Raw genomic sequence first — 437,500 nt, 5'->3', positions numbered from 1 at the left:
AAACTTTTTCCCTTAGTCGTTTCTGTGGACTTGTAGTCAAGATACTCAAATGTTTACAATGGAAAGTGTAGCTACTTGGTAGCATAGTGGTTAACTCACCTGTCTCTCGTCTAGGAGACCCGGGTTCGATTCCCGGTTGGGGAAACATTTTCCCTTAGTCGTTTCTTTGGACTTGTAGTCAAGATACTCAAATGTTTACAATGGAAAGTGTAGCTACTTGATAGCATAGTGGTTAACTCACCTGTCTCTCGTCTGGGAGACCTGGGTTCGATTCCCGGTTGAGACACTTTTTCACTTAGTCATTTCTGTGGACTTCTTGGAAAGACACTCAAATGATTACAAGGAAAAGTGTAGTCACTTGGTTGGTGCAGAGGTTAGTTCACAGGACTCCCATCTGGGAGACCTGGGTTCGATTCCCGCTGCCGTCGTTTGGCTGATCACCGAACCAAGTAGTCTGGAAATGGAACAAGAAAAAAAAAAGAAAAACTTTTGAATTTTTATTAAACACTTAGTCATACTTTTCAGCAAAAGGTTATATTCCGAACTGCCTTCGGCAGTTCGGAAGACACTTGATGGACCTGTATGTGCGAAAGGCGTTCTCGGGTCGGCCTTCGGCCGACCCTCGACCGCTTGCTTGGTCAGTGAACCGCCGACACCGGGAAGCGAACTCACGTTCTCTCGGTGCAAAGGCGAGTGTGCAACCCACAACACCAACTCGTGCCCCACTTATACATAGGTGTTGAAACGTTTTATCCAAGGAAATGGGGTGAAACACTTAGTCATTTTTTGGACAAAATGCTTCATACACCACTGAATACTTATACACTTAAACACTTATTCAGTTAAACACTTAGGCAATTGTACTTATTGTTTTACCTGAACAATTGTGGGAAAATCTTTGCCTGCACTGGGAATTGAACCCAGGACCACAGATGGGGGAGACTGATGACTTAACCACTGGGCCACCACCAGGTGAGAGTAAGCAGTAGTACTTGTACTTTTATCTCATTCATTTACCTGAATAATATTGGGAAAATCTTTGCCTGCACTGGGATTTGAACCCAGGACCACAGAGGTGGAAGACTGGTGACTTATCCATTGGGCCAACACTCTACAGGATCTAGCAGTAGTATTTGTTGTTTTGTCTCTTCACTCCCAGATAATACTTAGTACTGTATTGTATTGTGAGGCCTTTCCCCCCTAAAAAAACGACATAGTATAGTATGCCTTTTTTCGTTCAAAAAAACGACGTAGTATAGTATGGCATTTTTCGTTAAAAACAACGAAATAGTATAGTGTTTTTTTCTTAGAAAAACGACATAGTATAGTAAGGCTTTTTCCTTAGAAAAACGACATAGTATAGTAAGGCTTTTTTCTTCAAAAAAACGACATAGTATAGTAAGGCTTTTTTCTTCAAAAAAACGACAGTATAGTAAGGCTTTTTTCTTCAAAAAAACGACATAGTATAGTAAGGCTTTTTTCTTCAAAAAACGACATAGTATAGTAAGGCTTTTTATCTGTCAAAAACGACATAGTATAGTAAGGCTTTTTTCTTCGAAAAAACGACATAGTATAGTAAGGCTTTTTTCTTCGAAAAAACGACATAGTATAGTAAGGCTTTTTTCTTCAAAAAAACGACATAGTATAGTAAGGCTTTTTTCTTTAAAAAAACGACATAGTATAGTAAGGCTTTTTTCTTCATAAAAACGACATAGTATAGTAAGGCTTTTTTTTCATAAAAACGACATAGTATAATAAGGCTTTTTATCTGTCAAAAACGACATAGTATAGTAAGGCTTTTTTCTTAAAAAAAACGACATAGTATAGTAAGGCTTATTTCTTCAAAAAAAACGACATAGTATAGTAAGGCTTTTTATCTGTCAAAAATGACATAGTATAGTAAGGCTTTTTTCTTCGAAAAAACGACATAGTATAGTAAGGCTTTTTTCTTCGAAAAAACAACATAGTATAGTAAGGCTTTTTTCTTCAAAAAAACGACATAGTATAGTAAGGCTTTTTTCTTCAAAAAAACGACATAGTATAGTAAGGCTTTTTTCTTCAAAAAATTGACATAGTATAGTAAGGCTTTTTTCTTCGAAAAAACGACATAGTATAGTAAGGCTTTTTATCTGTGAAAAACGACATAGTATAGTAAGGCTTTTTTCTTCGAAAAAACGACATAGTATAGTCAGGCTTTTTTCTTCGAAAAAACGACATAGTATAGTAAGGCTTTTTTCTTCAAAAAAACGACATAGTATAGTAAGGCTTTTTTCTTCAAAAAAACAACATAGTATAGTAAGGCTTTTTTCTTCAAAAAAAACGACATAGTATAGTAAGGCTTTTTTCTTCGAAAAAACGACATAGTATAGTAAGGCTTTTTTCTTCAAAAAAACGACATAGTATAGTAAGGCTTTTTTCTTCAAAAAAAACGACATAGTATAGTAAGGCTTTTTTCTTCAAAAAAACGACATAGTATAGTAAGGCTTTTTTCTTCAAAAAAACGACATAGTATAGTAAGGCTTTTTTCTTCAAAAAACGACATAGTATAGTAAGGCTTTTTATCTGTCAAAAACGACATAGTATAGTAAGGCTTTTTTCTTCGAAAAAACGACATAGTATAGTAAGGCTTTTTTCTTCGAAAAAACGACATAGTATAGTAAGGCTTTTTTCTTCAAAAAAACGACATAGTATAGTAAGGCTTTTTTCTTTAAAAAAACGACATAGTATAGTAAGGCTTTTTTCTTCATAAAAACGACAGTGTAGTAAGGCTTTTTTTTTCATAAAAACGACATAGTATAGTAAGGCTTTTTATCTGTCAAAAACGACATAGTATAGTAAGGCTTTTTTCTTCAAAAAAACGACATAGTATAGTAAGGCTTTTTTCTTCAAAAAACGACATAGTATAGTAAGGCTTTTTATCTGTCAAAAACGACATAGTATAGTAAGGCTTTTTTCTTCGAAAAAACGACATAGTATAGTAAGGCTTTTTTCTTCGAAAAAACGACATAGTATAGTAAGGCTTTTTTCTTCAAAAAAACGACATAGTATAGTAAGGCTTTTTTCTTTAAAAAAACGACATAGTATAGTAAGGCTTTTTTCTTCATAAAAACGACAGTGTAGTAAGGCTTTTTTTTTCATAAAAACGACATAGTATAGTAAGGCTTTTTATCTGTCAAAAACGACATAGTATAGTAAGGCTTTTTTCTTCAAAAAAACGACATAGTATAGTAAGGCTTTTTTCTTCAAAAAACGACATAGTATAGTAAGGCTTTTTATCTGTCAAAAACGACATAGTATAGTAAGGCTTTTTTCTTCGAAAAAACGACATAGTATAGTAAGGCTTTTTTCTTCGAAAAAACGACATAGTATAGTAAGGCTTTTTTCTTCAAAAAAACGACATAGTATAGTAAGGCTTTTTTCTTTAAAAAAACGACATAGTATAGTAAGGCTTTTTTCTTCATAAAAACGACATAGTATAGTAAGGCTTTTTTTTCATAAAAACGACATAGTATAGTAAGGCTTTTTATCTGTCAAAAACGACATAGTATAGTAAGGCGTTTTTCTTCGAAAAAACGACATAGTATAGTAAGGCTTTTTTCTTCAAAAAAACGACATAGTATAGTAAGGCTTTTTTCTTCAAAAAAACGACATAGTATAGTAAGGCTTTTTTCTTCAAAAAAACGACATAGTATAGTAAGGCTTTTTATCTGTCAAAAACGACATAGTATAGTAAGGCTTTTTATCTGTCAAAAACGACATAGTATAGTAAGGCTTTTTTCTTCGAAAAAACGACATAGTATAGTCAGGCTTTTTTCTTCGAAAAAACGACATAGTATAGTAAGGCTTTTTTCTTCAAAAAAACGACATAGTATAGTAAGGCTTTTTTCTTCAAAAAAACGACATAGTATAGTAAGGCTTTTTTCTTCAAAAAAACGACATAGTATAGTAAGGCTTTTTTTCATAAAAAACGACATAGTATAGTAAGGCTTTTTATCTGTCAAAAACGACATAGTATAGTAAGGCTTTTTTCTTCGAAAAAACGACATAGTATAGTAAGGCTTTTTTCTTCGAAAAAACGACATAGTATAGTAAGGCTCTTTTCTTCAAAAAAAACGACATAGTATAGTAAGGCTTTTTTCTTCAAAAAAACGACATAGTATAGTAAGGCTTTTTTCTTCAAAAAACGACATAGTATAGTAAGGCTTTTTATCTGTCAAAAACGACATAGTATAGTAAGGCTTTTTTCTTTGAAAAAACGACATAGTATAGTAAGGCTTTTTTCTTCAAAAAAACGACATAGTATAGTAAGGCTTTTTTCTTCAAAAAAACGACATAGTATAGTAAGGCTTTTTTCTTCGAAAAAACGACTTAGTATAGTAAGGCTTTTTTCTTCGAAAAAACGACATAGTATAGTAAGGCTTTTTTCTTCAAAAAAACGACATAGTATAGTAAGGCTTTTTTCTTCAAAAAAACGACATAGTATAGTAAGGCTTTTTTCTTCAAAAAAACGACATAGTATAGTAAGGCTTTTTTTCATAAAAAACGACATAGTATAGTAAGGCTTTTTATCTGTCAAAAACGACATAGTATAGTAAGGCTTTTTTCTTCGAAAAAACGACAGTATAGTAAGGCTTTTTTCTTCAAAAAAACGACATAGTATAGTAAGGCTTTTTTTCATAAAAAACGACATAGTATAGTAAGGCTTTTTTCTTCGAAAAAACGACATAGTATAGTAAGGCTTTTTTCTTCAAAAAAAACGACATAGTATAGTAAGGCTTTTTTCTTCAAAAAAAACGACATAGTATAGTAAGGCTTTTTTCTTCAAAAAAACGACATAGTATAGTAAGGCTTTTTATCTGTCAAAAACGACATAGTATAGTAAGGCTTTTTATCTGTCAAAAACGACATAGTATAGTAAGGCTTTTTTCTTCGAAAAAACGACATAGTATAGTCAGGCTTTTTTCTTCGAAAAAACGACATAGTATAGTAAGGCTTTTTTCTTCGAAAAAACGACATAGTATAGTAAGGCTTTTTTCTTCGAAAAAACGACAGTATAGTAAGGCTTTTTTCTTAAAAAAAACGACATAGTATAGTAAGGCTTTTTTCTTCAAAAAAACGACATAGTATAGTAAGGCTTTTTTCTTCAAAAAAACGACATAGTATAGTAAGGCTTTTTATCTGTCAAAAACGACATAGTATAGTAAGGCTTTTTATCTGTCAAAAACGACATAGTATAGTAAGGCTTTTTTCTTCGAAAAAACGACATAGTATAGTCAGGCTTTTTTCTTCGAAAAAACGACATAGTATAGTAAGGCTTTTTTCTTCGAAAAAACGACATAGTATAGTAAGGCTTTTTTCTTCGAAAAAACGACATAGTATAGTAAGGCTTTTTTCTTAAAAAAAACGACATAGTATAGTAAGGCTTTTTTCTTCAAAAAAACGACATAGTATAGTAAGGCTTTTTTCTTCAAAAAAACGACATAGTATAGTAAGGCTTTTTATCTGTCAAAAACGACATAGTATAGTAAGGCTTTTTATCTGTCAAAAACGACATAGTATAGTAAGGCTTTTTTCTTCGAAAAAACGACATAGTATAGTCAGGCTTTTTTCTTCGAAAAAACGACATAGTATAGTAAGGCTTTTTTCTTCAAAAAAACGACATAGTATAGTAAGGCTTTTTATCTGTCAAAAACGGCATAGTAGAGTAAGGCTTTTTTTTCATAAAAAAAATGACATAGTATAGTAAGGCTTTTTTCTTCAAAAAAACGACATAGTATAGTAAGGCTTTTTATCTGTCAAAAACGACATAGTATAGTAAGGCTTTTTATCTGTCAAAAACGACATAGTATAGTAAGGCTTTTTTCTTCGAAAAAATGACATAGTATAGTAAGGCTTTTTTCTTCGAAAAAACGACATAGTATAGTTAGGCTTTTTCCTTCGAAAAAACGACATAGTATAGTAAGGCTTTTTTCTTCAAAAAACGACATAGTATAGTAAGGCTTTTTATCTGTCAAAAACGACATAGTATAGTAAGGCTTTTTTTCGTTAAAAAAACGACATAGTATAGTAATGGGGTGAAACATCATTTTTTGGACAAAATGCTTCATCCACCACTGAAGACTTATACACTTAAACACTTAGGCATTAGAACTTATTCTTTTAACTGAATAATATTGGGAAAATCTCTGCCTGCACTGGGATTTGAACCAACAACCACAGATGTGGGAGACTGATGACTTATCCACTGGGCCACCACTCTGCAAGAATAAGTAGTGGTATTTGTTATTTTGTCTCTTTTCACTCCCAGATCACACTTAGTACTTTATTGTACCTTTAAGTGGGAAAAGTTAGGTAAGCTTACTAAGCAGAGCAAACCAGGATTTTTACCAAAAATAGCCTAACTATACTATGTCGTTTTTAAAGAAAAGCCTTACTATAGTATGCCGTTTAAGAAAAAAAGGCTTAGTATAATTTGCCTTTAAAAACAATCAAAAAAGAAAACTAGTCTTACTAATTTCAATTTTTTAACAACCAAAAGTTTTGCAATACAAGGTAATCATTAGGAAAAAGAAGCCTTACTATTTTAGGGAGGAGTCTCCGTAGGTTCTGTCGGGTGAGGGAGCCCCCTGTCGGAGAAAACCATGGTCAACAATGTTTATAGTAAAAAATTGAGCACCCCCCAGAAAAATCTGAAATAAACAGACACCGGCTTATAACTTTTACACTGATTTTGCAGATACACGCAACTGTTATAAGCAACCAAGAGATTTTCATGCTATTTGAACGTTTACACGATTAAAATAAAATACAAACACACAAGATTTGTCAAACAAACTTGTCACACGTGGAAAGCGGCGTTCTGCTTGCTTAACTGAATATTCCAATCCGTTGTGGTAAAGCGCGCTTGCTTTTGTGCACCAACAATATCTACGAACTAGAGATCATTTCTACCAACATTGACGAATACTTACTTTATTCATAAATTATTCGAAGTTATTCCCCATTGCATCGTCTTCAATGGCTGCAGAGACGCACATTGTTACTGCACACAATCAGACGCACGCTGCCAGCTGCAGGCAAGGCTGCAACAAAAACATGGATCAGAATTTTAGCTCACGTAGAAAGACACCAGATGGTCAAGTGGAATGGACTAAGTACAGGCAAGGTTGCAAAAAAAAAAAACATGGAGCAGAAGTTCAATGACGTAGACGGACACTATATCTTTGAGTGGAATGGACTGCGTACAAGGAAAGTTGCAAAGAAAACATGGAACAAAAGGTATTTGTTTACGTGGAATGGACTACGTACAAGCAAGGTCGCATAAAACATGGAACGGAGTTACAATCATGTCACGGACACTAAGTGGTCGAGTGGAATGGACTACACCAGAAAATGACCAATAAAAATAGAAATGCAGTTAACAGTTGATCGACAAAATTGTCCAGCGATATAAAAAAAAAACACAAAATAGGATATTTTATATATGCAATTAATATTAATATGCAATTAACATTTTGCACTTTTTTTTGGCAAGATGAGAAGGAAAGTGTGCTAAATTGTCCCTGGACTCTTTTACTAGAAGCTTTTCTATGAGGCATTTTACTTGCTTCTCGCTCACCGACGTGTTTCTGCAATAAAGAAAAGCGCATGGAGATATGAGACGTTAGAAATTGATTTTGTGTGTGTGTGTGTGTGTGTGTGTGTGTTTGCGTGCGTGTGCGTGAGTGTGAACATTGTGCACATTGCATCATGGTGGAATTTAGCTTTGAGGTGGGGAGGGGGTCATTCTGTGTGATATGGGCCATTGACTGCTTTTCCATAGCCAAAGAACAATAATGAGTTTTTTTTTCCTTGACAAATATCTGCGCCTCCATTCGGTTCACTGATTGCATTCGCCAAATTGTGCGTACATCTGTAAATGTGCGGCAAGGGAGAGCACCGTCATTGGACAAACATGAGCAAATTGTTTTGCGCCACGCTACGTGGACTGATAAGCTCATGTTGTCACAAATGCGTACAAACACACAAACCATGAAAGGGGAGATATGAGAAGCACTTTAAAAAAATGGAAAGAAAAGAAACAATATGCGGCAAAGCACGCCGTGTTCGTTACCGTGTCGCCGTCGTAGAGGTGAATTAGCGCTGTGGACTGATGTCACAGTTGACCTTGAGCGTATCCTCGCTGGAGAAATGAGATTGCTTGGCCACTGTACTTTACACCAGCACATATTGTGACAAATGACCTGATAGCTCACACAAATGACCTTTAATTTGATATGAAGTGACACCAGCTTCAACCATGCGTGCGGCAAGGTCACCAGATTCGCTGGGCCTTTTTACTTTGAGAGTCTAGTCACATCAAAAATAATAAAAGATATTCATATCAATTCCTAATACTGAAAAGTGACATCTTGTGTTTATATTAGCCATTTAAAATTTGAAACTTTTTAGAAAAGATATATGTTGATAAAAACTCAACAGAACGTTCCTACATGTCAAACTATATAGAAAAAATAAACAGGTATCTTAACGCTATCATACAATGGGAAACACCATAGACTGGCTAAGAATTAGCATTCATTGTTTCAAATCACTTGAAGTAATAGACTGTAATGCAAAGTGTCAAATGTTCTATTACGGCTCACTTTCTGGAGTTTTCTAAACAAACGAATCCCATTTGTTTACCTCTACTTTCCTCTTTTTTTGAGTGGCGCCTCGGTGAAACTCTCCCTATTGGCACAAGGTCATGTGGTTAATGCACATTGGAGTTGTCATGGACTCTAAAGTGGTTTTTAATCAGCAATTATTAGCCAACGGAGTGCCCGCGTGAGAGAGCGCCCGTCAATGTCACGTCAATTTGCATGCCAGCCTCCATATTAGAGGTGCATTCTGGGAGGCCGCCACCACCTGAGTGCCTCATCTCCACGCAAACACACGCCTGTCAAAAAAATGTTACGCTGCCAATGAGGAGAAACCATTACATTTCTGCCGGGGGAGATAATTTGGCCCGAGGATTCAACATTGCTCATTTTACGGCAAGCTTTTACAATGGTGGTCTTGTGTGGACGCGTGGTGAATGTTTTTTTTTTTTTTTTTTTACATTATAATAATGTCTTATACAAATAGCTGTCATTTTTATCCATAGCTGTAATCGCCAATTAGGCACGCCAGCGTCTCGGAGCAGCTTTTAATTAACGTTAATAACTCTGGCGGTCATAAATATGCATTGCCAAAGCATCCCCTTGAGGGTGTTTGACATATTCGCCATTGACGGAGATGGAAGTCCGGGAGTTAGGGTTAAAGGGTCAGAAATGATAATTAGCAAAGGATTTGATGCTGTTGTTTTGGTTCGTGAAAACTCACATTGAAGTGTGTCGCAAATTTTATGGGTGCTCGGACGTTTGGTCGCCGGTCAAATGGTGACAGAGTGTGTACTGTTGAAAGCAGCTCTCGAAATTATATTCATGAGAGAGTTAAATAAATAGGAGAGAAGTTTAATACCTAAGTACTGTTTAATATCTAAATACTGTTTAATATCTAAGTACTGTTTGATATCTAAGTACTGTTTGATATCTAAGTACTGTTTAATATCTAAGTACTGTTTAATATCTAAGTACTGTTTGATATCTAAGTACCTTTGACCGGCGACCAAACGTCCGGTCACGATTGTATTTGGCTATTTAAAGAAGCTCCTCACCTCGAATTTATAATTACCATGCAACAGTGCCACTAGTTTTTGTTGTTGTTGCTTCACGATACTTTGTTGTGGACTCCAGGGGGTCCGGAAAGAACCGATGACTACTGGCTGTGCGACTCGGGAGTTGGGCCCATCGATCGCCTTGTCAGGATGACAGATGGAGTTAGCATCTTTGTAAGTTGATGTAGTGCCTTGAAATGAGAGAGAATGCAATGTAAGTCATGATGTAAAACTTCAAAAATAAAATGGGTCAATTTCAACCTTTATTTGGCATCTTTCTCTTAATTCCATGGAGTCAGTCAGCCTCAAAATATTGATGCTGATGAGAGGAAAAATAGTCCTTGATTGGCTTCTTTTTACATCTACTCAGTCCCAAGAACAGCCACTAGGGGGAAGCAGAACTACGCAGCATCAGCACCATTTACCACTGCAGTAATAACCATAACTTGTCGATTTACATAGTGCCTTTCATTGCTACTTAAATGTGAATTGACGTCATGTGCGCGAGCTCGATACCCAACATTATTTGTCACACACACAAAAAAAACACGTTAAAGGGTATTTACGATCAGATAAGTGGCGACTAAAGTGCATCCATAAAAAACCTCAAACAAGTCATATAACAATTCAGTTTATTGTATTTATTTTCCAGACAGACACATCAATTTCTGGACCACAGTAGAGGATGGAAACCTTTCACAGACAACTTTTTTTTTTGGTCAATATTATTATTCGAAAATACAAATATAAAATTAGACTTTCCACATTTGATATGTGAGAGACCCCCATCCATCCATCCGTTATTATTTTCCATATATTTTACAACAGGGCTTGTGAAAGCCTATATGGTAACCTGAAAGATGCTTTCAGATCAGGTCGGTCGAGTCTGTCGGTCCGTCTCTCGCCATAAAAAGTCGGTTGAACGGAATAAAAAACGAAAAAAGGGGGGCAAGTGTTAGGAATGGCCCGAGAGCCATGTGAGACATACGTCCCACAATGCACCTGGGGTGGACTAACAAGGGAACGGTGGCTTTTACTACGTCAGACGTCTCCTTTCTAACAAAGACACGCTTCTAGATGTCTATTGCATGGGAGGTGGTGATGTTTTTTTCCCCCGCTGGAAATTGGCTCTAGAAACGCATTTCTTTGCCGCTATCTTCTATGTTGACAGCGTGAAAACAAAAAAAATAGACAAGTCTAAACTTCGCCATCACTATGAGAGTCCAATTCAAGATGGAGAACATTCAAGATGAGAGAAAAGTAGTTGTGAGATAAGTGAACAGTGGCCATTGCCTAGCACTTGCCTCCAGATTCAAGTTTCGATGGATACGGTAGTACACAAAGGTCAACACCTACCAGGTGGACGTCTTGTTTTTTTTTTTGTTAAAGATTTTCTTGTTTTTTTTTCTTAAACCAAGTCCCCCTCTCCTCTCCCCGAACAGAGAAGCCAAGTCGACTAAAATGCGTAACATTCATCAAAGCGCCGTCAGTTTGCCGTCAAATGAAATGAGAAGCACAGAGCCATGCTACCTTAAAGTCCAAGCTACTGCATGACTATAGTACTACGGAGGCCATCGTCGGCGAGGAAAAGTTCAAGTTTTTGTTGGCTTCGGGTGGCTTTACTACGAGACTACGTCAAAACTAGACTAGCGCCAAGGAACACTTTCTTTTACCCTGTTGGATAGAAGGCTAAATAGCATAAAAAAGCTTGACATGTCTTGACTTTACTCGGTGTCAAATCGTTCGAACCACGTTAAATGTTGGACATTGCGGTAATTTGGCGGTCGAGGGGTTTCGTCTTTGGCTGTCTTGAGGTTTTGACGGGTGTTTATTTGTTGAATTGTGTTTCCTCAAATAACGGCTTTCGTCTGGAAAATAAATATGCTTTTAGTGGCATTTGGTAAAAAGAGGGTTGAAATTGTGAGGAGGAATTGAAATTTTGGGGAAAATATGTTTTCAATTGTTAAAAAGAAGATTGAAATTAGGGAGGAAAACATGTTTTCAATTGTTAAAAAGAGGAAAGAAATTTGGGGGAACTCTGTGTTTTCAATTATTAGAAAGAGAGTTGAAATTAGGGGTTTTCAATTTATCGTCTTCTAAGTAAATCAACCCAAGCCTGTCTAGTGTTAAAACAGAGAAGTTCGACAGAACGTAGGCTGAATTTAAGCTTCTTGCATGTTCAATTATATAATCATCAATTGCTGCAGGCCAATAAAAAGTGGGGAATTGAGCTTGGAATTTGGACAGAGGTTCAAATGGAGTGGAAGTGGCTAAACGTGGGCACGGCCACGTTGATCCAGATCGATCGGTTGGGCAACGATTCCGATCGATCGGATGGAAAAGCTTAAAGTCAATCAACACCACCATCTTTTAGACAGACAATTTTCTAAGTGTGAAAGCAAAAAAGAAGAAAAAATACAAAGCCTTTTCCATCAGTGGCCTTTCAAATACTTAAACGTCCGTCCGTCTCTCCAAAATCGGACACCCCGCCGTCGCTATTTGAGGAATTACGGTACAACAATTTTCTATTCGCCTTGACCTAAAAAGCCGCTAAAAACCTTTTCAAAAAGCTTCAATGGTCAAACACTCTTCAACAACAAGATTTCATCTTCCAATTCCTTTCCAAATCTCTGCATTAGAATCAAAAAACAGCCTTTCCACTTGAACGTTTGCAATGTCTCCGACAAAGTGAAGAAAAGAAGCTTTTGCATATCTAGCATTAGCATTTAAGGTAGTATGGCACACCCCTTTAAAAACATTCAAGGGTGAAGAATAGATAGCCAAATGTCCACTTTCCACCTCCCAGCAAGCGTTTTTTTTTTTCCCTCTCGTTCTGGCGTTCACACGAGAGCTTTGGTTTGCCGAAAAGCGCCCGCCACGCCACGGAGGGTGCGACGCCGGCGGAAGAAAGGGAGCGAGAAGAACAACGGAAAAAAAGGTCCAAGGTTGAAGGTGCCAGACTAACCATGGTCACCTAGAAAATAGTCTGGCCTGTGTGTGTGTGTGTGTGTGTATTTGTGTATTTGTGTGTGTATACGTGTCTCCACTGGTCTGCTACGGTCTACTACAGTCCACTACATCTAGCATATTAATGAGGACTACAAAACATCTACTTGTACTTGGAGGAGAGGTAGAGCAGAAGGAGAAAGAACAACAATGAAGCACTAGACGGGGAGCAAAGACAGCACTGTGTTTACAAGATATTTCTTTACACACCCATGAAATACATGAAGGAGAAACCAAAAGATCTTCGGAGGATGGAAAGAGAGAAAAAGCAAGAGATGCACAATACATTTTAATAGTAGAGTACAATTATTAGTCATATAGAAACCACAACAAAATTCAACTGGAAATCAGCAAAGAAGCTTCTTTTCTCTTTTTTTTGTTTTGTTTTTCTTTTTTAAAGTTTTTTTTTGGAGGGGGGTACTTTTGTATTTTTTGTTTTTTTACAGGTGAACATTACAAGTTTTTTTTCGGAATTATTACGGCATCACAACTTCCATACCCTTTTTTTTTAAGTATCCAGCATATTTCTTTACCTGGTTGCTTGGAGATGCAAGCGGGTGGAAGGAAATATTCATATTTTTTTTAACAAAAGAGGACGAAATATAAACAAAAAAAAGCAGTCAAAAAATGACGATATCGTTGTTATTAGCCGGATTTTTTTGCGGCTTGCTACGGCGAATAATTCAGTGTACGACCCCGAATAAATACCTTCAAATGAGTCATGGGTCCAATAAAAGTAAAACAGAGGTCGAATATGTCAACTGGTATTTTTTGTCTAGTTTCAAATACAAGAATCCAAAAAATCCTGCACACTAAATCCCAAAGCACAAAGGCCGCTTTTGAGAAAAAGCCAACATTTACATGTGCAAATAGGAAATGGCCTGTACTTTACTCTACTCACAGTGCAAAGATTTTGTCGTTTTCCTTCAAATAACTCATTTTCAATCCATTCAGTGTATTCATTGACGTGAGAATAAATTAAAAACCTGCCATTGATTCCACAACAGAATTCAATAGGCTGAGGTATGCCACAAAAAACAAAACAAATAATAATTAAAAATTCTGAACAAGTACATTGTTTTTTTTTTGTCCCAAAAACGAATTTGGGAATTAGCAGGATGAAACAAAACAAAAAAGGAGGAAAAAATTGAGAAGAGTAGAAAAGTGTTTGCGTATATGCACAAAAATGCAATCGAAAAGTACAGTGTGCTTTGGATTTAAATCAACTTTTTTTGTGTTTTTTTTCTTCCTTCATCTTGTCTTAACAGCTTCATAAAAGATACCAATTTGTATACTTTTAATGTTATTTTTCTTTGTTGTTTTTTTGTGTTTTTTTGTTGAAATTCCATAAAACGTGACGCTGGGTTTTGCTGGTTTGGTACTTTGTATACGATTTAGTTTTGACTATTTACAGAGTGCGTGTTGGTCTCGGGCTGTTACGGTTTTTCAGCAGGGTAAAAAGTATCATCAGAATCCGAATCGAATCCAAATCCGAATCCAGATCCGAATCCAAATCCAAACCCGAATCCAAATCCGAATCGAATCCGGATCCAAATCCGAATCCAAAGTGTTTTACTTCTATTCACACACACTATAACATGTTCTTTGACACACCATCACAAAAATATGCTATTCGCTCACTGAGTGGGTTATATGCAGTGACGTGAATAATATTTACAGCTACATTTCTTTTTTTTTTCTCTCCGCAAGTTTCAATTCACAATGTTGTTATATGAAATTTGTTATAGCATATATATATATATATATATTTATATCATATTTGTATATTTCTAAACAACAAAAAACAACACTTATAAAAAAAAGGACCATAAAAATATTGAAGTCCTCTTTGTATTGCCCAAAAATAGGTTATCATGGTTAACAATGAGACGTCACGAGAAATTAAAAGCGCTACTAAAATTTATTATTACTTTGATACCCTCGTATCCGATTTGCCATAAAATTGATTTTTTTTCCTTTAAAAACCTGCACAGCAATTTTTCTTGCTTTCTGCAAACGTATATGTGTGTGTGTGGGTGGGTGTGTGGATATGTTAAGCCCAAATACTTCGTTTTTCCTCCAAGCTACCAAAAACGAAGACATTACGGGCTGCTTTCTTTTTGTTGTTGTTGTTTTTTTGCCGTGTCGCCCGTAGTTTAAAGGGCGGGGAGGTTTTTAGGAGGCTGTAGTGGGGGGAACACACAGAAATGACACCAAAGTCGTGTGAAACTAAACTGACAGAGCAACCAAAGCACAGGAAAGAAAAGAGGCGGGTGAAAAGAGATGCCAAACATCAAAACCAAACCAGACGCCGTCGTTATAAGAGGTTTGGAATATAGTACAGCAGTCGTCGTTTTTTTTTCCGAGATGACTCGACAGTTTCTTTCATTCTTCTTCTCGTGGTTACCACTTGCCGGCTTTTTGAGCCTGTCCGTTGTGCCTCAGTAGCGCCACCTGTACACAGATTCCATTAGAATGTGGGTCGATTTGTGTTTTTTGAAGGTTGCCAAACACAAAAGGAAGCGGCATGACATGCGTGACGGGTTGTGACACACCAAGACAAGACGTTTAGTATATACATTTTTCATATTCTTCCAGAGTCTATTTTAGTCATGGAGGTGAGATGGGGCTATGTCCTTGAAAAGCACAGATCGGGAAATGTCTTTCTCGTAAATGGTCGCAATCGGGCCAAGACGATAACTGGGTTAGTACGTCAATCACGATATCAACGTTATCGGTACACGAAAACCAGATCTAAGCATGACGACGTTATGAAAATATGCTGAAATGTTGACATTAGGTGGAAAATGATTACATTTCACTGCACAAAGGGGGCATGGCATCGCATAAGGGGACGTTTCGTGGACATGTGTAGGTCATTGCATTAAAAATATGGTGATTCCCAAACTGGAGTTGTTATTAAAATCGATATGAGAGGTTTAAAAATAATAATAAATGTCTAAAGTTGAACTGAAGTTTAAATCTGGGTCCTCCCGAGGCTATTTTTGGGCTACACACAGAAAGGATGGATGTGATGGACACAAAGTCAATAGAAGATGGATGAAATGCACAGTAAATAAAATGCAATACCTCTGATGAGATAGCAAGCGGGCCACCTGTTCAATGGTATCCATTTGTAAAAGCTGTGGCAATCAAGGGGCCCTAAAAGTGTACAGTTAGTACCGTGGTCAGTATGCATTTCAAGGAAACAAAAGTGAGTATCATCTTTTAACAACTACCAGGCTTCAACTCAATTGGAAACTAACATCAGCTACTTAATATACAGGGTGATCCCAAAAAAAATGGCCTTGCACTTTATCATACTACACAAATTTCATAAACCTATGACATAAAATATTGACTGATTAACTAGTTTAAAAGTCCCCAAATTGATATTTACTCCACTTCAACGTGAAGACTGCTATCTGCCTTTTCAATAAAAAATGACACAAATCCTCGCTTACTGAACTTTTTACCCAAATCCATCTTTCCAGCTCATGTTATTATTAGACAATACAAAGCCTTTTTTTGAGAACACCCTGCATTTTTCATGTTACTTGGCTACTAAAAGCACTCAAACAAAGCACGTTACATTAACACCGTGATCAAAAACAGTGCATACATTATGCAAACTCTCCACACACACATAAAACACACAAAGTGTTAAGATGCAGATGCCAAAAAATCCCAGAACGAGATGATGGCGGCGTTCGGCTAATCAGGCTGGCGTCAGAGTGGTTACTGACAGGTTGGTGGAAATCACAGGCAAAAGAAAAAGAAAGGAACGGCGTCGGCGGGCCTTTGGGCTGTGATTAGCCGCTCTTATCGCCTCAATCTACTAATTGCGTTCTAATTGTCTCGCATATAAAAACAGTTGAAATCATTACGGCTTCTTCGCAGACGCTATTTTGATAGTGGCTAAAGGGATTAACCAAAGCAGCCGAGCGAGACGCCGCCGCCGCCGCCGACGACGAGGGCCCGTCGGCGTTCTGCTTTGCCGCCCGATTGTGACGAGATGATTTAATAACGCTGCCGGATTGGAACGATCTGACGGAAGGCTCAAATCGGGGGGTTCACGACATAGAAATGCTGGAAGGCGCCATATTTTGGAGGAGGATTTTAACCTAAGGATATTCGTAGGGAAATATAAATAAGTCAAAAGTTGTCGAAAAATTCTGTGTGCAATAAGTGTGAGTTTGTGAGTCATTTCAAGTTACTAGTCTTAGCCAATCAGGAGTTGGGATGCAAGTCAAATTGGGTCAAATTTGGATTAAGGAATTATACCTAGAAACTATTGAGGGACAGAGTTGGCCCACGACCCACAGATTGAACACAGTAACCAAATATGTACAGTATTTTCTTGCATGTAAGCTGTATTTGTAAAAAAATAGGTAACATATTTGTGCTCCCCTGTTAAAACCATCAATACAGACCTTAAAATTGGTCGTCTCATACGATAAAAATGGTAAAATTCAACGATTTGAAGTCAATTTTAAAAGGTAATGCTTATATGTGAGAAAATACATACTATTCCTATTTTTTCTGGTAAGCTGGATGCACAGCGACACCATTTGTTGGTTATCAAGGCATCCAATGGGTGCATGAGTTCCAGCAGCACTTAGCGTGCCTGCGTTTAATGGGGTGTACTATAAAAGTTGCTTGACTCTGTAGTCCTGCAGTACTAATGGGCTCTTCATTATCCCACTTCAAGCCTTATGCTAATCACCTTTTATTCTCCCGCAAAGCAGGTGTTATTTGCATAGCCTCTTCTCCGTTTAATTGTGTAGAACTATTAAAAACATGCCCCAACAAGCACCAGTGCCAGTCCAGCAGCTCCGCCACGCGTCACCGTTCTAAGGCCGTAAAACCCACATGAAATATTCAGCCAGGTCCAAGAGAAGGGAAGCGCCAAGCAAACAAAGAGTTGGCATGGACTGCCAGGTTTGTACAAGAGTTTAACAGGGGGCGGAACTCAATAGGATCGAGTCAATAACTTAAAAGGGCCTTTTTTTTAAACTCTGGCTGAAACGGGATCGTTCTTATATTTACGAGTTAACAGGTCAGCGATACGGTAATGCCGACTGAGATGAACCCGAGTGTAAGGACAGCTGGGTTGCTAAAAATAGCGTCCATTTTTTTTTTACTGCAAAGGAAGGTGACGCAGGGCGAAGAGAGGTAATTGCTGCCACTGCTGTGGGAAATAAACAGAAGCATTGGACGCAAATAACTGGCAAAGTTAAAATTAGCTTTTCCCCGTTGTGCACAAAGGCTACTTAATTATTGTCGGGGTGGAATTAAGTAAAAAAAATGAAATTAAGTCAATCGCAGATGGAAAAAGATGGAAAATTTATCGACGCGTAATAGAATTTTTCATGATTTTGTTTTTTTTTAGTTTTTATGTTAGGTTTTAATGGGCATCTACAGTAGATTTTTAGAGTTTTTATTTTTAGTAATTCTTTCTTTTTATGGAAATGGTTTGTAGTTTTTAAAAAAAATATTATTTTGACATTTTCAGGCAAGGTTTTTTTATTTTTTAAAGCAGGTTTCATCTATTTTGATGTGTAAATATGGCTTCTATTGATAAAAATATATTCAAAGGGTTAACTAGATTACAGATGACCTAGTTTACAAATCTCAAATTTGCAGGCCAGGTGACGAAGTCAAAGGTCACAAAGGTCAGAAATCTAGTGATGCTTTGATTTTGGCTTCTTAGGCCCTCTCAAAAATTGCGCAATAAAGTTACTTCATATTATTTTTCCTCAATAAGACAAACAAGTGCCAACGCTGTGTACTCACGGCGATGCTGGGTCCGAAGCCAGATCCGGGTTGAGGACTGGCGGTGCTGATGTAGTTGCCCACCGCCGAATCTTGGCTGCCGGGCCCGTAAAGGTCAGCCACGGGGCCCGGACTGTTGGCGCCGTGGAAAGCCGGGGGCCTCGACGGGTTGGCGCCTGTACGCAAACACAAGGTGGAGCAAAACAGCTGTGGTGATACGCCTCAGGACAACAACACAAAAACTCTCTGACTTTCCGTTCCGCTAAAAATCGTTCATGACTAGATTCATTTCAAAAGAAGGGAGAAAGAATCCAGTATGATACTCATGCTGTGTTGTTGGTAGCATTCATGCACAACACAAAGCAAGCAGACGACTCGTAATACTCCCAGCATGCTTTGCAACTCCACATATGGTTGCCGTGTAAATGCTAACATGCACCATGAGAAGGAATACAAGGATATTTGTCCCCACTTTTGACAAAAAACGCGAGCATTTGACTTCCTAAAGCACTTTAAGCAGCGCGTCCACTCGTAACATGGCCGTAAAAAAACGTGCTAGACAAGAGATGGAAAAGCCTCGGGGGAAATACGAATAAAAGCATTCGTTTGAGGGTCCCGGCTCAGAGACAAAAAAAATAATAAAATAGAAAGACTATGCATGACTTGCAACCTTTGCCCTGCCAGTAAAAGCATGTCAGACTAATGAAACATCTTTCCCACATTTCAGGCGAATATTGAAGGCTGACAACTGATAAAAAAAACTGTGATATCCTCTACTGCCGACTCTCGCATGCCCTTTTGTCTGGCCCTTATTCTTAGATGGGGAAAAAAGCTGTTATCACCAAAAAACAAATAGAAAATCTCATGTTTAGTAGCACTATTGAATCTATAGGATATGATGGTGATGTTAAATCTCTATTTTCTGTGCAAGCAACATTCCATAAATACACATTTTACTACAAATTGCTTCTGATTAACTGTATAAAAGGCTAGAACAGCAAATGCTCTTATCTTGTCTGCAAACACGCCATTTTAGATTGTTAATACATATTAGTCATGCAAAGATTGCACCTTCTTTGTACACGGCAAACAGTACTCATCATCATTATTATTATATATAATGCACTCTTATTGAAAATAAAAACATATACCACACTATCTATTCAAGAATATGAATTAGTACTCTAATGGAATACTCACTGAGTGAATATCAAACCTAAAACAGTCAATATTTTACATGTACAACCCCAAAAAAATCCACAAAGTCATTCCATAGTTCTCATGCAGGTTAGAACATGCAAGTATTAAAAGCAGAAAATGTCAAAACAATCATTTTAACTTCATTCCATGAAAGTAGTACTGATTATTTCTTCATTTTCCTTTTTTTTTAAAACACACAAACGACATTACTCCCTATTAAAAAAGTCTTTCTTTGCCCTTACCAACTCAAAAATCTGCCGCATATCCCAACGAGTTTAAATATATATATATATTTGACATAGTGGAGGTAATATGCAGTTGAGAGAATAGTTGACGCGCCTTAAAAAGGTCTACCGGGAGCAAAAAAAAGATGCTCTGATAATGCCTGTTCTGTATTATGTGAAGGAGGACAGGATTAGAAGTCCCATCACATCTGCGGAGTTGACTCTACGCGGCCCGTCGCTGCGTTTTTGCCGTTTGCTGAGCTCCATTTTGTACTGAACGGCTGGAGTAAATGCCAACAGCTGCCCGAGGCAGCTGGCCAACGTGCTATTTATTAAAAGGAAGGTTTCAACTCGTCCTCTAGCCCACGAAGGCCACACGCTATTCCCTCTCCTCCTTCTCCTCCTCGGCTCGGTCCAAACTCGGAGGAACGGGACAGAAAGTTTACAAGAGTCTCCAGAGACGTCGTGGTGTAGGTCAACACTGTCAGTGACAATGAAATGCGGCAGAACAGAACGGTAAGAAGCTTAAGTTATTTGACGTCACTAGGGGAATCGTACTACACGTACATAGCTGGTCTTCAGATATATATTTAACATTATTATGCAGGATTTTCTAAAAAGATCCAAGTGATGACCAATAATGACGCACAACATTGTTCAATCTGAAGTTGGGTCGATGGACACTTGGTCCCCGGACGTTTGGTGGAACGGACGTTTGGTCGACTTTCTGTTTTATGTTCAAATTCTAATTAAAAGTATAGATGTATATTAAATTTCCCCCCTTTTAAATCAATAATTGTCATTTTTTTCTAAAATTTATTTTCTAATCTAAAAATATATAAAAAAAAGCTAAAATAAACACTGTTTTAGATCTATAAAAACGGAATATCCAGTTCTTTTAATCCATTCCTTAATAAAAACAACAAAATATTATATCTCTAATGGTCCTGCCCACGTGAAATCAAGTTGACATTAAAGCAGCCCACAAACCAACCCTTGGACACCCTTGGCTTACATGCATACAGGGGTGAGTGTCACTTTCATTTTTCAGGCCCTTGTGTGCAAGCACAGGCTGCAAAGAAACAGTAGAAAGAAATAAAGAAAAAGAGGGAAACATGCATTCTCTCAGCAAGACACTTTCCCCAACCATTAAAAAAATAAGGATTCAGTGGCATTTTTTTATCGACAAGCGCAGGGGAGGCAAAAAAATAAAGGGAAGGAAAAAGTGGTAAAAAAAAAAATCTGCCAAAATGTCATGAATCAAAGTGCAAAGGCCCCCAAAAAAGTGCGGTAATATAGATACGCAGATACAAACCTGGGTTCTTAAACTGATCCGGGCTGTGTAGGTGCTGGAGGGGGGAGTTGCAGGCGGAGGTGGCATGCTCACTGTGCAGCATCTGAGCCGCCTGGGGACCCAGGGAGCCATAGTCAGCAAAGGAGCAGGGCCCCCCCCTTTGGTCACCGGGCGAAGAGTAAAACCCATAATCGGGGAGGCCTGGGAGATAACAGTAAAGGTGGGGAGGGGGGAGGGACTCTATCATTGTGGAAAACCAACTCTGGCAATTTCAAAGTCAATGTCCAGCGGTTCCTCCTTGCATTTCATCAAATCCCCCCTCCCTCACCACCCCGACACGCTCGGCCGCATCCAAAACGCCTCTGCAATTATTCCTCTGGCTATTTTTGTGTTTTTTATGTATATATATATTTTGTTGTTGTTGTTGTTGTTGCTGTCTTTTTTGCGGGCAGAATTGAGCAACGTGGCGTGTTTTGGCGCAATCATTACCGAGTGAGATGAAACGGAGCAATCATTAAAAGACAAGTCAATACATTCTCATTTCAAAAAAGGGACAATTCTCCGTCCACGTACCCGAAGGAAGCGCCCATGAAAGGAACACAAAGCGTGCCGATCGATAATTAATTTAATGGCTCCTCTTTGACCGGCGGGCCAGAGATGATAAGGCGTGTATGCCAAGGAGATACAAATACGTCGGCGTGGAGCCACGCCATCCCAACACGCCCTCCTTCCTAATAACGCTCCCCTCGGACCCAGATGGTGGATTATCAACAGTTTAGAAAATGTCATTCACCAGTAAGTCACGCTGACATTTATTGCGTGTCCTCTTAATCGGAGACGAGGCGCCGGTAGAAAGAGGGCAATTAAAGCAAACGTCCTCCTCACGCCTCTTTTCAGATAGCGTTCTTAATCCACTCAGGAGGGACTTGGCCCAAACACGGGAATTTCTGTTTTGATTCGGCCGAAGAGCTAACCTAGCCGTTTCGGAGCCACTTCACCTCTGCCCTTGACTGGATGTTTGGTCGCCGGTCTTTTGGTCGCCAGTCAAATGTACTTAGATATCAAACAGTACTTAGATATCAAACAGTACTTAGATATCAAACGGTACTTAGATATCAAACAGTACTTAGATATTAAACAGTACTTAGATATTAAACAGTACTTAGATGTCAAACAGTACTTAGACATTAAACAGTACTTAGATATTAAACAGTACTTAGATATTAACAGTACCTAGATATCAAACAGTACTTAGATATTAAACAGTACTTCGATATGAAACACTACTTAGGTCTGAAACAGTACCTAGATATTAAACAGTACATAGATATTAAACAGTACTTAGATATTAAACAGTACATAGATATTAAACTGTCTCTCATGAATATCATTTTGAGAGCTGGTTTTAACCGTAAACTCTCTGTTACCATTTGACCGGCGACCAAACGTCCAAGAACCCGCCTCTGCCTACTCGGTCGGGGTGATAAAGTCCACTCGTCAAATGACGTGATCGGAATCGGGCAGGCTTGCCACGTACGTCGCCCGACAAGTTGAACAAAGCTGGAGAGCCAATCGTTACATTGAGTTCACTTAGAAAAAATGTCAGAGAAAATGGATTGGCCTTGCAAATGAGGGGGAACCGAATCAATGGCCTCACTTTAACCGAGGCTGGAAATATTTGACCGGACCGCTAACCGCGTTAGTGGCGAGAGAGGAGGACCAACGCCTACCAAGAGTTCCCCTTCGTACATTTTTCGTGGTGGCTAACGCGTGAATCAAATCCAACTTGCATCGATTCCAATCACCGATAACAGGAGTCCAATTATCGACGGCGGGCGGTAAATCTCCGTAAGCGGGAAATCGAAAAGGCCGGACGGGCGTCGGGCGCCAATAACCAAAAACGCACGCCGTTGGAGAAATCCTGTCCTGTCCTGTTCCTTGTTACGTCAAAAGGAAGGCCGTGAAAATGGCAATAAGCTCACACTTGTGCTCTGAGCATACGTGTATAGGCATGAAGCTTCACTTCGCTCCTCGCCGCTGGAACCAAGCCCCCCCGCCACTGGCATGAATATTTAAAGGCGATCAGACAATTTTAGACCATGAGCAACATTTTCTCCATCCTCTCCAAGCCCAGCCACACAGACGCTGAAAATGTCACTACTGTAAAATCGGTGAAAAACTGTTATTAATCGACTTTTAACTTGAAACATGGTCAACCTATCTGTTCAACAAACTTATAGATATAGTCAAATGTCTTGTCCACATAAATTTCCTTTAAAAACAAATTTTCTGCAGTATGGCCTATCATGCAAATGGGTATTTTGGGTATCAAAAACTAAGTTTTAGCTTTAAAACTCCAAAGAAAGCAAAGTATTTGAATCCTACATTTGATGTATAGTCACTCACATACAAAATAATACTAACCTGGAAACTTGCATATTTTTTTTAACCCTAATCATAACAACAGATTGGTGTTTACATCGCTTAAACAATTTGCTTCTTGTCGAGTTCCTTCTTTCTTTGGAAAAAGTCCAGAAATGGTTCTGCTTTCAAGAAACAGACAAAGAACAATATAAAAGATGCTTCTATTATCTTAACTGGTTATCTAAGTGCAAAGTAGAGATGTAAAAAACAGCAACTTCCTCACTATTTCCAATCATGTACAATCAATTGTTAACATTACGTCAATAGTGGGACTCGAACACTAACCAACTCAAAAACAGGCCTAAATTTTTTCCCATGTTTCTCCGGACAAAAGCGCTAGGTGCGCAAACATTCTCCCACTCATATATTTTCATCAACGGCTATCTGATGGGTTCCGCGGGACCATAGCGGGCAGATTGCGCCCACAGCTGCACAAGTATCAGCGATCATATCAGCGAACCGCGGACCGTCCCGTTATTAATATTCACGCAATCTATCCAGAACAATGGGCCTTTCTTGGGCTGCTTTTTTCCCACTGGCCACTAATTGGATGTAATTACTCATCTCCAAAACAAATGAGCGTGCTGAGGTTGCCGTGGAGACTAGATCAGGCGACCCAGCACACGCCAAGCATCGGTGGGGCTTCATTTATACTGATAATTATCTCGCCTCCCCCCTCCGCCATCTTTTCAGGACGGCGACAAGGGCCAGGACGGCGAGGGGGAGGGTCCCGGCGCTCATCTGTTTCTGACACGGTGGGGCCGGCGGTGGATAAATGTCCTGCTCTGTTCGCCACTTTGCCAGGTGACTGCCTTTAAGGAGAAATCAGCAACCTTGAAAGCACTGCGGCGCTTTTTTGTCCCACGCTTGTTGGAACAGCAAACTCATCACGCCGACCATAAAACAGAACACGATATGCGACTTCCTTTTCAACGACTCTGGCAACTTTTTGCCAGGGTTCTTTCTCATCATCAGCAGCAGCAGCAGACTGCGGCGGCGGCGAGCTGATTGACGGCCTTCTTGACACGGCCACCGTAACCTGCACTCGTGATTTGATGGCGTACGCTACCTCGGCAATCAGTGCTGATTGCCAAGTATTCATAAAGTTACTGATTGAAGGAATATTATGATGCTTTTGGCCCGGGGACTATTTAAATTTGGACGGGGGAAAAAATGGCTTGCACAATGAGATCTAAACCGAGAAAGGCTTTAAACCTTTCTCCCGTACAACGTTATCTCCTCGACGACCAATCTATTTGGAGTGGGAAATGATTATCTGAAATAGGATCATCCCTGCCAACAAATGACGAATCACAACTATGTGCCATTTAGCATTTCTATCATTTCTTTCAATGTGAATGTACAGCGTCCAGTCATTCTTTAGAGTTCCAGGTCAAAAGGATTGGACGGACATTGCCCATTAAAGACATTTTCAAAACAGGGATGTTCTTGATCTTGGGTTTTAGATAGTTTCGATTTGGAGGAATGGCTTCTGATGAGAAAGAACTCTTGCAGGGGTTGCCAGATTTGTTGAAAGGAAGTCGGACATCGTGTTCTGTTTTATGGTCACCGAGATGAGTTTGCTGTTCCAAAGACATTTTTAAAACAGAAGCGTTCTCGATCTCAGGTTTTAGACAGTTTGGATCTGGAGGAGCGGCATATACTGGAAAGAAAATTGAAATGTTATTTTACTTCTCGAAAAATGTTAGCTCTACAAATCGTTAACTACTAAAAGTTAGCCTAAACGCAATCTTTGCTTGGCCTGTCAATTTTAGCTCGTAATTATCTAAGATTGCAGAATGATCCAAAATTTTGCCAAATTTATGCTCATTTTCGACAAAATCAGTCTTTCTCGCAGCGCCAGTCAAATTCCTCAACACCCATCAAAGCACGTCGCCCCACAGAAGACGCCAATAAAGCAGACACGGCCATTCCCAAATCAGCATTGTATGGTGTGGCTCCCTTAATGAGCTTTTCCATTTTCCAGCAATGTCATTGAAAAACGTGGTGATATAAACTAACAGCTCTTTTTTTGCCGCCTGGCCTTGCTTTCACTTTCCATTTGAAATCCTCTTTTCTGAACCAACGGCTGAGTAATTAACAGCACTAGACAGCCTTTTCGGAGAGCGCAGGCATTTCATAAATAATACATATTTAATGTCTCGTCATTTGGTGTTCAGAGAAGCTTGGCTAATGAATTTTAACACATGATTTCTTTTCGCATTTACTCACTTAGACTCGTGCCTGTCTTTTGTTACTATCCGTTTTATACCTTTCCTCTTTTCTTAGCGTTAGTTCCACTCGTGAGTAAATTCAACGGAGCTTTCAGACTCATATTTTGGTGGACGGGGGGAGGGAAATGTCGGAAAGTCGCTGCACATTATCGGTTAAAGGGATCGTAATGAACGGTGAAGTTGTCTCCGGTTTGGGAAGGAGGAAGTCAACTTTAACGTCTGCCTCAGAATAGTTTCAACGTTGTTACTCAAGTTGAAAAAAGGAACTCGTTAGATATGTAATTTCCTATTCTTACAGGCTTAATGGATGTAGATTTGGAGGTAAGACAATGTGCTCAAATCTTAGAAATGTCGGTTTTAGAAATTTCCTAGGAAATTATTATTATTATTCATCATTGACCACCAAAAAATGACATTGGATATCCATTTCGGTCAAAGTATGCCGATGAGAGCATTTCTTGGCCGGAGAATCAGAATTTTCGTCAAATATTGTACATATTTCCACCTAAACCAATAGAAAAATAAGACAACATATTGAAGTACAAAAGTACAATTTGCACTTTGCCGGATGATCAGAATTTTTGCCAAATATTGTGCATATTTCCAACTCAACAAAGACAACATATCGAAGAACAAAAGTTCACTTTGCACTGTTAGGGATAATCAGAATTTTCGCCAAATATTGTCCATATTTCCAACTCAACTAAAAAAAGAATAAGACAACATAGAGAACAAAAGTTCACTTAGCACTCTGCCGCATGATCAGAATTCTTGTCAAATATTGTGCCTATTTCCAACTCAACGAATATAAAAATAAGACAACATATCGAAGTACAAAAGTTCCCTTTACACTTAGTCGGATGATCAGAATTTTCGCCAAATATCGTGCATATTTCCACCTCAACAAAGACAACCTATAAAACAACAAAACTTCACTTTGCACTAAAACATCTGTTCCACATAGCAAGCTTCATCACTGTAGGGATAGTCAGCAATTAGATAACCAATCACTTCTGTCCTGACCATGGCATGAGTCCACCAAGAATGCTTTTTCCTATGAAAAGAAGTACTATTATATATGCACACCCTGGAGGGCAAAAAGCGCAATGTCCCCAAAGGAATACGAGCCTAACCTCTGAGCATCTGCTCCCCACAGCTGCCGGAAACCAACACGCAGTAGCAAAAAAAAAAGGGACATTTTGCCCTCTCCTTGTGCGTGGTAACTTTTCCCAAAACCCAAGCGAGATGGTCTTAGCACGCCTGTTTCCCGTTAAACCCCGCGGCAAATACACGTCGAGGGCTTCTGGCGACGAGGGTTGAGCTGGGCGGATTAACACACGGGACAAATGGACCCCAGATTGATTGAGGCCAGGACATGCAGTGGATCTCGGTGTCCTCTCCGGCGCCCCTGGCGATCGCTAAATAATTTGGGAGGAAATTGATAAAGCCGTTTGGAAACAAGCGCCACGACAAGAACGAAGAGAGCAAACCAATCAACATTGCGGGTTTCTAACATTGCACTATTTGCGTACTAGCCACAAGTTTACCGCAAAGTGGCTGAAATGTGATTGGTTAAATGCTTCAATATGAAAAACATATCTGGAAGAAGGGCAACTAGGGGGGAAAAGCAATGAAAGGAAGCTAACAGTAAATTTGGATTTACTTAATATTATATATACTATAATTAGATATTTCTTAGGCCAGCAGAGAAGGCCTTGAAAGCCCTAACGGGACACCACTGCAAAATCTACATGGCAGCTTCTTTAATGCAACGCCATGCAATGATAACAGAAAATTAGGAATGACTTAAAAAGTATGGATGAAGAAAATATAGTTAACATTAGTTTGGGATTCAGATATTTCTTAGGCCTGCAGAGAAGACATTGAAGGCTCTGACGGCACACCACTGTTTTGAAAACACGAGAGGGACTGAACATTTCCTAGCGTAACCTGTATTAAAATAACCTTTTGATTTGTATGCGTGCCCACGCCGGGCGTATCCCAACGACATCACACGTGGGAGTCCACGTCTTGAGTTACAATTAAAAGTGATTTTCCGCCATGGGCTTCTTAGGGTACAGTATGTGTGATTAAGAGAGGCGCTACTACTGGCAAGTCTACAGGCGGCGGCGTGTTCATTGGGGGGAGCGGCTATTGACAGCTATTGAATGATCTACGCTTGTAAGGGTGGAAAAAGCAAGCGCTCTAAATGAAGCCGACAACACAATCGATGGCGTGTTTAACACACACACACACACACACACACACACACACACACACACACGGAAACTCTCTTACAGATCCAGACAAACTTGCATCTACTATTTTTCCGCAGTAAATCTTCTGAAGTTCACTAGCAGTCAGAAAAAAATAAAAATGCTACCCGTGTTATTGATTCCAAGCACACCAAGGGATGACAATGGTAGTCTCACAGAAACAAAAAGCGGATTTTTCATTGGACCTGCTATGGCTGGTCTTGACTGCAACGTTATGGCCTTATTTCAGTTACTGTATCTACCTTTTACATCAATTACGGGGCCAGGTTAATGACCACAAATAGTGATCATACTGCCAATGAGTGGGGTTCAATTTAAAAGACGTTAAATACATTTTTAGGGGCTCTTAAAGGGATACACACACGTTCACCTTGCATGGCGCAAACACACAAAAACAAACAAAAGCTCAAAGCTCATCATGCATGACGTCACGTGAGACCCAAGCCAAGTCGCAAAATATAGAAACAAGTGGACAACAATAGGAAAATGATGGGAATTAGCAAATTCCAAGTATACACTTGTCACTTTCAGTATTATTACTTTCAAGGTCACAAAACACTTGTATTCATTTCTACTTTAAACTACAGCTTCTCGTCGCAATCCTCAGCTTAAACTTCATTTTTCTACTTTAAAATATTCAAACGCTGTAACTTTTCAACGAATTTCCGCATCTTTCGGTCATAATTTTTTGTTTTTGAGGTCAAAGACATCATTAGTACGCCATTTTCTTTTCAAAAAACTAATTCTCGATTATGTCTCGGTCCCGTAAAGTCACCTCGAGCCTCCCCTCCCCATCCCACGACTACATTATTCTCGAACTAAACGTCTACTAGAAGTAACGTAATCGGGCTAAAGAAATCGTCTTATCTTCGGACCTTGGATATCTAACAAAAGCTTGTGATAGAGAGCGCATGGGAGCTTGGGTGACTGCGTCTATGGGCCAAAGCAGAGCGGGAAGAAGTCGGTCGGAGAGAGCGGCAGCCACACAGAACATGGACAGAGCGTTTACCTGGCCCAGTGCTCTGTGGGTACGCCAAGTAGCCGCCTCTTCCACGGGCCCCCCTACCTGAGCCACGCGCCGCTACGACCGCCGCCGCCGCCACCGGTCCGTACGCCGTCGCTGGAAAGCCTGCAGACACACACAAAATCACAAATTCACGTCAAATGATGGGCCAAAGTTGACAGATTGACGTCGGCAGATTTCCAGACACATTGCAAAAGAACGCTAGGATATAATTGGATTTAATCGGAATGAATCACTTCCAAATAAGTTCTCTTTTTATCTATTGATGCTAGACGTATAACAGGCAGAAAAATGGAAGACTGGTGGGCGCAATTAACCTGTGTGCGCACTTGTTGCCGTTGACGCAACAGATTGATTCATGGCTTCTTGTGAATAGAGCAGCTTTTATCCTCAAATAAATACCCACATATTTTACAGAAGTAAATTGGCGTGCTCCATTACACTTGTACATTTTTCCAATATATACTTGGAAGCAACATAGCTGGGTTCAATAACGAATTGGCCCGAATATAAGACGATCCTGATTATAAGACGACCCCCATTTTTTAAGACTTTTTGAACACCAAATTCAATTTTCATACAGACAATAACTACATAATAATACCAAAATATTTGAGTGAAAAAGCCTCATTCAAATCATGCAAAAACAGTCTATCACATCTTAATATATGGACATTTAAATATGTAAACTAAAGTGCAGTACAATTATAAATGAATAGCTCTGTTTTTTAAAATATAAATAAACCAATCTACGGTAATAAAACAATAAAATTGCAATTGTGAATGGTTATAATGTCTTGACCCTGAATTTAAGACGACTGACACGTTTTCAATGCAAAAAAACACTGTCTTATATTCAGTATTCGCAGGGAAAAGAATAACATCAATATAATTAACTGCAACACAATTTAGAATCTTTACCAAACCTTGTGATGCATCGCCACCGGCAAAGAAACTGTTTTTTTTTTTTTTTTTTTGACAAAGCTACAAAAAAATACATTTGATGAAGTACAAATGTTCCTCATTGACGTCCACGAGAAATGAATGACAGAAATGTCCAGCGGGGGAATTGCATTGATTAAGATTTGTCGTTGGATAAGCGTCTCTCTCGCTCGTCTTACTCGCTCGTCGTCGATCTCCATCAAGGCGAAAGGCTTCCAATTCTTATTAAAAGGAGCAATCTGCGAATAAACTGGCTCAAGGTGGCTTTCCAAATTGCACGTGCTTGATTAGATGAATAAAATATTGTTGCTCTTGGGGCTGTTTATGTCACAAGCGTGTATGAAAGATTACAAGCACCTCTGAGTTGCGGGAAACAAAGCTTTACCTCTGGGTACGGCCTGGTTTTTGTGTTGTTATGGCGTGCCGTTTTCCACCCAATTAGTACTTTGAATCAAACGCCATAATTGACAGGCAAAACTATGGGCTTTTTTTTAAAAATGTAGTTTTGGAGGAGTTTGGATGCCTCTTGTATTTTGAGATTCGTCATTAGAAGTACTTTGCGATTTGGTTTTTAACTCATTTGTTGCTAAAAAAAAAGTTTTTTGGGTTAACATATTATATATTTTAGGTTGGTCACATTAATGTTGATAGACATCTAATTTGTTGGTTTTAGAGTTGATATTTATACTGTTTTGTTTTTCTTTGTCTTTATATATGAACAATCCTATATCAGTCCCTTTAATGACAATAATTAAAGCATTAAAACACAGAAAAATTGATTAAAAATGTCAATTATTGATTTAAAACAGGGAAAATTAGGGCATTTACTATACATCTATACTCTTCATTTGAATTTGATCCTAAAACAGAAAGTTGGCACTCATGATTTACTTTCCCGGGCCACAAAAAATGATGCGCCGGCCCAGATTTGGCCCCCGGGCCGCCACTTTGACACATGTCCACTAATATAAATCCTACAATGGCTACATCTCCCGTTGAAAATGGACATTAAGTTTGAAAAGCAGCCTATTGTCAGAATGCTTAGAATGCTGTAATGAAGTAAAGACATCAATAGGGTGCGAGTATGAATGCCATTCTAATTATTCCCAACAAATATCAGCCTACTAATCAGACTGTAATTAATCCAAAGCAGTATCAGCGAATTGTAATTACAATGTTGGGACTTAATGAAGAGAGTGGCAAGAGGTGTGTGACAGAAGCCGGTCGGTTGGTGGGTGGGTGGGTGGGTGGGTCCGTACGTTTGCGTGCCCAGGGCCCGCCGGCTCTCTTCTTTCAAACGGCGGAATGGCGAGAACGTCATTAGCCGCCGTGATGAGATTCCTCACTCTGGGCTGCGCGCTGTCGACGCCTAATCAGCCTCCGAAAATTATCTCCACGGGATATGCTGGCGTCTCGCAAAGAAATGAGCTTCAAATACGCTCAATTGGACTTGATTTCTAAGGCATGACGTGTCTCGGACGTTGGAGGGTTTTTGGGGAAAAACTGCTGAGGTGAGGAGACGGGCGGAAGGTGAAATATTTCTGAAACGGTCTATGAGGGCTTTTCCAAGAAGAAAGAAGGATGAAAAGGAAGAGGGGGTGATAGAGCGGGGTCAGATGAGACCCTAAAAAAAAAGTTTTTCATTAGAAAACCATAAAAAAAGGTCATTGACATTTCAGTCAATGGGTTGCCAGATTCCTCCACCAAGATGGCCAATAAAAACATGGAAATGCAATTTACACAGTGAGTAAAGGCATAAAAGAATCCTAAAAAGACAGAAAAAGAACACTATCGAAAGACCTCCAACTAGGTCGTCCATTCTCTTTTCCACAAACATGGCATCCCGGCAAATATTTGTCACTTTCCCCCTCCGCCCGCCGCGTTCACGGCACCCTCGACGGACCCAGTGTCTTGGAAGTTAGTTGCGAGCAAAGTTGTGGTGAGAGATTAACTTTGCAGGATTAGGTGGGTTAATTAATAGATGGCTGCTGCTCATTGTTTTTGCGCCGGCGCTGTGCGAAGCCACCCAAGAGAAGCGCCGCGGCATTAAATCAATTTCATGGCCCTTTTATTACTGAGGAGATAAAGCCAATATTTAGCTTTCAATTCTTCACCATTATTGGGCCCCCGCTTTGCCACTTGAGCGGCTGCACTTGGCTGGGGACAAGGACACATCTGTTTATGAGATGTGCCGGGCCCGCCTGGGGGCCTTGGTGGCCGCGCTCGGGGGAGCTGTCCTCGGTCCTGTTTGCCTCTGTCGCACCGCGCAAATACAGCAATCGTCGGGAGTGTTACGCCAATGAACAAAATGCACGGGAAATCATGGCAATGACAGAAATATACTACTCTGACAAAAGAAACTTGGGGAAAAGCAAGCACAGATGTATATAAACATTGCTAAAACTAGGATTAGAGGGGAAGTCATGTAAATAGTATACATTACTATAGTCATTTTTTTATCTCTGTCTTTATACATAGTTCTTATGTATAATATGGCAAGTTGAGTGCAAATAATAACAACATCTAAGGAAAAAGTGCATTTTAGTGTTACCCACTAATACAAGGGACCATTTTAAATATAATGTATAGATTTTACTTAAATTATAAATGGATTAAAAGAACTGGATTAAATACCCTGAATATTCAGTTTTTTTATAGATCTAAAACTGTTTATTTTAACTTTTTTTATATGTATTTTTAGATTTTACAAAATATTTTTGAACTAAAAACACTGAAATTGGTAAAAAATGACAACTATTGAGTTAAAAGGGGGAAAATCAGGACATCTAATATACATCTATACTCTTCATTTCAATTTGATCCTAAAACAGAAAGTTGGCACTCATGATTTTACTTTCCCGGGCCAGACTTGGCCCCCGGGCCGCCACTTTGACACATCTGCACTAATACAAATCCTACAATGGATTGGATGCCCACAAGTGTCCATGGCGGCCAATGAGTGATTCAAAATGAGGAGTTTCGCCAATTACATGTGCAGTCTGAGCCGGTTTGCCAGCAGAATAATGTTTGAACTGTAACGACGCGTTTTGCAATCAGGAATTTTGTTAATAATCAGAATCACACAAATGGTAAATATGCATAAAGTAGCACTACGAGCTAATTAGAATGCACTCATCCCTAAATAGTAAGTGTATGTATACAAAGCAAGCGCACAAGAACACAGCACCATTAGTCACGCCTGTCACTGTTCACCAACTGCTTCACATGACGAGGTAAACAATACATTTTCTCTTTTCTGCCACAAAACATAGCACATAAAATGCCGCCCATATCTATAACTCGCTTCATAATTCTCATCCTTTCTAAAAACAGTACGAAATCCGATTAAAATCATCACCCAAACAGGAGGGCATCATGTAAGCCGATAAATGGGTAGCTAAACGTAATTGTGTTTTATTATTGGTGACATCACGAGTGTGACTAGGCGCAAGAGTGTTTGGGGTGCTACACTAAAAGCTTTATTGAAGAACAACTCATTTTTATTGTGTGAAAAAGACAGTGATGGAGAGGCCGTGTCAAACCCTCTCTTGACTTTCTTATGAACAACATACACACACACACACTCACAACAGTCCACGTTACATGAACATCACTCAGCGTGTTGACAGAGGACAAAGGAGAAGCTTATTGATGCAGAAGGGAGTGAGAACAAGGAGGACAAGGAGGACAAGGCCAATTAAAATAAAGCTCATAGGATAGGGTGGAATAGGCCACATGTGGCTCCTGAGCCATAGGTTCTGTACCCCTGTTCTAGGAGAATTGCCAGGGATTGAATCTATAATTAACAAATATTATAGTAGTGTTTTGATATTTTATTACTGCTAGATGTTTTTGCTTTTGCTGTAATCCTGTTTGCTAACAGAGAGCGACTACGATACGTGACCCGGTTTTGTCACCCGTTGTAAAGATTTGTTGTTCTCTACTTCTACTTTTCATCTCCCAAAGATGACGTGAAATGCTGACACTGAGCTATTTGTCAGCAATGACATATTTTACACTTTTTAAGCCACCCAAAAAAAGGCTTTTTAAAACAAAGCATTCTACGCAAAGTGCGTAGGAAGCCGGCAAAACATCCGGCTAGTCTTGACACCAGAAACCATTTGATCACCGTTTCTACGAACGGCCTGGCAAATGTGTACGTTTGCAAAAAAAAGACGCAACATGCCCAGAAGCGAAACGTCTTGGCCGTAATGCCCCTGCCAATGTTACAAATCCAAAAGCTGTATGCGCACTGAGTGTGCAGAACATTGTGCTCTTTCAGCACACTGCTGGGAATGACCTTTAACTGCTTTGCCAAATGAATTTTCACTTGGGCTTAAGGCTTTTAACAGGTAAGGAGGGAATACTATGGATATACTGTACTACACTTTCTTCACATTTCTTAGTGACTTACAGGAGATATTGAGTGCAGGCTCCAGTTTCATTTTTGAGAGAGAGTTTAATATCTAAGTACTGTTTAAAATCTAAGTACATTTGACCGGCAGCCAAAAGACTGGCGACCAAACGTCCGGTCAGGCACATAGACAACGGGACACCCAGGAAGAGTTCCAAGTTTTGGCCAAGGGGAGGGCGGACGTTTATGAGCGCCGTCTCCGAGCTTCTGCCACATTTAGCAATGTCTTGGGAGTGCAGTGAACCACTACGAGCTTGCTGTCTAAAGGCTCATATATCCGGCTTGAATTGACGCTGGCTGGCTCGCTCGGGGGCTGGGGTTGCTTGTTAAGCACCACCCGTATAACGCTGGCTTTTTTTTCGGGAAAAGTTGGAAGCCATGCAGAACAAAAGGTTAAAGATATGACCTGGCGCATCGCATAGCGCCTTCACCTAGCATCTTTTGTTGTGTAATTGGCCGGTTCTTGCAAGAAGGCTGAATTAGTCGAACCTATTTTGGAGCAGTGGCTGACTCAAAGTGCACGAAAAAATATAGAAGGTAAAAAGCTAAGCCGAACAACAAATACATATCGGAATATTAGTCCTAAAATAACTATATGTGAAGCTTATTCAACTTATATAAGAAAATACTTGTAGTTTTACCACACTGCAAATTACAAACACGGTAAACACGTCTCTACGCTCTTGTTTATGCAACTCAAAACAGAATCATATTTTTATAATGTATGCCACCTTATCTTAGAACATTTTCCAACACTAAGCTCCCCCTCTATGGCAAGATTTTGTACCAAAAAATCCAACATTCAAACCATGGCTGGCTCTAGAGGTGACTGTGTAGTTCCCTTCCAAAAGACTGTCGAAAACATGTCTAATATGTGTCATCGTTTATCTTCAACTTAGACAAAGGCCTAAAAATGGAAAATAGCCCTCAGCTATAATCTTCCATATTTACATATACAGGTTAATTAACATGAATATAAATATGTTCATTAATATATCCTATCCCTTGCTAAATAAATCAAACTCAAATTCAATTAGTTTAGATGACTTGCTATGACTATATTTTCCATTTGAACTAAATCACGTGCGCCTGGGGTGCCGAACCACATTTGGATTTGACCTGTTCTCTTGGTGAAGACTTTTTAACATGTTCACAATGTACCTGTTCACTCCCAAGTGAATAGATATTAATGTGAAATAAGCGGAGATGACACCCCAGGTGTGAAAAACGGTGACGTGTCTACAACGGGAACAAAATTCCCAAAATAAGTCCCGTGCTCATCTCTTCTTTTTAAGCTCGAGCTGCTAAATATCGCTTTAAAAAAGATCTTTATTAAGGTTTACTGTCAAGAATATCATATATACAAGAAGGCCTATGTGACAAACATCGATTGGGGAGGACAATCGATGACAAAAAGCCAAACATAAGTATATAAATCCGCTAAATTACAGTGAACAAGGAATAGAGTTTGAGATTCGAGGCTAGTGTTTAACGAAACAAGTCTTTCAAGCGTGCCAGTCCAAAGATGGAGTGAGACAGATGAACTGTGAGGAGTAGACATGAGGAGAACAGATGAACGAAGGAGGGGAGGCAAGGAGGGATGGAGGAGGGATGGAGGGATGGAGGGGAGGGCAACAGCCATATCAGTAGCAAAGGAAGACAAAGAGAGGAAATGGCACACAATGAGAAATTTAGAGAGAAATAAGGCCAGAGCGACAGTGTCCAATTCACTCTGCTGGAATTCTCCAAGGCGATGGATAAAAATAGCACCAGCACCATTAGACCACAGTCTAATGCACCATTAAATACACGCATGTGTTTCACGGTATGACAACATAGAGAAAGGTCATCTACACTGAAATAAATGCTCAGCTGAGATAGGAAATACAGGCTGGAAAGTCATTGGGTGTCTTTAATTATAGACTAGATGAGATAAGAATGGAATTTTAACAAATACTTGACACTTTTGATGTCAAAAAGATGGTGCGAGACATGCAAATATGTTGCAAAAATTAGTTATCATCATATTTTAGGGGGAAAAGAGGTCAAGAAGTACTAGAAAACCTCCAGTGAGAAGAAATAAATGTCAATTAGTTCAAGTTGAACTAAGATGTACTTGGTAAATGTGCTTTATTTGATTAAAGCTGCAGGGATTACTATTTTTTTCATATCACTCTGCAACACTTAAAAATTATGACTCCAAAAAAATGGTTCTGACTTGTCAAACCTGTAATTATGAGAGATATCAAGCAACCATAAGTCAATATTTGCACACGTGTCTCTCTCGCTACAATATGATTGGAGTATTATTGACAGGATCTTTTCTTCGATGCTTCGGGGGTGCTTTATTATCTGGACATTTTTATCAGTTTACTACTTCACAGTATGCCTACAGACGACATATCAAAATACAGGAATTTCTGCTCTATAAAATGCATTTAATAAATCAAAAGGAAGATAGTATAAGCATGGAATTGAGTCATACTTTTGTGTACAACTAGAGGGAGCTCACACAACACCGCTAATACTCGTATCCCACTTTTAAAAGCACATCTCTAGCCGGGAATGTAGCTATCAAATGAATCTCAGGCCCGATTGTGACAGTGGGGTGTTTTTTTGTCAGTAGTATTTTGATTCTGAATAAATACAGCGTATTACTGTAGCGTATTTCAGCCAGAAGCTTCATCTATTTGCCGTCAGCATATGACAGTAAGAGGGAGAAGGCGGCGGAAATAATTCTGTTGATAAGTCACAGCACAGGCGTCGGAGGGAGGAAGAGGAAGAGGAGGAGGAAGAGGAAGAGGAGGAGGAGGGTAGACTGTCACAGAGGGGAAAGCATGACACCACTTCACATCGCCTCCTATTTCAACCCCCCGATCAGTCGGAGAGAGAAACAAACACGGACACATTAACAAAACAAAAGAACAATTACTTTCTCGGGAATAAAAAAAAAGCTCAACCACAGAGCAAGACATCTTTTCATCTTCAGACCGACAAGTATTCCATTGTCGTCATCTCTCCACGCGAGACTTTGTTGTCGTGCTTGAAAGCATCTCGGTCGGCTTTGCCGTTATCAAAGACATAAATCACAGAGGCGAGCAGAGCCAGGTGGCTTTCATATGAACTGCCGCACAGATGCTCCGCTTTCACCTTTCCGACGAGTGTACGGCACCCCCAGCGCCCGCCAAACACGCCAAAACTCCGATACGGACAGCCGGGGAAGAGAAAGCACATTTCCACGCCGCCATCTCATAATTCAATTAGAGGCAGGCTAATCCAATGTGTATATTATTGCAAATCTGGTGTAAACACCTTCAGCGGGTTATCTTTCTCGCATTCAAGTCGTAATCGGAGGGAGCAGAACTTGATTAAGATAGCCCGAGTGCTTGTCGATCATTGAAATTAACCTTGGTCTGTGTTTGTCCGCTTTACGCCCGCTTTGGATTCTACGCACGGAGTCCAACGGGAGGGCACGCTAAGGATAAATCAAGTCTTAAAAGAACAAATAAAACCTTCTCAATCTAATGAGAGCTAACAAAATAGATGTTTCTGCCACACAATACCGCCACTAAATATATGGTGCTCAGACGTTTGGTCGCCGGATGTTTGGTCGCTGGTCTTTTGGTCGCCTGTCAAATGTTAACAGAGAGTTTACTTTTGAGAGCTTTTTTCAACAGTACTTAAATATTAAACAGTACTTAGGTATTAAACAGTACTTATATATTAAACAGTACTTATATATTAAACAGTACTTATATATTAAACAGCACTTAGATATTAAACTCTCTCTCATGAATATAGTTTTGAGAGCTGGTTTCAACAGTACTTAGATATTAAACAGTACTTAGATATTACACAGTACATAGATATTAAACAGTACCTAGATGTTAAACAGTACTTGGATATTAAACAGTACTTAGACATTAAACAGTACTTAGAAATCAAACAGTACTTAGAAATCAAACAGTACTTAGATATTAAACAGTACTTAGATATCAAACAGTACTTGGATATTAACCAGTACTTAGATATTAAACTCTCTCTCATGAATATAATTTTGAGAGCTGGTTTCAACAGTAAACTCTCGACAAAAAGACCGGCGACCAAACGTCCAATCACGCTAAATATACACATGCCACATACTACTCTTGTTTACCGTTTTTATCTCTCTCTCTCTACCGGAGGAGAAGAGACTGGGATGGACAGCTGAACGAAACAAAGAAAATCCCAACAACAAAAGCAAATACGCCTTCAAGCAAGGCTTCCATTTCACATCAACATATACTTCATTCCCAAAATGTGATTACGAGCAGCACTGTGGCCCAGTCAGGTGTCGATTAGCTTGCTGGATGTGGCCGTTGAAAGACCCGTTAAAATGCACATTGGAACCATCTGCAGGATTGAAGTGGAACAAAAGTGCATGTTTCCTTTCCCCTTGGCTGGCGTCTGCCGACTACCGAGAGTCATTCGGGTATCTGTGTAATGGCTTTTGACACACACTTGTTATTTTCTTACTCACCCATCTGCTTGGCTACTATTCAAGCACAATAAAACGACTTTATTTTTACCAGCCCACAGCTTTAATCGCCCGATATTGCAGCCATATAACACATCTATGTCGGTTACAGTTATAGTGTTGGCTTCAAAAATGGAAAGGTACAAACTACTTGGCGAGTAATGACTTTAAAGTCAAGACAATCAGAAAAACCATACCAGCAATTTTAAGATGCAGTTCACTCAAATACTACACGTTCATTTTGCTTAATAGTGTAGTACAAGCACTAACTTATTCGCCGAAAAACAATGAATAACACAATTTTTCTAGTCAAAACGCCATCAATGGCAGTCAATCAGATAATGAAATAACAGGCAAACACTTCGAAAAGAAGATTGTCGATTTGTTCCTTACTTTTTGGGGTTTTAGTGATAAAATGCCAAGGGTAGTGCGCATTAATAAATGTAAAAGTCATTTATTTTTAGAGGGTATCTGGTTCATCTATCACTATTAATAGCAGAAAATGAGCTAACTGACCTGTTCCAGTCTCAGTTTGTCCGTTTTCTGGGCTTTTACGGCAAAGTAAAATGCCTTTTGTTGTAAATAAAAGCATTTTGGCAGACTGATCCATTTCTATCAAGACTTTAAAGTCTCTGATTGGAAATAGAAAAGGTCATTTAAAGAGGTGGGTGGGAGACACAGCTTGGCTTTATGTCAGTAATTGTACCAGAAATGAAATATCGCTAGCTGTGGAAAAACGGAGTACAAAAACAACAAAAAAAACTAGATGCGTTCAATATATACAGGGAAATTCCAACAAAGGGTTCATCGGAAGTACAAAACTACGCTACAGGGGAACTACTTGCCACTTTGAAAATGCATGAAAATGCGCTTATAGGCATTTTTGGGGGCTACATTATCTTATTAACCGCAAACCTTGACAAGCTTGGATGGAGATTCCATCGCATGCCGAATCTCTGCCCTGAACAATCCGGTGTGTGTGTTTGTTTTACACACGACCAACACTTGTGGAACTCGAGAAGAAAAACTGGATTCTATGCAAGGTCAAATCGGAGGCCAGGGTCAAGTACAGCGCATGTTTTCGACAGCTTGGAGGGTTCCAACGCATGGCTCAAGCACCCTTCAACATGTGGCTGAGAGGAGAGGCTTGACCTGAGACGGTTTAAGTGACGGTCAATCCTCAAGAGACGTAAAATGTTGGGATGGCAGATCAGTTTAACATTATACTATGATTCAATCATATCAAAAGTTATGACTTTTAGTGTCTGTCAACGTAAGGCAAATATTTACTTAATACAACAGTATTAATATCCTAGATTGTTATTACCAAGAAAATGATTTTAAACTATTTACATCTCTAAACTGCTGTTTACATCCTAAACCAAACATACATAACATTTTCAACCTACCCAGATTATTTACTCAATGAGCAATATATTACATTTGGCATTTCAGAGCGCTGTAGAGTACAAATAAAGAAATAAACCAACCAACTACAGAAAAACAAAACAATAGCAATTAGGCCAGTGTCCACCACAAACCAAACAACTTCATGTACCTTAATTTACTCTGGCTATTCTCATTTAAGGTGAACAAGACGGGAAACAAACCACTCCACTACCACAACCACCATCTAGTTCCAAAGCTCAGTAACCAATCTTCACTTTGTACAGCCGTGCACAGCCAGAGTGCGATTTTTTTTGTCTGGTAAGCACAAGTGTAGAGCGCTGCTGTCTGTTCCGGGACTTGTAAGTGACAAGAGCATGGCTTCTTTGTAGCCCAGTTGCAAGGCAGCATCAAAGAGGACAAACTAGGCTCTTTATTGAAGTGGAGCTGCACTTTGGACCTCGCCTTTGTACTCCTTCCCACGCACTTAGGTAAGAAAGAATTTTTTTCCCCGTGCCGTAGAACACGGCGACGACGCATCTGCTTCGACGCAATAATCAATATTAGGTGTACTCTCGCTTACTTTCCAACAGCTGTTCAAGATGAAAGGATGGGTAGAGGGGGGGCTATACTTCCTACAGACCACCGAGAAGTGCAAAGTGTATTACGGAACAGATAGGGAGGGACAAATTCGTTTTGATTGTGCCAACGCCGACACTGTGAAGAGGATGTGGTTTTGGTTCATAACCCTTTAAGCTAACCAGAGGGGTGCTTTATTAGGAGGGATTTAATAGGTTAAGACAGATAAGGAGAACAAAGATGTCCCGACCTTGCAGTGGTTCTTATGTAACGCTCTGCTTAAGTGCATTGGACTGTACAGCTAGCTCTAAAAAAGCAGCACGTTGTCGCTTCAATCCACTTTCCTCGGACATCCCTGGCGATACTTTGGGTTTGAAAGGGCCTGGCGAGCTCTCAGCGAATCAGCTGTGTGATCCCAACGGAGACAATCTAACTAATTAAAGAGGACTACTTAAGCCTCCTCTCATTAGCGTTCGAGTAAACAGCCTTAATTTTATATGCATTTTAATGGCCATTGCTCGGCAAAGGGGAGAGGCGGCGAGAGGCGACAGATGAATGATGAAGGGCTAGTCATTTTCTGGTCGCAAGTGTATTAAATGTCATTTGCGCTGGAGAAAATGTGGCTTTGTGGATTTATGTTGATCAGCCAAATCACAAACACCGTAAGTCAAACGTGCTTTAGCGAGGGGATGATTGATGGGTATTCTACGGTTTTATTCCGCTGCCGCCAGGCACGGGTTGACGCCGAAAGGGTTAAAACGTAGCACGGCGTGTAACATGAGCTCCCAGATGAACGCAAAAGACGTACATGTAGAAGGTTGTGAGCTATTGGCGTGAACATTTGCATAGGTGGGACTTTGTCTCTGCAAATGTCTGGTCACCAGGGACATGAGCGATGGGAGCAACTGGAGAGCTATTAGCACTGTCAGCAGGAGGGAGGGCTGGGAGGCCATGGGAGGCACTGGGAGGCAAGATGGAAAGGATGGGCCAACTGGGGAGAGATCTCACAAGTACAAAACTCCCTGGGCCTGGAGCTCTGGAACAATGGGTGGCTTCAAAACAACAGTGGCGCACACTGTCTATTTCCACGCTTTCCCCCATTTTCCACATTCATCTGATCTCCAGCAGCTTCCACTGGGAGAGGTTATTGAGTAGGCAAGCCACCTCAAGGCTTAGTTCAATATTTAACATATAATGATTGGCATTCTTCCTCTTATGAGAGCAAACTCTTGGCAGACGGTTGCTCAGATGTTGTCTTTATTTTGTTCTCCTTTGGCTTGACAAAAAAGACAAATTTGATTCTCTGCTGCCAAAGCAAACAAACTCATGTTCGATTGCCGACAATGTCTGGAACTATGATGGAGTTTGATGATGCAGCTATCTGATAAATGAGGATTTTAATTGACGTTACAGGGGGAATAGATGACGGAATGACCGTCTTCTAAGGTACTGTGATCTTTTGAGTCTGGCATGATGGGTCCTGAGGGTTGCATGTCCCTTTAAACTGGGGCAGAAGCAACGGAGCATATGATAAATGCACAACAGGTCACTGCAAAGCATTGGCCTGAAACACCACGCAGCCTCCCAGGGTTCTGCACCTGTCTGCTTCGCTGAGAGATGGAAAGGTGCTGACATGGACTATATACAGCTTTCAAATTTTCAAGCAAAGGTTGCCCATGTAATGTTAATAGACTCCGACATAGATGGTTTTGTGATAGAACACAAGCATCCTGGTTCCCAAGTCATTCCATATGACAAAATCAAGTCTTGCCTGATGACGCCAACACAACAAAATGCTATCAATATCATTTAGACAACAGAAACACCCTTTTTAAAAGGTTTTGGAATCTGCTTCATTAATTCCAGTGTGCACAGTGTTGTAATTTAGGACACCATGTGCAGTCATCACCAGCCTGTCCAGAGTATTTTCCTCAATACTCAGGCAACCTCTGTCGCCTTGTCGGTACAATAACTGCCCAGTTTCTTGGCATCTATGCGGGAACAGGTGGGCAAAGTCAGCGATCTGGAGCTGATGAGAAGGTTGCCGGTGTCACGGACACGTACAACAATGCGCTCTACGCAAAACTGATCCCTCTGCGAGGGAGTTTGGGTTGAACTTGAGCTAAGCAGCAGATTGTTCTTTGAAACCTGTGAGCATCTCGCTACAAGCTGGGCGAGCTGTGACCCTAGCAAGTGGTCCCATAGGCCAGAATAAGTGCTACTGGGCTGGAAGCAGATGGCCCTCCTGATGCCACTCTGACTCACAGATAGCTTTTAATTGCCAAGGTTGATCATTAGCCCAATAGCTCTGTAGAGGCCGGAGCTCTTTGCGAGTTGTAAGGCTTAAACTAGAGTCTGAAAACAAGCGTGGTGAACACCGAAGGGTCCCGTGGATCTCGTTGTTATGCACGCATGGACCCTATCAAATGCTCGTCAATGCCAGCAAGCGATACATTTTAGGAAGAGCCACTCTGCTTTTTTGCTGGGCTGACTCACTGTCTGAAAAAGCAATGCTGCCAGCATGGACACATATTTTAGTTAAGGCGGAAATCCTAGGCTATGACTCCTTCCCCAGCGGTCACTGACTCAATGGGTGAAGACATGTTAGGTGTCTATCGAGGCTATAGAGCTGGGTTCATAGAAAGCCACTTCAGATTAGTTATTTTCACTTAATTTTTGAAAGACAGACTAAATTAAGACCAAACAGTTAATCATGAGTGCCGACTTACTGTTTTAGGATCAAATTCAATTGGCATGCTTAATATGTACAAAAACTATAAATTATTGTGAGAGAACGCAAAAAGATAGAACATATTTGTACAAACACACCTACTTTTAACAAAGTTTCTTAACATCAATTTAGCTTTTGGCACAAAGTCAACTTTCCTCTCAAAACGACCTGCACTTATCCTTCTCCATCATCATTTCCATCATTTTTAAAGTCCAACAACTTTAAAGGCTGACTCGGGGGACCGAATGTTTCTGTTTGTCTATCATGACATCTGGATTGGCTGAATGACTGATTGTAATGCGCCTCTCTCTCTTACACAGGCTGTCTCTCTCTCTCTCTCTCTTTCTCTCTGGCCTGATGGGAGCTTAGTAACGTCTTCATCCCTGCTTTTTCAGAGTGGCATAATGACCTCCAAGTAGCAGGCCTAATGGAAGCATAATGGTCATTTATGCAGGGGGAGGCTCCGAGGGGCACAGCTGTGCTAGGGCGAGCAAGTTCCACAAGAAGACGGACGGGAGGGCGCACTGAAGCTCCTGGTTTAGTTCTTCCACTTCCACCTCTCCTCAATCTCATTTTTTCCTCATGAATGTGGCCTTTATGTGCGTGTCGTGTGAGCGCAATTAACTACGTATTCATGTGTGTGGCGTGGAAAGCAGTCGATGCGCGGCTTGTTAACAATGGAAGCGTTTCATAAATACAGCTCGGCGCCTCGCCTTCTTGTCTTTGCATTGGCAGATAAAATGCATGGTTAATTATCATCATTATCATTAGTGTCTTATTCATCATACAATGCCATTCGCACAATAGATGGTGCAAAGTGGCGAACAATACATTTGCGTGCGCCGTCTTCGCTACGCTTCCTGCAGCATTTATGTGATGCTATTGCTAATACACGCCTCAACTCGAGTCATAATGTAGTAGTGGTTATGCATGTTGGCTATGATTGCTTGGCACTGGAAGGACATCATTCATGCAGGGGCAAATGGAACGATGGCAGCAGCGAGCCAGTTAAGACATTCACACATTGGAGGAGAGTACTCTCTAGAGTGCTGCAAGCTGAAAAATGCAATGGCACATTTAAATAATTCTAATGAGAGCGTTGCGTGGAAACGCCAATGTACAGCATGAAGTATGCTTTGGGATCTTCTACTTGCTCCATTTGCTGCATTATATACTCCCACACATTAGGAAAGAAAATGGAGCGATCGGGAGGATGCATTAGAGTACATTGTATACATCTATACGGCGAAAAACTACAGAGACGGTGGTTATACGGTTTGTTGTCATAGACTAAGTGTGTCAGACTACTGTTTTGTGGGTCGGACTATTTTAGATATAATATTTAGATGTTTTTGGATCAAAAGTCCTGAATAATCTGTTCTAAATAAGTCTTTATTTTAGCTCAGTTTTTCTCAGTAAGGGGAAATCTCAATTAATCATGATATTCTTTATAAAAGAGGAACATTGAAAATATTTTTCTATATTTTTAGATTATATAAAATTATTTTTGAACGTAAAACACAGAAAAAATGATTACAAAATTACAAATATTGATTTAAAGGGGTGAAAATCAGTAAATATAATATACATCTATACTCTTCATTTTAATTTGATCCTAAAACACAAAGTCAACACATGATTTACATGATCCGGTCCACACAAAATGATAAAGCAGGCCAGATTTGGCTCCCGGGCCGCCACTTTGACACCAGAGTCATAAACACCTGCATTCACAATTGACTACAATAGGAATGTCTTGATGAAATAATAGTAATACTAATTGTACCTTAAAAATCTAGGCCCATTGGTCATCATTACTGCTAAACAAGGAATTGAACTTGAATGCTATCCGCCAAATCTCCCATGTCAAAACGAATTGGACGTCGAAACACTATTCAATGCCAACTGCGCTGATAAATTGCCTCTTTGTGATATCTTACTCACTTCAGTGTTTCATCACTGATCTATCTCGACAACTGAACAATTGCCTAAACACGTGTTTCTAGTGACAGTAGACCCACTGGGTGCTTTGCAGGGTGTAACAACAAACAAAAAACCAAACAACAACTTTGGACCACTGCCCAGAATTTATGCTTCTTAGATTTGGCCTGCTAATTATTTCTACGAGTCATTCATCGAGTTATGTACAGTGAGAATAAAAAACAGACTGGAAAAACAAGGATATTTTGACCAGTTTAGCAATGAACAACACCTGCCTGTCAATATTTGTCTGGAGGTTATCTCATTTATACAAAAGGTTTATTTATACATAAAAAAAAAAATTCCAATTACTCCATCAAGTCCAGAGGACAACGTTTTAATCATCCGGCTTTATCAAACTCTTTAAATTGAGTTTAACACGGGAAAAAGGATAATGTATTCTGCCTCGGGGAAGGTGATATCACTTAATTTGCCCCAAACAGCAAAACATTTTAAAAAATCCATGTTTTACTACATTCATTAAATAAACACACTTCCTACACCATCTCTCTGGTGATTACCTTTTTTTTTTTTTTAAAGATTGCTTTTCCAATACAAATGAATGATGGCCGCCGCCTTCTGAATTAGACCATGCTATTTTCCACACCAAAACAAATGTTATTTTTTTATGATTGACATTTGATTTCAAGGGGTCAGTGCCATTCATGAAGAAAATATGAAGGCATGGTGCCATACATTTTTTTTGTCAGCCACAAATCTTGTAGACATGGGCTCTGCAGGTGGACCCAGCTGGACTTGTGCTGGTACCATTCCTGGATCCATTTCACAACAATATTAGAGCTAACGTCAGACTTTTCCCCATTCCGTCTTATCAGTGGCAGAAGGGATGTCTGGCACAGCAAACAAAGTATGTGTAAAGTCCTTAAATAAAGCATGAAATGGAAGGGATCCCTGCGAGGATTGTCGTAGTGGTTCGCTACACCTGCTCGCCCCACCCAATCTACCGCTTGGACTCCCATTAAAGCGCCTTTCCGCTCCAACTGGAGACTTTTAATGTCTAAATTTATTCTTCGGGCGGGCTAAAAGCACATTCCTTCCGTCTTGACTGAGGAATTTGCATACTTTGCCTGGTGGAAAATGAAGAACGGATCTGGTTTTTTGTCCTTTGGTCATGCTCGTGTTCAAGTAAAGCGGGCTATAATTGACTTTGCTATTTGTCAGTGCACAATGGCTGCTTAAGCAATCTGGACAGGTCACATTCTTATAATGTGGTGGCTGCTATCTAGCGGATATTCTAGAGGACAACACGGTAAGGCACGTTATGTTATATTAAAGATCCTTGTTAAGAATACTATGCGATATTTTGTTATTACTACGATGTATAATGCCTATTATTGAAGTCTGATAAAGAAAACTTTACTTGTATATAGTCCAATATGACCAGCTTAATCTCATGCAACAAATACCAACACAAACAATGCTTCCATCTTAATACTTCATACCAATCAACCACAATCAATGACTCCACTTATTAATGACAGCAATTCCCCTTGTTAAGCAATTAAAAAAGCATAAAAATGCAACATATGGCACATATTTACTCACATAAGGCGCACTTAAAAGTCAAAAGTATTCTCCAAAGTGGACAGACTGCCTAAATATTATGCACAAAATTCAACATACTGTATAGACGCTGTTTGGGTACATTGCTTGCTGACACACTATATTTATAGAGTGAAAAGGGCGATAAATGGGAAAGGGGAATGGGCTTGGGCATATCATGCTTAAAGCATGACAATCTATCAATAATGTATCCTATTTATACGGCATAGACAGTTTGAAATGATGGAAAAAATGTATGAAATACGGGAAATACGGTATAAGTTGACAAGAATGATGGTTGGGACTCACCAGGGAACTGATAGCTGTAGCTTGGTGTGAATCCAGTGTATCCGCGCCCATATGTTGCCACAATATTCGGGTAACCTTTAAAAAGAAAGATTGGAAGATCTAAGAAGAGAGCCGTGACACCCATTCATGAATAAAATGGAGTTTAAAATAATACATGAAACAGAAGGATTCATTTTCTGAACACCCAAGCAGAAACAGATTGGCACCACATTTGAAAAGCATTTTTTATCTCATAATAATGGATCACATATTTCTCTCTTTTACTGTATTTGAAAATGAAAAGGTACAAGTCGTCATTTATTTAGAAAAATCTATAAAAAAACATCTTAATGATATTAACGACTAATTTTACTGGATTTTATTTTGTTGTTTTCTCAGAAACAACAACAAAAATCTATCTCATATAAGATGAACAGTTGAAAATTCCTTCTTTGCTTCTCAATTATTTTTATTGAGCAAAAAAAAAATGTTGAGGCATTTTTATCCGAGCAGAGTAATAACATTGACGGCACTTTTGGGAGCGCGGTTGAACGCCCACTTGAGACAATGTTGCTGCATTTTATTTTCTGTGTACTACATTCATACCAAATTGTTGCTAAGGCTATTCAACGATATTGATGGAGTTCCTAGAATTGAACTTGGAGAGGCAATTCTAACTAAACTTGTACAATCGATGACATAAAACATACCTAGTTATTGCCAGAACTTTAAATTAACACTAATATTGTTGATCGTGCACAGAGGATAAAGAATATACCCCAAAATTTGTGTTCAATCCGCTGCATGGAAGGTTGTAGTAGCTAATTACATTACCATTATTATCATGGGTCAAGTTAGTTTTTTTGGGTGAAGTATGGCATTAAAATTGAGTAAAAAAATCTTGACTGCTTTTTTTGGATAAAGTGGTCGAAGACAGGTTGAAGACGAAGCAGATGTAGGTGACATATGATGAAAAAGAAGCAAGATGGCGGTGAGGAAGGATAGAAGAGAAGAAAAAGGGAAATTCAAATGTAACATGATGTTTGTGGGTGGATGAGAGAGTGGGCCAACATGACTGAGTGAGAATTTAAGTGCCATCGAGGGCAATATAAACAGAATTAACCCTTTAGTTCAGTGTTTTACAACCACAAGGTTCAAATCAAAACATGATGAATGTTACATTATAGATTACATGATTTAAATTGTGATACAGTCATTTTCTTGCTTATTTTTTATCTAAACTGAACTGGGAGTTGTTTGGTTTCTAGTGCATTGACTTTTGTCATCTTAATGTCTGCATGAAAATATTTTTTTGCTTAATATTAGGAGATTTATGGAATATTTAAACAATAGTCATAAGATTATGGGATTAAAAACATGACTTTACTACTAATTTTTGCATTACTCCAATAGAAAGTTTTTGTCACATTACCTAAGTCAGTGAAAATTACATTTTGGACTAATTTGGTAGATTTATGTAATTCCTGCAATAAAACTTTGAGGAGAATGACAATTATTAATATGAGCGACAATGTTTTCAATGCAAAGATGTCCCTTAAGATTTTTTAAAAGAAAAAATTGTGCCACATCTCTAAAAAGTTCTAATAATACTGTAAATCTCAGTCTTCCTCTATATTTTTTAAAACATATTTTAACCTAACCACCATAACTCTCAACTAAACGACCTCATAAGAGCGAAACCTTTAAGCCAAGACAAAGAAAAATGTCATAACAGCAGCCAAACTGGCGGTACAAAATCAAATTAGAATTATGTAGGGTCGAAAGCAATACAATTTGTTCAATCAATACAAGTGCCTATTAGCCATTTTAAAGCAAACGCAAATCAAACGCAGACGGACATTTCCGTCATATGTCAGAATCCACGACATTTTGCATGCAAGCGTGTCGCTTTTGGACTGGCTATGCCTCAGAGATGGCGTCAGTCGGAATCAGAAAGGTTGACCTTGGTCATAAATATCTAATCAGTGTTTGCTGTCCATGAAAAAGATCAATTTATTCCCTAGCCAATAGGAGAAGGCGACAACCCCCCCCCACTGGCTCGTAGATACCTCACTAGGATTGCCACTTGGCGTTAACCCGGCGTGGACGAATTGCGAGGGGGAGAAAAAAAAAATCTTCATTAGCCTCTGATGAAAAGTCATCACCTGGAAGCCACAGATGGATAGCTCTCTCTCACCCAAGCTGTTTGTTTGGGCTGAAAAGAAGTGCGACTGCGTACAATGAAAAGCCATTACGGGGCACCCAAAATTGGACATTACGTGTTTGATATTGTCAAACAGAAGAAACCGTGAGACAAAATTGCCGGCTTAAATGACGGGGGTCGCTCTAAAAGATAAAAATATATATATTTCAGGTATTTTGGGGTGATAGGCACACCTGGAAAAGACCCTATTGTCTTATTTGGCTGATTAATATGCATGTTAATGTAGTTATTTTATGGCCCAATGGTTCTGATTCACTTTGAAATCAATTATCCATCTGGCTCACCTATATCTCGCTCAGCTCAAATGTCTATTTATTTCAACAAACATACATCGGGCACAGCACAATAAAGATAAATGCCTCGATTAGAGGCGGTAAACAAAAGGAGCCAGGGAAGGCTTTAATGAGATTTGGCACAAAAGAAGCTTAGACTTTTTTTTTTTTTTAAATAATGAGCCAAGGGTCTTGTCTCAGGTTTTTTTTTTTTTTTTGTAAATGCAAATTCTATAAAGCAATGTTTGGCTGTCCTTGTTCCAATTTCATTTAGATAAGAGTGTCTCTAAACAAGTTGGCTGTTAATATTCTTACATGAGCACATGACTGCCTTTTCTGTCGACTCGGTCCCGAGAGCGTTCGTTCGTTCGTTCTTCTTCTTCTCTACGGAGACGTTAGTGCGTGACAAGAGCGAGTGACAAAGCTCTCGCCGGCTTTTTAAAAAGATGCCAAAATGAGAGGATGGAAAATGATTGACGGGAGGGAAACTGGCAAAGTTAAATGAGTAACAGGGCTTTTTAAAAAGGACCATGGTCAATTTGAGGAGGACTTCAATTAATTTTGACGACTATAGATGTCTAATCCGTTTACATTAGGCAAAGGCTGGAACTAAATTGAATTTTTTTTTAGATGATTTAGAAGAAATTTCAGGCTATGCTGGGATAGTTTCATTTAGTTTGGATGTTTTTTTACTTTAATTTTGGTTATTTTAATGGGTTTTTAGAAGGGGGATTGGCATTTTCTATTAGTTTTGACTAAAATAATGAGTTTACTTATCACAGTCTCTTTAATTTTAATGTTGTGGTCAAAAACCATTTATCTCTTTTAATTATATTTTTTTTCCTAGACCAAATTTATTTTTTGTTTAAGTTTTTTTGTACACAAAACCTACTAAAAGACTGCAGTAACTTCAGTCTAAGTCTACAGAATGTCCCAACCTTGTGGACTTTCTATGTGTAGCTCCAGTTTATTTAACTAGGTCTACAATGTCTTCTGTGTCTTTTCCAACCCCAAAAAATCCCAAACACGAGATAAAATACATTTCTTACCTAACAATAATACAAATACAACCCCATTAAAAAAACAACTAAACTTTTTTCACCACTCTAACACACATGTACCCCTATTTAAATATAAAAAAATCTATATTTTTGCCTCTAAACATTTAATCTGACCGCAATCAACATCCTCCGATAGGCGTTACCTAAAAATGCATGAATATAACGTGGTGCGCACCTGCTCTACTCGCCGAGCAAAAACGAGTCTCGTGCAATCAGCGGCATGTTTCTTTTGCTTTTGAATGAAAAATAAATCTTTTATGTGAGGGCAAATCCATTTGGGTGGGTCGCACATACAAATTATATGCATGGGAAAGGAAAGAGGGGGAGAGAAAGGAGAGAGAGATGGGAGGAGGTGATGGAAGTAGTGAAATAGTATTAAATAAAAAGGGCCAGAGGCATGGGCAGGATGGTAATGAAGAGGGGTAGACCAGCAGCTGAGGTCCCTGTAGATGAGATCTCTCACTGACATGTGTGTCCCCTTCATTACCCATTAAGGGGGGCACAGTGATGAATCCTTAATATGACATTACACCAATTTTCCTCTTCATTTAGCCTGCTAATGTGCTGGTCTGCTCCTATATGGCCAGGAGCTGTCTGTACCAGACTTCACCAGAAATAGACCACGCCGGCCGGGCCACTGGTGGCCCACCTTCAAGTCGCCTAATTAGGGCCAGCGTTCAACTAATGGGGCTTTCTTGACAAGACTTTGCTCGGCTTTTTCTTTTTACAAATTCAGGGTGGCTTTTTTATCCTAAAGATACATTTGTTTGAATTTCCAGGATGCTGGGACATTTGAGTTAGTTAAAAAAATGACAAACTATTTTCCAGAGACCACCAAAAATAGTCGCCGGGCAGAAAACGTCCTATTCTCCAATCCAAAAATCTATCGGGTCATAATTAGAAATGGCTCAGCCTGTTATGGGATATTATTGCCACCTAAATTCTCATCAAAACTGACCACAGTTATTAACGACGCAAAAAAACATTATAGAGTAACATTTGACGATATTTAAGCCTTTTGATGCCTTTTGTACAATTTGCTTTTTAGTTTTTTTCTCCACAAAAAGAAAAATCATATCCTATAGTGTTTTTTTTCCTTGGCTATGTAATGGTGCCAAGTACAATAATGTGTACCATATTTTCCTGACTATAAGACCCACTTAAAAGTCTGAAATTGTCTCCTAAATAGACAGGGCACCTTATAATCCAGTGTGCATTATATATGTAAAAATGAATGTATGACTCACTCAGCATGCCCATCCCTAACATGAAGGCATCCATGGTGTAGGGCAGACCCCTGGCTCGCCCCCGTGTTCCGGGTGGGAACATCACCTCCTTGGGTTGAGCTTTCTTACATTCTACCTATGGGAGAAAGACCAAAACACACAGAGAGAGAAAGAGAAAGAGGCAAAGCATTAGACTGTGCAGCCATACACGCAGACAGATCTGACAGGGCTGTCTAAGCTCTTTAAGGTAGTTTTCTATTTGACTTGCAGAGCCCACCCTGTGTTCCAGCGTGCAAAAACAAGACCGAGTCAATCCCAGCACCTCACATTTTTTCCCAGCGGAAAACTCCCGCTTCAAACCTATAGCTTATTGTTCGTAGTAATGCTTCGGGGAAATACAAGCTAAACACTTTTAAAGACTTTGGGAGGATACGACGTGGACATGGCTATGTTTTTTGCACATTTTTCTGTCTTTTTTCCAGCAGAACGATTAATGTAGTGTTGTGTACACACGTGGGTTAGTCATTCCCTAGCGTGTCTTTGTCCAATTTGCTCCATTTCTAACACGTTTCTTCATTTCCCATCTCGCCTGAATGACATTCCCCTCCTCCAACATATCACACATATCAAATGAGGTTTGTAACAAGGGCAGATGAGAAGAAAAATAGATGAGACTCGTCCATCCCCATAACCATGAATTATGCAGAGGAGGGAGGAGTGGCCGACCAGTGTCGGTTAACGCTCGCCCTTTTGGGGTAGGCACAACTCCGTCTATTTGCTCCATTGCCTACTTGGCGTGGGCCGGTCCGTATGTTTTTTCAGTTTGTCTATTTGCCTCCGGGCTTTTTTCCCCACCACTTCTGCTTAAAGAGGACTTCCTAAGATGCCGGAGTTCATGTAGAGCGCCGTGTACGCCTCAACTAAGAAACAGCATGGCATCCATATGAATAAGCGGACTGTTCTTGACAAGTTGGCGCATTGCTATTTTCACATAAACTTATTTGCACATGAAAAAGTACAGCGTAGCCAACAAGCAGAAGGCAGGGAATTACATTTTTTTTAAAAAGTGTACCGTATTTTCACGACTATAAGGCGCACACACAATAAATGACAATTAATTATTTCCATATATAAGGCGCACTGGATTATAAAACGCCCTGCCTATATTGGAGATAATTTAACACATTTAAGTGCGCCTTATAGTCTATATAGGAATATGAAGATGTGACTATGACCACTTGTGATTAATCAAAAATTAAAAATCAACAGAATAAAACACTAAACGAGGTCTTATACGAGAGAAATTGTCAAATTTACGGGTAAGGCTTTAACGTGGAGGTGGCTAATATGCGAGAAAATACAGTAGTTGAGCTTTTATACATGGTGACATATTATAAGATGGCTTTAACTTCCACCTAGTTTGATATGACACATCCTTGAATGACTGCGATTCCAGTTCAGATGAAAATGATAGGGTTCGATGGGGTATATGTTAAAGAAGCGCCCCTAGGCTGGAGGCTTTTGTCACCTTTGCAAGAGCCCCTCTTGATAATTCCTAAGATAAATGTCCTCGTATGCAGGAAATAAGCTCGCTCCTCACATCTACAAAGCGCTGACAAGTGGGAATGCGTGCAAAAAAAAGAAAAAGAAAAAATCCAAAAGGATGTGGAGAGCGTCGAGTGCATTTTTCAAAAAGACCCTTCGGTGTTGCCGTGGTTGCAAATAGTGGCAGAGAGGAGTGCTGCTATTTTTTTTTCCATTTTTTATACTTTCTTCAAGCACCAGGACATAAAGTAAAAAAAGGACGCCTTCCTGTCTTCATCTTTATGAAGTACGATACAGAAATAGACCTCATCCATCTTTCCTGTGAGTCTTATCTAAGATGGTGCTTGAATAATTGATGGTGACAGAAATTCACCCAAGTCGTCAAGGCCGGCGCCGACTTGCCTTCCTCGGTTCTCTTGGGTCACGGCAACGTGGAAAGTCTACGTTTAAGTTGGGATGTTGAACCTGGGTGGTCAAAAACCCCGACTTTAACTCTCTCCATGGTCGTGTCGTCATTTATAATTCAAATGTAGGCGTGGCTTGGTACTGATGTCCACTTAAATCCCGCCTCTCTGTGGAACGGCCCTTCATCATTTGCCACTCACCACGGGGAGAGAGGAATTGTGTGGTTGTCATCACTTTACGGCTCTTTTTCCTCTCCTGGCACCGTCAGCCAATTACTTGCTCCGAGGAGACAAACGAGATGATGCATCTCGAGGGGTTATCCTAATAAAAATGCACTTACTTACAAATAAGTAAGTCGGCCTTGCCTCGGACTGGGGAAACCTGATGACGACGTTGTCAGGTGATGGAAGGTGGTTTGGGGGAAATGCTATTGTTTGTTTGGGCAAAATTAGCGTGTTTAGGATGGAAATGTGGAGGGAGGGGCTTTTAATAAAAATGGGAGTTAAAGACAGTTTTGTTTGTTTTTCTGTGCTGATGATCCTAGGAAGGGCCGCAGGGGGTGCTGGGGGTTATCCAAGGTAACTATGGGCCTACAGGTGGAATTGGTGGGCAGCCAGTTATGGGGAACAAGAATAATAATATTTAGGGTTTTTTTAAATTGTAGATGGATTAAAAGAACTGGATTAAAAGCCCTGAATAGTCCGTTTTTTTAATAGATCTAAAACAATGTTTATGTTAGCTTTTTTTAATATATTTTTAGATTTTGCATAATTATTTTTGACCTAAAAACAGAAAAAGATGATTAAAAAATGACAATTATGGATTTAAAAGGGGAAATCAGGTAATTTAATATAAATCTATACTCTTCATTTGAATTTGATCCTAAAACAGAAAGTCGGCACTCATGATTTACTTTCTCAGGCCGCGTAAAATGATGCGGCGGGCTAGATTTGGCCCCCGGGCCGCTACTTTGACACATATCCGATAGCAGTTTTGACGAGAGTTAAAGGCTGTTTTTTTTTTTGACTGGAGCAGTGGGACGTAACGTGCTTAGAGTGATGTGGCGTACTAATAGTCTAATTTTAAATACGTTAATATTTGAAGAAAAGAAAAAAAATGCCTTTAGTGTTTGGATTCTCACTGGAGTCATTAGATGGCCATGTTTGTTCCGTGCGCTCTTTATCAAGCGGAGGAATACGAGGTCATTTTAAGGAGCGTGCGCTCCCCGTGGTGATTCCATATTCCAAGATGATAATGTCTGTGCGCACACAGAGACACTTTCAAGTCATGCCATCCAAAAAATGGCTTTCATCGCTTGGATATTTTTGCAAAGTGCCTCAAATTTAAGACATTTGAGCTCCACATTGAACTTTACTACCTAATAGTCCATCTTCTTACACATCCCATTGCTTACAGGGCAGATTTTGCAAGGTCCAAAAACTATAGCATTCCATTAAAGTGATGTTCTATTTCCCCCAAAATATAATTCTTGTTTTTAAAAAGGCATTTACAAGAATGATTCACTAAAAAAATGGAGTAATATCACAGCGAGTTTCTGATTTAGCTCAATAAGCCATTTTTTAACAATATATTAAGGATTGGAAGATCCAGCCAACGGATTCATGATGTGTACTTTAAATGCTTCTTATCTATAATGTTCAGCGGCAGCGTGACTGATTGGTTTGCAGGGTTCACAAGCAATTGCACATCCAGTCCAGCTGGCAATTGAGAATTCAGAGCATGCGGCTAATTAAAAGCAATTACGTCCGCCTAGTAGACAAACAACTGCTTTTTTAGGATTTGTTAAGGAGCTTGACAAAAAAAAATGGCGGCTTGCTCGCTTGCTTGCTTGCTTCTGATGGCCGTTGTCTTTTGTTTATCAAAGCGCCGCGGAACGCCAGCCAATTTCAAACGTGAAATTGTATTTTGATGTTACGCCATGACAAAAATCTTACCAGGATGGTACGAGCCAATCATAGGGACTTTTTCTTGTAAAGTATGTTCGCTAAAATTAAGGACACAATGTCATTGTCATCATATCAAATGGACAACATTTAATAGTAGATAATGGGTTTAAAACTAGATTAGTGAGTTCACATGTGTCAAAGTGAATCATGAGTGCCTATTTTCAGTTTTAGGATCAAATTCAAATGAAGAGTATAGATGTATATTATATTTCTGGATTTCCCCCTTTTAAATCAATAATTGGTAATTTTTAATCATTTTTTTCTGTTTTTAGTTCAATAATCATTTTCTAAAATCTAAAAATATATTTAAAAAAAGCTTAAATAAACATTGTTTTAGATTTATAAAAAAAAGGAATATTCAGGGATTTTAATCCAGTTATTTTAATCCATTTATAAGAATAAAAAATGGAAATATAATATCTAAAATGGTCCGACTGACACAAGTCCTTTCTTTCAACCTGGCACTCACTCTCATGACGGATGATTTCCCTACTGTTCGCCGAGACCTCTCCGGCGCCCCCTCCGCACGCGCAAAACAACACATCCGCCATACTTGTCCCTGAAGGACAGTCATTTCCAGTCCAGCTCGCCCCCGCACCTTTGCATTTTACATTCAAGGTTAATATGTATGAAAGATGTATCGCAACGGTCATAACACCAGTCTTTTTGCTCTCCTCCTTTTCATTCCACCAATAAAAACATATTGGTATATCTAGGCAAATAATGCATACCTTTTATAGCAAGAAATGACAATTATTGATTTAAAAGAGGGAAAATCAGGAAATTTAATGTACATCTATACTAAAACAGAAAGTCAGCACATGATTTACTTTCTAGGGCCACGAAAAATGATGTGGTGGGCTGGATTTGGCCCCTGGACCGCCACTTTGACACCTGTATTCTACGGCCTCTTGAGAAAAGTATTTTATGTATTTATTTTTTAGACCTAAGGAGTTGGGAGTAACAGGAATTTGATTTATGTTGAACATATTCAAGGAAAACTGTATATTGACGAATTCTAGCATATTTTTACGGACAAATGTGGTCATTTTGGGACTCTTAAACTTTCTTTTTTTACTGTAAATGAAGAAATTAGTTCACCAAAAACAGCATAAAATGATTTCTCTTATACAGCTCGCTTTAAACCGCCTCATTAGATCAATGGTTGTACCGAGATGAATAAAAGTCATGAAATAAAACTGCATTTAAAACCATGACTTAATTTAAAATGGTGTTCTTAAACTACGATTGAGCTTTAATTACAACTTGGTCACTATTTGCTGAATGAAATTGGTAGTGGAGAAAAATGTCTTTGTTATCTCTTAATGACTCGCTATGAACGTCGTTAAGGGAATTGTTAAATTATTTGCTATAACAGGTTTTTCCCCTTAAAAAAATAGTGCAAAAGATGCATTTTTAAGTGTAATTTTCATTATTGTTCAGTTATGGCTAATCTCATAACAAGATAGTGCTTTAAACCGACTATAATTAAGCTTCAAAATAACTTTAGTAGATATTTCCACTGCTAAACAATAACTATATTCATAATAAAGCATTTTTTTCCCATTCTTAATCTTGCATGAAGCAAAGCTAAGTTTGCTTATTATCTGAAGGGGCCGATAAAAAACAATCTTGGCCATTTATATTCCATCTTTGAGTGCGGAGGTATAAAAATGTCAACCGTGTGCTCCAACTAAATGTCACGAGATGTGACAGAATATCTTTTATGCAATAATTTCAGGAGCACTTTGGATATACGCCTCAGCGCAGAATGGGAACGTGGCGCTCGAGCGTGGAGGGAGCGCACGCCGGGGGTCACGTGTGACACCCGACCCGGCTGGTCCCTGGTGAACAAGGTTCTACTACACCGCTCCCGTCTTTCACAGAGAGAGACGGTCGGTTGGTTGGTCTGTCAGCGTGGCGGAAAAAAATATAAAAAATAAAAAGGCCAGGTGGGGGAAAAAAAGGAAGGCATAAAAGTCCCGTAGGAGTAAAAAAATCAAAGATTTTTAGGAGAAACGAAGAAATCTAAGACAATAGTTAACATTATCAAGGTAGTATACTAACAAACTTATTTTGCCTAAATATTTACATATGTTCAAACTATTTCATTTACAAATTTCAGATTGAACGAAGACATGATTTTAAGTCAAATTCTACTATGGTGGTGTCAAAGTGGTGGCCCAGGGGCCAAATCTGGCCCGCCGCATCATTTTGTGCGGCCCAAAATAGTAAATTATGAGTGCTGACTTTCTGTTTTAGGTTCAAATTAAAATGAAGAGTATAGATGTATATTACATTTCCTGATTTTCCTCCTTTTAAATCAATCATTGCCATTTTAAAACCATTTTTTCTGTGTTTTTAGTTCAAAAATCATTTTGTAAACTAAAAATATTTTAAAAAGCTAAAATAATCATTGTTTTAGATCTATAAAAAACTGAATATTCAAGAAATACCCACATGAAATCATCTTTTTATATCAATCCATTTGGCACTGGCAGCTTGAAAAAAATGAATTTTAAACTCAAACAGCAGCACTTTACTGGAATTAAGTGATTACACTTGTAAGAAACCAGATTGGACTGCTTGGAATGGAAGAAACCAGATTAGTTAGCTCAACCCTAGTTTAAGTTCAACTCAACTCCCAATATACATAATATAATCTAAAATGATATTCAATGGCTAATTTCAACTGACCTGCTAAGAAAATACTTTTCTTCCCCCCCAAATCTGGCTACACTCCAATTTCCCAATTTCTCCAAATAACATTTTACGGTAGGAAGTTAAGTTTAAGTGGACGAAATCGCAAAGGATGGCTTACACTATGTCATCATTTGAGGACTGGAGAAGTACGCTTGAGTGAGCACCGAGTGTCAATAAAACAAGAACCCAAAAGGAGCCTTTGGAAAGTGTTAATCCCAAACTAATGAACTCTGCGGTCATCATCCCTGGACACATTCACATTTGTGTGTTTTTTTTTGGGAATCCGGAAGACGGAGTCCTGCCTCTCAGTCACACAATTTCACGCTTTATGGCCAGTACACACCACTACTTTTCCTTCCCCCCCTTAAAAAACCCACAGAACTACAGGGGGTGCCTAAATGTGAATGGTTCTCTCTAACTCACACATATGTGCTCCACTATTACATTTTTTTGGGTTAAAGAAAATCAAATATTAATCCCTCAATGCCTACGCTTAAAAAAAATAAGAAAAGTGTGACCTACCATTTTATTATTGATTTCATGAAAATGAATTTCGCAGACTTTCTCAACGATGTCTTCGCTCTCAAAGGTTATGAAACCAAATCCTGTACAAAAAAAAGAAGATGGGAGGGGGAGGGACACAGGGGGATGGAGGGGTTAGTAGCCATTTTCAGATAAAATGCATAATAAGGTACATTTTCATAGCATATGTACGGTAAAAGGCAATTGTTTTTTTTAGATTTTAATCCATTTTGAATGGGCGATCTGTTGCTGATTATTTCTGCATCTGGTCATTTTAATAATGCATATCTTGTGAATAACATTGATGTAGATAAGATGCAAATCAAGGAGTGAAATATTGAGAGTTAAAGATGCAAAAAGTAGACATAATGCAAGCTTGGTCGTCATCTATAGCGTTTTATAGACTCAATGCTCATCTGTGTGTTCTCACAAAGCAAAAACTCGTGTCCTATTACTTTTGCAAAGAATCCCGCGCCACAAAAAGGGAAAAAATGTTAGTGAATAAAGCAGCCATAAAGCAACTGAAAGGAGATGAGTTTCTTTTCAAGGAGCCCAAGGCCGGGCCGGGCCGGGCCGGGGCGATGAAATCAAACCGACCGACTCTGCTGGAGTTTTCGCAGGCTAACATAACAACGGTAGGTCTATCTGGCACACTCGGCGGGAAACGCCATCAAATTATGTCCGTGGGATGTCGGATGGGGTAATAGCAGGCAAAAAAAATGTACTGAGTGTGAAAATGATAGCTTGGGAACTTACTGGGATAGCTCAAACAATCAGAGAGTGGTCATATGCACAAGATGGTGGAGCTTTTTTTTGTTGGACAATTGAAGATGGCTAAAGTTGAAATATTTATATGGTGATAAAGTCAATGAAATTGCAAACAGTCGGGTTAAAAATAAGAGGTGGGGCTGCAGATTGGAGGACCCTGATTGGATTGTAAATCGCACTAAAAGTCCCCCAAAAGAGATCTGAGATTTCTGAAAGAAAATGAAGGAATCAATGAAAATTTTGTATTTCAGCAAAATAACGGTTACTTCTCTAATCAATATTTTGCTGTTTTATCCAAAAATGGTACTTAAATTTCCTCAATTGGACCTAAAAAAAACTACAACAATGTGGTCTATTTTTCTAATAGGTACTCATTGTATTATACGCATACTATTTAAATTAGGGGCATATGGAGTTGTTTGAAAACGTCTCTGGGTGTTGTTGCCGGCATGCTAAAAACTCGATGGAAAATAGCTTCGTCAAAAGTATAATTGGGAAGCCAACGCGCCAGCTGATTAACACGGACAACATTTAATTTAATGAGATCTTAAGAGACCCAAAGTCATTTTCCACTGAGGAACCTGCACATTTATAGAAGGGATGCGGAGGGGGGGTTTGGAGGGGGTGAGGATGACGGTGACGACAGGCAGGAACGGGAGGAAGATTCTTCTCCCGCTCACCACCCCACCTTCATGCCAGCGCGCCGAGCACTTTTGACAACCAACAAATCAACCGCCAGGAGTAATTTGTCACACGGGCTCGCGGGAGGGAGGGATGGGGAGGGAGGAGAGAGAGAGGAGAGGAGAGTCTGGGGAGGAGGGGAAGTGTATCTGAGGGCAACGGGAAAGAGAAAAAGGTGCAAATGAAAAGGAGGGGGAGAAGAAAAAGAGCTCGAAAAAAGTGACAGGGCTGAGGTTAGCGTACACCACGGCACCCTCGTCTCCACGCTCTTTCCTTCCTTGCAGCTACAGGCAGCTCCTCCATCAAATGACAGGACATTTTCTAGCACGCTATTATATCCAGTCGGGTCAGCCCCGGAGCCACATCAACACGGCTAACGGCGTGCGGGTCCTTCAACGTAAGAGCCAGACCCCATGGCTTATTTAAAAGAACAATGACACACTTTCCCCTCTCATTTTCTTGCCTTCACTAAAGTTCTTAGCACAGCCATCCCATTTTTCACACTCGCCGGTCACTGGGCCCCGCCCATATCCACATGTGACCTGGAGATGACCTCCAGAAGACTATTAAAGAGTGTCAACGCCGGTAGAGAGAGGTGCCGTGGCGCCCACTAAGAAGCCTCCTCCTTACAGCTTAAACAGTAGTAAATGGAAAGACGCAGTAGTCTGACACTGTGGGTAATAATGGGTGTTGTGGAGGTGCCCGACGCACTCGCTCGCACTTATTAGCCGGGGTGGGGCGGGGCTTGGCCTGTTCTTCGCTTGGCGCTCTGTGGGCAGGTTGTTTTCATATCATTTTACAGACTATATCTTCGTTCGGGGTCCTACTGAGACTGTCTAAAATGGCCCACCTTAAGTTCTAGACTAGTAGTTCACTGTATAATAGGGCGGTTCGAGGTAAAATACATTTTTTTAACATTTGAGGTGCAAAAATGGAACAAAATGCATTTGATTTGCTAAAAGTGCTTTCCTAGAATGACAATAAAGCGACTAGAATAGAATTGGGCAAGTAAATATCATCTGTGGTACACATTGATACCTATAATCAGTAATTCCATGCACAATTAATACAGATTTAAAACCCCAAAAATTAATTTAATAGGGTTCATTCCAATAACTGTCCAAGACAAAATACATCACAACAACTACAATCGAGGCCTAGTTTATGTTTACCATGTAAATATTTACTTCAACTACACAATATCGATCCATTTCTTGACTAGCTTTCCTCCTCAAATATCACAAATATTACAAACAAAATCATCCAACATATCACTATCAAAGTCCACTCCAATCATGAAACAACCTACAAATATAAGACTTCATCCTCACCCTACTTTCAAAAACAGTGAAATACAATTTAAAGATAAGCATTCTTTCTTTAGGTTAAAAAAAAATAAGATCTCAGGTGATATATTTACTGGAAACAGTCATAAAAAGTCCTGCATTTCAGCACAGCTCAACACACGAGTCAGTGGCAACTAGCAATTTCAAACAAACATGCTTTTTCTGCATTTGGTAATTGACTGGCTCAAGTGATGAGATGTAGTAGCTTTCTATTAAAGTCCAATATGTATGTGTGCCCTGCTTGCATTTGCTCAGCACGCTTGCTGCTGAGGAAACTAGTTTTTCTGCTCCTGTAAGTAGGTCACATTTCAAGAGTTGGCCATCAATTTTCAAGTGTCCTACTTTAAAAAAAGGTGCCCCGCCCGCCTCCATCTCCACACAAACACATTTGTATTATATTTAAAGAACTCTAACCCTGACTTGGCACATTGCCTTTATTTATCATGTTGCTGATGATATTTCTATCGGTGCTAATGGGACGGGTGACGCCAAATAGCCGACACATTTAGGCCGGACATATTTTTATAGCTGCGCACCAATAGGAAAAAGTCAATTCTCTGTATATTTTTAAAATAAATTCCCTACCTAAAACATAGCCGGAAATCCAGCACTGCACTATTGTTGCCTTGAAATGTTTTCTAAGAAATTAAAAGCACTTCTGGCTAATTTGACCATTATCCTTTTCTGAGAATCCGTCAAAATATATCTATCTCTATATCTATATTATTTTTTACAAGCTGTACGGCTTTATATCACATTATTATTCTTCCCAAACTGAAGGTCAAGATGAAAAGACATCAAAACAAGAGGAAAAAACGTCAGCCTCTTTTGTGCCAAGCAATAATTCCGCCCTAATAGATGTCTCCATTTCTGTGGCATAAAATAAGGACCAATGAAAGGGCACGATTTCAGCACCAGGTCAGGTGAGTAGGTGGGCGACGCCCCCTCCTCCTTCTCCTCTGGATGAATTTAATTTGAGACGTGGCACCGCGATTAAAACGCTACACAAAAGGACCTTTTGTGCTTTCTGGCCATTTGATATACAATAGATACTGAAGCGCTTTCATTTAGCTTAATTATCATGAAAGTTGGAAATCAAAGCGCCGCCAATATAAGGAAGGACGGAATAGTAAAGGGGAAAAAAATGGCGGCAACAATGATGGATAACGTAGGTCCCTAAAACTTAAATAAAGTACTATAGTTCATCCAAATGGAATAACATAATCTAGCCACTTAAAGACCAAATCAAATGATGACATCATTAGCCCCCTTCAGCATGGCGATGATGTCACAAGTGACCCCCACAATCGAGGTCAGCGTCTCAACGACTGCGGCTAGTCCAAAACGCAGGCAATTTCCATGACGAATCCGCCGTGAAAAGCAAGACGGCAAAAGCAAGCTGGAGGAAGCGGCCATTAACGGCATCTAGTTTCCCTTAATAGCCTTTTAAATAAACGAGTTATTGTGAAAAGAGAAGTGCATGGTGGTACTTTCATCTGTGCTCTTTTGGAGGTAATTAAAGAAAGAAGAAAGCATGGCGGACAACCAGAATGAACTCAAAAGACTTATAAAAAAGAAATAGTCTGGCCCATATGAGGTTCAAGATTTCACCAATCTAAGGGTTTAAATCAAAAAAACGCTGGCATGTGCAAGAGTGAGAGTACATTTGGTAGATCAGGACATGTAAGCAGGTTAAACTAATGGCTGACTAAATGGCGTACCTCACACACACCCTCCTGCTTCAATTAGGAAACGTACACACAAACACACGCCAAAACGTCCCACCGGGTTCCCCACTTTAAAGCGCCCAAATGACATTGCGTGGCTGTTTAGTTCTCCTCTGAAGTTTCCCTTTTCAAGTTTCCAGCTCCTTTGCAGAGACGTGGGAGCTCATTTCAATCTCAAAGATGAAATCTAGAGAAGCAAAGCCGTCTCTAAACCAGTAGATTTAATCCGACGCAACAAGGAATTTTGGAGCCACAAGCAAAAGACTGCAAAGGAAGCCAAAGCAATTGCTACGTTGGCATCTGCCGACGACAATGGCCCAAAAAACGCGGCGGGATTGGAGAGGGCTTCAAAACCAGAGGACGCGTGGCCTTCTCTTCTGGCTAAACTTCTGTCGCTGGCCTTTTGACGAAGGGGCGGATCAATCCCGCCGCCGCCACACGCCGCCAGACTCCGGACCCCCGCTATCCGGAAGATGCTCTTTGAACAATCCGGCCAGGGTCACTCTCCCCGCTCTCCCAGGGCTTCCTGCGCTTAAAGGTCAGGCGGTTACAAATATGTGTTCCAGCATGGCCATAAAGCCATGGCTCTCTTAGCTGGAAATGCCTCCACAGCAGGCCTATTTTGCCACTGTCTCCGTCAAACTGTTTTTTACACACTAATTGACATTGAATCATGCCAAAAGCTATTCAGCACTCAATTATCGAGACTTGGTAGCTATCTAAATTAAGAAAGAAGAATTTTAGAACCTGATATTGTTGTGGTTTGTTCCTGCATAGTTGAAACCAAACAGAAGGAGGGGACGGGGCATATAAGATCCAACAGATGACCCTATGTTAACAATAATTGACCTGTAATGATCTAAAATTCAATGCAAAAAAACCTAGTGATGACTGGAGAAATACAACAGGCAACAAAACCCTAAAAGTACTTCAAAAGAGGAAGAAAAATCCTGATAAAAATGGCAAACTGCAAATTTTTGTGCTCAAAAACACAAAAAAACTACCAAAACCAAGAGGAAATGTCAAAAATGTACAATCCTAATTGAAGTGAATCCATACAACAACTTCTGTTCACCTAAATTTCCTATTTAAAAATGCATGAGTAAATTAAATGGATTAAACAAAGAGGAAAGGCCATTTGTAAATGATTGAAAATATCAATGCCGCAAGTGTAAACATTAGAGAGAACCAGCGTCGCATTGATTTTTTTTTTGGAAGCCGGAATGGTGTAAACCGGATAAAGCGTGTATGCCAAATAAGTGAACAACAACAAAAAAGTAGATATATTAAACGTGGTGGAGCTTTACTTTGCAAAGCATCCCCACAATTATTCCATATATGAAAGGATCATATTAAAAGCAATCATTCCCTTTTTACAGATTGTCGCATATAAATGTCAGAAACTAATAGGGTTCTTTTAGTACTTCAAAACATCTGTGGATAGGATGAAAAGCTCGATTTATGTGATTACTAGACCTGCACCTGCACTTTTACACAAGGACACATGCTTCAAATGACTAAATACTCAAGAGTTGGGAAGAAAAAAACATGGCGTGCACCTGATCTGAGCTCAGGTGCACCTCAAAATGTTGAAAAAAAAACTCCACCGTGATGATACATTCAAAAATGCTCCTCCCAGATGCAACTAAAAACGCCAAGTAATATTTTTAGATTATATTAGATCAGATTAGAACTTTATACTATCCTCTATTTGGGAAATTTCCTTGTAGTAGCAAGCACAGACACAGAAGACAATGTAGACCTAGTTTAAAATAACTAGAGCCACAGAAGACATTGTAGACCTAGGTAATAAAAACTAGAGCCACACACAAGATGTCCACAAGGTGGATACTTTCTGCAGACTGTTAAATATGCAGGAAAAACAAATTGTGCGACTTGACAACACATTTAACAATATATAGTCCCCCTTCCTCCCTAAAACAGGCCTTACGATGTTTAATTTAGCCATTCGGCCTGAAATGTTTACCCAGGGAAAGCCCCCACGGGGGATATTTCCATTTTATTACCACTTTCTATCAAGCGTCTGATTCATTTGGACCAAAATAATAATAAAAAATAAAACATCCTGTAACCAAATGCCGAGTCAATAGAATAAACACATTCCCAGTCAAATATCATTTTCTCTCGTCCTGCCTGTCTAGAATATTCAACAGGAGTGAATATAGCCTGACTATAAAAAGCCATAAAGAAAGTATTATGGATAAATATAGTGGCAGTTTATCAAAAGTCGGTGAAAGTACAAGCCCGTGGCTGTAAAAAGTCTCATTTTGTCTGCTGCCAAGGGTGAGAGCATATTGGCAGCGGGACTTGATGAGCTTTGACAACTTGGGCCATCCAGTAGAGATGCGTGCTGATTATTTGGATTGGCTCTCTCTTTCTGGCTCTGGCTTGCACCATGCATGCATCGTGCCAAAAATATTGCCGCCTTCCTGTCCGAGTAAGTCTTAAAAATGCACTCGTCTGCTGCAATCCGATTTGACCATTGACGTGGTATTCATCATACAATTAGGTCAATCTGACATTTAAAATGGTTATTCGAGAAGGATTTGAACCAGCAAACTAACAAGGGGAGAACTACACACATCCATGTTAGAATTTGGGTTAAAGTGGTCCTGTTAAAACTACTAAACTTCCAGTTATTTCAAGCCAGCAATTTAAAATGCAGTATTACTAATACTTTTGCATTTTAGGGCAGTTATAAAAATATATAGTTGAGTGATTAAATCTATTTTTCTATATCATACACCTCATAAACAGGCCAAAATACAGAACAACTGAAAGCAATACTACAACTGATAAAAACTACACTCAAACTAATCATTTCAAGAAAATGACAATGAATACAAACCACCAAATCCACTGTAGAAAACTATTAAACCTAACAAAATTAAAGGTGAAAAAATGCTGCGACAAAGAATGCTGTGACACAAAAAATGCTGTGACAAAAAAAAAATGCTGTGACATTTTTCCATTAAACCGGTTGAAATAGAATGGTTGTCTATCAGCCTCCATTGAAGCCAATGAGTTGAACTTTGATTGACTTCTCGCCACCACCACACAGACTTTTTAAGCAACCTCTGTTTTTCTATGTTATGTTTAACCTTCACAGTTATCAGACACTCGGAAAGCCGCCAAGTTCCGTTCTGGATAACCACTTTTCAATTTCTTGGCCAAAGTTTCCTTTGAATTGAATTTTGTGATCTCAAAAAAGGCTTCCAGCAAAGACGTTTTTCTTCAGTCAACCTAATTAAGATTTCCTGCGTAAAACTAATTCTTTCATGGGCATGAAAGAAAACAAAGTAGAAGTCACAAGAGTGTCATTTTAGGTGATTTTCTTACATTTTCACAAACCACAGTGGGGAAATAAAATGGCTAAACCCAGCCAGTAAACTTTGTCCAAAACTAAAACACACAAACACACACACACAATGCGGCTATTGAGATACGCCTCCTGTCATCATCCATCATAATCTAGCCGGCCTGTCAAAACTCTTCACCACAATTCACTTAGACATTGTTAGCCCAACTCTAATAGTTTAGCAGCCATTTTTAGCAAACATTTGTCAATCCAATACAACGCCATGCACTGTTTACATCAAAATATAGCAAAAAATATATAAAAAACAGTTCAGGTAAAAATGGAAAATCATAATGAACGTCATTTACACCTGTTTCCATTGACTAAAACGATCCGGATTAGATCTGGATTAAACGAAAGAGCAGTTTTACAAAAAAAAGTACTTTAAAAAATCCTTTACACAATTTAAAATGATTAAAAAAATGTCTAAAATACGGGAAAACACGTATAAATCGACAGGTATGATGTAAACAAGTCAGCCTGAACTATGTGTGTGTGTTTTTGTTTGTTGTGTCCACACTAAGCGCCACATTATCGGCATTAACTTGGAGGACAAAGCAGGGCACGCAAAGGCATCGCCATGAGACAAAGACCCCAAAATAGAGCGAGTCGAGACACGGCGTTTTAATCATCCCCTTGTCTAACCTGCCCTCCAATTACAAATAAGAATGTATAATAATCCCTCTATTGATGCATGAAAGACAGGACAATAACACGGCAGTTGAATGAGAAGTAGCACAAAAAAAACAAACTGAGTGAGAGAGGCTAAAGTGAGCTGAATCCAGTTAATATGCTCAACTTGGTTCACTTTCAAAAGCTCAACTTATCATTTCTTCATCGATTCATAACGCTGCGTTTATGGATACTCTACGAGAGTGGGGAGATGCAACGGCGCCATCAGAGACTTCAAGACAGAACCCATGATTATGTTTATGATAGTGCAGTTAAACGATAAAGAGACTGCAGAGATAGGCATAATGAATACGCGCTCGCTAATTTATGAGCACTAATTTAAAACATCTTTCCTCGGCAAATAAAAACTTGGCTCCGTCTAGAGCCAAGAGAGATCCTGCATTTTACTCATACACGTATTTTTAACCCGGGATTTTATCCGTAGGGTCAAAAGGATTTCCTACTGGACCAAAACATATTTTCCCATTGAGGGGTTTTGGTTTTAAAAGCATAACATAATGCCTGTTTTTTGTTGTTGTTGTGGTGGTTGCTCAGGTGTCTTGAATGATTGTGTAGTCATACGTCATGTGGCTTGTCTGTGCCAATCCTATTCCCTGTACATTGGAGCCCTCCAGCCGTGACAACAGCTTACAAAATGCGACAGTGCGGCGTGAAAGCATCCTCTTACAGCAGCACAGCACAGTGATGGAGAGTCAGCTTCCATGTTATGTCCAACGGTCGGTCAGATAAGCTCCGGAGGCACTCGGGACAAATCGACTCCTTCTGGGCCGTCGGATGCCCGACGCCGCAACGCCGGGAGGGTTTCGGATAGAAAAGTACTTTGGAGCATCACCTCAAGATTTCAGCGCTGGCTAAAAAGATGGGCCGATACAGTCATTTGCAAGATATATGAACGCCTATGTATTTAATGCTGTGCTATTCAGTTTACATACTGTATTGTCCGGAATATAAGACGACCCTGATTATAAGATGACGCCCTATTTTGCAAGACTCAAGTTTGACAAAAGACCAAATTCAATTTCTGTACTCAAAGTATTTTGAAACAAACTATTATAACAATATAGGAGAAAAAGCATGTTATTTTGCCTCATTCAAATCATGCAAAAACTATAATATCTGATTATCTGAAGATCTAAATATGTAAAATAACATGCAACTGAATTTGTAAATAACTACTTATTTATGCAGACTAATTATTGATTCATGGTGAAGTTTTCAATCTATTTATACTTGTATAATGACAATAAAGGCATTCAATTCAATTCAATTCAATTCAGTTAGCTAACAAAGAATACATAAGTACAATGTCTATACGCCTATTTTAAGACAACCAAAACTTTTTCCATTTCATTCCAATGCAAAAAACATCATTTTATATTCAGGCCAAGGCATTAGATCCTATAATTTCTGGCAAAATTACACCGGGATGTTTACGGCTCACAATTTTTAATCACTTGCTATTATGAGAATGTTCCACTATTAGTTATATTTATCCACAGAAAAGCCACACTGAAATATTCAACACATCTTTTGACAGAAGGTTATTTTTCCATTTAGAAAACAGCTTGTTTTGCCTCTTTAACACTCGTACACTCAAAAATCCAGAATATATTTCCCCACCGCCGTACTGCGAGATCACCATCGTATCACAAACGCTATCGCCCGTCCCGCCCCCCTAGCTGTGAAAGTCAAAAGTGTCCCTCTCCATCCCTGCTGTCTGGAACGACGAGTTAATAAGATGGAGCGGTCCCTGAAGGCATCAGCCGGTGAGAATTATCCATTTGAAAGCAGCCAGAAAAACCCCAAAGAGCCCAAAGAGGACCTATTCATTATCCTCTCTCATTGCTACAGAAAAAAAAGTTAATTTGACCATTTGGAAGAGAGAGAAAGTGTTTAAAAATGAGGGATTTTCCTGCACTGTGACTGACATTTTTTGCACTTTTCCATCTTTTCAGAATTCCACTCTCGACTCCGTAAAACACATGTATGATGACGCAATCATCTCAAGCGGAGGCACGGGCAACATATTAGCATCTCTTCCTTCCCTAGACGTGTGGCGTGATGAATAAATCATGGCGTATGAGACCAAGGGGAGACAAGTCCCTCCCTCCCTCCCTCCTCCAGGGTGAGTAGTATTCACTTAGCATTCATCCCATTTATCCAAATGAGCCGACTAAAGCAAATAGCAACGTAAATGTCTGCCCGAAACATTGATCATGACACTATTTGGGCCTTTTTTTATTACGGCAATTGCAATTAAAAATAATTGACGACTGCCGTGGCCAGGTGCAGCTACCGACGGAATTTGGCAATAAGTAACAACGACATCGTAATGTTGAGATGTCGTAGAAAAATAATATTTGCATTTGGATGGGACACAGGGAAAAGTAATGGAGACTTCTTTTTAAAGAAGAGAAATATGCTTAATAATATGGATAAAAGAAGATAATTAACCCAGTTCAATTCAAAAAAATATATGCTTCTATTTGTTAATAAATACAGAGGCTATCCTAAATATTTTGCGGAAATAAAATGTATCAGATTTTTCCTTATACCCTCTATTTTTTCTATTTTTTCAGTCTAATATCCAACTGCAATATTCATATTTACAACTTCTTTGAACACAACACTATTACAACAATTCCAGCATTACCCAAAAATGTTTTTCTAGATGTATAGCAATTCAATTAAAATTTCAACATTATTTGTTAATGGCAGAATAAAATAATGTGGTCACTTTGTTAGATTTGTTTAAAAAATACTGCAAAATTCAATTAAAATGACTGAAATGTTTGTTGATGGCAGAATAAAATAACGCGGTCACCATGATAACCAAAATAAAAATGAATAAATATGCAAAAATGAACCCCATATAACGCCTCCAAACACAATTGCACATAATCAAAGTTAGCAAGGGACTTTTAAACAATGTCTCCAAAGGACACCAAGCAAAAAATAGACCACCAAACAAAGATCCTTCCATATTTATGCCGTCCTTCTTTTGTGAAATGATTATAATGTGAACATTATGGAAAATTCATGCTAGGTTGGCATTTGGAAAAAATTGACAGCCGCCAAAAAGATGTGAAAGTCTGGGATGGAAAAGAAAAGAAGAGAAGGACGACAAAGACAGAGAGAAAAAGTGACGAGAGAGAGAGAGATCAGAAGGGGCCGGTGACATGGGAACGACGGACCATAAACCAATTCCCAAGTGAAAAGGAGGGACATGGAGAAATTACAGAACAAAAAGACAAGACAGAAATGACATTTCTTAAGGGACTGCTGGGTGGCATGTGTGGGAAGAAAAATGAAATGTGAGGCCCAAAGAGAGATGGAAAGGTCCTGCCGACAATGGAATGACTAGCAGCCCCCACCCCAAATAAAATAAAAAATAAATGTCTGACAGGTAAGACTAATTCATAAGAAATGACAGGTTGGACTGGGATTTTTTTTTAAACTGGTTTAGCTTTCCACTTTCAAGAAATGGCCAATGACTAGAATCTGGTAAATAAATGAAAAAAAAATAGATCTTGGTGAGAAGGAGACAAAGGTGAGTCAGAGATTGGCTGGGAAGGAAAAAAAATGGAAAATAGTCATGCATATGAGGGAAGGTGGAGAAGAAAAAATGTGTGAAGTGACAGAGAAAGGCAGGAAAAGATGAGAAATGGCGATAAAAGCACAAGAGCGACAAGTGACTTTGATGCGGGGGTTCTTCACCTGTGGAGGCGGGCTCTGATTGGAACTCGTGTGTCGGCCATGATGAAGTTCATGCAAGCGTGAAAAGACGGGATTGATAAGGTGGACGCTCAAGAAGGTGTACACGGAGAACTTCCGTAAAGATACTAAAGACAAGTCAAGACCCGAGAGTGCTCGGCCAATCAGAAGAGATTTACAGTGAAAACTTATGCAGCTAATACAGCAAAATGACATTTTAATATTTCTTAATACATTCATTTTTATTTGACTTTGTACTTTATACTTTTTACTTGATGAGTGATGAGTATGTTAACACTTTACTCCTTTTTTACTGTTTATGTTTCATATGTACTGTTAACGGATGCACTTTTTTATATGTATCCTATCTTCTGTTTTGACCCGGCCAAAATCTGTCACATTTTTAAAGTTAATGTGAGCCCCCGGGCCCAAAAGTTTGCCCACCCCTGAGCTAATAAACCGAAAGCACTTTGGTTCTGGATAGGTTACTTTAGTCGGAGTATCCTAAGTGGTCATTTGTCATAGTTTGAGTGTGCGCTTAATGTAAAAACAGCTCGTTGTCAACTGCAGATCCGCTTGGTTTATCGCCAATGAGATAATGACTTTCAGCTATTCTTCAGTGGTTCTTTACTGTTGGGGATCAAAATCTGGTCACTAAAACTTCTACTTCTGTTTTTTTTTTATTTAATTTGAGTTATCTGGCGTGAAAAAATGATCCTGTGTAAACGACCCAAAAGAACGACAAGCTGGCGTTGGCGATAAAGGGACGGTCTCCAAAGTGGACATGGTCCCGCATGGCACGCCGTCTTTTAAGTTTAAACTCTTTAAACGGCAGCCAGTGGAGATCACAAAGCGCGTTTGTATAGTTTCTGGCTGGCGTTAGCTATTCTATGCAGATGCAAGCCAAAAAAAGGCCAGCACAACCCACGGCTTATTAATCATCCTTAATCACGCCACAAGAATTCCTGGAATAACCTCATGAACTATTGATGAGCTGCCATATCAAGGTACCCTATAGCTCCGAGGCATTTGCGTGGGCCAAAAAAAAAAAAAAAAAAAACAAGAGCGTGACGGCGACAGACGCCATTCGTGACCCCGATGGAGCGAATTCACATGTAATCTAGATTTCTAGAAACTAACTACTTATTGGGATTAAAAAAAAACACTTAGTATGGTTTCTATAGCAACTCGTTGACTCATTTCATTGTGACTTCCATGACGCACATTCACCGACCTCCCAAGTCAAAACGGTTAATATCCAAGTACTGTTTAATATCCAAGTACTGTTTAATATCCAAGTACTGTTTAATATCTGAGTAGTGTTTAATGTCGAAGTACAATTGACCGGCGACCAAAATACAGGCGACTGGACCTCCATGTCTGTCAATCAACAGAAATTGACCTGTACGTCCCAATATGAACAAAAACTGACCCGAAAAATGCCACAAAATGAATAGAAAGCCCCTAAAAATCAACAAGAAATGACATAAGATGCCCCCATTCAAACACATTGGCTGCCATTGACAAAGATGGACACCTTACCTAATGTATAGAACAACTCCTTTGACTTATCATAAACATAACACACAGTTTTAGCATTTCAATTCGACGCGGAATACTTGATACCAATTCATATTTTTAGTTGCGGGTCTTCGACGGCTCACCCGACGATTTTTCCGCGCTCGTCATAAGTTGAAGCCTCGGGTGTTGTATGCAAAAATTTGAGAAGAAAAGCAACACGCTCACCCCCCCACAAAAAAACAAGAAAATAATCCCAGCACACCTCCGCAGAGACACACGTTGAAACACACAAAGGCTGACTCGGAAGCTGTCAAGTGCGACAAACCCATGACAAGACGCCGACAGACGGAGCCACCGAGGAGAGACGGGCCACGCATTCAACTCAATTAGCGACGTGGCGCCGCGTGACGCTGATGGGATGGCGAATCTTCACCATGACTAGCGACCTGTCAATCCGGGAAGAGATGCGGCAAACAAGCGGGTGGCGCCACGTCAAAATGCCGCCAATTAAAACTAATAAACCGATAAATAAATCAATCTATGAATTAATCAGGTAAATCCAATGAGCTCCACTCTACCAAACAAGGCACACAGTGTGACCCGGGTGCACCGACGTCAAAAGAAACGGCATGGAAGCCAAAGAACAATGGCGGCTTGCCTATTTTTCTTGCTCACTCCATCTCTTCCCTTTTACCTGTGGGCACATTTAAGAATTGGGTTCATACATTATCCTGCCATGGTAGCTAATGAACCAGGCGTCTCCACCCTGACACTCACGCTTGGGTAGGTAACCCTGATTATGGTAGAGCGGTGGCAAACACGCCCTCGTATAATCGCATCAAATAAAAAAAAAATGTGCTTCTTATTTTGTTGCTTCCTAGAAATTGCCATAGAAACTTTCAAGACAAACTAGTTTATCTCTTAAGTAGTTACTTATTCGTTCTTTTTGCTAACACCAGGGTGCTAGAGCCTATCCCAGCTGGTTTCGGCCATCAACTGGTAAACGTTAGCCAACCAATGGCAAGCCACGAGGAAACAAACCCAATCCCTCCAAGTTAGGGGTGATTTGGAGAGTTCAACTACCCTAGAATGCAAGTTTTTGGGAAATTTCTTGGTTGCACAAGACACAGAAGACATTGTAGACCTAGTTAAAAAAAACTGGAGCCACACACAGGACATCGACAAGGTGGGGACCTTTTGCAGACTAAGACTAAGGTTACAGCACAGTCCTTCAGTAGTCTGGAGGTTTTAAAGATCATCTTTCTTGCCTAGATCAACCTGAACTAAACCCATATAAGCCCAGGGAAAACATGCAAACTCCACAAAGGAGGACCAATCTGGGATCGAACCCAGGACCTCAGAACTGTGACACCGTTGCTATAACAACTCATCTACCCACCCTATTCGGTTATGATATTTTTTTATTATTCCAGAATTGATGAAACTGTATTTTTCAGACTATGTGTTCCACTATTTTTAATGTAATTTAGCTGGGCAAAGTTATGTTGTGTTCTCACACATATTTTAGCCTGCTTATTCCCTATGTTATGCTTATTATTCTAATATATGATTAGCTGTAGGTTATTCTTACTCTCCGGAGGAAGAAAAAAAAATGCGACTAATTTATGGATTTTCTTCTTTTCTTTGCACATATTTTACCCGCTAAGGCTGATTTGGGGAAACGTACTTTATGCTCTTTTTTTGCGTGTTTTCTACTACCGCGGAGAGCTTTTGTTTCCTCCAAAAAAGCACAAACAAGTCTCCACGGAACAGCAACACGCCGAGATGTATCCTGCGGTGTGATGATTGTTTGGCCTTAAAAATGTTTACTAGGGAATACATTTTTTTTTTTTTTTTATAAAAAGAGAAAAGGTTCCTACAAGTGTTGAAGTGGTAAACCAGCAGGACGGTGGGATGCCAATCAGTTGCCTGTTGGGGCAACAATGGCAGTTGGCCCAGTAAACATCCAATGGCAGTGCGAGAATTGGGGGAACTCGTTTCCAATGCGCTTGATTAAATTGTGTGGGTTGTCATTGGAAAACAGACACTTTGAAGTTCAGCATGGGAACAAAAATTGCGGGGAAAAAAACATGGAAGGGAGTCCAAATTGCTTTGCCTCATTTCTTAAAATGAAGGATTGGATTGGTGGACGAATGGTGATATAATCTGTTTTTTTTTTGAGAAGTGATTGCTATGACTCAGTAGCCAATTTGGATTTTTAGATATTTTGAAAACAACTCAATGTGAAGGTCTAAGGTTGACGATGGTCTAAAATAAATTCGACGTCTATCGCTGTCAATGCCATGGAAAAAAGATTATCTATGTCTAGTCCAAACTAAGCTTTTTAATCCTCTATTTTTTTAAATGACATTAATATTTCTTAATACATTCCTTTTTACTTTACTTTGTACTTTATAGTATTTACTTGAATGATGACTGATGAGTATGTTAATACTTTAGTCATTTTCTTCTCTTTATGTTTCATATGTACTGTTAACGGATGCACTTTTTTATATGTATCGAATCTTGTGCTGACTCGGGCCAAAATCTGTCAAATTTTTAAAGTCAATGTGGCCCCCGGGCCCTAAAGTTTGCCCACTCCTGCTCTAGTACGTCTCAGAGATCTTAAACTCACTATACGAACCACATTTTCGACATCAACGCGACTCTAAAAATCATCTAAAGTAAACACTTCAAAATGAAACGACCCACACCAATTTTTACATTATTAAATTGCACAGGTACAATTTATCTAGCAACCAACCCTGAAAAACACTCAAATTTCATCATAACATCAAACATTGACGTGATTGTTAAAGTACCCGAAAGAATACGAGCCATTACCGCATTCTTCCTGCCTGACAAAGCCGTTATTTTGAAGAAAAACAGACGCAAACAAAAATCACATTGCTATTATTACAAGCTATATGCAAGGTTTTTAAATTATTCATCAATCTGGAAGAAGGACTTCTCCAAAAGAGGACTCCTCCGAGAGTTAAAAATGGTATTACTAATGGAGTGCCTTTGTTGGTGTGATCAGCATGTTTGAAAAATGTTACAAAGGCAACAGATTTTACGGATGCGGCGTGGAAGACATTTAGCCAATTCCCATATGTGCTGCACTCAGCTGGAAGACGCCTGGCTAAGCACCAATCAGGGCTGTAAATACAGACTAGAACATCCACACAAAAAAAATGTACCACTTCATGAACAATCTTCTCCAAATAATGACATCCACCATCTTGACTTTGTCAAAAAACAACACCATGAATCCCTTTTCTTAATGTAATGCTATTTAAAAAAAATGTTAACCAAGCTTATCTCATGTTTGTGAGGCAGTAGATTTAAACTTGAGTATTCTAGGTCAATCTCACAGGAGGTTTAACCTTGGTAAATCCACTATTAGCTGTAGCGAGAATGATGATGTGAGCAGTAGATCCTCCCCGATGCTTTGGCTTTCTAAGAGAATCCGGCTGGTCACAAATAGACAAGCTAGGGGGGGCATCACAAGGTCAAAGGCTGGATAACTCTCAATACCATGTCCATTTCAAGACGCCATTTCCATTTGCTAAAGACAACCAATCCCCGGGACTCATGAGGAAAATATTCTCCATCTTTCTTAACCTTTGCTTAAGATCACCACAAACAAAAGGCATTCCGATATCTATCTAATCAATATCGGCACCCAACATCCGCATCAAACTAGGCCAAAAATGTGGCTTTCTGGGCTTTTTTTTTTTCTATTTTGTCCTTCAAACGTCTTCTGGGGTTCAGCTGTGTGACCAAGCAGTGGGAGCAGCTGATGTTTTTAATGGCACATGGTTTGTCTCCTGGTGGCGAGATAAACACGGGGAAGAGATTAAAACCCCAGGCTTTTTTTCCCTCCTCTACCGTCTCCTGCCTCTATTCTCCTTCCCGTAGCTCAATACAATTCAAAAAAAGGGACGCATTCGGACTATGAGGCTGCTAGTAAAAGGTCCAAACTGATTTTTGAAAGAAATATTGTCCTACTTGTATATTACAATACACAAAGGTTGAATATCTACAACAAGGATGGAAAAAACTTGTAATGTAATGCAATTCTACCATATTTTCTTCTTAAAAATTGTTGAATTTTACAATTTCTCTCGTATAATATTCACAATTTTCACCTCCATATTCCCAGTTTTAATAGGGACTGGAAAATGTATTACTTTAAAGGGAAAATCTTAAGAAAAAAAAGGCACAAGTGAGTGAGTTTTTCTCGTTTTATGCAAGATACATTATTTTTTCTTTCTTTAAATTCATTCATAGACGTAAAAATACATTTTATTTACCATTTTATCTATTTATCTTTACTCTATTTTGAAATAAACTATGGAAATGCCTTTTATAATTTTTGTGCATATCAAGTATAAATTGTGCACATATAAGTCGTACCTTTGATTTGGTTATCATTTTTTTAGTTAAAAATACCGTTTACATGCAAGAAAATACAGTAAATGTTATAATTAAACTTAAGATTGGTGTTTAGACTAGAAAATTTACAGGGAATTTCCTCCTTGCATAAAGGAGAAGCATCCTTTTCAAGTATAATGCTCATTTGTGGATAACACATCCCAACAGTAAATATTAATCGAAAGGAGGTTTCCATGGTTATTGGAGGATATAAAAATATATCCATCCTTTATTTAATTGGATGGATTCCTCTCTAGCTCTCACTTGGAAATGCTTCTGGATGAGTGGCCGGGGAAAGAAGGACCTTGGAGAGCAGAAAAGTGTTCCCTAAAGGCATTCCAGGTCTGGTGACTTGTGAATTTGGACACCTCGCAAACTAGAGGTCCAGAAAGTGATGAGCCGAAGCAGTTATTAAGAGTGGCTAAGCACATCATTTCCTTTGCCACTGTGATTAGGCCGTGGCAGGAGGCCCCCAGGTGGAGGTAGAGCCATAGCCAACGATTAGCTCTGCCATTTATATGACATTCACACTAAATGCTAAGACTGCCTGCGTGAAGGTGATTCATTTCTGCAAAAAAGAGCCAGTGAAGAAAAGCTGCACAGATCTCACATTTTCCTTCCTACACTAACAAATCTTTACCGTTGAGCAATACTATCTTCTTTATCGTTTACTTTGTGGTATAATTGCAATGGGTAAAAGTATTCCCAAGGTTTTTGGATTGATTTAAGAGGATGTTTTGGCAGTAAATTTGGAAACAAAGCCATGTTTTTTTTTGTTTATGTTTGGATGACACGAGGAGTTTTAAAGTTGTAAGTAATCAGAATGCAGCACTCACTTGTGGGCAAGACTACGAATGATATTGACAATGTTATGAGGGTATTTCATATTATATGGGCCGTTTTAACCTTAGAAGACCTTCTGGGCAATGTATTAGTGGATTTATAGATTTGGAGTTTTTTAAAGGAGCTACTGGGAAAATTGGAGAGGAAACAAAGAAGAAGTAACGGGAGAAGATTGGATATTTCAGAGGTTTTCAGTTCCTCTGATAGTTTTTTGATACACATTTACATTAAAAACGATAAATTGAGAGACACATTAGGTTAAAAAAAAAGCCCAATGCATTTAAACTATGGCCAGTTGAGACTGAAACTGAAATTAGCAATTCCGTACAAAGTTGACACAATACACACTGCTTTCCAGATACTACTTTGTCCATGTCAAACATGGCGCCCGATCGTTTACTCTCAATGGACGAAGCCCTGACAGTACTCAGAGCAAAGACCAGCGCCGATGTGCAAACACGACAACTCCGAGACGGGAATCGACGGGGATCTAGTTTGTTTAAAAAAGGATTTGCCGGCAGAGGACATTCTCAATGAAAGTATGCCTCTAGGACACACTATTGAGAGAAAAAAATGCGTTGCAGCCAAACAGGTTTGGCGCCCCCCTGTAACATTGACGGGCGGTTACTTTGAGGAGAATCGCTCAAGTCGAATACGCCGTGTGGAGAACGGAGACGAGCCTTGGCTGTCTCTTGCCCCAAGCAAAAAGAAGGCATTATCAAAGCTCCTTCTAACCACGGCGAGATCCATTTGGTAAACAGCCCGTGTCCTGCGGCAGTAATCAGAGGGTATTTTGGAGGGATTTGCAGGCTGGCCAGGAGGCATCCGCTGGACTGATCTCTAATTGCTAGAAGCGCCAGGCCCAGGTCGCCCGGCGCTTTTTTTCGAAGCCACGGCCGCTACTTTTCTTGCCACGGGAGTAAGCGGGGGAGGCTCCCCATCGAGGCACTTGCCTTTTTCTTTCTATCCGCCATCGCTCCCGCCTCACCATGACATCATTACGGCTCTCCTTGTTCGCCCTTTTCTGCTTTTTCCATTTTGTTTTTTTCTTCCTTTTGGAACAGCAAGTGTTCTCAGTCCGCACTTTGCCCGACGCGGCCAATGAGCCAGCAATCACTTTGCGACCAGACATCCTCTGCTCAGTCGGCCATGTTCAATCCCCAACACCGGTGGCTGATGAGGCGTCGGGGGTGACGTCAAACGCTGAGCTTTTTCTGAGAACAACACTGCTGTTTTCTGACCAAGACTGCGACTGCCTTTGTAGAATGACTGGAGCTAATGAAACCCATCATATTTTTCTTCTAATTCTGCAGGGCCAGAGCTAAATGTCCTTGTCCAATAGGAATGTACAGTGACAAACAGCCCAAGAAATGGTTTGGACATGATGGAAATGATTCTTTTAACAGATATCAAAACCTATTCCACCCTAAAATGCATTTGAAGTTAAAAAAAAGTGACTCCAAGGCTCATTACCGTATGTTGCTGTTAAATATAACTCCCCATTTAATATACCTGGGTATATTAAACTCCAGGGGTACATTAAATGGCGCAAAAACGGGAAGGTACAATCCACTACGCACTCTTTATACCATGACTGGTTGCATCAACGTTTTTCAGACTAAAACTACTTACTACTCAGATTAAAACTACTTACTGCTGGATAAAGTCTGACTTGGAATTTTAACAAACTTAAGTATCTATAATTATACCCCCATGAATACTATACAAATCTTACCAAAAAAACGTAGTTACCATCTAATATACCTGGTATACTAAACGGGAGGGATATATTAAATGGTACACGAAGGGCAGACTAAAAAAACAAAAATCATAGTACAAAATACACCATGCAGTATGCTCAGATTTGTCGGTTATGCATCGTAAAGTTAGTAAACGGCAAAATACATGACCCTGATTGGTCAGTTATGCATCCTAAAGTTAGTCTATACTGTATTATGTCAATTTACCAGATGGTGGACACTACAAGACTGAATTTCTCCACTCAAATACATTCAATAAAAGAGTAAGACTAGTTGAAAAGCGGACATAAACTTGAGATACTTCTAACCTGACGGCCACAATCTCTTGGAAAATACTGGCCATCAAACATTTTGGGATTGTTTGGAAAGCAAGTGGCTCCGTGTGACATTGACTTGTCGCTGCCAAGTCTTCACTGAAAGCTGCACTTGCAAGCTTTTCTGCCAATTCAGGTAAAGGGATTACAGACAAGCACCAAGCGCTCCTGTCTTCCAGTGCCAGGTGGAAAAACAGCCTTGACGACCAGCGCAAACCCAAAAAAGAAAATGGCCGTACACCAATTATTTTCCTTCTCGTACAATGCCACCACCGACCAATCCTTTTTTTCTCCAAGAACATGAATTGTAATACGCACGACACTAATAAACAAACATTTAGCCTGATCCCTAAATGTGTGGCGCATTTCTAACACTTGCATCATTGAAAGCCAAGTAAGAATTTGGCTTGTAATCAGTCACACAATTAAGGCGCTACTAATTGCCTTAACTTTTTTTTTACGGAGCAATATTTAGGAAACTTACACGTGCATTGCATCATATTTGTTAACGGTGGAAGTAAAATAAGACGGGAGACAATGTGTGAAGGTGCCGACACTAATATTAGCTTGTGCTTAAATATATTCAAGAAGTTAAGAATGTAGCTTCCAACTTGTAAAAACTCTTTTTAATTTGGCACCACTTATACAATACAGGTGTCAAAGTGGCAGGCCGGGGGCCAAATCTGGCCCGCCATATCATTTTGTGCGGTCCGAGACTTTAAGATTTAGGATCAATTTAAAATATAGACTATAGATGTATATTATATTTCATAATTTTGCCCTTTTTTAAATCAAAAATTGCATATTTTTTAATTAAATGTTTTTATTTTTGTGTTTTTAGTTCAAAAAGCGTTTTGTAAAATCTAAAAATACATATATAACTATTTTTTGTTTTCCACTTTAATATTGAGCATAAAATATAAATATAAAACTATTTTTGGTTTTTCACATTAATATTAAACATAAAAATATATTGTTTTCCTTTGATATAAAAAACAAATGATTAAAAGACATTTTCCATTACTAAAATAAGCTCTAATAAACATTCTTTTAGATCTATAAAAAAATGAATATTTAGTATACATTACTTTTAATCTAATTTAAAAAAATATACTTATATATGTAACTGTCTGGCGAACCAACACACGTTTGACACCCATTCTAAACAACATCCACTTCCAGTACATATGCAAAAACATGTCTCAAATATCCAAAGTACTCCCAAAACCCTCGAAAAATGCCCTCCAAAAACTCTCCTTCCCAATGTACACATCCTCCTCTATCATGTCTCCCGACAAAATGAGTTTCATTCGAAACGGGGAAGGTTGAATGGAGGTGGACCATCTAGCTAAAACATGGAACAATAGCTGCCCTCTGCCATCCGACGTCGGACGGTCCAAGCCGCTCACCAAAAAGACATTCAAGTCGTCCACAATGGAAGCCCCGGCTAAAGCGTGAACGGCTTGGGAGAGTTCAATTTCCAACACAATCGACAGTATTCTAGTCCTTTAAATGCCAAGGAGATGGTGCTCTACACACGTCTTTGTTGGGGGCTTTGCTTATGGCTATTGTCCCCCCTCAGCCAAAGACACGACGGGAGAAAGGCGAGAGGTGGCGAAGACGGCCCGGGAAAAAGAGAGAGACAAATAAGACTGCGGGATAAGAAAGAGAAAAAAAGATGGTGAAAATGGGAAATGTAGAAAACGTCCCTGACATTGGGTTGTTTGGGGCTCGCGGGGACGGAATCGGACAATACGCCAGCTATTGGAGTGTGACGGTTGTCCCCTAACCAATTCAGCACAGCCCCAAAGAAATCACACTCGCAATCAGGTGTCAATCAAGCATCTTCTACTCACTTTAAACTCCATCACATTAAACTCAAGGTTAAAAAGTAATAAGCAACTACACTTTTTTTTTTTTTTGTCCCCCGCTGCCAAGACCTTTGCAGGTTTCCCTTTCCTCTAATAGCTTTCACGGTATAATATTACACCAATAATGATATGATAATGATAAGCCGGGAGAAAATACTATATTTACCGAGATATGAGTGGGGGGGAAAAAAAGATATTGATAAGCGGGAGGACGTTATAAGTCGACATAATGGATTCGGATGGAGATAAAAATGATCTTTTTTTTTTTTTTAATACGACAGGAAAAGATGGAATTATTATTTTTTCATGACTTAATCTGTAGTATAAAAATCCACACAGGTGGGAAATTGATTAGGACTGGAGGGCAGTGGACCAAGACACTGGTTTGACTTAATAATATATTTAATCTTCTTTCGGTTGTGGTCAGTTGAGTCATTAATACTACACCACCACACTAGTGCTAGATATGAATTATTAAAAAGGTTCTCACTCAACATCTTTCATCTGGGAGACCTGTTGTCTCCACGTAAAAGCGCTAAATGTCTAGCGTTTCAAATTCCCGCTGGAACGACGTATCAAAAAATGCTATTAAGCCAAGAAACTGGCGAAGAAAGTCAACGGAAAAGGCGGCTGTTGTCATAAAAAAAAATAAAAAATGGAAGCTTTTTTTTCCTGAGGCGCTGTCTTGGATTGAAGGGCATTTTGCAAACGTCTGCAAAGTCCCAGAGCGCCATGTCCACGCTCTCTTAGGGAGTTCTCCTCCCCGTGTAGTAGACGGTAGAGAAAGTAAAGAAGAAGAAAAGAAAAGGCCCTCATCTCCAAGACCCCACGCTAGGTCCTGTCACCACACATTAAAATCCCCTCCCAAGGCAAAGATCACGTTTCCACGCCTGGAAACGGTTTACTGGGCTCAAAGAATTTAGAGCCACAACATATTAACACAGATATGGAGAAGCTGACATTGTTTTTATGCCTTATTTTACGAATGTTGCCATCACAAACAACGACGTAACTACTCATAAATATAATTGAGGATCAAAATATGGTCGGCGTTTGATGGTTAAATTCAGATTGGAGATTACTAGTTGTCATGGTAATGGAAAATAACATTTGGATTTGGAAAAATAATAAATTGGAGTAGTATTATTGAACAAAAGACACTATAATTTACAGTACACATTCACCTGAATGCATTTGGTCATACTAAATCACAATATTACATACATTGCACTGTATAGTAGCTCTACCAACATCCCTATAAATCATAATTTCAAATAAATGAATAATAAAAAAAGCACACTTTAATCATCAATATCAAAGTGCCATCTTAACATGCCTAAATTCCACACAAAACCCATCAAAAATGGACAAACTCGAACTCAAAACAAAAATCCAGCCAACTGAATCAGGCACTCATGCTCAATGTACACTTTAAACAACCCCAAAAAGACTCAAAAAAAGAATCCTCTGACCTCAAAAGATTCCCCCCAAATATCCCGCCAAAGAACTAACGAGAAATCTGACTGATGTGACAGAAAAGCCTGCATCCTTCTCTTGTGGAAATACCTGTCACTGCCTGTTGACTACTCTCAGATGCAATAATGGAGACAGAAAGCAAAGGACACCAAGAGACACACACACACACAAAAAAAAAGCACACACAAACACGCACACACACAGCAAAAGAAGCAGACATTTCTGTTACTTTCATGTTCTTTTCCAACCAATAGAAACAGCCCAGATAAATGGCAGCCCTATGTGTGGTAACCAGTGGTTAAATCCTGCCTTTGAGTGTGCCGTTTTGGCTTAAACACACAGTGCTGGCTTACGGCACGAGAAGGAAACCTGTCTTTGGAAAGTCCTCTGCTTGAAAGAGAGAGAGAGAAATGGCGAATAAGAGAAAGAGAGAGAGAGAGATGCTCTCTCATCGAAAGATAAGACTCCGATGAGCGTGCGATAAAGTGACTGCTTCTCCAAGGCGTTATCTGACACTGTTATCTGACTGCACAGCAGCCACCACCATCGTCCAATCTTCTAGCCTTTAAGCACATCTGTATAACACGCAAACACTACGGCACGCACATGCAAGCAGACGGGACAACATTTGTGGCATCTTATTGATCAATTTGACAGCTAATATCACGTGATAAAGAACGCTTTGGTGTTATCGCCAAAAGGAAAGGACAGAAAATGGGCATTTTAAAAAAAGAAAAAGCTCAGTTTGCAGTGCACTTACCTCGATGTCGGTTCGTAGCCTTATCGAACATAAGTAGTGCATCGTCAACCTGGAAGAGAGAAAAGAGGGACATTTTTAGTGTCTTGTGTCAACTTCATCTTTTTGATTTAGGCATTAAATGATCATCGTTGAAAGGCCACCAATCAGAAGAGATTGGACGCTTAGGGTCGGGAAATAACTTCACTTCTATTTACTTAGTTTCTGTATTATTGGATTGGATTGGATAACTTTTTTTAACCCGTATTTGGGACATTTTGTTGTCATAGTAGCAAGAGGGTGAGAATACAGAATACATTTTTGACATAAATAGATAGGTAATAAGTAAGTTAATAAATAAATACACGACACATACATACACGTACATATACATATATATATATATATATATATATATATATATATATATATATATATATATATATATATATATATATATATATATATATATATATATATATATATATATATATATATATATATATATATATATATATATATATATATGCATATACATACACATATATAGACATTACAAACAGTAACACGTCAAAACTACTGTTCTTTTTTAATTTTTTCAAATGTTCATGACCTGAAGTCGTTGTTTTAAAGACAGCATTTCCCTTTTTTCTGATCATGCATCTAAAACAGTCCAGTCAAAAAAAAGTCCTAGCAAATGACAATAAGGACAAGCACGGAGGAAAATAGAGAGCGGTTTTGGACAATTTGTTTGGCGAACACCATTGTCCATTCTTGGGAAAGGAGACGGATAAATGCATTACACTAAGCCAAAGTGAGATAAATGGCCATCCATCCTCATTTGAGCAGCGCGGCGGCAGCAGGAGCATCCACCATAATATCATCCCTCATCATGTCCAATAAAGCCACACACAGATAGGCAGCCTGCATTTTTCCTTCACGCGTGCGTCTCTCCTTTCCACAGACAACCTGGGATTGTTTTATTTTCATTTTTTTTCTTTCAAGAACTACTTTAAAAAAAAACAGAGCCAGGCATGCTCATTCACTTCATAATTTCGTCTTTGGGGGAATATAAAAAAAAAAGGACGGACGCTCTGGTTTTTAGGTAAACGTAACAACCAATGTACGACCTCCAAAAAGCTTGATGGCGTGCCGGGAAAACGCCAACGTGCGGGTCTGTGCTTTTCATGGGAGGCTGGAAAAGCTTTGGGAAAAGATGGCAACAGACAAGAATAGGGGTCTCACTCAAGCAGAACTGTCTGATTGGATAAAAAGTAGTCTCTGGCAGCTCGGCAGACGCTGGCTGGCACGCCGCTGCCGCCACGCCGCCGCCACACTCTCGCTCACAACGTTTGGCACAGATGTTGACGTTGCCGGGCGGCAAACAAGACGTTGGCACGCCGCGTGTGGAAGGAAACCTGCTTATTTTCTCTACAGCTCACCAATCGCATGCAATTCTTTAGGCTTTTGTAAGCAACTCTAGAAAAACAAGAATCTCCAGATAATGCAGTTGTTTTTTTTGTCTCTTGTCACAATGCCGGTGGCATTGTCGACAGAAAATCACATCTACATCCAATTTTAGTCGATGCAGGGGTTAGATTAAGTTTCAGACTGTAGCTGTATCTGATTCAAATCGGTTTGCTTCTTAAATTCACGTTGGTAAGACTGTTCACACTAGTTTTAAGTGTCCAAATCGGACCTGGTCCACACTAATATATGAAGATATCCAGAACAAAGTGACGTTACTAACAATTAGAATCAATCATCTCATCTACATTCAGATTTCTGTACTCTGTGACTGTTCAGACTATAAAAAATAAACCCAGCTTCAATCTGGATTGCCACAAAATCAGATTTCGACTGCCAGTCTTAAAGCCCAATAAAGAAAAAAGCATTAGTCGAACTAAAGTGTCATTAAATGAAATGTGAGAAAATATGACATATATATTTCTCAGTCCTTAACACCAGACACAATGTAAGGTGTAAAATAGACCCTACATTAAACAATGTAATGCTATTTTAAAAGTCATCGCCGATATAAAGTGCAAATATATACACGACGGATTGATCTACACCGCATAAAAACCCTCCGCAATTTATGACCTCATTTATGGTTTGGCCGCAATCCCACCGTCTGCTCGATTCGCGCAACCATCAACCAGCAGGCGCCATTCTTCTTCTTCTTCATCTACCATGAAAACGACACCATACTACATACTGAAAGCATCTTTGAGCCGGAGGCAAAAAAAGCGAGGAGGGCAGATCTGTTATAGGAAGTGTATTATACCCAATGCATGATGCTCTGACATCATTTGAAGCGAAGCATCCTGTCAGCCAAGAAACACTGATTCATAGCGAGAGTACTGATGGGCATTTTAACAGGGGACGCGGGGGTCGCACTCTAGCGGGTGTCGGCGCTACGTCGCCTCGCTCCGGCTAGCTCCGGCGAGGGCGGCAGACTCTATAGAAGCATCTCCTCTGCTTGAGGGCTTTTCAATGTACTTATTCAAGCAGAACACAACTGTGTGCCTCCATCTGATAGAAGGTTAAGGACCTCTTCACTGCTCACAAAAAAAAAGGGAAAAAAAAGACCCGCCACGCAGAGGTGAGGCTCGGCCGGCCTCACCTCGGGGAGGAAATCTTTCTCCGTCCTCCTCCTTCTTTCACGCTCTCCTTTACTCCTGGCTGGGTGAAAAGAAAGGTTCAAAGGATAATGGATGTCTTATCACTATGTAAAAAGGGGAAAGGGAACTCCAGCGAAGTGGCTGGCCTTTTGTCACAATGAAGAAAAGAGCAAAAGTCTATTTGGCCTTGGTATATGCACTGGAACCAGCCGTGACCACTTAAAAATTGGAGAGTGCTGCGTGGCAATCGAGGAGGCCATCGGGGTAAATAGCCCTTTAACTAAAAGGGAGGAAAATATCAAGTACAAACAAGAGCGAAAACGGAAGATAGAGGCGGGGAAACTTGACTTAGAATTGAACATGAGGGTGAGGAAGGCTGGGAAATTCTTTTTTTTTTTTTAAACCGAAGCTGGGTGGTGTTACCATGAGAAAATACAGCAGTTACATGAAGTGTAGTAGTAGTCGTAATTCAAATTTAGCATGAAAATTGAATTCTAGAATCATAATTTGAGGAAAAATGGTGTTTTCAATTGAGTCTAATAAAGTATAAACACAAGGGGAACCCTTTTGGCCACATATTGTTCCAAATCAGTTAAATTTAGATTCATAGGAACTTTAAAACCATGTTATGCTGAAATCTGACACATTTTTAAGCCTTAATGTATTTCTTTACCATCATTCCCAGCTATTTGCCTCACTGGTTGGTTTACTTCTACTAACTCACAATTTTACAAAATCCTAAATATTGATAGAGTACATAGTAGCAAAAAAAAACAAAAGTTAATTACAAATGATTTTCTCACAGACACTAATCCATAACATAGGACAAATACGCAATGATTGTAGAAAAAAAAGAAAAGAAGCAAAGGTCCACGAGTGATGAATTATGTATCAAAGGACAAAGGCATCAATATGGGCTAATGTGCTATGTTTGGATGGGAAAACAGCAGACCTGCCAAGTGACAGCCACAGATTTAAAAGCTCTGGAAATGAATTATGACAGTGATTTCCATAAACGTCAACTGTGCATTCATATTCAGATCGTGACGGGAAAAACTAGCAGATTGTACAATTTGGGGTGAAACCCCTACACACCATATCTGATGACAAATAAAGTCAGGTCGGAACCACCCAAGTGGAACTTTCAGTGACATTTACTGCATAGAAAGTATGGTTTCTATCATTAACTGACTCAAAAAATTACCACAATTTGGCAGAACCAGCCTAAAAAAATATGACAATACCTGACAATGTAAATACATATCAAATAAAGACTATTTTCTACTTCGTGACTTCCAAAAAGTTGCCATTTCTTTGCCTAATGACCGTCTAAAAACAAACAAGGAATAAATAGCAGTCCAAAGAATCTGTGGGGCGTCTGTGTTCACCATCACAGCCAATCAACAGAATGTCGAAAAATAAAACTCCCTAAAGTGCTCAATGAAGCATCACATCATTAAGATACTTATGAAAAATAAGGGTCACGGTCAAAGAGAAAACTCAGCGACAATTGCCCCTTCATCAACGATCCCTTTTGCAGAGGAGGCCATTTTATATTGTATTTCAGTAATCATAATTAAAAGAGAAATGATAGCAACTCTGGCAACAACGGGGGGAATTATAACAAGGTTTTAAGTTGTTCTTTACGAGAAGAAACCTATAATGTCGGGGGCGGGGCTAGCGTTCGTATTGGTCACATGACAAAGAAGCTGGAGAGATAAATATTGTCATTCAGGAATAAAAAATATGACTATGTCAGGCGGAATAGGATTTTTAAGCATGTTTTGTGGATGTATGGGCTACATATTATCTCCCATTAAAAAAAGAACCCAAACAAAACCTTTGCTAGATTGCATAATTATGAATTCTATAGAGCGAAGGCTAAACATCAACAAGTTTCTCTCATGTTGACATTAACAAAATAGCTTGAGAGAAACAGTGGCGGAAGGCGATTTCTCAAATGTGTCAGCGCTCCATATTTATGAGCTTTGCTGTTCTGCATACGAGGAGGTCGCTATGGTGATACAAAGTGATGTTCTGGCGGAGAGCTTCTGCAGATTCCAGCGGCTCACAGACCAGCAAATGCACAATTAAAAAGGCAGTCACGCTGAGGGCACATTTGCCACTACACTGCTATCAAAGAAATGTTATGAAAGGGAAGATGCCCTCAGGAGACTTCTCCATTTTTTAACAACTTATTGTCCGGCTCCAACATTATTTCATTAGAAGAAACCCTTCAGAAAATAAAAACAAAACAGTTGGGAAAAAAATAATCTGTTTTCCTATGTTATGGGTGCTCTAGCACTTAAGTAATCCCAATTGCGTATTGAAATATCTATTCTTATTCCCCAGGGGATTGTCTTTTATTATTATGTTTTTTATGGTGGTATATAATGTTGGAATTGCCATTGTTGTTTTCATATGTGCTATGTTTATATTTTGTATAGGCTGAATTAGTTAGAAACAAAGGAATAGACACTTATTTATTCATTACTTATTTTTTAATCATTTATTTATAGTTTTTAAATATTGATCATTCATTTATTATGACTATTTATTGTCTATTTATCTGTTCATTTGTTTGTTGTTGTTATTTCTGCACTTCCATACCTATTTAAGTTATTTTACCTATGTTTATTTATTTATACTTTATTTATTAGTTATTATTTATCTACTATTTAGTTGCCTTTTGGTTTATTGTTGTTATTTGTGCACTTGAAGCTTTAAATCTCATTATAATGGTATAAATGACAGTAAAATCATTTATTAAAAGCATTCGGATTATATATGAAAGTACTACCTCGGATATTTAATAAAAAAATAATATATAATACATATTATTATTTTTTTTACATATTTTTCTAAAAATGACTGACAATCCGGCCTCATATCGGTCTGCATTGTGGTCCCACGTGAGACTTCCCCCTTATCCAATCCTCTTCTACGTACTTGAACTTCATATGCTCAAGGATGCGGGCCTTGGCCTCGTCCATCAATTTCCTTGTCTTCCTTTGCCAAGCTCAAAGAAGTGGCCATTAAGGAGTCATTTTATTAATAGCCCACCCCCCCCTTTTGACTCTCTGCCCCTCTCTTGATGTCAGAAGAGAGTAGTATATAGTATGCCCGCGAGTCATGCGGTTGCCGGGCGGTTACCGGGGCTTTCCCTGGTGCTCCCGTGTGAAAGCTCAGCCGGGGAAATATTTTGCTTTCAAGCTAAAATAGTATTTGGAGAGGTGAGCAATCCTTAAGCCCCAGAGCAAACAGTTTAACACAGAGGACCTATTTAAAATGATTTTCTTCCTCCCCTTCCCGCGAAAGCCAATCTGATTTTTCTTTTGTGCAACCCTCACATTCATGTGCACAACACAAAAGATTTGACAAAAATGATGCACCTTTTCACTCCTCTTTGTTAATGGGAAAATAGCTACAGGGAGAAATAAGGAGGGTGCAAAAAAAAAGGGTCAAAAGAGACAATAAGTAAGAAAAAAGAAATGAAAATACAATTTAGCAAAAGCAATAAATAGCCAAATGAGCTTCACCACAAAGGCAAATAGTCAGAAGAGAATTTGGTCATCTATTATGGACCAAAAAAGCCATTTTACTCAATTATTAAGTGCTTTTTCTCTTATGGTTCTGGGTTCGAATCCGGCAAATGTGTTAAACTGGCTTTCCTCCAGCTCCACATTCCAAAAACATGCATTAACTCGACTTCATTTGTCCCAAAGTGTTTTTCAATAGCAGCAGTATAAAAAAATGGACAAATGAATAAACTTAATTACTCTTTATACAAGCCAATGACAATTCACCATCCATTCATACCTATCCAACTCCCTTTAGTAACTAAAAGAGACGTACATAATGCCCAACAGATCGATTCATCGATTCTAGAAAATTGTAATCACTGTATAAGAGCTGAGATAGTTAAACAAGGATTTAAAAAAAGGATATTTTCTTCCACAGAAAGGAACAATTAGCTCAAAACTAGCCTGGAAAAGCGCATTCAATCCATTCAGGTTTGAACATCATGAATCAAAACATGGCCTTGAATCCGTTGCTCACTTCGAGCCTACTCGAGAACAGAAATGCCATGTATTGTGCTTTATTTATTTCACTTCCCGACAAGTTCAAAGCGCAATCCACGAGTTATTCACCGTACCATCAAAAAAAAAGAAAAAATGGAAGCTACCATTCTCTGAAGACGACTAAACGTTATTCGCCAAAGCGCCAGGTTTATAAGAATTACGTCAAATAATCCGCCGTTTGACAATCGACTTGCCGCACAATGGCCACTGGTGCTAATAATATCTTAGATTATCCGTAAAGTTGAAGGACATTCTGACAATTTGTCATTTCTCCCAAGATTTGAAGAGAATGAGCGTTGATAGAAAACTTTGCCATGCAAAAGACTTTCATCTGTTCTTTGGCGATAGCCTGTCTTTCTTTGTCAGTGCAAACATGGGAGGCCCCATTTGAATAGGGTTACACATCCCTCTATTTATTAAAGCTCGGATTAACATGACAGGAAGTTTTGTCTGGGGGCTCTTTAAGATGGCTCAGAGAGGCAATCTGGTGACAGTAATAGGATCCAGCTAATATACTTGACTGATGCTCCTTTCCTAGTGTTAGAAAAGCAGAACAATGGCGGCACCATTCTGGGAGCCAATACATTGTGTTTAGTAATCGGGTGTCTACCCACGTGTTATCCGCACAACTCCGACTAATCGGCCCCGAATATCGTCACTTGGCAAAAAACATACGGTCGGAGGAAATAAAAATACTAAAAAGGTCAGCCGGACCACATCTAGCCCACAATTAACCCAATGGACAAAGGATATGACATTAGAGAGTGTAAAAGGATGATTTTTAACGCCGTGTTGCAGAGTTTGTAGAGATTTGTTAAAGGTTGACTTTGAATATATGGAAATCCCTTTAATTGTATTTCTTTTTCGAAGGTAGTCACAAAGGAAATTTATTAATAGGGATATTTAAATGAATAGCACAACTTTGCTCTAAAATGGCTTGAGTTAAGACAACAAGAAAAAACTATACTGGATATCATATAAATTAGACTTCATTATTATTATCTTTGCATTTAAAAATTCAGAAGGTCAAAAATGTAGATTATGGGGACTAAAAAAGAATAAAATGACTGCAATAGCGATATAGTAGTAGATATACAAGCTCATACTTTATGTCTAATAACCAATAAATCAGGAATATGTGCAGATTTGAGTCTTATGGTGAACCAAATGATAACTACCAAACCTCTCATTTCAAATAAACTGGGGTAATCACTGTAAATTTGCAACAAAAAAATAAAACAAACTATATCACCTAGTTACATCATAATCATGAATGCAGTATGAATAGATTGGTGCAAAATTTCACATGAATTCAATTCACCATCCCTCAAAAAACCCACAGAATATACATGCGGGGTTATGGGATCAAACTCACATCTGTTTTGGAGCTAGAAGAGAATCTGTGCCTCTCACCCAAAGCTCTCAATACTAATTAACAATCTACTGATAGCGGCCAAATGCCAAGCGTCATTAGCGCCCAACAGTAAGCAAGTACACAGATGTAGATTTGCATACACTCGCACCAAGATCATACGCCGCCGTACCAAAGCACCACAAAACCATCTGCGGGGAAGATATACTAGTATTCCATCACAAAATATCTATGTCCAACCTCACCGGGTAACACTGGGGTGGGCTACCATGCCATCACATCCCTCTTGTACGGTGCTCGGACGTTTGGTCGCCGGTCTTTTGGTCAAATGCACTTAAATATGAAACAGTACTTGGATATGAAACAGTACTGAGATATTAAACAGTACTGAGATATTAAACAGTACTTAGATATTAAACAGTACTTAGATATTAAATAGTACTTAGATATTAAACAGTACTTAGATATTAAACAGTACTTAGATATTAAACAGTAAACTGTCTGTCACCATTTGACCGGCGACCAAAAGACCGGCGACCAAACATCCAGTCACGCACTTGTACATTGTAGAATTGGCGGCGTTGGTTAAACACGAGGCTGGCACTTAAGCTTGAAGAAATAAATGACAAGTTGAATTCCGGAATGGCGTTGGCCCCTCTGTGACTGGCTCACTGATGGCGCCATTTGCATGCACTCGAGCGGCGTGCGCGGTAAACGCATCTGACAGTTATCTTTGATTTTATTTAGAAAGGATTTGAGCGGCGTCTGCGTCTGAAGAGATCCGCCAAATGCTCTTTCGCTCGCCGCCGCCGCCGCCGCCGCTATTTCGCTCTCCGCCAACGCGTCACTCGGCGCCTCGCTGACAGGGTCAGATAGAGAGAGCAAAGTGGTGAGAGGTGTGACGCCGTGAGCAGATGAGGGTCTCTCCACGTGGAGGCCCCCCGCGTGACACCCATCAAGGCTACCCAGACAGACGCCAGTTGGTACCAATAATGCCACCCACCGACACACACAAAAAACCCTGGGAGGGAGCCCGGGAACCATATGGAGACCAGAAGCCCATAGACCGCCACACATCAGACCACGGAGAACTCTGTCTGCCTATTGTTAATCAAACTGAGCAGTTGTTAATGTCCATTAAGCGCATATTTAACGATTTTACCACAGAGTACATCACCATAAGTACTGTCAATGAATTACTGATTCTGGAGAATGGGGTTGTCATCCTATACTTTTATGTCGGTCACTGATTATTTTTGACCCATCAAACAATCACGTTTGTTACGTTTAAGTTGCTTCGGGTTGGACATGTTTTCCTGGAAATATGCATATAGGAAGGAAAAAATGAACAGGAGCATAAATATGACGTGACTATGCAACTGTGTTGGATAATACTTCATTAAGAAAAAATATTTTGCTCTTTGGTTCCATGCAAAATGTTTAGTTTTATTTTTTAAATACAGACAAATCTTCCTATGAGCAAAGCCAATAGCCTAATTATTTTACCGTATTTTCACGACTATAATGCGCACCCTCAATGAATGACACTTTTTTTCATATATAATGCACACTGGATTATAAGGCACCCTTTAGAGAAAATGTAAGACTTTTAAGTACGCCTTATAGTCCTAAAAATACAGTATACATTATTATACTGTATTTTTTCAATTGACAAAATGAGGATAAATATTTTTCCTCCCTTTTCAATACAAACAAAACCAAAATAAATCCAACAAAATTTCCTACAAGTACCTCAACACATTTCTGGGTCGACCACATCCCTAAAAGATAACCACCTATCAAAAAACCTGTTCCATTTGATCACCAACTGCTTAGTTATCGTCAATAATCTGAATACACCACACTCTAAAGTGACACCCAGCGCCCGCAGTGCTCCCAAAAATTGCCTTCCCGCCTCCATCTTACATCAGTGCCAGTCATTTTTCCGAGCCGCTGATCTCAACGTCAACGGCAATGTAGCCCATCTGCAAGGCACATTGGGTACAAAAGAGTTCACCTGACAAGGTAACACCCCATAAGGCGTCTTCCCGGAGCCGCTACCCCGCCATTATCCCGGGTTGAGAGACGGCAGAATTCACCGGCAGATCAAAGCGGGCGCTGACAGACTTGGCAAACGCAAAGATTTATTCAGGTCGTCGCCGCGGCTTTACGTCTAAGGGTGAGGCCGCGGAAATGATAGGGGTTTATTAGTCGTCGTGGAAAAAACGGAGACCCCGCGGTCGGAGGATTCAAAGTTTTGGCGGACGCCGCGATGACAGGATAGCAAGCACTCTGCGGTGACTCCCTGGAATTCGAATGTCAATCGCCCTTCCCAATGCCATCTCCCCCTCTCATCCCTCTCGCTCCCCCTTTCTCGCTCTGGTTTGTCATCTCTCCTCCCTCCTCTCTCTCTCCTCTCTCCTCTTCTCTCTGCCTGGTGTTTGTCAGGGCTGGTGATTAGCTGTCACCCTCTGCAGAAGCAGATAACACCCCACACAGCCTGTTTCCCCTCCGGGAAGCGTGCACACACGTGAATTGCACAAAAAAAAAATGGAAGTGTGTGTGTGAGTGAGTGTATACATGCATGCAAACTAAAGATATTTGATCATGGAAAATAACCGTGTTCATTGGACGAAGCCAAGGGGTCGGGAACCTTTTTTGACAAAGAGAGCCATAAACAATTGATATTTTCAAATATTATATTCCTTGAGAGTCATACTAAGAATTTAAAAGTCAAAATGCATGAAAATGTGTGCATTTATTAATTATTTCACTACTTTGAAAGTTAAAAAAAGTCTGAATTCTTTTGAGAACATTATTTCACTGTTACTAATCAATGAGTATCAATGAGAGGATGCATACAAAATAGTCTAATGAAGAAAAATTATATTTTTACCTCACAGTTTAGCCATAGGTTGAAATGTCCAAAGAATTCAGACTTTCTGTACCTTAAAATAGGTGAAATGAATAATAAATGCTCAAATGTTCATGTATTTTTACTTCTACTTAATTCTCAGTATGGCTCTCAATGAATAACATTTGAAAATATGATTTGTTTATGGCTCTCTCTCTGTCAAAAAGGTTCCCGACCACTGGGCTAACGACGCCTTTTCGATCTGAGCGACGTTGACGGTGATTAATGTTCTATGTGTCGATTACAATTGCGATTTCTTTTCAGTCTTGGAAGAATCTAAGCGGCCAAAACAGTTTGTTGGCAAGGGTAGTGCGCGTTTCTTTCCAAGCACAATTTGAGTTGGCTGGGAGAGCTGATTTTCAGACATTATGACTTGGCATCTTGGCATTCTCCAAGCAAGCCAGTTGCAGCTGTTCAATTGCAACGGGGTGGCAGAATTCTTGCTTAACATTTTCCTGCTGTTTCAACTTGAAAGAATACTTCAACACTTTCACACTCGTGACTAATCTGCATTCAACACAAAGATATTTTTGTACTAATTTGTGTCAGGACACAGCAGTCTATATCTGTATATTCAAAAACTAGATTTGCTGTAAACAAAAGAACAGTTAAAGAAAATAGTCATTGGAAATAAAGAGCTTTCTTATCATTATAACGTCCTTAATCTTAAATTCAATGCTTTTCTTATATTGATGTCAATTATTTTTAAAAAGATATTTTAATTAGATAAATAACATCAGATCACCTCACTGAATATGTGTCAAGTTAGTCAATAAACCACTAAATCTAAGGGTTCTATTTTCCTTATACTGCACAAAATAATAACAAAAATAGATACATCTTGTATACATTATATGCTATTTTCTATTTAAAAGGGACTATCAATGTATTTAAAACAAAATAACAGCTGAATATTCCTAAATCAGCCTTAACTGCACAAAATTTGATTAAAAGGTTGGAAAATCCATTGCCATCAATTCCTCGAAATAATATAAAAACACCACTTAAGCTCCGCCCTTGAACGAGCGCCACAATAGTACGAATTGAAAGAGAAGCGATAAATACATAGCACAGATTTATCTTTTTGCCCCGAAATAGCTTTTGTTCTGAGAACTCTTGATAAATGTCGGCTAATCACAGCTTTGGAAACATTTCAATGTGTCATCTTGCCATCGTGGAGAAGGAGCGCTCGTTTCTTTATTACGTGACAAGCCAGTCATGGGGCTGAAGCGCCAATATGAAAGACAAAAAAACATTGATCTAAAGCAGTTAAACGTCCAATTCGTTTGAGCGAGGAGAACAGGCAGCGATGTGGAAACGGGATTTTTCTACCTTACATTTTTCCGCATATTTTCTGGCATTTTTACACAAGCCTGACATTGCGGGCTAAAATTAATGATTGCAGTGTTTGCCTTCCTTGACCTTGAATAAGGTCCAAATGGCCGCTTTAGTAGAAAAAAAATGCCTCAAAGCAAGATGCAGCCACCATTTTTTTTTCTGGTGATCACTTTTGTCTATTATTATGCCAAAAATAGTCGAGCCAGAAAAGTTCTACCTTGGTTTCATCTGCTTGGAACACATTTTTGCCCTTTTTATATCCACCAAAAAATGTAATACACTAAAACAGGAGTATTGGAACAATGCCTGATTTACCTCCTAATTAAATAAATAGGCAAATTATTAAGTTTTTCAAACTAGAACATGCACTTACTATTCATTTTTCTATTTTTTAACCATGACCACAAAGTGAAAACGAGATCAGTTTTACAAAAAAATCACTTAAAAAACGGTATAAACGACATACATCATTTGAAATGATCCAAAAAATGCATAAAATACAGGGAAGTTGCCAAGTATGCTTTTGAAAAATACTACCTGTCAAAATGCAATGTGAAATTTGAACCCTTGTCCCTAACTGCAAAAAAAAGAAGCTCAAGGGCGATTCGCTTTTTATTTGACCAAAAAATGGACACGGAAAACAACACGAAGAAAACCATCAACACAAGTTTGTCCCGGAGCGACAACAGTGCGAGACCACGACACGAAACCGCCATTTGAACGTGCGCTTCATTTCCACAGATACATATTTCATGAGTGGTATTTCGGACTGGCTATTAACAATCGTGCTATCATCAAACCTGGATCCCATAATGAATAGCTTTCTCATGTGAAAAGAAGAAAGCAAAAAAAAAAAGGGCCAATCCACAAAGTAGAAATAGAATTAATGAGCGCTCAAATCATCTACGGGACCATTTCCCCCCGTTCCCTATCTCACCTTTGTCTAAGGTCAAAGTTCTCCATTCATGAATGGCGGCAGCGGAGGAGAGAGAGAGAGCTCCCATCGTCTTTTTTTTCTCCCTCGATTGTACATTTCAAAGATGTGTAAATGATGTTATGCGAGGCGCGCCTGGAGAAGCTTTGATCTGCTATTCCACAAACGGCGTACACAACAAAAAGGAGAGGAAATCCTCAGCTCATGCCAGCCTTGTATCATGCATAGAAGAAAAAAAATATGGCGTCCATCTCTGTGATCCGAGTTACCCCCAAACCGCCATCTCAGATGTGAAATATTCGGACGGAAACAATGAAAGCGGAGACTTGAAAAGGTAATATAGACTTTGGTGATGGTCAATAAGTAACTCTACGGTTGCCGTCGACGACCAGAGAAGGACCAGATCGGTTAACAAAAGCCAAACGTTGAAACCTGATCCACAAAATTGATGCTGCTTTAACTGGATCCCAATCTAATTCTAATCAATCTATTTATTGGCTGGAATAACAATGGGTTAGATGTCTATCAATATGGCCTTAAAAAATGTGGAACGAAACTATGTCAAGAGGAAAAAATGTAACGGTGAGAGTCAAAGAGTATGAAATAAATCTAATTTGTCAAATTATATTTTAAGTATAGTAATTTATGACTTGTTTTTAATATTCCCTTAATTAGAGTGAGTTTAAAGAGAGAGCAAGATTAAGATCAACATGAAACTAAGCCTAGTTTACGCAAAATATGATGAGAAGCAAAAAGATGGATTTTTTTTGGGTGAGGAGCAGCATGAGGCTTGAGAGCCGCATGTTTGCTTACCCTGCTCTAAGTCCTTTGTATTACAATCTATAAAACGCAAAATAAAACAACATCATAATTAAAATGTTTTTGTAAAGTGACCCATTAAACAAAACCCTCAATGCTTTCAATAAAACAAATTTTCCAAAAACAATTAAACCCAAAACAATGCGCTATGAATAAATTCAGTATTACTGCATTTTAAAATGACATTATCACACTAAAAAAACATGTTTTTTTGGAGTAGTTTGAAGCATCTTTCCCTCTCGCTGACCTTCGGAATGCTACTGGAATCAAGATATGACATTCCTAGTAGAGAAAGCAAGCCATTTTGTTGCCAATTGGCGCCAATAAACTTGAGTTTAACTCTAATGCCAAGTGGATCAAAGTGTGGAGAAATGAGTGCATTTTCCACAAAACAGCGTGCGCAACGTCCAGCGTGATTGACTGCCCGATTGATGTTAAGCGCCGGCTTTTTGGGGGGGCTAAATCAATGGGAAATCATTTGTCTCACGCTGTCCCTTTCTTAGCAGGGGTTTTGGCGCCTGTGCGACAGGCTTTTGTTTACACATTTTTTAATCTTTGCGGCAGACTGTGTTTGGGCCCATTTTGGTGACAATGAAACCTGGAAACATTCCAAAACGCTGACAAAACGCCGCCTCATTAATACACTCGCTCTTCTACGGACGTCCAAAACGACGCTATTTTGTTGGATGATTGAATTAAATACAAAAGTGAGATGTTGATTTTTCATTTGCTTCCAGATTCAAAAGGTGTGCAATTGTTAGTTATAAAAAAAGCTGACCTGAAGCTTTGGTAGATGATTGGACGGAGGGAATTTGATTAGAATCGTCAGAGAAAGTGAAAATCTATGGTAGGAGTCGCATTTTTTATTCATTGGATTCATAGGACAACATTGCTGGATATTTATTTTTCTCAATTATTAATGGGGGTCAAATTAGTCAAAGGGTTATATGGCTCGGAATGCAAATGATTGGAGGGAACTTGCCTTACCACAAATGGTTATTCTATGTCGACTAATCGCTACTATATATAATACATGTTATAGGTATGCTATATTATTTAAATAAGTTGGACTATGATTACTTTAATGTAATTGTGGCAGACGTTTACAAATATTTCAATTCGATTAATGCCACAATCCGCTGAAATTGAGCACCAAAAATTCATTTTTTAAATTATAAATTAAAAATAAGCATGAAAACATTTGAAAAACATGATAAAATATTTACAATATTTACTGTGAAGGCTAAAAATGTAACAAAAGTTACTCTGAAGGCTAAAAAAAGTACAGTATTTACGTTGAAGGATAAAAAATGTACAATATTTACTGTGAAGGCTAAAAAATTTACAATATTATTTACAATAAACGTTGAATCGACTATCCTACAAGTTGTCGGACGTTTAAATATAGATATAATATTTTAGAACAGAGTTTTACGATAGTATATTTAACTTATTTTGTATAACAAACCTAGTTCTGGTGCCACCATATCTAAAAACACAAAAACATAGTCATCTATGTGTAGCTCATTAGCTGCAGGTCAGTTTTCTGACCAATGACAATCGTCCCTCGCCACAGCGCCCACCATTTGCCACATCCCACATCACTTCAGTCTCAAATTACCTTTGCTTCAATAAACAAAGTTGCAAGTTCAGTCAGGTGTCAGATTGTAATATGATACAATTCCACCACATTTGTCTGTTCTGACATTTAAATGGCACGGACGAGAACGGTGTGGGGAGATCCAGTTTTCCCAATGGCTCACAAAAAAACGAGGCGACCGATCTACTAGCATTGCCTTATCAGTATTTGGAGCCCTCCAGTAGAAGGCATCGGCATGGTCATATACACCGACTAATTTTCCAAAGGGTTTGATGCGGACCATCTATCTGAATGTTCTGCTTGGACGCACGGCCTGATAGGATGGCACCCCATTAGCCGGGTCCGACGGCAAGGGCCCCACTGTTAACATTACAATGTCTAGCGGAGCAGAACAAAGTGGAGTCGCGCTTTAATCTGGGCTATATCCCTCTTCTTTACCGCCTTATTCTGCTCAAAGTGATGATAACATTGGCCATCACCATTGCAAAAAACAAAAAAGCCTGGCAATTAAAGCCAAAGGGGGGTATTTGTATTTCCATAACACCCCCTTATTATCAATGGCGTTCTTTATCAGAATTGGCAATCAGCTGTCTCAAAGCGTTTAATTACACTTAGCCAATGACTACTTAATTTGATTAGACGGCGCTACCTTATTGTGGCATCAATGGCTAACACGGAGGAGGCATTTTTTTTTCTTCAAGAGGTGGCGCCACCGCTACCACCGCTACCACCACCGCCGCCATAACGACACGGGGGTTGAGTGACAGCGACTTCTTCAGGACTTAATTCGACATATACACTAATGAATAGCAGCGAGTGCACAGCACGCCGAGCCACGTCGCGAGCTGTGAGCTCTTTTGCATAATTGCAATAAAAACGTGTATCGGTCTGACTGATTGAATTCGGGCCTGGTAATTGCGGCATAAACAATGTGCTCGAGTGTCACGGCCACTGCGCCACCAGGCTGTCAACAATACACATACTTTTTTTTTTTTGCCAGAGTCTACTATCATATTAAGCCTATCCGCGGACTGCAGAGTAATCACTGTAATTATGCGGCGAGTGCCTTACCTGTGGGCAAGTTCACGCAAAACCGGGCATGACCTGTCACTCAAAATATTACACAGGTGGTGCTTGGCGGATTTTTTGTTCTTTTAAAAAGGATGGATTTGAATGGCTTATCAAAAGGTAGTATTTTTGGCTAAAATTGAAAAACAAACTGGTATGTTTAAGGAACAAATTCAAATTTTCCATTTGAAATTAAAACATGATTTAAAGACATGTGCCATTACTAAGAAAAAAACGGTCAAATAAACATCGCTTTGGATCTATAAAAACGGACTATTTACGGCTTTTGATCCAGTTCTTTTAATCCAATGTAATTTCAAATTTATTAGATAAATTTGACACCCTTGGCCTAATCTCTCTAACCAAAGTTATGTTGATTTTTTGGATAAATATTCCATGGTAAAGCTTTAGTTTACAAATGTCAAGTCCACAAAAAGGCAGAAATTGCTTATATATAAATAAAATGCACATTACGGCCACCTAAATGAATAAGAATAAGAAACAACAACAGGCACATTCAACTCAATCTGTCAATCATTCTGCACAGTTCAAGTCATTTCCTTTAAAAATGTCCCCTTGCCAATAACGTTGATCACTCTGACACATGTCCATTTACTAAAGCGTGCACTACAATATTCCAAGAAGTTGTATTGTAAGCCCACAGTCTTCTATTGACAACCCCCCCTTCTCTACAACAGCAGCACCTTCCACTTTCGAGTCTTTCTTTCTCGCTTGGCTTCCTCCTCCTCTCAAGCAGGAAAAGTGCCACATGCTACCGGAGAGCAAGTCGATGCGCATCTCCCTTCCGTCTCCCCCCAGCGCGACCCATATCAAACATGGCGCTGGCGTCCCTGGGCGAGTTGTAAATAGAGAAGAGTTTAAATGACGACAGTCATTCTTCCGGCGGGAGGAAAAGGCTTGTGCCAAAGACGCACTGGCAGAGATAAAATGTTGGGCTTTGGATCTAAATTCCACACCCCGGTGCCTTTTTTTCTCCTTCCCTTTAGTGTGCATTATGACGCCAATGGACCATATCATAGTATTTGTTTTGCTTTGGAGCTGTCCCTGCTGATTTATGTTCCCCGGGGACAAATATATCATGTCACTATACAAGCAATGTTTCTGTCACGGACCACGCGGGGGGGCTTAATGCCAGAGATTTGTGTACATCTGCGAGCGAGTGTGTGGTGGTTGGTTGGCTGGCTGGGGGATGATGATGATGACACACTTGTGGCAGTGCCAGTGTGTGACCGCTGGCCCCCCGACTAGGGAGCGCCGCCTGGAAAGGTTACCCAGCAGAACGGCTTTTGTATGCTAATGTGACCTCCAGCTCCCGAAGGAGCCCCGACACCTGCCCGTCGCACCCCCCACCGAGCTCCCATCCCTCACACCTAAGCTTGACTGTTTTCGCCGATAACGACTCTGCCATAGCGACGATGTTGTCATTTACAAGGGAAATTTGAAGTGGTAAAGTGGTGGTTCGTGGGGCCAAATCTGGACATCGCAACATTTTAGTGTGGCCCGGGAAAGTAAATTATAAGTGCCGATTTCTGTTTTAGGATCATATTAAAATGAAGAGTATAGATACATATTATATGTGCTGATTTTCCCCCTTGTAAATCAATAATTGTAATTTTTTAATCTATTTTTTCTGTTTTTAGTTCAAAAATCATTTTGTAAAATCTAAAAATATATAAAATAAACATTGTTTTAGATGTATAATAAACGGAATATGCAGGGCTTTTAATCCAGTTATTTTAATCCATTTATAACCCAAAAAAATCGAAATATTCTATCTAAAATGGTGCGGCCCACATGAAATCGAGTTAACGCGGCCCGCAAACCGGGTCTACCGTATCGGGTATCACGGACGAGATTGTAGCTTGGGTTCAAGGTCTGACTCGGGCAATGCCCGGGGCCGGCGACGTAGTACGTACACCGTCCGTCGAGTAATTCGAGCAGCAGCTTCCCGTCCGTCCCCGAGGCGGCCCACCTAGTGAACTAATTTGCGGTGGTCCGCCTTCACGCTGAGCATCACTAACCCGGCCCTCTCATGCGCTTGTGTTTTATGCATTAGCTTCACAGCGACTATAGTTTTCCCCTCATTAACGTCACCCTTCACTTGTGTCATTAAATATGACTCCCAGTCCTTTCCGTAGCAGTCCTTTGCTACAATTCTGTGTATTTATTTATCCATTAAAAGTTAATTATGAATGAATGTCACTTTGAATAATTCATGTGCACCCCAGTGGTATGAATAAATGGCTAATACACCTCTGCTTCCTCCCCTTTCGTGTTCTTCAAACCCTTTTAGGAGTACAATGCACTACTGTAGGTTATTGGTCTTTCTCTCTCTCTCTCTCCCCTGAGGCTTCTTGTGCACTTAGTCCTTATTAAAATTCCTATAGCACATAAACACACAATGACATGAGCACGCACGCACGCACGCACGCAGGAAAACGCACGGAAACGTACGCACCCACCAAACACGGGCCAAGGACCGTCTGTTGGTACAAACCATTTATTAAAGCTCCTATGAAGGTCCTGGCAGTCAGCCAGAGGGAGACATGCCTTTGGATCTCATTCATGGCCACATCAGCAGAGTGAAATATTCGACGCTGTTGATCCATGGCGGCCATTACTGCCGCAATTCGCTTTGATCGTTGGCAACTTTTACAAAAGCCAAAAGGAGATATTTTTCTCCTGCCTTTTCGTCAATGTTGTTCAACCCAAATTGAAATATTCAAGTCCTCAAGACGTATTTTTGGGCATTGCAATGAAGCGACAAGAGGATCACAAGATCTCTCAATGGAGAATAGTGCAAAATGCAAGTACGTACAGTTCATCTAATACACTCTTGACCAATGGGTCTAGATTCAAATTCCAATGCTGACATCCCAATACTATATCTGCATCTAAGGTTTAGTATTCCAAGCAAGCAAAAAACTAAGTCGAGAGAGTCCTCAAAAATCACATTAATCTACACCATTACAATGCTTTATAGCAGAGGTCGGGTACTTTTTTTGATGGAAAGAGCCGTAAACAATCCATATTTTTTAAATGTTAATCCTTGAAAGCCTTGCTCCGAATTTAAAAGTCAACATACATGAAAACGGGTGCCTTTTTTAATCAATTCACCACTTTTAAAGTACAAAAAGTCTCTGAATTCTTTTAACAACATTGATATATTATTTCTAGTCAATAAGTATCAATGAGAAAATCCATGCAAAAGAATGTAATGATAAAAAATATAATTATAAGGCGCTGAGGGTAGTGTCAATGCCATAATACCAAAGTATCGACCCCTTTGCCGTAGCTGACCATATATCGGCCCAAAATCTGCTCAAATATTAGTAAATAAGTCCTGAAAAGAACCTTACACCAACACATCAGTCCCATTTAAGTACCTCCGTCGCACTCTGTGGAAAAATATGCAAGCTCGGCCGTTGCCCACACGGCAGTCGGCAAAGAAGCTAAGTGGTTCTGAATTCCGCACAGTCATCATCATATATTATTACAGTGGCTGACATCAGGTAATACCATCCATCAAATCTCCATTAACTGACAGTGACATATTGCCTTTAATTTCACATAAAAGGCAACCAATATGAAGCCAAAGAGTTCAACAATCATTAGCCAGAAAGAAAAAAGGGACAATCCCAATTTACAAATGAGCTCCTCTTAAGAGTGAAGGGAATAATATACAACGAGGGTGCCGTGTGTTTCGGCTAAAGTCAAAAGAGATCTAACACATTTAGTCCAGGCTGACAATGGTGCTTCACTTTCACAGCGACCACTCACAGGGAATTACAGGGCTGCGCTAAAGAGAATATCTCAATGCTTTGGTTAAACCAGGGCTAAAATGATATGGTACTCCTTGATTTGAGGGTTCAGAGGGCGTCTGATTAACTCAAAGCTTGGCCTATATCTACATTTCCCATTGACACAGTCATTTACTCTATTATATATTCTGCTTCACAATCAATCAATCCTTTACTAACAGTGTACTGGTCTCCATCCCAGGCTAAGTGATAGAGCAATCAAAAAGATTGGACGCCTAAAAAAAACTGAAATAAAAGATAACAGTCAGAGAGAGCTATATACAATTCATATTTTCAATTGTTATTCATTGAGAGCCATACTCAGAATTTACTAGAAGTAAAAATACATAAAAATGCATGTATTTTTAGTTATTTCACTGCCTTTAAAGTAGAAAAAGTCTTAGAATTATGTTGACAAAATTGTTACCCTGATGTGAATCAATGGGATGCATGCATGTATGCAAGGTTTAATTAATCACATTTTATTTTTCATAGTTTGGTTAGGCATCCATCATACCTTGTACTACGGTATAGTCAGAAAAAGTACTATCAGTCAAACAAGGATTTAAACTATAGTTTTTGTTGTTGTTGTTGTTGTTGTTTTCCACAAAAAACCCTAACCTTGCCAAAGACAAGAGAAAAGACACCTTGACCAATCATTTCCCCACTTGACAGTGACAAGTCCAAAGTAAAGCAAAGCGAAAGGCAGCCAGTTTCCAACTGTCAGCATAGCAGCGACTCAGCCAATGCTGTTCATCACCCTCACATCGAAGGCTAAATTTGAGCACAAAATATGAATATATGAATAACTGAACAAGCGGTTATTGTTATTCACCTGCGCCGACGCCGGTGCTGCCAAGCCCGCTACGTCTTTTGTCTCCAGCTAGCAGTTGTGCTGAGCACGGCTTTTTCTGACAGTACCTCTTAAGTGGGGCAGAGGGGAGTGGGCACAGGTGCTTGCGACTGCCTCTTTAACTGGGAGAGAATGACCTGTGTCGAAATATGTCCCCTCTGTCTGTCTTCGGGGAGTCCCGCTATGCCCCCGCGCCCTCTTTCCTCACTGGTGACTATGCTGGCATTAAAATACAAAAAAAAAATATATATATATAAAGAAAAGTTCCAGTTGCCCAGATGGTAGACAGCAGGGGGTTTCTAACGCTCGCTTTGTCACTGAAGACTCGGTCCCTTGACTTTGTCCATGGAAAAGCAATTGCCCTTAATATAAGCAATGTTTCAGAAATATTTCAGATATATGAATCAAAAGTATCCTTTAAAAACACAACTGCGATGTATCATTGATATACTGCAGATTAGTCAATTTGATTTGAACATTTCTGAATCATAACAAAGGAGCTGGCTCTCGAGGTGAATGTGTAGTTTCCTACAAAAAGAGTGTATATTTGTCCCTGGGACTCAATACCAATATATGTAAATCTCTTGGCCTATCATCTTAAAGAATGGCTGTTAGATGAACAAAATTGTGATCACAATGCTGTCTAAAAATGTGATATGCGTCTAGTATATTTTAAATTGTTTATCAAGGGACTAAAGATGAATGAATCAAACTCAATCGATGGCGTCAGAACTAGACATACAAGTCCAGCCACTTGAACTAAATGTTGAATGTTTAACCAACAAGAGACGGGCATAATATTAAATACCAGGCACGGATCCATTTCTACCATTAGCACTAGATTTAGTCAACAGCAGTGACCAAGAATATGGCACGGAGCCCACTGGTAGACATTAAGCTCTTTAGGTTCAAAATGTCACAGTGACATCGGGAGACAGGCAACGCCAAGGGTGATGCCCAGGAGTGGGGAGAAGGTCAGTGAAGATTCACAGTGCCTGGCTCAAGTACTTGGCGTTGCATCTTAACAACAAAATGTGACATTATTAGAAGCTGTCAAATTACAGTCTAAAAAGCAGGCCTGACTGGGGACTGGGGACGGAGCCAGAGCGCCGCTACCGCCACCACCGCCACCGCCACCACCGCCACCACCACCGCCGCCACCGCCGCGGGGCTTTCAATCTGCCCGTAATGGGAAAGATGGAAGAAGATAAGATTCCAATTCAGCCATTTCGGCACAGTCCAATGTAATCACACGGCAATCCGAGCAGGCATTGGGGGAGTCCAAAGAATTCTTAAAAAGACAGAAAATCTTCAAGTGTGGTTTCATACGCAAATCCCACCGCCGACGCCACCGCTAATTGTTCTACTCATTCAAAGCAAGATGGAACAAAGTAAGATGTAATCTAGCGCTTTAAAGGATTCTTTCCGCTATCAAAGATCATACGGTCTACGTGGAATACAAGGAAAGCAAAAGCACGGTGGGTTTACATATCAAAATTAACTATTGGACCCATCTAAACACAGAATGGTCACAGCACTGACCTCTACCAGAGCATAATTAAAAAACTAAACGTATGGTTTCATCTTGCAATATGAATGGAGTTGAGTATGAAGTCGTTAGCGACCATTTCATCGCAAAAGAAGGCCCAGCAAGACTCCAATCAAAATAGATTGGACATCCAATACCGTTTATGGCAGGCAGTAAAGTTGCTTATGGCAAATATATACATTCCTTAAACCATTTACATTATCAATTGTTTACTGGAATCGCTTTTTTTGGTGGTCAGCAAAGGCGGATGATCATTATTTATGTACTATAATTATAGCTTCACCATATTTTCTGGAATTAATCTAAGCCTATTCAACATAACTACCCAGGTTTTAAAAAAACAACACTACAATTCATGACATTTCTGCAAAAAAATAGTCCAAAATAACATGACAAGTCCTAGATAAATAAACTAAAGAGCCTTGTTTCCAGTCTCTCTTAACACATCAACATCAGAGTATCATTTTTCCAACATATGCAGATGGCAGTGCTTTGTACCCGATGGCGATATATTGGTAATCCCAACACGAGGGTCTCTGGGGTCCGTACGTGGGCAACACGGCTGTCTGCTCTTTCCAAAGAGCGATTGACGCTCCGATTAGTACATTTTCAATGAGAGAGCGGCGCCTGGCTTGACAGGCGCCGCTAACCTGCTGCCCCTTCTGCTCTACTTAAAGACACTCTCTCTTCTTTCCACGTAAACAATGGCGGCCACCATTGTGACGGAACCCCTACCACTGCCATTTTCTATATAATATCCATATATTAGGAAGCATTTGCAAGAGAGCTTATTAAAGTTGACAGCTTTTACAATCCCCGTTTCAATCAGTAAAGTCATTCACTCGAAATACGACTGTCTTTTTTATCACACACAAAAATAGTGCATCTTTTCCACTCGGCAAACATGTCACACCCTATTGGATTTAAGTACAAAGTCTCAGTTAAAGGCTTTTGTCTTTATGTTTTTTTTTTGTGTGTTCCTTGGAGAATGTTTTTTTTTTTCAAAGACCAAGCAAAGAAATTAAGAGGAATTTCTGCTCCAGGCTACTTTAATTGGACTATATTTAACGTGTCGCAAATTAGGACAAGCCAGAGGATGGGAGCAAAAAAAAAAAAATCTTCTTCTCCCTTCTCGAAGTAATTCTCTTTGACAATATCAAGTAGAAATTAACATCAGTGAGGCTTTGTCGCTCTATTTAATTCATCTCATTCTGTTTGAGTACAATTCTGATTCAAGGCCCAATTGTTTTCTCTTCCGGTCAAATGTACTTGGATATTAAACAGTACTTGGATATTAAACAGTACTTGGATATTAAACAGTACTTGGATATTAAACAGTACTTAGATATTAAACAGTACTTTCTCTCTTGTATATTAAACTCTCTCATGAATCTAATTTTGAGAGCTGGTTTCAACAGTAAACTCTCTCGGACCAAAAGACCGGCAACCAAACGTCCGAGCACCCAAATCCAGGCATCTCCATATCCATCTAGAAATAAAATATGCAAAGAACATACAAGATGCTTCCTCTACCGACTCGATACACGACAAGCATTGGCGCAACGTGATACGATGAGCCTGGTAGCAGTAACATTTAGTAATACGAGCCGAATAGGAGAGAATAAATTGCTATTTATATGTGGCAGCAGCCTTTTGTCAACACTGACTACCAAAGGATTTGCTTCCACGTCCTCTCAGCCCCTGTCAAAGTGTCACTGAACCTTTCTGGGAAAATCAAAGCAACTTTCCCCCGTTCCCGTTACCACATCAACTCTCTCAATACCACAGGCAGAGAGAGAGAGATATAGAGAGAGAAAGAGAGAGAGAAAGAGAGGGAGGGTTCATCTTGAAAGACGGAAAACGGAAAAAGGAAAGTCCTCGGAGATTCCAAAGGGAAGAAAAGAAGAAAAAAATGGATCTGCTTTCATTTTCCTGAAGCTTCTACACGAGGAAATCCCATTATTGTGCTCTTTAGCTTTGTGAATTACAGAGCCGTGCTGACTAGTCCAATAAATAGCATCCATTTCACTGTCTCATTTATCTCTTCAAGTGTTGCTCAACCATTGCTCAAGTAATGATGTGAGGGATAGGTCTATAAAAGTCAGCCTCCACAAAAGATCACATCCTCCTCTAATCTTCCTCTGACAGGACTGAGTTCAATGTTGCATTTGGCTGCTTTTTTTTTGTGTCGGGAGCTCAAGATCAGACAAGAACTTGGTGGGGAAAAGTGGAACTATGCTAAGATTTGGGATAAAAACAATGTCAAAAAGAGAAAGAACATTTGGCAGTTGAACTTTTGTCCACAAACAGTCTTGTTTGAAACAACAATGGATGTGTAAATGGATGAAATCCTACTTGAGAGCACCGGGGAGATTGCATCCAGCGGCAAAACATGCCTCGCTGGAAATGGGAAGTTATTTACAGGTGTGAAGGAAATGTGAGAACACGGTGAAGTCATCAGAGGAAGGTGTGTGTGATGTGGGATAGGACAGAAAAAAACAGGGGAAAAAAACACCTACTGAAGATGTTTTGGTGTTACTCACCACGGACAACAATCACTCTGGGGAGTACACAATCGCTATTGGTTCTGACCGTAAAAACATTATTTGCCGAAACAGATTTTTTACTAGCTAGAGAGTGAAAATGACCTCTGGTTAAGTGGGCCGTCAACTTGAATGTTGTTTTATACAGCAATCAGGTGAGTTTTTCTTAACTTGTTTACTACCACTGAAGGTGAAAGCTGGCCAGTACACTTGGAAGGCTTTTTAGAGTGCGCCCAATTTTCCCAGTTGAAGGAATTGGGCACTGATTTTTTTTAAAGATGTTGGCATTCATCTATACTGAGCCACTATATTTAAAGTGAGGAATCAAAAGTAGGAATACAGTCGGAAATTGCTCACATTTTTTTAACTAGCTCTACAATGCCTTCTGTGTCTTATGTATGTCTTGCTACTGCAAACAAGAAAAACAAGAAATACAGTTCTAACTTAACCTAACCAGAGAAGGAATTACATTACTAGGAATGTTAAAAAACTCAACAAAAGCAAGCAAAATAGTTTTTACTCCTTATAATATCAAAATAATTAGACTGTAAAGATTGCTGCAACCACAATGTATTCTGTTTCAAGTAAATGAATCAAATAGCTAAAAAAAAAACAAGTCCATTTCCTTCCCCATATTATTTTTGACCAATCTTAAGTGTTTTTGTTTCTGAGAAACGACAGTTTTTTGCAATACCACTCCATCGCACACAATCGAAAAAGGTTGAAAACGCGGCGAACCAGAATCGCCCAAAGGTCTTTTTCAAGACCAGATTGAGGGGAGACGCCATTCCGCACCCGTCTTGGGTTCTCTCGCTATCCGACAGCCCTCGCAGGGGGACGCAACGCGGCGTTGTGTGGCGTTCCCTCCCCCACAGATGCCAGTACCAATGCATGCGGCGGCGGCGTTGCAAGTCTGTTACAGAAGTGAAATTATTTCATCTCTCGGGGGTCCTGTTAAGCTCTTACAAAGGCTCACTGCGTTCAGCAGGTAGATTGATTGTGACTTATTAACTGTGAGCGAGCCTAACAGAGTGCATTAAAACAAAAGGAAATGCCATATCCCCCCACCATCAAGTGCTTGTTAAAGCTTTAATCAAAGCCTTGGACAATCTGCATACGGAATTCTACTCATGAATTCCAAAAGGCAACTTTATCAGACTGGAGGAACTCGCCAAAAAAATGGAAATACGAGTGTGTTGTCGATAATTAACGCTTTGGTTTTCGTTGTGATTTCAAATCAAGTTTCTTCGCTCAATGGCTACAAGTGAGGAGATCATTATGATAAGCACAAATACCAAAAAAAACGTTGTCAAGTAGCGTAAAATGATAATCGGGCACATCGTGAGCGAAAATACCAATAAGTAATTCATGCTTGAGTGGCGGAAATCAGCAAGTGACCTCGACGGATCGGCGCTGACCACTACTCCGCTTGACAGTCGTTTGCAATCAGGGAAAGCGCCACTGATGGAGCCACTTGGACTTTTTGCAACGAGAATAAGTCTCAGAGTCATTTCGGCAAGGCAAGACGTGAGGAAAATGACCAAACCATTCAAAGCCGGAAAAAAAAATCCAAAATCTAAATACTTTTGGTTAAAATTTGCATAAACTGAGCGATTGTATTGCAATTACTGCAAACGAATACTTTACATTTGATAAAAACGCCTATGTATCAGAACAGAAAAGTCCTTTTTATCGTATTTGAGTTCCATCTGGCCTACGCGACAAACCATAAGTAGAAATCAATGGAGAGTGATAAAAATTAGATTGAGGAGAATTATTTACTTGCGGAAAAGCAGCAAAATGAATCTGGCTTTTCTAAAAGCAAGCACCAAAGCTTCAGTGGATATCTAATTGGATTAACCAAAACAGAGGACAGCGTTTCTTTGGTGTTTTGTTGCTCTGATGACTTGACCTCTAATGAGGGTTGCTTTTTTCTTTTAAATTTCTTCAGATCTCCAATCAGACGGAGACTAATGACCAGTGGCACATGCTGGATTTAACAAAAGGAGTGATTTTTTTGGTCAAGGTCACTGACAAGACAACTGTTCACTTTGACAAGCAGAAACAGACACTGGGCTTTTGGGAATATCTACGATAGTAACCTTTTCGCCCCTCCAAAAAAAACACTGTCACCTGAAAATCGACACATTGGAAATAGGATGTGTTAGCATCCAGTTCCCTGTAAAAAGTCCAGACCTAAACCAGAGATACGGCTTAAAACTCTCCGAGGACGATGTCAATCAAGCCAAGTCTAAGCTGGTATGACCACCTCAACTGAAGCCCTCCTTTGCCCTTGTCATCCAAAGTTCAAATTTTGAGTGATTAAGCCTTAACCCTTTTTTTGCACAGTTTCATACCTACGCCAAATGCCCGTAGACGCCATAATGGCGACCGGTGGTGGATCAATTAACGAGGCGGGGGCATCTGTCAGTGTTTGCGGGTCACTTTTTCAACTGCTGCTTATCATTTCATAGGCTGGGAGCCATCAATGACTAATGTGACGGTCTGTCACAGTCAAGTAGCAGCCATATGGTGCCACGGCACCCCCCCACTTCCATTTGGACTGCGTACGTGTGGGTGGCTTGTGAGAAATGACAACACTCCTGTCACTGCTACTCTTCTCCATTATCAAGAAATGCCAGGGTTAGCCAGTTTTCCACACAAACACAGAACAACTGATTAACTTAAAGTATAAATCTCAATAGACTACCATTCAATTGGTTTTAGTACTCAAGAATAAAACTACAAAACCATATCAGGACAAAAGGGAAGGTTTTTTTTGGGATAAATATTCCGATACGGTCAAACAAGGCGAACTGCAATGTTTCTAGTAAGAATACAGATAGAAAAATGTATATAGAAAGTAGATATACATACGTTTTAGTCAGGATGAGAGGTATATAAATGTGACCTAACCTTGCCTCAGTACTGCAATGGCCAAGCCGACTGTCCTTGCATTCATGTTGATGAGACGCCGCTTATGGCGGTCAATCAGTTCCATGTGCATTGCTTTTTTCCCACAAATCAGTCTACCCTTCAAACTACAAATAATCATATAACATAGTTCCTGTAAAGCACATTGGTCCGATTCAAAACAAACAACTGGTTCTATGTTGACAGAAAAAAAGATCATGATAGAGTGGAACCTTCACAATCACATGTCCATTACATTACTTAACAAAAAATCTGCTATGCATCATGTATACACAACAAATGCATATTCTAGTCTATTTCCATTAGTGGTGTTATAAAAGATAATGTGATGACAGCCATCCTTTGAAAAGATAAACTACATTTTTTTGTGTGTGGGGCGTAAGGGAAGCTTTTGTTTTTTAATAAAGAAAGCTAGTAGTATACACGCAATGTGTTGTTTTGGCAACGGAGGCCATGTCTGTATATCAAGCAGGTGTGCCATCCATGCAAAATGGATAAGAGATGTGCTATATGGCCACGGTAATATAGTCGTAGGTTGCCTCCATTGCACCTGATGATTCCCAGCCAATAGGGGCATTTGTCAAAGGCAATCAGCTGTGATGGCAAGGGAAGAGCAAGGATGGCGACAAGGGCGGGAGAGGCGGCAGAAGCGGGAAGGGGGGGGGGGCTCCATGAAGGCGTGCCAAAGTCTTCCACTGTGTGGAGCACAAAGACCAAAACACGGGGCCCGGTCCCGCATCGACTCCAAATGACAAGGCCAGCTCTGATCCCAGTGGAGTGAAACTACTTTAGTCACAAAAAGGGGACACGGAGGATGATTTACAGGGTCCGCGGAACAAGAAATTCAAAAATATAGTCGCTGCCAAACATGGTCAAACGTGGTGAATGCAACGGGGTCAGATTGAACGAGGACTGGCGTTATCTAGTGTTTTTTTTAGACATAAATCCAGTCTGGTTCAGTTCCATGAGTTGGGCACAAATTCTGAACCGGATTTTGAGTGTATTTATGGTATATGTCGAGAGAGAATGACAGTATTGTTTGCTCAAAGCTACAGAATGGCCAAATAGAAGCGCCAATTTGTTGCAAATGAAGGTTATGCCTATTTATAGAGAATGTCGTCACACAATGGAATTAGAATGGATGTGACAGTCGGCGTGAGGACAAATAAAAGTTTCCCTTCCCGTCGAGGATGAAGCGTGAGGGCTTTTGGTGTCTGGCTCAACTTTAACAGTGTCACGAATGGGGAGAATTAAACCCACAACCTCTGAGCGAGGGAATGTCGACTATTGTGCTGCTTTTTAAAATTTGAGAATACTTTAAAGAATACAATAAAAGTGAGTAATTTGTGCCTGGGTTGCATGTGGTTTATGTGCAAGCCAGATGGTAATGGGGCAATTTAGTTAAATTATTTGTAATTAAGAGGAACACCACTGGTTGAGCACGAGCAATTAAGCAAAAAGCCATTTCACTCATATTGTTTTGCTTTTATAAAGCGGAAAAAGATTCACAATCTATTAAAACACGATTGCTTTACTTAAATTAAAGCATTCCACCTCAGTTTGGCATAATCATAATGGAAAGAAATGACATCAAGGCATGTCAGATATCTCACTATCGGCGCCTTATTGGCTGTTTGGGAGGTAAAAATAATAATAATAATGGAAATAAAGTGCCTATTTGAAATGTATGCTTATTTACACGTCTTTTCTGAAATTTTCCTCTCGTAAAATTCAAAATAAACAAGTTTCTTCCATGTTTTAACCCATTTACCCATCAACAAAATGCCTGAAACCGTCGATATGCAAAACTAGTGTTTGACCAATTGTAAAAGATTGGACTTGAGAGGTCGCCCCGACTGTTTTCCTATCGACGACAACCTTTGGCGCTCGATATCATGTCATTGAACACTGCGTGGCGGCAGCTGGAAGACTTGCGGCGGATGATTAAACGTAATCAACCTGTCACTGGAGCATGATACCGCCTGTCCGTTTGGGCGCCTGGTGTACCAATCCCAATTTAACTCATTCACCGCGAGCTTTCAGAGTATACGCCGTCATCATTAGCAAAAAAAAACGGAAAAACAAAAAAATCCAATGGACGTCGCGGATCGTAAAACTCAATTGAGTCTCACTCGGTTGTTTGTTTAATCCGTATCTGAATTAATATTCCGTTTCCATCGTGTTACTTTAGCGGATAATTCATCTTCAAAGGGAATGAAGTGCTCCTTGGTGGCTTTTACAATGTGTGCTGAGCTGGAAGAGAGGATGCTGGGCAGGCAGTGGGGCTCAAAAAACAACTTGAGCAAAGCCTCCAGGTGGCAAGTCTGGAAAATGGATAACATCCATGCTTCTGCTCAACTAACCATCAAACCTAATTACCTGCGGATAGGACTTATGGGCCACATGTCGGGTTCAAAGCATCCGATCGGGAAGCGACTGGAGCGTACGTGCGTGCGTGCGTGCGTGCGTTGGCCTGCCTGCGTTGGCGTGGGTGCCCAACCCCCGTGTGCGCCTGACCCAAAGATTAGACTGCGGCGCCGCTCTTTCAATCAAAACGACTTATATTTAGATTGGAGATGATTCCAATGAGAGAATGGCGCTCGGCCTGTTGTAGCGGGCCGGCAGCTGATGCATTATTCTTCTCTGCGGGGGAAGCGGAGCTTGGAGGACTTAGTGGTGAAGGGTGAAATCATAAAATACACACTATAATTGAATTGTAAATAGTGACGTTGTATACTGTGGCGGGATGCTATGACCTAAGTCCAAAAAAAACATCGCAAATGCTACTCTCTCTTAACAAACTATAAAAATAATTATAGACAACATTTCCCCACGTTCAGTTAACCTTTGTATGGTTCAGTTCAGAGTGCAATTTTACAACTTCAAATGCCACTAATTGGGTTAACATTATATTTTGACATACTAACTACAATGCAGTAGTAAGCACAGTGATACATATATCTATGTTTTTCTCACTGTACGATAAAAAATATTTACTTTGCTATAAAAAGGGGGAAAAATATTCATTTCAAACCTGTTATTTTATCAGGCCAGAAAAGGAAAACACTGCAAACTATATTCACAAGTTCATGACTCACTCTGCCAGCCATGTTTCAAAAGACTGTTGAACATGTGGCTTAATTACTCTCGAATAATAATAACAGTATTTAAGCCATTTTAGCATGATCTGAAAAGCAGTTTTCCATCAAAGTGTTCATACTGCAACCTTTGCCCGAGTTAGACATCATCTATATATAACCCTTACATACATTTTCCATTAATATCAGCAATAATGCAAGATATGCTTCACAAAATTATGACCAAAAAGCACGAGTAGAGGCAAAAAAACATGAACAACTGACTTAAATTTGGCCTCTCTCTTTTCTCCCAGCTAAATATGTCTACATGCGATAAGCCTGTCACTGCCAATGTTGTTCTCCCTCCGTTGCTGCAAATAAAACCTAACAAGCACTTACAAACAACTGGATTCATCATAGTGGATTTCTTCAAGACTAACACACTTTTTTGCCAGACCTGAGGCGAAAAAGACGGGCACTCGTCCTGGTCCTGGCCCTCCAAAGCGGGCGCCAACCATTCAGATTGGTTAAACCTTGGCAAGATCCTCAGCCCTTCAAATCAAACTGTAGCACACGCTACGGCATATTTCCACGCCAGAGCATTTAAGCGGTGATTTGGCTAATGGCGTGTGTGGGAGGCATTCAGAGTTGTTGTCGCCTATGGATGGGGTCAGACAGATGTAGGTGACGCAAAAATGTTCAAAACGCTACTGATTAAGATTATATCATGGATGAATAGCCTTTTTTTATACAGAAAAATCTTGCAAATAGTGCAAACTTTACATTTTTTCCTGGTAAAAGTCCAGGACATTACATTTTCTGATCAATGTATATCTTTCACAGAGAGAGAAAACTGTGGCTATTATTCGTGGCTACTCTGAGGTCAATCTATCCACAAGAATAAAGAATTTTTCCAGAAAATGTGGCATTTTACAACGGTATGTGCGATTCTGATCAAAAAGTGTTGCCTGGACTGAAAAGCAGATTCCGCATTGTCCCCCCCCGTGAAAGCCTATCAGATAAGATTTCCTTTGGTTTTAAATCTGACACCAGTGTGTTGTTTCTCATTTGGCTGTGACACGCAAAGACAAAAGTTATGCCACTCACACGGCGTTATCGTTGGCTGCGCATCTCGACTAAAATATGCATGTCTAAGCAACTCTTACCTCGTACATATTCTCTTTCCTCATTCATCATTTATGGCGATTCAGCTATTGTCATTTATTTTTTTGCGTGAAACAAATCCCAGTCCATCGAATTCTATCATAAAAATTCACCACGAAACGGACAGAAAAACTAAACAAATACGACGTAAATGATCTTCCCATTATAGTAACTTTAGTGGAATATTCTCTAGGCTCCCCTTTTTGAAATTCTCCGCCGATCATGCCATTGGGCGTCCGTCAATGCTTGTATTCATCATCAAAAAATAAGCCTTTTTTTGCAAGCGTTTTCCCTGGTGGTATTTATTGCCAAGGTGGAAACGAAGGAGGACGCCATGGCGCTAATCTGATGTTAAGACTGCTGCAGATGAGTCATGACACTTCCTCTAATGACATTTTTTCAACTGCTTGGCTGTTAAATGGCGTCCGCGGCGCCCGCTAAGCATGGGTCTACCGCCCCTGGAAAATAGAGCCCAACCTGGGGCCGACGCTTGTGGTCACAATGGCGCCGCCAGCATCCCGCCATTCACCTGATTGACCCTTTTGAGCAGGTGCTGAATCTGATCCAATCACAGTCAATCTTCTTGAAACATTTCATTCTTTAAACAGCGGGCTCAAAACTTCATCATTCAATCACCCGATCGGTCGCCGATAACACAATCGAGCCAATCGGGGCTTATCCGATGGGAGCGGATTCGGGAAAAGACAGCCGGGGGATGAGAGGGAAGGGGAGAACCTATAGAAAGGTGTCAATCTTCTCATCTTAAGCGCTCTTTGTGAGCCTCACGCCAAGCACAATGTTGGCTAACAGGACGGCGCCTAAACGGCAACAATGTTTCAGATCGGTGCAAAATAATAGCCCAGTTATCTAAATAAAATAGAGAGAGGAGGGTGCTCGGACTTTTGGTCGCCAGTCATGAGAGAGAGTTTAATATCCAAGTACTGTTCAATATCCAAGTACTGTTTAATATCTAAGTACTGTTGGAAAAAGTAGATATTTTTGGCGACCAATAGACCGACGACCAAACGTCCGGTCACGAGAGACTAGTAACCTATTTTCTGGACTAAAACTCACTTGTTTGGCTTGGCCTGCGACTTATACATGGACCCGAGTTCCATTTTCTTATTGTTGTTTTCCATATTGACAGCTACAAAAGGTCATGTAAAGCAAAAGGGTTAAACTTTTGTCACTGTTATTAAAAAATCCAGCATCTGACAAGACAAATGAAATCAAAACACACTGCTATGGATTCCTCCGTTCAATTCTTCAACGGCCATTTAAAAATCCGTTGCTGGGCCAATGGGCAAATAAAGGTCAACGTGGGTATAAAACGCTTTGTCTAAGCAGCCCAGCGTTTGTTTCAGTGGTCCCTCCCCCTGCAGCAGCACTAGGCAAAGCCACCTTCATAGCCAATTCATTTATATTGCTGTGCCCTTCTCCCCCGTAAGTCTTAGTCACTAACTACAAGTGACTGCGATGAGATTGAAGCCTTTGGCATAAACGGGGATGAGAGGCGCAAGCTCCATCATGGCCGCTCTGATCGCTGCTTATAATCACTGGAACCAGACAATATCCCCCCCAGACTGATTAGGTCAGTTGCCGCGCCGGGGAAAACAATCACGGGACGTCAGCTGGTGATGGACATCCAAAATGGCCGAGTGGCACGAGTGGTCAACTGTGAGCCGCCATGTAAATGGCATGCAAATGTGCACCTGCAACAGCTACGGAAGTGGGGATGAAGGACTGTGGCCTTTTGATTAGCTTCCTTTGCCTTTTTTTTTAATAAAAGTGTCATTTTCTCCATCATTGTTTTTCTGCCTCCACATGGAAAACCGGCAAGAGCTCGTCTAGTCCATCAAGATGCACTTTTGGAAGAAAACGACGCCGAAAAACAAAGTATTTTTGCAACTCAAGCCAACCAAGCAATCATTTGGACTCTGTTCAATTTTGCCAAACTAGTAAAGCCATCTCCAAAGCGTAGGAGGTGGTTTCAGTCAACACCTGCGGGCTGACAATAACAATGACATGACAGCTAAGAGAAAATAAAATCCATCTTCTTCCGACTAGAATTTACCTCGAAAAAAACTACTCGTTACGTCGGGACGAGTTATGGCCAGGCAATGGCGGTCTTCACAGATGGTTTGGCAGTTATTTTGGTGCCATTTGCAAACACTAAAACCATGCAAAATGTCAGCCGTGTTATTAGATTACCGAAGCTCCAGAACAAATGTCACGCACGGAAACTGCCGAATCGGTTTCTGATGCCGCTATCATTTTGGTTCATTGTCCTCTTAGAGAATGAGAGTTGAAATTGGGCCTTTTTTCTCTATTTCCTGTTCTTGTTTGTCATCTCTCTTACAAACAGGCTCTTAAAACTTAATAGCTACAGAGCCTATTTGTCAGAATTGGGGCAGATTATGTGTGCATGGTAACACAGAAAATTGTACTTTAATAATAATAGGACATAGGCTTTGTCATCATTATTGACTTGACAATCAAATGACAAAAAAAACGCGCATTTTCATTCATTTGAACTTTTAAATTCCAAGTATAGCTCCCTCAAGGAATAACATTTAAAAATATAATTTGTTTCTGACTCTGTGGCAACTAAATTCCCTAAAAACTGAAATCTGATCCGACAAAAACAAACATCCACAAGTCAAAAACAGGAAAAAATCAAGACCAAATGCCATCACGCCATCCCTCTCAGTCCAAATAAGTTAGACAACAACAGCCATTGAGCAATTGCAATGAACCCAGGTGTACGAGTCCCAGCATTGCATAAACTGACATTTATTTAACTTCGATCACACGGGTCCTGGCGCCGCCGCTCTACTCGTCCGACTCGCCGCTGACCTTTGAATCTGCCTTTATCCCTCATAAGCCCGGAGTCGGTGAACCGCATAAGCCCCTCCTCTTCCTCCACCCATTCACTTACACCTCCGAAAAGTGGCTGTAGACCAACGGAGCATGAGAACCCGGACATTCGCGGACATAAAGAAAGGATTGTCGGAGGCCAAACACATGGAAGCCAGAGAGAGTCAAAGTCGAGTTGGCTAAAGCTGAGTAGCAGTGTGGGATGCACTCAATGCTGATCAAAATAAACCAATGAGGACCAAAGCATTAGTCACCCTATCTAATTGTGCCTGGAGCCATGTGTGGAAAGCTCATTTGGTGCCAGGGCAGGGCTCAGCTGCTACGTCACATCCAAATTTACAAGGTGTCTTCACACCAAAGTCCAACTCTAATGGAGTGCTTGCCTCAGTGGAACTTTTAGGTTAAGGCTTGCCAATGGGCTGAGGCAGGGGGGATCCACCATAGGGATTTAAGCCATTTAAGCCAGTAGAAATACCAGATTTTTTAGAAAAATTTAGCATAATGTTCCTTTGTGTAGGCAACATTCATTCTGGAATGAGTCTAAGTCTTATTAATATTTTTTTGGGGAATCTATATTTAATTCTAGATTCCTTTCTATGAGAAAAAATTCATTATCAAAGTATTTATTTCGCACGGTTGGATTTGACGCCGCCCCCAAAAAAAAGCAATGGCTTCGATCGTCAGCTACTGATTGTTCAACATCAAATTGCTGTAAACGAACTAATCTTGTCACAAAATCGAATCGGCAATCATAAATTATTCCCCCGATGGAATTGTTGTTAATACGAATTGTTGCAGCCGGCGCCTTTATTTGTACATCATTTGGCCAAGACATTGGCGCTGTTGTGCTTCTTCGCATGGCTGACTTTTTTATTTATTTCTTTTTCTTTTTTTTCTTTTCCCGTGGCTGACATGGGATCAATACCCACTCAATGAGCTCTTCACAACTATACGCTGATCAACTGGCCACCATTATATGGCATTGTTTGGCCTTGAATCAGTTTGAATAGGTGGCGCTAACACATAAGAAGGGATAGAGAATATAGATAGATTTTTGCTGGGATAGGAGGATCGAACCGAGGCTCTTCAATCACAGTTCACATTCTAAACCACTTGACTAGCTCCCTGAAAATAAGCCTATAAGAGAAGTCAACAGGAATGTCCCCAATTAGAAATCGTACCAGAATTTATGGGAAATCGGGGCCATTTGCATCATTTTCAATGGATCAGCATCGGGTAAAGTAGATAAAAATATGTATTTCAGTACAGTTTTAAGTATGTTTAAGTATTTTTAACTAGGGCAGGTAAAATTACAATAAAACGATTGCCAAGTATAATGAAAAAATTACAAGTATACAGCATATTGTATCATTTCTGCATTAATATTGACACTACTAAAATAAATCAATATTAACTGTATTCGTTTATGTAAAATATATTGTAGAAACAATGCCTTATGGCCTTAAATTGGTGCTGCACAACTGAAAAAAAGGATTTGTTGACATTTATATCATTATAATGTTGCAAAATCTCTATTCCACATTGAATGGACAAAATATATTTGCATATAGCAGTACTTATTTCGCCTACTTAAACATTTCCTGCATACCAAATCGTACAAATATGTGATGAAGACATCCCTATTAGCAAATAACGTTAAAATAGACTATCCTTCAATGGCATATCAGATTAAGAGCCTGATTAAGAGTTCTATCCACATACAGAAACAAGAAGTTTCTCAAGTTGCACACCGACTTCCCTTTCCAGCAAAAAAAAAAAAAGGCCACAGTGTTAACTATTATCCGGGTAATGGGATCCGTCAGAGAAACATTATAATCAGTCAAACACAAGTGCACTTCCACTTTAGTGTCGTGCACGCAGCAATCACTGGCGGCCCATCCACGCCTCCCTTCCGAGCGGGACCAAAGCAACAAAGAAACCGCACGGGTGGCCAAAGTATGCCACGCTTGTGTTTCCTCCCCAAAGGTGACAGCTGGGGAGATTGATGTGGAGGGGAGATGTCAACCTCAGATGGCGCGAAAGGGGGGGGACGGAGGGGACGGAGGTGGGCGCCGCCGAGGGGAGACGCCGGGGTTACCGACAGAACCTGTGACCCACTTGCGGCCACACAAGCTGTTTGCCCTCTACCGCTTCCCAACCCTCGACACCTCTGCAGACCACATCCTGCTAATTGGCTTGTGTTGCCATACACACACACACACACACACACACACACACACACACACACACACTCTTACACACACTCTTATACACACACTGGCGGACGTCACATCGAAGGGAATAACCGTGTTTTCTGTGAAGAGAACGATCCCTGCTACAAGTGTGATGTGTGAACACCATGACAATAACGACCACCGACGTGTCAAAAATGCAATTTGTTATGATAACGTTATTTGGAGGAGTATTAATATGGTATTATATTTTTGCTTTGGAGCTTTTAGCTCACAAAAGTGCCTCAAATAGGAATATACATCCTGTTTCATTACATTTCCCTACAAATTATGTATATTTGTAAAGATAGAGAGAAAATATATGACTAAAAATTAAATAATCAAATAGTGAAGACAATTGTTGGATGATACAGCAGTAATTTTTCATCTCTTGTGGTGATATTTGATATAAATGTAATTTCCAACAACAACAAAAATAATCCTACACAAATACAAATTCATCATTAACTAAAAATATGGTCAAGATTCAAAATATCTTCAAATAAACTACAAATCCGGTCAAAATTAACTTATTTGGACCTAAACACAACCAAATGTCAAGCCATCGTATTAAATTAGCTACAAGTGCACCAAATATGCAATACTATGTCAATAAAATAGTTTTCAGTTCTACAGAATGTATAAAAAACACAAAGCATCTATAACAAACATATATATTTAGGTATTGATTTTTTAAAAGGCTCATTGAGATTCCCGAAGACGCACAACTAATCACACCACCACCATAAAAATCCACTCCACCACTGGAACACTCCAGCAAGTCGCGAGTCAAAGTACAGCCGCGAAACCGAGGTGAGCACGAATGAGTAGCCAATAAAAGCAGACCAAAAAAAACATGTAGCAGATCTTGCTCAATCAGTCTGATTTGTTTGTTTCCGCCTAAGCGTTTGAGAATTCCTCGAGGAGGGCAAAAAACTCTGCATAATCAAGTCAATTATGTCATTCAATCAAGTCGAAAATCATTTTGAGTCCTTTCCAAAATGCTTTGATTGCAAAGTCGTGCGCCATATTTGCTTGCTGCCTTCCATCATCTTGCAAATAAACTATCCAAAATCATGCAAAGGGGGACGACGCCTGCCCTTAACCGGAGGACGTCTGACATTTTGCACTTTGCTACATTTATTTGCATCTTTTACAACTTGTCCGGCTTCCTAAAACGTCAAAAAAGCCCCAAATCGTGGAAAAAAAGTAAAGAGTTCCACACAGAAATAGCACAGACGCTTCTACATAATAAACCAATGGAACTATTTTCTCATTGACAGCCATTGACAAAAATAGAGGTGCATTCCATTTTGATTTCAGGAAAATTTCAGCCACCATACGACTGATAAATAAAGATCCCTACGCCAAAGAATCTAGATCCATCTGGACAATTTAAGCACTTTTTCAATACATTATGGTCATAATCTTACTCGCTACACTTTACTTTCAAAGTTCATCTCCAATATTCAATCAAAACTCCTTCCAGCATCGAAAAAAGGTTGCAAGTTGCATTCCCTGCCGCATAAACCAAACCAAACGAAACAACAACCGCCTCTGAAGGAAGGGGAAAGCACGCTTGGAACCAAAAATAACAGTTTCCATTATTTCATAACAGCTCTTTTGTCTCCTTGAGGACACGAGCGTATTATGCGTCCATGAAAAAAAGAAAAATCCATCCTGGTGGAAAGCGTTTCAAGTCAAGGTCAAGCGCTAATGTTACAGAGAGCGTATCATCTGAAGGTGACCTTGACTGACGCGGAATATGACATGAGGGGAAATGGATCTCCACTCCGGGTGAGGAAATTATCTGTGAAATGCTGCCACTGTATCAAAGCCTGTTGTGTGCATGTGCGGGGGTGCGGGGGCGAGTGGGGGGGGGGGGGGTTGCCATGCATGTCCTTGTAATAAAGGGCGCCAAAATATGCCTCACTCAGCTTGCTTGCTCCGAGAGCCAACGGATCCACGGCGCCGCCGTACCACAAAACTATCTTTTCAGACTACCCTCACACAAACTGAGCTCAAACAAATAACTTATTCTACTAGTATCCTGGCAATAAAAGGTATTTGATTCTATTCAGAACCAAAAGAATTTAGCACGCAAACCATCACTAGGAATTCATCTACGAGCTGCTATTGAGCCAGTCTATAGTAGTTCAATTATTAACACTCCTAATCTGCCATTATAGTTAGCGTTTCATTTTTTCTAACATATTCATATGTATATGTATATACATATACTACAGCAACATGCATATTTATTGTATTTATTTATTAACTTACTTATTACCCATCTATTTATGTCTAAAATGTATTTTACTCTGTCTGTATTCTCACCCTCTTGCTACAAAAATTTCCCGAATACAGGATGAATAAAGTTATCCAATCCAATCCAATATTCAAAGGCTAAACGGCTGGTATTTACAAGTAGAACCCAAAAAAAACCCAACTAAATGTCAACATCACAGTACAATAGTTCAAAAATAAGAATGGTCTTACCTTTCCGAACTGTTCAAAATACTGTTTGACATCTTCCAATACTGTATTGGCTGAAAGGCCACCCACAAATATTTTCTTCGTTCTTGTGACCATCTAAACAAAACACAGAAAAGAAGACAATGGTTATTAAAAGTATATAAAAAAACAACATTGGGCAGAACATAGTCAAAATAGGACTTTGGCAAACTTCATTACTGAAGTTCACAATACTATTTAAAATTGTGTACTCATAGTATGCAAGGTCACAACGTTTTGACACGATAACAAAGTACATCTGACCCCACCCCCAAAAAGTTGGAAGCTGGGATGTGTATTTTCTTTTTTTGTGTTGTTACACTCAAGTATTTGGACGGGATAGTCATCACAAAGCGATAGCAATTTGTAATATATCGGCAATAAACTGGCTAGTCGCGAGTTGTTACGGGACGCAAGTATAAAAGGTGGGTGGTCTTATTCCGCAGCATCCATCCTCCTCCCCTTCTCTCCTTGCCAACATCATCCCACAAAACCTGGGAGGTTATCAGTACTTGGATGCCAGCGCCGGCAACCCCGGGCCAGACAGCTGCTGATAAGCCGGCTGCGCGGCTATTTATCATCGTCACTCACTTTTATCGCCGCAAATCAAGGTAAAATAAAGAAATGGATAAATACACGCCCCAACGCTCATGTCGCCCCGGATCATCGTCCTATTTCACTTCCTGTTGGTGGCTATTTTGCGGGTATTCATTTGGCATTTCGGGCCTGTTAACTTTTGGTGAAAATGCTACTTTAGTACCGTATTTTTTCAGACGAAATGTCACATTTAATTGATAAATCATTTCAGAAAATCTTATATGCTGACTGATATCACATAGTAGTAAACATTAGCTACAATGGTATCTATAATATGTTACACATGTACCCGAATAAACAAATAGCTTATGATACAGCTTGACATAAATTTACAATATCAAATGTCCACTCATAAGAGATTTATAGTCTGAAAAATACTTAAGATTTTTGATGTAAACTGTACTAGTTTGCCTTTTAACCAATGTACAATCTATTTGAATGGTCATCTTACAGTGCTTTTTTTATCTATTTTTTCTCCCCCAATTAAAAAAAACAGTCTCTAAACATAAAGCTTGAATAAAAACTGTACCAACTGCTGTATTTGTCTTTTGCCCTATTTACGTTCCCAGTGAATAATGCACAATATTTTACATCCTCGGAATATTGAGCTGCTTGTTTGACTGCGCTGTTTAATAACAGTGAGGTAAACGTACCGAGGGTGCCGGAGAAGGATGAAACGGATAAGCCGGCAGCTGATATTGCAACATGCTAGTTTATTACTATTTGTAGAAATTTGCTACCTCGTCTGGTAGCAGCAAACAAAATTCAAAAAGCCTTCATGATCCAGCAACAAAAAGCTATTAATGTTTCCAACGTGGAACACAAAGCGCAAAGGGAAGCTGTGAATGTTATTAACTTGCCAAAGAAGAAGATGATTTTTGTGAAATAAAATCAAATCGAAGACGAAATGCTACACAGACGGACGGAGAGAGAAAAATCCGGCGGCATATTTCAGCAAATCTTGAAGAATTTTACACTCAAGCGCCGGCAGTATGTTATCTTTTAAACTCTATTCAGGGCCACATGCTTGACGGGCAGATGGTGATAAAGACATTCAGCATTTTTCCCGGAAAAAGTGTAAGCTGACACCATTAATGGAGAAGATAGAAGAGCTTCAGACTGACAGTGCTTAATTAGAGATTTTCTTTTTAATCGTATTCCTTCCGATTAACGACTGTTGTGGAAAATCTAGAAACGTGACGTTGTGTAAAAAGAGCATTTTGCCATTCAAAGCATTTAAAAAAAATGCTTTCCAATGGGAAAGAACTGTTCCGATGTTAGCGTTTGTTATAAAAAGAGTTCCAAAAACCAAACTATTTTCTCCTGAAAGAGTATTGCGACTTGCACTAGTGTCGTCTTTTGTTGACACTCGAAGAAAAACGACTGTGCGGGCTTGAAAAGATCAAAATGCGCCACAAATCCGCAGTCAATAAATGTTATCTTTTCTGAAAATGCCTAAAATTGAGCAAGTTCAAGAGTAGGATTATTCCATCTTTGCAAAACACAACATGTCGAAAGGACGTGCACTGAGTTAAACAGCGACTCCAGACCCAGCCAGCACTATTACTCTAACGACAATTTAATTTGCTTTAGAAAAGCTGCATGTATTAACGTCTTCTCCAAAAGTGACTTGTTCGTTGCAATTAGTCAAACGTGCCGTCTCCGAGGCGCCGCCGGGCGGGGTGGCTCGACGCCAATTTAAAACGTTTCACTTGTGTGACCAAGAACATTGTAGATAACATGATTTTGTCAAGTCGTCGTACATTAGCGTACCTGAGATCTCCTTTGCCGTCCTTACCGAGTCGCCAGTCCCTGACGCTAATCCGTTATTAGATCTTTCAACCCAAGCTCTGCCCTGACGGACCGCCGTTGTTTGAGGTCGGTCATCCCGCCATGATTACAAGGTGACTTGTATTACGACCCTCCATCGCCTCTCTCGCACGTGCCGGGTCACACACGGCGGTAAACACAAAAGCCCAGACGGGCTAGGGGGATTTCCATGTCGTTTCTCATATGGGAAACTAATGGGACAAAGCCGTGGCGCCATTGTTACGGTTCCAGCGCCGAGATATAATTACTGGCGTTCAGATCCCGTCTGTCGCCTGGCTGGTGAGCGAACAGAAAGGACCGGAGAGCGTCTGTCGAAGCCGTACGCCGTGATCAAAGGCGGAGGAGACGCCGTGCGGGTAAAACACGGCCAGGTAAACACTGCCATTGCTCATTTGCATCAGCGGAAAAGGCCCACCAAGAGAAAAGACAGACCGTAAATGACAAACACTGGTGCAATCGTGTCTGTTTTGGAGGACAAACAGAAGGTAAGAATTGGGCGAGACGAAGAAGAAAAACCTCAACCGGTCTTGAGTTAAGCACCAAGGTTCGGGCCACGGCCCGGCCTGCTTTTCAAGTGTCCCAATCGCAGCTCGGGCGTGCAAAAATAGATCTGTAATTGCTTATTACAATACAATTAGAGCAAAGGAGATGAGGGAAGGAAAGATGCTTAGTGCAAATATGGAGTGACAGGCCCAAGCAACCCCGACAGGATTACAGTAGCCGATGGCACAAGGGAAGAATACCAGAGCCGGGAGAGTAAGACACAATGACGACAGAAAGGAGGGAAGAGAAAGAGAGAGAGAGTGTGTAAACCAGAGAACATGATTGGGGGAAGGGTGACGCTGTGGAGCACGGGGCAGAAGCTAATGACAACCCTGGCTTGGACGAGCAAAGACATCTTTAAAGCGCCGGTCTGATCAGAGATGTGATTGCCACCGCCGTAGGGCCACCACTGCTAAATTAACCTACACCAGAAGCCACTCAGGGAAAGTCACGGGCTCGTTCTCGCAGGTAACGGCCACCTGCCGACCCAACGCCACTACCAGACCAACGAGGGCGTTTACGTACCGCCCAGTCAGTTTGAATGTGGGGCTAGTTAGTCGTGATTAACTATAATTTTCCTATTTTCCCTGCCGCTGTTATGAAGATGGATAGAAGTAGCTCAAAGTCGATGATGTGGCCCCGGAGATGTACGGGGCCCGGACCCTGGCGCCGGGCATTATGCAAACGTTACGGCAAATGTGAACCGGACCGTGCCAGGAGTGCTCTTAAGAGCTCTACCCGAACGGGAATATTATGGTAATTAGATGCTAGCTTCTGGCCAGATCAGAGTAGGCATGCTATGACCATTTAATGACATTTCAAATATATATTATGAACAAGAGTGAATATGGGAAATTCCCAAGAAGGGTGATGAGGCTCACCACCACCACCAACGACTTCATGATACTGAGATTCATTTAACATAATGGAGAGTGAAATAAACCTTATTGTGACTCTGGCCTGACACGATGGAAATGGGAAAATGAATGTTTAGCAGCATGAACGTACGTTGATTTGGAGCTACAAGTATTTCATTGAATTCAAAGGCATTAGATTCATCATTTATTTGCATGTTGAATCACATTACCACAACAAAAGAGGAGCATATTTTGATGGTGCTTTGTTGTGAGGATTATGGGAAATCCAATTAACAGATGTTGGAGGGAAATATTGGAGGACAAAGGCTTTTCTTTTAAATGAGATGAAAAATCAGAAATGTAGGATTTTTCAGGACAAAACTTGGACAAGTGCACGACTGCAAGTTTATTTGCATGCATTTTAAATGCAGTGGCAAGTCTGGCAGACCATTGTATGGATTGCATGCTCTATTTTGCCATTTGACTCATAAAAATCATATATTTTTATTTTAGAACGCGAAGAAATGTAAAGGAGCAATACATTGAAGGCATTGTATGTTGAGGCATTCACATGCAAACTACATCTTCATTTTATGAAAGCAACTATATGATATCAAGCCAAACATTTTCAACTCTGTGCATTAGTTCTCGAGGTAGTTCCTCCTCTAAGTTCACAAGGTCACATCAGAAAGTCCAAAGCCGAACCATGTCAAAATTAGACCAAAAAAGTATAGTCATAGCCTCAATGAATTGTTGTCAAAATTATTTCAAATGGAAAGAACTGTCCATTTAAATCCCAACTTTTTTAATGCCAGCTATTGTCCAAAAAGACTCTCTAGATTACCATCTGATACTTTTTCAACACACCAATCAAAAACAATCAGTTTCTTTATCCATTTTTTACATCAATGAAGTACTAAATGATGACCTTATAGTCCCGATCTTAACCACTACATCATCAACCCTACCTTTCCAAATGAATCAGACGTGTATTGTCGTCAACATGTGAGCCAGGAATACTAAAAAAAAAGAAATCTCACTGCAGCGGTGGTGCTTAACACAAAAAAAAACAACATTTGGCAAGCCTCTCCTGGCTGAGCAAGAGCATTTGAGTGGCAGCATTTTCAATAAGACGAAGCTCTCTTCCATGACGCCTGATATTGATAACAAAAGTTGATTTTCAACACACAAGTCTGAGACTTTTGTACTGACAATAAGCACTGGAGGGGAAAACAAATGGGATTTTAACTTCCAATTACATTAATGGCTTTTTGACAGGCACTCCAACAATGCACCTTACACATAAACCCCGACAAAACACACACAAAAACACACTCAAACACTAAAGAACAATACGACTAATGTCGGTGGGTCTTCAATCATTCCAATTGTGGTCATCTGAGTGACAAAATGAGGGAGATAAACAGGCTAGAGATATACTAAAGAGAAGGGGAAGGTCACATATACAAAAAAAAACAAAGGCTTTTCTTCTTTATGTCTACTAGGAAAAGGGTGGCGCTCTAAATATGAGGCCGTCCGTCACGGTTATGCCGTTGCACCTCTGGCTAAACGCAAGGTCGCTCCTTAAAAAGGACATTTCAATCATGACAGGGTAAGCGTACACATTCCCAAATGTGGAAATTCGGCCCTCAAGCTCAACACTAGCTTGCTTAAAGTGAACACATTTCTAATAATAACTCTAATTTCATCAATCTGGTTGTCTGAATTCATCATCTACTCCTAGATTATTCAATTCCCTTCTTTATTTCCGTACGTTGAATGCCAAGCAAAACACAAAAGTCAAACTAAACATCCCATATACGACGAGCAGGTCTAAACCTTGTTAATCATTTACAAGTAAAACAAACTTCAGGCAAGTGTCAGGATGATGGAAGCAGAATTTATGGTACTAGCAAGTTAATTACGTGCATCATTGTGTTCCAAAAATAAACGGTTAAGTGTGCATCATTATGCATGGCGGCCAAGGTCATCAATCATTCAGCATCCTGACAAAACAGGATTTCATGGCGCCTTCCGCTAGCTTGGATGGATGCTGGGCTTTTTACGCACTTATTCCTTTAACAGGTAACCTTTAAGGCCAGATTGCCCGGTGAATAATGGAAAGCCCACCAAGGATTTTGATAAAAAAAATAGGACAAAAAAATCTTTCGTTTACTGCAACAGTTCCGACTCTAAAACGCAAACTCGACGGCTCCATTCTGAGCAGTAAAAAAGTGCCCTGATAGAGTTTTAATAGCGTCGTTTTTTTACTCAAAAGAAGAGCCATCCTACCTTTTTAGAAGCAAAGTTCTAGTTGGTTTTAATTAATGTTGAAAGCCAAAGCTTTTACCAGCGTGAGTGTTTTGTTCTGCAATCGGCAGGTTTAAAGTTTATCTTAATTATGATTATCATTGTATCCCGCTGATAAAAGCAATCAAAATGTTTTAGCTCATTGTATTAAAAGGGTTAGGTTCATGTCTATGTTTTCCTCCAATTGGGACTTTGGTGGCAATCAATGGCCCAAAAAAAATAAAAACAAAGCTGAAAATTACCGTGTTTTGCTGTTTAATATACCCCCTATTTAATTTATACCTGGATATATTAAAGTACTTACTGCTCAGGTTAAAACTACTTACTGTTGAATAATATCTGACTTGGAATTTTAATGTTGGCAAAATAATCTAATCAATAATATAATCGCTAATAGTCAATAAATCTTCGTTGCCATGGAGTTATCCACTATGACATCACGTATAAAAGTTTCTAGTAATGCCTTTTTGGTGAAATATACACTCTAAACAGCCCTAAAAAGTATTTTAACGTATATTCCCTTTCTATATTATCCACATGAAAGTATTTAAACCTGTAATTGAAATTCTACAAGGTCTATATTGACTCATTTTGACATGGTGCTAAAACTTCAGCGTCACAGCCATGCTTTTACATCTTATTCTAGCAGCAAGGTCTTTTTTTTAAGAAGTGTTTTTATTCACCTCAGACAATAGACGGGGTGGACTTAATTGCCAGTAATTAATGCTCATCAAGTTGAGTGTTTGCTGAGCAACTTTTAAAGCCAAAGTCTCTTGGCTTCTTTTTCTGAGGAGGGGAACTGTGAGAGCATGAAGCACTTGAGTTTTCCTTTTTTTTTTTTGTCATGCTTCACAGGCACCCAGAAATGAGTGGAATAATTCACAGCTCTTCAGCTGGCTCAGAATAGCTCAGCGGCAAAGGCTCAACTTTGTGTGTGTTTCTTTTTCCCAACCCCAGCTAGCGGGCAATCGTATCTAAAAAAGACCGTTTGTCCGGTTGAGAAGGACAGCGCAAAAAAAAAATCATTTAGTAGCAGGTGAGGCGTACTAGAGCGAGAACAATCTTCCTGACTAGATGTCATGTAAAAGTAGCTGTTTACACTAGCCACGCCGGCCTGTCCTGTCCTGTACTTGACACGCCGAGTTGGAGCTGTCAGTAGGGTGATCGCGGTAAAACGAAAGAGAGCAAAAACTCAAATTTTAAGGTATTCTAGACATTTTTTCGCTCTATTCTTTTTGGAGAATCCAATAAACTCCCGATGGCGAGCAAAGGCCACAGCTGGGAAGCCAACCGGCCGGCGGAATGCCTCTCTTCCAAAAAAACAATCTCCACCCTATCTCCAAATCTTCCATCTCTGCCCCCCCGGCCAGGCGGTGACGAGACCGACAAAATCCTCTCTCTCTCTCTTTCTCTCTCTCTCTTTCTTTCTCTATTTGTTGTGCAACTTTCATTTCCTCCCAGGAAGAGGAATGGCTTTGAATATTCAGTCATTTCAAAGCAGAGCATAAGACACTAGGCGCATATTCTTTGATGAGCTTTCTTGGTAATCCTTCAAGGATACGCCGCCCAAATGTGAGATCACCCGAGACTACACGATACATACCTTATTGGTCGAGGAATAAAAAATTAAATAAACATTAAAATCGAACATTTTCACTATCGGTTTGCATTGAACCATCAACCATTGGCATATCAATGTCTAGATTGACCTATTTTGTTCAATATTTACCATAAAACTCCACAAAAAACGAACACTATTGGCCTTTGACTTATGGAATACGTTCAGCTTGGCTTATTTAATAAAAGAGTACAAGCGTTCCATAAATATGGCCTCTACACAGTGTGCATTATACGGCTATATTAGATATTAGAAGCAGACAGATAGTCTCCGCTGAGTACTTTCATCATTAAAGCAATGGCCACCACAGAGCTCTTTTTATCCGTGGACTTAACATCCAGTAATATTAAAACAAATGAGAATCAAGCCCCAGTTTTTTATAGAATCGTAAAAGCTTATCGGCACAGCCCTCGTCTGATTTTTTGTTTTATTTTCCTCACCTTTACTTCTATCGGTAGAGTGGAAGAAGAAAAAAAAGGAAAAAAGCATTTTGTCCGGTAAATATGTTGACCTTTAACAGAACGGAGTTTTGGAGGCTTTCCAGTTTTAGTTATGAATTCACTGCTTTTATACTTTCCTCTTGGCCAAGCTGGCTAAACTGGGCAGGACGACATTATTTAGGTAAAAGGTATGTTTTGGAATTGACTGGTGTGCAAAAATATCTACGATTCGAGGCATGAGAAATAGGAAATGCGGGAAAAAAACGGTGTCAAGCGAGAGAGTCTATTGCACAAATCTTCTACTCAGTGTGGGAGATTTGGCTTGGGGCCATGTTCCAGATTTGGGGGAGTTCCAGGTGTTACTCAGCACAGTTATACTTCCTTATCAAATTTTGACTTCACAAGTCATGCCTCCATTTTTTTTTTTGTGGCTTTCCTGATAGCAAGCAAACAAATTTGAACACAACTACACTAGCAAAGCTGAAATTTTTCAGAGAAAAAGACATCCAGAGAGAGCGAAAAATATTCAACCCCCCCAAAAATAGCTGTCAAGCGAGGAAAAGGGGAACGTGGCGAGGTGGTGCATATACGCCGGGTTATTTTGCATCTCCTCGGGGCTAATTGTTCACTTGCAAAAAAAAGCGTCTTGATGATATTAATTTTCTCCTGCATAGAAAATGTGATCATTGCAATAGTAGGGCACGGGAGATGTTCAATTCTATTCTCTTTAGCTTATTCTGGATTAAAAAGTATTTCATCATCGTGCACACCTTGCAATTGTAACTTAAAGTTTTATGCAAAGGAGAAACGTGTCGATTTTTACTTTTTTTTAGTAGGAATGGCATTTAAAGACACTTTTCGGAATATCGTTATCATTCATTCATTCACAAGGATGGCGTTTTTTACGAAATGTTTCCTTAATAATGATACTAACAGTATAGGATAGGGTGGGCAAACTTTTGGGCCTGGGGGGGCCACATTGACTTAAAAAAAATTGACAGATTTTGGCCGGGTCAGCACAAGATATGATACATCTAAAAAGTGCCTCCGTTAACAGTACATATGAAACATAAAGAGAAAAAAAGGCTTAAGTATTAACATACTCATTACTCATCATTCAAGTATAAAGTACAAAGTCAAGTCAAAAGGAATGTATGAAGAAATATGGTATAGAATATATAGTCAAAGAATTCCAGCTCGTGTGTGTGTGAGACGTGTTGCCAACCGTAGGCAGTGCAGATCTGTAGAAAACAGGCTTAGACACACAGTTCTGCACGAAAACCCTTCTTTTCCGTGAGCTGATCCTTCTTTGTTCTGCATAAATGCCAATTACATAATTCTCTCTGGCATGCAAATCAGATTAGATGAGGCCATGGCAGATCACCTATACCGCTCAGTCTAGAGCTGCCTTCAAATCCCCGACACCACAAATTTGGGGGACTCTACAAATGGAGGACTTTTACACATGTCAATATTCTACGCCGCAATTACGTAAAGACGTAATCGGTCTGGAGGACACTAATATCTTTGATTAAAAGGTGCGTTCCAGTGGTATTTTGTGAGAGGGGGGACTTTATTCCCCACCTTTGTTACATAGGCGAATATCAAGAGGATTGTCAAATGTTAGAAAATGTCCGAGAGTATACATGACATACAATATCAAGAAGAAATTTGTATTCTAGGAGGAGACTTTGACATTCAGCTGGCGGCCACGGAAGGCCAGAATCAGTCTCGAGAAGGGAACTCATGCAAATTAGCAAATGGAAGGAAAAGGGACACGTTGCTGCCGGCTGGAAGGAGAGAGACGCCATCATGAAAGAATACAAAAAAAATACAAATGTTGCAAAGTGGAGTTGCGGGGGAAGAAAAAAACGGAACAATTGTCACTTGTAAGGTTGTTGTTTTTGACCGAGCCAAGGGAAGAAAAGCCCGATGACACCAGAAACCTTCTCACTCTCAACTTTGAGGATTCAAGGGTGAAACGTAATACCCTAAAAAGTTCCTCAAAGTCAGACTATCTTATATCCTTGTGTAAATATCAAGAGGCTGACTATGTATGTGTTAAGGAATTTTCACCCATGCATTAATAGCAAATTGTTAATTAAGGGAATATTAAGCTGGCAGCAAATTTCTGACATTTCAGAGTACAAAGGCCACATTTTGTGTTATGAGATGCGTGGACACATTCCTCCAAGCTTTTTTGTTGTTAATAGATGAACGTGCACACAAGACCACTGACATGAGCTCAATAGTTCACTGCTATTATTAAAATAATCATTTACTAGTCTTTAAAAGAAGAAAACATGTAAAAATTTAAAAGGTTTGGACTCAAAACTATGTTCTTGACCTCTGACCTTCACTTTCAATGACAATAATCTTAAAATAAGCATCTAATAGTGGTATTAAAAGTATGAATTTGACTTCCTAGATCAATCTCTAGCAGCAAGTCATTAATATTCACTTCCAAGCAAACTCCCAGTCTCCTCATTAAGGTCATTAATTTGCCAAATGACGTCAATTCCATTTTTTTGCTGCTTCCCACAATACATTTCCTTTCTAAAAAAGGCAAAAATGCACACACGATATCAACACAAGTGTCACCTTCTCGACACCGCATGGTTAAACTGAGACACCTCAGCTATACCTTGGTGTCAAAGCACTCTGGCTGCATCCAGCCTGGCACAATTAGACTAATTATGCGTGTAAAAGTAGTTGAGAAGCCGCGGCGTGGCTCTGCTGACAACGAGCTGAGCCACCTCCACCAAAATAAATGATTCGATTGGTCGCTCAGCACCGTATGACCATTTCACTTCCAAAAATAAACGACAAATGCGCGGAGAAAGGAGGGCGACGAGGTCGTGCCGGCCGGCTTTGTGGCGTGCCGCAGAATAGCCTCGGTGTAAATCTAGTGAGCTTGATTACATGGAAAAGCAAGCCTACTGTCACCTTACCACAATAGCAAACATTTTTCCACCCCCAACCCACTCTTTCATTTCTGTCTAAAGCAAGACTGTGTCAATAACGGAGGGGGGAGGGACCAAGTCAATTTTACACCTTGGAAACAACAGTTGCAGGATGCCGCCCGTGTCTCAGAGGATTCCCGGTACTACGCTCGGAAATTTAACACTTGCATGACCTTTCAAAGTTAACATTGCGGCTCAATTTTTCAGCGTACCGGATCTTGTCGATAACATTGTCATCTATCTGATCATTGAATGATTATTTGGTGTGTCTTATGCATACCTGTAAAACTTGGCCAATTGCAAGAAAAGACGGATATTTATAGGGTCAAAAGATGGATATTTATAAAGTGAAAAGACAGATAGGTGAAAGGGGAATTTGCATATCATTATTAAAGCATGACAATACTGTTGGCGGTCCACAATGATGTTTACATCTGCTACCAGTGATCAAGATGGTCTTAATTAGAGTTCAAATATCTAAAACAAGATCAGTTTTACAAAAAACGCACTTTAAAAAAATCCTGTGCAAGAGTTGCAATCATTAATAAGAGGAGCAATTGGCCAAGTATTGCAGGTATGCATTAAAAACACCAAATAATCATCAAATAATCAGATGAATGAAAATGTTAGACAAGATAGTCAAGGTACTTAATTTGAAATGATGAAAGAACGTATAAAGGTATCCATATGTTGCATTGGAATGGGAGGAGAGAAAAATGCAATTCAACTGACTTACAGTAGCCTTTTTTAACTTCATCAATGAGCAAAAAGCTGATTTAAAAAATGACAAAAAAAAATCAGAAACCCAGATGTCTCTCCTAGCATCATAACCCAACATCTGAAACCCAGATGTTTCTCACGGCGTTGCTTTCCTCGCCATGAGCGGTCTCTCTTTGATTCATATGCTAATGCACAATCAAGCTCGCCATCCCAAAGCATTTCCCAAGCACATTCCCCATTTTTTCCAAGCAATCAATTTACCTCAGATGGAGATAAAAGTTAAAAGAAGCCCATATAAGAGGCACATCGACTGAGGAAAAGAAAAAGGTGAAATGAAGACCAAAAGCGACAAAACGGCGGTTTGCGGAATAGCGAAATAATTCTGGAATAAACACGGCGTTTGGTTGGCCTTGACCGAAGCGTATTCCCATCTAAACGGAGTTTCCCCGCCACTGCGGGAGGGACTTCCGACACCTTCGGCTGCAATATAAATGTTAATAGAGTTCAGGGTAAGAAAAGGAGACATAAACAAACAAATGTCATATTCCCTGCTTTGGGGCCGCGGGGGGGCCCCCTCGTTCGGTCAATCCCGGCGCTCTAACGGCGCGTCTTCATTGCGCGCCCGCGTATGCACGCCTACGCCGGGGAATAAAATAGGCCTTCTCCTACAATCGGCGACACCGGACCTCCAGCGGCGGAGACTCCAAAGCCATTTTCCACACGCCATAAAAATAAGAAGAAAAAAAAGGGCTTGGAGGTTGAGCGCCACTTCAAATAAAAATGCCCAAAGCGCAAAAACGCACACGCGGCAAATGAAGGGAAAGTCGAGTGGGCTCTCCAAAATGTTTAAATATAGCTAAACCTACATTGTGTGTGTGTGTGTCCGTGGACTACAAAGGTAGTGGATGGCGCCAGCTGCTGAGGTTGAAGTGTCTTTGTGCATTAGCGCGGTTGAGGGGAAAAAAATAAAGGAAAAAATAGGGAATACGCGTGGAAAACACACACACAAATACACACAAATCTTCATTCTGAGGCAGGTTTGCTCGCAACTCAAAGAGCTGGCAACCTTCAGACCAATTAGACATCACAGGGCAGCCCACACGGCATCCACTTTTCATATCAACGCCTTTCTATGAATTTTTAATCAGATATAATTCAGGGATTTAACCAAAGATCAAGTTCTTCCGGCGTCTGGCGTCAGTGCATTTGCACTCTATTGCTACACCTGGAGTAAAAGATTAGAATGCATATGTGTTCTATTCCCCTTATTAATGACTACAATTCCCCTGAATAAGCCATACATATGCAACAAGGCACATATTTACTCACATAGGGCACACTTAAAGCTCTAAAAATGGCAAAAACGTACAAGTTGACAGGTATGAGAACGAGAAGTGATGTTTTTGTATTTCAATCGATTGCATTAACCCATCAACGATTGGTAGAGACCGTCCCGAGGCATCTTTTTCTGGCTCGGTCCATCTTCTCTTATCCCCCCCTCCTCCCCTACATCCTCCCCTCCCCACCGCATCTCCCCACCTGCCAGCATTAGGGGGCAGATGCCCGGCAGGTTGTCTAACCCCGGGCGTGGAATTTCCTGACTGACTGGTTGGCTGGCTGAGTGGCAGCATGTGAAGAGCAAGAGACAGATCTGCAGGGAATCACTGACAGATGTAATTAATGAGGTCATACTCGGAGCCGGCAGTCCCCTTCATATCCAATTTCTGACGATCACAACTGAACACACCTGCACCTCGCACAAGCAGAATATTCCATTCCCCAGACAAAGACAAAAAGAAAGAAAAAGAAAAAGATAGATGTAAGGGGTATTTTTAGAATACAATATCCCTCAGACGGAATCCTACCATTTTGTACAAATTCCCCTATGATAAAAAACGTCATGTTCTCCTGGTACTACAAGTGAAAGTTTTTAATATGACTAAAGATGCAAAAGTAGATACTCCATTGAAATTGCAATTGAAATAAGTGACGCCGTCTCCTTAAATAGTTAGTATTCCCAAATATCCCAACATTTAACTTGACCAGGTTGTATTATTTCCTTCACTAATGCACCATTGGGATGCATCCATTATCTCCACAAGCAGACAAACAGCCCTTGTCACGTTTCAGTGGGGCTCCCTTGCTCCCAGCTAATAGGCAAAAATATGTATTGAGGTCAGAGATTTTGAGGCCTCCCTCAAGATCCCGACAGTCTTCGCTCTTGCTCTGTCTGAGCAAACATGAAAACAAACACACAGTGCAAGGGCACGCCGGGGCGTCACGTCGCTACATACCACTCGTTCGATGAAAACACATGAAAAATAATTCATAGACGACATTGGCTGTTTTTCACAGGTATGTGCGTGCATTTAACACCGACTGGACGTCCTTTTTTCTGCAGCCGACCAATCAATACGCCTCCATTGGAAGAGACGGCGGGCAAACAAAAGACAGCCTCGGTCGGTAGCGCTCTTGTTATCCATCACCTCTTCAGTCTTGCATAAATAACTCTTAATAAATAGCATCCTCATGTCAGAGAGCTCTCAGCCGCACAGCCTCCCCTGCAGCTGCCACCTTTTTTTCTTTTTTTTCCCCCCTCCTCAACACTTTTAGCCGTACTTGTTTAGCATTTTCGCCTGGCTTAACATTAGGGGACACAAAATGTTTGGAAAAGTTGGTGCGGCGACGCTTGGAGGGGGCGAAAATGGCGGATTTTTGCAGGGGGGTGAATTTAAAAGCACCGGTCGGTGGGTCTGTGTGTCCGTTTTGAGCAACCTGATTAGAGTGCTCTATTTTGGGATGACAACAGCTTCTACATGGCACAGTGGATGAGCGCACGGTTGGTTGAGCAAGCAAACAATGCGGCGGCCCTGTTTCCGTGACAGCTCGGGTCCACGTCGTAATTGAAATGAACGCTCGCAGCAGATTTAATTATTGCATAATTCTATTTATTTATAGCAGCTAGGAATGCAGCTGACAAGAGTGTTTTGTGGGCTGCAGACATTAATTCACAATTAATCCCTGATCAAATTGATCGAAAAACTGTTTTTGGTCAATGAATGCTTTTACAGGCATTCAAAAATGGTCCGAACTTGTCTTTTTTTAAGGCTTACAATTGTAAATTAGTTAATATTTTGGAAATAAACAAACTAAAAAGCAAAAGATTTGATCAAAAAACATTTTTTAATCAATGAATCCTTTTACAGGCATTCAAAAATGGTCTTTTTTAAGCCTTAAATTTGTAAATCTGTTAACATTTTGAGAGTAAAACATTTTAAAAGTGAAAAACAGGACAGTTATTCACTCCAAAAAAAGAATTATCGATTAAAAAATAACAAAAAGGATTATATTGTGCTTAAAAGGCAGCTCTTCCAAACACATCTACATCAGTTTGTTCCAATTCTGGCAGGAGTGAATATGTTGCTGTTATTTGTAAGCGAGTGGGCGCTCTTTTCAAAGATGGACAGAAATGCTGACTTCCTAAACGTTCAATTTACATTCCATCACTCACCTATGCTCATGAGCTTTGCTTGAAATGAGATTGGTGGCTGCTCTAGAAGAAACCTACAGTACAGTAGCTCCAAAAAAATCTAAACACATCCATCCATCTGCTAAAGCTGCCTCTCCTCCACATTGCACTGACTCAATATCACCTTGAGAGGGAAACCAAATTAATAGAGCACGGCTGACTGAAGCCACCAAATCATTTCTCCATAAATTGTCCCTACAAGGCGTATTTAAAAGGTGTACATTTTCAGATCCGAGCGCAAAACCAGTTCTCATGACGATTTCTGGTACACACTAGGGGTCATTTTTTGACCATCATTTTAAAAAGACCTCCAAATGAACTACAAACACCCGGTCAGGAACAATAATAGCAAAATTAAAGAGTGTCCCTGCCCTCTACCGGTGACGATAAATCTGTCATTAATTAATAAAATGAATTAAGCGAACGCCAAAAGAAAAAATTGGGGATCAATGCATACAATTGAGCTAATTTCATCACAATCCATCCCTGGATAACGGATTTTAATCCCGTTATTATACACAAAAACACCAAATTTAACTGAGACCTATCAATAAAAACCATAATAACAACTTAAGTGAACATCCTCACCTATAAAGAAGAAAAACAACAACAAGGTGGACCCAAAACGTCCCTCGACGTGGTCTTAAATGCACTTAAAGACGCCTTACTAATGGCGACGTTCGACTTTAATAGAATTCTACGCCATCCCACCGTGAACAGGCTTAAAGATTAAGATTTTGCGGCAAACAACGATAAGCGTAAACCCTCCTAAATACCCGCGTATTACATCCACATTTCAACCACCACAAGACTTATACCAAATACGACATTCAATATAGTTTTTTAGCTTTTCCGTTTAAATCTCCATTAGACAAAACAATCCACATCTGAGGTGTCTTAACAGCCATGTTTGGCATTCCTATTTTTTTCGGATCACATTCCACCCTGGGAGAGCAGTGTCACGTTTTATCTGACTAGCGAGCACAAACATAGATCTCATTTATCCCAGCGCATTTCCCTTTTCCGCCCGTGCATGTTTCCTGTCAGCGGCTAGACGGCAAAGCCAGAATGGAGGGGGATTCTACGGGAAAATATGTTGCCTGTGAAATATATATAAAGGGAGAGTGTGTCGAAGGAGAAGGTGGTCAACAAGGAAAAGGTTATCTTAAAACACACTTTGGAATCAATACTCCAGACAAATGAGATCAAATGACATCAGAAAGCAACACACGTAGCGAGAAAACGTGTCGCCCAAAGAGTGGAGACGGCTCCATTTTCAACACAATATGCTCATTTCTTCTTCTATCCTTCTTCCCTTATAATTCACGTTTCAAAGTGGAGGCCGGGGGCCAAATAAGGCCCAGCACATCATTTTGTGTGGCCCAGGAAAGTCAATAATGAGTGCTGACTTTGTATTTTAACATCAAATTGAAATTAAGAGTATAGGTTCAAATTAAATTTCCTGATTTTCCCACTTTTAAATAAATAAATGTCATTTTTAATGCATTTTTTTCTGTGTTTTTAGTTCAAAAATCATTGTGTAAAATCCCCCAAAAAGCTAAAATAAACATTGTTTTAGATCTATAAAAAACGGAATATTCTGGGTTTTTAATCTAGTTCTTTTAATCCATTTATATAAAAAAAATCTAAATATTATATCTAATATGGTCCGGCCCACATGAACATTAACGCGGCCCATGAACCAACCCGAGTCTGACACCCTTGCCTTATATAGAACTATTTGAGTGCAAAAAAAGTCCACTTCAGACCCAAGTTAATTTTAGAAAGAGGACTACCACAAAGAGATATCCATTGTCCAAAATTGGGGCGAAAAATAAAGACAGTGGTAACAGGTCATTAAAAAAAAACCAAGCAAAAGAAGCAAGGTGAAGCTTGACAATAACAAAATACGCTCACTTAGTGTCCGAGCCCCATAGGTCGCAACACCTCTTAAATGTTGCAAAAAGGTGTACAACGAGACTATATTAAATGGCGGGGAACGGTCTTTTTAAAGTGCCATGAATCCCGCAGGATGAGCTTGAGTTAGAGCCTGCGTCGGATTCTGTCCATTGCTCTGTGATGAATGATGTTACCCCATGTATTAGCTAGGAGGGCTTACAGTCCCATTAGACGCTAACTACAGAGAAAGGGTCAAAGAAAACTGCTTTTCCCAGGAAGAAAAGAAGAAAAAAAAAGAGAATAAGCTGGCTACATAGGCTAGAAAACTTCATTTATCTAACATGATGAGTCTTGGATGGTATAATTAGGCCTCCTGACACAGAAAAGCGCTGTACAGTGCACTAGAAGCCCTTTATGGCAACAAAAGAATCTCCGCCATGTGCTTGTTTTGATCCAAAAACAAAAGTTAGGAATGAGAGCCACTGTGAGAGTTGTTGTTAAGAAGAATAAGAAGCAGAAGCAGGTGGCTTTTAGACAGAAACCCGGCCAGCCATACTGGCAGAAGCAGAGCTAGAAGCCAGCCCCACTCACACTTTCTATTTATAGCTCTTTTTCCATGGCAAGGCCATTTGTGGGGCAGAGTTCAGGAGAGTTCTAGCCCGAGGAGCTTTCTATTCTAAACGTTGGCCCGAGCGTCATGGCCAACAACCTCTAAACTATGCAGAAACAGAAAACATTCCAGCCAACAACTTGCAAAATGCCCCTGAAATGAGAGTTCATCATCCTCGCCATTTCGCCCCGAGGATGAGTCAGTCAGCTTTTTTCAAGGAGGAAAAAATAATACACAACATGGACTAGTGTCCAATTAGTAAGAAAAGAGCTCTATTATGTAACTTTGGCATAAATAAAAGAAGTCTATAAGGTCGACATTGGGAGAAGGGACTGACAAAAACAAGTATGACAGTAAAAATAAAAGTGTTATTGCATAGAAAGAGCCTCAAGCAAACAAAAAAAATGGAGAAAAAAATACTGCAAGGCTGTTGTGCCGTAGACAACCAACTCTCGCTCAAACATGCAAATTAAAATGCTCTTTTTCAGACATTTTGTAGTACTGTGAAGACATTGTCTGTTTCTATACCACAACTATATTCAGATACACTATAAACATGGCCAGAATTAAACATTTTTGATCAAGGAACAACGAATGAAACTAATCTAAATACTTGTCAGGTTCACTAATACTACTATGACCCTATAATCTACAAAAAATAACCCAATTTTGGCCAAATTAGCACAAGAAAGGATACATATAAAAAAGTGCATCCGTTAACAGTACATATGAAACAAACAGAAAAAAGGACTCGAGTATTAACATAACGGGCCGTAGTTTGCCCATTTCTGCATTAGACTGTACATTTTCCAACGGAATGCAACTCGATCCGTTTTAATAGCGAGAGCAAAAACAATTGAAAAATATATGCTGTAAAAGAATAGCTGTGTAAAAATGCTAAGACTTAAGCAGCAGTTGCCCCCATTGGCCTTGATGCTTTCCAAGTTAAAAGCTTTGAGTCAATATTTATAGTCATCAAAAATCATCGAAAAGTTAAGTGCTGACGTGGAAAGTGCTGACTCCCCCGAAAAAGTAAGTCTGCGAGAAGCGAAAGGGAGAAAAAAAAATGAAAATGCATTCCCTGGGCTGGCTAAAAAATGCAAACACTATGTCCTCCAAAATGACTGTTATCTCGCTAGCGTCTTGGTGCCCCACTTGTGGGTAAATAAACACTGAAAGCAGAGGAAGTGGGGAAAGATAACATATGGCAGGAATTCCATCAAGAGGCAGAATGGGATGACTCATGAAGTTAAGTGACTTTGAGGTTATGCGGCCAAGGACAATAAGGAGCCTTGAAGCGGCCAGATTACCCAAACGCGGCAGCGAAGACGGCGAAGACGGAGGCTGATGGAGCAGACCGGGGAGCGCCGGCTAATGTGGCTCGCGCTCCGCCACGGCTCCGGTGCTCCATCACTCGGAAATACGCGTAGGGCGCCGATTGGTGGGCTCCCCGTGGGGATGCGACCGTTACGTTAACAGCTCACCTGGCGGCAAAAGAACGACCGTGTCTTGGGTTCATCTGACTACATTAATCCTTGGACTAGATCACAGGAGTCGGAATAGCAGTATATTTGTTTTAAATATCTAAAATGTTACTATATCCCATTTTACTACGTTCTAGGTGTACGAGTATCTTCAATTGTGATGAAAACAAGTGTCATTTCTTATTTGTTTACAATTGAAGTTGGCCATAAAGTTGCTGATTTATGTCCGCCTCACCTTGGAGGGCCTAACTAACATCTGGGAAGATAGTGTTATTTATTCATTCTAAGCTGGCTCAGCAAACTTCATAGACAGCAAAAATAAGTAGCCAAGAAATACATCAGCTCTTTTTGATGAAACACAAAGTTGTCCTTGTATAAAAGACTTTTCATTTTCAATGTATAATGATAATCCTAATAAATATATTGCAGCATTTTTTCTAGGGTGGGGTAGATGTCATCTTGACAGGCAAATATCCGGCCTAAAAAGTCAACTTTATTCATAATAAGCCATACAAAGGCATTGCAAAGTTGCAAAATTATTAAAAAAAATACACTTTAAGTCAGCAATTTCCTCCAAAAGTGTTTATCTTGGCACAATATCTAACATGAGATAACTCTCAATTTGTGCTTGATTTACTTCAAGATTGATAAAGAAAAAGATTGACTTAAAAATACAGTCAAAGCAATTTAATTTCAAGCTTAAATACATTTTTCCCTTTAACGACTGCAGTGTTTAGTGCGCAATTTGAAGGCATTGCATTATTGCTGACAATCATCACAAAAAAAGATGGCGGGTGGGTGGGGGTAGTAGCCAACATAAGCAGTTATCTCAGATGTCAAACAAAAAAGAACTGCAGGGATCAAGGCCCTTTTAGCATGAAAGCAATTAACAATCTTCAAAACTGTTGCAAAGCGCCTATCTTCGTCACATCCCCACCCCCGAAAAAAAGCCAACGTTTTTCTGACGGAAGGAACAAAAAGCACTCCAAGTCATTTTGCTCCTGTTTATATGCAAACAATGCAAAGAGCTGCAGAGAGACAAGCTGGCTGAGTAAACAAAGACAACATCGCATTTTCTCATTACCAAGATGCATGAGGGAGGCCGAGGAAGAGAAATTAGCGTGCAGGAAAAGTGCAAGGAAAGCAAAGCAAGCAGGTCATCTGCCTTCTTTGCTTGGCACCCACTGCTTTAGATTTTGGCGCCAGGTATTAACGCTCCAAACATCCCGAGAGGAGGAGGAGGAGGAGGATTACCGAGCCTATGTACTGACAACAAATAATATGGCATGTTTATGAGGGTTTCCTCTAAAGCTTGCATACAATGTCCGGTCAAGGTTGACACATAATCATGAGGGGGACAAAAAAGAAGAAAAAATGACCTAGAGAAGCTACACCTGTAAATATATGTTTACAGTATACATATTTTGGACATTCTTAGTCAATTTGGTGTATGATTGCACCTCCAAAATGCATCAATTGAAGGATTTTATGGTCATTATACAAGTATAATGAGATTTAAAGCTACACTACAAAGTCCACAAATGACAATAAATAATGAATCAATAAATAATCAATATTTTGAACATTCTGAATCAATTTGGCATTTGATTGCACCTCCAAAATACATCAACTTAATACTTTTATGGTTGTTATACAAGTATAATGAGATTTAAAGCGTCACCACAGTCCAAAAATCAATCAATAATCAATAAAACAAGTATAATGAGATTTAACAAAGTCCACAAATAACAACACACAAATAATCAATCAATAAATAATTAGCCACATAAGTAGTCAACAACAACAAGTAGGGAAGTCCACCAATAACAATAAACAAACCAACAGATAATCAATAAATGACCAAAAAATGTACCAAATCCCACCAACCAAGGTACCACCATTAAAGGCCTTAAAGAAGATAAAATATCAAGATTTTTTTGTGCTTTTAAAAAGGTCAAAATTCTCACTACATTGACTCATTTTGAGAAAAAAAACACAGTATTAAGGTATTCAATCCTAAACATGTTGTGGCATAACGTCCACGTGCATTGTGGTATCGGTTATGACACGACGCTATTAATTTCTCTCCCCTTTTGCATAAATGCCAGCATGTTTGAGAGGAGCTAAAAGTCACATCAGATCTTCTAAGGTAAGCCAGGCTGACATTTATCCCCGTCACATATCAGCGTATAAACTACAGCTGAGCCAAAGTGAGGTGTGCGAAGACCCTCGCTATTACACAGGCGGTATGGCGGGCTGGCGCTACGGCGGTACGGCGGGCAGACACCCACTGCATCATTTATCCCGGCCATAAATCAGCCCTCTGCTCGACCGTGCTACTTTTTTTTTTCTCTCCCTCCTTTCGTCCCAGCGCAGAGCTGGCCGACGTCTCATTATATCTTATGGCGACAGTAAAAATTACCCTTGGTCTGAGAGCGCAGCTTTTACTCAAAGGGAGGACTTCCACGGCTTTGCATTGTGGTAATTACACCTGCGCCCGTGTTTTATTGTTTTGCTTTTTTGCTGGCAAAGTAAGGATGAGTAATGCCAGACTACAAGCGCCATGATATATAATCACGAGAGAGAGTATCTGTAAAATGAGGACAGTCTGTAACGATAATTGAATGGTTGAGATGACACGGGCATACATATTTTGCTTTTGATGCTTATTTACGCTATGTTTTTTCCCATAAGTCAACACTCTTGACTTTGTTACCATTAATTTTGTCATTTTTTCTATTTTCTCCTTTGCTTCATGCATTGTAGCCTAATTAGACACTCTAAATTGCCCCTATCTATAATTGGTTCTCCATTTATCTCCTTCTGGCCTGCAATTGGCTGGCTACCAAATCAGGGTGTCACCCTCCTCTACCCTAAAGTCAACTATGATAGGCTCCAGCACCCCCAATACAACCCTAGTGAGGATAAAGCCTTTCAGAAAATGAAATTTAACATATTTCTCCTTTTTAGTCAAACAAATTGTCTGAATACATATATGATTAAACCGCGTATATACATAACAAAAGTGGCATGCTATCCTAAATAAATCGTATTTATATTTTAAAATGAAATGGAGTGTTGTGTGGGTTAGAATTAGCAGTGTAGCAACACATATATACACACACATACACGCCTGTCTAGTGGAGACATGTGGTGGACCTCCATTACTTAGTGGGAATGAGAAGGAGAAAGCGTGATGAAGCAGCAGAGAAGGTAAAAAGCCTGTCAACATTGGAGTGAAAGCGGGGAAAACAGCCATTTTAGTCAAGGCGAAAAAACAAAACGGGGCCAATCTATTTCCTAAACTATATGTGAAAAGCAAAAGAAAAAATGTAAACACAACTCCTACAAATCAAAAGCTTGAAATAGAGTCTTTTCCCCTCTTTTTCCTCCTTTCCACTGCCAATGAATTCCCGTGTTTCCCCTCACTCTCATCTCCCATAAAAAAAAAATAGCGGCACCGTCTTTCTATTTCTATTTTTTTCCGTCTCTTGCATCACACCTGTTTGTTTAAACGGCAAAAATGTCACCAGAGACAAAAAAGCGTGCCCGTCCCGACGGACCGCCGGGATCGAGCCTACGGTTGCCAACGACACGGAGCAATCCACAACGGCTTAGTCGCAAAGTACAACCCGAATCAAAACACTACAAATGGAACTACTGGCCGCTGTTAAACTTTAACTAAAGCTGAAGTCAAGGTTGGGTTCGCGGTGCGTTTTTTTGAGCCAAAAAACCTGCAAGCTACGAGTAAATAACATTTAAAGCGCTGTGAAAAATGGTGGAGAGAGAAACGGAGTCTTTCCCGGCGTTGAAATTGGATGCGGGCGGGCGAGAGGGCGGCAAAAGTAAATTCGGTTAGGAAAGCATTAGCCAAAGAAATGCCTAGCGTGTGTGATTTTACACTTCCAGAAGGTTATGGCTCAAAGGCCTGTTATCAGCAGTCAGCATTATTCTCTCAAAGCCAGCTGAAAAGGATCCTCTGCTGTGCATCCAATTCTCCCCCGTGAGGAATCGGCCATAAGCAAATTTCGCAGTGGCGTGCAAACCTCACCTGAATAATCAAAGGAAAAGGCCTGAATTGTTTTTATTCATCAAGTTAGAGGGTGAAAGGGCAGCTTGGCAAGGCCAGAGTGCAAATACTTTTATAATAATTTAACGTTCCTGCTCAGAGAGAATTTTTAAATGTATTCAAATTGTTATTTAGAATATTTATTTTATGTCTTTTCTTGGGGTCAAATTGTTAAAAAGTACATTTTTGTATTAAAATACATTAATTCTGAGCACTTTTTATAGTACTACACATACTGAGCAGCAAAATACTGCATTTACAGTACTTTTTTGACATTTTTTTTCTTTTTGCAGAGATTTCAAATACACTGCTCTTGAGCCACATCCGGCTCCTGGCCAAAATGAATGCACCTCTTCACTTCTTATCATATATTGTATAAACTATGGCTCTTTGACTCTCATTTTAAAATTGTGGCTCTAACTCATTTGGCTCTTTTTAACGAAGCACTACTTTCCCCTTTGTTTCGTTTTCCAAGAAAAGCTAAACGATCGGATGTCTTATTTCTCCTCAAAAGGATGATTTAAGTCTTGGTAAAACACGCCGTCCCGTTCTGGGTACCGCAAGGCAAACATGTTGATTTCCCGTTAATATTCACATCTGCAGAATTTGTTCTGTCGGTGTTCCCTGCCACTCGTGTAAATAAACTATTTACAGGTTAAACATTTGTAAAGCTCAACTTGCTCCCCTGCTGTCTGACATTTAGAAATTTGGCAAGTCAATATTTAAGAAAAAAAAATAACACACACTAAGATTTCACCACGGAAGGAGAATGCCATGTTTATACACTCAAAGCAACGTACAACCCTTGAAACCTAATCCTACATTGTTTATAGTGAATAGCGATTAAGACCATCACGATAGAGTATTAACTGCTTAATTGCCATCGACGACCATACGTGGCGGTGCATTTTAAACGCTCAGCTGTTGCCGTGGACGACCCCCCGAAACGGGAACATTCAATTAAGTTAATTAACTTTACACTAGATTACAAAAAAACGTTTACAGTACGCGCAATGTCACGTCATGGCGGCTATAATTGCTACATTTCAACCAAGCAATTACGGATATATGGAATTATTTAATGGCTTTAAGTTCATTACGATTTCCAGTTTGAGATGGCAACTACCAATCCAATTACGGCTGGAGATGCCTCCATTTTTTGGAAATAAAGTATTTACATTCCTGACAAGTATACGCCATGATTTGGAAGAAAATTATTCTTTTACCATTACAAATTGTCATATATTATGATACTAACCATGTCTCTAATAACAATAAACGATGGCTTAATGTTACAAATACAAACGTTTGGCTGAGTCTTGGGTTTGTTTGTGGCAAAAAAAACTACAAAAAAAATAGGAAATGGTTGAATAAATAGGGATTCCATGAAATTCTAATCTGAATGCTAAAATATTTCCATTTCTGCTTCCGAGTAAATGTCTTCCCCACATTTCTGCAGCATCGGAAATCGGAGAAGCGCCATTCCTGTGCACTTCCTGTAGCTTGATCTCCATATCTGTGCAGTATTCCCAGATGCGAGCGCACCCTTTCAAAAAGCGCGCTCCATTGTGGAAACGCATTTTAAGTTGAAACAAAGGGAACAATGGCCTGCCTTTTCAAAAGCTTATCTCCATTATGAAATGCTTCGACGCTGCTAACATTGGCTGCCTTCAAGCACCGGGGAAAGAACACTTGGAGAAGTATTGGGTACGCTAGACCTGCTTTCAAATCGCTCCAATATAATTGACTAAATAAAAAAAACAACCAAAAAATATGGTAGGAGACCCTTAGGGGTGGATTCCTTCCTCCTTTTCTACCTTCTCAGGTCCTCCCTAGTCTCCATTTGTAAGCCTGGGGGAGAGGATACCTGTGACCAAAGGCCAGTAACATGGCAACCGAGTGGAAAGGGCTTCATGCCTGGTGCGCCGCGGGGTGCTGGCATTTACTCTCCCCCCCCGTTTCATCCTCAAGGCCCCCCAAGCCCCACACGGGAGGGTAAAAGAAATCATCTTTGCTTTTTCAGCTGCCTCCCTCTTCTCATCTCGGGGAAACAATATTGCACATAAAAAGAGCAAGACTTCAACTTCCTCGCTCTTTGTCTATTGTGCAGAGCAAAGTTAATGTTTATTGCTCTTCACTGCGAGGTTCCGGACAGAAAAGCCAAGGCTTTTTTTGGATGGCGACTACAGTCAAAAGCAACAATATTACATAGTACATTATATACATTTAGATACGAGTTCCTAGTGAATTATAGTCTCTGAGATTAATGCCATAATTACTGTTGGTCTGTAAAACCTTATATTTTTCTATTTGAAAATCATTGTAATACTTAGAATTGTATTCTTGTTAAATGTACTAAGTTTAATATGGGATTCATATGCAAAATTCGTAAAATAACAATGCTTAGTGTGTCAGTTTCACAATTAAGTCCAACATTTTTAATAATTGTGCAATAAATCTATATTCATTTGATATTTTTTGCCCCAACCTCATAAAAAAATCAATTCCTGGCGTTAAAAAAGTAAAGCGTAGAGAAATTGGGATTACTATATTATCACGTTTTATAACAGCAGGCGCTTTGGCCCAAGTACAGTAATTTTACAGTACTCCATTGGCAATAAAAAATGTATGTCGGTAATATGCTTTCAAGTGATGAATACATCAATTATGATGATGATGAGGGATTGAATCCTTTACTCTTGACCCACGCGGTGTCTCGTTTCGAATTCCCTGCTTTGCATTAAGCCTGTGGGGATTCGTAAAGTATCTCGAGCAAAAAGTTGGCACTAACTCCACCATCTTTTCTAGAGTCGGTCGGCAGTGACAGCGAGAAGGAGCCGGCCGGCGGAAAGCTCATCGATCAAGCGCAGGGAAATGCCAAACGTCAAGTACAAGGCGAGTTTTCAACGCGGCCTTCACGGACGCCAGAACGCCGCCGCTGCCGCTATGATTCACAAAGCATTCATTGTCACTTGTCCAATTAGGCCAACGCTAGAAAACAAACAGGCGCTCATTTGGCAACGCCAAAATTCGACCTAGCTCAAACACACGTCAAAGTTAGGAGAAATGTTTAGGATTTGTTTTGGATTCGTTTGAATCGGGGCAATCGGGATCAGATAATCACTTTTCAGGGATATGATGGAAAATAAGGTCAATCTTTAGCTGATTTTGCCTGTTAAAATAACGTTAAAGCAATGATAGGAAGCTGGTTGAACTGTTCTGGTCAGGTTTTAAGAGGTAGAAGGCAATATGGATGAATGTAAAAACAGTTAAGTGATAAAAATGTTCTAGTTTGTCAATAAAATGAAAGAACAATTTCAGAATCAGTCACCAAAAACCGTCAAACTGATTCCAGTCTCTCTCGCCAACTTGTTTATTCTAACAACGAGCGGGCCAAGTTGAGCTGGTCTCTAATGTTTGAAAAGGGATTTAACAGCAGGATTTCCAAGCCGGCAAATGAAGATTGTCAAAGATTTTTCTTCCTCTGCCTCCCTTCCTCCCTCCACCAAGCCAACTCTAGAATATGAGCCGTCGATGCACAATGCTGATAAACAAAATTGCTTTGTACACAGCACAAAGGCTTTTCTATCATTTTTTTTAGGCAGGAGGGGGGGGGACAACTATCAGAAGAAGACAACCACGGCTACTCGGTGAATCCTCGCGGCGAGCTGGCTAATTACCCCCTCCCCATTTCGGGAAAAAAAAATGTGCAGCGTAAAAGTAGAGGGTCTCTGCTGGATGCCACTTCACAATTCCACCCCTTCGTATTGGACGTAAGCGTGAGGCAAATGAGGGGCTGGAGAGGATGAATGAGCGCTATTGCTGGCAACCGACAGATAAGACAAGAGAGCCAGAGAAGAAGGCTTGGCATTCTGTCCGAGCCATTAAACTCGTCGCCGAAGCCGCCGCCATTGCGTAGGGAGAATTGATCCGTCAATATATTGCGGGTGGAGAAACTGCAACGCAATTAGAAACTGGGGTTTTACACTCAACGTGGCTTCAACCACTCCAAATCACAATCTTCTACAAATATGGATGGATATATAGAGTGAATAAGGTGTTTTAGGGTCAATATACTGCAGAGAGAAACTATATCGCAATTAGAAAGTCGGTTTTACACAAGGTATGTCATTTCTACTCCAATTTTCAACAAATATGGTCAATTTTGCGTCAATATCAGGTCTTAAATACCATATCTAGGCACAAGAGACTATTTTATTGCATTCACAACAAACTCCGTTAAACTGCGACTCCTGTAAAGTAAAAAGAATACGAGAAATACAAGACTTTTCTATTTTTTTGGCCCCCTACATTTTGCCTGTTTAAAAAATGACTCCATCTCCAGAGTAAAGAACGTGACCACTGACATTTAATGGATAATAGAACTGAGAACCGGAATAGTTATGCCAGTCAAAAAGACAAAGAGGAGACGGGAAATTCTCAGACGACCTACCGTTTTTCAAGGAAAGTGGGGGGGGGGGCTAAATAAAAGATGATAAATATGGATTGTGGCGGGCAACGGCCCGGTCTTTTTTTTTTCTTTTTTTTTCTTACCAGTGCCAGAAAAGCGTCTCTAAATTTAGCATCAGATTTATCAGACAGCTGCAATCCAGGGAAGGGGAGAAAGAAAATACAGAGTAAAGGTTGAAAGCTATCTAAAAGACAGGTGCGGCGGACAAAAAGATTGAGAGGCGGAGAAAGGTGGCATTGTCCGTGGGATTCTGTCCATCACTTGCCACTTTTAGAATGAAAATACATCTCAACTAATATCCGCCAGTCAAACGTACGTACGCCCAGACGCCGCCGCCACACGCCAGGAGCAAAAAAAAACGAGGTGAATTTCAATTAAGGCGAGGATATTAAACAACTGCCACAGTTAGAGAAATCAACCAACCAGATAAAGACTCAATACCTTTCCATTCATTTCAACCATTGTGGAAAATACAAGTTAAAAATCCAATAGAACTGAAGGGGGGGGGGGGGGGGGAGTCAGTAATAGGAATCTTTTCAAAAGTATTTTTCCATATTTTCAAGTCTTTTAAATTATTCTCAACTAAAAAAAAATGGATCAAACTGGATTAAATTGTGCCAGTTCAAAAGATTTGGCAGACTATAATGTGACAAAGTCATTTAAATTCAGAGGAAGAAATATGACAAGATCTTAATAGGAGTTTGTCATCAACAATATTGCACTTATACTCAATATTCATTTTTATATTCTCTAACAAAATGAAGTGACATATAGTCCAAGTTCATTCTAACCCATATGTGAATTAGAAAAATAATAATAATGAGGGTGAAAAAGGTGAAAATCATTTGGACCAATGCAAATGCAAAGAAGCCTTTAAGGTCAAAGTTGGACTAATTAAAAGCGCTATAAAAAATGGCTGCATGTAGCGTCCAATTAGAAGTCAGGAGATGTTGCCGGGAAATTAATCTGTCAACACATTTCATTTCTTAATGTCGGATAACACTGGGAAAATGAGGAGACTAAATAGTTGTTATAAGATAGGCTTAACTTGGTTATTTTAGCTTTTACGCTTTCAGGAGTTAAAGAGAGAAATGAGGCTCTTTACCACTTTGTCAATTGGAGCAAATTACAAGACATTTTGTGCTAACGAGTCTAAGGGAAAGACGACTTTTGGAATGTGGAAATAGCAACATTGTACCACATTTTTGTCAATTTTGCAGCTGCAGCGAACCTGTAGTGCAAAAAAAATGAAAAAAGTTGATTAAATGGAATCCATTGAGCCCGGTGTCAATTAAAGTCAATTAAATGTTATCATTTCACTTTAAAAGCAATGATTTTTTTGCCTTGTGGCACAGACAAAACCAGTAAAATAACTAAATGTCTTTTTTAAAGTGACCAGTTCTGAACAGATAAAACGAGATGCTAAAAATATACTAGTAAGTAAAAAGATACCTAATTTCTACTACTAAAACATCCAAATACGAATGCATAATGTGCCGTAATTACTTTAATTACAAATTTGCTCCAACTAAATTGTGTTGCATTCCCACACAGTCCCTAAAAAAATATAAAAAAAATAACATTGTGCCTGCCATTTAGAATAAATACTCATTGATTGTAATTACCACTGCATTCTACATTTACTAGGATAGAAAACATCATTTATCCGTTTATGACAAACACTGTTAATTCAGTAATTAAACATCACCTATCGCATGTTGATTTTACAGCTAAAATGGTTAAAACTAATGCATTTTTTAAAAATAAAAACACAATAATGTGGTCCATGTTATTTCATGTTGTGTAAAAGTTTAAAGGATGAAAAACATTAAAGAGCATCCTTCAATTTTCCATCAATTTAAACCGAAAAAAGGCTATTCCAAATACATTTTTTCCTCCCCCTCCAGTTAAATTAAATCCAAAAAGTCCATCTCCGGGACAAGTCGACACATCCAAATTACGTCGGGCCGACGACCCAACATGACATAAATGTATACAGATGATAAAATATGATGTGTATGACATTGCTTGCGATGAAAAATTATTGGCATGAGCCAACATGTCAGCAGTAAAATGGTGAATGATGCGTGGAAGATAAAGGTCACAGATGAGGACCGCAACATTATGGCAGGAAACAGCCAGGCTCTTTAGCCAGCCAGACTTTATCCCGTAATATATTAGAAAGTCTCGTAGATCATGTTTTATCGGAGAATGACATGTAACACGTGTTTGGGGAAAGGTGATTTTGCCTGCCATTTTTTTCTAGAAGTGGAATAACGAAAAAAATAAAAGCCACAAAGCACTCTGAAGGATTTTTTAGCCATGAGAGCGTCTTTCTCAAAAGTTAAGCGAGGTCAGAATGTAGCCTTACTTTGTTACATCTACTTATTACTAAGAAAAAGTCAACGAGGATAGCGAGTGGAAGCCATTAAATCATGCCTGACTGCGCAGAGCTTTCACATATGCGGCACCCGCTTAAACTATAATGATATCGTTATTCATATTAATTGTTGAAATGGGTAAAGGGGACGGAAAAGTCAGTCGAATGTACAAGTACGACCCTCTTTTGGCCGACAAAATTTCCCCAAAACGGGATGAATAAAGTTATCCAATCCAATATTTACACGCATGCATGTGCACTATGAACTGTAAAAACAATGTAGCAAGTGTGTAGCAATATTTCACAACACAAATATCTCAAATGCCTAAAAGGTCTGCTAACATTGGCCCACATACAAATGCCTTCCTTTTGCCTCTAAAATCCAAACTAGATGCAACCTAAAAGACCAAAAGCAAACTTCTAGGACCAGATTTGATCCTAAAGGTCTCCGTCAATATGTTTTATCTTATCCCTTACGGCGACCTATTGTGGGAATAGCAAAAAAAAGGGCTTTTGAAAAGGAGGTCCGTCAAGACCTTGTCCTCTAGTGTCGCGCTCAGCCCTCCGTCCCGGCTGGATCACTGTCCTCATTACTGTCAGTCAGCATCGGGTTTAGTGGTGGCTGGCTCCTTGCAAAAACCCCACCGCCCCTCCATCCCCCTGTCCTTTCTGCCCCGCCATTGGGAAGCATTGTAAGAACCCCCCACCCCCCCTACCATTCCCCGAGAAAACCTAATTACTCCCCAGCAGCAACCAAGGAGACCGAAACAGATTGTAGTCGGCCAAAGAGGAATCGCACAAATGCGCACTCCACTTGACAAGAGATCTGGCAATTATTCACACAAGAAACGGTAACTACCGTTCACAATTTGCACCTCATTTATCCCTCAATAGAGAAATAAATGCAGAACGAGCAAAGGCAATCAACTTTTGGAAAAGACACAGAAAAAAATAAGCAAAATACATGAATCAAATGCTTTGACTAGCCCCTTAACTGGGTCACTCTACTGGCAATTGTGTTTGACCAGCAAACAGTCGTTCATTTGTTTGCGCTTTGGCCTCTTTTTTTTCTTTTTTTTTCTTTCATCTGGAGCAGTTCCACTGTGGCAAATGAACACAAGAGAGCTGACAGGTCAGGCACTTAAAGGCAACACTTTGACAGGTGCTAAAATGGCAGGAGCAGGTAGCTGGCCTACAACATAATATACAACATACAACTAGACCATATGGTAACATCCTATAGAAAAGCACCATCGGGCATTTTCAAATGGTGTACTGCAAAAAAAACTAAACTAAACATGGCAAGTCAACAAAGTAACTATAGATACGGTTCAGTGGCTCAGACTGGAAGGCTTCAGGTTTAAGAAAAAAATATAAAAAGTGCAACTAGCTCTTGGAGAGATACTTGAACACTACCAAAGATGACCTTGACGCTAAATCCTCAACTGCTGTCGCAGCCAAACGTTCCTAAGTACTACAGATAAACTGTGTGGTGGTACTACTACTACTACAGTACTTTCTGTGCTAGTGGGGAAAAAAAGGGAAACGAAATATGGACCTTTCAAGTCATTTTTGAATGCTTACTAATCATTACAAATCATTGCTTGTAATCTGCAAAATTGCCTGAAACATAATCTGGAGTCTGCATAAAACATGGCTAAAACAGAATGTCAAGTTTGTCTAAAACATGCCTGAAACTGGATGTCAAATTTGTCCAAAACATGGCATCTCCTTCATTTTGCGTTAAATGAGCAGCCCCGAAATACAGAGGATCTAATTAAAAATATCCAGCTTCACATGACAAATATCTGGGAGGGCTCATTGTGGAGCTGAACAAAAGCTACTGATCTAGCACTCTGTTCTTCATTGAGGACTTTTGTCCTTGATTATTCCTTCAGACTCATGCCGCCCGCCCGCTGAAGAGAATGGAAAGAGGGAAGCCGCTGCTTTTAATAAACTCCCGAGACATTGGGAGGAGGAGGGCCTGTGCCAGCCATCCAGCCAGCCAGCCAGCTCAGCACCCGGCAGTGAGCTGTGTCATTTAAAATAAGGATCACTCAGAGACGGCGTGGAATATCATAATGCTAAATCTAGATCAAATAAGCCAGCTAGGTGTACCAGCGGATTTACAAGGTAGGGTAATCCTAATACAAGTGCCAAAGAGTGCAATAGACAGTAGCAGAGAAGCTATTGAGAGATCAAGTGAGGCTGGAATAATAAAGTGTCAGATGAAATATACGTGGATTTGCGCCTGACAAAAATCCCAGGGGATACGTTGACTTCTAGCCGCCATTGTTATTGAAATTTATCAACATGTAGCGCTTGGATTTCTTCAAGCGCAATATACAAGTCTTGAAAAATGTCCGAATCAGTCATAAAGCAAACTGCTATTCGTAGAAAATGGCTGCAATACAGAGAGGAAATGAAATGGATAAAAAAAAGAGCTAAAAAATGGAAACTGAGACTAAGTAAAATATAGGACAGCGATATGAGCTTCTAAGGTTATATTTCCTCAATTAATGTACAAGCATGCTTAGCCAATATAACTAACGTTAAAAAACACAAAGGGTGAGGCGAATAAATATATAAAATACATTTTGGCGTATGTTGTGAGACCTGTCCTGACCTATTTGTGCAATGTGTTAAATTGCGCATGGCAAATTCAACCAGGCTCCACAACAGGAGGAACAGCAAAGCAAATATAAAATAATAATAAATGAGAAGAAAGATAGCCCTACGTCCTTTCCATTCACACATGACCGTAAAATAATATGGGGATTACTAGAGGCGCACATCACGGAATAAGTGATAACACATCCAGTAGGTACGACGACTACTGCATAAAGTACTAAAGAAAAGGGCGTGCATGTATTTATGGAAAGGGATATTATTATAAAGGCATGCTATAAATCACACGTGCTTCTTGTCACTTAGCCTGAGGTGCGAGCAGCTTGTCCTTAAGCATTTGCAGCTAGCAAACGGATACATAAAAATGTTGCAAAACATTAGGCAAACTACAAAATACGCATGACCTTCTTGTCTAAATTCTCCTCATGAATCAAACAACATAATAACATCAAACTCCCAGGCGGCACATTAAAATTGTTCAGTTATTGTCTGTTTACAAACAGCAGAATATAACTAGGTATTTAAAAATAATATAAAAAAATACTGTACTGTATTTTTGTTGGATTAAAACGCACTATACTACACACCATGAACAATTTACACTAAAGTACACTAGATTTGTATTATTGTTTCATTCCAACCACAATTCGACAAGTATAATGTACTGCAATTTACGTATTTTAAACGAGTAGTAATGAGTACAAGAACTTAGACATATAATGTTACCACCACTAGGTTATTCAATAACGTATGAATAAATAATATTTACAAATATTCCACTTAGATGACACAATTAATGCGGAAAAGTATGTAAACTGCCATTCTATAGGAAGCATGTTAGCCTTTTGTAACCCTTTGATTTTATCCTGCCCTTCAAACTTTTTATGACTAACTGTTTTTATTCCATTCTTGCAGTATTTGCTTCTTAATTGCTGCCACTATAAGCTTTTTTTTTCCTCCCCTGTTTTGTTTCTTTCCCAGAGTGCAAGCGTCCATGTGTTTGGCCACAGGGAGTAATGGCGTCTGAAGTTGTTTTTGCCGTGATCCTGTCATCCCGGTGCAAACCCCTTCACTTGTTTACAGCCAAATGTCCTCTGTGTTCACCTTCGCTTCCTGTCTGTTTCAGGATTTAGTCTACGTGCTGTACATAATGCAGCATTTTAGCGAGGCTGCAGCATTCGGCAGAGAAAGGGTCATTATCGGGGTTACCCGTGAGGTCATTTCTAGCCGTGAGAACATCAACACTGATTGGTCTCGTCACCATTTGATTGCTGAAGCATGGCTTCCAATTCCAAACAGAGAACCCTATCTAAAATTCTTCTTATTTTACTTTTGTTTTCTCTAATCTAGTCTCTTCTATCTTTAGCCATTGCTTCTCTCATTTTAGAGATTCAAGTTTTGACCTGAACTTCCATTTAAGACAGAGAGTGAAAGAGTAAATCTTCCTAGTAGGCATTTCTAACTGAATTCGGAGTCAATAGTAAAAAGCACTCAGTCCACGACACTTAGGCGTGGGTACAGCCCTCACGTTAAATGCTAAAGGGAGGCGGTGTTAGAGGGCATGTCAACAAAGCCCTTGACTGTGCTGCGGCACCATCTGCACACGCTGCATATTTAATTGTTATATAGAGATGCTCAAGACCCGCAATCGAAAGATAGCACTCATCACTTGTGGTTGGAGTTGCGTCTTTGTGCTAATTGTGACGCGCAGCCGCCTCCAAATCAAAACAATTCACTTTCTATGTACTTTCTATCCGTTTTGACTCTGCGTCATGCAGAAAAACACAGAACCAAGTCCTTCTTATTTCTATCTTATCAAATGCATCAACCAAAGGCAAACATACACGGAATTAGAGTGATGCGTCACAACAAAACAAGTCTCTAATTTATGTATCTTCAGCAATTCCTATTGTCAGTTTTGGTCAATTCTAGTAAAATGGCAATATTCTCAATTCTACATTACAAAAATGACATTTACAACTGCACCTATACCAACAAACATGGGATGTGATCAATCACTAAATGATAAGAAACAGTCTATTAATAAAAGAAATTGTTAACTGTTAAGGCTGATTGTGAAGAATCACGTTTCAGCACCACGGACAGCGACAAACGCCCAATCTGATTGAATTGGGTGCCCCTACCCATCAAAATGGATTGGACAGCTAACGAATTACAGACTCGCATAATACAGACATTGACATTTCCTATATTGGACTTCACACGGCCCCGGGATTTGACGTTTCCGAGTTTGGCGTCACCAAATTAGACGACGCTTCTACGCTATTCTCTCAATGCAGATACAGAAAAATCAATTTGCCCAAACGGTTTAGCGTCATACAAAAGGATGAGCGGGAACATGAAAATAGCGGCGATAAAGAGATATTTTTAAATGCGCGGCGAGCAGAAACAATGTGTGAACAATGGAGTATTTCTCTAAAGCAAACAGACTAGCTCCGCCTCTTCAAAATTAGCTATGGTGCTGACACAAGACATACTACTAATCATTTTCTTAGAGGAGACTCAGTAAGAAATGTATTCCTACCTTAGGCTGGGCGCGACGTGGAAAGGCAACCTTAGGATCAATCTGTGGAAAGAATGAAAAAAAAAGAGCAGGATGTCAGGATATTAAGAAAGAATTGCGTTGAATATTCTCAGAGGTCGTTCGGTCAAAAGAACCAATGCGGTTACTCCAAGAATTAAAAAAAAAGTGGCATTTTCAGTCAAATCAATAATTCAGTAGGTTTAAATGTGACTTTCTACCGGCTGTGATAACTAATCAAAGCATTTAAAGGTTGGGGAATAATGCATAATCAACTAGTGTCGGCTTTTAAAAAGGAGAAATAAACTAAATACACATTCAAAATAAAATTGTCCAAATTAAGAGCTCGTGAAGGACGAAAAACAACAGAAAACATGACATTTTTTATACAAAAACAGCATATGGAAAAGCCTGATCTGCTCAAGGAAAGGCTTCATTAAATTAGGCGAAAGTAGATTCATCAATGTTGTATGCCGTTCTGAATAAATGGATTAAAAATCTGCCGCAAGACTTGAAAAACCAAACACATCCTGCTTCAATTTTTAATTTGAGTGAAAGACGTCAAATCACTTTTGCCTGGGAGGGCTGAAAGACATTTTTTCCCCATCGCCAGTTAAAAAATGGACTCAATTGCAGTCCATAGTAAACAATGACTCACATAATACTGAAAATCACGATACTAAAAGATAGAAATGAGCCCTCAGCTACAATCAGACATATTTACATATGTTCATTAACATGAATATAAATATGTTCATTAATATGTGCTGTCCTTCATTAAATAAATCAAACTCCAACTGGCAATTTGCTGTCTAAATCCGCCTTATTACAATTAATCAATGCACAAAGTTCACGTTGACACATTTCAATGTTCAAATCTATGAATTGGCAACACTGACATTGAAAATATGAGATTAGAGTGATAACAAATTGTTTGCTAATATCTTTGTGGACAACAACTGGGAGAATTTATTGAATTATAAATGTCAACGTGACAATTCCTAGTCCCGGAATGACAAAGTCAATGTCATTACCGGTGGAATGTTGGATTCTTTAATCCCATTTAAACAAAAAATTAAAAAACAGTTGACGTAAGCAGACAAAAAAAACAAAAAGAAAAATGGAGGACGTACATAGCAGCCTCCTAGTTTGACTGGCCATAGTCATTAGAGTGGAGAGTCGCTCTCACTCTTGGCCAAGAATCACTGATTGAATATGACAGGGAGAAAATGAGAATCCCAGGCCGGTGACGCCTCCAAATAACAAGCAGGATGCATCAGATGAGCATGTTTGCCCGTCGTGTGCTTGTTATGTTATTAGCCTAATTTTCCCCATTAATTTCACTGGTATGATGGTATGTCACACTGAGGTTTGCCGGGGCGGGCGGGGGGTGCTCTAATCAACCTTGCACTTGGAATAAACCACAAAGCAATGTCAAATGGAAAAAAAAACACAGCAATGGATCTAGCAAAAAAAAATATGTTTGCCTGACGTACGTATGTAGTTTTTTCCCCTTTCTGAAAGCCAATTGTAAGCGTTCGTAAAAGTTATTCCTTTTTAAGAAATGCGTACCCTGCAGGGGGAAAATGGGCGAGAAAGAAAATGAAGGCGAGAAGCATCTGCACGGCGGCTCAATTAAGCCAACGAGACTGACTAGGTTTTAATGTGTTTGAAGAGAAAGCATGATGTGCTTTGTCATTGCCATCATTTCTGCCAGGCCGGGTTATTACCGTTATCTCTCTAAATCAGGTCAAAATGAGAAATGAATTCAATAACACCTGAGTATGAAAACTCTGCTTGTAATGAATTTCATTTAAAGATTTGTTTCAGCACTCAGCCTCGGGCTTAACCGGTTGAAACTCAATTACTACGGACGCCTTATTTGCGCCAAGACAACACGGCATGCCAAAAATCACTTATTTCAACTCTTTTGGACCAAACAGCATACATGCACACTATATGATCATCATGACTAAAATCTCAGTGTACTTGTATAATGATAATAAAACCATTCAATTCAAAATGTTATTGTTTTAAGACTTATTTCACTTATTTTTGACCAACCAGCCATATATACTATATGATCATCATTATTAAAGCTCATTATACTTGTATAACGACAATAAAAACATTCAATTCAATTCAAAATACTAATTTAAAACAAGCCGCCACCAAGATTATACTCAAAACTATATATACAACTTTGCTCTTTATACCAAAAGAAAGAAAAACGAAGTTGTGAGAATGAGCCAAGGAGAAGCCATGATCCAAACCTTTAGAGAAATGCTGCCGCACTCGCACTTGCCTTTTTAGGTCACAATTTATGATGAATGACTCCTTTGAGGAATACCAAATCAAGGGCAGGTGAGGTGTACGTACGTAAGTATGCAAGTACGTACCGACGGACTATTTCGCCACCATGTTTTTTACATATTCATGCATATGTGATTTTCCTAGTTGCAAACTGTCAGCCGCCTCGGGCTGACCAGCAAAAATACAAAAATATGCACCGGACAAGTGGAGTGCCCCAAATGACGGCATTTCTCTTTCACCTGTATAATAGGCATTATTATGAACATCATAATATTTCACTTTTATTTTGGCTCTCTGCCTTTTTTCCCCCTGTTAGAACAACAGAAATTGACAATGATTCTCGTCGAATCATCCCTAAAAAGTAAGCAACATAGCGAACATGAACTAAATTGTAAGCCCCTATCGTATTTGGAGGCCACTTTAGCAACAATTTCCTGCCAACGTGATCGTGGCTTCACCTTGGAACATTAGGTTTTATCGGTTACAGGATTAGCGGCACAAATGCGGGCAAGTAGTGCTATTAAGAAGCTTAACACCTGGCATTTACCTTTTGTTTATTGTTTTCAACTGGTGCAAGTGTGAAGGTCACCGGGTTGTTGTTATGTTACTTGGGATATGAGGAGAAGGAAACTGCCACTTCATTGACATGTAGTGTATCTCAAAGTTATTGTTGTGGATACATTGTATCAAACTATGACAAGACGGAATTTGCTCTTATCGTAAAAAACAAAAAAAGGCACGCACTGTAAGTTACATCCAATAAAAGAGCTAAATCGGACTTAATTCCTACTCGTAAATGATGCCATAGACGGAAGAAAAGTGGGTCCGCTGGAGACCTCATCGCAACCCGCAGTGTCAAAGTAATAAAAATGAGAAGAGAGCAAGGGGTGACGACCTCACCACAGCCAGCATTTTTATCTTCCGCAGCCTTTTACAACAAGGTCTCTACAGGCTACCGCCAAGTGAGGTCAGCCAGAGAAATGGCACGTATCGGAGAAATCTTACAGGTACAAAAAAGAGAACATCAAATATATATATTTTTTAAAAAGGAGGTACATGGAGACAGCTCTTGGGTAAACTACTGAATCTGCCCTAGTACAATGGCACATTGTTTAAGCTTGAAGGGAAGGGCTTATCAAAGTATGCAGCTTCACCCAATTTAAGGCTGGGAGGAGTTCTACAGGTGTTTGCGTCTGATAGCAAACAGAATGGACATGAACATTAAAGCGGGAATGATTTATATCGGGGCTGTCAATCTTTGATGATCTTTGCCGCCGAATAATGCCTGTCAGAGGCCGGGTGGGTTGCTTTGCTGCTACTGGGCTTCACAAACCAAAGCGTTTAAGCGCATTAGAATTTTTATTTTTATTTTTTTAGTGAAATATTGCTGCATTTTCTATTGACAAACCTTTAATTTGTACAACTGGCTAATTGGGGAGGATATTTACAACTCTGTGCTCACACAAAAACTAAAAAAATATACACACATTGACCCCTTAACCGAAATAACCAACAATATATATAATAATGATCATAATATATCTCCATAATATCCCAAAATGTGATATAAAAATGTCTCATATTCTGTCATTGAGGGGACGAAATGATTTAGGAAGAGAAATCAAGGAATGAGCTGAAAGATAAATAGTCATTATATGTACACCCCCCCCCCCCCCCCAAACCCCTCCTCAACAGTACACAGAAAAAGCCAGAAGCCGCATGAGCTAATCATACTTTCAGCCATAATTAACTGCAAGACGGCGCCCCTGCTAATGCAAGGGCACATCTGAGTTCAAATAATTGATTTGGCTTTCTTTCCAAATTCTACCTGATAAATATGGGCTGTCATTTTTCTTTATTTGTTGCTATTTTCAGGTAGACCTCCCAGCCTGTCGGAATTGTTCACTTGGAGCCACTTTAACTTTTTTTTGCCAGTTTTGTTGGACAAAATTAAAATACCTTTCATTACATTAGCTCGTTGGCTGGCATTTCTGGTGAAAAAATCCACTATAAAACACTGGAATTTTAGCATATTACCAAAACTGATCAACAATCATCCAACAGCAATTTCTGCTTTAATATTATTTCATAAATGAACTCGACCAATCAGTACAATCGATTACAAGTGAGAGGAATCATTACAATTCCTCCCATTAAAACAGCAATAACAATAACATCAATAGCATTGAGTGCATCAAATATTCTAACTTCCATTGCTATGACATAAAAACAAATGTCCCATTAATCTCCACACAATGAATCTGCCACCTCATCAAGTGCCCCATCTTCAAACGTTGATGCCCGCCAAACATATTTTGAACAAAGCAATGGGGAAAATGAAAAAATATGTTGCGAATTACCAGCATGTGTGTCGCGGGGCCCGAGGCTGTGCTTCCCCATATGTCTCCTTCATATCTCCATCCAAGTGTTTTCATAACCGGTCGGGGGAAAACCAGAAACCAGGGAAAACAATATACTGCAAGAATAACATGAACGTGATAGGGAAAGCTATATTTATCCTTTAAGAATGAATCTATAGCACCAGACAAAAAAGCTGAAGGTTCATAAGAGATCTGATTCCATCTCTAAGCAAACGAGGTATGATTAGCACCTGGCTTGGAATATGACTCAGCCCGTTCAGAGTCGCGGCACCCCCGCGGCCTCTGACGGACAGGTCGCTCAAGGTGAGCGGTGACAGATAGGACGCCCCCATTAAAGTCATTGGCCAATGGCGAAGGTTGGCCCTTTTGCGTGGCGCCGAGTAACCGGGCGGAGACGGGCGAGCTAACGAGAAAGTAGAGAGAGCCGGCCGGCCGGGCAATGACTAATGGGGAGGAAGAAGATGCAGACAGCTGCCTCGGGTTTGATCTGTTCCGCCACACGTTTGGACAGCACATTAGCAGCTGGAAAATATCCATTCCTCAAAGGGTTCCTAGTCATCATTACCTACACTCGCATGTCAATCAACACAATCAAAAAGTCTGCCTGAATCATAATTCAGATAAGCTTAATAAATTGATAAATACATACTACGTTGCTTAAACACTATATAAGCCATTTTTTAACCCAAAATCAAGATCTACCAGGATAACCACTTGCAAATTGTCTAACACTAACATCATACATTATGGTAATGTATTATTATATAACAAAACTTTGTTTTTACAGACATATTCTTTAGCTTCACCATTGAAAAATGTTCGGAATATCAACTTTCTGTTTCCTTTTGCCGAGTAGTATCAGATTTCAAATATAATTAACAATAAATAACAATTAAAATAGTTATTGTAACGTGAGAAATAATTTTCTCTAAATTACCACAGAAATCAATGATCTTTTTACAAGTGGCATAAAATACAGACTATTTTGAATGCTTTACTACCCACAAGTTACATTTTATTTTCTTTAAATACCAAATCTATTTTTTTTAAGTCCGCAAAAAGGGAAGGGTGACAATGGTCATTTGAAACAATTAATTTAAAGCTTCCCAGTGGAATATCAGTTTAATACGTGGAGCGTGTAATCACAATGTTTCCCCTTTTTGAGTCAAGCCGAGTTGCTCTCTCTCATTCTCCAAATGTCCTTTCTCACAAGGACAATGTGACTTTTTCATTTTTTATTTTACAATGACTATATTTCATTCTTTAGCATGATTTCAATAATAACTAGGACTGGAGAATAACAGAGGCACAGGTTTGAAAATACACTGTGCGCATATGACACTTCAATGGTGCCATTAATCATGTGGCTGTCAAATCTTTAGGCTATAAAATGGGCCAGCGGAAAAAAAAAACGGGATCCAAAAGCATGCAGTCAGGACCAAACATCAAATAGTAGTTATTATCATTCTTACTTTTGCATAGCAATTAGCAACTAAAAAGAGCAAAAGACAATCGGGTTTGATTTACATTCATGCTATTGACATGTATTCTTAATCATTGACTTTCATTTATACTGTTATACTATTGCATTTTTGCTTCATGGATAAAAATATAACTAAATATAATTAATTTTGCGTGCAATGGGTTTAGTAAAAATTCCAAAAGTCGATCCTAAAGGGTTGAAAATTATAGATTTTTTTGTAGGCAATACATATGCATATTTGTACTCCTTTAATAGCATCTTCTGAATTTTAGTTTACGCTAATGTTCCCTTAATTTAAGATTAGAATATGAATATATGATATGCATAGAAAGAGCAACAAGGATGTCCTCCAACTTTACATCCCGTTTTCAAATGTTTAGTCTATGGTTGTCATAACATGGCAGTAAAACACAACAAACTCCAAGTGACGCTCTTTTCTAGTCTTTTCTACAAACAGCCTGTGAAGATCAGAAAACCCTAAAGAATGTCTGATTTCTTCTAACAAAAGCAAACTACTTGACATGAGAACAGAATAAAGTCCTTGTGCAGGTTTATTACATTAAGCCAGAGTGTTAAGGAGAATATTTCAAAATTCCTTTCTGGCAATCACAGATTTAAGTCTACGGTCCAAGCAGAAAGCACCAAATCTGCTGTATTTTCTACTTTAGCATGAGTGGTGGTGACCTACTCGTCATTCAAGAAGTTGCGTCTTCTCACGATGGCTACTAATTGGAAACATATGCAACAACAACAACGTGTGATCTTATCACCCTCATCCTCAATGGCACATAAATAGAGCTTAAGGCAATTTAGTGGCATGTCATGACAAGAGCCAAGTCGTGTGAGAAAGCGGCTAATCCCAAGGCAAAGTGAAGAGCTGATACTGTACTTTTTAAGACTTTAAATTGCATTTTTATAAACGCTCTTTCTGTTCTCCTCAGGTGCGCTTTGAATGCATAGAAAAATATCATGACTACTATTTTGCACTGACCAAAAATTAAGTATTACTTACGCCAATATGCTATGGATTGTTGTTTATCCTTAGTGTAATTAAATAGTAAAATGACTTACATATTAATTCATCTGTTTTATCAGGACTTTTCATGCTCTTTTTATGTTTTATTTTTTATGTTTTTATAAAAACATCCCCCAAATGTATAGAAACAAAATATCTCAATGCGTACATTTAAAATTATGTAAATTATTTGTCAACTGGCATTAATCGAATGACATGATTGGTTTAAACGTCTAAGTGAGTCTAACACTAACGACACATTTCGTCTATCCCAATGGTTGAGAGAAACTGACGTGTACAAATAATATTGCAGAACGGACTTGCGTGGAAAAGCCCGCCATTCATTTTGCCCCTTACTGGTGACCTTGAGCAGAGCGTGCTTTCCCATGAGGCATCGAGCAACCAAAACAAACACACTCTCCGTTCAAAGAGAAAAAAAACGTCAAAGAAATGAACTCACCGTCTTTGAGTCTAATTCGTGGTGTTGCTGAGCTAGGACTTTTTCTACGCTGGCAGCGTCCGTAAATGTGACAAAGCCAAATCCTCTGCAAAGCAAAACACACAAACAAACGGCAAGGGGGGTCAAATAGCTGACAAAAAAACAACAACAACAACAACAATGACAAAAAGTGCAAATTGTGATTGTTTCCCTGGCGGAACATAAACACGGCTCGCAGGGGTGGTTTTTGGGCTTGGACCTCCTTTATCTTGACATGATTGTTACAGTGCGTGTATGTGAGTGTGTTTGTCATGCAGATTGCGGACGTCCTGTGGCACAAAGTGAAAGCGAGCACGCTATTCGCCACACTGCTGCAGTCCCAAAGTCAATGTCAAATTGCATTCGCTCGCAGCTTTACAGCAGTGAGCATTTCAGCTTATCTGGCTCGCTGTGAAACCACACACGCTCTCTCTCCTCTCTCTCTCATGCACGCGCACTCTCTCACTCACTCTCTCACTCACTCACTCTCACACTTTCTCTCTCTCTCAGTGTGTGTGTGTCACATTCACATTGGAACACAGTGGCTTCAAGACGAGAGAGGAAAAGTCAAACCACAATCGAGTGAACCAACATTAGATGATTTATTTACCTTGAGCGTTTAGTCGTGGGGTCTCGCATCACCATACATTCTCTTATTTCTCCAAATTTACTAAAATAGTCTCTAAGGCTTTCTGTGGAGAGAGGAAAGACATGCGGTTATTAGAACAGATGCTGTCATTCTTTTTTTTAAAGCAAACACACTTATACGCCCCCAACCCACACGCCCACCCACCCACACACGCACGCACTTTCACACACGCGCACATAACAACCGCTCCATAAGCGACGCTGAGATGCGCATAGGGGTCGAATAGAGGACTTGAGATGATCGGAAGATCGAAAATAAGGTGGCACGCGCACGTCAGACAGACCCAAAACATCCCACGGCCGGTCCCCATGCACGGACGGACGCACTAACGCACCCACACACACGCACGCACGCACGCAGACACACGCACTGACACCGCGACGAGGACGACGCGTCCGCCACCGAAAGCGACACGCATGCAACAAACAACAATGACAAGAGCAGCAAATACAAGGACAGGCAAGCATGCACCGGTCGGAGAGCATATCGGTCTCACCTGGTGAGGTTTGCCAGCTGAGGCCACCGATAAACATTTTACTGAAAGAGGGAAACACAACACAAGTGAGTCCAGATGTCAGTTCGGCCATTTTGACGACTAAGTATACTTCTAAAAGCGACATTAAAAGCATAAACGGAGTGTGTCGGCGTGGCTGACACTCAATAGTCTCGCATTCGGGGGAAGGAAGGCATGAGAATTGCAGGCGGGCGGGCGGACGGACGGACGGAGCTCTCCGCACGCCAGTCGCGACTCTTCCCCGGCCAGTCGCTCGCTCGATCGGTCGGTCCCCCGCTCGATCGGACCGCTCGCTCGCTCGCTTGAGACGCCGGGGGAAAAGAAACATGCAGGAAAAGCCGGAGATCGGGCTCAAATTAAGCTCCCAGATCCTTACCCCGGGTCATGCTGCGAGTCATTTAGGCTTCCGGATGTGGCTTGACTCCCGTCTCCTTCCATAGCTATTCCCGAACTATCGGCTGGGACTACAGTAACGGTGACGCTGACGTTGACGCTGACGGACACGGACACACACCACACACACACACCACACACACCACACACACACAGACGGGAGATATGCAGAGCCCCGCTATGAGAATATTACTGAGCCGGGAACGACAGCGTCACACGTGGGATCGGATCAGCTCAGCCCCCTTGCTCTCCCTCCTCCCTCCTCTCACCTCTCCGCTTCCCTCCCTCCACGCGCTACCTTGCTCGACAGGGGGGTGGGGCCTCGGCCTAACAACTAGCCAATCACATTCAAGCCAGGTGGGCCTAGCTGCAATCCTATTTGTCATTCCGCGAAAGGCAAAATAAAGCAATCAACACAGGTGAGAGGCTAGTCCTGAAACCACAAACAATGAGGAATTCCAAGATGGATGATGTTTACTTTGTACGAGTATAAAAACAAAACAGAAGATCTCAAATCACCTTGACCCATGGACATGTTTTAAACCATTTCAGGGATAGGGGTCACTACTAAAGGTCAAGCACTACATGACATTTTTTTAGGCCAGTATACTGTTTTGAAATGCGCATTGATTAGGAAAGACAGTTGACTTATAAACTGCATCAATAATAATAACCGGACTATATTTTCCTTTTTCAAACACTGGCCACAAGAGGGTGGAAAGAATCCCAATGTCAACACAATCTCCCTTGTTTCCTCCATTAAAAAAAAAAGGAATCATTCGGAAGATTAAACAAAATAGCATTAAAACGGATGAAATATGACTACGTTTGAGCAAAATCACCGTCGATCGTTTCCCTAAACCGCTACCCGGCCTACTATTATCGCAGCATTTGTGGATTTAATTTGATGCTTTCAGCAAGTGCACATTGATGGTCTCACCAATTTAAGCACCGAGCATAAAATAAATTCTCCCGGCAAGCCTGTATTTATTAACCAAGCCATGTTTACGATGAAATTAAAACATGTTGACGTCACTAAATCAATACATCAAATCATTACACAGTTGAATAGCAGTCAACATTTTGCAAGAGAGCAGAGTCTGCAAATTTTCAAAGGCTTACCTTCTTTTAATTTGAAGGGTTTTCTTTGGAGGTGCAAGCAGGTCTGACGTGTACAGAAAATAACGTCCAGTTTCTGGATTCCGACCCCGAGGCATGGCCTTTTCACATCCATATTCATTATGGAAGTATTTTACTTCTCACGGGGATTTCATGCTGTGTACGTAAACATAAAGTGTAATTAGTATCATACTTTACATTTGTCTTTCTTTTAATATTAGAAAACAGGACATTTTAAAGGTCTTTCTTGTCTTAGGATCTGGTAAAACTACATTTTTCTTTGCTTATCAATGCAACAGACTAATTGACATCCATATATGTGTAATCAATTTGAACTGGGAAGGCCGGCAGGGCTAAAACCTAAATGAATGCACCTGAAAGATAGAAAAATTCAACATTTCCAGCCATCCTAAACGACTCTCTTCTTATTTGAATCTATTTTTGTTTTCCTTTGAATATTTGGAATTAGACTTAGCCCCCAAAAACACGACGACCGGTCCCCGGCTATCATTTTCATTCAAAGGAACTTTTGTTGAATAGGCCCGTCCGTCTAGCAGGAACACTTCCAGTGAGGCTTTCTTATCTGTGCCGGCAGCATGTTTTTCAAACAATGACTTCGATAAAAAACCCAAATGACAACACTTTTGCCGGCGTTGGGGGACATTTAGAGCAGATATCTGCAGTCAGGTGGCCACATTGCAACCGTCTATGTCTCCGGAAAAGAAAAGCAATCAGCGGCAATTCCGTCAAGCACGTACGTTTGTCCAAGAACATGCAAGTGTCTAGTGCAGAAATCCCACATTTTGCTATTTAAATGCTAGCTTTTTCCCAATTGTTTACCCAAAGTTGGTCTCCGTCTTTTGTTTTCACGGCTAAATAAGTCGGGTATTTTGCACCGGTGGACTGCTTTATTCAATCGACTTTTTTAAACATTGTTATCACAGCTTCCATTCTGTGATTTTTCAGGAGCACAAAGCAAGAAAGAAGAGTCAAACGTGACCGAGTGCAACGTCTCGCAATATTTGATTGAGCTTTCCCCAGCCAAGAAAAATCAAATCTCTACATCAGCGGCAGGCATTCATACTTTAGTGGAATTTAAATGAACGCGCTCATTTCCCGAAGAGGTATCTTCCATGATGTTACGTCTTATAAATTAAAGCTTTGAAGCTTTTTCAAACGGTCTCCATGGAGAAAGTACATATCCAAACGTAGGGAGTTCTTTTTTTTCCCCTGAAAGAATTCACTTGGAACCGTAATGAAACATTTACGGTCGTATTTTTGGGTTGCAGAGATTTCTAAAAGCATAGTTGTGTCAGTGTAAATGCATCCCTGCAAAAAAAAAAATGAAGCTCTTTTGAAAAGAAGGGGGAACCCAGCATAACGGAGAGCGCTTGTAACTAATCGAGCCTTTGCATGAAAAGTGCAGGATTTGGAGGCTTTAGAGAGAAGTCAAATTGATAGCGTGTGAAAGAAGAAGCGCAAGGAGGAGCAAAGTGAAAAAAGCCACAGAGTTATGAGATGGCATTTTGGAGAGCGGACCGTCTATTTCCTGGTGCCGTAATCATTTTAAACCCTGGCTATATTCTCTTGACCTTGGCCAAATTGTTCTTGGATCACACGTGACTGCTTTTCTCTGCTTTTGGATCAGATTGCCCTTCATGACATTTCACATTATTGCCGGAATTCTTGCACGTGTATTGCAGATTGACCAAAAAAAAAGCTTGTAATTTGCTCATTCCTGTTTTTTTTTAATCCATTAACAAATGATATGGATCCAGTCATCCGGCTTTTTCTGGATTTGCCACGAAAGCTGGCGATGTGAACAAAACTGTCTCCCTCTAGTGTCTTTCTCCTCCTCTTTTTAGCTTGAGACTGCAGGGTAGATGGAAGAAGCCAGTCCGTTACATGCATAATTGACAGTCCTATTTCAGGAATTAGCCACCCACCAAACGGCCTTTCATCTCGCTCAAAGCTCAAGCCCAGTTTGGACATAAATTATCACTTGAAACTCCTCAAAATGAATGAATGAACGGACGATTTTTGTTTTTATCCACACTCCCGTTTGCGGGATGGATCTCGTATGCCTTGGCTACGATGGGGAAACTATTTGAAGGCGGATCAGGAGCAGGATGTTCTGGTGATAAATGATTTCTTTCATTATTCATGCTTTAACTCCACAGATGAGTTCATTAAGCTGTGCCAGGGGCTACATTCACACCAGCATTCCACATGCTAGATGAGGCCACTGTGATATGCAGACATTTAATCACATTAGGAAGAAATCAAGAAAGTGTAATATTGATGTTGTGAAGACCGCCATGGGACAGGAAATAAAACGGAGTGTCAATAAAATGCGGAAAACATACGGAATGTTACACTCATGCCACTTTCTTACTTTTGCACCTCCTAACTTGGGATTTTCAGAATAAGTTTGTTTTTTTATACACATTCCTTATTTAAAAGGCTCCATCAGGAAAGAAAAGTGATTTTTTTCTGGGTTTTTGTCACCAATCTCTGTTCTTAAGCAATAGTATAGACAAAATAGGGAAATTAATTACCTTTGCAGGCATCATTTCGACATATTTGCATTTTTTTGCAAATGATGCGGTAGTGTTGGTTTCTGCAAGCCATTTTCTTCAACTTAAGCGGTTGCTTTCAAGCGAGTATGAAGCGTTTCAGTTGAGAATTGGCACCTCCAAACTTGAAAGCCGTCGAGGCATGAACGGAGTTAAACCCACCGCGCTGGTGCTTTGGAGACTAGGCTGACCTAAGAGAGAAAACAGACATTCCGTTATTCAAAGATATATTGATTTGACCAGTCACTGCAAAATAGAAGAGATTTTTCGTCAGTGTTAAACTGGTATTTGAAAAAAATAAAAAAATTAGATACGAAGCTCTTTAGGTCGGCGTTGCACCATTACAAGTGGATGACGATGACATCATTTACCTGCTCCACTGGGCCAGGAGATAAGTACATGCCCTCACTGCAACTGGCTCAGACACCCCCCACCCGCACCCCCTGCGTCTCCACCAAGAGTTTGATGGAGATCGGCGCCGGAGCCCGGCGAGGAGCCGTCCGACAGTCGACGGGGGGGCTCAAGCGCAAGTCCCCATTTTGGGAGATTTGTGTCCGGATTGAAAGGGGATGAAAACAACAGCTTCATCATGACACTGACTGCCAAACATCACGACTGACTTACTGCTCTCTAAATAAGATTTGTTGGATAGAAGGTGGCACATTTTGGCTACTTTTAATATATATATTCATTCATTCAATCATTTTCCTTTCCAAATATTCTCACAAGGGTCGTGGGGGTGCCGTAACCTATTCCAGGCCTATCAAATCCACCTGAATTTGAATTTTAATGTTATTTGTCCGTAAATGTATCCACACAAAATAGTAAAAACCTTCAAAACAACGCTGGAATGAATTAGATGAAATGTGCACCTACTATTGAATAAAATCAATCAAAGACCCTTGAAAAAAAGTCATAGCAGTCATATCATCATGAAAATTATGTCAATTTAGAGAATAAAATGTAAATTTAAACATACCACATGTGCAAATAGTATCTGGAAGGAATGTCATACCCAGTTTTCTGTATTTTTTAAAGAGGGGCTAGTAATAGAAAGTTTAACCTTTAAGTACGTCTTGTCATGTGATCTCTTTGTAACCTATTTTCTTATTTTCCCCACTAACTGAGCATTCTTCTCCGATACTGCAAACCGTGACCTTAACAGCGACCTTGCCTCGTACGCCGCACGGAGACAAGAATCCAGATCCGGCTGGTCCGAAGCCCCTCGCAACCACGCCAAAGGCTTGATTTTGACACTTCTCGTCGGTCTGTGGTAGCGGAATACGCCGTATTATTTGTCAATTCCTACACATTCCCCCTTTTTAGTTGATCAGCGCCCAGACGGGCAAAAGAAACAACATTGCTCTTGGCTGAGAGAGAGATGGCAATCCTCTTGGCATATAGACGCAAGCTGTCAATACAGATTAGCTTTTATCAGATAAACTTTATGTGCAACATTGCGGCGTCCTTTGGTCGGAAGAACGGACCCATTTGGGGCCACAATTGAAATAAGGAGCAAAGACGGCTCAAAAATACTTGCCATTGTGGTTTGGGGCAACAAGACCGGTTAGAGGTCAAAATATACAACAACAAAAATCTATGGATGGATAATTAAAATGGTGTTACAGTATAAGGGTTGCCATTGATTATATGTTGTTTAATAGATGGCTTTTGAAGCATGGCTTTCCCAAATAATTTTAAAAATAAATTATTAAATGGCAACATGAAAGGTGTAAATGGGTAATAGTTATTATTATTTAAATATTATATTGAGATATGTTTTATTTGTTCTGAAAATGCTTTTATTCATAAATCGGCTTAAATGGCAATACCATCATTTTATTGGGTGACAATGATTGGACAAATATATGAAAATAAGGGTTCTTTATTGTGTTAAATGTAAAAAAGTTGAAACAATAAAGAGTGAGATCCATAGAGAAATTTAGTTTGAGAGGGAGTAATGCCAAATGGTAATAATAGACAAAAAAATAGAGTAACAACTTAAATAAAATAGAGAAAATTTTCAGGAGGCCATGGTTTGACCCGTCATTTATCCACATTAGTGGTATTTATCTTGAAAATGACTCTTTTTGCATATGGAAGATGTGATATAAATCATAAGTACATGACGTGAAATCAAAACAAAAAGGTTTTGCGCTCCTTTACAAAGCCATTAAGCGTAAAAATCATTGTTAGTGTTGTGAAAAGAAAAGCGGCAGTCCTCCCCACTGCCAGTAAACAAGCCCAGACAGAGAGAGATGAAGAGGCCAAGGCAGCAGTAAATGATGCCAGCTTCCTTCCTATACCTTGTCAGTTATCAGAGGAAAGAAATCTGACACAACTCCATGTTGTCTGGAGAAACAAAAATAATTGGCCGGCATGAGGCAGCGGTAGAAAGCGGAGCTCTACCTTCTTGGGCTGCATTACTTTGAAGAGGCTGTCATGAAGTTTGGGAGCCTTAAAACCAGCTCGCCGGGCAATTGAAGACAAATTAGAAAGCACTTGTAAATCGCATGTAGAAACGGAGACGTCGGTTTCTTAGCGGTTGGAAAAAGATGCTTTATTCTTCATTTTATAGTCGCCGGCTAAATGGTGTTTTTGTGTGTGATGGATGACTTTCGGCCAAGAAATACGGGGGAATATTACAATATGACATAGTAAAGGAAATTGCTGGGAAATAAAACGGTGCTCCTAGTTTGTCTTTTCTTGCATTTTAGGGTTGTTTTACAGTGGTGAGGAAATAGAAGGGATTAGATGAGATGTTTATCAGTGTGGCTAGAGCATTAGTTTTTGGTTGCCATATTTTTTTCCCGTTTGTTTTACTCGATTATTCCCAGAAAGCTCCATAAATTGTGTCTGCGTCTGCACTTGGGCTTGGTATTATTTTCTAAGTTTATTTTAAATAGTAGGAAAAAAGAAAAGGTATGCAATAACTTACAAACATAAGGAAAATTAACAAAGGAGAAATAGTATTTTGTACTATACTGCATATGCAGTTGTTTTTCTTTGAGCAAAGTACATTAAATTTTAGTGTTATTCTTTTATGAATATTTTTTAAAAGCCATACTTGTAGTAGGTAGTCGTCAACTGTGATTAAATGTGAAGAAAGGCCTGACTGGCATTAATGTTTATACTCATGGGAGATGCTTAATAATTCATTATGCCGTGTTGGAATAACAACAGCATGTTTAATTGGATAACAACACAAAGGGCGCAAAACATAGAATTGGATTCGTGCATACATTTCTTTGGGGTATATAAACTACTACGACAAGTGATGTGTTAGATGAAATGCTATGCAAGGCATTTTCATGATTGCTTGCTTTCATAAAACGGAGCAAAAAGTGGCTGTTAAATCCATCCATTAGCCGTCATTGTGAGCGCAAACAATCAATCAATCAATAAGGCAAGTTGTTGCAGTAAAAGGAAACAATTAAGCTCCAATGAATACATGTACAGTGGCTTTAATAATACTACAAGTAGAATGACTAACCTGCTTGAATGGGAAGTGCAGTGTTGGTCCAGAGTCGTACTTGAAGATGTAGTGCCACTGTGTGGTTCAATCTGGACATTGCCATGAAACGTTGTCACTTGGGATTTTTGGCCTGAATCGTTGGACTTCCCATTTTGGCCTTCAAAAAAACAGAGATTTAGGTTAAAATGTTATCAAGGCATTATTTCCAAGGTTATTTTTGTCATATTTTGTCTCAGTCAGACACTTTAGAGTGCTGATCTGTTCTGGTTTATGATGGATTTTTTCCCTCTTGACCCAGAAACAATAAAGAACTACTTTATGTCAAGCATAAACATTTAGCTTTTTTTTTTTGGATAGTGAGAATTATTGGATATAAAGGCCCAACCAAGTTGACCTATTTTTTTAGTTTCCTTACCTGCTCACAACTGACATGATCTTAAACAACTAAAACTAGAAATGCAGGTCTGGGACCAGTTTTATCCCATCGACTAGTCTTTTGAATACAATTAGCGACAGGGAAGTTGTCAAAATTATTATTTAGTCCAACAGCTTCAAAAGGCAGATAGCATGAAGATAGAAGAAGGATAAAAACGTCAATCCGGTTCAAGTGACACCCATCACGAGACAATCATAACAAACATAGAGGCCTAAAGTCTTGAGGTCAAAGGTCAAGGTCACAACACCTTCTGGACCTCTTCAGCCTGTTTTCCCAGACAACTGGAACCTTCAGGTACCACCAGTGGGCCGTGTCATTCTTGCTAGAGGCATTGCAAGTCGACCTCGGGCAGCCCACGGGGTTCGAGCCCGGGATTCGGAACACGAGCGACAAAGACGGCGAGACCTCCGCGGGGGCCTCATTAGGGGCCACATTCTACGGTGCGCGTCCGTTTTATAAAAAGGGAATCAGTATTCAGTACACTTGATCTTCACCCCGCGGAAGTAAGACTCATACCTCCAATGTGGACTCAAGATATACTAGTGTACGTTTAATCCTTTGTGGCAAACAGCAGGACGCTTCCACTGCACTTCACAGCTGTCAAGCCTTTTTTTTTTTTTCCTCCCACGCTCACTTTGTTCGCACAGCGTCCATTTTTTCCACATTGTTTGCCCGGTAAATACCATCCGGTTGTGTGTGTTCATTTAATACCAAAGCAAATTCTCCCATCAAGTTAAATGTTGGAAAGTTTAATATTTCTTTTTGCACACTGCTCATTTGTAGTCTAGTTTTAATTAAGATATAAATGGAAAGAGACAGAATTGATGAGCATAGTAGACTTGGAGAAAGACTGAATGGTGAAAAGGCAAGAATCAAACTAACTTTAAGCCATTTTTATCTCATCAAAATTCATTTTAAGCATTACAACTCAAAAAATACAATGAATACTTCATATTTTATCACAATATCATTCATTTTAAGCATTAAAATCCAAAAAATACAATAAGTTCTTGATACTGTATCTGCACAATGAGGCGAAATGTTTGTAAATAACAATGCATGGTCAAATATTAACATTAATGACTTCATTGGACAAGATTTGGAGTTTATATTGTATATAATGTTTGTATGGCAATATAGTAATTGCATGCAAGGCATAAAAAAAGTATTTTTTAAAACAAAAAGGTTACTTACTTATTTTTATGTCCTCTTTCCTTGTATGTATGATGATGTCATGAGGGTTTGGCTGAATCAAGCTCCACCTGCCTACAATCAACTGATTAGATTTGCAACTGGTCAAGTTGACACAGACATACAAAATACTGCTTTGGATGGAAAATACACTTCCTGCATTGAGTTTGAATGCACTCTAAGAAAAGGGTTCACTTGCTTTGGGATTGAAAAAAATAAATACAAAATAAGAAACTAGAAAAAGGAGAGGAATTAGTTCAAGTCAAACAATTCAATAGCTTGCAAACAAAAGGAATCAATGTAAAGGGATTGTGTTTGTCATTGTTGACCTGTTTTAAAAGTTAAGGTTATATATGCAAAATGGGAAGGAATTTGTAGTTATAAAGGAGGTGGTGTGCATAAAAAATACTTTTAAAAAATGAATCAGCACTTGTATTAATACTGTAAAAGTGTGTGTGCATATTTAATGATTATTTAAACACAATATGAATGTGTACTCCATACCAAGTGGCGCTTGAGTGTGTTCATATTTGGCCCACTTGTTTACTTTCATAAACGCAAGGGCAAGTAGAGCTCACAAAAAAAAGCTCAAGAACACATTTGTCATTTGACGCTCCAGTGGACAAAGAGGACATTTTGTGTCTGCGCTAAGCTCCCCTGCAAAGTCATGTGATCCAGTAAGACCTTTTCCAGTATACAATGGATCAGCATGCGTCTGCAAAAAAGAAAAAAAAAGAGAAAAAATCCCACCCTGGCTCCTTATCAGTTTCTCTCTCATTTGACTGACACGTGGTATCTCGAGCGGCCATTGATTGTCAAGACGGCAAGGTGAAACACAAGGTGTTTTTGCTTTTTTTTTTGCTGCTCTTGAGGCTTTAAAGTTCTTTCTCAAATCAGTACAGGACCGCCAAGTAGATTAGGACGCCCTGATAAATGTGCCTTACTGAAATGTCCGATCGATAGTTGGATGACCCACTTGCAACCTGAAGAGGGCAAATGGCCATTTTGTTTGTGTATTTGTGTGTAGTAACTCTATTTGTATCATTTCCTCTGCTGTAAAAAGTCATGCTGTGATAATAAACTCATTTTTTTCCCCCCAAAAATTGTTTGTAAATCAAATAGCGGCCCTCAGCCTCTTCTCCAACCCATCAAGACTCCGACACCCCCCATTTCAATATAAACGAACGTGCATTATCGTTTTTATCGATAAATGCATGACAATTGAAGCCATGTGCCTCATTTTTATTGTTTTCCGTGGATGAAAACAGAACCTGCGTTTACAGAACGGTATTCACATGCAATACAAAAATAAGATTTTTTTTTTTTTACAAAACAAGTATCGCCCCATTAAAAAAAACTTAAAGTACTATATACATGAAAAAATACAAATATATACATCTGTATCGGGAACTGCGGGCTGTATTAAAAAGAAATGGATGCCTTTTCACATCCATTGAAAGTTTGTACAAATATTACAAGATCCGCACAAATTTCTATACATTAAATAAGGTATTTACAGAAGATATTTTCCCAAATGAACGCAGCAATCTCACACACACAAAAACCAAGAACAAAATACTCCACAAAAGGTCACGTTTAAGGACGATAGGGTACACTTTTGCGTCAAGTTCCTGAATTCTTTTGCTTTTCCAAGTCACTTAGCCGCTTAAAATAATGAATATTATTATAAAGTGCACTTGACAATCTTAAAAATAATAAAATCCAGCATGTATTCCTTTCCCTGGGACAAACACTGCAAAGTCTTTGTGCACACCAAAACGTGAGATTGAGCAGGAATTTCATAAGTGTGTGTGTTCACGTTTCCAAATCAAAGCCCCCTAAAATAAAAGCTGTGTGTCGATGGGCAATTTTTTTTTGAAAGATCCTGCGGGCGTTAAGGATTCGGGAGCATGCGATGCCGACCCAGATTTTGTGTTGCATTGCTTAAGTTTGCCGCTACAACCTGGAAGGGGAGGGCCGGCGGGAGACAAGAAACAAACAAAGACAGACAGACAGACAGAGAGAGCAAAAGAAGAAGAAGAAGAGGCAATAGTTAGAAGACTGTTAGTCAATCCGTTAAAGAAAGGAAAGAGCCGAGTTGTAGATTTATTCGGGGCATTTTAATTAGGATTAATTATTAGTTCATCAGCCAAAGATGATTTTACGTCGGATTTTTCTTCCATAAAAAGTGCCAGTTGTATGCGAAGCAGAAAAACAAAGGGAAAATAGATTATTATATGTGCTAATGGACAATAATATTAGTGATATGTGGCAAAAAATTGTTAGCCAAAATAATACTAAGTATTATTATTATTATTATTATTATTGAAAAATATGACTATATTCTGATCCAAATAGCTTCTTAGGAATATGTAAGACTTCAATGAGTAATCTCTTAAAAAGAAACAAAAAGGTATTTAGGGGAATGAACTTCATTGTGCAGATTATGGCCGAATAAAGTAATTAAAAAATGAATTATGTGTACTATTTTTCAATTATTTTTGCATCATGATGGATTATTGATTTGCAGAATTATTAGCAAGTGGCAGGCAGCTTTCGGTAGGTTAGAAATTTGCCAGTAGCGGGCATGCATGCACGTACACCCTTCAGCCTGTTCATGTACTGGAGCACTTTTATAAAACAATTTACAGGCCCTTTTTGTCCAAAAAAAGCAGTTAAGCCCCAAACTACTCCTTCCCTGACCGCGTTGCGTGTTACCATTTAAAAATGTCCAAGTTTGAGTTCTAACTCATGAGCTTTCCCTCATTATTTGTTCACTAATGACTATGGCGATAGCAACATGGTGTTTTTACATCTACTGTAAACAATCCTTCCATTGCAAATAAGTGGAGAGGAAAAAGCCGCTACTTTTGTTGCGATACCTACTCTGCGGACTTCCAGAAGTGACCCGGGTGAGACAGCCTGCGGTTGAGTTTAGGTAACTTCTCCAGCATTTCGGCCAGCTGCGTAAAAGCGGGCCGGTCCCGCGGCTCGTAAGACCAGCAGGCCGAGAGGATCTCCTAAAATAGAGGAGACCACTTGAATAAAGTGAACTGTCGGGTGAGGGTATTCCGCTTGAACTCACCGTGACCTCTTTGCCCAGACTGATTTCCGACAGGATTTTTTTGATACCTTCTCCGCTGCCCACCTGCCAGATGGTGGCTTCCACCGGCTGGTTGGTGATGGGCCAATCCCTGGCTTGAAGCTCGTACCAAATAGTGCTTGAAAGAAACACAGGGAAGGAAGGAATAGAGTCTATTGTTAACTTTTGGAGAAGAAGATGCTATGGGGCTCCCTACCCAAAGGCGTAAACGTCCGCTGCGGTGGAGAAAGGAAGCCGGTCCTCGTTGTTCCCCGGACACATCTTGCGCACGATTTCCGGCGCCAGGTAACAAATCCAGCCGTGTGGGAGCTTGAGTCGATCCTCCCGCCTGTGATAGTTGGCGAAGTAAAATGTTATGGCATTGCTCAAAGCGTGGTCGGTTCGATGGGACTTACCTGTCTTCCTGAACGACACCGGAAATTCCGAAAAGTCCAAAGTCTGTGATCACCACTTTATTGGTGTCGTGGAAAACGTTCTTGGACTTTAAGTCTTTGTGGACGATGCCTTTGGCGTGCAGATATCCCATTCCCTACAGAAAAAGTGTGTTTTATTACAAAATCAGCACTGGGGGAAAGCTTTTAAAGTCTACCTTGACGATCTCCTGGGCGATTTGTCTGGTCTTGTTGATGTCTAACGTGTTTTTGCTGTCTCTCACCACTGAAAACAACGTCCTTCCTTTACAAAAACTGGGAATGGGAAAAAGAAAGACATTTATTTTGGTGGAGTGACACAAGTGCCAGTGATTGAGAAATCTCACCTGGTTATGATAGCCAAGTGGGGCGGGGCCATGCAAGCCCCCATGAAGAGGACCACATTCTCGTGGCGGGTCTGCCTGTAGTTCATCACCTCCTTTTTGAAGAGTTTCAGGTGGTCCTGGTTGTTGCCGTCGATCTCCAAAAGGCGGATGGCTACTTCGCCGTGCCAGCGACCTTTGTGCACTTTGCCCCAGCGGCCCTGATCCAGTAAAAAAAAAAAAAATCATTAAAAAAAATGCCAATTGTACAGCCCTAAATGTATAAAGAATATATAGAAATTTCAAGTGGAACTTCTAGACTATATTAGTACCTTGTTTAGTTTCCTCACCTTGCCTATAAGTTCACCAAGATCCAACTGCTCAAAGGGAATGTCCCACTCCTGAAGATAGACGCTGGTCTGGCTGGCCTTCCGAGAGATGGGAACCTTCCACGGGTTCCCCCTCGAGTAAGGAAGCTCCTCCAGTTTGTCAATTTCGCGCTCGCCGTCAGAGCCCGAGTTTGTCCTGATATCCTCGCCATCCTCCTCCTCCTCATCCTCGTCGTCATCTTCACCTCCATCGCAAAGTTCTTCTTCTTCCTCCTCGTTGTCTTCCTCCACACCGGGATCTTCCTCTTCCACCTCGACATCATCCTCTTCCTCCTAGAAATTACAAGTGAAGATTTGTTATTATTTCTTTACTTGGCAAATAATTATTAGGTCCAAAATTTGAAGGACGGGAGCAAATGACAATTTCCTTGCGTATTATCTATTTTGTTATACCTCTTCATCGTCATCTTCCACCAGATCAGCATGTAGTATGTCCTCTACTGAAGGTTCTATCTCATTGCTGTAAATCAATTAAAAATAAAATAAAATCAAAATACAAGATCGTGCTGAAAAACAAGAAGGCCAAATTCTTACACTGTGTCTTTGACAATATCTGGATGCAAAGTAGCAGGACTGGAAACATCTGCGGGGAAGCAGGAAAAGGCTGAAAAATCATATTGACAAATAGGAATCACATACACAAATGGAGTAGAACTACATGCAATGTCCTTCGAATGCCAGTGGATGGCGTTTAACCTATTGAATGCATGGCAATACACCAGAGAAATGAGAGGATTTGGAGGTTAAGAAAATGACGGGAAGGTCGACGGACGATTCATTTTTGCAATCTCCAGACTCACCGGGGAAGATAAACTGCTGTCTATGTTGAAAGTAGCAGGCAGCTTTTGTTAACAAAAAAATAAAGGACGGATCAAAAGTTGGAAAAGCCAGCAAGCGTGACACACAAAAGAGGAGAAAGACTCGTGGTTAGAAACATTTAGCTTTAAGAAGAAAACCTCAAAATGGGCTGCAATTGCAGGTTGCCAGTGTTAAAGCGCGGGCCCCCCTCGCCATGGCGGCGGAATGTGGGCTGACCTGGGAAGTTGAAGCGGTTGTCCCGATGGCCTTTGGGCGAGGGGTTGGGTGGCGGCGTGGCGCTCGGGGGGTTGCTCTGCTGGAACGGCGCCGGCGAAGAGGGCGTGGATGACGTCGTGGACGACGGATTGCTGCTGGAGTCCAGTTGGTTCAGGACCGGGGGGTGATCCTGTGGATGCCAGACGCCACGTATAGATTGTGGGATAGTGGGGTAGTGGAAGAGTGGGAGAGTGGAATTGTGGAATTGTGGAATTGTGGAATAGTGGAATAGTGGAATAGTGAAATAGTGGAATAGTGGAATAGTGGGATAAACAGTAAAGGATAATGTGAATTGTTCTTTTTTGAAAATTAACTGCTGGGTGCCTTTCTATTTAACATTCATTTTCAAGTTGACACCCTAGCAGAAAAAAAATAAATCACCCGCAGAACAATTTGTCTTTGGCACTAAAGTGAACGATGGTGAAAGTACGTCGGCGCCAATTTTCACACGTATCAACACTTGAGTGCCAGACGAGAGCCTCGTCTGGCACTCGGACGCCAGCCGTCGTGATCAACAGAGTCAACTTTGAAAAGTTTGGGTGTCTTACCTTTTTGGTAATGGCCTTGGGTAACGTCCCAAACTGCGGCGCTTCGGGGGGACGGTCCACCGGGTTGTTGATATCGGACGGTACGGATTCCGTCCTTCGGATTTTGGCAACTGCAACACAAGACACGTTAATTTCGTCCATGCTCGACTTTCCATCAATGGCGATGAACAAAGTAGTTTTACTTGGAAGAAAGGAGATTCTGCAAGACGGAGCCTCCTTTGTGCATTTATTGTGGCACTTTAGTCTGCACACAAATAAGCAAATGAGCTCCACACATGGTCAAATCATCCGACATAGCCTGGTGTCCATAACTCACCGACAGTGTTTGCACTTGACCCCAAACATCATGTTCTTCTGACACACCTGACATGTCTGGGAGAGCCAGGACTTGGTGGAGAACCTGCAAAAAACATCTCCTAGTTTTCACCAAGGTCTGACATGGAGATGGAGGGGGAAAAAAAACAAACCTGTGTGTAACTGCGAGACCAATATCCCTCCGCATGGCTTGTGGAGAACCGCGGTGATGAACAGCTTTGTTATCTAAGTGGAAAGACCAGAAAAACATAGTTTTTTTATGTTAGCATGCAAATCAGATTAAATGATAACTTACTCTTAATGACGCTACGTTCTTCCAATAGGGTGGGTGTTCCAGGGAGGGCGTAAGGCGCGGTGGTTGCAACTTGGGCCACCCCGGGGGTCCGCACGGGAGCGGCGGGGTAGCGAGAAGGCGTGTCCTCGTGTCCGTTGCCATTCACTTGCATATTCAACAGGATTTTGTTCTTTTTCACGCATCTGGAAGCAAAAGAAAAAGCAAATGTTAGCTTCTACCAAGAGTTGGAATTGGACTGTTAATTACTACAACTGTTTTGTTGGAAAAAAAATATTAAAAATGTTAATTTAAATTTGAAATTCTTTCTATTTCTGTTTTAACAGATTATATATGATGAAATGGCAGGTGGACATGGGGCAAAAAAGTATTTGCACATATAGTAATTTAATGAGAATAAAAGTATTCAATTCAATTCAATTCAAAATATTGATGATTTGTCAACCTCACATGGAAAATCATAACGCAAGCCTGGAGCTAGAGTAAAAATGAGAGAGTGCATGGCTTCTGGTGTGTGTGAGGCGAGTTACGTAAGAAGGATTACACAGAGGCACGTTTGAGTGGCTAAAAAAGACTGGCACAGGACTGTCAGTGATATGACTAGCAGCCAAACTCCAGTTTCAAGGACAAACACACACACACACATGTACACGTACATGTGAGCAAGCAAAATGGGGACAAAACTGTCAAAGATACATTTCACACTTGCTTGGGAGAGTGCCTTCTGTTCATTTGGGCCATAGTGGGGGAAAAAGAAGGCAACAATAAAAGTTTAACCTCTCAGCCGGGATACCATAGTGTGTACGTCCCATTTAAAGAGAACGCAAGTGCTCGCCACCTCTCAGCGTTTAGGCCGAGGAAACACTTCCTCTTTGGACATGACTCATAATCTCTGGGAATTGCAAGGGATTAGCCTTGGCCAAACATTCAAAGGAAGGCCAGGGTGGATGACACAGACACATGGACAATCCATGCCAGTGTACTGAAAGACATATTTGTTTTAGAAGAGTTATATACTTTGCATCAATTTGTCAAATGAAGAATAAAGGCTCTTGTTTATTTTTATGTGGCTGTCGTTATGCTTTGGATTCAATTTTTAAACTTGAACTTTGTACTTTAAATGGAAAAGAAAAAGACCAGACGAGAATGTAGAGGCAAAAGTCAGCACACCCTTTGATTTGTGGGAACTTTTTTGTTTGTTTGGATGTTTTAGTTGACATTTTCCATTCAAAGCGAGATAGTAGGATAGTGAAATTGTGAGATAGTGGAATAGTGAGATAGTGGGATAGCGGAATAGTGGAATAGTGGAATAGTGGAATAGTGGAATGTTCTTTTTAAAAAATTAACTGCTGGGAGCCTTTGTATTTAACACCCATTTTCAAGGGTACTTACTTGTTGGTGAGGGGGTCTTCGATGCGGTTGCCCAACTGCGATTCGTGACTTTTGCTGCGGGTCAGGGTGATGTTGGGCAGCAGGTGGAGCACTTTGCGGGACGGAGGCGGCGGGGTGCACGGAGGCTTCAGTCGGTGACGCCGCTTGGACGGCGGCGTGGCGGGCGGCGTACGTGTGCGCCCCTGGAGACGGGCGCAGCGGCCCGAGGCCGGCGGGAAGGCGTTATTGGCCAGGGGGCTCTCGGCGCGGAGGTGCGGCGTCTGCGGCTCGGGCGTGGGGACCGCCGACGCCGAGCAGGAGCGGGGATGGGGAAAAGGGGCGCAGGGGGTGGAGGGCACGGAGTGGATGCTGGAAGGCCGGGCTAAGGGCGAAGGACTGAGCGGTCGCGGTAGATTTCCCAGGCCGCCCAGCGGATCGGCGCCCAGGAGAGAACCGCTGTCCCTCCTGGTGGAATCGGACAGCCAGGCCGTGCCGTCTTCTTTCACTTCGCCTCCTGGATGGAGACAAAAGCGGAATGGAGACACGTCGGAGAACGGCGGGGGACGGGTAGCGAGCTCCTACCGGCTTCACTTGCGCTTTTCAAGCAGGAGAGGGCAGCGCTCAGTCGCGCACATTCTTCTGAAGTGAATCCCAGCCTATTCATGGCGTCCCTCACCTGAGCACCTGCCGTTTGCAGTAAGGCATCCAGGGAGAACTTTGTTTCCACTACCTACACACAGGGAGAACAGAAATGGCAGAAATGTTGGATTTTGAAGTAAAGACAAGGGTCATAAAAAGCCCAGCCAATAGAAAGGAGGTCTACGGGCATTTCAGTTCAGGAGGAGTGCACATTTGCTCAAAGCTTTACTCGCAAAACACGTAAGAGTGGAGCGTTCCAAATACCCACGTGGGGCGACATGACAGAAAACGGCCTGAAATGGAGGCCCGGATCAGCCAAAAAGGTCAACAAAATAAAAGCTCCCAATTGTGTAACTCCCAACGAGTTAAGCTCTGTTTTAGCTCTTCTCTGGAGAATTGCATAATGTGTGCATGTACAACCAAATTAGACCAGGGAGAGAAAAAAAATGTCTTTATGGGTTATTTCCGAAGATGCATTGCTCTTCTACGTCATCCTAAATATCTTCACAATAGTTTATAAAAGAAGATTGCAACGTTTGCAGGTAAACGGAAGGGTTTTTAGTACATAAAAATAGATACAAATGAAGTTGTAGTACAGAATAGTAAGCAAAAGTGTAATGTCACAACAGCAGCGCAAACAAGGACGAGAAAAACATTACGGTAGCTGACACTTCTGCAGCTGCACAGGAAGGAAAGCAAGGGAAGGGAGAAAAACAAGAGACTTGCAGTAAAATATGACTAACAAATAGGGTGCGGAATGAGAGAGAGAGAGAGAGAGAGAGAGAGAGAGAGAGAGAGAGAGAGTTCGAGGGGGAAGTGGAAGGCAAATGATGGATTTCTTTCAGGTATGTCCTGTTCCAGTAGTTTGGAAAGACGGACTTCCTCAAAGAATGTTCACAATGGCCAAAGTGTCCACTCACTTTTATATTTATGATATCTGTTATGAAAGAGCATTGCACACAGACTTTTTTTTTTTTTTTTTTAAGAAGCCACCATCACGAGTTACCTGGATGAGTTCCGGTCGTAAATTGATGGTACGTAGCCAGTCTCGTAAGCGTGGATAGCTGTCCAGGTTGTCGGGCCTCTCCGTTTCGGGCACTTTGAGCTTGCACTGGAGCTGTTTACAGATGTATTTCACCAGCTTCACCTGCAGGGAGCAACACATACACTTCATGAAGATACATACGACATTGGCAATATATTATACTCTCCAAAACCTGATGTATGTAATATCAAGTGGACATATCTGCAGCTAGTTTCCCTGCAGCTTAGATTTAAAGTCTTGGAAATGCACATTTTGAAGAATGTACAATCATATTGAAGACATTTCAAATGAAACATTTGCATGCAAAGGTAGTATAGGATCTATACATTCAAATTCAATTCAAATTAATGCTTTTCCCCCCCATTATACAAGTATATAAGGTTATTTAATGATTATTATTGGTTTGCTCTATGGGTTTTATGTTTAATAGTGTGAGAAAGAAAAAATAACCTTATTGTAATGTAGTCTGGGGTAATACACTTGCTAAAACCACAATTACAGTAGCACAAAAATACGTTTCCTGTGTTTCGCTATGTTTATGTGTACATGCCACTAATGTTATGAGTACTTCTAACCTTTACAATTGGTTCACAGTGGACGACCTACAAAGAAATTGACTTGTACTGTCAAAATAATCACCTACATGGACAAATTCCCCATCTTTTTTCAAATTTAAAAGTCCCCATCCTATCACAGGTCGCCACTTTTTATAGTATATGTTCCTAATTGGCTAAAAGAATAAAAAAATCTTGTGATGCAGACATCCAAAGGCAAATCAGGCCTTGGCTAGCCACGGCTAACGAGAAATTTGCCTTCCACCCTCCCTCCCCTCTCTCTCTCGGCTCCATTGCGGGCCCTGTGACGTCGGGTTGCCTAGCAACCTCTCTTCTGAGCCGTCAGCAACATTTCAGTGGGATTTTCCCATGCGTGTGAAACACTCGAGCGCTGACAAAATGCAAGTCCGCGTCCAAATGTCATCGGCTGGCTTTGGACGACAACAAAAGAGGGGAGGAATCTTTTGACTCATCTGCTATCTCGCTAAAAGAGGTGAAAATTCCCCTCACCAATGCGTAGGAGGCGCCATGGAGACGGACGGGTTAAAACGAGAGAGCGTCCACCAGAACTGAGGGGCCTCTTTTCATTTTTTTTTTTGGTGCATGGTGGCAAAAAAGCAGCGAGTGGAGGCGGGGACAGAAATGGCGTCAGAGCCCACCTGTCAGCCAAGCTCAGTGGCGCCATGGCAACAGACTAATGCGGGGAGGGGAGGGGGATGAGTGACAGCAATCGTGTCGGCCCGGACGCCGAGGCAGAACACCAAAAAAAAGAGAGAAAGAGAGAGAGAGGGATAGAAAGAGAGATGGACTCGGTCTGACGCAGCAGAACCCGCGACCGCTCTGAATGTCCGCCAGGTTTGCTGATACAGACGAGCGTTGTGCTTTGGGGCCCGGATGGAAAATTGTTTTGTCAACAAACTAAGATGATCGGTGCTATTTTGGTTGTTTTTACCTTGTGTTCTATTTGGATTTACAGCAGATTTGTCATTCAAGGCCCAAAAATTTCATGATTTTGTAGTAAAATCAGGTATGTAAAACGCAAAAAGCAGAGTACAATGAGATATATATTTAGGATCATATTTTGAACTTGATGCAACTAATGTTACATAGTAATAATGCAGAAGTATGTTCCATTTTATGACTGAAAAACTGAAAATAATAAAGGGCATGTCAAAATAGACATTTTATTTGAATTACTACCAAAAACATCCAATACTTAAGTAAATTTGTTAATTTCTGCTCCCATGATGGACATACTATGCAACCTCCAACTAAGCATCTCCTATTCTACTAAAAAATATGCACAACTTTGTCCATTTTGCAGAATACTGCATATTAGCCAAATCCTTTTTAAAAAAATGTATATCAAGTGGTGCTAATATTCCAGTCTTTGCACATCAATCACAAAGCGCCTTGCATCCAAGGACAAGACAGCACATTTGAGCAAATAAGTAAATAATGATGCACGCTTTGGAGCTGAGTTCCAAAGAAAAATGAGCCAAGAGATAAAAATAGGCCAAGATAGGCAGCAGCCAGGTCACATGACTTTTAAGGGGCACGTCCACGCTCCATGGACTGGGACAATGGCCTGCCCCTCCTCCTCCTCCTCCTCCTTCTCCGTCATTGTTATCTCCTGCGGTCGCTGACCTCCTAAGCTTGGATGTGTGTGTGTGCTGTTTACACATGCACATTGGAGCAAACATGTCCGCAGACAATGTTCAACACACGTTCAAAACACATTCTGTTCCATGTCTAAACTTTGAGACTGCATGGCCTCTTAAGAGCAGATATTTCCAGCACAAAAATACCAACATGCAACTCATCGCGGGTGTCTTTTGAGATAGTTACCACGTTTTTTGTCAGGTTCACGTCACACACACATAGACTGCGGGTCAAAACGGAAGCAGAGACAGGGTCAGTGTTGCTGCAATCGCTAACGTCGCACTTCCTCTGTACTAGTGGCACGTTAGCCGCATTATTGTTTTCACGTCAGGAGTGGCGGTGCCGGCCAGTGGCTTTGATTCTCCCCTCCCTGCCGTCCCCAACCGTCTCCTCCCGTCTCCTCCCCTTTTCGCCCCCTGCCTCTTTGCGCGTCATTTGATTTTCTTATTTAACAAGCCAGCCTGAAAATGCGTAGGAAGAGAAGATGTCTAAATATAGAGGCAGCCAAAACAACTCTCACGCAGCATGCGCAGCGAGCGCAAAGACTCCCTCCCGCACCCAGAAGAGACAAAACACTGTGTGTGACGCCATGCCGCTTGACGATCATCACCATGCCATGCAACACCCTAACAGAGGCCGCCATGGACGGCAAAAGATGTCCAATCCATTTAATAAAGGATGGCTGACACTGTTGTTTGCCTTCTTGTGCCCTGTGATTGGCTGGCTACCAATTTGGGGTGTCCACTGCCTCTGGCCTGAAGTCAGCTGGGATAGGCTCCAGCACCCCTGCGAGCCTAGTGAGGATAGAAATGTTTAGAAAATTGAGATCAGATGGGAATATAATAATTGGTCTCCTTAGTTATATTGTTCTAAGTGACACCATGCAAAAGTTACATAAGGGTCCATGTAAAAAGATAATAATAATAATATTTTTTTTATGTTATTTAGAGCATATCTGGTTCATCCATGGCAGCCAATGAAAAGAAAATATCATTTTTGCAGTTCACAAGTACAAGTCTGAGTCTGGGCTCAATGTTCCGGGGAATGTAGGGCCATTCCGGCTCCAAAAGCAGAACAAAAATGGCCAACATCAGAATTCTACAGCGAGGCACGGCAAGCGCAAAGAGAGCACGGGCAGCCGGAGCGTCCAGACCGAGTGGGATTAACGTGCGTAAAGTGAAGTAGCGCTTAGCACTCGACGTGGAGAGGACGCTATCATTATCCTCTCCGCGGCAAGGCACAACAACACACGGTTCAAGTGGAATAACCAAGCATTGTCAATGAGGAGCTACAGTCAATTGGAATGGCTCTTGACGCCACTCCAGCTGGGGCCGAGGCCGCTGCGCCTGACCTGCGTGTGCCACGGCTGGCTTGACCTTTGTTGATTTCCAAACTCAAGAAGAGATGCCGTTCATTACGACTAATTATTTGTCACCACTTTATTCCATGACATATTTTTCCATGTAAATCTGAGTCCAAGTCACCTGAGAATTGAGGAAATATACTAAGTGGGCGGGGCTGACACACATTTTTTTTAAATCTATACTGCGAATAATGTTGGTCTACAGTATTCTACTCTTATTATTGTTTACCATTTCTTTAGCTACAGTTTTTGTTGCAGAATGATTAAAGTGGACATCATGTACTAAAACAGTGAGGAGACGGATTAAGAATGTACTTTCTATTAAATAAATGGACAGCTGCAACATTTAGCAGGTCCTGTTCAGCGTGTGTGGGATGTGTCAAGCAAATTGACAACCCTGCAAAAGAAATGTTAACACAGCCCAAAGAGAGGCATTTAAAATAAAAAGAGATAAATTTGAGAGCTTATACCTGGATTTTAATCATTTCTAGATTATTTTTTGTTCTCCACTTACCAGGTAATGTATAGTACTGCTACTTTTTGTGCAAATAAAGAGAAAAAAATCAATCAAAAGTTGATAACCAATATTTTGGAGCTATAGTGAGTCAAACATTGAGGCTTTTTAAAAAAAATAATTGGATATTACATGTACACACAGGGCTAGATAATTAAGATAATAAATGAAAGCACATAATTGCACTCTACTGTGTGTTATTGAAGATACATATTGCATTAGAGATTATAATGAGGGGCAAGTAGGAACAAGACAGATTGCAGCAACAGTTAAAAATGTCAGGCATTTGAAATCTTAAACAAGAAATGAAAGTGGTAAGACAGCAAGAAGTGGTGTCAAAACACTGGCGGTAAAGACATGGGAAGTTGTCGCTGTGGCTCGCGAGCACCGCCCCGCTCACTCCACTTGACTATACCAATGCTGCAAGACTACCTAACTGTCCAATGTTGAGGCCAACTGCCAATCAGATTGAACGTAGTGCACTGCCATTCTAATGTTTGGAACTCAAAGAACTGCTTTGGAAATACAAGGCAGAAGTGGAGGTCGATAGGCATTATGGAGAAAGACATCAAACTGCTGCAAACAATTCAATCATTACAGGAGATAAGTTGTCTGTATGGATCTTAAATTTCATTTAAGAATGAATTCCAATTGTAGGGAAACAAGGGCTACAGTTACAAGCATATAGAAGGTCTCTTAAGGGGAGATATAGGACTTTTATAGTGGTAATTGTATAAAATGCTGTATATTGTATATTTTAAAAAGCTCCATCAGTACCATAAACAAATAAAGGCAGTTTCTGTGCATTTGATAGGAAGAAATGTCTGATTCATTTAAACTGGGAGGGCAGGATTATGGCATGATGCCACTTTAAAGGAATCGGACGCACATAGCCGTCAATGGCAGCCAATGAGTTAACAATGCTGATGTGCAATGGCCCCATGCGCAAACGCAATGTCATGTCATGAGGACGCAGCATCCAGATGCTGGATAGCTTAAGCTATAAGAGAAAGAAAAAAAAGACAATAACATCTTGTGCCACTGGGCTTTTCTGCTATAGTTTTTGTTTGGATGTTGCTCATATTGGCCTTTACGAGTCCACGCTGTGCGGCGCCTGCAGTTCTATAAATAAAAGCAGATTAGTATTCGATATTAAGCCCAGATGATTTGTGCTACCATCTAAGCAATGGGATCTCCTTTAAAAAAAAAGAGAGAGGTCATACGGGAACGATGGGAACATCTTTGAGGAGATGATCGAATAGAAATAAATACAAAAAGGCATTTTTTTGCACGGGGCGATGTGCTTAATGATGACTCCGCCCGCAGTTTGACAAGACGGACGACGGCCCTTTTTTTGGGTCATATTTACCTCCAGTGTGCGGATTTCTTGCTGTGTGAGGTCGTTGGACGCGAAGCATTTGGTCCTGAGCCCCTGTAAACTGGAGATGGAGATGTCTATCATGTTCTGGATCAGTTCGCATTGGTGGAGCGCGGCGGTGGCCGCATCGAGCGCGTCTTCGCCCGCATCCCCGACGCCGATGCCACCGCCACCGCCACCACAGACGCTGACGTCCCTCTCCGGTTTCTCTCCACTCTCCACCATATTCCCACCGACGATAGCCACACTATCCATTCCTCGGCATTTGGGCTCGATCGGGAGGGCACAAGTCGAAGCGTCAACGGATCCAAGACGACATATGCAGCAACTATTTTATCGTCAAAAAGACAGCACCTGACCGCCCCAATGTCCCCAGCTTCCGAATTGGAAGGCTGCAAGATAGGAAATGCAGCCGCTTCTTTTTCTTCTTCTTCGCTTCCTGCTTTTTTGTTTTTAGATCCAAATACAGCGTTCGATGCACGCTAGTTATTTAAAAGTCACCCATTCTAGTCCGTTGTTTCGCGACAAGAGATCGGAGCCACCCAACGGAAAAGCTAGTGGCTTTCTCCGTCTGTCAGCTGTTAGGAACATCATGGGGCCCTTGGTGCATTCTGGGAAATGGAGTTTACGTGGGATGCGCTCGGTGGCCTAGAAAAGGCCGCTCCTACGGTTGCAGGGTTACATTTCAGAGTTAAAACTGCTAAGAGGTGCCACTCTTTTGTCAATTGGGGCAAATTTCAGAGGTTAAAAGCAGGCATAAAGTTACATTTTTATTGAACTCACTGGCGGTTATCGACGAGAATAAACAGTGGCAAGCCCTAATAATCTTCGCATGTAAACATTGAACACATGCGGCTTACAACTGACCGCAGGATAATGGTTTAGGATAAACATTAAGCACAAGCATTGTTATTCTACAATTTTTGTTTGGATTGGATCAAATGGTGCTAACAGCACAGATTGGACGGCGTGCAGCCAAAAGCAAGGCGTACTTGGCTTACAAATGCAAACTTTTAAGCACAAGTAGTGCCAATACTGTGGGTGATATTTTAAAACATGAAAATAGCTACCTATTTGCATGATTTAGAATACAAAAGTTATCATTAGTTGGTTTTGTTTAAGAGGAAAAGTCACATATTCCTACATTTGCATTGTGCATAACTGCAATGTAGTAAAATGGATCATTAATGTAGATTTAAAGACAGGCCTGTCTTGTTTTTGGCACATAGACTGCTTAGTAAAAACATTCTGCCTGTCACGTCATAGCACATTATTTGTTTTATCAGTCATATTTCAGTATGTGTCTGGACAAGAGACACATGGCCAAGCGTGTCAAAAGAAAATACACTAGAAATTCAAAGTTATCTTGGAAAATAAACATACTTGTTATTGTCCTTACCATTTCTGGCTGTTTTCTCTCTCTTTTCTTCCTTGCTGAGCTTTCCCATCCAAATGCAGGCGTCTCTGGAATGCTCCTCTTGATCAGTCATTGGAATTAAAGAGCGTAGACGTATATATAGTCGCCAAGATCTGCAAACTCAAGTCACTCCAACGGGGAATAGCATGATACTGGCTCAGCCCCAGGAGTAGTGTCTTCTTAAGCTGTTTAAAAGGGCAGCCAGGTAGGTGGCTGCTCTTAGCGTGGAGCTGATCTCCACTTAAAATCCGGGCTGTAGATTTACATATACTTTCAAGTTGCCTCATGGGGTTGCCTGCAATATTGAGCAGAATAAAGGTCATTTCACACAATATATCACTTGGTTTCAAAATCAAGGTATTCCATGGAAGTGCCATCACATTTAATAGGATTTGGATATCCTTAAGAAATTGAGATTTGTCGCCGTCTGGTGGACAAATGCAGAATTGCATTATGTGTATAAATACTACAAGAGGATGATTTGAATTGGGGGATGGCCATCTAACGGACAAGTGTAGAATATTCTAGTGCAAAGTACTGACAAATATTTTGTTTCCTACATTCCAAAACAAACCTATCTTTGCAATGATTGAACATTTGATACAAAATATGTAATGGTTTCTTTTATTTAGACAACCCAAATAAAAGGCACATAACATTGCGCATGGTCATGTAATAATTTGACATACATTTAAAAAGATGCTGGAATGTTTGATCGATTTGCTAATTGAAAAGTCTACTTTCTTGTATATACAAAATGATCATTGTTAATATTCTAATACAAAAGTTTTTTTTTATTTAAAAAAAGGGTTATTTTATCTTTCACATCTATCTTTTCTACCATAGCCGCAGCTCTAAAATAGTTTTGTACAAAGATATACATTCAACTGCTTTCACGAGGCTCATGGAATTTTCAATTCATATTTGTTTAAAAAAAAAAAGAAGAGATGTTCAATTCAACAAAAAAGTCAGTTCATCACATTATAGCTGTATCAAATTTGGCAAGTCCATTATAGAGTATCTAGGCAATACGTACATTAGGAAAATAACACTAGTATTTAGTCACAAAAAAAACTAAAAAAAATAAAAAACAGAACAATAACAACCATGCAAAAAATGCATTTTTTTCCTCAGTGTTCAGTGAAAATTTTCAAAAATTGTAACACTGTCAAACAACAATGCATTCAGTAAAAAAATATGTAACATTGTTTGGGATCATGCAATGTCAGTCTTGTCCCAAAATTACTTTTTTTTCTTCCTAACTCATATCAGCTCCTAATTGGGGGAGAAAAAAATGAAATTAAAAAAAATGTACAGTAGTCAGTGAATTTTGAAGCTACGACAAATGCAAGCATGGAGGACTGTACACAACCTTGAAATGCCCTTTCATGCAAAACATCTGTCAGAAAAACAAAAATAAATATTCAAAGTTCATACGTATAATCAAACTGGGATGCCGATCCACATGTGAATAAGCTTTTTGTGATTCTTGGATCCAAAACTTGCTACTATGACATTCCAGTGCAAACATTGTAGTATGAACATTGCCGTCAAACTTCCGCAAAACTGCTGATTTTTGTCAAAAACGACGACTTTTGTTTTTGTTGGGACTAAAATGTAGTTTGGTACCAAAGTATTTTTCAAACGGAATACTACTAATTAAAAAAATAACCACATAGAAGCCCAGAATGCACATGTGAGCGACACATTCTTTGAAAGGTGTGTGTGTTTCCTGAGTGAGTCTTTTTTTTTTTTATATATATAAGTAGGGGGACTGAGGGAGGACGTATGGACAACAAAAGGCGTAACATTGGCACATTGGCTGGACTCTTAACTTGTTCAGTGCTAGTGACGAGAAAACTAGTTGAGCGGAATCTAAATGTTTCATTTCAACTACTAGGTTATCATCATCAGTGAGTTCTATTTCAAATGAATTGAATGTCTATTGCCGTCAATTGCACTGAATAAATTAACGCTAACACTGCTGCTCTCCATCCAATCAGACTACGTCGGAAAGGGGGCGGTGAAAACCAACCAAAGAACAAAAAAAAGCATCTTCATGAGTCCTTACATCATTTTAGAATATAAAAATACAAACATTTCATCATCAAGTGGACACTCCTGAAAAGACGGTTGAAAACTTCAAATGCAGACTATGTTAAACGTACACGTTAGCTGTACCTCTAGAGCGTAGTAGTAACTATCTGAACAAAATAAAAATAATAAATGGCAATACTGTGAAAAAATATTCTCCCATGCTGCTGGCCATTGTTTTTTTTTTTAACCTATGCTTATTATCTACATTAAATATGAATGGATGTACAAAGCAACAGTCAAAAAAAGTGTGGAAGAAAAGTCAATCCCTCACTCATCCTATGGTAACTTTCTCCAATTGTCCCCCCTTTAAAAACAACAACTCTGGTCCATCCATCCTGATGGAAAGAGGAATCATCTGACCACTCATGGTTTAAAGATCACAGTCTTGCAACTAATAGACTAAGAAACTAAGTCCTACAGTTGTCCTTATTTTTTTTTTTAAAAGACGGTCCTACTCAAGTATGATGCATCATCTTCTATCAGTCTTGTAACATGAGCTGAGGCTGGACGAAAAAAACGAACAAAAGCCCCCTAGCTGCACAACTCTTGGAAATACAGCACCCACTTCAAGGTGTGATGAAAAGGTTTGGAGGGTTTTTAAGAAAACGAACAAGGCCTGAGGAGCAAAACTGGAAATCTTGTGTTTTTTTTCTCATTTTTTTTGTTATGTTCCCTTTCTTTCTGGCCAGTTCAATACTGTTTTACCTCTTTCTTTCCTTTTTTTCTTCATTATTTTTTGCTTTTTACCAGGGAGGGGAGGACGGTAAGACTTGGGACAAGAAAGGCATGCTATCCACTGGCCTCATGGCGATGTTAAGCGGACCGGCGATATTCATTGGCATGGGCGTGGTGATGGCCACGGGGTGGGCGATATTCATGGATCCGCTGGAGGGGATGTTGACGGACGCGATGTTGACCGGTCCGGTGATGGTCAGAGGATGCTGGAGGTTGACCGGTGACGTGATGTTGACCGTGTTGGTGCTAATGTTCATCTGAGCCGCGATGGTGACGGCGTTGTTGTTGTTATTGGAGTTGCCACGGTTCATGGCTGTGGTGATGGGAGCAGAAATGGTCACGGGGGTGGCTGAGGCCGAGTTGCAGATGCCATCTGGGGTGCAAATTATAGGGGCATTGGTTAAATCAAGGGTGTCAGATTCAGATTGGTTCAAGGGCCATTTTAGATATAATATTTTGATTTTTATTCTTCTAAATTGATTAAAAGAACTGGATTAAAAGCCCCGAATATTATTTTTTTTTATAGATCTAAAACAATGTGTACTTTAGTCTGTTTTTTTATATATATTTTCAAACAGGAGAATATAGGGCTTTTGGAAAGGGTGGCGTTGGGAATATACCTTTGTTGCAAGAGTTGAAGTTTGCTTGTCCGTGAGTCTTCAGATGGCTGGTGATGTAAGCGGCGCTTAGCATCTTCCCACAGATGCTGCAGGTCACCTTCCCTTCGTGTCTGATCATATGAGAACGCAGACGGTCTTTGGTGGCAAAAGCAGAGGTACACGCCTGCAAGTGCCCACAAGAAAGTTAAAGGTTAGGAGAGGGTCACCATACGGGGAAAACTTAAACATCAGATGTAAATAGAATGAGACTTACCGTCACCTGACATTTGAACGGACGTTCGGAAGAATGAACGTGCTTGACGTGGCAACTCAAGTGGTCCGGCCTGCAAAAAAAACAAAAAAAAAGAATTTTAAAAATACTTTGAAAAACATATCACCATTTATATTGATTGACTCCACTGCAAAGTGAGGTTTTAACTCGGATTCTATTGGGAGTTTAATGAGTGAAGTTTGATAATGAGGGGCTTGTGTGAACCCTTAAAAGTTGCGTCAGTGGCAGTTGATTCTGCAGGATCAATCATGCGTGATTCAGCTTGGCCTAGTTTCACCAAAGCACCACACGGAGATGCCATCATTATATTGGACACTTGTTTACTCTCACTAAAGTGGCCATTGACATTGACACAAGCTCCTAAGCATTAAAGTAATTACCATTATTTGCAGACTACCAGCCAATTTTACAATCACTTTTTACTAATTCATATAAAAGACTAAACATTACATCTATCTAGACAAGGGGTGGTTTAAAGATAAATAAATTAGTTCACTAAAAGCCACCAGGGTCCAAAGTGGGGGAAAAATATCAAATTTTAGCCCAAAAATTACTGTAATGTCATTTTTTCAAGTCTAAAGTTGGAATTTGCTGCCAAACTAAAATAGTTTTAATTCAAATTTAGGGTTTCCGAGGTTAAAATGTTAAAAAACAGCACTAAAATGAAGTTTCAATGTATAATTTACTACAAATCACTTGATTAAAATAGTGTTCACTTTGGGAGGCCTTTGCTGTTGACCTTTCATGGCGACTTGCTTGCATTTATAATCTGAGTTTGGCACAGATCCACCACTGACAGCTGGATAGTTCTGGTGACGCTCACAGTTGAATCACGTTAGTGGGGTGAGTAAGGTTGACTGCGTTGGCACTCGCACTCCAACCGGAAAATTTCATTCTGCCACCAATCTTTTTTCCTTTTTTATATTGTCTATTCACATAAATGTGAACTCAACTTGAAGCCTCTTAGTCCTATCAACCGGAACTTTTGTTTTTTCTGTTTTTTTTTGGGGCCTGATCCAAGAAGAGCAGACATAGTTGGGTGGATTGGATGCCAACAGATCAAGCTAAGTGACGCTGACTCACTGGGCTTTTTCTTTAGTGGCCATTCTCACCTTCCAGGATGTCCATAAATGCCTTACCTACGTCATCACTGGACTGGAGGCGGGCCTGAAAAATGGCTCACATACAAGTGCGATTGCATACAGCACGGGACAACACCATAGTGTTTTTCAATAGTCTTGAATTACTTGATTTCACGTGGGCCGGACCATTTTAGATATATTTAGATTTGTTTTTTATAAATGGATTGAAAGAACAGGATTAAAAGCCCAGAATATTTATTTTTTATAGATCTAAAACAATGTTTACTTTAGCTTTTTTTTTTAAATATATTTTTAGATTTGACACAATTTTTGAACTAAAAACTGAAAAAAATGACAAATATTGATTTAAAAGGAGGAAAATGTGGACATTTAATATACATCTATACTCTTCATTTTAATTTGATCCTAAAACAGAAAGTCGTCATGATTGATTTTTTCGGGCCACACAAATTGATGCGGCGGGCCATATGTTGCCCCCGGGCCTCCACTTTGACACATGCTCATTTTGTCTTGTTTTCACTGCACTTATCAATAAAGACCTGCTAACACAGTACAGTATAATTTCTTTAAATAAGTCTGCATTTGGCAAGATAACCAAGCAGTTGTGACTGTTAGTTATAGTGACAAAAATCCTAGTTTTCCTCACCTGGAAAAGCCTTTCCCGCAGACAGAACACACGTAGGGCTTATGGACTCCTCCATCGTGAGAGCGAACGTGATAGGTCATCCTGTCCTTCCTTTTAAAGCGTTGGTGGCAAATGGGGCACTCAAAGGGCTTTTCGTCAGAATGGGACAGCTTGTGGCGATTAAGGTGGTAGACATCACGGAAGGCCTTGCCACACATCTCACAACCGTGGTTCTTCTTGACGGGCTTGGCGGGTTTTTTGGGGACGCTCTGCTGATGGTGGCCCATGTTACCCATGGCGGACGTCATGATGCTGGCGCCCGACGACACCGAGGTGGTGGCCGTGGAGAAGATTCCCGCCGGCGTGGAGATGTAGGAGACGTTCCCGTTGTTTTCCCGCTGCATGGTGGAGATCATGGGCACCATGGTGGGGGCCGTCTGGGCCGTCTTCTTTGGCCGAGACACCATCTTGATGCCGGTGTGGCTGGACTCGTGGCGTCGCAGGTGGTAGCTGTCGCGGAAGGCTTTGTTGCAGTAGCCGCAAACAAATGGCGTTTTACCTTTGTGTTCCTTCTTGATCACGGGAGCCGGTTGCCGGCCGCCGCCACCACCGCCGGCCACATTGTCTTTGAGCAGATCTAAAGAGATGGAAGGGTTCTTCTGCTCAAGTTGGATGGGCAGGATGGGTTTTTGGTCGATGGGTTCGCTTCCTGCATTGAGGAGAGGCAGCAAGCTATTCTGGGCCACCTGGTGCTGGTGATGGAGGGCTTCATTGGCCTGCTGGAATAAGGACATTTGCGTTTTTAGAATCGGAAAAGAATACATGGCAGATTGGCATGTGGAAACAGGTATGGAAAAGAGTCATTATATTTTAATTAAACTACACAAAAGTGCATTGCATCATGATTTGGATTGATGTCATTTACTTGACATAACACGAATGAAATTCCCTGCTAGCGAGTCCATTTGAAATGCTTTCAAAATGAAACATTTGAAAAGGTCAGTGAGGCCAAATTACTTTCCAAAAGCCAAGAATGTCAGTGACAACATTGTTTTGTCTGGAGTTAACGGTTGTGCCTAATTTGACAAGTGTGAGAGCCAAATAGGCCATTCTGTACCCTTTTAAACGTTGGAAGTGGATTCATCATTAATGACGCCAACGCCACATGAATCAACACAAAAGAATCCAAATACTGTATTTAAAAAAAAAAAAGATCCAATTATGGCCCTGCTGATTCATCTCATGACTGTAAAAACATGCATTCCAAAAGCAAAGGCATGCAGCCACAAAGTCTGCCATTATTTTAAACTGGTATCGTCATTGTCCAACTTACAAACACATTAACAATGACATTTTTAGATGTCAGACTGAATAGACAGGTTGCAAAATTACTAAAATTAAGAATCAGGTCACCTGACATGTTTCTATAATATTATGTATTGGTGTGGGCCAATATAAAAACTCCAATACGTCATTTGCTGAGTAAAACTCAAGAAAAGTGTTGTTAACCATTAGGGTAAAAATAAAAAAAGGCAAAGGTGAAACGCTTGACCTTTCCTTTTAAAGGTTCAATCATCCATTGAGCAAAGGGCAGCCAAGAAAGAAGACGCAAGAGTTTAGGGTTGGGCCTCCGAAAGAAAAATGAACCACACAATGTCCTCCTTATGTCATCTAGCCTATTGTGAAAGACACAAATCTGAGCAGTGATGCACTAGGGCCACAGCAGGGGTTCTTTGTATGCTCATCTTCATTGATTTGGCTCATCTATTCATGAGCTGGGGACATTGTTTATCCACACTGCGCTCGGCCAGGCTGGCAGTCACTTTTGCGACGTGGACGGGGAAAACCTGGGAACTCATCGTTGGTCAAAGTGCAGGGTCAGACTTTGCCACCTTCTAGGAATAGATGGCAGAATGACATTTTTTTTGCCGAGGGCTTCTTTTTGGGTGGCGAGCGAGTAGGACCTGGTCGTGGTAACCATGCAGAGGTGCGGGACCCGTAAAAAGCTGCTGTGCCTTCTTCACGCGGCTCTGAGCGTTTTGACACAAATGCGCTCTGACAAGTGAGGCTGCTTGCTCATAAATAACATCAAAATGGAGGGGAGTGTCCCGATGGCTTTGCGGGCCACTGTAGAATTGAACGGCACTCGCAGCCTGAGTCCGATTATGCGCCGTCTTTCCTCCTGCGTCTTTTGTGTCTCACTATACAGCTGCTTGGCATAATCCCGTTTTGGAGCAAAACAAAGACCATGTAAAAAAAAAAATGATTGAGGGGAGGAGGGGTTGCGGGTATATCAAGAAAGCAGCAGTTCAAAACAGTGCACTATATTTCTAGTCCTACTGTTTGGTTTTAAACTGTTTTTTTTTTCCAGAGTTATACAAACTGAAAATCTAAGCTACAAATTTAAAGTTACAAAATATCATTATAGAAGGGTGTATTGCAATATAGCCAAAGGCTTTTTTTTTGTTAAATCAAATGCGCTGACATGAGCACCTGCCATCAGCTCATATCTAAATCTGCAGACACTTGCAGTTTTTTTTTTGAAGATGTTAAGATCTTGCAAATTTTACTGCTTCTATTACAAGTGAGGACTTATTGTTATATTAGAGTAAAATACAAGAAAAATAGTGCATGTAAATTTTTGAAATGTGAAAATTTGGTCTTAATGGCAGTACACATTAAGGCTTGAATTACAATTACTATATAAATACAGTCAACATATTGAAATGAAACCATCTATTATTTGGAGGTCAACAATCCACCTGAAGTTGAGAATATTGAGGGTGTCACTTCAAAATACTGTGGAAAAACGTATACTCCTGCACTTTACATTAAATCTGCAAAGTAATGGCAAAATCATTATAACAATATTTGTTACTATAACTGAATGCAAGAAATACAAATAAGTATTTCCGAGTCTTACGCTCTATATGTTATGCTACAGTTTGGAATTAAAACTTTAACATTTTAGGATATTTGCACAATTACTAGATCTCCATTAAAAAGTATTGCAAGTCAAAACTATCATAAAAAAAGATCCTATTTCTTAGCCATTTGTATAAACTAAAAGGTTCGGAAGCATTACTTGGCAATTAAAGTGTTTCTCAACTAAACACGGAGAGCCTGGGCATTTACAAAAGACTGCAAGACAAAGTAACAGTGTGAAGTACATCATGCAAGTGTAGACACTGGAGACTGGCAAGATGCCAGATATTTTAAAACAAACTGCACTCTCCATCTGTCTTCATTACCCAAACAGCCTAGAAGTGACACAAAAGGACAAAAACTACCTCCAATAAGAAAGCCTATAGAAGAAAGGGACAATATTAACACATACATCCACATTTCAGACCAAGCAAATGTAATGCATTCATGTGTAAGCTTCAAAAAATGCATCATTGTGTTCATTTACAGATAAAACCAAGTCCACACGCATCTGATTTCAAACTAACTTAAACTAGTAGTAGAAGTATTGGAAAATCAGCATTTACTACATTCAATTTGTATTGCAGCATATGATTATTCATGATTTATCGTGCATCGCAAGTTAGTTTTATCTGTATATGTAACTGATGGGGGTAGAATGATTGGTTTAACGGCGATCGGGAGATTTTTAGCCCTTAAAAACTAGAAATAAAGCAGCATTAGCCTATTCGCAGCTAGTGTTAGCGCATGTTGTGTGCATAGTTTGAATTCTTGTCCGCGAAACTGGGCAGGATAAACAGGCATATAAATGGAGATCCCCGGTTTAATTGTTCCCCATAAACTTCCAGCAACGTGGGATCTTGGCGTATTACGCAGATCCGATGCGAGGGATCACTTAATAGGAGTTTTGGGGAACGTGATGGAGGTTTCCCAAAACACCATTAGCTAACTTGGCTAGTGAACGCTAGGCGCAGCGGGAGGAAAGTTGGCGGCGAACCGCCGTTATCAGCTGCTGAGATTTTCCAAGCGCGCACCATTACGCGGCGTGCAGGGTTGCAAAAATACGCAAATACATTTTTTTCCCAGTTGCGGCAAAAAGATAGTAGTGATTTTATGCCTGATGCGTGTGCACGCAAAGAATGCGATCTTAGTGCGCTAAAGCTGCTGCTGCTGCGTGTGCGGGTCGATTGTAACGGTGCAGCCTCACTTGAAATGATCCCGCATGTTTTGCTGGCGTCGACTTGGAAAACAAACTTCAGAAAATCAACGCGATGGCTCACGACAGCATTATGGTTTTCAAAACAAATGGCGATCTTCAATAAATGATGTTTTTTATGCACTCGATGATCCGATTTTTATTCAAGCCTCGATCCCAACCATCACAGCTGGAAACCAGGATTCGTTTACCATTGTTTTGCTTGGTTACTTGTTCTTTCTACTACGCGTTTAAAAAATCCGATTGCCGCCAAAACATAAAGAGATTATATTTTCAATTTTGCCCCGCGGGCATTACGATCTAACCGTGAACTTACTTGGAAAAGAAACGTACTCCAGCTTGCCTCCATTTCCACACTTAGTAATTCTGTAGGAAACCTAGTAGAAGCCTACAACAAAGCAACCAAACATGGCAGCTGAAACAACTTCCGGTAACCTAAAGGATTGCACCATTTTACGAACAACACGGGGGTGAACTCGTTTATTGTTGAATAAACGCGGATTTTCACACAAATTAAAATAAAATCAGCAACCCCAACCCTCTATAAATATATACCTAATTTACATTGATTAATATATAAATCCTCTCAGTACTAATTTAACCAGCACATCACTCGTGCGTTTGTTATTGATTTTTAAACACCCCCACTGCATGTTTATGCTGATTGTGCGAGGTGCATTTTTTTATTGAGTAACCTCCGCATGCATCTACTTCATCTTACTATTAAGTCCATCAGTAAATAAAACAACAGCCCACTAATGTTTTTTTGTACGTTGCATACAAACGATCTTGTTTTACAATAGAATGCATGTGTTTGAATAAAAGAACTTTCGCGTGGATGGCCTTTCGTTGTTTCATTCATAGAATTGGGATGAATGGACACACGAGGTTGTGATCTCCATGCAGTGGCGAGTCGAGCATCCGCTATTTTGCGTGAAAATGTAGTCCTAGTTATGCAACTATGATGAATACGCGAGGCTTATCTGCCATCCATTGCAGCCTGCATGCAAAAACGTGCATTTGGAAAGGGAAAGAAACACATGGAAATGATGGTATCAAACAAGCTGACCCATTTAGTTGGACCGTATATAACTCATTGGAGTCCCAGCAAGAAGAAAATGATCGTCCCAAATTACAACGTTCATGCAGTTTATGTGCAATAGAAGCAAGAATCTACCTAAATTTACGCCATTGTTCTCATTGGCCACCAGGCGTCACTGTTTCCCCATCTGTCCTCGTGTTGCATTTAAATACAATCCGAATTTAGTCTTAAAAGTTCATTCCATTCAAATGTACTGTGTACATTTGAGTTAGAAAACCCCCCACTTTCATATGTTTGATGACAGTTAACTTCTCAAAATATATTTTTCATCGTTCTTCCTTATTTTGTATCCCAAGAACGATATAGTATTCTGTTTCATTTAAACCAGATGTTTAATTAGGCCAACAACAAAGCACAGTGCTACCGTCTCTTCCGAAGGTGTCTAAGAATTCTAACCGCATATAGTTGACATTGAAGGCATCACAAGCACACCTTTCACCTAGAGACGCAACTTTAAATGCACGCGGTTCACTTGTTTTTGTTTGCAGGTGAGTTGTTTTTTATGGCCTTTAGAGTAAATCATCATATACGTACTGTACTATATTTGTACACCCTCCAATGACATCCTTTCCTGAGGCCATCAGGTTTTTAATGAGGGCAAAGCAGCTTAGAATTACAGTACTCTATATCCAAAGCACTGACTGAGCACGCCGTTTGCACAACATAGACGCACTTTACTAGCAATAAGTGAATCGCTCGATGCACAAAATAATAACTGCGATTGCTGCAAGACGCGATCCCAAAAATGCAGCAAGTTTGTTTGTCGATGCACTTTTTATGGACTGCTTTGCTGACGTTATGGCGACGTGATTTTGCGTTTGATGCAAAGCATTGACGGTAGGACATGATGCAAGGCAAGTATGTCGATTCTTCTTTTTTTCCCCATTGATGCTTCATCTATTATTCCTAAATGATTGCTAAAATGACATGTTTTGGAGTGAGTACATTGGTGCATTTTAAATTCTATGTAGGACACCTCAAATGACACCAAATGGCTTTTTACTGGAATTTATTATGAACAATATTACTAGTTATATGATTTCATTTAAAAAATCATTCATTCTTTCTCCCTAAAGCTGTTATTATCTCAAACCATCGTTCCTCTCATCTGCTTGATGGACATCTCCCTTTTCTAAACACCAAAGAGACTGTCGAATAAGTCCATCATGTTTCATCTGATTAAAAAAGATAAAGAGAAGGAGAAAGAAAAGAAAGAAAAGAAGGAACGGATGTCCCAGGCCGAATTAAAAAGTCTGGAGGAGATGAGCATACGCCGAGGATTCTTCAACCTCAATCGTGGCAGCTCCAAGAAGGAACCCAGGAGCAAGTTGGAGATCTCCTGTCCGATTCCCATCAGGGTGGCTAGTAGCGACCTGGATCTCAGTTTGCCCAACTTAGAATCGGAACACCCAAACAGTTCAGTACTGAATGTGGGACGGGGCCAGGATACCAAGGAAATCGACCACGACCACGACCATATACGCAGCTCTGTAAAGGAAAGAGCGGCTAAGTTTGGAGAATTAGTCAAGTTGAATTCCGCAGTAGTCCCAAAGTGTCCGGCTCCGGCCCACGTTAGCACTTCACGTGAGGTTCCACCATGTAGCAAGGGTCCGGTTCGTATACCTGAACTGGTGGAAAAAACCTTCCCGGGTGTGGACTTGCAGTTGCCAGAAGTAGTGGCGCCCCCGGTGCCAGATCCCCGAGAAGTGACGCTAAAACGACGTAACACGGGCAATTTTGGCTTCTCTTTGAGGAGGACCACCATGTTGGACAGGCAGCCAGACGGAGACGTGAACCGTCGAGTGGTGCATTTTGCCACGAGTAAGGATGGCGCTCTGGGCCTGGCGCCGGGAGACAGACTGGTGGAGATCAATGGCATCAAGGTGGAGAACAAAAGCAGGGATGAGATTGTGGAGATGATCCGTCAGTCTGGAGAGTCGGTGTTGCTCAAGGTGCAGCCCATTTTGGAGTTGAGCGAATTGAACCGGAGCTGGCTCAAGGCATCACGAGACCCCAGCCAGGAATCCCTAACTGTAAGTTATACTCTATATTATATTCAATGGTGCAACATAAAGGAACTACTTATCCATTTTAATGGGTAAAACAGGCTGAGTGTATATTAATAATATTTTTTTCCAGCCATATTCTCTTTTTATAGTGCATTTTATTGTACTGATCTCATTTGGCTCATTCTTAAATACGCTGATACTTTTACATTGACATTATTTTTCAGCGCATATCTATTGCATGTGTGTGTGTTTAGGAGAATATATTCTAGTCTATATACATATTTATATCTAAATAAATCCCCCCAGCCTTCACCATCTTCCTTAACCCCCTTTGACACCAAACAATGGGACGCTAAACTTAACAACGGGCCGAACGTGAATGCAGCTGAGGGCCATATGGTCGCTAGATAGCATCCTATTCATTTCTTGTTATGTGGATTATCATATGTAATCAGAAGGGGCGTGGCAAATATAACTCTTCATTTGCTGGTACACTTAAATGGACTTTTTTCATAGTATTTACAATGCAACACTTATTGTGTGATTCATACCATGCAATCACAATCCCAGCTGTTGTTTACACTTGGAAATAGGATCAGCATCATCCTCATCATGTCACATGATGCATATTATTATTATTATTATTATATTCATCCTGTCCTTCATTGAATGGGTCTTACTGATCGGTAGTAAAAAAATCACTGCAAGAATCTACAAAAAATGTACTTGAGAGGATGACCTAAAAGCATGGGCACTATTTATATAGGGTTATTATAAGATTTGGAATCAGGCTATAGTGCAGAAAGATACCATCTATGCTGCTAAAATCACTTTTCCCCAGTCAAAATTGATTGGAAACCTTTTTTGGGGGGGAAAAAGCAAATATAGAATAATAAACTTACCTCTAAGGTATTTTTATGAATAATTTAAGGATAGCCTGAACTTTGAGGTGAATCAGTTCTACCATTAAAAAAAAAGCAACCACAATAATCTTCACCATTTAAACATTATCATCATCCCTCCTAGACGAGATGATGTGACGAAGCATGGATTAGAAAGAGGCGTGGCTTTTCCTAGGATAAAGACTTTATCCAGAATGGGTGCCTAAAAACTCCCTTTTCTCTACTCTCAGCAATATTTGAGTATGACTGTTTTATTTTTCCAATTGGGGCATATCTTTTGGTTTATTTGGTCATTTCCAAGTATGGCTGAACAAATACTATTATAACTATTTTCATCCTAAAGTCCGATTGAATTGGGTCAGAATGACTTTGTGCGGTTTATGAGTTTTAATCTTTGACTTTATACTAAGCATGTGTCAACCAACAGATTACACGGTGTTGTGTCCTAGTATCTGACTGAGGATTAGCTCTTTATACATGGAGGAACGACGAGGCCATGTGTTGACAGAGTGTTAATGCAGGGTTTCATGTCGTAATGTATAAAAGAAATAAGGGAACATTTATTTTTGTTGTTGTTTTTCCTGAAATTTATTTGATAGGACGTAATTGGCTCTGAAGCATCATTTTCTCATATTAATCATGAGGAAATTATCTAAGAGTGAATTAAGTCTTCCATAAAAAAAATGAATATTTTGAATATTGACTAGTTATGATTTTTTTTCTCTAAATGTGCAACTCATTTTTGGCTTTATTCCAACTGAGCATGACCTAAATGCACATTTGTTTTTTTTGCTCCCTCCTGTGGTTACATCTATAAAATACCTTGACTAGTAATGAGTTGGACGTCTATTTCTGTCAATCTTAGGCACAAAATTCCATCAAATAACCAATTTTGGGCCTTAGAAGTGCCCAAAAACGTACCAAGTGGTATTTACAGACAGTTTGGGAGGTGAGCTATGACACTTTTACTTCTTTTTGGGATTGCCAGGCCTCCAATTTCTATTCCTAGCTGTTATAGGGTCTGAGCAGCTGTGCTCTGTCACTAACCAGCTCCTCACATTACGCCCCCTGACCTCCCCCCCACACATACACACACTTCTCGACGCCGCCCTCCACGATGCCCGCACCTCTCGCTCGAGAGGAATCTGCGCAAATTCATTGAAGAGTGGACTTCTAGCCAATACCTTCGCTTCAGTGACTGAGCAAAGATTGGGAGTTTAAGCAGGCCTAGAGAGAAGGTAATGGACTTGGTGGGCTCTCAATGTGTGTGTGTGTGTTGGCATCTAAGTAGAGACCCTTGTGGCTCGAGCTATTTTTAGGGTCTGACTGATGAAAGCTGGGTGAAACATGTTGCCCCTATAGACATTTCTTTTTAAGAAATGAAGGCCACAGAGTATGCTTAAAAAAATAAATCAACAATGTTTTCTAATGATGTTTTGGTGGGTTGAAGTGTACTTTATTTTTTGGAAAGATGGTTTTTTGGGTGTGCTTATTGGAGAATGTTTTTTGGGAGTGTAAATCTAATAAGATCATCTTTTTGTCATCATTTTTTTTTGTCATCTTCTGTCCTCCTCAGCGCCAAACGAGCCCGTCAACTCGTATGCTCTCGTATTCTGTTTGTCGCCATCGCATACATTGATTCTCCCCACCGCCGGCTTGTTTCATGACGTCTGGGCCGTCACCATGGCGTACAAATCCCGCTTTTCGTTTTGGGAACAAAAGGGAAGTCTTGCTCTGTGTTCTCTTCAGTTTTTTCTTGCCTTTCATTTCATCTCTGCATCTTGTCTGGTTCATGAAAGTGAAGCAAATAGCTAAATGTGTTCTGTCGCTTCTTCTCGTATAGGTTAACAATGAGAACAAGCCAGATGTAAGTGCCTTTTTTAAAAATATCTTCATACAAATTCAACCAATACTAACTGCATGGAAACAAATGAAGTTCTCACTTATTTACCCAATTCATGTTCTGGAAAGTTAGACACTATACTGAATTTAAAACTTTATTGTTGGATAACATATTTGCCAGTCACCTCATTTAAAAAAAAATCCACCTATAGTTTGCAGTCACTTTTTCAAAACACTTATCCAAAGAACTGATTAAGAAATCATCTCCTCTTTATCAGCCAACTCAGTGTCAACAAGTTAATGTTAGAAAATACTGCTAAATGCACTTTAGTTGTCTGCTGAATCATTTAATTAAGTGAGGCCTAAAGCCAGCCATTTTTCAGGAAAAAGCAATTAACTCAAACGGCGGAACGCAATGGATTTATTGCATGCATTTCTTTTAATGCACCACTTTAAAGCAGTGTTTAGCTCACCACCGGCCAATGTGGAACAAAACCTTATTCCCATATGCATGCATGCATGTAACATTTAATTCCTGTCAATTTGATCAATACTTGACATTACTGCCAATTTGCATCCAGCCCGATGTAGATACCCGCCAGCCCAAGACAGCCACAATCCCCAGAACAGTCACCCCTGCAGAAGAAGCCCCTTCTAACACTCCCATGGGGAGTCCAGATACCCCAGGCCAGGGGCAAAAGTCCGGCGGAGAAAAAAAAGCGGCCAAGCTGGTGAGAAGAGTTGTCCGGCGTGTTATTCCTGCAGCCACGGAAGAGCGGGATGTGCCCGAAGCCGCCAAAACTACTCCCACTCCAAAAACCAAGTCTTCCGGAGAAGACAAGGATGACATCTCCATGGGTTTGACCAGCCTCATGGGTCGAGGCAGAACCAAGGAACACCGGCCTCGCACTCGCAACCAGGACCGCAAAGAAGATGTGAAAAAGGAAGAGGAGGAGATCGAGGATCCTACACCCGTCATTTCGAGCGAGACCCCCACGGCGAATGCTCCCACAGCAAATTCCACTCCCCTGGTCGTACCCCCACCTAAACCCGACCCTTTTGCCCCACCAGCCGGTTTCATCCCCGCCCCCAAGCAGACTCTCCCAAGTCCTCCGCCCAGTTTTGTAGGCAGCCAAAAAATCAGTCCGACTCCACTAAAACACCCTCCACTGCAAAGACCTGTGGGTTTCATACCCGTCCCAAAATGCGATCCCCTGGCCCCCCCTGCCGGGTTTATTCCCAAACCTCGCCTAATAGCGGCGAAGAAAGCAGAGGTACAGCGTCTAGCCGTCTCCTAACTGCATGTTTGGCTTGGAGTGGAGCAAAAATAACCAAGCGGTGACCCAAAACTAAGATTTCCCCCGTGAGTCATTACCTTCAGTAACATTTTTCTTCCTCCAACATATTCTGTCTTTTAGTCATAACGGACGTAATGTCATGAGAACATGAAAAAAATCACATTCCTTCATTACATGTAAAGATGTGTGGTTCGGTGGGTGAGTGGTTAGCACTTTGGCCTCACAGTTCTAAGGCACTGGGTTCGAACCCAGGTCGCTCCACCTCTGTGGCGTTTGCATGCTTTCTCTGGGTACCATAGTGTCCTCCAAAATGACTCAAAATAAGGATGTTAGGCTAAATTGGACACTAAATTGCACCTAGTTATAAGTGTGAGCGTGATTGGTCATCTGTCTCTTCGTGTCCTGGGAGGTCGTCCGTCTGTGTGCATGTTGTGTTCCACCGTGTACTCATCCAAGAGTTTAACCTCCATGACAAAGCATCCTCTCTCTTCCATCCCCTCCAGGCTCATTCTACATCAAGTGAACAGGTGTGTGTGTATGTGTGTGTATGTTTGTGGTCATCTTTCCATTTGTGCATTGATAATCCATGTTTCCTGGAGGTATTTCCACTGCATGCCAACTGCCAGCCCTGCTTTTGCAGGTCACCGAGGTCATTCCTACTGAGGAAGATTTCATGCGTGTGAAAAGGATCTTCAACATCACTAACCACGATGTAAGATCTTTCTTCCTGGCTTTTGTTTGCAGTGTGCCTGCTGTTTTTTTTTCCTCAAGACTTTTTTTCCCCTCCATCTCATAACGCCATATGTTCCTTTATATGCAGGGATTTGCTCAATGGACATAAAATGTCATGTTCTACTACTATACATGATGTTTATATAATGTGAAGTGAGCAAACAAGACCATTTGGGTTAGAAATATCGGTTCAAGTGAGCAGGATTGTGTAAAATTAGTGTCAAAACATTTGTCATTTTTAATTGTGGATTTTTTTTGAGCGTCTACAACAATGTAAACACAATTCTTGGTTCTTTGCACTGGTGTTTTTCATCCAAATACGTGGAAGGGAAGCAATTGAAGCCGTGCAGTGGAGCATTTCTTCAGTGATTGCTTTATTCGATGGCTTTGTTGTAGTTGAAAGGGAGCAAAAGGTGATCAACTTTGTCCGCCATGCTGACTTGTGTCTGCTTCCATTTGTGCTCTCTGCTTCTCCGCGGGTGGTGGGATCCCGACATGCTGGCGTCCTCCCTAGCGTGCGCGAGGCCACAAATCCTCTGAGCTGCGACCTCCGCCGCTGACAGTGAGCCAGATCTCTCTCTCTTTGCCACTCGTCATGGCTGCCGTCTTTTCCCATGCTTTGTTCTTGCTCATTTTCACCAAAGCCCATCTTGTGATTTACTGGAATAATCACAGGAATGGAACACTGCAATCCAGCATGCCATTGACGTCAATACACGTCCTAATCGTGCTAACCGGGCGTGGCTTGAAGTTGTACCATAGTTATTTGAGTCCCTGCAATCCTTGTGAGGATTAGTTGCTTGGAAGATGAATGAATGTGTACTGAGAACTCTATACTACACTACTCAAAATTAATCTTTTTTTGCAGTGTTTTCCTCAATGTTTGGTCCATATAATTATTCGATTGATATAAAAAGGTTCTTGTTGTTTACTTTTACAGTTTTTTTGTCCTATTTTTTCTAGCCCAAGGTTTCTGAAGACCCAGTGGCCATCCTCCAAGCTTCACACTTGGAATCAAAGGTTAGACTTGTGTGTTTTTTATAATCTAGTCGTTGGTTAATCTTGTACTTTTTTTTAAACAGATAAAGAATGAAGAAAATGTGGTATCAGAGCAAGCTTGGTACAACACTGAAAAAGTCTGGCTGGTCCACAAAGATGGCTTTTCTTTGGGTGAGTCAATCCCTTTTCAATGCAATCTTTCAAACGTTGACACGCCTGCCTTTTTCTCCATGTTGCGATCATCCAGCAACTCTCTTCAAAACGGAAGCGGACATTCTACCCGAAGGCAAAGTCAAAATACGCCTGGACAGTGACGGCTCTTTGCTAGAAGTGGACGAGGATGATGTTGAGAAGGTCCGATTGCCGCCAAGCTCATGAATTCTGTCATCAAGAAGAAGCTAAGTGACCCATCTTGTGTCTTTTGAATCTCAGGCAAATCCACCGTCGTTCGAGCGCGTGGAGGACCTGGCGTCTCTCCAGTATTTGAACGAGTCCAGCGTGATGCACTCCCTCCGCCAACGTTACGGCAGCAACCTGGTGCACACCCATGCCGGGACCAACATGCTCATCGTTAACCCCATCAGTGCTCCTTCCGTGTACTCGGAAAAGGTACGCAATATTCACTCTGCAGATTGGAATTCAATTGAAAGGGAACCAATGGAGTGTTCATTGTTGTCAAATTACTGCCAAGGGTCCGCTGAAATTATATTTTTTGCATGTTCTAAATCCTGTTTTGACCCTATTTTTTTTCTTCTTCACACAGGTGATGCAAATGTTTAAAGGCCATCGAAGGGAGGACACCGCCCCCCATATTTACAGCATGGCTCAGTCGGCCTATAGGACTCTGTTGACCACTCGCCAGGATCAGTCCATCGTCTTACTGGGAAAAAGCGGCAGTGGCAAGACTACAAATTGTCAACACATCATTCAGTACCTGGTCACCATTGCTGGCAGCACCAACAAAACCTTCTCCAGTAGGTTTGGAAGATGCCGTCCGTCCGTGTACAAACTCCTAATGTACTTTACTACGCTCTAATTTGTTTGTAGTGGACAAGTGGCAGGCGGTCTACACCATTTTAGAAGCCTTTGGCAACGCGTCTACTTGTATGAACGAGAACGCCAGTCGTTTCTCCCATATCGTTTCTTTGGATTTTGACCAGTCCGGCCTCATGACCTCAGCCTCCATTCAGGTACTTTTTTGCTTTATTTAGTGGTTTTTGTCTTTATTTTTATGTTGGATTGGATTCCTATTTCTGATTGCTTTTAATTTGCAGACAATGCTCCTGGAGAAGATGAGGTTGACCAGAAGACCCGAGGGCGAGTCCACTTTTCATGTGTTTTACTACCTGTTGGCCGGGGTGGATGGATCCTTAAGGTATGGCTCACTGGTGATGGAGCCTGCTGAATAAATTTATTCAACTGCTAACATTTTTGCCCTTCTTTTTTGTATTTCTTTTTGTCAGGACTGAGCTCCACCTCAACCACTTTGCTGAAAACAATGTTTTTAACATCATGCCGCAAACAAAGGTAGATGAGACTGATTTTCTTTCCATGATTGAAGCCTATGTTACAGTGGAAAGATTTGTCTTTCCCTATTCATTACTCGCTGAGGATTATCCTTGAAAGGAATCTTTAAATTACATTCGCTGAACTCTATATTTATTGAATATTTGGTTTCCACTCAAACCCACTGACTAAATTGCATTTGGAAACATTGTGATTCATTTTTGACTCATTTGGAAAATCACTACGTTTGTTCTCGACTTTAAACTAAACCTGATGTACTATTCCTTTGATTAATTTGCCATATCTGTCAGATGGAGGATAAGCAGCGGGCATCCCAACACTTTTCCAAGCTGCAAGCGGCCATGAAGTTTCTGGGGATCAGCGCTGATGAGCAAAGAGCTTTCTGGCTTGTCCTGGGGGCAATCTACCATCTAGGAGCGGCAGGGGCTACCAAAGGTACATTTTCAAAAATACAATATTACTCCCTATTAACATTTGCAACCCAGCATAGTAACACAAGAGGGCAGCAATGATCTCTGATCTGCTGACACTAATTCAAGAGAGCATAGAGATGAATACCATGTGTAATCATTACTACAGTGCCTATTTATTCATTTATTTATTTATTTGTTTCGAGCAATAGTCATTAGTTCTGCCTAATATATTTCGCAGTCACTGATACACGAAAAAAAGCCAAAGAAAATCTATGTGTGGCAGGGAACAACTAGGAAGGCAACATTTAGTTGGCAGCGATGTGACTTCATGCCTGTGCAATCCTCCTGCTTATTACCGACCCTGCGGGGAATCTGTCAGCTGGATAAAATCTACTTGCAACACCACCACTACTCTGCTCTGTGAATTCTCTCCCTCTGTCGCTCTTAAATCGGAGAAGAGACCGTTCGCCGGCCATTAAAAAGCGCCGCTTGCGCACATGTTGGCAGCGCTAGATTTGGAGTTAAATTGAAATTTGTTTTTTTTTTTTTATGTTACAGTCTCACATCCTAAAAAAGGGACACAAAAAGCAAAAAAAATAAAGTGTGAAAGTGAAAGAGCAACACACACCCTATGCCAGTAGCGGCATTAAAAATATCCAATCTGCCAAGTATTTTTTTAAATATAGGTCATTTATTATTGATTTTTTAATGGACACTGATGAATTGGAGTATGTTTTAAGAGAAACATGAAACGAGGCAAAGAGTCACAGGTTATTTAAAATATTGTAAGAAGCAAATTGATTTTGGTCGGAAGGCTCGAGAGCCACCCCTGTCCTAAAATGATTCCCGCTGTGTTTTCTATTACGATTCATTGCGAAAGGTCATCATTTGCATTCCCAGTTTAGTGCTCTCCATTGCTGTCTCAGCCTTATTGTGACCCCCCCTAGAATTATGTATAACAAATCCCCGTCGGTCCATATATAAACCCTTGGTTATCACCAGGACTAATGAAGGTCTTCCGACATGTTTCTCAGCCGGCAGGAAGCAATTTGCACGCCACGAGTGGGCCCAGAAGGCAGCCTACCTCCTGGGCTGCACCCTGGAGGAGCTCTCCTCCTCCATCTTCAAGCACCAGGCCAAGGGCAATCTGCCCAGGAGCGGCAGCGTCCGTCAAACTTCCGGGACCGACGGCACGGCGGATGCAGGTAAACCCCGCCGTGCTTCCTCTCCGCCTCTTCTTTTTTTTTTCCCTCCTGGGGGAAATTGCAGAGCGGGGAGCAAGGAAATCTTATCTGGGTAATGAATAGCGCGGCTTAACAATGGGTATTGACGGCTAAGTACGCACTCTTATGTGAGGACAAGCCATTTTGGACCCTCATTGTCCTTGAAATCATAATTGTCACACATTGATTTTTTTTTCCACCGGCATCGCCGTGGAAGATTTTTGAAGGACACTTGAACGGTCCGAACCGATCTGACTTCCTTCCTTCCTTCCCCTTTTTTCCGCCATGGCCTCTTGGTCTCGGATGCATTAGCGCACTCTGCAAAATCCCCCGGGTGGCGTAAAACACCGAATTTGATGAGACGGCGGAGTCAATTACGATAACTTAACGGTGGGCGATTGCTATTTTGCACCCACACGAAAGCGCGCTCTGCGTTGGGAAGCACCCGGCGCCGAAAGCACGCCGTTTTAGCGAGATCATTTCCCAAACAATTGGAATTCTTTACGCCCGTGGGGGGAAATATTCATGATAAGGAGGCTATTCTAGCAGCGATTTGCTGCAAATGACTTGCGCTTTTATCTCGTATCTATCTCCCGTTAAAATCGTTTGACTTCTCATCATTGCACCCCGTCTCTTGTGTTTTTTTTTCATCCAACCACCTTTGCTAGGGGGATGTACGGCGTCGGCCCTGGAGTGTCTGGAGGCCGCGGCCGTCGGGCTCTACTCGGAACTCTTCACCATCCTGGTCGGTTTAATAAACCGGTTAGTATTCCATCTCCAGTTCTAAAGCGGTATTAAATGTTAGAGTTTAATATCTAAGAAAGAGAGGTTAATATCTAAGAGAGAAGTTTATTATATAAGTAATGTTTAATATCTAAGTAGTACTGTTTAATATCTAAGTACTGTTTAATATCTAAGTACTGTTTAATCTCTAAGTACTGTTTAATATCTAAAAGAGAAGTTTAATATCTAAAAGAGAAGTTTAATATCTAAGTACTCTTTAATGTCTAAGAGAGAAGTTTAATATCTAAGTACTAATGAAACCAGCTCTCAAAATTATATTCATGAGAGAGAGTTTAATATAATGCAAATGGCTTGCATATCATTCATCAACCCAGAGTTGGGATTTAACTTATTCCAACTTTTAGCCAAGATGTCAGATTCCCCTGTTGACAAATAAAAGTGTGCTTGGGGTTCCACTCTGAAGCGCAGAGAGCCAAGGTTAAAGCTTGGGGTGCTGTGGTGAAAGTGATCAATAAAACATTGTTGTCTTTTTCTGCCTTTCAGCTCTTTGAAATGTGGCCAGCTTCCCTTGTGCTCGCTCCTCATCGTGGACACGCCGGGCTTTCAAAACCCCAGGCTGGCCAAGCGGGATCGCGGCGCCACCTTTGACGACCTTTGCCACAACTACACCCAGGACCGTTTGCAGACTCTTTTCTCCCAGCGTACCTTCGTTCAGGAGATGGAGCGATACAAGGAGGTGGGTAGGAGCGAGGGATTTGCACGTAAAGGCAATCCAACGCCGCCTCCATCTTCTACTTTTTTCTCTCTCTCTCTCTCTCGTTCTCTCTCCTTTGTCTGCTCCCCTCGTTCTACATCAAGCCCAGCGTGGCACGCTTTCACACATCACCTTCTCTATCTGTTCCACATGTCACAAGATGTGACAAGTCAAAGTGGTTGGTGTGTAGACCTTCTCATTAACGATGCCAGGCACACAGACACTCAGCAACGTTCCTCTTAGAGGAAGATGATGTTTTTCTCGTCGCCCTCCTTCGTGCTATCCGACACTCTCTTCCCCGTTAGCTCATTTGTCCGCATTGACGGTCATCCGATTGGTCTCCATTCCCGAAAAAGTCCCAATGTGCTGTCCAAAATGAAAAAAGGTCTATTTTTTTGTAGTATTTGTCAAGGCCGTTCGTCGAAATGACCAAAAGAATAATCTGTGACGGTCAACAAAACAACGGTGGGCATGTTTGGAAAAGGAAAATTGGATGATATAAAAGAAAGATTCTGTTGCGTAGGGGGAATAAAATAAGGAGCTTTTTCAAATGAAAGCTTGTATTGAGAGAGAAGAAAAAAAATGGCACTTTGTGGCAAGTTTATTGGAAACATTGATCCCCGCTGACCTTTTGATTTTGATGGGAATTTCACCTTGGCCTTTGACTCCCAGGTCCTTTAATGCCTTTTGACATCTTTGCCCTGCATCCGTTTATCTTTACTCCCAGGATTCAGGTTATGATGATTGGTTTTAAAATAGTGTCAAAGAAGTATAGATGCTTAGTGTTACCACGCTATAAAAAGTCTAAAATCGCCTATTTACATGCAACATAAAAAATACCCACAAAAACTAACTATAAGAATGACCTGTCAGTATTTCTATAACAAAGCACGTCACTGTTAAATAAATCCTTTTCTGTAGTGTAGTATTGTTTTAGAGTCCAAACAGGTCTGGTTCTCCTTAGCTTGCCATGTTTTATTGCTCTTTTTGCGTCAAGCCTAATCTTACAAATGGGCCCGTTTTTAAAAGACGGCACGCTCAAACCGCAAATCACCGACACGGGAGTTGAGATTTTCCATCCGCCCTCCTCCCATCTTCGTCCGCCCGAGTGACAACTAAAGAAATATTGCATACGACCACGCGTAACATAATTCTCCTTTTGTCAATGCATTTTTTAGACTGGACGGAGCCGTGAAAGTGTCACGGACAAGTGGGTCAAACGCCTTTTCAAAGCTCTCTTTTGTACTGGTAATTGCGGTGACGGGCAGCTTTTAAAAGTGCGGCGCACAATGGACTTTGTACGTATGGAAAATTAAAAAGCGCGGCGTGGCGCAGCTGCTGGAATTGTCTTTGCGTCCTGCAATATTGCATCGCCACGGTAGAGCGCCAAATCATTTAAGCTACATCACGCACACGGTCAGGTCGAACGCTGGCATCTGTCGTGCGCCCCCGCGCACGCTATTAGGCCCGCAAACATTTCCCCCCCATATTTCCAGCTCATATTTTTTTTCGACAAGGTAATTTATCATGACTCCACTCCACGTGATCCTTGAAATCTTAGCATCTGTTGCACAAATTGCATCCGACCATCTTTTCAAAGAAATTAGATCATGTAAGGCTCGCTTTGGGGTTCTGCGCATAAATATAGTAAATAAATTGCTGCTGAGACTCCCGGTCAAATTGGATTAAATGTCTGTTGCCGTCTAAAGTAGAGTTCGAGAGATTTTATTTAAAGAAAAATAAAGAAACTTGGAATACTAGTTGTATTCAAGATATGTGAAAAGAGAACTTTAGTTTTTCTTAAGTAATGGAAGCTCAAAGTGAACACAGGCTTTAAATTGATGGTCTCTTTCTGATGATTAAGTAGCAACAGGTAAAAAATAAAAGAAAATTCTTATATGCTTATATTCTATATGCTTTTCATAAGCAATATTGTATCTAAATTTGATATTTGATTGCAAAATAATAGAAATTAGTGTGTATAAAGTGTCAATTGTTATTTAGTGATGTGTCATGTATTAACAAGTTCTTGGTTATGTATATTATATCATTTATGAAATTGCAATATTGCATATATAAGCCGCAAAAGTATGTAAAGAAAGAAAGAAGAGTATGATATGGTCATTGAAAATTATTTATGATGTGACACTCGACATTGATTTTGTGAAAGTGTGGTTTTCGCTCTGGCAGAATTGGATGATTTATTTATTTCTTTTTTCTTTTTGTCTGTCCGTAGCTTGCGAATTGGGATAATTTGTCACGGCTTTTCTGGGCCTATAACAATAACAGTAGCAATCTTCATCTATTCAAAGTGCGCTAGCAGGGAATGCAATTAAATTAGATATAATTGAGAGCAGAGAAAATGTTACATTCCGTACCAGTTTGCCTCCTCATATTTTAATTACATTTTGATTGTCGTCAGACGGCTCGAAAATTGAATCAACGTCCTGGAGAATTTGTTTTTTAATTGATTTAACAACTGCAAGTTTTCATAATTAGGATCATATCGTCCTCTCATTCCTACTCACAGTACATATTATTTGCCTTTTCAGTAAAATTCATCTTTTTTTGCCTATTTTTCCACTTTTTCTGAACTAAATTTGTTTTCTGGAATGACACTGTCCATTCCATTGAAATGTGAGCAGAATAATGGATGATTACAATCATTTCTGACCAAACAAAAATGAAATATTGACATTTTTCCTGTGTTTCTTCTTTCAGGAAAACATTGAGATTTCCCTGGATGAAACGGAAGCAAACACATCTTTTTCCGTCACGGTGGTGGACCAAACTTCAAGCCAAGCACTAGTAAGTTGGATTATTCAACATGTCTTCTCACTTTTCAAGGGCATTGTGGGAATTTTGGTTGTCAAGGGTAGGGAATCTATGGCTCGGGAGCCATTTGTGGCTCTTTTGGTGGCTGCATATGGCTCTCAATTAAACTATTGTGAGAAAGCAGAATCCCAAACGCACCAATAAGAGCGTTGCGTTGGAACCGTGGCCCTGAGACTACATCCAGTGCTTTTTTACTTACTATATTTATTTTTTATATAGACCCTTCTATATATAAACATATATGATCTTATTGATTAAATTAAATTGAATGCTCTTATTGTCATTATACAAGTATGATGAGATTTAAAGCTTTACCAAGTGCACAAATAACAGCCAAAAAGAAACCGACAAATAAATAATCAATAAATAAAAACAACAAATCATACTGAATAGTCAATCAATAAAAACATCAAATCATACTAAATAGTCAATAAATAAAAACAAATCATACCAAATAATCAATAAATCAAACCAAGTCATACCAAATAATCAATAAATAAAAACAAATCACACTAAATAATCAATAAATAAAAACTAATCATAGCAAATAATCAATAAATAAAAACAAATCACACTAAATAATCAATAAATAGCAACAATTCATACTAATATAACCCAAGTAGTCAAAACCACAACAAACAAATAGATGAATACTAATTGGTAAAATAAGTAGTAAATAGTAGTGAAGTATAATAAATCAGTAAACATAATCAGTCCTTTTGAAATGACTAAAGAGAAAGGCACCCAGGTTATTTTGACTTTAAAATGCTGCGTATGGCTTCTTCCATTTGATTTGACGTGGGTCTGACCCATTTTTTATCAGCTGGCAATGAAAAAGCACAGCAATGTCAGCTGTCTTCTCCTGACGGATACTTTGTGTTGCAGTCAGTGTAGCGTGCCCCGCCGATAAGGATGTCACTTTCCGATAGGCGCCCCCAGCCATTTTTCTTTCCTCCCTTTCGCTTTCTTCCGGGAAGCATTCTGGCTGGAGACGCATTACCGTAGCGTGGAGATGCTTATCTCTCCAGCGTATTTCCATCCTCGCCACTAAAGTCGGCGTTTGCTTTCCGCGCCCGTTGCCGGCTTTATCTGGCCGGCTGTCGGCCACAATTGGGCAAACACCCGCTTCAAATTTAGTGGAAATCTTAGAAAAACAAGGCCCGGTGCTTTGATTGTTTTAAAAGCAAGAAATTCGAATGTCGAGTAAGGTTAGCGCCAGGGTGCCTAACTCCCGGGTTGTACTCGTCGGTCGGGTTTCTGGATGATGAGCACAAGTGATATAGAAAATAATTTCAAAGTCATTGATTCTAGCACTTTAATCGTGCTTGAGGCAAAAATCGAAACAGACTTTAGTTTGTTATCTGGAGCACGATTGCTTTTTAAACTTTAATTTCCAACGTCAGCATCCGTGCCGGCCCGACTCGCGGGAAAAAAAATAAAAATAATCACAATTTTAGTGACCTTTTTAGAAAGCGGCTTACATCGCACCGATCCTTACGCTCAAATATATCGCCAACAAGTACTCTTTTCCCATACATACTCGATTTAAATGACCATAACATATTGATAAGCAATCATCTCAAACTTTAACTTAAATTTTAATACTATAAATTTTGATCTATGCATTTAAACACCATAGCTCCCTCCATCAAATGCTGCCAACCACTTAATTTCATTTTAATTTTGTACATATATATCTTTTTAAAATGGCTTATTTGTGTGTACACTTAACAGTGACACTTTAAATCTCTTTGTATGCGTGTATCATGACAATAAAGCTATTCTGTTTGAATCAATGTTTGCTAAATTTGGACCGTCCATCACTTTCATTTAATTTGAGCGATGTGTCCTACGGAACAGGTGCGCAGTGGGCGAACGGATGAGGCTCGTGGCCTCCTGTGGCTAATGGAGGAGGAGCTTCTGCACCCGGGGGCGTCGGAGGAATCCCTGCTGGCTCGTCTTTTTACCTACTACGGCCCTGCCGAAGGCGAACACAAAGGTGAGGCCGCCATTGGTTCTTTCCTTCGTATTTCGAGAAAATCATCGTCACTAGGGTGGCGGGGGTGCTGGAGCTTCATCTGGTAGTCGTCAGAAAACGATAATTCGATCTATTGTCAGCAAATTAACAAAACAGTCATGCCCAAAGGCGACTACACACTAAATAAGCAATAAATCACTACAAAACACAAACCTATGATGCAAAAAGAGAGCAGTTTTTTTTAATTATCATGCGGTAAACACACATATTTCACCTGGAAATTCTCTTAAAACTGAATCATAAACTCGTCATGATTAAAGCATTTTATAGACGATTTTGCAGAACTACATTCAAGGCGTAACAAGGATTAAGTCAGTCCAACCTGGCAACCACTTAGATAAACGAGCTTGCCCAAAAAATATCAGTAGCACCTTTTTTTTCTTTCAATGGACGTCCTCGCTTTGAATAGCGATTCATCATTCAATGTCATTCTCGCTTCGGAAATTTCAAAGACGGCGCGATCGAGATCCGCCAATTAATAGCGCGCCCGCGTACGTGCAAAATTCCATCAAACAGATTGACCGGCCACAAAAGTCCTCGCTGCGTTATTGTTGTTCTGGCAGGGTTGCCATGGTTACAGCCCATGCCGAGTGCTCTCCCAGGAGCACTCAAAGCAAACTGAAGGCGTGAAGTGTGAATTTTTTTTCTTTTTTCTCTCCCCGTCAAACACGACCTCAAAGCATCTCATTTATGCCCTTTTTTTTATAAAGGCACATTTCAAGGTTGTCGCATCAAAACATGATGAATTCCATCACTTTGACCAATTTTTGACACTCCAAATCTGTGCTAGTTTCTCTCAATTAATGAGTGAGGCGGGTTGATTGTATTTTTTTGTTGCTTTTTCTTGTTTAATAGATTATTTTTTATGCAGTACCTTTTTTATTCGTAGCAGATTAATTAGCTCGTGAGGAAAAATCCACACGTCGAGTGGAAAAATAAATAGGTAGGGAACCTGTCACTCGAGAGCCATGTGTGGCTCTTTTGATGGGTGCTTATGCATCCATTCTCATTGATACTCATTGATCTCATTGATATTCATTGATTAGCAACAGCGTAACCATGTTATCAAAAGAATGAAGAGCCTTTTTGTACTTTAAAAGTTGTGAAATTTTCCATTATTTTTTATTTTTAGGTCCGACGTTCCTCCTAAAGAGCGAAAAGCACAACCACTTCCTCCTGGGCCACAGTCACGGGACAGACTGGGTGGAGTACGACGCCCGCGGGTGGCTGAATTACGCCAAGCAAAATCCCGCCTCCACCAACGCCACCAGCCTCCTTCAGGAATCCCAAAAGTAAGTAAAAGGCGTCAGCCATCTTGGCTCAAGCGTACAGAAACCCCGCGGGCTGACGTCGTCCGTCCGTGTCTCGCAGGAAGATCATCAGCTCCATGTTCATGAGCCGAGCAGGTGGAGCCACCGTTCTGTCGGGTTCCATCGCCGGTCTGGAGGGGGTTTCCCAGCTGTCTTTGCGGCGGGCTTCTAGCGTCAGGAAGACGTTTGCTTCGGGGGTGGCCGCTTATAAGAAGAAGTCTGTTTGCATACAAATCAAGCTTCAAGTGGTAAGAATTGGAAATCAATTGGGGAGTCCATAGCACCCTCATATTATAGAGGAAAATATATATGTATATTTTTTAGTTTTGCAAAGTTGAAGGGAATTTAAATGGGGAAGCTCTCTGGTGGCCAAATCAACAAAAGATCAATTAGGGGCCCAAATACTAATTGGATTTAAAATGAATTCCCACACAGCTCAATAGTTATACACATTAGATGTTCATTATTTTATTTTCTGCTTCCAGAAGCTATTGAGCCAATATTCCACCTTTTTTTGTATACACGGCGATAATAGTTTGTGATTTTTCATTATCCTCTAATTCAGTTTGTATTTGCTTAGCTTTTAAAATGGATTTTTAGATTCTATTAGTTTCGGACATTATTGGTTTACTCTTTTAATTAATTTAAACTTCATTTCTCATCCTTTCATCCTTCCATTTCTATCAACAATAACAAACTCTGATGTCATCAGAATGCTGCCCATCTGCGGATTGTCTGACTAATGCTTGAGCCATGGACAGAATTAATTCAATTTCTTGGCATTCTTTGCGTCATTATTTTTCAAGCACATCTCTTTTAAATGAAGCAATCGATGGTGATGTAAAATGTGACCATTTCCACCTTCTACTTTGTCCCAGGATGCTCTGCTGGACATGGTGCGGCGCTCCAAAATCCACTTTGTTCACTGCATATTGCCTAAGGCGGACGCTCTTAAGGCCCTCTCCGGATCCTTCAAAGGCGGAGAAAGCGAGCCTCAAGGGGAGGCCGTAGATTCCGGATTAATGCAGTTGGACGTGGCCTTGCTTCGCGCTCAGCTACGTGGCTCCAAGCTCCTCCACGCCCTCCGCGTCTACAGACAAGGTGAGCGTCACTAGATATTTTGGTTTTGGTTGAAATTGAACGCCGTCATGTGATCCTAGGTTACCCGGACCACATGGTGTTCTCGGAGTTCCGCCGACGTTTTGACGTGCTGGCGCCGCATCTCACCAAGAAGCTCGGGCGGAATTACATCGTCAAGGACGAGCAGAGAGTGAGTCAGAAACAATCAAATAAGTCAAATAGGAAATACGATTCTAGTACTAGTGAATGTACATTGTTTTTTACTGGTATGACAGGGTTTTCAATCAAAAAATAAGATTAATTTCTCTTACAATTATTCAAATGGGATTCTAGGGGGAACAGTTTTTAGTTTCAAGCAAAATTAAACATTACTTATATTTTATTTTTATATTTTTATTGTTCTTATTCTATTCAGGGGCCTTGATTTGGTCCCAAATTTTTATGGGCCACCACACCCAAACTTTGCATGTTTATTTACATTTTTTAAAAAACAGAACGCTCTTTTCTGCAAAAGAAAACAGTTAAAGTGACAAATGTACAAAAGTTTACATCCTAGGAAAAATGAGCAAAAGTAAAGGAATAAAATTGAATGGAGAGGGAAGCACTTTTTGTGGAAAATTTCAAAAACAAAAGCATTTTTTGGTGTTTTTTAGGCTGTGGAGGAACTTCTGGAGTCATTGGATTTGGAGAAGAGCAGTTACCACATGGGTGTGAGCAGGGTGAGTGATGACACCCGGATAAAAACCAAAAAAAAAGAATGAAATAAACCTTGGCTCATCAAAAAGCTCTTTTATGATGCCGTCCATCTGGATTGCACGTCCTTCATTTGAGCGCCCACTTATTCCAGAATAGGAAGTCCAATTCTGCGAGAAAAGCCAAGCTTCTGCCATTCGTCGTTGGTGGCAGGCAATCATTCAAAAAAACAGGATCTCATTTCTTTTCCCTTTTAGTTATTCTTCAAAGCGGGAAGCTTGGCTAAATTGGAGGAACAGAGGGACGAGCAAACCAAGCGGCATTTAATCCTTTTCCAAGCGGCTTGTAGAGGTTATCTGGCACGACAAGCCTTTAAAAAGAGAAAGGTAAGCAAAAAAAAAACGTCTTCCTCCTTATCACTATCATCCCGGCAGAGTATACACACATTGCAAAACATAGCCTCTGTCAATCAAATTAACATTTAAATGACAAAGCAATGCAATCCAAATGAATCCATGTCCATGTTTAAGTGGTGCAAACACCCAGGGCTCTTTTTTTGGGGGGCCCAATTTCACACAATGTTTGCTTTGGGCTCATCTTAGATTGAAGCAGACTTTGCTTTAAGTCTACAAGCAATTACAAATATCACCAAGTGGAAATGCCCTCTTCTTAATTTGACACATCCAATCAGCTTATCATATTTGACGGCCTGCTATATTACAAGAGCAGACTTATCAGTGCAAAAAAATGCACTTTTCTTTCTATTCCATTCGACATCAACGTGGCTTTAAATGTAAACTCATATTTTTAGTATATTTTCCCTAGTAGGTGCATTACGGTAATACTTTTCTTTACACTCTTAAAATAAACCCATATTTTCTATTCCTACTTTAACATGTATGTACTATGGCCCTGCTCGAGCTCGCCTATAAACACATTATTCAGATTACAAGCTGCAAAAAGTGCGTGGGCGCCGCCGTGCCGCCGTTCGACAATAAAAAAAAAACAGTCATACCATGGATACTAATGAGAAAAAAAACAGTTTGAAATTTCCATGTGACATCATACGCATGCATGATATTAACACCTTGGCGCCATTCTGGTTTTGTCGATGTTTTCCGAGCGGCTCGTTGATCGATGTTGATGCGACAGACGCTCTGTTCAATGACTTTTCCCGGCAAATCAGGCCCGCCAAGATGCCTCATCCACACGTGACGTGCATTTACTACATCTTTTTATCCTTTATTTGTCAAGGACAAATGCCCTAAAATGGTTTTCACATAAAAAATGCCATTTTTCACTTAAGTATAATGTTAAAATAGCGGCACTTGTTGTGTTATTTTCCGTTTGACGGCACCGAGGAGTTCTCCATATTTTTTTTAATCACATTTGGACCTAATAGACATTGCGGAGAACATTTATGCTGAAGGGCATCCCGACCTCGGCCTCATCAAACGCGTTTGGGATCCCGTCCAAAACGAGATTGTGGCAAACGAGGCGCTCTTGTCCAATATCGGCAAGTGGAGGTAATCCTTTAAAACACCAATATAGTCTTCTGCCTAATGAGATTAAGGTGTCAGCGGCGGACGCTTTTTGGTGTTTGATAGACATCCAAACATGGCTCCTTCTTTCTTTCTTTCTTTCTCCATACACACAAAGCCCAATCGCATTTTTAGCGCTAATGCATTTGTCTGGTAATTTGCCTCCACGCCTGTCGAACCGCTTTAATGTAACACGCACGTTAAAATGTTTCTCCACGGTTCTCGTGTCGTACAATTATTTGTTTGTTTTGCCTTGCGTTGTGACTTGTGCTCCGACAAGTGTCAAGAAATTGGCTGCCTTTTTCCTCCTCGTCAAGCGTTCTTAGTGTGACGGATCCTAATTGGTCATAGGGAATACCTTCGGGGCGCTGTGTACCTGATGCGGAGAATTGTGTCGCTCTAATTGGGTTTGCCCCGTAATCTGCCGCCGCCGTCGCCGCGAAAAAACCTCCGTGCGTAAGCAGCCTGGAAATGGTGTAATACTTGGAATGAGCTGCCAACGACTTTGATTCAATTAATCAGAAATTAGCTCCCGGCCTAGGAATCAATTTGGCTGGAATTCTCAGTCACGGGCTGGCAAACCCTCGGACGGCAATCAAACAAAAATGGGATTCCCAGAACGGGTTTGTTGCTTCGGGGCGTGATCGGACGTTTGGTCGCCGGTCAAAAGTACTTCTATATTAAACAGTAATTAGATATTAAACAGTACTTAGATATTAAACACTACTTGGATATTAAACAGTACTTAGATATTAAACAATACATAGAAGGCTCAATTTTATTGACAAATGTTCTTCTCTTTATCATCACAAAATGGATCAGAGCTTTATCAATTGTGTGATATCTTTGGTTGTTTCAGATTCAGGATTTGGCCATTCGTTGCATCCAGAAGAACATCCAGAAAAACCATGGCGTGAAGGACTGGCCGTGGTGGAATCTTTTCACCACGGTGCAACCACTCATTAAAGTCCAGCTGACGGAGGAACAGATGCGAAGCAAGGATGTGAGCCAATTCCCTCCCGTCTGTCTTCACCTGACTTTCTGTAGAAACTCCTGTTTTATATCGTATTGTCTCCTTCAGGAGGAGATACAAATGCAAAAGTCCAAGTTGGAGAAAGTGGAGAAAGAGCGCAATGAGCTGAGATTGAATTCAGATCGACTGGAGAGCCGGGTACGTTTTCAACATGCCATTCCTATTAATTCTAGCTTTAAAATTGAAGCAAAATTGAATTCTCAATGGCAACCAAGCCACCAACTTAATGTAAAGTACTTTAAATAGTTGAATAAAGTTCCAGATGCGCCTTCCAATTATTGTAACAAGATAAAACATGGCATTTTTCCTCATAGTTCTGGTTTCCGCCAAAGTTACTGTGTACAAATATACTTGAATGATATCCTCAGACTAGAACGATACATTGAGTGACACACGGAAAGAAAGATTGACCCGTGATAGAGCGGCAATTCACTGAATATTGCGATAAGTACATCACGTATGTTGCATCTTTTTTACATGGACAGATTGCAGACTTGTTGGCAGAACTCGGCGATGAGAGGAGCACCAGTGAATCGGCATCCCAGCTGTTGGAGAACGAAACCGCCGAGAGGCTGCGCTTGGAAAAAGACGTCAAGGAAATCCAGGCAAATACATGCACAGCTCTGGAAAATCTTTTTCTATTTGAAACATGCAAATCAAGCGTTAAATCGATGTGGTTCAGGCAAAGTTTGACGCCATGAAGAAGCAAATGGAGGCGCAGGAGATGGAGGTGATGGAAGCTCGGCTCATGAAAACATCGGAGCTCAACGGGGAACTCCACGGCCATGATGACGATGATGATGATTCTGGTTAGTTCATGTGGCAAACTTCCATTACCCTCCATGCCGTTGACGGCCAGAGACGTTTTGACTGGATTGGATGCTTATGGCTGTCATTTTTTTTTACTTTTGTATAATTAATTTGCAAAAGAAAGTATACATGAATTTTTACACCATATATGCTCAGCCACGGCCGGATATATCTTTTTTTTAGCACCAAATAATTCCCCTTTCATACATATTGCTCAGGTGTACCTAATTAAGTGTCCCGGTAATGCATTATGTATGGACGTCTTAAAAATATATATATAAATATATATTTATAACTCTAATTCTCGCTTCAGGATTTGTAGTTTTCAATTGCTTCTTTCAGCACGCGACATGACAGCGTAATACTATCACGGATATCCTCCAAGGTTGAGCTTTCACACTCTGGGATTAAAAATGTCCTCTCCCGGGCGTACAAGCCACGCCGGCCGCCGATTGGCTCTCGCCTACGGGAAACGAGGACTGGCGCTGAGACAGAGCGTTGTCCATAAGTTTCAGCCACCCACCCACCTACTTGGGTTCACACACCCCCCTCAAAGCCAAATTCCACTGACGAGTCATTACAGAATGTATCAGAATTCTTTAATGAATGGGAAAATAATCGTTGCCATCAGAGCCGGTGGCCTCGCGACTTGTCATTATGCTATATATATGCTAATGAGCGCTGCAGTTGGAGTTGCCACGTTGAGACGGAAAAAAATGATAAGGCTCGGATATCAACCTAAACCTGAACGGGCTGTCCGGGCCCCAGTCCAAGCCCCTGACAGATCCAGAATGAGGGTCGGCACGAAGGCCACTTATTGGCGTCTTCCATCCACTGGCATTTTCGCTCAGATTAGAGTCAAATGCAAGTGGCGCTTTGTAGTCCTTTGCTGAAATATTCTGACCCTCAAAGGTCAGGATTTGATGAAAAGCCATTTTATTTCACATGAGATTATTTTATTTCCATCTTTCTACGTGCGCATTGGACGCCATCGGCGCCGCGGCGTCGGTCATCGCTGAGCTTTTGAGCCTTTTCATCTTGGTGTCTAGTGCACGGTTTGCATTGAAAGCGGGAGAGGCCTTAAATGTCAAATGATTTTTCATTTTTTTTCTCTCCCTTCAGGCGGAGAATGGCGCATAAAATACAACCGAGCTATTCGGGAAATGGAGTTCAGCAAAAAGAAACTTCAGCAAGAGTTTGATGACAAGCTGGAAACGGAACAGCAGGCTAAACGACAGCTGGAGAGAAGGGCAAGAAGACATTTTGTCCTCTTCAATCATTGGCAAAGGCTATATTTAATATTCCAGCGTTCGTTTTTTTTGACTAAAATGCTCCACGCACGCAGATGGCCGACTTGAAGACGGACAATGAGGATGCGCAACACTCGGTGCAGCAGCTGAAAAAGAAGTGCCAAAAGATGACGGGGGAGACGCAGGATACTCGACGTCATCTGGAGGGACTCCAAAGCCGCAACCACGATTTGGAAAAGAAGCAAAGAAAGTCAGTTTCAACTCCAAAAACACACTTTCTCTTTCAACACTTCTTCCATTTTGATCCATTTATTTTGCCAGCTTCTCCGAGAAATCCACTCTTTTGTGCCTTTTAAACATTATTCCGGTGGCGACTTGACAACCATTCATTAGTTCTTTTGAAAGGAAATCTCGATTTTCTTCTTTTTCACACTCTTTTTTTTATAGTTTGAAGGCTTTTATTTTTGGGATTCAAGGCTTTTATGCACTTGACTAGACGTCAAAGCACAAGAGGGACTTTATAATGACAATTCATCCATTCATACGCAAGCATGGTGGCTATTCTCTTATGGCTGGCCACCAAGAAAGCTGAAACATATTATTTGGAGCCAATATAAAGTCAGCTTGTCATTTTTAAAAGAGCCCACTTGGAATGCAGTATTAGCATCCATATTCTTGATTCAGTTTCGACTAGTTTCAGGCCAAATGTAGGTCCATCCTTGCAGACCATCACAAGTAGGATGTTATTTTTAATTTTTATTTTTTTTTGGAGTGTCAGGATGCCGTTTCATAAGATAAGTTGCTCTGGAATATGTAGAATTGCATTAGCTGGGAAAATGAGTCCGACTTGAAGCACTCGAGAAGTCATTCCCCGCGGCTAATTGAAGAAGCTCGCCGGGTGAAATCATTTGGCTGCCGCTTCACCACGGGCAAAATTACAACCAGGCAAGATGACAACATGAAACGCTAAGCTTTTATGTTCCGCAGCACAAGTGTCTACAAAAAAAAAACATCATTACAAGCCTACCTGAAACAAAAGATTAATCGAAGTGTCGTCAGAATACTGGCGGGGACTTGGATCCAGAACCTGCTAGGATTTGGACTCATTAAAGCTACATTTTGAAATGTTGGAGATGAGATTTTACCAAAGTTTGTATAGAAAACAGCAGGAATTTTTGTCAGAAAATGTTACTTTTTTTTCCCCTGCGTCTCTTAGATTTGATCACGAGCAGAACCAAGCCCAAGCGGAGGTGCAAAGAGAAAAGACTTTGAGGGAGAAACTGTCTCGTGAGAAAGACGCCATGGTGGCGGAGATATTCAACATTCGCCAGCAGCTTCAGGTTTTTGTTCAACATCTTCCACTCCGTCCGTCTTGGCTTGGCCATTTCCATTGGTTGTTTCCTTTCCCCGCAGGAAAAGGACGCCGACTTGTGCGCCTCCAACCTGAAAGTTCAGCAGCTGGAAGCCGAGCTGCAGGATCTCTCTTCGCAGGAATCCAAGGATGAAGCGTCGTTGGCTAAGGTCAAGAAGCAGCTTCGTGACCTGGAGGCCAAGGTCAAGGATCAAGAGGAGGAGCTGGATGAGCAGGCTGGCACCATCCAGATGCTGGAGCAGGTAAGGAGCGTGAATGAAAGCACCACGGGGGAACAAAATGTCATTTTGGGCCATTGGTCGCAGGCTAAATTACGGCTGGAGATGGAGATGGAAAGGCAGCGGCAGAGTCACACCAAAGATATCGAGAGCAAGGACGAGGAAGTGGACGAGATCAGGCGCTCCTGCAGTAAGAAGGTAACTTTTTAACCTTTTTCATGTTCCAGTTTCAGTGTCATTGATGGATTGCTTGTCTATCGCCATCAACCAGTTATTCCTGAAGAATGTTCTCCTATTGGTGAAAACCAGAAATCCACAATTTACTGTCACCGGAGCAGGAAAAACATGAACTTTATTTCAAGTTTAGCGAGTGTCCAAATGTCACAAAGAGCTTTAAAAGTTTTAAAATAATGTTATCAAGCGGGATAGAGTCCAACCATTGTGTTTGGGTGTCTTTGAAGCTGAAACAGATGGAGGTGCAGCTGGAGGAAGAATACGACGATAAGCAAAAAGTCTTGCGCGAGAGACGTGAGCTGGAGTCCAAACTGCTGAATGCGCAGGACCAGGTACACCACCCATTTGTCTCATCTTCAGCCTGTCAGCTTCTCGCGGGTTTGCTCGCCCATGCTTTCATTTACTACCGAATAACGTCAGGAGTGGCGGTAAAAAAAAAAAAGAGAACGTGTTTATCCGCACTTGCCGGACAGGAACTATTTGTCATTCAGGTGAGCCATCGGGATGTGGAGAGCGAGAAGAGGCTGAGAAAAGACCTCAAGAGAACCAAAGTCCTGCTGGCTGATGCTCAGATTATGTTAGACCACCTGAAGAGTAATGCGCCAAGCAAAAGGGAGATTGCACAGTTTAAAAACCAAGTAGGCCACCCTCCACCACACTTTATGTCCATTCCTCGGATCTCTCAATTTCCTCGTTTGACCTTTTGACCTTTACCCACAGCTGGAAGAGTCCGAGTTCACTTGTGCGGCGGCGGTGAAAGCCCGAAAAAGCATGGAGCTGGAGATCGAGGACTTGCATGTCCAAATGGAGGATGTGATGAAGGCCAAATTGTCGGTGAGCTCAAAATATTGAACAAAAATATTGACAGAAATCGACCTCCAGATTGGCTTTGGATCGCCATCCTGACTGGAATTTAGCATAACGTCATATGAGTGTGTCATGTCCGTTTGCACAAATGGCTAAAAATGCCCTTTATGGTCCAATCTGCTCATTAATAGTCTGCCGGCTGCTTTTTTTCCTACTTGTTGACGGAGGCCGTTGGCGTCTCTGGGGATGCTTGTTAATTGCTCCGTATATGTCAAGGGCGTATCTTGGAAATGTCTGACATGAAAGAGAGCGTTTGGAGGGTGGAAAGCACCCCGGAGGATGAACTCTCGGACATGGGCGGCCGTTGGCTCTTGGCTGCACATTTGCCCGGCGTAATGAGCTCATTGATTATCTTCAATTGGTCTCCTCGTCTTGCCGCTAGTACTTCCACATTCGCTAATGACCATTTATCCAAGCTCACCAACCCATCCCATCTGTTCTTCTTTTTTTTTTTAATGGCGGATCAGTTGGAAGAGCAGGTGAGCCGTCTTCAAAGAGAGAAGAACGACATGCAGTCCCGCACGGAGGAAGACCAGGAGGACATGAATGAGTTGATGAAGAAACACAAGGCCGCCGTCGTCCAGGTAACCCAAAGCGGTGACGCCGACGCTCGTGTGGGCTCTTTAAATGGCTTGCGCTGCACATTTTTCATTTGGTTGTCTAGCGGTAGTACATCTCCAACACAGACGTTGACATCTTGCTGTAATGATGCTTTTTTATTAGTCTGCCAGAGATTTAGGCCAGATCAGTGACCTGCAGGCACAGCTGGAGGAGGCCACCAAGGAGAAGCAGGAAATTCAAGAAAAGGTACACGCCGTCTCACTGTGAATTGTCCTTCTCTAAAATACATATATCACAACAAATCGTATGCAAGAGCAAAAATTACATTTTTGAGTTGATGCCTACACATCTGACGAATGATATCATCTCTTATTGTCACGTTGAATTGTTGATGGCTTCAGAAGTCAAAGGGCCATCTGGGCAATTGACTAAACTCTGACGGAACATGAATCCATTAATAGAAAGCATGTTCGTCTCAGTTGCCAAGACATTCGTCAAGTGTCATTGTTCTTTTGTGGCGGTTTGACGAGGGCTCGTCAGTCAAAGTTATTCAAGGAGAAAAAATGCCTTTTCTGTCAATGTTCTGCATTGCAATCAGGCAACAGATGACTCTGTAATATAATATTCCAGCAAAAAGACTGCCCTGAAGAGAAGAAATTGAGCCCTATACCCTCAAGATGAATGTCTAAAATGAAATATTACATATTTTATTCTTGTCCGGTCGCTGTCCAAAAAATATCCCCCAAAAAAGATTCAGAGGGAACATTTTAACACGGTGTTTCTCTGTGTTGACCCTCATAATTGCAACTTTTGCGTCTGGACTTAACCCTTAGCATTTTATTTGTAGCTTTAGAGATTATATTCAACTCATTACTCACACTTGACATATTTAGTCATAGGGTTGACAAATGTGGCATTAGCGTTGTGTGAAGTGAAGAGTGTTCTTTTATTTCCCCTCAGCTGCATTCACTTCAGAGTCAGCTGGAGTTTCAAGAACAATCCATGGTGGAAAAATCTCTGGTCAGCCGTCAAGAGGCCAAAATCCGTGAGCTGGAAACAAAACTGGAGTACGAGAGGACGCAGATCAAACGCTTGGAGGTCAGACAAAATCTCTTTATTGTCAAAGAATATTCACAAAAATGGAAACTGACAGTATCCTTTTTGCGTTTTGCTTATTTGCTTAACTCCTCTCTACTTTATTAGAGCCTGGTGGGTCGTCTGAAGGAGAACCTTGAGAAGATATCTGATGACAAAACACAGCATATCGCCGGAGAGGACAGAGAGAAGGAGCAAAATAAGAGGATGCAGAGACAGATCAGGGACATGAAAGAAGAAATGGCCGACGTGTCCAAGAAGGAGGCCGAGGCCAGTCGGAAGAAGCACGAGTTGGTACGTTGGTGGGGATGGAGGCTTTTTGTTGGGTGGTACACCCGCCGGGAAATAGCTTCTTAGCGATCTATCTCTTGACCAGGAAATGGACATTGAGAGCTTAGAGGCGGCCAATCAGAGTCTACAAGTGGATCTCAAATTGGCCTTCAAGAGGATAGCCGACCTGCAGGCGGCCATCGAGGACGAAATGGAGAGCGACGACAATGATGATTTGATTAACAGGTACCCAATACTGCTTTCATGGTGTATTTGCCACGATGTACGTTGTGGTACTTTTGAGTTGAAAGGCTAAAAAAGTGTAGCAAGGATTTGTAAAAAAAATCAGTAATGATGAACTTTATAGACATGTTTTGTTATTCTGGCTCCATTTGTCTTCAATTAGAATAAAACTGACCTTTAAAGGAGGAATGTGTTGGAGCAGAAAAGCTAGGAATAGAATTTTTAGTTGATAATGAGTGGGTTTGGAACAATGTTAATGTTAATCTCACCTGTTCTTTTTCTGTTTCCTTCTTCTCACTTGGGTGCCGTCCACACTCGGTGCAGTTTGCAAGACATGGTGACAAAGTATCAGAAAAGAAAGAACAAAACGTGAGAGTGCAAAAAAAAAGGCCGTCTTTTGTGTTTGTCCTGGTGCTTGTTTTCACACCAATTTGGAAGGCAACAATGCAGTATTTCTTAGTCTTACACTGAAAAGCAACAGCATACAATTGAAAAAGACCCATATTTTTTATTTAATACTTTTTCTTATGCCAATTATTTATTCTTCCTTCCACAAATGAAATCTCAAGCCAGTTTCAATACTGCATTGTTATCTTCTGTATTTTTACCTCTCCATCTTAACTATCACAATCATTTATTTGTCATTTTCTTTGCCTATAATTTCTCATTTATCATGAATCCATCAAATAATCGCTGCCAGTCTTCCCAGTCAAAATAATAAGATGTCTCTTAACCGTAAATGTCATCCATTGAGTTAAATGTTAAATTGGGATGCCAAGGTTTCCCAGTCATGAATATTAATGAACTTAACAGAACGGTAAGCAGACTTTTTGGTGCATTTATACACAATTAAGCTCTTAATGTCAATCAAATTAGCCCTCAATTTTACAGGTTGGAATTTAAGGATTTAGAATACAGAAAAGGGGAATAAACATAAGACACATGCAATCCAATGTGGTCCACATGACAATTTATCCAGTAATTAACGTAAAATGATATAATTTTCAAGCCATCATGTTAAACTGGTACGTGAAATGTGCCTGAGTATTTTTGACAAGATTTCCAACCAGCCAAGGCTGATTGTCAGAAACCATTAAGGTTGTCTTCCAAATATTTTGGGCTGGCTGCTATCTGCAGGCCTCACCAGTGCTTAGCGAGGAATGGAAAACCGTCGACAAATTGCTTGTGACACCATTTGCGCAGGACTCAATTGCAAAACCACCTTTTCTTTTACATGCCTTTGTCTTTTTATCCTCTGTCGTGAAAGAGGGATTTGCGTTGTGTTTTCTGGATTTTTAGCAATGTTGCTTCAGGAAGAAAAAAAACAGACAAAAGGCATACTAATTGCACTTTTTTTTCAATACAGTTCGTTATTTTTACGGTGAGATAGAAGAACATGTTGTTCGGAAAGAGAATTGTGTGACAGTGGGCATGGTGACACTGGTGATGGAGCTTTTTATTTTTTAGAAAGACACCTGACAATGCTCGCCTATTATCGTGCAGAGTTGTGAATAATGTTTTCTCCTCGTCATCGGCAGAGACGGCAAGATTGATCGTCTTGTCACTTTTATTGACACTTAACCGTGTATGGATGACATATGCTCGCCTTTACTGAAAACAAGACACTTTTCACTAATGAAACACACAAGTAGGATCGTGCAGTTAGAATATTTCTATCAACAACCATTAAAAAATGCATTTTGATATGCAATTTTTGCCTTTTTAGCATAAAATCAATTCGATTGGCAACACAAAATAAGGCCAATGCTTCACTATAACTGAAATGAAAGATCTCAAAAGCTTTATTTTTGCCCTTAATGGCAACATTTTGACTGGGCAGACTGGCAACAATGCAATGATGTGAAGGAGTTCAAAATAAATATATTCCATTCCAAGTTAGTATTTTGAGAATTCAAGGTTGCATTTCAAGATATGTTTGAGGTTTGGTTCCCTCCCACTAGTCTCCACAGGTCTTATTGTTGATGATGTCTAGCGGGCATTGCACCCTGGTAATAATACACGGGCTTTAACTGGAGTACTATGTTGAACACTAAGATTTATGCTTTGCCTGTCTGCAATGCCATGCATCATCCTAACGACCTATTACAAATGGGCCCTTTCGCCGTATTCTGTAAATTATGTCATTATACGGCATAAATATTCATTGGACAAGTTGTTTTATCTTTTACTTGGGAAAATATCCGCCAGCTGTCCACATGATTCACACTTTGGACATAAAGCAGACTGAAGGAAAAATCCATTGGACCCATTTGTTAAGTGCAGCTATAGGGTGACATTTTAGGATGGATTTTTTTGTTCTTATTGTTGTTATTTTCGCGTGCATGTCAATAACAAAGCTCTTTGTACTCCCAGCGGGCAAGAGACGGACACGGATTCGGAGGTGGAAGATCGCGTGTACGGGGTTAAGTCTTGGCTCTCCAAGAACAAAGGCTCCTCCTCCAAGCCCCAGTCGGACGAAGGCAGTCTGAAGAGCGCCAGGTTAGTGTTCCTTCCCTCCTTCTCACCACCTCTAGCCTCATGGCCAGATAACCACACGCATGGTTGCGATGGAGCCTCGATAAGCGCGATCGTGCGCTCTTCCTTACTGGAGGTTCCTTTCGGGCTCTATATATAGAACTCTGTGTAGGTCGTGACCATGGCCGCCGGTCGATATGTTTTAGCGTTGTGGTACCGACCTCCTTCTCACTCACAGTCCAAATCTCTTAGCAAAAAAACACTGTGTTTATCCATTTTCTGGGCAGTAAACCTCAGGTTTTCCGCTAATTCTTTGATTCTGTAGTCTTTCCGGTCGTCTTTTTTCCCAAATATGACTATTTCCCGTGAAAGCATTGGCTCTAAAAAGTGTCATTGTCTGCCTTTCACTGCAGTAGACACTCAATCTCTTTTTGACAAATGGATTAGATGTCTATCCTTGTCAATGTCAGACCATTCCTTTTCCTCAACCTCATTCGCTAAGACTCAAGAGTCAACAAGTCTACAAAAAATGATGCCAATGACGAATTTTTCGCAGTCCTCCTTGGCGAGGATTTTTGTTGACGTCCGCGCAAACTAATGAAGGCCGAGAATCAATTCATTGAGAGATAATTAACTCAAGTCTTAAATAAGCCCAATTGTACCTGAGGCGAGAGAAGGAAAAAACAAAAAAACAAGGATGGGTTATCTATGCGATTAGGTGTCATGGCTCTCCTTTCCAGTAATCCGTCTAATGACAGCAGGCGGAATGGCCAAGTGTCTGCTGTCAAATATATTGAAGTGGCCTGTGGCCAGTTGGCGCCTCTGCCGAATGAGGACTTTGTAGATCTTCTCACTTGTTGAGTCCTTCAATGCCGACAATATGGACTGAAAATGGGAGAAGGGCAAAAAGTAGGACCGATTTTCCAGTCCAGATTGGCATCAGGACACAAATGCTTAACAGAAGTGTCTTCGTAGTCATTGCTTTGTGTTGATATCCCGTAGATATGCCACAAATGTGGACGCCAAAGATGGGAAAGAAGGTAAGGAAAAGACAAGTGATGGAAGTCCAGATGGTAAAGAGGTAGAACCCAGCAGATCAATTTCTGTCATGAGCTCCCTGAGCTACCGGAAGCGTTCCAACCTGAAGGATTCCATCGGAGGCACGGGCGACGAAAGCTCGCTTTTCAGCACTCTGAAAGAACAACCCGATACCCACGACCACATCTCCCTCCGCAAAACCAAATCCAAGTCGGGAGATCTCCAAGAAGATTGGAAGAAGAGTCAAAACCAGGACGATTTTGACGACAAAGCCTCCATGGTTTCCACCGGGAGGGCCAGGAAAGGATTGGATTCACGCTGGACTTCGCTAAGCAGCCCCGAATTCGACCGGGGATCCACCATATCCTCCGTGGCACCCTCTAGCAGGACATCCATCAGGAGGGCCAGACTTGACGACGACGACGTCAAGTCCACCGTCAGTAGCGTGAGTCGTTCTAGCCCACGATCTCTTCGCCGTAGCAGTTCCTGGAGAGACGACGGGCGGAGCAGTTCTCGCCTATCCGTCGCCCGTAGTTGCGGCCTCAGCGAGTTTGGCGTGCACGTGGATGACGACGACGGACAGAGTCAGGCTTTTAGCGGCGGGGCTTCCGCTTATAGCCCTCGTGCCAGCGCACGTAGCTTCTCCACCCCGGCCCGGGCTCGTTCTTCAGAAAGCAATGCGCCGGATACATCCGACATCAAACCGGTTACCCACCGGAATTATCTGGATCCCGAGTTAGAGGCCGCCATCAACGAAGTGCTCAGCTTCAAACCCATCAAGTTTAAGCGCAGCAAGTTGGACGAGTCCAGCGAAGAGGAAGCCAATGAGAAGAAGGCCGCTACAAGCGAGGAAGGAAAGAAGGCCGTAGCCGAGCAAAGGCCCGTGAGCGTCAAATCCAACTTGTCTCGCTCCGCCTCCAGTTCCGCCGTCAATTACGGTAGTCGCTCGTCGAGCTCTCGCCGCCGCAAAGACAAAAGTCGAGGAAAAACCACCCGGTCGGACTCTTCTTCTTCGGACGACCGTCATAGTAGAAGCAGCTCCAGGCGGAAGAAGGGCAAAAAGTCCAAGAAGAGATCCAAGAAAAAGGAAAGCGAATCAGAAGATTCCTCTTCCTCGTCGTCCTCCTCGTCCTCCTCTGAATCGTCGTCGGGATCGTCGGAATCGTCCTCGTCCGACTCCACCGTCTCCTACCGGAGCTCCAACAGCGTTAAGAAGAGCCCTAAATTGCCGTCGGATGACGAGCGGGGAACGCCCAGGAAGAAAGATAGCAAACGGAAGCAGAAAAAGATGGATAACTTGATGATGAAGTATCTCTACAAGCCAGACAGTGACTGATGGCCACCACTGAAGGTGACGCTCGGTGTGACTATCAAAGAGTCTCAAACCGCCTCCTAATTAACCGTCTAATTTACTAAACCTTGGGTTTTCTGAGACTACAGCCTTTGGAATGTTCCTCCTAAAACACTTAACTTTTGCCACTATTTCCATTAACAATCTGAAGATACAACGGAGCTTCAATTTTGCTGGGCACGTCAACCAATTTTTTTGTTTTTAGCAACAGTTCTTAAAAGCAATCAACCCATTTTTTCCAGAATATTTTTCTTACACATTGTAGGTTCTTAGAATTTCCATTTGCTTTGCTGCTATTCCCTCACAACAGCATCATTTTCTTGAAAACGCTGCTAGAAAATGTTACAAATTCAAGCATATAAATCCTTGTTTAGGCCTTTATTATATTTCTAATAACAGATCTGTACTTTCACGAATGTAGAGTAGTATTTCTTTTCTACTCCTTCAGTCTTGTATTGTACAAAAACCCCGTTTTTCAACATTGAATGGAACACAAACACTTGGTTGCTAATGGTTGGCATTCTTGTCTTCCCTTGGCTTAAATAAGATTTCAGCATTGAATAACACTGTCAACATTAGAAGACTAATGTAAGCAGTAATCTCAAAGGAATAAACAAATAGAAAATGACATTTTTTGATATAAAAACGCTGCACTACGGCCTAAGAAAAACAAAAAAAACCCTTCCAGTTTGCTGTGTTTGCACGAGAACCCTAACCTACACTTGTTATTAATTTTTTGTCAATTTCCAATACACCAAACTCACTTTTGTCTCGCCCTTCACAGCCCTCCTCTACCCAAGAGACACGTGACACTTGGCCGATCTGACGAAGACGACGACATGGATTTAAAGGGCGAGATTCTACGCCCCAACGAGGGCTTCTCCTAACTCCAACTCGGGTCACCTTGCGCTTTCAAATTCAAAACCGGCCGGGAAGGCTTACAAAAAAAACTCTTGCTATTCTGTCATATTTGTTTATCCTCATGAAAGCTATTTTGCTTTGGAGGCCTACGGTTATTTACCTTAAATACCGTGCTTGGGGGAAAAGTTAGGTGAAGCGGAGTCAGGGTAGTATTTAGTGGAGAAAAAAAACTTGTCTCTATATTTTTAAAAGGGCTGCTCTTCAGGCAAATTTAAGCATTCCGCTGCACTTGCTGTCTATTCAGCCCCCGCCAAGAGGATTTAGATAAGCTTGCTCTGGATGGACTTCTTCAAGAAAGTCTGACCAACTCTTAAGACGACTTCTTATCGTCTCTCTAAATTAATGGGTATCACGGTGGTCCTCTTTTTTTTAAACGGATCATCATAAATTATTCTTGGCATCTCATGTCAAAGTATTGGAAAACTAATTCAATTCATGTTGCCAAATGTGCTGGGCGATATTGTGTTATATGAAAGTCCTTTAAAAATCATAACTAGAAATAAATGCTGATTTATAAGATCAGATAAAAGATGGTATACATTTGGACCTTGGAAAAGACATTTGTGAGTTGCTATAGAATCTTCTGAATGTATTCAAAATATTATAGATTCATGTTTGAAGCCTGAAGCAAATGATTGTCAGCTTGCATTTATTTAACATTTCAAGATGGCTCATGTTGACCTTTTTTTTTTTACTTATTTTGTTGGAGCACAACTACATTTATTACCAGAGGATTTATATGAATAATATGACTAGGCAGAGAGCATAATATATTTATGTATACATTTTTTTTTGTAGAATTGTTTAGATATTTTTCATTTCAAGCCTTATAATGAATTGAAAGTAAAGGCACCTATAAGTTGTTGCATGAATGTTTAAAAAAAAAAGGAGCATCACGTGATTTGCTATTAGAATAGCTTCCCTGAAGAACCTCATTTGCATTTCTTTTTATGTTTTTGCATGTTTTTCTTTTCCTCTTTTATGCCAAGCATGAATATTAATATCCAGAACACAAGACAACAATGATGCCGTGATAAGTTTAAAAGAAAACATTTCAACAGCCCTTTGCCCATATGATGTATTTTTCTGTTCAAAAATCAACTTTTTCCAAGAAATAAATGGACATGTTCAAAAAATATTCTCCCTTTCAAGTGCCTGGCGGCTTTTTAAATGAGTTTTAATCCAACAAAGCTAGAATTAAATGGAGCCCTAACTGCAATTTTCTCATTGTAGCCATCTACTTTTTCTCCGGAGACTAAAGGAAACAAACAATTGAGGGAAATGAATGAAGCCCAACTGCGGGGAATGCAAAGTGATGTTGTTGACGTTATCAGCCGCCATTTTAATATGTATAGCGCGCAACCCCAGCGTGCAAACTAAGCTGGAGGCAAATTAAGGAAAGCAAAGAGTTCCTCCTCCCCATCAATCTCCATCCTCGTATAGTACGTATATAGTAGCTAGATTGAAATAGATTGATGCCTGCTAGACTCCCCACCTTTCCTGGATAGTCACGCTCAGTATGTTTTTGCTATGGGGAAAAAAAGGAAAAGGAAAAAAAATGTCTTATTTATCCAAGCAATCTATAATCCCCCCCCCATTCCGACACACAACCTGTCCTTCACTCTGCCCGAGAGCTTTAGTGCAATTTCACCTCGGCGGTGTGCACACTCTGGGTGGCTGCTTAAAGGCTTTCCATTTAGTGGGAGATTAAATTTGGCTTCTGATTTGACTTATTTCACTTTTGCGCACTTTCACAAACCGGTGGAGCACAAGTCATTAGGATAGCCCAGATGAGAAAGTTTGTTCTTTAGCCAAAACATACCTTTCTCCAAAAACACTTGTTTTGTTTTTGCCACGTAAATTATAGCTTTTTTTAAAGTTCTGGATCCTTCTTTGACTTTGCCCACATTTCAACTTCTCAAAAAATCCCAAACCTCTGACTCCTATGACTCCTCCAAACTATGAACGTAATTGGTTAGTTTTCAACCCAGTTCCCTCCCCAACCTCTGGCGTACCCACAATTTTTGCACTCAAATTTTTATGTTTTTTCACCTCATACGTGTTGTAGTCATTGGCCAAAGACTAAAAAACATTGGTCGGAAAAGAAAGACCCAGTAACCGAAAGTATTGTTTGAACTTGAGCCCTTTTAATCCATTATTTAGTTCCAATCTTTCATACCAAGACCAGTTATACATTGATGTTAGAGGTCATTGTCTTACATAATCCACAATTGGCCTTTCAATGACGTAGTTTCAGTATTATGCATGCTTTCCATGTCATTTCCATGCAGCTATGTCCTTCCCCGACACGAATCATGGAAATAACTGGTCTCCTCTGGACAAATACGCACCTTTTTTTTAGACCTGACACAGTTGAATTTCCAAATAGAACGACATCCCGCTTGTTACAAAACGCCTCTATTTGCTTATTCCTATTCTGACCTTGGTTTGAGGCAACAAGGATTAGTGCGCTTGGAATAAAAAAAAGGCCACCACGTGCTTAAGCCGTCATTCCCTTTTCAACGTCCTGTTTTGATGGATACCCAGCGTAAATAGGGCGATGATTGGAGGCTCTGGGATGTGTTGTCTGTAGGGAACAGGTGAGGATGCTGCATTCATTTGCAATTCTGAAATGGAAAGGGGAGAAGAAGAAGAGAGAGAAAAAAAACAAGAGTCATGGAGTGCACTGCCTGGGTGCCTCTCTTTGTTTGCACATATCATTTCCACTCTAATGAACACGGCACAGTAGCAAGCCCTTGTAACGAGGCTCCAAAGCTAGTCGGAAACATTGTTTACATTTTGCATGGGCCTTGCCAGAGCTCGGGGAGCAATACAATCATTTTCCTCCCTCTGGGTAGGAGCTAGCACCACACTAAATTATACCTTGGGCTGTGGCAAATCTCAGATATAGTATATGTATTTCACTTTATGCACCTAGCCGTGCTAAGGCGCAGTGGTGGATCGGGGGAAGAAATCAGGGTCGTGCGGGGAATTTTTTTTGGTTGAATTCATTGCTGTGACCTCACAGCTTAAGTTTATCCTTCACAATACTTGTCAGGTTTCTGTGTAAAAATTTTTGTTTGTTAAAACTGTATTTGCCAGCTTTTTTCCCACAGCTATTGGGACTCTGAACTTGCGGTAGCACGACACAACATCCCTTCTGTGTAATAACTTGGGAGTGAAGGATGTTGGGCAGTGATCTGCCTCCTGCTGGCTGACTGAAGGTAAGTGAGAAGACGTGTAAGTGATTCATTTTGTTCTTTGTTTGATTTATTTTATTTATTTTAATATTTGGGGGAGTTGTTTAGTTGTAATTGTGTTTCCTCTGAGCTCTTTTCACGGGTCAAGTATTAAAATGATTGGTCGCCTGTTCCAAAAAATGCAACTACTTTACATTTGTCTTTAAGCGAAACATTTTAGATCATTTTTATTCATAGTAGAATAAAATTGAATACATAGAATTGCAAGTAATGCAAAAAATGGGCCAATATGAAATGGAATTTCCGATTGAAACAGCTCAAAAATTCCAATAGTACCAATATTTTGCAACATATCATTCTATTGTCATCATAAAAACAAGAGCATATGTGCTCCCACCAAAGTTGATTACTGTTGCAATGGAGCACTTCTTTACCAGCTGCTAAAATGTTCTTCTCATCAGACCTTTTGGGTTCCTTTCCTCTATCTCACACTAGTTGTAATGATCCTTGACTCTCCTGACTCCAATTCCAATCCGCCAGCCATGCTGTCGCGGAAAGCCGCTGCCAAACTTCCAGTTGAGCTTAATTCTCCACCTTTTTGGCCAAAGAGGGCCTCCGAGATCCTATAATTTGACTTCTGGTGGTTCAATTTTAACGCAAAACATCCATTTTTCTTTCCCAAATAGCTTTTTTTGCTCATTCCAAATAAACAAGTATAGTTGACGCTCAGGGGAATATTCCTCATTGGGAGCCAAGTAGTGTTTGCCACCAAAAATTCCAGCGCTAGCAAGAAGCGTTGTCGTAAATGCAAACATAGCAGGAGTTAACAATGCGTTTTACTGCACTATTCACAGACGTGTTTTGCCGAGCAGATGGCATGTTTGGAGTCCATCCAAACAGCGGAATAATACACTGCACCAGGATGTCCCAATTTAAGGCCCACATCCAAAATTCCTTGCCAAATACACGCAAAAATACTCTCGTCTCTTTTATTGATCACACAGGCGCGCATTCACTTGGCATATCCATGTTTTCTGCTAATAATGACATGTTGTGCATCGTTAGTTTGGATATCCGCTTGGGTAACTGTGGGATGCTGTGGGAACTGGGGGAGGGGCTTTTATATGAAGATAGAAATGATTAGGAAATGGTATTCAACCACAGATTTGAATCCAATGAAATTTGGGACATGTCAATCGAGGCTGAAGTTAGTTGAGGGAAGAAAAATAGAAATCTATACATAACCCATTTTAGATATAATATTTAGATCTTTTTTGTTTTATAAATGGATTAAAAGAACTGGATTAAAAGCCTTGAATATTCAGTTTTTTCATAGATCTAAAACAATGTTCATTTTAGTTTTTAAAAATATATTTTTAGACTTTACAAAATGATTTTTGAACTAAAAACACAAAATAATGTATTAAACAATGACAATTATTGATTTAAAAGGTGGAAAATCAGGGAATTTAATATACATCTACTTTCTTCATTTTAATTTGATCCTAAAACAGAAAGTTGGCACTCATGATTGACTTTCCCGGGCCAGATTTGACCCCCGGGCCGCCACTTTGACACAGGTCCTATACTACATCATGAGTGGAAATTCAACAGTGCATGAAATGTTAAAGAAGTTGCTTAAGCCTAGGCAAAGATTGACAGTTGTACATTGAGTGAGAATGCTGACAATGGCAGTTTCTTTTTTTTTTTTTTGCCGTCCCCGTCTTGCCGAGAGACGGAGTGACGAGATACTGACATTTACAATCCCGGCGCCGAAAGTGTGAGCGAGCAAGCATAGCTGTGACGAAAAGGGAAGCGCAGTATTGTTACATCTTGTGTGTTTTTTTGGACGTCATCATCATCACTCTGTTATTCACGCGTGGATGCTCGTCTGATTTGAACATCTCTTTTAATTAAAGTAACAGAAGGAATGATGGATGTTAATGCCATATTAAAAAGGATGCTGTAATGATCAACATGGTGGTATGCATCTGCAAAATAACTTGTGATTTTCCCATCTTCAAATTGTATTTTCTAATCCAATAAATGTGACCGCAAAGTTGTTTCCTGACATGATAGAAATCTAATATTAACAGCTTTCAAGCTCTTTAACAAAAAAAAATAGCTGTTAGGACCTACCATATGCATGCATGTACATACATCCATGTGTATGTATATATGTGCTTATATTATCCAATCCAATCCAAAAACATTGAATTTAAACGGTTGTGCTTCAGCACATTTTGTCCAAAAAAATGCTCTACTTACTACAAAAAACCTAACTCCACTTTTACAATGCCGGAAAGCTTTTAATGATCTCATAAAAAGATTTTCGTCCGTCTCAGTCATCACCGCAAATACGATTAGAGCCAGATCAAAATATCTAACCACCCTAACAGTTCACAAAGCTCGTGTCCGGCTTGTAAAAAATACAAGTGTCGTCTGGCTTGTCCCCGAAGGAGACGTCCGGGAAACGTTGGAAGTAGCTGCCAGAAAATTGCGCGGCCCACTTGACGAATGGCCTTTGACACAATGTATGGCTGCTGGGTCCTTCCCAACGGTCTTTACAGGTTGTGTTTGGTCAAGTGACCTCCGCCTCTTGTTCATCCCTCGAGTCGTAATGTTCTGTCCACTGTAAATAAGTGTGATCCGCGCCACGGCACGGCGATTTCCGACATTTTAACACCGGTACGGTCACGAGTAATCATTGTTTGACTTCACGCTCCAATGTAATAAATCGGACAGTTTACTCTGAGGTTATTCTCTGTGATTTTTGTTAGGAAAAGCTCGTTCACCTTCAATCCGGAAGGCTTGGACATTTCCAAAATTTGAGGTGTGGCGTCTCTCCATGCGTGAATGCCGCGCATGTCCTCAAGGCTGCTTTTCTTTACATGATTCAGCCCATTTTACTTATTTTTTCATTTCCACATGCCTGGACAAGCCCGTGGATCGGATTCCCATCCGCACGTTGCTTTTTTTAGAACAAATACGTTTGGAATTGACAAAAAACGACGTCATTTCATTTACGAGGACTTTGTAATTCCTTTGGTCCGTGGTTAAAACAGTGGCCATATTGGTTTACTTTATATAAAACGCTGGTTATTTTTCACTTTCCCGATTTCTGTACTTACCTTAGGGCAAAATAATTGCCAAATTTTGTCCACTTTATGTCTGAGACTTTCTAAATTCCATCTGCGGCGCACCTCATTACCTTTTTTGCCGGATCCAAAGCGTTGGTTCAACGCAACAGTCAAATATCTCATTACCCCTGAATCCTCTCCCAGGATTGTTTTTTTGTAACATTTTGTGGTCTTCCTCCTGCGCAAACGACTCCACTAAACAAAGGGTCGGTGGGTGAACCTCCATCACTGAAGGAGCCACCAGACGCTGACACAATACATTTGCCTCTCCATGAGAGCTACTCTGGTAAATAGACACAGTGAGAAATGAGATTTGGCAGGCCATTCACTTCTACCCTTAAGGGAATCTGCAACTTTGGGACAGCATGCCCGGCACCCCTCCTTTTTTTGGAAGCTGAAAATAAACCGTTCATTTACAGTAAAATGCACTGGTGCATAGCCATTCTGTTAAACCAGTGATTCTTAGCATTGTTGGAGCTACCCAACCCGATGAACCTCGATCAAAAACCCCAATCGGAGCGTTAATACAACGACTGCATTATTATGAGTATTATCGATGTAAGATAGCAGCATGGGCAAGCCTTTATAAAATCTTTTTTTGTGGCTTTTCTCAAGTGACGAAGGCTCTAACGTAACCTCCAATTTGTCCCTGAGACGATGCCAGTGCCAAAGTATAATATCCCGTTTCACACTGCTTCCAGATGATTCATGCATGAGCACCGTGCACATTTTCCTTGGCAACAAATAGTGAGCCCAAGCAGCCCATCATTGAACTCTGGCGGCTTCTCATGCCGAGGTGGTGCGCAAATGATTTCCACTTGAATTTTCAAGTGTTCAATGAGCCTAGCTCGGGTAGAGTGCTTAGATTCTTTGCAGTCTACCCCAGCTAGGCTCATTCTTCTGTGCCATAGAACCGGGATGCCCAACTTCGGTCCACATCAAAACAGATTTACAATATTTGACTCCATAATAATTTAGACCTTCTAATAAATTAGCAACAACATGCATCACAGGTACAGTATATCTGTTTAATATCCCTTAAAGCATGTTTTTCCCCTCTGTTATCACTTAAGAAATGCAATCCAGGCTGAATAAAAGCTTCTTGTGTGGGTCGTTTAAATGACATTTTCATCATTTGCTACCAATCTATTAAAACCCGTCTTCAAAGTTTGAAGAGCAAAATATAGGAGGCCTCAAAAACGAATACTTTTCTTTTAATAGAGGCATAAATATTGCATGAATCTGCTTTTTTGTTACCCCACCCCACTGCTATTGACAGCAAGAGTTACAGCATGCAAACTGAAGCCGTCCCCCCTACCCCCCCCCCCCCCCCGCCCACCCAAGGCAACCCAATCCAGATAAATCAGATTTGTCTTGACAGAGGAAAAAAGCCAGTGAACCTGAAAATTGAAGTATGACACACAGCTTTACACTGTAGATATCATCGGCAAGTCATCGGAGCATTTTTTATGAGCAACAATGTCCGGATTTCTCTTCCCAGTCTTTCACTGTCACTGCTGACTGTTAATTTTTCTTTAATGTGTCATTGTGAAATGTGCACGATGTTCTTTAGTTGAGACAGCAATAGCTTAAATACACACACATATATACACACACAATCTCGTCACTCTCACTAGATCAGGCTCTACAAAAGGTCTCCATTTATCCACTTCAACTTGATTGATGGATGACCTTCAGCTTCGTCTGTGTCTGAGAAACAAGTGCTGACACATAATTGCCTCGCATGAAAACATTCGTATTCCTGTCGCTGTCGAGGGAGATTTTTGCCATCGAACGCGGGAAGTTAAAAACTCGGAAGCTTTTTCCCTCTCCATTTTTACCAAATAATTTCCTCTTCAGCCCCAAATATTTAAACCCAGGCAAATAATCCTATTTGAAGAATGTACTATAGGCATTGGGCTTCTTACCAATGATCCTAAACCACATTTCATCTTGTTGAAGCTTTATAGAAAGCCAATAACGTTAATTTAAAGCCAACTCCATGGAAATTGTTTCTCTAGAAGGCAGGTGAGAGTCATTAACTTGAACGCTACTTTTGCTTTGGCATTTGCCGGCTTATCACTTTTATCCTTATGAAGTACACGCGGTGAGTCATTGAATTCACCGGGAGAAGTATTGACTTTGGCCTTTGGAGGGCCATAAATATTTCTTTAAGATGTATGGAAATACAAATAGAAGCGGCGCCTAACGTGTGTGGCCAAGCCAAACGCAAATGTGCTACGACGGGGCGATGTTTCAAGAGCTGTAGCTGAAAGAGAATTCATTTTCAATGGCTTTTTGGCAAATAACAAATACGTTCTGTCTTTTAGCCCAGCACAAATCATATTCAGATTGGACAAAAGGTGAAATATGACCAAAACAAGATGTAAGGTTTTCATTAAAATGGCAAAGATATTTATTTAAACATGAAAATACTACTTCAAGAAATAAAACTGCATCCCAACTTTTTTAAGTCTCTGATTTGTGTAAAGGGTTAAATCAAGTCAACCTGGACTTGACTCTTGTTGTTATTGTTGTTGTTCTTGGAGTACACTTGAAATATTTCTGTTTTCATTCATGGATTTTGAAGCTGATGTGTGTGTTTTTGTAGCCACATCACGTTTCGCTCTGTGTTGCCATCTGGAGAATTTCTGCCCTACTCTTTAAGAACCTTCAATTTAGTGAACGAATGATTTCCAAATTGGACACTGTCATGGCGGAAATCTCAGCTTGTAATTATTTGTTAGGCATTCAAGGACCTGCTTGTACTGTGGTATATTTAAGCACATTCCGAATTGCTGAATATATTTCTACAGCTTGGATACCCGTCTTTTCTAATGAATTACCAAGATTGTTGTTGATATTCATTTCATGAACGGTGTACTCTGCTTGAAGGTTCACGTCCGTCTGGCTATGATTAAAAAACAAAATACTACATCAATACTCTGCTCCAATCTGAGCATCTACAACATTTATGCTTGCCTCGTTCTTCGCTGTAAATTATTCTGGGTTGTTTTTGACGTTGCCAGCAACCTGTTCTGTATGGCGAGTCCTACTCGCCGTCTCCTCCATCATTGTTGGCGCTGACATTCTCATTTATAATAAAACTGCTATTTAACTCATTCATGTTGGGCTCTTACATTAAAACAGACTCTTGTTTTGGAAGTCAGTCCATCGATTTTGCAGTCGTACTTTTCAACCAATACGTAAACCCAGCATTGCTTCAAGTCAAACATGGCAACCCGCCTTTGCTTCCAATTATCCTGGAAAATATCGTTCTTTCTCGGAGAGTTTTGCCTTTAGAAATAATTTGTGTCGACGGAACGTCCCCAAAAATGAAGCAGCAATTGACAACGTGTTCTTTTTGATTGCCTGGCGAAATGTCACGCTTTTGTACGATTGCCTGTGCTCTCCGTCGTCCTATCTGGTGACTGCACACGTCTTGGCCCATGCTGGGAGTCCTCCTGCTGAGTAGTAATAACATAGCTCAGTGCTGCCTGAAATATTCATAGTCGGCCGGGTAAGGCCGTCACTTTGTGCCAGGCGCATGAATTCTTATTCTGGCTCTAACTTCAGGTCACTTGATTCCACCTGACTTTGGCTGTGTGCAACTTAGCCCTCAGCTTTTCTCCATTCCTCCTCGCATAGCTACGCAATGGCAACGCCTCCAGCACCAAATGCCACTCTTTGTTGTACGAAAGAACTCAAGAATTTGTCTTTTAGGCCTTCATCTTGTTTTTTGTTGGCTTGGCCACAATTAGAAAGACGGAGAAAAGTGGCAAAAACATCAACAGTCGATCAACGACAAAATTAATCTTAAAAGTGGAGAAAAATTTCATTTGTCTTAAAAAAATCAACGTTTCATGTGGTGAAATAGTCCATGGATGGAATCATTTAAGTCGACAGGCCGTAAAATGGATTTTCTTGCAACCTGTAGAAGAAAGAATGATATGATGTGAGCATCAATTTTGTCGTATGTCAGTGTGAATGGTTGTTTGAGCGTTTGTATTTCTTACTTTAAGTCACTTGCGAAAACCTTCTTTAAAAAGAGAAATGGATCATTTTGGATCATCTATATGCCACACAATGCTATTTTTATCTCCACCTTTCTCACTTTCCATGACAAAATAAGATGGAAAGGTGATTTTATGTTTGCTATGTTAAAGGAGACGGCTGGAAGTAAATCAACTTGTATTATTTTTAGGTAGAAAAGATCCTTCATTCTGCTGAAAAGTCAAATATTTCTCTTCATCAACATCTACTCTTCACTTTTATTGCAAATGGATTCATCTGCCAAGCACTTAATTCTAAAAGAAAAACAGAAAAGAACAATAGATGGACTGTTGTTAAAATAGGGGGAAAAATGGGCTTTTTTTCCATTGGTATTTACATTGTATGAAGTTTTCCTGCTAGAAGAACTTATCTTAGTGGGATATTTCTATTTTTTTTAGACCAGTTCCAAGCTTATTCATACAGCAAATGGTTGGAATATTTGCACGCTGACTGAAGTACGTGAAGGCATTGCATATTTCAGATGAAAGCAAAGTGTAAATCAACAAAGCAGACATACGAAAAAGAAAAAAAGAAAAATGGCTTCAAATGAGGACGCAAACAGGTCGCATTGACTTTCCTGGCCAACGCCGTCGATATTCTTTTAACGAGTCCTTTCGGAATTGCTTTATTGGGGATAAAAAGGAGAGTATTTATGTACTACGTGTGCGTCAGATAGAAAACATTTGGGATTTTGGTTTTGAGTTGACCATGAATGATCAAGTTGTCTGCTGATTTGTGTCCACATTTATCAGCTCATCATTGGAATGTTTGACAAACAATGTTAAATGCAAAAGGAGAGAAAAAAGGAAAAAATGATGTTGTCGGGCTCAATTGTTTGTGCCGAGCCGCTGATGGAAGCCTTGTTGTCTTTTGATTCGCCGATCGATAAGAGACGGTCTGGCAAAGGTGAGCTTTGAGCATCTACAAGGAGATATGATCGGGAATGCAGAAACAACCTTGTGAGAAAAAGCTTCAAATAAAGATGAAAGTGAAATCAATTCTCTAAAAGTCATACTAGTCAATAGAAATATCTGATTAGTGTAGTGTTGTGCTATATGGAATAAAACTATTGCAGACCGGTTGATCACTATCTAATCCAAGGGGTTTTTAAACGACAGACCGTGGGCCAAAAGTGGCCCACTGACCACTTTTTGAAGGCCCAAAAATTATAATGATAATTGATAATGGCCGCACAAGATAATTGAGTTCAGTGTACACTCGGTTGCACGTTTTACATTGAACATTTAAATGCTTAAAAGATATTAAAGTAATTTTCGATAACTTTGTCCATTTTTTTTTGTTTTTAAACTTGGTACATTGTATAAAAATCTTTTTATTGAGATCAATTTGGCTTCCATCTTGGTTGTTGGGTTCATTTAATTTTTGTATATTTTTTTTATATAATTTAATAATGTTAAATAAATAAAAAATAAGAAGAATTGTCAATAAAAATAATTATAATAATAATAATTTTATATTTCATAATTTATATCATGTATATATAATATAGAAATATAAAAATAATGTATAAAAAATGTAATAATCTGCTTTTTATCCTTCCTAGAAATACAACAAGAGAGATCATCAAAAAATGTTTTCATCCAATTTGGAGAAGAGAATCAGCATTCATTGACTAAACAAAGCGATCTTTTTTAGTCTTTATCTTTAAGTTGAATTTACCACCATGCGCTTTTATGCTAAAGCAGACTACGGACGGCGTAAACACACTGTCAGCAAGACCCTGATTTCAAGCAGTTAGTTGAGGAATAGGGCAATTAGTAGAAGGAGACATGGATGCTTCCACACACTCTCTTTCTAAGACAATTCTTGTTTTATTCTGCTCACTCAAGCATGGATTCATTATTTTGGCTTAGAAATTGTCATCCAGCAAACAAGACCAATTGTTCTATCCTCTTCTTGCTACTCTTTGAAAAATCTTACCATCTGATCAAAGAAAGTCTGTAGAGAATCTGTTTGCAGGTTGAAGTGCAGAAATATAGCAGCAAAAAAAATAAAAAATACAACTCCAAGATAGTTGAGTGGCATGAATAGAACGCGGCGTGTAGAAATGCAAGCCTACAGTACAAGGCTGACATGTTGAAAAGCCTACTATAGAAATTGCTATTGCAACGCTTCAATCCGTCAATCTTAAGAATGTTGCAAGGGCGGAAAGAAATTTCAAGCCGTGTCGTGTTGCCTTGTGAGCTTTTAATTTCCTTCCAGTCAAATGTTCTTTAATGTAAGTGTGGCTTTCTCGCATAGAATTTGAATTGAACAGCCTTGCACAAAAGGGAAACAACAGAGGGGGAATTAATGTGTCTCATTAGGAGACTGGCAGATAGAATGCTAATCACTAGTAGGGTAGTAGTGAGAATGCCTGTGTTTTGGGGGGTTGTTTAGGCCGCTGAACGCCATTTATGGCGATTTCCGTCCTGGTTAGGGTTTGGGAGACGGTATTTGGCGAAAATTTTAGACTAAATCGAGAATTGTCAACTTCTTTGGTGGCGCAAATCGACAACTTGTGACTGTGGCTTCACAGACTTTTGTGGGAGTCGTCACTTGTCGGCCATTGCTTCCGTTAGCCTTGAGACGGCGGCCGGGCTGTTTGCCTGAGAGTGCTTTCTCATCATGATAAATGCGGCCTTGGAGCAGTGCGCTATCAGCCAGCCAGCCAGCGAGCTGCGAGGCGCGCGGGCGGGCGGGCGGGACACGCGCTCTGACTAATGAAAAGAGAAGGTCAAGGAGAAGGAGGCCAGCTTGAATGCTGATGCCCGAGTCCCACTGTGGGACAACATGTCCAAGCTTCCGTCAAAGGGCTCGGGGCGTCTCTGTTTCTTGGTTGTGTATCGCAAATATTACGAGAATGCGATACTTTTGAAGAAATGATGACCCAGTGTTTTCGTGGTGGTCAGCAAACTTGAATTTAGGTCAGATACAGGTCGCTTCTCATCCATTTCTGGGGCAATTGTGGAAGCCTATAAAAAATGGCCCTATGTTGTTTTCTTTAGGCAATAATTATCTGAAAATGGTTCTTTGTAATTTAAAAAAGAGAGAGGGATTATATGAACATAATTTGGACGGGCCGTAGTTTGCGCATGTCTGATGTAGTCAGTTGTCCTCTATTTTATTATTGGTACTTTAATGTATGTTTATTCCAAAAGCCGGCGAGCTGATATAAAAGCTTTGAGGTCAAAGGTCAAGCGGCGCCTCATACACGAGCGAAAAAAAGCATTATAATGAAATCATCATTTAATGTTATTTTGAATTTGAACAATGATGCGGCAGATGGTGCGTTTCCCAACAAGCACTTCCCGCGTGATCTAATCACTTCATAAAGTGGAAAGAGACATTTGACATCAGAGTGGAAAGGCGCTCGCTCGCTCACTCGTTAAAGAAACGGAAAACGTACGCCCAGATAAGAAATTCTGGATGAACAGCATTTGATTAAAGAGTTATTTTAGATTCTCATCAGTAAACATGGATTTTTTTTCTTCTTTTTACTCGGGCAAAGCATACTGTATTGCCAATTTGCACATTTGCACAAACAATATTTATGAGGCCTTTGCACGCATGAGTGATGAGGCGGAGCATCCCCCTGTGCAAAGAGCCACCAAAATAACACATTTGGGCTATTATTATATTCCAACAATGGACAAAGCTATATTCTATAGTTATGTTTATCTGAGTAGCTTTTATGATGACCCCCTTTCACTCTATTTTTGTCATATTGTCCAGTCATAATCCATCCTCGGGACGTCCAAAAAATACAAAATTCAAGTTTAATTATGTTCCTATTGTCCCATATTTCGATATTTTCGATTAAATAAAGGAAAGGCTGAGTTATTCTCTAGTTTGAGAGTAGGTAAAAAAATTCAGCAGAGTCAGCAGAATGAATCCACTTTGCTGAAGTCATATTTTATTGATATAAATATTTTTTTGGACGAGTCTGCTTCTCCTCGACAGTATATATGAATTACATAAATAAAACACTTGAACTGTATATGAATCCTGCCTCAAGACATTTTTTCCTTGATTCATCACTACAGCCCAAAATATAACGATTTTTTTTGTCTTATTATTACCTGGACAACGACAATTAGTTGACTTTGGACTTTGAAACGCCATCATTTAGATTAAAAGACATTTTCTACTTCTTCTTCTATGGTATTACTTTGAGTGTGGGGCCTATAAAGACATGTCAACACTATATTTTGACGCTAACATGCCACGAGTAGCCCTCGATGCTATGACATTACCGTAGGCGGTGATTCGCCGCGTCCAATGGCGTGTTCCACATTGATATCATTTGGCAAGAATGCACGCCAGTAGTCCATCCCAACATGGCCGCCACGGCCCCCGAGTCGGTCGTCGGTGTATTTGTTAGCCGAGCGTGTAATAATCAGTCAGTTCTTCGCTACTTAATCAGAATCATTAGATGTTTTTACATAATCTTGCCATATAAAATTACCTTAATGCTTGTTCAGGCTCACTGCCGCAGTGTCTGCCTCATTACCTTGGGACATTGGTCATTTTAGATTTCAAGCCTTTGCTTTTCATTAACTGCTTAACCTCAAAAACCCGCCCACCTCCGCCCATTAGGAAAATGAAAGCTCTTCCCGTGACCATCTGGTTGTCAAGTCGACCTTAGAGCTGCTCAATGTGTTCCATTTGAGAAGGTCGGTATATGACTTTTGGCTGGAATTGAGGAGAAGTCACACCAAAAAATAAGAAGGTACATCCATCAACTTGAAGTAGGATGGAAAATTCTGCAGAAAGCAGGTGTTCCTTTTACTCATCTACTTGATTCGTGATTTGTTATAAAAGAGAAGTCTATTTTTAAAAAATGGCATCTGCTTGAAAATACTATTTTGGTATCTTCAATAAGTTTCCTCTGGTGCTTTTATTCCTCTCTTTGCCCTCCCTCTCTGTTCTTGTCTGCTAATTTGCTTTTATTTTTTTATTTTTTACAGTGCAGGTGAAGTACTGCTCGGGTATCAAAACAAAATATGGTTGGAGGAGTCGTGTCTGCCCATAAAGCACAATGTTATTCACCTGGTAAGGTTTGTTTTGATTAATGTTGAAATGTTTCAGTTTTGAGTTGTTACAGGATGAGTCATTGCTGTTCTAGTTGGGCTTTTTTGTTGGTTTGTTTGCTTTTCAACTCTTGTGTCTCTCCAGGCTTCCCTTCCTCTTCTAACCAGCTGTGTATACTTGTTATTTTCTAAAGATTCCTACCTTAAGAATATTTTTTTTGTATTTTTTAGAGTGCTCCATTCCAAGTCCCCGAGTCCTTCCCCGCAATCGACGTCGCACCCGAGTTGTAACAAACGCCGAAGATTGGACACTTGAGTAAGTGCCACTGTCATATCAGGTGAGCTGTTGGGATTTAAGTGGCATTTTAGCTCAAAAGGAGCCAAATTAGAAAGAGCCATTCATGTGATGGAGCACAATTGCACATCCCTGCCAAGCGTGACAAGCATATTTCAATAGGAATTTGCATTACATTCAAATACACTCAACTCTAATTAAGACCTTACATTCAATTGTGTTGAAATAGCATCGTGGTGAATGCTGTCCGATAATTTCTCGATCTCACAAATAGCATTTGATAAATAATGTCACGCACTGTTGTTCATATTGATTTTTGGAAAGAATCAATGGTCGACTGCGCCTGCTTGACTTCCAGGTCAAAGGTCAACGGCCTTCAGGGTCATGTTTAGCTTTCTCACTGAATATTTCCCCCAATAAGAAGAGCGTAGACATCATGTTCATGTTCTTATCGGACAAGAGTGAAGCTAGGTATGATGCAAACGGAGAGCACGGGGTTTAGAAACACGTCAAGTGCTTTGTTAATGACTTCTCGGAGATCTAATCGAAGTCATGAGTTCAGCGGACCTCCAGTCCAATCGATGTGACGAGCTTGGGGGTGCTTTAAAGCCAGACTGGCCGCTGGAAAAACATCCAGCTCTCTTGTATTATCAAAATATATTCCCTGTAAAATGTATACGTAGCTTGCACAAGAGCCCCCAGCATTCCTTCTGCCAATCATTAATTACCCGCACAAAGCCGGGAAAGGATATTTCAAAGTATTTATAAGTATTTATAAGGCAGCAAGAGGCATCCAATCCACTCAATTCAAACTAATTGGACGTCTATCACCGTCAAACGAGTTAAATCGTGCAGTGATGTATTACAATTTTTGGTGTGGGTTGCCTGTGAGAAATGAAATGAGACGATAGCTCGTCGACCCTCTCTCCTCCTCCTCCTCCCTTCGTCCCCCCCAAAAAAAGTTGTTCCGTTTCCCAACGCTAGGAGTAAGCGCTGTCCTTGGTGCTGACGAGTCGACTCGCCGGGCTGCTCTTCTTTCTCTCCGTCCAGCGTGTTGCCGTCCTTCTCTCGGCTCCACAATCCGCTTATCCACCGACCGAGCAACCGACCGAGCGAAACCGGGACCACGGTGTTATTATCTACGAATTATAAACCAAGTGTAAGCGACAGAAAAGCACCACGGATGCAACTTTGCCTTTTTTATTTGACGGACGCTTTGCCCCCTTCGCCGCTGTTTTTCGCCGCTCCCGAAACGGCAGGACGAGATTTTTTGGTGTTTTTTTCTTTTTTAGGGGGTAGCGGTGCGACCTCCATTTAAGGAGAGATGAATTGCCGACGAGATTGCATGTTGCTGCCTTGGCTTCTCGCGGCTGCCGTGCTCAGCGGCCACGGAAGAGGTAATAACTTGCGTGTACTTTGTTTCGGTTGTTGGGGTGGCAAACTAAACAAAGCCCCTTTTTTTCTGGGGATGGCAGGGTTCGAGTTTCTCCCATCCTATTTAACCATAAATTACACTTTAGAGGGTCACTAAAACTGTATTCTAACCTCAAAACTTCATGGATTATGAGGAAAATGTAGCAACTGTACACATTTTACACTAATATCCTATTCCAACAACCTAATTTATAGCTATAAATTGATTAGAGTGCAGCATATTTAATAGAAATGTTCCATAATTACTAGTATTCTTTGAAAGTACTCATGCATCATCACAAAACAAACCCATAGACTGTTAAAGATGATAAACTCCTTCCCTAGGAGTGCAACAAATGAAGAAAATCCACCCCATCATTGCATTGCAATGCCAGCAGAGTATTCCAAATCACATTGATCTTCACATTTAACGCTATAGGCTGAAATGCACAGTTATTTCCTGCCCATCAAATCATGCCGAGATGTCTTTAATAATGCACAACGTACCGACACGTTCCACTTAATTGACAGTAACATGATATTGTGCAATGGGATTAACTCCACATGAGGTTTGGGTTTGAGACTTGATTGGATTTTTATTTAAAGAGAGAAAAAAAAGAAGTAATTTATTCGACCGCTGAGGTCTGTGTGACAGACGGTGTCCAGTAATAAGACTCTAATCCACAGGAATTGCTGAAGATTATTGACCAAGCTGTTTGGTCTGACACAGTTGAGTGGTGCGCATTGGCTTCTGCTTAATTACTTTTGCATTTTAAGGCTTTTTCTCAACTCTAACTTTCAAAAAACATGATTCCAGTTGCAACAATATTTGCAGTATCAAGTGTCCAATCCACTTAGCATTGATTATCTATCAGGTGGGACAGAAATGCTTCTTCTAGAGTTCCTAACATGAGATATTTGAAGAAAAAAACACACTCTGCGCCTTTGCCCTTGGCAGCCATTTTCTAATTATCAAATGTTGGATTGAGTAAGCGCTAATTCCCGAGCAGGCTACGGGTTGTAGAAGGAAGATGTGGAAATAATTTGAAATGTTTTCCACCAGGAGAACACACCTGCTGGCTTTGCTTCAGTATGTAAAACTCGAGGGAGAAGACAAATCCAGCAGGCAACTATTTTTAGAGCACAAATATGAATTTACAGCTTCTTCCATTAGTGGATTTTACTGCTTAGTCTGCAAAAAGTGCAAGGCTTGTGCTTTAATTTTTAATCATTGAGGCATTGCTGTTTTAAGAAGCTAAAATTGGGCTCAATTCTTCTGCTCTTCAGGTTTTAGTCTGTGTTTCAACTCTGTTAAAATGATGAGATTACAACTATTTTTCATGGAATTCTCATGAAATTTGCTTGATTTGAAGATGATTGGATACCTTGGTGAAGTTTTTTTGTTATATATGGCTTGTTTTTTGTTTAACATGACATTACTTTATAATTTTTAGATTCCTAGTTGCTTTATAATCTAATTTAACGAGCACTCTGACAACATTACATGCAGAAGACATGAATAATGAGTGGCAAAGTTTTTGCAAAGTGTGACATCTGCTTGCTTAGCGTCTGCCTCGCATTATTCCTATTAATACTGAATGATATTTTCCTTCCAAAGCACTGACAGGATTGCTTTTGGGGCTATGGGAAGACGAGTGGTCTTTTATTTATTAATTGATTTTAATTTTGGCATGTGAAAAAGTGGAACACCTGTCAAGTTGCAAACACAAACAAGCTCACGTAAATTGGGTTGCATGTCAATTTCATCAAAGCTACACCTTCATCTATGTTAAGAAATGCTAAAGAAATGGATCAAATTATCAATGACGAATATCTTTTTACAATGACCGAAAATATTTTGACGACATGCGTTTATTTTGGTAAATTAAAAATGAAAGTCTAAAATCCTCCATATTGACAATATCCCATCGAGGAAAACCTCTACCGCCGTAATGCCTTCTTTCTTTTCTTTTTCCTGCCGTTAAGAGCCACTTTTGCAGTTTTATAAAGTTGAATGACATTCAGTGGAATCTTTATGGGTGCTCATTATCATTTTCAGTTAACAATGATCAGCGGCGTGCTGGGAGTCAGAGAGAGAGGGACGCCTGTTTTATGTATCCTAAAGCTCATTAAATGAGTTATGGGGGTGGGATGGGGCTCTCGCTCACATCCCGCTCAAGGTAGGACAAATGTCTCCTGGATGGAGCCTTGTATACATCTTTCACAAGCTAATAATAACTTCCTAAGTTTCCTCATAGCGGAGAAGACATTAGAAAATTGACCATTGCTTACCTTACCTTACTTTCCTTTACTTTTTCATTTAATGGCAGCCAATTGAATAAGTTATTCTCAAAATAGTAGTACTAAGTTGAAGTTTATTGTGATACTTGGCACCCTTTAGTAGTGGAACCCAAAATTGTAGCTATCCACGTATGTTTCAGTTAGTTGTATTTAACTTTAAGTTCAATTTAAGTTCAAATTTGTCTTTTAATGTTAAAAAATGGCTTGCTTGGCTTTATTTGAGTGTTTTTAAACTTTAATTTAGCTTGGAATATGTCAAATATTATGCTTATGATAGGATTTTTGCCTTATTTTTGGTTTCAATTCTTTACAATACATGTTTTCATATAATATAGTCAATTCTTGGTGCTCAATAGATATCTTTTCATTCACCCTTTTACTTGCAGACATTTTTTTGTCCAACTTCACCTAACTTTAAGAGCAATTGTACTCATTTTCTCCCTAAAAATCACATTTCTTTGGGCCTACACGACATCCATCTTCACATTCTCATACTTGAAGAGCTATCTTTTTTTCCCGGGTTGAAAAGTTATACAGCGAGAAGACAATTTCCCCTCCCCTTGAGATAAATAGTTGTAAGGCGCCTGTAATTTGAGGGGAGGTAATAGAAATCATGCAACACCTGCTTGTTGGATTGCAGGCGATTAAGTTCATCAAGGGCTATTCAGCATCTGTGTGCTGTCATAATTAGTTGAATTTTACCAAGCTGCGTCACTGGCGAATGAGAAGCGATTATGGTAGAAAGAACACCCATTCCATGGTGCATTGAATGGCGGCGCCCCTCGACGCCCTCCCCCGTCTTTTTTTTGGCCGCCTCCGAAGGTGGAGCTCGCCTCGAAGTCGTCTGAATGCGATTCATTTTCATCTCTTCATGTGCAAATGCCTGCCTCTCTCTGGCTCGGCCTGAATTTGTGGCGTGCATCCTAATTCCAGTCCTCGCCGCCGCGTGGATCCTTTCCTTCAAAAGTAGGGGAACGTTCTTTTGGAAGGAAGGGAAAAAAAGACAAAGATTATTCCGAGGATGTGGAGGCTGCTGGAAAAGAGTGCCACACACACACACACACACACACCTGTAAAGTCATTTCACAGCGCTCAATCTCTGGAGAAATGGTGCGTGGGGGGAGATCTTCTTTATGTGCAGTGTTGAATGAGTTGAATGAGGAGCACATTTCCAACATCTCCAAAATGTGGAAATTGAAGAAACATGTCAAGTCAAACATCTGCTTTGATTGTTTTCCTTTCTCTGTATTCGGACTGAGACATATTTCCGATTTGTGACAAATTTAGTGGTCGTAAAAGGCTGATTTTATCTCGATTTGATGCCTGGGAAATACAAAAAAATAGCTTTTTCCCCTCCTAAATTTCCCACATTAAGATGCTTATTTATTCATTTTGTTTTGCAAATCCATTGTGCAACACAAAATAAGACTGGAAATATAACTTGGTTGTGTTAAATGAACTTGTATGAACAATAGGCCACTCATGATTTTCATTTTATTGACTTTAATGCCCTTTTTGCCCTGCAGAGTTTATTTCACCCATGTAAATAAACACTGTTTTTTTTGTTTATTCATGTAAGAAATATTGATTGAGCTCACTTGACGTGATTTCCTCCAACTTTCTTCTGTCTCTGTCCCTGGTCCTCTCTTTTCAACACAACTTGTGTAAATATAAAGACGATCCAGTATTGTAACATAGCTGTATTTTTTATCCCTCAACTCTCTAACTCTTGGACATCAAATCCCATCCAAGACTAGTAGCATTGAATAGAATCTGTCAAAAATTCCCAAGAGCTCTAAACCAAGCCATCACATTGTCACCATCCCTCCATTCTACCCACTCGACCTTTGACCCCCCACGCCCGATCGATGGTCTCCATCCTCAGGACCGAGCACCCTCAGTAATCTGGATGGGCGTGCTCTCCAAAGCGATTAAGCTCGTGGACGGCGTCCGCGCTCTTTCCCCTGGTCTCAATGCCAGATTCCATCTAGAAAGCATTTCATCTGGGGCGGCGGCCGAGGTGGCTCGACGCCGTGCGAAAAAAACGGCAGGTAATAGGCCGCGTAATGCCTTTTTCTTTTTAGTATTCACGGCCCGTTCTGACCTCTGGAGGCCGGACGGTGCCACCCCCGCAGTCATTTCCCCCCTCCCAAATGATGTCATTGAATTCATGGGGATGGGTAAACATATTATAAGTGGCGGGGGGGGGGGAGATAACAATGTGGTGGAAAGATTAGGAAAGGGAACGTTATCGCTAAAGAGTGAAGACAAGCAGAAAGAAGGGAAAGTGCCAGGAAACTTTTCATGTCAAGTCTTTTTCTTATTGATTGGTCGTCAGTCAGCCGTAGGGAAAAAAGACAGATGGACAATCCCTCTGGCTCGCAATGAGAGGGAATCAAACCCAGAACCAATGCAAAGGCGGGTGGATAAAAATCTGATTTATTGTGATTTGGTAGAATGACAACAGGGCGTCCAAATATGCTTTTAAAAAGATATTTTTGCAGCCACAATCTCTTTCATAAGGAATGTTTTCTTTTTCTATTTGTACATGGTAATATTCCAATAAGTTAGCGTGTGCTCACAATATGAAAACTGCTGCTTTTTAGAGGCAATCAGGTTGAAGTGAGTTGAAATATTTTCTTCTTTTTCATAGAATAGGATTCAAGGTTTATTGTGAAGCAAACCACTGTCACTCTACAATCCATTTCAATTCAATATTCAGCCTAGTCTTGGTTAGACTGCAATCTCTCTTTTTGGTCAGAAGAAATAAGGTCCTAGCCTGCCTTTTTTTGATCATTTAAAGGGTCCAACATCGACCCTAGTACCCCCGTGGAATAATATCGAACACGAACACTGTGGCCCGCTGTGGCGATTGTGGCTCTGTCTGTCAGTTGTGAGAGCGAGTGAGCCTCTTGGCGTGATGAAAAGCAGTGTGTCTCTTTGTCCTGCTTTGCATCTGTGAGAGCAGCAAGATGCCTTTTGAAGAGCAACGTAGAGTGGCTTACTAAGCAAGAGAACAGCTGCAACGCAGGTGGACCAAAACACAAATCCATTGTGTGTGTTCATCATCATGACGGAATCGTTTCTACGGATAAAAAGCGCCGACCTCATTAGCTATCTTCGCCTTATCCATCATCCTCCTCCAAGCTTTGCTTTAAATCAGGGCTAGGGAACCTATGGCTTGGGAGACACATGTGGCTCTTTGCTAACCTGTGAGATATGGAAACAGCTGGTGACACAACTGAGATATTCTATCTAGAACTGCTTTAATTGTCATATTTTTTGCAGTAGACTCTTCTGGAATGCATCCTCTCATTTGATTGGCAACAGTATAAGAATATTTTGAAAATATTCATTTTTTTCCACTTTAAAAGTGGTGGAATTACAAAAAAAAATGGAAAAGACACTTGTTTACATGTATGTATTTTGACTTTTAAATTCACAGTATGGCTCACTAGGAATATTTCAATACCATGTACTCCGATTTCTCAAATATCGTTACAATTACTATCCTTTTATATATTTTTTCAATTGTGGCAATATTTGCTGTGCAGCATTCTCAATTCAAATGTCGAATGGAGTCTCATTTTTTTTCCCTTATGCCTTCAGTCCATCTGAAAAAAAGGTAAAGTTTAATAGGCACTCTTTCTATTATAACATTTCCCATTTGATTTATTTGACCCAGCCATCAGTGGCTCAACATGGCTGAGCGCTTTGCCAAGATGAGCGCACCGTGTTTATTCGCTTCATGAAGCTTCATTTTATGTGTGTGTGTGTGTGTGTTTTGTGTGTGTTTGGGTTTATATGTGAATTAGAAATGCAAAGATATGAAAGGATTGTGACAGTAAGGGCGGATTCTTGCCAAGGACGCGGCGGCCTTTCACGCAGCACGGGCGCGCCAAACTGAGAAGAGGACAAATGTTTTATGTTAATATAATACTCCCTCTTGTGATTCTTTTAACAGCAAACTTTAAAGGTCACACTTTAAATGGAGGCATAACAGTTCAACTCAGAAGGGAAGGGGCAAAATAAACCCAAAAGCCAATGTTGTCACTCATTGACCACCATTGATGTTATATCTTTTTTTTTTATTTATTTGGGTCAAAATTGATTAAAATATATTTTTGAGGATGTTTTGAGAGGGATAGGAAGACAGGGAAGTTAACTTGTTTATTCATTGACGAAAAACATCTAAATTATGATGAAAAATGGAACATAATATACCCTTTTTGACCTCATTTACTAAAGGCTTTGTGTGATGATGCATTATTTCTTCCTGCAGAAATGAGAAACACACACACAAAATGTTGAATAAAAGTGCACAACCTTGACATAAAAGGCAGATTTAATTAAAAATCATTTGAAAGCAAATTTTCTTTGCTTTTTACAGACTACAATCTTATTTTTTTTGCTCCTCTGGGTCACTTGTTGACTGCATTTGTCGAGCTCATTAAATCATCAAGCCGAATCTGTTTTGCTGTTTCCACAAATAAAGGTCAACAGGTCAAATTCAAGGTCAAATTAGTCACTCCAAACCGTTTAATTTAGATTTTATGCACCATATGTTCACACCATGCAATAAATCCTACATTTTCAAAGATAGTTACGCCTAACGCGGCACCATTGCATCATGGGTTGATATTCACCGTGAGTTGTTGTCATAGCGACAGCAAGCCAAAAAGTCCAGCTTTGTATTCTAGTATAAATGTGTGTGTGTGTGTGTGTACAAGGACACCCCTAAAGAAAAAGAATGAAAGGAGCAATAGGAAGGCTGATCACGTTCCATAGATAACTCATTTTATCAAAAGCATTGCTTGTTAATGCTAGCCAGCGTTGTCGCACGGTCTTGGCCGCCACCCTTTTTTTTGTTTCTCGCCATCTCCGTGGCGTTTGAGGCAGCCGATAGCGGTCGTGACTGAGTGGACGCCATGACATTCACGTCCTCTGTTGGCGTTCCTATCGCTGGCTTCGGCGTCAGTAGAAGTAGACACCTCGGGATATCTGACACCGCCTCAGATTTGTGGCAGCCCGCCTGCGTTCGTACCACGCCGCCCGATCTTTCATCTGCTCTCAAAAGCTATCGACTCGTTTGTCAGAAGAAAGACGTACTTTGTCGGGTTGTTTCGACAAATGTTGTATTGTTTTCATGCAAGGCGTTTAACTTGGGCACTTTTATTTCCACAAGTCAAGACTTGCTTTGTATTTATGACGGACTCTGTCAAATAGTATTCATCTCAAGGTCTTAGTAGCAAGATGGAGGAATATTTTTGTACACCTCATGGCTCCGGGGCAATTACCTTGTGTAAATGAAGCACAGTGTGTCTTGAGAGATCCACGTGCTTCACACTTGCATGGTGTTAAAACAACAACAACACCAAGAAAAGCAAAGAGCTATCTGTAAAGTGTGAGTGAGGCTGTTTACCTTTGTTGCCATGCGGATTGATGAGGTGCTTAAAGCAGAGGCAGCATGTGAAAAGTTGGAGAATGACTGCCAAAGGAAGGTGTTTCCCCCTCCGAGGCGGCTAACTGAGTTTGACAAAGCTGCTTCGCCTGAGAGGCTACGGGGACCGGCCCTGGCTCACGTCCAGCCCGTTCACGTCTAACATAGTGACCAAACCTTGTGCACAGCCAGCGGGGAGAGACACCATTTTTATTTTATTTTTTATATCCTGCAATTTGACTCATTCACCGCCTATGACGATAGAGCTGTGAGAAAATATTTATACGGTGAAATATCATCAAAATTGGTCATCTATATGCTTCCACTATGTTGGAAAACATTTCCTATTTAATTAATACATGATCTCCACCAAAAGTTTCCACTAGATAAACTTCTATCTTCTCATTGGATGACATTAACAACACTGGAAGTCCAATTATTTTGGCTGGGATTGGATGGAGTGAATTATGGCTCGATTGGACTCAAATAGGATAGACAAAAGTGTTTGTCTCGTTGTCTGTGACAGTGCAAACATTTTTTTGCTGCTTAGAAATAGTTTGTTTGTCTCTTTAATAGTTTTATCAGAGGATATTATGAGATTATAACTTTATTTCAGCAGTAATTTGGGAAAGCACAGACACAGAAGACATTGTAGACCTAGGTAAAAAAAATGGAGCCATAAACAGGGAGTCAACAAGGTGGGGGACCTTTTGCAGACTGAGACTATATTAGGGATTTATTTCTTGACATGTGCATGGATTGTTTGTGAGATTAAAAGCGAACCATGTGGATTAAATCCACCAAAACATTGTGACAAAAGCCACGTCAGGAGGGACGACGAGAAGGAACAGCAGTTGGCTTGTTTGGAAATGAGTGGAACAAATGGAAGAAAGATGAAAAAGGGTCAAGCCTCAGATCCAGCGCTGTCATTAGCGCAAATGGATCTCAAGCGGCACTTTTTTCCAATGTTCGCTCTGGGTTGGTTGTGAGGGAGAGACTCCTGGTGGAATTGTTAGCCAAGACAAACCCTGTCGTGCATCTGAAAAGCTCAGCATCCGAGACACATCAAAGACACTCCGTCTCACTGAGATGCTTTCGTGATGCTTTCCTTGCTGTCCTGAAGGGATCCAGGGAAACATCAAGGGGAGGGGGCAAGGTTGCTATCTGTGTGCTCACTCTCTGCAATTAGTCTTCTTTTTTTGGGGTACATTTTATGGCAGCTGATCAAGTGCCGTCCATATTGTGTGCATATTTAAAAAAATACCCTTTAAAACACAGTTAGAGGTCTTTTTAATTGGACTATACAAGTACATACTAGGAAATCAAGGTCTTCTTAATTATCTGAATCAACCCTATATTAAGTTATCTCCATTTAAAAACATATATTGAGATAAATAATACTTTTTTAGGGACTCACAAAATTGTTGGTAACAACTGAAATAATATTAGATTGAAAGTTTCAGACCATGACACTAGTTTGTCTCTTTACTTTGTTCTGTTAATCATTAAGAATAACGTTGTCCTTCTTGGCCTTTTTATTTTTTTTAAACCTTCCTTCTGAGAGAAGCGTCTTAAATTAATTATGTTTGCCTAATGAATAATTAAGCCTGGGGAAAGATAATTTGGTGTTACGCAGCCAGCCAGGCCATTGTTGCATGTTACTCGGCGTGCCTGCCTGATTTCACATTGGGAGTATGAAATGAGATTTAGCAAACAATTAGTCGCCTCTTTCGTCATCTACGTAGCGTGACTATAATATCAATGTAGATTACACATTGACAAGTGTCAATATTTCATCTCTATTTTCCCCTTCTATAGTCATCTAGACACCACTTTGTTCATTTTGCGGCATTGTTTAGTGTTTTGTTGGAATATTCAACCCTTTTTTGTTCATTTTGGGGCATTTTGGGGGGATTATTCTTGGTTTTTGAGCTGTTTATGTGACTTTTCATTGTGACTGTGTTGACTTGTTGCAATCCGCCCTCTCGTGACATCATCAACCTGTTCCTCATTGCCTCGTTAACCCCAGCCTTTGCAATGTTTTTGTCCTGGTCAGATTGTTTGCTTTGCACTCTTTGTTTTTTTGGATTCTAATGCCTTCATCTGCTTCATCTTCAACTGTAAGTATGTTTTTTTGCTCTGTTATTTGCAGCTTTGCATTTTTGCCATGCTATGTGTGTTGTAGCAATTTGTTTGGGCAAATTATTTGTTAATGAAAGAATGTTTCAGTGCATCCTCCATGGCTTTTGCTGGCAAGTGGGTGGAGCAAACTCTTTTTTGTTGTTTATTTTGAAATAGGTATGTCATAAAATTAGATTTTAATCCCTCTCAAATGATGCATTAAAGCTTAGGGACTCAAAGTTTAAAAAAAGTTAGTAAGTGTCAACATTAGGTTGCATTAAAACGGTATGAAATAGCAAATCTTGCACAAATAGTTGTAGTTCGGTCACAGTTTTGTTTCCAAGTGCTCAGCGACTGCAGGTTTTTAAGTTTTACATAGCTTGGATACTCAGGGTCAACTTAAAAGAGAAAAATAAATGGCCAAATGAATATAATCAGGTGTTCCCCAGCTCTCTAAAATACAAAACTAAAATATACAGTTGACCTCTGCTCGCTTTCATTCATACTGCATAAATATTTTTGCAAAATGCATGTATTTTTCTCTATCAGGTGATGTATTCGGACTTTTGCCAGAGGGGCTGAATTATTATTGTATGCTCAGATATTGCAAGTTGTATAGTTTGCACAAGATATGTGAAATAGGGAAAATATTGTTTGTTGTTACTGGTCTAATTCTAGTAAGGTGATTTGTGATTGGTTACCAGTTGAGAGAGAGGTTTGTCAGATAGACTGATGGACAGAAAGACGGTTGTCCCTTCCTTCCTCTGTCTTTTTGTCCTCACCCCCCGCCAGAGCGAATTCTTTGTCCCTCCCATTTTTGTAAAAACACGCCAAGAAATCATTGGCTTGACTGAGAAAGGGCAAATCCTTTTTCAAGCAATTTAAATTCTCCACAGCGCAGAGTGCTGACTATTCCCAACTAATTAATAGACATGTCATGAATAAAAACACTTTGATTATGAGAAAGGCTTGACCTCTGCCTTCTTTTAGGCTTGTCATTAGTATGAGGACACGCCGCCCGAGTGTTGGGAGCGCCAGCCACAGACTTGATTGTATTTTTTTGTATTTTGCTTCATGTTTTATTCAGCGCTCGCCGCACGGGCACGCCGCCGCTACCTCTGATTAGCCGTACCTGTAAGAATCGGCGAGCCGGGGCGGCCTAGACCGGCGAGGTCGGCTTTATTCAAAGGGCAGGGCTCGCAGACATGTGACCCGGAGGCCTTCTTCAAACGCTGGCGCTCTATTACCGGACGCCCTCCATCAAAGTGACACACGTCGCACGTTCTCTCCGGAGTCCGTCGGGCCGCTGCTCGGGGTGAAGATTTATTTACGGTGGGACTGAATTATCACCTGTCGTCCAGAGGGGTCTTTTTGATTGGGATGTATCAATTCATGCGTAGCCACCATGTCTTATCTTGTTGTAGCAAGTGCACTTCAGTATGAGGTTTTGGCTTGGGTTTATATTGAAAAAGAGGCTTTATAAAGATGGCTCTTCTTTTTTTATGTTATTTTAACCTTACAAGTGGCTGCCATTGACGGGAATAGACGTCAAACTGATCATGCCATCCATTTTTTGCATATTTGGAACATGTTAATAATATATTTTAGCCTTGATTGAATGTCTCACTACCATTAGTTCATAAAATAGTATTTTTTAAGTATTTAAGCCTTTCGTCCTGAGAGAAATCAAGTCCGGATTTGCAACCCCGTTGCTTGTGATTAATAAACCGCAATGCAATTATGCACCCAAAAATCCCCAAATTACATTTTCTTCCAAGATTTTTCAAGGCCAAATTTCCTCCCATCTTAACTCACCCTTAAATGAATCCAATGATCACATTTCAGCACCATAGACAGCCATTAATGTCCATTCCAAGGCTATCCCCATCAATGGTGTCCATAAAGCCATATCCCCACGCAATGCATTTTCTAAATGACGGCACCCTTCTCATCAGTCTAGAAAAATGGACACAGTGCAGACATTTTGGGGAGAATAAACACATTAGCATAGAGTTAGTTTATGTAAGCGCTTGGCACGGCAACTCAGGCTTGTCCTCTACGCATGGTGAAATCCTAGCAGAGCAATCATAAAACATAACAACCCTTGAAGACTTTCCATGAGTTCCTTGTCTGGGGAAGAAAAAAAATGTTACTTTTCTCAGCAGGGCGTCAAAGGTAGACTCGACTGTTTGATGTCGGCGTATTTGCTTAGGAGGGCAAAGCTTGTCTCCAAGTTAGTCTCAAACTGATAGAAACCAACCCGTAATGTTCATTTCCCGAGGAATAGTTAGACAGCCCTCAAGCAAATTAAAGGATCCCGTGTAATTGGGACTCCCCTTCCGACATTTGCCTGCAGGATGAAAATAAACGTGGGCTGTGCATGCATCAATTTACCTGGCAGCACCAAAGTAAGCAAGGCTATTAAATCCCCCATCTGAGATGAAAATAATGACGGCAAAATAAGCAATATCGCGGGTTGTTCGGGGTGATACGCTTCAATGGAAAACCTCCAACCCCATTGTCTGGAAAATGCCTGAAGATAGGATTACTGCATGGTGGCCTAGTCCTAATCTGCTTTATTCTGCTTAAATATAGCGACTAACTGCCACATATTGGAACAAGGGCACGAAACAAGGCCAAATTTTCGACAGGGCGAGCGACACGGCACCCCCAGGGACGTTTTTTTGTGCCACGAGGCAACTTTCAAGGGCTCTCGTTACCGCTACGTCCATGTAAAGATGTTCACGTCACCCCCGAAGTGTCTGCACGCGAAGCTTAAAATGAGAGCTGCAGCGACTATAATGGATAACCTTGCCTGGGCTTTACAGATGGCTTCTACAGAGGGGGGTCTCCCCTTGGGAAGAGTCGGTTGGGTTGAGGCTGGCGTTTTGACGGCCCGCTTTCTCGCTGAGTAACATACGGCGAAGGCGAGCTATTTGTGAAAAAAATGTCATGGACCAAACAAGCCTGAAAAGCATTGTGTCGATAAATTGAGGCTCCCTGTGCAGCTGGTCAATACTCGGAGGTATAATTATTATTATTTTTCGTCATGTTAGAAAATAGCAGATGCTCGTGGCATGGATGGAAAACAAGAGATTTTAAGTTGAGTTTAGAAGAGATTGAAGTATGGCGTTTATTCGAAAAAGTGGTTTTATGGTTCCAAAAGACAGGATTGAAAGAAATAATACAATAATTCAATTTTATTGGTCTGATTTTCAGTCCCGTCTCTTATTGTAAAATTGAAGTAGAAGACCAAGTGCTTATGAGTGTATAGCATGATTAATGGAATGGCATTTAGAAAGCTTTCTTCCCCAAAAATACAAATAATATTCATCCACATTTTCTGGCTGTCACATACAATGAGTCTGTATTGGATTAATGTAGTTGTTTATTTGCCAAGATTTGTGAACAGATGTTGTTCTTGCTATTTTTAGGCAAAGCTGCCAAAAGACGGGCGCCGCTCTTTTATTTTCATCATTCCGCTCCCATTTTTCGTGCAATGATCTCGCTCCTTCCCATTTGTTAAAGTGGCAGCTAGCCTTCCTGGAGCCAGAAATAGCACGCATCTTTCAGCAAAAATCATTCGCTAGGAATTTCAACCCATCCTGCTTCCTCTAAAGAACCAAAATTCCTCGAAATATAATCCAATTTAATCTCCGTTTAGCGCCAACCAATAATATCTGGACTATCATCGTTTTATCTAAAATAAGGAGCCCATAAAAAACAACACAAAAGAATAGAAATGTTTTCTCTCACCCTTAACAGTTGCTTATTGTGAGTGTAGCTAATAACAGAGATGATATACTTTGCATGTAAACATATCAGAATTGGGAGCTGTGAAATTGACTTTGGAGTGTGAAATTAAAAAGCCAAGCTGACTGCTTCTGACTGTGATTTACTTAGAGGCGGGGCTAACTCTACTGCAATTCAATTAATGTCCTTGATCATCTAAAAGAAGAAAGATTTGCTTAAAGTTTTTCCCCAAGTAGATTTTCTCACGATAGCCTCTTTGCGCCCTTAAGCCAAGTGACCTTTTTAATCCATTTAGCAGCAAGAAAAAATAAATAAAAACGCAATGCATGATGACTACTGACGAGAACAACATTTTGCAGCGGGCGCAGTGTGGTAATCCAATACAAAATGGATTAGAAATCAAATAGTATAGTTTAGTGTGTGTGTGTGTCCGGGAAAGAGAGAGAAAAGATGGCCGGTGAAATGTGGCTAGGATTAAGTGTGAACGGATATTGTTTGGCGGCAGAAGCAGGCAGGCAGGCAGGCCTTCCCTACAGTCTGCGCTGCCTTTCAATAATAGAAATGTCAAGAAGTAAAAACAGGGTTGAGGCGGATGTCCTGCCTGTGGCTCTTGGAAATTACGCAGCGGTTGGGAATCTATCAGTCCGGCATCCCATGTGTATGCTTTTGGATCTTGTTGTTCAAATGACGTGACCTTTTACAATGCAGGAAAGTCACTTTAAGAAAGATGTTTTTGTTTGAAAAAAGATGCTTACAAGATGTATCTAGTATGTCGTTTGCTTTGAGGATTTAGAATGATAATACTAGATTGTTTGGTAACAAGTCCGTACTGTCATATTTAGCGATAAGATCAATATGTATTTTTAGATGCAAGCCTGTCTTCTCCTAAAATATCACGTTTTTCTATTATTACATGCAGACTGTAACATAATGGGCTTTTTATTTGGGTCTTTTTTTATTGTAGCACCTGGCAGAAATACCAAAACTTCTAAATTGAATCCGCAGAACCAAAATGGAGGTTGACGTATCCCTTGCAACGGGTATGTGACCACTTGTGACAGGATATGAAGCTCGGTGGCCTCCGCTTCAGTGGCCAAGTGGCACGATTATTGTCACAGGCTTTTGGCGTCCAAGAACATTACGTTCCATTATATTGCCAGCCAGTTTCCAAAGTTACGCGTAAAAACACCTTCCCTGCAAAGTCGTTCCCCGCGTTCCGCACGCCGTGTGGAATTTGTCACCACTTTAACTGCGATTAAACCTGCAGCCTTTCCTCCTTTACAAATGCTTTCCATGCAACTACCTGGCGTGGACTTCTTCCCAGATAAAAAAAAAAACACACATTTATCTCCCAGAATCCATTTACAGAATTGCCAGGGGGGGAAAAGGTATTTCTACCCAAGATAAAACATCTCCCAGTCATTTTATATTGTAAACAATATGCAGATAAGCAATTGCGTTTAGTGTAATAAGCATTAAAAGAAGCTTAGCAACGGGAAGAAGTGTTAACCCTATCCCGTTACATGCTTTATTTTGTCATGTTTTATCTGTCCTCCAGCGATCACTTTGTCAGCATCAGTAGTGGCCATAAATCCTACTGCGGAGGAGATTAGTCTGCGAGAAGTGCTGCCGCGTGCAGTAATTAAAATTCTGCCGGATGGCCGGAGTTTCTCTTGGCGTCTCCTCCAAACATCACACGCTGTCGGCCCGACTGTCACTCATTGCTTTTGTCCTGGTTTTTAATCAATGACACTTCTGAAGAGTGAAAACTTTGAAGACTCCTGCAAATTTGAAGCTCACATTGATAAAGTCAAAGGACAAAACTGACCCAAAAATGAATGCTGTTTAGACTGTTTTAACATTATTGATCCCGTATTTGGGAAATTTTGTTGTCACAGTAGCAAGAGGGTGAGAAAACAGTCACAAAAAAGACATTTTAGACATAAATAGATAGGTAATAAGTAAGTTGATGAATAAATACATGAATAAATATATAAATGACATATAAATAAATAAGCGTGTAGCTTAAAAACATATATAGACATATACATACACATACATATGTATAAGCATAAATATACATACACATACATATATAAGCACCTATATAAATACACATACAAATATATAAGCACATATATACATACACATAGATGTACATGTATTTCTGTTTTTATGGAAAATAATACCAAGTCATCCATATCACTATTAAAAAGTTAGAATATGAAATTTGTTGTGTGCAAACCCGAAGTCATACCGTGATTCATAAGGCGACGATGTGAAGTCATTTTTTGTTTTTTTTTCCCCCCAAAGACAAATATGCCTGTCTGAGATTGCCTCGCCGGCACGCTGGCATTTTATGACTCCGCCGCTCATATCTTGACAATTGCATTCAATCACAGACAGAAGGAAAAAGCAAGGCATATCTTGCTGCGGCATCAGCAGTATGCAAAGGTACTGCCCGACCGACCGACCGACTCTAGTTTATTTATTCACACTTTTTATTTCTTTCCCAAGTAATACTGGAGAGACCTATGGGTGACCTCCATCAATCTATCCTTGTCTCTCTTGTCTGTAAACAGCACTTTTTGATGGATTTATTCATTCTGGAAAGATCCTATATTTAAGGTTTGCCAACCTTAATTGCATATTTTTTTATATTGAACTAAATTGAATTGTAGTTTTTAATTGCCTGCTTTTTTGTCATTATATGATAAGAGAGATTAATATTATTGTATTAATGAGATTTAAAGCCTCACTATAAAATGCACAATAACAACAAATAAATCATCACTAAATTATAAAACTAACTAATAAGGCTTGCTAATAAATAAATAATCTTTAAATAATTAGTAGTCAACGATATAAATAGGTAGGGAAGTACACAAATAATCACAAAAAACATACATAATTAATAAGTAGTCATCGTAATAAATAAGTAGTAGTGAAGAATAGTTTTGTTAATACTATGAAAATATTTTAAGTAATTATTGATCAAAATGAATAGATTTCAGTAGACAACTCAAAAATATCTTCCCAAATTGATAAACATTTATGAATCTTTTGCAAAAGGATTGTCTTCTAAATGATATGAGATGTTAGTTCAGGCCATTGGATTTTCCTAAATCACCTCTTCTGGTAGTTTTATTAGCCGGGAGCTCTCCGTCAGCACTCCATTTTTGTTTATGCCCAGATGACCTTTTGGGAGCCGTAAACAATGCCTTTGCCGCTCTTTGTAACATTATACGGAAATCATCTCCTCCGTTATTTTCCCCTACCGTAACGGCACCGTGACCGGAGAGATAAATTGTTTTACCGGTGAAAGGTGGTATTGGACTTCACGTGGTGACAAAATGGCGTCTGATAAGCGGGGGCAGGTCACGGCTGCCGCCCGCTGTAGTATGTTCTTGTACGGTGTGACAAAAAGGGCAAAAAAATGAATGCTTTTGGATAAAAAATACTTGAATTATTTGGGAAAGAGCAAAAAGTCTTGTGTGTAGTTCTTGACCCGTAAAGTTAGCCGTTACCGATGTTGCTGCCTAATGAGCGCGCTGGAGAATTTAACGATGCTTCAGTGAACACTTGGTTTAGGAAAAATGCCAAAAGAAATACGTCTATCACACTTAAGAAAATATATCTCGACTTATGTGGCAAGGTGCTTAATTTATGTGAATGCTGGTCTCATTCAAAGCTTCAACATTATCATGTGACATCATTGGTTGTCAATCTTGTTATTAAAGGAGACATATTTGTGTCAAAACAGCCTAGGGCTCAGAGAAAAGAGCAAATGTGTCGGTGTGAAGGTCTGAACTGCGATAATGTGTAACATAGAGCTGGACATGAGGAAACTAGATTAAAGTAGTTCAAGGAATATCACCGGAAATGATAACTGCGGTCATTGAAACGTAATGAGTTAGTATTTTGTTACTAGGTGATCTGTTTGATTTGTACAGCATTGTTAAACCTGGTCATTGTGAGGAGTACGGTTTAATATCTAATTACTGTTGAAACCAGCTCTCAAAATTATATTCATGAGAGACTTTTTAATATCTAAGTACTGTTTAAAATCTAAATACTGTTTAATATCTAAGTACTGTTTAATATCTAAGTACTGTTTAATATCTAAGTACTGTTTAATATCTAAGTACTGTTGAAACCAGCTCTCAAAACTATATTCATTAGTATTTACTATCTAAATATCTACTGTTTTCAACAGTACATATTAAACTTTCTCTCTTAGATATTAAACTCTCTCTTTCCTGAATATAATTTTGAGAGCTGGTTTCAACAGTAAACTCTGTGTCACCATTTGACCGGGGACCAAACGTCCGAGCACTGCGTAATAACCAGCTCCATTATTTGTTCACCCTTTAGATTCCTGAGTGAAAAGGATAAACCGGGCATTATTTGGCTGTAGCTTTGCAGGCTGAATAGACATGACTTTGTACATAACCTCTGCGAACATCTGTTTGGAAAGGTCACCGTCCTTTTCAGAGTTGTTGTTGGCACGGCCGTCAGCTCCGACGCTTTGCTTTGCTTACCCGAGACCCCCCTCTGGCCCTCCGCCTACTCTCACGACAAAAACACGGCAACACGTAACAGCAGTCGAGGGAAAACGCTCTCGACGACAGGTGACATTTTGAAGTATTTAACGCACAAATTGTGAGTCCCTTCAAGCTTGGTTACACACCTGACTAGCAAATCATTTGTGATGAAATATAAACCCTGGCTAATTATGTAGTACGCACCAATATTGGGGGTAATTCAAAATGTGTAGTACTCGTTGCCAATGCGTGGAATAGCGAACGCCAAGAGAGGATTAAAATGGTCATTGTAATCACATGAATTCATGTTTGACTGCCAAAGAAATATCTAGTGACCAAATGTAAAAGGCTTTTCACACACAAAAAAACAAACCAAAAATCAACAATGAAACATGATTGGAGTAGTGACGTCATTTCCCGTTGTGTAGCCCTTGCAATCTTTTCCCCCCTTGTACCCTGAGCTGGTATATTTCAAGATTTAAAAGATTAGAGCAGAGTTGTATTTTACAGGGCGCTACAGAGCGCTTAACCCTGAAGCGCCATGACGAGGATTTCCTTCCCCCACATCAGATTAACACCAAAAGTACACATTTTTACGATTGGCTTTGCTTGCGTAAGCATTTGTTTAATACACGGACACACACAAAAAATCAACTGACTTTGTTTTGATTCAAATCATAGTCTTTAAACAAACATTTTATACATACTTGGCTTCTTTAAACAGCAGCAAAAGTAAACTAAGTCTTCTCTTTTACAGATTGAAATACAATCAAAAGTCAAACACCTTAATTTTGTGTAACGGTGTATGTGTGTGTAAGCTCTACTCACTATGTTTCTTTCTCTACCGAGTGATCGTAGCGCCGCTCTGTCAGAACGGATTTGCTTAATTTATTACAATTCAGTGGCATTGAAACATGACCATTCGACGCCCAAGATAAAGTAACCGTGCTTCGGTCTCACTTGGAATTCATTTGAAATGAAATTGCAGATTCTATGACATATGTGCTCAACATAATCTTATTGTTTTTGCTATGAAACCTATCCTTTAGCCCCCCCCAGCTAAACTCGATATGGAAAATCCTTTCAATCCCGAGGTCAGAGGACGATATCGGCGAATATGCATTTATTTCTCACAAAAGCCTGAAACGGTTATTGAAAAAAAACGTCGTCATTGACGGATTGAATCTGTGGAGCATGTGAACTTTTCCTTTCTAGCCGTTAATAGAAAAGCAAAAGCAGTGATATTTCATTTGTTTTCATTCCTTTTTGCGTCCTTGGCACTTTAAAGACATTTCCACAAGCCGTTGTTGCTCCGCCTAACGTTAAAACTCTTTTATATTGATGGATGATCCTTGTACAGAATGCCTTTTTATAAAAGCGTCCTTTCACATAAAGAAAAAAAATTGCCACTTTTATACACGCGCTTCAAATAGCCAGGCTTTTTTTTCTTTTTATCACGCGTACTCATACTTTTAGGCTTCAACGCGTTGGCTGTATCAAGATGTCGTGTGAGAAGGTCTGACAAGTTTATCCATGGGCGCGCCACGCAGTTCCCCCATATTCCTCTATGCACACCCCATTTGTGATGGAGGCGAGTCGTGATAAAGGCTGACATTTGTGATAAATGCACTGACCATAAACTGTCAAATGCTAGCCGAGTGTGGCTGCTGGTTGCTCTTGGTTACGCTTTGCACCCTCTCGCTCGTCCGTGTAACTCCCCTTCAGCATGACTGCCATTTTGGACACATGGGCAGAGTTTGGCCTTGACAGGAGCCCGGAATGAGTCACATGCTTGCCATAGGCAATGTTAGCCAACGTTGACTTCTTTTACATTTATTTATCTATCCATTTATTCATCTACGAATTAGTCTTTCCTCTTCATCCCCAGGCAGCAAGCTATTCCTCTAATTGTGTGTGTTTTTGTATGTATTTTTTGACCTTATGATTTATTTTATAAAACTAAAAGTGGGTGTGAATGATTCAGGGTTTGCAACATTTTGTTTGATCTCTTATTCATTGGCCCAGTTAAATGGGCCCATGGATGACAAGTTGTCGCTCTCCCGTAATCTGGTGTCCTTTTTAAATACGCATTGAATTATTCAGGCCGGCTTCATGCGTGACACCGCCGCTGTCAGGCCACATTACTTTTGAAAACGCCACTTTATTTTTTTTTTTGGGTCATGTTTGTGGAAGCAGCCGCAAGCCATGTGATAAATGCTGATAAGCGTTTTAATTATCATAACTTGACATCGTCATGGAGGCATTGCATGATGGGAACTTTGGGAGGACATTTGCAATTGTTTGATGGTTGATAATCTTATGGTATAGCTGCCAACTTTTTTATTTATGCTCAATTTTTTAATGAGTCCTTTTGTGATAGTGCTATAAAAATTATGTCACGCTCTTCCTGCAAGATGCAAATATTTGTAGTCATTTATTCACTCATTTTTTACTCAGGAGAGGGTGCTGGAGCAGATTACTAGACTCTAAATCGGTTGCCAGATAAGCATAGGGGACAAACAGTTGCAGTTGTAGTTTAACGTTTCGCCAGATGTCTAAAATGTCTTTTTTCTGTGTCTGTATTCTCACCCTCTTGCGACAGTGAATTTCCCGAACATGGGATGAATTAAGTAATCTAATCTAATATAATCTAATCAAAAACACGTTTTTTTCCCCTTCTATTTTGGCATTGTTTAATTTTTACAGAACCTATTAAGAACAAAATTGTCAACCTATTTTCAGGATCGTTTAGAAAGAATAAATAAAATACTTGTGTGTCCTTGAACAACAACAGATGCAAATATGAATATTAGCTTTGATAAGTCTTGAGCAGTGACTACAAAAGTGAGCGTGTTGTGACCACCTGCTGTTTAATAAAGGTTTGAAGGGAAAATGCGGAGATAGCGATGGAAAAAAAAAACAATCATATTTTGCCACTCTCTTCTTGTGTATGTCCTAATTATAATTTAAAATGTTCTCTTCTATTTATTCTTAGTTCATAGCAGATGGTCAGCATAGAAAAATCACATTTACATTATATAATTTGCATGCCCCTGACGTCAAATTATTATTATTTTTTGACCCTTTGCCAGAATTTGCAGACTTTTGTATCCCTTTTTATTTTGTATGTTTAAACACAATCATTTGCCAGCATCCCATAATTAAGTGGCCCACATTTTATTGTCCTCAAGAGATGCAGCTGCATTTTTGGGCATGATTTTGATGCACACCAGCAGATCCGGAGGGACAAATATGTCAAAAGACTTGTTTATGCTGAAGGACAGAGCTCAAAACAAAGCTGCTTTTTGCTTTTAAAAAATATTTGACTTTATCTTACTTACACAATTCAAATGGATGCCAGTTTGAAACCTCCAGTTTTGAAGCCAGCTTTGTTATTGTTATGACTTGAGAATAAATAACCCATCGCCAATCATTTCTGGTGCTGTTACCAAGGGAATGAGGCTTTTTTATCGATCATTGCCAGCCGGGCCAAAAACAATGTGTCAGGCCTCAGACACGACTGGTGGCAAGGTGTTCCAGACCAACCAATCACTGGCCCAGCTCCAACGAGCGGAGTGGCGCCAGGTGGAGGCAATCAAGGTTATGCCTGGATATAAGGCCACCGGATACCCAACCAGCTGCCGGATCGTAATCCCAGCTCGCTCGCTGAAGCAACCCCTGGTACATGCCATTGTTCTATGTTGATTCATTGCCCCTTTTTCGCCCAGGAACTACCAAAGGATACCAAAGGATAAACGACCCGGATTGGAGGAGAACTACCCAGGATATCGACAGGATTGGACTTTGAACTACGGCAAGAGACAGACTGGCATAAGGAAGAAGGAACAGCCAGGAGTTCCTACAGGACACGAACTGTATATAGTAGAATTGAGCACGTATAAATAAAGGTGAACAAAGAACTGGACTTCTATCTCGCCTGCTTTGGGGCCATTTACAAGATCATAACAGTACGATCCGGCCTTAAAAGCATGGATCCCGCGGGCGCAGATGGAGCGTCGAACAACCTAGCTACAGGCGGCACGGACCAGCAAACCAGAATGATGGAGTACCTCTGTACCGAGATGGCAAACATGGCGCAGCAAATAAGAGCCTTACAGGCTCAACAGACGCCCTTGCCGTCCTCTCCGGGGACACAGCCCTACACAGTGGCTCCCGAGGTAACTCAGATATTGCCATACCACCAGCCCAAGGCTTCCCCTCCCGCCCCTTACAGTGGGGATATGGGCGCATGCCGTCATTTTCTATTTCAATGCCGGCTGGTGTTCCGACTGGAATACCGCTCATACCCCTCTGACGAATCCAGAATAGCTTACCTGATCGGGTGTCTTCGCGGTGAAGCCCTGGCGTGGGCGAACATGGTATGGGATCAGGATCCACACTTATGCTCGTCCTACGAACTGTTCACAAATGAGATGTGCAGGATTTTCGATCACCCGGTGGGCGACCGGGAGGCAGCTGATCGTTTAGACGCCTGTAGGCAAGGGTCCAGGAGCGTCGCTAAATATGCCATGGAGTTTCAAATCCTGGCCCCCGAGAGCACGTTTAATGATAGTGCCCTCCGGCACATATTCCGGAAGGGCCTAAATGTGATTATGAGGGAGGAGTTGGCAATCCGAGATCAACCAGGTTCCCTGAAAGAGCTCGTGGAGTTGGCCATACGGATCGACGGCCAACTACAGAGACAACAGGAGCAGCGACGGGGAGATTCATGGAGGGGCGCCGGAGTTGGTCTTCGACGCTCGCTTCCGGGTTCCCCCGCAACAACGACGCCAACCCCTCCTGTGACGACGTCAGAGCCTATGCAAATAGGACGTGCTGGTTTGTCGGAGGAGGAACGCTCACGACGCCGCCAGTATTCTCTGTGTTACAATTGCGGCCAGGGAGGCCACTTCTCGCGGTCATGCCCTGCCCGCCCGGTAAAAGGGAGGGCTCACCATTAGTTAGGCAGGTCATGGTGAGCCAGGCCATTGGGGAGTCCCCCCATCGTTGTATCCTGCCAGCCTCCCTTTCCTGGGGGGGAAGAATTCTTGACACCACAGCCTTTGTCGACTGCGGTGCGGACGAGAGCTTCATCGACCGCAGCTTGATTGCAGAACTAGGAATTGGGACCCGGACTATCGAGAAGCCTCTTAAGATTACTGCACTGGACGGACGTACCATTGGCAAAGTGGAACAACGCACCGACCCCGTCCTACTGCGCTTGTCTGGAAACCATCAGGAGAAGGCATGCTTCTACGTCTTGGACTGCCCGGAGGCGGCTATTGTGCTGGGTCTTCCTTGGCTAAAACGGCACAACCCAAGAATCGACTGGGAGGTTCCCAAGGTGGTGTCCTGGAGTCCATCATGTCATAACAACTGCCTCCAGGCAGCCCAATTGCCCCCGTTACCGCCACTCCAGATTGAACCACCGGATTTATCGGCAGTGCCTGATTCTTATCGGGACCTCTCACTGGTGTTTTCAAAGGACCAAGCCTCCGTGCTTCCTCCGCATCGGCCTTACGACTGTGCGATAGACTTATTACCCGGTGCTTCACTTCCTCGATGCCGGATTTATAACATCTCCCGGCCGGAGAGGAAGGCCCTGGAGGATTACATCTCCGGGGCATTAGCATCGGGACAGATCCGCCCGTCCTCCTCCCCCGTTGGGGCAGGGTTTTTCTTTGTGGACAAAAAAAAGATGGGTCACTGCGTCCCTGCATTGATTACCGTGCCTTAAACCAAATCACGGTTAAAAGGAATTACCCGCTGCCACTCATGGACTCTGTTTTTACCCTACTGCAGGGTTCTTGCATCTTCACCAGGTTAGACCTGCGAAACGCTTATCATCTGGTCCGGGTTCGGGAGGGGGATGAGTGGAAGACGGCTTTTTCCACCCCCCAGGGCCATTTTGAATATTTGGTCATGCCCTTTGGACTCCGTAATGCCCCGGGAGTGTTCCAATCAATGATAAATGATGTCCTCCGGGACATGCTTGATCGTTTTGTTTTTGCTTATCTGGATGACATTTTGATATTCTCCAACAGCCTGGAGGAGCACGTGCAGCACGTACGCTTAGTGCTGCAACGTTTGTTGGAGAACCGCCTTTACGTCAAAGCAGAGAAATGTGAGTTCCACGTCTCGGAGACTACCTTTCTCGGGTTTGTGGTGGCTGCCGGGGAGATGCGAATGGACACCAGCAAGGTGGAGGCGGTGACCCAGTGGCCCAGGCCAAAAGGTAGAAGGGAGTTACAACGTTTTTTGGGGTTCGCTAATTTCTATCGACGCTTCATTAGAAATTATAGCAGGGTCGCTGCACCCCTCACGACGCTAACTTCCACTAAGCTCCCGTTCTGTTGGTCGGAGGCAGCAGAGGCGGCCTTTTGTGACCTAAAATCCCGTTTTACTACCGCCCCCGTCCTCGCCCACCCTGATCCTAAGTTACAGTTTCAGTTAGAGGTTGACGCCTCAGAGGTAGGCGTCGGTGCCGTCCTCTCCCAGCGCGGGCAAGCAGATGGGAAAGTACACCCCTGCGCCTTTTTTTCCCGTAGGTTGTCCCCAGCCGAACGTAATTACGGCATTGGGGACAGGGAACTGCTCGCCGTTAAATTGGCCCTAGAGGAATGGAGACACCACCTTGAAGGGGCTAGTTTACCCTTCGTGGTGCTGACGGATCATAAGAACTTGGAATACCTCAGGTCAGCCCGAAGGTTAAACCCTCGCCAGGCTAGATGGTCCATGTTTTTCAATAGGTTTGATTTTACCCTGACTTATATTCCTGGCTCCAAGAACGGGAAGTCAGATGCCCTGTCCCGCGTTTTTCAGTCCCCCGACTCGAGGAGAGAGTCTCCGACAATATTACCCTCCTCCCGCATTCTGGCCAGTATGGTATTAGGGTTAGAGGCAGAGGTGTTAAGGGCCCAGGATGTGGAGCCGGACCCTAGGAGAGGTAATCAAAAGAGATTGTTTGTTCCCACACCAATGCGTCCAAGGATATTGGAATGGGCCCACACCTCACGGCTTACCTGCCACCCGGGGGTTGCCCGCACACAGGCGGTGTTGCGCCAACGCTTCTGGTGGCCAACATTGAGAGCGGACACAAGATCCTTCGTATTGGCCTGCGAAGTATGTGCACGTAATAAGACCTCTAATAAGCCAAGCTCGGGTTATCTTCTCCCTCTCCAGATCCCCAGCCGTCCCTGGTCCCATATTGCGGTCGATTTCGTCACAGGCCTCCCTAAGTCCCAGGGTAACACCGTTATTCTCACAGTGGTCGATCGTTTTTCCAAAGCAGCCCATTTCATCCCCCTACCCAAGTTACCTTCAGCCCTGGAAACTGCCAAGCTCCTTGTAAAACACGTTGTCCGCTTACATGGAATTCCTGCCGACGTGGTCTCCGACCGGGGGCCACAATTCACGTCGCATGTTTGGTCGGCTTTTTGTGCTGCGTTAAAGATCACCCCTAGCCTCTCCTCAGGTTACCACCCTCAATCTAATGGCCAATGTGAGCGGACTAACCAACAACTGGAGGCGGCTATCCGCTGCGCCACTCATGCCGATCCTACCACCTGGAGCGAACAACTACCATGGATCGAGTATGCGCACAACTTCCACCCCAACGCTTCCTCTAACCTGTCTCCCTTCATGTGTTCATTAGGTTACCAACCCCCCTGTTTTCCTTCGCTGGAGGCAGAGATTGCAGTTCCCTCCGTCCAGGAACACATGACCAGATGTAGCCTTATATGGGAGAAGGCCCGGGCTGCACTGCTGCGCTCCTCAAACCTTGCCCAGAAGCAGGCAAACCGCCGTCGGGCCCCAGCACCCACCTATGTTGTTGGCCAGAAGGTATGGTTGTCCACCCGCGATCTTCCCATTAAGACAGAGTCCCGGAAGCTGTCTCCCCGCTTCGTGGGGCCATATAGGATTGAGCGGATAATCAACCCTTGCGCAGTGCGTTTAAAGCTCCCACCATCCCTCCGTATCCACCCCACTTTCCATGTATCTCAGATTAAACCGGTGGCCTCGAGTTCCTTGAACCCACCCAATCCCCCTCCACCCCCTCCACTAATGGTCGATGGAGGCCCGGCTTATTTGGTGGAGAGGCTGGTGGACGCTCGCCGCCGGGGCCGTGGCTTGCATTACCTCGTCGACTGGAAGGGCTACGGTCCCGAGGAGCGGAGCTGGGTCCCTGCCCGCCACATCCTATGCCGGGAACTGATTGAGGATTTCCACCGTGACCACCCGGGGGCCCCTCGTGGCGGGCCAAGTGGCCCGCGTAGAGGGGGAGGTAATGTCAGGCCTCAGACACGACTGGTGGCAAGGTGTTCCAGACCAACCAATCACTGGCCCAGCTCCAACGAGCGGAGTGGCGCCAGGTGGAGGCAATCAAGGTTATGCCTGGATATAAGGCCACCGGATACCCAACCAGCTGCCGGATCGTAATCCCAGCTCGCTCGCTGAAGCAACCCCTGGTACATGCCATTGTTCTATGTTGATTCATTGCCCCTTTTTCGCCCAGGAACTACCAAAGGATACCAAAGGATAAACGACCCGGATTGGAGGAGAACTACCCAGGATATCGACAGGATTGGACTTTGAACTACGGCAAGAGACAGACTGGCATAAGGAAGAAGGAACAGCCAGGAGTTCCTACAGGACACGAACTGTATATAGTAGAATTGAGCACGTATAAATAAAGGTGAACAAAGAACTGGACTTCTATCTCGCCTGCTTTGGGGCCATTTACAAGATCATAACACAATGGAGGGCTTGTTTGCCTTGACTAGGCATGGGGAAAATACATCTTTTAATCAAGAGCATTGTGGCTTCTTTTCTTGGCTGTAAAAAAAAAAAGCAGGTATGCTTGAAAGTGCCATAGGGAAAATGGTCATATATCACTGTCAGCGTTATTATTTGTATCGCCGTGACTCCCCGATGGCAGCTTGTGTTCTGGTTTACAGGCTTTATGTTTTCAGACTCTTGCACACAAGCATTCACCTGGATTTGCACTCTGACTCCATCGTACCAAAACAAACAAAATCCATTTTGAAATCACTCTGTCAGCACATATCGCGGAAATGTCCGCCCGTAGTCTACTTTTTTTTTGTATGGACTGCTCATGGAATATAGTTTGAAACTGACAATTTACAGACGTTTGGTCGCCGGTCACATGTACTTAGATATTAAACAGAACTTAGATATTAAACAGTACTTGGATATTAAACAGTACTTGGATATTAAACAGTACTTAGATATTAAAAAGTACTTAGATATTAAACTTCTCTCTTAGATATTAAACAGTACTTGGATATTAAACAGTACTTAGACATTAAACAGTACTTAGATATTAAACATTACTTGGATATTAAACTCTCTCTCTTATGAATATAATTTTGAGAGCTGGTTTAAACAGTAAACTCTCTGTCACCAAAAGACCGGCGACCAAACATCCGAAACCACAATTTGAGTCTGTTTTATCCTGATCTGTTCTTTGCTTTGTGGTTCAGAACAAAACTTCTTTTAAATCTGTTTCTTGGTAACCTTAGTCTTCTTCCACAAAATGACTGGTTCATTTCTTTTTAGTTATTTCCTAGGTTTATTAAATGTCTTGTTTTAGTGATTGTTTTCTTGAATAAGTCAATTGTGTGTGTTGCATTTAGAGATGAGTTCTTCCCTGAGAGTCTAATTGGTCGCAGGGAAATGATGATGATGATGATGTGTGGTGTTCACATCCTATTCGACATCTGTAAATACCCCACAGTGAAACAATATGAGGGAATATGCAAATGTATGAAAATGACAGTCATCCATTTTAAAGCCGGGTGTCCTGTTGTACCCCGAGCTCTCCTCTTAATTGACTCCAGCATGGAGTAAATGAGGAACAAAAAAAAAGAAAAGATAAATGACAGTAATGGAAGGAAATGAACTGTGTAAAAGACATTTTCTCACAGTGTTTTCGCTGCATTGCTAAATTGAATTTGGAGAAACATTCTTCTCTGCACCAACACAAAAGTAACATCATGTTCTCATTGGTTCGTTTCTGATGGATGAAAATAAGGCAAAGATAGCGATTGTGGCAATTTTTGACGTGATTCCAAGCATATTATGTGGAAAATCTGTTGACATGTTGTGGATAAACGGCGTTCCTAATGCAAATGGAGCCGTTTTTGTTGGTTTTTTATTCTTCCTCTCCGGCTAAAGGTCAAGCCTTGTGAGCTTCTATTAAAATTTTGCTTGTTGGGAGCCTGAAGGACGGAGTTCGTTCAAGCAAAACCACATGGAAAAACTCGGGTTCCGCTCAATGAAGCCAAAGGGCAGTAGAAGAAAAACCCAAATAAATCCATATAATACTTTTAAAATGCGATGATGCAAGGTCACCTTTATGCAATGCATTTTTCAGACTTAACCATTTTTTTTAGGTTCTCCGAAAAGCAAGCGTATTCGCTGACTTAATTGAATTTTCTCCATTTTCCTCCCAACACTTTATTCCTTTCCACTTGCGTGCACCTGTGACACACGCCCGCCTAATTAAATTATCAATTCATTAAGTGGCCTAATGAAATCGTTTATCAGATTCAGCTCATTATGTCCCGTCGTCTTTTTTTATCGCCGACGTACAAACAAATGCTTCGGGTGAGGAGCTCCTTTTATTTTATTTTCCACCAAAAAGGGCGTCAATTGATGGAGAGACTTTACGGTGTAGAATAACGGACGTAAAGCCGGCGGCGATGGAGGAGATTGATGTCAATCAGCGTCTGTGTTAGAGTGTGGCTTGTCCCATCTTATTAAGGCGCTCTCCACGCTCTCGCTGAGTGTTCTCTGATGACTCCATTGATATGCAACTGGAGAGAGGAGCTTGTCTCCTGCCATCTTAAGGAGGAGCCCCTCGCCAAGGCTCACGCCGTCGCCACGCTCGACGGCGACCGCCGGCTGCATCGTCATGGATACGGAGATGTGTCGGAACAAAGTCCAAGCGTGTTGCCACTTAAGATCACTCGATTTTTGGGATGAGGAGCAAGTAGGAGAATAATAATGCGCACATAACTAACGGCCAATGGGTGATGAAATGACATAAAAACAGTTTGTATATTTTTATAATCCAAATATGGCACTCTGGATGCAATTTAAACCAATTGTGTTTACAGTGCTTGGTATATATATGTATTGACTTTTTTTTCCCAAATTTGAACAAATATAGCCAGAAGTAAAGACACATTAAAAATGATTATTAGCAAAAACTTGTTTTAAATCAGTTGCAAAACATGCTGCGGACAAAATAATGTAATATTTGGTTCTCATAATTAATTGTATATATAAAAAAAGAAACCCAATATTGTAAATTGAGCTCCCTTAAATGGCAAAAAAGAACATAATTAAATTAGTATAATTATTTTTGCTGCTTTTTTGTCTGCAGAAGCTAAAACAAATGAAATATTGTTCAGTTTTTGGGGATTTTGCTGATATTTTTTAACAATTAAACTTATTTCCACCCATCCGCCCAATTGCGCCAATCTTAGCCAAACGCAAATACTTTTTGTCACATGGGCGGCGTATTCAAAAATAGATCTGTATGTCAACCACCCCCATGAGACCCAATAAAAGTAAAAATGAATTCTGTATAGCAAGCGTCTTTTCATGACCTAAATTTCCCTCTGGACAATAAATTGCATCTTATTGTATTTGTGCCAGCACTCTACATAAAAAAAGAGCTAAACGCCACCATCAACCTAATCTCATTCTGTCGCCACATTGGCCACCTTTAATTTATGAATACGCTCTAATTAACAAGACTCCGTGTCACGTGACTTTGTGCGGTAACACACATAACCTCTTAAGTGGTGGAGCTGGGGGATCCGCTTTTAGCCGCATCCCGTAAATGAGCACACGCCTGTGAGTTTACATTAGCCTCAATATCGTCGGGCCTCGTTTGCAAGCTTCGGTGGCCTCGCTTTCGGGACCGTGAGCGCTTCGAATAAAAAAAGAAAAAAAAAACATGCATTTTTCATGTAAGACCAAAAAAAAAAACTGCAGTCATCTCAATGGGGTTTTTTAAACTGTTGGTTCAATCTGATGCTGGCACATGGTCTTGTGAAGCTGAGCGAAGCCGTGAAGATCACCTTGTTTCTGACACCCGGATGCTTAAAGCGCCATATTCCGCTACATCTACACTTGATTGGAGTCCTTCAAGCGCAATGAATTTAAATTGGCTGCCAGGAGAGTGAGATTTTCCAACGAAAAGATTCAAGCGGGTGACAGAGGGGCCCTTCTGTGCTTTTGGAGACACAGTCGGTCACTGTGATCTTGGCTGAAATCACGACCAATTGGAATTGACATGTGTTTCAAACAAGGCTGAAATTCTTTGGAGTTTACGTTGTTTTTAAAAAAAAAAATGAAACTTGAGTTTGCCAGTGATTGTAAAACGAGATCATGGTGACTATGAAGCTGTTTTAAATGTTTTGTATCTAATAAGGTCAAGAAATAGTAGTTGAATCTGTCTTGTTTCACCCATTGGAGGATGCTCATCCTCACAAGGCTCGCTAAGTAGATGTTTATACTTTTATTTGATTTTTTTAAAGGTTTTCTAGTTCATTTTTCTATTCCATTAGTTCTAGCTGTTCTAAACAGTGCCTGTATTACAATATAACATTTTTTAGAATCTAGATTTTTCCATTTTTATACATTTATATAACAAATGTACAAGGGGGAAAAAATAGTGTGAGGAACACTGGTGCGAACATCCAATTAGAGTTGAGGGAACATTGTGCTTGCGCAGTAATTACCACGCATGGGTTTCCAACCTGATTGAACACATTGATTTTGCATTGATTTTTTTTCTTTTTTGCATGAGATACTCTGGTTTAAGCCAGATTCCCACTCCAGCTTTCCGGATCACTCGATATTCCTCCGTGGGGAGAAAATCCAATAGTCAAAATCTTAAAACGCAGATCGTGATGGTAAGATGAGAAAAGGACGAGAAATTGGACGTTAACGACATCCAAAATGACAGTTAAATTGGGATAAAAATGTCCTATTGTTTGTATTTTCACATTAAACATCTGAGGAATGATTTCAATATTATTTAGTTGGATGTCAAGCCAATTTCGACTCTGTTAAACTTCAAATCTTTTAAGATGGAGACAATGATTCATTTCCTCCTGCCAAAGAATCTGAGAATATGAATATTACTGAGATTTGGCTGTTTCAGAATGCATTTTTCTGAATATCCGAGATTAACAGCGTGGGTAAAAAGACACTTGTGGACGCACAATTCAATTATGCAGCGTGAGACGCCAATTAACTGTTAGTAATTGAACCGTACGCATATTTTCAGCTGTCATCTAAACAGATGTGGGTCAAAATGAACAACAATAACCCTGTTGGAGTTGTCTTATTATTTACTTTCCTCCTGTGGAATGGCTCTTTTTATGAATACGCTTTTTATTTTGATTAAACAACAACTGGTTGCTGATCATTTTCTGACTTAAGTCTATGTTTGAATTAAAACATTTCCATTCTTAGAAGAAAATGCACATAGTGTACATAGTAAATATTTGAATAATAAGTAGTCTTTTGGAACAAAATTCTGCTATGATAAACTGTACGAGGGTGAAAAAGACAAGATTTATTTTCTTACTGATGTTTTCAAATGTCTTCCATTAGTCAACACATGTATTTTGATTTATTTTCTAAATGGAGAGAAAGCACACATGTTCCCAGCTTGTCACATTTATGTGCATTACTTCTGGGAGAAAAAAAAGATCGGTCTTTTTTCCCACTATCAGCCAATGTTAATTTCCACTTGATTTGGTAGTCGGTTACACTCTTAGTTATAAAGTCATAATGCTCTGAAAATGAATACAGAAACTGTGACATTTTTTAAAAAAACATTGTACTTGTCTTGCCTTTTAGATCCAAATGAGAGCGACGGCACCAAAGTAAGAACCCCCGATCACATCACACACCCCTCCACGCCAGAGCGAGAAGGTGAGGTCCAATGGGTGACCACCCCGCTGCCCGTGAACAGCCCGGACCACCGACCCGTCCTCAAAGGCCTGCAGCTTCAAAAGCACCTTCTCTCGAGGGACTTTGAAGGAGACCAAGGCTTCTTCCTGAGCGGTGGAACCCCCACCCGAGCGGGACCCTCACACCCGCTGACCCAAATAGTCCCCCACGAGGAAGCTCCGGCCTTTTCCGAAGTGGCCTCCACCGCCACCTCCGCCGCCACCTCGTCCATGACCACATTCTCGCCGACGACGCCCAGACCTCTGATGCCCCTCCTCCACGAGTCCCACCAAGAAAAAAATGGAAACCAGCAGAAGGCAAATGAAGCGCCCTCCACCACGAGGATGTTTAAAGACAAAAGTGGTCCGGATCCACCTCTCCCAAATCGTACTTCACGGCCCCCAACGGAAGCTGCGTCGACTTCGGCGATAACCACGACGACCATCACCACGGTGCAGACATCCGGTGAGTGCATTTTGCCTATTTTTATTGAAATAAGTCTCCAATTAAGCCCAACTCTAAAAGAACTCCAAAGTCTGGAGAGTCTCCCTGTAATGATTGGACGCCTTTCATAATTTAGCGTCCGTTTTGTCTGTTTTAATGCCACGTGCATCTCTTGGTCTTTGGCTAGACATCGCTCATGTGTCAAAGACCATCTGATTTGTCCCGCTTGGCCATTTTGTAGCCGCGGAGATGGTCAGTGACACGGGTGGGCTGTCAGTGAGAGTCAGCGGACTGAAGGAAAAGGGAATCATGTGTCTTTTGGCTGTCTCCCACAGAGCCGTGCGGCCTAAATTTCACTGACCCCGAGGGCAACGTTGAGATCCTGCAGCAGCTCGACACGCCAATGGAGTGCAACTACTTGATTACCGTCTATCTGGGATACGGCGTGGAGGTCCAGGTTGGTGCTTCAAATCCTATCTTATTCTTTTGGAACCATTGCAGACATTAGATGGAGTGAGAAAATTGTAAAAATATGACAGAAAATTAAAGCTACCACAGTTTTTTTTTTAGCCATAACTGACAAAGTTTGCGTACAAACGGGTTACATCAATTCTAAAAATAAGAACAAAAACTAAACCTTCGGCTTTCATTTTAGTTCATAAATGGCCTTTCTGGTTTTCAGCTTCAGCACCCTCTGACCCTCATGAGGATAAAGTATTTCAGAAAATAATAATATGAACTTTTGTTGACCCGAAAAAAAACTCTGACCTTACACAAACATCTCAATAGCAGAGTGGAAATCCAATCTAATTATTATCTCTGTAGTTACAAGTGCCTCCATTTTCTATACACTTGCCTTTCTATTCTTGCATTTTCTCTCAATTGTCTGACTGCCGTTGCTCATCATGCGCTTAATAACCTTTGTTGTTTGTTATATAAAACACTCTCGAGTGAAATAAGGCCAGGCGGGTTAATCCAATAAAGAGCCATGACAAATTTGGTGGGCGCTTTTTCGAATATTTGCCGGCCCGCCGTGGGTGGACGGATGGAGATAGACGCGGGTAAATTGCTTGGCCGTGTGGGCGGACGGGGACAGTCTTGCCTTTGGATGGAAATTCATTTCATAAAGGTTATTGGAATTAATTTTCAGTGTTAATGTGCATGTTTCCCGGCATTAGCCATTCCTCAAACAGCTCATTTAGCGCAGTAGGCTGGAGAGCACGCTTGGTCCGCTTTGTCCGCTTCCCTCTGGAGAGAAAAGATAAGTCTCCAGCGTGTTTATATTCTTTCCGCCCGAGAGTAGAGCCGAATGCGGCTCGTACCTGCGCGCATCCTCGCAGGTGTTCCCGAGCCGAGACATTTGACGTCAAAGCTGTGAAGCATCATCTATTTTCTCAGTGCATTTGACAAAATATTCATTGAATTCTTTCAAGTCGCAGAGAAAAGGGAGCTTCCCTCGGACCATTTTGATGAGCTGATTGGAAAGGCTGAACTTTTGAGACCCGTGAAAGCAAAGCCGCCGACTCCATTTCCTTTCAAAAGAAGGCCAGCTAGCGTTCGCCTCGTTTATCTTTGCGCCAATTTATGTCTCTTATCCTTAGGGCAAGTTGGGATTTCCATTTTTTGATCTTATTGTTTCACAATTTTGAGGTCCATTTGTTCCATCTTCACTGTAGTTTGCATGTCCTCTCCTTGCTTGCATGGGTTTTCTTTGGGTACTCTGCTTTCCTCCCACATCCCATAATGCTAGGCCAGCAGGTTGAACACATGACCGGACGTTTGGTTGCCGGTCTTTTGGTCGCTGGTCAAATGTACTTAGACATTAAACAGTACTTTGATATTAAATAGTACTTAGATATTTAAACAGTTCTTGGATATTAAACAGTACTTAGTTATTAAACAGTATTTAGATATTAAACAGTACTTAGATATTAAACTCTGTCTCTTAGATATTAAGATATTGTAATTATTTTCCAATTGTCCCGGTCTTGTTCATTTTCCATTATATTTGGAAACATAGTCTGAAAAGCCCATGAAGTGTTTTAAAATGGCCACCCGTAGTTAAAACTCTGCACTCTTGGCAAAAAGAGAAACGGATTGTGTGGCGACTTTGATAAATTTGCGGCTTTAGGAGTCCAGACGGGGGCAATTTCTCCCTTTGACGCAAAGCATGATTGGAGGAGTGTTTCCATTTTCTGACAGGCTTAAGGCAGCAGCAGCACAATTCAAGAAGATGCTCCGGATAGATTTTGTGTTCAATACCGTCAACGCAATTTCTCCTTCAAGTTCTTTTCTTGTTTCCCATTTCCATACTAATGCCGCACTTTGTCTATTTATTTGGCCAGTTCGGGGGCCTCACATTGGAGTAGAAAGCTTTCCACTCTTAAAAGGCTCTTTTAGACTTTTGGAAAAAATATGTAATCACCGCTTTTACTCTGCCCATCGACGTCAAAATTGTGTGTTTTGTTCTGATTCGGCGTTATAAAAAGGGGCGTTTTTGTTCGGATGAGATGGATTGATATGACTGTAGTTTACTTTAAAGTCAAGTTTAAACATTATCTAACACCCACATAAGGAAAAAAACATCAACTACGATTACAGTGGACACTTGACACGCCGTATTTTTACAGCCAAGCCTTTTGTGGTTAAACAATTGTTTTTCTACGTTACCTCGGCGTGGGCTTTCTTTTTTTTTTCTTCCTCTGGCTCCAATCAATAGTCATTTTAATAAGCAGCACCAACACTTGACACACAGCCTCCTCGCAGATCCGGGTGAATTGCTTTATCGATCCGAGTGGTCTTACTTTAATTTCAGTGTATTTCTCGACGGAGAAAAAATGACCATGACGTTGGTTGACCCTGCTTGAGTGTGACTCACGAGGCAGGAAATGACTTTTCTTTTGTTTGTGTTCATTGACTGCTCTCGTTGCATAAACAGGACAATAAAAATGTCTTCCACGCGGACTGACGCGTGGAGAGATGCTGTCAACGCGGACATAGACATCAAACACTGGCCTGTTTTTCATCTCTTTGAATTTGCGTCACAATATAAGGTCCCTTTCATCTGGTACTCTCAATGGATATTTATAGTACGGATCCACAGCCGTCTAGATGGAGACTCGACCTTTTGTAGGGTACTTGTGAATACGTGAAATAGGACATAGTGTAGTGGGAATGGGAAAGTCAATGATGAGTGCCGACTTTCTGTTTTAGGATCAAATTAAAATGATAGATACATGTATATTATATTTTGTGATTTTCCCCCTTTTAAATCAATAATTGTCATATTTTAATATTTTTTTCTGTTTTTAGCTCAAAAATCATTTAGTAAAATCTAAGAATATATTAAAAAAACAGAATATTCAGTGCTTTTAATCCAGTTCTTGTAATCTATTTATAAAATACAATCTAAATATTCTATCTATAATGGTCTGGCCCACGTGAAATCAAGTCTGACACCCTTGCGCTAGACGGTTCTTGGTCCTGAGCTTTCTGGGAAGGAGACAAACATAGACTAGTTTGATCTTGATGAGCTTTCTAAGTTGTCGGGGCTTTGCAGAGATGAGGCCTAGCCATCTTGTGTGGAGTGCTTTTCAGGTGACACTAATTGCCGCCGCACCCATCAAGCTGTCATGAAAGGAGACGGCTTTGCTTTGCTTGGCTCGCGTTCTCCCCCCCCCCCCGACCGACCGACCCACCGACCGACGCCGCACTCACTCCGTGTCACCGTGCCAAAAGAAATGATGATGCCCGCTCCAAAGCACAAAAAGTCATCCGCCAGGCAAAAATTGAAATCTTTTGGAAGTGCACGCCGCTGTAAATAAACTCAAATGTCACGGCTTGAGAGGCATTGAAGAAAGTGGCAAGGCTTTATTGGATTGGAGGTAGACCGTCTTATGAATAAGATGGAAGACTCGGGCTCTGCTTTCTCAAAACAGAAGGCGCGGCGGATTCGCTCGACCTAGTACGACTCCCTTTTGGCTCGGTAAAACTCGCCCGGAACGTTAAGCATTGACATCACTCGTAAATGTTATAAAGGCAAAGAGATCAGGTCACGATACAAAGAGAGAATAGTGAGCGGGATCGGCGTCAAAAAGCTTCCTTGGTAGACTACGATTTGCTCAAAAAGACTCTCACAGGTGAATAAATCTGCCGGCTAAAATGTGCAATGAATCAAAACAAACCATTTATTTCTGAATCCAGCTACAGCCGTTGGCATATTCTCATTAGCACTCTTCTTTTGGCTGCTCGGTAAGGACTTATTGTTTTGGACAGCCGGTAAAACAGGAACTGGCCCGGGCTTATTTGTACCGAGGCGAGTGCTGCCTTGAGATAATGCCTTTCGCATATCCAGAGCCGGAATGAGAGTGTTTTCAAATGAATTTATCGTGGCGGGCACAAAACACCACCTGGAGGTGGATTATTCACCCCGCCATGGCGAAATGAGCACGGAAAATGGAGGGTGACCATTCGGGTAGTCTCGGTGAATGCTTGGGTGTATCGGTCAGTAGGTTTCATCATCGTAACGAGGACTGGGGCAGATGCCGGGTCCAAGAGCTGTTGATTTATGGCCCCCGCTCTGCAGCTGTGGGGTCATTTCATTTCCATGTATAGTGGGATGAGTTTGATTACATAGCGCTCATTTCGGCATCAGCGATGGCTCCTAAGAGTCGCTGTAAATGTTCATTATGGAGCCCCGCTAGATGATTTTACAATAAATTAGAGCCCCCGTGGAAAGTTCATTCATTCGGCGTTTACTCGCGGATTAAATGTTACTACGTGTATTGTGTTTTGGATTGGATTGGAGAACTTTATTCATCCTGTATTGGGGAAATTTCATTATCACAGTAGCAAGACGGTGAGAATACGGACACAGCAAAGGACATTTTAGACATAAATAGATAGGTAATCATGAATACATGAATAAATATGTAAATAAATAACCATTTTGGGTATATTGGGACCCAGGTGTTGTATTTTTGGTATATTGGGACCTATATTATCAAATGTAACTGTATATCAGGTCTTGGTAATATTGTCAACCAGTTTTCATGTACTAGCATACAGAAAAAAATCTCTGGCCCTTCTTAACGTGTAAATATGGATACGGAGGGATTTATTTACATGATAGTGAATGACTCATGGGCAATTGGAATTTGAATTGTAATTATGGCTGGCATCAGTCCCAGTAAGCCAGTAAGCCAGTAAGAAAATGTCCAGGTGAGCCAGAGAGCCGTCCCTCAAGGCATTTGGTTGGCGTGGCGCTGAATTTAAGGCAGCGCCACGTCTCCCGACATGGCCAATGATTCATAATTGAGGCAGGACAGCTGTTGCCAGCCGCGTTGACAGCTCTCGGGGAAGGTGACGGATGACGGCGCCCTCGGGGGGGCTCCGTCCAAATGTTCTATGCAGGCCGCATCCCACTGTGTCCTTCATGAGCCGGCTTGACCGCTCAAACATTCCTTTTTATTTCCCACCGTGGATACAATTCAGTGAAAGATCATTGGAAAGCAACAAAACATTCCCAAAATAAATGTATGTATTTATTTGTTTTTTGCAAAAGTACACAAATATAGAATTGAATGTTACACTATGTTTTGATACACCACAATAATTTTTTAACTTGCTATTTTGATGTTTTCCAAATTCTTAGACCAGTAATTGTAATGCAAAATACCATGTAATCAGTAAATGATCTGTTATAGTATATAATCTGTTTACAAATATTACATAATGCACAGATATACTCATTGATTTGTGTCCTCACTATAACTGAGAACTATTATATTATATACTATATATAGGCGTGCTGCATAAAATGGCTTTTTTGTCCAATTCAATGGGAAAATATGAGTAAAAAAAGACAAAAATGGTGCTATAGGCAGTTGTAAGGCAAAATAAAAGCGTATTGAGCATCGTCCTTGTTTAAAGACGAGCACCTGAGCGCAGCGTGTCATGGCGAGATGCGATAAAAATCAAATCAATCAGTGTCTGACCTCATGGATAATTCCACAAGAGGTCACCTCCAAACTCAGTCTCCAAGAGTCCATTAGCCTCCCTGTGCTTATTGCCAGCTAGAGTGATAGTTTGTCAAGGCCGCCGCTTTCATTTTCTTCTTGCCGCTCCGCTCACGTTGCCCGCCGACCGTCTCGCCTTTTTTCTCAGACGCTCTCGCTCGCACAGGATTTTGGCAGGCGCCACTTTTTCGCATCGGCGGTATGACGCATCTTCCGATGACTCTGTTGGCTTTCAGAGTGAAAATCTATGCGAGACGTTTGATGGGATTGAAAGACTTGGTGTGCCGGAGACAATTAATATCATGTGACAATTCATTAAGAGCCATTCTAACGTTTTTGTTGTGTTTTAGGTGGTGAACGCCAGCGTGGCGGAAGGACAGCAAGTGACGTTGGAGGACACGGGTGGACGAGAATCCTTCGTCCTGGCCAATGAGTCGCTTTTAATACGAGGTCTGGTGCTGCGCAGTCGGAGCAATCAGGTCTCCATCCGTTTCCGTGGCGACCAACGCCACCACTCGGGAGTCGTTCAACTTCATTACCAAGGTGAGACAGTGATGCATGATTTCAAATGGCCGTGATGAATAGGGCCAAATGTTCACGTGCTCCCGACCAAATTATTTTCATCATCGTTTTGGTGGCACTCATGTTCTGAATACTTGAAAACCAATTCCAAATTCTGCTAGTAGGTTTAGTCACTGCTTCTTTTCAGATGATAATCTTTTCTTGTCAACTTGAACCAACAAAAACAAAGGAAAATAACAGTATTTCTCACAACAGGTAAAAGGCTACTTCATTTTAACAGACGCCATTTCCAACTATTTTATTATCGTACTCATTTTCCAGATTTACGGTTACAAAAATGGACTTAACATCTTTTGTTGGCATGTTCTAAGAACATTTCTAGTATATGATACCTCCTAAATTTCTGTGTACGTGTACGGCCGGCCGTGTTGGGTGCACATTGATCTTCCATGTCAACAACAATGTCTATTTATCGTAGCAATCTCACAAAGTGGCCGCCAATTACATGCCCCATCGATTTGAGTTGATGGTGGAGCTGGTCAACAAAACATTCATTCCAGCGCATTACGGCAACTTTCATCAGCTCTAAAATAAAAAGCCTACTGCAAACATTGCCGTCGATGGGGAAATAAAGCAGCCCATTTCGCTGTTCTCGTACTGGGTTCCCTCAAACTTGATTACAAATAATCACAAATTATAATATTGAGCGATCAGTGTAGATGCACGATTCTTAAGGCCTGCGATACAAAATGCAACGTGACATTTTCTATTTAACCCAGGGAAATGGACTTTATGTGTCAAATTTAAGGACTACAACAGAGTGTCAGCTAAAAATACTCCAAAATCAGCACGAACCGAGAAACTGACCAATAATATCCAAGAAAGTCCCTAAAAATCAAAATAGAATCATCCACAATTTACTGTAAGTGACCTGTAAATACCCAAGAATTGAAGTGGAAAAAACTGTGATGCAAAATGAACTCAATACCTGCTATTTTCAATGATAGATTGACTCAAACTGCCTCTAGTTTTGGTCCCATTGGCGGTGCTAGACGTCCAATCCATTTCGACTGGAAGGAGCAAATTATAGCAATTAAGTTCACTTTTTGGGCTAAAAATAATGCGCTCATGACAGCTACTTAATGCAGCCCATTACCTCAACTGAGCTTAACATTCCCTGCGTTATATTCTTATCTAAATTCCTATAGTTCGACCTTGGTAGAAGTCAGCGCATCGCGTATCATTCTACGTTGGTCTTAATTCAATCCACCTTAAGGGAAACTAACTGGGAGGAGGGCGCACACTGCCGATATTTCAATTTGTGTTGCACGGCGCCACCTTGTCCTTTATAATGGCCTGTGAGAAATGTGATTGGACAAGCATGGCACAAGCGAGAGGATGGAGTTGTGTAGGCTCGGCCTTGGCTAGAAGTAATTAATATCCGCCGCCGTATCAGCAGCGCCCGCAACTGATGGATGCCTCTATAACATTATTGTTGCGCTACTGTGAAAATCTCAGCGTTTGTGCCAGGCGGTGGCAGCGGCGGCGGCGGCACGCTGATGGAAAACGTTTAAATCAATCTTGTGGGACATCCGGCGTCGGTGGAAGAGCTTCTTATTTTGTACCTTGTGCTGGGGAATTTCAGGCTTTAAATCGATCAGCTCGTTACCTTAATAAGAGTCGGGAACGCTAATGCGGGCTTTGATTAGTTAAAGAGCTATTTTAGTTTGGAGTCAGCGTCCATTGGATTTTACGAAATTAGAGGAAGTGTGAGTTGAATTGGATAGAGACATTTTTAAGCATTTTTTTTACACATAGACATGTGTATATCTTATGTATATATTATTTTTGTTGCCATGGTTCCCTAAGAAGGCTCAGACTTGAAAGAATATGAATTTTTTGTTAATTATTAGGATTTAATGTGACAGAATGAACTAAAAAAATACTTCAATGTGCTGGTAATTAATTAAAACACCAGCTTATTTAATGTAAAGGCAAGTTACATATTTATTTATTTCATTATTTTATGGACATGGTGCAGCACTTTATGAATTATTTATTTTCAGTTGCAGGGAAAAATGCAATGCTCTCTTTTTATCAATTATTAGTATTTGTTTGTCCTGCTACCTTGACAAGCGTTGTTTGTAATTCATGGACAATTACTACAGCAAACATTGTTTTTTTTCTACACGACTTATTGAAACAGAAGTTTTATTAGCAGTGATGAGATGAGAGGACTTATAAAGTGATTTCTCTTTTAACTAAATGAGTAACAAGCCAACCATGAAGCTGTAAATTGGCCAATTTGTTTAATCACTTGAATAACATCGAAATCTGTGAATAGGTAACAAAAAAAATGGCTTTTATTTCAATAAAATTGCATTTCAGATCACCTTGACCTCACCCCATTACATTACACAAAGACACCGATTTTACCCACAAAAATGTCAAGTTCAACCTCGTTACATTTTAAATCGTAATATTGCTTTATCGGGGTGGATCTTACGCATTTAATTTTGTTTATACAACAGTTTAGAAATGCTCTCCTATGGAGAATTTTCCATATCTTACTGTATGGATGTGCTTTGAGGAAACTCCAGGGAGATTCTTTTGATCAAGCAAATCCTCATATTTCCTTTTGAATAAGTCATTTTCATCCGTGCAAGTCAGTGCAGGCGTTATTAATAAATGCATTAATGTGTTTTGATTATCTTTGATTAAACATAGATATTTCATAGCATTTTTATTTAATATTTTAGCAGTAATCTAGTTGTCAAAAGGAGGGAAATAGTGTTAATCTTTCATAGCAACAATGTTTTACACTTAAAAAAAAATACTTTTGGATGGATGATAGATAGAACATTTTTGTCATATGAATATGAAAAATGGAAAAAACTGGTTTATTCATTCACTCCTTTTGCTTCTTTTGTCTTAAGTAGTCAAACATCATTTTTAGTCTTTAAGGGCAAAGGTCAGTGTTTAAAAAAATCTGAATACGTCTTAGAAGGGAATAAATTATGTAAAAATCATGGTCACAATATGCCATTTTTATCATGCAAATCCATGCACATCGTGCTTTTAAATTCAAACGTGAAAGGAAAAGATAATAAGCTTTCCTTCCAACTGACGACGACGTTCGTGACATCTGAAAAGATAAAAATTGTCGTCGTACATCTGCGCCGTAACGATTGCACCGGCGAATCTCCCAAGCACCCCGGCTATTATTTGTAATAGCAAAATAATCAGACTTTATGACCCAGCAACTAGTGGAATAGAAGTGGCACAAAATTTAATAGTTGTGGAATTGGCTGTAGCGGCTTGCCCGCGGCTTTTTTCAACCGCCGCCACACACTCGACGGGGATGTAAATGCAATAACTAAGATAATAGCAATAACTAGCTTCATTGGAGCCAGTGATAAAGGGTGAATTGAATGTCTGACCCCCAGGCCGGTGCGGCGTGCCTCGCAGGGCCCCCAGGCTCTGGGTCTTGTCGTTTCATTAGTAGCGAGGAGAGAGCAAATGGCTTGTGTCGAAGACAAAACCCACCTCGTTCAATTAAAAACAAGGGATAGGAGCACTTTGCCCAGGCGTTTGTGGCCATTAGGCACTTGCGGCTATTTTCCCATGAGATTCATTCCAGGCACCACTAGGTCTAATAAGAAGAAAATTAAGTCCCATCAAGTCCAAATTTCATCGCCTACATAAGTACCTGCTGAGAAAGTAGTCTTTTGTGTTCTTTTTATTTTTAATATCCGAATGCAAATGATATAAAGTCTTCTATTATGGCTCTGGTTGAAGTTCAAGTTCAATTTTAATGGACAAAACGCAGGTTATTCCGCATTTTTTCAACAAAATGTGTGATTAGTGGAGATTATATTGAGTAAAATATGTTTTGATAGACAAGTCCTATGTCATTTTATTATGTAAATTGAGAGAAAACTAGAGTTTAATTTTGCTTCTACAGTTTAAGTATGTTTGTCCATAAATGCTTTATTTGCAATGGATTTTGGCTGACTCCAACTTTACTAATGCAGGTCTTATCTTGGAATATTTGTGGACATTTTATCAGTGAGCCCCCAGGATTTGAGTCAGCTCATTAAACGGAAGAAAGTTCTTGCAGTCCAAGTATCGGCAAAGTTACATCGTTCAAGCCGTTTCTGTAATTTTGCTCGCTACTCAATAGCTTTTATTGGAGGAAGCCATTGCAGGTCTAATTATGTTTACTTCATCTGGAGGTTTTTTTTTTTTTTTTTGGTGTGTATCGCTGTCATTAAAAGGCCTTTGTTAATGAGGTAGAACCGTGCGGTTATTAGACAAGAAGAGAGCTTGTTTAATGGCTTCTATTAGACTTGGTTTCCACCAGAGAGCTTCTTCCTTTTGCGTGCTGTTTATTTGAAAAACGAGGAAAATCATTGACACCAAGCTGCAAGTGGCAAAACAAAACATCCAAACTTCTTCCTTTTATTTCCCCCTTTTTTAGCTTTCGTGTTGAGCTGCCCATTTCCCAAGGAGCCCACCGGGGGAGAAGTTTCCGTGACGCACCTCTACGCCAGCGGAGAAGCTTATTTCGACTGCTTTAGCGGCTACAGGTTGAAAGGACTGAAAATGCTCACTTGCCGCAACGCCACCACGCCTTACTGGAGCGGGAAGGAGCCCCAGTGCGTCGGTAAGCCAGCACGCCGTCCCCCCCCAAAAGCAAAGTCGTGATAAAATACATTTTCCAGTCCATATCCTCCTGGGTGACGAGAAGCAGGGGTTGAACAAAGCTCTTCTCCTCATAAGGGTCGCTGGTGGTGCTGTAACCAATCCCAGTCGAGTATGGGGACCACCCTGAATCGGTGGACAGCCAATCGCATGGCACGGGGAGACATTTGGACAGCCAATCATAGCTAGAGATGATTTATAATGCTCAATCAGGCTACCCTGGATGTATTTGGGATGTGGGAGGAAACTGGAGTACCCAGAGAAAACCCACATGAGCCTAGGGGCAAATTTCACATGTTAACCTCCGATCTTAGACACTTTGCCAGCATTTTGCATGAAATAAATCATGGTTGCTGTCCGGTTTGGTGGTTAAGTGGCTAGTGTGTCTGCCTCGACGTTCTGGGGTTGAGGGTTCGATCCTAGGTTGTTCCTCACTCTGCAAATAAATGCATTGCAGCCATCCCTTTGTCACCCCTTCGAAATGGTTTTCCCACAATGGCACTGAAGTCTAATGATTGGTTGCCATCCCTCTCGGTCCAAATGGGTTTGACGTGTAATGTGGTGCTGCCTTGGGTTTGTTTCCCCTGCACAATTCAGGGTCAAATGAATGTTTTTCTTTTTTCTTTTTTGCAATTAGAAGCACAGACAGCTATTGTCTGGAGGCTGATAGCACCTGGCTCCCTTAATTGGAAGCGGGTTGCATGACTTTCCTTGTCCAGCTTGTGAAAAGCTCACCTAGCAAAGCCAGTCTTGCCCCCTGACCGCGTGGTACATCTGCTCTCAACTGACAACCGCCGCACAACTCGAGTCCGCAGGAGGTCCTTTTTATAGTTCACGTGATTCCATAGCTCGCTCACCCATTTTTTTTTTCTTTCTCTTCTTTCCTCACCGCCCCTTCACGCAGCATCCTGCGGCGGGATGATCAAAAACGCCACCAATGGGCGCATTGTTTCTCCCGGGTTTCCTGGCAACTACAGCAACAACTTGACCTGCCACTGGGTCCTGGAGGCCCCCGAAGACCAGCGGCTACATATTCACTTCGAAAAGGTGGCTCTGGCAGAGGATGACGACAGGTGGCTAAAACACACACACACACAAACACACTTAAGTAAAAAAGGGCTGGTGGTTGAAGCGTGCCCGCAGCGCCAATGCAGACATTTTACTTAGAAACACGGCAAAGCTACGAAGACAAACACCCCGGGGCCAACGTAGCCATCTCCACTGTGGGATTTTGAAGCCTGTTTGCTTTGTATGAAGTATTTTTTGTTGCAGCATTCTAGTGAACAGTTAGACTCGAATACTGAAATATATTTTGGTTCCTAATGCATCACAATGGGTTTTATAGTTGAATATAAAAGACATGATTGTAGTGGCTAAGCCAGACATGGGCAAACTATGTACTTTAACTAGGTTATAGAAGTATACAAGTTAAGTCAAAGTTCAGTGAGGGCTTTTGCTAACACCTTTGTCTAATTTAAAGCTCTATTATGTGTCAGATTTGTCATCTCTCCTTGCAGAAAGTGAGAAATTGAAAGACAATCCCAATCATCACACATGACTTTTCACCTCATAATAAGGTGGCAGACAATGTTATGATTGTTATCACAGCTCCACATGCACACCATCTTTTATGGATTTTGAAAAACTCCAGGGTAACGCTTGCATTTTCATCATGACATCTTTATTTTTTTTAGATTGCTGATCAAGAACGGCAACAATATCGACTCCCCTCCCGTGTACGACTCCTACGAGGTGGAATATTTGCCCATCGAGGGAATCCTGAGCACGGGACGTTATCTGTTCATAGAGTTCACTACGGATGGGACGCTGACCTCCACGGGGGCCGCCGTCAGATACGAAGGCAAGTTGAATCCCGCATGTTTTTCCGCTTCTTCTGCTCGCCATAACGCCTGATTCTATCCCCTCAGCTTTTGCAAAAGGCAAGTGCTACGAGCCCTTTGTCAAGTACGGCAATTTCAGCAGCAATGACCCCAGCTACGGCGTGGGGGCCGTGGTGGAATTCTCCTGCGAGCCCGGTTACACGTTGGAGCAAGGCTCCGTGGTCATCGAGTGCACGGAAGCCGAAAGCACTCAGTGGAACGAAACCGAGCCGGCGTGCAGAGGTCAGTTTTTTTACATATATTCTTTTGAATTTGTCATTTTTTTTTTTTGACTTTCCTGGAACTTAACGACAGAGAAGAATCATTACTAATGTCCATTATAATCAGGTTTAAGGCAACTATAAGCTTTTCATTCTCAATAGATGCACACATAGTGACCTTACTGCAAGGCAGCATGTTCTTTTTTGCAAGGCAGCAAATTGGAAAACCTTCCCTGTAATGCTCAGATCGAGGAAATGGGAATGAGGTAGAAAAAAATAAGAAGTATTTGTACCACCCACGGGTCACGGTCACCCCGTGGTTTCCTGCTAGAATGCTTTTTTTCCCCAGTCCATTTAGGGAAGACTACAAGTGTGTACTGCTATGAAAGCATATTGTTTATGAAGACTACACATTAAGAATGTCATGTTTCGCCTCCCTCTAGTGCATAAGTGTCAAACTTGGACCATTTTACATATATAATTTATATATTCTTTTTAATAAATGGATTGAAAGAACTGGATTAAAATCCCTGAATATTCAGTCTTTTGTAGATCTAAAACTGTTTATTTTAGCTCTTTTAAATATATTTCTGGATTTGATAAAATGATTTTTGAACTAAAATCGCAGAAAAAATGGATAAAATATGACAATTATTTATTTAAAAGGGGGAAAATCAGGAAATGTAATATGCATCTATACTCTTCATTTGAATTTGATTCTACAACAGAAAGTCTGCACTTTGACACGTGCTCTAGAGCCATAAACGGTCTCATTCCCCCCCAAAAATTGCAGATTTGTGGTTCTTGCTCAAAAACTAAGATGTTTTTTTGTCATAGCGGTGTGCAGTGGCGAAATGACCGACTCCGCCGGCGTTGTCCTGTCTCCCAACTGGCCCGAAGCCTACGACAAAGGCCAGGACTGCATTTGGGGCATCCATGTAGAAGAGGACAAGAGGATCATGCTCGATATTCAAGTGTAAGTCATCAAACTCCGTCCAATATCCCCAGAAAACCGACACACATTTTCACTTATTCTCTGTCAGGCACACGGCAAAGTGTTTCCATAGTTTCAGCGGCTAATTAGATTTTTTTTTTTGTTCATCCCCTACATTAAGCATTCTTCCTGGCTTCCAAGCTCGTTCTCCGACCAGATTAGCCAGTAAGCCTTCCTCCTCTCACTTCCCTGGTGTGTCTCCGAGTTGGCTTTGAAATGAATATGCTCTGGCAGTCAACTACCGTGAGCCACTTGTCCGCCGGCCCTCCCAACTGGAAACTCGACACACATGCACACAGATGTTGACATTAGACACGAGCACGGCCCGTATTGTCGCCTCGGACTGTTGTTACTCTTCAGCCAGCATCCTCTGCAAAACACAGTCACCAACAGTGTTGAAGACAGAGCACATTATAATACACGTTGCTCATATTGCCGCACTGCGAGAGTTGGGGAAAAAATGGGTGATTTTTCATTAGAATGATTCTCTTTTTCTGCCACAGTACATGGCAAAAAAACATGGTATAAGTGATGATGTTATTGCCTGAAGCACTCGCACACAGGAGGGCACAGGGAGGTTAAATTTAAACCAGCTGGAATGCCGCCGCGGGCGATAGAAAAATTGACTCGCAGACAATCGTTATCATGGACTATTGTTGCTTATTGGGCATGCTATTCACGTAAGCATTTATTCTGCAAAGTATACACAATGCATCCTTACATCCTTGTTCACGTTCGGTTAATGTAATGTTGAAGATAACTGTGATTATTGTCTACAAAAACAGAGTCATGTAAAACAAACACAAAAATTTGCTTCAAGTATCATCATCATAAGCCACAATAAAATCTAGCGCTATGGTTAAAATATAAGACAAAAATATTATACATTATATATCAGGGGTCGGGAAATGGGATGGTTTTGCAGAGGTGACAAAGGCACATATATAGGTGACAATGTTGAATGGATGGGGGTTGGGATGGTGTGGGGAGGTGGGTGGGGGTAGATTTTTGCCATCAAGCATTGACCGACTGAGCTGACCGACAAACTTGAAGCGACGGGGGTTGGGCAGAAGAAGCACCTGACGACGATCCACTGATTGCACTTGCAGGACACTCAGTATTGCTCTTTATGAAAAGCTACATGTTGTGGAATAGTTTGAAATGAAAGCCTACTCTTATGGGATGCTATGCCTTTCTTTATATCAAATTAAAAGCCTTTGTAGTCATCAATATAGTATCATGAAATGGGTGAAATATCATTCATAAAAGGTGCTCTTAAATAAGTAAAAATGGTTTGCACTTTGATGGCCCATGTTCAAAATAGGTAAAAAAAAAACATATTTTGAACTGGCTTTTGACAGTTTATACCAGGCAGGGCTGGTTTTGCAGAGGTGAAAAAGGCACCTACATAGGTGACAATGTTGAATGGACGGGGGTTGGGATGGTGTGGGGAGGTGGTGTGAGTGGGGGGGATTGCCATCCAGCATTGACCGACTGAGCTGATCGACAAACTTGAAGCGATGGGGGTTGGGCAGAAGAAGCACCTGACGACGATCCACTGATTGCACTTGCAGGACACTTAGTATTGCTCTTTATGAAAAGCTACATGTTGTGGAATAGTTTGAAATGAAAGCCTACTCTTATGGGATGCTATGCCTTTCTTTATATCAAATTAAAAGCCTTTGTAGTCATCAATATAGTATGTATCATGAAATGGGTGAAATATCATTCATAAAAGGTGCTCTTAAATGAGTCAAAATGGTTTGCACTTTGATGGCCTATGTTTGAAATAGGTCCGAAAAAAAAAGTTTTGAACTGGCTTTTGACAGTTTATACCAGGCAGGGGATAGTGTTGCAGAAATGACAAATGCACATACATAGGTGAAAAGGTTGAATGGACGGGGGTTGGGATGGTGTGGGGAGGTGGTGTGGGTGGGGGAGGGCAGCTTTTTGCCACCCAGCATTGACCGACTGAGCTGACTGACAAACTTGAAGCAACGGGGGTCGGGCTGCAAAAAGCAGCTGACGACGATCCACTGATTGCACTTGCAGTACACTTAGTATTGCTCTTTATGAAAGCCTACATTTTGTGGAATAGTTTGGAATGAAAGCCTACTGTTATGGGATGCTATGCCTTTAAATCAAATAAAAGCCTTTATTGTCATCATACATAGCTGTGTAGAATGAAATGGGTGAAATATCATTCATAAAAGGTGCTTTTAAATGAGTCAAAATGGTCAAAAATTTGCACTTTGATGGCCCATGTTAGAAATAGGTAAAAAAAAAAAAAAGTTTGGAACTGGCTTTTGAAAGTTTATACCAGGCAGGGGATGGTGTTGCAGAAATGACAAATGCACATACAGGTGAAAAAGTTGGGATGGTGTGGGGGGATGGTGTGGGTGGGTGGGGGCAGGTTTTTGCCAGCATTGACCGACTGAGCTGACCGACAAACTTGTAGCAACGGGGGTTGGGCAGAAGAAGCAGCTGACGACAATGCACTGATTGCACTTGCAGGACACGTAGTATTGGGGGGGGAAAAAACAAGCCATTTTTTAATATTAGAAGTGAATGCATCAAAGTCAAAAGTTAAATACAACTGAACTGAATACACTTTGACTTATCACCAGAGTTAGTGATTTTGATTGGTATAGTATAAGGTTTTGCATTGAAGTTATGGACTCCCACCATGATTTGGAATTTTTAAAAAATTGCAATAGGAAAAAATATCTAACTCTTTGGTCATTTTTTTCTGCTCCTGTCAAGTGTGTTGAGTAGACAGAAGACTTGTGGCTGAGTGCTATCTCTATATTAAGCCAGTGATGGGGGTAAGGTGGGCCACACCTCCCCACATTAATGAGAACATTTTTCCTATTATCATTCATCACTGTGCTTGTGCAGAAAGTGACAGAGGAGCGCCGTGCATAATGAGGACTGATTAATTTGGGCCAAACAGGAGGGTTGGCTCCTCGCTAATTAGCATGGCGGCACACGAGAGGTTGCGGCTCATCTGCACCTGCACAACGCTTTATGAAATTGTCAAACACTACAATACTGTCTTACACAATAGGGAATGTGCGTCAAAAAAAATGGTTGTCTTTGCACATATAACGGCTTCTGGGAGCCCTCTTGTGGAAGGCAGCAATTTACTAGTCAAATAAGAATGAAATATTGCAGTATAGTACTGTCTTTTCAAAGCATGACACTGAGAGCAATTTGGACTTTTTAGATAATAACGGCCTCTTTAGACGGGGCAGGTCACATTCAAAAGGCCGGCTGGTGTACATTGTTCGGCGGATGTCATTGTTATTCAAAAATAGATTTTTCAGAAAGAAACCCCCAAGCTAGAGATGCAAAATCCCACACAGCATTGAAAGGAGAAAACGAGACTGCTAGAAAATCGCTTTGCACCGCGTGACGTTAAATTGTCGTTAGAAGGGAGAGCATTTCATGAGTGGAAATGGCGCTCAGTCAGTTATAGTACAGAGAGGCCAGTTCAGGGATGGCTTTTGACTCAATAACGTGTGTTTGATGGAGACCATTTTGCATTCCTGGCTTGTATTTGTGCAAAAATTTGGAATTGTGGAAGCGAGATAACTGACTTTTGAATTGATCCAAAGTGTGGTGGCAAAAGATACAAGTTTTACCATTGGATAAAAGGTCACTGATGGTTATATGTCTATTTTCTTCCATTCACTCAGGATGAGAAAATGTTCATCCTTTTTCTTCCATTTGTATCCAGTCTTTCCACTTTAGATCATCAAACTAATGTAGATAATAAGATTAATTCCACATGCTCTCATTCAAAGCCCAAACCTTTTCTAACCACCATTCATGTGTGCTTTTTTTTAGGCTCAACTTGGGCAAAAACGACCTTCTGACATTCTACGACGGCGACGACCTGTCCGCCAACATTCTGGGCCAATACAGCGGTAAACGTCCTCACTTCAAGCTCTTCACGTCCATGGGAGACGTCACCATCCAATTTCAATCCGATCCCGCCACCAACATCTACGGCTACAACAATGGCTTTGTGGTGCACTTTTTTGGTAAGATTCAAGCCGACAAAAAGCTTCAAATTGGGGGAGTAAAAATGTCTATGTATTCTTCTGCTTGCATTGATTTGTCCGTGTCTTCGTCACAAGTGCGTGGCAGTCGATAACAATGACAAACACTATAATTGGGTCCACTTAATTGTAGGCTGCTTTGCCTTGACGCCTGGTGTTATTTGCCGTTTGCATCAAGCGTTGCTAAGTCGCCTGCTGTGTTCCCGGCGGGGAAACATCTCCAGCCTTTGTTTGCATTTGCCTCCCAAAACACTCTTGTTTTTGTTCAGATAGAAAACATTGCGTTTGGATCTCTGCTTTCCCATGCTTTTTTTTTTAGCACGGAGACGATGTGCAAGAGAATGTGTTTGTTTTGCTGTGTATATCGATTCTGGACTGTCCAATACTGGTGGAATAGCATCAAATTGTTGCAGAACCTTTTAACTTAGTGTTTTTCCGAGTATAAGTCACTTTTTTGTTCGTAGTTTGGCTGGCCTTGCTACTTATGTTGTTTTTTCTCTCTGTGACTATTTACAGCTTGTTTTTGACTATAGTTTTCTGAAAAACTGTTAATATGTTACATTAACAGGTGCCTATTTTACTATTAGTTTAACGTATAATGTTTCTTCTTAGTATCAGATAAGTTTATACCTGTAGCCCAAACATTGCAACTCTATTTTTACCCTTTTTCTTTGTGAATTCTTTGGTTGGTGCGACTTATACACCAATGTGTCTTTCACTTTTACTTGTACTCAGTTGTAACCTTATAGTCTAAAAATTACAGCACTCATCAGAGATTGATGGATGCATTACAATGATATAAAAAGATGCTATTTTTGTACGTTGTAAACGAGTATTGGCAGTTTTTGACCCAGCTCATGCTCTTTCTTGTATATTTTTTCCTGACCAACATGAACAGAGGTGGCGAGGAACGACACCTGCTCCGAATTGCCCGAGATTGCCAACGGCTGGAAAAGCACGTCCCACCCGGACCTGATCCACGGCACCGTGGTCACGTACCAGTGCTACCCCGGATTTGAGATGGCGGGCTCCGAGATCCTCATGTGCCAGTGGGATCTCAGTTGGAGCGCCGATGTACCCAGATGTCAAGAAGGTGAGCAAAAAAAAAAATCAAAAAATTGAGATGTCTCCTGATATTTTCCCCTTTTTTTCCCCGATCCTCCAGTGGTGACTTGTCAGGACCCGGGAAACGTAGAACACAGTCGACGGGTGAACGCGGGCACTCGCTTCGCCGTGGGATCTTCGGTGCAGTATTACTGTCACAAAGGTTACATTCTGTCGGGGAGTAACTCGTTGACCTGCTACAACCGAGACTCGGCCAAGCCCAAGTGGAGCGACCGCCCGCCAAAGTGTGTTCGTAAGTCAAACAAGGCATATTTCGTCTTTGCCCACAAAGGACCGCAGCCAAATTTCTTTCCATTTCCAGCTGAAAAGTACGAGCCATGCAGGAACCCCGGCGTGGCTCCCACCAGCGCTCAAAGTTCCGAAAAGGCTTTTTATCAAGCCGGTGAGATGCTGAGCTTCTCCTGCCAATCGGGCTACGAACTCCAGGGCCAGGCCGCCATTTACTGCATTCCTGGACATCCCTCGCAATGGAACAGCACGCCACCAGTGTGTCGAGGTGAAAAAAAAAGCAATAGCTTGTGAAATTCTTCTGGAAAATAGCGTTTGTGTTTGGACTTCTTTGTGTAGCAGCCATGAAAAGGAGCCCACGTTGACTAATTGTCTCTTTTGCAGCTTCATCGCGTCAATACAGCAGTGAACATAGGCTGGATGGTGAGTCACGCTTTGAGAAAATGCCAACAACTATTAGTTTTGTGGAGATGTCATTTCATTGGTGTGTGTTCTGACCCCACAGTTGTCAATAACAAGTATGGCGTGGAAGGAAGCAACATCACGCTGGCTGTCTTTGTCCCCACCGCCATCATCTCGGCGATCGTTCTGGGAATTTATCTCTGCGCTACAAAGTAAGCCCTCGACGTTTTACATTGGCCAACACATACCCGTTTAAACACCACGTCCCCCTTTTTCAGATTCCGAGGAAAGGCTCTGGGCATGGCGACAGCGACCCCACCGTACGACAACATGGCAGAGGAGTCCGCTTTTGACAACCCGGTTTATGACAGAGGAGTAAGTACAAATGTGGTGAGCCTGCAAGATGTGGACTCTCAAAACACCAGTGTACTTTCTTGAATGCCCGTCTGTCCTGTCACGTCACACCACAAGAGGACCACCACAATTCATCCTCTCATTTCCCCTTTCTGATCAAAATCAAGCACAAAATACACAAAGACTTGAGTATATATTTGAAATATCCATCACTCAGGACGCGATTCTTTCACTTACCACTAGAGGAAGCCCACGTTTCACAGAATTACTCTCTCTGTCCCCCTTCCATTCATCGTACGTCACGTCCTACTACGTTGGACACTGCTTGCATTGTGACACTCTTCTAATTCGTATTTTTACGAACCTGGTCAAGAATTTCCCATCTCCATCTGTGAAAAATCTGTCTCACAACTACCCTGATCTTTTTTTTTTCCCAAACTCATCCCTTCATTTGTCTCCATCATCTCACCATCCCATCACATGGCATGATGATGTCATAGGAATAATGTCCACCTTTCAAGGCCTCCTTTCCTCTTCTCCTTCAGCACTGGCAAGCACATTCTAGATACTAAAGCCATCATTCTGTTCACTTTTGGCTCTACTTCACCACCACCACCACGACGAGGTGAGATCATCTTCGGCCGTTGCTGAGAACGCACGCAACTTTCCCTCGCCGTTGACTACCTCTTCAACCCAGTTTCATTCATTACCTTGATGGAAAAACGTATACCGGCTTCAGAATGCTATAAACAGCCACGTCACGTATAATCTGCACAGATTCGCCAACGCTAACGTCAGAAGAAGACTTTCTATTCCACATTGACTACAATGTCTGAAGGCCCATCCATAAATAAGTCAACCTATACCACAATTGGCACTAATAAATGCAATAATTGACACATTTCTGCTTCGTAAATAACCACGGAACATTTAATCCACCTGTTAACGGCATACCTACATTATTCTTTTCAAGATAGTTGCTTTTATTGTTATTACGGTAATTGTGATAACCATACCGTATCGAATATATCTGGATTATTTGGCCTCTCTGATATTCTATTCTGTGCAAATATGTATATAGAAATGTTGGACATCTCACATGGCTGATGTGTTTGTCTGGTCTTTACAGGACTAATGGGGGGGAGAGAAAAAAAACAGATTAGGAGGTGTCCATTTTTAGGGACCTTGCATTTCTCAAGCTTTGCCTTTTTGGAAGCTCCCTCTGCACTGTTCACCTTTTTTCCTTTTGAGGAGATTGTAAATATGTCTTTCCAACGTTGACAGTCTGTGGATCACCACGGTGATATTTTTATAAACTCCCTCGATTGATGACGGAAGGTGATCACATGATTTCTCTGCATTTTCATTCAGTCAATGGCAGACCTGAAGGACTTTTCTGTTTCAAGTCAAAATTCCTCCCACCTTGGAATTGTTTGTCAAAAAGACGTATGCTATTCCTGTATTTTGTTTGCCTGTCTGGACCTACTCTTTGTAAATAAACTGCCTGTTCAATACACGTGTCCCGCTTGGCTATCACATGAAAAATATCACAAACTCGTCACAAATTTTGACGATAATTTGTGTTAAAATGGATTAAATCTAACCAAAATTCACTTTCATTGACAGTGATAGAGGTCCAATTCAAGAAGCTGTTTACCTGAGGGCCCCCCCCATGAATGAGATGTACATTTTTATCCCTGGATGTGAGCAAGAGTAGATCTATTTCTTACCAGCAGGTGACGTCCAAATACCGAGGTAAGAATCTACTGCTTCAAGCAAGGGATGGAAATGAAAATGAGCCCAGCTCCACATCCAATGGAGTCCTGGCCAGGCCCATTAGACCTCCCGCTAAGTGTGTGCAGCCTGGGGGGGTTGGAGGGTCTGGGGAAAGGGGGCTATGCTAGGCAGCACTTTTTTTTCCATGCACTGTGGGATATTTTTTATGAGACATCGTTTAATTGGGGCTAATGACTCGTTCAATAGTAGTATTTAGCAATAGTGCCTAAGTGTGTGTGTGTGTGGGGGTAAATTCATTAGAAAGACTGTGAAAATAATGGCACTTGTGTTTAGTGAACAAAACATTTTGGGGGTATTTATGTCTTTGTTTTAGAGCAAAATGCAGATTGCATTGTTTCTTTTTAAGGGGGATATTAGAATGAGTTCTAGGGTAAAAGTATACATCAGCATTATTCTGTCCCATAAATGTGAATATGTAAATATATATTTGCAAAATAGTTATTCCACACTGAATACAATGGTTAGTTTGATATTGTACTTTATTGTTTTAACTTTTGCCGAGTTAGGTCAGCCTTTTGCAACAAGTTTTGAATCCAAAACAGACTTGTTTTACTGTATTTTAGAAATATAGGAGCCCTGTTTTCTGTTTAAAAAGAAAGCAAAGTCGGAAAATACTGTACTTTATTTTTAGATTGGACGCAATAATGAAATGCAAAGCAAGATAACCTTGACTTGCCATTATTATGTTCTCAAAAAAGGACAAATGTAGTTGTGTACATCTCCTGACAAAATAGTAACTCATTAAGCTATGAATAGGCCGGAAAATGACGTGGAATTAAGTGGAATTTTGGAAACAGAATGCAGATTTTCAATAGCAAATTCTCTTTTGGAGCGGCTAGGCCGAGGCTGAGCATTGTTTGATTTGTGCACAATTGTGTGGAGGAGGACCAGATCTGTATGCAAGCGGGCGATTGCGCCGTCTGCGTGTGGCGTCCGCACATGATGAAGCTTTAGACGAGATGTTTTCCTTCCAGGACGCTGAGCAGGTTTGAGATTGAGGGCTCTGAACAGAGAGGGGGGTCTGAACAGAAAAAGGGGGTCTGAACAGAAAGGGGGGGTCTGAACAGGGGGACGACGACAAAGGCAAAGCAAGGCAGAGGGCGGAGGGGAGCGGATGAACCGGCCAGATGATAATGCAGCATGACACCTCTGAAATGAATCCCTGGTTACCATGGCGAAGGAGCCGGATGAGCCGCTCTCTTAGGAGCCTCAATAAAAGCATCTTGTAAATGATATTTGATTAGTATTTTCAACATGTTCCTGCCTGGCAGAGAGATGCTTTTTTTGTCAGCCATTGTTCTTCTTTAGCTCATTGAAGACTAATATACTCGGCGTGAATAGTCATTTTAGACTTAGAAAGGCCACCATAAATAGGAAGTGTGCGTTCTTTCTTTTCACATTGATCATATTTTAGCAATGTGGGGCAATATTGTGTGAATGGATTTTAAGATTATTACAAAATGATGGAATTTGAATAGCAAGGATTTAAATTAAGTCATTTATTCCGACGATTTTTTGTATTCCTTCGTGAATGCATGACAGGTAAAATAATGTGGACTGTAAAATGCTATTTGGGGTTAGTATAGCATTCCGAAATGATATTAGAGTTTCATTATCATGGTGGATTAAAAGCAAAACATTTTGTAATGCATTTGTATTAATTTACTGCTTTTGATGGCGATGTAGGAAAAGTTTTTAGAATTTTTCCAACCAAATTCCAAGCATGATTCAGGCTGGCCATTCCAATCAGTCAGCATCATTTCTCAAGTCCCATTGATATAAAATGATAAGAGTGGATCATCCTCAGCGATGACGTCTGATGGATGAATGTTGATAACGGCACGGCCGACTTTCCTCCGATATTTCACTTATGAGCAGTTCAATAACTCTATAACAAATCAAGCTGCCATTGACGCTAAATTCAATAGTAATTAGGCTAAGATCATTACTTAGACTGCAAATGTCAAGCAAACAAAATTGCATCCACTTATTGTCAGTCATGAATTAAAGAGCAAAACACTGTCAGAATGCACCCTCCCAAAATAATAATTTAATTTTAACTGTGACATTCAATAGTTTAAAAATCCTTTCCAGTACAACCAGTGAATCACTAAATCTTGTAGAATACAACAAAAAAACTGGCTTCCTAAGTATGCTGCAGTAATACTCAACTCAACTATTAGAGATTAACATTAAATATTTAGTATTTTTTTTTCATTAAGAACAGCCTCCAACATGAGGCTAAATTCCCCCAAATATGCACAGATTAGAAAAATAAATGTGATTCTAACTAAAAGTATTAAAATGGCTATAAGGCTCAAAGTTCCAAAGCTATTTTAGTTGTATCCCAAATGCTACTTGTTTGTTTTTGTTGTTGTTTTGACAAAATCTGAATACCATATTTCCCCCCCAATATGTCCTCCCCTGTTGCACATTGTTGATGGAAGATGTCTGACATGGACAGATTACTCTGTTGAATGTAGCCGCTTTGGTTCCTCCGAAACGCTAGATTGTCAAAATCCATCAGGAATCGCATTTACATTCGCATATCAGACGACGCGCCATAACGCCCAGACGCGCTTGTTTGCCAAGAAGAAGAAAAAAAAGATGCATTTGCCATCAGAGGCAAAATCATGGAAAACATGATGAGCAAAGTGCTAAAATAGCACACGAGCCTGCTGATTTTTTTTCTTCCTTATTCCACCTAATCATGGTGTGAATACTGGGGGTGGGCCAGTTATGTGAAAGGGGGTATTTATCATTATTGACTTGTCCCTCCATTCCTGTTTCAAGCCGGCCGGCCGGCATCCCCTCCGACCACTGACATAAATCATCATTTTCTCCTTCTAATATTACCCAGGAATAACGCAAATGGCCAGCCGGCTTCTTTCAGTTTTCATGCTTTTAAAATGGATGAAATTTCCATGCCGTTATTATCAAACATTTCTCATTTGTGGGGGGGGGGGTTTGTATGGGCTGGGGAGGGCAGCAAAAGTTTGTTGGGGATTGATTGTGATGCATGAGATGCAAAGAGGAGTAAACAGTGCATGGTTTGCAGAGCATGTGTGCATTTGCACCTTTTTTTTTTCTTGTTTGTGATCACCGGAGAAAATCATAAGCGGCAGGAAATTGAAAGAAAACAATGATTATCATGAACAAGCGTTTACATATGTTTATATGGATGGAATATTGCATCCAAAACACGAAAGAATGTGGAAATCCTGATAGGAAAAAACTCAAAAGTTTATTTTTCCATATCTTATTAACATGAAATTTGACATCTTGTTAAAATAATTGTACAAATGAATCCATGCGCATTTAATCAAGTGAAATTATTTCATAAATATGCACATTTGGAACATTTAGGTAACCCAAATTGGATCAAATGATGCCAGAAATATCGCATAGCATAACTATAGTCCTTTCAAAAATGATCATCCGCACCTGGAAGCTAAAAAGCTGCTAAATATTTCATTTTAATTAAACATGAAATATTAACTCCTTCCTAAGTCATGTGACGTGACGGATGACTTTTCAGCACATGCTTTTCCAAATGACGCTCATTTGTTCTTTTCCATTTCCAGCCAAAGCAAAAACTCGCCACTTTTAATAGCAAAGCTATGATATACACCTCATTTGATATTATAAAGCCAGAAAAGTTATCATCCATTAAGCCACCTCGTCCATTGATTTTAATGTCAAGTGCATTTTATGCCATCAATGGATTATTAGATACATTTGTATTTTATATCGTACTGCTCCAATTAACTGGACTATTAGAATATACTTTCCCACCTATATGTAAGCATTAATCAGCATAATAATTGCTTGGTAATTATGGGATGCAAACAGAACATTTTTACTTTCATGGCTACTGTTCGATGAGTTCATTTTTTAAAGTGTACAGTAGACGAATAGATGTGCAGTTTATAATTTAATAATCAGCACGGACTGCGTTATATTCAAGTCAAATATAACAAAGTGTTGGTGTAGAAATATACAATCATTGGATGAAAAATATGTGCCGGGTTAATGAGGTTCGGGTTCGAAAGCCCTCATGCATTTTGCACCCATTCATTAAAAGTACAAATGATTGTTCCCGGTGTTCAAATCTTTCTGTTCATCAAATAACGCGTAGAAATATGTACATGCAATTAGTGGAACCATCTGAAAGGAATCTAATATCCATCCCTCAGCAGAAAAATGTTTCTCCTTTCCAATGATATGATTGTATTTTCTATTGTATCTTCTCCAAATTGTTGATTTTCATGCTTTATACCAGCTAATAATTGTTTTGTGATGGAGACGGATTTTTAATACGCCGTGAATAAATGACGGCGGACAGTCCAACAGTGCAAATGGCACTTTGCCCAAATAATCAATACCTAATTGTAGCATGATGATACCTCGCCTCTTACAAATTGGACCTTTAATATTTGGACTTTGAAGCCATAACTAAAAATGGCCAGCCAATAAGACGGGTGGTTAATCTCACGCAAAGAAAATCAGTGTGAAGGGCTGTCCTATTAAATAGCGTACGTTCGTACGAGTGGCGCTCTTCTGGACCACTTTGGAGCTTGTTTACATTCTCCCTTGCTTCTCATCGACCAACCCATTTTAGATTACAATTACATCTCCAATACACGCATTCGGACCTTAATAAACGTGTACTTGTCAGTCAGGTGCACACATTGTTGATTTTACGTTAGATTTGTCGTGTCTATTTGAATTTGGCAACGTCGTCACACAATCCCCCAAAAAACTAAAAGTATATTTCCAAAAAACTGCATGGCCTTGACCAGGATGGTCCCAAAAACTTCATTTGAACACACATAACATATCTAAAATTAAAAGATCTTATTAGTATTTAAGATGACAACAATCAGGCCAAAATTTGCTTTCTCAGTCCGTCTTTTCTGGCAAAAAAAACGCACTAAAACGAGCCTCGGTAAAAATGCGTTTGTCAAAAAAAGCTCACTTTTTAAAGTGCGGACTTAAGTGGCCGAACGCAGCGTGAAGCCAAAACAACTTCCAAGCATCAAACTCCAAAAACTGTTTAAACGATCCTCGGTGGAAGAAAGGCGCCGTTAGCAAATGGTGCCACCATTACGGATAATTGGCGGGGACGACCACGCGTCGCCTCGCTTCGCCTCTCTTCGCCTCGCCTTCGCCGTCTGCTTTCTGTGCTCCTTCTCCTGGCCTCTAATAGCAGCTTAGAGAGCGTTTACCCATCTAACGACTGCAATCATGCTATTTATTTTCAGGTACAGTACAACACATTTAATGGGAACAATATAGACTTTCTTTTTTTCCCTCCCCTCGGTAAATGAAAGGGTGCAGAGCGTCGAATTGTCGCTTAGATTGGCCCTAGATTCTCTTCCTTAACAGGTCCAATTTTAGGAGTATAAACAAAAGGCGGGGGCACGCCGTTGCGTCACTCCAAACAAAAACGCCCGGACAAAAGCAACAACGGCAAATAGATTGCTTTGGAAAAGGTCATTTCTCAGGTGGCCCCAAGTGCACATTTTCACACGCGCGCCTTCCAAAAGTCGGCATTTTTAGACACGCATCTATGGATAACAGGCCGAGATTAAACAAAATCTTCTAAATCCGAACCATTCATTTCCTTCCAAAACTAGCAACTAAAGACTACCAAAAAATGAAAGGCGACTTCCATAGTGTTGCTTCCGAGGAAGTGTAGAAGGTTGAGCAGATGGCCACATTTGGCGTTCTGCGGGGAGTGCATAATGTGCCGTGAGGTGGCAATGTCTAAATTAATATGATTTGTTCACCTTTGATATATAAGAGGATTACGGCTAATGTTCAAACACGGAATGGTGAATAGCCCTGGATGAGAAGTGACACTGAGTGGAATAGTATTAGCCGCCCCTCAAGGACTCATTGTTAACTTCTCGCCTAATCCTTATTAGGACTCGCAGGTTTGCAGGAACTGTCCGCGGCCGTGGGGACGTGGGGACGTGGGGACGCCGGGACCGGGGCCCGCCCCCATTGTGCCGCTGATGCTTAATCACGCCGTCATGGCAGGAGGAGGGGAAGGCCAATGAAAGAAAATCAAGGATCAAGAAAGTAGAGAAAGGCCCCCCTGCCTTTAATGGCTGTTACGGAGTCTGGCCCGGTGCTGATCCGCCTTGTTTTCTTTCAAGATGGAGTGCACGAATGACGTGGGTGACTTAGTCTCAGCACGTGCAAATGAGACGCTGGCCCTGGCTTTGATCGATATGGCAATCTGTCCATTTTTTGCCCAATGAATGTTGACAAAATCATCAAGAAACTCGATCGATTTAATGCCATATTTTGGAACGCAATCTGCAATTTAATGCGATATTTTGGAAGGCAATCTGTTGCATTCAAAGGGGAGGCAAAAATGACGACCAGATATGAAAAATGTGCAGTAATCCAAACTTGTTTTGAAATAGTACAGTTTTATACACTTTTGGATTGGATCAGAACTTTATACTTCATCCCCAATTCTGGAAATTTCATTGGCTGCAGTATTTTGAGTGTTGTACTCTGTTCCTGTTGATTTTTTTATTTCTTAATGAATAGCGAGTATGACCAGCCCCCAATTGACTAACTACGGGGTGCCCATTCCAAAAAAAACAGTCTTTTCTCCATTTCAAAAGTAATAGAATGGCTTCAAAAATATGACTTTATCCTTCTTATTAAGTAGACCTCATTAGGCAATTGGCCGTCATTCCCTGCCAGCCTCTCACGTTCCAAATGAGCTTCTTTAGCCATCAATCTCACCAAAACGGCATCTTCCACTCCCAGTTCCAATAGATTCTCCGTCTATTGCTATCATTGTCACCCATCCCATGGAATACAGCCATCTTATCATCCTTTAGGTGGCCTCTCTCTCTCTCTTCTAACCTCTGCCTTCTCCTACACTTGTCGTACACACGTCAAGCCGTAGTTCACCGGTAGTTCATCGCGTGACACCACGTTCTCATGTAAATGAAGCCATTTGAAATACAAAACCGCACACAGAGTTCACCTCCATTCTGCCACCACAAAGGCCGACGCTGGCATTTCTGGTGACGCACCAAAGGTGAACACCATACAAAGAAGGCGACGGCATGCATTCAAAAGCAAATGTTCTCGGCTAAAATCACAGAAATACGACGGTATCGCGTTCACCTACAAAAAAACATAGGCTCGTGTTTATATAGAGTAAAAAGAGAGAAATATGTGGAAAAAGAAAAGACTTGATTGCAGGGCAAATGGTCTCTATAATGCGTTATCTATGCTCCAGCAATAAGAGAGAGCACAAACAGCGGCGCTGCCATCCAATTGATAATTCCAGCGCCTGCAGAGCAATCAAAATGCTATTAAATTATGAAGTGACACACAGTGAGCTTGTCGTGCAACTCACGCTTGTTTGTTTTGCCATCATTAGAGGCCGGGAGACGCCAATTGTCAACACAAACACGGCTCGCTCCACTTGCCCGGCAGCTCCTAAAAAGCTCCACGCCATCAGTATTCCTCGTCACTGATTAGCACAGACAAGGGGAAAAATGACATATTTTTGGGTTGCGTACAAAGTACACTTTGTACTTGAGTGAATCTGAATAATTACAAATACCTTTAACTAATGCCAAATGCAGTAACATAACTCAGCTAAGCCTTATATTCATCATTTCTGTTCTTTAGTAGCCTTCACTGCCTAAAAATGAAGTACCTGAACTAACGAAGTACTTTTTCGAGGCACAAATAAGCTTTAATAAATACTTCTTTCCCATCCTTCATATTTAATTTGAATCTTCTGTGTATTTTTAGGTAATAATCAGAAAACAGCACCCATTTTTGACAAGATCTCCTGAAAGAAAAGCTGAAGAATGTGGATCAACCTTTTCTACAATTTGACTTTCACATTGTACTACATGTACATAATTCCCCATGCCAGTAAGTATCCTTTTTCATCATTCTCAAGTATGACACAATTCATTTAAGATTGACTGATATTGGTCTTCCAAGCCAAAATATATACTGTATGTACAAGTGTAAATGGTGTATAGAAAGCCTCTCTCTCCTTTCAAACTATTGCCTGAGGATGTTTATTTATTTCTTTTGGCATCCCCTCCCAACAATCGTCCTCGTCACTCACCTGTCCAAAGGACATCAGCTGTTCCATTTGTTTGACGGACAGGTGCAAGCAAAGTCTGATGGAGTCATTTGCCATGGAAGCATGGAACATGAGTGATGAGAGAAATGTCATCCGTGCAGCCGGAGAAGAGTACTTCTCGGCTGCAAAATAGAGGCTGAGGTCCCGCTTCCATTCATCACACGTGCTGACAGGTTGTCCCACTCCAGCCATTTTGTTGTCAGTAGTACTTTATATTCACTACTTAAAGCCTTTGCTCACACACTGAGAAAAGGTGCATCTTAAAAAGTGGAAAGAGCTCGACTTTAAGAGGAGTTTCACCCGCACAATGCTTGTTACTTTTGCTCAAAATGAGTCAATATGTTTGTTTTACGTCCATTGCCGTCAATGGCACTGAAACAAGATCAAGATTCAATCCTTGCCAACCCAGTTCAAATATATTGAATGTCTAGAGCTCCCATAGAGTTACATTTCCTTTAAAGAATAGTGTTATATTTAATCTTGGCACAAAGCAAAAATGAATAGCGGCTCAAAAGATATCATCTCATTTTATCGGAACTGCTTGAATGTTATTTGATGAGTTTAACTTATTGACAGAAATGGTCAATAGCGCTGATGTGTAATGGTCAAGAAGTGCCGACCATTCCAGTTCAAATGGATTTGAGGTCTGTTCCTGTCAATGGCCGCAAATGACTTGTAATCTGAATCTGGGTTTTTTTTCCATGGAAATGCATAAATCGCCCAACATTGAACACCCCCATATTAGCCAACCCCGATGTCCACAGTCCCCTTCCCAAGTGGATGAAGGCAATCGATACCCAAGACAAACCTTTCAAGCACAGGCCGCAAGTCTGAGGCCCAAATGACAATATTCAACGATCGCCCATTCTCAGGGACTCGTAGTGGAGGAAGAAATTGACCGTCCCGCCCGAGATATATCTTTCCTCTCGGCCCCGGCCGGGGTCAGAGAGAGCGCGGCGGAATCCAGGCTTTTGCAACATCATCCCGCCGGTCTCTCAACGGACGAGGCGACGAATAATGGTCTCGGGCCAATGTGGAGGAGCGAGCGAATCAAAGCTGACACGGCAATTGTGGAAAAGTCCCTCCCCCCTCGGAGGGGAGGACGCTGATCTCTGACCGCTTGTGATGGAGCGGCTCGGTGCACTTTCACTTTCCCATCTCGCCGCATCTCTGGAGAGATGAGCCAAAGCGTGCAGAGCAGCCGGGCGCTGTGGGGAGCTAATCACCAGTCCGCTGATATTATCTGAGGTCACACGCCAAGGATCAATGATTCTCGCTGCTTCTGTGATTCGTGCTCACACCCAGCGGGAGCCGGCCGCTCACATGTGACAGTCTGCAAATGGCTTTATTGACACGGCGTTGGGAACATCTGTGTCCATCAAACTCCTTCAACAAACAGTTTGCATGGTAATGCTTGGCGTGACGCGTGCCAGTTCAAGACATTTCCTTGCATGTCTTGAGAAACCACGTCACCATACAAAGATCCTTGTATTATTGTTGGGAAATAATCGATCATTGCACTCTGGAGCAATATTGTGTAGCCATACCTTGATGGCTTGCATCAAATCAATTGGAAGGCAATCAATATTGTCATCTTTAGCGAAAGAAGGAAAGAAATGAAGCAAAAAATGCAGAGACAACAGATTTTTGAGGGGGCTTGAATGAAGAATGTGTATTTTTCTTGCAAAAAAATGGCATAGACGTCAATGGCAACAAGGAAATTTTAATTCAGTCCCCAATCTGACTGCACTCTGGTCCGACTAAGCCTTAAAAAGACTCTATAAAGCCACGCAAGTCGACCTCAGGCACTGTTGGGAGACATTTTAATATCTCTCCCAAAACACAAGTGTGCATTAAGTGTACGCATAAAGGTTGCAGAAATTAACATACGTAAATGTCTGCTCTCGCCTGGTCGCCCCTTTGGGCCTGGAGGAGAACGTGACGGCTTTAAAAGTGGCCCTCGCTCACCAAGGCTTTATTGACTTTGCCTGTAAAGTTGCACGACATGGCAGAAACCTTGAACTATGTGTGAAAATATACGACCTGGGTGCAAGACCCGGGTATGCTTTGTTGAAGGTGAGTCAGAAAAACATAGAAATAAACCACATGGCGATCGTCAGTTAAAGCTGAAAACAATACATCTCAATGTGGAAGGCTTGAATGGTTTATATGGTAAATATAGATTATTCTATTTGAAATTTGGAGGGTTTTTTTTACAATTTTTTTGAGGTTTGCACACATACACGGTGATTTTTTTCCCTTTTTTTTTGTATGTGCTGGCTGGGGGCCGGGCCCGGGGGAGGACGTAGCAATTCTAACGGCTTTTGGATGTAGATAAATGGCTTACAGATGGCCTCGTTCAATATATTCAAATGAGATATAAAAGTAGGGCTGGCTATCAATATAAGCGTTGTTCTTCTATGATATGATTCAAATGCCAATTGCCCAAATATTCACACAAATTGGTGGTTTTATTTTAAATGGCTGAAAAGTCTCAGTAGTAGTAGTAAGAGTAGTAGTAGTGGTTGTAGTAGTATTAGTAGTGGTAGTAGTGGTTGGAGTAGTATTAGTAGTGGTTGTAGTAGTAGTGGTAGTAGTGATTGTAGTGGTAGTAGTGGTTGTAGTATTGGTTGTAGTAGTACTAGTAGTGGTAGTAGTATTGGTTGTAGTAGTACTAGTAGTAGTTAATATTGCCTTTATTAATTGTTTAACATGTTTAAAATGAGTTGAGTGGCCAGAGGAAAGCATCCAAAAACCTTTAGTATGTTAAATGTCAACGTTGTTTTTGGAATGCCAATGGGATGGCAATTTACAATATATACTATATATACAATATAAGAATTTTAAAAACAGCCTTACAGACTGTGTCAAGACCCAAGCAGTCAACAGTGATACCTGAATTCTTGCAATTCCTCGTTTGAATTGCTAATAGTCCACCAATAATAAATTGACCAGCACAGTTTATTATCACTGAGATAATTGTCTTTATTCAGTCCTCTCGGTCCACAGATAACGTCCTGGAGGAGTTGTGAGAGCTCCTAATGCCCACCACGCTACACGGACGGACGGTATTATCATATATTGTATTTACCCGCGTCTCACCTATAACACAGGACTGGAAAGAAGCGCAAATGCGATTACGCACACGGAGAATTAATCCGGAGATGAGCGCAGGGTAATGTATGCTAATTATCTAACGGGATATTCTTACACAGCAATTAGCATATCTGGGAGGCCAGACAGGGATGGGAGAGCAGCCGGAAGGAGAGACGGACGGGAAGGACACAGATGCTGATAACAAGTGGAGCTTCCCCTTTTGCCTTTCCCCATATCATTTGAATGGAAATTGAACTTATCATACCGCAGTTTATGTTTTTGTTTTTTAGTCAGTCGGCTTCTGGTATTGCCACTTGAAGTTTTTCTTATCAAATTCATAGTATATCTCTGGTCATATCACAGTGGATGTTCGTACATGTACTTTGATAGAGGAAATGTATTGACATTTGCCCACAATAGAAAGCAGTTTGTGTTTTCCCCCCTCCGGCACCCCCGAAAACCTCCATGGCACGGAATGAGCACGAGCCAGCGAGCCACTGTATCAATTCTCTGCCTTTGCTGTGATTTGGGTGTAATCAGCCATGTAGAACACCAGCTTGCAAAGAAGCCGGGCCTTTTGTAAAGCATCCATCTGTTTTTGTGCGCCGGTCCCCGAGAGCCGCCGCTGATAAAAGGGTGAGCATGAGAAGGCCCAGCTGAAAGGACAAGGGTGGGCGGCGGCATCGGGACGCAGTCTGGCCGCCACACTTGTGCGCTCCACTTGTATTCTTCTGTTGAATCCACGACGCCCCTGCTTGCATACGACTCGGAGATCAGAGACTGACAGCTGCTGACTCACAGGAGCAAAAACACAAAAAAAAAAAAAAAAAGCCAGCCCAGACGTGCCAATGACAGATGCACAAACGCCGTGGACCTCTCAATCTGTCTGGCGAATATTTTACCGGGGGTACTACAGTGGTGGAAAAACAGAACGGAATGGATTGGACGTCCCTCGTTGTCAAAGGTCAATATAGGTGACTGAGTTAAAGGCTAAGAAATACCACAAAATATTCCAAATGCGTATGGGTATTGCAAAATAAGTATCCAAAATATGAAGATTTTACAACATTTGTTTGATGATTCTATCAGGTTTTGACCTCTTAGCTAATGGAGAGTTGGTCTTTAGTGTTAAAACTGAGAATTGCCATGTAGGCTGACTTCAAGCTTCTTGTGCAGGCCAGCTTCAACTATATTTTCACCATTAAACCTGGGCAGTGGCTCAACATTCACATTGATTTTTAATTAATCCGTAAACTCGTATTAATATGTACGAGTGGTAGATTAACAGCTAGATTTTGTTGACTATGTGAAAAACTGAGCTAATGAAAGAATGAGATCAACTAGTAATGAATACTTAAAAATGTTCCCAAACTCTTAAAAAAATCAATTTCACTTGTAATTTCCAATCCAAATCAACCCTTCTAGTTATTTTCCCTTCTCCTACAAGATAGTGACGTGCGAGTGGGAAGCAATCGTATGCTTCTCCTTCCCTAATAGTAGAAACATACGTCTCCAGGGTGTAAGAATCCCCCACCTCTTTGCTTCCCCTCAACACGGACATGCTCCCCAGCTTCAGCCAGGCGGGCAGCCGGTCCGAAATAAACCCAGCCCCCCCAACCCTCTTCCCCCCAGGCCAAGCGGGCCAGCCCCTTTTTTTTGCCGGCGCCCGGCGATAAGTGACGGCAGCTGCATTGAGGAGCACAATGGTGGCGTCGAGGCAGCTCAGCTGGCCTCTCTCCCCACTTGACATCGTCTTTGACCCGAGCTGTGTGACTTTTCCACCCCGCAGGCTGGTGTGGCGCACCCCACGCGGTCTGCTCCCCTATCTGCTCTCCCCACACACGGCGCTCGGAGGCAGAGCGCACCTTTTAACCACGTGCGCATCCTCAGGTCAGCCGGGTCAATTCAATTCAAATAGAAGATAAATGATTTGTAAATCATGTAGATAAAGACCAAATACATCATAAGGGGGAGCCCATGCCGCCCGCCTCTTTGCCTTCAAGCTAAATACTCACTTTGCCAATTTTTTTGAAGAACCCCCATCCTCATCTATCACAAGATTGCAGGACCACCAAAAAAAATCGAACATTGAAATGGAACAAAAAAAATCCTAAACTCGCTGAATTTCAGCCCCATTACAAAAAAAGAGAGATTTGATATGATGGATGAAGAAATTTAAATTCCAAGCTTCCACTTGGGGGTGTGAATTATCCTTTTCATAACAATACAATATCAATACCTTGGATAATGATATGATGTTTGCCAATATTACAAAATCAGCAACCATTTACTGGGATTCTCCTTTACATTTTATGTTCCACATTTAACATGACAAATGGCTTTTTATTAAAAGCACTACAAAATACAAAGCAATTTTAACTTTTGTAACAATTTCATTGCAGAAACCTTTTCATTGTTGAGATAATATCTCCATCCAGTTCATGACAAAACTTTTGAGACCCTCCAAATGTGGTCTGTAGACTCAAAAACACTGTGATTCCATGCACTTTTCAGCTCTTTTCCACACATGCCGACCCCCCCGAACAAAAGCCGTACCCCATTATCGCAACCTGGGCAAAGCACGAAGGCGGATGGCGTTCAGGGGGGGATCCCTCAACCACACGAGGGCCAAGCGAGCCCGAGGGGCCGTCGGTTGAGAGGGCCCGAGGGACCCGGGCGCCCTCAGCCTCCTGCTGATGATGGTGATTGATGCAGGCACAATTCAGACACTGCAGACGTTACAGCAAATTAAAAGGCTATTTTGTAAACTTCTAAAGGAACAGAATGGCGGGGCGGGGCGGGGCCCCGAGGTAAGGGGGGGCTCCGTGGAGAGAGGGCTCCGGCGCTGTCAGACCGTCAGCTTCTGTTTAGCTTCCACGGCGTCACGAGTCCCTCAGGAATGCCTTTCACACTCCCGTCGCTTGTGCACAGATGGAGTTGCTGTGCATCCTGAAAGGAGAACGTCTCATTTATGACCATTGACGGCGGCGGACGTCAAATTGACTCGTAACGAGAGCTGCTCGCCAACAATGTCAAACAATGCAGTGTATGGTATGTTATTCCTCTTCTCAATTCTCAATTCAATTTGCTTTATTTTTATAGCCCAAAAATTCCAAAATCCATGTATTTCACCAACAACAAAAAAGACAAAACAAAAGGTTGGCATTTCTTATTTGATTCCCATTACCACAAAAACTTTTCCATTCACTTCTATTGATTTTCAACTCACGGCCCACAAAATAACAACATTATCAGCTCACAAAAATATCTCTAATGATAATCACTTACCTTCCACACAGACCCCCAAAAAAATCAACATGAAGTGACACAGAAATGACCAAAAAAGTGACCTAACCTTGCCCCTAAATCCTTTTAAAATGCTTACAATATCCCAACCAGCATTTCCACACACATTTATTTGTATGTTTTCATCCAAAGGCCCTTTGGGTGGGCTCATCATATTGTTAAGACCAATTAGCAGCAATTAACAAACACTAATGCTATGCCCTCCCATCCCCTGTCAAAACAAAAAGTGTGCCGCATGCCAGATTCCAGCGCTTGAAAGAGCGCTTTTGTGTTCCGCTGGGCTGGCGTGGGGGGGTCGCGGCAGCAGCACACTTGCACGGGCAGCGCGCCTCATCAACACCTTTGCTCGGAGAAAGACCAACCCACGGGGAGACCCTCATTTAGACTTGCGCTTTGAATACCACCGTGACGATTGCTTTGGACCTCTTGTCGCAAGACTGCCGTGTGAACCACTGCATTGTTTGTGGTCGCCATTGCAAAGAGGGTTTGCTCTTTTAACCCCTAAAACAACAGATTAGAAAGGTCACCATTCTTTTATAAGAGGGTATTGTGTGACAATAACAGTAAGACAATGACAACAATTCAAAATCTATTGAGGTTAAAAGGAAATTGATGATTTAAGTTTAGGGTTGTTGGTGAAGAAAATATCTCAATTCATTTATTAGTAAAAATAAAAATCTAGAAAGGTTTGAAACTATGATCCAATATAGAACTTCTGCAGCAATGTCTAACATTGAATTGTTGAAAAAGGTCAAATAAAGGCTTTGAACAAAAGTCTATAGAGGCATATGGAGTGAAACTCTCTGAAATAAAATGTGCTCATTTAAAAATCTGTAATATGAAACTACATATTTACTACAAAGCTGACTTTCATTTGTAATGTAGTACTTCTTCAAAAGTTTTCACATGAAGGGATGAGCAGAGTCTGGTGTTCAAAATACACAATCTTCCTTCCTTGTATATGATAAGGTCCCAAATGTAGTCTGTGTAGTCAGAGATGATTATGAATGATGAAAATTGTCCTTTGAAAGCAGATAGTCTGGACCTTACAGAACTTTTGTGCAGGACATGTCATTCAACAATCCGGTTCTCCTGTCAAATCGGGGTGAACTAACATATATTTGATGCAAAATTACAATATGTATTAACCCAACAGGAATCTATCACATTTGATACGTGAATTTCGAGCAATATGATATAATCCACTCACAAATATGACGCAAACCTATGACAAATTACATAGGATATTTTGCAGTCTTTCCTATTAACAAAATATTCCCATTTGCTATCAATTATTTACTAGTTTGAACTTAAAGGGATTAAAAAACAGCCTGCCAAGTACATTTATTATCACCCCATAAAAATGTCTAAAAATATCATGCTTTACACCAAAAAAACAACAAAATATTAAGGTTATTGTCTTTTAATATACTTATTGCATCCTCTGAGCGGTCCAAAGAAGAAATGAAAAGACCTCCTTATTGGTGGACATCCTGGTGATGTCACACAAGCGTTCCTCTTTGATTGGCTGCTGACTAAATACGGAGCTCATTAGTGCGCCTCTCTATACTGATGACAGCACAACACGAGGAAAATGGGACACAAATGGCAAGGTTGGACACACTGACAAGAATCTGCCGTCGTTGTTTTTGGCTCTTCTCTGGCCGGGATGGAATGACACGTTGATGTTGACTCTTTTAAATTCTCCATCAGAGACCATGTTGTGTCCCCATCCTTTTTCAACAGATGGCCTGCAGTTTGGAGCTCGCCGATTCGTGTGGATTATTTGCACCTTTATATCGTTTGGATAATCCTTGTCAATCTTTACATTGATTTGGATGCGCAAGGATTTTTTTTTTGTTGGAAAAGGACCGACTGGAATAAACCCAAGGCGCCCCAGTGTGTGTGTTGGTGTGTGTGGGTGTGTGTGTAGATATATTTATTTGTATTAAGTCTTTATTTATTGGTATTTATTTATTTGTATTTATTTTTTGTATTTATTTATTTATTGGAATTGTCTGTGCACAATGATTCAGTGCGCCAACTGCGAAAAACCAATTGTAGACCGGTTTTTGCTGAAAGTTTTGGACCGACCGTGGCACGTCCAATGCGTCCAATGCTGCGAATGCAAGTGCACGTTGACCGAAAAGTGTTTTTCACGAGAAGGCAGACTCTACTGCAAGAATGACTTCTTTAGGTAAGTGGGAGAAGGACACAAAAAAAATATGATGTTGTAGTTTTTTTTCTCTCAAAAAAAGAGCAGAGCAGTCAGAAGAGGAATAATTTGAAGGATTGTGCATGCCCTGTTTTGCATTATTTTGCAGGATAGTTATTTAAAAAGAATATTTTGGGGCTTGCATTTAAATCTATATGAGTATTTTTTGGTGCATTGCTTAGTGAATAGTGACCAGGATAATGTTGAAATAGTAATTCTGTGCTTCAGGTTTTATTTTGTATTTTTCTTGGTTCGACACAGGAGATTTGGGACCAAATGTGGCGGTTGCTCCCAGGGGATTCTTCCCAGTGATCTTGTCCGTAGGGCCAAGAGCAAAGTGTTCCACCTCAACTGCTTCACTTGCGTCATGTGCAACAAGCAGTTGTCCACCGGCGAGGAGCTCTACATCCTGGACGAATTCAAGTTCCTTTGCAAGGAGGACTACAACAATAACAACGGAAAGGACACCGTTCACCTCTCAGGTTCATAAAATCATTCATATTTTAGTGATGGAGAAAAAAAATCAGGTCATCATCATCATTAACTTGGTGCTTAATGCAATTTTTGCCCAAAGAAAGGGACATTTTTAATATTTGCATGCATTTTTGTGCACATATTTTAAAGTGGGTTATTTATTTGGATGTGATTTTAGCTAAATTTACATTAAATTTATATATATTTATCATGAGAAAAGAATGCATATTGTTATTGGTATTGTTTTGACGCAAATTAGGTTAAATCTGCACCAAAAAAACATCATTTAAATTGATATTTATTTTTGATGGCAAGAAAAGTGTGCAGAAATATTGATGCATTTGAAGCAAATTGAAGAGATTTAACTCGTTTGCAGTAATAGAAGAAGAAAAGCATCATATTCTAATGTTTTATTCCAAGTTGCCTCTTTGCATTTGATTTGATTTTGTATTTTTTTGGTGGGCGTTTCTGGGCAGTGACGACATGTAGCGAACCCAGTTTATCCCCGGACTCTCAAGACCTGCAGCAAGACGACTCCAAGGACTCGGAAGCGGGTCACTTATCGGACAAAGACGTGTGCCCCAACGAGAACGATGAGCAGGGCGCTGTAGGCAAGAGACGCGGGCCTCGGACCACCATCAAGGCCAAGCAACTGGAAACCCTGAAAGCGGCTTTTGCGGCCACCCCGAAGCCTACCAGACACATCCGAGAGCAACTATCACGGGAGACGGGCCTCAACATGAGAGTCATTCAGGTACACGTCGGCCGAATATTTTTTTTCATATTACAGCCTTATTCTTGTGCGCTAAAACGTCGCTTTTGCGCATGCAATTGCATTTAAATGCATGCATTAAATGAAATAGGTCTTGTTTTAAAAAAAAATGCATGCTTTTTTGGCTCTCTCGATATATGGATGTTTAAAATCATTTCATCCCATAATTCTGCAATGCATTTTTTCGTCACTCTCTCTATTTTATTTTGATGTTTATGTTTTAAAAATAATTTCATCCACAACTCTTGCAATGCATACTTTGTCTCTCTTTTATTTTTAGTAAGAATTGCATCCCATAATCCCACAATGCATCTGTCTCACTCTGAGTGTTTTGTTTTTAAAATAATTTCATCCCACAATCCTTCAGTGCATTTTTTTGTCTCTACTGTTTATTTAAAAAAAATAATTTCATCACATAATGCATCAAAAGCATATCTTTCTCTCTATATATCTTTATGTATATGTGTGTATATACACACACGTGTGTGTCTAAATATATATTGTGTATATATTTATATATATAATGTGTATATATGTATGTGTATATATACACATATATGTATGTGTATATATACATATATAATGTGTATATATATATATATATATTCATATATAATTTGTATATGTGTGTGTATATATATATACATATATATAATGTGTATATATGTGTGTACATATATAATATACATATATATAACGAGTATATATGTATGTGTAGATATACAAATATATACATATATAATGTGAATGCATGCGTGAGTGATTTTTATTTTGAATGAAACATTGTGCATTAAAGATAGTTGGGGTGCATTTTATAGTTTGTTTTGTTTTGTTTATTTTTATTTGTAAACAGGTGTGGTTCCAAAACCGGAGATCCAAAGAGAGACGCATGAAGCAACTGAGTGCTCTCAGTGCCCGCAGACACATGTTCTTCCGCAGCCCCAGAAGGATGCGCGCCATGGGGGAGCGCTTGGACACCGCAGAGCTTGGACATTTCTCCTACTATGGAGGTGAGAGCTTTGCACCATCCCAGTCTCAAAGACACTTTATTTCAATTGCATCATCCAATACAAGATCATTCTTATCGTGTTTGGCCCAGATTTGAGCGTATATGTTAGGGTTACTTGTTTTTCTTTGTTATTTCCAAAACAGTCATCTCCATGATTGCTTTTCATACTTCCTTTGCCTTTCTTCTTTTCTTTTCACATTCTGGCAACTCTTATGCCAATAAGAAGACTTTAAAATTCCCATTATGGAGTGAAAAACTAATTCCCAATTAGGCTCATCGGACTTAATGGTTTTCATTTTCACTAAAGCGGTAATATGGTCCTCACCTCATTTAGAAAGTGACAAAATATTCCAATTGGATGCAGGTATCAACATAATTGCATTGTTTTATTTCTCTCTTAGTATATTCACACAGACATTATTTTTTATTTATTTCTTTTATGTCTCGTATTGGAATTATTGAAGTGAATCTATTGGCCGGCTCAGACAAAAATCCCACGTCTCTTTTTCTCTCTCTCTCTTATCCTTCCAGATTACCCCGGCGAATTCTACGGCCCGGGCGGGAATTACGAGTACTACCAGGGTCCCCCGTCCTCCCAGGCGCAGACCCCGGCGGACTTGGGCTTCGTGCCCTCGGCCATCCCCTCCGGCACCCCGCTGGGGGCCATGGAACACCGCCACCCGGGTCACCACTGCCCCGGAGAGGTCCAGTGCTACCCGGACGGCGTTCCCCACCACCCGGTGAACTCTCCCAGCCCCGAGCCCAACGGTCCGGGCTCCATGCACAGCATCTCCAGCGAAATGTGCGGGCCCGGCACCCCTTTCGCCGCCATGGCGCTGGGCGACAACGGATACACCAATCAGCTGTCGCAGCCCTCGTCCGAGGTGAGCGAAGGAACTGTGTGGTAACGTTTTTTTTTTTTTGTTCAAGGCTGATCATCACTTTATGGATGGATGGATTCAATTCAATTGTATTTATTTGACTTTCATGAAGGCATACAAATCTCTATTGTTTCATGTGATTCTGCTTGTTTGTTTAAAAACTGATTGTAATTCAAATGAGACTCCAAAGTACTGCTTAGTGCGGAATCTCTTTTGTAGAGCAATAAAACACTCATAATTCACACTCTGTTCATATTTGAGGCGTGCTTAGCTTTCCCCGCACATTTTGTCCATCCATGGCCTTTTCTACTTCAAAATATTAACGATACAAAAAAATGGAGGTTTTCTGAGGGGGTTTCTCTCGACAGCTAATGGTGAATACAAGGTTTTCCATTGCAATTGTCAAATTCATTGCATTTGACCAAAAAAAAGCTCTCTCAGGACTGCGTAAGCTTTGCTTTTGAAATGTCATGGATCAGCTGTGTGGAAACCGGTTTACCTTCAAAAGGAAAGGAGACGTCTGAAAGAATGCATTTGTATAAAAAAAACATGGCGCTTTATGAAGACCAGCGCCGCCGCCGCCGGCTCATAAAGGGAGAATATTCACTAGCCGAGGGCAGTCGCTTGTTTACTTGGAGCGCCGACTATTTCAAAATGAGCGCGTCAAGGCCCATGGATTGTGGATTCCAAAGCAAATGGACAAACCCTTTTTAGCCGTGTTTTCTCACTGTGCTACTTTGTCATTGGGAACATACACACGTGCAAGAACACCAACCCAATTGTACTACTGACTCATTTTTTGATGATACTGTCCATTGTAAAGCAAACACAAACACACAAAGGTAGTCAATGTTCGTCATGATGAGATGATTGTTGAAATAATTTTTTCTGACCTTTCGGTGTGTGATGAAATCAATTCTGATTGTGATTTGTAGAAATTGACTTTGGGCGCAAAATGTTAGCGTCGTCCGTTGGAGGAAAAAAATAACCACCGGAATCCCTTTCGAACGTGTTTTGGAAATAGTTTTGTATGTAAAATTGTGTTATTTCAAATATTAGGTCCAATAAAATGGTGTGACAAAATGGAAACTAATCCTGGAACCGAGGCTGGTTCATATTCTGATTGTTAGGATGTTTTGCAGAGCCACTACTAAGAGAACAGGATTGATGGAGTTCAAGTTTTCCTTCCCAACGTGTGTTTGGGAGCCTAATAAAAGGCAAACAACCATCTGGAAAGCCACGGTAGAATCAATGTTTTCATATTCCGTCCCATGAAAAACAAACCTTTGTTTGCCTTGAAGAAAACTCGGACACCCAAGCTTTCATAAACAATTTATATTTGCCAGCTAGCCAATTTTCTTCACAGAGCAGCTCGCATGAATTTTAAAATGATAGCAAACAACGGGGATTGCACAGAAATTGATTGGCGGGAGCACACGGGCAAATATTTGGTGATTTTTTCGGGGGGTTTGTGCAAATATGATTTGGGAAAATGCTTACTGGCTCAAGGAAAAAATAATTTGGGAGCTTGTTATTAATAATTTGATGTGATACCCGTTAAAGCACAAATGCATCATATATGACATTAAATCAAAGGACTAATAATTTAAACACATAAACAACATTGGTCTATGAAGTTGGGTCAAACTTTTTGGTACTTTCTGTATTTGCAGGCCAAAATCAATGAAAAATGTGCACTTAACAGGTCAAAGTTTGTTTTTTTCTGAAATTATAGGTGCTGTCCTACTTGGCCTCATTGCAAGCTACCCTGAATACAACTGAAGTTAAGCAGAATTGGTCTTGGTTAGTGATTGGATGGGAGACTGCCAGGCATTACCAGGTGCTGTAAACTCTTATATTTGCTCACATTTTACTCACTCAGAAGCAGTGGCATCTCAATAGTATACAATTCTTCCTAGAGGGCCTCATGGCATAGTTTATTAGTGCTTTGCCTTTGGATCTGTAGACTTGTTTGTGCATGAGTTCACATCCTGCTCTCTTGCAATATAGATTTTACCATGCAATTGGCTGCCCACTGCTAATGCCAGCTACTATAAACTCTTGTGTTTGCTCACTTAGCCTGTGAGAACCACTGGCATCTCAATAGTATATACTTTTTTGACAAGGAGAGCCACAAGCAATTCATATTTTCCAATGTTAATCCTTGTGAGCCATACTACGGATTTAAAAGTCAAAATACATACATGTAAACGTGTGCCTTTTCAATTTTGTTTGTAATTTCACCACTTTTAAAGAGGAAAAAAATGAATATTTTTGAATAGGTTCTTATGCTGTTGCCAACCAATGAGGATGCATTCCAGAAGAGTCTACAACGAAAACTTGAAGATTAAAGCAGTTCTAGATGTAGTATCTCAGTTCTGTCACCCGAGGTTTCCATCTTTTAGCTCACAGGTTAGTAAAGAGCCAGATGCACTCATTAAAAGAGCCACGTGTGGCTCCTGAGCCATATGTTCCCTTCCCCTGGCTTAGGTGGTTAGTGCTTAAATCTATGGACCTCTGGCTGCATGGGTTCGCATCCCATCTGGAGTTTGGACTTTATTATGCGATGGCCACTGTCACAGTTAAATTTTGGTGCCCCCCAAGTATGAAAGCCCAATCAACACCTATTTACAATCCGGCCCCCGCCCCACCCACTGACTAATGCACTTTATTATGAAAACAATGTATCTTTTTTTCAAGTATTAAAGTCCAACCAGAAACCATTTACAGATGACCCCCTACACACACGCACACTGTTAAATGCATGTTATTATGAAAACAATTGATATTTTTGTGTCTATCTTTAATAGGCGTGGCTGATGTCAGAGTTTAAATAGTCGACGTCAAACCCGGAAACAGCTGATGATCCAGGAGGCAGAATTGCTGTCGGTGCGTTGCAGAACGGCTCAAAAGTGACGATCTGCCGAAGAAAGCCTGACAAACTTCTCCCAAGACGATGCAGCACATTTGGTTTGTTGTCATGTGGGGTTTCGAAGCCCCAGTCGCCGAGTTAAGAGTGATTCTTAACGGTAGCATCATTCGTTTGCGTGATGTAGCCCTTGTGTGCAGACAGCAACATGTTTGCAAACAAATTGGCTACATTGCGTTACCGATCGCTCTTTGTTTAACAAGATATCATTCCATTGTGTGTTTCAGTCGCTCGACGTGCACGGACTGCTGGGAAGCATCAAGAATGTGGCCAAAATGACCAGAAAGGAGCAGCGTGTCGACGCCATAACAAAGTGAGTCATTTCTTAAATAGTTCCGATTTTCTTTATTCGTGTAATATATAAACGTCAGCGTTCAGTATTCAAGGCTTTGCGCAATTTGCTCGTTTTTCATAGCAGAAACCTGTGGATAAGTCACCCACAAAAATGCCATTAGTGCATGCATAAGGAATAAACAGTAATCCCTCGATTATCGCGATTAATGTAGACCAGATTATGGCTTTGATAAATGAAAAACCGTAAAGTAGGGTCATCTCCATTGAATTGAATTTAAAAAAAATACTAGTAGCAATGTAAATGAGTCTGAATTTGGCTTTTCACATTTTTCTGAACTTTAAAAAGAAAAATCTGCCATGTAGTGGAACTGGTGATTAATGTGCACTTAAATTAATTATAAAATTTCACCCCTTAACTTTCTTAAAGACCTCAGCGCTTGAACCTTTTTAATTTTAAATGTAGTTTTGACGATATACGTGAGGCATTTATTCAACCATAGTGCACGGGTCGTTTTTGACTCATTTAAACATGGTAAAATAAAATAATTTTCTTGGCTCAAGAAGAGAAAAAATGCTTTTTGGGATATATATTTCTTTTAGAACGAGTAGATTTAAAATTATTGACTGAAAAACTCGAGGCAGAAGTAGGCCCCAAGTGTATTATTTTTTTCAAAATATAAGTCAGGCATTTATTCAACCATAGTGCAGGGATCATTTTTGACTAATTTAAACATATGGTAAAATAAAATTTTCGTGGCTCAAGAAGAGAAAAAAACGCTTTTTGGGATATATATTTTTTTTTAGAACGAGTAGATTTAAAATTATTGACTAAGTAGGCCCCAAGTGTATTATTTTTTCAAAATAAAATACCCAAATGCCTTAACTTTCAATTTTAAATGTGGTTTTGACAAAATATGTCAGGCATTTATTCAACCATAGTACTGTGGTCATTTTTGACTAATTTAAACATGTATGTAAAAATGAATAAATTTGAAATGATTGACTGACAAACTCGATGCAAAAGTAGGCCCCAAGTGTTTTATTTTTTCAAAATAAAAGACCCTCCTAACCCCTTAACTTTCTTACTTGGGGCTTGGACAAATTATTAGTGAGGCATTTATTCAACCATATATATTTTTAAGAATGAATAGATTTGAAATGATTGACTGACAAACTCTATGCTGAAGTAAGCCCCAAGTGTTTTATTTTTTCAAAATAAAAGATCTCTGGTTCAGGAAAAACTCTACATGTGAATGTTTTTTACTTAACTTGGTGCATTTACCCCTTTTTTTCAGAATTCCAGCCAAGGGGACCAGGTTTTCTGCCTTTGAACCCCACCTTTCTCAGTGCTGGGGAGTAGGGCAGAACCAATCTATGCATTTTTTCAAAATTAAAGGTGAGCCTTCTCCAATGGTTTTTTTATTCAACTTGGTGTATTTGCCCTTTTTTTGGTTTTTCAGAATTCCAGCCAAGGGGACTTGGTTTCCTGCCTATTAGAGATAGGCTCAGGAGCCTCCACTTTTTTCGGTGCTGGAGGTCAAGTGGGAACCATTCTATGAGTTTTTTCAAAATAAAAGGTGAGCCTTCTCCAATGTTTTTTTTTATTTAACTTGGTGTATTTACCCCCTGTTTTTGTTTTTCAGAATACCAGCCAAGGGGACCTGGTTTCCTGCCTATTAGAGATAGCCTCAGACACCCCTACGTTTTATGATGCTGGAGGTACAGCGGGAACCAGTCTATGAAGTTTTTCAAAATAAAAGGTGAGCCCTTCTCATTGTTTTTTTAACTAACTGTACTAACCCCCCCTTTTTTTCCCTGGAATCTTCTCCACCAGGGGGTGGAGAAGATTCCATTTTTTACGATGCTGGACCACCAACGGGAACCAGTCTATGAAGTTTTTCAAAATAAAAGGTGAGCCCTTCTCATTGTTTTTTTAACTAACTGTACTAACCCCCCCCCTTTTTTTTCCTGGAATCTTCTCCACCAGGGGGTGGAGAAGATTCCATTTTTTATGATGCTGGACCACCAACGGGAACCAATCTACAAACTTTTTCAAAATAAAAGCTGATATCCTGTTTTCCAGATTTCCACCTGGTGTCAAGAGGAAGTTACTTCATTCTATTGAAGTTTTTCAAAATAAAAGAGCTTGCAAAGTATATTTGTGTTTTTATTAACAGGCAAATATTATAAGTGTTGCAGATGAAGACATGGGGAATAAACACTTAGAAAATAGAAATTAAAAAGTGGAATAAACACTTAGAAAAAGAAAACAAAATAAAAAAGGGAATAAATACTTTGAAAAAGAAAACAAAATAAAGGGGAATAAACACTTAAAATAAAAATAAACACTTAGAAGAAAAAAATAAAAATAAACACTTAGAAGAAAAAAAAAGGGAATAAACACTTAGAAGAAAAAAGGGAATAAACTTAGAAAAAGAAAACAAAATAAAAAAGGGGAATAAACACTTAGAAGAAAAAAATAAAAATAAACACTTAGAAGAAAAAAAAAAGGGAATAAACACTTAGAAGAAAAAAAGGGAAGAAATTTAGAAAAAGAAAGCAAAATAAAAAAGGGGAATAAACACTTAGAAGAGAAAAAAAGGGAATAAACACTTAGAAGAAAAAAAAAGGGAATAAACACTTAGAAAAAGAAAACAATAAAAAAGGGGAATAAACACTTAGAAGAAAAAAATAAAAATAAACACTTAGAAGAAAAAAAGGGAAGAAATTTAGAAAAAGAAAGCAAAATAAAAAAGGGGAATAAACACTTAGAAGAGAAAAAAAGGGAATAAACACTTAGAAGAAAAAAAAAGGAATAAACACTTAGAAAAAGAAAACAATAAAAAAGGGGAATAAACACTTAGAAGGAAAAAATGAAAATAAAGGGAAATAAATATTTAGAAAGAAATGGGGTATACATATTTAGAAGGAAAAATTTGAAAATAAAGGGAAATAAATACTTAGAAAGAAAATGGGGAATGGAAGATAAAATGGAATAAACACTTAGAAGAAAATAAAAATGGGGAATGGAAGATAAAATGGAATAAATACTTAGAAAGAAAATGGGGAATGGAAGATAAAATGGAATAAACACTTAGAAGAAAATAAAAATGGGGAATAAATACTTGGAAAATGAAATAAAATTGGGATTAAACACTTTGAATTCCTGCTCCAACATTAAATGAGATCCTTCTTACCTAAAACATCTAGTCAAAAAGCTGTGGAAATGAATGGCCAGTGCAAAGTCATCCTTTTGATTTAGGCTTTTATTTAATTTGGATTTTCAGAAGTACAGAGTCACCATATGATGGAAGAGAGACATCTTCAACCGGGGAACCTGCGAGGAAGATCTCTCAGGCCTGTTGTGAGCACACACAAAAATAGCAAAAGTTAGAACATATAGACTGGAGATTCAACTTTTTTTTGTAGTTTTACCTTGATCTGGCTTAGTCTCCTCTTCTGTAACCTCAGTAGTGCTCTACGCACAAGAAGAGCTGCATCTTGGTGCTAAACAGGGAAAATTTGCACACAATAAAGCACAAGTTAACATATATAGAGCCTGAAGATTCAACATAGGCTTAGCAGTTTTTGGGGAAGTAGTTTTATCTTGATGCTAAACAGGGAAAACTTGATTTAACCAAGGTATTTGAGGGAAAATATCTTATTTGTTCTATATTTAAAAAGGAAACAAAATATTTTTGGGAAGATGTTTAATAGTAAAGTGGAGAAAAGATTTTTAAAAATCTATTTATTTTTAGATTTTACTGAATACTTTTTGAATTAAAAGCACAAAAAGGAAAAAAATGGATTAAATATTGCAATTATTGATTTAAAAAGGTGTACAATGAGAAAAATGTATAATCTTAATTTGAATGTGATCCTTACACAAAAAGTCAGCACTCATTTACTTTATCGGGCCGCACAAAATCACATGCGGGCCATATTTGGCCCCCGGGCCGCTACTTTGACACCAGTGAGCTAGGAGAAAGTTGGCTTAACAGTTTTGTACAAATTGAAAACTATCATTACATACATCACAAAAGGAACCAAGTCGTGCCTCTGGATGTCATTTTAAATCAGAAGACGGGAACCTTTTTGACAAAGAGAGCCATAAACAATTCATATTTTCAAACATTATTGCTTGAGAGCCATACTCAGAATTTAAAAGTCAAAATACATAAATGTGTGCCTATGTTTTTAGTAATTTAACCACAAAAACTAATTTTCACATTCTTATGCGGTTGCTAATAAATGAGTATGCATTCCAGAAGAGTCTAATGCAAAGAAAATGAAGATTAAAGCAGCTCTGGATGTAGCATCTGGCTTCCATATTTTAGTTCACAGGTTAGCAAAGAGCCAAATATGGCTACCGAGCCATAGGTACCCCACCCCTGTTCTAGAGTGAACATTTACCCAGCAAACTGTCAGTTGAGATCTCGGCGTTGTTTAATCAAATTTAAAGTCTTGCTACACGACTCAATAATGGAGAGGAAAACGGACAACATACTTTTAAAGTCAGATCGTGACATTAACGCTAATACCAACTAGTATACTGCACAAAGCCGATCGGGAAGCACAAACTTACATTGTCGACGGTGTGTTAAACCTGGCATTAAAACTAAGAGATCTGTTGGCGTTTTGGGCTCAATTGATGGCTGAAAAATCTCCCGATCGCGTGATATAAACGCATTTAGGCTATCGAATTGCTCCATTCCATACCTGGCTGACGTGTCGTCGACTGTCAAGGTGGGAGAGGCTTTCCAAAAGGAAAGTTTACGGCGCCTGCGCTCATTTAAATCCGCCCCATCGACAATTGATAAAATTACCATGCATAGTAAAGCTTTTTTCTTGCAGAAATGACCGTGTATAGTAAGGTTTTTGTCATTGCAAAAATAAACATGTATAGTAAGGAATTTTCTTGCAAAAATGACCACATATAGTAAGGCGTTTCTTCTTGCAAAAATCACCATGTATAGTAAGGTCTTCCTGCAAAAATCACCATGTATAGTAAGGTCTTCCTGCAAAAATGACCATGTAGAGTAAGTCTAAGTAGTAAGTCTAGTTCAGTAAATGGAATAATTTAAAAGAATGCTTACTATACTATGTCATCTTTTGAAGAAAAAAGCCTTACTATACTATGTCGTTTTGCCCTGATTGTCTCACGGCAAAAGTCAATATCTGAAAACATAAAGCGCCCACAAATGACCGTACCCGGCGAGTGCCCGGAACGGAACGCCCAGGGGGTTGGAAACCATAAACTGCAGGGAGGCATGCACCGAGGGGACATTTTGGAAGATTCATTTTCTCCTCCAATGTGTTGCTGGCGCAATCCCCATGAGGTCAAAAGGGCAGCGTCGTACGGCTGCAAAAAGCAAGCTGGGACAGATTCTGTCGGACAAACAACGAGGCATCGCCAACGGGCGAGAAACACGTGCATTTATATCATCTCAAAGTCCGCTTTGAGTCCATCCATGCTTTGTTTGGATGGGAAAATGCACAAATTCTCTTCTATTAAATAAAAGAAGGGTCCGAGTGGGATGAGCGGCTCCAAAATTCTGCCCTTTGACATTTTCCACTTAAAAAATCCTAACATTGTGAATAAACATCAGCCAAAAGGTTTGTCATATCACCATATTTTGTTCCACCAAAATAGAAACTACAATGTACATATTGTTCCAAAACAGTATGATTAAATTTGGTGTTGTGAAGAAAATTTGGTAAGGGAGTCAAAGACCTTTTTGTTTATTTGTAAAAATCTGCTTCTTCTATTTTCTCATGCCTAAAAATTGTCTGTGACAGGCAGTGCATACACCCTCATTTTTCTCCAAATGCAAATTTGGAACAAACAATCAGAAATGATTCGTTATATAAATATTTATCGGGGAAAGCGAGTGTGGTGCTATTGCTATTTGTAAATGATTATGTTACGTGTGCGTGGCTGTATTGTATTGCTAAGCAATCTCCACTTCCATTTCAATGTATGCAATATGTCTATGAATTTATCTGCATGCAAATTGTCTGCGTTTTAGTGAATCCTTTTCATTTTCAAAGAGAAAATATGGCTTTTGCGCGGGAGAAAAACAAAGTGTATTAGATTAATACATTTTGATGTAAAAGTACTGCAGACTAAAATGAAAAGATGCTGCATACATGCAGATATTAGTCAAATAATTTGGAATTTTTCTGTGTATGAAGCACAATGGAAGGCCATCTTCTATTTCTGTGGTATTCCCCGGTAGAAGATTACGCCACGTTGTTAATCAAACTAATCCCTGTTTATCTGAGCAAAATGCCTTGATTAAGAGAGAGATTTGCAAGTCAAACAGCAGACCAGCAAATCAATTTACACCAAGCTGGCTGTGCTTATAGTAACAGTGGGATCAAACCTTGAGCTTTATATTTGCACAATGGTACTCGCTTACCCCGCTTTGGAACTTTGGAACCCGTTTGGAACATTTCTAATGGCACTTTGATGATGTTTCTTCGATTCCGTTTGCTTTTTCTGCAGCAATATTTCTGGAAATATAAGACAAGATCATTTCAACATGTCTTTGGCTCATTGGACTTATCTGTTGAAGACTACTTGGAACAGGATTGGATGCATGTTTTTTCTTGGATTATAAAAAGAAATGGTGGAATAATTCCAGTTCATTTGTAACTTGTTTTTTTATATTTAAAGAACATGCAGTTTTGGGTTGAATTCTCTATAAGTGGGTCAAAAATGATCCACATTTTGAGCATGGAATCTAATGGGGAAACTTGAATTTTCCTCTTTCGAATTTGGAACAAAAACTGCAGCCAATCGGAGCTTCTCTTCACTGACTCGTCCTCCTCCAGCACTTGTTGAAGTATTTTGACGGTAACCCAATGACACCTTGGAGATAAAAGAGGAATCACTCTGTTTATTTAGCTGGAAATACAAAGGATCAAGACCTGGAAAAAACAAAAGACCTTGCTGATATGTCCTCGGGGCGATTTATCTTTGACAGCCACAGATGATAAAAATCAAAGTTTTCCCATTGGATTTCATGCACATGGGTGAGGTTTAGAAGGGCGTGCATGGCGGACATTTGCGTATCTAAGGGTTACATGCAAATGGGAACAATTTTAAGGGAAATAACATTTTTGTACATCCCAAACTGATGATTTTAAGTCACTTTTAGCTTCCTTTTTTAATAGTAGTGTTGATTGGGCGAGCAGAAATACTGCCTCAATTAAAGCCAGACTATTATATAGCAATAAAGATGTCTTTTTGCTTACTTCAACTGTAAGGTGAACATTCATAACAGCAGGTCAAAATTCCAATTGACGACACAGAAGGACAGCAAGCATTTGACAATTGCTTTCCGAGTTTGTCAGGCTCTCTTTTTTAAACTCCTCTAATCTCCATCTTGTGTGAATTTAAATGTGGCCTTTCTGTCATTGCTGCTTCCTTTTAGTCACTTGAACAATCTGGTTCAATTTGCTAATTTGACCCTTTCTTTACTTTTAGCTTCAGGCTGGCTAGTCCACTTTCTGCATGAAAATCACTCACACATACAATTTTATAATCAATGCCCACAGTAATAGGATTCCTCTGGCCACGGGCAATTAATACAGTACCCCACCACCACACACACATACACGTACACACATATATACGCACACACATGCACGCACGGCACCCCCCTTCTCGCGCTGATCTCAAAGCTACGAGACATTGGCTTCCCCTCATTTACATATTTATTGCATTGGACTCAAATCTGGCGAGTGATTGATGTGGAGCCTGCCTCCTGAATTTTTAGCGGCCCATTATTATGACAGAGAGGGGGGAAGGAGGGCGTTTGGGGGGAGGTGGGGGGCGCATGAGGCTGTGCGACACGTCGGTGTACTTTTGATTAAACTTGAAGAAGACAGAATCTTAAGGGTTCCCCACCTACTTTCTCTCTTTGCAAAAGCTGCCCAGATGTAAGAGCGTGTTATAGCTATTGACAAGTCATTTGCTGACAAAAGTCCGGGCAGATACGCTTGTTATGACTTTAATCGCTGTAACACTGGCGCTACATTTTGGCGGGGAGATTATAAAGACAATGGATTGAAATTTCCAACCACGTATTATTGACTTTGACGCGCAGGGCCTTTAATGGGAAATGACAACGCACGACAATGTTTGTAATTTGGTGACGAGGACGCCACGAGATTGGTGGAAACCTGTGAAATTGGATATGGCTTTGGGCTAAAGATGACATAATAATACATGACACGCACTTGTGCAAAACTCACTTGATTTGGAGCTTTAATGACCTTTTCAAAGCACTGCTGTGAAATTGTTCAAGAGTCAGCACAAGTGCGGAAAAACAACACAAAACTTTACAGGGTTGGCGAATTGGGGTCGAAATCAATACATGATTGAAATCAGGTCAAATGCCGCCTGACCTAAAAAGAAAACATGTTTTTCTATATACTACCAAATCTATTAGATTTGAGCTCACAGAGAGCCATAAGCACCCATCAAAAGAGCCACACGTGGCTCCCGAGCCATAGGTTCCCTACAACGAAAGATAATTTAGAAGAAATTCTTGTCCTGAAAGGTCATATAATATAATATGATCAATGGATGCCAACCCTCCAGGTCCAAACATAAATTTCCCCAAAACAGCGGTGACTTTTCCCTCTCCATCTCTTTTTTTTCGACCCCAAATTCAAATGTGACACGCGTGTTTGAAAAGTTGAACACGACGAGCGTCTGCTGCAACATTTCCCCCCCCCCGGCGGGGTGTCTTTGTCCTTCAGGCCCAGAGGACATTGGTCACACATGCGCGCACGGTACAGAGAAGCCGGCAGGAAGAGTAAACCAACATTTCCATAGGGGGATGGCTTTACACGCTCCGCTGATACGCCGTAATGTATGCATTTTAATAGATGCGACCTTTCAAACGGGGTCTGGACTCTTTGCATCCAGCTAAAATGGAGAAGTCCTTGTCAGCAACTCTGCAGTCACTCCATGCTTACTATGTTTTTTTTCCCGTTTTATGGCCATTGACGGGGACAAGCGTCCAATCCTGTTTGACTGTTTGACCTCTTAGGCCTTCCTAGCAAGTTAATACTTAAAAATAAACAAATCCATTGTAAAAACGCTATCTTATTTCTTCAACAATTCCTGTAACAAATAGGATACGTTCAAATACTTTTATACACAAAATCTATATTGCCAAAATGACAAAAATAATACTATGTGATGTTTCAGATATTGACTATTGTATTGTTATCATAAAAACAAGTCAAGCTGTTTCTATAATAGAAAAAGATCCACAAATAATATAGTATTTTGACTTAAAGTGTTGTGTAGTATACAGTATAACCACAGTTGACTTGGCCAATAAAGTTTGAGAATGAGCTAGAATCCAAGCAAATCACCTCTCCTTCTTGGACCTCTTTTTTATTTATTTCTTTTTTTCCGCCGAGAGACTTTGATGGCGGCCTTGGCCACTTTTCCAAGCGCCACACAGACGATGGGCCTGGCCTTCTAATTTCCGGAGCAGACAATGACCCACAGTAATAATAGTGATCTATGGCCCAGGATGCATCACCTTGCTTGCTGACCTTTCCTACAATTCTTCTGTGGCGTGCCTGTGTTTTATTTTTTTCTTTTTTTTTCTTCCTTCCTAACCTAAGTCAGGGCCTCTATACGCTTCATCCCTCTTGGTACCCAGCCCACCGACCCCCCCCCCCCCCCCCCCCCCCCTCCCAACACACCCCTCCTTCATCCCCGAAAGCTCCATCCCTCCCACCATTACCGGCACCTTTTCTCTCCTCCTCCACACATCTAGTCGACGGCTGCGTACTCGCGGCTCGCCACACTTCACTGGCTCTATGAATGTTAATGTCAGACGTGAGAAGAGGCAGGGGGAGAAGAGGAGAAGAGGCTCGGTGGTCCATCGGAAACACCATCACATTTTCCACAATGTGTTTCTCGCTGTTGTCGTGCATATAATGTGAATTGGTCTTCTGGTATGAATAAAAAAAACAGTCAAGTGTTTTCAGATGAAATGAAAAATGCATCGTGGTCGCCATCCTGCCGTCTTAAGCAGGTGCGTCCGGTCTGTCTGTCTGTTTGTCTGTCTGTCTATCCCCGCGTCCCCTTCGCTCTCAGCCAATGTTTACCGAGCCCTGGCAGAATGACAATGTGTGCATTATGAGGGCGATGATCACCGGGTGTTGAAATCTTTGACCCCGGTGACACATTTTAAACATGGATTGGGGATTAAGCCCGCGGTGCAGCTGTCTGACAGGCCGCCCCCAAAGAGATTCACGTCCTCGCTGCCTCTCTGCGAAAAAACCAAGAGGCGCTAATACCCTTTTTAGTCTCCAGTGTAAAGTAAGCTGCTTTGGAAATGTGCTCGGACATTGCTGATGTGTACGCGTCTTGCTCCAAATGAAGGAGGGAGCAATAATCCCAATCATACGTGACTCTTTTTACCAATACAGCCATCGCTGTATGCCTTCCATTTTTATTTTTTAAAAGAGAGAAATGTACACCATTTCAGGTGAATTTCCATTGTGTCTTTGCCCAGTTCAAACGTATTAGGTTAGATTTAGAGTGATGCCACCAAGCAGAAACACGTTGCTTGGCGATTTGTTTTACAACAAATAATGGATCAGTGCCCCTAAAATTATTTCCAGTGTGTGTGTATCACCGTGTTTTCAAATGATACGCACTGCAGCGTATGTAAGCGAACCACCGTACATGGTAGAGAACGTCTGAGGCGTCCCACTCCCCGTGTCAGTTGACTTTTTTGTTTTCAGGCAGCAATCAGGCAGGCCAGGGGCTCCGTAAAGACCCCGTTTGCGTTTCATCTCAACTGTTGCATATAGTAGGCTAATTGGAATCCTGCATCTGGGTCAGACGCATTGTCTCTCAAGTGCTGTCAAGCCATTGAGACACATCAATGTGGAATTATGCTTCTCCCCCCAGATGCATGATTGAGTCTCCCTTCTGAGCTATCTTAATTCCTCCATTTCAATCTCATTGCACGCATTCTTTTCTCTCAAATTATTATTTTTTTACCCCCTTCACTTTCCTACCAACCAAGCTTCCTTTGGGAAAAACAGCAAATCCCGACAATGAAATATGTACAGTACACTTTGTATACTGTACTCTGCAAATTGTAACATAGTGATTTGCTATGGCAATATTTCCTATTGCAAAGTTTTTTTAATTTCCCCCAAGAAAAATATAAACAAACTGCAAAAGATTGGAAAATAACCAAGAACAGAGGACTAATTAGCCAAACATGGCTGTCAAAGGTGAAAGTTAACTCATGTTTGTTGACTGGATTGCAGTCTACACTTGCAAAATAAAGTGAAGCAGTGTTGTATCAAGAAATGGAAATAATGGACAGGTGGCAACCCAAGTAAATCAGCATCAGATTGCCACGTTTCTCCAACCAAATTGGACTTTATGGGAGGTGAGCGAGGTAATACAACACTGCTGACATCACAAATGTGCATCTTACGATGAAGGGAAATTTGCCGCAGACTCAGAAAACTCAGGTCACGGTTGCCGATACCCAAGAGCGGCTAAGAAAAGAAAGAAAAAACATTGGACAACTCTGACATGGCCGCCAAGCCAAATCACACTGAGCTAAAACATGTCAACCCAGAGAGAAGTAAACCAATCGTCCCAATGGCCAAAAACAACACCAATAATCCACATTTTGACAAGACTCCTAAAAAAGAACAACAATAATAATAATGTATATTATCCAGGTGAATCTGCATTTCACTTGATGCATTTTTGTGAGGAAAGAGAATACTTCCCCCCAAAACGTGGGTATTTCCTGGATCCCAATGACTGCGAAGGAATCTGCATTTTGTGACTGATCAAAAGAATTATCCGGTGGCGCACGGCACCACAAATGAGCAAAAGCCTATGGGAGACAAAGGGGGGGACCACGCAACACACATTTCCAATTATAGCACCAAATGACTTTCTTCTTTTCGGTCCGCTCCGTAATTGTTGTGGGTATTGGGCACATGCGACTCAATTTGTCTTACATATTTGTTGGTGGGACGATAACAAAGTTGACAGAGCCGAGGGGATGATAGCAACCAAATAAGACCAAATTAAATAAATAAAAGGAGGAGATAACTCCCCCAGTATTTGTTTGATCCGTTTCATCCTTCTTAAGACTGTTGAAGTTTAAAAGGCAAGGGAGTGGGATAAAGAAGGGAAGGAAGAAAAAAAAAAGAGACTTTAATCGTCTTTGGGTTACAGAATGCAAAGAGTATCGTTTTCAAATAATCACAAAATGCCTCCCCGGTGTCACGGTTCCGCTTCGGACGCCATCAATTGAACTTTCCCTGACGTAAGAGATTAATTATCGGCATGTACCGTTTGTATTAAGAGCTTTAGGAGGTGGCTAGCTATTGAAACACGTGGAAAAATATAATGCAATAGGGTAAAGCTTTATTGAGATTGTTAACGTCATTAGGTCACAAACGTTTTTCTATTTAACGTCGGTTTGTTCAAAAAGCAAATGGCCGACAAGTCAGTAAACGTCAAAGAAAAGAAAAAGGCACGGCACTGAGGACAAAAGTGTTTTTCACATTGTTACATGATTGTAATGAGGCAGTGATGTCAACGACTGATTTCAGCACTTTTTTTGTTTTCCATTGCCGTCGATGGCAGCCAATCAATTCTAGCAATACTGTCATTCATTTCTCACAAAGTACCCTGTTTTTTGTTGTTTTTGTATCTTTACTTATAAACAAAAAACCCAGTCGCAATAAGCAATTAGCCAACAAATAACGCTATGACAACATTTTCTACCAAAAAAGTATAAATAAAAAAAGAGTTAACACGTCCTACAGATCAACGTTTGCCGACAGGTTACATGATTCATTGACAGTTATGATCTCATCACGTATCCCAAAAAACGATTAGAAAAACAAGCATTTCTTAAAAAACTATTTTCCTCGATCGGTTTCGTGTCGGGGGGGAAGTAACGCACCAATGTCTACTCCGTGTTTCACATTCGATTGGAATAGGGCCGACTCTGAGGCGGATTTCCGTGCAGAGCGGCTTTGGTTTCCGTGTACTACGACGTGAACCGCCAGGCGGTATAAAGTGCATGTGGAGAAGCATGTCATCTGAACAGAAGGGACAGCTGTAGTTTTGTGTTCGCTGCAGGAGAATGGGGAAAAAAAGGGGCCCTTTTGCTCCCCGCTGTGCTCTTCTGTCCAAATGGCTTCCATCGCTCCTGCTATTTTTCTGCTCAGTAACTAAGTGCACCCTTGTTGCTCGTTTAAAAAGAGCCTCTCTCTCTCGCTGAGGCCTTTGGCACTGTCCTCACAATATATATATAACCGGGACTGTCGGAATCGGACCACGTCGCCGTTTGGAATATCGCCGTCAATAGTAGCCCAATTGAGAGAATTGGAAAAATGGCTATAGACGATGGGAGGGGGAAAAAAAGTTGAGAAATACTGTCGTCTTGGGTGAGGCAGCAGTTACTAATTCCCTTTCACTTTTGTTAAAAATCTACTGTATTGATTTTTTTGTTGCAAAATAAGCACGTTTACCATGTTTTTTATAGAAGTGTCACTGTGAAAGGAGTCAAAAACTGCTGTCTGACCAAAGCCAACTGCAAAAATCTGTATTTCTCAGCGTGACTATCCGTCCACTCCGGCAAAGCCACGCCCTCCCAAACTAGGAAGAGGCCGAGGTCTCCATCGTGGACAATATACGCACCACCTCGGCTCTCTGAGTGGGCGAGATGTGCTGGGTCATGTGCACGATGGAATCCATGGCCACCTCCGGATTAGCTTGAACGAAGCTGTAAAAGAAGAGCACCGTCAAAAAAAGGAAGAAACGTGGCCACGGCGTCCCTACCAGGTAACCAAACCTGCGAATCTGCTTGAGGATGTGATCGCGGCGGATGTACTTGATGTTCTCGTCGACCACGGAGCGGGCTCCCTCGTCTTCGGCCAGTTGTCTCTCCAGCCATCCCACCACCTCTTCGTTGTTGTCCCACAGATAGGCCTGCGGGATGCCATTGTCAAGTCTTCCGGGCAAAAAATTGGACGCGAATCAATACCCGGGCAGACAAAGGAAGTGGACCGGGCGCCCGGGTGGACGCGGGGTGTCTGCCGTTGATTCGGGCCCCGATAGGAATAATAGTATTCATGAGTCCCGGCATCTCTGATCCCAAACAAAGCCAGGCTGGAGGGGCTTAGAGATTTGCGGCTGGAGGGCTTTAATAGGCCCTTGCCTTTATATGAATAGCCCCGCTTGAGGTCCGCCAGAACATTTAATGCCCTTATTAATCATTTTTAATCTGTTTGCTTTTAATTAAGAGACAGCGTGTTGCTCTCCTATCAGCACGTGCCAGGGCTGTGATTAATTGTGGCTTAAAACAGTCATTTCTGATGCGGTTAGGGGTTTTCTCGCACACCAAGATGGCCACTTTACCATTGACGTTCCTCTGAGGCCCAGATCAAATTGGGCCTCCAGGAACCGGCCTTGGTGGATCTTTACTCCGCATCAAGCTTTAACACGGAGCTGAGCATTTACAATTGGGTCCCATGACGATAAACAACGAGTCTATTACTTGTTTTCCAAAAATTTAGATGATTTTACTGTTTGGAAGTCTCATTAATCTAGTAATTAGAACAAAGACTAGACTATAAAACCTAGTTATGGTATATAAAATACACTAGTAAATTAGTATATACACTTGGATAAAGCATATGGATGGATGTATAAAAGTCTAACCTTGACGGTCCCTTCGGCTTCGACGAACCAGCGGCGCAGCATGGCCTGGATTTGTCCGTCCGTCAGCTCGCCGTTGGCTTCTTGGATCTTTCTTTTGGCCCTGTCTTCCAAGAGGAGACGCCGCAAGCGCCAGTAAAAGAACTGACGGGATGTTTGCCACTCCAGAATATCCTGAGAACGGAAAAAAGACAAACATCTCCTTCACGAAACATCGAAACATTAGGAGCATTAGGAGAATAGGCAAAGCACCCACCGTGATGACGCCCTTCTCCTGCATACGTCCGGGGGTGTCGTGGAGGTCTGCAAACTGAACTGCCACTTGGTGGTAGATGGGCGAAAGAAACTCTTCTCGCTCTTTTAGCTTGGTCTCCAGTTCTTTACGCTCGGAAGGACTCAACTCTGGCGTTCCTTTTGGGGAGAATAAAGACTTTTAAACGCAATTAACATCTATATTCACATTTGGAATGCCACGAAATCAATCCTGCTTGTTCAAATAGATTGAGGATTTGGATATGCAAATGGGAGAAAGGAATTTGCAAGCAACTATAAGCAAATACGTAAGAGAATCCGAGTAATCACTTCATTTTAACGGAATCTAAAATACAAATAATAAATATAGATGACAATGAACACTGTGCCAGCGATGACCCATTAATTAGTCTCCTTTTTTTTTTGTTTATCGCTAGTAGTCCTTGTTTCTTATGCCTTGGACAGTAGCCAAAGAGTTAAAAGTCTTGAGCGGATGGGCAGAAGAAAAAAAAATGTTCAAATCTAAATGCAAAGTGCAGCAGTGACTTAAGCCCGACTAACAGAGTTGTATTTAGCTTTCCTCCCAGAGCTGTCAATTCCAATCTGCTCCTCAATAAGACTGCGGCGCTCCGGCCACAGCGCCATCGGATCACGCTTTCTGCCAGTTAAATCGATGCGCTGCGCCGGGGAAACAGTAAAGCTGACAATTGATCCTCGCCAGCTGTGATTGACACGTCTCTCTCAAGAGACTGCACCAAAGATGATGCGTTCAACAGATAGAAGAAGCCCCCTCCAATCCCCCCACAAAACCTCCATCTACCACCATCATCCCCTGCACTTTACGGATGGGCGGCGGACGGAGAACGACTACAAATGAAGCCAGCCTCTGCCAGAAAAAGAACACCAATCAAGTAAAAAGTGTAAACCACCACTGACCCAATCTTTCAGCCAGGCTCATGTAAATGGGATCCACTCGTCTCATGGTCTTCACCAGGTCTTTCCTCCTGAACTTGATCTCCACCGTTCCCTCGGGCTCCAGGACTCCACCCCTGAGTACAAAAAAAATATGGTTTATAGCGGACATTTGGTCGACGGCGTTCGGGATGGAGGGCCACTCACCGGCTGTCCTTATCGGCGTACATCTCCATGTGGCGGGGGTTGATGGTGGGATCGATGACCACCCAGGAGCCTCCCCGCAGTTCGGCCTGCGGGGGGATGTAGACCAGTACGGGCTGCTTGTACTCCCGCAGCCCGTCTACAATATAGGCTCCGAACTTTAACACTTGGTCATACATGTCTAAAAACAAAAAAAATAAAAAAGATTAATGTTAGGTGCCATCACATATACATACAGTAATCACAGTGTATGCACTGTAACTGAAAAATAAATTTTCAAACTTAAAGTGGGAGGAACAAGAAATAGATAACCAATTATGGAGCAATAACATTAAGACCACGTCTTAAGACGTTATGATTGCGGCAACCACCTTTCATTCCTCCAGAGAAGCCCCTCCAGTTGGCAAAGACAAAGAGAGGCAGACCCTCTCGGTTCAAGTCCTTGATAGCTTGGGCTGTTTTGAAAGCCGAGTCGGGGAACCACACCTGACCCGCCTGCTGGATGATCTGGACGCACGTATCAGAACATGGCAATCATTGAAAGACTCGAGTAGGTACTTTAGGCAGTACGCGGCGTGCGACCCGCCTCACCTTGGCCTCGGAGTCCAAATTAGCTGGATCAGCCGGGATTGACAGCTCCACTGACCTGGTTTCCACAGCAACCACTCCAGTGGGTATCCCACCCAATCTAAGAAAATACAGTATATTAACACCTTGACATTGATAGACCAGCCCGAGTTGCATAAAAAAAGAACCCATTTTTACATAGAAACATACAACAAATACAACATTCCAACGTCAAACAAGCTTTGACTTCATTTTAATAAATGAACTTGTTTAACTAGAATACCAGAAATTCCCCCCAGAGTATTTAGTGTGACTACGCCGTCTTACCGAGCTCTGCCCACCACCACGCTCTGAGCCCACGGCTGCATCATCTCCATGAAGGAACCTTCGTCAAAGAAGCCCTTCTGCCAGGAGCCTTTGGGGCCTTGAATGGAGATGGGAGGGAACACAGACAGTCATTTGGAGCGCATTTCAACTCCAATCCCTCATTTTCTTTGTTACATTTCAACAGAGTCTTCTTAATACGGACGGATGGATGGATGGATGGATGGAGGGGAGGGAGGAAGGGAATCCGGGTTTGGAGGCTGTGTGTGGCTTTGCTCTGTATCAGTAATCTTGGCATGAAACGTGATGGATGATTGGACACAAAAGGCTGGCGAAGCTGTTTTTCTGCCGGCTAACAACGGGCCGTAGACGAGGAGGTTACTGTTCAATTAAGCCTGGCCGCTCGACGCGCGTCTGCCTCTTTTCGTGCAATCCTCCAATATCTCTGTGGTCTCCAGCTATAATTACAGCGTTGCACGAGCGGCAGAGTGCTAGCTCGCAGTGAGCAAACGCAGCCACATCCATTCCGGCGGCCCGCCGCTATCTCCATCTTGTCTCGTGGAGCGTGATAGCGGCCGACTCTGCTGTTTCTCTCTTAGCGGCTGCCTAGAGCCTTCTGAAAATGAAGAATTGCGACTTCCAGCCTGGGGCACATTTGCTCAATGTGATAAATCTTTATATTTACTTTAGCTAACAAAAAGAAGAAATCATTGTCATGGCTGCTGTCCCGTGTAGTTAGACTTGCTCTACTAAAATGGGTACTTGGACTTGGCACTAGGATGTACTCAAAGCATGTGAATAATATTTCAAATATTCCATCCATCTAAATCACTAATAAAACCCCCCACTCCCAAATAACAGTTTTAAAAACTCACTTGACGAAACATCAAATTAACCATTAAAAAGACTTATGAATATGGTGGCACTCACTCTGGTTAGGACGACCAGCTAGCATCCAACGAGGATCATAGGGTGCCTTTGTTGGTACAAATTCAACCAGCCTGTGTATGTCGTCCTTAGCTCTCAAAATGGGAACCGGACTTAATTTGCACTGGAAAAAAAAACACAATCATTGATGAATTTTACTAAACATCAACTTGCGTCAATGGGATGTTACCTTGGGCATATAAGAGAGCCACTGCAGCAGCGTAAAGACCCCTTCAAAGTCATCACAAACAGTGCTATGGGTCACACCATTGTTGTGCATAATTTGGATTCCTCCCAGTTGGTTATTTGACGTGTAAACTTCTCTTCCAAGCACCTGTCAAGAGGCAAAAACAACCAAAAACATCATCATCATTTGGATTTTCCCTTTAAAAATGATGACAAAGGCCCGAGCATGTTCATAGAGGAAGGTGGCCAATCTTACAAAATATTAAAAATGGATCTGGTGGACTTTGCACCCTATTTTCCTAAGCGTGTAGGAACAGGTGGCAGGTCCCCGACACGGGCCGGTAAAAAATCCGAGGCGCTCTCTCCTCCCTAGCCTCGCCGTTCACCTTTTCAGCCATCATTTACTTTCTTTATTACCATTAATGGTTATGTATCTGGCTACAAATCTAGGGCGCTCTCCTAAAGCTGTCAGGAAAGCCTGCAGCACCTAGAAACATTGCAGTCACCTTGACACACACAAAGCCTCTGAGCCTCCGGCCATCGCGCCTTCATTAAGATTCCGCTGTGCGGAGATGGGAAGGCGAGGCGAGGCGAGGGGGGAAGGGATGCTGGGAGGGGGAGAAAGGAGGAGAGGGAAAAAGAGAGGCCAAGTCCGTGCAACAACTCATTGGAGTATTTGCTCTACTAGTTAACTATCCAGAGCCCGTGAAAATATGGAAGCCTTCTAGAGGCTAATTAAAGGATGATCTTGCGGTGCTGGCCTCCTGCTCTCAATTAAGTTTCAGTTAATAGACAGTAGGTCACGGGAAAAATGGGGGCCGAGCGGCTTGCTGAAAGGCTTCAAAAAAAAAAAAAATACAATCACATCTCCTATCTATAGACCATAGGCATCCAAAGTCTTTTTAAATACAAAATTGCAAGGATGGACTTGAAATTATTCTACTATGAAGATGGAAACAAAGATGGGGGTTTAAAATGTATTCATTTTGATAGTTAATGACAATCTAAGGTAGAAATGATGACTTTAAGGGCTACAAATGACAAAATCCACTCTAATCCAGAAGTATGAATATATTCTAAAATGTGTCCTTATGTTTACACTCACAAAAAATAATATAATGGTTAATCTCCCTCTGATGTTAAAGACGACATGTAGGCTAAACTTAAGATTCTTGTCTGGCTATTTTGAAATTATAGTCTAAGATATGTTATGGGGGCCAATAAGAACTGGCCAGAGGGCCAGAGTTGGTCCCCACTGGCCATAGTTTGGACATCTTTGATCTGAACTTTGTAGTAGTTTAGTTTGTAGTGTTTAGCTTACATGTGGATATTTCAATTTCATCGACCAGTAAGCATCTTCACAGCGGCGTGGTCTAAAAACAACAGCGCCATCAACCTGCCATTTGCATGATTTCTCCTGTTGCCGCCTGTCAATTAATGTGCAATGGAGACATCTCATTACAATGACAAGGCGAGCCAACGGGAGAAGTAGCAAAGCGTACAAGCTCACACGCCAGCACTTCCAGCCATCGACCAAAAGCCTGCCTCAGCAAAACATTCATTTTAATGGAAAACAAATAATATGGCTGTCCTGCTTTGCAGCCTCCAGCAAATAGAACCCCATGGTTCCCCTTCAATTATTTAACGATGAAGGCTCTGGGATTGCCGGCGTCTTCTATAGTCAAACAAAGCTGCCATTTATAAAGGAAAGCCAGCTGTACTATTGTTCTTTGTCTTTTTTACACTAAACCCAATACAGTATTTCAGAAAAATTGCTTAAAAACGTCACTGGCATCAGACATCTATATTTCGACCAAAAAAATTGATTAACACTCAATATACGTTGCTTTGACGTTAAAGGAGCCCATTTTTTTCCACTCCCAACGCTGTCGTCGTACCTTGTTGAGAGCTCCGGCCCCGGTCAGGATGATGTGCGAGTTGTCCACCTGAATGGTCCTCTGCCCCAGCCTCACCAGATAGGCTCCAATTCCGATGGCTCGGCACGTCACCTTCAGAGCGAGGCAATCCGTTTGGAGGCCGAGGCTATTTGTATTTTCTACACGCGTGATTTTACCAGGTTCATGGTGATGATCTCCTCGTAAGCCGCGGAGGATTCCCCGGCAATCATGCCGGACCCTTTCAGATTCTCCACCCCCAGCCCTTCATCCTTGCCAATGATGTCCGTGATCTTGTATCTACACCAAATGGAGACAGTCACGGCCATTAGACGAGCGAGCCGGTCTTAAAAACATGTAAAAGGACTCTTTCCAGAATGGATTTCTTCTGGATTTTAAATATGGCCGATGTCTTTGAGAAAAGATCTGGACCTACCTGGATTCGCCCTCGTCCTCCACGTGTTCGCAATGTACGGAATTCAGAGCAGACACCTTCTTGTAATCCTGGGGCGTCAGGTACAGATATTTGAAACCCTGCAAGGACATTAACAGGGACATTATTAAACAGTACTTGGATATTAAACAGTACTTAGATATTAAAGAGTACTTAGGTATTAAACTTCTTTCTTGAATATAATTTTGAGAGCTAGTTTCAACAGTAAACTCTCTGTCACCATTTGACCGGCGACCAAACGTCCGGTCAAAGCAACTGACCTTATAGGGGTCGGCTGGATCTTGCCAGGCCACGTGGAACATGTGTCGGATTTCCTCGGCCAGGCCGATGCGGGCGCCGCTATTGGCGGCGATGTAGATACGGGGGATGCCGCATTCCCGCGCCATCTCGGAGGCCCGCAGAAAGAGGACGTCCTCCTGGGGCCCGAAGGAGCCGATCTTGTGCGTGATGTCGTTACTAATGACGACAATGTCGCGTCCCGCCTGGTATTCCGGCGTGCGGATGGTCATTCGCCACGCCACCATGCCGATCTAGACCACAATTGCAAGTCGTGGGTTGGCTCCCGGCTGGCGTTTGGCCGGTTTCATTCGTCATCCACTCACCTCGTTGCCACCTGGAAGCCGGTTCATCTGTACCAGTTGACCTTGGGCATCCAACACCAGCTCGGTGAAGGTCAGCAACTCCGAGGGAAGAGGACAGTCGGGGATAAGGGCGTGCGCTTGGGTGGAGTGCCACAACTTTTTCATAGCCTGCATGAAGATGTACAGTAGACGTCACCCGGTAAACTTGTGCTAATGACGGTAAGGAGCAGGAATTGAATAGTCCGTACCTGTCGAAACATCTCTGGGAAATCATAAACGTAAGTGGTGCCCAGCGACTGCGCCTGAAAACGTTTTGACTGCAGCAGGTCCTTGGTGACGTAAGGCGTGTTGATCAGCATCCCGTTTAAAGGACCCTGCTTCTCGCCGTAGTCCTGGAACATGATCTGCATAAAAAAGAGAGGGACTCTAATTCCATGCACCAGGGTGAATTTTCTTCCATTTTGGTGATTGACTTGATGTTGATGACCTATGAAAAGCATGATTTTATTTTGAAATGTCAACTTAATTGATGGGGGGAAAAGAAAAGAGACAAGACAAACCAATAATATGAATGAAGTGAGTTAATGGATGGGAAGGTGAAAGGCTTGGATGCTGCTGCCTAGATTTTGACTTCCCTACATATTTTTACATCGCTGCCCTTTTCTTAATTCTGCATTTAAATAGGACATTTTCTCCAATTTTAAAATACATTATGTTTAAATCACATTAATTCTATTTTGAAAAAAGGCAGACATTTTTACAAAAAGGCTCTTTTTTATGGTTGTTACTGTACCAGCCGGTGGAAAGGACACTGTTTTAACTAGACTTGGCCATTTTTAAAGGAAGTTTTAATGGATATTGTGGCAAATAAAGTCTTGCATGGAAGATAATAAAATCCACGAGGGAAGAGGGAAGCACTTTTCCTGTGACTATTCAAAATGTGTGATATGGAAAAAGTACAAATGCCCCACCTGGCGATTTTTGGGCCCCACCTGTCCCGTTTGTGAGTCGGTGACCTCCTTGTAGAGACTGATGTCCAAGTAGTAGCCCGATTCATTGGTAAGGAACAAGCGGATGGGGATTTGCTCCCCGGTGGGCGTCAGCCTGATGTTGATTTTCAACTCGGCTTGCAGGACGCGCAGTTTCCAAAGACGGCTGCCGTAACGCATCACCATGGAACGGACCGAATCCTCGATCTGTCGGCAAAGCCACGCGTTGTTTACGCGGAAGTTGCGCTCTGTAAGCTTTGACTTTTCTTACCCTGGAAGGATCCATGATGACCGTAGGCACAAAATTCAGAAAGATGTGGTTACAGTCCGTCCGCACTGTCGTGTTGTTGAACGCCACCTCCAGCTCGTCCATGGCTTCCAGGAGCAAACGCTCGGCTTCGTTGTGGAGGTACTCGAAAGAGGCCTCCTGGAGAAGGTACGTGGGGGGAGGAAGAAAGAAATGTCATGGTTCTTCAACACGGTTATTAAGATCAATTGCGCCGGCCGGTCTCACCTTTGTCACCAGATCGGAATGTCGGATAATGGCCCGCACAAAGAAGCGGTAATCGGTAACTTCTGCGCCCACTTCCACACGTGCCGCGCCAAGGTACAGGTGCATTTTGTGATTGGCACAAGGAATGGCCGTCAGGGCGAAATTGCGCATGCGGTTGAGCTCCAGCTGGAAGGCTAAAGCCGGCTCCAAGTGCCGGTAGATCCTATCTTCCACAAACTGTCGGCAAAAAAAAAAAAAAAGCACCGTAAACAACAATGCCAAGTCAGTATACTGCTATTAAGCGAGATGATATCAATAGCGCTTTCCAGAATGGCCAATCCCAATAAAAGTAGAAAGATGCCCAAGAGCTACGTACACTTTTAAGTAAATGAAATCGTGGGCAATCTCCTTCTCAGAGAGTGGCTAATGGGTGTCATTTCTCTTAAATGGAGAGCATAATTAAAGAGTTCATTACTTTAATGAGTTTTTCTGCTGTCATTGTAGTCAAACTATCAGGGGGAAGAGAGAAAAGGAGCCGTTAAATGTCTGCAGTGGAGGAAATGCAAGGCAGCCTCGGGATTTAAAAAGAAAAAGGAGGGGGATTCGTACTAAAATATAGTCACCGTAAAAAGCGGCTGCTAAACTGGTGGTCTGATCCACAATTTGGGTTTACTCGTGTTTTTTTTGTCGCAAATGCATGGTTAACATTGGCAGAAAGTTTGTATTTATTCCAAAATAAAGGCACACCTACCTTATCTCGGGCGCGGAATGTGAAAAACTTGGGGAATTCTCTCTGTGTGGAATAAAAGACAAGAAGACATGAGTTGGAGAACACAAAGCTACATTTACTGAACGTATTGTATGGCTAAATGAATGGAAGAATACACCGTGCAGAAAAGTATAGCCTGACTATGTCAATGAATAAAAGATGTGACTCTTGAGGCACTAAATGCCTGCTTGCTCAGTTGAATGATACGTCTTCAAGTGTCCTACAACAATGTAAGGCCGATTGGAGATGCTCTTCTGCCCATCGTAGACGGCGATGATAACAGAGAGCTCGCAATTGGAAACAAACGCCAAAGCTCCAGCCGTGCAATTTGACACTGATTACGCACACTGCCAAAAATATAGTCATGGACTAAAAAAAATGTTAAGGTAGACTACCAAAAATAAAATTCCATCCATTTAAAGATGGCCTCACAATGGCAACCAATAGTTTTAGTCATTTTGTAACTACTTATTTAGGTGACCACTTATACAGTGTTGACTGCTACTTATTTATTGATTAATCATTATCTTTTTATTTGTTTTTGGTGTTTGTGCACTTCCCTACTTATTTATTGACTATTTATTTATTAATAATGATCTGTTTGTCTATTTGTTTTTTGGTATTTGTGCACTTTGCTAGTTATTTTTAGGCTGACTACTTATTTATTGCTTATTTATCTATTAATAAAAGGTCTGTTTGTGGTATTTCTGCACTTATTTGTGTTGCATCTACTTATTTATTGATTTATTTTTCTTTGTTGCATTTGTTTTGTGGTATAAAGACGTCCGCCACTCTTTCGGCTTTTGCTGCTACTTACGTGAAACCTTTGGTCCACCTCATAGTTGATTTGCTTCCTGAAATCCTGTCATCATAAATGGTGCGAAAGCAAAGCATGCAAAAGGAGATAGAGATGAAGACAAAATCTCAATTTCAAATGCAGATCACATTCCATTATTACAAAAACACCATTCACAGTGCACTAAATGCCCTCAGGCAATATCTGTAATAGGTCAAATATTCATTGTTTTGTTTCTTTTAAATTATTAGCAGGCAAATTAAATAATTCAGAGGGTGACGTGCAAGATGGTAAGTGAGGGAAACAGATTTAGAAAGAAAGAAAATAAGTACAAAATGTGGTATTTACCTTTTGAGCCACCAGGAAGGTCAAGCGACGGATTCCGTGTTCAAAGAGTAGAGATTTCTGGGATTAAACAAAAAAAAATGTCAAAGTTAGTCCACCTATTGAGAAAACTGGAAGAGAGTCTTATTGTGGAAGGATCCAACCTTTGATTGGTTAAACTCTCGAAACATGGCCGCCAGGCTTTCGTCGTCCATGTCGCTGTCGGTCTTTATAGCCACATTAAGTATATGGATGGGTTCATCTTGGATGCCCTGGATAAGCAAAAAATTTGAATTTAAAAACATATTGGTGACCATTTTAGTAGATTGTAGTACGTTTTGCTACCTTGTTGTCTTCTTCACCATACAGGACAGGCTTACCTCCCTCGGGGAAGGTCGGGCTTGGGGGAGGAGAGTCGGTAAAACAACTCAATACGTCTGTTATGTTCCTGTGGGGGGAAAATAGGGTCAGGTCATTGGTCCTAAAGTCAAAAATGTAAAATAACTTTGTATGCACTGACTTGGCAAACTCCTGGAAAGTGCGAAAGGAGACCATGGCGCCCATTCGTTGGCAGGGCGGCGTAAAAGCCGTGTCCAGCAAAACGTCATTCACGCTGTGGACCATCCCGTAGTGGTTCAGGTTGGAGGAAAACGACATCCTAAAGTGAAAAGCCAGAAAAAATACAATCTGCTATATTGCAAGTGATTTGGAGTCATTCTCAATCAAAAAAAGCACATTTCTCATTACATTTCAGCAAAATGCAGCAACTGTAGACTGTGTCAAGGAGATTGGAGCCACGACTTGTTAGATACATTAGAAAAATAAATATGAGTCGTCCCCAAAAAAGCAAGGACTGAAAATTAGTGGAAAAATCACATGGCTCGTTAAAACCCATGGATAGATGACCAAAATATGAAAATTGGCCCCAGCTATTTTCAATTCAGAGTCTAATGTCCTTTCGTTTTGAGAAATGGAATCTTGACCCCCAAAACACTGTCTTATGAAGATATCAAACTTTGTATTTAGAGTGTGGAGAGTTTAAAATTGAAATGGAGGCCAAATTTCATTCTTTTCCGTGTCACTCTTCTCAAAAAGTCCACGGAAAAACCCCAGTAAGAGCGAGTAGGTAAGTCATTTCCAATATGCAACACCAAATCTTACACATACCAACAGTACTTAAAGCATTTAGTTTCAAACCTGTTCATGGATTCCAATTTTGAGGCCTTTTGGGCATTCATAATATCCAGGAGTGAGAGACCAGACATTCTCCTACCACACAGTTACATTATTCATTTCAAATTTGTCCATTTCAATCCAAATCCATACAAAAAGAAAGGACAAAACACACACACACACACACACACACACACACATACACGACTCACGCAGACTCATTGGCTGCCACTGAAGGCATTTTTATGGCAGCCCATGAGTTTAAAAGGCTTCATATTTTGAGGGCAAAAGAGGGCTGCAGACTGCTTCATTAACACACACATAAATTGTAATGTTAACGTGGCTACGAGTCTACTCTAGGCAATAAAAAGAATGTTTACAATACCTGTTTAGAGTGGGGATGTTCCCTCTGCAATCAAACAACATTGATTACTACGAGGTTGGTTAGTGGCAGGCAGGCAGGCATCGGGGAAGAGAGACAGTCAAGGAGTTGCTTCTGTGTGTGTTTGTTTGTACATCTCAGCAATGCTTTACTAGCGACTGCTCAATATCCAAATAAATGTCAAAAGGTTGAGCACACAAGTGACTTCTTGACTGCTCTCTGTTGGACATGCATGAGCAGATCTTTGCAGTGACTTTTGCTGAGCTTTTTTCTCAACAAAAGTCGCTGCTTTCACTTGGATTTTACTCTTAGAAACACACATGCCACCATCACGATGATTTCACAACCATGACACGTAAGCGTGCAGTACACACAAACATGAAGTATTCACGCAATTCCGAGTGACAACGGCGAGTCCGCCCAATCAATTTCAATCGAAGGAGATTCAACGCCAGTTGAATTACAAATGAGATTTTCCATCCTTACTTTTGATGGAAAATCTCAGAAACACTTCAAGATGTCATTTTGGCATCAACCATCATGCAAGAAATTTGCATGCTATGTCATTAAATGATGTTAGAGTGCCGTGCAAATGTACACATCTCACAAAATATCTAGCCAAAGTCAAGCTAAAACCAATCCAAACTATAAATGGTCCAAAAAACATCATATTTGACAGAACCAAAGTAAATCCTGCAACCTTAATGTGCAAATTAAAAACAATTTAAGCAAATATAAGACAAGCACACACTGATTCTGAGCGAAAAGCTTGTTGAAATGCTGAAGATGCAAATGGTAAGTGTATCTATGGCAACGGTGCCCTCTAGAAAGACCAGCAGACACAAGGTACTGCAACCAGTAGAGCTTTGACGTTCATGTCAGTCAAATAAGTCATGAAAGTGATGGAATACACAACCCAACAATGATAGATGAACATTATCCTATTTCAACCCGCCTCTATGTGGCAAAACATTTCACTTCATATAAAATGAAGCACCAAATAGGCAAATTTGTTTTAACTTTGAATGCACTTAACTCTTCTATACAGTACATTTGACTCTGTACCACAACAAATGCATGAAAATGACAACATTTGGACCCTAACCATGAATTTATGTATAAGCAAGGCGTTTTGTTTTTACTCTTGTGTGATACCTGTTCGGATGGGAGGTGGGAAGCATGAACTGGAACTCCACTATGCACGTGTTGTCCTTCAACTGACGATGCTGCACGCTGTTCAGCTCGTAGGCGATGTACGCTCGCCGTACGTAAACCTGAGGTGGCGCATGTATAGATTATCAAGTCATCTCTAGCGGCTAGGGCACATTTAAAGAAAAAAAATAAAGTCACCTCCAGGGCAGCCATTCGGACAACCTGATTACTGTGGTAGAAGAAGTTGGGCAAAACGTCAAAGATGGACGTTTCGGAAAGGATCAGTTTCTGGAAGGAAAACGTTTCGTGGTCAATAAATGGCAAGGCGAAGCGTAGGTAGGTGGCTCACCTGTAAGTTCTCAATGCAGAATTGGTGGCCGTACATATCAATGGCAGAGAGGAAGATGGACTCCACCTGGTTGTGGCGGAGCTCATAAGAAGGGAGGTGAGATGCAATCAACACCTGCAGGGAAAGGAATTTGTCCATCAATGATTTCATAGCTCATTGAATTTTATGATCTTGGTACATTGGCTTTTCCATGTTCACACAGCGCTTCATATAAATGGGCATATTTCAACTCATTTGCTCGACTTCAAAACCTTTTGCATTTTTTTTATTTATCATCAATTCAATAGAAGCAGGCCTCAAAAAAATCAACGTTCTCGCAAATGAGGTTTTTGATAAAATGTGCTCTTTTTTTGCAATCAGTGGCTGAATTAAAAGGATTATTTTTACTAAATAATTTCATTGGCGTTGTTTCCGTGTGAAAAAAACTAACCTGCCGTGCACGTAGCGCCACTTTGGCATTAGTTGTCTTGCTAAGCTGGGTGAATTCAGTCAACATGGCCGTAAGTTCCTCCGTCAGCGTGGGGTCTCGGCCACACAATTGGTCCTCAAGACAAGAGAAGAGCATCATTATGCTTAGATACACTGACATACTCAGTCAAGTGACATTCTATATTAACAAAATGGACTAAAATGTGATAATACATGCAAACAATCATTACCCCAAGTCACCATACTAAAGGACACTTACAATCAGCATTGTTACCAGCAAATTCTTCTTAGTGACTTGAGCATGGGAGAAGATATAGTTGAGCACATTTGCCATGTCACCTTTGTTTTCTTCACGCAAGGCAAAAACACACTTGTCGTAATGCCCTAGCAAATGAGAAAAAAATATTTGTATTGTATCAAATAATACAGAAAACCTGTCGCCGTTGAGATGTTTTGGGTTTTTTTTGTGAAAGAGCTCCATCTAACGGGACATTAAGGAAGGGGATTGCAGTTTCTAACCATTCTGGAACTGGATCTCTACTTTCAGGTATTGTCTGAGCAAGTCAATCACCACAGCTCTCATGTAACCGCGAATCCCACTGCGATACCTGCCAGAAAATACGCAAGACTTGATATCAAGTTGTTTTGCATGGCGAACATGAAGTGGATGGAAGAAAAAAACTTGGGAGTTCAACTTTTTCTTCTACTTTGGCCAATGTAGACGAATGTGAGGGAAGGGGACTCACTTTTGCACGAGCTGAACAATACTTTGAGTGTTCATGAAGAAGACTTCTCTCTCAGACTTCTTGTTAAGAGTCGCGGCATGACTATCCAGAATATTGGCAATCTGCAAATAAGAAAAAGGAGAATTTAAGTCAATCTCATTTGCAGCCAAAAGTCTCACATTTAAAAACAATTCAAATGATAGTCAGAATGTTCAGTTGGAAAAACATCACATTAAAAAAAGTCAAATAATAGTAAGAATGTTCATTTGGAAAAACAACATATTTGTTCTATAATTGACTAGAAAAAGCAATTACTAGATCACATTTTTATCATTTCATTGCAGCTGCACTTACGATACATAGAACAATTATGTTGAAATGAAAACAAAAATCTCACTATTTTTAAATCAGTACAAAACAATAAATATTTATTTTTTTAAAAATCACCCATTTTCCACGTTTGCAGTGTGCTATCACATCAAAATAATCCAATAAAATTGTAGTATATAGTACAAATTATCATTACCCTCTCGTTTGCTGCCAAGGAACCTTACTGCCATCTTGTGGCATACATAACTACAAACTATTTATGCCTTCATTGATTCACTTTAGTATTCCCTTTGCTGATTTTCTTTCCTAATAAAATGCTTCATGCCTCACAGATGAAAGAACTCGTTGGCAAATATTAACTGGATCAGAACCCATCAGTTAACCTTTGAAAGAATTCAAAGTATTTTATCTCATGTAAAATGCAATATGGATGAATCACCTGCTGACTGGGGAACTGGCAGAGCACTGAGGTGATGTTACTTGCATACTGGGCCATCTCCTTCTTGATGGCTTTCTCCACTGCTGGCGGGATGCGACCCGAGACGCTGGTCATGATGTCCTGAAGCTCCAACAGTGGCAGCGAGGGGTCACGCATGGTCTTCATCAGCCTCTCCACCCACTCTTTCAACTACAGAAAGCGAGAGGCGTTGGAGAAGGAGCTCCACAAGAACGTCGGCCAGCCGCCATCTCACCTTGGCGCCGAAGAAAGGCTCGGGAAGACAGTAGCCGCTCATGACGTGAACCAAGTGGTCCAGCGTGTTGTGGAAAACTCGGTGTAGTTTCTCGCCACGCAGGGCCACAGCTTGGGTTGACGGCAAGGTTCCCGTATGCAGCTCTGCCTGGAAAACACCTTCACCGTCAAAATCACGGTTCTGACATTGAAGGGAAAAGAAAAAAAAAATACCTGTTGCACTCGGGTAGGGTCATCCAGTTGAAGTTTGGCGATGACACAACCAGGCTCCAGCGAGGCTCCAGCTCTCTTAACATAATGAATACAACCAGACTCTGTAGCTGTGAGCGTCATGACCATCTTCATCACCTGTAAATAGACATCCATCCCTTCAAGAAATGTATATTCCACACTATGTATACACAACAAGGAGCTACCTCTATTTCGGCATAACACTGTTCAGAAAACACGTGACCGCCATCTTCCACTGTGTATTGGATGATTTTTCCCGCCGAGGGCGATCGAAGGAGCGACGGGTCGTTTTCCTTCTCGAAAACGCAAGTCCTGTTCCCAATGGTGATGCGATACCTGGAAATATCCTCGGTTAAAATCATAAATCGCCATATTCAATTCACTCCAATATATTGACCTTACCGGTCTACCTCCTCTTTCATGTAGGTAGTGTAGCTGCTACCGTCATAGGACAGTAACAAGCCTCCATCACTGAGCCGGTGGACGTCCACTTCCACGGTGGAGTTGTTCATGATCAGCACGTAGGAGTTGGGAGACTGGCGAGTCACGGTGAGGACATACTTAATTCCTTCGTAGATAAGTTCCACGTCCACCGTGTTGAGGAGGGTGTGAGCTGGCAGCACTTGGCCCCTGTGGCAACATGTCAACAAAAATATAAGTGCTTACTAGTGCTAAATTTGAGCCCAAATGTAAAAGAAAATGAACTGCCATTGACAGCAAAGGACATCTAATCCACTTCCACTGGCAAATTGGATTGAAAGTCCATCACTAATACTATGTGAACAATGTAAATATTGCCAATATTATAACAAATGTGGAAATGAGACTGAAATTTGTAACAATTTTCAAAGTAAAAAAGAAAAATGCAAAATAACCTTTCCAGGGAATGCAGGAAAATGGACACACTGTTCCTTAGATTAACATCGGCCACATGAAGCGCTCCACTCACCAGTCCGAGCATTGTGTCGGGGCGCTCGGCCTAAAAAAGTGACAAATACTTGAAGAGAGGCAAAATGATCACGTGGACCGACTATAATGAGACACAATCTCTACATACCTGCATCTTTTCCGAGATGAGCCTATCCAGCCAGCCCGTGTCAATGCTATTGTGTTGAAAACTCTCCGTTTCCAGTAGCTTGATGAGATATTCCACCGTGGTTCTGAAGTCTCCTCTGATGGACAACTCCTTCAAAGCTACAACCATGTTACTAGGAAGAAGAGAAAAAAATCCCAAAATGTTGACAGCACAGGTATCGTTTGGAAATACACTTATATCCAATCCACTTACGAGATGGCTTCTTCCCGATTCTCTCCCCAAGAAAAACAGTGTCCAAATTGGGAGTCGGCAAACTCGTGAAGTCCACCAGCAGCCGCGACACTGAAGTAGCCCCACACGTTCTTATTGCTGCGAAAGTTCAGCTCCTGAACTGTACCGGAGCTGGGCTTGAAGCCCTACCGTCGGACAAAATAGACTTTAGAAACCATCGGACAGGAATGTGGAGAGAAACCTGGTCAAATCCGCATCGGTTGTGCGGAAGAAGCATACCTCGTCTGGATTTTCACTGGTGATGCGAGCCGCAATGACGTGTCCTCGCGGGCAGGCCACGGTGGACAGACCCTCGAAATCAAAAGTACACAATCCCCAGGGTGGCCGGCCGTAAAGCATTCGGATGTCTTTGATTCGGTAAAGGGGGATCCCCATTGCGATCTGTAAACAAAAAAAAAGTATAGAATGAGTCCAGAGAAGGGTATTTATTTATTTATTTGACGGTTGATCAACTAAATGTAGCCCCAAAATTGTGACTTGTAACGACATATTCTACTTTTATAACATTAATGGCCTGCGTACACAAGACTACTGCTGCTTAACCAATTTTGGTTTATTGGCAAATCTCATTGCCTCGCTATCTAAGCCACTGTACCCCCCCCCCCCCCAAAAAAAATGAAGGTGGCTACAACAGTGATGTGCAATCATCTGCAAAAATGCAAGACTGCCCTTCAGCATGAGTGCCGCTGACCTAAATACACGCACAATCCACGCATCACGTGACCAATTGCAGCTCCAACTACCGCATCGGCAACAACGAAGTCGCTCTCCGGCCGTTGGTTGCCATGGAGACGGGGGCCTCGACTAGCGTCGGCCGGGAGGCACTCGAGCGTGAAAATGTGGGCTGTCGTACCCGGCGTCTGATTTTCGACAGAATTTACGTTACTCACTTGCAGTTGGGCAGCCGGCAAATTGACGTTGGCCACCATTTCGGTGCAGGGATGTTCCACCTGCAGTCGAGGGTTGAGCTCCAGAAAGTAGAAGCTGCCGTCTTGACTATATAGATATTCCACTGTTCCCGCACTAACGTAGCCCACCATTTTGGCCAGCTTCACAGCGCACTGGATAGGGGTAAAAAAAATTAAAACATTAAAAAAAACATTTAAAAATCCACATTAACTTGGTGGTGAATGTTTGTCAAATTGTTTTCTAAAGAATTGAGCAGCAGACTACATTTTCCCATCATGTTAGCCATTAGCAATCTTGCTTATTCTGTATTTGTTTGCAACCACGTGCTTTATAAGTTGGAATCTTATTTCCCACCTTTTCCATATTCTCAAAGACATCCGCCGTGGCAATGGTAGCGGGGGCCTCCTCTATGATTTTCTGATGACGGCGCTGCACCGAGCAGTCTCTGCCAAACAAGGAAATGGCATTGCCGTACTGATCTGCCAAGATCTGGACCTCCAAGTGCCGGGCGTGCTTGGCCAGCTTCATCACAAACACGGGAGAACCGGGAACTTCGGCCTGAACCTAGATGGCAAATTGGAAAAGGCTCACTTAATGTCCATGTCAACTTCAACACGGCTCTTCATTTCAATTCACCTGTCTGAACAGGTTGGGGAAATCGTCAGCGCAGTTGACTTTGCGGATGCCTTTGCCGCCCCCTCCTTCCGAGGCCTTCACCATGACGGGGTACCCGACCTCCTCGGCGGCCTGTCGGCAGAGACCGGTAAACGGTGAGATACAGAGACGCTGGGAATGTTGAGAACGCTTACTTTTAAGCCGGCCTCGACGTGCTGGATGCAGCCGCGCTCGTACACGTCGTGAGGAACGTTTATGATTCGTTTCTTTTCATTGATTTGAGACCGTTCCACACTCAGGCCTGAAACAGACAAAATGGGGAGATGATTAGGAAATATAGGAATATTCAGCTATATCTATTTCATGAGGGCCGGACCATTTTAGATATAATATTTAGATTTAAAACAATAAAAACAAATAAAATGAAAACAAATAATTCCCTAAATATTCCGTTTTTTTAGATAGAAAACAATGTTTATTTGAGCTGTTTTTCCTCTGTAAGGTCTTTTAATCATTTGTGTTTTTCATTCCCAAAGGAAATTATGAATTTAAAAAGGGGAAAATCAGGAAATATAATATACATCCATGATCTTCATTTGAATTTGATACTAAAACAGAATGTCAAAACTCATTATTTACTTTTTCAGGCTGCACAAAAGGATTCAGGGGGCCAGATTTGGCCCCAGGCTGCCACTTTGACACCTGAGGCTGAGAATATGGGCGAGCAAACTCTTCCACAAAGAGGTTAGCAGTGAGTGCGGGGGTTGCCAACCTTTGCAACACTCTGGTATGTTACAAGTGCAATCAGTGGATGGCACTCAGGTGCTCCTTGTTTCAGCCCAACCCCCGTTGCTTCAACAATATGTGCTGGAACTTTTGGAGAAAAAAAACTGCTACCCCACAGCAGCACTCAAATACTTGTTTGTCCACCTCTGACTTAGAGAATTAAAAAAAATAATTTTAGACAGAAGGTCAGAACTCATGATTTACTTTTTCGGCTGCACAAAATGATACAAAAGGTCAGATTCGCCCCCGTCCCACCATTTTGACACTAGTGACTAGGTGAGCATAGATGAGCAAACTATTCCAAAAAGAGGATAGCAGTGAATGTGGGGGGTGTCAATGTCTAAAGAAGAAACCTTTGCAAAACTCTGGTATGGTACAAGTGCAATCAGTGGATGGCAGACAAGTACTCCTTGTTTCAGCCCAACCCCCGTTACTTCAACAGTCTGTGCTGGAAATTTTGGGGAAAAAAAACCCTGCCCCCACAGCGGACCTGGAGGTTCCACCCCTGACTTTTTAGCAGTGGGTAGTGCGGGGGTTGCCAACCTGTCCACAACTCTGGTATGCTACAAGTGCAATCAGTGGATGGCAGTCAGGTGCTCCTTGTTTCAGCCCAACCCTCATGCCTCAACAATATGTGCTGGAACTCTTGGGAAAAAAAACTGCTACCCTACAGCAGCCCTCAAATACTTGTTTGCGCACCTCTGACTTAGAGAATAAAAAAAAAAATTAAACAGAAAATCAGCACTTATGATTAACTTTTTTGGGCCACACAAAATGATGCAGGGGGCAGATTTGGCCTCCATGCCACCACTTTGACACTAGTGACTAGGTGGGCACACTATTTCAAAAAAAGGATAGCAGTGGGTGTGGGGGTGGGGGGTGTCAATGTCTAAAGAAGAAGTCTTTGCAACACTGGTATGGTACAAGTGCAATCAGTGGATGGCAGACAGGTACTCCTTGTTTCAGCCCAACCCCCGTTGCTTCAACAGTCTGTGCTGAAAATTTTGGGAAAAAAAACCCTGCCCCCACAGCGGACCTGGAGCTTCCACCCCTGACTTTTTAGCAGTGGGTGCGGGGGTTGCCAACCTGTCCACAACTCTGGTATGCTACAAGTGCAATCAGTGGATGGCAGTCAGGTGCTCCTTGTTCCAGCCCAACCTCCGTTGCTTCAACAATATGTGCTGGAACTCTTGGGAAAAAAAACTGCTACCCTACAGCAGCCCTCAAATACTTGTTTGCGCACCTCTAACTTAGAGAATAAAAAAAAAAATTTAAACAGAAAATCAGCACTTATGATTAACTTTTTTGGGCCACACAAAATGATGCAGGGGGCAGATTTGGCCTCCATGCCACCACTTTGACACTAGTGACTAGGTGGGCACACTATTCCAAAAAAAGGATAGCAGTGGGTGTGGGGGTGGGGGGTGTCAATGTCTAAAGAAGAAGTCTTTGCAACACTGGTATGGTACAAGTGCAATCAGTGGATGGCAGACAGGTACTCCTTGTTTCAGCCCAACCCCCGTTGCTTCAACAATATGTGCTAAAAATTTTGGGAAAAAAAACCCTGCCCCCACAGCGGACCTGGAGCTTCCATCCCTGACTTTTTAGCAGTGGGTAGTGCGGGGGTTGCCAACCTGTCCACAACTTTGGTATGTTACAAGTGCAATCAGTGGATGGTAGTCAGGTGCTCCTTGTTTCAGCCCAACCCCCATTGCTTCAACAATATGTGCTGGAACTCTTGGGAAAAAAAACTGCTACCCCACAGCAGCCCTCAAATACTTGTTTGCCCACCTCTGACTTAGAGAATAAAAAAATATTTTTAAACAGAAAATCAGCACTTATGATTAACTTTTTTGGGCCACACAAAATGATGCAGGGGGCAGATTTGGCCTCAATGCCACCACTTTGACACTAGTGACTAGGTGGGCACACTATTCCAAAAAGAGGATAGCTGTAGATGTGGGGGTGGGGGTGTCAATGTCTAAAGAAGAAGTCTTTGCAACACTGGTATGGTACAAGTGCAATAAGTGGATGGCAGTCAGGTACTCCTTGTTTCAGCCCAACCCCCGTTCCTTCAATAGTCTGTGCTGGAAATCTTGGAACAAAACCTCCCCCACAGCAGACCTCGAGGTTCCACCCTCGACTTTTTAGAAGTGGGTGCGGGGGTTGCCAACCTGTCCACAACTCCAGTATGCTACAAGTGCAATCAGTGCATGGCTGTCAGGTGCTCCTTGTTTCAGCCCAACCCCCGTTCCTTCAACAGTATGCTGGAACTCTTGGGACAAAAACCTGCCCCCACAGCAGCCCTCGAGGTTCCACCCTTGACTTTTTTGGGGCTGCACACAATGATGCAGTGGGCCAAATTTGGCCTCTGGGCACCACTTTGACACCCATGACCACCATTGGTTCAAGTGTCAGAGCTGGATCACTTGGAAGGAAAATCTTCCCTTGAGGACCAGTGTGCCCAACCATGACTTAAAAAAATGATAATAATAATAAAAAAAATAAAAAAATAAAATATTTTTTTTTAAAAAATCACAAGCTTTTGTAGGAAACAATCACTAGAAGAGAGTTACCTGTTCCACTCCATGGCAAGGTGGGAATTCCAGCAGTCTGAGCCACAATAGAAGAAGCAATTTTGTCTCCTAGTGCCCACATTGCCTGACTTGGAGGACCTGATGAGTCAAAAAAACAAATCATTCATTCCAAGACTGGAAGCTGGAACATTTATTATTTATTGTTTTGGCCAGAAAACATACCCATGAAAGCAATGTCGTGCTTATGGAGCAGCTCGGGAAGTTTGGGGTTCTCGGAAGCGTGACCCCATCCCGCCCACACGGCCTGCACCATCACAAAGCAGAAATTAGCCACTTCATCCGTATTACCAATGCAAAGGAAAAAAGGGGTGTTACCTGCACAGGTATTCGTTTAGCAATATCCAAAATGAGTTCCACATTGGCGTAGTTGTTATTGTTAGTCCCTCCAGGCACAGGCACATAATGATCTGCCATTTTGATGTATTCTAAAAAAATGCAAGGATGCAAACATGTTATGTTGACACGTTCCATGAGATTTTAAACAGATGTGAAATTCATGCATGGTTACCAGCATTGGCCTTCAGGTCCTCCGGGGTCACCATCACCACAAAGCGGATTGCCCGTTCGTTTCGAAACATCTCGTAAGCCCAGCGGCGGATGGAGCGCATGCACTTGACGGCGGCGATTCCATTGTTAGCGATAAGCACCTGGAGAAGCAAAAGAAAACACAAGTATAGTCCAAACATGCCACACGATAAAGGGCAAAAGATTAGAAGGGAGGCCAAAGGGATGTTTACCTTTTCAATGACCTTCTTTCCATTAAAACGTCTAACAAACTCGGCAGGAGACGCCACGGTGAAGTCCCTCTGCAGATCAACGTGCCGGCGATCGCCGTTTAGCTTCATCAAGGGATGCCCGTACATGCTCGACCTGTTTTAAGAAGCAAATCACAAACAGATTTTATTTTTTAAGACTTGGATTTTGCCCACTTGGCCGCTAGTTTCAGTGCCATTGACGGCAATAGGCGTCCAATTGATTTGCCCTCCCTATTCAAATGGATTTAACGTTTATCGCCGTCAATGGCACTGAGTGAGTTAACAGGCAAACCTGGCACGCTCTCGAGCTCAAGCTCCGCCCAGTGGGAGGGCCATAGACCCGAGCCGAGGGAGTGCCAATGCCAGAGCTCGCTTGTTTGGCTGGTTTTTGTGGCCTGATGTTTTTTTGCATCATTGCAACACGACAATACTGGCGGCGGCAGAGTGAAAAGACACTTGTGCTAGATACAGACTGTGGATTCAACTCCATCTATGGGGCAAAAGGTTACAATTATTCAGGCCGGTCAACATTTTAACTGTGGGAGAGGGCAAAAAACTTTTGGGATTTTCTTTCAGCGTCCTCCACAAGGCAAAAACGGAGCTTTTAGAAAGCAGATTGGCAGAGATTCTATGCTTGGATGACATAAGAGCTTTGATCAAAAGCCACCTGAAGCTTAAAGGCCGCATTATTTATCAAACTGTGAATACCACCATTGACGAGGCCGATGGGAAATTGGGAAATATGTTCTGCTCATGCGCTAGGGCAACAGAGAGGGGCTCTTTTCAAGACAAGCCAGTGAAACCACATTTTTCACACGTGCTGCAAAAGAGGCAAGCCATACACGTGAAACTCCAAGTGGGCCTCAAAGTCTGACACAAGTGTTACTTTGGAAGATTCATCTTGGCAACATAAACAGACAAAATCATTCTGCTGTAATCACCAAATGTTAGGGCTTAGTTTGAAATGATACCTTTGAAAATGTATAGCTACAATATGCATTGACTTCAATATATTTTCTCTCTGTAATATAGCAAAAGGGAACATTAATTATGATCAATCACCTGAGATTTTCCACAGGGCCATCAGCATTCTCGTAATTAACGTCATTCATGCTACCGGAGCTCCCAGACGACGGCGACAAGGATCGTCCCTCTTTGTCCTCCGTCTGCGTCCCCAGCTTCCCTTGGACTTCATCTTCGGAATTCTCCTCGGAAACCGATCCAACGATGAAGTGGGAATTCGCCACCTCTAATGGCGGGTCCATCTTGGCGCCATCTTCCTGCTGTGCCATGGCTGGGTGACACGCACAGGCTGCAACCACTACAAGGACGACGGGAGAGACAAACAGTCAGAGTGCAAAAAAAAAAAAGCATTGTTGCTTAAACTAGCTTGCTTGAAATTACGGGACAGAAATAGTTGTTGTGAAATTATAACCCATAAATGTAGCCAATCTAATTTTTTGGCTTGATTGAGAACATGGAATGAACTTGATTTGCAGATATCCGACTACACGGATGGATTGAGTTTAGCTTGTAAAATATATAAAAGCTAAAAGAAGTCTCAAGTTATCAAAATAAATTGAAAGTGCTCTGAATTCACATCGAATCCAACTGGTTACACTTGCCTATGATCATCTAATCCCCCCATCACGCCCCCCTTCAGCAAGTGGATCAACTTAAGTGATGACCCTTGCTTAACTACCAACTACAGTGACTGAAAGGACCCGAAAAACCAGCATCGATTCAAAAACTGAGAAGGATAAGTCAAATCGGCCATCGTGATCCGCGAAACGAGGAGCTTTTCACCCAAAAATGTCAACTCTGAGTAACTACTACACGTTTTAGCACTTGATTTGCAAACACTTGCTAGCCAGTATACTAAAGATCGTGGATGCAGTCTCCGATCTAAATGTACTCGTATTGTTATGGACGCATTAGATGATGATGGAAGGTCCGATTAGGCGGCTCCCGAACGCGTCTTGTACCTACGTCACGTCAACTCACCGGTGGAGAGAAACCGGCACGCTATCCTGAAGAAGTGAGTCGAGTTGAAGATCTAAATGAATTAATGGCGTCTCGGAGACGAGTCTGCTTTCACATCACATCATGATGAGGTCACACTTGTCCGACCGGAGGCTTTAACCAGCAGAGTGTGGGGTGATGTGACGATCCACGAGCAGGTTACTTGTGTGCATTCCCCTCTGACCTCAACTTCCGACATAAAAACACGCCTATAAAATGGCGACTAGAAGGGCGATTTAGTTTCTTCTCTTGATAATAAAAGCCTGATGGGGTGTTGGTACTATCCTATGTATCGATCGGTATCATTTGGTGGCATTTGAGATTGTTGTAATGGAGATGAAGTAGTGAACGACGGGTCTAGCTTCCGTATATCTAAAAGAAGGTGTCAGGCTGATGACCAATCAAATTGTAGAGGCGTTCCTGTGGGCCGGGTTGTGACGTGAGCCGGAATATGGTGGATCCGCTTGCATGCAAAAGCATGTTGAGTCGAGTTCACTTGAATTTCACAAAAAGAGATCATCTATACATTGAACATGTTGGAAAGCATGTTTAAACCATTAATTATTATATCCCAATTAAATTTAATTGTTCTAAAAAGAGCGTGTTTTCACCATGTCCCCAAACTTAATGAACAGATCCAATACAACTACTTGTGTATATATTTGATAAGTGAAACTAGTCCCACACATTGGAAACTACAGTTTATATTTGCATACATTGGTCATTAAATTATGACTGGAGGATATGTACAGTGCGATTTTAACCCACTAGATGGCTACAAAGTCCCCCAGTGAGCTCTCTGGAATGCAAGTCCATAATTTCTTTTCAGTGTAAGAAATTGTTATCATATTTTCTAAGTGCCAAAAAAACACACACATATATACACATACACACTGGCCGTCACATTAGTCAGTCAAAACAAATGTCAGTAAAATGTGATATTGATTGTGAATTGACAGTGTGGTTGCTGCTGTCCTTGGTGCTGAACCCCCAGCAAACAGGTGAACAGTGACTAATTACACTAAAACTGGGCACTGTTAACAAGGAATTTGGCTTTAATTGGGCTTATATATATACTCAAAATGGTCTTTAAGCAAATGAGTGTTAACCACCATAATAGGCATTTTTATAATTCCATAATTGTCATTTCATGGGACGTTAAATTGGACTGCATTTTGTGTCTGATGATGTGCAAAATTGTGCAACAGAGCCAAACAATTTCAATCAATGCCTGCGTCCATTTTTTAATTGGGGCACAATTAGAAAAGTAACATTATCTGTTTATTTTTTGTCTCGGTGTGGTAGTGCTTGAATCAGTGTAAGTTTTAGTGCATATTAAATGTGGTCTCTCACCTTCCAAACCATTACAGCTCTCCCCAACTGTAAAAGTTTGATTCTCCCAGGCAAACTTGGCTATTGACCTGTTTGCCACATTTCCGAGTCAGTGGACATGTTCTCTCAGTATGTAGCCCTGCTCAGTCAAGAGGAAAAGTCACACAACAGCACAAGAAGTACAATTTAGTTATGCTTTGAAAATTCGGTCTCCAACAAAAGACAAGAGACCAAATTGGGACACGTTTCTAGCCTGGAAAAAGAAAGCATTATTATAAAGTCAGGCAGCTATTAAATAACCACGTCGTCGTATGTCACGGAGCTCCAGTAATAGGCCTGGAAAAGAAAGTAAACATTGTACATGAGTGTCTATATTTTATTTGTGAAAACACACAAGAGTATCCTGAGTTTGCCTATAAGTGCATAGTGCTGCTTTGTTACATCAAAATAATGTAAATGTGTACAGGTGACACGTGTGATGAAACGTCCTCACAGTTTTGGCAGCTTTACAAATGTTGTGTGTGTGTATTATACAAGATGTGAATTTAAATTTAAAAAAACACGGGCGACAATGGCAAACATTGACGCAGGCAAGTCTCATGGTAAAAAGGAAATCTTTCACCCCCAGCGGTGATGATGATGATCGACATCCAATCGGTTAAAACTGAGAGGGGCCGATCACAGACTTCCAATCACATTGGCTCGGACGTTTATCCTCAAACAGTGTGGCGGCAAAGGAGATAAGGATAACTAGTAAAATGCTCGTCTTAGCTGTGCAATGGCAAAGAGAGAATCCAATTATTTTCCTCTTACTACCGTGACAGTGAAATTCCCAGAATACGGGATGAATAAAATTAGATAATCTAATCTAATCTCATTTCCAAATGGCAAAAGGCAACCATTTTTATGAGGTTTCAATATTTTGGGTTATCCGAATTTGATCCAGATTCAGATGAGTGACCCCTGTCTCTGATATTTTGACATGGAATTGAATTTTAGTGAAGGATGTCAAAGTTTTTTCTTGCCTTTAGAGATGAATCTTTGTGCTTGTAAAGGAAGTGATTCATCAAACATATTTTTAAAGTTCCTCAGAAGAATTGTCGACATTTTCACTTCTGACCTTGTTGGCGTGATGATCAGACACTGGCGTGGTCGCATGGCTACACACTTTCTCCTGCTCCAATTCGGTTAAGTTTGAACTTGCCATCAGGAGCTTTTGGCTTGAAGTGGCGGCGGCGGCGGCGGCGGTGGCGACGGCGGGGATCTGATAGGGGCTCATCCGTAACCACGGCATGGCGCTGTGAAAAGAGCGGTTTCTTAAGAGTGCTGAGGTGCTAGAGCTGCTTTGGAGAGCTGGAGTGGAGGGAGATGTGACATAATTCCATGGGTAGGAGAGCAATCCTCCAAAGTGTGGTAGTGACAGTCCCTGGGTATGGAAATAATTCACAATTAGTACCTGGAAATTTGAGAAAACATGATTTTTTTTCTTCCATAATAGACTAAGAGCTAATTTATAGTTGTAAAAGTCTAATCTTGAGGTGAATTCATTTGAAGTCACCCACATTTTCATTGACTGGATAAAAAAGGCGTGGCCTAAAATGTACCTGTGGCATCAACACGTGCTGTGACAGGTGAAAGGTGAACGGCGATGGCGAGGTGATGATTTGAGAAGATGCACTTCTGTCTTCCGCCTCGTTTAATCCCGAGAAGGAAGAAAAGAGATGCCCCATAGTGGTGGAGTGGAGCATCCCCGTCTTGACGGACAACTGTCCTGGACTAAACAGCAGAGGTGCTCCAAGTTCAGGGCACTGCTGACCCTGTAAATGTCCCGTACCAAATGTCCAGGAGGCTTCTAATTCAGGTGCTGTGGTGCCATTTTTGACTGGATTCATGAAGCTGGGGCAGGAATCACTCTCCCTCAGGAACCTCTCGTTTGATAAAGTCGCCGCTCTTTTGTTACTCTTCTCGATGGACCCGGATGACGATTCGGGGTGAGAACAGTCATCCGCGTCCTCACCCTGAAGGTCAATATCCGAATCACTTCCGGTGTTGTTGTCATCTGGTTGAGGGATTGAAAGTAGAACAACGATGTACAAAAGAGAAAACACAAAAAAAGGAACATTGAATATTCATGCTACCTCGCTATAGGTAGCATTACACATTGTTTTTCAGCCTAAAAGCCTATTTGGCTTCCGTGTGGCTTTAAGAAGAAAAGTGTCGGGTGGTTTTGGGGGGTTGAAATGCTACATCCTCAAGCGCAGTCACTGGGGACGTGCACACTAACAAACATCAACAACTGAAGGATGTGACTTTACTGACTAATTTATATCTTCAGAGCAATTCATGAATTAATTAGGGAGAAGACAGTTTCTACTCATAACGTTCTATGTTGTGCAAATCGCTTTCAACAACAACCTGTTTTTAAAAAAGGGGGGAGGAAAGAAAAACAAGCAAACGCTAAATGGCTACTATGGCACCTTGACAATTTGACATGGACGTCCCAGCCAAGGATTCCAGTGGAGAGTGAAACGATTCGCTGGTCTTGGCTTGTTCCCACGAATCATCCGAATCGGCACAGTAGGCCTTGTTCTCCTCCGGAGGAGAGGCGTTTAAGGGATTATTCCTGCCGATTGAGCGCAAAAGATTAGCTTGACATCAAGACAATCTGTCCGCACTGACAAAGTAGGCCCACCTCTTTTCTCGTCTTCCGTTCCCCGTTTCTCGGAAGCCTTTGGCAAATGGGTTGTTGTCAATTTTTAGCTGCGTGATCTGGAAAAGTGTACAAATAGGCGCCGGTTACTCGTTTTGAAAAGATTACCGTTTGGGGGAAGGTACCTTCTCGTTTTGATAGGCGGTGACGGCGATAAACTCCGTCTCCGGAAAAACGTAAGTCAAGAAGGTGCTGTATGGAAGCTTCATGATGTCGTTGGCTCTCACAATATGAAATCTAGGCTGGTATTTGTGCATTGAATTCAGAATTGTCTACAAGTCAAGAGGGAAAAAGAGGTTCAGTGGCGAGCCATGCCGGCGTTTTGGTCAATGAAAAGAGAGTGTACTTACGAATCCGTGTTTATCCGATATGTTGTTGGTGAGTTTAAGTTTGTGGAAGGCCACGGGTTTGCTCATCCACTGTTCTCCTTTAGCCGGACTGTCGGGATGAATGTACATGCGCTTGGGCATCTCCGGGTCGGCCTTTCCGGCCACGATCCAGCGGGAATTGTGAAATTTATACCTGAAGTCGTCAACGGCGACAATGTCCATCAGCAATATGTATTTGGAGTTTTTATCAAGTCCATCCACCTTGACTTTGAAAGGTGGGAACATCCTCCTGTAAGATATAGAAATGGAGATCTTTATTGTATGGGGCATTAAATAAAGATTATCATATAAAAATGACATTTTAAAATCTTTGAAGTCATTCATGCCGATCTAAAAAAATGCAATGTAAATTTTAATTGTCCAGTTCATGATTTAGCACCATTTACTGTATATCACTAAACATTTAAAGTTAAAGAGTATTATAAAACGATCTATTGCCATTAAACATAAAGCAATGAAGTCATTAATGACTTGAAGTAGGAGTGAGCATCTCTAAAAAGCTTATTTTTCCTACTTTATTGCAAAAAAAAACATTTCTCAGTGTATGGAGTTAAGAATTAGTCACAGAATGATCATACTTTTCTTTTTAACCTCTTTTGCATGCTCACCACGCGCACAACCTTTTACCTTCCCGACTTGGTAATCACCATTTCCGTGCCCATTTGGTGAAACTCCTTCCACAATTCCTGCGATTCCAGAGAGACTTTGGGGTCGTCGCAGAAGCCCTCCGTCGCCTGCGAGTCCTTCGGGGAGCGCAACCGGAGCGCTTGTTGCTGCCGGCTGAGGGCAGCGTGGAGCCCCGCCCCGGAGCACACCTCCACCGGGTCCACCTCGGAGCCGGACGGGGTCGGGATGCAGGGAGCCGGGGGGAACGAAGGGGACCCGGCGGCAGCAGCGGCGGCGGCGGCTGAGAGAAAGGCCGGCAGGGGCAAGGCGCCCGTCCGCCGATTTGGGAAAGGATAATAAGCCATGGCGAGCGTGCGTCGACGCTTTCCTCCATCAATGCAGCACCTGTCCGGCGCGCACACGCCCCATCCCCAAAAAAAGGAGTGCAGTTTGTTTGTTTTTTGCTGTTGTTGGAGGTTAACCAAAAAAGTATCCGGTAGTTGATGAATTCCAAGATAAGTGCTTGTCACTGGTCTCCGGAGCTGACCTAACGACTGAAAATCGCGTCAGAAAGTCGTCAGGTCGTACGCTTCAGTTGGCAATTCACAAATGGGCGGAGCTTAGCTGCCCCTGACTCCAGGCACTTGCATTGGACATTTATTATTCATGATGATTGTCACTAACATTTTTTTTCTTCCTTCAGACTGCTTATCCACATGCTGGAGGTTATGGAACGCCATTTTAGATTTCTTTGGAAGGAATACTGGGAGATGATCTGACTTTCAGTGCAATTAGTGAGGGACTATTGTACGGGTGGCCAACTAGACACAAAGAGGCAATATTTTAAATTGGGAGAGTCAAATAGCCACACCTTACGGCGGAAGCGGCATAAAAAATCCAGTCTGCCAAATTATTTTGTATAAAATTCATCATTCAATGAGCCAATGTGGATTTGGGTGTGTTTTAAGAGAGAATCCAAATGAGAGAAACGAGGCAATATATACAAAAGGCCAAATTCCCGCATTCAATTTGGCCAGGAGCCGCATGCAGCCCGGGAGCCACGTGTTCGCCACGCCAAAATCTGGCTTATATCTACCTACCTACATTTGTTAGTAGTTGTCAATGATAAACAAGAATTCCCACCTTGGAATGGGTTAGTGAACTCACCTCACATTGGTGGTTTTGGAGAAGCTTGGTAGTTCTGGGAGGCGGGACTGCGCCCACACAAGATTCTGTTTGCTGACAGTGTGCCTCCAAAGTGTCTCTGAGCCAAAGCAGCCATGTCCCTGTGAGACTCATGATGGATTTTAATGCAGCGCTGCCTGAGGGATCCAATGTCACAGCCGTTCAGTGTCGCTTATTCCGAGACATTCTTGTAATGAACGTGGATGAATTTTTTAATGACATCCAGGATTGTGCGGGATTACCACACTCATTCAAGTGAAACTTGCCATGATTAAATAAAGGCTAATAGATTTGCTTTTGGCCGCCATTAAATCGAGCAAACACATCGGCCTCGTGTGCGCTAGACTGGAAGAGCATGTGCGTTGGATGGAAATTTCCCCCCTAAACAAAATCGCAATTTGAAAGCAATTTAATGGCCGACTCCGGGCATATGGGATATTGTATCGTCATTATACAGCTTCACGACGAGCAGGCTGGTCTGAGTCTTTAAACGGGCGAAAGATTTGAGAAGAGTGTGAAGGTGATGCTTCAATGGGATCTGAATGCTCTAGCAGATGACTGACACTCTATAGAGAGCTCCCTTTAAAAAAAGTGCTAAGTCTCTAAAAGACACTTGAAATGCTTCTGTGACAAAAGTGCAATCCCCAAAATGTCTATTTCCCAAAATAAACAAACCAAATGAGGCACAAATGCCCTAATATAAGAATGAAACATCACATGACCCTTGCTAGGCCACATCAACAACACCAATGAACCACCATTGACCAAAACAAGGGAACTAAACATTGAGGAGAGATAACATACACACCCACCCACCCACACATACACCTGAGGCTACGGATTGGTCAACACACAGGAAGGGTCTTGACAGCTGGAAATAAAATAAAAATTCCACTGGTAAGGCAAAATAAAGCACTCTTGAGTTTTTCCAAATGCATTTTCCTTCCTACAGAAAGTGTCCTTCTTCACCCCCCCCCCCCCTAAACCCCCCTCGTGAAAAATCACTATGATCCCACAATAAGTGGCAGACTTTCAGTGGAGTCCCAGAAGTGGACCCTTCTCTGTGCTCAGTTAAAAATGCATGTTTAAAGTCTATTTTTGTCGGCAGCTGTGTCAAGAATTTCACATACACCAACGGGACAGAATCGGCGGGATGTTCTACATGAAACACCCCAGCAGGCTCTCTATCATTTATCACACCGTCACATTAACGCGGTAACTGCTGACACCAAGCCAAGTCGGGGGCCATACGATACATTCAATGCCGTTATTTAGCTTGGGGGCAATCAAAGTTTCATTGAAATTTGTCTTCCACGAACACAAAAATCTCAAAATACTATTTCAAGCCATAACAATAATAACACACAAGTTAAAGGGAAAAAAACATAACAAACCAAGGAGGCAGAAGCAAAAAAAAAGTGTATAAAGTCTAGCAATTCTATTGATTCAATAGGAGTATATTCTATATGAATGTTTTTTTTCGCCTGGCCTTTCTAAGCTTAGCATCGGCGTGGCATTAGCTGTCTCAGGACGTGTCGGAAATTCCCCCGCTCTGCCAGCACGAGGCTTTTAGGGGCTTCGCTTATCTGGACTCAGCTCAACTCAGCCAAAAGATTTTTGAAAGCGTCACGAGTGAAAAGTCACTCACCGGTGGTGCCGTATTATCACGTCAAGTACTAAGTCTACTAAATGTTTTATTCCAACACATGGCTCTATAAACACTTTCCCTCCCTTTCCATGCGTAAACTCGACGTAATGTGGAATCGTTTACTTGGACATCACTTTGCACTGGAAACATTTGAAAAAGAAGGATTTAACAAGACTTTAGATCATTTTTTTCTCTTCCAGAGACTTGCACAAGTACTGGAATTCATGTTTTTTTTCTTCTAGCAAGGAAGTACTCAAAACAAATGCAGAAAAATGCGGAATTGTACCATAAGAGCACGCTTCTCATCTGCTCTCAAGTCGCTGCCACTCACAGCGATTGTCGTCCGACCATTTTAAAATTTGGGTCGCCGTCCGTCTAAATGGATCAAACGTCCACGGCCCTAAAACGTGATGGTTCACTTTGCCGCGTAAAAGCGAAAAACTAAAACCCCCGTGCCCCTTTTCTCTTTTTGAAAAGCCGCTTGCATCATTCCTGTGCGAGTCCGTCCGGGTGAGACGTTATCCTCAGATCACAGTAATGGCCGCCTATGACATTTCAATCCAGGATTCAAAGGTTTGGGAGCTGTAAGCGCATTACAAACTATAGGAGGTCAAATTGGAACAAGACGATGGGCCCAGGATTAAACATCATTTCCCACTGCGGCCATCCACCGGAGACTGTCCGCTTCTATTTAAATGTGGGCTAAGTCTAAAGTCATTCACTTATCTTCGCGAGAGTGGCGTCTCCGGTAATGCGTTTTTCTATATGTGCGGTTGATGTTTTTTGTTAGTTTCTAAAGCAAAGGAACATATTGACAATAAACAGTAATTTCTATTCGTTTCTCAACGACGATACAATCGAACAAACGTACATTTTTTGGCGTGCTGAATTGTAGCATATGTGTTCTTGGAGTCATTTCCCAATTGGAAGGGCTGCCTGTTGGATGCGATTTAACGGTGGTTAAGAATCTTAACCCGAGGAAGCCTTTAAATCCAGTTCCAAAATGAGAACTTTAGCTCACACCTCTCACTCCAACTCAACACCAATTATCCCACCACAAAGTGTCATCAACATGTTCCAAAATAATTCTACCTGTATCTTTCCGAGCTCAGTAAACAATATCACAAAATGTCTGTGATTTCAAGACATCGGTATTGGTAGAATTTAGCCTATTTGCCGTCCTATGTTATACTATATTATCTATTCGTTCTTAAACAGATCAACAGAGAATGATAAGACAATAGAACTATGTTTCAGATTTGTGATTTCCAGGAACTTTTCAAGTGTAAATTGAGCGCGAGGGGATTATTGGTCTTTTTAAAAGCCATTCACAGCCAGCAGACAAGCTAAGAGGCAACTCTTGACACATGGACCTCTAATTCCGTTAACTTATTACAGTGATCCTAAGTCTACATTGTGCTCCGACGCCCATTACCACAGACACCCAGAAAATCTACATTCTTGGCGGCCTCACAGGTCTGGGGTCGATGCCAGGTGAGCCCTCACTGTGTGGAGTTTGCATGTTCACCTGGGCTTTTGTGGGTTTTCTCCGGGTACACTACTTTTCTTATGATTAGTTGTCCATGTGGTTGAGCCTTGCAATTGCCTGGGTGTGCCTCATTAGTTGACTACAGCACCCCCTACGACCATCCCTCTCAGTCCAAATGTATTGGACGCCTAGAGTGGTGGACGTGCGGAAATGCTTTTTCACGGTGTCGTTGTCGCCCCGGTCTTGACCGCCACACTATCAATTTGATCGCTGTGCCGATCCTCGGAAGAGGAAACAAGGTCACGTCATCTCCCATTACCCGGAGAGGCCTTCCTTCCCCTTTTGAGTACTTACTCCGCAGCCTCCCCAGAGCGCCAGACGACAGGCCATTAAAACCTTGCTAAAACACCAGCGATAGCGTCAGGAGGCGGCCAGCAGATGTGTGGAGAACACGCTCGGCACCCGAGGTGCCGGAAAGTGGGATGACGCGCATAAATGTCCATTTGATCGCCCCGCCGGGAGTGCTATCGGAAAGCAGGTGGGAATGAAGTTATGGTCACATTCGGCGTTCCAGTCCCGCCCTCCCCCCCCCAGGTTCACCGTGGAGGCGCGTCTCAAATCGGGAACGCCAAGCGGGAGACCTCGGCGACGACGTGCCGGCTAATCCGGAGTGACAGCGTATGCGGCGAGAGAATGAAGTAGCGTGCGAGGTAGGTCAGCAGATGTCGGGCTGACACTTAATGAAATATTCAGCTCCAGACACCGCTATCATCACTTTCTAATCTCCGGCCGTATGTCTGCGGTGGAAGTCCGCGGCAAACATCTCGGCTACGGGCTCGCCCTCGCCGGCAGATGGAGCTTCGGCGCTCTCTTCCAAATTCATGGGATGGTGTTAGAGAGAGGCGTCTGGTCCTTTCGAACTGGCAGGGAGGCAGTTATAACTTCCGTTTAAAAGAGCAACACTGTGTGTAAGACTGGGGGGCATAAATGGTATTGCAACTGGGACCTTTGCAATGGCACACAATGATACCAATGATGCAGGAAAGACATTATATAGTCATTTATATAGATTTTAAATAAAGGAAAAAGGGAAAAATGTTCATTTCTTTTGCCCTTGATGAAATGTAATTAATAAAAATAAGTCATCTACAGGTAGAATGAGAAACCTGAAGTCATGCAACAGGAAGAAAAAAGATGTTTTGCATTTGCAAAGAAGAAACTTGTTGCAAAAATATATAAATAGTCAAATGGAAGGCCTTATGTTATTGTTTCACCAATTATGAGCATCAAATAAATTATAATGATGTCATCAATATCAAACACAACAGCTACTTCTAACCCAAAAAAATACCTTTAGACTTCTCCGTATTAAGGGGTGCCGAAGTTATACATTTGAAACATGAGCACACTGCTACCCTCTCCTGGTACATCATGTCATCACAAACGTTCTGCAGCATCAGCAAAAACAGAAAGCCCAACATGTACAGGGAACGTTTATTATATCACAGACAGTGTATATTCCGTCACTTTTTAAGGATGTACCTCATACAGTCTGTCCTGAGAAGTGACGCCCGTAGAAAAGCCACACGTTCGCAATGGGGCAAACGCAACACGGGCCTATGGAAGTCTATCTATAAGCTCTGGAAACTTCACGACATAATTGATGTGAGCATGCCAGATCGCTGAATTACTTTGCATAAAGTATTGTACAAATTGCATAATGATGCACTGTACAAAATAAACTGAATTGCTGCAGGTGCCAGATGAAGAAATGAGTGTATATATCCGGGAAATTCCTAGACATCCTGTGAAAAAGCACCAGGTTTTTTGTCTGTGCTAAGGCAACCATTCGGGTAACAAAGGCAACCGAAATGAACTACAACAAGAACTCAGCTGCCAGGTTAATAAGTTCAAATCAATGTTAAGTCACATGAACCACAGGGGTGGTTTTTCCTAAAGAAAATAGTGACCCAAATGTCAATCAAGTGTACAGAAGAGGCCATTGAAACGTTTTGAGCGCATCGGAAATGGTTCAAATAGCTTATACGCGCTGTTCGGAACATGCTAGGAATGACGAGATTGCACAGAGTGTCAAGACGCCACTTGGATTTGGTCATAATTTGGGGCATTTCTATTCATAAATTTGATGATAAACCTGTTTTTTTAGGGCATATTGGATTATATGGTCATATTTGATTCGCTTTTGGTGAAAAATGCTCAGAAATAAAAAAAAAAATAGGTCAAAATCCAAAGTATCGCGAATTAGACTAAAATATACGGTGCCCTTTTACCCTTGAAAATATCCTTTACATTGCGTATTGATATATAATTTTATATCCATGTATGAAAATAGACAGGAACATCGAAACAATCTACAATTTCTGTAAAGACTAAAATTGAAGGATGAGGCCGAAAAGTCTAGCAAAAATGGAGAAAAAGCTTCAAAACAAAATACGCTTAAAAACCTCATATTTACAAACGAGTGACATTATGCAAATAAAGTCAAAGGGTTTCCAAAAGGAGGCTCGCGGCCCACACGCAAGAAGTCGTTAGGGTTGCTCTCCCGCGTGTAAACGTCATACGACAGACCATTTGTCCGGAACTGACCTCGCCAATGGTCTTCGAGGGCGACGAGACCTTTTCATTGGGCGAGTCCGGTCGGCTTGGAAAGGCCGAGTCCTGTTTTTGGAAGGCTTGGAATGCCCCCAATGTCCGACGGGGGCGCGCCGGCGCAGAAGGCCGCTTCGTATAGGACGAATGCCCACTCTAGAGTCCTCCATCGATGTTTTGAGTGGAGAGGAGGCATTCTCTGCTTCGTGCTGATCAAAAAGAAATATAGATAAGGACCAAGAAACAAAAACATTGTCAAATCCTGCATTTAAATAATTCAATAAATACACCATATTTCATGAGCTGTTAGAAAGGGATAGAAACAATTAGATAAGATTTATATCTGTCATTTTTTGACAAAAGCCTCAATATAAAGCAAGTCTATTTTGCCATATATTCACTTATGATAACTTTTAACAGATAATTAGACAAAGCAATGATAAGTCACCTGACTACCACTCCAGGCATGTCCATCCTTCATGTTCTTCTCCATAGATCTCATCTTCATTAAACATGCCATCTTCACGCTCCACCTGGGAAAAACAAAAGAAAAGCATGACAAATTATTAAAAGTTTCCCCTTTAAGACAATTTTCCAGACCAAAAGAATGAACAGCTTACCTTGGGAACCTCATACGTGTTATACGGAGTCCCCGGAAAGGGAATGTGATCGATTCCCTGCGACATGTCCACCACGATTTCATCTCGGTGGACGGGGAGGGACGGCGCGCTGGGTTCTTGCAGCGCCAGCACGATGACGGTGGTGTTGTCTGCACGAAGCATGCGTTCTTTCCAGAAAAGCAGCGCCGTGCACCCCAACCGACAGGCACACGACATTCCCTTGGGACCCTAAGTGCCACAAGACAAACCACATAATGTACAACTGAAGAAAATAATAATAATAAATAATGACGCACCACCATTTTGTCGTGGCTGTTACACATATTGACGGCATCCTTTGGGGGCATCATGTTCCACAGCCCATCACTGCCCAGGATAATGTAGCGATGTCGTTTGGGGTCAAGGGTCATCACCGTGGTATCGGGCTCGGGCGACACTACGAACTCTCCGCTGTAGAAATCGTAGCTCCACAAGTCACCTTTGAAAAGAAACATGGCGGATGAGCAAAATGCAGCCGTGTTTCTCGGGGAATATCTTTTTAGTTGGGCGTGGCTACCGAGAGATCGCGCCACGGCCAGGAAGGGAATCTGATCGATGACCGTGCTCCTCCTCACGGGCCCGTTGTGGGTGAGTTGGGGTCTCTTCCACACGACCCGGTTCACCCCGGATTTCTTCATGACGCTGTAGTCAAGTCAACACAACATTTAAAACACCACATTTACTATTGGCATAATGTGAGGCCAAATTTTTAATGCGAGCAAAACAGCAGCAGAACTTGATGACAATATTGATCTTTTTGATGACTTTTTTTTCCTCCTTTGACACGCACCTGCCACCCAGTCGCTCGATCCGTTCCTTCTCTTTGGGAAGTTCTGGTTTATGATCTTGCGTGACTTCCAGTGCTTGAAGAGTGATGGCCGATTCGTTTTCCTTCACTCCCACCACCACTGCCGAATCTCCCACGTGAGCCACGTACATTTGAGCTCCGCGGATGACGATCACGCTTGCCGTCGTGCCTGACGTACTGGGGAGCCCCGTTATTGTTTTGGGCCACTCCGCTGCAAAGAAGAAGAAAAAAAGTCACATGACATCTTGCAATCACAACAATGCAGGTTTGGCTTTGCCTGATGGCAGATGTTGATGGATGTTTGTTTGTTTTGTTTACCGATTGTGATGACTTTCTAGAGTCATGAAAACCCACCGATGTTATTATTGTGGTGTCATCAAACATAAACAAGACCTATTTTGGCTTACGTAGTTGTTTCCACATTGCATGATGGCAAGCGATGAATCCTTTCCGTAGGGCAGCGCATACTTCTGACTGATCCTTGGACCAAAAGCCCCTCTGTCGCTTTAACAAATCCCATAAATGTTCCCTGGCGAAATAAGCCGCTTCTCGGCCTCCGTGGCCGTCAAAGACGGCGAAGAACGCCACGGATCTCCGGGTGTCGACTTTTTGGTCTGTGGGCGTCGTGCTGCGGCGGCGATCGTCGGCATCATCGGTGCCGTCGGTGAGGCTCTCGAGCCACATAGCCGAAACTGGGCCAGGCTCCGTGGGTGCATTCGGAGCTGGGATCTCGCTGGGGGCGGGTGCCGTGGACTGATCCACCTCAGCCTCCTGTCCCTGGATCTTGGCGTCGGGATCGCTCGCCTCAGACGTGGGCTCGTACTCGATCCTGATCTCGACAACATCCTCCATGTATTTTCGGCCGCCTTGCTCGGAAAACGCGCTCATACGAAAGATGATTGCGTCGTCCATGATGGCTAAGGCCAAGTGCCGCCTGGCGAGACAACAAAAGGACGCACTTAGCGGCTAAGTGTAGCCGATGAGCTAATTTTTTGAACCGATTTTGCCGCGATTACACGTACGGCCGAAACCTTGCTTCCGTCTTTATCCTCTTTGCGAGTCACGTGACAGGCACGGGCTGCGTCCTGACGTCACAACGTCGACACGCAAGTCAACAGACGCTCAACACGCTTCGTCCGTCCGCATTTGAAATGTTCAAATTAAATCAACTAAATACGGTATGTAAGCAAAGATCATCTATAAATCTAAATGTTTTTTTTTTTATCCATACCAACGCTATTGCTCAGTCACGATGCATCGCCTAATTTAAACTGGTTATTTTACCAAGTATTCCGACTATAAGGCCATGTGGAGTTAGTATTGATCCAATGATCCAGGTGGTATTAATTTGTATCAATGCAATAATCGATCATGATAAAACAACAAAATCTATGAATGATGAAACAATGATCTTTATACCATGATTAGGCTTGATTTATGTCATTGAATTGAATAGAAATGAATGCTTTTTATTGACTTTATACAAGAATAATGAGATTTTTAAGCTCCAATATGACCTGCACAAATACAACAACCAACAAACAAACAAACAAACATGCTTAAAACTCAGGTAAAAAACCTATTTGGGGTTTGTGTGTGTGTATATATAACACAAATATTATTATCATATTATTATTTAGTTTATGTGTTTGTGCACTTTGAAGTGAAAGCGTTAAATCTCATTATACAAACATATTGCTCTCTATAGAACGTACTGGTGCTTGTTCTTTTCTGTTTTATCTGTGCACATGTTCATTTATTACACCACTTAAGTAGAACAAAAAAAAGAAGGTAGGAGTTGTGTGTGTGAAAAACCACATTTGAATGATTTCCTCATTTTCCCAAGCCGTGGACTTGACTTTTTCTTCGCCAACTCCATCACTGTCTATCATCCTTTCAGCCCTCATTAATAGCCCAGGCCTCTGAGGTCCCCTCTTCTATCCTGGCCCCCCATTACAGGTGAAGAGGCAAAGTGATTTCCATGTAAATGGTGTCAGAATGCCATTTTCAAGCAAAGCTGGCGAGAAAATGAATTCCCGCAGACGAGACGTATTACAAAGGAGCAATGACACCCCAGTTGCATTCTTACACATTCCCCCATGCCGCCGTGCTATAATGGCCCATCTGTAAAAATAGCTTTGTTTGGCTGCTGGAGTGTCAGTCAACACAAGCCAAGCAGAGCAAGAGGAAATGGGGATTTGAATATTAGCATATAAATATGGACGCAAATTGGACTTGAACTATAAGAGGAAGATCACGCGTCGTCGTGCCGGAGCAACTTTTCCCCTCCAGTCAAACGATGAATATTTTTGGAGACGTCCAATCCATATCAACCAGGAAGCGATTGATTGATGCTGTTTAGGCCACGCCCCTGGATCAATTTGAAACCCATTTCATGAAGGACACAATGCAGTGAGAACAGTAACTTGGGTCTAAGTAACAGGCAGGCTTTTTTTGAGACTGTGATCAAATTGCAATCTTTTTTTTTTAAAGCTTGTTTCCCCAGGAGATGATTATCTGTCCAATGGTACGCTCTCGAGCTTACTACGCAGCAAGAATGATAAATGGTAGTGTTTTTGTCTCCAGGTTGATTCCAAACTAGATTGCTGAATAAGGCCAAAGACTTTAATAAGAGATCTCTTCAATCTCAGGATTTACAGTAACCCGGTTGCCTCTCTTATTAGTCTTTTTTAATTAAATTGGACGTCTTGGACCGTCAAAGGCAGAAAATGACTTGAGTTGGGGCAGCCCGAGTTTTGACGCTTTTTTGGGGCTTTCACTATTGAATGCTGCTGTGAGTTTACTTAAAATGTGATTATAAGGAGATAATACTCCAGATTTTAATTGCTTAATGGCAAATATTTAAGTTTGATTTATATAAGGAGACAATATTAATGAACATATAGTATGTGTATACATGTGCAAAATTATATAGCCAAAAGTTAATTTCCATTTTTAGTCTCTTGTGTAAGTTAAGGTTAAAACAACAAGATAAGATCAATAATGAATGCAAATACCACACATTCTGATTAGAAAACATGACTGAAGCGCCTTTTCCGATCAATTCTCCTCTTTTTTTGTGTGGCACACAACACAGGATGCATTTATCATTTATTGAGGCAATGTTTTTCTCAATAAAATCAAATTAAAAACATACCCCGAATCAATTCCAAAGTTTTTCAATCAATTTCCAAGCGCCCATTCCACCGAGGTTACGCTACAGGGAGACAATAGATTAAAAAGCAGCACTTTTATTGATTTTTACGACCTACCGACAGACACGCAAATATAAGAATGGGCTTTTTCTACAATAGCTTTAGACTGTCTCTATGATAATTTGAGGTTATGCTTTTTGTGGCCTGCTCCTTGCTGGGCTTTTCTTCTTTGCCTCAGTGTGTCACCAAATGAGAAAAAGAAGTAAGAAAGGAAATGAATTCTGTTTTTTTTTTTTTTTGCTGGGAAGAAGGAAAAAAACCAAGTACGTGCGGCTATTTTGCTGCAGGACGCAGTAGGACACATTTCTGCAGTCTGTGCACAGCTGTCCATAGAAAAATGGTGACTGCAGGAAAGTTAAAAGAAAAAAATACTATCTAAATCATGAGATGAATAGCTGTGTCAAATTTTTAGGTTAGAGGTTTCACTCAGAATAATGAAGAAAAAGAAGAATACATAGTGATGTCGGAAATTAAATGGATGAGTGTATTGCTGTTTTTGATGAAGATGATATTGAATGGCAAGATGCAAGATGCTGTGTAATGTTGCAGCCTTTTAGGACCCTGAGGAGAAAGTGGACCCAGGTTGCTGCAGAGGTAGTAGCCATGCAATTTGTATTCAGCCCATCTGATAGCGCTCTCTTGGATCACAGATGGATTATGAAGGATTTTCCTTCAGGATGAGCAGCCCCTTGCTTGATTTGCTTGCCTTTTTCCCAGCTCCGCATTCCACCTTCTTTTGCTCCTTCAAGTCTCATCGTTTCAATGCTTGAACGCCGGAAAGAAGCACATTGAAACATTTGCTTCAAGCAATCAATGGAGATGTAATATTGGAGGAATCGCCTCGCGGGGGTAAGTTGGAAAGTTCAAAGCTTTTGGCTGTGAAGTTGACTCTTTTCCCCATTGTGGACTTTTCCCTGCATTTGTGCATATTTTGAGAAAAAATGTGTAATTATCATTATTTATTTTTACTGGTTTGATCAATGACTTGCCCTGACATTTGTGTCTCTGTCTTAGGATATTATTTGGTGGCTTTCTTTGGCTTGTGATGAATGAAATCCTTCAGTGGTCTTGGAAAACCAAAAGGGATTATCTTTTGGATGTGTTGGAATTGCATTGAAACTAATCCAGACTCGTGGAATCACATCCGTACACTTTTATAGTATATACATAAACTCTAAAGCATTATCCCCACATGATAGTACTATTACCAATGTACTGATTGTAACCATTTTTGTACCAGGATTCCGAAACGGCATACATATTTGCACTAGTGGAATCAATTGACAGTTCATTGGTGTTGTGGGAGCGGAGGTCAGTGTCCCCCGTGACTGCTCCACAGACTCATCCTTCACGCCTCAGGCTAAATTCCCTCCTCCCCACGGCGACTCATCCTTTTTATGAAATGCCAAAATGTCTTGCGGCGTATTCGTCATTTGTCTTTCTATCACATCGTTTGAAGCGGCCTCAATAGTACCAGCTTGTCCTTTCTCGGGCGTTCTCCTGCAGATGAACCTGTCGCTGAATCTTATGTCCTTGTTCTGAACTCTACTCGTGCTAATACCGTTTTCAGGGCCTTTTCCGATTAGAATACTCTCTAAATTAGGGTGGAAAAATACGAATTAAGTTTAGGGACATTTTTGATGACAATAAATGAAGTTCAGGGACTTTTCGGGTGACAAATATCTGCCTTTGTTAACCTTTGACTTGCATCATAAAATGTTAAACATTCTTGTCACCTGTGGGAATGCACTTAGGAATTTAGTCCATAATATGACAGGTGCTGCAGGTGGTTAGGTCATTCTGCTCAAATTCCTGTGATATCACGCCAGAGTACATATATTGTGACCTGTCGAGAGAGTACGCGCTCCTGTGCTTTCTTATTGACGATATGTTAGATGGTGAGCTGCTATGATTCCTCGCAGTCATAGCCCGAGAAGAAAGAAATCAGCTCTCCCGTCACTTTTGATCAGAAGACTCTGCCCTGGGTGCACTATGCCTGAAAATAGCTATTTTGTAATATCTTCCAGTGGAGAGCATTTGACATGTGAATGCATGTCGCCATTTTTCTGCCCACACCATCAATTGTACTGGTAATAATCACAGTAGCATAGATGCAGATGGCCATATTATTACATGAGTTTTGTTTTGCTAAAGTAAAAATCAACAAGGAATCCACAAATTGAGCCTTTTAGAGCAAATTAAACTGCACCATGTCAGCCACATTTCAATTTCACCACTTTCCGCCATGTAAAATCATGTATTCATACACATGGTGTGTTCAGACAATAGTGCTGAATATTTATGCCATTTCTAGTGGTAGGATATGACTTTTTCTGCCTGGAAGCATCTTTATTGGATTTTTTTTCTTTCTCCCAATTCCTTATTGATGTGTGGAGGGAGCACGCCGCGACGCCATGCTGACAAGATTCCACGCAATCTCATTAGCCGAATTCAGACTGCGGCGGGTGCATTTGCGAGGTGTGCCCGCTTTTGATGGGAACAACATGCGTATAACTACACACGGAAGGAAAAAAATTGCTGGTGTTTTGTCTTTATCTGCAAAATAGGTCTCGTTGTTTTTCATGAATGGCTGGAGTCTTTTTTGGAGGAATTTTGGTGGCGAGGGCTGTTCTTTTTGCCGAGCAATTCAAGTGGCACATGATGTTGGTGGGCGGTGGGCGCCAAATCATGGTGGGAATCTATCTGGCTGTCCATCAGACAGACGGGATGAGTTGCAAAGCTTTTTCCAGCACAGATGGCGGATCAGTAGAAATGACTGATTTCTGATGCCTTTTTCTTGTACTGATCTTATATTTCAGACTTCCTGGAAGTAAACACTTTCAGGAAGAAAAAATAAATCTATAATGAGTGAATCCTCCACGTTACCATGTGATTATTTTGATGTAAAAAGACTATTATTTTTATGGTATTACTTAAGCTAGACTTGGTTAGTTTAGTTAGCAGTTTGTGGCCTGTTTTTGGAAGGATTCTGTTACTCCAAAAAGGGTTGAAATGCTGTTGGAAAATGATATTGTGTACTTTATAGACATGATATTGGTTTAAAAACACATATGAACTAAATATGATATTTGTATTCCAGGTGTATCAGGTGGTAATTCCAAAGTGTGCAGCCAGTTGCCAGGTGCCAGCATGCAGGCTCTTCCCACCACATTTCTTCTCATCAACCTGCTTGGTGTCATGCGATCAGAACGCAGCCGCACTTTGGACATTTCATCAGGTCAGAAAATTCCTCATCATCTTGCATGTTGTTAAATTGCCAATTTTACCAAAGCTTTGTCAAGCTTAAATAATTGGTGATTTGGATTTTGACATCAACATCACCTCTGCTGTACACTCACTCATTTGAATTTTGTGTACAATACTAGAGCAGTAAAATGATCAATTTTTGACTTTACTTCACTGTCGATTCATGCTTTTTTTTGGATTTGACTGACTTTCCTTCCTGTGTTCCTCAAAAACAGACAAGTACAGAAGAAACATTGACCTCGTCACTCCAAAACCTGAAACAGAACAAGACAGCAGCTATGGCTACAAAGGTAAAAACACAACTACATCAATCATTTAGTCAACATCCTAGACTTTCCACATAAAAATATAGAAACATCTTAAATTGAAGACATTTTTCGTGGCAGATTATTTTTCCTTTCTCTTCTAAAGATGAAAAACATTGTGTGTGGCTGTGTGTGTGTGTGTGTGTGTGTGTGTGTGTACTTGTGTGTGTGTGTCTGAGCATCATTACGCCCCAACCAGAAAAGAAAAAAAATATGAGGAGACTGTAAGAAGTTGAAAGGCTTTTCATTCTTGAAAGAGCCTGACTCTGGCCACCATTTTGCTCATTTAGAAAGAGATAGAGTAGAAGAAAAGACGAGCCTCTATTGCCTCACGGTAGCCTGCTGTGTTTTGGGTGAAAAATGGGAAGGAAGATTCTTACTCTCATTTAGCATTCCCTTTTTTTGGATTGATGTGCTTTGTATCCATAAGTGGGAGGAGCATCTCATTGTATAACGTCCATTTACAAAAAAAAAAAAATCAGATTCATGTAAGAATGCACGTTTATTTCGTCAATAAGAAATTTGCCTTGTTGACATTTCCATAGGAGTGAAAAGTAGGAATGAGTGTGGGTGTATTTTTCTTTGCCATTTGTCTTGTTTTGTGTTGCCATGAAGATCGGCATGTCTTTGTGTCCATTCCATCTTTACCATCTGCTCCGGGCTGCTTTGTCATTTCACCCAGGTTGTAAATATTTCTCTGATATTGCCACACATTCTTCTCGCACTTTGTTTCCAAAGTAAGTGGGGATGCTCATTATTTTTGCTATGTTGCCCCTATTTTCTTCAGTCTTTTGTCTGGAATGACAAAGTTATTACATTCCTGCAATGTGGACGAGTCCCTGAAACTAAATGTCATATATTTTTTTGAAACAGTAACTCGTTTTGAATTAAAAAACACGAATTATTAGGATTTCAGTACAACGTTTTCTTCAATGAGGCTTGTTGGCCTGCAGGTGGCGTACTTGCATTGTGACAGGATGGGGGGGAAAAAGGATAGAAAACAAAAGTTGCCTTATTTTTATGTGTCTTTTGATGTGATGACTTGCAGGCACGGTGGCCATTGGGTGGTCAACACGTGTCATTTGGGGCCACAATATGTTCAGCATCCAATTCCAATCATATCTAATTTCCCCCATGGCATGCTGCAGAGGTCAGGGGTGAGGACACCAATCGATTTTTTTTCCTTTTTTGCTCATCTGGAGAGACACAATGCTGCTACAGACTGCCTCATTAAAAAAGCCCCCTTTTCTCTGGGCGCTTTACAGGTCGAGCTGAACTGAATTTCTTTGAATTACTGCTTTGGATTGCACTATTCCAATTGTACATTTGGTACATTCTTATCTCTTATGTTAGTATTAGGATGAGGAAAAAGTCAAGCTATGTTTGAAATAAAAAGGTTGTTGTTTTTTTATAGACAAATCTCAATTTTCAATTATACTAATGTTGGTACAGGTTGGAATGAAAAATGCTCCAAGCCATCTTTTAATTTAAGTGCCTTTTTTAATCATGTCAATTGGGAGCTCTAGTAGTGGAATTATTGTGTTTCAGGACCATTGACAGCGATAGACGTCATATATATTTGCATTATAAAAGGCAGACTGCATTAATAGCAGTGGAAGGTGGTGTTTCAGGACCATTGACAGCGACAGACGTCCTATCTTTTTGCAATGTGTATATTTGCAATGTGTCTTTTTGACGTTGATCGACGTCAATGGTAAGCAACTTTTTGGGGGGAAATGGGCATCTCAGCACGATTGACGTCAATTAATGATGCTTTCTGAACATCTTTTGAAAAACTGATGGGGAAAACTGGCACAAATATTGGAATTTCAAAGGCAGTAAAGTGGGGGTGCTTAAGAGTGGCGTCTCTTCTCTTTTTTCTCTCTCTCTTTTGGAGATGTGAGAACCCTGCATTTGGACTTTGGAGCTTGTGGCGTGCGCACGCAGACTCTCTCTTTTTTTCTTTACTCGCAGCATCGCGCACACGCGCTTTGGCTGCAGAGCGTCGTTGCGAAAAGCGCTCGAGAGCCAATTGCTTTTCGATCGAAAATGACGATCAAACCTGGGCAATGGATGTCGTCAAGTTCTTGACGCCTTTTGGAAACGAGGACTTGGAGAAGGAAAGTCATCTGCTCTCCCGTGGGCTCCTTCCTTCTTGGCCAATTTGTTGCAACTTCACGATGAAGGAGCGCTCGCCAGGGTCCGTCCGATTCGAGTGACGGCTCTTAGAAATCGGAATGCGGACCAACTAATCGCAACGCGACTCTTGTGGAATTGTTCGGACTTTGTGCGTCGGTTTTTGAATGATGCCTGCCCGCATCAAGGGCTTTTGCTGTCTTCTGGCATGGCTGCTGCACCTTTCTTCAGGTATCTCGTCCTCAACTAAAGTGATCAGTGTAAAATGCTTCTATTTGGCTTCATGTATTTGGATCGATATATTGATTGCTTAAGCACGATCTAATCGAGATAAAGCATTAGTGTTTTTATGGATGAAATATTGCAGCAGAAAACATTGTTGAAAGCATGCCATTATTTATATTGCATATTGTCATAAGGTGTAGTGGTTTGCGCGTCTGCCTCGCATTCCCACGGTCGAGGGTTCGATCCCAGGTGGTTCTCTATGTGTGGAGTTTGCATTTTCTCCCCAGGCTTGCCTGTGTGGGTTTTCTTTGGGTACTTTGCTTCCCCACCCACATCCCAAAACCTAGTTGTCCCCCCTGGCTACAATTTGTTGTCCTTTGTCTCCTAGTTCCTTTATTGGCTGGCAACTCTTGTGAGGATAAGCCATTCAGAAAATGAATGAATGTGTGAAAATATACTTTGAAACGTATGTCAACCATGTGTTGAAATTGCAAATTGTCAGTAGCGTATCACCCTAAAATTGGGGGTGTGCACCCCTAGCAACTTGTAGCCATTTTTTTAACGTCTACTAGCCGGTGTTGCCATGGAGGCATTAATATGGCCCATAGTATTCACTCAGAGGGACTAGGTACCTCTCGCACGCCCCTTTTATGCAGCTCTTATCTCACTCGGAGAAGTTAATTGCCATAATAGGTGTCAGGATGGGCGGGGTGTTTAACTCAAACTATGTTTTATGCATAAGAGAAGGAAGAGCAGGGTTAGGCCTGTCGAGTATCGGCCGTCCTCGGTGGATACGCCTAATGAGGAAAGAAAGCAGTGGGATGGAGGCCTCGTTAGAACTCTTTGGCCGCCATCGACGGCCGCGGGCGTCCCATTCGAGAAAATGTGGTTATTTCATGGCTGTGCCTTGGAAATGAATGCAATTGTTGACTTTACTGTTTATCAGTCTATTTAAAGCGTGCGTGGCTGCAGACAAAAGGTGGGGTGCAACAAAAAAAGCACTTTTTCTGTTGGCACCTGCTTCTCGCAGTCTGCTCTGACAAAGACACCTGTCAGTAGTATTAGCATTAGCCGAGGATTCATTCATTCATTCACTGTAAATGTCACAATCGGAGTGATGAGTTTTTTTTACTATGTCACGTGACTTCCCTTTTCCGCATTTTAAGGCAATTTTAGGGTGCGGCTTATACGCGGAGGCGGCTTATATGCGGGAAAATACAGTACTCACTAATTAAAAGAACGCCTCTGCAACAAGCTGCTTATTTTATTGATTTATTCCGCTGACATCAAAGTCGAACCCTACGAGGAATGACTCAATAATATTGAACAGGGAATAAGCATATACTCGTATACTTTTTGGTCTTTGAGGGAAATGCAACAACATGATTACAAACCCTCACTGATAACAGAAAAAAAATCGCTTAAATGCATATCATTGCGGAAAATAAGTGTAATCCATTGGACGTACTGTGGATTTTGCACAATTTCCTGTTTGTTTCCACGGCGACTTTTGCAGCTTTTAAGTCAAGTGATTGAATTGCGCCGTGAAAAGACACCTGGAATCCACTCGGAGAGTTTAATCGCCGAGTTTTTTTGATAAAGCTGGCGCGGCTTTGTCCCCCATTGGTTAATGACGCGTCCCTGGAGTGCGGCCGTGAATGCCATTGCCATTTTAGCTGCTTTGTTTGCAGGACTTGCAAACAACGGCTTTTAAAACAAGGAGACACGGAGAGAGAAATGAAATGAACATGTCCTCTTGGTAGATAGCCGCTTTGTACACGAGCAAATTACAGATATGCAGCTGTTGGGCAAAGAGGTGAAAGAAATAAATAAATTGAAAGTTCAAACAGCGGTTAATACCTCGCAGCATCTGAATGGCATTCCGGCGCTGAACACAATTTTTCCTGCTTTAGATCTAACGGCTCTTTTTTAACTGGTTTTTGGACGCCAAATCCAATTTCTTCGTCGCTATAGAATTGGCGCTTTATCTAAATGACTTTACCGAACAGCTGGACGTGTTTTGTAAAAATGTTCAAATATTGGCATGGGATGAAACATTTTAAGACTTGACTTTAATTTTTTTAAGTTACCTTGGTGAAGTTACGCAGAGGATTGTGTTAGCGGTAAAAACAGACTAGCTTTGAAGAAAACATGGATAGAAAAATGGAAAAACTGTATTTTTGTTCCAGTATGAATGGACTGGTCGCCGTCAACTGACTGGTCGCCCATTGGCGTGTCAACGCCACGTTTTGCTGACCTGTTGAAATCACACAGGAAGGTTCCACCTACTTATGACGAGAGACATTCTCTCCCGTAACAGGTCGACGACGGTGGCCACTCCAAATATTGACAGCCTCTCGTTATAGAACGCCGTTTGTGGAGTAGTAAGTAAGGATGGGCGATCGGAGGGCGCCAAGCTCGTTGCGGCTTCTCCAAAGCTAACAAGCCTCCCCGAGGTCTTCCTAAAGTTGACAGTGATGAGCTGAGGCTGTTGGCTAATGAGGCCTTTTTTTTTTCGCCACGGATGACGAGCTTGACGGGTTCTTTGTACACCGACCGACCCACTATCATTTTGCGCATCCCGTGGATTTGTCAATTTGGATATTAAGTTGAAGATGCCAGTCTGTGGAAAAAAAAGATTTTTCCTCCAGTATTGAACTGTCGAAATGGTATTTTAATATTGTTATGGATTGAGGATTTGTGTTGTTTGTTTATTAACAGGCCAGGTGTTGTTTTGTCATGGCTTTGAGTGGCTTTGATTTTGTTGGTGGAAAATAATGGGAGGGGAAGGATGGAATAATTCTTGCTGAATTTGTTATTATTGAATAATTTTTTGTTTTTGGTTCTGCTCTTGGAGATCTCTCCTCTCCACATAACATGCCTAAACCTTTTGAACTGAAGTATTGACTTGAGATGTTTCTTTTTTAAACATTCTGAACGCTACTCATTCACAAAAACTAGTTTTATTCTTGCAAATATCGAACCGGCCTGGATCAATCCAGTCTTTGGCGGCCGTACATTTTGTAGCAATTGAATTGACTTCCAAACGTGTGCCGATTTTTCAAAGTGAAGCAAAATATTCCCTCCCTTTTGACCCGATGGCTCGTCCATGGATAACAGAAGAGAAGCTAGCAATGATTGAGGTGCTTTCACGGCGCTCTCCCATACACCGGCTGAATTCATATTTTCAAAACACAGATTTAAAGGTCAGTAAATAGCGCGACCTCGGAGACGCTTTCCCGAGGTTGCAGCCGTACGTAAGAGCCATCTCTTCTCCGCCGGGGCGTTTTATAATCAATACCATCCATATGCTTGCCGCAGAATCTTTCACGCTATTTTCACGGCCGAATGCATCCGAAAGGGACGCATATTTCTGCATCCGAGAAGCATTTATGTTGGCGCTATGGGAAGAAAAAAAAGAAGACAAATACTAATTGATCAGTGGGAAACGAGGAGCGCTGCAAGTGATCTCCAACAACGTTTCATCTTTCTCCTCCCGTCGTCTGTCTTTACTGACAGTGTTCAAAGCTCTTCGTGGCAAGATTGCGGCACCGACAGACTTTTCCCATAAGAGCTTCTCTCACACACAGAATAGATCGCATCTCATTAAAAGATCTATAAATACTGGAGATTGAATTGCTTTAAGTTCACCCCGTCAATCCACAATTGAAAATTACGTATACATTGTCAACGCCTGTGCATTGACGGACTTATTTTTATTTTTATTGAGTCTTTTTTTTCAACAAAATCAATGTACAATGCAAGCCTTTGAGAAGCACTCATCAAAAACACAAAGAGTGGAGTTGTTAGATAAAACAAATGTCACTAACAGAGGCTACAAATTCAATTTCTAAGCAATCAGCACGTGTCGTCCTTGACGTCGGTTGCTTCATGATTAGCATTCCAATCAGAAGAGTTGAAGTATGGATTGGAAATGTGCGCTATGAAGATAATTTTCCATTTTCATTCCTATTTGACTGCAGTCGAATATTGCCAAAAGCCTGGCGTTCACCTTCTGGTCCAGTCAATCCAGGACTTGGAGTTGGAAAAGGCCAGCAATCAACACTTGACGTGATTAAAATAAAGTGCTTCAGGTTAATCTCAAGTCGAAATTGGAAATTGGGATTTTGTCTTTGTGCTGTTTTTGCCAACAGACAAATGCGCCAATAACTTTTCCAACTCTTGTAATTAACTACTATTGAAAGTAAAAGATTAAAAATGAGTCTTAAGGCAGTCATTAATCTTGATTTTTTTCTTCCTCCTGAAGATTCTCACTACTATATTCTCTAATCAACTACATACAATCATTTCCTTTTTTTTCTTCATTTGTTTAAAGCCCCTTTCCGTCGTCTACTCATTTGACCATCTAATTAATACAAAAATACGCCTCCAGCTTCTAATTAACATGCTATTTCAGTTCCGTTTAGGACAGGAATGACTCAAATCAACACAATTCCAAATTGCAATTCAAGTTTTCTCGGTAAGTTTAGATAATGATTGCGCCGCGCCAGCTTATCACATGACTGCATCGAGGGTGATAAGCGCCGCTAGAAGAGCATTTAGGAGAACTTTCCTTTAAGAAAAAAGACGACACCAAGTTAAGTGGAATTGATTTGAAGTCTGACATCCTACAAAAGAACAAAAAACACTCATTAAAACGCATTAAGTAAAAGCTATATTTGTGCAGAATTGCAGTCCATCAAACATGGGACATTTGGCACCAAAATCAGTCATTGCACCGATTTTTTTGCATATACGCCGTATTTGTAACAAAAAAATGATGACTGAATCAAGGGTAATGCTTATATTTCCACAAATTAGACTTGTCATGCCCGAAAATGCAAGGTGCCAAAAACAAAGTACACATTTATGAATATAGAGGTAAAAATTGTGAATCTTTTATGAGAAAAATTGTAAAATTCAACCATTTTAAGGCAATTTTATGGGTATGCTTAATATGGTCAACATATTCTGTGTGGAGGGGGTGCTGGAGCCTATCCCAGCCAAGTATGTGCACCAGGCAAGAACAATCAAGGACATAATGGACAATTTCAACTGCCAATGCTGTTTAATTTTTTGAGTTGAAGCAATTGGATGTAATTCTACCAGAAAAAAATGGTGGTTTTTGCTGAAAAGTGAAGAGACAGTGAGATAAAAAAAAATCTTTTCAATCATAGCATACGGGGGAGTGAAAAGCAATTTGTCAAGTCCACATTTGGAAGACTATTTGCTCAGTGGAGACCATTGACACCAGTGGATCTGCTTTGGAAAAAAAAAGGTCAGGGTATTATGGACTTACAGCAGCCATTTCCCATCCTTGCTGAACTCTGACATGCATTTCTGCTGCCTTACTTACTCTATTGCTGCCGTAACCTTTTTTTCCCTGGAAAAGGTAATAAGAAGGTAGATAGATAGTAAAGGGTATTTTCTTTTTCCTTTCAAAATGCCAAAGAAATTCTGTCTTTAAAGAACCGTTGAATGAGCTCACATCTGGGTTGCTTTTTAATATAAGTTTAATTACATCCCAAAAAAATGAATGGAGGTCACCCAGATGTTCACTTTCGTCACATTGTGATGACATGATTAATATTAAAAGTATGTAAGATGTATTTGTTGAATGAGTGAAGAGAAATTGCATTTAAATGTGGAAGATGGAGCCATGCCAAAAATACACTTTACTACTTTCGTTACAATGGCAATTTGATCATTTAAACAAAGTACTATCTTTTGAAAACATTATTATAGTATTTTATATACAATGTATCAATATGGGAATGGAAAAACATAGAGAATGGACTTTCTTTTGTGAATTTAAGGGCGTGAAAAGAATCCAGCAGAGTTGCTCAGTAGGAAGTGAGTACTAACGACATCCCATTTGGAAGTATATACTGTACATACAGATGGTTTACTCTGTGCTTGAAGTATTGTGTTGACCCAGTTGGCTCCAATTTTTTGTACCACCAACAGTGTGTGCTTGTCTCTTTCTGCCCTGGGGACTTCATTGCTTGTTACCTTTCCACTGAACATTTAACAGATGGCAAATAAATGATTGCAGCTCTTTCTTTGCCTTGCTGCTCATAAATGGATCTTCACGCTACTTTCAATGCAGCACAGTGCATTCATATTGCTTTCTTTATTCATTTATGGTTGTTTTTGTCAATGTTGTTGTTGCTCAAAGGCACGGTTGAAGATTACAAGACTAGACTCTATTTTTAAGACCATTTTTATGATGATGGAGTGAGAATCAGTCAGTCAAATGTGGGGAAATGGACAAAACACAGACAGAACTTGGGAGTTTAAATACATTCTCTGACAAAGACAGTAAGGAACAGGTGGGGGGATATGTTGCACATCTGATTGGTTGACTTTGAGGAGCAGGTGAAATCAATAGTTGACCAAGAGGTAAAACAGATTGAGTCGCAAAACACGATAAACCAAACAGATTCTTTACCATTACTTCAGATTGCCTTCTATTGATGCTCACAAATTCTCTTGCTTTTCTCTTTTCTTTACAACAGTAACAGAACCGTGTCCGTGACCTTGACTTTCATATCCAGGGAGCTCTTTATTGCCCACCGAACGTACTTTCGGATGTCTGCCTGCTATAAATGTCGATAAATCGAGATTAAAAAGCTTCCATGAATTCCCCTTTCTTTTAGAAAAAATCTCTTGTTAAAATGGAGTGTATATGCAGATGTTTCTCTCTCTATTTGGAAGACATTCCTTCTCCAGAATATTTGTGAATGGCAGTGTTTAATTGTATCTTCTACAACCTGAGAAAGAATGTCTGGAATTTATTGGTTTCCCCTCCGGTTCGCTTCATAAATGGAGTAGTGGCGCTTGTTTGAAGCCACAGTCTTCCAGGTTAGAGAAAAGAAGCGAATACTAAACGTTAAAATGTCGCTCTTCTTTAACCATTGGAAAATCTGACTGCTAATCCAATTTGGATCCCACAAAATAGCTGTATGTCCTTAAGAAGACATTGTTATTTAAAAGAAACGTAGGTGGAAAGTGCCTCGATTTATTGGCGGTGTAATTTGAGCTCCTCCAGGGTGGCCCTGGTACTTGATTTAAAGGAATATAATCCTAAACTCCCCCAGGTTGGGATTTATTATTCCCACAACATTCTTGGTGTCGCACAGATTTGTTCGACCTGAGGTGGCCAGATTCACGCAATTTCTGTCTTCTCAGCTGTAAAAAACTACTTTGGATTATGGGATGGCATGTCTGAAGGGTTTTTTTTTCCCCTTTGTGAGATTCTTCATCGTGATCTGACATCTTGCGTGACCTCAAAGCAATAACTTCCCTTTCGGCCTGAAGGCTCTCGTCCTGTTTAAATACGTTCCGTCTTTTCCTCCAAGTTTGTCTGCGGCCAGCCAACTAAGACCACCAACACGCTAGAAAAAATTGCATTAACTTGAGTCCCGTATTACTAACATGATCTCAGTGCTCTGGCATTGTTGTTTTTGAGGTCCTCCTTCCACTTTTATCAGCTCATTTCATTCCCAATCGCAACTTCAATATTTACCAAGCGTAGACAAATACGTTGTGACCATATATCAACATGCTTTTTTATTTTTTTTGTCCCCCAAGGGTCTCTTCTTTTCCCCAGTATCCGAACCCCTCTTTTTGTTAGCCTGGTTCTGGCCTTCTTCCAACACTTCAAGCCAACGGCGTCGCCTCGGGCTTGACAGTCGGGGAAAAAAAACGTGTTTGCCGGGGCACAGGTGCTCGAAATGACCTCGCTTGTATATGGATTTGCTCAATTTTGCATCTGCGAGCATGTTTGCGCATACTTATTTTGCCATAGGCGGCTGGCACTTTACAGATAAGGCCGGATCTGAGCTTCCACTCGCAGACGGCCGATAGCCCGAGAGCTTAAGGAGCGGCCAAAAGCTGCGCCACCATCGCGGCACAATTAAGAACAAGCGCAACGCCACGTTATTCCGCGTACGGGGACCCGAGACCACCTTGTTTATTCCTTTGTCGGAGCCTGGCAGACTCGCCAACGTAAGCGCTGATATCTTGTCAGGCGGAACCTGATTTCAACCTCTTTTGTTGCCTAAGGCAAGGCTACTTCATTTTTTATGATTATGCTCGAGGAAGAGTAAGTCGTTGTTTGACATTCATGAGCAAATTGTGACCCAGCCAAACAAAGCAAATACAAGGAAAAAAAATAACTGAAAACATCCAGGTTAATAGAGCAGCTCATTTGCATGTGCCTCACAATAAAATGGATTCTCTCCGAGTCTGGGTTCTACATCTTCTGCACTTTTAATGGCTTCTCTAGGGCTTCCATCATCTCTGCCAGAACATGTGTAGGCCTAATTGGGGAATAGAATTGGCCTGTTGCTATAAACGGATTGATTTATCGTCTCCTGCCCATGTTCCAATTTTTTTTATGTGAGACTAATTACATTATAAATGACTGCAACCGTAGTGAAATAGTAAATACACGCAGAATAGCAAACAAGGCAAATTGGCCATTTTAACAAATGGGCTCTGACTCTCTTTCAGGTTCTCGTCTTCGGCAGGAAGACTCGCCTCCCCGCATCGTGGAGCATCCCTCCGACCTGATCGTGTCCAAGGGTGAACCGGCCACTCTCAACTGCAAGGCGGAAGGTCGTCCGCCGCCGACGGTAGAATGGTACAAGGACGGCGAACGCGTGGAGACGGACCGGGACAATCCTCGCTCGCATCGCATGCTCTTGCCCAGCGGCTCGCTCTTCTTCCTGCGCATCGTCCACGGACGGCGAACCAAACCGGACGACGGCAGCTACGTGTGCGTGGCACGAAACTACCTGGGCCAAGCCGTCAGTCACAACGCATCGTTGGAAGTTGCCAGTAAGTTCCATTAATTATTATTAATTTTGAAAAATCACATTCCATTCTATGCACGAAGTGAGTGGAGACAAAGCTTGTAATTGTCAGTGGGTAGTTCACAGTCCCAGATTCATCTTACACAACAGGGTTGTTATTTTTTTTGGCAGTCCTTTTGGAAATTCTGAGTGAGGGCCCTTTTCCTTTTTTCCTTCTGGATGAAAATTGTTTCAGTTGTAGTTTTATTTAATAAGGGACAGCACACTGTAATGAAAATATTTATATTCATGTTAATATGTAAGATTGTAGCCAAGGGATCATTTCCATCTTTAGTCCCTTGTGTAGGTTGAAGATAAACGATGACACATACTAGACACACATAGCACAGTTTTGGACAGCGTTGTGATTACCATTTTTTTCGTCTAATAGCCAGGCTTTAAGATGATTGGCCTAGAGGTGCAGAGACGTTTTTTTTAATTGGTATTGAGTTCCAGGTATGGCTAACTTCACACTTTTTTGATGGAAACTACAGAGTCACCTCTATAGTCAGCCTTTGTTGATGTATTGCAATTTTTTTGCCACTCGCATACTTGCAAATCTTGCAAACTACTTTCCTAAAAGAGTGCACGCCACTAGCCGCAAAGGGAGGATGAGTCATGTTAAAATGGATGATCCTGATTGACATAATATGTGCAGATTTACTTGAACACAATCATAGTCATGGTAATACTCGCTAACCGTTTGGATAGTCAAGTTGTGGCACTTGGGAGGTGATGGCGCCACACACCTGTCATTCGCGGGGCAGCTGTGTGTCTGCAGGTGTCCAAGCTCCGTGTGTGTGTTCCTAACAGGTGACGGTGTCGACTTGCGAAGTCAAGTGTGTGTCGGGGCTTCTCGGTGTGAGGGAGTGTGTGTGTGTTGGTTGGTAGAAAAAAAGGGCGAAAGAGTGAAGGAAGGTTAAAGCAAATTGGAATGCATCTCAAGAAGGTTGTGCTCTTCAGAAACACATACGGCAAAGGACGCAATTAAAGAAACACCATTCCACGCTGGCTTGAAAGCATCTCATTCCTCCTGATCTTCTCAGCCGTGTCAGCTCACGCTAGTCTAATCACGCTTTGTCTCCGGGGCAAATATTTCACCCAGGTTGGAGAATAGTAATAGCGAGCTGCAAGCCCTTTTCTCCTTTTGAATGATAATGAACGAGGGGGGTCAAACGCTATCGCTATAATGCTCCATCAGCACTCCAAAGCAGAGAAGCAGAGAATCAAAGCCCCCCGAGGGTGTCAGTTCATTACTTATGGAGTTGACTACATTTACTGGCAGACTCTAAGGTTGCTCCAGAACACAAGAAGGACTTGTTGAAGCTGCCCGGATGAGTTACGGCTCCTCCCAAAGGTCGTGCCGGATTCAAGGGTCGCCGCGGAACGGCGCGAGGACCACACAAAAGGCCTTTCGCAGATTCTGCTGAGTTAAGGACTTTTAAGAGGAGATGGTGAATCGGTTAGGGATGAAAGGAAAGTCTGACCTCACCGCTTCCTTTTGTCATGAGATTACTTCTACGGTAGTTGAATTTGAAACGATTTTTTGAAGCCCTCGTTTCATCCCCGGTAGCGCCAAACGTTGTCATTGGGGTCTTTGGTGGAATCTCCTATGATAAAGTGTGTGTAAAACTTTTAAATGAAGGTTTGAACCAAGAATTTGTAAGCTCATAGCTCACTGCATGTTCCTTTTTTTAAAATGTCGTCTGGTGACAAGTGGCAGTGACGGCTGACAAGAGAGAGCCACGACTCTGACAGATGTAAAACAACGAGACGAGAAAGAGGTGACGGAGGGAGACGAGCCGAGGAGAAATGTTGTTTTTCCCCTTCAAGGTGCCGAAAGCGAGACTCGTTTGCGGGAAATTGAGGTGACGCCATCCAGTTGGTGACGTGACGCCGCCGCCGAAAGCCTCACCGGAGGCTTGGAAATGCTCTGCCAGTCAAAACTGAAGGAACCCCTTTTAAAAAGCGGAATTGAAAGGAGGAAAAGGGGGGGTCGGGAAGATATATAAGTCAGCTCCTAGCCTATAAATGTCACGGGAGACACTCAGCACATTTTTTCTGCCTGTGGGGACCCCGAGGACCCTGGGAAATGAACATATGTCCTATTGACCTCGGCCACTTGATTCAATCAGAGAGAGCTTTATTGAGGTGAAAGCAAAGTCACAGGCGGCCCACTCCAAAGGTTATTGGATAGTAGACCTGTTTTTAGGTTGGCTAAGAGAGAGGGATACATTGGATTCTTAAACTAATTGGACAAACTTGCCATTTGCTTGAAGAAAGCGTGGATGGTGGCGGCGAGAGAAGGTCAAGGCACAACTCTATTGGACGGTAATGACTTACTAGGAAATGGCTACCGTCTCATGAGTAGTTTCTCTCTCTCTGTCATTGTTACGCTTTGTTTGCTTTTTAACTCTCCTGTCCCTCCAGGCTTCTCTTCCTCAAGTAACCTGCTGCGTGTACACTTGGTAATCAGCCCGTGTGTGTCTACTTGGTGGAATCGTCTAGCTTGTTTGACTAATGTCAAGTTCATCGTTACTTCATGTCTTTCAATGTCAGGTTTGGTTTGATGCCGAATTCCTATTATTTTCGGAAGATTCCTGCCCTTTTTAAGTATTTAGTTTGATGTAGAGCACTCCACCCAAGTCCAACTACAACGCCACACTTACATAACAGTCTTGCTGTTTTTATTATGGTTTTCAACCAGGCTTTGGAATCTTTTTTGTCTACTAAAACTTACCAAATGCCAATTTCCTACCCCCCAAAAAAAGCTATCTCATTGTTACGTCGAAGAACATTGTGGATTTTCCGCACAATTTTTACTGAAAATAGCCTTTCAGTCTCCCCACCAAAACACGCTGATAATTAGGCGGACGCATTAAGATGACGGACATGTTCAGTGAAGTGAGAAAGCTCTGTGAAGTGGATCGCGCCATCCGCACGGCTCAGTCAGACTGAGTTTGACAGCGTGCGGCGGGACCCCCGGCCCGCCTCCCTCTTTGATTGGAATCTTTCGGCGGCAGCCCGAGTGGCGGATTCTCCCAGGTCGCGATCCCTTCTCTCGCCGGCCTCTCCATTAACTAATGACTTCCCACTTCAAAAAAGCCGTCAGCGACGCTGACAACATCCCGCCCGGCCACTGCAATCAAAGCGCTAATTCTCCGGCTGAGCGTTATCGCCCAGGAAAAGTCGTTGTTTCTGTCCGTATGGAAGACCAGCGATACGGCGTGATTGACAAACACGCGTCCTTGATCCAAAGCGGAAATCCCTGCACCATTTCCAATGGCTGTGATGGACTTTAGAGTGCTTGCAAGCTTAGGTTCTTCATCCTTTTTTTGCAGTCTGATCTTATAAAAGTGTCCCCCATGCAGCTGAGTTGTGTTTATTGTGCGAAGAATGTCCGCCAAAGCAGTTTTAAGTGTTTCTACGAGCCAGATTTTGTGCCAGGAAGAGTTTGTTTAGACTGAAGCTTTGTGTGTGAACAGGAGAATAGACAAGGAAGTCATGTTTGATGCATGTCTAGACAAATAGTATCGCATTATTGACAGCTTCCATTGCTATATTCCGCTTTTTTTCAGCTGAGTACATCACCCAAAAAGCTTTCTTATTGACTCCCATTTTATCGTCCTTTTATTCAATTCGCCAACCCTTAAAAGTCTGTTTGCTCAGGATTTTTTTGCCTGCGGATTTGCATCGCTACGTCTAATGAATCATGGGAAATCGGTAGAATTGAGTGAGATGGCGTTTTACCTTTGCTGGGTAAACAAGATGTCAATAAAACCGTATTACTGCCACCGTAGGAAAATAAATGTTGTTGAGGTGAGGTTTATGGGATAGGATGGGCGGTGATGCGAAAGTTAATGGTAGTCTCACATGCTCATCAGTTTATTTGCCGTCTTTTTTTTCCCCTGAAGAACAAGTTGCTGACAAAGAAAGACAAGAGTTACATAAAAATTGGGCTGCTGCTTTCCAGGCCGCAAATGTCAGCACAGGATAAATTTTTGGAGAGTAATTTAGCGTAGTTGTGTGCACGCAACGTTATCCTTGCCGAATTTCCCACTGCTTCCTCGTGCCAAACCGTCTTCGGTATCATTTGTCATGGTTCACGTATTTAGTGTAATTGTTTGGAGAAATGCACTTTGGCCGATGCCAAATCTTTATTTTCCATCTCTACACTCTATTTTACAGTCAGTGCTGGTCAGAGTCTTGACACTTGATCGGTTTCCAGTAGAACTCTATTTGCGCTGAGTCAGATTAGTCTACTAGTCATGTTGTCTCTCTTTTTTATTGATTAATTTTTTAAATATATAGAAAGTGTGCCAAAGTACATTTGAAAAAGGCCCACAAAAATGACTTACAGAAATTTCCAGGAAAACAACATCCCATACCTGTCAACTTATAAGTTTTTCTCGTATTTTTTTTATCATTTCACATTGTATAACAACTTTTGTACGTTTTATGTTAATTTTTTTTGTAAAACTGATCTGGTTTTACCCATTTTGGTTGCAGCCAAAAACGTCATCGTTGACTGCTAATAATGTCATGATTTAAGCATGATATCTGCTTCCTTTTCACTAAAAAATATAGTGTGTCAGCAAGCAATGTACCCAGACAGTCAAGCTGTCAACATCATACAGCGACATCTATCAAAACTTGAATTTAGTGCATACTTATAGGGCACCCCGTCCACTTTGGACAAAATTTTAGAGTTTTAAGTGCACCCTATTTGAACGTTTTTTTTTTTTTTAATTCCTTAATAAGAGCAATTTTAATCATTAATAAGGATAGCAATTTGCCGAGGTTGACAGGTATGAGATGCTGTATTCCACAATTAGATGGCCATAACTGTGAAGGCAATTGTCACTGTGCTTATCGAAGGCCGGACAGTCTATAAATGAAACAGGTAACGCATGTCGTATATGCTGTCAAGTTCCTTCTGCTTAACATGGCCGCTGCCTTTAATTGGCCGCCTGCACTATACGTATAGATTTTATAAGATGAAGCAACATGGAGAACAAAGAGCCAGGAAGAGGGGCGCTTCCTGGGTGAAATAGTGAATAATGAGGGGAAGATTTCCAAAGCGGTGGAGCACAGCACAGCTACGTTCTACGCTTGAAACCTACTTGCTGCTTATTTGCTATCCTCCTGTTTGCAGAGCATGGCTTCATCTTTCCCTCGCGGGAATAACCGGCCATGTTTCAGGCAGGTTCGGAGCCGCCGAGCATCTGTTGTGCTGAAAGCTTTTGGTCACCAAGCCATGTCTCGCCACGGGCGTTCCCTGAAACAAAATAGAGGAAAAACATTTGGTATTTCACTTCAGATACATTTTATATTGCATGTAGTGTAGATGTATTCTTGGCTAGTCTTATGTTTGTTTGTGTGTTACCTTTTAAGTGCTATCTGGCTTGCACACTGTCGTGTTGACGTGGTGGGCGGGCGGGGGAAGGAAAAAAATACCTGCTCGTTATTTTTTTCCCATTAATTTTAATGCGAGATTTAATCACAAGTCACCAAAGTGTCATCTTCTGTGTTTGTGATGCTTAATTTGCACATCCACAGTCTTCTTGTCATTATCAGGGGAAAATAAGATCATGAAAATATACAAATGAGTGTTTCAATCAGAGATTTTTCTATAAAAAGACGATTTTTGGGAATAGCGCAGGGAAAGCTCCCATACAAAGAAAGATTCATAATGCCAGTTGTTTGTGGCCATATTTCAAATGTCTACCTTGATATCTTCCAGGATGAAGTATCTGTAAAAGGTCTTGCTCCAAAATGTCAGCAGACGTGTAGAAAAAGCAGCCCCCCCCCCCCCACTCAGTCTTCTGTCACTGCCTACTGTAATTGCAAGGCACTTTTCAAGATCACTATTTTAATTGACAGTCCAATCGCAAGTTCCCCTTTATTTACAGTTGAAGACTTTTATTTTACTATCGTATACCCAGTCCTACTCTAGAACTTTATTTACAACATGCAGAGACAATAGCAATATTGTCTTACTCATTATTTATGCGAGCAGCCACCCAAATAATCCCAAATTTACTCTTTAAAAAATATACTTAAAGGACTTGATGCTAGCAAATCGTAATGCCTTCTCACTGTCGCTTACCAAGATGAAGAGACGGCCTTAGTGAAGCTTAAAATGATTCACACTCCCATGAACACACAGTAGGAATGCGCTACGCCATGTTTATAGTATGTACGGCCTGCCATATTTCATTGCCATCCCCATCACTCCCATTCGCCGTATGCGCAAAAACTCTACGCTGGTCCACGGCAGGAACGTGTAGTGTAGGCTTTGTCATCACGCTTCAATGGCCGCCATTAAGTATGGCCTACCTATAGTCACTATAGACTCCTGTCGAGCGTAATAAGGTGTTATTCCAACATTGCAAACTCACCTGTAAATTTCCATGTGCGCCTGCTGCAAAACATTTCTAAAGCTTTATATTATAATAGGCCAAAGTAGTCGTGCATCAGCCAAGCCAATTAATTCCGACACATTCTGCAACGTGAAGCTAATAAGCCAAATGAAGAGGAAGTCGAGCATGGCTTTAAAACAACAAGCTTTGCACAAATTCCCATTGGGCGGCAGATGGGGAAAAAATACAGTACAGTAATTCGCTGGTAATTATCAACTATCTTCTTCATATCTTCTATATTCTTGCGCATAATTCAGGTAACACTTTTACAAGATGATGACAAAAACGACAACATACATTTTTTACAACACAAGACGTGAAGTAAAGTAAATGATATACATAAAGTATATTTCTTGAGTCAAGCCTCCCGCCAACTTGTCAGTATGTTAATCACCCTTGATGATTTTTAAAGTGATTTAGCATGTATTATGCGCCATTTTTCCCTCCTCCCGTCAAGACAGCTGTCTAAACACGGCACGAGAAGCGAACCTCGACGTCTCTCGCCTCGCACCGCTGCTAATAGCAATTAAATCAACGGCAAGGAATGGTCTGATTAGGAAGCCATCCTCCTTTTTTTCCACTGAGGCATGCGGCGTTTGCCTGTCACCAGGTAGGAATGTGACATACTATCTGTTTCCTTTTTAATCCATCTGGGTGCCGCACTAATTAAATCTAGATACTCAGTCATTCGCCATCGGCGGCCCGGCGGTAAGTAACGTTGTCGTTTTGTCAGCTAATGTGACCAAATTGGCAAATCAGATGGAGTCTTTGCAGATTTGTTTTCTGCAAATGATTGAAAATTATTCTGTTTGTGTTCGGCGCATAACTGATACGTTCCCGAAAAAGTTTGCTGGGTAAATAGAAAATTGCGACGCTGTTGGCCCGAATATAAGTCTTATTTCAATGCAAAAAAACACTGTCTTATATTCGGGTCAACAGGGTATTTCAATTTGGAATAACAAAGCATAACTCAGGTTTAGGATTATAACTATTTGTTCTTTTTGTACGTTTTTTAAATGCAGTTGATTTGTAGTCTTCATTGTTCTCAGATGGTTTTGGCTTTTGTTGAATTTCTTAAACGAGTTCTTGCATTAGTTTCAGCACAAAATGCTATGCAGTATGAAATTCTAATTCAAACATGAGATAAAGGTCGTTAAATTTGCTACTATTCTGTTCCGTCAGTCTGTGTGCGAACTAACTTTGACCTCTACCCAAGTTGGGGTCAATTTCCATGACCTGCGCATGCATTTGGTCAAACTCTCGCCGTCTCCACACCAGCGAAAGCCTCTCTCTCTGCAATTTCCTCTCGCCTTATCGCAGTTCAAATGTGCTCCTGGACTAGGAATACATTATAGTTTTAGAAGTCAAGGTGATTTTATTCTTGGCTATTCTTCTGCTATTCTTCTTTGTAGGAGTGGCTCATTTCACACTTGCTACGCAGGAAATAACAGCACGCCTAATTAGGCGCTGCTGTTTAGAAGAATAATCTGCAGGTAGATTTGCTGTTGTGTACTCGGAATGGAGATTTATAGACCAGGCGTGACAGCGTGTCTTCTGTGACGTAAACAACAAATAATTGGAAAGTCGCTCAATTTATCTCTGTCGGTGCTCATCTGAGAAGGAGTATCGCATATCGCCACTCTTCCATTCTTTATTGGGTCGTCCGTCACGCCAGTGTTGGCCGCTTATTTACCACTTTGCCTTTTATTGTTGTTTCTACTGACCTTTTAGTACCGCATGGATGGATTAGTTATTTTCCGCAACTTTTTCGACAGCCATCGAGACACTCGTGTTGATTTTTTCCCCCCTCTATTAAGTCAAAAAGTCCTGATGCACCTGCTATGAATTTCAATGAACTTGTCATTCATTTTACATATAAAGCATTTGAAGTGGGAAGCAGTGTTCCAATCGCAACGACAGCAAAAAAAGGAGAGATTTGAGCGAATGTGGACGTCGATAGAAGTGCAATTCCTTTCAAGTGACAAGAAGTAGCATCCATTTTGCAGATGCTTCCCTCCAAACTAAAGGTAGCTCAATAAAAAGAGCAATACTTAGCTATTTAATGGACTGCACTTTTTACGTTTAGCCTAAATTGTTTAATCAATATCTCATCTTGCAGTCAAAGCCCAAGCATTGTAATCTTTGAAAGGGCCACCTTTTTTATATAGTGCTGCTCTCAAGTGCAATTTCAACACATCTTCACTTGATTAATTGACTCGCCCGTGATGCTCCTTCCTGGAAATATAACACCAGATACTAAATCATCTTCATTTTCTATCTGTCAAGGACACTTCAAACCTGAATAATATAAACATGTTTTGCTAAATGCCCACTTTCTGTCAAAACGGGAAAAATGTAAATGTCATCTATTTTATCTTTGGCTTTGAATTGAGCATCCAATTTAAGCCTATTTTTCTCTAACATATTACATTTCTTTCTGGCTTCTTTTGAATTTGGTCTTAAATTGAAGGAAACTATAAAACCATGGTGCTGTTCTGTTGTGGTATTCTGCTGACATGGATTTTGTTAGGGATTTTTTATGGGGGTAGGGCAAGAGAATGCACAACAGGATCGTCAAAAAAGGGCCCTGCACCCCCTTTGTTTTTAAAAAAGAAAGAAGAGCAAAGAAAATGTAGCAGCGCTGAAAGATTTTACATCTGGTTTAAAGCAGGAGAAATGAGCGCAATCCAGCGATGGCAAAGCTTTGAGAAATGATGGCGCCATCGCTCGGAGGAAACAAAGAACAAGGGTTTGAAGTTCCAACACGCAGAAGAATGGAAAGCGAGTAAAGCGAGTAAAGTAGGGGGGTACAGTGTGCATGCGGGAGGTGGGGCTTCCCTCACACTTTCAAAGCTTGGACCAGAATTGCAACGCTAGAACTTTTCGGCATTTTACGAGCCCAACCCAAATTGGTAGAGCGTTCCACACATTTTTCAGGCAGGATTTGAACTCCAAATACTTTGTACGATCGATAATGCAACGTCTACTCTTCATTCGTTTACGTCGATGGGTTTTGAATGTTTAAGTTTGATTTATTTAATAAGGGACAGCACACGTACTTTTTGAAGAAAATTACACAGTCACCTCTAGAGCCAGCCATTGTTGATATGTTGGAATTTAGTCTTGCAATGGAGGAGGAGCTTTGTGTTGGAAGATTTTTTTAAATTAAGGTGGTAACGATCAATAAACTTTGGAAAAGGAAAAGGCTTTCTTTTGCCGTCTTTGCTGAATTTTGTGGACTTTTCAAGCTATTTGGTATGCGCGTCAACACCTCTCTGAAGTGGACCTTTTTTTTCAAAGCCGCTTGGCTTATTTGCATAGCATTTAACAAGTGTCCACTCGCCACAAGTGCGTAAATGCGCCTCAGACCACCACATCAAACAGAATCGGCAATCAAAAGCAAGAGCGGGGCTACAACTCCTAGCTAACCTTTTTTTTCTCGAAACGGCAGTGGGATATAATCACATTTTTTTACCCCCCTTTTTTGCATTTGCCCATCACTTTGAGCATCCTGCCTTTCCCTTTGCCATCCTCCCCCACACACCTCGGCCTGGACGATACTCGTCAGAAAGACAAATTACCCGGCGGGCTGCTCTCTTAGCTGGGCTTTCTGTACAATAATCAATTTGAGAACACGTGGAAAAAGAAGGAGAGAGAAACGTGAAATTATTCATCGGGGTCTCTCGCTCGCCGGGTCCGCCAGGCTTTGGGGGGGATGGTCCGGGCTACCTTTCCTAGCCCGGCTGGATAATTAGGGAGATGACGAAAAAGCAGGAACTTGCAGAAAGCCTGCCAATAAGCAAATAGTAAAAAAAAACAGGTTGAGGTGAAGAGTAGAAGGTTTAATGGTGTGTTGTCGTATATTTGTTAGTCCTGATTTGGGGCTCGAAGGATATTTTATTATTATTTCAGCTCTCTCTCAGTCTGCAGAAGGTCCCTATGTTGTGGATTTCCTCTGTTTGGCTCCAGTTTTTCCTAACTAGGTCTACAATGTCTTCTGTGTCTGTACTCGCTATTGTCTTGCTACTGCAACCCAGGAAATTTCCCATATAAGTTTTAATCTAATCTGTTTAGGCTCAAAATTGGAGGAAAATGAGCTGGGGTCTCTCTTGTGGCAGTTGTTTATTGGCAATGAATGGTTCCTCCACTTTTGGTCGGACTTCTGGACTGTGACTTTCAGTTTTTGAGAAGCAGAACATCTCAAAGGAAACGCCAATCCCTCCCTGGAGCTCCTATCTGCCGTTCTCTGTATTTCATCTCCTTTCTGATGTGGATAGAAGGATTGCGACGTTTGTAGAGGCTTGTAATTACTGGTACGCTATCTCAATATTGCCACCTTTGGCGGGTGACCCCCGTCTCCCCGGAGAGATCATTAACGTTTCATCTTTCACCTCGTGTTCGTTTCTCCCCGACTTCTTTCCTGCATCCAAACCAAACAAGCTTTTCATTAAATTCCATTTCTATCCTGGCGTCCATTTATATGCCAAAAAGACTCAACTACACCTAATAGAGTCTTTTCACCATCCAAGTAAATTTGTTTGTATATAGGGGATTTTCCTCCCTAGATTTCTACAAATTGAATCATCTAAGCCCAATATTACCTCGTGTGATCGTGAGGTCCGTCATCCAATTTTCAAATGAACAAATAACCCCGAAAGAAGTCATTTGTTCTTCTTATTCGTAAGTAAATCACCGAATAAGGACGATAGTGACATCCCGGCAAACCACGTTAGTTCCGTGCAATGTGCTTTTATTTGTGGTAGAGTCTCTTTCTATTGTCTCTCTTGGGTGTTGAATCGTCCCTTAGATTGATGACGGTGGCGAAACAACACACCACTTGAGGACACATTACCATGTAAATGTCCCTGGGAACATGTGTCTTCTCTTTGCAGCTTTGCCAAATGAAAACTTGCAATCACCTGAACCCTCAGATAAATTCATATTTCAAGCAATTTAACTACTGCGTGGCTGTAAATCATTTCAATTGAAGCTAGCTTTTCCTTTATTCTTTGTCTCTATTTTTGTGTTTGTTTCTTTCCCTCTCATTCTTGCCTGTCTTTGTCTTTGTCACATGGCTCTCCTCCGCCTTTTTGGTCCTCGCCCTTCTCTCTCCACCGCCTTTTTTGGTGACCCGCAGGTGCGCTCCCTCGCCGGCGCCCCTCCGGAGGTTTGCATTTTATTCCAAAAACGTCAACTCCTTTTTAATATTTGCAAACACAAGCTTGGCTTTAGTATATTATTGACTTAAATCCAATGCTTTTTATTGTCTTTATACAAGTAGAATAAGATTTAAACCTTCACCTTGTAGTCAATTTCTGTTGTTTTTTGACCAACTTTCCTCACCAAGCTACAACCTTTTTCATTAACTGAACTTTCAATCCTGCCCGAGGACGTAGTATCTCTATTTTTTTTCTACTTTCTCCACTGCGGTCACGCTCCTCAAACAAAGGTTGCTCCTGGTTCTATTCCTGAATACATTTGGCTCAAGGGCTGACTGCTGTCTGCACTTTTAATTCCTTTGTTTTTACAAAAAAAAGCCAACATACTATCATCCCAGTTGATCTCGCCGGTGGGGAATTTCATTCTCGTTCTCTGTATTAATGGGAACGCTGTTTTTTTTTCTTTCTCTGTCTCGGTGAGAGAAAAAAAAATGGTCAGCCATTTTATCTACTTGTTAATGTTGCCAATTACTCCAACAATCGGTATGTTTTGCAGTGTTCGGCCGTAATTGAGATGGTAATGCCACTGTCAAAGTAAATTCTGTCATTCAACGGCTTGTAAGTGGATTTATTCATGACAATTCACTCTGCTTTGGCGGGATAACGTTAATGAGAGGGTGAAAGGTTGATGCTATGTTTTTTTTCCTTTTAATACTGCGCCCTTTATCTCTCTCCACCACTCACAATAGACTTGATTTGCTTTTGTACCTTCTTATTATTCTCCTTCTCACCGGCGTACATTTCCCGATAGCCATATTATTTCAGCGCCTACATTTCGACAACAATTGTCTTTTTACGGCGGGATTCCGATAAAATGTCAGCAAGATATCAGGTCTTGCCTCCAATAATAAAACACATTTTAAAGGTAACAAGGCTAGATTTTCCGTAAGCCTACTGAGCATCGATTATTATCCTTTTCTGTTTCACACTGTATTCACATGGCGTATTTCTTAACATATTTCCATCACGTTCATTTCAGCATCCCTCTTTTGTTACACATTTCAGTATATTGTCACTAACAAAAGAGACAAAAAAAATGGAATTGAATGTCTATAAAATACTTTAGAGGAGATTCGCCTCTGACCAGAATATATATATATATAAATATTACACATTCATTATCAGATAAATATGATGTGGAACCTGCCCAACATGGAAGAAAATAATATTTTTTGGGCAAAACAACACTATAAAAAGTTCTTAGTAGTAGTAATCAACAACTAAAATCACCCATTTGCAAACAAATATTTCTTTATATGATTTTGCTGTAGATTCGACAATTTAATTATCAGATAAAATTCCCTTAAAATAAAAAATAGACTTGCCAAGCTCAGAAATCCCAAAACCCGACATTTCACCAGTGAATTAATTGACTTGAAATATTGTCAGTTACCCGTGCAAAAAAACCTTGGTTTGCCTCAGGACCACATCCCCCCTCCATCCCCATCCCTCCCTCCCTCCCTCGCCCATATTTCCATTGAAAATAATATTCAAATATTGGAGCTTGGGGAAGCCAGGCGAGGAATTGTGTTTCCTTTCCAAGTAGCGTATGTCTCCAGGAAGCCTCTGTTTGTGTGTGTGTGTGTGTTTTACAAATCTCACGTGCCATCGTTATGAGACTGTACCGGGACTCTATCTGTTATTTGTATGTGTAAGGATGGTCGCTCTTTAAGGGATTTGCTTGCTTGCTTGCCGCTGATAATCTCTTGTTCGCTTCGGCGTACACCCGCAAAGGAGCTAAACTTGTGTGTGTATGTGTGTGTGCATGTCTGCCTGCAGCCTTTTTGACCAGCTACATTATGGGCTGCACATATTGAATTGTTTGTGGAGCAGCTGGTTTTCCCGAAGCTTTGGGTCCCCAGACTGACTCTGCCGCGGGAAACGGGCACTCAAAGAGGGGAGGAGTTGGTTAAGGGACAGGTGGGAGGTGGAGGGGGAAGGAATGGAGGAGGGAGAAACATGGGGGAGGAGGAGGAGGTTGGGGGATGATAGAATGATAGAAGTTCAAGGATTGTGTGTATTTGGTTGCATGTTTTAAATGTTGGTTAGTGCTTCAGAATCATTTTTTTTACCATTCTTTATCCAAGAGCCATTTTTTCATTGTAACTAATTATAATATGTGAGAAGTACTGTTTAATATCTAAGTACTGTTGAAACCAGCTTTCAAAATTATATTCATGAGAGAGTTTAATATATAAATATCTACTGTTTTCAACAGTACTTAGATATTAAACTCTCTCATGCATATAATTTTGATAGCTGGTTTCAACAGTAAACTCTCTGTCACAATTTGACTGGCGACCAAAAGACCGGTGACCAAAAGTCCAAGCACTGACAAATGATTGTAGAATTGAACATGCTTACCAGTCCATGGAAATGGACTAAAGTATAGTCAGAGATCTTTTGTTAGGTCTAGATTTGAGCAGTGCAAATATTAAAATGATTCTACCATTTCTACCAAACAGTAAATATGGGAAGAGATGACTTTTACATCAAGTTCAAAGAACATCTTGTTGCCAGTAGTAGATGCCAAACTTCAACTTAATTTTCTGAGCTGTTTTGCTATTCTCTTTCGAATTCCAAGATGTTGAGATGATGCGTGAAGAACAAAAGCGCAGCAGCATTTTTCCCGCACGCACCTGCCAAAGCTATTTTTGCTTCTCTTGCCTCTCTGGTGGTTGCCGCTGCAATGCACGAACATTACGTCTATTTTTATGCCGCGTTTTCAAGCGTCGGCAAACGTGCACGAGAAAAAGAATACATACTGCAATTTGGCGCAAAAAACATAAGATCTCAACTTGCCAATTGGTTTAATACAACAACAATTAAAGAGCCGCCTTATGTCCATTACAAATTGTATTTACCAACACTAGAGAAGAACGTGCTAACGAACAGATGGATGAACAGATGATTGGCGCTTGGATTGGAACCTTTTATGTCTCTTTGTTTGAGGAAGTGGATCTGGTTTTTGCTCCAACCAAGATTGGGATATTCTCAGATTGGGTTCCAAAAAAAAAGTACTTTCGGACTTCAAATGCTCAGAAAATAGAGTCGTTTTGTTTGGGAATACAGCATTGAGAGTAGTTTTGACTGCGTCTGGCAACCTCACGCAATGAACGATTGGTGTATTTTACTATTGTAGTTAGAGTACTGCTTGTGCTCTGTCCGTGGCCTCGATGGTCTTCCTCTTTGGTCCGCTTGGACTGTGCCCAGAGGATTATTGGCGCTCTCCCGCAGTAGGCTTAGCCTCCGCGGGACTAACAAGTCAGACGCTGTCAGATCCGGGGAAGCGAGGCCAAGGGCCATGGCTTTGAAGTGGGCCAGGCGGGGAGATCAGATGGAGAGAGCCGCGGGTCCGAAACTTCCACCGAAACTGGCAGACGGGCTTAGCTTCGGGAGGCCCTTCAACCAAAAACAAAGACAAAAGTGTTGGAATGCTGAAAAGAGCAAAACGAGCCGGGAGAAAGGAAAAAAATGGTGCTTCTACTATTACAGTATGTTAAAATACTACATGTTTTACAGCCAGGGATTACATGTGTATTTTCTTATACTCTCCTCATTTTGGTGACAAAAATACTGTACATATGAAATAATAATATTTATTTTTGGGGTTGCAAGTGAACGTCTTGCAAAGAACCACACAATGCATTAAAAAAAAAAAAAGCGTTTTTGGCTCCCACCAAGAATGTCTTTCGTCATGTGACATAACGGCGCTGGCCCGGGTTGGAAAAGGAATGTTTCAGGCAGCTGTTTTCCATCGACACTCCACCGTCCGTCATCTCTGCCGGTCAGCCCGTCACCGTCCCGGCGGTAGAACGTAACCCCCCAAAGACACGGCCCACTGTCACGTGGAAAAGCCTCCGTTGGCCTCCATCTGGGAGCGATTATGCCTTTTCCTCATTGTTTCCTGTCTTTTCACCCCAACACAACTCTTGTGGCGTTCCCTTTTGTGGATGCAGGAATGTTGGCTGAGTTCCCTCAACCCGGTCCGGCTTCTCATCCCCGCCATTTATGTCATTTAAGCCCCGGCAAGGCTTTAGAGCCGTCACTCAGGCCGCATATTCTTCACCTCATCAGTATGGAGACCTCGGAATTCCTTTGGCGTCCTTTGGAGCTTTTTGGGCGCAATCAGAACATCTCGCGGCGTATTTTTAGCCGGGCGTATTTGGGGAAGATTGCGGACACATGTTGCGCTCCAGAAGGAGCCGCCAATGACTACCACAAATCACAGTGGGCGCTTGGACGGACCCGACTTGGCTTTGTCCCCACCTCCATCCATTTCTAGCCGCCAGCGCCTTTTTGTGCGTGCGGGCTCCTTTCTGGGGGAAATGTGATCGTTTTGCCTGACCGCCGACACTCATCCAATGGTCCTAAGCTCACAAAACGCTTCCTTTGTTATGTTTACGCCATTTCTGCACTTTCCCAGTAGTACTTGTAGTACTGTAAGAGATAGCTGGAATTTGGATGCCAAGTACCAAAGCCATACCTGTTAACTTAGACCTTTTTCCTGTACTTTATAGTTTTTTTTATCATTTCAAATTGAGTATGGGAGTTTTTGATGTACATTTTCTGTAAAAACTGAGCTGGTTTGACTCATTTCTGCTCTAATCCGGATTGTCTCGGTTACTGGTAGCAGACCAAATGTCTTGGTCATGTCTGGGTGATTTCTGGTCTTGGGCGAGTGTCTATTTAGTTAACACGTTTCTGTATGCAAGATTACAAAAGTCTCATTTTGCCGGCGCCATGTGCAAACGCTGTTATCGACAGTTCTTCTTTGTCTTTCGTTTCAGTTTTACGAGATGACTTCAGACAGAACCCCGTCGACGTGATGGTCGCCGTCGGGGAGCCGGCCGTCTTGGAGTGCCAGCCACCCCGCGGACATCCCGAGCCCACCATCTCCTGGAGAAAAAATGGTTTGAACTTGGACGACCGAGAAGAACGAATCACGGTCAGTGCGTTCGTCCAACTCAACGCCTCTTGCGCGGCGGGAGTCAAACTTGATTGCATCGTGCCTTTAATATCCACTGTGCGTTGATGGGTCGCCGGTTTGAAAGCTCATTGAGACGGCTGACAGGTTTGAGTCTCTCCGGGGGGGGGGGGGGTTGTGATGGACGGAGTAGCTTGCCGCCATTCCGAGGATCACAAGCGTGCACCGCAGAGGCAAATTCAAAGCCTCCCTTTTGCTTTGTACTCCTCTTTTTATCCTTCCCAACTATGGAAATGTGACTTTGCCACCAGAGTTCACCTAAAAGACATCGTTTACTTTTCAAAGAAAATTGAAGCCGGCTAAAAATGGGGGTCCCAAATGATGTAAGCACCACAAAAAAAGCGGGCATCAGGCCTTTTCTTTTGGGATTGACGCTGAAAAATGTCTACTTTGGAGTTAAATTGTCGCTTTTAACTGTACGCGTGCATTGGACGTATATCCAGCGGCGTGGATTTAATGAGGGAATCGATATATGGTGTTTAGTAGCCGCTAAGCATAATTCTGAACCCTCTGCCACGGCCCTGCAGGCCGCCTTGACCTCTGACCTCTCAACCTCTGCTAAAGAGAAGCTTGTCCTTGAATAGATTAGGCATTATTATTATAAAAAAGTCTGCCGTCTTGCAGCAGGAAAAGACCTTGTCTGGTTGTTTCTATTGTATGAAATGGCTGCTTTTGTGCTATTGTGTACTAAAAAATGCAATTGAGTGTCAAGCATTTATTGTAACAATACCATGTAAATATGTTGGCTTTTTTTCCAAAGCAAAAGCGGATGTTTACCAAGATAACAAAGGGACTTATTTGCTGTAATTGAGGACAACAGAAATTATATAAAACATTTTTTTCTTTAAAAAAAATATTCAAGGAAAAAAAGGACCTTGCTAAGATTAAGAGATACATATTCTTACAAGTAAAAAGCTAGAATCCTACTTTAAAAATGGAAAATTATACATAATTCCAGTTTGGAAGGTTATAAAAAGAGTAATTTGCTTAATAATTCATTCTTTTCTTACTAATATTAACCCATTGGCTGCCATTGGTAGTTAAATGCTCATGACAAAGTAAAAATAGATTTGACTTCTATTGCCGTCAATGACAGATTGATTCAATGCTTCTACTGATGGAAGAATAGCTTTGTTTCACCACAAATTGGGGTTGAAAGAGCATGACTCTGGCGGCAAGCATAAATGTTGTGATGCCCCATTTGTTGTACATTTTGTGACGAAGCCGACGGCAACAAATGAAGCACGTCGCCATCACGTTGGGCTCTTGTGCAAAGACAGCTGTGTAAATCCTCTGTTTGCTTTGCTTTCAGATCCGCGGCGGAAAGCTGATGATCACCAACAGCAGGAAGAGCGACGCCGGAAAATACATTTGCGTCGGGACCAACATGGTGGGCGAGCGGGAGAGCGAAATTGCTGAACTCACCGTCCTAGGTAAATTCTACTCAGTCCGGACTCTAAACCCGAATCTCGTTTGCTATACTCAATGTAAAACAGCCAATCTGGAAGCATCAAAAATGTTTGTCTTTTTTTTTTACCTTTGCCAAACTAAAAGCCTCCAGCTTTAATTCTCAAGCCCAGGCACGTACACACACGTAGATTCTTTTTTTTTTTTTGAACATTTCCCATCGGAATTGAGCTCTTATCAGCATGGTAGTGAGATGACCTTGGTGGGGTGTGGAATCCACAGTCTAAAGCCGCCGCATCAAGCTATTCAAGGCTGTGAGAGTAATCTTGCAGAATGCATCCAAAGGTCAAGATACTCGGGAATGGAGCACAACACAAATAATCTATGAGGGAGGAGGTTATGGCTAGAGGTAAAAAAATAACAACTAAAAAATAAAAGTGCTGCAGTGAAATACAGCAATGTGAAGAATCTGGCAACAACGGGAAAAAAACGTTATTAAAAGTTGCTTCTGTCTCACAACAAGAGCAACTTTCAGTATCCATTTTTGATCAATTGTCAAAACAAGATTAGAATGTTATCATATTTTGCACAATGCACTTGATTGATTTCATTATCAAGCATTTTTTTGCGTTGTCTAAGATTTATTGTTTCATTTCATGGTCATTTTTATGTTGTCGTTTGACTTTTTTGTTAAATGCATACTTTGTTGTTGTCTCTTTTCTTTCATTTCATTGTAATGATGTCAAATTATTTTGTTTCTTTTTGTTTTTAGAACGCCCGACATTTCTGAAGCGGCCCAGCAGCGCGGTGGTGTTAGCGGACGGCAGCGTGGAATTCTACTGTGCGGTTCAAGGTGATCCCGTCCCCACCGTCCGCTGGAGGAAAGACGATTCGGAGCTGCCTAAGGGAAGGTAAAAAACAACAAAAATGCCCCTTTTTTGATCGTTTCCACCTGTCCTTCCCCATCACTTGACCTTTGCCCTTTCTTTTAGATTCGAAATCCAAGAAGACCACACTTTGATCGTACGCCAAGTGACCTCTTCGGATGAGGGTTCCTATACTTGTGTGGTGGAGAACATGGTTGGGAAGTCGGAAACATCTGCCATGCTCACTGTTCACGGTCAGTGGAAAAAACACCCACATCTTTAGAAACTTTTTCTTCTTTTTTTTTCCCCCACTTCCATCAAGTGCTCCCTGGCGTCATACTTTTTTGGCTCATTCCTGACTCATTCCTTTTTTGTCTTTTTACTCCATTCTAGTCCACACGGGTAAGTCTGTCCTCCATCCCTCTCTCACTCTCACCCACCATCATCCGGCAGCACCACGTATGCCACCCCTTTGCACCGTATGTTTCGGTTAGCTCTGTTCAGGTAAATATTGGCATCTTTTGTGCCGTTTGTTGTGATCGTGAGCCTCTCTTTCCCCCCCTCAGTGCCGCCCGCCTTCGCCTTGCGGCCGCGGAATCAGGTGGCGGCCGTCGGCAGGACGCTCAGCTTTCAGTGTGAAGCCACGGGGAACCCGCCGCCCGCTATCTTCTGGCAGAGGGAGGGCAGCGAGGTGAGAAGATTCCTCCGCTTTTGAAAGATTTGCCTCACATAAACCAATGTGTGTTGTACGGTTCCCCCGCAGAGCCTCTTGTTCTCGGCGCCGCAACCCTTCAGCCGGCTGTCCGTCTCCCAGATGGGCACTTTGACGATCACCGATGTTCAACAATCCGACGGAGGCTTGTACAGTTGTCAGGCGCTCAACATTGCCGGAAGCGTTATCACCAAGGCGCTGCTGGAGGTTACTGACTGTGAGTACTCAAAGTAGTATTTCATCATTTTTCAGGATATATATGTCATTGCCCAAAAGAAAAAAAATTGCCAAGTCGTTGTCGTCAGGAAGAAAATGTGTAAATGTGTAAGGAATCATTTCAGGGAGTATATGGCAATATATGGGAAGAACAATGTCAATTCAATAGACATATACAGTAATCCCTTGAATATTGTCGTCCAATTAATTTTAACTTGGAAGGTCTGGCAGCAAAAAATAATAATATTCCCTCCCCGGTAATTAGCCACCACGACAACCAGCGCCGGTCTCGGCGTGGATGAAGCGCAAGTTGGCTTCTCTCCGTATTTGCACGTTTGAAATGAATAAAAGAAAGCGCTTGAGGCTTTTCTCAATATTGACATCTTTGGAGCTGGGATGGAGCTTTCATTCCTCACAGCACTTTAGAATGAAAACGCAGGCATCCAGGGGACCAAAAACGTGGGGTGTCCCCAAAAAGCACTCTTTTTCTGTGATTTAATAGCTGTGGTTCCATTCCCGTTCGGAAAGGCCGCATTTGTATGGAAATAAGCAGTGTCTTCTAATACCTCTGGCGCTTTTCAAGGCATGTTTCCATCCACTTTTTGGTTAGTCTTATTTATTTAGAAGCCCCGTCGCATTTGGCCGCGCCTCAAAATGAAAAGTGGCGTGTTATCTTTGTGCTGGAAGCTGCCTCCGACCGCTTTTGCCCGTCGCCATACCTGCTGTCCAATGAATGATTAGTGGCTCTGCTGGAAGGGATAGCTTGACTTTTGTTTTCCTTTCTCTACCTTTAAATCTGTCTCTCATCTTTCAATATGTTTCTGCAGCAGTCTTTTCTTTTACATTTTTTGTTTGTTTGTTTGTCCTTTCACAGACCGGATGCATTGACCTCGTGGTTTGCTTCTCTCTCTCTTTCAGCCGGCTCGGAACTGCCCCCACCCATAATTCGTCAGGGCCCTGTCAATCAGACGGTTCCCATGGACAGCACCGCCGTGTTGAATTGCCAAACGGCCGGCACGCCGTCCCCTTCCGTCCACTGGAAGAAGGATGGCGCCCCGTTGGACGTGGCGGAGACCGGCTCGCTTGAGATTCGTCACGCAAAGGTAGACGTCTCTTCACGAGGATCCCTTGAACATGTAATTTATCATTTCTTTTTTTTTCAGCTGGAGGATTCCGGTTTTTACACTTGTGTAGCGTCCAGTCCCAACGGAGAAGCCTCCTGGACTGCGCATTTACAAGTCCAGGGTAAGCTTTTGTCTATTTACTTCTATTAAAAGGACAGAAGGATGCACAAAATCTAGACTCATTACCAAAAAGAGAACTACAAGAACACCTACCATACTTGATTCAAGATCTACTGTATTTTCATGCATATTTCTAGCTAAAATACATTAATGACTGAATCAAGAGTATGGCTTATATGCATACAAATTAGACTTGAATTGCATGAAACGGCTAGACGTTTGAAAGAAAATACTCATTATCCAAAATGACAGTGAATCCGGTTTTCTGCACCATCAGAGTTTGGAGTTGTCGTCCAGAACAATCGGCCCGTGGGTGCCGACCTGACACCCGGCGCCCCATCCAAACCCGAGATCAGCGAGGTCAGCGCCAACTCCGTCACGCTCTCGTGGAAACCCGGCCCCGACGCCGGCGCCGCACCTACGTCCTACCTAATAGAAGCCTTCAGGTTGGAAGAAGCCTTTCATTTTACAGTGTTTCGAGATCCAATGTTCACCTTGATTTTCCGCCGCAGTCACACTTTGGGGAGCCGATGGGTGACCTTGGCCGAGCACGTGAAGACGCCCACCTTTGTCCTGAGGAACTTGAAGCCAGGCGTCGTCTATCTTTTCATGATCCGAGCGGTCAACGCGTACGGCCTCAGCGACCCCAGCGCCATCTCCGATTCCGTTCGGACTCTCGGTATGTCCTGTGGATTTGAACATCATTTTGCCAATTAATCCTCTATGCTTAAAAAAAATTAATTTCTAAATAAAGATAGCGCTCAGGCTGCCGAGGGCGCCGATCCACGTCACATTCAGAGGGAATTGGCCGACGTGGTGATCCACCTCAACACACCCGCCATCGTGTCGTCCTCTGCCGTCCGTGTCAATTGGATCGTGAGTACCGTGCTTTTTTTTACGCTTGGGGGACTTCTGTTGAACTGAGATTGTCTTTTTTTTTGGACACTAGGTAGAGCAGCAGTCATTGTACATCCAAGGCTACAAAGTTTTGTACAGGCCTTCGGCCGAACACGGCCAACCCGAGGGTCACTGGAGTGTCCTGGACGTACGGGCGCCACATAAAGACGGCGTGGTGATCGGTCAACTCAAGAGCGGCGTCATCTACGAATTCAAAGTGCGGCCATTTTTTGACGAATTCCAGGGAGCCGACAGTGACGTAAAAGTCATCAGAACGTTGGACGAAGGTACATTTTTATTTCATTTTTTTTGCAGTAGCATTTTGTCTATCTGTTGACTTGAATTTAGTTTACTTTGTCCCAGTTTTGATTATTATTTGCCTAGTTATTATTCAAATCCTAGCATTTCCATTTCACTTGCAGCCAAAGGGAATACTTAACAGAGCTTAAATGACAATAGCACATTGATTTTGAATGCTACTATTAAATTTAGCAGTTCATAGGTGACCTATCGATCTATTTTTTTGTGATAGCGCCGAAGCAAGCGCCCCAGGACGTTACGGTGACAAAGAGCCATGCCAATAGTACCGCCATCCTCATCTCCTGGAAAGCTCCTCCCGTGCTGGAGGAGGCGGCCGTCATTCAGGAATACAAGGTACGTGAGTACGTGACAAGCCTCCAGTGAGGCTTCGAATGAATGATGCTTTTTCAATTTAAAGCCGTCTTCTTTGGGGGCGCCACTGGAGGGGCTGGAGAAGGGATATCACTGTCATCTTCGCCTTGTATTTGACAGATCTGGTGCCTGGCTAATGAGAGTCGCTACCACGTCAACCAGTCGGTGGACGGCTACACCTTTTCGCTTCTGCTTCCGGGCCTGGCGCCCGGGATACGTTACAGCGTGGAGGTGGCGGCCAGCAACGCCGCCGGAGCCGGGGTCAAGAGCAAGGTCAAGTTCTTTGAGTTTGGTGAGGCTCATCTACACACGGATACGGCTGTGGATTTTGCTCCATCTCTAAAGTCTAATCTCTCTCTGCGTTGTCTCAGATTCCGCCGGTCAAATGACCAATCTGAAGGATGGAAAGGACGCCTTGACACACATCTCTGACGTGGTGAAGCAGCCGGCCTTTATTGCAGGCATCGGCGCCACCTGCTGGTGCGTCCTCATGATTTTCAGCGTGTGGCTTTACCGTCATCGCAAGAAGAGAAGAGGCCTCAGCAGCTCCTACACCGGCATTCGAAAGGGTTTGTCCATATTCCTTTGCTTTTCCGCCATAGACGTACAATGCGGTCAAAGACATGACGCCTATTGCCGTCAATGGCGGCCACTTGCGCCGAGACAGACATTTAAAGGCTGACCTTTTAGATGTTTGTGTCCTTTGGGTCCCCGCTGTGTTTATGTGGACCTGACATTACCTTTGCCGTTATATCTTCCTTCTTCAAGTCTGTGATTAACCTTTTCGGATAGACACGGATGATCGATGGGCTTCTTTTTAATCTTCCAATCAGAGTGGGATTTATTTGGATGGTGGGCACGCAGGGGAAAGTCATTTTTGTTATTGCTTGCTTGTATTAATGCGCTTTTTTTGTCTTTCTCTACACAGTGCCGTCGTTTACCTTTACACCGACAGGCAAGTACTTTATGCTCACTTGGCTTGTGTGAAAAGTAGAATATATGACGTGTTGTCATGGAAATATGAGGATGGATTGCCACTCCAACTTCAGAGCTTTTGCAAAAGGCCTCATTGGAAATGGGGATTTTATTAAGAAGAGATTTTAAGTTGAAGTAATGCTATTCCTCCTTCTTTTACAGTCGCCTATCAAAGAGGAGACTCTACGTGTGGAGCTGGCAGGCAAGTTGCATTTGGCTTGTCTTTTGGAATTGTAATGCAGATGACTTGTAGAGACACTAGGAGGCGATGTTTATCTATTATTGGGCCGTTTGTCGAGTTGAAACTATGAGGAGACAATATATGCTGCAGCTTTTGATTGACAGACCCCCTGTATTACAGATCTGGCCTTCTGGGCGTGGGGGAACCTCTAAACCAGCTGTGGCTGCCGGACAATTGGCCAAACACTTGCGCCAATCACAAGGACTGCAGCATCAACTGCTGCAATAATGGAAACGGAACCACGGACAGCAACATGACCACCTATAGTCGGCCAGGTCAGCTCTCGTGCCAGATTTCCCACAATTCCATTTTTTTTTTTTACCCCAACTCATTTGTTTTCTTTAGCCGACTGCATCGCCAACTACGGAAAGCATCCGGACGACAAGCTCTGCTCGGAGACGCCCATTTACACGGACGTCAACCTGGGCGACAAGCTCAACGACTTCCAAGCCTTCCCCAATTCCAACTCATGCTACGCCAGTCCCGGAGGAGATTCTTGCGATCCATACGAACCCATCCCCTACGCCACCACCCAACTGATTCAGGCCAGCATTCAAAACAAGGCTCGTACGAGCGACCCCATGGAAATGCCTTGCTGGAATCTGCCCCCCAACCCGCCTCCTCTACCAAAAGAGATGGCCACGCAGATGCAATACAATATCATCGAGCAAAATGTTCTCAATAAAGGTAAAATGGTGGAGCATGCGTGTCAAACAAGCGCTCACTTATTTCAACATCTACTATATTTTTTTAGATGTTCCAGCAGGAAATGACGGTTTAGTCCACCTCAAGATGTTCGCCGACCACAACTCGGGAGGCTCAGACCGGAGCAGTAATGGCACCTCGGGTAACGAGTGCTCTACGTAGAAGTCTATTAATATGTCCACATTTTTAACGCTTGTTCTCGTTTCCCAGGGAGTCAAAATCAAAAGAAAGGACCGCGAGCTAACCGAACTCCAAAACATGCTGCGGTGACTTGGGCAGATGCTTTTTCTCCTCCTCATACAAGAGCCTGGAATGGAGATGAGTACAGCCTTCCCATGGACAAGAGGTGGACTTTTTTGTTTTTAAATTAGTATTAATATTGTTCGTGTTTAGCCACTAAATTCTTGTAAAGAAATGATTCCTGCAAAAGCTTAAATGGCTAAAATAAGGGGCAAGCAAAATTGATAAAATAAATAGTAGACAAACTCTTTTTTTTCTTCCCAGTTTTGATCCAGAAAAACGATCCGAAGTCTGCCCGACTCCTCCAATAAGAGGAGTGACGTCATCCCCACAGAGAATGATGAGCAAGGTTGTCCATAATGGGATCCAGCACCTCAGGTGACCATTTCCATCATAAAATGATTTCAACAAGCATACACTAAAGTAGTTTTTCACATGTCGATAGCGCCCCCAAAAAAATACAATATCATAAGAGGCTTTCAGTAGTCAGAAAAGGGAAAAAAACATATCAGGCTCAGCCATATTATATTTAAAAAGAGACATTTAGTCTATAAAATAAGGTACTATTTTGTCGCAGTGTAGTATGGTGTACTTCTATGAGACTTCAATCAAATAAATGGAATTTGAGAAAAACAACAATCCACAAAGGAGTAAATAAAGCATCTAAGAGTGTGCATGTAAGTATTTCTTTATATTCCCTTCAAACGCAGCTCCACTCCCCTTTACACGGACAAGGACGAAGAAGAAGAGGAGGAGGAAGATGAGGAGGAGGAAGAAGAGGATGGTGGAGACGAGGAAATAGCAGCTGATGAAAACCTGTACCATCTGCACAAACAAAAGTTGCCTCCCAACTCCCCGCACAAGCTGCTTTTACGCCGTCTGGAACAGACCCCCGCCTCCAGCACGGGGTCCATGCTCAACAGCTGGGGCTCCGCCTCCGAGGAAAACTTGTCGTCGGGCAGGTCCAGCGTGGTCAGCACCTCCGAAGGCTCTTTCTTCACCGACGGAGATTTCGCTCAGGCCGAAGGCTGCCCAGACGTCGCCACTGCCGGCGACCAGTCGGGTGAGACCACGTGTCCAATCGACCGGGATTTTTGCAATTGCTCCGGTCCGTATCATCCTTTTTTATGTCCACCAAATCTCAGGTCGAGCCGGCAGTCCCGTGTCCACGGACAGTAACGTGAGTCCCGCCGTGATGCAGAAAAGACCCAGGAGGTCCAAGCAGACCCAGCAGACGAGCTATCATCCCAAAGATGCCTTCAATGATGGTAAAAAATACGTGAACTTTGCTTTTTTTTTGCTTATCTCGGCCCTGTCTGCTCTACATTGACCGCGATAATCGAGGGATGACTGTAAAAATCACTCTTTTTATCCCTGCAGACTCGTTCATGCCGCTGAACTTCCCCAGTCACATGACCCATAGCGACTTAAGCATAAGGGGAGCCACCTTACCCAGAATGGGTTCCGGAGAAGTCCGGGGACGGCGAGGAAGCACCGGGACTCAGCGGATTGGACAGGCGCCGTCTCCGTTGGAAGACGGTCTGAGCCGGCACAAAGGGAAAAGGGGAAACGGAAAAAGTAAAGAGCACTCAGGTATTGTGGTTTGACTGGTTTGGAATTTTCATTGAGCAAAAAATCATTTCCAATCAAACAATGGGTGATTCCTCGTGTAATCCACCATCTTTCCCGTCAGATCCAGCTATGAGGGAAGCTGAAGGGCCCGTGGCGTCCAGCTTTATACCTCGTGAAAACTCCAGGATCAAACCTCGGGTTCAGGTGGAACCTGTGAGTGTAGATGAGGTAAGACAAAATAACCAAAACACTTTTATCGTGCCCATCTTATGTGAGATCTTTCTCTCTTCTCATAGTTGCTGAGAAGCTGAGAAAACCCTCAGTGAAGATCCGCTTTGGTGGAAAACTTGGGCTGGATGGAGAAAAAGACTCAAACGCTGCACAAAAAAAACATGCTCTTTTTCTATCTGACATTTCTCAACTCATGTTGTTTTAGTGCTAAAGCTTCTGTCTGTGGACTTGATTGTGGCTGAGCGTCAGCCAAGGGCCTAAAAAAACAAACAAAAAAAGAAGAAGAAGGGCCAGCCAGACACTCCACAAGTAAGATTTCAGGCACACCATGTAAGTGAGTGTTTCTTGTTTCTTTTTAAATGCTAAATGTCATTTCCAGACCTGTTTGCGCATTGTTTACTGCCACAAAAGTGCTTCAAATTGAAATTGTATGTGACAGTGTTAATGTTTTACTCGGTGACGTACATCTTGTCCTCGTATGGTTTGTTCTACTTTGGTTAGAAAAGCACAATCGCTGGTTTTTAGGATGGTAATTGTAGACATTTTGTGGAATTGTGAAATGTCACCGGATGATTTTTCGTCTTGATTTGGAGAAGATGAATGTCGATGTCACTCGTGCATCCACTTGCAAACATTTGAAGCTGCTTTGAGACCTGTTTTTTTGTATTTTTGGCATGCACATTCCCTTCTCGGAGACCTGACGGCAAGATATTGACTTCATCCCGAGAAAATTCTGCTGTTTGTTTGTTTTGACTTCCTCTTTTTACCTCCTGACCTTACCTTGGCCATAAATTCTGTCTTATTCAATCCACAGTGTCCATTTTGGTCTTCATCTCAAAGGGATTCAATCCGATTATCTTGGAACATCACGAGGGATACTTTCAGTCCGTAATACAATTGCTGTCCTTGGTGACAGAAACATGGCACTTATCTAAAATGCATCTTAGAACCAACAAACAAGTAGGTATTGGAAAGTTTTGACTACAAAATATATAGAAACACTTGGGAAAATATTTCCCAACTGAGATTTGAACCTCAGTCACCCATATGGTAATCCTGTGAACTAACCTCTACACCACAAATTGGCTACTCTTTGCTGTCATTATTGGAAAGTCTTGACTACAAATATATAGAAACAAGTAAAGGAAAATGTTTCCAAACTGGGGATTGAACCATCAAATGCCCACATGGTAGTTCAGTGAACAAACCGCTACACCACAAACTGGCTGCACTTTACTATCATTATTGGAAAGTCTTGAATTCAAATATATAGAAACAATTGAGAAAATACTTCCCACCTGGGATTTGAACTCCCAACTGTCCACTTTGTACTCCAGTGAACTAACCTCTACACCATGAACTGGACACACTCTGCTTTCTCATTATTGGGAAGTTTTGGCTTCAAATATATAGAAACAACTAAAGGAAAACATTGCCAAACTGGGATTTGAACCTCAATCGCCCATATGGCGACCCTGTGAACTAACCTCTACACCACAAATTGGCTGCTCTTTGCTGTCATTATTGGAAAGTCTTGACTACAAATACATAGAAACAAGTAAAGGAAAATGTTTCCAAACTCGGAATTGAACTATCAAATGCCCACATGGTAGTTCAGTGAACAAACCTCTACACCACAAACTGGCTGCACTTTATCATCATTATTGGAAAGTCTTGACTACAAATATATAGAAACAATTGGGAAAATATTTCCCACTTGGGATTTGAACTCCCAACTGTCCACTTTGTAGTCCAGTGAACTAACCTCTACACCATGAATTGGCCACACTTTGCTCTCTTATTATTGGGAAGTCTTGGCTACAAATATATAGAAACAACTAAAGGAAAACATTTCCAAACTGGGATTCGAACTCCAGTTCCCCATTTGGTAGGCTAGTGAAGTAACCTCTACACCACGAATTGGTCACACTTTGCTTTGTCATTATTGGGAAGTCTTGACTACAAATATATAGAAACAACTTAAGGAAAAAGTTTCCAATCTGGGATTTGAACCCTCAAATGCCCACATGGTAGTCCAGTGAACTAACTTCTACACCACTAATAGCCTACACTTTACTGTTCTTATTGGAAAGTCTTGAGTACAAATATATAGAAACAACTAAAGGAAAATGTTTCCAACTGGGATTTGAACCAAAGCCACCCACACAGGAGACAGTGACCTAACCTCTACACCACAAATTGGCCACACTTTACATCGTCATTATTGGAAAGTTTTGACTACGAATATATATAAACAATTTTGGGAAAATATTTCCCAAACAGGGATTTGAACCCTCAGCTGCCCATATGTTAGTCCTGTGAACTAACCTCTACACCACAAATTGGCTACACTCTACCGTCATTATTCAAAAGTCTTGACTGCAAATATATAGAAACAACTAAAGAAAATGATTTCCGACTGGGATTCGAACCCAAGCAGACCACACACGAGACCGGTGAGTTAACCTCTACACCACAAATTGGTCACACTTTTCTTTGTCATTATTGCAAAGTCTTGATTACAAAAATATATAGAAACAATTTTGGGAAAATGTTTCCCAACAGGGATTTGAATCCTCAACTGCCCATTTGTTAGTCCATTGACCTAACCACTACACCACGATGTCACCACACTTGAAATTGTATTTTTTGGAAAGTATTGACTACAAATATATAGAAACAACTAAAGGAAAATTTTTCCAACTGGGATTTGAACCAAAGCCACACACACGGGAGACAGGTGAGCTACACACACGGGAGACAGGTGAGCTAACCTCTACACCACGAATTGGCCACACTATATATTCTCATTATTGGGAAGTCTTGGTTACAAATATATAGAAACAGCTTAAAGAAAATGTTTCTAACTGGGATTTGAACCCAAGCAGCCTACACGGGAAACAGGTGAGTTAACCTCTACACCACGATCTGGCCACTCTACATAGTCATTTTTGGAAAGACTTGATTACAAATATTTAGAAACAACTAAAAGAAAATGTTTTACAACATTGACACCTATGTATGTGCCTTTGTCACCTTTGCAAAACCATCCCCTGCCTGGTATAAACTGTCAAGAACCAGTTCAAGACTTTTTTGGACCGATTTCAAACGTGGCCCATCAAAGTGCAAACTTTTGACCATTTTGACCCATTTAAGAGCACTTTTGTTGAATGATATTTCACCCATTTCATTATACACAGTTGTGTATGATGACATTAAAGGCTTTTGGTTTGATATAAGGGCGTAGCATCCCAAAAGACCAGGCTTTCATTTCAAACTATTATATTAAAAAGTCGAGGGCGTTCCCTGAGTTGACGTCACATTGCTGACCAGGAAGTGAAACCCGGAAAAGACAATGGAGAAATGTGGTTGTCGATGTATGGTTTGTATTGTTTGTAAACGTCTTTTCAGGTTTTAAATCGCATGATCTAAACGTTCTAATTTGTTTCAGGTACAACCAAGACACGTTTGTTCAAGGACATGAACAGAAGTTCACCAAGAAGTGTTGTTGGCTGATTGATTTTGTGTACTCGACGCATGCCGAAAAGGTAAGAAATTCTCCCGTTTTCTACATTGCAAGTTTCTCTCAAGATATAGTTCCACTTGCATTCATAATATCTCTAAATCGAGTTAGTGTTTTTAAATCTTTTAAAAGATCGCACTAGGACAGAAAAGAAGACGACTCAAATGATGACTTTTGCAATGCGAAAATTGCTTTATAGACCATTTGTCATAAAACCAATATCCGAATTGTGGAAAGACACTCTCTACAGTAATATTGGGGATATCTGACCACTTGATCTATTTGTTTATTTTTGGTAATGACTAAGGCTTTTTATTCTTTAAAAAACGAAATTGTATAGTGATAAGTTCATTAATAATTCCCCTTATTTGTAATTATCAATAACTGTAGGCAGACATCTTATTCAATATTGACATTTAATTAAATAGAACCTTAAGGGAAGATACATCTTCAAAAGTATCCTTCCGAACAGTATTTCGCGTACGGCTTTAAGGCATTTGGATAAAAACAATCACGCCTTCATTTGACC

The 437,500-nt window shown here is 41.1% G+C and overlaps 11 protein-coding genes and 4 long non-coding RNA genes across 41 annotated transcripts in view; 7 read left to right on the top strand and 8 right to left on the bottom strand.

Moving 5' to 3' along the window:
* The window catches only part of LOC144212697 (uncharacterized), a 9,786-nt gene extending 2,518 nt beyond the window's left edge, over window positions 1-7,268 (bottom strand). The window contains exons 1-5 of one of the 4 annotated variants that reach the window (XR_013329802.1): window positions 6,972-7,268; window positions 6,580-6,626; window positions 242-454; window positions 100-171; window positions 1-29 (exon numbers count right to left, since the gene is read on the bottom strand). The exon at window positions 1-29 is cut by the window's left edge and continues 42 nt beyond it. This is a non-coding gene — a long non-coding RNA (uncharacterized LOC144212697). Of the gene's footprint in view, window positions 455-6,579; window positions 6,627-6,971 lie in introns of all 4 variants that reach the window. The other 3 variants (XR_013329801.1, XR_013329800.1, XR_013329799.1) reach the window with 3 other exon arrangements.
* A 3,044-nt stretch (window positions 7,269-10,312) lies between these two features.
* On the bottom strand, window positions 10,313-170,028 carry LOC144212460 (RNA-binding protein Musashi homolog 2). Of its 12 annotated transcripts, none has more exons than XM_077740339.1 (15): window positions 169,758-170,028; window positions 169,364-169,404; window positions 168,829-168,910; window positions 168,201-168,285; window positions 160,552-160,593; window positions 125,044-125,136; window positions 84,769-84,817; window positions 59,479-59,561; window positions 52,358-52,472; window positions 47,575-47,649; window positions 29,140-29,259; window positions 21,218-21,397; window positions 18,500-18,654; window positions 15,794-15,865; window positions 10,313-15,157 (listed from the first exon to the last, which is right to left on the bottom strand). In XM_077740339.1, the coding sequence occupies exons 1-14, from the start codon at window positions 169,817-169,819 to the stop codon at window positions 15,824-15,826; spliced, it is 1,224 nt and encodes a 407-aa protein (XP_077596465.1). In that variant the 5' UTR covers window positions 169,820-170,028; the 3' UTR covers window positions 10,313-15,157; window positions 15,794-15,823. The 12 variants fall into 12 exon arrangements, with proteins under 12 accessions (XP_077596465.1, XP_077596468.1, XP_077596464.1 ...); XM_077740342.1 differs by having other exon boundaries at window positions 29,197-29,259; XM_077740338.1 differs by lacking the exon at window positions 15,794-15,865.
* Window positions 170,029-180,908: 10,880 nt separating this feature from the next.
* On the bottom strand, window positions 180,909-194,157 carry ksr1a (kinase suppressor of ras 1a). Its single transcript, XM_077740972.1, has 20 exons — window positions 193,543-194,157; window positions 188,042-188,182; window positions 186,979-187,126; window positions 186,418-186,910; window positions 185,029-185,210; window positions 184,886-184,958; window positions 184,735-184,818; window positions 184,601-184,662; window positions 184,419-184,528; window positions 183,832-184,000; window positions 183,597-183,638; window positions 183,331-183,379; window positions 183,190-183,256; window positions 182,758-183,069; window positions 182,432-182,628; window positions 182,264-182,360; window positions 182,070-182,203; window positions 181,871-182,002; window positions 181,657-181,792; window positions 180,909-181,591 (listed from the first exon to the last, which is right to left on the bottom strand). The coding sequence occupies exons 1-20, from the start codon at window positions 193,804-193,806 to the stop codon at window positions 181,454-181,456; spliced, it is 3,030 nt and encodes a 1,009-aa protein (XP_077597098.1). The 5' UTR covers window positions 193,807-194,157; the 3' UTR covers window positions 180,909-181,453.
* A 2,871-nt stretch (window positions 194,158-197,028) lies between these two features.
* LOC144213038 (vascular endothelial zinc finger 1-like) lies at window positions 197,029-205,013 on the bottom strand. The gene is made up of 5 exons (XM_077741281.1): window positions 204,877-205,013; window positions 200,441-201,198; window positions 198,674-198,743; window positions 198,421-198,583; window positions 197,029-198,173 (listed from the first exon to the last, which is right to left on the bottom strand). Exons 1-5 carry the CDS (start codon window positions 204,907-204,909, stop codon window positions 197,809-197,811), a joined length of 1,389 nt encoding a protein of 462 aa, XP_077597407.1. The 5' UTR covers window positions 204,910-205,013; the 3' UTR covers window positions 197,029-197,808.
* A 990-nt stretch (window positions 205,014-206,003) lies between these two features.
* On the top strand, window positions 206,004-242,478 carry LOC144212591 (unconventional myosin-XVIIIa-like). Of its 3 annotated transcripts, none has more exons than XM_077740591.1 (42): window positions 206,004-206,150; window positions 206,739-207,695; window positions 213,409-213,465; window positions 213,528-213,615; window positions 213,692-213,798; window positions 213,877-214,053; window positions 214,208-214,418; window positions 214,492-214,634; window positions 214,719-214,819; window positions 214,908-214,971; window positions 215,262-215,406; window positions 216,419-216,589; window positions 217,276-217,369; window positions 217,895-218,087; window positions 220,827-220,913; window positions 222,801-222,939; window positions 224,111-224,270; window positions 224,350-224,536; window positions 225,167-225,389; window positions 225,449-225,558; window positions 226,022-226,087; window positions 226,319-226,447; window positions 228,462-228,605; window positions 228,684-228,773; window positions 229,121-229,240; window positions 229,318-229,444; window positions 230,568-230,695; window positions 230,791-230,945; window positions 231,912-232,035; window positions 232,109-232,309; window positions 232,373-232,483; window positions 232,747-232,851; window positions 233,011-233,157; window positions 233,240-233,353; window positions 233,854-233,970; window positions 234,110-234,193; window positions 234,908-235,045; window positions 235,151-235,336; window positions 235,419-235,558; window positions 235,880-235,924; window positions 237,929-238,054; window positions 241,204-242,478. In XM_077740591.1, the coding sequence occupies exons 2-42, from the start codon at window positions 206,829-206,831 to the stop codon at window positions 241,304-241,306; spliced, it is 6,024 nt and encodes a 2,007-aa protein (XP_077596717.1). In that variant the 5' UTR covers window positions 206,004-206,150; window positions 206,739-206,828; the 3' UTR covers window positions 241,307-242,478. The 3 variants fall into 3 exon arrangements, with proteins under 3 accessions (XP_077596717.1, XP_077596719.1, XP_077596718.1); XM_077740593.1 differs by lacking the exon at window positions 241,204-242,478 and adding an exon at window positions 239,033-241,145; XM_077740592.1 differs by lacking the exon at window positions 235,880-235,924.
* LOC144212592 (uncharacterized) lies at window positions 210,341-211,720 on the top strand. Its single transcript, XM_077740594.1, has 2 exons — window positions 210,341-210,440; window positions 210,997-211,720. The coding sequence occupies exon 2, from the start codon at window positions 211,081-211,083 to the stop codon at window positions 211,711-211,713; it is 633 nt and encodes a 210-aa protein (XP_077596720.1). The 5' UTR covers window positions 210,341-210,440; window positions 210,997-211,080; the 3' UTR covers window positions 211,714-211,720.
* A 15,569-nt stretch (window positions 242,479-258,047) lies between the features above and the next one.
* On the top strand, window positions 258,048-313,100 carry sez6a (seizure related 6 homolog a). Of its 4 annotated transcripts, XR_013329826.1 has the most exons (18): window positions 258,048-258,458; window positions 290,539-291,096; window positions 291,411-291,532; window positions 297,443-297,635; window positions 302,095-302,280; window positions 303,223-303,391; window positions 304,013-304,179; window positions 304,247-304,441; window positions 305,257-305,395; window positions 309,263-309,459; window positions 310,376-310,570; window positions 310,643-310,834; window positions 310,904-311,098; window positions 311,215-311,253; window positions 311,336-311,444; window positions 311,511-311,607; window positions 312,132-312,211; window positions 312,716-313,100. XR_013329826.1 is itself a non-coding variant. In XM_077740977.1 (17 exons), the coding sequence occupies exons 1-17, from the start codon at window positions 258,386-258,388 to the stop codon at window positions 312,156-312,158; spliced, it is 2,853 nt and encodes a 950-aa protein (XP_077597103.1). In that variant the 5' UTR covers window positions 258,048-258,385; the 3' UTR covers window positions 312,159-313,100. The 4 variants fall into 4 exon arrangements, 3 of the variants coding, with proteins under 3 accessions (XP_077597103.1, XP_077597101.1, XP_077597100.1); XM_077740977.1 differs by having other exon boundaries at window positions 312,132-313,100; XM_077740975.1 differs by lacking the exons at window positions 312,132-312,211; window positions 312,716-313,100 and having other exon boundaries at window positions 258,048-258,220; window positions 258,354-258,458; window positions 311,511-312,124.
* Window positions 313,101-329,523: 16,423 nt separating this feature from the next.
* On the top strand, window positions 329,524-334,258 carry LOC144212666 (LIM/homeobox protein Lhx1-like). The gene is made up of 5 exons (XM_077740732.1): window positions 329,524-330,125; window positions 330,405-330,625; window positions 331,094-331,371; window positions 332,243-332,399; window positions 332,930-334,258. Exons 1-5 carry the CDS (start codon window positions 329,956-329,958, stop codon window positions 333,304-333,306), a joined length of 1,203 nt encoding a protein of 400 aa, XP_077596858.1. The 5' UTR covers window positions 329,524-329,955; the 3' UTR covers window positions 333,307-334,258.
* A 1,869-nt stretch (window positions 334,259-336,127) lies between these two features.
* Window positions 336,128-338,658, top strand: LOC144212821 (uncharacterized). 3 transcript variants are annotated; one of them, XR_013329824.1, is made up of 7 exons: window positions 336,128-336,249; window positions 336,436-336,521; window positions 337,798-337,898; window positions 337,963-338,079; window positions 338,146-338,262; window positions 338,337-338,413; window positions 338,490-338,658. It is a non-coding gene; the product is annotated as an uncharacterized LOC144212821 (long non-coding RNA). The 3 variants fall into 3 exon arrangements; XR_013329825.1 differs by having other exon boundaries at window positions 336,134-336,521; window positions 338,586-338,658; XR_013329823.1 differs by having other exon boundaries at window positions 336,134-336,521.
* Window positions 338,659-339,750: 1,092 nt separating this feature from the next.
* On the bottom strand, window positions 339,751-341,259 carry LOC144213042 (uncharacterized). Its single transcript, XR_013329867.1, has 3 exons — window positions 341,222-341,259; window positions 339,938-340,009; window positions 339,751-339,861 (listed from the first exon to the last, which is right to left on the bottom strand). It is a non-coding gene; the product is annotated as an uncharacterized LOC144213042 (long non-coding RNA).
* An 8,833-nt stretch (window positions 341,260-350,092) lies between these two features.
* On the bottom strand, window positions 350,093-375,755 carry acaca (acetyl-CoA carboxylase alpha). Its single transcript, XM_077740012.1, has 55 exons — window positions 375,383-375,755; window positions 374,441-374,699; window positions 373,361-373,493; window positions 373,132-373,270; window positions 372,939-373,048; window positions 372,786-372,867; window positions 372,603-372,701; window positions 369,435-369,541; window positions 369,262-369,372; window positions 368,980-369,189; window positions 368,607-368,777; window positions 367,936-368,097; window positions 367,678-367,841; window positions 367,447-367,597; window positions 367,265-367,368; window positions 366,792-367,019; window positions 366,575-366,725; window positions 366,372-366,506; window positions 366,160-366,306; window positions 365,907-366,095; window positions 365,159-365,259; window positions 364,932-365,020; window positions 364,672-364,796; window positions 364,414-364,527; window positions 363,984-364,097; window positions 363,833-363,922; window positions 363,638-363,756; window positions 362,486-362,509; window positions 362,125-362,196; window positions 361,448-361,585; window positions 361,273-361,375; window positions 361,092-361,199; window positions 360,952-361,008; window positions 360,625-360,669; window positions 359,790-359,831; window positions 359,060-359,275; window positions 358,817-358,972; window positions 358,528-358,752; window positions 357,805-357,960; window positions 357,578-357,724; window positions 357,236-357,505; window positions 356,958-357,055; window positions 356,701-356,821; window positions 356,525-356,635; window positions 354,631-354,774; window positions 354,444-354,564; window positions 353,517-353,613; window positions 353,214-353,310; window positions 352,994-353,129; window positions 352,626-352,803; window positions 352,443-352,555; window positions 351,511-351,665; window positions 351,258-351,428; window positions 350,389-350,525; window positions 350,093-350,319 (listed from the first exon to the last, which is right to left on the bottom strand). The coding sequence occupies exons 2-55, from the start codon at window positions 374,668-374,670 to the stop codon at window positions 350,193-350,195; spliced, it is 7,140 nt and encodes a 2,379-aa protein (XP_077596138.1). The 5' UTR covers window positions 374,671-374,699; window positions 375,383-375,755; the 3' UTR covers window positions 350,093-350,192.
* A 1,339-nt stretch (window positions 375,756-377,094) lies between these two features.
* LOC144212271 (T-box transcription factor TBX2b-like) lies at window positions 377,095-381,768 on the bottom strand. Of its 3 annotated transcripts, none has more exons than XM_077740009.1 (7): window positions 380,479-381,768; window positions 379,793-380,060; window positions 379,568-379,714; window positions 379,425-379,501; window positions 379,210-379,355; window positions 378,337-378,791; window positions 377,095-378,158 (listed from the first exon to the last, which is right to left on the bottom strand). In XM_077740009.1, exons 1-7 carry the CDS (start codon window positions 380,829-380,831, stop codon window positions 377,811-377,813), a joined length of 1,794 nt encoding a protein of 597 aa, XP_077596135.1. In that variant the 5' UTR covers window positions 380,832-381,768; the 3' UTR covers window positions 377,095-377,810. The 3 variants fall into 3 exon arrangements, with proteins under 3 accessions (XP_077596135.1, XP_077596136.1, XP_077596137.1); XM_077740010.1 differs by having other exon boundaries at window positions 380,459-381,764; XM_077740011.1 differs by having other exon boundaries at window positions 380,440-380,533.
* A 4,466-nt stretch (window positions 381,769-386,234) lies between these two features.
* Window positions 386,235-389,942, bottom strand: LOC144213041 (protein phosphatase 1D-like). 2 transcript variants are annotated; one of them, XM_077741284.1, is made up of 7 exons: window positions 389,244-389,942; window positions 388,819-389,047; window positions 388,546-388,670; window positions 388,289-388,467; window positions 387,990-388,217; window positions 387,818-387,902; window positions 386,235-387,578 (listed from the first exon to the last, which is right to left on the bottom strand). In XM_077741284.1, the coding sequence occupies exons 1-6, from the start codon at window positions 389,746-389,748 to the stop codon at window positions 387,822-387,824; spliced, it is 1,347 nt and encodes a 448-aa protein (XP_077597410.1). In that variant the 5' UTR covers window positions 389,749-389,942; the 3' UTR covers window positions 386,235-387,578; window positions 387,818-387,821. The 2 variants fall into 2 exon arrangements, with proteins under 2 accessions (XP_077597410.1, XP_077597409.1); XM_077741283.1 differs by having other exon boundaries at window positions 388,286-388,467; window positions 389,244-389,939.
* Window positions 389,943-392,666: 2,724 nt separating this feature from the next.
* Window positions 392,667-434,255, top strand: LOC144212387 (roundabout homolog 1-like). 2 transcript variants are annotated; one of them, XM_077740218.1, is made up of 31 exons: window positions 392,667-392,900; window positions 395,152-395,289; window positions 395,534-395,608; window positions 406,502-406,828; window positions 423,274-423,431; window positions 424,783-424,903; window positions 425,650-425,788; window positions 425,870-425,997; window positions 426,310-426,434; window positions 426,507-426,672; window positions 427,590-427,774; window positions 427,835-427,916; window positions 428,193-428,361; window positions 428,428-428,594; window positions 428,670-428,791; window positions 428,865-429,099; window positions 429,345-429,466; window positions 429,605-429,776; window positions 429,856-430,053; window positions 430,413-430,439; window positions 430,622-430,661; window positions 430,821-430,975; window positions 431,046-431,387; window positions 431,455-431,547; window positions 431,616-431,751; window positions 431,910-432,023; window positions 432,356-432,708; window positions 432,791-432,913; window positions 433,026-433,238; window positions 433,339-433,445; window positions 433,514-434,255. In XM_077740218.1, exons 2-31 carry the CDS (start codon window positions 395,202-395,204, stop codon window positions 433,526-433,528), a joined length of 4,497 nt encoding a protein of 1,498 aa, XP_077596344.1. In that variant the 5' UTR covers window positions 392,667-392,900; window positions 395,152-395,201; the 3' UTR covers window positions 433,529-434,255. The 2 variants fall into 2 exon arrangements, with proteins under 2 accessions (XP_077596344.1, XP_077596345.1); XM_077740219.1 differs by lacking the exons at window positions 392,667-392,900; window positions 395,152-395,289; window positions 395,534-395,608 and adding an exon at window positions 397,535-397,990.
* Window positions 434,256-436,736: 2,481 nt separating this feature from the next.
* The window catches only part of LOC144212389 (uncharacterized), a 2,978-nt gene continuing 2,214 nt past the window's right edge, over window positions 436,737-437,500 (top strand). The window contains exons 1-2 of one of the 2 annotated variants that reach the window (XR_013329758.1): window positions 436,737-436,825; window positions 436,900-436,996. This is a non-coding gene — a long non-coding RNA (uncharacterized LOC144212389). Of the gene's footprint in view, window positions 436,831-436,899; window positions 436,997-437,500 lie in introns of both variants that reach the window. The other variant, XR_013329759.1, reaches the window with a different exon arrangement.

This window comes from Stigmatopora nigra, chromosome 19 (genome assembly GCF_051989575.1).
Source record: "Stigmatopora nigra isolate UIUO_SnigA chromosome 19, RoL_Snig_1.1, whole genome shotgun sequence".
In the NCBI taxonomy this organism is placed as follows: Eukaryota; Metazoa; Chordata; class Actinopteri; order Syngnathiformes; family Syngnathidae; genus Stigmatopora; species Stigmatopora nigra.
The sequence above is the reverse complement of the archived record's forward strand: the minus strand, read 5'-3'. Positions and strand labels throughout refer to the sequence as shown.

What these genes read in the sequence shown, in the direction of transcription:
- LOC144212460 (XM_077740337.1), bottom strand. Translation starts at nt 169,496, where the DNA reads ATGCTTTTAATGTCGCTTTTAGAAGTATACTTAGTCGTCAAAATGGCC. An exon ending in GGCTACGAACCGACATCGAG is followed by an intron (nt 59,562 to 84,768) that starts GTAAGTGCACTG and finishes TTTTTTGTACAG; the next exon opens with GATTTGGTTTCATAACCTTT. An exon ending in GCTTCGGACCCAGCATCGCC is followed by an intron (nt 15,158 to 18,499) that starts GTGAGTACACAG and finishes ATCTGTGTACAG; the next exon opens with GTGGCGCTACTGAGGCACAA.
- ksr1a (XM_077740972.1), bottom strand. Translation starts at nt 193,806, where the DNA reads ATGGATAGTGTGGCTATCGTCGGTGGGAATATGGTGGAGAGTGGAGAG. An exon ending in GGTCTCGCAGTTACACACAG is followed by an intron (nt 184,819 to 184,885) that starts GTTTGTTTTTTT and finishes TGTTTTTTGCAG; the next exon opens with GTTCTCCACCAAGTCCTGGC. An exon ending in CACTTGGCTATCATAACCAG is followed by an intron (nt 182,361 to 182,431) that starts GTGAGATTTCTC and finishes TCCCATTCCCAG; the next exon opens with TTTTTGTAAAGGAAGGACGT.
- LOC144213038 (XM_077741281.1), bottom strand. Translation starts at nt 204,909, where the DNA reads ATGGAGGCAAGCTGGAGTACGTTTCTTTTCCAA. An exon ending in TGCGGGAAAGGCTTTTCCAG is followed by an intron (nt 198,744 to 200,440) that starts GTGAGGAAAACT and finishes TTTTTTTTGCAG; the next exon opens with GCCGGACCACTTGAGTTGCC. An exon ending in CGTTCAAATGTCAGGTGACG is followed by an intron (nt 198,584 to 198,673) that starts GTAAGTCTCATT and finishes GGGCACTTGCAG; the next exon opens with GCGTGTACCTCTGCTTTTGC.
- LOC144212591 (XM_077740593.1), top strand. Translation starts at nt 206,829, where the DNA reads ATGTTTCATCTGATTAAAAAAGATAAAGAGAAGGAGAAAGAAAAGAAA. An exon ending in TGACCTCAGCCTCCATTCAG is followed by an intron (nt 214,635 to 214,718) that starts GTACTTTTTTGC and finishes TTTAATTTGCAG; the next exon opens with ACAATGCTCCTGGAGAAGAT. An exon ending in ACAAGGCCGCCGTCGTCCAG is followed by an intron (nt 233,971 to 234,109) that starts GTAACCCAAAGC and finishes CTTTTTTATTAG; the next exon opens with TCTGCCAGAGATTTAGGCCA.
- LOC144212592 (XM_077740594.1), top strand. Translation starts at nt 211,081, where the DNA reads ATGGGGAGTCCAGATACCCCAGGCCAGGGGCAAAAGTCCGGCGGAGAA.
- sez6a (XM_077740975.1), top strand. Translation starts at nt 258,386, where the DNA reads ATGAATTGCCGACGAGATTGCATGTTGCTGCCTTGGCTTCTCGCGGCT. An exon ending in CACCACGGTGCAGACATCCG is followed by an intron (nt 291,097 to 291,410) that starts GTGAGTGCATTT and finishes TGTCTCCCACAG; the next exon opens with AGCCGTGCGGCCTAAATTTC. An exon ending in AACCGAGCCGGCGTGCAGAG is followed by an intron (nt 304,442 to 305,256) that starts GTCAGTTTTTTT and finishes TTTTTGTCATAG; the next exon opens with CGGTGTGCAGTGGCGAAATG.
- LOC144212666 (XM_077740732.1), top strand. Translation starts at nt 329,956, where the DNA reads ATGATTCAGTGCGCCAACTGCGAAAAACCAATTGTAGACCGGTTTTTG. An exon ending in TGCAAGAATGACTTCTTTAG is followed by an intron (nt 330,126 to 330,404) that starts GTAAGTGGGAGA and finishes GGTTCGACACAG; the next exon opens with GAGATTTGGGACCAAATGTG. An exon ending in ACATTTCTCCTACTATGGAG is followed by an intron (nt 332,400 to 332,929) that starts GTGAGAGCTTTG and finishes TTATCCTTCCAG; the next exon opens with ATTACCCCGGCGAATTCTAC.
- acaca (XM_077740012.1), bottom strand. Translation starts at nt 374,670, where the DNA reads ATGGCACAGCAGGAAGATGGCGCCAAGATGGACCCGCCATTAGAGGTG. An exon ending in GGACCTGAAGGCCAATGCTG is followed by an intron (nt 373,049 to 373,131) that starts GTAACCATGCAT and finishes GCATTTTTTTAG; the next exon opens with AATACATCAAAATGGCAGAT. An exon ending in AATCGGGAAGAAGCCATCTC is followed by an intron (nt 367,598 to 367,677) that starts GTAAGTGGATTG and finishes TCTTCTTCCTAG; the next exon opens with TAACATGGTTGTAGCTTTGA.
- LOC144212271 (XM_077740009.1), bottom strand. Translation starts at nt 380,831, where the DNA reads ATGGAGGAAAGCGTCGACGCACGCTCGCCATGGCTTATTATCCTTTCC. An exon ending in ACCAAATGGGCACGGAAATG is followed by an intron (nt 380,061 to 380,478) that starts GTGATTACCAAG and finishes TATATCTTACAG; the next exon opens with GAGGATGTTCCCACCTTTCA. An exon ending in AACGGAAGACGAGAAAAGAG is followed by an intron (nt 379,356 to 379,424) that starts GTGGGCCTACTT and finishes CTCAATCGGCAG; the next exon opens with GAATAATCCCTTAAACGCCT.
- LOC144213041 (XM_077741283.1), bottom strand. Translation starts at nt 389,748, where the DNA reads ATGGACGACGCAATCATCTTTCGTATGAGCGCGTTTTCCGAGCAAGGC. An exon ending in TGCAATGTGGAAACAACTAC is followed by an intron (nt 389,048 to 389,243) that starts GTAAGCCAAAAT and finishes TCTTCTTTGCAG; the next exon opens with CGGAGTGGCCCAAAACAATA. An exon ending in ACACGTATGAGGTTCCCAAG is followed by an intron (nt 387,903 to 387,989) that starts GTAAGCTGTTCA and finishes TGTTTTTCCCAG; the next exon opens with GTGGAGCGTGAAGATGGCAT.
- LOC144212387 (XM_077740218.1), top strand. Translation starts at nt 395,202, where the DNA reads ATGCAGGCTCTTCCCACCACATTTCTTCTCATCAACCTGCTTGGTGTC. An exon ending in GAGCAGTAATGGCACCTCGG is followed by an intron (nt 431,548 to 431,615) that starts GTAACGAGTGCT and finishes CTCGTTTCCCAG; the next exon opens with GGAGTCAAAATCAAAAGAAA. An exon ending in CACTGCCGGCGACCAGTCGG is followed by an intron (nt 432,709 to 432,790) that starts GTGAGACCACGT and finishes ACCAAATCTCAG; the next exon opens with GTCGAGCCGGCAGTCCCGTG.